This window comes from Diabrotica virgifera, chromosome 6, assembly GCF_917563875.1.
Source record: "Diabrotica virgifera virgifera chromosome 6, PGI_DIABVI_V3a".
Lineage (NCBI taxonomy): Eukaryota > Metazoa > Arthropoda > Insecta > Coleoptera > Chrysomelidae > Diabrotica > Diabrotica virgifera.
In genome coordinates, this window is record NC_065448.1 from 236,837,510 (window position 1) to 237,332,427 (window position 494,918).

General features: G+C 33.1%; 9 protein-coding genes and 4 long non-coding RNA genes across 19 annotated transcripts; 6 read left to right on the forward strand and 7 right to left on the reverse strand.

The window, feature by feature from the left end:
• Positions 1-6,617: 6,617 nt before the first annotated feature.
• On the reverse strand, positions 6,618-374,630 carry LOC126886330 (zinc finger protein 665-like). The gene is made up of 6 exons (XM_050653202.1): positions 374,213-374,630; positions 28,506-29,678; positions 27,491-27,755; positions 26,486-26,669; positions 12,555-12,579; positions 6,618-11,173 (listed from the first exon to the last, which is right to left on the reverse strand). The coding sequence occupies exons 1-6, from the start codon at positions 374,478-374,480 to the stop codon at positions 9,792-9,794; spliced, it is 3,297 nt and encodes a 1,098-aa protein (XP_050509159.1). The 5' UTR covers positions 374,481-374,630; the 3' UTR covers positions 6,618-9,791.
• LOC126887371 (uncharacterized) lies at positions 63,089-81,162 on the forward strand. The gene is made up of 2 exons (XR_007699030.1): positions 63,089-63,919; positions 79,434-81,162. It is a non-coding gene; the product is annotated as an uncharacterized LOC126887371 (long non-coding RNA).
• LOC126887370 (uncharacterized) lies at positions 128,693-130,502 on the forward strand. Of its 3 annotated transcripts, none has more exons than XR_007699029.1 (3): positions 128,729-128,990; positions 129,198-129,502; positions 130,250-130,502. It is a non-coding gene; the product is annotated as an uncharacterized LOC126887370 (long non-coding RNA). The 3 variants fall into 3 exon arrangements; XR_007699028.1 differs by having other exon boundaries at positions 128,729-128,986; XR_007699027.1 differs by having other exon boundaries at positions 128,693-129,502.
• LOC126887358 (zinc finger protein 93-like) lies at positions 171,279-204,893 on the reverse strand. Its single transcript, XM_050654816.1, has 2 exons — positions 204,431-204,893; positions 171,279-174,042 (listed from the first exon to the last, which is right to left on the reverse strand). Exons 1-2 carry the CDS (start codon positions 204,687-204,689, stop codon positions 172,622-172,624), a joined length of 1,680 nt encoding a protein of 559 aa, XP_050510773.1. The 5' UTR covers positions 204,690-204,893; the 3' UTR covers positions 171,279-172,621.
• On the forward strand, positions 204,927-329,959 carry LOC126887372 (uncharacterized). 4 transcript variants are annotated; one of them, XR_007699032.1, is made up of 3 exons: positions 204,927-205,341; positions 266,776-266,894; positions 329,456-329,959. It is a non-coding gene; the product is annotated as an uncharacterized LOC126887372 (long non-coding RNA). The 4 variants fall into 4 exon arrangements; XR_007699031.1 differs by having other exon boundaries at positions 329,599-329,959; XR_007699033.1 differs by lacking the exon at positions 204,927-205,341 and adding an exon at positions 208,961-209,105 and having other exon boundaries at positions 329,599-329,959.
• On the forward strand, positions 219,929-224,425 carry LOC126887349 (uncharacterized protein K02A2.6-like). Its single transcript, XM_050654802.1, has 2 exons — positions 219,929-220,329; positions 220,682-224,425. Exons 1-2 carry the CDS (start codon positions 220,321-220,323, stop codon positions 224,231-224,233), a joined length of 3,561 nt encoding a protein of 1,186 aa, XP_050510759.1. The 5' UTR covers positions 219,929-220,320; the 3' UTR covers positions 224,234-224,425.
• LOC126887367 (protein krueppel-like) lies at positions 237,559-239,253 on the reverse strand. The gene has a single exon (XM_050654826.1). The coding sequence runs from the start codon at positions 238,744-238,746 to the stop codon at positions 238,336-238,338; it is 411 nt and encodes a 136-aa protein (XP_050510783.1). The 5' UTR covers positions 238,747-239,253; the 3' UTR covers positions 237,559-238,335.
• Positions 248,321-250,735, reverse strand: LOC126887366 (zinc finger protein 98-like). Its single transcript, XM_050654825.1, has one exon. It carries the CDS (start codon positions 250,607-250,609, stop codon positions 250,028-250,030), a length of 582 nt encoding a protein of 193 aa, XP_050510782.1. The 5' UTR covers positions 250,610-250,735; the 3' UTR covers positions 248,321-250,027.
• On the reverse strand, positions 292,162-301,390 carry LOC126887373 (uncharacterized). Its single transcript, XR_007699035.1, has 2 exons — positions 300,279-301,390; positions 292,162-295,953 (listed from the first exon to the last, which is right to left on the reverse strand). It is a non-coding gene; the product is annotated as an uncharacterized LOC126887373 (long non-coding RNA).
• LOC126887360 (putative nuclease HARBI1) lies at positions 361,241-368,015 on the forward strand. The gene is made up of 4 exons (XM_050654819.1): positions 361,241-361,666; positions 361,829-362,115; positions 362,174-362,371; positions 367,523-368,015. Exons 1-4 carry the CDS (start codon positions 361,296-361,298, stop codon positions 367,906-367,908), a joined length of 1,242 nt encoding a protein of 413 aa, XP_050510776.1. The 5' UTR covers positions 361,241-361,295; the 3' UTR covers positions 367,909-368,015.
• Positions 368,102-372,134, reverse strand: LOC126887365 (uncharacterized). Its single transcript, XM_050654824.1, has 3 exons — positions 371,367-372,134; positions 370,993-371,215; positions 368,102-368,709 (listed from the first exon to the last, which is right to left on the reverse strand). The coding sequence occupies exons 1-3, from the start codon at positions 371,529-371,531 to the stop codon at positions 368,426-368,428; spliced, it is 672 nt and encodes a 223-aa protein (XP_050510781.1). The 5' UTR covers positions 371,532-372,134; the 3' UTR covers positions 368,102-368,425.
• A 23,994-nt stretch (positions 374,631-398,624) lies between the features above and the next one.
• Positions 398,625-416,835, reverse strand: LOC126887346 (zinc finger protein 208-like). Its single transcript, XM_050654797.1, has 2 exons — positions 416,457-416,835; positions 398,625-404,035 (listed from the first exon to the last, which is right to left on the reverse strand). Exon 2 carries the CDS (start codon positions 403,700-403,702, stop codon positions 398,633-398,635), a length of 5,070 nt encoding a protein of 1,689 aa, XP_050510754.1. The 5' UTR covers positions 403,703-404,035; positions 416,457-416,835; the 3' UTR covers positions 398,625-398,632.
• Positions 416,836-417,881: 1,046 nt separating this feature from the next.
• Positions 417,882-484,889, forward strand: LOC126887350 (transcription termination factor 2-like). 2 transcript variants are annotated; one of them, XM_050654804.1, is made up of 7 exons: positions 417,882-418,011; positions 424,529-425,371; positions 440,946-441,273; positions 450,166-451,269; positions 460,755-461,221; positions 465,754-466,080; positions 484,036-484,889. In XM_050654804.1, the coding sequence occupies exons 1-7, from the start codon at positions 418,007-418,009 to the stop codon at positions 484,367-484,369; spliced, it is 3,408 nt and encodes a 1,135-aa protein (XP_050510761.1). In that variant the 5' UTR covers positions 417,882-418,006; the 3' UTR covers positions 484,370-484,889. The 2 variants fall into 2 exon arrangements, with proteins under 2 accessions (XP_050510761.1, XP_050510760.1); XM_050654803.1 differs by having other exon boundaries at positions 417,883-418,011; positions 440,940-441,273; positions 484,036-484,888.
• Positions 484,890-494,918: the final 10,029 nt, after the last annotated feature.

A 494,918-nucleotide genomic window follows, 5' to 3' on the forward strand; every position in this document is an offset into this window, starting at 1 on the left:
TTCGACCACGAGTCAGTATTCTGTTTACCGAGATACAGTAGTACCAAGCGGCGCCGCTAGGAGAACACTCCAACAATGCGTCTCAGATTACTTTAACGAAACGTGGTCATTTTGTACTCTAAACCGAGTAAGGTATGAAAAAGAAAAGAAAATAATCGTTTTCGTTTTGATTCAATTCGAGTCTCTTGCCATCCTCTGACACCGTATTTCGGAGTCTACCCCTTTTCAAAGAGGCTATGCAAGTAGACTGAATTGAATCATAACGAAACGAAGAAGAACTGCATATATTAAAATATTTGCTGCAAGAGACTCGAATTGAATCAAAACGAAAACGATATTATTTTCTTTTCTTTTTCATACATTACTCTGCGAGTACAAAATGACCACGTTTCGTTAAAGTAATCTGAGACGCATTGTTGGAGTGTTCTCCTAGCGGCGCCGCTTGGTACTACTGTATCTCGGTAAACAGAGTACTGACTCGTGGCCGAAATTTATTTTTACTCATTTCGTCATTCCCCGTTAAGGCCGCGTCTCACCATCAAATAATTTGATCAAACCACAAACCATACATACTTATAGACGTTTCACGACCATGTTAATCTTTCGGATCGAATTAACGCCATCTCTTGATTGGAATGGGAACTAAAATGACAAATTTTAGTTATGTGAGAATTTCAAATTATAAATTTTGAGGGATTTTTGATGAAATTTCGCAGGAAATTAAAACAACAGAAAGACAATTCAATGTTTTATTCCATATTTTACTGAAAACTTCAAATATTCCAATTTGTTTTCAAAATGCTAAACACTACTGCTATGTGTCACGTGAAAGCACTGATGTGTATCGACTTAAATGAAAATTTTTGAAAGAATCTTGTAGGATGATTGTTTAGATAAATACCTTATAATCTTTTACAAACTTCCAAAAATATTCCGAAATGTTGATGACACACTTGTCTATTGGAATAAACTGTTTCAGGATCTATTATATTGTTTTTTTTTAATGTGGAGAAACACAACACGGGATGATCAATGTAAACTAAAAATTCTACTCATAAAAATGGAGAGGAGGTTAATACACTTGATTAAAATTGTGATTAAATCTAATTAAAAACGTAACACCACTATAATAAAATAATTAAGCCACAAACTGTAAAATAAAAAGTAAATAAAAATTAATTGAATTGTCAACTGTCAGTTGTTAAATATGACAAGAGAATTGACTGACAGCGACATCTCTTGATTGGAATGGTAACTAATTTGCTGTCTTGACCTTGACAATTTACGTGAAACGTCTATGAGTATGTATGGTTTGTGGATCAAACAGTTAGAGCAAACTTGACGTACTTGAGGAAGTACGTCAAAGTGACGTCACAATTGCAGTTTTTTTGAAATTCTAAAAATCTGTGCTCTCACTATCAGTCTAGTTTGATCAAATTTTTTGTATTGAGTTGTCTAACTTGTTTGTATTTTATTTAAAATTAAAATTTTTCATTATTTTCCACAATGAACACTCAGGATGTGACGTCACTAACTGTCACTCTCAGCACCGTTTCAGTTTGCTCAAACCAGTTTGATCAAATTATTTGATCGTGGGACGCGGCCTTTAGAGGACAGTCTAACCACACTCTGCTGCAAATATTTTAATATATGCAGTTCTTCTTCGTTTCGTTATGATTCAATTCAGTCTACTTGCATAGCCTCTTTGAAAAGGGGTAGACCCCGAAACACGGTGTCCGAGGATGGCAAGAGACTCGAATTGAATCAAAATAGGGGTGTTCATTTCAAATATACATGGATGTTTTTTGCGATGCATCAATCGGAAAGCTTGCATCGATGTTTTTCGATACATCGAATTAATACATCGATGTTTTCGATGCATCGATAAATCATCAAATGCGCATGTGTGTGTCAATTATCATGTGACACGCTCATGCGCAGCCGCCATGTTGAATGAAAATGGGTTTGAAGTTGGAAAAATGAGAGAAGAGGAGGGAGTTAATGTCATTATCCGCAATGGATAAGGCAGGAGAAAAAAAAGAAGACTAAAACAACTCTGCGCTTGAGCTAAAACAGAATGAAACAAAGGGAGGATTGGTTGGAAAAGATGACTTGAATTTGACTAGTTTATTCGACGCATCGAAAAAATACATCGATATATCATATATCCGATGTATCGGATTGATTCGATGCATCGAATGGTAAATATCGATGTTATTCGATACATCGATGTATATTGAGCATCCCTAAATCAAAACGAAAACGATTATTTTCTTTTCTTTTTCATACCTTACTCGGTTTAGAGTACAAAATGACCACGTTTCGTTAAAGTAATCTGAGACGCATCGTTGGAGTGTTCTCCTAGCGGCGCCGCTTGGTATTACTGTATCTCGGTAAGTAAACAGAATACTGATTAGTGGTCGAAATTTATTTTTACTCATTTCGTCATTCCCCGTTAGAGGACAGTCTAACCACACTCTGCTGCAAATATTTTAATATATGCAGTTCTTCTCCGTTTCGTTATGATTCAATTCAGTCTACTGGCATAGCCTCTTTGAAAAGGGGTAGACCCCGAAACACGGTGTCAGAGGATGGCAAGAGACTCAAATTGAACCAAAACGAATAAATAAAATATTTTTGAAAATTTAAAATCTTGTTCGTAGATCGCTTGGAGTGTGGCGCTTTAGCCTTCTGTTTGCCTGGGGTCTCATTAGGTTCTTCGCTAGCCTGTTACGGTGGTTTTGTAGTCGGATGTCGTATTTTTGGGCGTAACTGGCAATTTCTTCTTTGACAGTCTTCATTTGGAGATCACGATTGATGTGTTCATTGGGCATGTACCACGGTGCATTTGTGATAATGCGCAAGGTTTTCGATTGGAATCTCTCCAGGATGTCGATATTGGATCTCGACGCAGATCCCCACAGTTCGATACCATAGCTCCATATTGGCTTAATCACTGCCTTGTATACTAAAATTTTATTGTACAATCTCTGTTGTGACCTTTTTCCTATCAGCCAGTACATTTTATTGAGTTTCAGACCCAACTGTTTTCTTTTCGTGAATATGTGTTTCTTCCACGTTAATCTGCGGTCCAAGTGCATACCTAGGTATTTTACATCATCCTTTTGTTGTAGTACTTGATTATTTAATGAGACGGTTGGGCACGTATCTTTTCGATTAGTGAACGTTATATGTACTGACTTGCTTTCGTTTTTTATTTCGCCATGTTTGTAGCCAGATATTTATTCTGTCGAGATTTGTCTGAAGCAGTTGCGAGGCGATGTACGGGTTTGAGTGAGCTACAATGATTGCTGTGCCATCTGCATATGTGGCTGTGATGATGTTTTGGCTTGTAGGAAGATCTGCTGTGTAGAGTAGGTAGAGAACTGGTCCAAGGACACTACCCTGAGGTACTCCAGCTTTGATTGGATATAAGTTAGTGCACTGATCTTTAACTTTTACAAGGAAATGGCGGTCAGAGAGGTAGGACTTGAGGATTAGAAAGTAGTTGAGAGGAAGGACTTTCTTATTTTGTATGACGCTCAAAATGGTGTGACTTTTTTCTGAACATTATGTGGACCATATAGAACAATTTGGTGCTGGAGGATAACTTTCACTTTGGATGTCTGGGTTATGCCATCTTTTGGATCAATTGTATCATACGATTGGTTAACTGGAAAATAATTTTACAACACTTGGAAATTATCACGTATGCACAAGGCGAACCTACTAAGACAATTAATCAAGATTATATGCATATGTAACTTCGATGTTTGTAAATCAACTCCAATAGCGGTTAACGCCAAAAATATTTTCCTGAGCTTGAAGAGATTTTTTAAATTTTTTTGTCAGTAGATTCCAGATGGCAATGAATTTGAGTTAACTGGAACTGGATAGTGTAATTCTGTATTTTGAACAATATAAATAACTTTGAGGTAATTGGAATGTTTGGCAAAGCATCAGAAGCACTCTGTGATGTATGTAAATAGGTAGTATTCGGAACGCACTCAAGTTGGTAATATTGTAAGAGTGACGTGACAGTGACAAGTACAGTGAAGCGGAAATAAAACCATTCTGAATCAGTGATTCTAGGATTGCGCCCTGCGATCTTAAAATGGGTGACGGTTGCGACAGAGATAAATGAGCCTATTTGGTCGGTAGTCTCTTTTTAATTTAAGGGGAATATCGACGACGTGACTATCCCACTTTATCGAGTAATATGTGTTGACAGTTGGAGCGGGTGGTAACGAGAAATGGTCTTTGGTCTTCGGACGTGGATAATCGTGGTTCGAATCCCATACCAACAGGGCCTATTTTACCACTAGGCCAGTGAGGCACCTGCCTCGGGCCCGCATTTTAATGGGGCCCGGAAAGATCATCAAAAAAATGTTATTGCAATAAATTTTCAAATTTGTCAACTGTGGTCTTAGAACCACATGAGCCACACTTTGAAAATCTTTCTACGTATCATCTACAGTAGAATCAGAGATAAATGTGAAGAAGACCAGGATGAAACACAATTTGGCTTCAGAAATGGACTGGGAACCTGGATCGCACTCTTCTGCACTAAATGTATTATTGCAGAAATGCCCAGATCAAAGGAAAGACGTATTTACTGTATTTATTGACTATGAGAAGGCTTTTGATGGAGTACAACATCAAAATTAATTAAAATATTAAAGGATTAAGGAGTTGATAGTCAAGATGTACGAATCATAGAAAAATTATACTGGCGTCAAACAGCGGCAGCTTGCATAAAAAGAAAATCAACAGAAATATGCAAAATACAAAGAGGTGTCAGACAGGGTTGTATACTGTCCCCACGTTATTCAATTTATATTCAGATAGAATATTTAAGGAAGCGCTCCATATTTTGGAATGAGGTGTGAAAGTTAAGATATCAGATCAGATATGCAGACGATACAGTTATTTTGAGTGATGATATGAATAGATTACAACACCTTTTAAATGCCATTGACACAGTGGGAAGAGTTTGGTCTAAACATAAACTGTTCAAAAACAAAATACATGGTATTTAGCCGTTTGGCCCATCAAGATTCACAGTTATATGTTGATGGTCATATAATTCAAAGAGTACCCAGTTTTAAATATCTTGGTTGCCATATTACTGAACAACTAGATCCAGATAAAGAGATAAAATGTAGAATCGAGATAGCCCGCACATTTTAAAAATGAGGTCATTCTTCTATAATGATAAGTTGCAGCTTAAACTTCGAAAGCGCATGATTAAATGTTACATTTGGTCAGTCCTCTTGTATGGTGTCGAAGCATGGACATTAAAAATATCGACCATTAATCGTTTGGAGGCCTTTGAAATGTGGCTGCACAGACGTACACTGAAAATACCATGGACGACTACTCTGACAAGTGTGGCAGTCCTTAAGAGAGCAAATGCTGCCCGCGAGCTGCTTGATAACATCAAATATAGAAAGATGGCCTATTTTGGACACGTAGTAAGGGGAGACCGGTATAATATTCTTCAACTTATTATGATGGGTAAAATCGAAGGACGCAGAGGAATTGGTAGAAAGCAGGCCTCTTGGTTGAAGAATATCCGGGAGTGGACAGGAATAAAGAAAGCAGAACAACTATTTACAATAGCTCGAGACATAGACAGTTTCGCCATGTTAATCGCCAACGTCAAGAGGACTTGATAGGGCACGTTAAGAAGAAGAAGAAGGTCTTAGAACAATTAAAAAATTTGATATCAATATTAACTAATTAACCTAATTAATATTATTATTAAATTATATTTAGGGGCCCGAAAATTATGTAGTGCCTCGGGCCTGATTTGAAGTAAAATAGGGTCTGCATACCAACTTTACCTTTTTATTTTTATTTAATCAATATTGCGTTTATTAGATATTTTTACATCTGAAAAATGGACCTAAGTAAATCTAGCAGATAATAAATGTACCTATGTATAGTAAGTTAATATTGGAATACATAATTTGTGAACTGCATAGTAAAATAAAAGTCATTCGTTATTAATATAAATTCGTCCTTATTCGAATGATGTGAATAATATTTGTTTTGCTTCTACTTTTTTTTAAAAATTGTAACAATAGTTTCATAAATAAAAATAATGTCTAATTATGTACTTTATAATTGAATCGCGGTCATTTCAAAAACAGCAAAGTCCACAATTTTGAGAAACTAACTTTTTGAGAGGAATAGACTCCTTTAAGATAAACGTTGTGTGCAAAAACGACACCAGTCCAGTAAAAACATTAGGAACAAAACTACAATATAACTCTGAATTTTGATGTCATCCATTTCATCCATCTTTCGACTATATAGTTAAGTTTTCTTTGCTTTTCTGTAAAATTAGGAATATGTGACTCGTGTTGTTTTTGAAATGACCGATTCAATTAATAAATCGATTGTACATTATCTTGATATTAATTATTGGTAATTTTTTACGAATATTTTTAATTACTTTATACTATTCTACCATTAACTTATTAAAAAAAATAACATTGGCTTTTATATTTTTAAAAATCTATAGGTACCTACACAGTTTTTCTTATTTATTTGTTATATATTTCTTTGCATAGATTTATTTTAGAGATGTAATAATATCTAATAAACGCAATATTGATTAAATAAAAAATAAAAAAAGTGAAGATTGGTATGGGATTCGAACCAGGATTATCCACGTCCGAAGACAAACGACCAGTTCTCGTCGCCATCCTCTCGAACTGTCAAACCATCTAAAATACTCGACGACAGAGTAGGATAGTGACGTCGTCGATACTCCACTTGAATCAGAAAGAGACTACCGACCAAGTAGGCTCATTTATCTCTGTCGCAACCGTCACCCATTTTAAGATCGTAAGGCGCAATCTAGAGTATTATAAATCTATGATCTAGACACGATAGATAAAAGTTGTTTCATTATAACCTGTCCTCCAAATTTAACCTAAGAATCTGGTGTCCTTAATCCTAAGGACAATACAAAGGTGACCACAATAATTAATACATAATAATACAACTGTCTAATAATAAAAAATCATTAATAACTTTACGTATTTTGAAATATTTCGCGTTTATAAAACACGACCTTTATTACTAGCCTACATATTAATGTAATACAAACCGAGGTTACAAAACAGATCGAGATTCTGCAAGAACAGCAAACACTAGCCTAGTTGTTTGGATGAAATAAAATACAATTAAATAAATCTACGTATAATTATAGACCGAGAGCTCGTCGTACAATTCGATAATATTAACCTTTCAGTGCTAACGCATGGTCTCATAGACGGAGCTAACCTATTCATACCGATAATTAACGATCTATTTCGATATTCGGGCTAGGTCATTCAATAGCTTCATATTTTACCTAACCGTTGATAGTATTAAAATATTGTTGAACGTAGATGCATAGTTCGTTCGTTACACAAGATTTCGGTCTCAGAGACGGATGTTAGCTTTTGCGGCTGTGCTAAAGGTAAGGATTATAACTTTTAGCGTTGTATTTTTAGTGAATAAAATATTATTTTTTTTACTTTTTAGAAATAGAAATGAACTACGAAAAGTCGAAAAACAAAGTACAGTTGTTACTCATGTAATAAATTTATGTGCTTAGAACACATAAAGGGTATATGTGTAGAATGTTCAGAAAAAGATTGACTTTTTTTAAGTGTAAAGTTACTTCGTATTATTAGAATTGCTTAAGTATGGTTATTATAAGTGGATAATTTCATCTTTAGTTTAAAAATAACTCAGCAAATTTTTTGTTTAAATTAAGATTTTAGGGTTTTTTTTCTCACTTTTTAGAATAGTAGCTTGTTTTTGTTAAGGAATTATTTTTGTCCAAATAAATGTTTATAAATATAATTTTTAAATAAAACTGCATTTATTTTAAATAAAAAAGTATTTAATAAAACCCTTGAAGTAATTAAATTTTAAAAATTTGTAAAATTTACAGTATGGGCATGTAAAAACATACGGTCCCAGAGACGGACGTTAGCACTTATGGCAAAATACTTCACGTTAGCACTGAAAGGTTAATAAAATAACTAATAATACTATACGATTAAAATAATATGATAATACAATTCTTAACACATTGAAACATATATCCCACTCAATACCTTTTCATTTACCTTTACCTAACCTGAATCTTGACTTGAATGTTGTTGATTTAAACTCTGATTCAGATTTAATTTTGATATTATTACCTAAGGTGTTGCAGTTGGAGCATTGATAATTTGTTCAAAGACTGGTGTCTTCACATCACACTGTACATTAACCTAATATTTATAAATACTTTATCACTATCATTGTAAGCGTAGCTGTACTGAATACTCGTTATTACTTATTTCGCCGGGCAGTATGTTAAATATCAAATATTCATAATTATACAGGGTGAGTCACCACTAACGGGACGGAAGATTACAGCTAAACGGTAAAAGATTTGAAAAAAATTTAAATTGAGTAGTTTGTAAGTTGATAAAAGCTACATTTTAAAATTATTTTGAAATATACAGGGTGCCCCAATATATGGCGGCGTATCAAAGTTATATTTTTTCTTATGGAACACCCTGTATTTTATTGCATTTTTTAATTGTCCGCAAAAAATAAGGTATAGTTTCATAAGGCTTCCCTATACCTATGTACAGAGTGTTCTGAGTTATCTTGACTTTTCTTAAAATGTAAAGTTTTAAAAGAAGGCTTATTCTCAAGTTACAGTATTTCTCATGATCATCTTTCAGTGCGTCACAGTTTTTCGATTTCTTTCTAACGCATTAAATTGTATGTGACAGAAAAAAAGGCACGTCAGTGATTACATTTCGTCGGTGACATCTTTATAACATTTATTCTAGTTATTCTAGTTGTCGATAGATGGCGCCATAATAAAAAAATAATTTTTTTTTAATTAGATAATAATATTACAAATATAATCTGTATACTTTATAAGACTATACAAATCAAAGAAAATACCATTTTATAAATGCAAGAAACACGTTTGATTGGTTTTTATTCCAAATTAAAAATAAAATGTGACAACTGTCAGATTTAACTAAAATGTCATGTTAGAATAAATGTCATAAATGTGTATTATCACGGACTTACCCTTTTTCCTATCATTTGTTACGCACTGAAAAATGATCATGAAAAGGACAATATTTAAGAAATTATAAAAACATTACTTTTACATCTAAATAGTTTGATATTGGTTGAATGTATGCCATGATTAATTATTACACATTTGTCTACAGGGTTTTCAAAATTTATAGTTTCATTAGTGGGGTATTCATTGTGTCATATGATGCGTATTTTAAATGGAACACCATGTATATTAATAAATAATTATACTTAACAAATTTACCTCTTTCGAATGGTAGATGGATGTCCTACCTAGGTCTCATAGTTTTTGCGTAATTTACAATTATTTAAATTCTTACTCTGTAAATCGATTTTAAAACAAAATATGAAGTTAATTAATGTCATTGTATGACATTGTCATTTTATGACAATACGGTCTGGTAATTATCTTATAATTAATGCATTCCATGATTGATTATTACACATTTATTTACAGGGTGTTCAAAATTTACAGTTTCATTATTAGATTATTCAATGACGAGTCAATATGTAGCATTATAACAGACTAAATCTAATTCGCGTACGAGCCACATATCAGTACAATTACGTTCTCCCGGGGTTGGTTCTACTACCCTAGTGTCAGTCGCTATCGATAAAGTATCTAAGTGCTATTGGTGTTTCAATAACAGACGATCATCCTCAACTGAGCCCGAAGATTAGACACATTCATATGGTTTTTCACCAGTGTGAACTATCATATGCATATTTAAAGTTCTTTTTTGAGTAAACTTCTTACTACAAATTTCACATTTATAAGGTTTTTCACCAGTGTGAACTATTTTATGCGTATTTAAATTACCTTTAGTAGTAAACAGCTTACTACAAATTTCACATTCATATGGTTTTTCACCAGTGTGAATTCTCATATGACGCTTTAAATCACCTTTTTCAGTAAATAGCTTACCACAAATTTCACATTTATAAGGTTTTTCACCACTGTGAATTCTCATAATATGACGCTTTAAATCACCTTTTTCAATAAATTGCTTATTACAAATTTCACACTCATAACGTTTTTCACCAGTATGAATTCTCATGTGATTATTTAAACTATTTTTTGTAGTAATATGCTTACTACAAATTTCACATTCATATCGTTTATTATCTATTTCATATTCACCAGTATGAACTACCATATTATGTGTACTTAGAGAAAGTTTGTGAGTAAACTGTTTGGAGCAAATTTCACATTTATAAGGTGTTTCACCAGTGTGAATTCTCATATGACCCTTTAAAACACCTCGTTTAGCAAATTGCTTAGTACAAATTTCACATTCAAAAGGTTTTTCACGAGTGTGAACTCGTTTATGACTATTTAAATTACTAATTTGCGTAAACTGTTTACTACAAATTTCACATTTATAAGGTTTTGCACCACTATGAATTCTTTTATGAGTATTTAAATAACTTATTATAGTGAACTGCTTACTACAAATTTCACATTTATAAGGTTTTTCACCAGTGTGAACTCTTTTATGAATATTTAAATTACTAATTTGATTAAACTGCTTACTACAGATTTCACATTTATAAGGTTTTTCACTAGTGTGAACTATTTGATGCGTATTTAAATTACCTTTAGTAGTAAACAGCTTACTACAAATTTCACATTCATATCGTATTTCACCAGTGTGAACTTTCATATGCATATTTAAAGTTCTTTTTTGAGTAAACTTCTTACTACAAATTTCACATTTATAAAGTTTTTCACCAGTGTGAACTATCTTATGCTGCTTTAAATTATCTTTAGTAGTAAACAACTTACTACAAATTTCACATTCAAATGGTTTTTCACCAGTGTGAACTTTCATATGCATATTTAAAGTTCTTTTTTGAGTAAACTTCTTACTACAAATTTCACATTTATAAAGTCTTTCACCAGTGTGAATTCTCATGTGTATCTTTAAATTACCTTTTGTAGTAAACAGCTTATTACAAATTTCACATTTATAAGGTCTTTCACCATTATAAGTTTTCAAATGTACTTTGGGAGCACTGAATGGTTTGGTAACTTTCGCTGTAATATCCTGTGGATCACCTGAAATAAAAACCAAATTATAAATAAAAAATATGAAAATAGTTATTTTCCTAACAAGTGCAGAAAGTCTTTAAAAATTTACCAAATCTTAATCAATTAATTTAATTAATATTAAAATACATACACAAATTAATTCTTTGACAAGGTTGTCAAAACCAAACTTTCAATATAATTAGTTAGCATGACGACGATCTTGGTTTCCATGACGATGATTCAAAACGACTGTTATTGTCTACCGATTTGACTTTCGAATATTATGTCAAAATACTTTTATTTCATTGAATTGTCGTATATAATATCACAAGAGAGAAAATTTTGCCGGCAATATTTTCGACTGGTATGAAAGTTTGTTGCCTGGCAACAGGCAATCACGAAACGTCAGTCGAGTGATTTTGTCACAATTTCATAAGCGAAAATTACCAAAAGGCAACGAACTTGAATGAAACCAGGAGACAATTTTGCCGGTAAATAATTTTCTCTCGAATGATACTCGACAAGACTATTTCACGAGACAATTAATGCACCATATCAACGAAATATAATCTTTATTTATTTGTTATTACCAGACACTTTCGTGACGGATCTGTCATAATTTTGTCGCTGAGAAATCACGTCGCTAAGGAGTTTTGTCAGTAGAAAACGATGCGTTGCTATGCCGTTTTATCAGTTAAAAACAGTCTAGTGAAATAGTCGCGTTAATTTCATTAAAACAGGAACACAATAAGATGTATTTGAAATAAATTAGTAAATAATATCTAAATATTAGTTTATTGCATGTATTATAATTACTTTAGGGCCATATTAACATATCTAAATTAACACGCGTGCGGAAAAGTAAAAACCGCGTGCGGAAAAGTAACACGCGTGCGGAAAAGTGAAAATTTCTAAACTAAAATGCGTTCGCGAAAGTAGACATTTTTGCACGCTCGTAGAAAAATTTTTTTGCGAAACGCTTTTCTTTAGTTAAGAGTGACTAAATTTAAGAATATAAAAAAATCAACTAAAAAGAAAAAAATTAAAAAAATTCAAAGTCTATTCGAAAAAAAAACTGAGACAGATTAAATATACAAAAATCTCACACATTCGTTAAAAAATTGAAAAAATCGTAAAACATCGAATAAACTGTTTTCGCCCCACGCTTTTCTTTAACGAATGTGCTAGATTTTTTCAATTTTTTAACGAATGTGTGAGATTTTTGTATATTTAATTTGTCTAACAGTTTTTTCGAATAATCCTTCGAGTTTGAATTTTTTTTATTTTTTGCTTTTTAGTTGATTTTTTATATCTTTAATTTTATAATTTTATAAATCTATAATTTTAGTTACTCGGAACTAAAGAAAAGTGTTCCTTACAATTTTTTTTATATCTTTTTATTTTTTACTTTTTAGTCTTACACTTTTCGAACACTAAAATATATCGTTATGTTTATTAAAATATATGTATAAAACATATGATGAAAAGCAGTCGGAATCGACAAAAAATTTGAAACTTTATTGCTTATTTATGAAGCATAACGTAAACAATTAACGTAAAAAGTGAAATTATGTATAGTTCATATAATTAGCTACAATCTGTAGCTAACTATAGCGTGGAGCGAAAACCCTTTATTCGATAAAGACGCGCCCACGCTTTTCTTTAACGAATGTGTGAGATTTTTGTATATAGGGTGAGGCAGATAACTGGCCTATTAGAAATATCTCGAGAACTAAAGGTAACTGAATTATGAAAATTGGAATAATGGGGTTTCGAAGACTGATCTATTTAATGAAAATATTTTCATCTACTTGGTACTTCCGGTTATACCGGAAGTTGCTTACAACTTCGTTTTTTTTTAATGGGACACCCTGTATATTTTGACATTTTTGGATTCTTCTCGATTTCTTCTTTCTTAAAATATAATGTTTTGTAACATTATACAGGGTAGGTTAAAAGATAATTACGTTTTCTTATTAATTTCGTAGCAATATTCACACCCTGTAGGATTGTAGTAGTTTGACATAATAAACTCTATTTATGTTCAAATGATTTTCGATATAGTCTACTATTGTTAGCAATTATTAGTATAGCTAAATTTTTAATTTTAGTATACAGGGTGGGTCTAAACTCGGAATGAGTATTTTCTGAGTTTTCTTAAATGGAACACCCTATATTTTGGTATTGTATAATTAATGATATTTCATGGTACTTTTTTATTTCTTAAGCATTCACTATACCTAACTGCTTAATTTGTGCTTAATTGTTAATCGCACAAACAATCTTAACTTCGATGGTATTTTGACAGTTCAACCATTATTGGCAATTTTAAGTATCAGTCTAGATTAATATGTATTTATTTCCAAAAAATTATTTGAGATTGAATATTTTCACGGCCAACCTAATACAATTTCACATATTTTGTGTTGCAATTAATGTTTTGCTTGAATCACCAATAACTCACAAATTAAAGCAGTTAGGTATAGGGAGTGCTTAAGTAATTAAAATGTACCATAAAACAATATTTCATTACAATATTAAAATACAGGGTGTTCCATTTAAGAAAACTCAGAAAATACTCATTCCGTGCTTCGACCAACCCTGTATACTAAAACGAAAAATTTAGCTATACTAATAATTGTTAACAATAGAAGACTATATTAAAAATCATTTGAACATAAATAGAGTTTATTATGTCAAACTACTACAAGCCTACAGGGTGTGAATGTTGCTACGAAATTAATAAGAAAACGTAATTATCTTTTAACCTACCCTGTATAATATTATAAAACCTTATATTTAAGGAAAGAAGAAATCGAGGAGAATCCAAAAATGTAAAAATATACAGGGTGTTCCATTAAAAAAAAAACAAAGTTACAATCAACTTCCGGTATAACCGGAAGAAGCAAAGAGACCAACATATTTTCATTAAATAGTTGACACCTCAAACCCCTGTATAACAATTTTCATAATTTTCTTACCTTTAGTTCTCGAGATATTTCTAATAGGCCCTTTATCTCCCTCACCCTGTATATTTAATCTGTCTAACAGTTTTTTTTTTGGAATAATCCTTCGAGTTTGAATATTTTTTATTCTTTGCTTTTTAGTTGATTTTTATATATTTTTAATTTTAGTCACTCGTAACTAAAGAAAAGCGTTTCCTAAAAATGTTTTTTTCATATTTTTTTATTTTTTAGTCTTACACTTTTTAAACATTATAGTCTGGGCTGATTATCGGAGAATAGGCCATTTTTGGGATAAGTTATTTACCAGCAATTTTATTGCTGGAATCGAATCTTATGATTGTATGTATTAATAATATAGATATGCAAAGTCCGCAGATAGTGTGCTACTTTTTTTATAAACAAAATAGAGCCCGAAAATCGTGTTTTTTTCAATTTTTGCTCTATAACTCCAAAGATTTTAACTTTAGACCAAAAATACCCAAATAAAAATTCACCGCAATTATATTCTGCATAGAGACGTGTTTTTTCCGATTTACTTCTACGAAAACTTTCCCCGGAAAAAGCGGGTTTTTCCAACAAAATCTTTAATTTTCAACTAAACTTTTAGATAAGTAGTTGTTAATCAATAATTAAATAACTTGGTAACATAAAAGCCCTTTCCGTATATATTATAATTCCAGAAGCCGATGGAAACTAAATGAACAGTTTAGCAACAATTGAAATGTTAATTAAAAATTTACGGTCGCTATAACAACGACAATAATTATGATGCATAAGAATAACTAAGATTTTTTCATAAAAAGACACTATACCTATCTAATGTATTTTACAGAATTGAAATTGGACTATTTAAGCGGCCTCAGGAATATTTTAAAATTATAAACAATTTGGCTTATAAACAAATAGAATATCTCGGGAAATATTAAACTAAATTAAATTGTGAAAACGGTATTCGAAAGGCAGCGGCAGGACGCTTCTTTTAAAAGAAAAAACGTTTAATTATGACGAGTGGTTCGTGAGATACAACCGGTCAAAGTTGACCGAAATTTACGGCAAAGGTATAAACAATAGGATCATAATTTTCAAACTGTCACCTTTTTATTTTTGTCCTCTTTCTCCACACCAATTTTCATATCTTTAAAATCTTCATAACATATATTATTATAATAAAAACTATCGATAATACGTGTGAAAATTGCCAAAAATAGCAAAATTCCAATCAAAAATTAGGTTGGAGAAAATGTAACCCTCAAAGTTCAAAATCGGTATACGTTAAAAAAATGCATTTTCTCGGCTTCCCATGGAGCAATTTCCTTCATTCTTTTTTTGTTCCCAAGTAACTCCAGTAGAGCCATCGAACTAACTCATTATTAAATGTCAAACTTGCTTTTGTTTTGTTATAATAAATCAATTTATTTATTATAACACAATATTTTAATTTGTTTAAATAAAAATTGTTTAAATAATTATACAGCTTTCAAATGAGAATATTTATGTTCTTAACTTTAAAAGGTACACTTGTAGTAAGTTTATCTAAAAAAAAAGCCTACAACTGGAAAAAATATGTAATTTTCTGTTCTTATAAATAAATTAATCTGTTATAACAAAACAAAAGCAAGTTTGACATTTAATAATGCGTTAGTTCGATGGCTCTACTCGAGTTATTAGGGAACAAAAAAAGAATGAAGGAAATTGCTCCATGGGAAGCCGAGAAAATGCATTTTGTTAACGTATACCGATTTTAAACTTTGAGGGTTACATTTTCTCCAACCTAATTTTTGATTGGAATTTTGCTATTTTTGGTAATTTTCACACGTATTATCGAATACAAAAAGGTGGGCCTGGAAATAAATATGAAGAAAACGGAATACTTATTAATATCGGAAGAAGACGTAAAAAACTTAGAAGTAGAAGAACAAGTTGAAATAAAAGGAACGAAGAATTTTAAATATTTGGGCTTTATAATGTCGAAAAGCGGAACAACAGAAGCAGAAATAAAAAGTAGATTGGGACAAACAAGATCTTGCATCAGACAACTCCATAATGTAATCTGGAATAAAAACATCAAGGGAAAAACAAAAAGAATGATATACCAAACAATAGTAAGAAGCATCATGACATATGCCGCAGAAATTTGGGTCATAAACAAAAAAACTCAAAAAAGCATTCTGGCAACCGAAATGGAATACTGGAGAAGCTGCTGTGGTCTCACCAGAAGAGACAGAATAACAAATGAGGAGATAAGGAGAAGAATGCAAGTGGAAAAAGATGCCCTGCAATATATAGACGAGAGAAGACTGAAATGGTACGGCCACGTACGCAGAGCAGAAAACACTTGGATAAACAAGGTTGCAGAATGGAGCCCAAGAGGAACGAGAAGAAGAGGACGACCTAGAAGATCTTGGAAAAATGAAGTCGACGAAGCCATGTCTAAGAAAGGATTGGAAGACGGAGACTGGGAAAATCGAAAAAAATGGAAGTCCTGGCTGACGGAAGGGAAACGGCATTAGCTGTAGACAACCCTTTATATATATATATATATATATATATATATATATATATATATATATATATATATATATAAAACAAGGCTGAAATATTGGGGTAGCAGCAATCTCAAAGAAAACTCTTTCTATAATAGTTCCAAGTAGAAAACTATAATAGTTCCAAGCTTTCGAAAATGTTTTTTTTTTTTTTTTTTTTTTAAATATTTTACCATTTTTCAATTTATACTCGATTTTTAGAACAATTTTTTATATATAGTTTTTAATTTTAATTTTTATATACGATTTGTACCAGGACAAAATTTCGTTTTATATGTCAGTGTTTAACAACTAGGCTCAACATCCTCAAATAATTTTCCCTGATGATGAAAATAAACATTTTCGAAAGCTTGGAACTATTATAAAGAGTTTTCTTTGAGATTGCTGCTACCCCAATATTTCAGCCTTGTTTCCTAACTGTTCAGCAAATATTATATACCTGTTATATATATATATATATATATATATATATATATATATATATATATATATATATATATATATATATATTATCGATAGTTTTTATTATAATAATATATGTTATGAGGATTTTAAAGACATGAAAATTGGTGTGGAGAAAGAGGACAAAAATAAAAAGGTGATGGTTTGAAAATTATGATCCTATTGCTTATATCTTTGCCGTAAATTCTGGTCAACTTTGACCGATTGTATCTCAGGAACCACTCGTCATAATTAAACGTTTTTTCTTTTATAAGAAGCGTCCTGCCGCTGCCTTTCGAATACCGTTTTCACAATTTAATTTAGTTTAATATTTCCCGAGAATATTCTATTTGTTTATAAACCAAAAAATTGTTTATAATTTTAAAATATTCCTGAGGCCGCTTAAATAGTCCAATTTCAATTCTGTAAAGTACATTAGGTAGGTATAGTGTCTTTTTATGAAAAAATCATAGTTATTCTTATGCATCATAATTATTGTCGTTATTATAGCGACCGTAAATTTTTAATTAACATTTTAATTGTTGCTAAACTGTTTATTCAATTTCCATAGACTTCTGGAATTATAATATATACGGAAAGGGCTTTTACGTTACCAAGTTATTTAATTATTGATTAGCAACTACTTATCTAAAAGTTTAGTTGAAAATTAAAGATTTTGTTGGAAAAACCCGCTTTTTCCGGGGAAACTTTTCGTCGAAGTAAATCGGAAAAAACACGTGTCTATGCAGAATTTAATTGCGGTGAATTTTTATTTGAGTGTTTTTGGTCTAAAGTTAAAATCTTTGGAGTTATAGAGCAAAAATTGAAAGAAACACGATTTTCGGGCGCCATTTTGTTTATAAAAAAAGTAGCACACTATCTGCGGACTTTGCATACCTATATTATTAATATATACAATCATAACATTCTATTCCAGCAATAAAATTGCTGGTAAATAACTTTTCCTTGTATTTTGCTAATTAGCCCAGAGTATTAAAATGTATCGTCATGTTTATTAAAATATATGTATATTTATTTATTTTTTTTATTTAGCGTATGGCTAGATCACAGTTTTTGTACATAAATAAAAAGGACAATACATTGTAAATAATAATAATTCATTTTTATATACAGGGTGTTAGTAAATAAGTATGAAAATTTTTAAGAGCTAATTCTACATGAAAAAATAATGCCACTTTGCTCTATAAACATATGTCCGCAAATGCTTCGTTTCCGAGATATGGGGTGTTAAAATTTTTATTTCAAACTGCCAATTTATTTATTGCTCTAAAACCGGTTGAGGTATGCAAATGAAATTTGGTGAGTTTTAGAAGGTAGTTATTTCGCATTTTTTGACATACAATTAAGAATTTTGTATTCATCATTGGCGCGCTTACGGGTAATGGTCTGAATTTTTTAAAGAAAAAAATAGTATGCCACTGAGATATTTTGAATTAAAAATTATTTTTAAATTCCCTGTCTAATTTGTGATAAAAAACCTTTCTTGCCTTTTTTCATATGGTGCACCGTTTTTATGCAGAAAAATATAACATTTTGACGCGTATTTTTCATTTTTTAATACATTATCAAGAAATATCCAATATAATAATACTAAACTGGAACAATAACAGAAAATATTACTACTAAGATTTTAAACTAGGTGCAGAGCTACAACAAATGTTAAAAATGACCTCCTTTAGAGGATACAAAAGAATTTTATATTCATCATTGGCACGCGTACGGGTAATGGTCTGAATTTTTTTAAGAGAAAAATAGTACGCCACTGATATATGTTACATTAAAAATCATTTTTGAATTGCTGGTTCAATTTACGACAAAAAATCTTTCTTGCCTTTTTTCATATGCGGCGCCGTTTTTATGAACAAAATAAAACATCTTAACGTTTACAAAGTATTTAAACGAATTTTCTATGGATATGGGAACTACCTCAAATACTTTGCAAGCGTTAAGATGTTTTATTTTTTTGTATAAAAACGGCGCCTCGTAGGAAAAAAGGCAAGAAAGATTTTTATCGTAAATTGAACGAGGAATTCAAAAATAGTTTTTAGTTTGACATATCTCAGTGGCGTACTATTTTTTTCTTATAAAATTCAGACCATTACCCGTACGCGCGCCAATGATGAATATAAAATTCTTCTGTCACCTGTAAAAGAGATCATTTTAAACATTTCTTGCAGCATTGCACTTAGTTGAAATCTTAATATGTAGTAATATTTTCTGTTATTGTTCTGGTTTAGTATTATTATATTGGATAGTTCTTGATAATATTAAGAAATGAAAAATACGCGCCAAGACGTTTTATTTTTCTTCAGAAAAATAGTGGACCATTTGAAAAAAGGCAAGAAAGGTTTTTTATTAAAAATTAAACGTGGAATTTAAAAATAATTTTTATTTTAAAATATCTCAGTGGCGTACTATTTTTTTCTTTAAAGATAATCAGACTATTACCCGTATGTGCGTCAATGATGAATACAAAATTCTTAGTTGAATGTCAAAAAATGCGCAATAACTACCTCTTAAAACTCACCAAATTTCATTTTCATAGCTTAACTGGTCTTAGAGCAATAAATAAATTGGCAGTTTGAAATAAAAATTTCAACACCCCGTATCTCCCTCCCCGTATTATTTTTTCATGTAGAATTAGACCTTAAAATTTTTCATACTTATTTACTAACACCCTGTATGTATAAAACATGATGTACAAACATGAAAAGTAGTCGGAATCGTCAAAAAAATTTGAAACTTTTATGTTTATTGATGAAGCATAACGTAAACAATTAACGTAAAAAGTGAAATTATGTATAGTTCATATAATTAGCTACAATCTGTAAAAGTTTCAAGTTTCTTCATTGTAAAAAACAAGAGAATTTAAGCATTTTCCATTAAAATCGTTTTTTGTTATAATAAATATAAAAAAATTATTGACTATTCGTGTATTGTTCCCGCGAATGCATATGTCTGCAAATTTTCATTCATTTGCATTGAAGAAAAGGCAGTCAAATTAACGTCTTAATATTTGACCCAAACGATTGAACTAAAGAAAAGCGTTTAATAAGAATTTGTTTTTTGGTACATTCCATGTCAAATCACTCAGACAAAAACTTTTGAATCTCCGATTTGTCTGAAACTTGGTTTAAAGCTTCTGCGGAACCTAAAAATAAGCTCAAGCTGAAGCATTTAAGCCCGAACAGTCTTCTTCTTTTGTATCTCAAAATATCATTTTTAACGACTTTACAGTGATTTGCTATTTATTTACTAAAAGACACAATACAGGGTGTCCAGAAACTCTACCGACAAACGAAGACAGGAGATTCCTCAGGTAATTTTAAAACAATTTAACCCAATTCACCTAGTCCGAAAATGCTTCCTAAGGGAGCTAGAGCTCTTTAAAGATGGCGCCATGTAATTAGTTTTTCTTAAATATCTCCAGAACGCTTCTATTTAGAAAAATGAAAATTGGTATACATATTTACTTTCCAGATATGAATCGATTCCACCCATTGCAGATTTCTAGTACCGGTCATAAGCGTCCGTTTTGGGTGGGGCAACGGTTATTTTATCGCATAACTTTTTTGTCTTCAACTTTTAAGCATTTTTGATACTGGATTATTAAATTGTGAGGTATTCTAGTACTAAAAGATACTCTTACTTTAAGTCGGTAGGACACACCGTTTACTAGAAAAATCGATTTAAAAGTTTTTAGTTTTGGGAATTTGAAAAAAAATTGAAAAAAATTAAAAAAAAAAAACGATGTGTTTTACCAACTTAAAGCATGAGTAACTTTTAGTACTCGAATATCTCATAATTGAGTAATCTAGTGTTAAAAATACTTAAAAATTAAAGACAAAAAAGTTATGCTATAAAATAACTGTTGACCTACCCAAAACGGACGCCTATGACCGGTACTAGAAATTCACGATTAATGAAATCGATTAATCTCTGGAATATAAATAAATGTACCAGTTTTCATCTTTCTAAATAGTTTCTTTTTAATCTTTTTTTTTTAAATTCAAAGAACGAAAAATTTTCAAATCGATTTTTCTAGAAAACGGTGTATCCTATCGACTTAAAGTAAGAGTACCTTTTAGTACTAGAATACTTCACAATTTAATAATTCAGAGTCAAACATGCTTAAAAATTAAAGACAAAAAAGTTAGGCGATAAAATAACCGTTGCCCGACCCAAAACGGACGCATATGATCGGTATTAGAAATTCGCAATAGATGGAATCGATTCATTTTATGAAAGTAAAGGAGCATACCAATTTTCGTTTTTCTAAATAGAAGCGTTCTGGGGATATTTAAGAAAAACTAATTATATGTTGCCATCTTCAAAGAGCTCTAGCTCCCTTAGGAATCATTTTCGGACTAGGTGAATTGGGCTAAATTGTCTTAAAATTACCTGAGTAATCTCCTGTCTTCGTTTGTCGGTAGAGTTTCTGGACACCCTGTATATAAAAGAGCAGAGAAAATTTGTGGAAAAAAGTCAATAAATAAATATCATAAGAGAACAGAATGGTGGAGTCAAGAAATAAAGAAAATAATAAAGGAAAAGAAGCAAGCCTGGAAAAAATATCAACAATGTAGATATGAAAATAACAAAGCAGAATACATAGAGAAACGTAATAGACAAAGGTAGCAGTAAGGGAAACGAAAAAGCTGAGCTGGGAAAAATTCGGAAAAGAATTGGAAGCAAATTACAAAGCAGATAACAGAACATTCTGGAATCGTATAAGGGTTTAAGAGGGAAAAAAAGGTAGGGAAGAGTATGGAATCAAAGATAAAAATAACCAATTGAAAATAGACTTCAGAAATAGTAGAAGTATGGAAACAATACTACGAAGATAAATTCAAACACGAAGAAGTAGAAACAAATGAAGCAGGAAGAAATAGACCAGAACTGGCAGAGGAACCAGAGAGTGTAAGGAAGGAAGAACTGGAAGAAGCTATAAACAATATTAAACTTGGAAAAGCGGCAGGAGAGGACCAAATAGATCCAGAAACGATAAAATGGATGGGTGAAAAAGGAGATATTAAGGGCTATTATAGATATGCAAGGAAGCATGGTGTACAGAGAAAATCCTAGATGACTGGAAGAAGAACATAGTTCTACCAATATATAAAAAAGGACAACATAATGAGTGCGAGAATTATAGAGCAATATGCTTGTCATCGGTCGCCTTCAAGGTATACACGAGAATTATAGAGAAGCGTCTATTAGAGAAGATTAGTGATAGAGAAAGAATTGGAAGACGAACAGGCTGCATTCAGATCAAACCGTCAAACAAACGATAACGTCTATATAATAAGAAATATAATAGAGAGACAATGCCGTAAAGGGAATGAACTATTTCTCATGTTCGTCGATCTGAAGGCGGCATTTGATACGATAAACAGAGAAATAATGTGGAAAATATTGGAAAGCTATAATATACCTACCAAAAAAGATTATGAAAGTCATAAAATCTATATACAGGGTGTTAGTAAATAAGTATGAAAAATTTTAAGGGCTAATTCTACATTAAAAATTAATGCCGGTTTGCTTTATAAACATATGTCCGCAAATGCGTCGTTTCCGAGATACGGGGTGTTGAAATTTTTATTTGAAACTGCCAATTTATTTATTGCTCTAAGACCTGGGGCCCGTTTCACAAAACTACAAGTGTTGTTAGTAACAATTGTTAATATTCAGCACTTGTAAATAACTAGCGTTTCACAAAAAAACTATTTAACTTGTTCGTTACATGTGTAAATTTGTCAGCAACAAGTGTACTTCACGCATGTTAGTTACAAGTTTGTAAATATCCCCTCTGTGGCGCAGTGGTAAGAGCGCCTACCTTTGAAACGAAAGGTCGGGAGTTCGAATCCTACCAGGGGCAGAAGTTTTTCATTTATTATAAATTAATAAATGAAAAATAGTTTCTGTCCTTGTGGGATCGGTACTCACCGGAGGGACCGCAGACGTTCGGAAACAATTAGCGACTCTTTGCAAAGAAAATGACGTCGACTTTGCAAAGTAACAAGACACTTACTCAACACACACACTACACATTACTCCTCTGACTTAGTGATTAAGTTATACAATTACGTGGCTAAAGGTTCTAGTTCTAAACCAAAGCCAGAATCAGAAAAAAAAAGTTTGTAAATAAACATAACCTTAAAATAGTTTTGTTGACAATTTACTAGTTAAACGTCAGTCGTTATTTATAATTCTGTGACAATGTCGAAAAGCGTCTTAAATGGTACTAAAATTATGATTTTAAAAGAGATTAGAGATAAAGCAATTCTTTTCGGCAGCTTTTCCGACAAATTAACAAAAAAAGACAAAATAGAATGTTGGAAAACTGTGCACCAAAAATCCACCAGTTAAGGGCTTGTGCCTCCAAATAAGGATTGGACTTACAGCCGTGATTGTATTTTGGCAAAATTTAAAGAAAACAACAATGGTAAGTGTTAGCGTTTAATTTGCCAAAGTGTAAGCGTATCTGACACTTTTTTTTCGTATTGCAGAAGAAAGTTGATAACAGGAGGAAAACTGGTTCAGGTGGAGGCACAGATTCTAAATTTACAGAGCCTGAGAAGGAGCAAGATCCTGAGAACGTTGAACAAGAAATAGAAAATTCAAACCATTTGCAAGATCACGGTGCAACAAACAAAATTAAAAACACTAATGTGTTTATTTCTACTAGGAGCAGCAGTGTACCTACTGCATCTTGTGCAAAAAGGAAAAAGTCGAAAATATCTAATGAAAATGACCCAATTGAGGAAGCACTAATCGATTTAAAGAAGAAAAAATTACAACACCAAATTGAAATCCTTGCAAAAGAAAGTTATCTAAAAACATTAGAGATTTTAAAACTAGAACAGGAACTACATGTGACCCCTTCAAAATTCACTGCATCGTTCGATTCTGCTGTAACCTACCTCATAAATGTAGAAGAGTCACCTACCAGTGAAAGCGTGGAGTATTCGACCATTGTTTGAGAAGTTATGTTATTGTTATATTTGATTTTTTAATTAATTATAAGAAAAACGTTTTGTTTATAGGAATTACTTCTTTGATTTTTAATTCATTATTATGCTAAGTATTTGTTAAATGTTTTGGAAATTATTTTTTCGTTTAAATAAAAAGTAAATATTGTGTATTATTCTATATTTATTTATTTTATATTCTTTATTGTTTTAAAGTTACACTGGAACTAGTTTCTATTTCTAAAATAATTTATCAACTCCTGTTGTCTTTGTCTTGCATTCAAAGGAGCTGGTTGTCCGGCTATTTCGTTATCGTCTTCCATTTCTTCATTATCCATTTGTCGGTTTATATTCATTCTCTCCCGAGTAATGTTATACAGCGCTGTGCAGCATTTGAAAACATTGGCTGCATATACTGGACTCAAACGAAAGTAGTTAAGACAAGGAAATTTGTCCTTACGCCTAAAGCATTTTCGACTAAACGCCGTGTTTTCTTATGTGCTCTGTTGTAGGTAGCCACAGCCTCATCCACATTCACCTCAATTGGGGTCATAAGCCAATCTAATAGAGGGTATCCAGAGTCACCTAGAATTATTCTATTTGGAATTGGATGCCAACCAGCTTCCATTCTCTGAAAAAGGGTGCTATTTCTCAGTACCCTCGCGTCATGAACACTTCCCGGCCAATTTGAACTAACATAATAGATTTTCAAGTCTGGTCCACAAGCAATCATACAATTAATAGAGTGATTTCCATTACGATCAACAAAAGCAGGTTCGTTTTCAGTTGGAGCATCTATTTTAATAAGCGTCCCATCAATACAACCTATAACTTGGGGAAATCCTGCTACTGCAAAGAATTCTGCAGTCGTATTTAAAATATTTGCCGGCCAAGAAACAACTTGATGAAATTTTATTTGGTTAATTGCGTGTACCACTTTTTTTACACATCTACTGACACTTGCTTTGCTGACCCCATGAGTATCTGCTATGACGTGATATTGTCCTCCACTGCCTAGCCAGTGTAATGCTATACACAATTGCATTTTTGTTGCCAGTGCATAAGAGCGATTCGTTGGATGCGCTAAGACAGGTGCAATGTCTATACTAAGTTGTTCCATTTGTATAGAAGTCATCCGAAAACGTTCATTAAACTCGTAAATTGATGGAAAATCACTATTAATTCTTGGTCTGAATATTCTCCTCCTTCTTCTTTGAACAAATACCTCATGTTCATTTTCTGACGAAGAGCTGCTACTAGACAACATTTTTCCTACACTTATTACACTTGTCAAACTAACTACCTACCTTCAAAGTTAGGTAGAAAATGTTTAGTTCACTACAACTGTCAACTACAAACTTGTAAATTATTCTTGTGTTGAACAAGTAAATTGTTGGTAGCTTACAAGTAATTTACTTGTAAAATTGTAAAATTCACTAGTGGTTACAAGTGAATACTTGTGCATTCGTGAAACACTAATAACGAGATATTTTGCCAAACTTGTAAGAATTTCATTGTAACTGACAAACGTGTAGTTTTGTGAAACGGGCCCCAGTTGAGCTATGAAAATGAAATTTGGTGAGTTTTAAGAGATAGTTATAACAATAACAGAAATTATTACTAATAAGATTTTAACTAGGTGCAGAGCTACAACAAATGTTAAAAATGATCTCCTTTAGAGGTTATAGAAGAATTTTATATTCATAATTTGCGCGCGTACGGGTAATGGTCTGAATTTTTTTAAGACAAAAATAGTACGCCACTGAGATATGTCAAATTAAAAATTATTTTTGAATTGCTGGTTCAATTTACGACAAAAATATTTCTTGCCTTATTTTCATATGCGGCGCTGTTTTTATGCAAAAAAATAAAACATCTCAACGTTTAAAAAGTATTTGAACTAAGTTTCTATGCATATGGAAACTACCTCAAATACTTTGTAAGCGCAAAGATGTTTTATTTTTTTGTATAAAAACGGCGCCTCGTATGAAAACAAGGCAAGGAAGATTTTTTGTTCTATAATACACATCGTGCGTGTTGAACTTTTGCAAAATCTTCCAGCACAACGCCTTCTTTTGTTGTTTGGAATTTTATACACTAGGTTTTCCATCGTATCATTTCATTTCTCCTGGGTCGGGTAGGTTCTTGAAAGTAGCATATTGGTTTGTTTCCTGTACCAGGAATAAAATTATGTATTCATCTATGAACATTTCGAATATATCAACAACTGATTTGTTTTCAAACAGAGAATAATCTGACTCAGGAAATTGTTTCTAAGTACCTATATGTGAAATCTTCCGACCTGAAACCCAATCCCGCTCTGCAGAAACTTTTGGATATACCATATGAGCAGGTGTAATATCGATATCAATAATTTGTCAATAAAATGTTATATACTGTCGATTCTGACTGTTGAATAAGAATATCTTCTCCTATTATAATTCCATCAGCAATTCTAACTTCTGCATCGGCAAGTGGCTGATGTTTGCTCAAATTTTCCAAATCTACGGCCTCGTCCTCATCCACGGAATCCTCATCCGTCATGGAGTCATCTATCTCAGAGTCAGGCCTCTTTGAAGAACTGCAGAAAGACCTCTCAACCTAGCAGGTACATACTGCATTTTTAAATTCCTTTAAGTTCTATAAACACTCTGTATACTAATACTTGGAAAAAATGTTACTAAAAATACCATACAATGAAAACCAAACATATGATATATTGCTATAAAATAACTGGAGAATATTCTTACATTACATCCTAGCGTTACAAATATGCAACAGTCAATTTCCTAACCTAACAACTTCTTTATTTGAAAAAATATCAAAGCAAAAAATATTTATTTATATTTTCTTATACTATGTATTTGTTTCCTAATATTAACTTTATTATATAAAATAGGATTTAATACTTATAGTGCAGCCGATATGTGAAACAATTGTGTATTTAATGATAGAAGCATATAATTTGGAGCACATATACCACACATATAAAGGTTCAAATTTAGATACGAGGCTATCTCATATTTTGCCTTTACAAAAATGGCGGGCATTCAAAATGGCGACTATACATATATATGTGACTAATAGCAATAACTTTTGAACGAGACGTCAGATTTCAACCAAATTTGGTACATAGGTTCTTTTCTTGCTGTATAAGATCGAGGTCTTGAACCGGAAGAATCGATTTACCAAAAGTTGTGTTTCCTTGTTTTTATGTAAAAATATGCTTGGATTAATTAGTTTATTTGATACTTTTATTAGATACTTTAAAACTAGTGACAATTGCTTTTAACAGTTTTAAAGTTCTGGTAGTATATCTAGAAGGTAACTTTAAAACCATTAGCTTGTTACTTACTACCATAAAAACTTTATAAACCTTACATAAAACTAAAATGTTTTTACTGTGCTACTTGGGCAGTGTGAACTCTCATATGATTACTTAAAGTTGATTTTTCAGTAAACAGCTTACTACAAATTTCACATTTATAAGATCTTTCACCAGTGTCAGCTCTCTTATGATAATTTAAACTACTTAGCCGACTAAACTGCTTACTACAAATTTCACATTTATAAGGTTTTTCACCAGTGTGAACTCTCATATGATAATTTAAACTACTTAGTCGACTAAACTGCTTACTACAAATTTCACATTTATAAGGTCTTTCACCTGTGTGAACTCTTTTATGAGTATTTAAACTACTTTTTTGAGTAAATTTCTTACTACAAATTTCACATTTGAGGTCTTTCACCTGTGTGAACTCTATTATGATTATGTAATGTTTTTTGTTCACTAAACTGCTTACTACAAATTTCACATTTATAAGGTTTTTCACCAGTGTGAACTCTTTTATGAGTATTTAAACTACTTTTTTGAGTAAATTTCTTACTACAAATTTCACATTTATAAAGTGTTTCACCAGTATGAACTACCATATTATGTGTACTTAGAGACATTCTCTGAGTAAACTGTTTGAAGCAAATTTCACATTTATAAGGTCAGTGTGAATTCTCATATGACCCTTTAAATGATCTCGTTTAGCAAATTGCTTACTATAAATTTCACATTCATAAGGTTTTTAACCAGTGTGAACTCTTTTATGAGTATTTAAATGACTTATATCATTAAACTTCTTACTACAAATTTCACATTCATAATGTTTTTCACCACTGTGAACTCTTTTATGAGTATTTAAATGATTTATATCCGTAAACTTCTTACTACAAATTTCACATTCATAATGTTTTTCACCAGTGTGAACTCTCATATGATCCTTTAAACGAGTTAGTTGATTAAACTGCTTACTACAAATTTCACATTTATAAGGTCTTTAACGAGTGTGAATTCTCATGTGTATCTTTAAATTACCTTTTGTAGTAAACTGCTTACTACAAATTTCACATTTATAAGGTTTTTCACCAGTGTGAACTCTCATATGATAATTTAAACTACTTAGTCGACTAAACTGCTTACTACAAATTTCACATTTATAAGGTCTTTCACCTGTGTGAACTCTTTTATGAGTATTTAAACTACTTTTTCCAGTAAATTTCTTACTACAAATTTCACATTTATAAGGTTGTTCACCAGTATGAACTACCATATTATGTGTACTTAGAGAAACTTTATGAGTAAACTGTTTGAAGCAAATTTCACATTTATAAGGTTTTTCACCAGTGTGAACTCTTTTATGAGTATTTAAATTACCTTTTTGAGTAAATTTCTTACTACAAATTTCACATTTATAAGGTGTTTCACCAGTATGAACTGCCATATTATGTATACTTAGAGAAGCTTTATGAGTAAACTGTTTGAAGCAAATTTCACATTTATAAGGTTTTTCACCAGTGTGAATTCTCATATGACCCTTTAAATGATCTCGGTAAGCAAATTGCTTACTACAAATTTCACATTCATAAGGTTTTTCACCAGTGTGAACTCTTTTATGAGTATTTAAATTACTTATATCATTAAACTTCTTACTACAAATTTCACATTCATAATGTTTTTCACCAGTGTGAACTCTTTTATGAGTATTTAAATGATTTATATCAGTAAACTTCTTACTACAAATTTCACATTCATAATGTTTTTCACCAGTGTGAACTCTCATGTGATACATTAAAGCACTTGTGTGGGATAACTGCTTACTACAAATTTCACATTTATAAGGTTTTTCACCAGTGTGAACTCTTTTATGAGTATTTAAACTACTTTTTTGAGTAAACTGTTTACTACAAATTTCACATTTATAAAGTTTTTCACCAGTGTGAACTATCTTATGCTGCTTTAAATTATCTTTAGTAGTAAACAACTTACTACAAATTTCACATTCAAATGGTTTTTCACCAGTGTGAACTTTCATATGCATATTTAAAGTTCTTTTTTGAGTAAACTTCTTACTACAAATTTCACATTTATAAAGTCTTTCACCAGTGTGAATTCTCATGTGTATCTTTAAATTACCTTTTGTAGTAAACAGTTTATTACAAATTTCACATTTATAAGTTCTTTCACCGGTATAAGTTTTCAAATGTTCTTTGGGAGCACCGAATGGTTTGGTAACTTTCCCTGTAATATCCTGTGGATCACCTGAAATAAAAACCAAATTATAAATAAGGATTTGTTTTTTACTAAAAGAAAAATATATGGTAGAACAAAAATAAAATCGGGACGACAACTCTTAACACTACCACAGTATAAAGAGGGACAGTAGAACCTCTCTAGAGGTACGTTTGAACGAAAAATCCTTAGACACATATATAAGGGGGTGAAAGAAAATGACGTATGGCGCAGAAGATATAATTTTGAATTATACGCAGAATACAACGAACCCGACGTCATAACATCCATAAAGATCGGACGTCTGAGCTGGATGGGCCATGTTGAACGAATGTTGGACCGAAACACCAAAACATAATGAGGCAAACACCAGTAGGGAGAAGGTCAAAGGGAAGACTCAAACTTAGATACATGGAACAAGATCTGAAAACACTTGAGATTACCCACTGGAAGAACAAAGCAAGGAACAGAACAGAATGGCGGAAAATCCTAGAACAAGCCAGGACCCAAAAAGGGTTGTCGAGCTACTTATGATGATGAGTAGAAGCTCTCGCCGAAAAATTGGAAGTAAAATCTTTAGTCGCGCATGCCGACCGCGCAATGTTCCCAGTCGCTAGAACACCACTCTTTCATTGCTAGTCGCGTAGAAACGTACGAGTTTTAACAGGGAAAACCCGCATCCACCAGTGGTGAATTACCTGGCGTACTCTGCCGGTGTTACTTCTTGAGATCAAAGTGCCGACATAGAAGAAATTTTACTGTCCCTCTTTACACTGTGGCACTACCTAGGAAAAAACCTGAACTACCAACTGACATTTCTACAGATTTAACCATTTTTCAGTAAAAAAAAAAATATAATTAATTAGATATACCTATGTTTTGTTAGAAATCTTAAATTTATTTATTTATTTTTTATTGACGGATCGAAGTCCATTAGTACATAATACAATTAAATGTCACACAAACTAGAAAAACAATTCAAAATAAGATCTAGTACAAAATTGGTAAATACATAATAAACAATAATAAAATTACTTGCTCTCATTTAACAATTGAGAGCTAGTAATATAATATAAAGTAATAAAATCTAAATATATAAAACATTTTGCAATTGACAAATACAACTTATCTTAGAACAAAGATAATAACAGTAATTGACAAATCAATCCTGAATTTAAAACATTAAGTTAAATATAAATGTAATTGTGGAAAACGCAGTAAAGTCGTTCATAAAGAAATCAATATGCGGAGATAATGTGTTTGCTAATTTAATAGTTTTACAGAGATAGGAACTTGAACCATAGCTTGTACGGTTAATGACTTCGTGGAAGGTGGTCACAGAACGGGTGGTCCTTGAAGGTACACGTAGACCAATTTTATGTAAGAGTGAGATACAGAATTTATGACCATGAATTAAGTTATATAAGAAGCAAAGATCTTTATGTTGACGACGACTCTGTAACGAGTCAAGTAGTCAATAATTTGCAGTAAAGACTCATAACTTTGACCAGTGAAATGCATCTTATAAGCATAATAACGTAAGAATTTACGCTGAACTTGTTCGATTTTATTAATGTGACAATTATATTGAGGTGTCCAAACACATGATGCATAATCTAAATGGGGTCTAACCAAAGAACAATAAAGAAGTTTTAAAGAATGACCAGTCGTACAGTCATATCTACATCTTTTAACAAAGCCAAGCATCTTTAAAGACTTAGAAACCATGCTATTAATGTATAGGTTGAAATTCAAGTTAGTGTCAAGAATAACACCCAGGTTTATAACTGGGTCAACTAATTGTAACCTAGTGTCCCGTATATAGTAAGAATTATTCTCAAAGTTTCTTAGTCGAGTAAAAGTTATAGCATGGCATTTGTTTGCATTTAAGTCCATACCATTAAGTGAGCACCATTCCACAAGATCATTAAGATCTGATTGCAAATTGTAGCGATCCAAATCGATGTGAAATAATTTAAGGTCATCAGCAAATAGAAGAAATTGAGCAAAATTGAAGCTTTTATTTATGTCATTTATAATAAATTAAAAAAGATAGGTCTAAGTGGGAGCCTTGAGGTACCCCCGATTTAACTATAATTTCATTAGAGAAATAATTCTTAATACGAACTATCTGCCTTCTATCTAATAGATAATTTCGAATTCAACTAAGCAGAGGATCAGAGAAACCTAACTGTTCGATCTTATGTAACAATAACGTATGGTTGACCCTATCAAATGCCTTGGAAAAGTCTGTATAAATCGCATCTACCTGTTGTTTGCTTTCCAAGGCTTCATTTAAGAAGGAGGTATAGTTTAACAAGTTCATTTCAGTTGATCTCCCCATAACAAAACCATACTGTTGTTCAATTATTACGTTTTGTATAGTAGGCTTCATTTTGTCACATATTAAACGCTCGAATAGTTTAGGTATAGTATTAAGGATACTAATAGGTCTGTAGCTCTGAACCCTGCTTAGAGAAAGAAAATTTGACGAATAATGAACCAATGAAGAAATTAAAGAAGTCACCGAGGGTGAAGACATACTCAAGTTCGTGAAGGCACAATGGCTCAGGTGGCTGGTAGACGCAGAAAGAGCTAACCCAGACTTTACGCTAAAGCGAATAACTGGCTGAAGACCAACAACAAAGAGACCAAAGGGAAGACTCAAAACAAGATGGAGAGATCAAGTCTTAGGAGACATAAAGAAGCTAAAAATCTAGAATTGGAAGGAGCGGTGTAAACTGGACATAATGGAGAAAATGGAGGAAAATGACAGGGCCAAGTTACACAACACGCTGCGATAATAATAAAAGACAACAGCGGATTGAATATCCGCAACAAATGAATAATATTTTTTGCATAATATGAATACCAAAGATGTTGTAGGTTAGTTGACGTAAATAAAAAGGCTCCTGTACAGAAATAAGTGGAAGTTGAAGATTTTGCATGTAGTCAAACCGTTGATTGAATATACGGATAGATCCCAGCGCTTATGGACGGAAGCGTGTTACCCTTACCATCCAAAAAATTAAAATTTTAGTCAAGAATCAGCGACTCTAGTGGTTATTTCGGGAAATAGCCAGTTAAGAATTTGCTCTCGCAAGAGAATGATCGTGGAATGACGTGCGGTTACTTCCCCTATCACTCCCACCACAATCAATTTATGGCAGTACCTACTAAATTAGAAAACGACACCGACACCCAGAAAAGAGAAGTAATAATCCTATTTAGCGAACAGTTTGAATGTACCTTATAAAATGGCTCCAGTACACGTTGGGCCAACTAGTTAATAATAAGTTGGGCCAAGTAAGAACAGTGAATACATGGTGATTACACGTTGGTGGAGTTATCAGTCTGCCTTAACCTTTCTTAGTGGATAAACAGAAAACAAACTCTGATTATGGATATGGATGTGGAGACTGTAGCAGCTGCCGCAATTAATTTGTACAATGCGTTCAATGTTTATAGAAAAGTGTACCAAACAAGAGTGATTAAAAAACAATGGCGCAAACGACGGTGCTTTTACACCGAAAAAAGTATTCATATTAAAACACAACCTTAAAATTAATAGTTATAAACAGTATCAGTATTGTGAGAAGAGAAAACAAATATTTTAAACTCAACGACAACAACGTGTTCAGTGTTCATAACCAAACAGCTGTTTGGCAGATCGCGCAAGTCCCAAAAATCCTTTGATTTGTGCACCAAATACCGACAAAATTCGGTTTGTAGACCAACGCTGACCGCCAATCGCAAACTCATGCCAAGTGGTCCTGTACACGTTGGCCCAACGTGTACTAGCCCCATAAAGAGTTTTCTAAAATACGATATGAGGTCTCAACTGTACCGATCTGTTAACGGATAAAAATTGTTTGTATGTAATTTAGTATGTTAATAACAAAAACCAAGGAGTGCCCGATATGATTTTTAAATTCTAAATATAAATTAATTAATAATAAAAAATTGACTTTTTTTATAAATTTTAAAGAAAATTCCACACCTGTAATTTTGAACCAATCAAAATACGTTATTTTGACAGATCACCATGGCAACGGAGGTATTTTATCGGAAATTTTTTGCTCGTGGGGTACACATTTTTGACAGACTGGTTTTTATTTGTTTACATAATTTAGTTTTGATTCATTTTCTATCACTTTTAGTTACTCAAAACTTATGTAAAATTGAAGAATATACTATTTTCTATCTTGAAATGGTATTCCCATGCAACTACAATGAGTAGAAATTACGAATTTGAAAGCCTAAATAATTGCTGACAAAGCTATGGCGCGCTATTAATCTGTTCATGCAGCTTTGGATTTTCAAATGCAAATTTGGTGTGGAATTTTCTTACCGAATACCACGCGAAGTCAAATTAATATCCGGAAATTTTTTTTGATCATGAATATTTTTAGAAAATTTCCCTCGTCTGCGACTCGGGAAATTTTCAAAATATTCATGATCTCAAAAAAATTTCCGGAAATAATTTGACCTCTAGTGGTATTACTAGTGAAAATTTTTCGACCCGGGCAGATATTATTATTTTAGATTTTTTGGATAATTCAAAACAAAAACGGTCTTTGGTAATTTTTCTCTTTTAAGCTTAAGTTGATCGTTGTCTGATAAAACATACTGATAATAAAATAACGACAGATGACGAGTTTGAAATTTTAAATTGTTTAGATATAATTCGAAAGCGATCAACCTAAGAGAAAAATTACAAAAGGCCTTTTTTGTTTAAAATTCTTCTTCTTCTTTTTATAGAGACATTACTCTGTCTGTTTTTTCAATGTGCCTCTAGTAAGTGTCGTTCCATCGTTTTCGTGTTATTGTTTAAAACAACCCAAAAAATATAAAATAATATCTGCCCGGGAACGAAATTATTTTTAATATATAAAGGAAACATTTTTTAGTTAATTAATTATAATAGTCAGCATAAACTTATAGGCAGAGCCGTGCGGTGCTATGATGCGGTGAGCATCTAAACATTCCGTATATGTATTTGGAACCTAGGAGTTTTCTATTGGTTCGTTGCAGCACGCGGTTATATTTCAACCAATAGGCGGCGAGGTCCCAAACGCATATACGGAATGTTATTCGGTTCCAAATTCATATACGGAATGTTAAATATTCGTAAACCGAAAAAGATAAGTTTTTATTAGAGTCTGTTAAAAGGAGATTGATTTTAAAAGACTTGTTACTGTATTATTAAATAAAAATAAAACAATTATAGTATTTGGAATGTTATTTAGTGTAATTTCATATGCGGAATATTAAATATTCGTAGACCAAAAAGTAGGGCTTTTTATTATTCAGTTAAAGAAGACTGATTTTAAAATACCTATTTTGTTAATGTATTATTAAAGAAAAATAAAACAATGATTACCTATATGGAATGTTATTTGGTGCGAAATTCATAAATGGGATGGTATAGATTTGAGAGACATATTTCTTTATTTGACTAAGGTTTTGCTTTCTCAGAATTTTTAATGAATTGCACGTGTTGTTTAGTATGTTTAGATCTGTTTCAGCTATTCAATTCAATTCTGTTGAAGTTTAGGGCTCGTACTCGCCGCTAGGCGGCTCGTTTCGTATCCCTTATATTCTTGTTCTCATGATCATTTTTCAGTGCGTCATTAATTATGACGTCATATACTGTATTGGGTGTGTCGAGACTTATTTCATGTAATTATTGACGAATCTGACAAATGCTAGAATCGTACTTAGCCATAGGTGAAAAGCTGGTGCAATTAAACTAATTAGTAATTTAGTATATTTGATTTTTACACAATATATTAACATGTAGGTATTTTTTATAAAGGGGAATACAATTAAAAAGTAAACAATATTGTTAATTAAATTTATAAATATGGAAACATTAAAAAATGACACAAAACTATCCATTAATTGTGTTTTTATCTCCTTCTCTAGGTGCTGTCTCCGCTTCAAAAGTTGGCAGTCATCAGAGCGATCTTTATTTCTGAAACCGCGGCTCTAAATAATTCATTGTTATTACATCCAAACCAGTTCCTAAGGTTTTTCAGCCATGAGTTACGTCTCCTTACTATAGATCTTTTTCTTGCATAATGACCTGGAGTATTAGATATACATCTCTCATCACATGTCCCATATATCTCAGTTTTCTTCTTATTTGTTAGTTCTTCTCGTTCCTTATGCGTCTCATTACCTCCACGTTGGCTATTCTATCTACTCATGAGATATTTAGCACTCTTCTTCTTCTTCTTTGAGTGCCTCTCCTATCAGAGATTGGATATCATTAGGGCGATTCTAATTTTATTTACTGCTGTTTTGAACAATTCGTTAGTGGTACAGCCAAACCACTCTCTCAAATTTCTCATCCAGGACATTCTTCTACGGCCTGGATTTCTTCGTCCTTGGATTTTTCCTTGCATTATGTTTTGTAGGAATGTGTACTTTTGTCCCCTCATCAGGTGGCCTAAGTATTCAAGCTTTCTCTTTTTTATATTCAGTAGAACTTCTGGCTTGTTATTTATTCTGCGTATTACTTCTTCATTTGTAATTTTATCCACCCAACTTATTCTTAGTATACGGCGGTAGCACCACATCTCAAAGCTTTCAAGATTTTTAATATTCCTCTGTTTAAGAGTCCATGACTCAACACCGTAGAGCAAAGTACTGAATACATAGCATTTTAACATTCTAGTTCGTAGATGAATACTAATATCACGATTACAAAATAATTTTTTCATTTTTATAAAAGTAGACCTGGCAATTTCAATACGTCTTTTTATCTCGTGATTTTGGTCACCTGTTTCATTGATAAGGGTTCCCAAGTATTTGTATTCGTTTACTTTTTCAAGTTGGGTACCGTTTATTGTGATACTAGTGTCATTTATTGGATTCTTACTGAAGGTCATATATTTGGTTTTTTTGACGTTCATCCTTATGCCGTAGTTATTACATATCTCATTCATACTTTTAACTAGATGTTGTAGATCTTCCGCTGTTCTTGCCATTATCACAGTATCGTCAGCATATCGAATGTTATTGATAACTTCTCCATTGACTATTATCCCTTCGTTTGCATATGAGAGAGCTTCTTGGCATATTTGTTCGCTGTAGATATTAAACAAGAGCGGTGACAATATACAACCCTGTCGTACCCCTCTACGTATTTCTATTTCGTCCGATGTTTGGTCTTCTATTTTTATATTAGCTCGCTGATTCCAGTACAGATTTAATATTATAATAGCACTCTTCGGTACATCTCAAATGTCTCTAGTCTCCTCACGCCAATGACTAACTTTTAACGAACTAAATTCTAAACCAAAACACAAAAAATGCACAAAGACGTTGTGAAACACAAGGGAAGTCGAATTCGAAATTTCAAAATGACAGTTACACAAACTACTGACCTGAATAATAACCTTCACTTGACTCTTTGACACTTCTAAAAAATGGCCAAAATGAACGAAGTTTTCGTCAAATGTTCGTAATACGTGTATTTGATTGGCTAGAAAAAACGCGCATTCTAAATATCAACGAATCAAACGTAGGTTAGGAATAGACATCTTATGTATATAACCATTTTGTAATGCGCCATTATTTTTGTGTTTAATCACGGAGCTACCGCTTTTTCCGTCTCATCTAACTTAATGCATTAGAGAGAAATCGAAAAACTGTGACGCACTGAAAAATGATCATGAGAACAAGAATACTCACTTCATAATGACCATCATTAAATGCTCGTTGCATAATATACTATTAAAAACCAGTCTCATTTTAACTGGCTTTCATAAAAATCGTCTTTTTTGTTCCAAATAACATTCCATATACTACAATTGTTTTATTTTTATGTAATAATACAGTAACAAGTACACAATAGTGTACAAGTACAAATACGCATTACTTCAAAATATAATGCAAGGAAAAATAGAAGGAAAACGGAATCCAGGCCGTTGAAGAATGTCGTGGATGCGGAATTTGAGAGAGTGGTTTGGCTGCACCACTAATGAACTTTTTAGGTCAGCTGTAAACAAAGTCAGGGTAGCCTTGATGATTTCCAATCTCCGATAGGAGTGGCACAAGAAGAAGAAGACAGTAACAAGTATTTTAAAATCAATCTCCTTTTAATAGACTCTAATAAAAGTTATCTTTTTCGGTGTACGAATATTTAACATTCCGTATATGAATTTCGCACCCAATAACATTCCAAATACTATAATTGTTTTATTTTTATTTAATAATACAGTAACAATTATTTTAAAATCAATTTCCTTTTCACAGACTCTAATAAAAACTTATCTCTTTCGGTGTAGGAATATTTAACAATCCGTATATGAATTTTGAACCGAATCACATTCCGTATATGCGTTTGGGACCTCGCCGCCTATTGGTTGAAATATGACCGCGTGCTGCAACGAACCAATAGGGGTTTTCATCGATTGTCATTTGTTTCGAGCTTTTGTCATGTGTCACATAATATTAATATATCTACGTCATACATCTTTGGTTTGCATCATTGATATATACCAATAACGTATGACGTAGATATATTAATATTATGTGACACATGACAGAAGCTCGAAACAAATGACTGTGAATGAAAAGCCCTATAGAAAACTCCTAGGTTCCAAATACATATACGGAATGTTTAGATGCATGCGGTGAGGAAGTCGCATCAGGCGGCATCACAAGGGGGCAGCATAATCAGTAAAATGAAAATACATCAAAATAATCATAGGAATAGGAAACGGTGTGCAAAATAGAATATTTGAAAAATATCCGATGGTGTGTGTCACTCGTAAGGCTAAGGCCAGACAAGCGATAATTTACGTCGCTGTAAGAGCAGTAAAATGAAGCGCGAAAAATGGGTCCCATCCACTACTATAACAGTGGGACCCATTTTCGCGCTTCATTTTACTGCTCTTACGGCGCCGTAAATTATCTCTTGTCTGGCCTCAGCCTTAAACTCGAGTGACACACACCATCGGATATTTTTCAAATATTCTATTTTGCACACCCTTTCTTATTCCTATGATTATTTTGATGTATTTTCATTTTACTGATTATGCCGCCCCCTTGTGATGCCGCCTGATGCGACTACTTTAGACTACACCAATCTGATTGAAGAATTTGCGAAAATTAAAGTCAGAAGGGTAAAATTGTAATTTTTGTAAATGTTGTTTAATGTTAATACGTATTTCATTTAATTTGAATTATGTTTTGTTTTTAAAATAAAAGTGTGTTCATTTTGTGCAGTTGCATTTAATAAAAATAAAAGTTAAGGCTATGGGTACATAATTCGCAAATATTTTACGTGTATCCCTACTTTTTCTGTCTTTACACGGCAAATTACGTGTAGTAAAATTCACACTGGTATGGATATGTAAACATTACTAGAATGTCATTCTTCTTGAAAATGTCATCATTATTTTAAAGAGATGGGTTTTGAATGTTCTTGGATAACTGTTATTTTTATAATTGCAAATTATTAATTCAGTTAATAAATGTGATAATTTTTTCACTAACTATGTATTCAGTGATTGTAATAATTTATTTGTACAACAAAGACTAATACTCAATCGAGAAAAGAGGAAAAGTGTTAAAGTGATCTTTTAATAATATATTGTTATGGAACGCTTACAATTTTGAACATCTTTAACAACAAAATACTTGGATCACAGAATATATTATCCTGGTGTATTTTCTGCTTGGATCTTCCACAAATAATACACAATAAATAACTTTTTATTAAGTTCACGTCTTAAATCAATTATTTATCAAATACACTATATATCAATAATATTTAATCAATAACTCAACATATTCCCGATGCAATGTCAAATATTTAAAATTGTCACTGATTGTCAGTGTCTGACTGACAATATATGCTGACAATATTATATTCGGCTGAGTGCGTTGTAAGACAAAGATAGATTTTAAAAATATTACCACGGCATTGTGTTCATTTTTTTCGAATCCTGAAAAAACCAATAAATATTTTTGAAAAATTTAAACGCAGAATGAAAGACTAAATTATTACCGAGGGCCGAAAGTCCCTTAGAATAAATAAAAAGTTTATTTTGAATGATATATTTGAAATTAAAAATCACACTAAATTTTCTCTTAGTTTTTCACCCCTGTAACTTATTAAAATAAACATTATATAAGTTCTCAGGGACTTTTGGCCCTCGCTAATAACGTAATCTTTCATTCTGCGTTTAAATTTTTCAAAAATACTTATTAGTTTTCTCAGGATTCGAAAAAAATTAATCCCCATTTGAATAGCATTGCAGCCGAAAATACGTACCGATCCTCTTAAGTGATATTTAAAGGACGGCATTTCGAAGACTTGCATCATATTGAAAAAATGTACCGCACGTATAGTTGCACAAGTTTGACTTGAATGTTTGAACTTGACTTGAGTTTGACTTAATTTCAAGTCAAACTCAAGTCAATCCTTCTGACAAATATGTCAAGTCAAGTCAAACTGGTCACTCGTACAGGTTTGAAAGTCCAACTGTCAAACTAGTTTGAAAGAGTTTGAAAAATAATTTATTTAGTAGATACACTTTTTTGTCGAGATACACATGTTAGTTGTCAATTAAGATAAGAAAATTAATAATACAATGAGTGCCACATAAAAGTCGAAATTTTCAATGTGTTTTAATTTAAAACTTTTAAATGTAGGTATATATTTTTTTCGAATCCTGAGAAAACTAATAAGTATTTTTGAAAAATTTAAACGCAGAATGAAAGATTGCGTTATTACCGAGGGCCGAAAGTCTCTTAGAATAAATAAAAAGTTTCTTTTGAATGAAATATTGGCAATTAAGTTTAACTAAATTTTCCTCTTTATGTTCACCCCCGTAACTTATTAAAATAAACATTATAGAAGTTTTCAGGGATGTTCGTCCCTCAGAAATAATGTAATCTTTGAAGCTGCATTTAATTTTTTTTTAAATTCTTATTAGTTTTCTCAGGATTTAAAAAAAATTAATACATTTAGAACACATTGAACATTTTGATAAGCGACATGTTACGCCTATGCCCTTTAGGGTTACAATAAAATAAGACTGTTTGGTTTTTCAATGGACAGCTCAAAATAAAATGATTTGGGCCAGTTCGAAAAAACATGTGGTACCAAGCTGCTAGTTCACTCGAAAATATGTACCACAATACAAAAGTTAGTATTGCTGTATATTGGTTGGTATTTCTTTAAAATTCAAAACTAACCATAGGGTTATTAGACCTGGATCCCGCGTACCAAAAAAAGTTGAGCAAGCTGAAAATTTGTTAATATCTTAACGGTGTCTAGTCGGACAAACTTTGATGTACGGGAACACTGGAACAGGGGAAGTTTTAATTGTGGAACAGTTTAAAAATTTGGAACGTCAGATTACGAAAACGTCCCATGTATTTTGTCGGTCAGAACATCCAACTGATTTGTTACCCTTTCATTACAAAAAACTCATGCAAAAATCAGACTGCTATTACTAACCAACATGATTCCTGTCATTTGACATGTTCTTCGTGTTCCACTCATTAAAATGCCCAGTTGGTCGTAAACACCAGTCTGATTTTTGCATGAGAGTTTAATGAAATGGTAACAAATTAATTGGAAGTTCTGTCCGACAAAATACATGGAACGTTTACGTAGTCTGACGTTCCAAATTTTTAACCTTTTCCACAATTAAAACTTCTTCTGTTCCAGTGTTCCCATACATCAAAGTTTGTCTGACTAGACACCGTTAAGCTATTAACAAATTTTCAGCTTGCTATTAATCAACTTTTTTTGGTACGCGGGATCCAGGTCTATATGGTTTTATATCTACAATTTAAATTTTTTTCGGATACAGGCTACAAATGTTGGGTTTAAATTAAAAAAAAAATGTATAAATATGCATTAACACTAGCAAGTCTGGATTAGCATACCTACCTAGAAAGTCAGAGGGGATCATTTTGGCCCTAAATTCTTAAATTAATAAAAACTCAGTTTAAAGAAATTATATTAACTCTAGACGATATAATCTGATTTTATTTTTTAGTTTTATTGTTTAACACATTCGCTGCCTATCAAAAACTTTTGGAGCACCATACAGTTTGCAGTTTTTGACATTTGCCACGCATTGCCTTGTTTATAGCCCTGGCACTGATTGGAAGTATGATTTCCTTTATAAAATATTTTGAACTGACTTTATTTTCGTTTTTGGATAGTAACAGTAGGTACTGGTTGTCGGTAGAATCGGCGTTGCTGGGTATAGTACCAGATTTCGGGAGGCAAGGTGTGGAACCCAGAATTCTTCACACAGCCGACAAATAAACTTTCGACGAAGACTGAGTCTACTTTCAGCTACTTCTTAATAAATAATGCACGCCATTTATTGTTCCTAAGTCAAGAGTATTATAAAACACGTGAAAACGCCATCGTCTTGAAGCAGCTTTTGTAGTATAAAGACGCGCCATTTGGTTGTCTCTACCAACCCCATATTTGGTTTGTTTATAAAAATTCACTATTTCAGGAAGTTTTTTTCCATAGACAGCAACATCCACTGATTGGTGTAACGAACTTGTTGATTTCTGTTGCAATGCCTTGGTCAATTTCAGCGAAGTGAAGTAGTTATCTGTCGTAACATTTTTGCATTTTCCCAGTTGATATTCCATTATCCGCAAAACAACGTGTTCACCAACAATTGTATCTTTATTACGTAGATTTACCATTTACAATAAACAAACAACAAACATACATAAATATAATAATTTTACCCATCCGACAGGAATTTTAAACTCGTTGAATTTCCTAGAAAACGATAATAACTTACACAGGGCCAATTTGGCCCCTTCAGACTTCTATGGTAGATTTGTTGGAAAAACCATTTAATAAATTTAGTAAACAATATTTTTTTTATGTTAAATAATGCTTTGTACCAAAATATTAAAAGTCATAAAATATGAAATTATTATTGCCTCAAATAAAAAAAACTACAATAACTTCTATTCGCAACAGGGGCCAAATTGGCCCCTCCGACTTTCTAGTGTTAAGCTTTCTTAATAATTATCCTAACTGGCGCGTTTATTGGGTTTTATTTTTCTGTCTGCGGTTTAAATATCGTATCAGACAATACATTTCTATGTTTATTGAAATTTGTCAAAAAAATTTTTTTTACCTTGTTGGGAGAGGGAGGATTTCCCCTACCCCTCCCCCTCCCCCCGTTGATCCACCAGTGAACAAATAAAGGCGTAGGCGGTCTCATTTAAAATTGAAAATAAACACGTTGCGTAATATTCAAACTTTTCAAACTGTTTGAATTCAAGTCAAACCTAAAGATATCGAAATCAAGTCAAGTCAAACTTTTTTATACAAAAAGTTTGATTATCAAGTCAAGTTAAGTTTGTTTAGTTAAATCAAACTAGTTTGACTTAATGCATCTCTAACCGCACGGCTCTGCTTATAGGTATCGGGCATCCGTAGCTTTTTATAATTAATTGTTAACATACTAAATTACATATCAAATAATTTTTATCCATTAAATACATCGGTGCAGTTCGACCTTATATCGGATGCTCCACTATTATTAAAGCGTAATTTTCTCTAAATCTGTAGGAATTCTCGTAAAAAAGAAAAGACATTTAGGCTAGAGTGTATTGTAATATATTTTGAATTATTTTGATACACTTTACTTTTTGAAAACTTAAACGTTCTATTTTTTTCTGAAAAGCCAAAAATTACAGAAGAAAATTGTTTTACTGTTATGGTATATTTGAAAAATAAGAAAGGACCCCGCACAAACCTTATGGAAAATAGGTCCCAGTGGATTTCGTTCATACTTTGGGAATATACCCTTTGAAGCATCCTGATAAAAAGTTGTCATGGGCACAACTCAATCGTATGAAGGATTTTCAAGATACAGAGGCCCAAACTCGGAAAATTAGAAGATTTTTGGGGTATTCCAGTTCCGTGAGTTACTGGTTAGGGGCCGTCCATTAATCACGTGATGTTTTTTTGACATTTTTTAACCCCCCCTCCCCCTTGGTGATACATTTTGAGGTTTAAGGCCCTTTACATCACGTGTATTGTTACATTTCGTGATTTTTTCTAGACCCCTCCCCCCCCTTTCGAGCCTCACGTGATTAATGGACGGCCCCTTATTTGGCAACATGTAGAAGTTTGGATCAAGGAAAAGTACTAGCAGTCTAGGATTTTTTCCTGGCTATCCAATGGCGACCTTTACTTTGACCTTGATCTTCAACGGACGTCATCTTCTCGAGTTTCGAGGGTTTTCGGAATTCAATTGATATAAACAGATTACTCATGGGTTTTTGGGATCGCTAAACACGAATATGCCATCAGAATTGCCCTCCGGATGACGTGGTGGCCAGGGCCTCTACAAGGGACGTCATCTTCTAGAGTTTCGATGGTTTTCGGCATGTAATTGATGCAAATGAATTACTGGAGGGTTTTTTGAGGTCGCTAAACACGAATATGCCACCAGAACCGACTCCCGGAGCACCTGGTTTCCAAGGTCAATGAAAGGGGCTCCTGGAGTTTCGAGGGTCTTTGGTACTACATTAATGCAAACGGATTAGTTATAGGTTTTTGGGGTTGCTGAACACGAATGTGTGATCACCACAGACACAAGAGCACCTGGTGCCTAAGACAGGTTATCTTCTGGAGTTTGGGAGGAATCAAATGGATTTTACTCTTAGGTTTTTAACTCCAGAAGATAACCTGTCTTAGGCACCAGGTGCTCCTGTGTCTGTGCTGATCCAAAAACCTATAACTAATCCGTTTGCATTGATGTAGTACCAAAGACCCTCGAAACTCCAATAGCGCCTTTCATTGACCTTGGAAACCAGGTGCTCCGGGAGTCGGTTCTGGTTGCATATTCGTGTTTAGAGATCTCAAAAAACCCTCCAGTAATTCATTTGCATCAATTAAATGCCGAAAATCATCGGAACTCTAGAAGATGACGTCCCTTGCAGAGGCCCTGGCCAACACGTCATCCGGAGAGCAATTCTGATGGCATATGAGTGTTTAGCGATCCCAAAAACCCATGAGTAATCTGTTTATATCAATTGAATGCCGAAAACCCTTGAAACTCTAGAATGTGACGTCCGTTCAAGGTCAAGGTCAAAGTTAAGGTCGCCATTGGATAGCCAGGAAAAAATCCTAGACTACTAGTACTTTTCCTTGATCCAAACTTCTACATGTTGCCAAATAACCAGTAACTCACGGAATTGGAATACCCCGTAAATCTTATAATTTTCCGAGTTTGGGCCTCTATATCTTAAAAATCCTTCATACGATTGAGTTGTGCCCATGAGAACTTTTTATCAGGATGCTTCAAAGGGACCTATTTTCCATAAGGTTTGTGCGGGGTCCTTTTCAAATCAATTTTTATATCTTCATTTCCATACCTTCCATTCAGATCTCTCTTGGGTCCTTCTCCTCCATTGTCTTATATTCATGGTTTTCAGGTCGTCTTCCACGTCATCCAACCATCTCGTCCTGAGCCTTCCCCTTTTCCGCCTTCCTACCGGCTTCAACTGTAACATCATCTTTGTCGTTTTTGAATCATCTTATCGCTGAACATGTCCCAGCCATGACAGTCTTTGACTTTTCAAAAATCTTACAATGTCATACCCTTCATTCAGTTAATTAACCCATTAGCGCCCAGCGTTACCATATGGTAATGTAAAACACATGATTTTTAAAAATTCTGCGGTATGCCCATGGATATAGTCAGCCACATATTTTGAGAACTATCGTTTCTAGGAATACTTCAGGCACCCATAAAACGTAACAGATTCGTATTTTAGCCTTTTCTCAACCGCCGAGAGATAATCATATGACAGTGTGGTTTAAATTTATAGAAAAAGATGGACGTCCGTTTTGCGTAAGCAATTTTTGATAGTCTTCTAGTAACTATATTTGAATATTAAAAAAAATTAAGTTTATTATACCCCAACTTATTATAAATTGTTGTATTTTATCAAAAATTAAATGTAGCGAATTCGGTAGGAATAGTCAAAATACGCCGTTACCATATGGTTGCGGTGGGCGCTTACGGAGTCATAATCTTATTTTTTTTTCAGTCGTGGAATTTTGTTAGCAGAAGCGATAGTGTTACTGGTGCGATGGAAAGATAACTCTGTTGTTACAAGAGCATCTACGAGTTGTGGTGGTTCAGCATTGGGCAAGGTAAAAAGATTTTCTCATGAAGAAAAAGGCCACATTCAAGTAAGTCGACCTCACTATATTGCTGAATACAACAAAATATGGTGGGTACCGACTGGATGGATCAAGGTGTTTCAACCTACCGAGTAGCAATTTGCAGTAAAAAATGGTACTGGCAAATTGTAACGTGGTTGTTGGATGTTACAGTCCATAATTCATGGCATTTATATAAAAAAAAATATATCCTTGCTATCGTTTAGGAGAGAATTGGCCAAGTTCTTCTCGCAAGATATTGATGTCGTCCCTTATATACAGGAAGACCTAGTCTACATAGACAGAACTTGCCAAATCTTCGCTTTGATCGCTTCGACCATTTGTTACATCAAGCAGTAGAAGGCGATGTGCTGGAGACAGATGTACAACATCTGGACGAACAATGTGTAAAAAATGCAACGTTGGTTCGTGTGTTAATTGTTTTATAGGGTACCACACCAGACAATGAAAATATTCTCAAATAAATATTTAAAAAAAATTAAAAACTTTGGTTTCAACGATCCTCAAAAATTCCTTAAGCGCCCAGCGTTACCATATGGTAACACCATATAATTTTTTAAAAAAAGACAAGAAACCGAAAAACTTGTTTTTTGGATTAAATTATTAACATTTTCATCAAATTAACCCTAAAAGTAAAAATCTTTAAATAAAAAAAAACTTGGGCGTTAATGGGTTAACTTCGTCGTTTCTCCTGATTCTCCATGTGCCGTCTTCCTCTTGCACCGGGCCATATACTTTTCTCAGTATCTTTCTCTAGAATGTCCTGAGCCGGGCTCATAGGGCAGTCAATGAGGGTATGTGGCTCCGAATTTCATCCTACTATATCGATTTACTTGATATTTTCACAGTAAGTAGTAAGTAGGGAATAGCCAAAGAAACAAAGTCTCCCCTATGCCGATGTGTGCTTTTGTTTTGGGGTCGGTTTCCACCCCTTTTCTGGGGGGTGGAAAATTTTTTGGTTAAATAACTACGGAAGTTGCTAGAGAAACTAATTCTAAGCAAGAACTGTTCTATAATTTTTTTTTCGAAAACTCAATACTTTTTGAGTTATTCGTGGTTGAAAATTGGCCATTTTCATTGAAACATAACACCTTTTCAAACGGTTTTTTGCGAATACCTTAAAAACTATGCATCTAACTAAAAAAAAACTATATTATAAAATATTTTTGAAGCTTATAAAATAACAAAGAAATTCTTTCCTTTATGAATCTTCTAGTTATAACACAAAAAGAGATATAGTAAGTGAAAAGAGTTTGTTTTCTTGGCGCATACTCAAATCAGTGTATTTAACTTGAAATAACAGAGAAACGGTCGATTTTAGGTGTATAATGCTACCAATAACTTTTGATGTGCTTTTTTTTTTTTTTTGGAAAATGGCTTTGGCAGAGCCAATTAGCCAGTTGATGTGCTTAAGACCTTTAAAATAAGCAATATAAAATGTCGATTACATTCAAACTAAGCGAGATAAACTACTAAAAATTGATGACTAACGTATTTTAAGAAAAAAATGAGAAGTATATTTAACGCCTCATCCACAAGAAGTTAAGTGCATCGTTTTCCTTCTACAATACATTTAACTATAATGTTATTTTTATGTTTAAAAAATTGGGCGGGTTTAAAATGAATGGTTAAAAAAAATAAGATCAAATTATTGAGCGCATTTTTAAATTTTCTTAAAAATCTTCCTTTTTCTGCATGTAACTCGAAAATGATAAGAGATGCAAAAAAAAGATGCCGTACAAAAATGTAGCTTTCTTTTAGATAAACATTTTGATTTCATTTTTCATAACTCAATCACTTATCATTTTCAAGTTACATGGAGAAAAAGGAAGATTTTAAACGCCCGCTCAACTTTTGAACATAAAAATAACACTATAGTAAAATGTATTGTAGAAGGATAACGATGCATTTATATCCTTGTGAATGATGGGTTAAATATACTTCTCATTTTTTTCTTAAAATTCGTTAGTCATCAATTTTTTGTAGAATATCTCGCTTAATTTGAATGTAATCGACATTTAATATTGCTTATTTGAAAAAACTTTTCAAATGTTGGTAGCATTATACACCTTAAATCGACCGTTTCTTTGTTATTTCAAGTTGAATACAATGATTTGAGCATGCACCAAAAAAACAAACTCTTTTACCTACCATATCTCTTTTTGTGTTATAACTAGAAGATTTATGAAGGAACGAATCTCTTTGTTTCTTTATAAGCTACAAAAATGTTTTATAGAGTTTTTTTAGTTAGACGCATTGTTTTTAAGGTATTCGCAAAAAACCGTTTGAAAAGGTGTTATGTTTCAATGAGAATGGCCAATTTTCAACCACGAATAACTCAAAAAGTATTGAGTTTTCGAAAAAAATTTAGAACAGTTTTTGCTTAGAATTAGGTTCTCTAGCAACCTCCGTAGTTATTTTTCCACCCCGAGAAGGGGTGGGAACCGCCCCCAAGACAAAAGCTCACGTCGGCATAGACTTTGAATAAGGAGATAAGTTGAGATAATTCCTAAAATTTCATTAAAATCCATGCAGTAGGGTAGAATTCGGAGGTAATACCCTGTTCTTGCTCTAATTGACTGGCGTAAATATCATATACATACATACATATCCACAAACATTTCCCCTTGTTGTTCTGAAGCTGTTTCCTTGTGGCATTTTTATGATTAACTATTTATATGGGAAATAAGCCACAATTAACTTGAAAAAATAATTTTATTAACGTTTCGACGTCCAAATCGGGTGTCGTCAAAATATAAATATTTTTTAAATAAAAATTAAGTCATATTTCTGAGCTCGGTAACTTTTGAATGGTATAACCGATTTTCAATATCAGACATACATGCGTTGGAAAGGTAATGATCAGTACTATCAGAAGCCGCAAAGGTCGGACTTAAATTTTTGGGATTTTGGGGACGAGAACGAAAAACAGACCCTACGAAAAACAGACCCTATATGGGAAGAGCCGTAAAATCCACACCCTTGGACCAAAATGGAGAATTGATATATGGATGGGCGAGTCTTCCTAATCTGTAAGATGGGATTTGGCCAAATTTTCAATTCAGTCAGATTTAGAGAATCGATAATTTCGTGTATATATTGTTATGCTCTGCCTTTTCTATTTATTTAGATTAATTGGCAAATTCTTAATTTGATTGATTATCCAATTATTTTATTTATTGCCTATGTAAAGACATAACTAAATTCCAATTAAATTTTCCAATCAATTTTATTATCAGGGCTAATTTTGTATTTTATACTATACCTGTAATCTGTGGCTTCTAGTATTTCTAATTGCTTACTTCTTCCAGGGTAAAAACAGGGAAATTGACAACACTCAAATTTATATAAATGTAATCTATTGTTTTTATCAAATGCCGTGTACATACGATTCAAAAATATTAAAATTTAACTTTGTTGCAACAATCTCTAACTTAATAAATTAAAACTCTAACTCTGATATCTCCTTGTTTTGACAAAATTATTTATTTAATTAATTTCTTATAGTCCTGTCGCCAGGGGGGGTACAACGGCCTCGTTAATTCAGATGGACTTACTCAAGTTTTTTTTATGTATTTTGACCCGTAGAACACGAATTTTTTGGGTAACAGTTGATCCGGATGTCGATAAGATTGTTATAGACCAAGAACTTGAGGAATCAAATAACAGCGATTTTTGGCAAAACAAAACAATATTTTGTATTTTTTGGGCCATTTTAAGTAAAAAATATTTCTACAAGTTTTTTCGTAGGATGCACAGTTTTCGAGATAAACGCGGTTGAACTTTAAAAAAATCGAAAAATTGCAATTTTTGAACCCGAATAACTTTTGATTAAAAAATAAAATAGCAAGTCTGCTTACCGCATTTGAAAGTTTAAGTCAAATTATATCGGTTTTGATTATTTGCATTGGTAAAAATTTATTTTTTTATTGTTTAACAAAGCTATAAACACGTAGGGTTTCCCGTGCTTTTACATGCGTTTTAACGCATGTAACGTAGAAATAGTCTTGATTGCACTAGTACCTATTCTACCTACTCGTTCGATTTTAAATGAGAAATCATAGAAACATCACTCACGCACTAGTTGTTTGTAGCTTTGTTTAGCAATAACACAATAAATTTTTAGCAATGCAAATAATCAAAACCGACATAATTTGACTTGAACTTTCAAAGGCGCTAAGCAGAATTGCTATTTTATTTTTTAATCAAAAGTTATTCGGGTTTAAAAATTGCAGTTTTTCGATTTTTTGAAAGTTCAACCGCGTTTATCTCGAAAACTGTGCATCCTACTAAAAAACTTGTAGAAATATTTTTTGCTTAAAATGACCCAAAAAATACAAAATATTGTTTTGTTTTGCCAAAAATCGCTGTTATTTGATTCCTCAAGTTCTTGGTCTATAACAATCTTATCGACATCCGGATCAACTGTTACCCAAAAAATTCGTGTTCTACGGGTCAAAATACATAAAAAAAATTTGGGTAAGTCCATCTGAATTAACGAGGCCGTTGTACCCCCCCTGGCGACAGGACTATTATTTACTCATACTAAATTGAATGAATTTTACTTTTCTTCTTTTGAATTGATTTCTCCAATTTGAAATGACTAACTGCGTTACAAAAAAATTGTTCAATAAACAAGTAAAAAAATATGGTCTTGATATAAATAACTTTTCTCCATTCAAACAAATGATTTGACTAACCTTTTATTCTTCACTCCCTCGTTTTCTGGATGGCGCTGTCCTTGATTCTCTCAACACGTACTCTCTGGTTGTTGCGAAAAAGTCCTCCTCGTCAAAACTGCTTCCAAGGAAAACACACAGGACTTGCTCGAATATCTTGTGCACAAACGGATAATAATCAGCTACTCGTTCTAGACAAAACAAAGGAATCTCCCTCGGACCAGGAAAATTAATTCTTCAACCGGTCGACGATTTGGTTTCAACTTGACTCTGCTCGCAAAGGCTGATCACACCACTCTACACTGATTATACACTTTTAAAACTCGACTGCCTTCTTCAGATGTCAAATACACAGTGATCTTATTTTTCTCTCAAATCCATACTCTCGCATTCATTATCCCTTCTCCCGATATTTTTCGTCCACTAAACAACAACCTCTCTCAAACCATTTATTTCTTAAGAAACCCAATATTCTTCCACATAACTTTTCCAATTTTGTCAAATTTCAAGGAAAATCATAATTAGTTATTTTCTACTTTCTACTTTTACAACTAAAAATAATACAGTTTGTATACCACATTAAAATACCTTCCCGGAAGGATCTTAAAAACGTTATTGTCCCGTCAACGCTCTCTCCACTTTCTAATCACCGAAATGTTTTGTCAATGCCCCGTCCATTTCGTCGAATAATTATCACTAATCGTTTTAATTTTTCCGACACTTGTTTAATAGCAAAATTAAATTCTAAACAAATTTGGTCATATACAGGGTGATGAAAAACTATCATTTCATGGTCGTTGATATAAATTTAATTTTTTTGAATTTCCTTAAAAAAAAAAACAATTCCACAACAATATATAGTGTCGCATGTAAGGGTATTGTGCGCCATTGACGAGAAATGCCGTTCTCTGGTAATTTTATTTCAATTTATGCATATAATATACCTACAAAAATTTAAAAGCACCAAAATTATTTAATTTTGAAGTTTGAACTCTTGACAAAACCGCATCCATAGAAAAAGTACAGTGTTACAACACATGAGAAAGTGACATATTTCTCCCTCGCTTGATTTGCGGCACTGGCCTCGTACCTCTGTTCGTGCCAACAATAAACTTCTGCGCTCGTGAGAAATATTGACTTTTTCTCACTTGTACAATACACTATTTGGCAATATTTATAATTCGTATTTTATTTAATTTTACTTAATTTATTATGCAATATTGTGCGATGTAAAATAAAAGAAAGTATAGAAACACATAGTTATCCACTGTATAACATGCCACTAGTACAGTGCCTTTTTATCCATTGGGCGCTTGGGGGGCGGGCGCCCAGAGGCCCGGGGCCCGGAGGGTCCCTTAGGGACCCTTCCTTTTATTAATAACAAATTAAAGTCCGCTAAATAATCGAGGGCCATATTTTTTAAAAAGAGAAAACGACTATGAAATACTTGCGATTTCGATAAACTGATAAATAAGAACTGTGACAACTTTTAAACCAAAGAGCCTTTCCTTAGAAAATTGTAAAAAAAAATGTATGAAGCTGGAGACAAAGCTTATTATAAAAAATGAAATGAAAGCAACTCTTACAGCGTAAAGCCTAATGGAGGCAAAGAGAAGTGTTAAAGCTGTTTATTGTTACACGTGCAAATTATTTTCAATTGAAAAAAATAGTTTAACTGATTTTGGATATATTTTACCCACTGGAAATATTTGAATAGTTTACTCAAATCTCACGAAGAAAGTAAATTTCATCTGAACTCTATGGTTACATTAATAACAGGATCACCAGTTGGAGTTAGTTGGATCATCAGTTAAATTGAAGTTATACACGCTGAATTGAAAGAGCACGTAGAAAGCGAAGCTGACTCTGGAGAAAGGTCCTAAGAAGAGTTGTCGTCACCATTAAATTACTTGCTTCTCAAGGACTAGCTTTTCGTTGATCCCATGAGAATTTAACGAGTCGTCATAAGGGAAATTACTTAAGTTGTCTTGTATATTTTGCTTTTGACAACTTCTTAGCTCAGCATTTACAGCGAAATGCGAATAAAGAAAAAGGTTCAGTTAGCTATCTGTCTGACCAAACTTGCAATGAATTCCTGGAAGCGATAAAAACACAAGCAGCCTGTAAATGCTTTACTTAAAAACTACGGATCTATCAAACATATTTTTCCAGTTAACCCATTAACCACCAAGCAAAGAAATACTGCAATAATATGTAATAAATTTGATTAACTAGAGTAAAATAAACTTACAACAACATTCGTAAAAAAATTGTTTTACACTTTGATAATGGCAGGTGTCACAACAACAAAATGGTTCGTTTTCGAACCTTTGGCGGAAATGAGATATAAAAATTGAAATACACAATTTTATTTTTTGTGAAAAGTCTCAAAACATTTAGAGTGTAAATGGACCAGGAAGTTTTGATAAACAAAAATAGTATGGTTAGAACATACAAAAATAGTATGGTTAGAACAATTGCGCTCCGCGCTAGCTGCAACTGCTCCAATCGATACGGTATGCGCTCCCTTACATATAAACCGCCACAGATTGGAGCGCCGAGGCAGAGTGCGCACAATTGCACAGTCCGGGGACGCCAAACATGTCCACTATGTGGAGCAGTTGCAGGAGCTCGGAGCGCAAGCATAGTGGATATGTGTTTATACACATAATAAAAAAATATCCCAACAAATTACTGCCTGTGCACCACCTTGAACTTATTCCTGATCAGACAGGATTATATGTCGTCTTCCGCCAATGGTTCATTATCGAACCATTATTTTCAAACACGAGATTTGATGACTCAGACAATTTTTTTCTGTCTTTTTATAACAATTGGTGTACAAATAGGTTAAAACATAATGTTTTAAGTTATTTGACCACAAAAGTGTTATGCCAATAAAATTACTACAGTAAAAATAAAGTTGTGTCGAAGGATTGAAAATGTCAGACATTTAGAAAATATCTTTGTGATGAAAGCATGAGTTTCGAAATTAAACAAAATTAAATTTAGTCACTTATATCTTCTGGTTGCTTAAAAAATACAAAGACTAAAAAAAATTAACGAATTGTCAAAAAAAAATTCTACAAAAAAATGATGCGTTTTCGCACCTTTGGCGCTAAATGGGTTAAGCAATAATAGAGACAAAAAATCAGCAGTTAGAAGTGAAGCCAAGGCACTGCATAATAAAATGGATACCTTTGAGACAGGTTAATTTGGATACTCTATTGATACTGATTTGGGTAAGCATTTATAAACGAGTGAATGCAACAAGCAAAATGTTAGAAACTGTGGACTTGAATGTGTCAATTGGAGTAGAATTAATGACATTTCAGCTTTGTCGGAGACACAAGAAATAAATTAAGCGATATTGAACTAGAAGCCAAAAATATTTTTTTGTGAAGGTAATAATCTCAAACCTAATATTCTATAGAATTGGCCTTCAAAAAACAAAGAAAAAACATTTTTCGATGAAGCAGTTGAAAGTGAAACAATTTTTAAGGGGCAAGAGATATTCAGAATTGAAGTACCTATTTAATGTTATATGCCACAATATTTCTCAAGATCTTTTAAAGAGAATATAATGCGATAAGGCTACAAAGATGTTACGTCAGCTGTTAGGATGTTTTTTTTATGCTAAATAAAGAAGAAATTGAGAGAAAAAAAGATGTTGATGAAACCAAACAGTAGTATGAAATTATTCATTTTATAACGTTATGCCAAAATTTGAATAAACATTTGAAAATTTGGTGTCATACAGGATGTAAAGGCAACTTTTGCCAATTTTTAACTTTACTACAAGTTTATTTGATGATACCAATTTCTAATGTGTCAAGCGATCGGTCTTTTTTGCCTTTAAAAAGAATAAAGATACATATATTGAAGGTCAAAGGGCCAAGAACACCTAGACGCATTATCACTATCATATTATAAAAAATGAAGAAGTGGAGCAACTGAATTTTGATAGTATTGATATGGCAGTTTGCTAATGCCTAGTCAAGAAAAAAAGTGAGCTAATTTTTGTCTTATACATTTTTTAGAATATGTTTTTTTGTTTGTCATGTGTAGTTATGTGGAACTTTCTGTTTTTTTTTTATATTTTTAATGTATCTTTTGGAATATTTTTTACGTTTGCTATTTTTCTCGTTTTATTTAAATTTTTTTTAATTTTTAAAAATGTATGGGTTTTATAATAAACGTTTATAGTTAATGAATGTGTTTTTTTTTGTTAAAAAAATTGACATTGAATAGCAATGAAGGGGGCCCCTAATTCACTAGTGGCCAGTGCCCGAAGTTAGGTTAAACTGGCACTGCACTAGTATTAAAATCGCCTTCTTGTGAAGTACATAATAATTTTTAGATATTATATTATATTGGGTTAATATATTGTTGCATATCGAAAAAAGTAGATGCTAAGGAATTTTTTTATTACAAGCTTATTAAAATTTAATTCCAGAATAAAGAAATATAGTAGGTAATTATTATAGGCATTAAATTTGTGGTACCTACTGTTAAACACGTTCTGTAAAATGTGTTATTTTAAGATTAATATCAAAACAACGAGGAATTTATTTATAAGATAAATACCGGAACAAGAGATTAACGGTAAACTAAAGGTTCGTTCCAAGACGACACATTTGTACGATCCCTTGAACCGCCACGAAATCGATTGGACTGTTTTAATGCGCAGAATCGCCCTTGAACGGTTTTCTTTCGATCCCGAACCGATTACCAGTACGTAACCCTCTTGGAACGTATTTGTGTACCATTTCAAGTTCGAGTTGCGCCTGAGCCATTTTCAGTACGAGTACCACAAAACCACTAGTAGTTTGATAGATGATTATAAATTAATATTTCTAACATGTTCATTAAACATCACTTCAACTTCAAAATCTTCCTCAGAATCGATATCTGACATAAAATCGTTGTCTTCTATGAAAAAAAAAATAAATTATCCATATTTTTAAGATTAATTTGAAAAAAAAAAGAATTAATAATTATTTAAACTTAAATCAAGATTCACATGTACTAATAGCGTAAATTGTGGATTATTTTATTATTGAATCATCAGCTGATCTCATAGCAGTGACCAGTAAAAATGAAAGCAATCCTAACTGCGCAAGTCAGTACAAATAGTTTCTGCTTGAAGGCATGTATCAAAAGGACCGTTCAGTTACCGATTTCGAAGCGGTACATGGACCGCTTGGAACAACACAGTGTACGATACGAATCATCGTTCATGTTCGCTTGGAACGCATTTTTTATAATGCGCATGACGAGGGCAGTACGAAGGACGGTTTTCATGTCACTTGGAACGCGCCTTAAAAGTACCTGCTGCTTTTAAGGGACACTAAATAAATAGACCCGAATACCCGAAGAATCCAAAGATCTTTCAAGCTTAGATAAAGAGTGGGGGAACCGTATTTACATTAAGTATGTTGGGGAGGCATTGAAAAGGGAAGAAACCTTTTATGTTCGATTTGTTTCGACTGCCACATAATCATCATGCTCAACTATAGATGGCTATAGTGTTTTGAGAGGAGAAAAGTCGGCACGGTTTTCTTGTACAGCATTGGGTATCTAACCGTATATTCAATCAACGGTCAAGCGTAAGGCCACATACACTGGTATCTATGCAGAAACAACATCAGTAGACTGATGTGGTTTTAGAAGAAACAACATTAGTAGAAGACTCATGTGGTTTTAAAGTGGAATAGGTATTTAATATAAGCTGCAGTTCATTACAGTAAGTCGAGATTGATATTGTTTCTACTTGGAATGGTGCATTGGTATATAAAAAAACTGATTTTCGAACAAATGTCAATATTGTCAAAAATTGACTCATGTCAAGAATCTAAGACGAAGATGACCCCAAATTCAATATCTTGGACAATTCAATATCTCTTCCTTGGACCAAAGAACCTTTTTCTTTAAGAAAAACAAAAGGCACATGAATATAAGACTAAGAGTCTTGATCACAAATTAGTTGTAATACGCTCCTTTCACACAGTAAGAATTTGGAACATACGAAGATTAGAATGCACGATGACATTCCAATAGTGGCTTGAGCAATCCTATGGTACTTTCTCATTACACCGTCGTTGGAACGTTCGGTGTAATGTGAAACCATTGTATTGTGCCACCATTGGAGTGTCATTGTGCCTTGCAACCATCACACATTAGTTAGTGTTCCAACTTACACTAAGAGAAACAAGTTTCAGGATTAATCTATAGAGAAAAACCCAAAATCTTATTCAGTAGTTTAGCGAAATATCTCATTCATGACATAACATATTTAAAAATCGTGATAATAGTTATAAGTCAAGAGGAGGAGGTATTTTGATTGCTGTTAAAGACTACCTTAAGGTAACTGTGCTGAAACCCTTGTACAAATCTATTGAACAACTTTTTCTTTTATGCTCATTTGGTAAAGAAAATTTTATAATTGGAGGGGTATATATTCCACCAAAATCCGTAGAACAAATATATGAACAACACTGTTTATCAGTCGAAGATATATCCCAAAGGTATAATCATCATAAAACATATATATTCAGAGACTTCAACCTTCCAGAAGCTTCATGGGATAACAATGAATCAGGTGTCTTGGTGAATTGTCCTCAAGGTTCACATGCATTGTACTTAGCTGAGTTTTATGGGTACTTGAATTTTTTCCTGATGATTAATATTCCAAATGAAAGAAATGTGTTTTTAGACTTAATATTTACAAATGTTTGTGATTTACAAGTAACAAAAGCTTCAGATCCGATTTTTAAAAATAGTTATCATCACATAAGTTACACTTACAATATTAGTTTGTGTGAACGTCGAGGTAAGTCATTAGAATATACTGAATTTTATCATGATTTTGTAAATGCAGACTATGAAGGTCTCAATAACTATCTTTCAATGATACCTTGGGAAGACCATTTGAATTTGTCAAATGTTGATGATGCTTTAACAGAATTTTACAACATACTTAATATGTCACTATCATTGTTTGTACCGGTGAAAAGATTTAGAACTTCTAGTTATCCAAAATGGTTTGATGCCAACTTGCGTTATTTAGTCGTACAGAAAAAAATTGCTCATAAAAATTATTTAGCTTCCTGTAATCAAGAGGATTATGTAATTTTTTCAGAACTTAGGAGATTGTGTAAGGATCTATCAAATCAATGTTATAACACTTATCTGAATCAAGTAAATCATAATTTATGCAGTAATCCTAAGTACTTTTGGCAGTTTGTAAACAGTAAGAGAGCATCAAATGATTTACCAAACAGTATGTACTATGGTAATGCTATAGCAACAAACGGACAACAGATTGCAAACTGTTTCCGTCAATTTTTTTCAACAGTTTATTCGCCACAATCAAATATTAATAACTTGGAAGTAAAGGGAAACAACAATCTTTTTATACCTAATTTTTCAATATCAGTGAAAGATATTTTCAACAACATTTTATCCCTACCCAATAAGTTAAGCAGTGGTCCAGATGGTATTCCCAATTACTTTGTAAAGAACTGTATATATTCACTAACTAATCCTTTATATCTTCTTTTTGAGTCATCATTAAAGACATCAGTTTTCCCAACTTTATGGAAGCACTCTTATATCTGCCCAATTTTTAAATCAGGTAATAAACAAGACATAACAAATTATCGAAGCGTTTGTAAACAATCCTCTATACCAAAACTTTTTGATAGACTATTGCACGATCAATTAAAATTTTATTGTAAAGAGCGTCTAATACACAATCAACATGGATTTTCTCAGAATAAATCAACGGTAACAAATTTAGTACTCTTTGAACAAAAAATATTAAATGCGTTGGAGAATAAAAGTCAGATGGATACTATTTATACTGACTTCTCCAAGGCATTTGACAGAGTAGATCATAACATCTTATTGGGAAAATTAAATGCTTTTGGCTTCAGTCATCAATCCTTACAATGGTTCAATAGCTTTTTAAGAGATCGCACACAGCAGGTGAGAGTAGGTTGTTTTAATTCAAATATAATTCATGTGACATCAGGAGTACCCCAAGGAGCTCACTGTTCACCTTTGTTATTTAATATATTTGTGAACGATATATCAGAATGTTTTAGAAATTGCGATTTCCTGATGTTTGCAGATGATTTGAAATTATTTAAATCCGTAGATTCAAATGTTGATGTAACATTAATTCAAGAAGATTTAGACCGGTTGAGTATTTGGTGTGAGAATAATATTTTGCATTTAAATGTTGCTAAATGCTGTTATATAAGCTTTTTTAGAGGTAATAAAAAATATGATACTTCTTACACAATTAATGAAAATGAATTGTCTTATGTTAAAACAATAAAAGACTTAGGAGTCACATTTGATGAGCAGTTGCGTTTTGTGCAACATATAAATAGTGTAACAGTAAATGCATCAAAATCTTTGGGCTTTATCATTCGCAACTGTCTGAGACTATCTGTAGGGGCTTTAAGAACGGTATATTATGCTTTAGTTGTATCTAAAGTGGAATATGCATCTATTGTATGGTCTCCACAATATCAAGCTCATTCTACTACGTTGGAGAGATTGCAGAATAAATTTTTGAGATATTGTGCATACAAATTAAACATACGCATTACTAATCATGATTATAACTATATTTTAAAAACACTCAACATGAATTTATTAAAAACTCGACGAGATAACTCTGATTTGGTATTTGTGTTTAAATTAATAAATGGTTTAATTTGTTGTTCTGAACTTCTCCAATCTATTAATTTATATGTTCCCTCCAGAAGTCTCAGACATGTTGATTTGTTTTATATACCTTTTCATCGGACAAACTATGGTATGCATTCGCCCATTGAGCGAACACTAAAAATTATAAACGAGAATAACTTGGAAATGTTTGGTGTCTCCTTGGCTGGTTTTAAGAATCGGATTAAAAGAGCTTGACCAGAGCCGTGCTGTACATCTTTTCAATATGATGCAAGTCTTCGAAATGCCGCCCCTTTAATATTATTGAAACTTTTATTTTTATTAAATGCAACTGCACAAAATGTGAACTAAAACTTTTATTTTAAAAACAACTAATAATTTAAATTAAATGAAATATGTATTAACATTACATAATATTTATAAAAATTTCAATTTTACCCTTCTGACTATAATTTTGGTAAATTCGTCAGATTGGTGTAGTCAAAAGTAGCAGCTAATAGTGAGGACTCTTGAAATGAGTGCTAAATTTTTTAGTTTTGTCTGTCTTATGGAGCTTCGTGAATAATTTTTAATTTTGAAAGACTTCTCTCACCACTAGCTATCGAGACAGGGAGTGTTAATAAAATTCTTAGTGATACAACCCATTAGTTACTATGTTTGTATTTTATTATGTTGTATGTTTAATTTGCAATTTATATTAATTTTGTAATACATATATTGGTTTTGTTTTTTATTTTAATTTTGTTTTAATTTATTAACCTGTTTTTTAATATTGACGATTTATCTAATTTGAGAAAATTGTATGTGTTATTGTTATTTTTTTTACTCTATGTAATAGTTTGTAATTTATGGAAGACTATGTACTGGGCCTGATGATGAGGCAACGAAAATGTAAGCCTCGAAACCGGTTGGTCCACATTTTTTAACATCAATTAAATACAAACTCAAATATTGCGAGTATTGACTTAATTTATATCCAATAGTATAATGGACTCGCATTGGCGACGCTTTCATGATTTATCTTCCTCTATTAACCTTCCGATGACCAACCTTTTTTTGTTACACGGATGACCAAGAGGTGGGGGGATGACCCAAGGTCAGAAATGTCAATTAACAAAAAAATAAAGTTTTTTTTTAATTTTTTTTGGCATGGACTTTATGTCATTCAGCCAGTCACAAAATGAGTATTAGTGTCATGTGTAGTGTGTATGTTGAGTAAGTGTCTTGTTACTTTGCAAAGTCGACGTCATTAGCGTAAAACTACTTGTAATTACACATAATATACACTATTTTACTAAACATCAACTTCAGAATATATTTTTTATTCGTAAAATATAGGGAATTTTTTTTATTTCAAAATATGAGGATATGATATCTAGAATGATATTAAAGTCAAATAAAAAGAGCTCATCCACAGATTTTTCGTAATCAAATTGACGTTTTTTTCTCCTGGTTCGAATTTTCAGTTCGAAAATTCGAATTTATATCAAGATTTTCTTCAATTTAATTAGCAGTAATTTTCGTTAAGTCATAGCCAGATTGTCTGTGACTTTTCATTTTTTTTTTCTATAGTTTCTGACAACATTTTTACACAATCTGACAAATTTATAGATACTTGTTGCAACATCTTCGAGACTGAATTTCAGGGTTGGAAAAAACCCGGGTTTTTTTTAAAAGCCCAACCCAACGGTTTTTTTTGGGTTTTTTAGGGTTTTTTTCGGGATTTTCAGTTTTTTATTTAGATTTGATATATAGTTTCTGCTCTATCAAAAGTTTTACAAAAATTATGAATTTTATTGCAAAAATAATAAAATAACAAAATATGCTTACACAATAAAGCAACTTGACATAAATAAATACATTTGGCATCACTGGCCATCAGTGCATCAGCACCTGCACTACGTCATTTGCCTCCACGCCAACAGCCGGATAATGGGGAATCACCGATATTTCTTCGGGGATTTATTTAGAGCACAAACCTCTTAACATGTTAATCGCCCAAATGATGCGAAAAATATCTTACCCCCAGGCCCAGTTAAGACAGACCTTAATGTTCATACTAGTAGTGAAGGTTGCCGTATGGGTGTCAGAGCGTGTACAACCATAAGATCTGAAACTCAACTGTTGGGTGTCATGGCGATTAACGTGTTAATTTTGTCAATTTTAACTGTGCGATGCATTGATGAGTGTGTTTTGCCGTGGCGTTCTGGAGTTGTGAAATTACATCATTCTGAAATTATGGCAAATAACAGTAGATGTGGAAGAAAATTAGATTTCAGTTGGGCAGACGTTAACAAAATTGAAACGGAAGGAAAGCTTAAAGCCGAATGTAAACATTGTAAAATTTTAATTAGCAGCAAAATTGAAAGAATAAAAGCACTGATGCTTTGTTTAGCAAGAAACTTGTTTATTTTTTTATATGTCTATATACCATGTTTAAAATAAGTGTTTTATTAGTTTAGTTTCAGTTTCTCTCGTTTTGTATTCACCTACTACTTACTTCATGGTATTTATGCTAGTTTTTGTTTTTATTCAGAAATAAATATATGTATGACGTTTATTCAACTGAAAATTTGCTATTTTTGAAAAAACCCCAAAAAACCCAATAATAGTGGGTTTTATCAATTGAAAAAACCCACTGGGTTTTATAAGATGGGGAAATTCTATGCCAACCCTGCTGAATTTATATGAAATAAAATATAATGCCAAAGAACTACACCGCATATAAATTTATAATTTTTTGCTAATCCTAGTGCTTAAACTTTAGTTTCTGATTTCTGAATCTTTGTTGACTTCTTCTATTATTTCGAATGAGGTATCATATATTTCACAAACTTGAAATCTTACAAGCCTTAAATGTTTCAATGCATCTATTTGACTTGACCATCTAGTATCACTCAACGGTTTTAGAGTTGTGAAACATGTTTTTTCGGAACTTCCCAACGCTTTGATAATAATTAGAAAAAAGTGTACAGTTCTTGTGTAATACAAAAAGGGCTGTTGTTTCTGTAGAAGAAGACTCTGTTTTCACTTTTAAAACTAAGTTTAAAGAGTGGCATGCGCAGGACACGTAAAACGCCCTCTGATATAAGTGTTCTATTTTGCACACCCTATCTTATTCCTATTATTTTTATGTATTTTGATTTTACTGATTATGCCGCCCCCCTTATGATGCCGCCTGATGCGACTGCCTCACCGCATCATAGCACCGCACGGCCCTGAGCTTGACAGGTATTTTTTGTTTATTTGAACTGATTTGTGTAATAGATGTAATAATATTACATCTATTATGTGTAATTACATGTGTAATGGATAACTATTAATATTTTGTTTTTGTTTAATAAGTATGTATTTAAGATTTATTTTACTCTAGTTTAGTAGATATTACAGAGATTGATTTTATACTGTATGTGTTGTAATGGGGGTAATCCTGTATATAAATAAATAAAAATGAAGATGAGTTTCATACCAATGCTACACTCCTCCAGTTCTTTTTTTATTTCAACTTTAATTTCATTAGAGACATTTTCTAATACATTGTTTTCTATTTTAATATCATCTGAATCTGAACAATACTCATCTAATACAGATTCCTGTCCATAACTGCTTTCATCTAGTTCAGATTTGACTTCTATATTGTCATATTTTTGTAGAGAATCTCCTTCATCTATAATAGCTCTTAATACTTCTTGATTTCTAGAGTCCTTAATATTTTCATTGCATTCCATATTAAATAACTTTAGTATTAACTAAAATAGAGTCCACTGCTCCACTGAGAAAAATTGAAAATGAAAAATAAACTTTTATAATTGATCTTGAAGTCTTGATCTTTCATACTAGAGCAGGGTTGCCAGATGAAATTTCAGAATATCCCTAGACGGGAGCTTCAATTTCCCCTAGAAATCCCTAAATCGTATTAATTTGACCTAAAAAAGAAGAAATTGACAGATGACAGCTGTCAATTTAATTTATAACCTATTAAACACTATGTTTAATCCACTTTAATCATTGATTAGGTAATGTTTTAATGTTTACTTAGGAATATTTATGTCAGGGAACAATAAATAATGACAATATTAATAATATTTTAACAAAAAGATATTTAATAACAACAAAAAATGGCGCCAGCACAGTTTAATAAATCCCTAGATTTCAAAAAAAATCCCTCCAGAGCTCCAAAAGCTTCAAAAAATCCCTAGATTCGGGGAAAATCCCTAGACATGGTAACCCTGTACTAGAGTCTGTAGCACCCAACAAAAAGAATTTCGCAAGGCTATGATTGGCTACAAAATCCCGGCTTGCGATTGGTTAGAAAGCTGAGTGTGATCATAACATAATAAAACCTAAAATTTAAATTTTAGTTGACAGTTGTTTGTTGTTTTAATGTCTGTGCAATATCCAATAAAAATAAACAAAATATAGAACAATAGTAATAATAATTATATAATGATTTCCTAAAGAAATATATGCTTTAGAAAGATGTATTATAACATTATAACCACAGCACACAAACAGTAATTACTAACACAGAATGAAATGATGTCTGAACCTAGCATGGATAATTGAAAAGCACAAATAATCCCAACATAGATTATTAAGGAAGCCGACCCGCATAGGGATAAGGCAAAGAGAATGATGAATGATGAATTTGATAAATTTTTTAACTGCAGATCATACAGGTCTCTATGCAGATGATTCAACAATTATTGTTCAACTGAAGTCGGAACTCATATCCAAAATGAACTTGGTAGCACAGGAATTTACAACCTGGTGTAAAAGGAACTCTTTAATGGTAAATGTATATGCAAAGAAAACTATTTGTATGCAGTGCTACTCGTGCAGTAAGCCATCCCATGATTATAAGATCACAGTTAGTTCTGAGGAAATACCTTTTAGTGATACAACAGTATTTCTTGGTAGCATTCTAGAAAGTAATATGACATGGGATGAAAACGTTACTAAAGTCTGCAAAAAAATGAATAAGGGTTAGTATGCGATCCTTCAGTTGAAAACTCTATTTAATACCAATCAATTGATAAGTGTGTACTATGCATTGGTTTACTCATATAATATATGAGTCATATTATAGCCTATAATGTTGTCTTGTAGGGAAACTCTTCTAGAGTTTTTGTAACTAAAAAGAGAATTCTTAGATTGATATTTAATATCTATCGATAATAGACAATCATGTCGTAAATATTTTATTGAACAAAGACTGACTTTCCATGCTTTATACATTTATAAGTGCATTATTCATGTTAAAACTAAATTTCAAAATTTTACTCTCAACTCTGACTATCATAATTACACGACAAGGCACGGGAGGTTGATAAGCGTGTGTGTAAACATTTCACAACTCTTTTTGATACTAGTCCTGATTTTACAGGATCTAAATTTTACAATTGTTTGCCACTTGATATGAGAAATGAAAATAATATTCAAAAATAAATTAAAATCATGCTTGATCAAATTATGTGTTTACAACCTAAATGATTACTTTGACTTAATAAAAGACTACAAGGAATGAGGACCGACGGGTTCAGAAACACTCTATATTGCATAATATCTTTTTTTATTAATTTATAGTTTGTTGATTATGTTTTATATAATTGTCCTGTATGACTTGTTGATTATGTTCCATGTAACTACATATATGGCTTGTCCTATACTGCTGTGCTTAGAGAAAACACTGTATCTGCAAAAATTAAATTTTTACTTCTTTCTAACCCAAATGTGCATATATATCTTATTTGCTTACTAAAAATGACGTAAGTTAAACCAAAACACATTAAACACACTGCATCTTATGCCGTATCTTGTGTAAATGTATACAAATACTTAAACAAAAATCGATTTTACTCAAATGTGATGTCTATGCAGATATGGTGTTTTCGCTAATCATGGCAGTAGGTATATCACACTGTCATCTAAATGAATTAATAAAGATATTCTATTCTATAAACAGTATTACATTTGCTTTTGTTCATTGTAACACAAATTTATTTTGTAGGAACCAATCTTTAGTTTTCGTAAACAAATATTTAAAATTTTCTATTGCTTTCTAGTTACGTTTCTTTATGAGTGTTTCCATGTTTTCTGTAGGTATCTGGTCTTATAGCATCTTCAAAGTATTTTAATTGTTGGACCTGGTGGTTTGTTAAATTTGAGTTTTATCACCAGTCTGACTTAATTTTCAAGTATATCAGGTTTTTCTTCTGTTTTGTTAGGGGTTTAGTGAATGAGTTCCTAGAGTTGATCATCTTTATATAGATCCCTGCTTCTCTATTTGTTCTCAGTATTCCTGTGTATTCTCCAATAGATATGCTCTTTCATTCTCTACTCATTCTATGTAATATTTCAAAATATACTTGAGATGTACTTTTTGTAAATTTTGTAAAATAAAATAAATTTGTTTTAGATAAGTATGTGCTTTTATTTCATAAAACTTATACATAAAATAATATTTTTAACTATGGAAAATAGTGCTTTAATACTTACACATATTATTATAATCTACAAGCTACAGAAAATGCCTGGTCATATTATATTATTTTAATATGTTATTAGTTGGAAATTATAATATTTATTCAAAACATGAGAACAGCTAGTACTGCCACGATTATTGTAATTCTGTATGTATGAAATACATTAATAGCTGCCAAATATACAAATGAAGTATGTACTGCGACAAATCTACATGAAGCTTTTAATTTAATAAAGTTTATGTAGTGGAAGATAGCTGTCAACCCTGACAAACCTCAATTCGTTTGGTTCAAGAAAATAATAAACATGTTGGAAGAACAACCTGTCCTTAATCTTTAACTCATAAATAGAGTGGAAAAATAGCTACGGGTCACTCTAGATCTAGACAAAGTGTGTGTATGTGTGTGCAGAACACTAAGAATTTGACTAAATATTACATTTGGCATTTTTCAAATTAAAAGAGATACATCAGATAGTAGTCATGTCTTGAAAAAAATTGTGTCTTCTATGAAAATAATTGAATCCCATGCTGGAACAATGTTTGCGTAACCACAATAGTTGTATGTTGGTTTTCCAGGAACAAAGTTCTATATGTGCAAAATAATGTACTGCCGAGCATTGGGAATATTAAAAGACTTTACTTGATGCATCCTATAGTCTATCATGTTATCCTCATAAAGTTCCTTTTTTCAAATCATTACTATTCTTTTTCTCATGATCATCTTTCAGTGCGTCACAGTTTTTCGATTTCTCTCTAACGCATTAAATTGTATGTGACAGAAAAAAAGGCACGTCTTTGAATACTTTGGTAATTATTCTAGTTCGATGATTATTCTAGTTGTCGATAGATGGCGCCATAATCAAAAAAGAATTATTTATTAAATAAAATAATAATATTATCAATATAATCTGTACAATTTATAAGACTATACAAATGAAAGAAAATACCGTTTTATAAATGCAATAGACACAATTGATTTGGTTTTATTCCAAATTGAAAATAAAATTTGACAACTGTCAGATTTAACAAAAATGTCACGTTAGAATAAATGTCATAAATGTGTATTATCACGGACTTACCTTTTTTTCTATAATTTGTGACGCACTGAAAAATGTTCATGAAAAGGAGAATACTTGCATATTTTTCTCAAGTTGTCGACAAAATCTGATTTGGAATTTACAACATTGTTCCTGCATAGGATTCAATAATAAAATAAAAATTTGAAATTGAACTATTTTGGTAACACTTGTTATATTCAATGTTTTGTCTTACTATATTATACAAGAGGAAATATCTGCATCTAATAATAACAATAAAGGTCTGCATTTTTTGTTCAAATTCAAACAATACACAAAATATAACATGATATAATATATTCATATATCATCGGCCTCAGTGCCAAATCTTGTACATATGTGCATGTTGTGAGATTTTTCAGGAAATGAAAAAAACTCATATATTTTTTATCTTTATCAGAATTAATATCATTTTGCTGAAATGTGTTAAAAAGTACTATACTCTTTAAATTTAGAAATAATATTAAGAAGATTATATCAGTACAGTAGAACCTCGATTATCTGTCAGGGCACCGGACCAATGGTATGACGGATAATTGAAAGGACGGTTAACAGAATATTAAAAAAAAATTAAAAATTCACAGTACAACTCTCAAATTTCATTTGTATGGTTTGTTTGACAATATAAGACGGATTTGTGTTCGTACAATCGAATCGATTTAAGATATTCAGAAATTTTTGTTTGTTTAACTGTTGCTTCACATTTTGCGACGGCTGAATTTCTTAATCGGCATAAGATCATGCAATCTACTTTATTGGCTTCTTGTTGAGAATACCACTCGATGAATTATTGCATATTCGATGCAGCTTCTCTAGATTATTTATGCAAATCTTTGTCAGTTACAATAAGTTCATCAACATAGCTACAGTCAAATTCCAAGTCTGTGTCAGCTTCTGAATCTGTTTGGTCCGCCTTTGTTGCCATTTCAACGATTTCTTTATCTGTCAGCAATGGATAGCCGTTTGTGTCCTTATCACAAATCAAATTAATTTTTTTTTGTTTTTTTACATTAAAAGTTTTGCTCATGTAGTCGATACAACTTCTGTATGTACCCTGACGGTTAACAGAGGTGACGTTAATGGAGAGACGGATAATCGAGGTTCGACTGTATTATGTTTTAATTATAAATAAAAAAATAGTGGATTTTGTCAATAATGTACATATGAGGTTTGGCTCTGACGATATACCTCTATGCACAAAATACTAAGAAAAAAATGCTGAAGATCAGTTGGTACCGATTTCAAGAAATCAGCACCTAGACTTTTCATCTTAAGCAAGAGAAAAAAAGCACAAATTGAGCATTTTTAGATTAATACATCAATAAAAGTAGCAACATTAAATCTTCAGATTAACAAGGGTCTACACAGCCTACCTGTATATTTGGCTAAATATCGTTACATAATTTGTAGCATCATCCCATAAGCACAATGTAAATATGAATGAAAAGATTGCATTTATCTCAAAACTTCGTTTTTGGAGTTAGGCCACTGTTGCTCTGTGCCTCTTATGTCAGTTCTATAAACAGTGATGAGTGTAATAAATTAAGTTGTGAGATAAAAAGAAATAAAACTAGTGTAGGTGGAAAATTTAGTGATACAAACCTATACATTTATATTATATTTATTGTTTTCCACCTTTAGATGTATCGGACGAGTTTGGCAACTGCCACTGTGACAGTTTTAGTTGAAATACTCATCTGATAGTCTGAAGGTGGGAAACAATAAGTAAAATGTAAACTTATAAGTTTTTATAGCTAAATCTCCCACCTCCACTAGTTTCATTTCTGTTTATCTCACAACTTAATGTTTCTGACCTTTGCGTTATTTTGCCGGTTATTAGGGCGCTCATCACTGTATAACTTTTTTAAAAAGATATGTTGGTAGTGAGTTTTTGATAATTTTGTGGAACAGACAAGCAGCATGTAGAAATCTTCTCTTTTCCATGCTCAACCATTTTACATGTTTTAAATTTGTGACAAATAGGCTGGTGTCTTTTGAACCCCCCGAATTCTTCCTCTGTCATCTGATCGAATACAATGTCCATTCCACGAATATATGTCTGTTCCAGACCATCGCGACAACGAATATGTTAGTATGCAACATAAGAAGTACGAAACTAAATTGCAAATTACATTCTTGTTTATTGTAATAATTTTTAGAGCCATTTACTTTCGTACTTCTTATGTTGCACACTAAAATATTTGTTGTTGCGATGGTCTGGAACAGACGTATATTCGTGGAATCGCCCATACACAACATCACCATAGTTAAATTTTGATAGGACTAAACTTTCGCAGTTTACTTTTTACTTTGTATGACTGACAGCAGCGATTATGATTGTTCGATGCAGCAAAATTCTTCTTAAACATCCCCAACTTTTGATGAACTATCTTCTCATATTCAGTGATATTTTATTCATTGTCTTTCTAAAAATAGTATATCTGATTAGAAAATTAACATTTCTGTAGCAATTTCTGTATTTCAAGCAATTATTTTTTAATGTGACAGGCTTTATAAATTCTTTATACCTCTAAAATATTTCATTACTTACCAGTAAAATGTTATCTATCTATGCCCTCAGTTTCATTTATTTTGCTTTCAGACATATGCAGCTCTTGGGTTCTCAAGATTTTACATCTCATTTTCTATTTAAATATGTTACATCTTTCTAAAGCATATATTTCTTTAGGAAATCATAAATCATTATAATTATTGTTCCATATTTTGTTGAATATTGCAGACATTAAAACAACAAACAACTGTCAAATAAAATTTAAATTCTAGGTTACATACAGGGTTGCCAACGACCGAACCTCGTTTTCTACTAGATTTATATATAAAACCTACCAAATTCTACTAGATTGAGGATAAAATCTACCAAAAATTCTACTAAATTATTTGCTCACAAATGACACATGACAGCCAAAAAAGAAGAAAAAAATGACAGATGACTGCCCAAAAAAAGAAGAAATGACAGATGACAGCCGAAAAAGAAGAAGAAATGACAGATGACAGGCTATTTTGTTATATACAAAAACCATTTTTATTTAAAATATAATAATTTTTATAAATATTTACATGAACAACATAACTGAAATTTCTAAAAAATAATTTAAAAAAATGTTAAATACTTATTCTATAGAAAAATATATCCTCTCTAGGAGAAAGTGGTGAAAACAAGAGAAACAAGTTACATTTTAACTAATACCATTGTTTAAGAACTACCCTTTTTTAAACAATGCTAATACATTTTGTACATTTAATTTTTTTAAAGTCTCTTTCTTGTGCTTAACACAGTTTACTATCCAAAATTTTACTTTTAGTTTAGCGTTTCGAATTGTAAACTTATTTTAATGTAAAACTATAGCTTGTTTCCAGTAAAAATAGTGTATTAAAGTTCGTTTCTAACACTCAATAAACCCCAACCACAGATTAACATAACATAATGTTATGTTAATCTGTGCCCCAACTGATAAAATGCTGCAAGCATTGGCAATTTCATTTGATTGCACATATCACAAGAATATCCTCTCTATTGATTGTAAGAAGAAATAAGTAGGTAAAAATAAGTTGTATTTAACTGAAAGGAAAGTTCTACATATTAAACATGTAAAAGATAACTATAAGTTCTAGGCAAAAAAATTTTAAATAGTATATATGTACAAAGTTAATTTTTAACTTAAAATATTTTCGATTTCCTTTAATTCTAAACCCACAATGGTATGTTTCTGTCTTTTGTAATGTCTAAAGGTAGGTATATCGGAATTAAAATAACATTTGTATATATTTTTTGCTCCTTGTGAACTTTTATTTACAATCAATTTCTTAAAAGTTTTAAGCAAGTTTGAATGAAATTTTAAGCAAGGAAGGATGATGATCCAATGATGCTTCGTCTTATAGGTTTATTTCACTGTTGTATTAAATCTTGTAGCCACGTTTGCTTGAATCTTCTGATTATCGGTCCATTGGTAGATATGTTTGATCAGTTCGTTATCTTGGTTTCTTGTTCGACTTTCATGGTTGGTAGCTGTATTTCATCTATGTGTATTTCTTCATATTACGAAGGGAATATTCAGGTTAGTGTGAGATTACTGACATACCAGGGTGCGCCAGTAATTGATCTAAGGACTTTTGATTGAAATTGTTGTATGGTTGTAATGTGTGTTAATTTAGCACAATCCCAGAGATGGATACCATACATCCTAATTGATTTCAACATGGCTTTGTATAGTAGTAATTTGCTATTTAATGACAATTTGGATGTCCTACCAAGGAGCCAGTATATTTGTCTGAACTTGAGATCCAACTGCCTGCATTTCAGTTGGAGGTGTTTGTTCCCTGTTATCCTTTGGTTGATATGCAATCTAAGGCATTTAAGATGCAATGTAAATTAATTTGAATGCACAAATATCACGCTTGAGATGAGACATTGTGGAAAAGTCTAGGATTTGTTAAAATTCTGGATTCAAAAGTAGGAGTTCAATTCAACAGATATATAACATAAATGGTATTAACAATATAAACATGTTAATACAATAAAACAAAGCTTTAAGTATTTATTTTTTAAATTTTAATACTTTATGTATTAGAATCTATAAAGTTCTGAACTAAAAGTATTACAATTTCATTTGCATGCCACCAGCATTTGTTTATTTAAATGTGCTATAAAAAACCACCATAAAGCCAATTCCTTTACTATTATTTTTTTTGTCCTTTAAAACAATTTGTTTATTCACACATTTTTGCTAGTTGTGGAAGTTCTTTTAACGGAATGTGATATAACATACTTTAAATGATACTTTAAATCATTAAAACCTTGTGATTTACTATGAAGTCTCTAACGCGAGAATTTTACTGTCGTTGCATTTGGTTGTCTTTTTAAAGACATATCACATGCTATAATTTTTTATGACGGATATTCTTGAGTTGGGGTTAATTTCATGTAATCGAATGAACTATCTTTCAGTAAGTCGTCCCAGGAACGCAACTCATAAATATTGGCAATATCATTTTAAAGTCTTCTACTTTAAAATGTATAATATATGTCTGAATTGCCAATATAAATGAGTGAGATTAAATAAATTATTAGAAGAATTTTTTTGCTTAGCAACAACACTTTAGTTTATTTTAGTAATATTTTGTATTTTGACAACGGCACCCGATTTGGGCGTCGAAACGTTAATAAAATTATTTTTTTCATTTTAATTGTGGCTTATTTCCCATATAAATAATTAATCATAAAAATGCCACAAGGAAATAGCTTCAGAACAACATTTAAATCATTTCAAATCAAACACCGATATCATGTATGTATTTATAAATTTATTAACAAACTGCAGTCCAAGAAAAATAATATATTATCAACATTAACCATTTACAGTAAAACCTCCGTTAATCGAAATAATTGGGGGGTAGGCCATTTTGGATAACAAAAATTTCAGTAAAAAATTACATTGTTTTTTGTATTATTATTTTATCAAATTACATAGTATTGGAGAGATGTAGCTACAAAACATCATTGTCAAAGGGAAACACAAAAGAAAATAGATTTCTTTAAAAAAACACTCAACATGTTCATTTTCCTTAATTTTATTGCTTTTTGTTTAATTTACTTTTTATTGACAAAATTATTGAAACTGTTAGCCATTTCGGTTTAACAATGTTTTGGTTAACGGAGGTTTTAATGTATTTGCCTTAAATGGCAACATTTTAAAACAAACACAGACGCACAAAAAGTTGCACTAGATTTTCTCCTGGTTAAAAATGTACTGCCATAGCTTGTTGGATTAAATAACCACAGGCTCAGTTGCCAGTATTTCAATGTTTTCTCTAAACAACTGCAATATTTGTAAAGCTGATACTATTTGAACAAAAGGTATCTTGCATTGCATCTCATTTCACATATTAATATGAAAAATCTCTTTAGAATACCAAACCTTCTTTCAATAACAATTGAAGCAATAATTTATGATTGATTAAACAGCACTTTAACTGCTGTCTGAAGATTCTGCAATGGTGTCATTTCATTAGGTAGTTGAGAACTGGATATTTCCTAACAATACATTGTCCATAAATTCCTCATTTTATATACTCATAATATGCAAAAGTATTTAACAACTAAAAAGAGTATTTCTGAATACACTTCCAGAAGGATGAGTATTATGATGGGTTATGTTGTTCTTTAAATGACAAAATACTAATTAAATTCAACGTTTTACTCTTTTCCATGATCTTATTTTACTTTTTATCTATATTGCAGGTAACTAATAGAATTTTAGCACATTTTAGAAGTTATTTTTACAAATTTACAAAAATAAAAATATGTAATGTCATTGTCATTTGTCAAAATAAAAGATTCCTTTACTTACAACCAAATCCTACTAAATTTTCTACCAGATTCTAAAATCTACTAGATTTAAAATTTTCCCACTAAATCACAAGAAATTCTACTAGATCTAGTAGAAAATCTACTAAATTGGCAACCCTGGTTACATATTATGTTATGATCACAGTCAGCTTTCTAACCAATCGCAAGCCGGGATTTTGTGGCCAATCATAGCCTTGCGAAATTTCTTTTTGGGTGCTACAGACTCTAGTATCTTACTTCCATAGTTAAGGACTAGAGTCTGTGGCACGAAAAAAGAAATTTCGCAAGGCTATGATTGGCCACAAATTTTAGGCTTGCGATTGGTCAAGAAGCGACCATGTCAACTGTCAACTTGTCATAACTATTTGCTATAACCTCAGAAATTAAAAAATTTATCAACGGTATATTTTAAATTTATAACGGGTTTATGCCTTTATGGTTTATCTTATTATTATACACGTGGAAACCGATATTCGTTCACAAGTTCACATGATTTTTCAGTTCTAGTGAAATTAGAATAATTGGCTTCTCTCGTAAATATATTTTCTGTTAGAATGGATTCCAAGGACCTATTTACATACAGTAGGAAAAATGAAAGAGTACCCATGAACGAACATATAAAACACGCTGTATTTTCCTCTCACCGTGTCACACAAAAAATTGGCCAGCGCAAATACATGTAATAATTATTGTTACATGTACTTGCACTGGACAATTTTCTTTGTGACACGGTGACAGGAAAATACAGCGTGTTTTATATGTTCGTTCATGGGTATTCTTTCATTTTTCCGACTGTATTACCTATTTATGAATAAGCCAAATTTGGATCAGAAATATTATGTGTTAAACTTTATTGCAGTTTCTTTTATGTGTTTGACCAGCTTAAAAATTAGAATGGATTCCAAGGACCTATTTACAAATTACCTATTTATGAATAAGCCAAATTTGGATCAGAAATATTATGTGCTAAACTTTATTGCAGTTTCTTTTATGTGTTTGACCAGCTTAAAAATTCATCAATTTGAACACCTAAAAACATTGTATGATCAGTTACTTCAAGGTTCATATTGTTTAGTTCAACAATTTGTGGTTTTTCATGAATGTATATATTAGTGCAGCATTAGGCAAACTAGACACTACAAATAAGTTTAAAGGTGATGTAATGATGTAAATAATGCATATAGAGCTTTTTGAACTCTGTCTCCTATCATATTGATATAACATGTTCTTTAATATCAAAACGCATAACTAATAATACCAACAGAAATTGGATCAATACTGAAATTCTTCAGCTTAGTAAAAAGCTAAAAGATTTATTTTGACTAACAAATGTTAGTGGTAATCCAGATTTAATGTTTAACTATAAAATACAAAAGGCCAACTTTATCCGTAAGGTAAAGGATACAAAACAAGTCTCCTATCAAAGTTATTTCTATAGTTCTATGTATTAAGAGTATGTATAAGTCAAAAATGAAATTTTTTTATTAGGACCTTTCAAAGTCTTTTTTACCACTGATAAAATAACTATTACAAATAAATATCAAAATAAGATGTGTCAAAATAAGATCACATCTTATTGTAGTGACAAAAAAAAACAAACCACAAAAAAGAATACATTTATTTTAAATATTAACATTAATATTTTTATTATTTTTTTTTTATTTATAGTACTATACAAATGACCTGGCCTCTTGTGACTAATCCAGGTCGTTTCCTGATGGGATTACAGTAGTTTATCTTTACATTATTATTATTTTAAGAATTTTCTATATTTAACTAATTAACAATAGCCCTAATCTACTACTAATTATGAAAACTACAAATTGTAAACAATTCTAATAAATAATTCTAATGAACAAATAATAACAAATAAACAAAAACCAATAAACAAAATATAAATTATTAATTTTTTTTTTTTTTTGAACATATAATTTTTATAAAAGTGCTCCCATTTCTCATTCTCAGATGAGAAATGCCAGCATTCTTCATCTAAAAATAGTCACGAATAATTTTAAGTGCAGGTCTAATCGACTTTATGATATTCTTAATGGTATTTCGGTGAGCCTCAGACCATTGAGTTTTAAAATTAATTTTTTATTATATAAATATTTATTTAATTATTCCAATATTTTATTTTATATTTTTTAAAGGTAATTTTAATTTTTTTTTTGTATAATTTCTTATTTAAATTCAAAGAGGTTGGATATTATTTACTTGATTTCTTCTTCGTCTAATATTATATAATTCTAATTGTTTCTTTGATATTATGTCCGCTAAATTGTTTAATGTATTAAATAATTCTTCATTTTGTATTATATTTTCTATATTTATGCCAAGAAGGTCTCTTCTCATTCTTTGTAGTTCTTGTGTATTTGTTTGTCTTTCGCAAATAAATACTATGTGTTCTGGTGTGCCTATTTCTCCACATTCACAATATTCATTGTCTTTTAAGTTAAATCTATGTAGGTATGTAGGGTACGGACCGTGCCCTGTAAGAAAATGTATTAATCCTTTTTTTGGGTTAAAATAATTTGGTATATTATTTAAATTTGGAATGAAATTATAGAGACGTCTTGCTTTAGGTGAATTATTCCATTCGTTTTGCCATTTTCTATTTAATATTTCTTCTAATTGTCTTTTTGTTCTGATTTCTATTCCCATTAATTGCATTATTTTTTCATAATTTTCTTTTCTTTGCCAATATCTACATGCACGTTTTTGTGCTTCCAAGTGCATGGGCATTACACCAGTCAAGACTGTTAAAGCTGATGTTGCTGTAGTACTGAAGGCTCCTGTCATTCTAACAAGGAAACCTCTTTGTGCTTTATTCAGTTTTTCAATATTTGTATTATTTGTTAGTCTGTGTGCCCATACACTTGCACCGTACCCTACAATTGAGGCAAGTATCGTACTCAGGTATACGCGCATATGCTGGAACGGAATTCTATATTCCCTTTGTGCTAGGCTTGCAATGCAATGCATGACTTTCGCTGCCTTCTCACAGACGCTATTTATATGGTTTGTAAAGAGTCTTGGTTCATCGATTATGATACCAAGATATCTAGTTATTTTTGTTCTTTTTATTGCCTTTCCCCTTATTTGTATACTTGGATTTCTTTCAAGTCTTCCTTTTATAAGGCTATATGTTGTTTTTGTTTCTGATATAGTTAGTTTAACTTTTTGCATCCATTCATTTATGTTTTCAAGTACTCCATTTGATTTTATTTCTAGTTCTCTTCTTGAATTAGCATCTATGATAAGCAGCAAATCATCCGCATACGCTATGCTCCCTAGAACTTCAGGATCCACAGCTAACCGTTCCAGCAGTTCTTCTAAAAGTATGTCCCAAAAAATAGGTCCACACACTGAACCTTGTGGACAACCTTTAGTTATATGTCTCGTCTTTTTATCCATTGGACAACTTAAGCTGGCATATCGGTCTTGACAATAGTTTCTGAAACTCCCGTACAAGTTTCTGGGGCAATGCATCTGTCGAAGTCTTTCGAATAATGCCGGCCACCATAAATTGTCAAAAGCTCCAGAAACATCTATAAAGATAATCAAAACATACTTCTTTGTGCTCCCCCCAATGATATTAAAAACTTTATTAATAGCATCTTCTGTTGATTTTCCTTCCCTAAAGCCATATTGATTTGGATGAAGTCCAGTTTCATGTCTTATTTGATTTAGTCTTTTACAAAGTAATTTTTCATGTAATTTCCCCATTGTGTTTAGTAAGCATATTGGTCTATAAGATTTAGGTAAAGTTGGATCTTTATCTTCTCCTTTACTTATAATTATAACTTTTTATAATATTTTTATTTGTAAAATGTATACACTATGTGTTCTTGATAAACATTAAGTATAATATATTTATATTATTTATTAACATAGTATGTACAGTTACGGCCAGTGAATAGTTTACAGGCTGGCTTATCTAGGAGCCGATTTTTTAAATTTTTACCTCGTTTAAACGCACCTCTTGCGTCAAAGTGACGTTGCCAGTGGTGTACCTAGAATAAGTTGATTAAAATTAAAAAATCAAAATAACAAAAATAAATTTTACAAAATTTATCAAAATGGAAAATATAGAAAGAAGTTTTTTTGAATAAAATGGATTATGGTCTTAATATGGTTTAGTTTCTTATTTTATTTTTCAACACTCACGAAATTTTTGACAAGCATTGACTTTTTGAGATTTTTTGACTTTGACATTTATCAAATCCGTACGACACTGCAATTTTACAGTATTACAATATAAAAATTAAAGTGTAAACTATTCAGTGAACGTAACTGTACATTAGCTGTAATGAGTAGGTAAAATAAGAAGTAAAAAATTGTAATATAATAACCATGTTTCACTAATTAACAATATCTAATATCTCTAATACATTTACTTTTGATTGAGACTTGCTGAATGACTATAGTCCAAGCAAAAAAAATATCAAAATGGTGACGAAATATGATTTATAAATTAGTAATTAACTATTTTACTTTCTACTTTGGTAATACCTTATTAATTATACAGGGTGTCCCGAAAAGATTGGTCATAAATTATAACACATATTCTGGGGTCAAAAATAGTTCGATTGAACCTTACCTTAGTACAAATGTGCTCATAAAAAAAGTTACAGCCCTTGTAAAGTTACAAAATGAAAATTGATTTTTTTTAATATGTCGAAAACTATTAGAGATTTTTTATTGAAAACGGACATGTATTATTCTTGTGGCAGGAAGATCTTAAAACAAAATTATAGTGAAGTTTGTCCACCCCATAAAAATGTTATGGGGTTTTGTTCCATTAAACCCCCCCAAACTTTTGTGTACGTTCCAATTAATTCATTTTTGTGATACCATTAGTTAAACAAACGTTTTAAAAACTTTTTTGCCTCTTAGTATTTTTTCGATAATCCAGTTTTTATCGAGATGCGGCTTTTTTTTTAATATATTTACATAAAATTTTTATGGGGGTTTTGTTCCTTTAAAGCCCCCAAACGTTTGTGTACGTTCCAATTAAACTATTATTGTGGTACCATTAGTTAAACACAGTGTTTTTAAAACTTTTTTGCCTCTTAGTCTTTTTTTGGCAAGTCACCTTTTATCGAGATGTGGCTTCTTTTTCAAAATATACCTAAAAATGCAAATTATAAATAAATTTTCAGATTATTAACAGGTCTCTTTAATCGTACTTAACCTATACAAATATGTGGTGGATTCGACAAATATTCAAAATATGTCGATAAACACTGGCTTATCGAAAAAGTACTAAGAGGCAAAAAAGTTTTAAAAACATTGTGTTTAACTAATGATATGGGGATTAATACTAAATATATAAAGACTAATAATGGGGATTAAAAGAACAAAACCCCCATAAAATTTTTATGGGATGCATAAATTTCACTTTAATTTTTTTATAAGATGTTGCTGCTATAAGAATACCACATGCCCATTTTCAATAAAAAATCTCTAAAAGTTTTCGATATACGAAAAAAAAATCGATTTTCATTTTGTAACTTCAAAGGGCTGCAACTTTTTTTGTGTGCACTATTGTATATAGATAAGTGAGGTTCAATCAACTTATGATGTACATATATATCTCCAGTTCTGTCTCACATCATCAACCTATCTGTCAAGGATGGCAAGTTTCCAAGTGATATTAAAACGGGAGTAGTTAGTCCAATTTTCAAAAAGGGGGATCCATGTTTGGTTGATAATTACAGGCCAATCACTGTAACAAGTGTACTCTCTAAGATTATCAAAAAGTGTATTTACAATAAAATGTTAAGTTTTCTGAACAAACATATCTTAAATAAATGCCAGCATGGGTTTCTTCCTAACAAATCTACAGAAAGTGCTTCTATTTCATTATTTAATTATATCCACGCTGCTTTGGATCGAAAAAGGTATGTGGGTGCACTCTTTTTTGACTTAACTAAGGCTTTTGACTCAATTGACATTGACATACTGCATAAATTAGAAGCCCTTGGTTTTCGGGAAATTTCTTGAACTGGTTAAGGTCATACTTACAATATCGTAAATTCCTAATAAAAATCGATAAGAAGTCATCTGTTTTTAATCTTGATCAACGTGTACCACAGGGCTCCGTATTAGGACCCTTAATATTTCTTTTATATGTCAATAATTTGATAAATTTTATATGTGGAAATGCAGATAGATTATTAAGGAAGCCGACCCCGCATAGGGATAAGGCAAAGAGAATGATGAATGATGAATTTATGATGAAAATGATGATGCAGATCATACAGTTCTCTATGCAGATGATTCAACAATTATTGTAGTTGACTCGTCAACTGAAGTCGGAACTCATATCCAAAATGAACTTGGTAGCACAGGAATTTACAACCTGGTGTAAAATGAACTCTTTAATGGTATATGCAAAGAAAACTATTTGTATGCAGTGCTACTCGTGCAGTTAGCCATCCCATGATTATAAGATCACAGTTAGTTCTGAGGAAATACCTTTTAGTGATACATTATTTCTTGGTAGCATTCTAGAAAGTAATATGACAAGGGATGAAAACGTTACTAAAGTCTGCAAAAAAATGAATAAGGGTTAGTATGCGATCCTTCAGTTGAAAACTATTTAATACCAATCAATTGATAAGTGTGTACTATGCATTGGTTTACTCATATAATATATGAGTCATATAGCCTATAATGTTGTCTTGTAGGGAAACTCTTCTAGAGTTTTTGTAACTAAAAAGAGAATTATTAGATTGATATTTAATATCTATCGATAATAGACAATCATGTCATAAATATTTTATGGATCACAGACTGACTTTCCATGCTTTATACATTTATAAGTGCATTATTCATGTTAAAACTATATTTCAAAATTTTACTCTCAACTCTGACTATCATGATTACCCGACAAGGCACGGGAGGATGATAAGCGTATGTAAACATTCCACAACTCTTTTTGAAACTAGTCCTGATTTTACAGGATCTAAATTTTACAATTGTTTGCCACTTGATATGAGAAATGAAAATAATATTCAAAAATAAATTAAAATCATGCTTGATAGAATTATGTGTTTACAACCTAAATGATTACTTTGACTTAATAAAAGACTACAAGGAATGAGGACCGACGGGTTCAGAGACACTCTATATTGCATATCTTTTTTTATTAATTTATAGTTTGTTGATTATGTTTTATATAACTGTCCTGTATGACTTGTTGATTATGTTCTATGTAACTACATATATGGCTTGTCCTATACTGCTGTGCTTAGAGAAAACACTATCTGCAAAAATTAAATTTTTACTTCTTTCTAACCCAAATGTGCATATATGTCTTATTTGCTTACTAAAAATGACGTAAGTTAAACCAAAACACATTAAACACACCGCATCTTATGCCGTATCTTGTGTAAATGTATACGAATACTTTAACAAAAATCGATTTTACTCATATGTGATGTCTCTGCAGATACAGTGTTTTCGCTAAGCACGGCAGTATATCACACTATCATCTAAATGAATTAATAAAGATATTCTATTCTATAAACAGTGTTACATTTGCTTTTGTTCATTGTAACACAAATTAATTATGTGGGAACCAATCTTTAGTTTTCGTAAACAAATCTTTAAAATTTTCTATTGCTTTCTAGTTACGTTTCTTTATGAGTGTTTCCATGTTTTCTGTAGGTATCTGGTCTTATAGCATCTTCAAAGTATTTTAATTGTTGGACCTGGTGGTTTGTTAAATTTGAGTTTGATCACCAGTCTGACTTAATTTTCAAGTATATCAGGTTTTTTTTCTGTTTTGTTAGGGGTTTAGTGAACGAGTTCCTAGAGTTGATCATCTTTATATAGATCCCTGCTTCTCTATTTGTTCTCAGTATTCCTGTGTATTCTCCAATAGATATGCTCTTTCATTCTCTACTCATTCTATATAATATTTCAAAATATACTTGAGATGTACTTTTTGTAAATTTTGTAAAATAAAATAAATTTGTTTTTAGATAAGTATGTGCTTTTATTTCATAAAATTTATACATAAAATAATATTTTTAACTATGGAAAATAGTGCTCTAATACACATATAATCTACAAGCTACAGAAAACCCCTGGTCATATTATATTATTTTAATATGTTATTAGTTGGAAATTATAATATTTATTCAAAACATGAGAACAGCTAGTACTGCCACGATTATTGTAATTCTGTATGTATGAAATACAGTAATAGCTGCCAAATATACAAAATGAAGGATGTACTGCAACAAATCTACATGAAGCTTTTAATTTCATAAAGTTTATGTAGTGGAAGATAGCTGTCAAACCTGACAAACCTCAATTCGTTTGGTTCAAGAAAAGAATAAACATGTTGGAAGAACAACCTGTCCTTAATCTTTAACTCATAGAGTGGAAAAATAGCTACGCATCACTCTAGATCTAGACAAAGTGTGTGTATGTGTGTGCGGAACACTAAGAATTTGACTGAATATTACATTTGGCATTTTTCCAATTAAAAGAGATACATCAGATAGTAGTCATGTCTTGAAAAAATTGTGTCTTCTATGATAATAATTGAATCCTATGCTGGAACAATGTTTGCGTAACCACAATAGTTGTATTTTGGTTTTCCAGGAACAAAGTTCTATATGTGCAAAATAATGTACTGCCGAGCATTGGGAATATTAAGACTTTACTTGATGCATCCTAAAATCTATCATGTTATCCTCATAAAGTTGCTTTTTTCAAATCATTACTACTTGCATGTTTTTCAAAAGTTGTAGACAAAATCTGATTTGGCATTTACAACATTGTTCCTGCATAGGAAAAAAATTTGAAATTGAACTAATTTGGTAACACTTATTATATTCAATGTTTATAATATAATAATAATAATACTTTATTTGAAATAGGATAACCTAATATAAACATGCTAAAGTACATATAGTCAAAACAATACAAGTATTGATATAGTCCATAACTTAATTTAAAAAGTAAAAAACTCAAACTAATTAAAATGTCAATATCGAAAGCCACAAACACTTGAATAAAATACCAATGCGATCAACGTAAGCACAATAAGTATAAGGCAACACAAATACATTCAACACATTATTCTCTATAATATATTTTTTTTTAACTGTACTTGAATGTATTAATGTTTCTACAAGTTCCTAAAACGAGAGGTAGTTCATTATATTCTTTAAACCCTTTGCAAATTAAAGAATTCATCATAAAGCTATTTTTAAACTCAACAATATGTAGATTATTTGTACCCCTTGTATTATAATCATGTACATCTCTCTGAAAAGAAACATATTTTTGAAAGTAAGATGGAGCCAACGAGTTCAATATTTTATACACAAAAACCATGGTTAGGTAATGCAAACGTTGACGAACTGACAACCATTCAAGAGATTTTAACATAATCAATATTGGCGTTATTCTACTAGTTCTTAATATGATGCGCATCCCTCTATTTTGAAGTTTTTGCAGCTGACTAATTTTATTAAGACTGAATAAATATACAATCGATGCACAGTAATCAAAGTGTGGCTGTATTATTGTATTATATAAAGTTACTTTAGTCTCAGTCGACAGATTTTGAGCTATTCTGGTGAAAAAGTATAATTTTTTTGAAATTTTTTTACTAATATGTATACTCAAAATGTCCATCAAATGACAGCACGTTATCAAGCTGAAAACCTAAATATTTTGCCGTTTTTACAACTTTGATCTCTTCATTGTTAATGTGTAAATTAATCAGATTTAAATTTATTAAACTATACTTATATTTAGTAGTAAAAATAACAGCTTTGGTTTTATCAATATTTAGTTTTAATTTATTCATGTTGAGGTATTTATTAACTCGATCAAGTGTTCTGTTCATCTTCTCTACAGCATTCTCTAACTTAACATCACTACATGCTATCAAAGTATCATCAGCAAAAAGATTGATAAATTCACAATCCAAAAACAAATCTATATCATTTATATACAGTATGAAGAGGAGTGGTCCAAGGACACTACCTTGAGGTACCCCTACCAAAATGTCTTTCTCAGTCGATACTGTATTATTAAAACATACTTTTTGCCTGCGATTGCTTAGATAATCTTCAAACCAACTTAAAACCTTACCGGAAACTCCATATTGTTCAATTTTAGCTAATAAAATGTTTCTATCAATGGTTTCAAAAGCTCTTCTCAGATCCAAAAAAACCCCAATAGTATATTTACCATCTTTTATATCATTCTTTAGCTTGCAGATTGTTAGCTGTACTGCAGTTTCACAAGAATGGTTCTTTCTAAACCCAGACTGATTTTCTATTAAAATTGAATTCCTTTTTACATGTTCCATTAATTGCTCATAAACAACTAGCTCCAGGAGTTTCTCAATTGTCGGTAATGCATTAATAGGTCTAAATTCCTCAGCCTTATTTGTATTACTGATCTTTTGGATAGGAATAATTGTACTAGTTTTAAGCTGATTTGGCACCTTTCCAGCATCCAGTGACGTATTAATTAAGTTTAGTATGATGTGACCAATTGTCTCATAAATTTCCTTTAACGTTCTACCATTTAAAATTTCATAGTTAGAATATTTATTATCCAACACATTCATAAATGAACCTAACTCTTTCAAAGTTAATTGTACAAAATTGTCAAATGGCAAATAAAGATTACAATTTACATTTATCCAATCATTAAAAAAATCTGTATGACTTACAATACTAGAAATACTCTCAACAAAATATTTATTAAAACCCATAGATATGTCCATACTGTCTCTTTTAACGGCTATTTCACCAGTGATGTTACATCGAAATTGAACACATTTAGGTGTATCTTTTGTATTTGTATTGACCAATTTTTTTAGCGTCTTCCACATTTTTTTAGGATCTGATCTATAATTATCTATTTGATTATAATAGTATGCAGATTTTTTGGACTTTAAAGTACTAACTACATCATTTCTATATTTTTTGAAATTATTCCACATAACTTGTTTTTGTGTTTCATGACCACATGATTTGAAATTCTTATATGCATCATCACGAATTTTAATTTTTTTATAAACCTCATTATCAAACCATGGTAATTTGGGATTGTGTTTACAAGCAGTGGCGTAGGAATCCACCGGGGCCACCGGGGCAGTGCCCCGGGGCCCCCGCGAGACTCCTGGGAAAAAAGGAGGGTCATTGTCTAGTTTATGTACTTCTCGAATTTTGAAAAACTAAATATACGTACGTGTTCAGAATGTTCTTTTAAACAAAATATCTATTACTATTTTCCCGGTATTACTTACTAAATTTTCTGGGATTTTTCCATTGCCCTTCAAGGATCCCATCAACTTCGTCGTAAATACGTAATTAAGTACGCAATTAGTGTGACTGTTTGCCTGCTCAGAACATAAAAACATGGCACAAAACGGCAAAAATCTTATTTTTAATCGTCGATTGTGTCGTAAAAAAGCTTTACCCGCGAAATTGTAAACTATTTTTTGTTTATAAGAACAATCTGAACACGTGTGTATATTTAGTTTTTCAAAATTCGAGAAGTACATAAACTATACAATTACCAAAAGGAGAAATGGGGGAAGATAGAGCGAGAGAGTTCAGGGGTTGCAGAATTTTTAATTTGTGGCGAGCGGCTGCCTGGCAGGTAGTGGGTGGGGAGGGGATCGCAGTCCTAGCAGCGAAGAGCGAATGACCTTGTGTCTATTGTTCTCAGTACGTAGTCAGTAATCAGTTCGTCAACACTCCTGTCTCTGCTGTAGTCTGTGTATGCGTGTTTTAGCGTTTATTTGGTTACAAAAGTATGGTGCGTGTACGTGCGGCCTATTTAATCTGATCTGTGTATAGTTTGTAAATAGTTTTAATAAATTGAGTATGAAGCGAACTTATGAAAGTGGGTCTCAGAAACGCAAAGAGAAAAAACGAAAAGACGATGAAGCTGCACGAAGTTCAAAAAATTTAAATGCTTGGTTAACTGAAGCTTGGTCCTTATCAACCTGAAGGACCTTTTCCAAGAGATAGGCAAGGGCGATGTTTTTCGAGTCATTATTATTTATTTACAACCAATGCTGGTATAAAACTCAAGAGAAATTGGTTGTGCTATTCAAAAAGTAACGATTGTGTCTATTGCCTTCCATGTTGGTTGTTTCCTCAGGACGTCCTTGTAACTGGAATAAATTTGAGTAACCTGTTTTCAAAAAACGGCGTGAGAGACTGGAAACACATTTCGGAACGCATAGCTAGTCATGAAGGGTCAAAAGTGCATTCTCAAGCCTGCATGATGTATGAACAGTGGTCAAGAAATAGAACTGTTGTAGATACTATTAACAAACAAAGTGAAGATGAAAGAAGATTTTGGCGTAAGGTGATTGAAAGAATCTTGAATGTAACTCTGACTCTAGCAACATGTAATTTAGCATTTCGAGGGCACAGAGAAAACTTGGAAAGCAGCAACAAGGGAAATTTCCTCTCCATTATTGAATTGCTTTCAAAGTATGACCCGATTTTAGAAAAGCTTTTAATGCGGCCTCAAGGGGAAACTAATTATTTAAGCCCACTATTCAAAATGAACTTATAGAGCTTTTGGCCTCCCATCTCAGGAAAACTATTTTGAACGAGATACACAATGCTTCGTTTTTTTCTGTTATTTTTGACACTACCCAAGATATAGCTAAAGTGCAAGGTCCCTATACCATAGGTTGTATGGTAACTTTGACATTGACAAATGAAATATTGTCATCGTGACGTCACCCAGACGATCAATTTTACGAATTGTTTGTAAACATAATAGGATACGTGGTCTGGAGGCTATATTTTGTTATTAAATATCGTTAGTGTTTTAATTTGTGTTTATATCTTGAGATATAATGTATCTATAGATATCATTAAGTGTTTTTAGTATAATAACTTAAACCCAAAACTCTTTTACAAGTGTTAAGATACATTTTAATGTGGTTGTATTAAAGTACCTACCTACTTACTTACTGGATTTTCTTTCTGCTGTATTGTATAGTAAAGGACATTCTTGTATAGAGACATTACAGTTCTGTAATGTCTCTTGCGGTTCTTCACATCAAGTTTACATCATCTGTGTAGGTTACAATCTGCTTAGACTTATTGAACAATATATCTAATTAAGTCTATAGATAATAGATCTATTATATGTAATTGTTTCATATAAAATTATAACCAATATTGCAGCCATCTGAAGATAGTTTGAATAAACAATTATAAACTAAATGAGTATATAAAATGGGGAAAATTCGCTTTATTGGACTGAAATTGTATTTTTTTTATAATTTACTGTTAATGTAAAACTTCACAGGTACCTATTGAATGGAATCATAATGTTTTCATAGTTTTAGGTATTATAATGCAGTACCTAACGTAATTAGATGCTCTTAAGGGAAAAACTACTAATTTTGATACATAAATCTTTAGTTGAATATCTTTTTCACCATGGTTTACATGTTAGGAGGAATTTATAATAATGTACTACATGCATTATCCCCAATTCAAAATTATTATATACCTACTCAAAATTATTTAAAAAAGTAAATTGTATTCAACCCATTATTAATATACCTAGGATATTTGAATGATTTAGTCCCATATATACACAAGAAAGAATCTCCTTCTGCTTTAATTAAGTAGTAATGCTATTCTACTGCATATATTTAATTGCAATTATATTCTATGATTTTTGTAACTCTACAGGTATCTACCACATTTTTTAAAGAATATATGAAATAAATAGTCATTAAAAATCCAAACGTATTTTTTTTAAATATACACATTTTCAATACATTCCTACTTTCCGAGTTCATTTCAATGAGTGAAGTGAATGAATTTGAATGCAGCATTCTGGGTGACGTCACTCCCGCCATTAGATTCTCGACGCTGATTGGTGGAAAGTTACCATGCAACCTGTCTATTTATGAACCTTGGCTAAAGTGGACCAGTTGAGTGAAGTTTACAGATACGTAAAAATTGAAAAAAGTGAATTGGGGAAACCTACAAAGCTGGAGATATGTGAAGTTTTCTTTTCTTTTATAGAAGCTAAAGACCAAACAGCGGAAGGGTTAGCAGATGAAATACTTAAGACAATAAACTCAAAGGGCTTGGATCTAAGCAAATGTCGAGGTCAAGGATATGACGGAGCTGCCGTTATGAGTGGAGTGTACAATGGTGTGCAACGTCGAATAGGAGACAAAGCTCCAAATGCGTACTTTGTACATTGTGCAGCACATAACCTGAATTTAGTTGTAAAAGACGCTGTCGAAGACAACAGAGAAATTTGTAATTTATTTGACACAATACAAAGTGTCTATTGCTTTTTTGGTCACAGTATTGTTTGATGGGAAGAGTTACAGTCAACACAACAAAATGAAAGTAACAAAAAAGAGACGTTAAAATCCTTAAATCCTACTCGATGGGCTGGGAGGTTAGATGCAGTCAGTGCTTTAAAACATAGGTTTTGTGACGTATTGAAAAAATCATTTTGAGGCTAAGCATGATTAGCTTATTTAAAAGTAGATTAAAGAGCTAGAACTGCAAAATAGTTAGATATTTTAAAATAAAAAAAAATAAAATCAATTAAAAAATTTGTATTCCCCCAAAAGCAAGCTGAAATTTTTTTTGTAGTAGGGGCCCCGTGAGTGGACTTGCCCCAGGGCCCCCGGATTTATCGCTACGCCACTGTTTACAAGTCTGAATAGGTGCATTATTATCAATTTCAATTTTACAATTTTCATGTATTTGTTGGTAAATAACATCCACATCAGTAGAATCCAAATTCCAGTTGTATGAAATTAAGTTAGTTTTTATTTTCAAATAATTTTTTTCATTTAAATTTCTATATTGTTTAATAATCATATTAGATGTGTATTTCGTATTATTAAGATTTACTGATATTACTGAGTGATCACTAATTTTAGGAGAATCATGAACGTTGGATGTGATTTGATCCTCATTTGTAAGTACATAATCAACTAACGTTTTACTTGTATTTGTTATGCATGTTGGTTTGTCTATTACCTGTCTTATACCATAGTTTGATAATAGGTTTTTAACCTTCCTAACATAAAAAGTATCAGCAAAAAAATTCAAATTAAAGTCACCGATTAATACAAAATTGTAATTCCTAGCAATAATACAATCACACATATTTTCAAAATCATCCAAGAACTTAGCATCAGAACTTGAAGGCGAATGATAGAGACAACCCGAATGTTTTGTCTTACTATATTATACAAGAGGAAATATCTGCATCTAATAATAACAATAAAGGTCTGCATTTTTTGTTCAAATTCAAACAATACACAAAATATAACATGATATAATATAATCATATATCGTCGGCCTCAGTGCCAAATCTTGTACATATGTGCATGTTGTGAGATTTTTCAGGAAATGAAAAAAACTCTTATATATTTTTTATCTTTATCAGAATTAATATCATTTTGCCGAAATGTGTTAAAAAGTACTATACTCTTTAAATTTAGAAATAATATTAAGAAGATTATATCAGTATTGGGACCGTGCAAGTTCGGCAAAGCGACCCCTATTTCTACGCTCTGTACTTTTATTCGCACTGTTAATTATATTGGCCAATTATATTAGTCCTGGTTATTGGATAATTGTCAAGGCCATAGTCCAAAAAAATAATAAGAAGAAAAAATAAGATGCAGGTTATGTTATGCAAACGAAAACAATTGTATGTAGTAAATAAAATTAGTTATTAAAATGCAGTACTGCAAGCAAAATACAATTAATTAAATTTACCTTTATATAATAATTGCATATCGTATCAATATTGTGGAGCAATATAAAATTTTTCTGCTTCAATGACAGAAGGTATGAAATATACGTCAATTTGACAATTTCAATTGACAATATGAATTGTTTAAGATAGTTGCAATATTTCTCCGCGACTCGCGCACGGTCGTTTCTCGTTTCCCCTTCCAAGTACTTGCACACCGCGAATTATGTGTTGTAATTATAAATAAAAAAATAGTGGATTTTGTCAATAATGTACATATGAGGTTTGGCTCTGACAATGACGATATACCTCTATGCACAAAATACTAAAAAAAATGCTGAAGATCAGTTGGTACCGATTTCAAGAAATCAGCACCTAGACTTTTCATCTTAAGCAAGAGAAAAAAAGCACAAATTGAGCATTTTTAGATTAATACATCAATAAAAGTAGCAACATTAAATCTTCAAATTAACAAGGGTCTACACAACCTACCTGTATATTTGGCTAAATATCGTTACATAATTTGTAGCATCATCCCATAAGCACAATGTAAATATGAATGCAAAGATTGCATTTATCTCAAATCTTCGTTTTTTGCAGTTAGGCCACTGTTGCTCTGTGCCCCTTATGTCAGTTCTATAAACAGTGATGAGTGCGCTAATAAATTAAGTTGTGAGATAAAAAGAAATAAAACTAGTGTAGGTGGGAAATTTAGCGATACAAACCTATACATTTATATTATATTTATTGTTTTCCACCTTTAGATGTATCGGACGAGTTTGGCAACTGCCACTGTGACAGTTTTAGTTGAAATGCTCATCTAATACGTCTAAAGGTGGGAAACAATAAGTAAAATGTAAACTTATAAGTTTTTATCGCTAAATCTACCACCTCCACTAGTTTCATTTCTGTTTATCTCACAACTTAATATTTTCCACCTTTGCGTTATTTTGCCGGTTATTAGGGCGCTCATCACTGTATAACTTTTTTAAAAAGATATGTTGGTAGTGAGTTTTTGATAATTTTGTGGAACAGACAAGCAGCATGTAGAAATCTTGTCTTTTCCACGCTCAACCATTTTACATGTTTTAAATTTGTGACAAATAGGCTGGTGTCTTTTGAACCCCCCGAATTCTTCCTCTGTCATCTGATCGAATACAATATGCATATGGGCCATTCCACGAATATACGTCTGTTCTAGACCATCGCGACAATGAATATTTTAGTGTGCAACATAAGAAGTACGAAACTAAATTGCTAATTACATTCTTCTTTATTGGAATAATTTTTACAGCCATTTACTTTCGTACTTCTTATGTTGCACACTAAAATATTCGTTGTCGCGATGGTCTAGAACAGACGCGTTCGTGGAATGGCCCATACACAACATCACCATAGTTAAATTTTGATAGGACTAAACTTTCGCACAGTTTACTTTGTATGACTGACAGCAGCAATTATGATTGTTCGATGCAGCAAAATTGTTCTTAAACATCGCCAACTTTTGATGAACTATCTTCTCATATTCAGTGATATTTTATTCATTGTGTTTCTAAAAATAGTATATCTGATTAGAAAATTAACATTTCTGTAGCAATTTCTGTATTTCAAGCAATTATTTTTTAATGTGACAGGCTTTATAGATTCTTTATAATACCTCTAAAATATGTCATTACTTACCAGTAAAATGTTATCTATCTATGCCCTCAGTTTCATTTATTTTGCTTTCAGACATGCAGCTCTTGGATTCTCAATATTTTACATCTCATTTTACATTTTCTCTTTAAATATGTTACATCTTTCTAAAGCATTTCTGTAGGAAATTATAAATCATTATAATTACATAATATTATTATTATTGTTCTATATTTTGTTTATTTTTATTGGATATTGCAGACATTAAAACAACAAACAACGGTCAACTAAAATTTAAATTCTAGGTTATATCTTATGATCACAGTCAGCTTTCTAACCAATCGCAAGCCGGGATTTTGTGGCCAATCATAGCCTTGCGAAATTTCTTTTTGTTTGGTGCTACAGACTCTATAGTTTATTTTTTAACCAGGAGGAGTAAACTAAAAAGACAGATTCACACCCAAGAAAGTCACTAGAATAATAACCATAATAACCGAATACATCTTCTTTTTTGGTTGATCTAGTCGGCCCTCAACGGTAATTCATAAATATTATATTAAATTATTACGTCGCTAAAGAGTTCCAAAAATAACTGATTTTTATATAAAAGCAGACTAACAATCTAAAAATTAAAGGAATAACACAGAAAACACAAAAATCGCCGATATAACTTAATTAACCTATGAAATGTCACTAGTGTCAAAATTAGATAAATGTCATTAGTGTCAAAATTTTATAACAGTGGAGTAAACTTGGCTGCGGTTGGACCAATTACAAACAAGCAATACAGCGCGGTAAATTTGAATCACTCCTCTTGGTTAAAAAACAAACCATAGTTAGATAAGGTATATATAAGTCACATAGATGTTTCACGCAGGTATCTCAAGGTCATACTAAACTAAATGTCATTTTTAGTAATGATACGTTTTTTGAGATGTCGCCATGCACCTGGAGTGAAGATTTCTTCTATATCACTGATTAGCCCCGTATTCATAGTCGGTACTCAACCCGTACTTGAGGTCGTGCTCAGCCAAGTCGAACTTACGGTAGCGTCGTACTCAAGTTTTCGTTCTGTTTCATAAACGATACTTCGGGTTTTCTCGGGTAAGGTTGTGCTCAAGCATTGAAATTGACATAGGACACCAAATAAAATGCAGAATCTGTCAATTATCTTTGCAATATTTTTATTTACATAATTTGTTTTTTGAAAATAAATTATTTAAATGCTTAAGTTAAAGAAAATTTATTATATGGGTGGGAAGATAACATTTTTATTTTTTCTAATTCAATAATGTGCTATTATTTCAGAGGTTATTGGTAATCGGTATATCCGTATTATAGTTTTCATTATTATTTGTGTTTGTGATAAATGATTGCATTGTAAATTTGGATCTTTAAAACAATGGTTTTATGTAAATAAAAGCCCTAACCTACATGTAAATAATGTTCTGTTTATACTTATGTTAATAGAAATATACCTATGTATCTATTTTTATTTTGGAGTTAATGTAGGTATTCAAGATAAATGTATATTGGAAACATGAAACTGTTTTAAATTCCAAATGTCAATGCTATTTGTGGATATTGATATTACCCCACTAAAAATGACAAAATAGTGTGATATTACTTTATTTTTGTTGGGGAGTAATGGGTACTAATCAAATATTCAAAGAACATTGAGAAAACACTAGGAGATACCCTTTATTTCTCACTGAAAGGAAGGAAAAACTTTGGTGCTTCATAGTATGTACCTACCGTTTTATTAGGTTTGTTCTAGCATCAGTTTCAAACGGTTTAAAACCATCAGCGAATAGTGGACCAGCGTGAGTAGAGGGGATAGCACTGGTGACTATTATGTTTTCTCACTGGCCAACTGTTTGCTGGTGGTTTCTGACTAGTTTGACTGTTTGCTAGAACAAACCTATAATGGTGTCAGCTTTCTTCTGTTTATATACTTCATCAGACCATAGGCGTAACCAGGGGGGGGTTGTAACCAACCCCCCCCCCCATTGGGATGTACTTTGAGCTCTATACGCTTAACACCATAGCCCTCAGAGACCTTCCAGTAGTTGTAACCCCCCCCCCCTTCAGGTAGTTGTAACCCCCCCCTTAGGATCATCCTGGTTACGCCTATGCATCAGACTTAACACTACAAAACAAAGAACTAACGAACAAACCATGACATTGGAACATAATATAAAATGCAATTTACAATTTCCGTGGGAATAAGTCACAATTTAAGTTTGAAATTAAATTTATTTGATGTTTAAATTTTACAAATCACATGCTATGATTTTTCTGATGGATATTCTTAAGTTAAATTTGATTTTATGTAACCGAATGAACTATCTTTCAATAAAATCGTCCCTTGTCAATATGAATGAGTCAGATAAATTTAAATTATTAGAAGGATTTTGTACCAAGCAAAACAATATTGATATAAAATATTAACAATCTTACCCAAATAACAGCACAAAAGTATATATTTGTGAATATTACCCCAGTATAACAAAATACTGTGATATTACTTTATTCTTGGTGGGGAGTAATGGGTACTAATGAAATATTATTCAAAGTATGTACATAGAGAAAACACTGGGAAATCTCCTTTATTTCTTACTGAGCAAATAAAACTCTGGTGCCTAAATCCACTAAAAATTTCTTACAATACTTTTCTTTTCTAGATGTCTACTTTCATTTCATCTTTCTTATTTATTGTCCAATTGTCACAATCATACGCAGCCACTGGTCAAATGCCTGTTTCATATACCTACATATTTGAATTATAGCTGCCCTACATACATTTTTGACTTCAATCTTATACCATTGTTCTGCTTCCTTTTCTTCTTATTGTGCTGTCTTCTAACGAAGGTTGGCAATCACTTCTTTAAACAGTTCTCTATCTTTTGCAATATGAAATATCTCTTCAACGCTGAGGTTAGTTCAATCTCTGATATTCCTCAGCTATGCTTCCTTTTAGAAGTATGTTTTATATTTCTTCTTCCTTCTTCTATATTTATCAATTATTGTCACTCCCAAACACTTGAATTGAAATGCCAAATACTGGAATTTTCAATTCTGCACCTCAGAGGTAAACTACACTATGTTGACATGGTGTTATTTTAAACAAGTTCCTTTAATCCACTTATTTTATTAGTTGGATTATACAAATTGGTAATGTATTATCATTAAAATATGGTCATATTGACTTTCAACCAATTATGGGATATATCAGATCTTTATTAACATTCTAAGTGCTCTAAACTTTGTTGCAACACAGTTGCTCGAAATGACATAGTGTAGTTTACCTCAGAGGTCCAGAATTGTGTATCCCTTTGTTCCTGTTTTTAGTGTGACAAATTTATTCTATTTTATCTCTCCACACATTTCAATATAATATTTTGTTCTGGTTTCGTTTGTAGACATGCATTTTCTTTCTTCACCTTTCAAGTTCCTAACAAACTTCAGTTTTTTCTTATTAAGACAACAATGTCATCTGCATAAATAGTATGGGCCATTCCACGAACATACACCTGTTTTGGATTACTTCGACAACGAATATTTTACTGTGCAACATAAGAAGTACGAAAGTAAATGGCGCTAATAATTATTCCAATAAACAACAATGTAATTTGCAATTTACTTTCGTTCTTATTTTGTACAGTAAAATATTCGTTGTCGAAGTAATCCAAAACAGGCGTATGTTCGTGGAATAGGGTATATATTGCTGTTTACATGCATAATTAACTTTATAATTGGTAAGGAAAGGTTTAACACTTATTTAAAAGGAGGGAAACTCATACTCATTTATTTTAAAATAAAATATAAAAATACATATTGAGAAATAAAATAAAAAGAATGTAAGTATCTAACATAATACAAGGATTCAATAATATATTCTCAGAATAAATAAACAAATTCCAGTTGAATGTAGAACAAGAGAAAGACACAAAATTACTTTCCAGTTTAGCTCTTGGATCTGCTAATGAACTTGGATCAAATATTAAGATGTCTTGATAAGTGTTCTTGAAAAACAATATACATAATCTCCCTTCGAGAACCTGTACATTAGGAAAATGGGCAACCTCATAAAAACTGGTTATATTCCTCTAAGTAGCATACAATCTTTGTTGTTAAGTTAATGCTCTGATGAAATTCAATATTAAAACTCCATTGGATTTTAGATATAATTTTATCACGAATTTGTCCGGGCGATTTTCTTCTTCAACACTATCAATAAACTCTAAAAATTCTTCAACTTCTTCATACATTTTTTATTGTAATTAGAAAAACGAAAAATATGGATTGGAAGTCGAACTGAATTGGAAAAAATATTCAATCGAGATTCAAACAAAGTTAGGTTAGAAACGCATACTTAAGGTAGGTCTATCGACGACTTGAGACTCAGCTGTCATTAGTGTCATTTTTTGGCTCTTCAAGACCGCATTTCACGTTGAGTACGGTTTATGAAACACAAATTTGTTCAAGGTCGACCTTAAGCATCGACGCTGACTTGAGTACCGACTATGAATACGGGCCTGAGTGTCATAATTTGTCAATTGTCATCATTGTCAGTGTCAGTATGCCTTTATCTTTTATCTTTATGTCAGTAAAAATGTTTATCTGATTGTTAGCAATAATAAAAAATCCTGATTTAGATAAAATGGATTCAAATACAGTTTTTGAAACAAAACGAATGTGATTTGAAGATCCCTAGGAAGATCAAATTCCTAGCTTACATTTGCATGGTGAGTTCAACAAGTATTTGTTATTAGAGAACAAGTAACACAGTTAGTGGTGTAGGGAAGCAAACGAATGTTAGCACCAACACCAAGTAAGTAACCCCTGCAGAAAATATATAATTAATACAAATTATTTTACGTGAAATGAAGGTTATTATCAAATCAATTATATTAATTTTTTGTTTTAGTTGGAAGTACTCAACAAGTAGAGATGCACACATGTTTCAATCATTTGAGATACCCTTTTGTAGAAGTATTTGGAAGATAACTATTAATAATTTCATTTGTAAAGATACGATTTGTAAAAAAGTATATTATACAAAGTGGTTTTGCTGGTATTAAATAAATAAATAAAAATACGTTGTCATGTCTTATTTTTTCCCAAATGGTATTTTGTATATTTGAAATTAAAAATAATTTGCATATTTTAAAACCAAATTATTTTTTTTTCAACTATACAAATATTTTAAGCTAACATTTTCTTCCCACCAAAATTACATTTTGAAATTCCCGCTTGAAATTAGTTCCGATACAAGCGGCATGGAGCGCTGTTTTTCATATTTAACCCATTTAACCAAAGCGTTATCGTGAAACATCTAGAGGAGGTAGGTGATCTGTGATATAAGTAGCTTTCATCATTTAACCAAAGCAGGTTAGGTTGCCACCTTCCACCTTCGCCACGTTGCCATATGATGAAATTTCTGGATTTCCCTAGTTTACTATTCGCAAAATTAAATTCCAACAGAGGGTGCTCAAAATTTCAAAGATGGACGACAACGCTAGGAAAACAATTCATTTTGTCATTTGAATTCACAGTTCTAAAACGTTAAATTAAAATCATTTACAGGAGTGTTTTGCCAAAGTAACCACTAAGTTTTGCAACTAAGACATCTTATAAGTTAAAGACGACTCAAAATTATGTTTAATCTGTATGCATTCATTAAAATTTGATGCTAACTACTGATTTGTTTTTACCTTTTTTTCATAAAAAAAATCTGGCCCCCGATAATCACACAGCGTTCTAAAAATTATTAATCTATCTTAGGATTTCTAATTTTGTTTTTAATTTAATTAATAGGTGCACTACAGTTTATTTTACACCGACAGATAACAATTTTTAATTAAATAAAAACTGGAAACTTGGAAACTAAGTAGGTGTATTTATTTTATAATAATTGTGTTCTGGAAATTACGATAACAATCTACATTCTATGTACATAATATATACTACATTTTATTCATTTATTTAATTTTGCAGTCGCTTAAACATTAAAAAATACTACGTTTAATACAAACGTTAAATTAACAAAATGTGTGATTTGGCATTGGTTAATTTAGGTCATTACGTAGAGTATAATAGGAATGAATACTGAGGAACACTGCAATAGTTTTTTTAAGTCGAAATTATTGTTAATTACAACATAAACTGATCGCAAATATGTACACAAGTTAATGGCAAAGTCAATGTTTTACTTGACTTGATGCTTTTCAATTTCGCCACCAGGCGTCGCCCACTTTGCGGTTCCTCGCCAATTCACACGGTTATTAGACTTTATTAAGTGCACTTTACATCAACAATAAATTGAACAATAAATTGACCAAGTTATTCAAGGCCAAATTTGACGTGTTCTCAAAGCACAATTTGACATCCAAGTTTGTTCGTTATTAACTTGACGCCAATAAATTCGTGAATTTCTTGAAAGCAAAATTTTCTTGTCCTCAAAAAAATTGAAGGAACTTGGAATAAATGTTGTAAAAATGTCAATATTTTCAGTAGTACCAATGCAATGATTTTTTATTAGAAGCTTTTGAATGTCGTTTGTTTCTTTGTTTGAGTAAAGTGTTTGATTTGAAACAGAATAGAATAGAACAGATTAATAAAATAGAGAGATAGATTAGAATAGATATATAGTATAAAATAAACTGAAATAGAATAGAGTAGAATATAATAGAATAGATGTAATATATATGTAGATACTTACTAATAAAGTATTTGATTTAAAACAGAATAGAGTAGAATGTAACAGATTAAATGAAATATATAGATAGATTAGAATAGATATATAGTATAGAATAAAGTAAAATATAATATAATAGGTGAAATTATTGTGAAAAGCAATAGTTTTAAGTACCTAGGATCGGTATTACAGAGTAATGGAGAAATAGATGGAGATGCATGCAGTAGAATTAGGGCTGGATGGATGAAGTGGAAAGAAGCGAGTGGTGTGTTGTGACAGAAAAATTCCAATGAAGCTGAAGGGAAAATTCTATAAAACAGCCACAAGACCGGCTATGATGCGCGGAACTGAATGTTGGGCAGTGAAAAAGAAAGCGGAACAACGAATGCATGTGGTGGAAATGAGAATGCTTAGATGGATGAGTGGAGTGACAAAGAAGGATAAAATTAGATATGAGTATATTAGGGGAAGTCTAGGTGTGGCACCAATTGATGCCAAAATGAGAGAGCATAGGTTAAGATGGTTTGGTCATGTTCAACATCGAGACGTTAATCACCCAATACGAAGAATAGCTGAAGTGCAGATTCCTGGAAGGAGTAGGAGAGGAAGACCAAAGAAGACGATAAGGCAGGACATGTTGGTAAAGGGGATTAACATTGATATGACTCAAGATAGAATTGTGTGGAGAAATGCAATTAGGGAAGCCGACACTGCATAGGGATAAGGCAAAGAGAATGATGATGATGATAATAGGTGTAATGTGTAGATACTTATATAGAATAGGTTTGAAATAGAGTAGAATATAATAGAATAAAGATACTATATACCTACATCCCTAATAGCACAAGGATGTCCTTCACAGACTTTAGGGAGGTCCGTTTTCGTCCAAGGAACGTCCTATTTTGGTCCAAATGTCGCGCTACCGAATGTCTGTTGGACGTCCACTTAAGGTCCGAAGGGACGTACATTGGACCTTAATCGGACGTCCTAGGGGACGTAAATTGGACCTTAACAGGACGTCCTATTTTGGTCCAAATGCCACGTTGCCAAACGTCCAATGGACGTCCACCTAACGTCCGAGGGGACGTTCAGTGAATGTCAATTGGACCTTCATAGGATGTCCCAGTTTGGTCCAATGTCTTGCTGCCGAACGTCCATCTAACATCCTGAGAGGACCTCCGGTGGACGTCTAGCATCGATATTTAGACCTGTGGAGAATGTATGGTGGGAAATAAAAAATATATTTTTAAGGAACTTATATTACATCTTATATTAAATTAAAATTATTGGATATTACATTATTTACATTAAATTACAATACACTTCTCCAAGAAATTAACGCACCACCTTAAAAATAGGGCATTTTTGATGTCTCGAATTTTCTAAACCTGTTGTCTCATCTGAGTGATTTTTTTATAATATAGCCTAGGCTATAGGTTACATCCTTAAGCTTGTCATGCACTGGTAGCTATACTGTAATATATGTATATTATATCATATCGCTCTCTATAGTAATGAGTGAGCCTGCAGACAGGGAACTAATGGTTCCGTATGTGCAGGCTCACTCATTACTATAGAGAGCGACGTGATATAATATATATTACAGTATAGCTCCCCGTGCATGACAAGCATAAGGCAGTAACCTATAGCCTCAGGCTATATTATTATAAAAAAATCACTTAGATGGGACAACAGGTTTAGGAAATTCGAGACATCAAAAATGCCCAATTTTTAAGGTGGTGCGTAATGCACTGTATATATAGGTAAACTTATATACAGGCTGTAACAAAAATAAAATTTTTGTGTTTATTTAGTTGGCTATCTATTATAGTGTACAATCATCTAGAATATTTTGAACAAACTAAAAACATGAATATATCATCGAAAAAATAATAAAAAGGTCTTAAAATGCTTGGTTAGATATTAAGATCTAGTTAAAAAGAAACCAAAAACTGTATATTTTCTACAGAACGTAGATTATGAATTTTTAAGCCAGCTAATCCCATTTATTATACAGGGTGTCCCGAAAAGATTGGTCGTAAATTAAATCACATATTCTGGGACCAAAAATAATTTGAATGAACCTGACTTACCTTAGTACAAATATGCACACAAAAAAAGTTACAGCCCTTTGAAGATACAAAATGAAAATTCGATTTTTTCGAATATATCGAAAACTATTAAAGATTTTTTATTGAAAATGGACATGAAGCAATATTATTGCAGTAACATCTTAAAGAAAAATTATAGTGAAATTTGTGCACCCCATAAAAATTTTATGGGGGTTTTGTTCCCTTTAACCCCCCCAAACTTTTGGGTACGTTCCAATTAAATTATTTCTGCGGTACCATTAGTTAAACACTGTGTTTTTAAAACTTTTTTACCTCTTTCTATTTTTTCGATAAAGCTCTTTATCAAGATATGGCTTCTTTTTAAAATGGTTCAAAATATACCTAAAAATGTAAATCATTAAATAAATTTTCATATTATTAGTCTCTACAATCGTACTTAACCATATACAAATATGTGGTGGATTTGACAAATATTCAAAATATCACGATAAAAACTGACTTCAAAAAAGTACTAAGAGGCAAAAAAGTTTTAAAAACATTGTGTTTAATAGTACCACAATAATAATTCAATTGTAACTTACACAAAAGTTTGGGGGGGGGGGTTTAAACGAACAAAACCCCCATAAAATTTGTATGGGGTGTCGGGTGTCCAAATTTCACTATACAGTGGAACCTCGATTATCTGTCTCTCTATTAACTGTTAACCATTTTGTAAGAGAGACTAAAAACTTTTTTTACAGTCACCTCCTGTTTTCATATGATATTTTTTGACATGTTTTGTAGTAAATTCAATTATCTATTTACTACAAAACATGTCAAAATTTACATGTGAAAACAGATGACCCTAAAAATGGTTTTTCGTCTCCTACAAAATTCATGAAAAAGCAGATAGGAGGTATTGTCACATCACCGACGATATACCAGAAGTATATGTGGCCATACCAAATAATACATCCTTGATAAATATAAACATTTTTATTGCACAAAATATATATATTTCTATATATATATTTTTTTTTCCATAATCATCACTACGATGATGATTCATTTGTATTGAATTGTACATTGCAATTCTCTGATGTTTGGGAAAAAGGGCTTAAGTCAGAATTGCACATCGATAATGTTTTGATGATTTCTGGACCAGAAAAATCGGCTCTTTTTATTGGTACATACAGTTTAAGTCTGCAACACTTTTTTTATGGTCCAGAAATCATCAAAACATTATTGATGTGCAATTCTGACTTCAGCCCTTTTTGCCAAACATCAGAGAATTACAATCTGGTCATAACTGACCAATGAGCAATTTTAATTTAACCTAAATTACTACTGTTCCTTAAAATGAAGAGCTTACCCTATAGCGTCTCTTATCTAATCTAACAAGATCGTGCACTATTCTAACATACACAGGCACACAAGCACTACGCTCTGCTTTTCACTATCACCTATCACTCAAACTAGTTCAAAAGGCTTTGTCCTCTTCAATCTTCTAGTTTGTCCAGTAGTAGATATCGAGGAGCTGGATTTCCTCAATATTCTCATACTTATGAAGTTGTTGTTGCTCATGACCTCCTGCTATCTTCTTGATGACTATATTATCCAGGTTCCATTCCTAGGTCTTGATATTTGTTTATAAAGTAATATCTTATTATGCATCGACAATGTGGAGTTTCTTCCAACTAGTCAATACACTTTTTATAGGTATCTTTCTTTTGCCTTTCATAGCCACAACAAGGCTATAATACGTTTCCTTCCTGGTTTTTTTGTAGACCACTTTCAGCTGATTCTAAAAAATTAAAATGAATGGTAATTTTTCTATTCTTTACAATTAAAAATCAAAAGAAATAGGAAATAGGTACTACTATTTACAGGTAATAATATGCATAAATAATTCGTTTCCTAAAGAATACAGAAAATTGAAAACGTTTTTATAATACTTACATAATTGTTTAAACAAAAGAGACCCAGCCAGAGCAAAACTAACAGACAGAACTGCAAAAAAGCCACTAATTTCCATTTTCCCACCCCCTTAACTTATATGCATTTTCCAATCAAAATTTTTAGGTTGTCATGAACATGAAAGACTCAACCTCAACAAATAATAATAAACAAAAAGCTCTACAGCTCTACTTCCACTTCCCGCCAAATGGACACGGGTTGGTGACACTGAATTCACGCCAAATAAATGAAAAAATAGAACAATTTTCTTTTTCGTCAATTTCTTCACGTGAAGTTTATAACGAACAAACTTAGATGTCAAAGTCATAGAGGTATATATTAACATAGAGGGAGCCTACCTTCCGCGCTTCCTGACGACAAGATCTCAGGGACTGGTTTGCTGCATCTCCTTCTAACACATTGTATCGAGAATCTATAATGACATTCAGTGTGAATATAGGCACGAAAGAGGAGGACAACTGTAGCAGCTTTACTATGCGTAAGAGTGAAACAGCACTAATCCAAATAAAAAAGATGGTGTCGTCACTTCGCTCTGAATGACACTCTCTCTATGCTAATATTTAACTCTATGGTCAAAGTGTGCTTTTACACGTCAAATTTGGCCTTGAATAACTTGGTCAATTTCTTGTCCAATTTATTGTTGATGTAAAGTGGACTTTAGTAATGGAGAGTTATTGCCAACGTCTTTTCAGTCCGCCTGTAATAAAAGATCCTTTATTTTGACATATAAGCATGCGCAGTATTGCGTCTTTTATTTTTGTCTTTTAATAAAATACAGGCCGCCTGTATTTAAGGAAAATTAGAGGACACCTTTATTTTAATAAAAGTTCCTTTATTTTGACATAACCTGTCAAAAATGTGAAGAAAAGTCTAACTTCACGTGTATTTTGAATTTATCTCGTCACTTCTTTGGATTTTGGATTGATAATTTATGTATTGTAGGATTGATATTTGATTAAACCAATTAAACTTTCATCATTAAAGTTGTATGTTGGGTTTTATTTATTAAAAAGAACCTTAAGTAATATTCTGAGATATAGATTATTGATGTTTTGACCCAAAGGAATATAAAAAAGAACATTTTATTGAATCTTGAGTGATTACAAAAAGTTGTAAAAATGAATATTATGTAAATAATTTTAAAGCGTTACTAATTACAATGATCAGACATAGAATATCATTAACTCATTTAAATTCAATATATTTTACATTTTTGTATAGAAATAAATATTGTAGATATAAGAGGTAATTTCAATAAATTTTAATGAAGGTTAGGATTTGTTAAAATTCTAGATTCAAAATAGAGTTCAATTCAACAGATATATAACAACAGGTTAACAAAATAAAACAAGGGTTCAAGTATTTATTTTTGAAAATTTAATCTTTTATTGATTAGAATCTATAAGTTTTTAATCCAAAGTATTAACACTTTCATTTTCATGCCACCTTCTTCTTTTGGTTCCTATCCGTTTCGAATGTTGGAAATCATCTTCGCTTACCTTTAACTGTACCTTGCAATATGTACTGCAGCAGGGAGTAATGGTGCTGATTTCTCATATGTGTCCTAGATACTGCAATTTTATGTTTAATGGTAAACACAATCTCCAATTCTTTCTTCATTCCTCCTAGAACCTCCTTGTTCGTGATCCATTTCATGCCATCGGTATTTGTTTATTTAAACACAGCCAAAAAAATTAATAAAAAACCACCATAAAGCTTAATAATTCTTCTATTATATTTTTGTCTATCGGGATGTTTATCTGGCAGATTAGATATTAGAGGTCTTTTCATTTCCAGATAACTAATTATTGGGAAGTTTATATAACAATATACTTAGTATCTGTCTTTTCAGCTCCGGATAACTAGTTAACGGGAAGTTTTTCTCTGTCAGGTATCTATTAGTGTCTAATCTGTTAGATAGACTTCCTGATAACTAGTTATCCAGAGGTGAAAAGAGAGAGCCATAACGGATCGTAATGAACATATTTTAAACGGTAAAAGATCAAACACCAATAGCATGTATATATTTATAAATATAAAACCTGCTAATGATCATAAAATACTCAAAATCAGTCACCAATATAATATTTATATTTATTTATAAATTTATTAACAAACTGCGGTCCAATAAAAATAAAATTAGTCTATCTTTAAATATCGAACAATATTTTTATACAAACACACACACACAATTTAGTTGCATTAAATTAGCTCCTGGTTGAAAATGTACTGCCACAGCTTCTATATCAATATCAACAGCACACTCATTTGCCAGTATTTCAACGTTTTCTCTACTATCTACTGCATTATTATGTAAAACTGAACAAGCTGATATTATTCTTTGAACAAAAGGTAACTTGCATCTCATTACATATGTTAAAATGGGAAATCTCTTCAAAATACCAAATGTTCTTTCAATAACAATTCTTGAAGGGATTTGTGATTGATTATAAAACACAACTTCTGTCTGAATATTCTGCAATGGTGTCATTATGTAGTTGTAGTTGAGGACTGGATATCCACTATTCCCTAATAATATATTCTGCAGAAATTCCCCATTTTATATACCCATAAAGCAAAAGTATTTAAAAACTCCTAAAATAGTATTTCCAATTGCACTTCCATATTATTGAACGATAAGTATTATGGGATATTGTTGTCTAAACATCTTTAAATGACAAAATAATTAAATTTAACGTTTTACTCGTTTCAATTATCTTATTTTAATTTTTATCAACGAATTGAACGAATGGAATTTTATAGGTTATTTTTATATTTACAAAAATATTTCATGTCATTTGTCAAAATAAAAGATTCCTTAACTGCGTTTGCAATACCACTCTTTTAGACCCGTCCTGTATTTGTCCTTTATTAAAGTATCCTGTAATAAAGGATCCTTTATTTACCGGTGGCAATAACTCTCTAATAGGGAGTTTTTGTGCACACAAATACGTAAACGTAACCCATCTTTTTGACATATACGCTTGCGCATTAATGGTTGAACTCCCGTATCTCGATGCGTATTGGCCATGAGCCGATGGGTAGAGGGGATTTGACAGCTTTCGCCAGCGCTGTTAGTGGCAGTTTTGTGCATTTATCTGATAAATTTAAATGGCGCGCCATGGGTAGAGGAGAGGGGATTTGACGGTTTTCTCCAGCGCTGTTAGTGCAGCGTTGCCACATTTAGTAGATTTCTACTTTTTTGGTAGATTTTTGATATTTTTTAAAAAATTCTAGTAGGCAATATTTTTTAGTAGATTTTTGGTATATTTCAACATTTTCTTATGACTAAAATAAAATTTGCTTTTTAATAGTATTTACCCCATTTCTAAATTAATTTTTAGACATTTTGTTACAATTTCCCAATGTCATTACCGAAAATAAGATTCAGGACGTAGATGATGAATATTAAACAGAAATGAAACTGGATTCTGGTGTAACAAACTTGGAGATTTCAAGTAGCAGTGCAATCAGTACCTATTTCAGGTGTTATTGAAGAGTTCTGGCATTCGGTGAGCCTGTTAGAAGCTAACGATGGAAAACTAAAATATCTAAGGCCCGGTCTTTTCACCTGCGAATAAAAGTTATTCGGAGGTTTATTTGACAGATTTACATGTAATCTGTTGGATAAACTTTCTAATACATATTTATTCGGAGGCGAAAAGACCGGGCCTAATTATAATATATGAGGCGGTGAAAGGCAAACTGGTGTAAGTCACATGAGCATGATTTTGAGATATAAAAGGTTTTACTAGAAACATTGTAATTGAATCTACGTAACATTTATAAACATGCTTGTGATATTTTTTTATTTATTAAGAACTTCTGTAACTCTACTAACATTTTTGTACAAATAAAACTATGTTCAGGGTAGTTTTTAAGGGGTGAAATGACTTACACCAATTTTCCTTCAAGAGTTTAAAGAGAATGTAAAGAAAGCAAAACATGTTTATTGTTTTTTTACATTAGAAAATCAAAAATAAATTCACTAGTTTATTAGTCATTGTTTTCTTCTGCATCAGGAAGTGGTTAAGTTTCGTCATTGATACTTCATCAGATGATATAAGATTTCTAAAATAAGAATGGTGGACTGGATTCACTCCAGTTGAAGATTTTTCAACAATGTTGGTCTTCCCTTCTGCCTGCTTCGGATATTAATTTGGGAAAAGGAAAAATCTTCATTTAGTGTTTCTTAATAGAACAATGAAAATGGCACATCTTTTTTCACTCCCGTCCACTGAATTTTTATCGTCCACTGAATTTTTAACCGTGACACTGGTTGTTTATCTGTATTGGTTTTTCTTTTCGTAATTGATATAGTGGGATTTTTCAGATCTTTAAAGTCTTCTCTAAGAATTTTTGTGAAATGAAAGCTTTTTTTCTTTCTACGCCGAACTATGACGGAAAACCAATCTTCAGGCACATAAATCTGTTTACCTTTAGAGTGAGTTTCAATTGAACCAAAGTCCGAGTCGTTTGGTAAGTAAGAGTGTCCGCTTACCATAAACTTGTGATCGACTACTTCGATACTATTATTTTCACTCTGAACTAATTGTAACAAGGCCGAGGCAAAATTCCAATTTCTATTTTGGCCGGTGCAGCTGTCACTGTACAATACAACATGTTTTGAATTTGCTGCACGTACTTCTATGTGCTTTGTGACAGAGGCACTGATTTCCTGAAATCCGTTCGAAGCTGTTGTTTCATCCCTTCCATACATGTAGCATGCAGCCTAATCCAGACGATAGCTCATGGCAGCACAAATTGTAAATTTACATAATACGTTTATAGTATGCGATACATGTGGTTAGTTTTGGGAAAGCTAGGGCTTTCTCTAGGTCAAAAGTGAATACATAGTGAGAATCGACGGTCTGGACCTTTTGTGTATCATTTTAATCCTAAGATGAAGTTCGTGCTCAACTTCAATCTGTTTTATCTCATATATCATCTATTGTTGCAGCTTTTTTTAATTTGTAAGCATCACACTTAGAGGACGTATCTTTTTGTGGTACATGAAAATTAAGGTTGTACTCAATATTGAGTGTACAGCGATAAATATCACTGGAAAGGGGGCAATACCTTGTTCTTGACAGTACTTACTCTACAAGCGATACAGCAGGGTAACATTAAGGTCAAGTTCAGAAGATAGATACCTACGATTGGGATTCTTATTACTTGTGTAGTACGATTGATAAGATGGAAAATTTTCAATATGCTTCCGGACACAGTTCGTACGTTCTTCAGATATTTTATTAGTTGATATACCATGGCCTCGATTATCTGAACCAGGTGGTTCCCCTTGTTTTATCTTATTAATGGCCCGTGACATTCGACCATCAGATATCTGAAGATTACTTTCTTGTTGAGAATCAGAAGGCACCCACTCATCTCCTGAGTCAGCGAAAATACTAGGCTCATCACTCACATCACTTAAACTGTCGTCATCCATTGTATCGAAAAATCGCAACTGCAAAGTACTAAACAACATAGGAATGAGGGAATAGTGGTGTAAGTCTGACTTGCACCACTTTTTCGTCTACTACAACAGAGATTTTGTTTGACTGTCAAGTTTGTGCTGCTATCCATGAGCAAATGGAAGAGTTATGACTTACATCACTGTTGCGTCTGATAGATTTAAATATGTAGATTTTGAATATGCACTTATCTCTATTTTATAAAAAAAGTGACTTACACCACTTTTCCTTTCACCGCCTCATATGTAACTTTGCAAAACAACAAATGTTGTGTTTGCGTGTTGCTAATGTAAAATGCGAAATAATTGTTTGAAGAATGTGATCCAGACATGCAGATGTTAAAATCAGTGGATGACAAAATATTATATACAAATATTAAATATGAAACTGATAAAAATTAATTATAGTTGGTCATTTTGTTCCCCAGTTAAGATATAAAAAAGTTTGGTTTTTGTTTACAAACAGTCATATTAATTTCTAGTTAAACTCCCTCTGTGGCTCAGTGGTAAGAGCGCCTACCTTTGGATCGAAAGGTCCAAATGGTCGTGAGTTCGAATCTCACCAGGGTAGAGAATTTTTCGTTTATTATAAATTAATAAATGAAAATAGTTTCTATCCTTGTGGGGTAAAAAAAATACCCACCGGAGGGACCGCAGACGTTCGGATACAAATAGCGTCTCTGCAAAGACAATGACTTCGACTTTGCAAAGTAACAAGACACTTACTCAACACACACACACTACACATAACACTATATAGCTACCTGATTGGTAAAATCCACTGTACCATCACCATGCCAATGCCCATTAGTTGTCGAGGCATTTCAAATATATTAATACAAGTTTTATAGTATATTTTAATTTTTGATAAGTAGATTTTAGTAAGCTTAACTTACAGTAGATTTTCTAAATAAAATGTGGCAACGCTGTGTTAGTGGCAGTTGGCAGTTTTGTTTTGTGCATTTGATAAACTTCATAAACTGAAATGGCGGATAATATGGATTTTTCAAAAAAGAAAACAAGATATTGCAGTTGTTGTATTGATTCATGTAAAAATATTGAATATAACAGTACTGGATGCAGTTATTATATTCGGAAACATTGCGTACATGTCCTGCATCAACTAAATCCTTTCCTTTTTTTGGTGTTGATGATTGAAATTGGATATCATGGGAAATAAGACTTGAATCCAGTATAATGTTTAATATCCATTTTGATAGAATTCAAACAAATTACAATTCATACAAATTACAAATTTTAAAGCAAAGCCGTAAGCACACAAAAATAAACCGAGGTAACCTTTAAAATGTTAAATAATTCATATAAACTTATTCTTTTGCTCAATGGTCTCTTGCGTAAGCAGTCATCCAGTCGCAAGAACTTATATATTAAATATTAAAATTATAATGAATAAAATAAAAAAACATAATTAATTTTACTATTAATTCTGTGTATTCGTTTAGTAATCAGGTTACAATAATATTTCAGTTCATAATTTGTGTCTTTCTAGATAAGTATCTATTTTTCTCGTTTTGTATATTTCACATACATAAATTTTATCAGAAAAGTATAAGTTTCAAACCGCCAGATAGCGCTACCGTCGAAACTCACAGCCAATTACCTAAAGTAGCGCTCTGATACGTACGCATGATATAATGAAACCTAACCTAAATTTATTGTATCATGTACGTACGTGAGAACGCATCCCTATCGAGACGAAAGTCACCGAATGCACACGAGGATCTTGCCCGATTGGCGATTACCTACCAATGGCTACCAAATGAACATTTCATCAGCGTACTACCAGTACCCGTTTATAAATATTTAAGGTTATATTGGTTATTGGTTTAGTCTATTTGAGTAAAATTATTCTGTGTTTGTAATTGGAACTTCATAATAGATTTAAATTTTTATTGTTTTCAAGTTGTCTATTAATAAAGCAAAACAAACAAATCTTGTATTAATTTAAGAAATACAGTGATCACCACAATTAATAACTTGATAAATAAATGAGCTAATTTCTGTAAAATTTTCAAATAAATATGAACAAACTATCTACATTATACTGGAATTCTGATGTAGGTACAATAATTTACAACTAAAAAGTAGGTATAAACAAAAATAAAAAAATTTTAACCTAAGGAAAATAATATTTTTATATTTAAATAGAAGCAATAAATACCATACAATTTCATCATTCATTTATCTTTTTTTTACATTTGTATATTAATTGTATATTGTGTGAACATTGTTTTATTTTTTTAATGTCAACGGAATTTAAAAATTACTTTACGATTTGCTTTACGTTACGTTAAGGCAGCCACAAAAACTACCTATTTTAACGTTCATCCTCTACGACATGTTGTTATAAAATGAGTAAGGTGAGCTAACTAAATGACCAACAACGATTATTTTCTTAATTACAGGACAATAGGAAAAACATTTTTACTTGAACCTAATTGTATTACTGACTTTATATTTTCTTGACATTGACATTACATTACTTCAATTGTCAATACTGTCAAATACATAAAGTGGCAACCATAGAACAATATCCACTTTCAATATTGTATATTCTAACACTCTCCCTCAATATGAAAAGTAGATAAGCTAAACATTAGACCGTAACAAAACAAACATTATTCTAAATTCAAATACTGGCAAATTAACTGCAATTTCTTTGAATTTAACGACTTGGTCAACATATCAGCCACCATTTCATTGGTCGACATATATTTTAATTTAATATCATTGTTAGCTACTTTTTCACGAATAAAATGATACTTGACATGAATATGTTTAGTTCTCTTATGGTATACTTGATTTTCCGATAACTTTATGGCACTTTGATTATCATTAAATATAACCATCGGAAAACCTTCAAACAAAAACTTACAATTCACATTGTTTTCAAATATTTCTCTACATAAATACGTTAAATATAACGATTCTTTTGCTGCCTCAGTTATGCCAATATATTCAGCTTCAGTTGAACTTAAAGCCACAGTTCTTTGCTTTTGACATTCCCATGAAATAGGACCACTAGCCAATGAAAAAATAAATCCATAAAACGACTTTCTATCTGAACTGTTATTGGCCCAATCTGAGTCAACAAAGCCACTTAAAGAAACATTCGACTTTCTGTAATTAATTCCTACAGTTCTTGTACCTTTCAGATATCTTAAAACACGCTTGGCTGCTAACCAATGTTCTTTCGTATGATTCTTATTAAACTGACTAAGATAAGTAACAGAGAAAGCTATGTCAGGCCTTGAACAAACTGCTAAATACATTAACGAACCAATCAACTCCTGATAAGGACATTCATAAAAAATTCCTTCACTCGAAAGCTTAACATTAGGTTCTAAAGGAGTATTTACAATGCTACAATCAGTCATTTCAAATCGTTCAAGTATTTTATCAATATACTGTTCTTGACTTAATTTCAATTCAAACTCTGACCTACTTCTCTCCATCTTCATACCCAAACAATGTGTAATTGGACCCAAATCCTTAATACGAAAGTTTCTATCTAATTCATTTGTCAAAGCTTTAACCTCATCATGATTATTGTAGAAAACAAAGAAATCATCTACATAAAGTGCTACAATAAGGATTGAATTCTCACTATTTTTAACAAAAATACATGGTTCAATTTCACATTGCTTAAAATTCAGCTTTAACAAAATTTGGTATGCCTTTTTATACCACAGTCTCGAAGACTGTTTGAGACCATATATAGCTCTCCTGAGCAGGCAGACTTTATTTTCCGAGTCTGGTTCATTAAAACCTTCAGGTTGAGCCATATATATGGTTTCATCAATTTCACCATTCAGGAACGCAGTCTCCACATCTAAATGAACTGTATCTAGATTTAATTCAACAGCCATCGCTAACAAAAGCCTAAAATTACTAAAACGAATGACTGGAGAATACGTTTCTGAATAGTCAACCCCATATTTTTGGGTAAAACCCTTTGCCACTAACCTTGCCTTGTACCTTACTACGTCACCCTTTTCATTTTTCTTTATTTTAAACACCCATTTATTCTGAACAATATTTGTATTTGCAGGTTTATCAACCAATTTCCAAGCATTATTCATTCTGAGAGCTGTCAATTCATTCTGAATGGCTAATTTCCATTCATGGCTGTAACTACTTGACAGTGCCTCAGAAAGGCTTGTAGGCTCAAATTCATTTGACATAGTAAGCATGGCAAGATCAGGTACATTTTCTAGGTCTTTATTTAACAAAAAATCATTAAACAACCTTGGTATGTTTCTAACACGCGTAGGATAACGCTTAAATTCTTCAACACTATCACTATTTCTTTCTTCTCTATTCACTTCTCGATTTTCACTCGCACTTTCTACACTTTCAGTATTCTCAGATTGCACAATTTCATTCATACCAGTTTTCACTTCTTCGGAGTTTTCAAGTACACCAAAACATTCCGACTGATTCTGGTTCACTGATTCGGCTTTAACTTCAAAAATTCGCAAATTACATGTAACCTCAGACTTAAAGCGTACGTCATGGCTCGATACGATTCTTCTTTCAGATGGAATCCATATTCTAAAACCATCCCTGTCATTCACGTAACCAACTAAATAACCATGTATCGCATTGTCATCAAATTTACTGCGAAATTTTTTGTTTACGTGAACATAACATTCAGTGCCAAATATTCTTAAATGTTTCAAACTCCCAACTGGCTTTCCATACCACAATTCATAGGGACTTGTATTCTCAATTGATGACTTTCCTGTGCGATTCAGAAGATACACTGCAGTATTACATGCTTCTGCCCACAATTCTTTGGACAACTTGCATGGGTTTAACATGGAACGAGCACACTCTACAATGGTACGGTTTTCTCTTTCAGCAACACCATTCTGCTGAGGTGTATAGGGTGGAGTGATAAAATGCTCTATACCTCTACTCGCAAGAAGTTCAGATACCTTTCTATTGTCAAACTCTCTCCCTCCATCACATCTCAGTTGCTTTACTACATGGCCATTTGTTTTTGCTTCATTTAAAAATTTTTCTAAGAAGGTACATACCTCACTTTTGTGTTTCATAAAGAAAACTTTTCGAAACTTACTAAAGTCATCTTTAAAACATACGTAATAACGTGCTTTTCCTAGTGATTCTATAGACATGGGTCCATTCACATCTGCATGGATCTGCTCACCAGTGACTTGTGGCCGATTGATCCTAGTTTTAAATGGCAATCTATGCATTTTTCCAATTGCACATCCATCGCAAAAGCTTTCTTTGCACCCATCAATGTCTATATTCATTTTCTTCAAGACCTTCTTTACGTGTTGCTTATGCTGATGACCAAATCTTTCATGATACACTTGTAACATATCTGTTGACTCTACTAAGTTTGCTTGAATGGGAAGTATCCAGTCATTACAGATTCAAGAGTATTTTTATCATGTATATTTACACCTTTATCGTCGAGTACTGTAACGAACCCTCTTTGTGCAGCAGCTTTCACAGAAAACAAATGAGCGCTTGCTTCAGGAACATAAAAAACATTCTTCAGTTCAGCATCTTTCCATTTATTATTCAGACGCGTTTGAATTTTCACCGTTCCTTGTCCACAGGCTAGCATACATACATCCTTCTTACCAAGTGATATCTTTTCGGGTTCAGCAAACTCTGTATAAGATGAGAAATATTGCTTATCTGTAGTGATATGATTTGTGGCTCCACTGTCACAATACCATTTCCCAGCTTCAACACAATAATTGTTAGATGAGGCACTTAAAACAATAGACAAAAAAACAGCATCATTACTTTTATTCTCGCCTAAATTCTCAGCAGATTTTTTCAATGGACACTCTCTCGCCCAATGGCCTAATTTCTTGCATCTGTGACAAGAAAATTTTTCTTTTGCACGATGTACATTTTTCTTTGACTTTGTAGTAGCTGTACTTTGGCTCTGTTTGTATTTTTCTGTCGGGCTATTGCGTGCAACAAACGCAAAAGATTCTGTGGTACTTTGGTCACGTAATTCAATGGCACACAATTTCTCAATCAATAAATTCAAAGTTTGATTCTTCGATGGTATCGTGTCCCACAAATCTTTGAAATTGTCAAAGTCCTTACCCAAAGTTGATAAGATCCGACCATTTAACATTCTTTCGGATAAAACATTTTCATCATGCTTCAGCAATTCATCATTCAAATCTACAAACAGTTTCTGTAACTTCGCAACATGTGTGCTAATATCTTCTTTTTCATCACGCTGGACTCTAAAAAAGGCTTCAATTAACATGTTTAACCGTTGCGTACTGCTACGTTCAAATCGCGCACGTAATTTGTCCCATATTTCACTAGCATGAGCACACGTCAACACCAGCTCGGCGACAGTTTTTCCTAGCGTACCTGCTAACAAACTTGCCGCTTTTGCATCGTCTTTTAACCATTGTTGATGCTTCTCTACTTCCAATGAAGTTGAATTTCCAGCAACCTCGGGACATTTACACGTACCGTTCACAATGTCTTCAAGTGCATACGCTCGTAATAACATCGAAACGTGCCATTTCCATTTTGCCCAGTCTCATGGCTTTACACGTATACGCTGTGAGCTCGTACGTAGAAGGGATATTTACAAATTCGCGAGCGCCAGTAGTGGCAAGTCTGTAAACGATTACTGGAAATTTGACATGAATGTCAAAGTGATTAATTTAAAATTAAAATTAAAAACATTAATTATAAAAAGTATTAGTTTGTCAAAGCTGTGTTATATATTTTTACCTTAAATATACAATACGTTTTAAATACTGAATTTAAGTTTTTTTAATGTTCCGTAATATCTAATTATAAATTAATATATTAATCTTACCGCCATCTACACGATAATTGTGAAAGTATCCGAAGTACGAAATTCATATTTTATCAATAGAACGTCAAAATGATTAGCAAAATCTTAAAAAAATCGATTATAATTTAATTACTTTTTTGCGTTGTAAATATTAAGCGATAACAATTAAATAATAAATTTAAAAATTACCAGTGAAAGTTGATTAGTAATCCGCCAGGAGCGACACCAGCGAAGCTCACAGCGTATACGGAGATGCGTACGTTACGTAGCAACAAAAACTCCCTTAATGTCTAAGAACCGTGGCCAATTCATGACTAATCCGTGTATGATAGAACAAAAAAAAGAAGAAATTGACATTGTCAGCTGTCAATATCCACAAAAAAAGAAGAAATTGTCCTTGCCAGCTGTCAATGTCTACAAAAAAGAAGAAATTGTCCTTGCCAGCTGTCAATGTCAACGAAAAAAGAAGAAATTGTCATTTGTAAATGTCAACAAAAAAGAGGAAATTGTAAATTGTTAGCAATAAACATAGAAATAATGTCACACTTTAAAAATCCCTAGATTTCAAAGATAAATCGAGAAAATTCCCTTTCTACACTGAGGCCCAGTACTTTATGTCTCGATTAACAGCCCGTTAGTTAACGGAGATTTAATCGGGACCTCTTTAGGGTCTCTTGCGTTGTAATAAATGCAATTATAATTATTAATATACTTATTTATAATTATACACGATTATAATAATACTTGTAATTGCATTTACAACGCAAGAGACCCGAAAGAGGTCCTGATTAAACCATAGAGGTATATATTAACATAGAGTGACCCTACCTTCCGCGCTTCCTGACGACAAGATCTCATGGATCTGGTTTGCGGCATCTCTTTCTAACACATTGTATCGAGAAACTAAGATGACATTAAGTGTGAGTATAGGCACAGAATAGGAAACAAGTTCCTTATTCTGTGGTATAGGTACGGAAGAAGAGGACAACTGTTGCAGCTTTACTATGCGTAAGAGTGAAACAGCACTAATCCAAATAAAAAAGATGGTGTCGTCACTTCGCTCTGAATCACGGTTATTAGACTTTATTACGGTTGTCTTGTCCGACGGTGGTGGGGAGACTTATATTTTTGACTTTACGTCACAAGAGTTTACATTCCCATATTTTTAAATGATTTTCGATCATTGAATGTGTGTTATTGTGTATATATGTGTATTATTTGTGTTATTATGAAATAATAAGACAAATAGTACACATTTTATCTTATACCGGATGGTGACTCATAAAAAGGGCCATATGAAACTCAATGTAAAATTCTGAATTGTTGAATTCCTGCTTCCCTAATTATTTTACATCAAAAGACATGAGAGAATACTTGTAGAGAATTAAAATCTGTATTAAAATCAAAACTTAAAATTGTTTTACGATTTAAATGCATTCCAAAATTTTGAAAAATATGATACCTACATTTGCCACAATAGGTATGCGTGTAAAAGTAAGGCCACACGTTACTATTTAACTGACAGTGCTCACACCATTGGATGAATAAAAAAATCTTTATTATTAATCCTTTCTCCGCAACTGAGGGTATCTTATCAACTGTATTGTTTTTAAACAATAGATGATAAAATAAAAATATTGACAGTTCAAAAATGTGAACATTATTGCATTGTGTGTGGCCTAAGTTTGGGCTGAAAACTAAAATGTATTACATTTTTACAAAATTTTGGAATATGTTTAATTACGTAGACCAATTTTAACAGTCATTTCCATTACAGATTTCAATCCTCTTCAAATAGTTTCTAATGTATTTTGATGTAAAATAATTATTAGGGAAGCTGGAATTCAACAGTTCAGAATTTTACATTGAGTTAATGCAAAATTTTGACGCATGTCAAAATTCTCAATGTGTTTTAATTGTATTCATTTTTTTCGAATCCTGAGAAAACTAATAAATATTTTTGAAAAATTTAAACTCAGAATGAAAGACTACATTATTACCGAGGGCTGAAAGTCCCTGAAAACTTCTATAATGTTTATTTTAATAAGTTACAGGGCTGAAAATAAAAGAGAAGTGTGATATTTAATTTCAAATATTTCATTCAATAGAAACTGCTTGTTTATTCTAAGGGGCTTTCCGCCCTCGGTAATAATGTAATCTTGCACCCTGCGTTTAAATTTTTCTAAAATACTTGGTTTTCTGGATTTTCAAGATTCGAAAAAAATCATATTAAGTACGATTCAAATGACAGTAAACTCTCGTGACGTAATCTCAGCCTTAATGTTCATTGGTTAGTCGATTTAGGCAACCGTAGTAATGTCTAAGAACCGTGGCTCTGAATGACACTCTCTCTATGCTAATATATAACTCTATGGATTAAACCTCCGTTAACTAACTGGCTGTTAATCGAGACATAAAGTACCGGGCCTGAAGCTCCAATAATCCCTGGATTCGGGGAAAATCCCTAGACATGGCAATCCTGGTTGCCAGACCGATTTATACAATTCCCCCAACATGAACTACAAATTCCCCCAACATGAACTACAAATTCCCCCAAAAATGACATTTTTTTTTAAAAAATTCCCCAAACATTCATCTGCCATTTCTTCTTCTTTTTTGAGCTGTCATTTGTCTTTTTTTCTTCTTTTTTTTTGGTTGTCAATTGTCATTTTACCAGCAAAGAATTTATTAGATTTTATATATCTGCAATTTACATCTTACAAAACGATTTTGTGTCGTCTTCTGATACGGAACCAATCCATCATACATAGAATAATTAATTATTAATGACCCACACCATTAAAATTCTATTAATGGCTGTATGACACTATGCATTTTCTTGTATCATTTCTAATATCGTTTCTGATATGTCAAAAAAATGTATAGTGTCATACACAGATACAAGAATTTGTGTCAGCACAGATTCTTGTACAATAACTTTTCATCGATTGTCATTTGTTTCGAGCTTCTGTCATGTGTCACATAATATGAATATATCTACGTCATACGTCTTTGGTTTCTATCATGGGTATATACCTTAGAATATAAAAAAACAGGAAGGACTCTTTCCTATATCAACAACACCTTAAATTTCTAGCGGAACCGGCCATCTTGAACGTCTGTGGATGACTCATAAGTTTTTGTCAACGAGGTAGAAGGTGTTTGTGTATGGGATCAGCTGTGTACATAGGCGTACCATCTGGTAAAGCTCGTGTATATGCAATCAATTAACTGAAGTTATTAGTATAATAAAATGTTATTTAACTGACTTTTCAACAAAATATTATATTAATACGTATTTTCTCTTGATCTGTAGCTGTTTGTTTAACATCAAAGATGTAATAAAATCGTTAAGAATTTCTTTTCTCCCCTCTTTCAAAGGTACGTCACTGGAGATAGAAAGCAAATCTGACAGCTGATCGCCATTTGCAACCTCCTTCCTGGCTCGTAGTCATTTCGCATTGTACTCCTTCCTGTTTTTTTATATTCTAAGGTATATACCAATAACGTACGACGTAGACATATTAATATTATGTGACACATGACAGAAGCTCGAAACAAATGACTGTGAATGAAAAGCCCTATTTCTGCGCAAAGAGCAAAAACGTAAAACCTGCTGGCCCTGGATTCCGTGCACTGTAGATATCTACAGTCGCCTTCTATCGATGTCACGTGTCATGAAAATATTTGAATTTTTAGCTTTAATTGAATTATTTTCTAGTTTTGCTAGGTTATACTCTAATTGATGCTGAAGTGACACTTAGTAAAACAAGAAAATATTTGAATTAAAACTAAAAATTCAAATATTTTTATGACAATTATTGCCATCGACAGAAAGCGACTGTAGATATCTACAGTGCACGGAATCTAGCCCCAGGGCCTGGATTCCGTGCACTGTAGATATCTACATGTCGCTTTCTATCGATGTCAATTTTCGTAAAAATATTTGAATTTTAGCTTTAATTGAATTATTTTCTAGTTTTGCTAGGTTATACTCTAATTGATGCTGAAGTGAGACTTAGTAAAACAAGAAAATATTTGAATTAAAACTAAAAATTCAAATATATTGACATTAATAGAAAGCGATATGCGCAGTGTCAATATATTTTAATTTTTAGTTTTAATTCAAATATTTTCTTGTTTTACTAAGTCTCACTTCAGCATCAATTAGAGTATAACCTAGCAAAACTAGAAAATAATTCAATTAAAGCTAAAATTCAAATATTTTTACGAAAATTGACATCCATAGAAAGCGACATGTAGATATCTACAGTGCACGGAATCCAGGCCCAGGTCTGGTAAAACTTCTAAATGTCATAATGGCGGCTGAAAATGAGATCATATGATTTATGTCTTGATGAATTTATTTGTGTTTTGTAGGTATTATTTATAAATATTTTATTGATACTTAATATATTGTTTGGTATGGACTACTGTTCTACTAATAACCATATATTTAGAATAACTTTGGGTTTCATATTGCATAATTTTTTAATAGAGGAAAATACAATAGTTCCAATTTGGATCAAACTGAAGATAATTATAATGCAAATATTTTAGCACAAATATCAAAACAAAATAAAAAACACAAATAATCAACAGTCAATGTAAAAATTCTAGTTAATATAACATTAAAATATTTGTTTTTAAAAGTATAAATTTTATAAAATCCTTGAAATCAGCTGTAGACGCAGTACTACCATACCAATGGGTGCGTTCGCACGACCACAGCGGCTGGACAGCTGAGCCAGCAGTAGCTGTCAGACGTCACCGCTGGAAGCCAGCCGCTGAGAGATTTACTAAGCTTTCCCTATCACGGCTGGATACAACCACTCAGCCGATTTCTGCTGACAGCCAGCCGCTATGGTCGTCCGAACGCACCCATTGTAACGTCAACGTGACAGGGCGACAACAGGGTTGCCAGGTCAGTTTTGATGTCTTCAGTAGTTTTGCTTTCAAAAAATCAGTAGCCATCAGTAGATTTTTTTAAGCCATTTATAATACAGTAAAACCTGTGTTAACGGCCACCTCTTTAAATCGGCCACTTCTACTAACGGACAGTTTTTAAATAACGGCCAGTTTAAAATTCTCCGAACTAATTATATTATGTAGATTCGCTTATTTATGAACTGGTATCTACTATCTACTTCTTCTTTACGTGCCATCTCCGCGACGAAGGTTGGCAATCATCATTGTTATTCTCACTTTCGACACTACAGCCCGAAAGAGTTCAGTTGAGCTGCATTCAAACCATTCTCTGAGATTTCTCAGCCAGGACATTTTTCTCCTACCTATGCTGCGCCTTCCTTGAATCTTTCCCTGCATAATTAATTTTAGGAGTTCATATCTGTCACCACGGGTTATATGACCCAAGTATTGAAGTTTTCTTATTTTGATGGAATCCGCAGTATCTCCCTGCTGTTCTGTATTCTCCTTTAGTACTTCCTCATTGGTTATTCTGTCTGTCCAGGAGATTCTCAGCATTCTTCGATACGTTCCACATCTCAAATGCTTCCAATCTATTCTATTTAGGTATCTACGGTCACCTTTATATTACGGACGCAGCCAATAGTCCATTCTTTAACGGTAAAATATTGCAAAATCTCTAAATTTTAAAGAACCGCTTGGATTGACATGAAATTTGGCAAACACATAGCTAACAAGTCAAAGAAAAAAAGTGATAATGTGCCGATATGTGCTTTTGCCCTGGGGGTGCTTTTCACCCCCTCTTGGGGGTGAAAAAATATTCGTCCAAAGAAAGTCAGGAAATGGATAAACTGGCTAATTTTAAGTAACTTTTGTTCTATAGAGTTTTTTCACTAAGTCAATACTTTTCGAGTTATTTGGCAGTGAATATGTTCATTTTTTCAACAAAATAACCACGCTTTTAAACGGTTTTTCGCAAATAACTCAAATAGTAAGTATTTTGTTGAAAAAACATTCTTAGCAAAAATATAGCCTGTAAAAATTTTTAAAAAATGATGTACATATCACGTCTCTACACCTAGTAGAAGCAGAGTTATAGCTAATGAAAAATAGGTTCATATTCGTCAAATTCCAAATGGAATACTTTAACGTGAAATAACCAAAAATGAAGCACATTTCGGGGAAAACTCATTACAACTTATTTAAAGTGTTTAAAAAAAGTTTCATTTTTGTTTTATAAAAAAAAATTCTAGCATCAAAATTAAACAAGTTACGCTCAAAATAAAGTTAGTCCCTTTTGGTTTTGGTAAAAAAATCGAGAAAATCACCTCCTAATTAGTATCTTAAATGAACTAATCGTTACGACTTTACAAGTTTCTTGACTCGTGTATATATTGTTTATATATGATCTGTAAGTTTCATCGGTTCAAAGTCCTTATTATTGAAAGGGCTGTAGTTAAAAGTGGTTGAACGAGTCACTGATCACGAATGTATGCAAATTTAGAAACACCAAATCTTAATCAATTTTTGTCTAACAGAAAAACAAAAAAATACATGATATTCAGAAAAGCAAATCTGACTTTTTTTGTTTTTCGAGATTTTTGGTATCTCTAACAATTTTTAAGTTATTTTGAAAAAAAAAATATTTTACAAAATTTAAATTTTTAAAAATTTTCCTTTGAAACCAAATTTTTTCAAAAATAAGCACTTATCGAATCGATGAAACTTAGAGATCATATAAACACAACATAAGTAAAATAATTTGTGGAGCGGTAACGATTAATTTCATTTAAGTTGCTAATTAGGGGGTGGTCTTCCCGATTTTTTTTTTAAACAAAAGGGACCAACTTTATTTTGAGCGTAACTTGCTCAAATGTAATGCTAGAAACTTTTTGTAATAACGGAAATAAAGCTTTTTTTAAACACTTTAAAAAAGTTATAATAGGTTTTCCCCAAAAAGTGCTTAATTTTTTGGATATTTCACGTCGAAATATTCTAATTGAAATTTGGTGAATATGAATCTATATTTCATTGGCTATAACTCTGGTTCTACGAGATCCAGAGACCTAACGCGTACACCATTTTTTTTACTTTTTTATAAGCTATATTTTTGCTAAGAACGTTTTTTTCGACAAAATACTTACTTTTTGAGTTATTTGCGAAAAACCGTCTAAAAATGTGGTTATTTTGTTGAAAAATGAACATATTCACCCGCAAATAACTCGAAAAGGGTTGACTTGGCGAAAAAGCTCTATAGAACAAAAGTTACTTAAAATTACTCAGTTTACCCATTTTCGGACTTATTTTGGACATATATTTTTCACCCCCAAGAGGGGGTGAAAGTCACCCCCAGGCCAAAAGCACACATCAGCACAATATCACTTTTTTTCTTTGACATGTAAGCTATATGTATGCCAAATTTCATGTCAATCCAAGCGGTTCTTTAAAATTTAGAGCAAAAACCGTGAAAGAATGGACTACAAGTAATCTCGTATTTTTAAAGTGTTCACAGACATTTACATACTTTATTTGGTCTTTTATATTAGACCCAAGTAGCAATTTTTCGACACATTGGTTGTCAGTACAAACAAATGCACTGTATATAACGTTGCCCGAGAGCATTTTCAGTTGTTTCGGCCAACGTCCCCTATCCCGACTGACATTACGATGTTACAACTTTAAGTAATACCTTTAGTTATACGGGCAACTAATTTATTACCAAATTGAAGAATCTCAGATGCAGAATCCACCAATTTAATATAAGAATCAAAATGGTAAATAGTATTTTAAAACTGAGATTCTTCTTGTTGAAAGTTCTTACTGGTACATCCTTAATCTGCGACTTTTTCAATTAATAAGCCAGCAGACGACGAATATAGAAAACGATCACATTTCGCTTTCATTCGTCTAGGAAAAACGGACAGCAGAGGAACTTTCAGTACTCAAATCCGAGTAAAGGAAATAAAAATAATAAATGATGGTTTTGCTTGTTTTCGATTCAGAGGGTTGCACACAAGCCAGACAGGCACTGTTTCTACCCTTTCAGGCGTCCTCAGTGGCTTTCGTTAGTGTGCCCACCTCTGAATCGAAAAATAGCTCTACCATCATTTTAAAGGGAATCTGAAAAATAATTCAAATTTCCCATCAGACGCGATACAGCGACATCTACTAACAAATTGAAGAATCTCAGATGCAGAATCCACCAATTTAATATAAGAATCAAAATGGTAAATAGTATTTTAAAACTGAGATTCTTCTTGTTGAAAGTTCTTACTGGTACATCCTTAATCTGCGACTTTTTACTGCGTACCAGTAAGAACTTTCAACAAGAAGAATCTCAGTTTTAAAATACTATTTACCATTTTGATTCTTATATTAAATTGGTGGATTCTGCATCTGAGATTCTTCAATTTGTTAGTAAATGTCGCTGTATCGCGTCTGATGGGAAATTTGAATTATTTTTCAGATTCCCTTTAAAATGATGGTAGAGCTATTTTTCGATTCAGAGGTGGGCACACTAACGAAAGCCACTGATGACGCCTGAAAGGGTAGAAACAGTGCCTGTCTAGCTGGTGTGCAACCCTCTGAATCGAAAACAAGCAAAACCATCATTTATTATTTTTATTTCCTTTACTCGGATTTGAGTACTGAAAGTTGTTCTGCTGTCCGTTTTTCCTAGACGAATGAAAGCGAAATGTGATCGTTTCCCTTTCGTTTTCTATATTCGTCGTCTGCTGGCTTATTAATTGAAAAAGTCGCAGATTAAGGATGTACCAGTAAGAACTTTCAACAAGAAGAATCTCAGTTTTAAAATACTATTTACCATTTTGATTCTTATATTAAATTGGTGGATTCTGCATCTGAGATTCTTCAATTTGTTAGTAGATGTCGCTGTATCGCGTCTGATGGGAAATTTGAATTATTTTTCAGATTCCCTTTAAAATGATGGTAGAGCTATTTTTCGATTCAGAGGTGGGCACACTAACGAAAGCCACTGAGGACGCCTGAAAGGGTAGAAACAGTGCCTGTCTGGCTTGTGTGCAACCCTCTGAATTGAAAACAAGCAAAACCATCATTTATTATTATTATTATTATTAATTTATTACCATTGTGACAACTACATATCACAGTTCAGTTTTTTCAACAATCGCAACGACTTAAAAACGTTATAATGCTAAACTAATTTACGCCCTGGCCGATTTGGGTTTTCTGGCCGACTCTGAAGTTGTCTGTCACGACCCTAGGTGTTGTTCTAGGTGTGTGACACCTTTGCGGCAACTTCAGAACGAGAAAAAGAATTTACTTTATAACCTTATTTTTTTCTTATTATTATGTTTTATTTTGCTGGAAATTTTCGATTTATTTAACAACCTGTTTGTTTGTTTTTTTAATAGCTGGTTTCCATTCCATTGTCCAGTGTTTTATCAGTAGATTTGATAACCTTAATCTTTCAATCTTTGTATCAGCTTTGCTAGACGGGGTTGCCAGGTCAGTTTTTACTCTTTCAGTAGTTTTGCTTTCACAAAATCAGTAGATTCTTTTTAGGCCATGTAAATACAGTATACTTATACAGTAATCTGCATATCCGTCTTAACTGTCCCAAGAGGAATTCCAAAAAATTGGAAACCTAATTATTCCAAAACAACAACTGGTAATTACCATTTTTTAGCTAAAATCTACTAAATCAAAAACTAAAATAAGTGGGATATATTTGGGATTTTTGATAATAAAAACAACAGCTAACTTAAGGGGATAGGCGCAAAATGTCGCCCGTTAAAATGTTCAATGTATTTTAAATGTTTTCATTTTTTGCGAATCCTGAGAAAACTAATAGGTGAGTATTTTGAAAAATTTAAACGCAGAAAGAAAGATTACGTTATTCCGAGGACCGAAAGTCCCTGAAAACTTCTATAATGTTTATTTTAATAAGTTACAGGGGAGAAAAGAAGACAAAATGTAAAAAAAGACAAAATGTAGTGTCATTTTAATTCCAAATATCTCATTCAAAAGAAACGTTTTGGTTTTTCTAAATAATGCAGTCTTTCATTCTGCGTTTAAATTTTTCAAAAATACTTATTATAGTTTCCTCATGATTCGCAAAAAATGAATAGGTACATTTAACAACTAGAATATTTTGTCATCCACTAATTTTAACAGCTGCATGTCTGGATCAAATTCTTCAAACAATTGTTTCGCATTTAACATTAGAAACACGTGAACACAACATTTTGTGTTTTGCAAAGTTACATATGTTTAGATATTTTAGTTTTCCATCGTTAGTTTCTAATAGGCTCACCGAATGCCAGAACTCTTCAATAACACCTGAAATACTGCTTGCACTGTTACTTGAAATCTGCAAGTTTGTTACACAAGAATCCAGTTTCATTTCTCTGTAATATTCATCATCTACGTCCTGAATCTTATTTTCGGTAATGACCTATTTATTCTGAATCTTATTTTCGGTCTTATTTTCGGATTGGAAAATTGTAACCAAATGTGTGAAAATTAATTTAGAAATGGGGTAAATACTATTAAAAAGCAAATTTTATTTTAGTCATAACAAAATGTTGAAATATACCAAAAATCTACTAAAAAATATTACCTACTAGAATATTTTAAAAAATATCAAAAATCTACCAAAAAAGTAGAAATCTCCTAAATGTGGCAACGCTGTTAAGGAGAATGCTACACTTTTGACACTGGTTCCATGACCTCTCTGTCACCCAATAAGAGGGTGCGTTCTAAAATGGTTGGTATAGTCAGCGCGGTCGGGTTTGGTTGGCGATTGGACTTCTAAGTTGTCTTATCGGTCTAGGGTTGGTAATAAGGTATTTTTTTAGTAATATTGGTAATATTGTTTAATGCACCAGTTTGGTTTTACTTGAGATTTTTGGGATGTAAAGAAAATGAAAACACAGAATATAAAAAATGCAGGCATTTTCTGATACCTTTAAAAGCACCATCAATAGATACATTAAATTTATACAGAACATCTTTAACATAAATTTTGACTTTTATATTAAAATTTGATTTTTTTAAATTTGCATATTTTTTGTCAAAAATGTCGTAAAAAAGAAGCGCGTGTGTTTTTTAAAGGTGAAATATCCATATTTGACGGTAATCTGAGATGCGTTTATAAATTTCAGATCAGGTAATTTTGTTATGTCCTTTATGTATTTATATAAATTTAAGTACCTAATACGATGTCAAAATAGTTACCTTTTTCGTGTTCGCATTCACCATACAGGTGTTAAAAATATAGGTAAAAAAACATAACTAGTCTGACTCCTTGAGCAACCATTGCTGCACGCCCAGGTTCTTTTTATAGTCGCTTCAGTTGTCTTATGCAACGCTTACGAAACGATGTTGCTTCATAGGAGGTTGCCTAGGCAACGTCAAGACAACTCAAAAATCGTCCACCAAATTAGTGCAGAATAGGGTCGTCTTCTAGGCAATAACAACGTTGTAACAAAACGTTGCCACGCGGTATTCAACGTTGTCGCGTCGACAAATTGCTACTTGGGGAGTGAGCGCGTAAAAGTTAGAATAAAATAATTTTGAACATTTATTGCTAATAAACATTTATTGCTTCAAACATTAAGATAATTATTTATACAGGGTACAAAAAAATTATTGAATTAAATTAATTGACACAAAAAGGAGAATGTAGGTATGTCATTTACTTAATTCAAAATACATTTTTACTATTGCCAGAAAACATCAAAAAATATTTATTTGCTAAATAAATAGTTTTTCTGCACGCTCTGAACTTATTGGAAAATGGAAACAGAATAAGTACAAAGTACTAAAGACAAAAATTACCCATTTTTTTTACCAAAAAATAAAGTAAGTACCTATCTATTCATCAGATACTCATAAATCACCTCATAAATTATATGGAGGCGTCGCAATACCGGATGCCCGGATGGTTTGGTTGTATGAGTAGTCCTAAATTGGAAACACGTGACACATCTTTCTCTCTCAACGCAAGAGTCCCTTTGTTATCTTAACTTAAGGCTAGCCACAGTAGCCACGCTTGACATCATTATTGATGACCATGACAAATTCTAAACATCCCATATCATATACTGACTATTTTTAGAAATTTAGGTAAAGTGAAACCAAAGAAGATTAACACGTTGTTGGATGTTGGGTTTTGAATTTTTTAGATTTGTTAGTAGAAGTTTTCAGTAGCTCGGTAAATTTGAGTTCAAATCAGTAGGTTTTATACAGTGATCAGTAGATCAGTAGATTGGAGTTCAAATCAGTAGTTATACTGAAAAATCAGTAGACCTGGTAACCCTGGCGACAAACAAAATTTCGACCAATCACGTGCCGAATTTCATACAGTTTTCGATACAAGAACTTGCATAGTGTCATACAGGGCACAAATGTACGTACAAGAAATGATACCAAGAAAATGTATACAAGAAACGATATTAGAAATGATACAACACAAATAAATTCATCAATACATGATCCCATTTTCATTTCAGCCGCCATTATGACTCATGAGTAATAAGTAATTATGACATTTTAGATGTTTTACCAGCAGGTTTTACGTTTTTGCCCTTTGCGCAGTTCTTGTACAAGAATCTGTGCCTGACACAAATTCTTGTATCTGTGTATGACACTATGCATTTTTTTGACATATCAGAAACGATATTAGAAATGATACAAGAAAATGTATAGTGTCATACAGCCTTTAAACAGATTACCTTTCTTTAAGTTCAGCATCCGATTCCCAAGCATGTCGGTATTTTCGGGTATACTCCTTTTTTTAGGCATATTTTAGATTAACACTTCTACAAACACTAATTTAAATAAATTATGCGTATTATTGAACACACCAGAAATATAACATTCTTCAAAGTTAATTATAGAAAAGTAAATAAAGTTACACAATAGGAGATACGATTTTCTGTGTTTCACATACCATTATGAATATTTAGATACACCATCAAGCGCACAAAAACCAAATTTTGTTGTGTCGCTGTTGAAGAAAGGTGTCGCGTCAGTCATGCACAAAGCGAAAACCTACAAACTATTTGTTTCATCAGTATTCCTGTCTTTATCTCTATGCGGGGTCAGCTTCACTAATTATTGCATTTCTCCATAAGTCTTGGATCATATATAGATATTAATCCCCTTTACCGACATGTCCTTCCTAAGCGTCTCACCCCAGGTCTTCCTCTCCTACTCCTTCCAGGAACCTGCGGTTCAAGAATTCTTCGTATTGGGTGACTGACGTCTCGACGTTGAACACGACCAAACTATCTTAACATATGCTCTCTCATTTTGGCGTCTATTGGTGTCACCCTTAGACTTCCTCTAATATACTCATTCCCAATCTTATCCTTCTTTGTCACTCCAGTCATCCATCAAAGCATTCTCATTTCCGCCACATGCATTCGTTGTTCTTCTTTCTTTTTAAGTGTCCAACATTCAGTTCCGTACATCAAAGCTGGCCTTATAGAATTTTCCCTTCAGCTTCATTGGAATTTTTCTGTCACGCAACAAACCACTCGCTTCATTCCACTTCATCCATCGATCCATCCCTCTCTAATTCCACTACATGCATCTCCATATATTTCCCCATTACTCTACAATACCGATCGTAGGTAGTACCATTACTATTCAAAAAGTTTTAAACTCTTCCAAGGTTGTCTCCACTGTTCCAGTTTTTGTTATTTTTATCATTTCATACTAACACAATATCAACAGAATACATTGAGAACCAGGAAATGTTACCCTGTAGCTTCGCTGTTATCTGATCCAAAACTAATATAAATAAAGACTATAAGCATTGTGTCTTGGTACACGTGAAATCCTACTTTCACATGAAATTTATCAGTCTCTTCCACACCTAACATTAGTTGTTACTCCCTCATACATATCCCTTCACAATATTTACATATTCATCCGGAACTCCTTTATTGTTATTGAGTGCCCACCACAAAATCTTTCGAGAAATTCTCTATCAACTACTTTCCCCCCATATTTTCATGGTGTGACTAAGTAGTTTTATGGCCCTGTAGTTTGTACATTGTTGTATCTCCCATGTTTTTGTAAACAGGTACTATACTGCTTCTCCATTCGTCTTGCATTTGTCCAACTTCTCTAAATTCTATTAAATAAACCTGTTAGCCACCTTGTTCCTGTCTCTCGTAATGCTCTCCACACTTCCCCAGAAATATCATCTTTTCCAACTGCTTTTCCTTTCTTTATTCTTGAACTCCTTGAACCACTTCTTCGTTATTTACAAAAAACAACGATTACACTATTAGAGAACACACATATAGTTCAGATTAATGAGATAAATAAGGTTTCGTAATGGGATCAAAGTAATATTAGCTGCTATTTTTATTTACCTACGATTGGGAACTTTTCAATTTTACAATAAAATATTGTTAATATTTCTGGTTTGATTTCACCAGTGGATAAGATCCTTTTTTCCATAGTCGATGTCATTACTTTTGTTTATCGTTTCTGGTAATAAAAAAAAATCTGGTAATTTCGGTATTGCCAAAAATTTTTTTTCGGCACCTACCGGCGCCTTTTCAATACGGCACCGGCGGGCACCGCCCCTCTTCGCCCTTATGGACGGCGCGGCCCTGCCGATATAAATGGTATAAACAAACATTCATTTGAGGAACAGAACAATACCGATTTGATTTAAAAATATTTTAATGTACTCGTAATGCTGAAATTTACTAAAAATTTCTTAATAGTGACCAAATTCCATTCAAATCAACAATTTTCTGGTTTGTTTATACATACCACTTATAGTGGTTTAAATGTATTCCAGCACAGGTCAGATACTTTGTTTTTCAACGCGAATAACCAGGGGCGTGCGGTACATGGAAGCAAGGGAAGCATTGCTTCCCTTGGTTTCCGCAGGTAATACCATAACAACTGAGTAACTGAGATTATTAAAAAAAAAAGAACAAACACATAAGCAAGATTTTAAGTTGCATACGAGAATATTTAATTATATAATACAAGCAGTAAGTAATAAGAAAAGAAACAACAAAGCAAAGAAATTCTCATAAGCAGCGCTGAATGCTGGCTGCATATCTAGCTTTCCTTCGGTACGCGGACCCGTAGGCCATGATCGTATTTCTACGTCGGTATTCGCAATCATGTCGGCAGATAATCTGATTTCAAATTTGCTTCTTCTTGGCCCATGTAAAAATCGGGAGAGATTAAATGTCCAGCAAACGACGGCAATGTTGCCAGATTCCTTTTAGCGGGAATTTTAAAATTTTATAGCAGTTTGGTTTTAAATTTGACAGTTCTGTTTTCTCAAGTCAAAAATCTTAACCTTACTTTTACAAGTGATTAAGATTATTTTATTTACATGTAAATTGAAACAATAAATATTGTGCTTTGTCATAATTTAAAACTCATTATGTTGAAGTCTTTTCCAGTTGATAAAAGTGCAATTCAAAAACTTTTAGGTAGGTACGTGTAACTTCCACATTATTATTTATTTTTTAAGTATTAAGGTTGATGTTGATATCAAAAATTTAGATTTCAAAGATAGTTTTATGTAGGTAGATACTAATAGAGTAATCTAAATACTAATAAACTAGATAATAGATTAGATACAAAGTAAGCTGTAAGTAGTATAACTGCCCATGTAATCACCTGTTATGTTGTTTTTTTTAGATTTGTACTGTATGGATGGCACAGGAAGAGAACAAGAGTACAAGAACATGAAACATCTTATTATGAATGTATATGTATGTGATCCTCAAAAAATTATTTTTCAAAACAAGATAGAGAATGAGCTTTAAAATCCCAAGGATCCTGCAAAATGTCTATTTGGTGTACTAGTCGAATAATAGTATCTAAAAATAATGAAACTGTTTTAAAACACATTATGGGCATGAGGATGATATAGAGCACTTACATAAATACCAAAATCAGATAAATATCTCTTCAAAGTTTATTTTGAGACTTTCTTCAAAAATGTAAGTAAAATATTTGCATATCGACGGCGGAAAGGCAAAACTTCGTAACTGAAAATTTTTTATAACATGAGTTACTTCAGTTTTCGCTTTAGAATAAGTTTATTGGCAGCTATTAAACAGCGATTACAGCTGGGAAAGTTTCCGGAAGGCTTCCAAAAGGCTTTCCCAGCTCTAAAAGCTTTTTAATAGGTGCTGATACACTTATTCTAAAGCGAAAACCGAAGTAACTCATTTTATACAATTTTTTCAGTTATGAGGTCCTGCCTTTCCGCCGTCGATATACACAATATAATTTAAAACAAGAATGTTACCACTAAACCACTTTTTAAATATTAAGGCAGGTTGACATTACTAGTGAATAACGAATGTGGCTCACGCTTACGTATTTTGCCCCTGCTATTGTTAGATATTTTATTATCTATTTTCAAACTCGAGCAGTACATTTGTATCTATGCATTGCATAAATACAAATGTACTGCTTGGGTTTGAAAATAGATAATAAAATATCTAACAATAGCACGGGCAAAATATGTAAGCGTGAGCCATTGCATAAATACAAATGTACTGCTTGGGTTTGAAAATAGATAATAAAATATCTAACAATAGCATGGGCAAAATACGTAAGCGTGAGCCATGTTCGTTATTCACTAGTAATGTCAACCCGCCTATACTCATGAATATTTACTACAGTTTACAATTTCAAACTAGTGTGTTTGATTCTCCTATACCTATATTTTACTTTTTTAGTAAACTTCAGACTGTCCAGGATAGCATAATAGCATAGGAGGCAAATTAAAAAGAATTAATTTACTTACAAGAAGAGATATCACAAACATTAAACTCTCTTATGGCATTGATTTGAAAGATGGGTATATGTACAATGATGATGCAACCAGTGTTTATTTTTGGGTTGAATGCTTACAGATTATTTATTTTTTCCAATATTATTTTACAAACAACAGGGCATACTAATGGATATTCATTCTGAATTTAACATTTATGATTTTTGTCTTATTTTCCTTAATACTGTGCCAAAAGGAAATGTTAATTAAGTTTGGCAAATCCTTTATCGCAATTGATGGAACTCATGGGCTCAATTCCTATGACTTTGAACTTATGACAGTATTAGTAAAAGATGAATTTGGGAATGGATTTTGTACTGCTTTCTTATTTTCAAATAGAAAAGATACCTACTTTAATTTACCAATTTTTTTAAATACATGTCTGTGTTGGTATTATATGTATAGTCAAATGTTTTCATATGACACCTTTTACAATGCCTCGTCAAATGTAATGGGTATTGCTCCTAATAGACTGTTAAGTGCCTGGCACATAGATAGAGCATGGTAAGTAAATCTTAATAAAATATCTGATTCTGAAAAAAATCCTATTATATATACAAGATGTATTAATGATGGTTTAGAGAGTATTAATAGCTTTTTGGGTAGACTCCTAAGTGATGCAGATACATACAATTTTAGTAAGTATTTGCAGTAGAACTACTGCAATAACATCCAACAATGGGCCTATTGTTATAGGAAGGGGTTGTGGAATTAATACCAATATGACCATTCAAATTTTTATAAAATTTTGGATAAAAGGGTATCCATTAGTTGTTATCAGTTAAGTTTAAAACTTGGCACTCATGGAGAGCTATACTCTATACCATAATATATAATAGGTATATCTCATAATATTACATCTCATATTGTTCACTCCAGAAGTAATGAGTGAGCAATATGAGATATAACATATTATAGTATAAGTCTCTGTGCATGACCAGATTAACATGTTTGGTACCCATCTCGAACAAGCTCTACTTGGCTGGTACCACATACTTAAATCATTTATTTAGTTACACAGTACTACTCACATAACTTATGTGTCGTCAGTACCTTCCGTAAAACCTTCGTGATGCTACCCATACTTCATGGCCACTGAATGTGTTAAAGCTTGTTAATGTAGGAGAGTTATACTAAAATATATATCTTATATTATATTGCCTTAAATAGAAAAAATATCTTATTTAAATTGTATCCATGTAAGTTTTGATTTAATGAAATAAACCTTTTAATCAAAAAAGTGTTGTTTACTTGTGTACACCCAGCAATATCCTGATCATAGATAAATAATATAGTATTACCGGATCCTGATATGCAGACGCCAATAGGGCTTTTCATCAATTGTCATTTGTTTCGAGCTTCTGTCATGAGTCACATAATATTAATGTATCTACGTCATACGTCTTTGGTTTGTATCATTGGTATATACCAATAACGTACGACGTAGATATATTAATATTATGTGACACATGACAGAAGCTCGAAACAAATGACTGTGAATGAAATGCCCTATTGAATAGGGCTTTTTCATCGATTGTCATTTGTTTCGAGCTTTGGTCAAGCGTCACATAATATTAATATATCTACGTCATACGTCTTTAGTTTGTATCATTGGCAATATCAATAACATAGATATATTAATATTAGACAACACATGGCAGAAGCTCGAAACAAATGACTGAGTGAACATAGAGATGTATTTCTACGGTTAAAATTTCACAGCCTAAGGACATCATTTATGTAACTTCTTAAGCCGTCACAAAATGACTGCAATAAGAAAATAGAATTTATTAACTCGCCTCGCCCCCAGGCAAAGTAAAGGTGCTAGGCCACTAAGAATGTTTTTATTTTTTTTATTTTGCGGCTTTAGCACTTAGCTATTTAGCCAGATACATGATGAGAATTAATACTATTATAATACATATTAAAACTAATTCAAATTACTAGTAATTTTATTAATATTCTGAATAATTATGTAACCACTTAATACTAAAATAAAAAAGTGTCCATCTATACTATCCCAACACATTTTCACCTTTGAAATCGTAAATTTCCATTCCCATTAAAAAATAATTTGTACTGTATAAGTATATTTCTTTTGAGCTTCATTTTTTTTTTTCAAAATACTGCAACATGACTTTTAAATTATGACACAGTACAATACTTGTTTCAATATTTACATGTAAATAAAATAATCCTAATTACTTGTAAAAGTAAGGTTATAAATTTAAGAATACAGAACTCTCTCTTAAAACCAAAGTGGCATTAGACTAATTTTAAAATTCCCGCTAAAACGAAAAAGGTAAATCTGGCAACAGTGCCGTCGTTTGCTGGACATCTCTCCCGTAAAAATCACGGGGGTTACACAGTTCAAATTTCGGGCATATCTACCGCTTATAAGCAATTCTGTCAATTGCATACAAGGAGCTGTTTTCGTGAATTTAAATGGGATTTACCAGCATTTGACAATGACGTGCTTCGTCTACTGATTTTGTGGAATTATGAAGATTGATTTTATTTAATTATTTATATAAATAAATATATAGAATTATTTATATTATAAATACTAAATATTTATATAAATATATTTATTTATATGTATTAGGGTTTTGGAGAATGGTAAAAATCTGAAAGTGGGATACAGAAACCATAAATATAGTCCGTTCGCTAAACTCAGACCCAACTGGCTAGTTATTTTAGTAAGTAATTTTGTCAATTTGCTAAAATTGGCAAAAAATAATTACAAAATACACTGCGCGTCATAGAAAACGGGCACCCTAAAAAATGGGTCATTTTTGATGTCGCGTATCTCCTTAACCTGTTGTCCGATTTAAGTGATTTTTTGAATATGTTGTAGCCTTATTCTTTGTCAATATCACTGTAGTAATATTTTTGCTAAACAGGTAAATTTTCATTGTATACAGGGTGTACGAATCAAACTGTGTTTTTTTCTCAAAATTCGCAACACCCTGTGGAATATTCTAGCCTTTACAAAATACTGAAATTAAATCCCGACTATAGGTTCAGGTTTTCTGAACATCCTGTTTTTTGATTCATTCTCTTATGTTGGATAATACAAAAGTTATGTACTTTAACACCTAGTCATGTTCTTCATCAAATCATATTAGTAAAGATTTGTATATCTTAAATAGAGGCACGGAACCTACATTTATTAATGTTCGTAGCCAAACTGTTATAGATATCACGCTAGCAACAGCAGAAATATCTAATAAAATTCAGAACTGCTCAGAGGACATCTCTATGTCTGATCACCGCTGGTTGACCTATATTATTAGTCTGGAAAAAAGCCTTATCAAATCTCGCGACATTAGGAGGACGGATGTAGAACTCTACAACCGCCTCTTAGAAGATGCTCTGCGGAATGAAAAGGCTTTAACTCCAGGAACTAATACAGAATTGGAAAGGTACACGGTATCTATCCAAAATAAAATAAGCTACGCTTATAAAAAATCCTGTCCGATAAGGATGGTCCAGGAAAGTCGCAAAACCAACTCTTGGTGGTGCACTGAACTGGAACACCTTAGAAAGACAGCAAGAACTTCTTTTAATAAAGCAAAACGCACCAAACTCAAAGAGGATTGGGATATTTATCAATCAAACCTCAGAGAGTTTAAGAAAGTCTGTAGGCAAAAACAAAGAGCTGCTTGGAGAGCCTACTGTGAGGAAATCGAAGATTTTCCGCAAGCTTCCAGGCTACAAAAAGCGCTCTCAAAAGATCCACATCGGCATATCAGCATACTAACAAAGGAAGATGGAAGCAAAACTTCCAACCTTTGCGAAAGTGCTGAGGTCCTGATGAAAACACACTTCCCCGGTTCTAGCATTTCAAAAGCACCAAACTGGACGGAAGAAATAATCATACCCACACCAAATGACTGGCATCTTGCCAGAACATTAATTAGTGAGGAAAAGATAAGATGGCCATATCGTGCTTAGCCCCTTTTAAGTCACCAGGGCCTGACGGCATATATCCAGCCCTACTACGGTGGGGACTGGATATTCTTTTGCCGCACCTTGTGGGAATGTTCAGAGCCTCCTTGGCTATGAGATATATTCCTAGAGAGTGGAGAGAGGTACGTGTGGTCTTCATACCAAAACCAGGTAGGATGGATTACACCCTACCGAAGGCTTTCCGACCAATTAGCCTGACATCTTTTCTCTTGAAAACGATGGAAAGGCTATGCGAGAGGTACATAAGAGATGAAGTTCTGGTTCATAATCCACTTCATCCAAATCAACATGCATATACTTCGGGAAGATCTACCGATTCTGCACTTCATCAAGTAGTGGGAAGAATTGAAAGATCGCTGGATAATAAAGAATCCACCCTAGGTATATTCATAGACATTGAGGGAGCGTTTGATAAAACAACTTTCCCAACCATCACCCAACAGCTCAATGTCAGGAATGTCCCCCTGGCCTTGAGCGAATGGATATTCAGTATGCTGTCAAATAGAGCAATAAGCATAAATGTAGAAGACGTTTTGGTTAGAGGGATGGTTACGAGGGGATGTCCACAAGGGGGGGTGCTATCACCACTCCTCTGGAACATAGTGTTGGATACCCTGGTTTACCAACTCAGCAAGAACGGTTTCTACACAATAGCCTATGCAGACGATATAACCGTCTTGCAAAGCGGTAAGTTTGAGAACACACTATGCGAGAGATTACAAGTTGCTCTCAGACTAATAGAAACATGGTGTAAGGAACACTCACTGTCTATAAATCCAAAAAAAGACAGAGATGGTCCTCTTCACCAGAAAAAGAAGGATCACGGGCTTAATACCCCCTAGGATTCTAAACTGCAGTCTGAATTTCTCTGAAGAGGTGAAATACCTTGGTATTACCCTTGACAGGAAGTTAACATGGAACTCTCACTTAGATAGTAGAGCTAAAAGAGCATATATTGCCTATGAACAGTGTCGGCGAACGGTCGGACGCACTTGGGGCCTTTCGCCCAGGGTGGTCGCCTGGATCTACACTACTGTCATTAGGCCAATGCTAACTTACGGAGCCATTGCTTGGGTACCAAAAGTGCTACAGGCAACAGCGATCAACAAACTAAACCATATTCAACGGATGGCTTGCCTAAATATAACAGGTGCCATGAAAACAACACCAACTGCTGCAATGGAGTTGCTCATTGGCATTACCCCTTTAGATATATATGTCAGAGAGGTGGCGCTGATGACGATGATGAGGTTACGCTCAGCGGGTGCAAACCTTGATGTAGGAATGGGACAATTGAGATGTCGTTTCTGGCGGGGTGAGCTGGAGGCACTGCCCCAGCTGCATGCGGGCCATGGATGCGACTCAATTAAACCTACGTTTGTCTTCGACAAACCCTACAAAATCGAAACAAGACAACATAGGGAGTCAAACGTGGCAAATGCATATTGCATCTACACAGATGGCTCCAAAACGAAAGAAGGCTCAGGATGTGGAATATACTCCAGATCATTGAACCTTAGTATAAAATGGGGCATGGGCAAAAATGCCAGCGTAGTTCAGACTGAACTGGCTGGTATCTCCATAGCCGCAAAAGAGATAATCGGGAAAGGTATAGCCGGCAAAACTGTAATAATCTGCACAGACAGCAGACAAGCGCTACTAACCCTGAACAGACCACGCGTCATATCAGGGCTAGTAATGGAGTGTCATGAATCACTAGCCCAAGCTTCGGATGGTAACAACATCATCCTGAGGTGGGTTAAAGGACACAACAGAAATAAAGGCAACCGCATTGCTGACCAGCTGGCTAGAAGGGCAGCAGGCCTAAGACTCTTAGGACCTTGTGATCTTTTTGGCTTGTCGACTACAACAATCGCGGAAACTGTCAAATGTCACTCCCACACGCAAACCGTAAGAAGATGGGAAGAAGGGCCAGGATGTAGACTTGCCAAGGTAACACTAAGGAACCTTGGGAAGTCAGCATCAGAAAAGTACTTGAGAATGACCAGGAAAAACCTACGCTTGACCGTTGGTTTTTTAACTGGCCATTGTCAACTAAGAAAACACCTCCACACACTGGGGCTAGTAGACACATCTCTATGCAGGAGGTGTGAACGAGATGACGAAACTGTCGAGCATGTCCTATGTGAATGTCCGGAGTTATCGTCTATACGAGAGTATGCGTTCGGCGAGTCTTGGCCTACACCTGCCGATATAGGGGAGATGTCACCAGGTGATTTGTCCACCTTCCTGGAAATGGCAGGATGGATAATGAACTAAGGACGACAACCCCCTGGGAGGATGTACAATGGGTCAATTGTGGCCTAAGTGCTGTGGGACTTGACTCACACTCCCTACTCTACAGATACAGAGATGTTCTTCATCAGTATAGGTTGCTTGTAAATAAGTGCGACAAACTTTAAGGGGCAATTCTGCATGAAAAAATAATGACCGTTTGCTTTATAAACTTATGTCCGCAAATGCTTCTTTTACGAGATACGGGATGTTGAATTTTTTTTACAAACCGATGATTTATTTTATTGCCCTAAAACCGGTTGAGACATGCAAATGAAATTTGGTAGGTTCTAAGATATAGTTATTGCGAATTTTTTGACTTGCAATCAAGAATTTTGTATTCACTATTGGCGTGCATACGGGTAATATGACCGATCATATTACCCGTATGCACGCCAATGGTGAATATAAAATTCTTAATTGTATTTCAAAAAATGTGCAATAACTACGTCTTAAAACCCACCAAATTTAGTTAGTAATTACTAAATAGTTAGTAATTTGGCCAATTTTGTCAAAATTTACAAAAAACAAAAAAATTACGTACTAAAATAACTGGCCATTTGTGTCTGAGTTTAGCGAACCGACTATATATAGCTCGAGAGGACTTTTGGATAGTTTAAAAAATTATTTTAATTTTAATTTTTTTTAACTTTGTTTTTCTCCAGAAATATTTCCATTCTCAGATAATTTATTTAATGTATTATAATGCCAGATAAACGAGATTGGTTTCTGTGTAAAAAAATTGTGAATTTAAAGATGTTATTAACAAATAGAGAGAGATGACTTTGAAAAATACTGGAATAATATGATGGCAAGAAGTTTTGAGCCTAAAAAAGGAAAAGCATACGCACTGATAACGTTGGAGATGTCCAATCGTGCTACCGCCGAATATAGGTACTATCAGATTTTAGATCAAATATGCCAACGAATGGAAAATAGGTTTAAGAATTTTGATGACCGAGACTTTCGTTCAGGTAGAAGAATTGAATTACATTCTAAATAGGTGTTTTTACAATTTTTTTATAAATTGCCTCCCCTCTGTTTCAAATTTCACCGCACGCCCCTGAATATAACAATATAGTTGGTAAATGATTAATTAAATGTTATATCTGATTTCAGTGCAAATAGCGTGTTCTTAACTTCTCCATCATTATATCTTGAAATAAATATCTGTTAATTTCGTTTCCAAGATATCTCCAAATGCACAATTACCGGCTAGTTTTTTTAACCGCACACTCCAATATTGTACACTTTCACTTTTTGCTTTCGAAGCATTATAAAACTTTGCTCTTTCAACCCATACCAAACAAGTTTTATTATAAATAGCCATCTAGACTTTTTACAATGACACTGAATTCACATTCCTCAGGTTTTTTAGGCACTGATAAATCTGACAACAAAATATAAGCTTCTTCTGAAAGGCTGTATAACAAAATAGCTCTTTTAATATTAACATCTGTAATTTGTCTAGCGATGTAATACTGTTCTAGTCTTTTAATAAACACCTTCCATTCACAACTTCTGGGATTAAATTTCAAATTTAACGTTAAATATAATTTCTCGTCTTTCGACATTTTGTTTTTCACTATTATAAACAATCTAAAAACGTTTTACCTCGTTGCCATGTAATATTTGGTACAAAAACACTTGTACGCCCAAAATTAACCTTTATTTGTCTACATACTAAACACGACTAATTAATTATTTTACCTGTACGTGAAATTAACTAAAATAGAATTCAATAAATACACATGAGCGTCGCGAGTGGGCCTTATAATTACATATGGCCAATGCATTACAATAACCAAATTGATTCAGTTTAAGAGCGCTCGATTTTAATATAGCCTACCAATTGCTTTTAAGAAAGCAACTTTAAAGAAAACTAACAAAAATAGCTTTAATGCATATGATTTACTGACATAATAGTCTTGAGATCAAGTAGATTTAATAATAGGTTTTATTAGTCATATTACAAGAATCTTTAAATGCAATAAAACTAAAAGGTCACAAACTAGAATCTAATAAAACCAAACAGTCCATAAGTTCTTCATAAAACTGATTAAATTTAAAGTAAACTGAGAATAAACCAATTTAAAACTACAATAATAATTAGTCTTATTTGGAACTAAAATTTAATAAAAAATTTTTGTCTTGGTAAAAGGTATATTAGTTTAAAAAGCCCCTATAGGGCTAGAAACATAGAAAATGTTTTCGCTCTGTAACAAGAGCATCATCAGTGTTACCTAAAATAAGTATAACCATATTAATTAAAGCAAATTTAAAGTTAAAATGATGACCAAGGTAAAAGCAAAGTTTGGTTATACTTACAAGAACATGCGGTGAGCCAACCAAAAAATATAAACGTCAAAGCCTTTCAAAAACAGACTAAAAGTCTCATATAGATGCAAACATGGCAAAATCTAAAGGATGGATAAAATTCCTATGGCTACGGCCCTAGGGCAACATATGTGACTCCCATACGTGGTAAGAGGGTCAATAGGTAACAATTAGGTCATTATGTTACAAGAGGTGACAGGCAACTAAAGGCTGTATGACACTATGCATTTTCTTGTATCGTTTCTGATATGTCAAAAAAATGCATAGTGTCATACACAGATACAAGAAACGATACAAGAATTTGTGTCAGAGACAGATTCTTGTACAAGAACTGAACCAATTTCTGATCAAAGATCAAAAACATAAAACCTGCTGGTAAAACATCTAAGTAATGTCATAATGGCGGCTGAAACTGAAAATGATGGGATCATATGTCTTAGATAATTTATTTTCACCAACTCTTTTATTTTTATAATTCCAACACAGTGATGTTAGCTGTTATCATTGCTTGTACCATAAACAATTTTAAAGGGTACCCCCCGTTAAGATAGGCAAAATGCTCTCACTCCCAGAATATACTTATTTTTTTTACGTTCTATGCAATTAAAAAATGAGATAACGCGGATTTTTAGGTCGCCACCCCCCTTACCCCTCCCCCACAGCCAAAAAGGTAGATTTTTAGATTTAATTTTTTTTAGTTGGGTTGCAATTGATTTAAAAGTTTCAAAAAATTCACACATGTATCTGAGACTTTTACAAAACATGTCCATTTTTTATGGACCCCTAGGTCGAGTGTACATAACCTCAAATTTTTTTTTAACTTTTTTAAAGCTTATAACTTTTTCTTGGAGGGGGCTGCAGGTCCATTTTTTTTGCATTTTGTGTATTTTATCAAAAGCTATCTCTCTGATTTTTTTCAGATTTTTCCGTTACCTGCGCCATCTTGAAAAATCCGGAAAACTGTTTTTTTAGGGGGTTTTTGGGGATTTTCTCCATTTTATAGACTGCGACATAGATCAACTCAAGGTTTTGTTAATAGATTATGTAGAATTTGAAATAACTGAGTATTTTAGAACTATCAAAAATTGGGCAAAACACCCCAAGCCCCCAAAAACCATGTTTTTTAAGTTATATAAGGGTTTTTGTTGGCTTAATGATATTTTTTGAGGTCGATACAGCCTAAAAATTTTGAATTTTTTTCATTTTTTTACTTTAAATGTGATTAAAAAATAAGACTCATCGCATTTTTAGCCCACCACCCCCTCCCCCTGCCCCCACAAAAACGACAATTCTTCTATTTTTTTTATTTAGGTATTAAGTTGCAATTAATTTAAACATTTTATGAGGCTTCTAAAAAACATCTATTTTTTATAGACCCGTAGGTCAAGTGTACACATAACCTCAAAATTCCTTTTTTATTTTTTAAAACGTATTTTTGACTTCGATCGATACTTGTTTTATCGATATTTTTTAGAACGTCCAATGAATTGTACATCTCTCTCGCGGACGACCGCCTCAATACGTGCTTAGCGCTCATTTTTAATTATTAAAATTAATAGTTAGTAATAAAATAATGACAAAAATTTCTTCAGGCTCTTATAGGGGGGGCTTTAAACTTTGATTTGGTCACTTTCTGACTTTCCTAATAATAATTTTTAATCGAGTTATTAAGCCTTGACCATTTTCGCGTTTTTCAAATTTTAAATCGCGTGTAACTCGACAAAGTCAATTTTAGAGCAAGATCACAAGAGACCTTTTTTGTTCAGGTTGATCCAGATAATCTAAAACAGATTTGTCCGAAGTGAAAAAATTGATTTTTTGAATTCGTTTAAAAAATTGTTTAAACAATTTTCCGACCGCGGTACAGGTGAATTTGGTTAAAGGACCTGTTTTTGAGTAAGTTTGTGCAAAAAAACGAATCGGAATGATTTACCTAACGGGGACAAGCATACGTCGTGGACTATTTGCATTATGAGCCAAATGTAGATGGTTTGGAAAACATTAAACGATAGATATCTATGTCTTGTATATATCTTGTAGATGCGAGTTGCGCAATCGGCAACATAACCATAGGCTGTTCTGTTGTTCGCATGTAGCTGCCATAGTATAATATTTATGGCATGGAAGATATTCTACAAAAATCATCATGCCAGCAGAATATCTTGCAAAACTGTTTGACAATACAGATGTTATACCTGTAATAGACGAAGACAGCGATGAAGACTTTAGAACTGTTAAGTGTAATACCAACGAATATAACTCTCCGAATACTCTATGAATATACCTATATGGAGCTACATATTCTTTGGTAATACTTTCCTCATTCTTTTTATGGTGTATTAATGTGGCAGTAAACGTGAAGCAAAGTGTCATTGTAGGCAGAGATACATATAGGTTATGTAGATGGTACAAGCAGATGTTTGAATAATTAGAATATATATAATGTAAGGTAATATTAGGGTACCTACTAAATAGAAACTAATGAACAAAGGACAAAATGTTTTGATTCCCAAAACTACAAGAAGTATGATATATTAAAATGTACTTTTTGTAATTTATAATTTAATAATTATTAACTATTCTAAATGGGAAATACGCCACAATTTAACTAAAAAATGATTTTATTAAGAAGAGAAATGCATTATAGCAAATACTTTATTTCAGCAACCTAAAAGACGACTATATACCTGGAAATCTCCAGCTGATCAAGAGGGAAAGATAGTCAGAAATCAAATTGACTACATTATCATTAATAGAAGGTTTAGAAACAGTATTACATCTGCAAAAACATACCCAAGTGCAGACGCAGCAACTAACCATAATCTGCTCTGTGCTGGATTCAAACTAAAACTAAAAAGAATAAAAGCCCCCACAACGCAGAAGAAACCTAATACTCGACTCCTAAGAAATGCCGTAATATCAGATGAGTTCGGAAATAAGATAAATCGTGAGATTAAAAAACAGTTAGAAAGATCTGGACAAAAAAATATCGGTCAAAATCTAGATATCATGAATTCCGCCATGGTCACCATAGCAAACGAAGTTTTGAAACCAGAAAAAGACCCAATAAAGAAAAAGGATTGGATGACCGATAAAATACTAGACCTTATTCAACAAAGAAGATATTGGAAAAACAAAGACGAGATTCGGTATAGAGAGATATATCGACAAATAAGATACGAGGTTAAGCGAGCAAAAGAGGACTGGATGGAACAAAGATGTCGTGAAATGGAAGAACTACAAAGAAAACATGACGAGTTTAATATACATAAAAAGCTTAAAGAAATTACCTACACTCAGAGAAAAAGAACTCCTCACTTTACGAGAAACTCCAAAGGTAAAATAATTCTCGACTTGGATGAAAAAAAGGAAGAATGGACTAACTATATAAAAGAGCTCTTCCTGGATACGAGGCCACCACTTAACACCACAAAGTATACGAATACTGGTCCTAGTATTTTAAAAGCGGAAGTAGAGAAAGCCATCAAACAGAGCAAAAATGGGAAATCTCCAGGCCCTGACCAAATACCATCAGACTGGCTCAAACTTCTGGATGACGACAATGTCTCACAACTAACAAACATTTATAACCATATATACGAGACTGGCATGATGCCACAGATATGGTTAGAGTCTACATTTATTCCACTCCCAAAAAAGCCTAATACATCATCATGTAAAGACTTTAGACTAATTAGTCTCATGAGCCACGCTCTCAAGCTACTTCTTAAGATAATTCTTAATAGAATCAAGCAGAAATGTGAAGAGACAATGGGAAACAAACAATTCGGTTTCAGAGAAGGATTGGGAACAAGGGAAGCTTTGTTCTCAATGTTAACATTACTTCAACGATCATGGGAAGTACAGAAACCAATTTACGTCTGCTTTATAGATTTTGAGAAGGCGTTTGATAGAGTTCAACATGATAGGTTGTTTGAATATCTAGAAATGATTGGAATAGACGATAAAGATCTGAGACTTTTACAACATCTATATTGGAATCAAGAAGCTTCTATTCTGGTAGACGGCAAAGAAACAGACAAAATTTGCATTCAAAGAGGTGTCAGACAGGGTTGTGTGTTATCCCCAAATTTGTTTAACGTATACTCAGAAATAATTTTTAATGAAGCCTTGGAAGGACAATGTGGAGTTCGAATCGGGGGAGAAACTATTAACAACATCAGATATGCAGACGACACCGCGATCATGGCTGAAAATATCGAAGATCTTCAGTTCCTTATAGATCGAGTCACTAGAGAATGCTCCAATAACGGACTTAACATAAATGCAACAAAGACAAAGTTACTTGTGGTTAGTAAACAAGACGTCGGCCCTATCCCTAATAGCACACGACGTCCAATGGACGTCCAAAATAGGTCCATTTTTGGTCCTAACGTCCATGGACTATAAATGGACGTCCTTTGGACGTCCCATGTTGGACGTCCTTCGGAAGGAATAAATATGGACGTCCTTTGGACGTCCGACGTTGGACGTCCTTCGGACGGAATAAAAATGGACGTCCTTTGGACGTCCGACGTTGGACGTCCTTCGGAAGGAATAAATATGGACGTCCTTTGGACGTCCGACGTTGGACGTCCTTCGGACGGAATAAAAATGGACGTCCTTTGGACGTCCGACGTTGGACGTCCTTCGGAAGGAATAAATATGGACGTCCGACGTTGGACGTCCTTCGGAAGGAATAAATATGGACGTCCTTTGGACGTCCGACGTTGGACATTCTTCGGACGGAATAAAAATGGACGTCCGACGTTGGACGTCCTTCGGATGGGACAAATATGGACGTATATATACTGGACGAAATACGGACAATTCCCTAATAGCACACGACGTCATTTGGACGTCCAAAATAGGTCCATTTTTGGTCCTAACGTCCATGGACTATAAACGGACGTCCCATGTTGGACGTCCTTCGGAAGGAATAAATATGGACGTCCTTCGGACGGAATAAATATGGACGTCCTTTGGACGTCCGACTTTGGACGTCCATACTGGACGAAATACGGACGTTTTATGAACGCTTATATTGGACACATTATACCAATTACGAGATCAAATAGCAAAATAATTCAATAAAATATTAACTTGCGTTAACTTTACGTTAATGAAATACAGTCAAACCTGTCACTAACGGCCACTAAAATGAAAGAACTATTGGCCGATATAGAAAAGTGGTCGTTATTGCCAGTTTTTGTAGCCTAGATATACAGTACAACCTGTGTTACTGGCCACCTGTACTAACGGCCAGTTTAAAAATTCCCCAAACCAATTATATCTAGACTACAAAAACTGGCAATACCGGTCACCTTTCTATATCGGCCAATAGCTTTTTCATTTTTAGCGGCCGTTACTGACAGGTTTTACTGTAATTAGTGTGGGGAATTTTTAAACTGGCCGTTAGTACAGGTGGCCGGTGTTGGCAGGGGGCCGGTAACACAAGTTTTACTGTAGTTTAAATCGATTAGATCGAAAGATTAAATCTTAATTCAAAATTGTATATTAAATTATTACAATTATAAAACTATATAGTTTAATATCCAAAACATGTTTTGATTTCATGTAATGTAATGAAAATCTTATTTGTAAATTATTGGTTACAATGTTTAACAACAGGAAATATTCAAGAATAAATAAAATAAAAGTTTCCCCTAACAACAAAACATTCCAGGAATTCTACTATCAAAGTTCTATTCCGTGAACATCTGATTAAATTATGGCTGGAAAGTTACCACAAGATATTCTATGAAAAGAGTACAATGTCCTCCTGGAGGGGTAAAATTTTCCATACTCTAAAGAGAGGCCATTTACTATTCAATTTGCGTTCATTTTCAAATTTGCCGCGCGAGTATCTATGTAGCGTCGCGTGGTCATTGGTCATCAAGTCATCAATTATTTCATTTTCATCATAAGATAACCTAAAAATTTAGTAAAAATTTTGATTGGAAAAAAATGCATCGATAAGGGGGTGAAAAATGGAAATTAGTGGCTTTTTTTGCTGTACTCAACTGTACTGTTTAGTATGCTAGTTTTGGCTATGGCTGGATCTGTTAAACAATTATGTAAGTATTATAAAATCCGTTTTCAATTTTCTTTATGAAACGAATCATTTATGCATGTATTACCTGTAAATATTTTGATTTTTAATTGTAAAGAATAGAAAAATTACCGTTCATTTTAATTTTTTTTAGAATCAGCTGAAAGTGGTCTACAAAAAACCAGATATAACCAAAATAAAGATATAAAAAGTGTATTGGCTAATTGGAAGAAACAACATTGTCCATGCATAATAAGTTATTACTTTATAAACAAATATTAATACCTAGGAATGGAACCTGGATATAATCATCAAGAAGATAGCAGGAATCCCGACAAACAACTTAAATAAGTACAAGAATATTGAGGAAATCCTCCTCGATACTACTGGGCAAACTAGAAGATTGAAGAGGACAAAGCCTTTTGAACTAGTTTGAGTGATAGGTGATAGTGAAAAGCAGAGCATAGTGCGTGATGTGGCTGTGTATGTTAGAATAGTGCACGATCTTGTTAGATTAGATAAGAGACGCTATCGGGTAAGCTCTTCATTTTAAGAAACATTAGTAATTTAGGTTAAATTAAAATTGCTCATTGGTCAGTTATGACCAGATTGCTTTTTTTATGTTTGGCAAAAAGGGCGTAAGTCAGAATTGCACATTGCTAATGTTTTGATGATTTCTGGACCAGCAAAAAACTGTTGTAGACGTAAACTGTATGTACCAATAAAAAGAGCCGATTTTTCTGGTCCAGAAATCATCAAAACATTATCGATGTGCATTTCTGACTTAAGCCCTTTTTCCCAAACATCAGAGAATTGTAATGTACAAATTCTCCTATCTGATTTTTCATGAATTTTGTAGGAGACGAAAAACCATTTTTAGGATTATCTCCTGCTTTCACATGTAAATTTTGACATGTCTTGTAGTAAATAGATAGTTGAATTTACTACAAAACATGTCAAAAAATATATGAAAACAGGAGGTAACCATAAAAAAGTTTTTAGTCTCTCTTACAAAACTCATGAAAAAACAAATCGGAGGTATGTCACATCAGTGACTATATACAGGGTGTAACAAAAATACAGGTCATAAATTTAATCACATATCCTGGGACCAAAAATAGTTTGATTGGACCTAACTTACCTTAGTACAAATGTGCACAAAAGAAAAGTTACAGCCCTTTGAAGTTATATATTAATAGCACCAAGGGCCTTAGAGGCCCATGGCTTGAAAAGTTTGTTTTTTCTTCATTTTCACGTTTCTTTATGTACTGAGATCTTCTCTGGCTTGATATGTGATTTTTCTCCATTCCTTCCTCTTATTCATTTTTCTTTTCTGACCCTGTAACACCATTCTTTCCAAATCTTTTTCGACCTCTTGCTTCCATCTATTTTCCGGTCTTCCTCTTCTCTTTCTTGAAGCTATAGTGTAGTTTAGTACCCTTTTCGGAGTCCTCGTTTTTGGCATCCTTTCAATGTGACCTCGTGATCTAAGTCTCTGTGCCTTTATCACTCATTTGAAGTTACAAAATGAAAAGTGATTTTTTCCAATGTATCGAAAACAATGTGCTTTTGTGCACGTTTCAATTTAATTATTATTGTAGTACCTACCATTTAAACAACGTTTTAAAAACTTTTTTGCCTCTTATTGCTTTTTCGAAAAGTCAATTTTTATCGAAATATTGTGAATATTTGTCAAATCCACCACATATTTGTATATGGTTAAGTACGATTATGGAGACTTGGTAATAATATGCAAACTTATTTATGCTTTACATTTTTAGGTATATTTTGAACCATATTAAAAAAGAAGCCAGACTCGATAAAACGTGCCTTATCGAAAAAATACAAAGAGGCAAAAAAGTTTTGAAAACACTCTGTTTAACTAATGGTACCTCAGTAATAGTTTAATTGGAACATACAACATTTGGGGGGTTTAAAGGAACAAAACCCCCATAAAATTTTTACGTGGACATATTAAAAAAGAAGTCGCAACTCGATAAAAACTGCCTTATCTGAAAAATACTAAGAAACAAAAATATTGAATTTAACTAATGGTACCACAATAATAAAATTGAATTGGAACATACACAAAAGTTTGGGAGGATCTAAGGGATCAAAACCCCCATAAAATTTTTATGGGGTGCACAAATTTCACCATAATTTTTCTTTAAGATATTCCTGCCATAAATACTGCCACATGTCCATTTTCAATAAAAAATCGCTAATAGTTTTCGATATAATCGAAAAAATCGATTTTCATTTTGTAATTTCAAAGGGCTGTAACTTTTTTTATGTGCATATTTGTACTAAGGTAAGTTAGGTTCATTCAAACTATTTTTGGTCCCAGAATATGTGATTTAATTTATGACGTGTATTTTTGTTACACCCTGTATATACAGCCGATTACGCACCACCTTAAAAATTGGGCATTTTTGATGTCTCGAATTTCCTAAACCTGTTGTTGCATCTAAGTGATTTTTTTTATAATATTCTAGCCTAGGCCCTAGAATATGTTACCTCCTTATGCTTGTCATGCACAGGGAGCTATACTGTAATATATATTATATCACATTACTATAGAGAGCGATATGATATAATATACATATATTACAGCATGACAAGCTTAAGGAGGTAACCTATAGCCTAGGCTATAATATTATAAAAACATCACTTAGATGGGACAACAGGTTTAGGAAATACGAGACATCAAATATACCCCATATTTAAGGTGGTGCGTTAATTTCTTGGAGAAGTGTATTGTAATTTAATGTAAATACTGTAATATCCAATAATTGTAATTTGATATAAGATGAAATATAAGTTCCTTAAAAAATATATTTTTTATTTCCCACAATACATTCTCCACAGGTCTAAATATCGTCGCTAGACGTCCACCGAATGACCTTCCAGGACGTTAGATGGATGTTCAGCAGCAAGACATTGGACCAAACTGGGACATCCTATGAATGCCCAAATGACGTCCACCGAACGTCCCCTCCGACGTTAGGTGGACCTCCATTGGACGTTTAACAACTTGGCCTTTGGACCAAAATTGGACGTCCTGTTAAGGTCCAATTCACGTCCCCTAGGACGTCCGATTAAGGTCCAATTCACGTCCCCTAGGACGTCCGATTAAGATCCAATTTACGTCCGATTAAGGTACAATTTACGTCCGCTTAAGGTCCCATTTACGTCCGATTAAAGTCCAATTTACGTCCGATTAAGGTCCGATTAAGGTCCAATTTACGTCCGATTAAGGTCCAATTTACGTCCGATTAAGGTCAAATTTACGTCCTATTAAGGTCCAATTTATGTCCGATTAAGGTCCAATTTACGTCCGATTAAGGTCCAATTTACGTCCGATTAAGGTCCAATTTACGTCCCCTAGGACGTCCGATTAAGGTCCAATTTATGTCCGATTAAGGTCCAATTTACGTCCGATTAAGGTCCAATTTACGTCCCCTAGGACGTCCGATTAAGGTCCAATTTGCGTCCGATTAAGTTCCAATATACGTCCCCTCGGACCTTAGATGGACGTCCAATGGACGTTCGGTAGCGCGACATTTGGACCAAAATAGGACGTATAAAGGACGTTCCTCGGACGAAAACGGACGTCCAAAGGACGTCCCTAAAGTCCGTGAAGGACGTCCAATGGACGTCCATTGGACGTCCTTGTGCTATTAGGGATGCAACTAATTGTCAATGATGAATCAATAACAAAAGTTAACCATTTTAAATACCTAGGATGTTGGATAAACGAGACACTAAATCCGGATGAAGAAATTAAAACTCGTATAGAAATTGCAAGAGGAGCATTTATGAAACTTAGATCTATTCTGAGCAACTCTCAGCTGAACTTACAACTAAGAATCAAGTTCCTAAAATGTTATGTGTATCCTGTATTACTATATGGATGTGAAACCTGGATCATGAAGGTTAACATGATGAACAAATTAGAAGCCTTTGAGATGTGGTCGTATCGTAGAATGCTCAGAATATCTTGGGTTCAACGCATTTCAAACAGAGAAGTCTTAAACAGAGTAGGTCAAGGCGAAGGTGACTTAATGAAGATGATAAAAAAGAGAAAACTTGAATATCTGGGGCATATAATGAGAGGTAGCAGATACAGGATGCTGCAGTTAATACTCAATGGAAAGATCGACGGAAAAAGAGGAATTGGTCGAAAGAAATATTCATGGCTCCGAAACCTTCGTCAATGGACTGGCTTATCAGCAGATCAATTGTTACATGCCGCACAAGATCGAGAACGATATCGGCAAATTGTTATGGAAGCTACCCACGCCTAAAAATTTGGGCACGGTACTTAAAGAAGAAGAAGGTTTCGACGTCCACCACGTTGTAAAAATACAAAATATTAATAAATTAAACAAAAATGTAGCTTGGTAAAAAATCTTATCTTAAAAATATCTAATAATTTAATTTAATCGGACTTATTTATATAGATCGCCCCGAACCCTTTTTTCAGTGCGTCACAGATTATCGAATTCTCTCTAACGCATTACAGATGGAAAATAAAATCATTTTTTAGTTAAATTGTGGCTTATTTCCCATTTAGAATAGTTAATTACAAAAATGCCACAAAGAAATAGCTTTAGAACAACATTTTCGATTTAATTGCAAGCCAACTTAAAAAAATAAAATCGAAAAATTTACGTTTTTGGCTGTGGGGAAGGGTAATAGGGGAAGTGGGCTAAAATTGCGGTGAGTCATAATTTTTTAATCACATAGAACGTAAAAAAATAAAAAAAATATTCAGGCTGTATCGACCTCAAAAAATATGATTAGACCCGCAAAACCCTTACAAAACTTTAACTAAATAAAAAAATAAAAGAAATTACGTTTTTGTGGGGGCAGGGGGAGGGGTTGGTGGGCTAAAAATGCGATGAGTCTTATTTTTTAATCACATAAAGTAAAAAAATGAAAAAATTCAAAATTTTTAGGCTGTATCAATCTCAAAAAATATCATTTAAGCCAACAAAAACCCTTATATAACTTAAAAAAAACATTGTTTTTGGGGGGCTTGGGGTATTTTGCCAAATTTTTGATAGTCGTAAAATACTCAGTTATTTCAAATTCTACATAATCTATTAACAAAACCTTGAGTTGATCTATGTTGCAGTCTATAAAATGGAGAAAATCCCCAAAAACCCCCTAAAAAACAGTTTTCCGGATTTTTCAAGATGGCGCAGGTAACGAAAAAATCTGAACAAAATCAGAGAGATAGCTTTTGATAAAATTTACAAAAAGCAAAAAAAATTGGACCTGCAGCCCCCTCCAAGAAAAAGTTATAAGCTTTAAAAAAGTTAAAAAAAATTTTTGAGGTTATGTACACTCGACCTACGGGTCCATAAAAAATGGACATGTTTTGTAAAAGTATCAGATACATGTGTGAATTTTTTGAATTTTTTAAATCAATTGCAACCCAACTAAAAAAAATTAAATCTAAAAATCTACCTTTTTGGCTGTGGGGGGAGGGGTAAGGGGGGTGGCGATCTAAAAATCCGCGGTATCTCATTTTTTAATTGCATAGAACGTAAAAAAAATAAATATATTGAATTCTGGGAGTGAGGGCATTTTGCCTATCTTAACGGGGGGTACCCTTTAGTGGCTGCGTAACCAACATTTCATAAAACTTCTAGTTTCATTGACAATAATTGTTGTCCTGACATCAGGCAGATTGGCTTTTGAAATCTCATATCTTAAGGTGAAACAGTAGCGATCAACAGGTACCGAAAACGCGTTCCAAGATTACGGCTCTAATTTTGAATATTTTTTCGAGATATTTGGCACACGTATTCGTAATATAATAAAGAATGGCGGTACAGAGCCCATTTTGAAAAATATATTAATATGTGGAAATTACTCTGTAATTAAATACAATATAAAAAAAACGAGCTTGTACCGCCATTACGAAGAACAAAAAAATACACTTTCTTCAAATAAACTTTTTTATCCGATGCCTAGATTTTGTGTCATTTTGGAACTACTAATGAAATAAAAAATTTTAGTAGTTCCAAAATGACACAAAATCTAGGCATCTGATAAAAAAGTTTATTTGAAGAAAGTGTACTTTTTTGTTCTTCTTAATGGCGGTACAGGCTCGTTTTTTTAATATTGTATTTAATTACAGAGTAATTTCCACATATTAATATATTTTTCAAATTGGGCTCTGCACCGCCATTCTTTATTGTATTACGAATATGTGTGCCAAATATCTCGAAAAAATATTCAAAATTACAGCCGCAATCTTGGAACGCGTTTTTGCTACCTGTTGATCGCTACTGTTTCCTATTAAACTATGTATATTAGTCATATCTTAAATTATGCATGTTCTTGTATCATTTCTAATATCGTTTCTGATATTAGAAAGTTATATACATTTTCTTGTATCGTTTCTTGTACGTACATTTGTGCCCTGTATGACACTATGCAAGTTCTTGTATCGAAAATTGTATGAAATTCGGCACGTGATTGGTCGAAATTTTGTTTGTCACCTTGATTATTTGTGTTTTTATTTTGTTTTGATATTTGTGCTAAAATATTTGCATTATAATTATCTTATCAGTTTGATCCAAATTAGGAACTATTGTATTTTCCTCTATTAAAAAATTATGAAACATGAAATCCAAAGTTAAAGTTTGAACTTTACTAGGAGCTAAATATATGGTTATTAGTAGAACAGTAGTCTATATACAGTGATGAGCGCACTAATAACCGGCAAAGTAACGCAAAAAATGGAAAACATATTAAGTTGTGAGATAAAAAGAGATGAACCTATTGTGAACTCTCATATGATAATTTAAACTACTTAGTCGGCTAAACTGCTTACTACAAATTTCACATTTATAAGGTATTTCACCAGTGTGAACTCTATTATGATTATGTAAAGTTTTTTGTGCACTAAACTGCTTACTACAAATTTCACATTTATAAGGTTTTTCACCAGTGTGAACTCTTTTATGAGTATTTAAATTACAAATTTTCGTAAACTGTTTACTACAAATTTCACATTTATAAGGTTTTTCACCAGTGTGAACTCTATTATGATTCTGTAAAGTTTTTTGTGCACTAAACTGCTTACTACAAATTTCACATTTATAAGATTTTTCACCAGTGTGAACTCTTTTATGAGTATTTAAATTACTAATTTGTGTAAACTGCTTATTACAAATTTCACATTTATAAGGTTTTTCACCAGTGTGAACTCTTTTATGCGTATTTAAATTACCTTCAGTAGTAAACAGCTTACTACAAATTTCACATTCATATGGTTTTTCACCATTGTGAACTTTCATATGACTATTAAAAGTACTTTTTAGGGTAAACTTCTTACTACAAATTTCACATTTATAAGGTTTTTCACCAGTGTGAAATCTTTTATGAATATTTAATTGACTTATTACAGTAAACTGCTTACTACAAACTTCACATTCATAAGGTTTTTCACCAGTGTGAACTCTCATGTGATAAATTAAAGTATTTTTGTGGGAAAGCTGCTTACTACAAATTTCACATTTATAAGGTTTTTCACCAGAGTGAACTGCCATATGTATATTTAAAAGACGTTTTTGAGAAAACTTTTTAAAACATATTTCACATTTATAAGGTTTTTCATTAGTGTGAGTTCTCATATGATCCTTTAAATAACTTTGTTTAGTAAACTGCTTATTACAAATTTCACATTTATATGGTTTTTCACCACTGTGAACTATCTTATGCTGCTTTAAATTACCTTTAGTAGTAAACAGCTTACTACAAATTTCACATTTATATGGTCTTTCACCTTTATTAGTTTTCAAATGTACTTTGGGACCACTGAATGGTTTGGTAACTTTCGCTGTAATATCCTGTGCATCACCTGAAATAAAAACCAAATTAGGTATAAATAAAAAAATATGAAATTTTTTGTTTAAGAAACGCTTTTCTTTAGTAACGTGTAGAGATTTAACATACCGAAAAAAAAACGGGAAAAATTGAGAAAAAACAGGTTCTTTCCAAACCATTGGAAAAATTTAAATATTTTTTAATTGAGACATGAAACGTGAAAAAATACCAATTTTAAAGTCGGCTAAATATATACAGGGTGTAACAAAAATACAGGTCATAAATTTAATCACATATTCTGGGATCAAAAATAGTTTGATTGAAACTATTACCTTTGTACAAATGTGCACATAAAAAAAGTTACAGCACTTTGAAGTTACAAAATGAAAATCGATTTTTTCCAATATATCGAAAACTATTAGAGATCTTTTATTGAAAATAGACATGTGGCATTCTTATGGTAGTAGTATCTTAAGAAAAAAATATAGTGAAATTTGGACACCCCATAAAAATTTTATGGGGGCTTTGTTCCTTTAAACCCCCCCAAACTTTTGTGTACGTTCCAATTTAATTATTATTGTAGTACCAATAGTTAAACACAATATTTTAACAACTTTTTTGCCTCTTAGTACTTTTTCGAAAAGTCAGTTTTTATAGAGATATTTTGAATATTTGTCAAATCCACCACATATTTGTGTAGGCTAAATACGATTATGTAGACTTGGTAAGTAATAATATGAAAATTTATTTATGATTTACATTTTTAGGTATATTTTGAATCATATTAAAAAAGAAGTAATATCTCGATAAAAAGTGCCTTCTCGAAAAAATACAAGGAGGCAAAAAAGTTTTAAAAACACTGTGTTTAACTAATGGTACCGCAGTAAAAGTTTAATTGGAACATACACAAACATTTGGGGGGTTTAAAGGAACAAAACCCCCATAAAATTTTTATGTAAACATATTAAAAAAGAAGCCGCAACTCGATAAAAACTGCCTTATCGAAAAAATACTAAGAGGCAAAAAAGTTTTAGAAATATTGAATCAAACTAATGGTACCACAATAATAATTTAATTGGAACGTACACAAAAGTTTGGGGGGGGGGTTTAAGGGAACAAAACCCCCATAACATTTTTATGGGGTGCACAAATTTCACTATGATTCTTTTTTAAGATGTTCCTGCCATAAGAATGCCACATGTCCATTTTCAATAAAACATTTCTAATAGTTTTCGATATATTCAAAAAAATCGATTTTCATTTTGTAACTTCAAAGGGCTGTAACTTTTTTTATGTGCATATTTGTACTAAGGTAAATTAGGTTCATTCGAACTATTTTTGGACTCAGAATATGTGATTTAATTTATGACCTGTATTTTCGTTACACCCTGTATAATTTGTAAAAATAAATGCAAGAACATACTTTAATAATATCTATTACTATCTAAGATATAAGTACAAACATGCACATAGGGTTAAAAATTATAATATTATCGAAAGTATCAAAACCGAAACTTCAAAGATAGAAAGCACAATATTTAACCAAAGCGCTGAGTGGTTTTCATCTGAGTCTGAATATTCAGACTAAGCATCTGATTCAGACTCGATCCCCGCTTCATCACTCTGGACAAATAAAACAACATGATTTTTATCTGTTTTTCGTTTATAACCAAATTTAAATGAATAACTTCTGAATTTTATCCTGCGATTGTATTTCTTTGCTTGTATGTATGAAGCCGTATAACGACCAGTTTCTGAAGAGGCGGAAGATGGAGGTCCATTTAAAATTCGGGAGCCAATTGGCATAAGTGGCTGCGATATAATACAATGGGATGAGCATTATTCGCACTATCCCATAAAGAATTTCGACTAAAAAATCTAATCTTTGTTCTAAATCGGGTTAGATTTGCCACCACCTTCCCTACATCTAATTTAAGTGAACGAGCTATTTCAGAAATGAAGGATATGGCTTCCATTAGTTGGTCTTCATTCAATAATTATTCTCCTTAAAACGAGCATCAAGAAAATTGGCTGCAAAGTGAATCGGCTTAGAAAAAAATTCGTAGCGTTCTTCAACATATTTTAGAAAGCTTTCAATAAGAGAACTAGTCTGGTTAACTTGTTGGGCAATATTTAATATTGTGTCTTTTATATACTTAAAGACATAAGACACTTCTGATAATATAGATCCATGCGATTCTACTAAATTTATCGATTTTAATACGGGATGCAGAATATATTTAGTTGTATTGTAACAAATTTCAGTTTTTCCGAATTTTTCCTTTTTTTCCTATTTTTTTCCGGAACAAAACAGGTTTTTTTGCTGCACCCTATTTTTCCGGAATTCTCTAGTTACGAGTGACTAAAATTAAAAATATTATAAAAAAATCAACTAAAAAGCAAAAAATAAAAAAAAAATCAAACTCGATTATTCGAAAAAAAAAAAAATGTTAGATTAAATATACAAAAATCTCACACATTCTTTATTTCGTCCCACGCTTTTCTTTAACGAATGTGTTGGATTTTTTCAATTTTTTAACGAATGTGTGAGATTTTTTTCTATTTCACCTTAACAGTTTTCAGTTTTTTTCGAATAAATTGAAACAGACTGTATGACTTGTACACACTTCTAAAAAGGTCAAACCGGCAAACAGGTGTATGTTCTCAAAGAAATTGAAAGTGTGTAAAAAAATGTTTTAATAATCAGCTAAGTACTTTCAACACATAACGTGCCATCATCAGAGCTTCCTAAGGAAGCCATCACGTCAGGCTCCAATTACGTCACGACTTCCGGATGTGCAATATATTATCTTGTTATTTATAGTATCATGGGTGAATGGGTGAAGTTCACGTGCAGTGTAAAAATGAGTATTGTACCACAGCAGAACCCCACTTTGTATTGTACTTTTATTATAAGGCAACACAGCGCGGTACACCGGGTGCCACAGATCACCTACCTCCTTCTAAACTTTAGGAATATATTAATTTTATAATACATTTAAGTATGTAGTAATTTTCTTTACATTTTTTACTTACCTATTTGTTTTTTTTATAGCTAATATCGCCCGTGGTTCGATTCCCCCTTAAGGAAATATTTTTTGTTTAATATTAATGGTTATTGACATACTTAGCCTATTATAAGGACTTAAAAAATGATTAAAAATAATTAAAATAATTAATCGGACTGTGGCCCACTAACGTCACCCAACAAGTCCCGTCAAGTCACCCCCTGACGTCACCCGACAAGTTACCGCCCTGACGTCACCCGACAAGTTACCCCACTGACGTCACCCACTCCGGAGTCACGCGGTCTGCTGCATCGACAGTCACGCGCGATGTTGTATCGCTAGGGTTCAAAGGTCAAAGTGTCCTGAAGTGGCTACTCTTCTACTAATTAAAATAATTAATCGGACTGTGGCCCACTAACGTCACCCAACAAGTCCCGTCAAGTCACCCCCTGACGTCACCCGACAAGTTACCGCCCTGACGTCACCCGACAAGTTACCCCACTGACGTCACCCACGCCGGAGTCACGCGGTCTGCTGCATCGACAGTCACGCGCGATGTTGTATCGCTAGGGTTCAAAGGTCAAAGTGTCCTGAAGTGGCTACTCTTCTACTCGGGAGCCAATTGGCATAAGTGGCTGCGATATAATACAATGGGATGAGCATTATTCGCACTATCCCATAAAGAATTTCGACTAAAAAATCTAATCTTTGTTCTAAATCGGGTTAGATTTGCCACCACCTTCCCTACATCTAATTTAAGTGAACGAGCTATTTCAGAAATGAAGGATATGGCTTCCATTAGTTGGTCTTCATTCAATAATTATTCTCCTTAAAACGAGCATCAAGAAAATTGGCTGCAAAGTGAATCGGCTTAGAAAAAAATTCGTAGCGTTCTTCAACATATTTTAGAAAGCTTTCAATAAGAGAACTAGTCTGGTTAACTTGTTGGGCAATATTTAATATTGTGTCTTTTATATACTTAAAGACATAAGACACTTCTGATAATATAGATCCATGCGATTCTACTAAATTTATCGATTTTAATACGGGATGCAGAATATATTTAGTTGTATTGTAACAAATTTCAGTTTTTCCGAATTTTTCCTTTTTTTCCTATTTTTTTCCGGAACAAAACAGGTTTTTTTGCTGCACCCTATTTTTCCGGAATTCTCTAGTTACGAGTGACTAAAATTAAAAATATTATAAAAAAATCAACTAAAAAGCAAAAAATAAAAAAAAAATCAAACTCGATTATTCGAAAAAAAAAAATGTTAGATTAAATATACAAAAATCTCACACATTCTTTATTTCGTCCCACGCTTTTCTTTAACGAATGTGTTGGATTTTTTCAATTTTTTAACGAATGTGTGAGATTTTTTTCTATTTCACCTTAACAGTTTTCAGTTTTTTTCGAATAAATTGAAACAGACTGTATGACTTGTACACACTTCTAAAAAGGTCAAACCGGCAAACAGGTGTATGTTCTCAAAGAAATTGAAAGTGTGTAAAAAAATGTTTTAATAATCAGCTAAGTACTTTCAACACATAACGTGCCATCATCAGAGCTTCCTAAGGAAGCCATCACGTCAGGCTCCAATTACGTCACGACTTCCGGATGTGCAATATATTATCTTGTTATTTATAGTATCATGGGTGAATGGGTGAAGTTCACGTGCAGTGTAAAAATGAGTATTGTACCACAGCAGAACCCCACTTTGTATTGTACTTTTATTATAAGGCAACACAGCGCGGTACACCGGGTGCCACAGATCACCTACCTCCTTCTAAACTTTAGGAATATATTAATTTTATAATACATTTAAGTATGTAGTAATTTTCTTTACATTTTTTACTTACCTATTTGTTTTTTTTATAGCTAATATCGCCCGTGGTTCGATTCCCCCTTAAGGAAATATTTTTTGTTTAATATTAATGGTTATTGACATACTTAGCCTATTATAAGGACTTAAAAAATGATTAAAAATAATTAAAATAATTAATCGGACTGTGGCCCACTAACGTCACCCGACAAGTTACCGCCCTGACGTCACCCGACAAGTTACCCCACTGACGTCACCCACTCCGGAGTCACGCGGTCTGCTGCATCGACAGTCACGCGCGATGTTGTATCGCTAGGGTTCAAAGGTCAAAGTGTCCTGAAGTGGCTACTCTTCTACTAATTAAAATAATTAATCGGACTGTGGCCCACTAACGTTACCCAACAAGTACCGTCAAGTCACCCCCTGACGTCACCCGACAAGTTACCGCCCTGACGTCACCCGACAAGTTACCCCACTGACGTCACCCACGCCGGAGTCACGCGGTCTGCTGCATCGACAGTCACGCGCGATGTTGTATCGCTAGGGTTCAAAGGTCAAAGTGTCCTGAAGTGGCTACTCTTCTACTACTTATACCAGACCAACATATTTTCATTAAATAGTTGACACCTCAAACCCCTGTATAACAATTTTCATAATTTTCTTACCTTTAGTTCTCGAGATATTTCTAATAGGCCCTTTATCTCCCTCGTCCTGTATATTTAATCTGTCTAACAGTTTTTTTTTTGGAATAATCCTTCGAGTTTGAATATTTTTTATTCTTTGCTTTTTAGTTGATTTTTATATATTTTTAATTTTAGTCACTCGTAACTAAAGAAAAGCGTTTCCTAAAAATGTTTTTTCATATTTTTTTATTTTTTAATCTTACACTTTTTAAACATTAAAATATATCGTCATGTTTATTAAAATATATGTATATTTATTTATTTTTTTTATTTAGCGTATGGCTAGATCACAGTTTTTGTACATAAATAAAAAGGACAATACATTGTAAATAATAATAATTAATTTTTATATACAGGGTGTTAGTAAATAAGTATGAAAATTTTGAAAACCAACGTTGGTCTGTGTCCATTGAACTGGCAAGAACCACAAGTTCTTAACGAGCAGGGAACCATGTTGCCCTTTGAGCACTCCTAACACATTTCATCTTGTAACATCGACTTGGAGTCGCTACATTTATTATGTAAACCATAAATATCGATGTAACCTTTTTCAAAAAGTTGCTAGTTTCTTTTACGAAGCAGAACGCACTGAGGATGATCTGATTCAGATTGAAAACGTTTTGCAAATCCTTTTGGAGGACTTTTATGTTTTTTTAATAAAACTTTTTATACCAATATACAAAAGAAGTTTTTACTTCTGTATGTTTTTTTTAAATAGTACGCCACTGACATATTTTGAATTAAAAATTATTTTTAAATTCCCTGTCTAATTTGTGATAAAAAACCTTTCTTGCCTTTTTATCATATGGAGCACCGTTTTTATGCAGAAAAATATAACATTTTGACGCGTATTTTTCATTTTTTAATACATTATCAAGAAATATCCAATATAATAATACTAAACTGGAACAATAACAGAAAATATTACTACTAAGATTTTAACTAGGTGCAGGGCTACAACAAATGTTAAAAATGACCTCCTTTAGAGAATACAAAAGAATTTTATATTCATCATTGGCGCTAGTACGGGTAATGGTCTGAATTGTTTTAAGCGAAAAATAGTACGCCACTGAGATATGTTACATTAAAAATCATTTTTGAATTGCTGGTTCAATTTACGACAAAAAATCTTTCTTGCCTTTTTTCATATGCGGCGCCGTTTTTATGAAAAAAATAAAACATCTGAACGTTTACAAAGTATTTAAACGAATTTTCTATGGATATGGGAACTACCTCAAATACTTTGTAAGCGTTAAGATGTTTTATTTTTTTGTATAAAAACGGCGCCTCGTAGGAAAAAAGGCAAGACAGATTTTTTATCGTAAATTGAACGAGGAATTCAAAAATAGTTTTTAGTTTGACATATCTCAGTGGCGTACTATTTTTTTCTTAAAAAATTCAGACCATTACCCGTACGCGCGCCAATGATGAATATAAAATTCTTCTGTCACCTGTAAAAGAGATAATTTTAAACATTTCTTGCAGCATTGCACTTAGTTGAAATCTTAATATGTAGTAATGTTTTCTGTTATTGTTCTAGTTTAGTATTATTATATTGGATAGTTCTTGATAATATTAAGAAATGAAAAATACGCGCCATGATGTTTTATTTTTCTGCAGAAAATAGTGAACCATTTGAAAAAAGGCAAGAAAGGATTTTTATTAAAAATTAAACGTGGAATTTAAAAATAATTTTTATTTTAAAATATCTCAGGGGCGTACTATTTTTTTCTTTAAAGATAATCAGACTATTACCCGTATGTGCGCCAATGATGAATACAAAATTCTTAGTTGAATGTCAAAAAATGCGCAATAACTACCTCTTAAAACTCACCAAATTTCATTTTCATAGCTTAACTGGTCTTAGAGCAATAAATAAATTGGCAGTTTGAAATAAAAATTTCAACAACCCGTATCTCGGAAACGAAGCATTTGCGGACATATGTTTATCGAGCAAAAGGGTATTATTTTTTCATGTAGAATTAGACCTTAAAATTTTTCATACTTATTTACTAACACCCCGTATGTATAAAACATGATGTACAAACATGAAAAGTAGTCGGAATCGTCAAAAAAATTTGAAACTTTTTTGTTTATTTATGAAGCATAACGTAAACAATTAACGTAAAAAGTGAAATTATGTATAGTTCATATAATTAGCTACAATCTGTAAAAGTTTAAAGTTTCTTCATTGTAAAAAACAAGAGAATTTAAGCATTTTCCATTAAAATCGTTTTTTGTTATTTAAACAATTAATAAACATAAAAAATTATTGACTATTCGTGTATTGTTCCCGCGAATGCATATGTCTGCAAATTTTCATTCATTTGCATTGAAGAAAAGACAGTCAAATTAACGTCTTAATATTTGACCCAAACGATTGAACTAAAGAAAAGCGTTTAAGGTGATACAGTAGCGATCAACGGGTAGCCAAAACGCGTTCCAAGATTGCGGCTGTAATTTTGAATATTTTTTCGAGATATTTGATTCGTAATATAATAAAGAATGGCGGTACAGAGTTCAATTTGAAAAATATAGTAATATGTGGAAATTACTCTGTAATTAAAGACAATATTAAAAAACGAGCCTGTACCGCCATTAAGAAGAACAAAAAAAAAGAATGTGTGTGTACTTTGTACGCACGTAAGAAGTTACACTTCTAAATATGATTTCAATGAAATAAATATACTTTCGGACAGTTTATTTGTATTTTATTTAAAGATTAAATTAATTTTTACTTACTACTTTCCAAAAATTTTTATTAAAACAATACCAAAAATTAAAAAAAGATTAGAAAACACCAGGATTCGAACCGGGGTCCTCTTGATCTCCAGTCCAACGCTCTACCACTGAGCTATACCCTTTTGTTTATCCGGGCTACAAGATTTCTCAGACATAGTGACAAACAGACGAAGTGAATTATAAAATACTTTAAATATTATTACTTATTATCTTATTCCCGATTTAGACAAGTCCAAATACACAAAAATTATAATAATAGTTACCTATTTATGATATAAATGTTAAAAGTACAATTTTAAGGCACGTATGTGAAAGTTTCGTGTGAAAGATTCGCTTCGCTCATTCTGCAATTCACATAAGTGCCTTAAAAATATACTTTTTAACACGTACCTATATCATACAATATTTTTTTCTACAAACGTCTTATATATCAACAATTATAATTTATTCATTCTCAATGACAGGACAATACCTACAAAAAATTTTACTTGAACTTGACTGACATTCCATTTTTATATTTTTCTTGACATTACATCAAAACTGCCTATATTTATTGTTAATACGTAAATCAGAATAACATCTACTTTTATCTTTGTATATTCTGACAAATTTTAATAGTTTTTTCTACAAACGTGTTAAAAATGCAATAATACAGTTTAAATTGAATTTTAAAAAACCTTTTAAACCACCTGTTTCAAATTGCGCATGTTGTATTATTAATATTAATGTTAATAAATGAAATATAAATATTTTGACGTTTCACAATTTGACAATTCACTTTTAACTGCAGTGCCTTAAAATTTTTAAAGCACTGGTGCTTAGTGCTTTAAAGTAGCATTTTTAACGCTCCTATGGAGTGCTATAAATTGCATTTTTAACACGTTTGTAGAAAAATATATATTTAAAAACACTAATATATTCTTTCCACACCTTTTCTGCCTGTGTGCGCATGCGCGCAGATTAATAAAATTTCACCCTCAATGAAATCGCGCCTAAAGAAGTATAACTTCAAAAATACACTTTCTTCAAATAAATTTTTTATCCGATGCCTAGATTTTTGCCCGATTTCACCAACGATACCTAAATATTTAAGAATTACCTAAGTGGGTTTAGGTAATTCCTAACTCTAAAACGGATTTCACCATACGATAATAATTGCCTAAACCGCTTAAGCATTACCTTACGTTAGGATACCGTTTTCGATCTCCCTAAACTTTAGGTATTACTTATCGTTGACAGTCAGGTTATATTTTTACAATTTTGACTAATGTACTTGTGACGTTTGTCAATAATTTGCTTCTTACCTTAATTTTTCGGTTATTCTGTAATATTATGTATATTAGTTGTAATCGTGTATTTTCTTTTATATTGATAATATAATATGTGTTGGAATATATAGAAAATCATTTGGAGTGTTTTACAGGTCTATTGACAAAATTATGTAGTCTACCTACTACCTAACAAACTACTAGTGTTGTGTTTCAAAAATCCATTCATGATATCACTAAAAGTATGTCATTAAAACTTAATAATGAAAGAAACAATTTTTAACATATTATTTATTTTAAAATTATTTCATTAATGACAATTCAACTAACTTTAATTTTTCGTCATGTGTAAAATTTCCAACTTTTTTCTTTTCCTCCATTTCACTGTACATATACAAATAACATACAAAACTTAAAAAACTTAATTCACAAATAACTAACTACTAACTACTAAATAAAATAACTATAACAGTACAAAACTGAATAAAACCAACTTGGCAAACAAACAATAATGACAAATAATCGAAAAAGTAATAGGCCTTAGGCCCACATATAAAACTATTATTTATGACCACACCGTTGAAACTTTTTGTACTTGTTATTTTGGTGGAGTCGGACAAATTTGGAACTTGGCGCATTATGGTAGTGGGGCGTTTGTCTCTCAAGCGGTGGCGAAGTTGTCAATTTTATGCAAGAAAAAAATTTATAACCACATTGGTCATTTTATTTTAATCAATGGTTTTTATCATATAAACAGCGAAAACAATTTTGTCGGACAAAAATATTGGGGCATTTGACGCGTCGGACACGCTCAATATGTCAAATTTATGAAAAAAATAAATTTATTACCACATGGATAATTTTAACTGAATCTACCATAAAACCTTTTTACAATAATGTGGTAACCTTGTCGGACAATTTTCACGGGGCATATGCGCAGTCGGATGCGCCGGAGATGTCAATTTCCTGAATTTTTTTTATTTATTACCATTTTTCCGACAAAATTAGTAGGTTATAAGTAATTATATTCTTAATCAAAAAATCAAAGTGACGGACAAAAATATTGGGGCAAATCGACAGTCGGACAAACAATTTAATTTTTATTGGTAAACTATAGTTTTAAACTATGCTGGGTTCGTGCATCCCTTATCTTTACAACCGTTTTTCCGACAAAAGTAGTAAGTTACAAGTAATTATATTCTTAAACAAAATATGTAATTGTCTGACAAAAATGTTGGGGCAAACGAACAGAAAACTTAATTCTTTTAGGCTATCGACGAGGAGATATTATCAAAAAAATTTTAAAACAGTTTTTCTCGGTTATTTTTAAGTCCAATTAGCTGAAATAGGTACACACACTAAGTAAAGCATTTAAAAGGGTATGACAAAGAGCTGTACCCAAAATTTTCTTAAAAAATTTTCCGACAATAGGGAAATTATTAGAAAAATTGTGATCTGATAATTTGTGTACATATACTTCTTGAACAACGACAAACGTCGTTCTATAGTTTTTTTCTCGAATTAAAAAAAACATTTCCGACACAAGTATCAGGTTATAAGTAGTTATATTCTAAATCAAAAAATCTAAGTGTCCGACAAAAATATTGGGGCAAATCCAAAGTCGGACAAAAAATTTAATTTTTATTAATAAACTATACTCTTAAACTATGCTGGGTTCGTGTACCCCTTATCTTTACAACCATTATTCCGACAAAAGTAGTAAGTTACAAGTAATTATATTCTTAAACAAAAAATGTAATTGTCTGACAAAAATGTATGGGCAAACGAACAGAAAACTTAATTCTTTTATGGTATCGACGAGGAGGTACTGTCAAAAAAATTTTTAAAACAGGTTTTCTCGGTTATTTTTGAATCGATTTAGCTGAAAATTGGTACACACTCTAAGCACAACATTTAAAAGGGCGTGACGTAGAGTTGTACCCGAAATTTTCCAAAAAAAATTTCCGACAGGAGGGAAAATTTTGGAAACATTATGATCTGAAAATGTGTGTACATACTCCTTGAACAATGACAAACATTGTTTTTTTATTTTTTTTTCTCGAATTAAAAAAAAATTTCAACACAAATATCAGGTTATAAGTAGTTATATTCTATATCAAAAAATCTAAGTGTCCTACAAAAATATTATAGCAAATCGAAAGTCGGACAAAAAGTTTAATTTTTATTAATAAACTATACTTTTAAACTATGCTGGGTTCATGCATCCCTTATCTTTAGAACCATTTTTCGGACAAAAGTAGTAAGTTACAAGTAATTATATTCTTAAACAAAAAATGTTAATGTCTGACGAAAATGTTGGGGCAAACGAACAGAAAACTTAATTCTTTTAGGCTATCGACGAAGAGGTAATGACAAAAAAATTTTTACAGTTTTTCATTCCACATTTACACATTTAAATAATAATCTAATAATCTAATCTATGCTAAAAATGATGGTGTATCGCAGATTTAAAATGCGTTTATCTCGAAAACGGTTGAGTTTAGGGAGATGAAAGAAGTATACCTTTTTTAAGTAAAACTAATAGGAAAATTAAAATTTTAATGTCAAAATTATACAGAGTGATGGATAAAAAAAATTGAACGTAATAAATGAGTGCTGAAAGGCGTGTGTGGCGCACTCTGGGCAATGCATAATTTTTGGTACGGAATTTAGTTTTCTCGACCCAAAAAACCCCCACATACCAAATTTTATGTTGTTATCTCATATATGTCAGGAAATATTCATTAATAAATAAAAAAAAAGTTTAATTTTGACACCCTGTATCTCGGTTATTATAAACTTTGTACCAAGGTAAGTTAGCTTAAATCGGCTTATTTTAACCTCAGGAATCTGAGGTTAAGCTACGGCCCATTCTTTACCAAACACCCTGTATGTATAAAAATTACTTTTTTTTTAAATTGTACCAAAACGCCCCATTATTTTTGTCCGACAAGTGATCCAATATGCATTACACATGTAAAAGAACAGTACAAAATAAAAATGACATCTGTGGTAATAAATAAAAAAATTCCAGGAAATTAACATCTTCGGCGCATCAGACTGCGCATATGCCCAGTGAAAATTGTCCGACAAGGTTACCACATGGTTGTAAAAAGGTTTTATGATAGATACCGTTAAAATTATCGATGTGGTAATAAATTTATTATTTTCATAAATTTGACATATTTAGCGTGTCCGACGCGTCATATGCCCCAATATTTTTGTCCGACAAAATTGTTTTCGCTGTTTATATGATAAAAACCATTGATTAAAATAAAATGACCAATGTGGTTATAAATTTTTTTCTTGCACAAAATTGACAACTACGTGACCGCTTGACAGACAAACGCCCCACTGCCATGATGCGCTAAGTTCCAAATTTGTCCGACTCCACCCAAATAACAAGTACAAAAAGTTTCAACGGTGTGGTCATAAATAATAATTTTATATGTGGGCCTAAGGCCTATAAGGTAATGTCATCGTATTCTTCTTTTTATTTATCAAAAATAGTTCAAACGTACCCAAATTAATACCTAGGAAAGAATTTCCTAGATAAGCAGTTCTTTTAGTTGTGAAACGCTATTGTTCTTAAGTATTGACTTAGGAAGTTCCTATCGATAAAAATTACTTAATAAGGCAACTGTTTAGGTATCGTTGGTGAAATCGGGCATTAGTGTGATTTTGGAACTACTAATGAAATAAAAAAATTTAGTAGTTCCAAAATGACACAAAATCTAGGCATCGGATAAAAAAGTTTATTTGAAGAAAGTGTATTTTTTTGTTGTTCTTAATGGCGGTACAGGCTCGTTTTTTTAATATTGTATTTAATTACAGAGTAATTTCCACATATTAATATATTTTTCAAATTGGGCTCTGTACCGCCATTCTTTATTATATTACGAATACGTGTGCCAAATATCTCAAAAAAATATTGGAACGCGTTTTCGCTACCTGTTGATCGCTACTGTTTCTTCTTAATAAGGATTTGTTTTTTGGTACATTCCATGTCAAATCACTCAGACAAAAACTTTTGAATCTCCGATTTGTCTGAAACTTGGTTTATAGCTTCTGCGGAACCTAAAAATAAGCTCAAGCTGAAGCATTTAAGCCCGAACAGTCTTCTTCTTTTTTTTCAAAATATCATTTTTAACAACTTTACAGTGATTTGCTATTTATTTACTAAAAGACACACTATATAAAACAGCAGAGAAAATTTGTGGAAAAAAGTCAATAAATAAATATCATAAGAGAACAGAATGGTGGAGTCAAGAAATAAAGAAAATAATAAAGGAAAAGAAGCAAGCCTGGAAAAAATATCAACAATGTAGAGATTAAAATAACAAAGCAGAATACATAGAGAAAGGTAATAGAGCAAAGATAGCAGTAAGAGAAGCGAAAAAGCTGAGCTGGGAAAAATTCGGAAAAGAATTGGAAGCAAATTACAAAGCAGATAACAGAAAATTCTGGAATCGTATAAGGGTTTAAGAGGGAAAAAAAGGTAGGGAAGAGTATGGAATCAAAGATAAAAATAACCAATTGAAAATAGACTTCAGAAATAGTAGAAGTATGGAAACAATACTACGAAGATAAATTCAAACACGAAGAAGTAGAAACAAATGAAGCAGGAAGAAATAGACCAGAACTGGCAGAGGAACCACAGAGTGTAAGGAAGGAAGAACTGGAAGAAGCTATAAACAATATTAAACTTGGAAAAGCGGCAAGAGAGGACTAAATAGATCCATAAATGATAAAATGGATGGGTGAAAAAGGAGATATTAAGGGCTATTACAGATATGAAAGAAAGCATGGTGTACAGAGAAAATCCCAGATGACTGGAAGAAGAACATAGTTCTACCAATATATAAAAAAGGACAAAATAATGAGTGCGAGAATTATAGAGCAATATGCTTGTCATCGATCGCCTTCAATAATCGTATAAGGGTTTAAGAGGAAAAAAAGGTAGGGAAGAGTATGGAATCAAAGATAAAAATAACCAATTGAAAATATACTTCAGAAATAGTAGAAGTATGGAAACAATACTACGAAGATAAATTCAAACACGAAGAATTAGAAACAAATGAAGCAGGAAGAAATAGACCAGAACTGGCAGAGGAACCACAGAGTGTAAGGAAGGAAGAACTGGAAGAAGCTATAAACAATATTAAACTTGGAAAAGCGGTAGGAGAGGACCAAATAGATCCAGAAATGATAAAATGGATGGGTGAAAAAGGAGATATTAAGGGCTATTATAGATATGCAAGGAAGCATGGTGTACAGAGAAAATCCCAGATGACTGGAAGAAGAACATAGTTCTACCAATATATAAAAAAGGACAACATAATGAGTGCGAGAATTATAGAGCAATATGCTTGTCATCGGTCGCCTTCAAGGTATACACGAGAATTATAGAGAAGCGTCTATTAGAGAAGATTAGTGATAGAAAAAGAATTGGAAGACGAACAGGCTGCATTCAGATCAAACCGTCAAACAAACGATAACGTCTATATAATAAGAAATATAATAGAGAGACAATGCCGTAAAGGGAATGAACTATTACTCATGTTCGTCGATCTGAAGGCGGCATTTGATACGATAAACAAAGAAATAATGTGGAAAATATTGGAAAGCTATAATATACCAAAAAAGATGATGAAAGTCATAAAATCTATATACAGGGTGTTAGTAAATAAGTATGAAAAATTTTAAGGGCTAATTCTACATTAAAAATTAATGCCGGTTTGCTTTATAAACATATGTCCGCAAATGCTTCGTTTCCGAGATACGGGGTGTTGAAATTTTTATTTGAAACTGCCAATTTATTTATTGCTCTAAGACCAGTTGAGCTATGAAAATGAAATTTGGTGAGTTTTAAGAGATAGTTATAACAATAACAGAAATTATTACTAATAAGATTTTAACTAGGTGCAGAGCTACAACAAATGTTAAAAATGACCTCCTTTAGAGGTTATAGAAGAATTTTATATTCATCATTTGCGCGCGTACGGGTAAAGGTCTGAATTTTTTTAAGAGAAAAATAGTACGCCACTGAGATATGTCAAATTAAAAATTATTTTTGAATTGCTGGTTAAATTTACGACAAAAATATTTCTTGCCTTATTTTCATATGCGGCGCTGTTTTTATGCAAAAAAATAATACATCTCAACGTTTAAAAAGTATTTGAACTAAGTTTCTATGCATATGGAAACTACCTCAAATACTTTGTAAGCGTAAAGATGTTTTATTTTTTTGTATAAAAACGGCGCCTCGTATGAAAACAAGGCAAGGAAGATTTTTTGTTCTATAATACACATCGTGCGTGTTGAACTTTTGCAAAATCTTCCAGCACAACGCCTTCTTTTCAGCGGCGGCTCGTGGCCTAAAAAAGTGGTGAAGATGAGGAAAGTCTGCCGGACCCAAAAGAAATTTCGGTATACTTGTACCTATGACGCGCCCAACTCTCATTAAAAATGCTTTAAAAAATGTTTAGAGTTTAGGGCCCTAACAACTTGAAAATTTTTTATGGCACTTATATTAGAGACGAGGATGAAGAGATACTTAAACAAAAAAGCAGTATGTATTAGATAGATTAAAAAAAACTGACTTAATTAATTTTTATAAATCAAGTCGAGTCTTTGATCGTTTATGGAAGCAAATCTATCGATGATATCTTCGTAGAAAGGATGCTTGTGCAAATTTTATATAATAGTTCTCTATGAGTGCGATAACAGTCAAACTAATAGTTTTTAGCCTTTTTAAGCACGAAAAACTTCTCTGTCTACAGATACGGTATTCGATGGAATTGTCAGAATTAAACAAAACAAATTATAGGCTTCTGTAACAATGTCTTTAATTGGTTGTAATTTTATAACCATTTCTTGCAAATTATCATTTTTTAAATTTCCGTCAGCATAAAAAAGGCAGAGCTCTCTTTTAATTCTTTGAATTTTAGTAAATATTTGCCAAAAACTCAAAATAAATTTTGAAAAGTGTCGGAAGGAATGACCAAACTGTATGACCCAAACTTTGTTGTATCTGCTAAGCTTATTTATCACAATAACAATTCACAAAGAATTTTAATTCATCACAATCCTGAAAATGTACATCCATTTCCATTAAAATATATATATTAAATAGAAAAATTGGGTAGAATTTGCATTCGTGCTCATACCATCATCACACCTATAGATCTTTTAGGTCTGGATCCAGCGTATGAAAAAAAAGTTGATTAATAGCAAGCTGAAAATTTGTTAATAGCTTAAGGGTGTCTAGTCGGACAAACTTTGATATATGGAAACACTGGAACAGGGGAAGTTTTAATTGTGGAACAGGTTAAAAATTTGGAACGGTCAGACCACGAAAACGGCACATGTATTTTGTCCGACAGAACAGACTTAAACTCTTCGAACAGAGATTAAACTCTCATGCAAAAATCAGACTGCTATTTATCACTAAATGGGCGTTTTAATGAGTGGAACATGTAGAATATGTCAAATGACAGAAATTATGACAGGTGATAAATATCAGTCTGATTTTTGCATGAGAGTTTAATCTCTGTTCGGAGAGTTACTTTGTCAAAAACAGAATTAAAAAATTATTCGCTTCTTTTATCACGTATTAATTGACGAGTCCTTTTTATCTATAAACAAAAATGAATATCTAGAACATTTTTTTTAAGAACGTCATATAAAATATCTGTTATAATATGAAAAATGTCGATAAAAACTGCTAAAAATGTAAACTCAAAATCATTTAAATCTCATAAAAAGCCTTTAGCCAGCTGAACTGATTTGCGGTCTTCCATCTTCCGAAAAAAAAAAAACGAATACTGCCCATCATAGCACGCATCCAACTAAAATTTTACTAGGTGAATACGGTGGACTTATTTTTAAATTCATCTGCACTTGCTAATTTGGGTACTACCAGTGCCGATATGATGACTTCACGTTGCCATGACAACCGTTGACGCTTGTGCAGCCGAGAACCGAAATTTCAACTACGTCTTCATCTAGCTCTGCTCGAGTCATAGAAGTCAAATGACACAGGTCAGTATCTGACCGTCAAGGACCTACAGTTTTAATTTTTGGATTACATATTGAAATTCTTTTTTAATTTTTGGATTACATATTAAAATTCTATTTTAATTTTTGGATTAATTAAAAAAAAATAGGTTTATAATTAATTTCAGTATTTAGATATAATAATGCTACTTATATTTTTTTTGTCTCAATTTGATTATATTTTTTGGTGAAGATCACCTTCACCTACTTCACCTGGCCGGCCGCCGCTGCTTCTTTTGTTGTTTGGAACTTTATACACTAGGTTTTCCATCCTATCATTTCATTTCTCCTGGGTCGGGTAGGTTCTTGAAAGTAGCATATTGGTTTGTTTCCTGTACCAGGAATAAAATTATGTATTCATCTATGAACATTTCGTATACATCAACAACTGATTTGTTTTCAAACAGAGAATAATCTGACTTAGGAAATTGTTTCTAAGTATATGTGAAATCTTCCGACCAGAAACCCGAGCCCGGGCTGCAGAAACTTTTGGATATACCATATGAGCAGGTGTAATATCGATATCAATAATTTGTCAATAAAATGTTATATACTGTCGATTCTGACTGTTGAATAAGAATATCTTCTCCTATTATAATTCCATCAGCAATTCTAACTTCTGCATCGGCAAGTGGCTGATGTTTGCTCAAATTTTCCAAATCTACGGCCTCGTCCTCATCCACGGAGTCCTCATCCGTCATGGAGTCATCTATCTCAGAGTCAGGCCTCTTTGAAGAACTGCAGAAAGACCTCTCAACCTAGCAGGTACATACTGCATTTTTAAATTCCTTTAAGTTCTATAAACACTCTGTATACTAATACTTGGAAAAAATGTTACTAAAAATACCATACAATGAAAACCAAACATATGATATATTGCTATAAAATAACTGGAGAATATTCTTACATTACATCCTAGCGTTACAAATATGCAACAGTCAATTTCCTAACCTAACAACTTCTTTATTTGAAAAAATATCAAAGCAAAAAATATTTATTTATATTTTCTTATACTATGTATTTGTTTCCTAATATTAACTTTATTATATAAAATAGGATTTAATACTTATAGTGCAGCCGATATGTGAAACAATTGTGTATTTAATGATAGAAGCATATAATTTGGACCACATATACCACACATATAAAGGTTCAAATTTAGATACGAGGCTATCTCATATTTTGCCTTTACAAAAATGGCGGGAATTCAAAATGGCGACTATACATATATATGTGACTAATAGCAATAACTTTTGAACGAGACGTCCGATTTCAACCAAATTTGGTACATAGGTTCTTTTCTTGCTGTATAAGATCGAGGTCTTGAACCGGAAGAATCGATTTACCAAAAGTTGTGTTTTTCCTTGTTTTTATGTAAAAATATGCTTGGATTAATTAGTTTATTTGATACTTTTATTAGATACTTTAAAACTAGTGACAATTGCTTTTAACAGTTTTAAAGTTCTGGTAGTATATCTAGAAGGTAACTTTAAAACCATTAGCTTGTTACTTACTACAATAAAAACTTTATAAACCTTACATAAAACTAAAATGTTTTTACTGTGCTACTTGGGCAGTGTGAACTCTCATATGATTACTTAAAGTTGATTTTTCAGTAAACAGCTTACTACAAATTTCACATTTATAAGATTTTTCACCAGTGTCAGCTCTCATATGATAATTTAAACTACTTACGCCCGGTCTTTTCACCTCCGAATAAAAGTTATCCGGAGGTTTATTTGACAGATTTACATGTAATCTGCCGGATAAACTTCCTGATAAATATTTATTCGGAGGTGAAAAGACCGGACCTTAGTCGACTAAACTGCTTACTACAAATTTCACATTTATAAGGTTTTTCACCAGTGTGAACTCTTTTATGAGTATTTAAACTACTTTTTTGAGTAAATTTCTTACTACAAATTTCACATTTATAAGGTGTTTAACCAGTATGACCTACCATATTATGTGTACTTAGAGACATTTTCTGAGTAAACTGTTTGAAGCAAATTTCACATTTATAAGGTTTTTCACCAGTGTGAATTCTCATATGACCCTTTAAATGATCTCGTTTAGCAAATTGCTTACTACAAATTTAACATTCATAAGGTTTTTCACCAGTGTGAACTCTTTTATGAGTATTTAAATGACTTATATCCGTAAACTTCTTACTACAAATTTCACATTCATAATGTTTTTAACCAGTGTGAACTCTCATATGATCCTTTAAACGAGTTAGTTGATTAAACTGCTTACTACAAATTTCACATTTATAAGGTCTTTCACCAGTGTGAATTCTCATGTGTATCTTTAAATTACCTTTTGTAGTAAACCGCTTACTACAAATTTCACATTTATAAGGTTTTTCACCAGTGTGAACTCTCATATGACAATTTAAACTACTTAGTCGACTAAACTGCTTACTACAAATTTCACATTTATAAGGTCTTTCACCTGTGTGAACTCTTTTATGAGTATTTAAACTACTTTTTTCAGTAAATTTCTTACTACAAATTTCACATTTATGAGGTCTTTCACCTGTGTGAACTCTATTATGACTATGTAATGTTTTTTGTTCACTAAACTGCTTACTACAAATTTCACATTTATAAGGTTTTTCACCAGTGTGAACTCTTTTATGAGTATTTAAACTACTTTTTTGAGTAAATTTCTTACTACAAATTTCACATTTATAAGGTTTTTCACCAGTGTGAATTCTCATATGACCCTTTAAATGATCTCGGTTAGCAAACTGCTTACTACAAATTTCACATTTATAAGGTCTTTCACCTGTGTGAACTCTTTTATGAGTATTTAAACTACTTTTTTCAGTAAATTTCTTACTACAAATTTCACATTTATGAGGTCTTTCACCTGTGTGAACTCTATTATGACTATGTAATGTTTTTTGTTCACTAAACTGCTTACTACAAATTTCACATTTATAAGGTTTTTCACCAGTGTGAACTCTTTTATGAGTATTTAAACTACTTTTTTGAGTAAATTTCTTACTACAAATTTCACATTTATAAGGTTTTTCACCAGTGTGAATTCTCATATGACCCTTTAAATGATCTCGGTTAGCAAATTGCTTACTACAAATTTCACATTCATAAGGTTTTTCACCAGTGTGAACTCTTTTATGAGTATTTAAATTACTTATATAATTAAACTTCTTACTACAAATTTCACATTCATAATGTTTTTCACCAGTGTGAACTCTTTTATGAGTATTTAAATGATTTATATCAGTAAACTTCTTACTACAAATTTCACATTCATGTTTTTCACCAGTGTGAACTCTCATGTGATAAATTAAAGCACTTGTGTGGGATAACTGCTTACTACAAATTTCACATTTATAAGGTTTTTCACCAGTGTGAACTCTTTTATGAGTATTTAAACTACTTTTTTGAGTAAACTGTTTACTACAAATTTCACATTTATAAGGTTTTTTACCAGTGTGAATTTTCTTGTGCTCATTTAAACTATTTTTTGTAGTATACCGCTCACTACAAATTTCACATTTATAAGTTCTTTCACCGGTATAAGTTTTCAAATGTTCTTTGGGAGCACCGAATGGTTTGGTAACTTTCCCTGTAATATCCTGTGGATCACCTGAAATAAAAACCAAATTATAAATAAGGATTTGTTTTTTACTAAAAGAAAAATATATGGTAGAACAAAAATAAAATCGGGACGACAACTCTTAGCACTACCACAGTATAAAGAGGGACAGTAGAACCTCTCTAGAGGTACGTTTGAACGAAAAATCCTTAGACACATATATAAGGGGGTGAAAGAAAGTGACGTATGACAGAGAAGATATAATTTTGAACTATACGCAGCATACAACGAACCCGACGTCATAACATCCATAAAGATCGGACGTCTGATCTGGACAGTAGAACCTCTCTAGAGGTACGTTTGAACGAAAAATCCTTAGACACATATATAAGGGGGTGAAAGAAAATGACGTATGGCGCAGAAGATGTAATTTTGAACTATACGCAGCATACAACGAACCCGACGTCATAACATCCATAAAGATCGGACGTCTGAGCTGGATGGGCCATGTTGAACGAATGTTGGACCGAAACACTAAAACATAATGAGGCAAACACCAGTAGGGAGAAGGTCAAAGGGAAGACTCAAACTTAGATACATGGAACAAGATCTGAAAACACTTGAGATTACCCACTGGAAGAACAAAGCAAGGAACAGAACAGAATGGCGGAAAATCCTAGAACAAGTCAGGACCCAAAAAGGGTTGTCGAGCTACTTATGATGATGAGTAGAAGCTCTCGCCGAAAAATTTAAAGTAAAATATTTAGTCGCGTATGCCGACCGCGCAATGTTCCCAGTCGCTAGAACACCACTCTCGCATTGCTAGTCGCGTAGAAACGTACGAGTTTTAACAGGGAAAACCCGCATCCACCAGTGGTGAATTACCTGGCGTACTCTGCCGGTGTTACTTCTTGAGATCAAAGTACCGACATAGAAGAAATTTTACTGTCCCTCTTTATACTGTGGCACCACCTAGGAAAAAAACCTGATCTACCAACTGACATTTCTACAGATTTAACCATTTTTCAGTAAAAAAAAAATATAATTAATTAGATATATGTACCTATGTTTTGTTAGAAATCTTAAATTTATTTATTTATTTTTTATTGACGGACCGAAGTCCATTAGTACATAATACAATTAAATGTCACACAAACTAGAAAAACAATTCAAAATAAGATCTAGTACAAAATTGGTAAATACATAATAAACAATAATAAAATTACTTGCTCTCATTTAACAATTGAGAGGTAGTAATATAATATAAAGTAATAAAATCTAAATATATAAAACATTTTGCAATTGACAAATACAACTTATCTTAGAACAAAGATAATAACAGTAATTGACAAATCAATCCTGAATTTAAAACATTAAGTTAAATATAAATGTAATTGTGGAAAACGCAGTAAAGTCGTTCATAAAGAAATCAATATGCGGAGATAATGTGTTTGCTAATTTAATAGTTTTACAGAGATAGGAACTGTAACCATAGCTTGTACGGTTAATGACTTCGTGGAAGGTGGTCACAGAACGGGTGGTCCTTGAAGGTACACGTAGACCAATTTTATGTAAGAGTGAGATACAGAATTTATGACCATGAATTAAGTTATATAAGAAGCAAAGATCTTTATGTTGACGACGACTCTTCGCGCAGCGCAGTTAACAGTTCGAGATCGTAGACTACGAACACGCATGCGCCTGATGGTTGGCAACAGTTGCTGATCGTTCTACGAACAAACCTAATAATTTGCAGTAAAGACTCATAATTTTGACCAGTGAAATGCATCTTATTATAAGCATAACAACGTAAGAATTTACGCTGAACTTGTTCGATTTTATTAATGTGACAATTATATTGAGCACTGGCGAAGCGTCCATGTAACCATTGTTACCATTACCAGTTAAATAAATATTTTATGACTACTATTAAATAATTCCATTTATATTTTTTAAAAATAGAAATATTTGTTAATAGTATCTACCTAATTCAGTAAAATAGCCAACTAGAGGCACGAAAATATCAGCGAGTTTATGTAAAATCGGTTGCACGTTATTATAATACGCCCTTACCACAGTATATAGAGGTTCCCTCTTTATACTGTGCCCTTACTTACCGTGCGCCGCGCCGTTATTTACCACTTCTGTGAGTGGCAACGATTGTAGGATCTTTGTATCGGTCAGAGGACTAGAGGACTGGGTCGTCTCTGAAAATTTTGCGGGCACGATGGCTCTTAAGCCGCTGTGGATTATTATTCGTGTTACCAAATTTTAATTTGGTGACACGGCTAGGTAAGGGCCGGTAGGTACTTTATGTCTCGGTTAGCTAATCGGGACAGAAAATACTGACCGTAAGAATATCAGACTTAATAAATGCAATTTTAATTATTATTATAATTATAGGTAATAATTATAATTCCATTTATGAAGTCTGTTATTCTTAGAGCCGGTATTTTCTCGATTAAACTCCGGTTAGTTAACCGTACCGGCCCTTTGGATTCGATTATTAATTATTAGTTTATAACTTGTAACTGTACTTGCTTACTATACAGATAACATATCTATACCTTTTTATCCTATATAAATCATATTAATCGATTTTAATTACTTGTCGAAATATATTAATTAATAACAACATTATTATATGACATATAATAATATTGATTATACAGTACATTGTAGTGTATAATCAATAAAATAAAAATTATTTAATATTTTAGGCTAAAAATGACAAATGAATGTACTGATTAGTATACTAATTATACAATTTGGATTTTTTAATAAAGTATAAAGGTGATATAATACATATTTTACCTAAAAACAACAAATATGTTTTTAGTTTGTAGATACTTTATATAGTTTCTTAAATTTTTAATTTTTTAATTTTATTTCTGTATTTCATCTATTTTTATAATAGACCTGGATCGCGCGTACCAAAAAAAGTTGATTAATAGCAAGCTGAAAATTCACGGTGTCTAGTCGGACAAACTTTGATGTATGGGAACACTGTATATATAAAAATATTTATAAAATACTTCTGCATAGGGATTACGAACACTCGATACGAATCGTATCCGCCATGTTTTCCCGTAAGGCGCTATGGGAAAACATGGCGGATACGATGCGTATCGAGTGTACGTAATCCGGGCCCTGGTTTTGGTAACACTTTAGAAAAAGTCACGCGTCGCCACTGATATTGAGGTGTCCAAACACATGATGCATAATCTAAATGGGGTCTAACCAAAGAACAATAAAGAAGTTTTAAAGAATGACCAGTCGTACAGTCATAGCTACATCTTTTAACAAAGCCAAGCATCTTTAATGACTTAGAAACCATGCTATTAATGTATCGGTTGAAATTCAAGTTAGTGTCAAGAATAACACCCAGGTCTATAACTGAGTCAACTAATTGTAACCTAGTGTCCCGTATATAGTAAGAATTATTCTCAAAGTTTCTTAGTCGAGTAAAAGTTATAGCATGGCATTTGTTTGCATTTAAGTCCATACCATTAAGTGAGCACCATTCCACAAGATCAGATTGCAAATTGTAGCGATCCAAATCGATGTGAAATAATTTAAGGTCATCAGCAAATAGAAGAAATTGAGCAAAATTGAAGCTTTTATTTATGTCATTTATAAATAAATTAAAAAAGATAGGTCTAAGTGGGAGCCTTGAGGTACCCCCGATTTAACTATAATTTCATTAGAGAAATAATTCTTAATACGAACTATCTGCCTTCTATCTAATAGATAATTTCGAATCCAACTAAGCAGAGGATCAGAGAAACCTAACTGTTCGATCTTATGTAACAATAACGTATGGTTGACCCTATCAAATGCCTTGGAAAAGTCTGTATAAATCGCATCTACCTGTTGTTTGCTTTCCAAGGCTTCATTTAAGAAGGAGGTATAGTTTAACAAGTTCATTTCAGTTGATATCCCCATAACAAAACCATACTGTTGTTCAATTATTACGTTTTGTATAGTAGGCTTCATTTTGTCATATATTAAACGCTCGAATAGTTTAGGTATAGTATTAAGGATACTAATAGGTCTGTAGCTCTGAACCCTGCTTAGAGAAAGAAAATTTGACGAATAATGAACCAATGAAAAAATTAAAGAAGTCACCGAGGGTGAAGACATACTCAAGTTCGTGAAGGCACAATGGCTCAGGTGGCTGGTAGACGCAGAAAGAGCTAACCCAGACTCTACGCTAAAGCGAATAACTGGCTGAAGACCAACAACAAAGAGACCAAAGGGAAGACTCAAAACAAGATGGAGAGATCAAGTCTTAGGAGACATAAAGAAGCTAAAAATCTAGAATTGGAAGGAGCGGTGTAAACTGGACATAATGGAGAAAATGGAGGAAAATGACAGGGCCAAGTTACACAACACGCTGCGATAATAATAAAAGACAACAGCGGATTGAATATCCGCAACAAATGAATCATATTTTTTGTTTAATATGAATACCAAAGATGTTGTAGGTTAGTTGACGTAAATAAAAAGGCTCCTGTACAGAAATAAGTGGAAGTTGAAGATTTTGCATGTAGTCAAACCGTTGATTGAATATACGGATAGATCCCAGCGCTTATGGACGGAAGCGTGTTACCCTTACCATCCAAAAAAATAAAATTTTAGTCAAGAATCAGCGACTCTAGTGGTTATTTCGGGAAATAGCCAGTCAAGAATTTGCTCTCGCAAGAGAATGATCGTGGAATGACGTGCGGTTACTTCCCCTATCACTCCCACCACAACCAATTTATGGCGGTACCTACTAAATTAGAAAACGACACCGACACCCAGAGAAAAGAAGTAATAATCCTATTTAGCGAACAGTTTGAATGTACCGTATCGATATTTAAGGGTTTTCTAAAATACGATATGAGGTCTCAACTGTACCGATCTGTTGACGGATAAAAATTGTTTGTATGTAATTTAGTATGTTAATAACAAAAACCAAGGAGTGCCCGATATGATTTTTAAATTCTAAATATAAATTAATAATAAAAAATTGACTTTTTTATAAATTTTAAAGAAAATTTTTCGACCCGGGCAGATATTATTTTAGATTTTTTGGATAATTCAAAACAAAAACGGTCTTTGGTAATTTTTCTCTTTTACGTTTAAGTTGATCGTTGTCTGATAAAACATACTGATAATAAAATAACGACAGATGACGATTTTGAAATTTTAAATTGTTTAGATATAATTCGAAAGCGATCAACCTAAGAGAAAAATTACAAAAGGCCTTTTTTGTTTAAAATTCTTCTTCTTTTTATAGAGACATTACTCTGTCTGTTTTTTCAATGTGCCTCTAGTAAGTGTCGTTCCATCGTTTTCGTGTTATTGTTTAAAACAATCCAAAAAATATAAAATAATATCTGCCCGGGAACGAAATTTTTTTTTAATATACAGGGTGTCCCAAAAGTAGTGGAACGGTCGAATATTTCGCGAACTAAACATCGAATCGAAAACTGAAAAATAAGTTTTCAATCATTTTCAAAAATCTATCCAATGACACCAAACCCCAACCCCCACTACAACCCCTGGAGGTGGGGTGGGGGGTAACTTTAAAATCTCAAATGGAAACCCCTAGTTTTTCTTGCAGATTTGGATTCGTTACGTAAAAGAGCGCAACTTTTATTTAAGACATTTTTTCGAACTGTGGATAGATGGCGCTATAATTGGGAAAAACCATTTAGCCTGATACCATAGGTAAATTATAGAAACGGTCTAATATCTGGAGAAATACACTTCCAAATGAGAAAGCAAAAAAAAATTTTTAATACTTCTCGAAAACCTATCGAATAACACTAAACATGACCCTCCAACCCACCCCCTGGAGGTGGGGTGGGGGGTAACTTTAAAATCTTAAATAGCAACCCCACTTTTTAGTACAGATTCGCATTCGTCATGAAAAATTAAGCAACATTTATCCGAAACATTTTTTAGGATTTCAGCAATTTTAAAAAATGTTTCGAATAAATGTTGTTTAATTTTTCATGACGAATTCAAATCTGCAATAAAAAGTGGGGGTTGCTATTTAAGATTTTAAATTTACCCCCACCCCATCTCCAGGGGGTGGGTTAGAGGGTCATGTTTGATGTTTATCGACAGGTTTTAGAAGAATATTAAAAACCTGTTTTTTTGTTTCTCATTTGGAAGTGTATTTCTCGAGATATTAGACCGTTTCTATAATTTATTTATGGTATCAGGATAAATGGTTTTTTCCAATTATAGCGCCATCTATCCACAGTTCGAAAAAATGTCTTAAATAAAAGTTGCGCTCTTTTACGTAACGAATCCAAATCTGCAAGAAAAACTAGGGGTTTCCATTTGAGATTTTAAAGTTACCCCCCACCCCACCTCCAGGGGGTGTACTGGGTGTTGGTGTTTGGTGTCATTGGACAGATTTTTAAAAATGATTGAACACGTATTTCTCAGTTTTTCGATCCGATGTTTAGTTCGCGAAATATTCTACCGTTCCACTACTTTTGGGACATCCTATATAAAGGAAACATTTTTTAGTTAATTAATTATAATAGTCAGCATAAACTTATAGGCAGGGCGGTGCGGTGCTATGATGCAGTGAGCATCTAAACATTCCGTATTTGGAACCTAGGAGTTTTCTATTGGTTCGTTGCAGCACGCGGTCATATTTCAACCAATAGGCGGCGAGGTCCCAAACGCATATACGGAATGTTATTCGGTTCCAAATTCATATACGGAATGTTAAATATTCCTACACCGAAAAAGATAAGTTTTTATTAGAGTCTGTGAAAAGGAGATTGATTTTAAAATAATTGTTCTGTATTATTAAATAAAAATAAAACAATTATAGTATTTGGAATGTTATTCGGTGCGAAATTCATATACGGAATGTTAAATATTCGTACATCGAAAAAGATAAGTTTTTATTAGAGTCTGTTAAAAGGAGATTGATTTTAAAAGACTTGTTACTGTATTATTAAATAAAAATAAAACAATTATAGTATTTGGAATGTTATTTGGTGTAATTTCATATACGGAATATTAAATATTCGTAGACCAAAAAGTAGGGCTTTCTATTATTCAGTTAAAGAAGACTGATTTTAAAATACCTATTTTGTTAATGTATTATTAAAGAAAAATAAAACAATGATTACCTATATGGAATGTTATTTGGTGCGAAATTCATAAATGGGATGGTATAGATTTGAGAGACATATTTCTTTATTTGACTAAGGTTTTGCTTTCTCAGAATTTTTAATGACTTGCACGTGTTGTTTATTATGTTTAGATCTGTTTCAGCTATTCAATTCAATTCTGTTGAAGTTTAGGGCTCGTACTCGCCGCTAGGCGGCTCGTTTCGTATCCCTTATACTCACTTCATAATGACCATCATTAAATGCTCGTTGCATAATATACTATTAAAAACCAGTCTCATTTTAACTGGCTTTCATAAAAATCGTCTTTTTTGTTCCAAATAACATTCCATATACTATAATTGTTTTATTTTTATGTAATAATACAGTAACAAGTATTTTAAAATCAATCTCCTTTTAATAGACTCTAATAAAAGTTATCTTTTTCGGTGTACGAATATTTAACATTCCGTATATGAATTTCGCACCCAATAACATTCCAAATACTATAATTGTTTTATGTTTATCTAATAATACAGTAACAATTATTTTAAAATCAATTTCCTTTTCACAGACTCTAATAAAAACTTATCTTTTTCGGTGTAGGAATATTTAACAATCCGTATATGAATTTGGAACCGAATAACATTCCGTATATGCGTTTGGGACCTCGCCGCCTATTGGTTGAAATATGACCGCGTGCTGCCAGAGCCTATTTTACTTTAAATCAGGCCCGAGGCACTACACAATTTTCGGGCCCCTAAATATAATTTATAATAACTTTTTTAAATGTATTAATTATTTAATAGAAATATAGTTGCACGTGAAAATAACATTTTTATTAACAATAAATAAAAATATTTAAACAATTAAACATTGTTTAAGGGGATAGGCGCAAACTTTCGGCTTCAATGCTATTTAAATGCATTCGTTTTTTTCGAAGCCATAAGTATTTTTGAAAAATTTAAACGCAGAATGAAAGATTACCTTACTACCGAGGGCCGAAAGTCCCTGAAATCTTCGATAATGTTTATTTTAATAAGTTACAAGGTTAAAAAAAGAGAAAATTTAGTGTGATTTTTAATTTTAAATACATATCTTATTCAAAAGAAACTTTTTATTTATTTTAAGGGACATTCGGCCCTCAGTAATAATGTAATCTTTCATTCTGCGTCTAAATTTTTTAGAAATATTAATTAGTTTTTTGAGGATTTAAAAAAATGAATGCAAGTTTGCGCCTATTCACTTAATTATAACTCTTATGGTTATCATTTATCATTGTCTGTTCGTAAAATGAAATAATTTTGAAAATTTTGTTTTGTTATTGTAATAAACATGTTTTGTTTGCTGATCTTTCCGGGCCCCATTCAAATACGGGCCCGAGGCAGGTGCCTCACGGGCCTAGTGGTAAAATAGGCCCTGCGTGCTGCAACGAACCAATAGAAAACTCCTAGGTTCCAAATACATATACGGAATGTTTAGATGCATGCGGTGAGGCAGTCGCATCAGGCGGCATCACAAGGGGGCAACATAATCAGTAAAATGAAAATACATCAAAATAATCATAGGAATAGGAAAGGGTGTGCAAAATAGAATATTTGAAAAATATCCGATGGTGTGTGTCACCCGAGTTTAAGGCTAAGGCCAGACAAGCGATAATTTACGTCGCTATAAGAGCAGTAAAATGAAGCGCGAAAAATGGGTCCATCCACTACTATAACAGTGGGACCCATTTTCGACTTAACTCGAGTGACACACACCATCGGATATTTTTCAAATATTATATTTTGCACACACTTTCTTATTCCTATGACTATTTTGATGTATTTTTATTTTACTGATTATGCCGCCCCCTTGTGATGCCGCCTGATGCGACTACTTTAAACTACACCAATCTGATTGAAGAATTTGCGAAAATTAAAGTCAGAAGGGTAAAATTGTAATTTTTGTAAATGTTGTTTAATGTTAATACGTATTTCATTTAATTTGAATTATGTTTTGTTTTTAAAATAAAAGTGTGTTCATTTTGTGCAGTTGCATTTAATAAAAATAAAAGTTAAGTGATATTTAAAGAACGGCATTTCGAAGACTTGCATCATATTGAAAAAATGTACCGCACGTATAGTTGCACAAGTTTGACTTGACTTGAGTTTGACTTAATTTCAAGTCAAACTCAAGTCAATCCTTCTGACAAATATGTCAAGTCAAGTCAAACTGGTCACTCGTACAGGTTTGAAAGTCCAACTGTTTGTCAAACTAGTTTGAAAGAGTTTGAAAAATAATTTATCTAGTAGATACACTTTTTTGTTGAGATACACATGTTAGTTGCCAATTAAGATAAGAAAATTAATAATACAATGAGTGCCACATAAAAGTCAAAATTTTCAATGTGTTTTAATTTAAAACTTTTAAATGTAGATATATATTTTTTCGAATCCTGAGAAAACTAATAAGTATTTTTGAAAAATTTAAACGCAGAATGAAAGATTGCGTTATTATCGAGGGCCGAAAGTCTCATAGAATAATAAAAAGTTTCTTTTGAATGAAATATTGGCAATTAATAATAACACTAAATTTTCCTCTTTTTGTTCACCCCCGTAACTTATTAAAATAAACATTATAGAAGTTTTCAGGGATGTTCGTCCCTCAGAAATAATGTAATCTTTGAAGCTGCGTTTAATTTTTTTTTAATTCTTATTAGTTTTCTCAGGATTTAAAAAAAAATTAATACATTTAAAACACATTGAACATTTTGATAAGCGACATGTTACGCCTATGCCCTTAAGGGTTACAATAAAATAAGACTGTTTGGTTTTTCAATGGACAGCTCAAAATAAAATGATTTGGGCCAGTTCGAAAAAACATGTGGTACCAAGCTGCTAGTTCACTCGAAAATATGTACCACAATACAAAAGTTAGTATTGCTGTATATTGGTTGGTAATTCTTTAAAATTCAAAACTAACCATAGGGTTATTAGACCTGGATCCCGCGTACCAAAAAAGTTGAGCAAGCTGAAAATTTGTTAATATCTTAACGGTCTCTAGTCGGACAAACTTTGATGTACGGGAACACTGGAACAGGGGAGTTTTAATTGTGGAACAGTTTAAAAATTTGGAACGTCAGATTACGAAAACGTCCCATGTATTTTGTCGGTCAGAACATCCAACTGATTTGTTACCCTTTCATTACAAAAAACTCATGCAAAAATCAGACTGCTATTACTAACCAACATGATTCCTGTCATTTGACATGTTCTACGTGTTCCACTCATTAAAATGCCCAGTTGGTCATAAACACCAGTCTGATTTTTGCATGAGAGTTTAATGAAATGGTAACAAATTAATTGGAATTCTGTCCGACAAAATACATGGAACGTTTACGTAGTCTGACGTTCCAAATTTTTAACCTTTTCCACAATTAAAACTTCTTCTGTTCCAGTGTTCCCATACATCAAAGTTTGTCTGACTAGACACCGTTAAGCTATTAACAAATTTTCAGCTTGCTATTAATCAACTTTTTTTTGGTACGCGGGATCCAGGTCTATATGGTTTTATATCTACAATTTAAATTTTTTTCGTATACAGGCTACAAATGTTGGGTTTAAATTTAAAAAAAAATAATGTATAAATATGCATTAACACTAGCAAGTCTGGATTAGCATACCTACCTAGAAAGTCAGAGGGGATCATTTTGGCCCTAAATTCTTAAATTAATAAAAACGCAGTTTAAAGAAATTATATTAACTCTAGACGATATAAGGGGTGTATTCTGTAACACATCCGCTAAATTTTAGAGGCCTCTAAAATTTTAGCGCCCGTTAAAAATATTTTGGTATTCTGTAAATCATACATCCGTTAAAAACATAACCTAAACCGTTAAAACTCCCTCTAAATAAAAATATTTTAGAGGATGTCAAAACGTACCCGCTAAATTTTTAGCAGTCCGTTAAATGTGGTTTAATTATTTTTGTTGGGTTATGTTTGTATGAATAGTAGTTTATTCTTGTATTATACTGGAGATAAATATTTAAAAATGGCAAATGGCTTTCTATAATGTATTTGGTGAAGAAGTACTTAATAAATAATAATGAAAGGTAAGTCTCATTTTACTTTACAATCGACACAGTACACCTATAAGCAACAAAATTCAAATTTTTGTTTCTTTTTGTAGAGCTGATTTTAGATTACAACAAAAACAAAAAGTAATTGACCTGAAAGTAACTACAATTACCATTTCAAAGGAAGTAGGTACCTATCTACCTAGAAATGTGATTAAAAAAGTGGTGGAAGTCAAAGATGTTTGTCAAAGCAATTAAATCCTATTAATGCAGGTAAAATTATTTAAAGTTATTGTGGAACATTACAAAACGTACCAAATGTTTATAAAGGTGAAGTTTCAGAAGGTTTATAACCAGATACAGATTAATAAGATGACCTTACTGTTATTGAAAATAGACCATTTGACCAAAATTAGTGTCGAAGGGGAGAAGAAATAAGATATGCAATTTTTCAGCAATATATTAATGTAGTTATAACTTTATAAATAAAAATGTTTAATTGGAAAATATGAGTTTTACTAAAAAATAATTAAATCCAATAAATATTATTTTCTAGGAAACTGTCAATTTCTTCTTCTTCTTAAGGTTTTTGGCCTCTGACAGTCAGTTTTCGGTCAATTTCTAGGTTAAAAGCAGTTCAAAAACGATCAACGTGCAACGTTGCCGTATTTGTTCCAAAACCTTTTAGAGGATTCCTCTAAAAAAAATATTATTTTAGCGGTCCTCTATAATATGTGTTTACAGAATGTCAATCTAACCCAAAAGTTTTAGAGGACCGTTAAAAGTTAAATTTTAGAGGCCTCTTAAATTTAACGGAAATGTTACAGAATACACCCCATAATCTGATTTTATTTTTTAGTTTTATTGTTTAACACATTCGCTGCCTATCAAAAACTTTTGGAGCACCATACACTTTGCAGTTTTTGACATTTGCCACGCATTGCCTTGTTTATAGCCCTGGCACTGATTGGAAGTATGATTTCCTTTATAAAATATTTTGAACTGACTTTATTTTCGTTTTTGGATAGTAACAGTAGGTACTGGTTGTCGGTAGAATCGGTGTTGCTGGGTATAGTACCAGATTTCGGGAGGCAAGGTATGAAGAATAACACTAATCACCCTTGGTTTACAGATTCTTTAAAAGAAAAGACGAGGGAAAAAAAGAAGCATATCAAAAATGGCTCAGTACCAATTGCTCAGAAGACCGAAAAACCTACGCAAGAATAAGAATGGAAACAAAAAAAGAAGTGATTAAAACCAAAGAAAATATGTGGCTGAAGAAATGTGAAGAAATAGACACTCTTATGGGAGGAACAAAAAGCAGAGAAGCTTGGAGAACAATATCAAATACAAGACAAAACGTACAAGAAAGATGCCAGATATCCCTTATAAGTATAAACGAGTGGGAAACATACTTTAGAAACCTATTGCAAGAGAATAGACAGGAATATGTAAGGCAACCCGTCATCGCCTTAAACAACCTGGAACAACTAGAAGATATAACTATTCAAGAACTAGAACTAACGTTAAGAGAAATGAAAAACAATAAAGCTCCTGGTCCCGGAGGTATTCCAATTGAACTCATTAAGCACAGCACGACACAGACAAAAGAAATTTTAGTTGATATATTCAACGGATGCCTTTCAGGCAATAGTGGCGTGCCCTCTGAGTGGAAAAACTCCATAACTACCCCTATATACAAAAAGGGTGGTAGAAAAAATTGTAATAATTACAGAGGCATTAGTGTGACCAGCTCAGTTGGAAGACTGTACGGACGAATAATAAAGAAACGGATAGAAAAGGAGTGGCAAGATTCCGAAGAACAAAGTGGATTTAGGGCAGGTAGATCATGCACAGATAACATTTTCTGCATAAGGCAATTACTAGAAAAACGTTCTGCTAGAAATCTAGAAACTCACATGGTATTTGTAGACTTAAAAAAAGCATACGATACCGTTCCCAGAGAAAAAATGTTTGAGGTATTACAACAAACCACTTTAAATAGAAAATACATCCAAACAATAAAAGATCTCTATGCTAATGCAACAACAGCAATTAAAATTGGAACGAAACTTTCAAATACCTTTGAAACTTCGAAAGGCCTTTTGCAGGGATGCTGTCTGTCGCCCACTTTATTTAAAATTTACCTTACACATGTGTTAAAATATTGGACTAGGAAATGCCAAACAATGGGGATACCAGTAGGAGATTCTTATTTGTATACGTTGCTATTTGCTGACGACCAAGTTGTGATTGCTGCTGATAAAGATGACGCCAGTTACATGATTAGAAAATTGAAAGAGGAGTACCAAAAATGGGGTTTGGAAATGAGCATGGAGAAAACTGAATACCTTGTAGTCGGAGGTGATACTGAAGACTTAGAATTAGAAGGGGAATACATAAAAGGATGTGATGAATTTAAATATCTAGGTTCAATTTTTGGCAAAAACTCCACATGCGATCAAGATATAGAATATCGAATAAGCCAAGGAAGAAAAGCTATAAAACAGCTAAATGGCATTTGGTGGAGTACAGGACTGCAAAATCAGACAAAGAAAAAAATCTACCAAACTATCGTGGAAGGAATTGTCCTGTACAACTCGGAAGTGTGGGAAGTAAAAGACCGACAAAATAAAAGACTTCAAGCTTTAGAAATGGACGCGCTTAGAAGAAGCTGCAGAATATCTAAACTGCAGCATATCCCAAACGAAGAAATAAAAGAAAGAATGGAAGTAGAAAAGGATATTATAGACAGAATAGAACAAAAAAGATTAATATGGTACGGGCATGTCCAGAGAATGGGACCAACAAGATGGCCCAAGAAAATGATCCAGTATGTACCACCCGAGAGAAGAAAAAGAGGCAGACCGAAGAGAACATGGATACAAGATGTAGAGAAAGCAATGAACAGTAGACAACTCAACGAGGAAGATATTCGTGACCGAAAAGCATGGCGAATAGGATGCGGGAAACGGCGAATGCTGTAGAACACCCGATATATATATATAAGGTATGGAGCCCAGAATTCTTCACACAGCCGACAAATAAACTTTCGACGAAGACTGAGTCTACTTTCAGCTACTTCTTAATAAATAATGCACGCCATTTATTGTTCCTAAGTCAAGAGTATTATAAAACACGTGAAAACGCCATCGTCTTGAAGCAGCTTTTGTAGTATAAAGACGCGCCATTTGGTTGTCTCTACCAACCCCATATTTGGTTTGTTTATAAAAATTCACTATTTCAGGAAGTTTTTTTCCATAGACAGCAACATCCACTGATTGGTGTAACGAACTTGTTGATTTCTGTTGCAATGCCTTGGTCAATTTCAGCGAAGTGAAGTAGTTATCTGTCGTAACATTTTTGCATTTTCCCAGTTGATATTCCATTATCCGCAAAACAACGTGTTCACCAACAATTGTATCTTTATTGCGTACATTTACCATTTACAATAAACAAACAACAAACATACATAAATATAATAATTTTACCCATCCGACAGGAATTTTAAACTAGTTGAATTTCCTAGAAAACGATAATAACTTACACAGGGCCAATTTGGCCCCTTCAGACTTCTATGGTAGATTTGTTGGAAAAACCATTTAATAAATTTAGTAAACAATATTTTTTATGTTAAATAATGCTTTGTACCAAAATATTAAAAGTCATAAAATATGAAATTATTATTGCCTCAAATAAAAAAAACTACAATAACTACTATTCGCAACAGGGGCCAAATTGGCCCCTCCGACTTTCTAGTGTTAAGCTTTCTTAATAATTATCCTAACTGGCGCGTTTATTGGGTTTTATTTTTCTGTCTGCGGTTTAAATATCGTATCAGCCAATACATTTCTATGTTTATTGAAATTTGTCAAAAAAATTTTTGTACCTTGTTGGGAGAGGGAGGATTTCCCCTACCCCTCCCCCTCCCCCCGTTGATCCACCAGTGAACAAATAAAGGCGTAGGCGGTCTCATTTAAAATTGAAAATAAACACGTTGCGTAATATTCAAACTGTTTGAATTCACGTCAAACCTAAAGATATCAAAATCAAGACAAGTCAAACTTTTTTATACAAAAAGTTTGATTATCAAGTCAAGTCAAGTTTGTTTAGTAAAATCAAACTAGTTTGACTTGATGCATCTCTAACCGCACGGCTCTGCTTATGGGTATCGGGCATCCGTAGCTTTTTATAATTAATTGTTAACATACTAAATTACATATCAAATAATTTTTATCCATTAAATACATCGGTGCAGTTCGACCTTATATCGGATCCTCCACTATTATTAAAGCGTAATTTTCTCTAAATCTGTAGGAATTCTCGTAAAAAAGAAAAGACATTTAGGCTAGAGTGTATTGTAATATATTTTGAATTATTTTGATACACTTTACTTTTTGAAAACTTTAAAAACGTTCTATTTTTTTCTGAAAAGCCAAAAATTACAGAAGAAAATTGTTTTACTGTTATGGTATATTTGAAAAATAAGAAAGGACCCCGCACAAACCTTATGGAAAATAGGTCCCAGTGGATTTCGTTCATACTTTGGGAAAATACCCTTTGAAGCATCCTGATAAAAAGTTGTCATGGGCACAACTCAATCGTATGAAGGATTTTCAAGATACAGAGGCCCAAACTCGGAAAATTATAAGATTTTTGGGGTATTCCAGTTCCGTGAGTTACTGGTTATTTGGCAACATGTAGAAGTTTGGATCAAGGAAAAGTACTAGCAGTCTAGGATTTTTTCCTGGCTATCCAATGGCGACCTTTACTTTGACCTTGATCTTCAACGGACGTCATCTTCTCGAGTTTCGAGGGTTTTCGGCATTCAATTGATATAAACAGATTACTCATGGGTTTTTGGGATCGCTAAACACGAATATGCCATCAGAATTGCCCTCTGGATGACGTGGTGGCCAGGGCCTCTACAAGGGACGTCATCTTCTAGAGTTTCGATGGTTTTCAGCATGTAATTGATGCAAATGAATTACTGGAGGGTTTTTTGAGGTCGCTAAACACGAATATGCCACCAGAACCGACTCCCGGAGCACCTGGTTTCCAAGGTCAATGAAAGGGGCTTCTGGAGTTTCGAGGGTCTTTGGTACTACATTAATGCAAACGGATTAGTTATAGGTTTTTGGGGTTGCTGAACACAAATACGTGATTAGCACAGACATAGGAGCACCTGGTGCCTAAGACAGGTTATCTTCTGGAGTTTGGGAGGAATCAAATGGATTACTCTTAGGTTTTTAACTCCAGAAGATAACCTGTCTTAGGCACCAGGTGCTCCTGTGTCTGTGCTGATCCAAAAACCTATAACTAATCCGTTTGCATTGATATAGTACCAAAGACCCTCGAAACTCCAGGAGCGCCTTTCATTGACCTTGGAAACCAGGTGCTCCGGGAGTCGGTTCTGGTTGCATATTCGTGTTTAGAGATCTCAAAAAACCCTCCAGTAATTCATTTGCATCAATTAAATGCCGAAAATCATCGGAACTCTAGAAGATGACGTCCCTTGCAGAGGCCCTGGCCAACACGTCATCCGGAGAGCAATTCTGATGGCATATGAGTGTTTAGCGATCCCAAAAACCCATGAGTAATCTGTTTATATCAATTGAATGCCGAAAACCCTTGAAACTCTAGAATATGACGTCCGTTCAAGGTCAAGGTCAAAGTTAAGGTCGCCATTGGATAGCCAGGAAAAAATCCTAGACTACTAGTACTTTTCCTTGATCCAAACTTCTACATGTTGCCAAATAACCAGTAACTCACGGAATTGGAATACCCCGTAAATCTTATAATTTTCCGAGTTTGGGCCTCTATATCTTAAAAATCCTTCATACGATTGAGTTGTGCCCATGAGAACTTTTTATCAGGATGCTTCAAAGGGACCTATTTTCCATAAGGTTTGTGCGGGGTCCTTTTCAAATCAATTTTTATATCTTCATTTCCATACCTTCCATTCAGATCTCTCTTGGGTCCTTCTCCTCCATTGTCTTATATTCATGGTTTTCAGGTCGTCTTCCACGTCATCCAACCATCTCGTCCTGAGCCTTCCCCTTTTCCGCCTTCCTACCGGCTTCAACTGTAACATCATCTTTGTCGTTTTTGAATCATCTTATCGCTGAACATGTCCCAGCCATGACAGTCTTTGACTTTTCAAAAATCTTACAATGTCATACCCTTCATTCAGTTAATTAACCGATTAGCGCCCAGCGTTACCATATGGTAATGTAAAACACATGATTTTTAAAAATTCTGCGGTATGCCCATGGATATAGTCAGCCACATATTTTGAGAACTATCGTTTCTAGGAATACTTCAGGCACCCATAAAACGTAACAGATTCGTATTTTAGCCTTTTCTCAACCGCCGAGAGATAATCATATGACAGTGTGGTTTAAATTTATAGAAAAAGATGGACGTCCGTTTTGCGTAAGCAATTTTTGATAGTCTTCTAGTAACTATATTTGAATATTAAAAAAAATTAAGTTTATTATACCTACGGTGACCATATATACTTATTTAAGTAGGACAGTACTTATTTTTAAATATTGTCCTAATGTACTTTAAAACCTTTCCAAGGACACGCAAATGTACTTATTTTTTCTAAAAAATGAATATTTTTATATTTTACTATGTACTTTTAAACAAATTTCTTTGTATACTGTTTCAGGTATTGCAGCTTTTGTGTCTTGATGGTTTCCAATATTTCCATTCTTTTGTTGACTCTTCTCATGACTTCGTTGTTTGTGACAGGCTCGGTTCATGCTATCTTCAGGTACCTTCACCCACAGTTCAAATGCTTCCAACATTTTAGTAGTCGACGTGTTAATTGACCATGCTTCCATCATGTAAAGCAGAGTCGAGAAAACATAACACCTTGCCAGCCTAACTCTCAAGTCTTAATTATTTCAGTTCTCTTACACAAACTACCTTTCTTATTTTATTGAAGTTTGTTCTTGTCCTCTCTATTCGAACTTTGATTTCTTTGGAGTAATCGTTTGTGTGATTAATTATTGTGCCAAGATAGTTGTAGTTTTCAACTTGTTCTAAAGTTTTACCTTTAATTGTCAGGCTTTTATCATTATTTTGGGTTTTTGATATCCTCATAAAATGTTTAGTTTTCTTGATGTTTACTGATAATTCATGTTCTTCTCCATACTCAACTATCTTGTGTTTTGGAGGTCTTGGAGGTTGTCCGCTATTATGATAGTATCGTCTGCATACCTATCTAATGTTGTTAATTGGCGTTCCATTTACCTTTATTCCTGCTGTTCCTCCCTGAAAAGCTTTTTTCATAATTTCTTCAGAGTATGCACTGAATAGTAGTAGTAACAATACACGCCCCTATCGCACTCCTCTTTTAATTTCGAACTCTTCTGATGTGTGTTCGTTAATGCGTATGTGTGCCTGCTGTTTATAATATAGATTTGTTATAATTCAAAGGTCATTGTATTGTAATTGTTTTGCTTTGAGGACGTCCATTAGCTCTTTGTGGCGGACTTTATCGAAAGCCTTGTTGTAATCTATGAAACAGACGTACATATCCTGGTTCACATCCAAGCATCTCTGGATTAGTATGTTGAATGCAAACAGAGCTTCACGGGTACCTACGCCTCTACGGAATCCAAAGTGGGTTTCTTCAATATCCATATCAAGTGTTTGGTAAATGCGTTTATGAATGATCTTTAAAAACATTTTAAGTGTATGAGACATCAGGCTTATGGTGCGGTGGTCGTGCACAAAACTTCACTGCACAAGTGAAATATTTTTACATAAAATGTGTAACCTACCTAGACAACTGGAGTACAAATTTTCATGAATTTAAACTATTCAAAAGGATAGATCTAAGAAGTGAAATAACATGGAACGATGTTTGTTATTCTCTCGAAACTTTTAAATTGTATATCAAGGCAACCATGTTAAATGAAGATCAACTCTTTGACGAACTGGCAATTTTGAAAGACGTGGCTACAAGTGAAAAAATTGCTGAGTGGAACAGAGAAGAAAAAAATAGTCAGGATCGATAACTTGAAGTTTTTAAATGTGTAGATCAATTGAAACTGAAAAACTTACAAATATTATGCGAATTTATGTTTTGTCTTCCGGGTACTGGTCCGGCTATCGAGCGTTTATTTTCTGTAATAATTATTGGACGTCGGAAAAGTCTCAAATGTCCATATCCACTCTCAAGGCAGCGATGCTGGTGTACGCAAATTTTGATAAGACTTGTATGAAATGTTTCATTTACTTTAGTCGAAGCCGGACCTTCTTAAATTAATTTTAAGTTCAGAAAAATATGAATGATGCAAAAAACCGGAAGAAGATGAGGCTATTCCAGGTCCCTCATCTAAAAACTCATAATTACAGGCTTGCAACTTTTTCAAAGTTAATATAATTGTTTAGTTTAATTGATATAATTTTTTATGTTTAGCTACATAGTTGAAAAAGTTATATTTGTCCAATAACAAGATACATTTTGCGTTTTTAATACATTTTTGTTTTTTGTACTTTTTTTTCTTTAAAAAGATATGGTCACCGTAATTATACCCCAACTTATTATAAATTGTTGTATTTTATCAAAAATTAAATGTAGCGAATTCGGTAGGAATAGTCAAAATACGCCGTTACCATATGGTTGCGGTGGGCGCTTACGGAGTCATAATCTTATTTTTTTTTTCAGTCGTGGAATTTTGTTAGCAGAAGCGATAGTGTTACTGGTGCGATGGAAAGATAACTCTGTTGTTACAAGAGCATCTACGAGTTGTGGTGGTTCAGCATTGGGCAAGGTAAAAAGATTTTCTCATGAAGAAAAAGGCCACATTCAAGTAAGTCGACCTCACTATATTGCTGAATACAACAAAATATGGTGGGTACCGACTGGATGGATCAAGGTGTTTCAACCTACCGAGTAGCAATTTGCAGTAAAAAATGGTACTGGCAAATTGTAACGTGGTTGTTGGATGTTACAGTCCATAATTCATGGCATTTATATAAAAAAAATATATCCTTGCTATCGTTTAGGAGAGAATTGGCCAAGTTCTTCTCGCAAGATATTGATGTCGTCCCTTATATACAGGAAGACCTAGTCTACATAGACAGAACTTGCCAAATCTTCGCTTTGATCGCTTCGACCATTTGTTACATCAAGCAGTAGAAGGCGATGTGCTGGAGACAGATGTACAACATCTGGACGAACAATGTGTAAAAAATGCAACGTTGGTTTGTGTGTTAATTGTTTTATAGGGTACCACACCAGACAATGAAAATATTCTCAAATAAATATTTAAAAAAAATTAAAAACTTTGGTTTCAACGATCCTCAAAAATTCCTTAAGCGCCCAGCGTTACCATATGGTAACACCATATAATTTTTTTAAAAAAAGACAAGAAACCGAAAAACTTGTTTTTTGGATTAAATTATTAACATTTTCATCAAATTAACCCTAAAAGTAAAAATCTTTAAATAAAAAAAAACTTGGGCGTTAATGGGTTAACTTCGTCGTTTCTCCTGATTCTCCATGTGCCGTCTTCCTCTTGCACCGGGCCATATACTTTTCTCAGTATCTTTCTCTAGAATGTCCTGAGTCGGGCTCATAGGGCAGTCAATGAGGGTATGTGGCTCCGAATTCCATCCTACTATATCGATTTACTTGATATTTTCACAGTAAGTAGTAAGTAGGGAATAGCCAAAGAAACAAAGTCTCCCCTATGCCGATGTGTGCTTTTGTTTTGGGGTCGGTTTCCACCCCTTTTCTGGGGGGTGGAAAATTTTTTGGTTAAATAACTACGGAAGTTGCTAGAGAAACTAATTCTAAGCAAGAACTGTTCTATAATTTTTTTTTCGAAAACTCAATACTTTTTGAGTTATTCGTGGTTGAAAATTGGCCATTTTCATTGAAACATAACACCTTTTCAAACGGTTTTTTGCAAATACCTTAAAAACTATGCATCTAACTAAAAAAAAAACTATATTATAAAATATTTTTGAAGCTTATAAAATAACAAAGAAATTCTTTCCTTTATGAATCTTCTAGTTATAACACAAAAAGAGATATAGTAAGTGAAAAGAGTTTGTTTTCTTGGCGCATACTCAAATCAGTGTATTTAACTTGAAATAACAGAGAAACGGTCGATTTTAGGTGTATAATGCTACCAATAACTTTTGTTGTGCTTAAGACCTTTAAAATAAGCAATATAAAATGTCGATTACATTCAAACTAAGCGAGATAAACTACTAAAAATTGATGACTAACGTATTTTAAGAAAAAAATGAGAAGTATATTTAACGCCTCATCCACAAGAAGTTAAGTGCATCGTTTTCCTTCTACAATACATTTAACTATGTTATTTTTATGTTTAAAAAATTGAGCGGGTTTAAAATGAATGGTTAAAAAAAATAAGATCAAATTATTGAGCGCATTTTTAAATTTTCTTAAAAATCTTCCTTTTTCTGCATGTAACTCGAAAATGATAAGAGATGCAAAAAAAAGATGCCATACAAAAATGTAGCTTTCTTTTAGATAAACATTTTGATTTCATTTTTCATAACTCAATCACTTATCATTTTCAAGTTACATGGAGAAAAAGGAAGATTTTAAACGCCCGCTCAACTTTTGAACATAAAAATAACACTATAGTAAAATGTATTGTAGAAGGATAACGATGCATTTATATCCTTGTGGATGAGGGGTTAAATATACTTCTCATTTTTTTCTTAAAATTCGTTAGTCATCAATTTTTTGTAGCATATCTCGCTTAATTTGAATGTAATCGACATTTAATATTGCTTATTTGAAAAAACTTTTCAAATGTTGGTAGCATTATACACCTAAAATCGACCGTTTCTTTGTTATTTCAAGTTGAATACAATGATTTGAGCATGCACCAAAAAAACAAACTCTTTTACCTACCATATCTCTTTTTGTGTTATAACTAGAAGATTTATGAAGGAACGAATCTCTTTGTTTCTTTATAAGCTACAAAAATGTTTTATAGAGTTTTTTTAGTTAGACGCATTGTTTTTAAGGTATTCGCAAAAAACCGTTTGAAAAGGTGTTATGTTTCAATGAGAATGGCCAATTTTCAACCACGAATAACTCAAAAAGTATCGAGTTTTCGAAAAAAATTTAGAACAGTTTTTGCTTAGAACTAGGTTCTCTAGCACCCTCCGTAGTTATTTTTCCACCCCGAGAAGGGGTGGGAACCGCCCCCAAGACAAAAGCTCACGTCGGCATAGGGTAGACTTTGAATAAGGAGATAAGTTGAGATAATTCCTAAAATTTCATTAAAATCCAAGCAGTAGGGTAGAATTCGGAGGTAATACCCTGTTCTTGCTCTAATTGACTGGCGTATCATATACATACATACATATCCACAAACATTTCCCCTTGTTGTTCTGAAGCTGTTTCCTTGTGGCATTTTTATGATTAACTATTTATATGGGAAATAAGCCACAATTAACTTGAAAAAATAATTTTATTAACGTTGCGACGCCCAAATCGGGTGTCGTCAAAATATAAATATTTTTTAAATAAAAATGAAGTCATATTTCTGAGCTCGGTAACTTTTGAATGGTATAACCGATATTCAATATCAGACATACATGCGTTAGAAAGGTAATGATCAGTACTATCAGAAGCCGCAAAGGTCGGACTTAAATTTTTGGGATTTTGACCCGTAAAATCGCCGTAAAATCCAAAATGGACCCTTGGACCAAAATGGAGAATTGACATATGGATGGGCGAGTCTTCCTAATCTTTAAGATGGGATTTGGCCCAATTTTCAATTCAGTCAGATTTAGAGAATCGATAATTTCGTGTATATATTGTTATGCTCTGCCTTTTCTATTTATTTAGATTAATTGGCAAATTCTTAATTTGATTGATTATCCAATTATTTTATTTATTGCCTATGTAAAGACATAACTAAATTCCAATTAAATTTTCCAATCAATTTTATTATCAGGGCTAATTTTGTATTTTATACTATAACTGTAATCTGTGGCTTCTAGTATTTCTAATTGCTTACTTCTTCCAGGGTAGAAACAGGGAAATTGACAACACTCAAATTTATATAAATGTAATCTATTGTTTTTATCAAATGCCGTGTACATATGATTCAAAAATATTAAAATTTAACTTTGTTGCAACAATCTCTAACTTAATAAATTAAAACTCTAACTCTGATATCTCCTTGTTTTGACAAAATTATTTATTTAATTAATTTCTTATTTACTCATACTAAATTGAATGAATTTTACTTTTCTTCTTTTGAATTGATTTCTCCAATTTGAAATGACTAACTGCGTTACAAAAAAATTGTTCAATAAACAAGTAAACACATATGGTCTTGATATAAATAACTTTTCTCCATTCAGACAAATGATTTGACTAACCTTTTATTCTTCACTCCCTCGTTTTCTGGATGGCGCTGTCCTTGATTCTCTCAACACGTACTCTCTGGTTGTTGCGAAAAAGTCCCCCTCGTCAAAACTGCTTCCAAGGAAAACACACAGGACTTGCTCGAATATCTTGTGCACAAACGGATAATAATCAGCTACTCGTTCTAGACAAAACAAAGGAATCTCCCTCGGACCAGGAAAATTAACTCTTCAACCGGTCGACGATTTGGTTTCAACTTGACTCTGCTCGCAAAGGCTGATCACACCACTCTACACTGATTATACACTTTTAAAACTCGACTGCCTTCTTCAGATGTCAATTACACAGTGATCTTATTTTTCTCTCAAATCCATACTCTCGCATTCATTATCCCTTCTCCCGATATTTTTCGTCCACTAAACAACAACCTCTCTCAAACCATTTATTTCTTAAGAAACCCAATATTCTTCCACATAACTTTTCCAATTTTGACAAATTTCAAGGAAAATCATAATTAGTTATTTTCTACTTTCTACTTTTACAACTAAAAATAATACAGTTTGTATACCACATTAAAATACCTTCCCGGAAGGATCTTAAAAACGTTATTGTCCCGTCAACGCTCTCTCCACTTTCTAATCACCGAAATGTTTTGTTAATGCCCCGTCCATTTCGTCGAATAATTATCACTAATCGTTTTAATTTTTCCGACACTTGTTTAATAGCAAAATTAAATTCTAAACAAATTTGGTCATATACAGGGTGATGAAAAACTATCATTTCATGGTCGTTGATATAAATTTAATTTTTTTGAATTTCCTTAAAAAAAACAATTCCACAACAATATATAGTGTCGCATGTAAGGGTATTGTGCGCCATTGACGAGAAATGCCGTTCTCTGGTAATTTTATTTCAATTTATGCATATAATATACCTACAAAAATGTAAAAGCACCTAAATTATTTAATTTTGAAGTTTGAACTCTTGACAAAACCGCATCCATAGAAAAAGTACAGTGTTACAACACATGAGAAACTGACATATTTCTCCCTCGCTTGATTTGCGGCACTGGCCTCGTACCTCGGTTCGTGCCAACAATAAACTTCTGCGCTCGTGAGAAATATTGTCTTTTTCTCACTTGTACAATATACTATTTGGCAATATTTATAATTCGTATTTTATTTAATTTTACTTAATTTATTATGCAATATTGTGCGATGTAAAATAAAACAAAGTATAGAAACACATAGTTATCCACTGTATAACATGCCACTAGTACAGTGCCTTTTTATCCATTGGGCGCTTGGGGGCCCGGGCCCCGGAGGGTCCCTTCCTTTTATTAATAACAAATTAAAGTCCGCTAAATAATCGAGGGCCACATTTTTTAAAAAGAGAAAACGACTATGAAATACCTGCGATTTCGATATGGTCTGATTTAAAACTGATAAATAAGAACTGTGACAACTTTTAAACCAAAGAGCCTTTCCTTAGAAAATTGTAAAAAAAAATGTATGAAGCTGGAGACAAAGCTTATTATAAAAAAATGAAATGAAAGCAACTCTTACAGAGTAAAGCCTAATGGAGGCAAAGAGAAGTGTTAAAGCTGTTTATTGTTACACGTGCAAATTATTTTCAATTGAAAAAAATAGTTTAACTGATTTTGGATATATTTTACCCACTGGAAGTATTTGAATAGTTTACTCAAATCTCACGAAGAAAGTAAATTTCATCTCAACTCTATGGTTACATTAATAACAAGATCACCAGTTGGAGTTAGATGGATCATCAGTTAAATTGAAGTTATACACGCTGAATTGAAAGAGCACGTAGAAAGCGAAGCTGACTATGGAGAAAGGTCCTAAGAAGAGTTGTTGTCACCATTAAATTACTTGCTTCTCAAGGACTAGCTTTTCGTTGATCCCATGAGAATTTAACGAGTTGTCATAAGGGAAATTACTTAAGTTGTCTTGTATACTTTGCTTTTGACAACTTCTTAGCTCAGCATTTACAGCGAAATGTGAATAAAGAAAAAGGTTCAGTTAGCTATCTGTCTGACCAAACTTGCAATGAATTCCTGGAAGCGATAAAAACACAAGCAGCCTGTAAATGCTTTACTTAACCTTCGGAGTACGGAGATTATTTGACTTACTTAGATTACGATGATGGGTCAAGCGTGACCCATTCTCATTTTATTTATAAGGATGTTTTAAATAGTCAGTAATATTAAACAGTATCTTTAATTCAACAAAAAACAAACAAACATAACAATTATAATTCTAAATTATTGTATTTAAATTTTTTAAGATGGTTCCCCATGGGCATATACTAGTTCGCTCCGGCGGCCAGATTTTAATACCTTACAGAAAACGGGCATAGGTAAATTCCTATGCCCGTTAAATTAAATTTTAAATTAAATAAAACAGAGATGGCTACGATTTACGTGTACCTACAAACATATTGAAAATATTCTTCGAAATCCGAAGACCGGGTTAGGACTGACCCGGCATCATAGATGTTACGTAGAGGAAAAACTGTAATTTGGATGTTCACGAATTATATACGAAAAAATAGATTGAAACAAATAAGGAGAACTTATGATCAATCGGATTTGTAAAAAGATTATTTTATAAAATATTAAGAAATAAGTGAATTTCGGGTCACGCTTGACCCAGTCTTCGTACTCTGAAGGTTAAAAACTACGGATCCATCAAACATATTTTTCCAGTTAACCCATTAACCACCAAGCAAAGAAATACTGCAATAATATGTAATAAATTTGATTAACTAGAGTAAAATAAACTTAAACAACATTCGTAAAAAAATTGTTTTACACTTTGATAATGGCAGGTGTCACAACAACAAAATGGTTCGTTTTCGAACCTTTGGCTGAATTGAGATATAAAAATTGAAATACACAATTTTATTTTTTGTGAAAAGTCTCAAAACATTTAGAGTGTAAATGGACCAGGAAGTTTTGATAAACAAAAATAGTATGGTTAGAACATACAAAAATAGTATGGTTAGAACAATTGCGCTCCGCGCTCCCTGGAACTGCTCCAATCGATACGGTATGCGCTCCCTTACATGTAAACCGCCACAGATTGGAGCGCCGAGGCAGAGTGCGCACAATTGCACAGTCCGGGGGCGCCAAACATGTCCACTATGTGGAGCAGTTGCAGGAGCTCGGAGCGCAAGCATAGTGGATATGTGTTTATACACATAATAAAAAAATATCTCAACAAATTACTGGCTGTGCATCACCTTGAACTTATTCCTGATCAGACAGGATTATATGTCGACTTCCGCCAATGGTTCATTATCGAACCATTATTTTCAAACACGAGATTTGATGACTCAGACAATTTTTTCTGTCTTTTTATAACAATTGGTGTACAAATAGGTTAAAACATAATGTTTTAATTTATTTGACCACAAAAGTGTTATGCCAATAAAATTACTACAGTAAAAATAAAGTTGTGTCGAAGGATTGAAAATGTCGGACATTTAGAAAATATCTTTGTGATGAAAGCATGAGTTCGGAAATTAAACAAAATTAAATTTAGTTACACTTACATCTTCTGGTTGCTTAAAAAATACAAAGACTAAAAAAAATTAATGAATTGTCAAAAAAAAATCTACAAAAAATGGTGCGTTTTCGTACCTTTGGCGCTAAATGGGTTAAGCAATAATAGAGACAAAAAATCAGCAGTTAGAAGTGAAGCCAAGGCACTGCATAATAAAATGGATACCTTTGAGACAGGTTAATTTGGATACTCTATTGATACTCATTTGGGTAAGCATTTATAAACGAGTGAATGCAACAAGCAAAATGTTAGAAACTGTGGACTTGAATGTATCAATTGGAGTAGAATTAATGACATTTGAGCTTTGTTGGAGACATAAGAAATAAATTAAGCGATATTGAACTAGAAGCCAAAAATATTTTTTTGTGAAGGTAATAATCTCAAACCTAATATTCTAAAGAATTGGCCTTCAAAAAACAAAGAAAAAAACATTTTTCGATGAAGCAGTTGAAAGTGAAACAATTTTTAAGGGGCAAGAGATATTCAGAATTGAAGTACCTATTTAATGTTATATGCCACAATATTTCTCAAGATCTTTTAAAGAGAATATAATGCGATAAGGCTACAAAGATGTTACGTCAGCTGTTAGGATGTTTTTTTACGCTAAATAAAGAAGAAATTGAGAGAAAAAAGATGTTGATGAAAGCAAAGAGTAGTATGAAATTATTCATTTTATAACGTTATGCCAAAATTTGAATAAACATTTGAAAATTTGGTGTCATACAGGATGTAAAGGCAACTTTTGCCAATTTTTAACTTTACTACAAGTTTATTTGACGATACCAATTTCTAATGTGTCAAGCGATCGGTCTTTTTTGGCTTTAAAAAGAATAAAGATACATATATTGAAGGTCAAAGGGCCAAGAACACCTAGACGCATTATCACTATCATATTATAAAAAATGAAGAAGTGGAGCAACTGAATTTTGATAGTATTGATATGGCAGTTTGCTAATGCCTAGTCAAGAAAAAAAGTGAGCTAATTTTTGTCTTATATATTTTTTAGAATATGTTTTTTTGTTTGTCATGTGTTGTTCTGTGGAACTTTCTGTTTTTTTTTTATATTTTTAATGTATCTTTTGGAATATTTTTACAAAAAATAGTTGAAAGACTGATAAGTTTGTACACACTTGAATGAATAGAGGAAATAAAAATTTAGTATATCAAAGTGTGTAAATAATTTATTTCTTTAGCTGAGCGCTTTCGACATAAACGTCATCATCGGAGCTAATGCTAAAATAAAAAAAGAGGTCTTGTAAGAAAAAGAAGTACAAAACTCTTTTTTTACTTACGTCAATTGTTAAAAAAGTACCCGTACAAAATTAAGGTGTTAAAATTTGCATCTTGTGAAAATAAATTTTGGTTGGATATGCTATGTCCTCAGTACAACCCCAAACAGCAAAAACAGAAAAACGGCCACATTACATGTTACACAAACACAAAAGAATTTTTTCATGGTATAGGTATCACCCATCCATTGTTGGTCTAGTAGAAACAGCTGAATGACAAAGTCGGATATTTAAATCTGCTTTTATCTGTTCTGCGTTGACGTATGACATCTGACATTAAATTCTGAATATTTTTAACATTTTTGAAAGAAAAATTAAAAATTTTTAAAAAATTTTAAGGAAATGTACCTTAGATGTTTGTACTAATCAACTAATAAATTAATTGATAACATGATTGATTTTAAGACTAATTGGCCCAACATACATACACACCTTGTCAGATAAAAAATAAAAACAGGAAGTAATGAGGAAGATCAGTTTTTAATGGTGAATTCTCAAATTCAATATTCTAGGAGATATTTTTTACGTTTGCTATTTTTCTCGTTTGTTTTAATTTTTTTTTAATTTTTAAAAATGTATGGGTTTTATAATAAACGTTTATAGTTAATGCATGTGTTTTTTTGTTAAAAAAATTGACATTGAATAGCAATGAAGGGGGTCCCTAATTCACTAGTGGCCAGTGCCCAAAGTTAGGTTAAACTGGCACTGCACTAGTATTAAAATCGCCTTCTTGTGAAGTACATAATAATTTTTAGATATTATATTATATTGGGTTAATATATTGTTGCATATCGAAAAAAGTAGATGCTATGGAATTTTTTTATTAACGCTTATTAAAATTTAATTCCAGAATAAAGAAATATAGTAGGTAATTATTATAGGCATTGAATTTGTGGTACCTACTGTTAAACACGTTCTGTAAAATGTGTTATTTTAAGATTAATATCAAAACAACGAGGAATTTATAAGATAAATACCGGAACAAGAGATTAACGGTAAACTAAAAGTACCTGCTGCTTTTAAGGGACACTAAATAAATAGACCCGAATACCCGAAGAATCCAAAGATCTTTCAAGCTTAGATAAAGAGTGGGGGAACCGTATTTACATTAAGTATGTTGGGGAGGCATTGAAAAGGGAAGAAACCTTTTATGTTCGATTTGTTTCGACTACCACATAATCATCATGCTCAACTATAGATGGCTATAGTGTTTTGAGAGGAGAAAAGTCGGCACGGTTTTCTTGTACAGCATTGGTTATCTATCCGTATATTCAATCAACGGTCAAACGTGAGGCCACATACACTGGTATCTACGCAGAAACAACATCAGTAGACTCATGTGGTTTTAGAAGAAACAACATTAGTAGAAGACTCATGTGGTTTTAAAGTGGAATAGGTATTTAATATAAGCTGCAGTTCATTACAGTAAGTCGAGATTGATATTGTTTCTACTTGGAATGGTGCATTGGTATATAAAAAAACTGATTTTCGAACAAATGTCAATATTGTCAAAAATTGACTCATGTCAAGAATCTGAGACGAAGATGACCCCAAATTCAATATCTTGGACAATTCAATATCTCTTCCTTGGACCCAAGAACCTTTTTCTTTAAGAAAAACAAAAGGCACATGAATATAAGACTAAGAGTATTGATCACAAATTAGTTGTAATATGTTCCTTTCACACAGTAAGAATTTGGAACATACGAAGGTTAGAATGCACGATGACATTCTAATAGTGGCTTGAGCAATCCTATGGTACCTTTCTCATTACACCGTCGTTGGAACATTCGGTGTAATGTGAAACCATTGTATTGTGCCACCATTGGAGTGTCATTGTGCCTTTCAACTATCACACATTAGTGTTCCAACTTACACTAAGAGAAACAAGTTTTAGGATTAATCTATAGAGAAAAACCCAAAATCTTATTCAGTAGTTTAGCCAAATATCTCATTCATGACATAACATATTTAAAAATGAAGATGAGTTTCATACCAATGCTACACTCCTCCAGTTCTTTTTTTATTTCAACTTTAATTTCATTAGAGACATTTTCTAATACATTGTTTTCTATTTTAATATCATCTGAATCTGAACAATACTCATCTAATACAGATTCCTGTCCATAACTGCTTTCATCTAGTTCAGATTTGACTTCTATACTGTCATATTTCTGTAGAGAATCTCCTTCATCTATAATAGCTCTTAATACTTCTTGATTTCTAGAGTCCTTAATATTTTCATTGCATTCCATATTAAATAACTTTAGTATTAACTAAAATAGAGTCCACTGGTCCACTGAGAAAAATTGAAAATGAAAAATAAACTTTTATAATGATCTTGAAGTCTTGATCTTTCTTCATTTAACCAAAGCAGGTTGCCACGTTGCCATATGATGAAATTTCTGGATTTCCCTAGCAAAGACCCATAGAGAAATAAAAAAAATTCTCTTTTTATTTCTCTATGGCAAAGACAAAGACGGAAGACCACAAACCATACATACTCATAGACGTTTCACGTAAATTGTCAAGGTCAAGACAGCAAATTAGTTACCATTCCAATCCAGAGATGTCGCTGTCAGTCAATTCTCTTGTCATATTTAAAACTGACAGTTGACAATTAAATTAATTTGTTATTTACTTTTTATTTTACAGTTTGTGGCTTAAATATTTTATTATAGTGGTGTTACGTTTTTAATTAGATTTAATCACAATTTTAATCAATTGTATTAACCTCCTCTCCGTTTTTGTGAGTAGAATTTTTAGTTTACATTGATCATTCCGTGTTGTGTTTCTCCACATTTAAAAAAGAATATAATAGATCCTGAAACAGTTTATTCTAATAGACAAGTGTGTCATCAACATTTTGGGCCTATATATTTTTGGAAGTTTGTAAAAGAATATAAGGTATTTATCTAAACAATCATCCTACAAGATTCTTTCAAAAATTTTCATTCAACTCAATTACACATCAGTGCACCCAAGTAGCAATTTTTCGACGCATTGGTTGTCAGTTCAAACAAATGCACTGTATATAACGTTGCCCGAGAGCATTTTCAGTTGTTTCGGCCAATGACCCCTAACCCGACTGACATTACGATGTTACAACGTTAAGTAATATCTTTAGTTATATGGGCAACTAAGTTATTACTATTGTGACAACTACATATCACAGTCAAGTTTTTTCAACAATCGCAACTACTTAAAAACGTTATAATGCTAAACTAATTTACGCCCATGGGTTTTCTGGCCGACTAGGTAGTTGTCTCTCACGACCACAGAGCCTTTACGTATAGTTCTATAGATATGTGACACGTTTACGGCAACTTCAGGAGCAAAAAAAGAATTAACCTTACTTTTTTCTTATTATTTTATATTTTATTTTGCTGGAAATTTTCGATTTATTTAACAACCTGTTTATTTGTTTTTTATTAGCTGTTTTCTCCATTGTCCATTGTTTTATCAGTAGATTTGATAAGCTCTAATCTTTGTATCAGCTTTGCTAGACAGGGTTGCCAGGCCAGTTCTTACTCTTTCAGTACTATATCCGTTGCAAGATAATTTGGCTGAAACTCCGACAAAATATGTACTTTTTGTACATATTTTGTCTGAATTCCATCCGAATTATCTTGCAGCGGATAGTAGTTTTGCTTTCAAAAAATCAATAGAAATCACTAGATTCTTTTTAGGCCCTGTAAATACAGTAAAATCTGTTTTAACGGTTACCTGTCAAAATCGCCCGATTTCATAATCAACTTAAAGTAAACATTAAGTAAAGTTCACTTTAAAGTTGACATTTACCCATATATGAATTGTGATAAAGGTAGAGGTACCAACTTACTTAAAATTTAAAAAACTGATTATGAAACCGAGCGTTACAATCATTTTGAAAATTCTCCAAATCAATTATATGAAGATTTCCTTATTTAGATCTGGTATTTACCAGTTTCATTTCTAGACAAGGCGAAAACGGCGGGTTCGAAGGGAAAAATATTCCCATGAAATTTTTTTGCATAATCACATTCGTGAGACATCCCAGAATAAGGTTCAAGAAGTCGCCCAAGTGAAAAGTGGGCCAATTTTTTTTTAACAATTTTTTTTAATCAAATTGCAAGAATCAATATTTTTGGCCCGAGCAATTTTTTCTTTAATTTTTTGGACCATTCTGGACAAAAAAGGTCTCTAATAATTTTTCTCTAAAGTTGATCGTTTTCGACTTATAAGCAATTTAAAATTGAAAAAAACGAAAAATGGCGATTTTCAAGGCTTAATAACTCGGTTAAAAGTTATTATTATGAAAGTCAATATATGACTAAATCAAAGTTTGAAGCCCCCCCTACAAGATCCTGAAGAAATTTTCGTCATTATTTTATTACTAAGCTGTTATTTTTAAGTAATAATAATAAGCGCCATTCACGTGTGCGGGGCTGTAAATGCTGAGTGTGAGAGAGAAGCTATTCCAGCAGTCCTCGCACTCACATTTACAGCAGCGTCAATACGATACAACCACTCATTGTTATTAATTAAAAATAACAGCTTAGTAGTAAATTAATGAAACAGATTTCTTCGGGATCATGTAACGGTGACTTTAAACTTTGATTTAGTCACTTTCTGACTTTAAAAATAATAATTTTTGACCGACTTATTAGGCCTTAAAAATGGCCATTTTCGCGTTTTTCAAATTTTAACTTGCTTCTAACTCGAAAAAGATCAACTTTAGAGAAAAATTATAAGAGACCTTTTTTGTCCAGAATGGTCCAAAAAATCTAAAAAAAATTAGTCCTGGCCAAAATATTTATTTTTGCAATTTGATTAAAAAAAATTGTTAAAAAAAAATTGGCCCACTTTTCTCGTGGGCGACTTCTTGAACCTTATTCTGGGATGTCTCACGAATGTGATTATGCAAAAATATCTCATGGGAATATTTTCCCAACGAACCCGCCGTTTCCACCTTGTCTATTCTCTCTCCATCTATTATCATCATCTACGTCCTGAATCTTATTTTCGGTAATGACATTGGGAAATTGTAATAAAATGTCTGAAAATTAATTTAGAAATGGGGTGAATACTATTAAAAAGCAAATTTTATTTTAGTGATAACAAAATATTGAAATATACCAAACATCTAATAAAAAACATTGCCTACTAGAATTTTTTAAATAATATCAAAAATATACCAAAACAGTAGATATCTACTAAATGTGGCAACGCTGTTAAGGAGAATGATGCACTTCATTGCACTGGTCACATGACCTCTGTCACCCAATAAGAGAGTGCGTTCTAAAGTGGTTGGGATAGTCGGTTCAGAGCCGTGTTTGGTCGGCGATTGGACTTCTCGGTTGTGTCATCCGTCGATGGTTGGTAATAAGGTATATTTTAAGTAATATTGGTAATGTTGTTTAATGCACCATTTTGGTTTTTTTGGGATGTAAAGAAAATAAAAACACAAAATATAAAAAATGCAGGCATTTTCTAATACCTTTAAAAGCACCATCAATACATTAAATTTATACAAAACATCTTTAACATAAATTCTGGCTTTTATATATATTAAAATTAGATTTTTTAAATTTACATATTTTTTGTTAAAAAGGTGATAAAAAATGAGCGCGTGTGTTTTTTAAAGGTGGAATATCCATATTTGACGGCAATCTGAGATGCGTTTATAAATTTCACATCAGGTAAATAATTTTGTTTAAGTCCTTATTTATGTAATTATATAAATTTAAATACCTGATATTATGATGTCAAAATAGTTTACTTTTTATATAGGTAAAAAAACATAACCAGTCCGACTCTTTGAGCAACCATTGCACGCAGGCACTTTTTATAGTCGCTTCAGTTGTCTTATGCAACGCTTAAGGTTGCCTAGGCAACGTCAAGACAACTCAAAAATCGTCCACCAAATTAGTGCAGAATTGGGTCGTCTTCTAGGCAATAACAACGTTGTAACAAAACGTTGCCACGCGGTAGACAACGTTGTCGCGTCGACAAATTGCTACTTGGGCTTTCACGTGACACATGGCAGTAGTGTTTATATCATTTTGAAAACAAATTGGAACATTTGAAGTTTTCAGTAAAACATTGAATTGTCTTTCTGTTGTTTTAATTTCCTGCGAAATTTCATCAAAAATCCCGCAAAATTTATAATTTGAAATTCCTACATAACTCAAATTTGTCAATTTAGTTCCCATTCCAATCAAGAGATGGCGTTAATTCGATCCGAAAGATTAACATGGTCGTGAAACCGCTGTGTCTAGGTACACGCTAACGTGTACGCAAATAAAAAAGTTAGGTACACGCTTAAACGTCATTAAGTCAGTGACGTCATTATTTAGCGTGTACTATGACTGGGTTTTTTGGTACACGCTAATTTGAGCCGCGTGTATGCTGTGGTATCTGTAAGTGTAAGTATCACGAGTGTCAGAGTGTGGTTAGAATTTGTCTAATCGCGTTATGTTTACACTTTAATATTGATTTGTAAAGAGTTTCCTTATTTTTTACTTGTGTAGTGTTTTTTTTAAAATTAGTTTACATTGATCATTCCGTGTTGTGTTTCTCCACATTTAAAAAAGAATATAATAGATCCTGAAACAGTTTATTCTAATAGACAAGTGTGTCATCAACATTTTGGGCCTATATATTTTTGGAAGTTTGTAAAAGAATATAAGGTATTTATCTAAACAATCATCCTACAAGATTCTTTCAAAAATTTTCATTCAACTCAATTACACATCAGTGCACCCAAGTAGCAATTTTTCGACGCATTGGTTGTCAGTTCAAACAAATGCACTGTATATAACGTTGCCCGAGAGCATTTTCAGTTGTTTCGGCCAACGACCCCTAACCCGACTGACATTACGATGTTACAACGTTAAGTAATATCTTTAGTTATATGGGCAACTAAGTTATTACTATTGTGACAACTACATATCACAGTCAAGTTTTTTCAACAATCGCAACTACTTAAAAACGTTATAATGCTAAACTAATTTACGCCCATGGGTTTTCTGGCCGACTAGGTAGTTGTCTCTCACGACCACAGAGCCTTTACGTATAGTTCTATAGATATGTGACACGTTTACGGCAACTTCAGGAGCAAAAAAAGAATTAACCTTACTTTTTTCTTATTATTTTATATTTTATTTTGCTGGAAATTTTCGATTTATTTAACAACCTGTTTATTTGTTTTTTATTAGCTGTTTTCTCCATTGTCCATTGTTTTATCAGTAGATTTGATAAGCTCTAATCTTTGTATCAGCTTTGCTAGACAGGGTTGCCAGGCCAGTTCTTACTCTTTCAGTACTATATCCGTTGCAAGATAATTTGGCTGAAACTCCGACAAAATATGTACTTTTTGTACATATTTTGTCTGAATTCCATCCGAATTATCTTGCAGCGGATAGTAGTTTTGCTTTCAAAAAATCAATAGAAATCACTAGATTCTTTTTAGGCCCTGTAAATACAGTAAAATCTGTTTTAACGGTTACCTGTCAAAATCGCCCGATTTCATAATCAACTTAAAGTAAACATTAAGTAAAGTTCACTTTAAAGTTGACATTTACCCATATATGAATTGTGATAAAGGTAGAGGTACCAACTTACTTAAAATTTAAAAAACTGATTATGAAACCGAGCGTTACAATCATTTTGAAAATTCTCCAAATCAATTATATGAAGATTTCCTTATTTAGATCTGGTATTTACCAGTTTCATTTCTAGACAAGGCGAAAACGGCGGGTTCGAAGGGAAAAATATTCCCATGAAATTTTTTTGCATAATCACATTCGTGAGACATCCCAGAATAAGGTTCAAGAAGTCGCCCAAGTGAAAAGTGGGCCAATTTTTTTTTAACAATTTTTTTTAATCAAATTGCAAGAATCAATATTTTTGGCCCGAGCAATTTTTTCTTTAATTTTTTGGACCATTCTGGACAAAAAAGGTCTCTAATAATTTTTCTCTAAAGTTGATCGTTTTCGACTTATAAGCAATTTAAAATTGAAAAAAACGAAAAATGGCGATTTTCAAGGCTTAATAACTCGGTTAAAAGTTATTATTATGAAAGTCAATATATGACTAAATCAAAGTTTGAAGCCCCCCCTACAAGATCCTGAAGAAATTTTCGTCATTATTTTATTACTAAGCTGTTATTTTTAAGTAATAATAATAAGCGCCATTCACGTGTGCGGGGCTGTAAATGCTGAGTGTGAGAGAGAAGCTATTCCAGCAGTCCTCGCACTCACATTTACAGCAGCGTCAATACGATACAACCACTCATTGTTATTAATTAAAAATAACAGCTTAGTAGTAAATTAATGAAACAGATTTCTTCGGGATCATGTAACGGTGACTTTAAACTTTGATTTAGTCACTTTCTGACTTTAAAAATAATAATTTTTGACCGACTTATTAGGCCTTAAAAATGGCCATTTTCGCGTTTTTCAAATTTTAACTTGCTTCTAACTCGAAAAAGATCAACTTTAGAGAAAAATTATAAGAGACCTTTTTTGTCCAGAATGGTCCAAAAAATCTAAAAAAAATTAGTCCTGGCCAAAATATTTATTTTTGCAATTTGATTAAAAAAAATTGTTAAAAAAAAATTGGCCCACTTTTCTCGTGGGCGACTTCTTGAACCTTATTCTGGGATGTCTCACGAATGTGATTATGCAAAAATATCTCATGGGAATATTTTCCCAACGAACCCGCCGTTTCCACCTTGTCTATTCTCTCTCCATCTATTATCATCATCTACGTCCTGAATCTTATTTTCGGTAATGACATTGGGAAATTGTAATAAAATGTCTGAAAATTAATTTAGAAATGGGGTGAATACTATTAAAAAGCAAATTTTATTTTAGTGATAACAAAATATTGAAATATACCAAACATCTAATAAAAAACATTGCCTACTAGAATTTTTTAAATAATATCAAAAATATACCAAAACAGTAGATATCTACTAAATGTGGCAACGCTGTTAAGGAGAATGATGCACTTCATTGCACTGGTCACATGACCTCTGTCACCCAATAAGAGAGTGCGTTCTAAAGTGGTTGGGATAGTCGGTTCAGAGCCGTGTTTGGTCGGCGATTGGACTTCTCGGTTGTGTCATCCGTCGATGGTTGGTAATAAGGTATATTTTAAGTAATATTGGTAATGTTGTTTAATGCACCATTTTGGTTTTTTTGGGATGTAAAGAAAATAAAAACACAAAATATAAAAAATGCAGGCATTTTCTAATACCTTTAAAAGCACCATCAATACATTAAATTTATACAAAACATCTTTAACATAAATTCTGGCTTTTATATATATTAAAATTAGATTTTTTAAATTTACATATTTTTTGTTAAAAAGGTGATAAAAAATGAGCGCGTGTGTTTTTTAAAGGTGGAATATCCATATTTGACGGCAATCTGAGATGCGTTTATAAATTTCACATCAGGTAAATAATTTTGTTTAAGTCCTTATTTATGTAATTATATAAATTTAAATACCTGATATTATGATGTCAAAATAGTTTACTTTTTATATAGGTAAAAAAACATAACCAGTCCGACTCTTTGAGCAACCATTGCACGCAGGCACTTTTTATAGTCGCTTCAGTTGTCTTATGCAACGCTTAAGGTTGCCTAGGCAACGTCAAGACAACTCAAAAATCGTCCACCAAATTAGTGCAGAATTGGGTCGTCTTCTAGGCAATAACAACGTTGTAACAAAACGTTGCCACGCGGTAGACAACGTTGTCGCGTCGACAAATTGCTACTTGGGCTTTCACGTGACACATGGCAGTAGTGTTTATATCATTTTGAAAACAAATTGGAACATTTGAAGTTTTCAGTAAAACATTGAATTGTCTTTCTGTTGTTTTAATTTCCTGCGAAATTTCATCAAAAATCCCGCAAAATTTATAATTTGAAATTCCTACATAACTCAAATTTGTCAATTTAGTTCCCATTCCAATCAAGAGATGGCGTTAATTCGATCCGAAAGATTAACATGGTCGTGAAACCGCTGTGTCTAGGTACACGCTAACGTGTACGCAAATAAAAAAGTTAGGTACACGCTTAAACGTCATTAAGTCAGTGACGTCATTATTTAGCGTGTACTATGACTGGGTTTTTTGGTACACGCTAATTTGAGCCGCGTGTATGCTGTGGTATCTGTAAGTGTAAGTATCACGAGTGTCAGAGTGTGGTTAGAATTTGTCTAATCGCGTTATGTTTACACTTTAATATTGATTTGTAAAGAGTTTCCTTATTTTTTACTTGTGTAGTGTTTTTTTTAAAATTAGTTTACATTGATCATTCCGTGTTGTGTTTCTCCACATTTAAAAAAGAATATAATAGATCCTGAAACAGTTTATTCTAATAGACAAGTGTGTCATCAACATTTTGGGCCTATATATTTTTGGAAGTTTGTAAAAGAATATAAGGTATTTATCTAAACAATCATCCTACAAGATTCTTTCAAAAATTTTCATTCAACTCAATTACACATCAGTGCACCCAAGTAGCAATTTTTCGACGCATTGGTTGTCAGTTCAAACAAATGCACTGTATATAACGTTGCCCGAGAGCATTTTCAGTTGTTTCGGCCAACGACCCCTAACCCGACTGACATTACGATGTTACAACGTTAAGTAATATCTTTAGTTATATGGGCAACTAAGTTATTACTATTGTGACAACTACATATCACAGTCAAGTTTTTTCAACAATCGCAACTACTTAAAAACGTTATAATGCTAAACTAATTTACGCCCATGGGTTTTCTGGCCGACTAGGTAGTTGTCTCTCACGACCACAGAGCCTTTACGTATAGTTCTATAGATATGTGACACGTTTACGGCAACTTCAGGAGCAAAAAAAGAATTAACCTTACTTTTTTCTTATTATTTTATATTTTATTTTGCTGGAAATTTTCGATTTATTTAACAACCTGTTTATTTGTTTTTTATTAGCTGTTTTCTCCATTGTCCATTGTTTTATCAGTAGATTTGATAAGCTCTAATCTTTGTATCAGCTTTGCTAGACAGGGTTGCCAGGCCAGTTCTTACTCTTTCAGTACTATATCCGTTGCAAGATAATTTGGCTGAAACTCCGACAAAATATGTACTTTTTGTACATATTTTGTCTGAATTCCATCCGAATTATCTTGCAGCGGATAGTAGTTTTGCTTTCAAAAAATCAATAGAAATCACTAGATTCTTTTTAGGCCCTGTAAATACAGTAAAATCTGTTTTAACGGTTACCTGTCAAAATCGCCCGATTTCATAATCAACTTAAAGTAAACATTAAGTAAAGTTCACTTTAAAGTTGACATTTACCCATATATGAATTGTGATAAAGGTAGAGGTACCAACTTACTTAAAATTTAAAAAACTGATTATGAAACCGAGCGTTACAATCATTTTGAAAATTCTCCAAATCAATTATATGAAGATTTCCTTATTTAGATCTGGTATTTACCAGTTTCATTTCTAGACAAGGCGAAAACGGCGGGTTCGAAGGGAAAAATATTCCCATGAAATTTTTTTGCATAATCACATTCGTGAGACATCCCAGAATAAGGTTCAAGAAGTCGCCCAAGTGAAAAGTGGGCCAATTTTTTTTTAACAATTTTTTTTAATCAAATTGCAAGAATCAATATTTTTGGCCCGAGCAATTTTTTCTTTAATTTTTTGGACCATTCTGGACAAAAAAGGTCTCTAATAATTTTTCTCTAAAGTTGATCGTTTTCGACTTATAAGCAATTTAAAATTGAAAAAAACGAAAAATGGCGATTTTCAAGGCTTAATAACTCGGTTAAAAGTTATTATTATGAAAGTCAATATATGACTAAATCAAAGTTTGAAGCCCCCCCTACAAGATCCTGAAGAAATTTTCGTCATTATTTTATTACTAAGCTGTTATTTTTAAGTAATAATAATAAGCGCCATTCACGTGTGCGGGGCTGTAAATGCTGAGTGTGAGAGAGAAGCTATTCCAGCAGTCCTCGCACTCACATTTACAGCAGCGTCAATACGATACAACCACTCATTGTTATTAATTAAAAATAACAGCTTAGTAGTAAATTAATGAAACAGATTTCTTCGGGATCATGTAACGGTGACTTTAAACTTTGATTTAGTCACTTTCTGACTTTAAAAATAATAATTTTTGACCGACTTATTAGGCCTTAAAAATGGCCATTTTCGCGTTTTTCAAATTTTAACTTGCTTCTAACTCGAAAAAGATCAACTTTAGAGAAAAATTATAAGAGACCTTTTTTGTCCAGAATGGTCCAAAAAATCTAAAAAAAATTAGTCCTGGCCAAAATATTTATTTTTGCAATTTGATTAAAAAAAATTGTTAAAAAAAAATTGGCCCACTTTTCTCGTGGGCGACTTCTTGAACCTTATTCTGGGATGTCTCACGAATGTGATTATGCAAAAATATCTCATGGGAATATTTTCCCAACGAACCCGCCGTTTCCACCTTGTCTATTCTCTCTCCATCTATTATCATCATCTACGTCCTGAATCTTATTTTCGGTAATGACATTGGGAAATTGTAATAAAATGTCTGAAAATTAATTTAGAAATGGGGTGAATACTATTAAAAAGCAAATTTTATTTTAGTGATAACAAAATATTGAAATATACCAAACATCTAATAAAAAACATTGCCTACTAGAATTTTTTAAATAATATCAAAAATATACCAAAACAGTAGATATCTACTAAATGTGGCAACGCTGTTAAGGAGAATGATGCACTTCATTGCACTGGTCACATGACCTCTGTCACCCAATAAGAGAGTGCGTTCTAAAGTGGTTGGGATAGTCGGTTCAGAGCCGTGTTTGGTCGGCGATTGGACTTCTCGGTTGTGTCATCCGTCGATGGTTGGTAATAAGGTATATTTTAAGTAATATTGGTAATGTTGTTTAATGCACCATTTTGGTTTTTTTGGGATGTAAAGAAAATAAAAACACAAAATATAAAAAATGCAGGCATTTTCTAATACCTTTAAAAGCACCATCAATACATTAAATTTATACAAAACATCTTTAACATAAATTCTGGCTTTTATATATATTAAAATTAGATTTTTTAAATTTACATATTTTTTGTTAAAAAGGTGATAAAAAATGAGCGCGTGTGTTTTTTAAAGGTGGAATATCCATATTTGACGGCAATCTGAGATGCGTTTATAAATTTCACATCAGGTAAATAATTTTGTTTAAGTCCTTATTTATGTAATTATATAAATTTAAATACCTGATATTATGATGTCAAAATAGTTTACTTTTTATATAGGTAAAAAAACATAACCAGTCCGACTCTTTGAGCAACCATTGCACGCAGGCACTTTTTATAGTCGCTTCAGTTGTCTTATGCAACGCTTAAGGTTGCCTAGGCAACGTCAAGACAACTCAAAAATCGTCCACCAAATTAGTGCAGAATTGGGTCGTCTTCTAGGCAATAACAACGTTGTAACAAAACGTTGCCACGCGGTAGACAACGTTGTCGCGTCGACAAATTGCTACTTGGGCTTTCACGTGACACATGGCAGTAGTGTTTATATCATTTTGAAAACAAATTGGAACATTTGAAGTTTTCAGTAAAACATTGAATTGTCTTTCTGTTGTTTTAATTTCCTGCGAAATTTCATCAAAAATCCCGCAAAATTTATAATTTGAAATTCCTACATAACTCAAATTTGTCAATTTAGTTCCCATTCCAATCAAGAGATGGCGTTAATTCGATCCGAAAGATTAACATGGTCGTGAAACCGCTGTGTCTAGGTACACGCTAACGTGTACGCAAATAAAAAAGTTAGGTACACGCTTAAACGTCATTAAGTCAGTGACGTCATTATTTAGCGTGTACTATGACTGGGTTTTTTGGTACACGCTAATTTGAGCCGCGTGTATGCTGTGGTATCTGTAAGTGTAAGTATCACGAGTGTCAGAGTGTGGTTAGAATTTGTCTAATCGCGTTATGTTTACACTTTAATATTGATTTGTAAAGAGTTTCCTTATTTTTTACTTGTGTAGTGTTTTTTTTAAAATTAACTATTGAGTGTGGACAATTATTTAGTTCTTTTAATGAGTTTAACAACATTCTAAAACAGTATGAAAACGATAAAAGACAAAAATTCGTGATTAAGGGTAGCAGAAGTAATAAGATAAAATTTACGGGGCGATTGATTAGTGCGATAAAGCTCAGTAGATCTGCTATAGTAATAGATAGCAATAAAAGTTAGTAACAAAAATTTTAGCAAACTTTGTGCTTCATATTACAAAATTACTAAAATTAGTTAGAATGTTATGTTCGATAATATAGTGGCAGACCAAACTTATGTTTTTTAAATGGAACACCCTATATTTTATTTTATGTTCGAAATCTTCTTAACTTCCATATCACAAAAATATATAGGTTTATTATGTTATACAGGGTATTTACAAAGTTATAACCAATTTTCTATGAAAATCGTAACAAGTTCAACTCCCTGTATAAATAAAAATAAACACCACAGCAAAAATAAACACCAATATAAACTGGTATAATTAACTTACGTATAAAAATTATTTTAGCAGTATTTTTTATATATCATGTTAGCTAATATTTATTTTGCTAACCTGAATATATATACTTTTATATACATATTGTTTTATTACAATTAAGTTTGAAACATCTGAATAGTTTTGCTTCCCTTCCCCTTCCCTTAATAAAAATATTTTCTATCAAAGAAACAACAAACACTAAACATATGAAAATAGCGTGTACCAAAATATAAAGTCACTGCGCACGCTAAATAATTACGTCACTGGTTTGATGAAGTTTAATTCGCGTGTACCTAACTTTTTTATTTGCGTACACGTTAGCGTGTACCTAGACACAGCGTCGTGAAACGTCTATAAGTATGTATGGTTTGTGCGGAAGACCCATAGAGTTATATATTAGCATAGAGAGAGCCTTCACTATGCGCGTCCTGACGACAAGATCTCTTCGACTGGTTTGCGCTATCTCTTTCTAACACATCGTACCGAGAAACTAAGATGACATTAAGGTGTGAGGATAGGCACGGAAGAGGAGGACAACTGTCTCAGTTTAATATGCGTAAAAGTGAAACAGCACTAATCCAAAGAAAAAAGATGGTGTCGTCACTTCGCTTTGAATGACACTCTCTCTATGTCAATATATACCTCTATGGGAAGACCGTGATAGTCGTGACGTCAAAACGTCAAAAAAAGTTTTCCAAACACGTTGTGTCGGTTGTGTCCACAAACCATACATACTCATAGACGTTTCACGTAAATTGTCAAGGTTAAGACAGCAAATTAGTTACCATTCCAATCCAGAGATGTCGCTGTCAGTCAATTCTCTTGTCATATTTAACAACTGACAGTTGACAATTAAATTAATTTGTTATTTACTTTTTATTTTACAGTTTGTGGCTTAATTATTTTATTATACTGGTGTTACGTTTTTAATTAGATTTAATCACAATTTTAATCAATTGTATTAACCTCCTCTCCGTTTTTATGAGTAGAATGTTTAGTTTACATTGATCATCCCGTGTTGTGTTTCTCCACATTTAAAAAAACAATATAATAGATCCTGAAACAGTTTATTCCAATAGACAAGTGTGTCATCGGGCCTATATGAATTGCATTGACAAGGGTACCAACTTAAAACTTAAAGTCCACTTTAACTGATTATGAAACCGGGCGATATCTTTGAAAGTTTGTAAAAGATTATAAGGTAATATTTATCTAAACAATCATCCTACAAGATTCTTTCAAAAATTTTCATTCAACTCAATATTACACATCAGTGCTTTCACGTGACACATGGCAGTTTAGCATTTTGAAAACAAATTGGAATATTTGAAGTTTTCAGTAAAATATTGAATAAAACATTGAATTGTCTTTCTGTTGTTTTAACTTCCTGCGAAATTTCATCAAAAATCCCGCAAAATTTATAATTTGAAATTCCCACGTAACTAAAATTTGTCAATTTAGTTCCCATTCCAATCAAGAGATGGCATTAATCCGATCCGAAAGATTAACATGGTCGTGAAACGTCTATGAGTATGTATGGTTTGTGGTTGTGTCTAGGTACACGCTAAAATGTACGCAAATAAAAAAATTAAACTTCATCAAGCTAGTGACTATTTAGCGTGGGCAGTGACTGTATATTTTGATACACGCTATTTTGATATGTTTAGTGTTTGTTTGATAGAAAAATATTTGTTATGACGTTAAGTTGGATTTATAGTTTGACGTAGCGTAGACGTAGACGTAACGTAGACGCACTGGAAAAGTTCAACACCGAATTTTGTGTACTCTTGTTTATAAATGAACGTAAGCGCATGACAGGACGTAAAGGCGGCGCCAGATATGCGGTATTTGGCAAATACCGAGCAAATGCTTGCTATTTGCCTATTAGTGTGGATGGGTTGCTTGCTATTTGGCATTGACCAATTTTAGTGCTTGTCGAATATTTGTCGTGTTCCCGTACGTTGTCGGTCTTTTCAACACTTCAAAGTAAACAAATATTCGCCATTTGAATATTTTTAGTGTCATCCACATATTTTTGCAAACACAAGCAAGTTTTTTAGGTTAGATTAAAGTTTATAACTTTTATTAAAGTAGTTTAGTTATTGTCACAGAGTGTAGAATATATTGAAAATAATAAATATGGAGTGGACCAATGAAAGTATTTTACAATTATTGGATGCATATGAAAATGAACCCATAATATGGAATGCAAATTGCTTTTTTTTCTGCTATTTAATAATAAACTTCCACCAGACATAATGACAAAAGCAGCTGAATTTATAAGAAGCTCTGTATCATTATCCATTATGTACCTTTGTTTGTTCGTTTAGAATATATTTGCTGTTCCCACAGTGGCTCGATATACGAAAAATCTCGAATATGTGGTGCAAGGTGCTTGCCGTTTAACGAACACTTTCATGAGCACTCAAAAATTTGATATTTAGCAAGCACTTGTTCAGTATTTGCCAAATACCGCATATCTGGCGCCGCCTTAAGAGAAACGTAACGGAACGGAAGAGATGACCAACTTTCATCTTTTACAGTGCGTTTCTTACGTCTTGCCAATCATAAGGAAAAATTTTGTTCTGTCACTCAAAGTGGACCCGCTCCCTCTGCCCTCATCCCTTTTGTAAAAAGTTGTTTTTCAACATATTCGAATTTTGTTAATTGTTTGTTAAACACAATGGATGTTAAGTTATTAATTTAATAAAAATATATCATAGTGTAGTTTCAAAATTTCAGATAAATATAAGTTGTTTATGCCTGTTAATTCGGGGTTGTCCACACATATACGATAATTATTAAATCCAAATTCAATGAATGACAATGAACATTTTAAAGACCAGGAAATGAAACAACATAGTTGGAAATTCCACGGCACCAAGGATTATACCTTCGTTTATTTCCTAATCCATTGTAACACACAATACGGGTAAATATTATAAAAAATTGTTATGTTCGTGTAAAACTCCCTTAACCATGAATGTAGGTTGGTACTACTGTCATCTGAACGACAGCTGTCACATACTTAATACTGCGATAGAAAATGGAAACCATGTGCATAATTCTTTAAAATAAAGTATTTTACATCGAGTATTATTTCATTACAAATACTTACGTCCTTTAAGTACAAAGGACTTGACATTTGGCGACGAGGATAATGGATACAAATATTACAGACACTACATCAACTACAACGCTTCCAACTACAGCCGGTACAAACACGAGTTCCTCGACTACAACTGCGATAGTTGCACCTGCTACAGCTCCAGTAATGTCTACACAAGTTTCTACATTCCAGTTTTCCGTTGAACCTTTTAACCAGACAGCTACAAAATGGTCCAGGTGGGTAAAACGGCTGGAAGGAGCATACAAAGTTTTTAAAATTCCAGAGGAAATGAAATTGCCCTATTTACTACATTACATGGGGTCGGAAGCATACGATACACTGTGCGATAAACTAGCTCCAGAGGCCCCTGAAGACAAGTCATATGAGGATACAGTTAAGTTAATGGATAATTTTTACAACCCTGCACCACTTGAAATTGCTGAAATATTTAGGTTTCAATCAAAAAGACAAGCAGAAGGCGAAAGTATACAAGAATACCTACATTCTCTACAGAAACTTGCCATAAACTGCAACTTTTCCACATACTTAAAAAGTGCTATATGAAATCAGTTTGTTTTTGGTTTACAGTCAAAGAGGATTCAAGCCAGACTATTAGAAACAAAGGGATTGGACTTGGACCGAGCCGTAGAAATTGCAGCAAGCATGGAAACTTCAGAAAAGGATAGTAATCAATTTTCTCACAACAATAATTACAATCAGGCTAGTATAAATGTTTTAAATGCGAAAGCAAAAAGTTTTCATAAAAATACAAACACTAGTAAATTTAATGATAATAATACAGTAAATAATCATAGTAGCTCTCCTAATAATACTTTTACAATGTCAAATAACCGTAATAGGGCTTGTTATAGATGCGGAGACACCTCGCATTTAGCCGATAAATGTAATAAAAAGCATTTAATCTGTAACTTTTGTAAAAACGTCGGACACATTCAAAAAGTTTGTTTAAAGGCACAACAAAATTCACACAGGCAAGTAAATTCAGTAAACTCTGCTCAAGAGGTCTTAGAAGTAAATGCTGGAAATTGCAAAGATAAATTTTTTATACATTTAAAAGTGAATGGTAATATTTTAAATTTTGAAATTGATTCTGGCGCTGCTGTTACAATCATAAATAAAAATATATTTGAAAAATATTTTCCTGCATTACAATTACAAAAATCGGATGTTAAATTAACTACATACTGCAAAAATAATTTGAATGTTTTAGGTTTAGTTTCAGTGGAGGTTGAGCACCAGGAATTAAAGCACACTCTAAAGTTGTATGTGGTGGATGGTGATGGCTACTCACTGGTTGGTCGAGAGTGGATACATGCTCTGGAAATCAATTTACATCAGGTAAATACAATTCTACATGAAAATTTTGAAATTGCAACTTTGTTAGATAAATATAAACATTTATTTGAAAAGTCAGTTGGTGAAATAAAAGGGTTAGAGGCTGAAATTTATCTAAAACCTGGTACTAAAGCAAAATTTTGTAAGGCCCGTCCTGTAGCTTTTGCATTACGCCCTAAAGTTGAGGCAGAATTAGAGTCCTTAGTAAATCAGGGAGTCTTAAAGAAAGTAGCATTTTCGGACTGGGCAACTCCTATTGTTCCTGTAGTTAAACAAAATGGGGACATACACATTTGTGGTGATTTTAAAATCACATTAAACCCTTGCATTGAAGTGGATGAATACCCTTTACCTACACCAGATGACCTACTTTCCCAATTAGCAGGTGGGGACAAATATACAAAAATAGATATTACGAAAGCTTACTTACACTTGCCAATAAAAGATGAAATGAAACATTTACTTACATTAAACACCCATAAAGGTTTATTTCAACCAAATCGATTAATGTTTGGAATTGCTAGTGCTCCTGCCAAATGGCAACGTTTAATGGAGCAAATGCTACAAGGAATAGATGGTATTTCAATATTTCAGGATGATATAAGAATTACAGCTCCAAATAATACCTTACATTTACAAAGACTTGAACAAGTTTTAAAGAAATTATCTGAACATAATTTACATATAAATTTGGATAAAAGCGAATTTTTCAAAGACGAGATTGACTACTGTGGATATAAGATGAGTAAAACGGGTGTGTCTACTAGTGCAGATAAGGTAACTGCAATTGCAAATGCTCCAATACCTACAAACAGAACTCAAGTTCGGAGTTTCTGTGGCCTAATTAATTATTACAGACGTTTTTTAAAAGATACTTCTACAATTTTACAACCATTAAATAATTTACTTAAAAAGAATGTCAATTTTAAATGGTCGAATACTTGTCAAACTGCGTTTGACAAAGCAAAAAAACTCATTTGTTCTAGAAATGTTTTATGTCACTATGACCCAAATTTACCATTAGTCCTAGCAACTGATGCATCACCCTATGGGGTAGGTGCAGTACTTTCACATATCTTTCCAGATGGTACAGAGAGACCCTTACAGTTTGCTTCTCAAACTCTTACTACTACACAGCAAAGGTACTCACAAATAGACAAAGAAGCTTACAGCATAATTTTTGGAGTAAAAAAATTTTACAATTATTTATGTGCTAGGAAATTTACTTTGCTCACTGATCATAAACCGTTAGTTCAAATTTTTGCACCTGATAAAAGCCTACCAGTTTTAAGTGCAACAAGAATGCAACATTATGCAATTTTCTTACAAGGTTTGAATTATGACATTCGTTACAAAAATACAGATTCTCATCTCAATGCTGACGCACTTTCACGTCTACCTATAAAATCAGAACAAAATTTCACACATGATGAGCCAGATATTTTTGAAATAAATCAAATTGAAACTTTGCCTACAAATATTAGAGATCTAGCTTTTCATACAAAAAATGATCATACCTTAAAAAAATTACTTGTTGGGTTAAAAACAGGAAAACCTGTTGATAAACGATTTAGCTTCAATATAAATCAAGCTGAATTTTCATTACAATCTGATGTTATTATGAGAGGACAAAGAGTAGTTATACCTACTAAATTGAGAAATAAAATTTTGACAGAATTACATACTGCACATTTTGGAATAGTTAGAATGAAATCTTTAGCTCGTAGTTATTGCTGGTGGCCTCACATAGACCAGGATATTGAGTCACTTTGTAAAAATTGTTTAGAGTGCAATAAGCACAAGAACAACCCAATTAAAGATAATTCTCATATATGGGAGCCACCAAAATTTTGTTTTGAACGAGTGCATGCTGATTACGCTGGACCTTTCAATGGAGGTTATTATTTTATATTGGTAGATTCCTTCAGTAAATGGCCTGAAATTCATTTTACAAAAAATACTACTACAAAAACTACTATTGAAATTTGCCGAAAAATTTTTACAACTTTTGGTATTCCTAAAGTTTTTGTTACAGACAATGGTAGACAATTTGACTCTCATGAGTTTAGAACTTTTATGAAAGATAATGGAATTACACAAAAATTTACTGCACCCTACCATCCTGCAACTAATGGACAGGGAGAGAGATATGTCCAAATACTGAAAAAATGTTTAAGGGCTATGCGAAGTGAGGGAAATGACAGGGAGTTTGAATTATGTAAGCTACTTATGCAATACCGCAGAAGCCCACATACAGTTACAGGTAAAAGTCCCTCAGAACTTATGTTAGGAAGACAAATAAGGAATAGATTAGATTTACTTAAACCTTCATGTAGTGAGAGAGTTACCTATACTGATATGAGTCTAAGAAACTTTGATATAGGAACTAGGGTTTCCGTGAGGGATTATTTTCATTCTAAATGGCAATTTGGCATTATTGTACTCAGATTAGGGTTATTGCATTATTTAATTCAGTTAGATGATGGTAGAACATGGAAACGTCATGTAGACCAAATACGGCAAATTGGGGAATATACTCCATCTCAAAATAATCCAACATGTTACATTCCGGATACCATTACTCACAATTTGATTCCGAGGGAGGCATCAATTCCAGAGCACAGTGTCTCACCACCACCTACCGAAGTGATTACTGATGAATCCGAAATTTCAAACAATATGGAAAGTTCGAATAGTGTACCTGGGGCTCAAACTGAAACTGAGGAACCCATTTTAAGGCGTTCCACTAGAGTAAGGAAACCTGTTACCAGACTGAATTTGTAAGTACTTTTACTTCTAGTTAACTTTTGTAATTCATGGTCAAGGGAGGAGGTGTTATGTTCGTGTAAAACTCCCTTAACCATGAATGTAGGTTGGTACTACTGTCATCTGAACGACAGCTGTCACATACTTAATACTGCGATAGAAAATGGAAACCATGTGCATAATTCTTTAAAATAAAGTATTTTACATCGAGTATTATTTCATTACAAATACTTACGTCCTTTAAGTACAAAGGACTTGACAAAAATAATAGTATAAATAGGGAGTTTTTGTTGCTACGTAACGTACACATCTCCGTATACGTAAAGCAACTAACGTGTCGTAGAGGATGAATGTTAAAATAGGTAGTTTTTGTAACTGCTTTAACGTAACGTAAAGCAAATCGTAAAGTCACTTTTAAATTCCGTTGACATTCAAAAAAATAAAACAATGTTCACACAATATACAATTAATATACAAATGTAAAAAAAGATAAATGAATAATGAAATTGTATGGTTTTAATTGCTTCTATTTAAATATAAAAATATTATTTTTCCTTAGGTTAAAATTTTTTTATTTTTGTTTATACCTACTTTTTAGTTGTAAATTATTGTATACCTAGATCAGAATTCCAGTAGGTATATGTAAATAGTGTGGTAATATTTATTTGAAAATTTTACTGAAACTAGGTCATTTGTTTATCTAGTTATTAATTGTGGTGATCACTGTATTTCTTAAATTAATACAAGATTTGTTTGTTTTGCTTTATTAATAGACAACTTAAAAACAATAAAATTTTAAATCTATTATGAAGTTCCAATTACAAACAGAATAATTTTACTCAAATAGACTAAACCAATAACCAATATAACCTTAAAATGTTTATAAACGGATAGTACGCTGATGAAATGTTCATTTGGTAGGTAATCGGGCAATATCCTCGTGTGCATTCGGTGACTTTCGGCTCGATAGGGATGCGTATGAACCTAACGTACCAGCCCGTAACCTTAGGTAATACGTATCGCGATACGGGAGTTCAACCATTAATGCGCAAGCGTATATGTCAAAAAGATGCGTTACGTTTTACGTTTACGTATTTGTGTGCACAAAAACTCCCTAATAAATAACCACAAAGTTTTTTTACGGTTCGTATAATTTATAGGCTATGTTGTTGAATTAAGTCATTGTTTCTACTCATGCGCAAAAATTCCGCTACGTCGAATTATAAATTGACACATTATTTTCTTACGTCTCCAGTCCGTTTCTTACGTCTCCGTTGCGTCTACGTCTACGCTACGTCAAACTATAAATCCAACTTAATTCTACCTAACTTTTTTATTTGCGTACACGGTAGCGTATACCCTAGACACAACGTGTTTGGAAAAATTTTGACGTTTTGACGTCACACTATCATGGTCCATTGTTTACTATTCATGACTATTCCGTGTATGATAGAACAAAAAAAAGAAGAAATTGACATTGTCAGCTGTCAATATCCACAAAAAAGAAGAAATTGTCCTTGCCAGCTGTCAATGTCAACAAAAAAGAAGAAATTGTCATTGTCAGCTGTCAATGTCAACGAAAAAAGAAGAAATTGTCATTTGTAAATATCAAGCGGTCTAACTGTGTATAAGTTTACATCGTAAATATCAACAAAAAAGAAGAAATTGTAATTGTTAGCAATAAACATAGAAATCATAGAGTCACACTTTAAAAATCCCTAGATTTCAAAGATAAATCGAAAAAATTCCCTTTCTACACTGATACCCAGTACTTTATGTCTCGATTAACAGCCCGTTAGTTAACGGAGGTTTAATCGGGACCTCTTTAGGGTCTCTTGCGTTGTAATAAATGCAATTATAATTATTAATATACTTATTTATAATTATACATGATTATAATAATACTTGTAATTGCATTTACAACGCAAGAGACCCGAAAGAGGTCCTGATTAAACCTCCGTTAACTAACTGGCTGTTAATCGAGACATAGAGTACCGGGCCTAAAGCTCCAAAAATCCCTGGATTCGGGGAAAATCCCTAGACATGGCAATCCTGGTTGCCAGACCGATTTATACAATTCCCCCAACATGAACTACAAATTCCCCCGAAAATGACATTTTTTAAAAAAAATCCCCCAAACATTCATCTGCCATTTCTTCTTCTTTTTTGAGCCGTCATTTCTTCTTCTTTTTCGGATGTCATTTGTCATTTTTTCTTCTTTTTTTGGTTGTCAAGTGTCATTTTACCAGCAAAGAATTTAGTCGATTTTATATATAAATCTGCGATTTACATCTTACAAAACGATTTTGTGTCGTCTTCTGATACGGAACCAATCCATCATACATAGAATAATTAATTATTAATGACCCACACCATTAAAATTCTATTAAACAGATTACCTACCTTTCTTTAAGTTCACCATCCGATTCCCAAGCATGTCGGTATTTTCGGGTATACTCCTTTTTTTAGGCATATTTTTAGATTAACACGTCTACAAACACTAATTTAAATAAATTATGCGTATTATTGAACACACCAGAAATATAACATTCTTCAAAGTTAATTATAGAAAAGTAAATAAAGTTACACAATAGGAGATACGATTTTCTGTGTTTCACATACCATTATGAATATTTAGATACACCATCAAGCGCACAAAAACCAAATTTTCTTGTGTCGCTGTCGAAGGGAAGGTGTCACGTCAGTCATGCACAAAGCGAAAACCTACAAACTATTTGTTTCATCATTATTCCTGTCTTTATCTCTATGCGGGGTCAGCTTCACTAATTATTGCATTTCTCCATAAGTCTTGGATCATATAGATATTAATCCCCTTTACCGACATGTCCTCTGCCTAAGCGTCTCACCCCAGGTCTTCCTCTCCTACTCCTTCCAGGAACCTGCGGTTCAAGAATTCTTCGTATTGGGCGACTGACGTCTCGACGTCGAACACGACCAAACTATCTTAACATATCTCTCTCATTTTGGCTTCTATTGGTGTCACCCTTAGACTTCCTCCAATATAGGTACTCATTCCCAATCTTATCCTTCTTTGTCACTCCAGTCATCCATCAAAGCATTCTCATTTCCGCCACATGCACTCGTTGTTCTTCTTTCTTTTTAAGTGTGCAACATTCAGTTCCGTACATCAAAGCTGGACTTATAGCTGTTTTATAGATTTTCCCTTCAGCTTCATTGGAATTTTTCTGACACGCAACAAACCACTCGCTTCATTCCACTTCATCCATCGATCCATCCCACTCTAATTCCACTACATGCATCTCCATATATTTCCCCATTACTCTATAATACCGATCGTAGGTAGTACCATTACTATTCAAAAAGTTTTAAACTCTTTTCCAAGGTTGTCTCCACTGTTCCAGTTTTTGTTATTTTTATCATTTCATACTAACACAATATCAACAGAATACATTGAGAACCAGGAAATGTTACCCTGTAGCTTCGCTGTTATCTGATCCAAAACTAATATAAATATAAAGACTAAGCATTGTGTCTTAGTACACGTGAAATCCTACTTTCACATGAAATTTATCAGTCTCTTCCACACCTAACATTAATTGTTGCTCCCTCATACATATCCCTCACAATATTTACATATTCATCCGGAACTCCTTTATTGAGTGCCCACCACAAAATCTTTCGAGAAATTCTATCATCATATGCTTTCTCAACATTTAGCATATAAGCGTTTGTTTCTTTATTCCTGTATTTTTCCATCAGTTGCCTTATAATGAAAATTGTATCTGTTGTTGATCTGCCCTGCATAAACCCAAATCGATTATCGCATATTTCGGTTTCTGCACGTATCCGTCTATCAACTACTCTCCCCCATATTTTCATGGTGTGACTAAGTAGTTTTATGGCCCTGTAGTTTGTACATTGTTGTATCTCCCATGTTTTTGTAAACAGGTACTAATATGGGCCATTCCACGAACATACGCCTGTTTTGGATTACTTCGACAACGAATATTTTACTGTGCAACATAAGAAGTACGAGAGTAAATGGCGCTAATAATTATTCCAATAAACAACAATGTAATTTGCAATTTACTTTCGTTCTTCTTATTTTGCACAGTAAAATATTCGTTGTCGAAGTAATCCAAAACAGGCTTATGTTCGTGGAATAGGGTATACCTATACTGCTTCTCCATTCGTCTTGCATTTGTCTAACTTCTCTAATTCTATTCTATTAAATAAACCTGTTAGCCACCTTGTTCCTGTCTCTCGTAATGCTCTCCACACTTCCCCAGAAATATCATCTTTTCCAACTGCTTTTCCTTTCTTTTTTTTTTTTTGAAAAATGGCTTTAGCAGAGCCAATTAGCCAGATTTGCTTCTGATTGATTGCAGATTCATAGTCATAAATTTCTTATAACATAAGTACATTATACAATTTTATTTTTATAGCTACATTGGTACATTGTGTAGTTTTTTTTTATTTCGTTTTTTTTTAATTATTTTACTGTTTTTTTTTTAATTTTTTCAAACCACATTAACAAATTATGCCTATTTATTACATATTACGTTTACAACTTGTATTTACATAATTTAACATGTTTATAAATGAGATGAAGAATTTCCATATCATTTGTAAATATTAAAGTACAGTGGAACCCCGATAAGTCGGCCCCCGATAACCCGGAAGTCCGGCTAACCCGGACCGATTTTCATCAGATAAACATTTTGATTGTCAATATTTTGTATTTTTCAATTTAATTGTGGCTTATTTCCCATCAAAATACTTAATTATCAGACAAACCTTTCAACAATAAAAATGTATGTAATATAATATTTGAGAGATAATGTGTATGTGTGTAATTTGAACTATACGATATTAAAAATGACTCATAGCGTACTCATAACAACAGCCACCTGTCTGTAGTATCTATTCCTTTTTATTTCAAACTGTCAGCATTGTTTAGGAAAGACTATTTAAAAAATTCTTTTATAAACAATGGTCTTTATTTCACTGTTCTTAAATAATAACATTACATCATTGTGACTGTATTGTGTGTCTTGTATTGTTCGCTTCCATTTGCTTACGTTTGTGTTTGGTGTTTTTTTTTAGTAATTTTAATGAGTAGGTGCTGTGCATATTTATAAATATATTTCATGTTATTTCAATTCTAACGGAGTTTATCTGTAAGTATACCGTATTTTATTAATTTTTACCATATTCTCCGGCTATCTCGGATTTTCGATAACCCGGATCGGTCGCGGTCCCGATTAATCCGAGTTATCGAGGTTCCACTGTATTTAGGTTTATTGAGAAAAACATTTTAAATCTTTTTATTCCTTATAAAGGTCGTTTATGTTATTTATGTTTAAATGAAATTCTAATATGACATGTGTTAGATCTCCGATTTTGCCACAAGTACAATTGGGAGTATCTGCCAAGCCGATTCTATGCATGTAAGATGGCGTAAGAGCATGATTGGCTCTCAACCGATTAATGGTCTTTATAAAATGTCTGTTATATTCTGTGTAAAACCATCTTTTTGAGAATATCCTAGGGTTACAATGAGCAAAATTTGAGCCAGTAGTACATTCTCTGTAATGTAATTGCCAATTATTTTTAAGTTTTTGTCTGCTAAAAGTATCAATATCTGAAGCTGGAATTAAATTTTTGTTTATTTTTTCTCCGATCACATAAGCTGATTTAGCAAAATTGTCAACTATTTCATTGCCTTTTATTCCCGAATGACCCTTAATCCAAGCAATTGTTACATTTACTCCTAATTGTATAATTTCAAACAGTTTTAAGAATATAAATTCAATGTGGTTTATGTGTTTGACTGTTTGAATGTTACTCAATCTGTCCACCACGCTTTTACTGTCAGTAAATATAACATAATTGCTAGTTGGATTCAGTAGTACATACTGAACAGCAAACATTACTGGCTATAATTTCTGCTGTGTATATTGAGCATTCAATAGGTAGGCTATATTGATGATGGTAATTTTTATTTTCGTGGAATACTGCACAGCCCGTTCCCTTTGCGTCTTTTGACCCATCGGTAAATATGTACTGAAAATTTAACCATTTTTCTCTAATAAGTATATCAAACATATTTGGCGGTAAATGTGAGTTTAAATAACATGTTTTAACCTTGTTAGAAAATAATGTTTTTGTCATTGCACTGTAGTAAGGCGGAATTTGGCTTTTATAGATAACTTCTTTATTCTTAAACTGCTTGAACCACTTCTTCGTTATTTACAAAAAACAACGATTACACTATTAGAGAACAAACATATAGTTCAAATTAATGAGATAAATAAGGTTTCGTACACTTATGGGATCAAAGTAATATTAGCATTTATTTACCTACGATTGGGAAGTTTTCAATTTTACAATAAAATATTGTTAATATTTCTGGTTTGATTTCACCAGTGGGTAAGATTCTTTTTTTCCTAGTCGATATCATTACTTTTGTTTATCGTTTCTGGTAATAAAAAAATTCTGGTAATTTCGGTATTGCCAAAAAAAATTTTTTCGGCACCTATCGGCGCCTTTTCAATACGGCGCCGGGGGGCACCGCCCCTCTTCGCCCTTATGGACGGCGCGGCCCTGATGATATAAACGGTATAAACAAACATTCATTTGAGGAACAGAACAATACCGATTTGATTTAAAAAATATCTTAATGTACTCATAATGCTGAAATTTACTAAAAATTTCTTAATAGTGACCAAATTCCATTCAAATCAACAATTTTCTGGTTTGTTTATACATACCACTTATATAGTGGTTTAAATTTATTCCATCAGAGATCAGATACTTTGTTTTTCATCGCGAATAACCAGGGGCGTGCGGTACATGGAAGCAAGGGAAGCATTGCTTCGTCCCTTGGTTTCCGCAGGTAATATCATACCAACTGAGTAACTGAGATTATTTAAAAAAAAATGAACAAACACATAAGCAAGATTTTACGTTGCATACGAGAATATTTAATTATGTAATACAAGCAGTAAGTAATAAGAAAAGAAACAACAAAGCAAAGAAATTCTCATAAGCAGCGCCGAATGCTGCATATCTAGCTTTCCTTCCGTACGCGGACCCGTAGGCCATGATCGTATTTCTACGTCGGTATTCGGAATCATGTCGGCAGATAATCTGATTTCAAATTTGCTTCTTCTCGGCCCATGTAAAAATCACGGGGGTTACACTCTGAGTGGCCAGTTCAAATTTCGGGCATATCTACCGCTTATAAGCATACAAGGAGCCGTTTTCGTGAATTTAAATGGGATTTACCCACGGTTATTACACTTTATTACGGTTGTCTTGTCCGACGGTGGTGGGGAGACTTAAGGCCGCGTCCCACCATCAAATAATTTGATCAAACTGGTTTGAGCTTTGAGCAAACTGAAAGTGACAGTTAGTGACGTCACATCCTGAGTGTTCATTGTGGATAATAATGAAAAATTTTAATTTTAAATAAAGTACAAACAAGTTAGACAACTCAATACAAAATATTTGATCAAACTAGACTGATAGTGAGAGCACAGATTTTTAGAATTTCAAAAAAACTGCAATTGTGACGTCACTTTGACGTACTTCCTCAAGTACGTCAAGTTTGCTCAAACTGTTTGATCAAATTATTTGATGGTGAGACGCGGTCTTTATATTTTTGACTTTACGTCACAAGAGTTTACATTCCCATATTTTTAAATTATTTTCGATCATTGAATGTGTGTTATTGTGTATTATTTGTGTTATTATGAAATAATAAGACAAATAGTACACATTTTATCTTATACCGGGTGGCGAATCGTAAAAAGGGCCATAGGAAACTCAATGTAAAGTTCTGAATTGTTGAATTCCTGCTTCCCTAATTATTCTACATCAAAAGTCATGAGAGAATACTTGTAGAGAATTAAAATCTGTATTAAAATCAAAAGTTAAAATTGTTCTACGATTTAAATGCATTCCAAAATTTTGAAAAATATGATACATTTGCCACAATAGGTATGCGTGTAAAAGTAAGGCCACACGTTACTATTTAACTGACAGTGCTCACACCATTGACTGAATAAAAAAATCTTTATTATTAATCCATTCTCCGCAACTGAGGGTATCTTATCAACTGTATTGTTTTTAAACAATAGATGATAAAATAAAAATATTGACAGTTCAAAAATGTGAACATTATTGCATTGTGTGTGGCCTAAGTTTGAGCTGAAAACTAAAATGTATTACATTTTTACAAAATTTTGGAATATGTTTAATTACGTAGACCAATTTTAACAGTTATTTCCAATACAGATTTCAATCCTCTTCAAATAGTTTCTAATGTCTTTTGATGTAAAATAATTATTAGGGAAGCTGGAATTCAACAGTTCAGAATTTTACATTGAGTTAATGCAAAACTTTGACACATGTCAAAATTCTCAATGTGTTTTAATTGTATTCATTTTGTTCGAATCCTGAGAAAACTAATAAATATTTTTGAAAAATTTAAACTCAGAATGAAAGACTACATTATTACCGAGGGCTGAAAGTCCCTGAAAACTTCTATAATGTTTATTTTAATAAGTTACAGGGCTGAAAATAAAAGAGAAGTGTGATATTTAATTTCAAATATTTCGTTCAATAGAATCTGCTTGTTTATTCTAAGGGGCTTTCCGCCCTCGGTAATAATGTAATCTTGCATCCTGCGTTTAAATTTTTCTAAAATACTTGGTTTTCTCAGGATTCGAAAAAAATCATATTACGATTCAAATGACAGTAAACTCTCGTGACGTAATCTCACCCTTAATGTTCATTGGTTAGTCGATTTAGGCAACCGTAGTAATGTCTAAGAACCGTGGGATTTACCAGCATTTGACAATGACGTGCTTCGTCGACTGATTTTGTGGAATTATGAAGATTGATTTTATTTAATTATTTATATAAATAAATATATAGAATTATTTATATTATAAATACTAAATATTTATAGTATTTTTACTACAAAAGCGATATTACGTAGGTCAAAATTTTTGACGTAAGAGAACTGTCAAAACATTAGATTGTGACTTTTCATTATTGTCATGTTTATAATAAACATGGCAATAATGAAAAGTCACATTCTAATGTTTTGACAGTTCTCTTACGTCAAAAATTTTGACCTACGTAACATCGCTTTTGTAGTAAAAATACTATATATAAATATATTATAAATATATTTATTTATATGTATTAGGGTTTTGGAGAATGGTAAAAATCTGAAAGTGGGATACAGAAACCATAAATATAGTCCGTTCGCTAAACTCGGACCCAACTGGCTAGTTATTTTAGTAAGTAATTTTGTCAATTTGCTAAAATTGGCAAAAAATAATTACAAAATAGTTAGTAATTACTAAATAGTTAGCAATTTGGCCAATTTTGTCAAAATTTACAAAAAACAAAAAAAAATACGTACTAAAATAACTGGCCATTTGTGTCTAAGTTTAGCTCGAGAGGACTTTTGGATAGTTTAAAAAATTATTTTAATTTTAATTTTTTTTAACTTTGTTTTTTTTTCAGAAATATTTCCATTCTCAGATAATTTATTTAATGTATTATAATGCCAGATAAACGAGATTGATTGCTGTGTAAAAAAATTGCGAATTTAAAGATGTTATTAACAAATAGAGAGAGATGACTTTGAAAAATGCTGGAATAATATGATGGCAAGAAGTTTTGATCAGATTTTAGATCAAATATGCCAACGAATGGAAAATAGGTTTAAGAATTTTGATGACCGAGACTTTCATTCAGGTAGAAGAATTGAATTACATTCTAAATACATAGGTGTTTTTATAATTTTTTTATAAATTGCCTCCCCTGTTTCAAATTTCACCGCACGCCCCTGAATATAACAATATAGTTGGTAAATGATTAATTAAATGTTATATCTGATTTCAGTGCAAATAGCGTGTTCTTAACTTCTCCATCATTATATCTTGAAATAAACATCTGTTAATTTCGTTTCCAAGATATCTCCAAATGCACAATTACCGGCTAGTTTTTTTAACCGCACACTCCAATATTGTACACTTTCACTTTTTGCTTTCGAAGCATTATAAAACTTTGCTCTTTCAACCCATACCAAACAAGTTTTATTATAATAGCCATCTAGACTTTTTACAATGACACTGAATTCACATTCCTCAGGTTTTTTAGGCACTGATAAATCTGACAACAAAATATAAGCTTCTTCTGAAAGGCTGTATAACAAAATAGCTCTTTTAATATTAACATCTGTAATTTGTCTAGCGATGTAATACTGTTCTAGTCTTTTAATAAACACCTTCCATTCACAACTTCTGGGATTAAATTTCAAATTTAACGTTAAATATAATTTCTCGTCTTTCGACATTTTGTTTTTCACTATTATAAACAATCTAAAAACGTTTTACCTCGTTGCCATGTAATATTTGGTACAAAAACACTTGTACGCCCAAAATTAACCTTTATTTGTCTACATACTAAACACGACTAATTAATTATTTTACCTGTGAAATTAACTAAAATAGAATTCAATAAATACACATGAGCGTCGCGAGTGGGCCTTATAATTACATATGGCCAATGCATTACAATAACCAAATTGATTCAGTTTAAGAGCGCTCGATTTTAATATAGCCTACCAATTGCTTTTAAGAAAGCAACTTTAAAGAAAACTAACAAAAATAGCTTTAATGCATATGATTTACTGACATAATAGTCTTGAGATCAAGTAGATTTAATAATAGGTTTTATTAGTCATATTACAAGAATCTTTAAATGCAATAAAACTAAAAGGTCACAAACTAGAATCTAATAAAACCAAACAGTCCATAAGTTCTTCATAAAACTGATTAGATTTAAAGTAAACTGAGAATAAACCAATTTAAAACTACAATAATAATTAGTCTTATTTGGAACTAAAATTTAATAAAAAATTTTTGTCTTGGTAAAAGGTATATTAGTTTAAAAAGCCCCTATAGGGCTCGAAACATAGAAAATGTTTTCGCTCTGTAACAAGAGCATCATCAGTGTTACCTAAAATAAGTATAACCATATTAATTAAAGCAAATTTAAAGTTAAAATGATGACCAAGGTAAAAGCAAAGTTTGGTTATACTTACAAGATGGTGAGTAAACCAAAAAATATAAACGTCAAAGCCTTTCAAAAACAGACTAAAAGTCTCATATAGATGCAAACATGGCAAAATCTAAAGGATGGATAAAATTCCTATGGCTACGGCCCTAGGGCAACATATGTAACTCTCATACGTGGTAAGAGGGTCAATAGGTAACAATTAGGTCATTATGTTACAAGAGGTGACAGGCAACTAAAGGCTGTATGACACTATGCATTTTCTTGTATCGTTTCTGATATGTCAAAAAAATGCATATAGTGTCATACACAGATACAAGAAACGATATCAGAAATGATACAAGAATTTGTGTCAGACACAGATTCTTGTACAAGAACTGAACCAATTTCTGATCAAAGATCAAAAACGTAAAACTTGCTGGTAAAACATCTAAGTAATGTCATAATGGCGGCTGAAAATGATGGGATCATATGTCTTAATGAATTTATTTGTGTTTTTGTAGGCATTATTTATAAATCTTTTATTGATACAATATACAGTGAAGGCCGCGTCTCACCATCAAATAATTTGATCAAACAGTTTGAGCAAACTTGACGTACTTGAGGAAGTACGTCAAAGTGACGTCACAATTGCAGTTTTTTTGAAATTCTAAAAATCTGTGCTCTCACTATCAGTCTAGTTTGATCAAATTTTTTGTATTGAGTTGTCTAACTTGTTTGTACTTTATTTAAAATTAAAATTTTTCATTATTATCCACAATGAACACTCAGGATGTGACGTCACTAACTGTCACTTTCAGTTTGCTCAAACCAGTTTGATCAAATTATTTGATGGTGGGACGCGGTCTTGATGAGCGTGCTAATAACCGGAAAAATAGCGCAAAAGATTGCAAACATATTAAATTGTGAGATAAAAAGAAATAAAACTAGTAGAGTTGTTAAATTTAGAGATAGTAACATATAAATTGACATTATATTGATAGTTTCCCACCTTTAGACGTATTATCAGAGGAGTGTGTCAACTAAAACTGTCATTGTGACAGTGGCATTTCTCAAATTCGTTCGATACGTCTAAAGGTGGGAAACAATCAATATAATGTCAATCTATAAGGTACTATCGCTAAATTTCACACCTCCACTATAAGATATGACTGGGCGCGTTCACCAGATGCAAACGTTGGCAATCAGTTTGCGCTTTATGGTTCTGAACGACTTGCTAACGTCAAACATGTTTGGAAAGCGGTCGCCATTTTTGCAAACATAAGATATTTAAGTTGAACTTTGCAAACGTGTTGAAATATGGCGGGAATTTAAATTGTATATATTGTAAAATATATTGATAAGGGTTTTATATATAAAATAAAGGCTACTGAAGACATTCTGCTACGTTATTATCTATTAAATAAATTTTCTTTTTTCCTTTAATAAAAAAAATAAATTCAAAAACGTATTTATTGAGAAAATTTATTTTAGGTTACGTTCAAACCAAGCAAGCAAAATGTCAAATTTTAACCTAAACAACCAACCGTTCAGTTCGCTGTCAACAAGTTTAGAATCAAAGCGCAAACATTTGTGAATGTGTTTGCATCTGGTGAACGCAGTCTATGAGATTTCAAAAGCGAATCTGTCTGATGGCAGGACAACAATTGTCAATGAAACTAGAAGTTTTGTGAAATGTTGGTTACGCAGCCACTAAATTTAAAATTGTTTATGGTACATACAGGCAATGATAACAGCTAACATCACTGTGTTGGAATTAGATTTACCAAAATACAGAAGGTATGTTTTGTAGTTTCTATTGGAAATAAGATAATTAATATTTGTGACCCAACACAAATGATGGTTGATAAAACTGGCTGAAATAAAGATGAGACAAACAAATAGGGGTTGTGATATCAAATGCTTATAAACAAGTTTTTGCATTTACAACATTTCTCGGCATTTGATATCACAACCCCTATTTATTTGTCTCATCTTTATTTCAGCCAGTTTCATCAGCCATCATTTGTGTTGGGTCACAAATATTAATTATCTATTTCCAATACAAACTACAAAACATACCTTCTGTATTTTGGTTTGCCTATCTTTGCTTCATCAATTCATGTACACCTCATTGATGATTGCGGGTTTTCAAATTCGCCCCGTTTATACATCTTAGATAATTTATTTTCACCAACTCTTTTATTTTTATAATTCCAACACAGTGATGTTAGCTGTTATCATTGCTTGTACCATAAACAATTTTAAATTTAGTGGCTGCGTAACCAACATTTCATAAAACTTCTAGTTTCATTGACAATAATTGTTGTCCTGACATCAGGCAGATTGGCTTTTGAAATCTCATAGTCATATCTTAAACTAAGCATGTTCTTGTGTCATTTCTAATATCGTTTCTGATATTAGAAAGTTATATACATTTTCTTGTATCGTTTCTTGTACGTACATTTGTGCCCGTATGACACTATATAGGAGCTAAATATATGGTTATTAGTAGAACAGTAGTCTATATACAGTGATGAGCGCACTAATAACCGGCAAAGTAACGCAGAAGATGGAAAACATATTAAGTTGTGAGATAAAAAGAGATGAACCTATTGTGAACTCTCATATGATAATTTAAACTACTTAATCGGCTAAACTGCTTACTACAAATTTCACATTTATAAAGGTCCTTCACCAGTGTGAACTCTATTATGATTATGTAAAGTTTTTTGTGCACTAAACTGCTTACTACAAATTTCACATTTATAAGGTTTTTCACCAGTGTGAACTGTTTTATGAGTATTTAAATTACAAATTTTCGTAAACTGTTTACTACAAACTTCACATTTATAAGGTTTTTCACCAGTGTGAACTCTATTATGATTATGTAAAGTTTTTTGTGCACTAAACTGCTTACTACAAATTTCACATTTATAAGGTTTTTCACCAGTGTGAACTCTTTTATGAGTATTTAAATTACTAATTTGTGTAAACAGCTTATTACAAATTTCACATTTATAAGGTTTTTCACCAGTGTGAACTCTTTTATGCGTATTTTAATTACTTTCAGTAGTAAACAGCTTACTACAAATTTCACATTCATATGGTTTTTCACTATTGTGAACTTTCATATGACTATTAAAAGTACTTTTTAGGGTAAACTTCTTACTACAAATTTCACATTTATAAGGTTTTTCACCAGTGTGAAATCTTTTATGAGTATTTAATTGACTTATTACAGTAAACTGCTTACCACAAACTTCACATTCATAAGGTTTTTCACCAGTGTGAACTCTCATGTGATAAATTAAAGTATTTTTGTGGGAAAGCTGCTTACTACAAATTTCACATTTATAAGGTTTTTCACCAGAGTGAACTGCCATATGTATATTTAAAAGACGTTTTTGAGAAAACTTTTTAAAACATATTTCACGTTTATAAGGTTTTTCATTAGTGTGAGTTCTCATATGATCCTTTAAATAACTTTGTTTAGTAAACTGCTTATTACAAATTTCACATTCATATGGTTTTTCACCACTGTGAACTATCTTATGCTGCTTTAAATTACCTTTAGTAGTAAACAGCTTACTACAAATTTCACATTTATATGGTCTTTCACCTTTATTAGTTTTCAAATGTACTTTGGGACCACTGAATGGTTTGGTAACTTTCGCTGTAATATCCTGTGCATCACCTGAAATAAAAACCAAATTAGGTATAAATAAAAAAATATGAAAATTTTTTTAAGAAACGCTTTTCTTTAGTAACGTGTAGAGATTTAACATATCGAAAAAAAAAAGGGAAAAATTGAGAAAAAACAGGTTTTTTCCAAACCATTGGAAAAATTTTGAAAATTTAAATATTTTTTAATTGAGACATGAAACGTGAAAAAATACCAATTTTAAAGTCGGCTAAATATACAGGGTGTTAGTAAATAAGTATGAAAAATTTTAAGAGCTAATTCTACATGAAAAATTAATACCAGTTTGCTCTATAAACATATGTCCGCAAATGCTTAGTTTCGGAGATACGGGGTGTTGAAATTTTTATTTTAAACTGCCAATTTATTTATTGCTCTAAGACCAGTTGAGCTATGAAAATTAAATTTGGTGAGGTTTAGGAGGTAGTTATTATGAATTTTTTGACATACAATTTAGAATTTTGTATTCACCATTGGCGCGCCTACGGGCAATGGTCTGAATTTTTTTAAAGAAAAAAATAGTACGCCACTGAGATATTTCGAATTAAAAATTATTTTTAAATTCCACGTCTAATTTACAATAAAAAAACCTTTCTTGCCTTTTTTTCATATGATGCACCATTTTTATGCAGAAAAATAAAACATCTTGGCGCGTATTTTTCATTTCTTAATACATCATCAAGAACTATCCAATATAATAATACTAAACTAGAACAATAACAGAAAATATTACTAATAAGATTTCAACTAGGTGCAAAGCTGCAAGAAATGTTTAAAATGATCTCCTTTGCAGATAAGAGAAGAATTTTATATTCATCATTGGCGCGCGTACGGGTAATGGTCTGAATTTTTTGAAGAAAAAAATAGTACGCCACTGAGATATGTCAAACTAAAAATCATTTTTGAATTCCTCGTTCAATTTACGACAAAAAATCTTTCTTTCCTTTTTTTCATACGAGGCGCCGTTTTTATACAAAAAAATAAAACATCTTAACGCTTACCAAGTATTTGAGGTAGTTTCCATATGCATAGAAACTTAGTTTAAATACTTTGTAAACGTTAAGATGTTTAATTTTTTTGCATAAAAACGGCGCCGCATATGAAAAAAAGCAAGAAAGATTTTTTGTCGTCAATAGGGCTTTTCATTCACAGTCAATTGTTTCGAGCTCCTGTCATATGTCGTATAATCCGTGTATATTAACATTATACACAGATTATACAACATATGACAGCAGCTCGAAACAAATGACAATCGATGAAAAGCCCTATTATTCTATTATAAATACATAATAAATTAATAAATATCAAAATATAATATGACAATAGGGCTTTTCATTCACAGTCATTTGTTTCGAGCTTCTGTCATGTGTCACATAATATTAATATATCTACGTCATACGTTATTGGTAATACAAATCACAGACGTATGTCGTAGATATATTAATATTATGTGACACATGACAGAAGCTCGAAACAAATGACAATCGATGAAAAGCCCTATTGAACGAGGAATTCAAAAATGATTTTTAGTTTGACATATCTCAGTGGCGTACTATTTTTTTCTTCAAAAAATTCAGACCATTACCCGTACGCGCGCCAATGATGAATATAAAATTCTTCTGTTACCTGTAAAGGAGATCATTTTAAACATTTCTTGCAGCTTTGCACCTAGTTGAAATGGTATTAGTAATATTTTCTGTTATTGTTCTAGTTTAGTATTATTATATTGGATAGTTCTTGATGATGTATTAAGAAATGAAAAATATGCGCCAAGATGTTTTATTTTTCTGCATAAAAACGGTGCATCATATGAAAAAAAGGCAAGAAAGGTTTTTTATTATAAATTAGACGTGGAATTTAAAAATATTTTCTAATTCGAAATATCTCAGTGGCGTACTATTTTTTTCTTTAAAATAATTCAGACCATTGCCAGTAGGCGCGCCAATGATGAATACAAAATTCTTAATTGTATGTCATAAAATTCGTAATAACTACCTCCTAAAACTCACCAAATTTAATTTTCATAGCTCAACTGGTCTTAGAGAAATAAATAAATTGGCAGTTTGAAATAAAAATTTCAACACTCCGTATATCCGAAACTAAGCATTTGCGGACATATATTTATAGAGCAAACTGGCATTAATTTTTCATGTAGAATTAGCCCTTAAAATTTTTCATACTTATTTACTAACACCCTGTATACAGGGTGTAACAAAAATACAGGTCATAAATTTAATCACATATTCTGGGATCAAAAATAGTTTGATTGAACCTAACTTACCTATGTACAAATGTGCACATAAAAAAAGTTACAGCACTTTGAAGTTAAAAAATGAAAATCGATTTTTTCCAATATATCGAAAACTATTAGAGATATTTTATTGAAAATAGACATGTGGCATTCTTATGGTAGTAGTATCTTAAGAAAAAAATATAGTGAAATTTGGACACCCCATAAAAATTTTATGGGGGTTTTGTTCCTTTAAACCCCCCCAAACTTTTGTGTACGTTCCAATTTAATTATTATTGTAGTACCATTAGTTAAACACAATATTTTAAAAACTTTTTTGCCTCTTAGTACTTTTTCGAAAAGTCAGTTTTTATAGAGATATTTTGAATATTTGTCAAATCCATCACATATTTGTGTATGGCTAAGTACGATTATGTAGACTTGGTAATAATATGAAAATTTATTTATGATTTACATTTTTAGGTATATTTTGAATTATATTAACAAAGAAGTAATATCTCGATAAAAAGTGCCTTCTCGAAAAAATACAAGGAGGCAAAAAAGTTTTAAAAACACTGTGTTTAACTAATGGTACCGCAGTAAAAGTTTAATTGGAACATACACAAACATTTGGGGCATGGACCTAAACATTTGGGGCATAGATATAAAGATATCTTTATTTATAGGTCCATGATTTGGGGGGTTTAAAGGAACAAAACCCCCATAAAATTTTTATGTAAACATATTAAAAAAGAAGCTGCAACTCGATAAAAACTGCCTTATCGAAAAAATACTAAGAGGCAAAAAAGTTTTAGAAATATTGAATTTAACTAATGGTACCACAATAATAATTTAATTGGAACGTACACAAAAGTTTGGGGGGGTTTAAGGGAACAAAACCCCCATAACATTTTTATGGGGTGCACAAATTTCACTATGATTCTTTTTTAAGATGTTCCTGCCATAAGAATGACACATGTCCATTTTCAATAAAAAATCTCTAATAGTTTTCGATATATTCAAAAAAATCGATTTTCATTTTGTAACTTCAAAGGGCTGTAACTTTTTTTATGTGCAGATTTGTACTAAGGTAAATTAGGTTCATTCGAACTATTTTTGGACTCAGAATATGTGATTTAATTTATGACCTGTATTTTCGTTACACCCTGTATATTTTGTAAAAATAAATGCAAGAACATACTTTAATAATATCTATTACTATCTAAGATATAAGTACAAACATGCACATAGGGTTAAAAATTATAATATTATCGAAAGTATCAAAACCGAAACTTCAAAGATAGAAAGCACAATATTTAACCAAAGCGCTCAGTGGTTTTCATCTGAGTCTGAATCTTCAGACTAAGCATCTGATTCAGACTCGATCCCCGCTTCATCATTCTGGACAAATAAAACATGATTTTTATCTGTTTTTCGTTTATAACCAAATTTAAATGAATAACTTCTGAATTTTATCCTGTGCTTGTATGTATGAAGCCGTATAACGACCAGTTTCTGAAGAGGCGGAAGATGGAGGTCCATTTAAAATTCGGGAGCCAATTGGCATAAGTGGCTGCGATATAATACAATGGGATGAGCATTATTCGCACTATCCCATAAAGAATTTCGACTAAAAAATCGAATTTTTGTTCTAAATCGGGTTAGATTTGCCACCACCTTCCCTACATCTAATTTAAGTGAACGAGCTATTTCAGAAATGAAGGATATAGCTTCCATTAGTTGGTCTTCATTCAATAATTATTCTCCTTAAAACGAGCATCAAGAAAATTGGCTGCAAAGTGAATCGGCTTAGAAAAAAATTCGTAGCGTTCTTCAACATATTTTAGAAAGCTTTCAATAAGAGAAGTTGGGCAATATTTAATATTGTGTCTTTTATATATTTAAAGACATAAGGCACTTCTGATAATATAGATCCATGCGATTCTACTAAATTTATCGATTTTAATACGGGATGCAGAATATATTTAGTTATATTGTAACAAATTTCAGTTTTTCCGAATTTTTCCTTTTTTTCCTATTTTTTCCGGAACAAAACAGTCTTTTTTTCTGCACCCAATTTTTCCGGAAATTTTAAATCTTTAGTTACGAGTGACTAAAATTACAAATATAAAAAAATCAACTAAAAAGCAAAAAATAAAAAAAATCAAACTCGATTATTCGAAAAAAAAAAATGTTAGATTAAACAGAAATCTCATACACTCGTTAAAAAATTGAAAAAATCGTAAAACATTTATTAAAGAAAAGCGTGGGGAGCGTCTTCATCGAATAATCGGTTTTCGCCCCACGCTTTTCTTTAACGAATGTGTTGGATTTTTTCAATTTTTAACGAATATGTGAGATTTTTGTCTATTTAACCTAACAGTTTTTTTCGAATAATCCTTCGAGTTTGATTTTTTTTATTTTTTGCTTTTTAGTTGATTTTTTTATAATATTTTTAATTTTGGTCACTCGTAACTAAAGAAAAGCGTTTCTTAAAAAAAATGTTTTTTCATATTTTATTTTTTACTTTTTAGTCTTACACTTTTCAAACATTAAAATATATCGTCATGTTTATTAAAATGTATGTATAAATATGATGTACAAACATAAACAGTAGTCGCAATCGGCAAAAAATTTAAAACTTTATTGTTTATTTATGAAGCATAACGTAAACAATTACCGTAAAAAGTAAAATTATGTATATAGTTCATATAATTAGCTACAATCTGCAAAAGTTTCAAGTTTCTTCAATGTAAAAAACAAGAGAATTTAAGCATTTTCCATTAAAATCGTTTTTTGTTATTTAAACAATTAATAAACATAAAAAAAATTTATTGACTATTTTTGTATTGTTCCCGCGAATGCATATGTCTGCAAATTTTCATTAATTTGCATTGAAGAAAAGGCAGTCAAATTAACGTCTTAAGATTTGACCCAAACGATTGAACTAAAGCAAAGCGTTTATAAGGATTTGTTTTTTGGTACATTCCGTGTCAAATCACTCACATAAAAACTTTTGAATCTCCGATTTGTTTGAAACTTGGTTTATAGCTTCTGCGGAACGTAAAAGTAAAAAAGCTGAAACATTTAAGCCCGAACAGTCTTCTTCTTTTTTTTTTTCAAAATATCATTTTTGGCGGCTTTACAATGATTTGGTATTTATTTAAACATATTTGTGTGTATCATAATGTACCAATGAAAAAAAAAATTTAATAGAAGGGACTCAAAAATGTCATTATAAAGTATTATAACAAGTTATTTTGGTTCAAAAACAAGTTTTTGATCAAATTTTCACGTAGAAAACGTTAAAATACCGTTTTTTACATCTCCCTCCATCACTCCATCCCCAAAATCATCATCTTCGATTTGGCTGAAAATTTGCCCACATATAGTCAAAACACAGGACTTTAAGCCCAGCCGCACACCAAAGAAACATGAAACGAAAAACATGAAACATGAAACGAAAAATATGTTTCATGAAACGAAAAACATGAAACATGAAACGAAAAATATGTTTCATGAACCTAAAACACTGCTAAACAAATCTCAAAGTCCGCCTACCAATGAAACGAGTGTGATTCATGTTCATGGCACATTTTTATTTTCGGAGAGTTTCATAAATGGGCGGACGTTTATTTGTTTAGCACTGTTTTATTTCCATGAAACGTAATTTACGTTTCATGTTTCTTTGGTGTGCGGCTGGGCTTAGAGGTTAAAAGGATTTTTATAGTTTTAAAATAAACAAAAAATTACATGCAATAGTATCAGACTCTATGATCCAGAGCATTTGACCTTGCGTGTCGAACTGCCCAAAATTTTATTTTTCTAATCTTTAGGGGGGGGGTCAATAGTAGTTTAACCCTCCGTTACTCGCACACGGTGTATGAGACCGGCCGTATAAATAACTTCCTGTAACTCTGATTGTAGTGGAGATTTTGAATTCCTGCTCCTGCTGCATATACCTTTTCAGTCGTCAGTCAACTGTGGGTGAATGGGTGAAGTTCACGTGCAGAGTAAAAATGAGTATTGTACTTTTATTATAAGGCAACACGGCGCGGTACACCGGGTGCGACGTCACGACGTCAGACATAGATAGTTTTAATTAGTAAGGTAATTCAAGATCTTTTTCTTATATTCAATGTTTATATATTTGTTTATTTATATTTAGATATAGATTACGAGAGGGAGAAGCAAAGATTATTAAAATTATTTGAGAAAGTATCGACTGACGAGGAAACCTATGACGATGATGAACAACAAAGTTACTTTTGATTAAAGTAATAAAATTTTGACACAAACGCATATCTACAAAATTATATGATCATAGATTCATTATATAATATAATTGTACACAATCTTGCAAAAATTTTTTTTTTAAATATTGCTAACCCATATTTTTGGACCCGGTCATCTGCACTGTAAAATCGCTAAAAATGGTATTTTGCGAAAGAAGAAGACTGTTCAGACTTAAATGCTTCAGCTTGAGCTTATTTTTACGTTCCGCAGAGACTATACAACCAGACAAATCGGAGATCCAAAATTGAGTGGTTTGAAATGGAATCACCCTTTTATAGGCTATTGGTTATGTTCAAAATAAGAGAGCTTAAAGGAACTACAACGTTAACGGAATTTTATTATCTCATATGGTCAATGGACCTCTCAATTTGAAAAAAACCGCGGAGTGCTACCATTTAGATGGGTGCGTTTTTGTGATAGGGGTGAATTAGTGCCTAGGTACAGGGTGAATTATATGCACTTTTGGTACAAATACTTCTACAGAAAAATTGTTCCAGGTTAAATTTACTATTGAAATATCACATTTTAAATTCAAAAATATTTTTTTTACAAAAATAAATTAAAGAAAAGCAAGAAAAAACACGAAAGAAAGCAATTTTGTTTTTGCCCCGTAACTTTTTTCCACAGGGAGAAAGGTATAGGCATTGCTTCAGCAAAAAATAACTACCATCCTTCCTCTTTAAAACGACGTTTGGTAGAAGTCTCTAGGATTTATAGTTTTCGAAATAGGATTTTTCAAAGTTCGCCGCTCACAGCATTTTTGGGTCATTTTTTCCCCATAATTTCGCAAACATTGTTCTGTAACTTTTTTCTACGCATTTCTAGGTATATGCAATGTTACATTTAGCAGAAAGAGAAGTCAATTGGCTTTAAAATGGTCTACTGTATAAGGTTGCATGACTATTTTTAAGTAAGTTATGCTTTTTCCAGGTTTTATACTTTTAGTGATTTTTGATTTTTGATATTTTTTAAATTTCTCATTATGACTTTTTTTCTTGTACATTTAGGTATATACATTATAAAACAAAAAAAGGTTATTTTATTTATTTTGAACTAGTGTATTCCAAAAACTTCTAGGACTATTTCTAAACAAGATATCCATAGGTTATCCAAAGGTATCCGTAATTTGAGAAACATTTTAAAATTTCTTATTTTTTCAATTAGAAGAACATCATTGCATATTATAACATAATTTTTAATTCCCAATAACTTTTCTTAATAACACTTTTCGATATTTTGAAATATAAAGGTACTTTACTCTTGAGCGAAATTCATATTTTTAACATATGTACACTATGGATAAAATTGTATATCTCATGATTGCTTCTTAGGTTTTAGGCTATGCAGAGCATTTTATAAAGAAAAATTGTTTTTCATAAGTTAATAATAAAAAAGTTTTTCATATGGTTCTAACTTGGTGGGACCTATTGCATGTGTATATGTCACATTTTGAAAAAGCATATTTTGTATAAAAATAACCCTAGAATTTTTTACAATACAGCATTTTAAAGTAAAGAAAATAAGCTTTCTTTTTTATTGCACAATGCACAATATTGGAATATTGCACAAAAATCATTAAAAGTATAAAACTTTGAAAAACCATGTTACTTAAAAATAGCCATGGAGCCTTCCACAACAGACCATTTTAAAGTAATTGACTTTTCTTCCTATTAAATGAAACATTATATCTACCTAAAGCTGCGTAGAAAAAAGTTACAGAACAATAATGTTTGCGAAGTAACAAGGAAAATGGCAAAAAATCGCTGTGAGTTGTGAACTATGAAAAATCATATTCTGAACGCTATAAATCATAGAGATTTATAGCAAAATTTATTTTAAAGAAGAAGGATGGCAGTTTTTTTTCTGTGAAAGAATAAATATACCTATATCCACGTGGAAAAACGTTATGGCGCAAAAAAACAAAATTGCTGTCCATCTTGTTTTTTTCTTGCATTTCTTTTGAATGTTTTTGTAAAAAAAATATTTTTGACTTTAAAATGTAATATTTCAACAGTAAATTTAACCTGAAACAATTTTCCTGTAGACAAGTTTGAATTAAAAGTGCATAGAACTCACCCTAATTTGCCTTGTGCCTAGAGACTGATTCACACCTTGTCTTGCTCAATAACGCACCTTTTTAAATGGTATCAGACCGCGGTTTTTTTATATTTAGAAGTCCATTGACTATGTGAAGCAATAAAACCCCGTTAACGTTGCAGTTCCTTTCTAAAATACATAATCAATAGCCTATTACTATAAGAAAAATATATGCTAGAACAAAATAGTCCATGTGGTACCAATAGACCGCTCCCGTATGAAAAAATTTCTGATTCGGTTTCTTTGCGGATTCCTATTCAAAAATGTCCCAGTTAAACAAATATGAAGGTTGCCGGGCAAAATTTTTGGCCAGCAATTGTTTAAACAAATACAAAAGGTCACCTTTTTTGCTCCGGAAAATATGTTTTTAGGTTTTTTGGCTCATTCTAAACACGCAAGGTATCCTGTCATTGTTCTCAAAAGTTGATAGTTATTGAGTTATTTTACGATTTTTCAGATTTAAAATCTGAAAAATGCAAAAATACGCATTTTCGAGGCTTAAAAACTCATATATGTAACCCCTTAGTGTCCAGATTATTTTTTCGCAGTTTTTACTGTGATGCTAATATTTTTTGGTGGCAGCTTTATTAGAAAACATAAAAATAAATAATGAATTTACGCACTCGGATTTATAAATCACTTAGTATATTATGATGTTACATATATGTAACGCTAGGAGCTAACGGGTGCAAAAAATACAAATTATACCTGTAAACAGTTCTATTTATTTAAAAACTGAAAATAAAGACAAAGGAATTCAAACATTTTCATTTGTGTGATAGGTAACGAAAAAATCAATACAGAGACCTACGTTACAATTTCTACACATCGTGCGTGTTGAACTTTTGCAAAATCTTCCAGCACAACGCCTTCTTTTGTTGTTTGGAATTTTATACACTAGGTTTTCCATCGTATCATTTCATTTCTCCTGGGTCGGGTAGGTTCTTGAATGTAGCATATTGGTTTGTTTCCTGTACCAGGAATAAAATGATGTATTCATCTATGAACATTTCGAATATATCAACAACTGATTTGTTTTCAAACAGAGAATAATCTGACTCAGGAAATTGTTTCTAAGTACCTATATGTGAAATCTTCCGACCTGAAACCCGAGCCCGGGCTGCAGAAACTTTTGGATATACCATATGAGCAGGTGTAATATCGATATCAATAATTTGTCAATAAAATGTTATATACTGTCGATTCTGACTGTTGAATAAGAATATCTTCTCCTATTATAATTTCATCAGCAATTCTAACTTCTGCATCGGCAAGTAGCTGAAGTTTGCTCAAATTTTCCAAATCTACGCCCTCGTCCTCATCTCCGGAATCCTCATCTAGTCATCTATCTCAGAGTCAGGCCTATTTGAAGAACTGCAGCAAGACCTCTGATATAAAACAACCTAGTAGGTACATACTGCATTTTTAAATTCCGTTAAGTTCTATAAACACTCTGTATACTAATACTTCGAAAAATGTTACTAAAAATACTATACAATGAAAACCAAACATGATATATGATATATTGTTACAAAATAACTGGAGAATATTACATTACATTCTAGCGTTACAAATATGTAACAGTCAATTTCCTAACCTAACAACTTCTTTATTTGAAAAAATATCAAAGCAAAAAATATTTATTTAAATTTTCTTATACTATGTATTTGTTTCCTAATATTAACTTTATTATACAAAATAAGATTTAATACTTATAGTGCAGCCGATATGTGAAACAACTGTGTATTTAATGATAGAAGCATATAATTTGGACCACATATTTATACCACACATATAAAGGTTCAAATTTAGATACGAGGCTATCTCAAATTTTGCCTTTACAAAAATGGTGGGCATTCAAAATGGCGACTTTACATATATATGTGACTAATAGCACGATAACTTTTAAACGAGACGTCAGATTTCAACCAAATTTGGTACATAGGTTCTTTTCTTGCTGTATAAGATCGAGGTCTTGAACCGGAAGAATCGATTTACCAAAAGTTGTGTTTTTCCTTGTTTTTATGTAAAAATATGCTTGGATTAATTAGTTTATTTGATACTTGTATTAGATACTTTAAACCTAGTGACAGTTGCTTTTAACAGTTTTAAAGTTCTGGTAGTATATCTACAAGGTAACTTTAAAACCATTAGCTTGTTACTTACTACAATAAAAACTTTATACACCTTACATAAAACTACTGTGTAAAATGTTTTTACTGTGCTACTTGGGCAGTGTGAACTCTCATATGATTACTTAAAGTTGATTTTTCAGTAAACAGCTTACTACAAATTTCACATTTATAAGGTTTTTCATCAGTGTGAACTCTCATATGATAATTTAAACTACTTAGTCGACTAAAATGCTTACTACAAATTTCACATTTGTAAGGTCTTTCACCTGTGTGAACTCTTTTATGAGTATTTAAACTACTTTTTTGAGTAAATTTCTTACTACAAATTTCACATTTATGAGGTCTTTCACCTGTGTGAACGCTATTATGATTATGTAATGTTTTTTGTTCACTAAACTGCTTACTACAAATTTCACATTTATAAGGTTTTTCACCAGTGTGAACTTTTTATGACTATTTAAACTACTTTTTTGAGTAAATTTCCTACTACAAATTTCACATTTATAAGGTGTTTCACCAGTATGAACTAACATATTATGTGTACTTAGAGAAATTTTCTGAGTAAACTGTTTGAAGCAAATTTCACATTTATAACGTTTTTCACCAGTGTGAATTCTCATATGACCCTTTAAATGATATCGTTTAGCAAATTGCTTACTACAAATTTCACATTCATAAGGTTTTTCACCAGTGTGAACTCTTTTATGAGTATTTAAATGACTATTATCATTAAACTTCTTACTACAAATTTCACATTCATAATGTTTTTCACCAGTGTGAACTCTTTTATGAGTATTTAAATGACTTTTATCAATAAACTTCTTACTACAAATTTCACATTCATATTGTTTTTCACCAGTGTGAACTCTCATGTGATAAATTAAAGCACTTGTGGGATAACTGCTTACTACAAATTTCACATTTATAAGGTTTTTCACCAGTGTGAACTCTTTTATGAGTATTTAAACTACTTTTTTGAGTAAACTGTTTACTACAAATTTCACATTTATAAGTTCTTTCACCAGTATAAGTTTTCAAATGTTCTTTGGGAGCACCGAATGGTTTGGTAACTTTCCCTGTAATATCCTGTGGATCACCTGAAATAAAAACCAAATTATAAATAAGGATTTGTTTTTTATTAAAAGAAAAATATATGGTAGAACAAAAATAAAATCGGTACAACTCTTAGCACTACCACAGTATAAAGAGGGACAGTAGAACCTCTCTAGAGGTACGTTTGAACGAAAAATCCTTAGACACATATATAAGGGGGTGAAAGAAAATGACGTATGGCGTAGAAGATATAATTTTGAACTATACGCAGCTACAACGAACCCGACGTCATAACATCCATAAAGATCGGACGTCTGAGCTGGATGGGCCATGTTGAACGAATGTTGGAGACCGAAACACCAAAACATATAATGAGGCAAACACCAGTAGGGAGAAGGTCAAAGGGAAGACCCAAACTTAGATACATGGAACAAGATCTGCATGAAAACACTTGAGATTACCCACTGGAAGAACAAAGCAAGGAACAGAACAGAATGGCGGAAAATCCTAGAACAAGCCAGGACCCAAAAAGGGTTGTCGAGCTACTGATGATGATGATGAGTAGAACCTCTCTCCGAAAAATTGGAAGTAAAATCTTGAGTCGCGCAATGTTCCCAGTCGCTAGAACACCACTCTTTCATTGCTAGTCGCGTAGAAACGTACGAGTTTTAACAGGGAAAACCCGCATCCACCAGTGGTGAATTACCTGGCGTACTCTGCCGGTGTTACTTCTTGAGATCAAAGTGCCGACATAGAAGAAATTTTACTGTCCCTCTTTATACTGTGGCACTACCTAGGAAAAAAAACCTGAACTACCAACTGACATTTCTACAGATTTAACCATTTTTCAGTAAAAAAAATTATAATTAATTAGATATACCTATGTTTTGTTAGAAATCTTAAATTTATTTATTTATTATTTATTGACGGACCGAAGTCCATTAGTACATGATGCAATTAAAATGTCACACAAACTAAAAAAACAATTCAAAATAAGATCTAGTACAAAATTGGTAAATACATAATAAACAATAAAATTACTTGCACTCATTTAACAATTGAGAGCTAGTAATATAATATAAAGTAATAAAATCTAAATATATAAAACATTTTGCAATTGACAAATACAACTTATCTTAGAACAAAGACAATAACAGTAATTGACAAATCAGTCCTGAATTTAAAACATTAAGTTAAATATAAATGTAATTGTGTGGAAAACGCAGTAAAGTCGTTCATAAAGAAATCAATATGCGGAGATAATGTGTTTGCTAATTTAATAGTTTTACATACATAGTTTTGCAAACTTGAACCATAGTTTGTACGGTTAATGACTTCGTGGTTCCTTTTCACTATGTGAAATTACCATCCAACTCCTTTGTTCCAAGTGCTAGTGATCCAAGTAATGCTTCATTTCTTTTTTATTCTTTGTGTGTATAGAATATGGAAATTGATACGATTTTGATGTCAAGGTCGTTCTAACAATTGGTCCTTTGTAAAATTATCAACATTTTGATTTATAAAATATCCTATGTCATTCTTGAAGCTTCCGTTACTGCCTTTGTTTCAATTCTGGTCCAGAAAACATATTTATCCCGTTTTGTACATATACAGGGTGTAACAAAAATACAGGTCATAAATTAAACCACATATTCTGGGACCAAAAATAGTTCGAATGAACCTAACTTACCTTAGTACAAATATGCACACAAAAGAAGTTACAGCCCTTTGAAGTTACAAAATGAATATCAATTTTTTTGAATATATCGAAAACTGTTAAAGATTTTTTGTTGAAAATGGACACGTAGCTTTCTTATGGAAAGAACATCTTAAAGAAAAATTATAGTGAAATTTGTGCACCGCATAAAAATTTTATGGGGGTTTTGTTCCCTTAGACCCCCCCAAACTTTTGCGTACGTTTCAAATATATTATTATTGTGATGCCATTAGTTAAATTAAATATTTTTAAAACTTTTTTGCCTCTTAGTATTTTTTTGATAAGGCAGTTTTTATCGAGTTGCGGCTTCTTTTTTAATATGTTTACATAAAAATTTTATGAGGGTTTTGTTCCTTTAAACCCCCAAATGTTTGTGTACGTTCCAATTAAACTATTACTGCGGTACCATTAGTTAAACACAGTGTTTTTAAAACTTTTTTGCCTCTTTGTATTTTTTTGATAAAGCATCTTTTATCGAGATGTGGCTTCTTTTTTAATATGGTTCAAAATATACTTAAAAATGTAAATCATAAATAAATTTTCATTTTATTACTAAGTCTCCATAATCGTACTTTACCATATACAAATATGTGGCGGATTTGACAAATATTGAACTATCTCGATAAAAACTGACTTTTGGAAAAAGTACTAAGAGACAAAAAAGTTTTTAAAAACTTGTGTTTAACTAACGGCGCTAAAATAATATTTAAATTGGAACGTACACAAAAGTTTGGGGGGGTTTAAAGGAACCAAACCCCCATAAAATTTGTATGGGGTGTTCAAATTTCATTATAATTTTTTCTTAAAATACTACTGCCATAAGAATACCACATGTCCATTTTCAATAAAAAATCTCTAATAGTTTTCTATATATTGGAAAAATTCGATTTTCATTTTGTAACTTCAAAGGGCTGTAACTTTTTTTCCGTGCACATTTGTACTAAGGTAAGTTAGGTTCAATCGACCTATTTTTGGTCCCAAAATATGCGATTAAATTTATGACCTGTATTTTTGTTACACCCTGTATATGTGTTAGAAATTAAAAACATTTGAACTGCAAATATTTAAATTTATATTTTTTTAAATTCTCGGAGGGGGCCATGCCCCCCCCCTGGATCCGCCTTTGCTAATAGCACGATAACTTTTGAACGAGACGTCCGATTTCAACCAAATTTGGTACATAGGTTCTTTTCTTGCTGTATAAGATCGAGGTCTTGAACCAGAAGAATCGGTTTACCAAAAGTTGTGTTTTTCCTTGTTTTTATGTAAAAATATGCTGTTTTTTATTTCAATTCTTTCACCCTGTATATATTAATTTTTCAAAAAGTTAATACCACCATTGAAAAGAGCGTAAAAATAGTTTTTAGGAAATATTTTGAACTTTTTAGTTATGTTAATTACCATTTAATTAATGCATAACGTATCTTCACATGTACCTATATGTGCGGCAGATTCATTTTGAATGCCCGCCATTTTTGTGAAAGACAAAATCTGAGATGGCTTCATATCTAAATTTGAATCTTTGTATGTGTAGTGTGTGTGGTCCAAAGTATATGCTTATACCATTAAATGCACAATAATTCTTATATTATTTGCACGAATCTGGAGCACATAGGTTCCTAGGTACATGTGAAGATACGTTATCATCATCATCATCAATGGCGCTACAACTCTTCGTGAGTCTTTGCCGCGTTTACTATTGCCTTCCATGTTTGTCGGTCCTGTGCCACCAATTCCCATTGTCGCACTCCCATTTTCTCCAGATCTTCTTTGACTGCATCTTTCCACCTTTTTCTAGACCGCCCTACAGACCTTCTCCCATCTGGCCTTTCCCAGAACACATTGTTTATAAGGCGATTGTCGTTACTGCGTATCACATGCCCTGCCCATCTAAGTCTGTTAGCCTTTATATATCTGACTAGATTTTCTTTTCCGAATAGAGACTCTAGCTCGCTATTGTATCTGCGCCTCCATTCGTTTGTCACGCTGTCTCTACAAGGGCCATATATCATTCGAAGGATTTTACGTTCCCACACCAGCAATTTATTTACTTTTCTTTTTGTTAGCGTCCATGTTTCGCTGCCATACGCGACTGCTGGTCGTATTATGGTCTTATATATCTGGATTTTTGCGCCTATATATATATATATATATATATATATATATATATATATATATATATATTGATGTGATCTTGATTATTGATATGAGATAATATTCTTATATGTCATTTAATTTAATCAATGTATTAATAATAATCTAATTAATTTACCAGATCACATATCAATATGTTTTCAATCTCAGGGCGAATTATAAAATTAATTACTTACTCTCGTGGCTTCTAAGTATTTCTCAATGGTTCCTAATCGGGATAGGGAAGAAAAGAGTAAAATAATACACATATATGGGTTACAATTATAATCAAAATATTGTTTATTTTATTTAAATGGCAATCACTGCTTAATATTTGCTAGATCTTATTTTTCTTAAACTTAACATTTACAAATGGGAATCTTATTTCCTTTTGGTTTCCAATTGAAAGTTTTTATTAACATTTAACTATTAGGATTTATTAGCAACAATTCTATTTAAGTTTGATGAAGCTTTTCTGATATTATTGATTATGTTTCTTCAATTTTAAATGTGGTATTTAATACGAAAAACCCATACATTCATGTCCAAACAAATGAGACTGACCTTTTTCTGGTGAACTGAGAATGTCTTCACACAAGACCCGTTTCCTGCTATCCTTGGCTGCGATCAAAACCTCGTCCTGGCTTCCAGTAATGTTCTCCTTTGAAACTAGCTCGTATAGCTCTCGTTTCCTGCTTCTGTCGTGATGCTGTGTTCTACCTTTTTCGAAAATGCAATCAGCTACCAGGAACTCTTGGCTCAAGGAGGTTCTTTTACTCTCAATCTGGCCTACCTCTCGTTCCACGATAGATACTCCACACTCACGGAACTACACCGGCTTTCTCACTCTCCGTACACTACCGTCTACTACTGGACTTCACTTCTCGACAGCTCAAAACATTCTGATCTCTATTTGTCATTCATTCCCCTACTTTCTAAATATCCCTTCCAGATTCACAAATCAACCTTCCACCACCAACTCTCATTCGCAGTCTTCCTCAAAACCAATTTTTAATCTTTCTAAATATGCTTAATGGATTTCAAAGAAAATAGTTAATTCCCATTCTAAAATTACTTTCTACTATTTACAAATTTTAATGACCTATTCTCTATTTCCACTAAGTCTTATTTAGCATCGGCTAATGATCGAACCTTCCGCGAACAACGATAATGACCTATTATCGATTTCACTTGAGTTTTATTTAGCATAGGCTAATGATCGAACCTTCCGCGAACAACGATAATGTTACGCGCAATTCACTTTGTTTTTTCTAAGCGCATTGTCCCGTGTTCCGTAAGCTTTTTCTAATCACTTCTTAAAATTAAATATAACAATTTGTTGTATACAGGTTGTTCTAAATTTATATGCCCGTGGTTGAGAAAATTGAAAATATTTTATATTAAATTGAATTTTGTTTATAATTATCAAATTTTAATTTTCATATCAAATAGAAATATAACAAATCCCCGCCTTGTATTCGATAAAATTTATCTGCATTTTTAAATAAATTTTCTCGAGGCAAAACCAACTCCCTGTATATTTCCTTACTTTAATCTACGTCTTATACCCTAACTTACTATCTACTTCATGTAATTCTGTCTTTTATTCGTGATATTTGTATACATCGTGAATATTATAAATTCCTCGGATCTTTTCCGAGTTCCTGTGCCTCAACTCATAACTATTTATGTCTTTGTAATTCTGCAATGTGATATGGTCTTCCAGCGTTTCCTCGAAATGTCTTGCAATCAGTTCGACTAATTGTTCCGATGAGTAATTATATTGTAAATGTTTTGCATTATTGTAAATTTGCAAAGCATATGTCCTTTCTGATACACCCATCCTATCATTGTATTTCCCATTTTGCAATTCCTTGTTAATGTCCAATTGTTGGACCTTTCCCCAGAAATAATTCAAAAATTTTTGTTCAAATTGTTGCCAATTGCCGAATTCTTCTTCTTTACTATCGAACCATAAGCTTGCTTCATATTTGAGATGGTTTCTGATAGTTTCTTTTGCTGTTTCGAAATTTCCGATGTGTTGTATTTTCTTTTTCAGGCTATTTATGAACGGCACTGGGTGTAATCTTCTTACATCCCCGCCAAACCTTATCTTCACGTCATCTGTGCTATGTATAACCATTTCTCTTCTTTCTCCTACATTTTGTTGCGTCCGGTTTTCGGTGACTTGTTTTTCTATTTCTGTGATTCTTTTTTCCACTTCTTCTCTGTCTACTTGAATAGCATTTTCCAAATTTTCTATTTCCTTTTTCTGGCAATTCGTTATTTCCTTTATTTTGCTTTTGATTTCTTTAATCTCTGTCTCTTGTTGTCCCATATCGTTCTTGATCATTGTCAAACATCCTTTTACTTCCTTTTCATACTTTCCTATGCGTTCCTCCATTTTCTTGTTGTTCTCTTCTATTGCTTGTTTCATTTTTTGTTGTGTTTCATCCAATTTTTGTTGTGTTTCATCCATTTTTTGATCCACTTTTTGTTGTGTTTCATCCATTTTTTGTTGTGTTTCATCCATTTTTTGATCCAATTTTTGTTGTGTTTCATCCATTTTCTGTTCCATTCTTTGTGCCTGGAGTTGCATCATTTGTAATAATTTATCTATACCTGATAATTCTTGCTGTTCTGATGCCATGATTGTCGTGTCTAAAATATCTTCTTGGTCTGAATTATTATTCTCTTGATTTGAATGTTCTTTTTGTTTTTTGTTGTCTTTGCTTTGGCTTCTTGTCACAGACATTTGTTTTCAAGAAGTACTGTCCCCGCCAAATATGAAATTTTACTAGTATGTTACCAAGACGACTTTTTCTCACCCAAATATTATAAATTGTCAATAAATATATCAAATGTAAATATCGTAAAAATAAAATATTAAATCAGTTATGTAAAATTTGTACCTAAAGAGATCTAAAATTTTATGTTATCAAATGTAAGTATCTCACTTTTTACCACAGGCATATAAATTTTCAAATACCGGCTTTACTCTTTCTATCCTTCAAATTTGCCACTAGAAATACTTTACAATGCTTTCCACGTTGGACGACAGTTGATGTGATCTTGATTATTGATATGAGATAATATTCTTATATGTCATTTAATTTAATCAATGTATTAATAATAATCTAATTAATTTACCAGATCACATATCAATATGTTTTCAATCTCAGGGCGAATTATAAAATTAATTACTTACTCTCGTGGCTTCTAAGTATTTCTCAATGGTTCCTAATCGGGATAGGGAAGAAAAGAGTAAAATAATACACATATATGGGTTACAATTATAATCAAAATATTGTTTATTTTATTTAAATGGCAATCACTGCTTAATATTTGCTAGATCTTATTTTTCTTAAACTTAACATTTACAAATGGGAATCTTATTTCCTTTTGGTTTCCAATTGAAAGTTTTTATTAACATTTAACTATTAGGATTTATTAGCAACAATTCTATTTAAGTTTGATGAAGCTTTTCTGATATTATTGATTATGTTTCTTCAATTTTAAATGTGGTATTTAATACGAAAAACCCATACAATGATGTCCAAACAAATGAGACTGACCTTTTTCTGGTGAACTGAGAATGTCTTCACACAAGACCCGTTTCCTGCTATCCTTGGCTGCGATCAAAACCTCGTCCTGGCTTCCAGTAATGTTCTCCTTTGAAACTAGCTCGTATAGCTCTCGTTTCCTGCTTCTGTCGTGATGCTGTGTTCTACCTTTTTCGAAACTGCAATCAGCTACCAGGAACTCTTGGCTCAAGGAGGTTCTTTTACTCTCAATCTGGCCTACCTCTCGTTCCACGATAGATACTCCACACTCACGGAACTACACCGGCTTTCTCACTCTCCGTACACTACCGTCTACTACTGGACTTCACTTCTCGACAGCTCAAAACATTCTGATCTCTATTTGTCATTCATTCCCCTACTTTCTAAATATCCCTTCCAGATTCACAAATCAACCTTCCACCACCAACTCTCATTCGCAGTCTTCCTCAAAACCAATTTTTAATCTTTCTAAATATGCTTAATGGATTTCAAAGAAAATAGTTAATTCCCATTCTAAAATTACTTTCTACTATTTACAAATTTTAATGACCTATTCTCTATTTCCACTAAGTCTTATTTAGCATCGGCTAATGATCGAACCTTCCGCGAACAACGATAATGACCTATTATCGATTTCACTTGAGTTTTATTTAGCATAGGCTAATGATCGAACCTTCCGCGAACAACGATAATGGTACGCGCAATTCACTTTGTTTTTTCTAAGCGTATTGTCCCGTGTTCCGTAAGCTTTTTCTAATCACTTCTTAAAATTAAATATAACAATTTGTTGTATACAGGTTGTTCTAAATTTATATGCCCGTGGTTGAGAAAATTGAAAATATTTTATATTAAATTGAATTTTGTTTATAATTATCAAATTTTAATTTTCATATCAAATAGAAATATAACAATATATATATATATATATATATATATTCGTATGAACTTTACACATTGCAGTTTTTACATAAAAAAGACAATAATAATAATAAATAAAAAAGAAAACACAAACATAGAACATATAAAATTAAAAAATTATTAAATTAAAGTCGAAGGTTGCATCCTCGAAGCCACTCTCTTGCCTTGGGAGTGAGTTGGTGGATTTCTTGAACTGTCTTGAAGACTGCCAAAGAACTTGGTGGCTGGGCACTCGAAGACGATGTGGTTAATTGTTTGTTCAGCAGCGCTGCATTTGTCACATTCCGGACTGGCATTTATACCCCATTGATTTAGCGATTTGTTACAAATTCCATGATTAACTCGTATTCTATTTAGGTTGCACCCTTCACGACGAGGAAGAGAAAAGCCGTCTGGTTTAATTGTGGGGTTTTCTATCAGATTGGAATTTCTGATGTCTGGATTCCATTCGCCCATCCAGTGCTCTTCCTTAGTGAAATCAGCCAATCTTGTAGCAGTTCTAGTAGGTGGATGTCTGGATTTCAGTCTTAACTGCCTTTGGTGTAGTTCAGCGATGTCTGTATTTATCGGTAGTGCTGGGTTTTGTTGGCATTTTTGCACTAGGGTGTTGAGTGCGGCTAGTCGTCTTGTTGCTGGTGGAGCGATGTTGCTTAAAACTGGAAGCCATTGGATTGGTGTGGGCTTTATAGTTCCCGTTATGTGCCTCATTGGTTGGTTTAACTGGGTATCGATGACTTTTGTGTGATGACTGTTTAGCCAGACAGGAGCGCAATATTCTGCAGTAGGATATACTAGGGACAGCGCGCTCGTTCTGATTACATCTGCATTACACCCCCATGATGTATTTGCTAACTTATGGATAATATTATTGCGGGTCTTAATTTTTGCTGAAGTTTTTTCCAAATGCTGTTTGAATGTTAGGGTACGATCTAGAGTTACGCCGAGGTATTTTGGGTTAGAACTGTGCTTTAGAATGGTTCCATCGCATTCTATATTTAGTCTGTAATTTGTCTTGTGGTTGTTAAGATGGAAAGCTGTTACTTCAGTCTTCGATGGGTTTGGTTGTAGGCCCCATTCCTTAAAGTATCTGTTAACAGTGTTTAGATCTGCTTCTATGGTGGTTTCGGCGACTTTTGTGTCTTCTTCTTGGGCACCCAGAGCCATGTCATCGGCATAAATAAATTTGCGCGAGGTGGTAGTTGGTACATCTGACGTATAAATATTAAAAAGAAGAGGAGACATAACTGACCCTTGTGGCAAGCCATTTTGCAGGTTTCTGAAATTACTATTTTTCCCATTTAGGTGTACTTGGAAAAGTCTGTCACTTAGCATTTGGTTGATCAACCTGTTGAACGAACGGCACGGTACCATCTGGTATATTTTATATAAAAGACCCTCCTTCCACACTGTGTCGTAGGCGCAGGTCAAGTTTATGAAAGCTGCTACTGTTTTAAGTTTCTTTTGGAATCCGTTCTCAATAAATGTTGTTAAGGAGAGGACTTAGTCACCACAGCTTCTTCCCGGCATGAATCCAGCTTGTTCTTGAGGAATATTTGACTTTCTAAAGTAAAATAGTTTCGTTTGGATTATCCTCTCGAATATCTTGTAGCAGACGCTTAAAAGAGCGATTGGTCTGTAGCTCTCAGGTAGTGCAGGGTCTTTCCCAGGTTTATATATTGCGATGATCTTACTCTTTTTGAAGGATTTTGGAAACTTCTGCATAGTCAAGATTTGATTGTAAAATTCAAGAAGCCACTTACTGGTATTCGGACCGATGTGTTTTATAAATTCAGGTAAATGTTGTCAACTCCTGCGGCTTTACGACATTTTATTAATTTTAGAGCTTCTGCAAGTCCTTTTGGCTCGATGAGCTTCATTATTGGTAGGCTTTGTTGTTGAGCAATTTTGGCTTGTTTTAACTGAGATCGAACTTCTCTTTTATGATCTTTTTCTATTACTGGTTTTGAGAGGTTGGCTATGCGTTTGCCTATGTCTTCCGGTTGTGGGGCTGTAGAATTTGCTGTAGGTTTGTTTGAACCAGAGTCTAGTTTCCTTAGAAGGTTCCATGCGGTGCGGCTGCTGTGTGTGAAATTGATATTTTCTAAAGTTTCCCTCCACCTTGTGGTTCTCGCGGAGTTTAGGGTTTCTAAGAGTTGTTCACCAACTTCAGGATCTCCAGATTTCTCATACTGATCCAGTAGTTCTTTAGATTCGTCGTTCCAGCATGGGATGCAGGATTTGGTAACTCCACGTGGAATGTGCTTTTTTGCACACCTAATCACTAGTGATGCGAATCTTTCATAATTTTGAACCTCGGGTTTGATATGTCTTATATCTAGAGAGCGGATTTATATGCAAGCAATTTTGCAAGCAATTATACATATGCAGTAAGAAATTACGAAATATGCGCAAGATATGCACAATAATTTCAAAAAATGCGCATTTTGGGAAACCACATATTTATCTAAAATAAAATAACTGTATCAATTTCCCACTATGTTCTTTATTTTTTTATGGTATCATTGTAAATAAGAGGTAAATCATACGTAATTTTTTCTCAATGTAAACTTTTCTTGAAATACATTTCCAAAAAATTTTTAAACATAGGATTTTCCAGTTTTTTCAATCTTATATTTGCACAAATCATCGTCTCGCATAAATCCGAATTAAATTTATATTGTTCATTGGATGAAGTCATTAGCGCTCTACTGCCAATGGGTAACTGATCAACTTTCGATTCGCTCATCTTCTTGCATTTTGATTTATGTAGGTCTGTCCCGATGTGTTGTGTAACCGAAAATTTTCGCTGAGATGGTATCTACGACAATAACACCTACTTTTTCAAACTATTTAAACTTAAAATGTTGAGGAAGCAGTCAAACATTATTTATTAAAGAAAAAAGAGGAAGAAAGCAATCTTAACCTCACCATTTTACTACATGATTTGCAGAAAAGAATAATTGCAGATTTGCAGAAAAGAATAATTTTCCATTGGTGTAAAGAAGTTGTGGATAGGTTCTGATCCGGGAATAAACCAGGCAAGAATCTTTCGGCTTATTGCAATATTCACAAACAGAAGTACTTTTTCACAATAACTAAACATTCTCATTGACTAACTAAAGGTAACTAATTTTACCGATTTAGGGGATCTAATTTAAATCATATTTAATCGTAAAACGATGTTGAGAGGTATTGTGGCTTATTTCCCATAGAAAATACTTAATTATAAAAATGCCACAAGGAAATAGCTTCAGAACAACAATATAAATATTCTCTTAGTAATAGCACGTAATAGGGTATTTAATATCCTACAATCATTTTATGACGGCATAGGTATTATATACGCACTTTGTGGGTCAAGATCGGGTGTTTTCCAAGAAAAACCGAAAAGATTTGCACCGACTTCATGAGCCGACTTTAGGAAGTTTTCGAAAAGATATGACAGCATTTTGTCTCGAATTAAAAAATTTTTGAATTTTTTCGTTTGGACAAAAATGTTTTTAAATAGAAACATAATATGCACGTTTCTTTAAAAATATGCAAAATTTGGTAAAGTTCTCAAATATGCGAAATATGTAAGCTATATGCATTTAGCATAAAATCCGCTCCCTACTTATATCACTTTCAAGTTGAAATTTAAACTCTTCCCACCTTGCCTTCCGGAAATTCCATCTTGGCAAAGGGATTGAATTTATAATAGGGATGGTGTTCATTAGATGCTGCATTGCAAATAAGATCTGTTTCCTGCCATTATTCTCGTTTCAACTTCTCGCTCTAATTTGTTGTCATTTGTGATTGTTGCTCCTAGATATTTAAATTCTTTAACCACTTCGAAGTTATGAGCGTTTATAGTAATATTTTGCCTTATTCGCCGTCGTTCTTGTTTTGAGACAACCATGTATTTTGTTTTGTCTTCATTTATTTTTAGACCAATGTTTAATGCAGCTTCTTCAAAGCTCGAGAAAATATCCTTAATTTCTAATGTTGATTGTGCTATTGAAGATACGTTATGCATTTATTAATTGGTAATTAACATAACTGAAGAGTTAAAAACATTTCCTAAAAAATACTTTTACGCTCTGTTCAATGACGGTATTACCTTTTTGAAAAATTAATATATACAGGGTGAAAGAATGAAAAAATAAACAACATATTTTTACATAAAAAAATCAGGAAAAACGCAACTTCTGGCAAACCGATTCTTCCAGTTAAAGACCTCGATCTTTTACGTCGAAAAAGAACCTATATACCCAATTTGGTTGAAATCGGACTTTTTGTTCAAAAGTTATCGTGCTATTAGTCACATATGTATAGTCGCCATTTTGAATGCCGCCATTTTTGTAAAAGGTAAAATCTGAGATGGCCTCCTGTCTAATTTTGAACCTTTATATGTGTAGTATGTGTGGTCCAAATTATATGCTTCTACCACTAAATGCACAATTCTTATAATATTTGCACGAATCTGCCGCACTATTATTCTTTATCAACAAAGTCCATTATTTGAAGATTTATTTTTTTGTTATATTTTATCAACGCACAGATTAAAAAAAAAGTTCTAAAAAAATCGCGCATTTAAAACAATGTAAACAATATCACCTTCTGACAAGAAATAACCTGTTTTTAACTGAAAATTTGCGACGTATGCGATAGAGGATCTATTTAGATGGCACCACTTCGCTGTTACATAATTGTAACGCTAGGAAGTAATGGGTTAAATTAGTATTTTTAAGGTTGCCAAGAGTAGCTCATGTTCCTATGTATCTAGTAGGGTGGCGCTTACTGTATACGGTTTTTCACCACTGTGATGTTTCATATGACAATCTAAAGAACTTGAGTAACTAAACTGCTTACTACAAATTTTACATTTATAAGGTGTTTCACCAGTGTGAAGTCTCATATGCTGCTTTAAATTACTTAGTTTAGTAAACTGCTTACTACAAATTTCACATTCATAAGGTTTTTCACCACTGTGAATTCTCATATGATTATTTAAACTATTTTTTGTAGTAATATGCTTACTACAAATTTCACATTCATAAGGTTTTTCACCAGTGTGAACTCTCATGTGATAAATTAAAGTACTTGTTTGGGATAACTGCTTACTACAAATTTCACATTTATAAGGTTCCTCACCAGTGTGAAGTCTCATATGGTGCTTTAAATAATTTTTAGTAGTAAACTGCTTACTACAAATTTCACATTTAGGTTTTTCACCAGTGTGACCTCTTTTATGAGTATTTAAATTACTTATATGAGTAAACTGCTTACTACAAATTTCACATTTATAAGGTTTTTCACCAGTGTGAAGTCTCATATGGAACTTTAAATAACGTTTTATAATAAACCGCTTACTACAAATTTCACATTCATAAGGTTTTTCACCACTGTGAAGTTTCATATAATTTAAACCATTTAGTTGCCTAAACTGCTTACTACAAATTTCACATTTATAAGGCTTTTCACCAGTGTGAACTCCTTTATGAGTATTTAAATTACTAATTTTCGTAAACTGTTTACCACAAATTTCACATTTATAAGGTTTTTCACCAGTGTGAACTCTATTATGATTATGTAAAGTTTTTTGTGCACTAAACTGCTTACTACAAATTTCACATTTATAAGGTTTTTCACCAGTGTGAACTCTTTTATGAGTATTTAAATTACTAATTTGTGTAAACTGCTTATTACAAATTTCACATTTATAAGGTTTTTCACCAGTGTGAACTCTTTTATGCGTATTTAAATTACCTTCAGTAGTAAACAGCTTACTACAAATTTCACATTCATATGGTTGTTCACCAGTGTGAACTCTCATGTGATAAATTAAAGTATTTTTGTGGGAAAGCGGCTTACTACAAATTTCACATTTATAAGGTTTTTCACCAGAGTGAACTGCCATATGATTATTTAAAACACGTTTTTGAGAAAAATAAGGTTTTTCATTAGTGTAAGTTCTCATATGATCCTTTAAATAACTTTGTTTAGTAAACTTCTCATTACAAATTTCACATTTATATGGTTTTTCACCACTGTGAACTATCTTATGCTGCTTTAAATTACCTTTAGTAGTAAACAGCTTACTACAAATTTCACATTTATATGGTCTTTCACCTTTATTAGTTTTCAAATGTACTTTATGACCACTGAATGGTTTGGTAACTTTCGCTGTAATATCCTGTGCATCACCTGAAATAAAACTTTTTTCACCAGTATGAACTACCATATGTGTGCTTAGAGAAACTTTCTGACTAAACTGTTTAGAGCAAATTTCACATTTATAAGGTGTTTCACCAGTGTGAACTCTTTTATGAGTATTTAAATGACTTATGTCAGTAAACTTCTTACTACAAATTTCACATTCATAAGGTTTTTCACCAGTGTGAACTCTCATGTGATAAATTAAAGCACTTGTTTGGGATAACTGCTTACTACAAATTTCACATTTATAAGGTTTTTCACCAGTGTGAACTCTTTTATGAGTATTTAAATTACTAATTTTCGTAAACTGTTTACTACAGATTTCACATTTATAAGGTTTTTTACCAGTGTGAATTCTCTTGTGCTCATTTAAACTATTTTGTGTAGTATACTGCTCACTACAAATTTCACATTTATAAGTTATTTCACCAGTATACGTTTTCAAATGTTCTTTGGGAGCACCGAATGGTTTGGTAACTTTCGCTGTAATATCCTGTGGATCACCTGAAATAAAAACCAAATTATAAATAATAAGGATTTGTTTTTTACTTAAGAAAAATTTACAGGGTGGGCCAAAGAAATGAGTCCACCTCGATATTTGGCAGGAATTATTAGATTTTAAGGAAATGGCAAAACAGGTCGATTTTTGTTCTAAGGGGGACCCATTTTCATGATATATACATCTGTCATTTGTCATCCCCCTCTCTTCCACATCCCCAACACATTATTTTTAAATAGGGAATATAAACATTATCATAATTGAGGGGATTAGATGCTCAGGGGTACAAGTGACAAACTATTGTAAACTGAGTCGAGTGCACAAAATAATACTAGATAGTACTAAAAATTTAGTGTAAAAGAGATACAGGTGAATTAAACTACTGGTGGCGATATATCGCAGGTTCTAGTTTGACTACTTACGAAATATTTAAAAAGAGGTTGCGGCAAACAGGTATAACTACACTTGTATCCCTTTGCCTGTAAGGTGTTGGATATTATTTTTAGTGAATCGTTTAGCATCTTTGCAAATCAAGCTCTTAAAAAAGTATTTAAAATAAGTGAAATAACACAAAATGTATAAAAAGTAATTTTTCATAATTAAGAAATTCGTAAGGTACTAAGTGGCAAAGAGAAACAAGTGCAAAATTTGAAGGAGAGGGGTATAAGTGCGGGCGTATTTTTCATAATTTCAAATATTTTGAATGCAAATAAATATAACTTTACAAAAGCTTTTACAATTAGATAAATAAAATGTATAAAATGAATTCAAAATAAGTCCATAAGTGATTAATTCACTGTACAATTTACTATATAAATTTAACTTTAATTTCGTTTTTCTCAACTAAACCATTTTATCACTTGTACTCCTTAGCATCTGATCCCCTCGATTATTTATACATTATATCATTTATTTTAATTTTAAAGTTGTTATTGACAAAACCATTAATATTTTCAGATACTGTTACAGTCCCTGGTTGGTTTATAGGATAAAACAATGGTAGTACAGTAGACTCGCGATTATCCTAGTCTAGGTTATCCGAGTCCTCCGGTTAACCGAGGCAAAAGTCAGAACTGGTGAGTTACAACTTTCAACCTTGGCGCAACATCGCCGCCTCAAAAAGAGGAATGAAGCTTACGCAAAATCCCGATGGGATTCCTCCTATTATTCTAAAAGAATGCAGCTTTATACTATCTAGACCCCTTTATCATATTTTCAATGCCTCTCTCCATTCTGGTGAATTCCCCGACTTCTGGAAACAATCTTATGTAACTCCTATTTATAAATCAGGTGTTAAATCTGATATTAAGAACTATCGCCCCATATCTATTCTAAGCACTATCCCTAAAGTATTTGAAAGCATTATAACTGAATTTCTTACTTACGACTGCTCTAGTGTTATTACTAACTCACAGTTTGGGTTTTCTTTCAGTAAATCTGCTGAGCTAAGTCTACTCAGTCATACTGACTACCTATCTGAAGCCCTGGAGGAGGGTTTGCAGGTTGATTCAGTGTACACTGACTTCTCTAAAGCCTTTGATAAGATAAACCATGACCTTCTATTACATAAATTACGTTCTTATGGTATTGATGGTCTGGTATTTAGGTGGTTATGTAGTTATTTAGAAAACAGAACTCAAATGGTTAGAGTAAATCACTGTTATTCTAACATTTTTCCTGTAACTTCAGGTGTTCCTCAAGGTTCACACCTGGGATCGCTACTATTTAATCTATTCATTAATAATATTACCACTTGTTTTTCCCATACAAAAGCTCTCCTTTTCGCTGATGACCTTAAGTGCTTTACAATAATAAGATCTCATGATGATACTCTTGGACTACAATCAGATATTAATAAATTATCCCAGTGGTGCTCTCTTAATGGCATGGAATTAAATGTTGTAAGTGTTATATTATGCGTTTCTGTAGGAATCACCATTTACTAACACATGACTATACTATTAACGATCAAGCATTGCAATCATGCACACAAATCAGAGACCTAGGCATAATATTAGACTCTTCACTCAGCTTTAAACACCACATTAGTACCGTTGCCCAAATGTCTACGAAAATGCTTGGTTTCATCTTGATTTTTGTTCTTCTGTGTGGTCCCCATATTATCTAGTTCATAAAAATAAACTTGATAGAGTTCAGCATACCTTTCTCAGATACGTAGCTTTTAAACAACAAATATATCGTAGCTACACATATATTAAATTATTATTGAATATTACTTCATTAGAAACCCGTAGAAAAAGAAAAGATCTGACAATCTTATTCAACATTATTAATGGTAATAGTAGCTGTCCCGATCTTCTGTCAAAAATTGGCCTTTCTGTACCTACTCGGTCAACAAGACAAACTCAAACTTTTCACATAAGCTTTCATAGATATAACTATACTTACAACAATTTTTTACCACGAACACTTAGACTTGCGAATTCTCTAAATGACTTAAATATATTCTGCAATTCCTTGGATAGATTTAAAAACCATTTCTTTAACATACAATGTTAGTGATATAATTTCTATCAGCAATTTTTTAAGCTTAAACTTTGTTTGTCTTTTATACCGTAATGTTCTTTTTTTCCTTTAACTTATTAGCTTTGTTATCCAATACATATTATAATATTTGTTCTTTGTGTTGACACTGTTTATGGTTTTGCTTTTGTCTTTGTAATATTTCTTTTGTAATATTTTCTGAATTGGGCTTGCCCGTAAATAAATAAAATAAAAATCAAGCAAATACTTTTTTAAATATTAATATTGATAAGGTAAATGTTTTTGTCTTTTGTAGACAGTACTGTATCAGTTTTGTCATTAAAATATCTACAGTTCTCGTTATTTACGTGTTTTTGTATGAATATAGCCAATCTGAGTGTTAACTGAGTTTTTCCGTATCTGAGGTAGTCACGGTCCCAGTTACCTCGGATAATCGCGAGTCTGCTGTAGTTTAAAATCTGGAAACCGATTTTTTTATCACTTTCTTGTTTTCTGCCCATTGAGTCGGTAGATAAACATGTTTTCTTGTAATGCTTAGGCCACCACTTTTTAAATTCAAAAATATTCTTCAAACTTATAATAATCCATAAGAAATGAAGCAACTTCATTGGAACCCTTTCGGGCTCGACCATCGTGGTAGTAGTAAAACATCCCTTGATTTTTTGCATAATATGAATACCAAAGATGTTGTAGTTTAGTTGACGTAAATAAAATGGCTCCTGTATAGAAATAAGTAGAAGTTATACACTAATATCTGAGCAGAAATAACATCAGTAGATGACTCATGTCATGTGGTCTTAAAGTGGAATACCTAGATATTCAATATAAGCTGCAGTTTATTACAGCACGTCGAGCTTGATGTTGTTTCTGCTTGGAATGGTGCATTACTTACTTATTCCTCTTCACTCCATGCGGAGCATAGGGCGTCAACTGTCTGCCTCCATTCTGTCCTATCCTTTGCACTGATCTTTATTTCTGCCCAGGTTTTCCCAATAGCATTAATTTCTGTTTCAACACTTCTTTTCCACGTTTCTACGGGTCTACCTGGTCTTCTCTTTCCATGTGGTGTATATTCTAGGGCTTACCTCGCTATGTCTGTGTCAAGTCTCCTTAGTGTGTGCCCCGTCCAACTCCATTTCCTTTTGCATATTATCATAGATATACGTTCCTGGTTAGTTCTTGTCCATAGCTCTTGGTTTGATATATGGTTTATTTATTTATTTATTTATTTTTTATTTATTTATTTATTAACGGGATACCACCCAATTTAATATATACACAAAATATTATAAATATCTAGTGATACAATAAATATAAAGATATAGTAAATATGTATGACAAACATTGGCGATGCAGCTGTATAGAAAAAACAAATATTAAAATAATACAAAGTAAATAACAAATATAAATCACATAAGATTACAAAAATTTTTTTAAACACTGTCTACAAACATTTTCCGAAGCGCACAGCAACAAATCAAGGTCTATTCTATTTCCATTTAGAATGATTCTACTCAGCGGAGAATGCCTACCAAAGTTGCAGCGATGAAATTTAATTGCAAAATTTTGGGATGTTCTAGTAACTCTAGAGGGAACAATAAAGTCAATTAGAGACAGTAGATCATTGCAATTAATTTTTGAATTCAGTAGTTTATGAAGAAACAAAACATCAGCATACATCCGTCTAGAAGATAGCCTAGGAAGGTTTAATTTATTTCTAATTTCTGAGTAGGAATGGTCACTTACAGGTTTGTGTAATTTAAAACTTAAGTACCTAATGAATTTATTTTGGACTTTTTCAAGCTTGGCTATATGGACTTCATAAGTGGGTGACCAAACAACTGAGCAATACTGAAGAACAGATCTAACTAGGGAAATGTAAATTGGAATTAATGTTATGCAAACATCTAGAAGTTCTAATAATGAAGCCTAACTTTTTAAATGCCTGGTTATTCACATAATCAAACTGAGCACACAAATTTAGTTTGGAATCTAATTGAACACCTAGATCTCTTACAGTTGATACAACTTTCAGTGGTTCTTCAGCTAATTTGTAATTATAAAAGAGGTTGTTAATTCTTCTACAGAAACTAATAAAGTGACATTTTCCAACATTAATGCTCATTTGGTTCCAATTGCACCATGCCATAATTTTGTTAATATCATTTTGAAGTTTTTCACAATCTGAGACGGATTCGATAATTCTGTAGATTTTTAAATCATCAGCAAATAGCAGAAATTTAGAGTTAATTTGAGATTTAATGTCATTAACAAATATATTAAAAAGGAAAGGCCCTAAGTGGCTTCCTTGTGGAACACCAGATGTTACGGAAATTTCACTAGATTGAAAGTGTTTAATTTTAACAAGTTGTATTCTGCTAGTTAGGTAACTACATAACCAGTTATACAGATTGCCCGTAAATCCAATAGCTTTAAGCTTGTTACCCAACAATTTATGATTCACAGTGTCAAATGCTTTGGAGAAATCTGTATAAATAGCATCCACCTGTAGTCTCCTTTCCAAAGCATCAGATATGTATTGCGTGAAAAGTAAAAGATTTGTAGAAGTTGATCTACCTGAAAGAAAACCATGTTGCTCTTCAATTAGTACATTGCATAAAGGTGTTTTAATAGAGTCGCATATTATACTCTCTAGAATTTTAGGAATAGAAGAAAGAATGCTTATTGGTCTGTAGTTAGCTATATTACTCCTGTCACCTGATTTATGAATACGAACAATAAAACTAGATTTCCACAAACTTGGACAAATACCTGAATCAAGTGAATGAGAAAACAGAAAATATAAGGGACGGGTTAAAGTACATCTACATTTTTTTAATAGTATGGGTGGAATTCCATCTGGTCCAGAGCCTTTAAAAATGTCTAAATTGGCTAATTTTTCAAATATGATTTTAATAGATACATTACAAGAATTCAATTTAAAGATGGAGTTACTACAAATAAAATGGTATCTTTGGATGGTGAACTGATTGTAAAAAACAATAATTTTAAGTACCTGGGATCGGTATTACAGAGTAATGGAGAAATAGATGGAGATGCATGCAGTAGAATTAGGGCTGGATGGATGAAGTGGAAGGAAGCGAGTGGTGTGTTGTGTGACAGAAAAGTTCCAATGAAGCTGAAAGGAAAATTCTATAAAACAGCCATAAGACCGGCTATGATGTACGGAACTAAATGTTGGACAGTGAAAAAGAAAGAGGAACAACAAATGCATGTGGAGGAGATGAGAATGCTTAGATGGATGAGTGGAGTGACAAGAAAGGATAAAATTAAAAATGAGTACATATATTAGGGGAAGTCTAGGTGTGGCACCAATTGATGCCAAAATGAGAGAGCATAGGTTGAGATGGTTTGGTCATGTTCAACGTTGAGACGTTAATCATCCAATACGAAGAGTAGCTGAAGTGCAGATTCCTGGAAGGAGTACGAGAGGAAGACCAAAGAAGACGTGGGGGGAGACAATTAGGCAGGACATGTTGGTAAAGGGGATTAATATTGATATGACCCAGGATAGAGAAATTGTGTGGAGAAATGCAATTAGGGAAGCCGACCCCGCATAGGGATAAGGCAAAGAGAATGATGATGACCTGCATTTATCCAATACATTTTCTTGACACTTTCCAAGTTTCTGCTCCATATAGTAACAGGGTTGGAAAAAACCCGGGTTTTTTTTTAAAGCCCAACCCGACGGGTTTTTTTGGGGATTTTCAGTTTTTTATTTAGATTTGATATATAGTTTCTGCTCTATCAAAAGTTTTACAAAAATTATGAATTTTATTGCAAAAATAATAAAATAACAAAATATGCTTACAAAATAAAGCAACTTGACAATGTCAGCAATTTATAAGCAACTATCACATATATGTTGAGATTAGGACAGAGAAGGAGCAAGAATTTGATAAAAATATCTCCCAAATATTAGATAATGTCGCCATATATAGAGAGACTCTGTATTTGCAAAAACAACTTGCCATTATTGTGAAAGCTCTAGACAGATTCCAAAGTGATTCTGTAAACATTTCTGATGCAGTAGAAATATGGAAAGATGCCCTCGACCATGATTTGTTACAGTCATACAGACAAGAAATAAAAAAGAGATATGACTTTGCCATTCAACCATTTCACCTTTTTGCAAATACTATGGATCACAAATACATGGGAAGACGACTTACAGGGGAAGAAGAGGAAACAGTCGAACAATGGGTTGCATCGAATCTTTCTGATGAGTTTTTGGCAGTGATGTTATCATTCAAGATTAAGGATACAGACATGTTCCCCGCAACACTTTTCAAAGAAGAACTTGTCAAAAAATTCTCAACAAAGAAATGGTGGAAGCTGATATCAATAAAAAATAAAAAAACAAATAAAATACCATATGAATTTTGTATTTATATGTTATCTTTGTTCTCATGTCCAGCTTCATCTGCATCTGTTGAGCGCATTTTTTCTTCATATGGATTAATATGGACTAAGCTTCGCAACAGATTAGGTGCCGATAGAGCTGCAAACTTGGTAAAAATATATAATCATTTAAGAACCGAGTCCTCGTCCTCGACCGAGTCTAACGAATAACGAATGGGAATTGGGAATGTGACAAAAATACAGATTCTGATTTTCCTGATAACTAATATGCTTTGCTGATGCTTTTTAACAAGAAACTTGTTTATTTTTTTATTTGTCTATATACCATGTTTAAAATAAGTGTTTTATTAGTTTAGTTTCAGTTTCTCTCGTTTTGTATTCACCTACTACTTACTTCATGGTAGTTATGCTAGTTTTTGTTTTTATTCAGAAATAAATATGACGTTCATTCAACTGAAAATTTGCTATTTTTGAAAAAACCCCAAAAAACCCAATAATAGTGGGTTTTATCAATTGAAAAAACCCGAAAAAACCCACTGGGTTTTATAAGATGGGGAAATTCTATGCCAACCCTGTATAGTAACACAGTCTTCACATTGCTGCTGAATAGTCTTATCTTGGTTTTATTTGTCATCTGACGTGAAGACCACATTTTCCTTAGACTATTGAATGCGTTTTGAGCTATTCCTATTCTCCGTTATACATCCTCCTCCATCCCTCCTTTGTTGTTCCAAATACTGCCCAAGTAGTTAAATTTCTCTACCGTTTCTAATTCCGTGCCTCCCAGTGATATTCCCATTTCTCTCGCTGTATTTATTTTCATTATTTTAGTTTTTCTGACATTTATGTTAAGTCCAACCTTCTTCCCTGCCTCTGCTACTTTTTCAGTTTTGCATTGCATGTGTTGTCTCTTTTCTGTTAAAAGGCATATCGTCGGTCTAAATCGCAAATTTCCTAAGTCACAAATTGAAAATTTTACAAGAGACAAAAAACTTTTGAACAAAATTTAAAAAAGAGAAAATTGCCTAACTCCATGCAATACATAATTGACCAAAATTAGTTAAACAAAATATTTACGCAAACTTTCTACTTATATACTATATCCATATTAAAAATAATAGTCAAAATATATTTATTTACTTACATTTTCTAACGTTTTCAATCAAAACAACTTCATAAACGCAGACATAGGCAATATTCGTCTGAATGGGAAAGAACGTTTGGACTTCAGCAAAATTCGTTTAGCGAAATAAAAAAATAATGACGCTTGTGGGAATTGTCAGGCGGTAGCTTTTACTGTCTACTTCTAGATACCTACCAAAAAACAATTTTCGGAAAAAATGGACTTAAGCAATTTGCGATTTAGACCGATGATGTATCATCTGCAAATTCCAAGTCCTCAAGTTGGTTAAAAACATTCCATCTTATTCTAGTCTTATTACTAGTAGCCTTGGACATGATCCAGTCGATTAATATCAGGAATAAGGTCGGAGAGAGTACACAGCCTTGCCTTACTCCTGTACCAATATCTATTTGTTCTGTTAATTTCCCTTTGTGGACCCTTCGTAGAACAGTTTTATAATTCTGATATACTTGGGAGGCATTCCATATTTCTCTAGCAGTTTCCATAAGGCTTTGCGATCTACACGATCAAACGCTTTCTCTGAGTCTATAAAGTTCACATTAAGCTTATTCTGCCCCTCAAATGATTGCTCTATAATCATTCTCATCGTACAAAAAGGTGGTGAATGCAGGATCTTCGTGCCCGGAATGGTGCATTGGTACATAAAAAACTGATTTTCGAAGAAATTTCAATATTGTCAAAAATTGACCCATGTCAAGAATCTGAGACGAAGAAGACCCAAATTCAATATGGCTCTTCCTTGGATCCAAGAACCTTTTTCATTAAGAAAAACAAAAGGCATATGAATATAAGAGTATTGATCACAAATAGTTGTAATACGCTCCTTTCACACACTAATAATTTGGAACGTAAGAGGGTTAGAATGCACAATGACATTCCAAAAGTAGTTTGAGCAATCCTATGGTATCTTTCTCATTACACATAGGTTGGAACGTTTGGTGTAATGTGAAAGTTACCATGAGATTGCTTGTGCCACCACTGGAGTGTCTTCATGCATATATGAAACGAGGGTTAGTGTTCTAACTTACACTAAACTCAGAGAAACAATTTTCAGGATTAATCCATAGAGAAAAACCCAAAATCTTATTCAGTACTTTAGTGAAATATCTCATTCATGACATATCATATTTAAAAATGAAGACGAGTTTCATACCAATGCTACAATTTTCCAGTTCTTTTTTTATTTCAACTTTAATTTCATTAGAGACATCTTCTAATACATGGTTTTCTATTTTAATATCCTCTGAATCTGAACAATACTCATCTAATACAGATTCCTGTCCATAACTGCTTTCATCTAGTTCTGATTTAACTTCTATATTGTTATATTTCTGTGGAGAATCTCCTTCATCTTTAATACCTGTTAATGTTTCTTGGTTTCTAGAATCCTTAATATTTTCATTGCATTCCATATTAAATAACTTTAGTATTAACTAAGGGAGTCCACGGAGAAAAATTAAAAACCAAACTTTTATGATTATTATCATAGAGGTATATATTAGCATAGAGGGAGAGGGAGCCTACCTTCCCCTGCCTGACGACACCGAACAACCCGAAGGTGCACTTCAAACTTCAATAAATTTCATTGTTTAGCTGTCAGACAGATTCTGTGACCTTGCGCCATTTTATCGGTCCAAGTGGTCAGATCCAGCGGAGCGGCTAAAGATACAGTGCGGCTCCCTAATTTGCGCATGCGTGTCCTCAACTCCAACGTTGCCGTTTCAGAGATAGTTTGAAGGACAAATTTGTCAAATTACGTTGAGAACAAGAAACGCATCTAACTTCACTTGTATTTTGTATATTTGTCATTGTCACAGCTTTGGATTTGGTTGTTTGTTGGATATTTTTTATATTTTGGATCTAAGTTGTAGGTGTATGTCCTGTTTTATTCATTAAAAAGGACTCCTAAATAAAAGTTTATTCTCAGATACAGATGATTCATGATTTGACCCAAATAAATATGAAAAAAGGACATTTATTGAAGCTATATAATTTGAAACTGTTAATTACAAGAATCACATAGACATTCTTTACAATTAATTTAGACATTTTTGTGTGCAAATAAATGTTTTTAGTAGGTATAGATATATAATATGTAATTTCAATCAATCTGAATGCACAAATATCATGCTTGAGAAATTGTGGAAAAGTTTAGGATTTGTTAAAATTCTGGATTCGAAAGTACAGTTCAATTCAATAGATGTAACATAATATACCTATGGTATTAACAATATAAACAGGTTAATACAATAAAACAAAGGTTTTTGGAATTTTAATCCTTTATTATATTAGATATAGGGCCCGTACTTTATGTCCCGGTTAAACCGCCATTAGCTAACCGGGTTTAATCAGGACAGAAATATATGCATAGCATAGACATATACACAATTATACTTATTATTATGATTAGGAGTGCGAAAATGGAAAACGAAGGTGAGGGATAGGAAGCTGACTCTGGAACAGGTCACAAGACTTACCATGGGTTGTGGAGCCAATGATGATGATATTATGATTATACATGATATTACAATGCAAGAGGCCCAATGAGGTACTTTTCTTTCTTGATTAGCTAACCGAGGTTTAACCGGGACATGAAGTACCGGCCCATAATCTATAAAGTTTTCAACCAAAAGTATGTATTACACTTTCATTTTCGTGTCATCAGCATTTGTTTATTTAAACACACTGTCAAAAAAATGAATAAAAAAAACACCATAATGCTAATTTTTCTATTATTATTTTTGTCCTTTAAAATACAGTAGAGCGTTGATTATCTGAACGTCGATCAACCGAACGACTGGTTATCCGAACTCCCGACTCCTGTGCCCTGCACTCGAGTACTGAGCAAGCGTTAGTAATTAACGCTTAAAATATCTTCAATTTTGTATCCAAAAATATGTTGTTGCAAAGACTGCACTTTTTTGTTTAATTGCTATTTGTCATTATCAAGGTATAAACAAATATAATTATATAAATATGGTTTTCATTCACTTGTGGATAAATATGTATGACAATCTCAATATAGTTGGATTATCCGAACAAATCGGTTTTCCAAACGCCCATGTCCCCCAATTAGTTCGGATAATCGACGCTCTACTGTAACTTCTTTGTTCATACATTTGCTAGTTGTCCTTTTAACAGAATTAGATAAAAAATAAATGTTAAAGGATACCTACTCAAAATCAAACGCCAATATCATGTATCTATTTATAAATTTATTAATAAACTGCTAATAATAATAAAATACTTAAATCAGTCACCAATATAATATACCTATTTATTTATAAATTTATTAACAAACTGCAGTCCAATAAAAATAAAATTATCAACATTATACTACATTACAATGATCTTCCCATCATGTTCGAAGCATATTATACTACCAACATTCGTCGGAATATATTCTTTTTAGCATGTGTGTAGTAGAAGCATAGCATATACTATAAAAACATTCTAAATTTCATGTTTTTTGCATATACTTCAAAGAATATCCTCGGACCAAATATATTGAGCACATTCATGTACATAGTTACTTAGAATATTCGTAAAAGTTTATTCTTGGAATAAACTTATCGAATATTGAATATCGAATCTACCAAGAACATGAAATTGTTATGTGGGAACCATTTAGGCTTGAGTTAAATGGAGAATAATCTTTTAAAACAAACACACACAAAATTTAGTTGCACTAGATTTGCTCCTCGTTGAAAATGTAGGTACTGCCGCAGCTTGTTTGATTTTAACTAACAGCATCCTCCTTTTCCAGTATTTCAATGTTTTCTCTTTTAACAACTGCAATATTATGTAAAAGTATACAAGCCGATATTATTCTTCAAAAAAAAAGGTAACTTGCATCTCATTTCACATATTAATATGGGGAATCTTTTCTTCATAAAATACCAAATAAATATTCTTTCAATAACAATTCTTGAGGCAATTTGTGATTGATTATACAGCACTTCAACTACTTTCTGAAGATTATGCAATGGTGTCATTTGTCCATAATTCTCAATTTTATATACCCATCATAATATGCAAAAGTATTTAAAACTTTTAAACCTAAAATAGCACTTCCATATTGTATGTTGGTTATGTTGTTCTTTATCTGACAAAATAATTAAATTCAACGTTTTACTCTTTTCAATGATCTTATAATAATATATTTTCTTAATACCCTACATGTACAGGTAAAACAAAATAGAATTTTATTTTTATAGGTTATTTTTATATTTACATTTACATTACAAATTACAAAAATATTATTATGTCATTTGTCAAAATAAAAGCTTCCTTGCCACGAGCTAGCATTTTGAATTTCCCGGCGATGTCAATGTGTAAACAACATGACAACGTTGTAAATATTTTGACGCATGCGCAAATTAGGGAGCCGCACTGTATCTTTAGCCGCACCTGTCAGATCCGGGCCCTGATTCTAAATCAAATTTCGACCAAAAACAAGTCGCTTTCAATATGGCGACTGTCGAAATTATTTGACACGGAGATGAACATAGATATATTATACTCTAGATTGCGCCTTACGATCTTAAAATGGGTGACGGTTGCGACAGAGATAAATGAGCCTATTTCAGTCATGTCAAAGATACGGCCCGCGGGCCGCATCCGGCCCCCGGGCCATACCAATACGGCCCGCGATCGCAATGTGTCACAGAAAGAAGAATCATGTTTTTTAGAGCTTTTAGACTTCACTCGATTGCTCTACGGAAGTTTTAAAATGCGTACACTACACTACATTTATAAGTCATTTCAAAGGCAGCGCGTGCCTAGACAAGCGAGAGAGATAGACAGTAACACCATCTCTTAGCGGAAACACCCTATTATTTTTGTTGAGAACAATAGAATCTTCCATGCGCTTCGAGTCTAGACTAGAACCTTCCTTATCGATATAAAAGAAGTGCGTCGACGTGTCACGTGAGTCAGTTGCGAAGTAGTGGTTGAGAAGGTATTGTACATTTGTTTGTGTCGTGCGTGTGCGATATCCATAATTGTGTCGAGTTCCATATTTGTTACGATTTCGGCATAATGTCACAAAAACGTAAAGTTGATAGTGAACGTAGAGTTTTTCAGTCTAAATGGGAAAATGCATATTTTTTCATAGAATGGAAAGGTAAACCACTGTGTTTGATTTGCAATCAAACAGTTGCTGTTTGTAAGGAGTTTAACTTGAAGAGACACTATGATACGAATCATAAATCAAAATTCGATTGTTACACTGAAAAAATAAGAATGGACAGATTGTCATCTTTAAAATCTAAACTTCAAGGTCAACAATCGATGTTTACTAAAGCTAATACTGAGAGCGAAGATGCCCTGAAATCAAGTTTTATTATTGCATTAGAAATCGCGAAGAGATCAAAACCTTTCACTGATGGTGATTTTATTAAAGACTGTATGTTGAAAGTTGCCGATGTTTCATTTCCATTTCAAAAGTCAATAATTCAAAATATTTCGCTGTCAAGAAACACTGTTGCTTCAAGAATAAATGATTTATCTCAAAATTTGGTTCTTCAACTGAAGGAGAAAATTAAGGAATTTACAAACTTTTCACTGGCTGTTGATGAGAGCACTGATACTGTTGATACAGCTCAACTTGCTGTTTTTATACGAGGTATTAACAGTAACTTTGAAATAACTGAAGAACTATTAAAGTGCGTTCCATTGACAGGTACTACAACAGCAAATGATATTTATTCTGCATTGGAGCATTTGATGGCAGAATATGGACTCGATTGGAATATACTTAGCAGCACAACTACGGATGGCGCTCCTGCCATGGTTGGCCAACATTCGGGCGTTGTAACTAAATTAAAACAGAAAACATCAGGAAATTTTGTGGGATTTCACTGTATAATTCACCAGGAATCATTGGCATCCAAACATTTAAAAATGGACCATGTCATGCAACCTATAATTAAAATAGTAAATTTTATAAGGAGCAGAGGACTAAATCACCGACAGTTCAGGCAGTTTTTACAAGATTTGGACGAAAAGTTTTCTGATGTCCCTTATTTCACCGAAGTTCGTTGGCTCAGTCGAGGAGTAGTTTTAGAAAGATTTTTTGCATTACGTGGCCCTATTCAAGCTTTCATGTTAGAAAAAGGCAACCCAATTGATTATGACAATGACTGGTGGGTTGATTGTGCCTTTTTGGTAGATATGAATAAACACTTGACTGATCTGAATGTAAAGTTACAGGGTAAAAATCTGATTGTCACTCAAATGTACTCATGTATTCAAGCCTTTGAAACAAAGTTGAGGCTGTGGGAAAATCAGGTAAAAAATCAAACTTTGGATCATTTCCCTCATTTAAAATCATTTGGCACAGTGGATCAAAAAAAATTGGATCAATATTCTCAACTTCTGCAAAATCTTATCACGGAATTCAACAATCGTTTTGAAGACTTCCACAAAATGAATGAAATGGAATTCCCAATTTTCAACAATCCATTCAATTTTGAAGCTTCACAGGCACCAGTTCATTTGCAAATGGAGTTGATAGATCTTCAATCGGACAGTATTTTGAAAGAAAAATTTAAAGAGGTTAACGCACTTACATTTTATACACAATATTTCAAGAGTTTGGATAACTACCCGGAATTAAAAAAGCATGCAGCACGCATTCTGTGCATGTTTGGTAGCACCTATTTATGTGAGCAGATGTTTTCCGTCATGAAAATAAATAAGAACAAACATCGCACAAGACTTACAAATGAACATCTCCAATCAATTCTTAAAATAAATACAACGAATATGATACCTGACATCAATGAGCTTGTCAAAAACAAGAGAAGTCAGGTATCTGGATCCTCGAGCTCAAAATAATTACCCTCTTTTATAACTTTGATATGATTTTTAACAACCGTATATTATAAGTATACTATTAAATAAAATGTTATAATAATTCAGTACATTTTTTTTTATTTGAATCTGGCCCGCCGACACATTCTGAATTTAATATATGGCCCTCTGCAAAATTGAGTTTGACACCCCTGGCCTATTTGGTCGGTAGTCTCTTTCTAATTCAAGGGGAGTATCGACGACGTCACTATCCTACTCTATCGACGAGTATTTTAGATGATTTGACAGTTCGAGCGGATGGCGACGAGAACTGGTCGTTTGTCTTTGGACGTGGATAATCCTGGTTCGAATCCCATACCAATCTTTACTTTTTTTATTTTTTATTTAATCAATATTGCGTTTATTTGATATTATTATATCTCTAAAATAAATCTAAGCAAAGAAATATATAACAAATAAGAAAAACTGTGTAGGTACCTATAGATTTTTAAAAATATAAAAGCCAATGTTATTTTTTTAATAAGTTAATGGTACAATAGTATAAAGTAATTGTTAAAAATATTCGTACAAATTACCAATAATTAATATCAACCTAATGTATCATCATCGATTTATTAATTGAATCGGTCATTTCAAAAACAACACGAGACACGAGTCACATATTCCTAATTTTACAGAAGAGCAAAGAAAACTACCTATATAGTCGAAAGATGGATGAAATGGATGACATCAAAATTCGGAGTTATATTGTAGTTTTGTTCCTAATGTTTTTACTGGACTGGTGTCGTTTTTGCACACAACGTTTATCTTAAAGGAGTCTATTCCTCTCAAAAAGTTAGTTTCTGAAAATTGTGGACTTTGCTGTTTTTGAAATGACCGATTCAATTATAAGTAATTAGACATTATTTTTATTTATGAAACTATTATTACAATTTTTTAAAAAGGTAGAAGCAATACAAACATTATTCACGTCATTCGAATAAGGCCGAATTTATATTAATAACGAATGACTTATTTTACAAATAATTATGTATTCCAATATTAACTTACTATACATACATTTATTATCTGCTAGATTTACTTAGGTCCATTTTTCAGATGTAAAAATATCTAATAAACGCAATATTGATTAAATTAAAAATAAAAAAGGTAAAGTTGGTATGGGATTCGAACCACGATTATCCATGTCCGAAGACCAAAGACCATTTCTCGTCACCACCCGCTCGAACTGTCAATACATAATACTCGATAAAGTGGGATAGTCACGTCGTCGATATTCCCCTTAAATTAAAAAGAGACTACCGACCAAATAGGCTCATTTATCTCTGTCGCAACCGTCACCCATTTTAAGATCGTAAGGCGCAATCTAGAGTATTATAAATCTATGGAGATGAATGAATGGCCAAAAGCGAGGTTAGGTTTAGTTTAGATGTGTTTTGTTTATTTCTTGCAAGGAAAAATAAATCAAAAGGTATTATAATATAGCTGGGTTTAATTGAAATTTGCTTGTTTTGAGGAATTAGATAGAATAGTATTAAATTAGAAATATAATAATTGAGAATGTCCACCATAGATATATAATACTCTAGATTGCGCCCTGCGATCTTAAAATGGGTGACGGTTGCGACAGAGATAAATGAGCCTATTTGGTCGGTAGTCTCTTTTTAATTTAAGGGGAATATCGACGACGTGAATATCCCACTTTATCGAGTAATATGTGTTGACAGTTGGAGCGGGTGGTGACGGGAAATGGTCTTTGGTCTTCGGACGTGGATAATCGTGGTTCGAATCCCATACCAACTTTACTTTTTTTATTTTTATTTAATCAATATTGGGTTTATTAGATATTTTTACATCTGAAAAATGGACCTAAGTAAATCTAGCAGATAATAAATGTATGTATAGTAAGTTAATATTGGAATACATAATTTGTGAACTGCATAGTAAAATAAAAGTCATTCGTTATTAATATAAATTCGTCCTTATTCGAATGATGTGAATGTTTGTTTTGCTTCTACTTTTTTAAAAAATTGTAACAATAGTTTCATAAATAAAAATAATGTCTAATTACTTATAATTGAATCGGTCATTTCAAAAACAGCAAAGTCCACAATTTTCAGAAACTAACTTTTTGAGAGAAATAGACTCCTTTAAGATAAACGTTGTGTGCAAAAACGACACCAGTCCAGTAAAAACATTAGGAACAAAACTACAATATAACTCTGAATTTTGATGTCATCCATTTCATCCATCTTTCGACTATATAGTTAGTTTTCTTTGCTCTTTTGTAAAATTAGGAATATGTGACATGTTGTTTTTGAAATGACCGATTCCATTAATAAATCGATGGTACATTATGTTGATATTAATTATTGGTAATTTTTTACGAATATTTTTAACAATTACTTTATACTATTCTACAATTAACTTATTAAAAAAATAACATTGGCTTTTATATTTTTAAAAACCTATAGGTACCTACACAGTTTTTCTTATTTGTTATATATTTCTTTGCATAGATTTACTTTAGAGATGTAATAATATCTAATAAACGCAATATTGATTAAATAAAAAATAAAAAAAGTAAAGATTGGTATGGGATTCGAACCAGGATTATCCACGTCCGAAGACAAACGACCAGTTCTCGTCGCCATCCGCTCGAACTGTCAAACCATCTAAAATACTCGACGACAGAGTAGGATAGTGACGTCGTCGATACTCCCCTTGAATTAGAAAGAGACTACCGACCAAATAGGCTCATTTATCTCTGTCGCAACCGTCACCCATTTTAAGATCGTAAGGCGCAATCTAGAGTATTATATATCTATGATGTCCACAACATGAATCATCAACTCAATGAAAGATGTGAGGTAATAATCTGGGAAAATTAGTAAAAAACAAGGAAAATTAATTACCAGCTATTTTATTGCTGGACATGCTGAAATCAAATCTTAAGATTTCCTATATTAGTAATATAGCTGTGCAAAGTCCACAGAAAGTGTGCTATTTTGTTTATAAACAAATTAGCACTCCGAAATCTTTTTTTTTTTATAATTGCTCTATAACTCCGAAAATTTTAACTTTAAACCAAAACACTCACATAAAAATTGACAGTAATTTAATTCTGCACATTGATAATTTATTCCAATTTCCTTCGACGGAAATTTTCTTCGGAAAATTCGGGTTTTCCAAACAAAATCTTTAATTTTCAACTAAAATTTGAGGGAAGTAATTATTTATCAATAATTAAATAATTTGGTGACAGTGACATAAATCTTTTTTGTTATGAGTGTCTTGAAGATATGAAAATGTGTATGTACAAAGAGGACCGGAATTAAAAGGTATCTAATGGTTCAAAGATTAAAATCCTGTTGTTTATAACTCTGTCGCAAATGCCGGTCAAATTTGACCGGTTATACCTGGAATCACTCCTCGCAATTAAATTTGTTTTTCTTCGAAAAGGACACAGAAGCCGTGCTCTTTTCAACAGCGTTAACTTAATTTAATTTAATCTAATATTTTCTGAGGGGTTCTATTTGTTTATAAGCCAAAAAATTGTTTCTTTATAACATTCCTGAGACCGCTCAAATGGTCCAATTTCAATCCTGTAAGGTACGTTGAATAGGTATAGTGCTTTTTTATATGAAAATCATAGTTATTCTGGTGTATCATAATCTTTCTGGTTATTATTTCGACCGAAATTTTTTAATTAACATTTTAATTATTGATAAACTATTGGTTAGATTGTCGCCGGTCTCCTGATATACAGAGAGGGGCTAAATTATGGAATAAATTCATTTTCTCTAAAATGGACGATTTTAGAGAAAAATCCCGAAACAGGTCGATTTTTATTTTTAAATTAAATTTCTTGGCATACATTTCAAACTAGTGACGTCATCCATCCGAGCGTGATGACGTAATTATTTTTTTAAATAGGAATATGGGTTCGTGTTGTAGCTCATTTACAAAGGCGTTCAATGCTCTATTCAGTATTATAAACATTAATATCATTATTTATACAGGGAGGCCAAAAAAAATTTTGAATTAAATTAATTGACGCAAGAAGAAGAATGCATGTAATTTATTTAACTCAAAATACATTCTATTGCTGTCAGAAAATAGAAAAAAATGTTTATTTTGCAAATAAACATTGCTTTTAGCTTAAATTAAAAGTTCAAACTGCCAATAGGTAGGAGGGAGGCTGTTTGTGATTTAATTTAAGCGAAAAGAAATGTTTATTTGTGAAATAAACCTTTTTTTCTATTTTCTGACAGCAGTACAATGTATTTTGAGTTAAATAAATTACATACATTCTTCTTTTTGCGCCAATTAATTTAATTCAAAATTTTTTTTGGCAACCCTGTATAAATACCTAATGATATTAATGTTTATATTACTGAATAGAGAATTAAACGCCCTTTCAAATGACCTACCACACGACCCCTATTCCCATTAACAAAATTATCGATTACGTCATCACGCTCAGATGGATGACGTCACTAGTATGAAATATATGCCAAAAAATTGTAATTTAAAAATAAAAATCGACCTCTTTCGGGATTTTGCTCCAAAATCGTCCGTTTTAAAGAAATGAATTTATTCCATAATTTAGCCCCTCTGTATAATCTACTATAATAAATCTTTCATGTCTTCAATTATTTAATTATTGATAAATAATTAGGTATACTTCCCTAAAATTTTAATTGAAAATGGCAGATTCTTTGGGAAAACTCGGATTTTCTGAGTAAAATTTTTGTTGAAGGAAATCGGAAAAAAAATAACTTTGTGCAGAACTAAATTACGGTGAATTTTTATTTGAGTGTTTTTGGCTCAAAGGAAAAATTATAGGAGTTACAGACCACTAATTGAAAAAAAAAAAAGAAGATTTAGGAGTGCTAATTTGTTTATAAATAAAATAACACACTTTTTGCGGACTTGTCATACCCCATATTACTAATATAAAATATGCAATCTTAAGATTCGATTTTAGCAATAAAATAGCTGGTAAATAATTTTTCCCAAAAATGGTATTTTTTCGATAATTTTCCCAGACTATCAACAAAATCCAAGAAACCGAAGCGCCAACCCAAATTCTGAGCAGTCTCAACATAAGGTTAATATCCCCAAGAATCGCTATACTCTCCGGCTGTCATGGCGGTGTCGAAATGAAATTGCGACTTTCGAAATGAATTAGAATCAGGCAAATAGATGTTGCAGCACCGGTGTTGATTTTTCAAATAAGTGTATCAAATAAAATTTATTTACTTTAAACTTATTTAACATATAATTTTAATTAAAAAATATATCGTGACCTAATAGCGATCTAATAAGAGCTTCTCTGTATTCTATGTATTTTACCTCTATTTCTGTAATTTTTTTGTACAAAACATAGGAGTTCCAAGCTCTACAATAACAAAGTATGTATAAGTACGTTTTCAACAATATTTTATATACAGGGTGTCCAAAAACTCTACCGACAAACGAAGACAGGAGATTCCTCAGATAAATTTAAGACATTTTAACTTAATTCTTCTAGTCCGAAAATGCTTCCTAAGAGGGCTAGAGCTCTTTAAATATGGCGTCTTATAATTAGTTTTTCTTAAATAACGCCAGAACGCTCTCATTTAGAAACATGAGAATTGGTACGCATATTTATCTTTCAGAGATAAATCGATTACATTTATTGTGAACTTTTAGTACCGGTCATAGGCGTCCGTTTTGGGTAGGGCAACGGTTATTTTATCGGATAACTTTTATGTCTTTAACTTTGAAGCATTTTTGACACTGGATTATTAAATTATGAGGTATCCTAGTACTAAAAGATACTCTTCCTTTAAGTCGGTAGAACAGACGGTTTTCTAAAAAAATCGATTTCAAAATTTTTCGTTTCTTGAATTTCCAAAAAAAATTAAAAAAAAAAGTTAGAAAAACAAAAATTGGTACGTTTATTTATATTCCAGAGATGAATCGATTTCATTAATTGCGAATTTGTAGTACCGGTCATATGCGTCCGTTTTGGGTAGGTCAAGAGTTATTTTATCGCATAACTTTTTTGCCTTTAATTTTTAAGAATTTGTGACTTTAGATTATTAAATTATGAGCTATTCTAGTACTAAAAGTTGCTCTTGGTATAAGTTAGTAAAATACACTGTTTTTTTTTAAACTTTTTTGCAGTTTTTTTTTCAAATTTAAAAGACGAAAAATTTTCAAATCGATTTTTATAGAAAACGGCGTGTCCTACGGACTTAAATCAAGAGCACCTTTTAGTACTAGAATATCTCACAGTATAATAATCCAATATCAAAAATGCTTAAAAGTTAAAGATAAAAAAGTTATGCGATAAAATAACCGTTGCCCTACCCATAACGGACGCCTATGACCGGTACTAGAAATTCACGATGAATGAAATCGATGCATCTTTGGAAGATAAATGTGTGTACCAATTTTTGTTTTTCTAAATACAAGGGCTCTGGAGGTATCTAAGAAAAACTAATTACAAGACGCCATCTTCAAAGAGCTCTAGCTCCCTTAGGAAGCATTTTCGGACTAGATGAATTGGGTTTAAATGTCTTAAAATTATATGAGGAGTCTCCTGTCTTCGTTTGTCGGTAGAGTTTCTGGACACCCTGTATACATATATAGGTAAAGTTTTGTTCTGAAGCTATTTCCTTGTGGCATTTTTATAATGAACTATTTTCAATGATTGAAAACAAGAATTATTTTGTATTTTGACAATAACACCTGACTTGGGCGTCGAAACGTTAATAAAATCATTTTTTTGGTAAAATTGTGGCTTATTTCCCATTGAAAATAATTGATTAGGTAAAATTTCATAGTTAACACCAAATTTTCAAGTACCTACTACCTACCCATTTAAGTACATACACATTTATAAAAACATTGTGAATTTAAAAATGCTTACCTTGATTCGTCTTTTGGAAAACGGAAAAAAACTTGATACCGTGTTTTTACAGTGGATCGCTGCACAGATTAAATTCGAACTGCCTTTCTTTTTGTCCATATCCATAATTATTATTGCACAATGCACAAAAACAAAATCTCCGAACAGAACAACACAAAATCAAAGTAACCCCGAAACAAGCGTGATCTGACAACAACAATCACAAATTGATCGTGTCAGCAGCGGACCTGTGGACCGAAAAAATGGCCGCCAGCCGTGCGCAAACAGGTGCGCGAACTTTTCCCGTCGAGTCGACTGTGCCTTCGGGTTGTTCGGTGCTGACGACAAGACCTCATGGACTGCAGCGGGATTACGAACACTCGATGCGAGATCGCAAAACGAACCGTAGGCAAACTCGATGCGAATACGCATCGAAGCCAAAAAGTGATTACGAACTGGGTTCGAGTAGACTGTCAGAAAATCATCGGCAATTTTCGTATTTTTGAACCTACGGGATAATATTTCGAACAAATGGAATGATGTGCACGTTATATGTCAAGGAATTTCTCTCATTAACCTCAATAATTATTACAATAGAATATAAAATAAAGTTTTTATTACATACTTAATTGTTATAAACGTTTATTTTATATTCTAAGGATGATACAGTGAACCTGTACCTAGATATATAAATATATGATTTTCGAACTTGAGTAGAAATTAAGATTATGATTTTTTACCGTTATTAAAGATTAAATGGCCAGGGAAAGATGGGAGACGTTATATAAAAATATTACTAAAGGTCGTAATGGTCACTGCTAACTACCTATTCACTTCATCGAATTCTGTCTGAGCTTTCCTTCACATATTTTTAAAATAGGAATAAGTATGTATTAGAGAACTTCTGTCCGTGTAATGAGTGTAATAACACCTCACTGGGAGATTTAAACAATATATTTTTTTAATGTTCAAAACATGAGAATTATTATCAAAACCGTATAATCTAAATATCGTTTGATTAACGATTTACATTATTTTTAAATTGAAAAAATCAAAGTATGAAGTAAGTAGGTTATGTCATTATGTATTCACTTTTCTTAATTTTTATACTTGGACCGGCAAGAGAGAAAGCTTTATAGGAGATCAGCGATCTATCAGAGAGAGATAGATAGTTCGAGTTGGCAACTCGACAGGGTCGTAGGTATCGAGCAGTGCCTTCGAGTTGACTCGCATCGACAACGTAGGGAAAGAGGTTTTGTAATCACTCCCTACGGTAAACATGGCGGATACGATGCGTATCGAGTGTACGTAATCAGGGCCCTTGTTTGCTGCATCTCTTTCTAGCACATTGTATCGAAAATCTATGATGACATTCAGTGTGAATATAGGCACGGAAGAGGAGTACAACTGTAGCAGCTTTACTATGCGTAAGAGTGAAACAGCACTAATCCAAATAAAAAAGATGGTGTCGTCACTTCGCTCTGAATGACACTCTTTCTATGCTAATATATAACTCTATGATTATTATCTTTCATCATTTAACCTATAATAAATTGACAGCTGACAGATTTTTTCCAAGTGATATAAATCCAATAAATACACATGAACGTCGCGAGTGGGGATTATAATTACTTATGGCCAATCCATTACAATAACCAAATTGATTCAGTTAAGACCATTCGATTTTAATATAGCCTACCAATTGCTTGTAAGAAAGCAACTTTAAAGAAAACTAAAAAAATAGTTTTAATGCATATGATTTACTGACATAATAGTCTTGAGATCAAGTAGGTTGAATAATAGGTTTTATTAGTCATATTAAGGCCGCGTCCCACCATCAAATAATTTGATCAAACTGAAAGTGACAGTGACGTCACATCCTGAGTGTTCATTGTGGATAATAATGAAAAATTTTAATTTTAAATAAAGTACAAACAAGTTAGACAACTCAATACAAAAAATTTGATCAAACTAGACTGATAGTGAGAGCACAGATTTTTAGAATTTCAAAAAAACTGCAATTGTGACGTCACTTTGATGTACTTCCGGAGTTTGCTCAAACTGTTTGATCAAATTATTTGATGGTGAGACGCGGCCTTTAGAAGAATCTTTAAAACTACAATAAAACTAAAAGGTCACAAACTAGAACCTCATAAAACCGAAGAGTCCGGAAGTTCTTCATAAAACTGATTAGTTTTTAAAGTTCTGGCAGTAGGTATATCTACAAGGTAACTTTAAAACCATTATCTTATTTACTACAATAAAACCTTTATAAACCTTAAATAAAAACTAAAATGTTTTTATTGTGCTACTTGGGCAGTGTGAACTCTCATATGATTACTTATAGTTGATTTTTCAGTAAACTGCTTAATACAAATTTCACATTTATTAGGCTTTTCACCAGTGTGAGTGTGACCTCCTTTATGAGCATTTAAATTACTTTCGTCCGCGAATCTTTACCCGTGCGTCATTAATACCTGGCGAGATAAAACACATACTTTTTATTTAGCATCATTCTCTTCCACGCATGAAATTAATGACAAACCAGCTGCCGTCTGTTATTAAGTAAAAACACATGTTATTTTTATGAACGATTTTAGACTCAGTACTCAGTGCATTGAAAAGAGATGGGTACAAAGAAAGAAGATTGGGGATGTCTTCACATATTTTAAGTACAATTTCTGACGTTTTGGTTTGTTTACTTTTGTGGCTGTCAGTTTGTTGAATTTTTTGCTGTTATTTTGTCGAATTTTTGCATTTTGAAGTTTTTTATAGTATACAAACAGTTGTTTTCACAACTAATTTTATATTGGAGTTAGAAATTTTGTAATAAGTTTATGTTATTTTACGATAAATTTTGACAACGTACAAAGCTAACCTCATTGTTGACACAGTTGAATGCTTGTGTTTAAGGTTCCGCCAAAGTGAATAAAATAACAAAAAAAATATGTTATTGAATTCTTTTATAAATTGTTTATTTATTTATTAATCAATGATAATAAAATAATTTATTAAGCTACTTCAAATGTAGCTGTAATTATGCACCAGAATTTTAAAGCAAAACTTTAAATTTGACATTCTATTTATTTGATAACGTCAAATTTTATACTATAACCCGTGATCGGAATAACACTTGCCTTTGCGTTTAGTAAATTTCCGACTTATTCCGTATGCTTTAAATGATGACGCACGGGTAAAGACTCGCGGACTCAACTGTAATACGGATCCTTGCCAACAACTGCTTTCAAAGTGGTATTCATCTAAAATGAGGAAGACGAAAAATCTCAGATACAAAGTTTACTACAATTAAAATAATTGAAATACAAATAAACAATGTTTCAAATCTAAGACTTTTCCTTAAAAGAAACTGCTTTATGGCTGCATCCTGAATCTCGGTTTTTAAAATTTATAAGCAAGGAGGCGACGAATGTAGAAGAAAGGACACGGTCACGTATCTACTTTCTTTTCGTCTAGGAAAAAGACCGAAAGACAGTTTCAAGTACACAAAAATCTGAGTAAAGATGAAAAAGGCGAAAGACAGTTTTTGTTTTTATTTGATTCAGAGTTGGACCACCATCTCCAGATAGCTATTTCTGCCTCTCATTGGAGCTATGCAGTCACAACTCTGAATCAAACACCCTATTTAACAGACTGCTTTATTTAAGGGAAATTACCGCGAAAGCGGTAAAAAAAACTAATTGACTGGCGCCCAAGAGAAGACAAACGCAGTAGAGGACGACCACCAACACGCTGGATGGACGACATTAAACGAATATCCAAAAAATGGCAACAAGACGCACATAATCGTCGAGAGTGGCGAAAAATGGGAGAGACCTATGTCCAGCAGTGGACAGAAGAGGTTGCATGATGATGACCGCGAATGCAATAATTCAACTTTTGAGACGCAAATCAAAATCTAGAATCGAACGGACGTGTGTTTGGGATAATCAAAAAGCGGCGAATTAAAGAGACGCTTTAATACATACTTATATATTGACAAACTGTTCATATTAAGTAAACGCATTTATTTCCAAATACATTTTCTTTTGTCTTCTTCTTTAAATACCGTCTCCAAATCGGAGGTTGGATATCATCATCACTATCTTTACCCTAATTACCGTTGCTCTGAAGACTTCTATAGAACTGCATTTAAACCAGTCGCTTAAATTCTTCAACCATGACACTCTCCTTCTTCCTACTCTTACCTTTCCCTGTATGATCAGTCTTAGCAGTTCATATCGTTGTCCCCTCATTACGTTTCCCAGATATTGTAACTTTCTTATTTTTATTGTGTTTATAATATCGTATTCTTTGTCCATTTCTCGCAATACTTCTGTGTTAGTTTTTTTTTGTGTCCATGCTATTCTAAACATCCTCCTGTAACACCACATTTCAAAGGACTGTAGCTTATTTATGTGTTCTTGCTTCAATGTCCAGCTTTCAAGTCCATATTGCAGTATCGAAAACTTATTTTCATTTGTAAGAACACGTAAATCGTGGTCGCTTTAATTTCACATAATCACTTTTATTACATTTCGTTAACTTATCAGTATCTATAATTTAGTTGTCTATTTTATTAATTAAAACTGCTAAGCATCATACAGACTTTTATTACGAGTGTTTTTAACGAATCCTACATACACACAGTAGAATGTCAATAATCCGGATTAATTGGGATCGGACCCCAACCGGATTATCAAATTATCCGGATTATCGAAATTACCTAAAAAAAGGCCAGTCTACACATTTATATATTGAACATTTTAAAATTTCATATTTTCTCTTATACAGTCAAGTGTCTAGAGGTGAAGTTAATCAAAACATTTTTTTATGTTCAAACACTGTATTGTAATTTATTTATAGCAACATGTGTAAGTACAGTAAAAACATTAGACACTAGAAGACAAAAGAAAAGACTAAGTTTTCAATCTAATAGCACACAAAATAACACCAAAATGTTACTCCCTATCCTACCAGATCGAAAACAATGGGAACCTTCTCTGGTTACAACTCCGAGGCTTCTAAAATTTGCAAGCCATAACGGATGCTGACTAAGGAAGATGAGGGAATTTTACAATTTATAATTCACGTCCCATCTGCTCAACGCGGTAAAGTTCCAACGAGAATGGTTCCTTTCGTATTCCAATAAGAGTAAACATGTAAATCAAAAATGAATAACCATTTTCAATTTCGTTGCAACACGAAAGTACAGCCGCATCATATTCTAGTTCAATCAGAGAGTGCAGCAAGCACCTCTACAGGTTTCGAAACTTATTAGTGTCTCATCAGGAGGCACATATGCTGCTCTGTCTGATCCAACCAGGACAAACCTTGGCGTGCAGTCATGAATTGCAACGAACGAAATGGCAGGGATGCCCTAGCGGCAACTGCTAGCAAAAGATTAAGTTTTCAATCTAATAGCACACAAAATACCACCAAACTGTTACTCCATATCCTACCAGAACGAAAACAATGGGAACCTTCTCTGGTTACACCTCCGAGGCTTCTAAAATTTGCAAGCCATAACGGATGCTGAGATTAAGGAAGATGAGGGAATTTTACAGATTATAATTCACGTCCCATCGTGTTATTTTGTGTGCTATTAGATTGAAAACTTAGTCTTTTGCTAGCAGTTGCCGCTAGGGCATCCCTGTCATTTCGTTCGTTGCAATTCGTGGCTGCACGCCGGCGTTTGTCCTAGTTGGATCAGAGAGAGAGCAGCATATGTGCCTCCTGATGAGAGACTAATAAGTTTCTAAACCGGTAGAGGTGCTTGCTGCACTCTCTGATTGAACTAGAATATGATGCGGCTGTAGTTTCGTGTTGCAACGAAATTGAAAATGGTTATTAATTTTTGACATTAGACACTATTTGAGGTTTAAAAAAATGTGTAAAAGGTTTTTGACTTGCGGTAGAGGTTCGTTTTTTCGCAGCGAAGTTTTTAATTTGTTTTAAAAGAATCACGATATTTTTGCTAGATACAAATCCGGATTATTGACGTCAGGATTATCGACGTTCTACTGTATATACATACATTATGCATGTTAATCTTAAAGTTTATTTTCCAGTCGGAACTTTAATACGTTCAAATAAACTATAATTTCAAGTGAACTGTTAACCACAACTTTCACATTAACCCTTAAACGCCCAACGGTGGGTAAAAAATGTCCACCTAATGCGTATTCCCTTGTAACATATGTATTAAATGTTCCGAAATTTTTCAAAAATTATTTATTGTTAAAACGACAACGCTTTATCGAATTTTAATTTGGATGTACCGATATTTTTGAAAATAAAACTAATATCTTGAGTTAAATATGAGTGGACACAAAATGTCCACCCTTGTAAAACTTGTCATTTAACCTTTTACTAAAGGTTTCTATATAAATTCTCGTTGGCAAGAACATAATCCACATAATTCATCATCATCATCATCATAATTGGCTCGACAATCCGTTGTGGATCTTGGCCTGCTAGCAAAGAAGTCGCCACTCCTGTCGATTCCTGGCAACTTCCCTCCATCTTCTGACCCCTACAATCTTTAGGTCTTCTTCCACATCATCAATCCATCTTCTTCGTGGTCGTCCTCTACTTCTTGTGCCCTCTGGTTTTGAAAATCTTAATCTCTTAATGTATTCGTGATCTGACATCCTAGCAATGTGCCCAGCCCATCTAAGTCTCTGCACTTTAACGAATTTCACAATATCTGGATCGGTGTAACTGATCGGTATAACTGATACAGTTCAAAGTTGTATCTTCGACGCCATAGCCCATTTTCATTTACTGCCCCAAAAATCTTTCTAAGAATTTTTCTCTCATCCACATAATTATCGAGGTATAATTACATAATCGACATAATTATCCTCCACACTAAAGAGGCTGAAAGAAAGAATGTGGAGAAAATCGGCAAATCTGAATTTACTTTTACTAGTATTTTAATTTTTATGCACATCGTAATTTTGTTGTAAGGTTTGTACATCGGTTATATTAATATTTTAGAAGATTCTGTGTTTACTAAGCATAATATTTTTAAATTTAATCCATTTCTAACATTTGCAACAACTCTCAATAAATATATTAGCCATTTTCGAGATGGACATTTTTTACCCATCCTTGGGCATACATGGAACTTACATAAGGTTGGGCGTTTAAGGGCTAATAGACCAACACTTCAGTAAACTTGCATGTGATATTATTTTAAACTACTTTTTTGAGTAAATTGCTTATTACAAATTTCATACTTTTGCGGATGTGAACTTTAAAGTACTGTTTTGAGCAAATTGCTTACTAAAAAGTCCACATTTATAAGGTTTTTCGCCAGTGTGAACTTTCATATGCCGATTTAAATTACTCATGTGAGCAAACTGCTTACTACATATTTCATATTTATACGGTTTTTCACCAATGTGAACTTTCATGTGACTATTTAAATTATCTAACGAATTCAAGTGCTTACTACAAATTTCACATTTATATAGGTGTTTACCAGTGTGAACACGATTGTGATATTTTAAACTACTTTCTTGAGTAACTACAACTTGTACATATTTCACGTTTATATGGTTTTTCACCAGTGTGAATTCTTTTATGCGTATTTAAATTACTTCTTGTAATAAACTGCTTACTACATATTTCACATTTATATGGATGTTGACCAGAGTGAACTTTCCTATGACTATTTAAATTATCTATGGTTCGTTTTTAAACCAAGAGGAGGGATTCAAATTTACCGCGCTGTAATGCTTGTGTCCAATACCAAATATTCAGAATTAATATCCGATACTGAACAGTCCAGCTTCAATTCTTTACGGGATTGAAGCATGGACCCTGACAGAATCGCTTTTAAAAAACCTAGAAGCATTTGAGATGTGGGTCTACCGCCTTATTCTGAAGATCAGTTGGGTAGAAAGAGTCCCAAACGAAAGGGCTTTGCAACGTTTGAATAGAAGTTGCGAAGTAGTGAACACGGTTAAAAGTTGCAAATTGGAATACTTTGGTCATATAATGCGTCACCCAGAAAAATATGACATACTTGACCTTGTCATGCAAGGTAAAATAATGGGAAAAAGAAGTATGGGCCGCCGTACAACTTCTTGGCTTAAAAACCTACGCCAATGGTTTGGGAAAACTAGCACTGAACTATTTCGTGCGGCTGTAAATAAGACAGTGATTGTTAATATGCTGGGCAACATGAGAGCCAACGATCGACAAGCGGTCTCGGCACCTTAAGAAGAAGATTGAACGGTATATTTTTATCACCCCGTATATCATATCAAACAATTTGTTATTAAATTCAAACATGTGCGGGTTATTTAATTTGTTTAATTGTAGCAATTTAAAAACAATATTTTGGCAATGGACATTAATTTAGCTGACAAAGTAAAACCTTTGTTCTTTTTGTCGTGTAGGCTATGACCCAATTCATGTTGCCAACAAGAGAGAATACATTTTAGAATCATTCTCAAGAATCACTTCAACCAAGCATGATGTGCCTGTAACTTCACTCCTTCGGGCCACTTAAGGGCTCTCGGGGTTAACGTGTGGTAGTGATTAGACATGGTCCTTACTGAGCAAAAGAAGACATCGAGACAGTAACAAGACTCGATAAACCTACAACTACAGGCCACACCTAGGAACCCAGTAGCAGATAGACGACACTAGGCCCGGGAGAACAGAAACAACGAACAAGGGATCAACAGAGCATCCGCAAAAGAAACTACAAGCAGGAGAGCCGCAGAGCATCCGCAAAAGAAACTACAAGCAGGGGAGCCGCAGAGCATCCGCAAAAGAAACTACAAGCAGGGGAGTCGCAGAGCATCCGCAAAAGAAACTACAAGCAGGGGAGCCGCAGAGCATCCGCAAAAGAAACTACAAGCAGGGGAGCCGCAGAGCATCCGCAAAAGAAACTACAAGCAGGAGAGCCGCAGAGCATCCGCAAAAGAAACTACAAGCAGGAGAGCCGCAGAGCATCCGCAAAAGAAACTACAAGCAGGGGAGCCGCAGAGCATCCGCAAAAGAAACTACAAGCAGGGGAGCCGCAGAGCATCCGCAAAAGAAACTACAAGCAGGGGAGTCGTAGAGCATCCGCAAAAGAGACTACAAGCAGGGGAGTCGCAGAGCATCCGCAAAAGAAACTACAAGCAGGGGAGCCGCAGAGCATCCGCAAAAGAAACTACAAGCAGGGGAGCCGCAGAGCATCCGCAAAAGAAACTACAAGCAGGAGAGCCGCAGAGCATCCGCAAAAGAAACTACAAGCAGGGGAGCCGCAGAGCATCCGCAAAAGAAACTACAAGCAGGAGAGCCGCAGAGCATCCGCAAAAGAAACTACAAGCAGGAGAGCCGCAAAGCATCCAGAGCAAGAAACCACAACGAGAGGAGCGACACAACGTCCAGAAACGGAAACAAACTGTACGTTTTTGAATAAATTACATCTTCTCCAACATTGAACGTACTGCAAATTGAATAATAAAATCAAAGAATAAAAGTTCCACTTTATACAATTTTCTACATTTAAATCTAAGTTATTTAAGTACACATAAATTATCGAACTATTATTAATGAAAGATTTCACCCTGAATATATTTGATCAGTCAACATTGCAATCTAAACTTATCATTATAATTATTCTTATTTCGAAAAGGTTGGTCAATAAACGAGTACACTTCACAATTTTACTGAACATTGCAACAAACAGTTTCATTAATATATCTTTATTCGTAACTTCATATATTCAATTACCCAGTTTTACAAATTTACAGTCAAAATCCTCGTACATAACATATAAACGAATAAGTCATATAGTCTGTTCGCTAAACTCAGACGCAACTTTCTAGATATTTTAGTCGGTAATTTTGCCAATTTTAGCAAAATTGGCAAAAAATAATTTTTAAATAGTTAATAATCACTAAATATTTAGTAATTTTGCCAATTTTTGCAAAATTGGCAAAAAACAAAAAAAATATCGACTAAAATATCTAGCCAGTTGCGTCTGAGTTTAGCGAACCGACTATATTTACTAGATGTCATTTAGAATCGATCAAGGATTGGAATAAAGTATTGCATAGAATCTAGAATTTCTTTGTATAGACCTACCTCAAATAATTTATTTATATCTGCAAGGTGAAACAGTATCATATTACTTTTACATAACAGGTACATCAGATGTTCGTAATTAATTATCGTATTATACATTTATTTATAAATAAATTGAGTGCAATTGTCGTTGAAAATAAACAAAAACACCAAGTTTAACGCGGTCACGGCCAGGAAAAGGCGTATAATATCGCTATACGGAAAAATTATAAAATTATAACTTCGGAAATAAAATAAAAAGAAAACAAAGAATCGAGGAATTATTACGGCAAGAAAATGAACAAGATTTGCAGGAGGATGAAGAACTGCAGTCGGAGTTAAAAGAACATATAGAGAAAATAAAAACAACGACAAAGTTAACACGTCCACTGCCGGGAATACGGTACATTTATCATTTATTTCAAAAAATAAATAAAAAGAAAATTGAAACCATGGAAGCATTATAAGGAAAACAGAGGCGTTAGTACTACTAAAGAATACAGTTACATATTGATGGAGAGTATCGACCGATTAAGTAACGGCCTACTCACTCAAAACACGAAACTTGGATGGATAATGTCAGGAACGACACAAAGAAAGGAATCCAATCCTCAACAAACAGATCATAATACTATGACTATCGTACAATACAGTACAATTCAGCTCCTATCAGGGGCAATTACATGGGCAAAGAGTGACGAAACACTCGTCCAAACACAAAACAAAAGACTCCCGCAGATACCGAAGGACAGTAGGTATAAAGGAGCAGAAGAGGTGTACCAAACGGACACAAATACATTACAAAACAAAAGACTCCCGCAGATGCCGAAGGACAGTAGGTGTAAAGGAGCAGAAGAGGTGTACCAAACGGACACAAATACAAACACAAAACAGTACAAAACGTCGATCGACGGAAAGAAGGAAACAATGTAACACAGGAAGATTACAAAAATAACTCAAAAAGAAGAGGAAAATACAAAAACAAAACCTGCAATAGTACTAACAACAAAGGAAAAACGACACGAATATGTGCCGTGACAAAACTTACAGAAACGCCAAGGAAAAACGTGACAAAACTAACGCAAAAGAAAATAGAAGACGTGACACGAGGACGTATCGTGATCACAGAAATTCAAAATAAAACGAACCACACGGGTCGAAGATGTACCGTGATAAAAGTTACAGAAACACAAAAGAAAATGGACGTCGTGATATGAGGACGTATCGAGATCAAACTTACAGGAACACAAACGAAAACAAGAAGAACACTTATGAGGATAAAAATAGAAAATACGAAATAGAAAATTATACGAGGAGAAATCATTATGTAAACTATACACATACGAAGAAACATGAAACATATGAAAGAAGAACTTATCATAATAAAACTAGAAAACAGAGAAACAGATGAGCACAGCAAGCTCAACAAAGTAGAAGCAAACAATGGACTCGGGTGACTTACAACCACCGTGAGCAACAGGAAAATTCGGTGCCTGATGCAAATTTTTCGGGAATGTATGCAAACTAAATAGGGATTGACCTAAGGGTTGAAAACTACGTCGTGTGTGAGACGATGCTAAGAGGAAGCCTAGGGTGGTAATTCGAATCCCACTCGGTTGCTAGAGCACGACAATAGACTGTTTACATAATGGAGAAATAAGCAAACGGAACGAGGAATTATGGAATTAGGATATTTAATTTTTTTTTGGAAATCAGCTATAAAGCTGCAAATGGAGGGATTTTTTTGCCCCGCCCCAAGGAATCTACTTACAGCAGATTTTATTTACACTTTATTTTACACTTTTCTACAAAACTTATACAACTCTTGTACACAACTACAGGGTTGATAACCTAATACTTCAGTTATGGTCAGAACAAAAGAATAAGACAATATAATTAATTCATAAACACTTAAACATAATGCTCTAATAATAAAAATCATTAATAACTTTATTAACCTACATATATGAGGTAATACAAACCGAGTATGTTACAAAACATAAATATCGAGATTCTGCAAGAACAGCAAATACTAGCAGAGTCGGTTGGATGAAATACAATACAATTAAACACAACGGCGAAGCATATCAGGATATAAAAATAGTCCGAGAGCTAGTCGCACGATCCATAATATTAATAATAAAATAACTAATAATACAATTCGATAATAATAATAAGAGAATACAATTATAATACAATACTTAACACATTGAAATATCTATCCCACTCAATACCTTTTCATTTACCCTTACCTAACCTAAACTTTGACTTGAATGTTGTTGATTTAAATTCTGATTCAGACTTAACTTTGATATTACCTAAGGTGTTGCAGTTGGAGAAGTGATAAGTTGTTCAAAGACTAGTGTCTTTTCATCACACATTACATTAACCTTTTATGTTATAAATGTAAACGTTGCAGTACTGACGCTTGGTCCAGATTTGCCGCCGGGCAGTATGTCCAATACCAAATATCCAGAATTAATATCCGGTATTGAACAGTACATTTTTATCACCGCGTATATCACATCAACCAATTTGATATTATATTCAAACATGTGCGGGTTATTTAATTTGTTTAATTGTAGCAATTTATAAACAATATTTTGGCAATGGACAATAATTTAGCTGACAAAGTAAAACCTTTGTTCTTTTTGTCGTGTGAGCTATGACCCAATTCATGTTGCCAACAAGAGAAAATACATTTTAGAATCATTCTCAAGAATCAATTCAACCAGGCAAGATGTGCCTTTAACTTCATTCCTACATACATTCAATATGTAGCATCATAGAGTCTTCAACTAAGTCGCGTACAAGCCACACATCAGTACTCAACGTTCTCTCGGGGTAACTACCCTAGTGGCTACCGCTATCAATAAAATATCTAAGTGCTATTGGTGTTTATATTACTGAAGATCAACCTCCACTGAGACCGACGATTAGACAGCTTGTTTGTAATTGGTTCAACCGCACGCAAGTTTACTCCAATCTTATAAAATTTTGACACTAATGACATTTATCAAATTTTGACATTATTGACATTTCATAGGTTAATTAAGTTATATCGCGCTTTTTGTGTTTCTGTGTTTTTCCTTATTTTTTAGATTTTTATCTGCTTTTATATAAAAAGCAGTTGTTTTCAGAACTCTTTAGCGACGTATTAGTATAATATAATATTTATGGATAACCGTCAAAGGGCGACATGATCAACCAAAAAAGAAGATGTATTTGGTGATTTTTCTCATGACTTTGTTGGGTGTGAATCTGTCTTTTTAGTTTACTCCTCCTGGTTAAAAAATAAACCATAGTGAATTAAAGTGCTTACTACACATTTCACATTTATCCTGTTTCTCATCAGTGTGAACTCAAATGTGCATTTTTAAATTACTTTTTTTACTAAATTGCTTAATACAAATTTCACATTTATAAGGTTTTTCACCAGTGTGAACTCGATTGTGATATTTTAAACTACTTTCTTGAGTACATTGCTTACTACAAATTTCACATTTATATGAGTTTTCACCAGTGTGAACTTGCATGTGAATTTTTAAGCTACTTTTTTGAGTAAATTGCTTGCTACATATTTCACATTTATAAGGTTTTTCACCAGTGTGAATTCTTTTATGAGTATCTTTTATCTAGTGAACTAAAGTGTTTACTACATATTTCACATTTATGCGAGTTTTCATCATTGTGAACTTTCAAGTAAATTTTTAAACTACTTTTTTTACTAAATTGCTTACTACAAATTTCACATTGATACGGTTTTTCACCAGTGTGAACTCGATTGTGAGTTTTTAAACCTTTCTTGAGTAAATTGCTTACTACAAATTTCACACTTATAAGGTTTTTCACCACTGTGAATTCTTTTACGAGTATTTAAATTACTTCTCGTAATAAACTGCTTACTACATATTTCACATTTATACGGGTTTTCAGCAGTGTGAAGTTTTATATGACTCTTTAAATTATCTAGTGAACTGAAGTGTTTACTACAAATTTCACATTTATACCGTTTCTCATCAGTGTGAACTCGCATGTGATATTTTAAACTACCTTTTTGAGTAAATTGCTTGCTAGAAATGTTACATTTATACGAATTTTCACCAGTGTGAACTTGCAGGTGAATTTTTAAACTACTTTTTTGAGTAAATTGCTTACTACAAATTTCACATTGATAAAGTCTTTCACCTGTATGAACTTTCATATGCCTATTTAAATTACTTGTGTGAGTAAACCACTCACTACAAATTTCACATTTATACGGGCGTTCACCAGTGTGAACTTCTATATCACTATCTAAATTATCTGGCGAATTAAATTGCTCACTAAAAATTTCTTCACATTCATACGGGTGTTCATCAGTATGAACTTCTTCACATTCATGTGGATGTTCATCAGTGTGAACTTCCTTATGACTATTTAAATTTTCTAGTGAATTAAGTTGTTCACTAAAAATTTCTTCACATTCATATGGGCGTTCATCATTGTGAACTCCCTTATGACTATTAAAATGTTCTAGTGAATTAAATTGCTTACTACAACTTGCATGTGAATTTTTGAACTATTTTTTTGAGTAAATTGCTCACTAAAAGTTTCTTCATATTCATACGGGTTTTCATCATCATCATCGGTGTGAACTTCCATGTGACTTTTCAAACAGCTTTTTTGAGTAAATTGCTCACTACAAATTTCACATTTATATGGTATTTCACCAGTGGAAACTGCCATATGAGTATTTAAATTCTCTAGTAGTGAATTAAATTGCTCACTACAAATTACACATTTATACAGGGTGATTGATTAGTGGGGTAAAGCTCATTAGATCCGCTATAGTAATAGATAACAATAAAAGTCAATAACAAAAATTGTAGCCAGCTTTAAGCTTCACATTTCAAAATTAGTTAGAATGTTACAGGGAGTTCGTTAACACAGTGGCAGACCAAACTTATGTTTTTTTTAAATGGAACACCCTATATTTTATTTTATATTCGAAATCCTGTTAACTTTTCCATCACAAAAATATAAAGGCTTGCTATGTTATACAGGGTATTTACAAAGTTATAACCAATTTTATATGAAAATCGTAACAAGTTCAACTCCCTGTGAACAATATCCCTTCGTTGGCTCAGTGTAGATGGTCTTTAAGTTGTGATGGAAACACCAAATAATAGTAGCAGAGTTTATTGATGAGACTTACACTATGGATGTTGACCCGGGGTACTTTGAGTAGAGACTTAAATGATGAGCGTTGAAGACAATCACTCGCGTTAATGAATTAATAATAATTGAATTTCTAGACAAGAGATCTTAGTTTTATATAAGTTTAAATTGGGTAAATGTAAACACGGGCCCCGCGTGATTTTGTGTATCTAATTAAGGTAAATTGTTTATCTTATGTCAGCAACTTTTGGCTGATGTCCAAATTATATTATTGATAATTGACCAAATGTGTATGTAATTTAATTAATTACGTGTGTGTGTTTAATAACAAATAAATGCATTCGATCTACTGGGTGATAAAATGATACTGTCCAATTTCGGATATGAATACTGAATATTTGATATTGGACATACTGCGGAATCGGGCAAAAACTGGCCCAAGTGTCAATACTCAAAGTTTACATATAAGTATTACATAAAATAGTCAAATTCAAACATGTTAATAAATAAATAGTTTAAGAATAATCAACAATCTTCCAACCGTACTCTAGCTATCAATGTCCGACTCTATCTCTAGATTAAAATTAGGGCAATTGGATGAAAATGTGGAGAGTGGGAGGTCGGCCTTTGAAGTCGACGGTACATTGTTATGCCGATTACTACTTAATACAGGTACTTCCTGTTCGTTAGTCTGAGTATGTGGATTCCCTGAACGACATAGTCGTACAACAGGACGGTATTTCCATACCGTGAGTATCCCAATTATTACCATTATAGTAATGGTCCCGGTGGCTACAAAATAATGCCAATTAGATTCTGGAATCGATTGCCACTGCGTATGCGTCATTTCTCGTTCTAGACTTTCCTCCTCAAGTAACGCGTGACGTAGCTCTCCTCCTGGTATGTCCAGGTAGGTGTTTAGAGGCATGTTAAACCTGCGGGGTGTCCTCGCCACCAATTGGGCCACGGGAGTGATTGGCGCCTTCAGGTAGCTTGTTACCGCTCTCTCCATCCCACTGCTAGTGGGGAATAATGTAATATTTTTCGTTTGGGCGATACATTTGGGTGAAAGTTTCAGGAATGTGACTCGTTCCAGTACTCTTTCGCTCCGATTTCCATCGCAAATAATGGATATGTGTATCGTGACTGGCGTGATAACGAGCCAGAGGTTGGGGGTACCCATCTTACTCCATTGAGCTGTCTGTATTGTCCTGGCTACCACTGGACATGTGCTATTCTTAGATCGCTCATAAATTTCTTCAAGTATGCAGTTTGGTTGGTTATCCATGTTCCTTATAGCCGTTGGTGAGCACGCTCTCTGCGTCTTTGTCAACAGTAAACATCTTTCCCTATCTTCTGCGGTCAATTCGAAGTAGTGCAGTGTGTTATAATCTACGACCAGTAGATTCCTTGGGGCGACAAATGTGCGCAACACCGACCCCTCAACGTTAAGTGGTATGGCCGTGACTTTCAGCATGCTGTACTTAATTTTCCCTGTCACTATGAAATAGCCGATGACTGTTATATATCTGTCGTCATGACTGACTTCTGTTTCTATAATGGGCTGTCGTCGTATTTCGACCCCTTGTGGCAGTATCTGCCCTGCTCTCTCTATCAATTTGGTTATCTCACCCGGTTTCACTATATCAATGAAGTGTCCGTGGTTATAGTGAAGGTTTAATATTCCCTCGTAAAATTGAGTATATTCGTTTATGAATTCCATAACTTGCAACGCTATCGTTTGTATTCGCAACGTGCTATATTCGGTTTCTAGTCTCTGTGATTTGTCTTCTACTTCGTTAAGTCCTTTAGATATTTCTTGTAGGCCTGTGATTAGTGCTTTGTTAAACTTGTTCATTTGCTCGTTTATCCTGTTCTCTGTGTGATTGATTGATGTTATTGTTTCTAACATTATCTTCGCTTGATGCTGTGATCCCTTTATTAGCTCCTTTTGGTTATTGTCTACTGCTTCAATGTTACTGTAGGCTTCGTCATTGACTCCAAATACTGAGGTTAATATTGTTCCTAATATTCCTCTTCTTTCCCCTGCTTTTATTTCTACTGTCAACCCCTCGCTTACTGATTCCGCCTTTCTTTGTCCTTCCTCTAACTTCCCTATTATATCCTTACAATTCACGATTTTTATATCCTGACACAGTTCTCGTACTCCTTGTATCATATTTCCTATTAGTTGGTGCTCTGTTCGAATTCTTCCCTTTTCTAGTAACACCTTTATTCGAAATGTTCCCCGGTCTATAACGACCTCTCCAAGATCTGTGAAAAATCCTGGTTCCGGATTATATATTTTATACGGTTCTGCCTTTATGGGTTTTAACATCGTTAAAAACATTATAGCTACTAGTATTTTCTTCCATCTTAGTGCTGCTGCCTTCTTCGGCTTTTCCTGTTTCTCTTCTTCCAGTCGTATTAGTTTATGTATGGGCCTTTTTGTCAGTTTCCCGTTCGCCTTTCTCACTGTTACGACTCTGGTTAGTCCCTCCGCTCCAGGGTGTGTTTCTGTTACCCTCGCTAATGGCCATCTGCCTGGAGGTGTATCTTCTTCTTTTATTATAACTATTTCTTCTTCTTTTATGTTAGAGTGCGCCTTATGCCATCTATTTCTCTGTTGTAATTGGTGCAGGTATTCCTCTTTCCAAATTTTCCAGAAGTCTCTTTTTATTTTCTCCAATAATCTCCACCTCGTCGGCATCTTCAAATAAGTCGTAAGCTCTTCTTCCCGATTTGGTGATATAATTTCTCTCCCTATAAGGAAGTAAGCTGGTGTCAGGGCTATTTTCCCTTCAGGGTCTTCTGATGACCCACATAATGGTCTCGAGTTCATACATGCTTCTATTTGTGTCAGCACCGTACTCAATTCTTCATATGTTAGAACTGTTTCCCCGATGATTCTTTTCAAGTGATATTTCATTATCCGCACTGCGCTCTCCCATAGTCCTCCGAAATGTGGTGCATATGCAGGTATGACATGCCATTGGGTACCTAGTGCCAACAAATTTGCTGTTTCTACGAATGTGGTTCCGTTATCGCTGTATACGTTGTTGCACTGTCCTCTGCGTGCCGTAAATCTCTTGAACGCCGCGATGAATGCATCCGTAGACATATCGCTTACTACTTCGAGGTGTACTGCCTTCGTTGACAGACACACAAATACTGAGATGTAGCCCTTATAGCTCCTCTGTCCTCTGCCTCTCGTGGTACTTATTTTTATTGGCCCGGCATAGTCTATCCCTGTGTTAGTAAAGGGATGACTCGGGTTCACTCTATCTTTCGGTAGATCTCCCATTAATTGTTGTGCTGCTTGGCTTTTATACCTCCTGCACCTTAAGCATTTTGCTAGATGATCTTTCACGGTTCTTCTGCCGTTGATTATCCAGTATTTCCTTTTTATATACTGTAGTGTTTGTTGTAATCCGCTATGTAGATTTTTTGCGTGACTATCTGCTATAAGTAACTTTGTTAATGCACTATCCTTTGGCAAAATTATCGGATGTTTTTCTCCGTACTTTAGATTCGTGTGTCTCAGTCTTCCGGTGACTCTTAGAATTCCTTGTCTATCCAGGAATGGTACCAATGACGCTAATTTATTTTTCTTGTCTAACTGCTGTTTCTTCTCCAGCTTCTTTATTTCTTGTTTGAAGTAGGCGTGCTGTGTGTGCTTTATCACCTTTAATAGCGTTTCCTCTAATTCTTGGACTGTCAGCTGACTTTGTCCACTGTCCTTCTTTTTTCTGCATTTGTCTGCAAATCTCCTACAGTATGCAAGTACTCTTCTCATTCTTTCTAAATTTGAGAATCTCTCGCATATGTCCTCCTTTATCGTTGTCGTGTGCACCGTTATTTTCGTTTTGACTTCCTCCTCATTTGTCTCTGGTATTTCTTCTGATTCCTGCGTTAAAGTTTTGTTACTAGTCAGCCAAGTTGGTCCCTTCCACCATAGCTCTGCTTCTAATAATTCTGATGCGGTACCTCCACGTGAGAGGATGTCCGCTGGGTTTTCCTTCGTATCTACCTTATGCCAATTTTTCGGTCCTATAACGCCTCTTATTTCCTCTACTCTGTTGGCGACGAACATTTTCCACCTTTTTGATGATCCCCTTATCCAAGCCAGGGTTATCATTGAGTCTGACCATGCATATACCTCAATGTTTTCCCTATTCAATGCTTGTAGGGTTTTCTTCATTAAATTTGCTAATAGCACCGCGGCACACAACTCGAGCCTCGGTAATGTCGTTTTTCCTTTCAATGGTGCGACTTTCGATTTTGCTATCATTAGATTCGTTTTGATTTCTGGGCCTAACACCCTTGAGTAGATTACCGCTCCATATCCTTTCATAGATGCATCTGCAAATCCATGTAGTTCTACTCTGTTTGTCTTGCGTAAGTTGTTCCACCTGGGCAATGTTATTTTCTCCAGATTTACTAATTGCGCCTGGTATATATTCCACCTGCTTTGTTGGTTGCTAGTTAATTCTTTATCCCAACTGGTCTTTTGCTCCCATAATTCCTGTATGAACATTTTCGCCTGAATTACTACAGGTGCTATCCACCCTAGTGGGTCGTATAGTTTTGCTACTTCTGACAGTACGTGTCTTTTCGTTATTTTCTTTGCTGTCGTTATCCCTATTTTGAATGTGATTATATCTTCTTTAGGGGACCAGTGTATTCCTAACGTTTTCCGTACTTCTTCTTGTTTGAATGCCTTGGAGTCTACGTTCCTCATTTCCTCCGGTACGTTCTCCATTATTTTTTCTTCGTTGCTCAACCATTTTCTGAGAATGAAACCTCCTTTTCTGAACAGTTGTATTAATTCCTTTTGGGCTATTTCTGCTTCCTGCACTGTCTCCGCTCCTCCTAGTATATCGTCTACATACATGTTTTCTTTTACAATTTTCGATGCCAACGGGAACCTCGCTCCTTCGTCTTCTTGTAATTGCTGTATTGTTCTTAACGCTAAAAATGGTGCTGCGGCCGTGCCGTATGTCACCGTCGTTAAGTTATATTCTTGTATTGGGTCCTTTGTGTCCTTTCTCCACAAAATTTTTTGATATTTTTGGTCTTCTTCTGCCATTCTGATTTGTCTAAACATTTTTTCCAAATCCGCTGAGTATGCTATCTTATTGGATCTCCATCGTAATAGTATATTTGTCAAATCTTGTTGTAATTTCGGCCCTGTGTGCATAATATCATTCAGGCTTACTGCCGATGAGCTTTTACTTGATGCATCAAACACGGCTCTTATTTTCGTTGTAGTACTGTCCTCTTTTCTCACTGGATGATGAGGTAGGTAGTACCCATCTCCCTGGTTTTCTGCTATTACCATATGACCTTGGTTTTCATAATCTTCCATGAATTGTCTGTAATTCGCTTCTAACTGTTTGTCTTTTGCAAACTTCCTTTCTAGTTGCATCAATCTGGCGAATGCCTGCTGCTTAGATTCTCCTAGCTTTGTTACGTCTTCCTTAAACGGAATTCTCACTTCGTATCTCCCGTCTTCATCTCTTTTTACTGTCTGTCGATACATTTCTTCACATTCTTGTTCTTCTACTGATAAACTTGTTTCCTGATTTACTTCTTCTAATTCCCAGAATTTCTTTATTTGTATGTCCATCTCTTCTCTGGATATCATACAGCATACTTCTGCTTTTGTAGTCTCCTTCTCTCGTGCTATCCCCGAAACTATCCATCCTAGTTTGGTGTTTTGACTCAGGAGTCCATTACTTATTCTGTGCATCCCTTCTGTCAATATGTAACTGTATTCTTTTACTCCTAGTAGTAAGTCTATTTTCCCTACCTTGTAATATCTTGGATCTGCCAGTATTGCATTTTTCTCGTTATAGTCCGGTAGAATTATATCCTGTTCCGGTAAATTCCTTGTTATCTTCGGTAATACTAGTGCTTCTATTTCCATCTCGAAGTCACTTTCGTAATGAGTTTCGATTAAAAGTTTCATACTCCAATTGGCTGTTTTTTCTCCTGACGAGCCTATCCCGGATATGGTCGCCTGTATGGGCTTCCTTGTTGTTCCTAGCGTCGTCGCAGCTTGTTCCGTTATAAATGCGCATTGTGACCCTTGGTCGATTAATGCTCTCATTATGTGTGAATCTCCTTTCGCATCTCTTATGCGTACAACAGCTGTCGCTAGTAATGCTTCACCTTCCTTATGGCTTGCACAGTTTACTGAATTCTGCCCTCTTTGGTGGTCGTTGATATTCCTATGCCCATTGGTATCTTGTGTATTTTCTCGCCTTCCGTTATTTTGTTCTCTGGCGTTGTATGGATTATTATTTCCTCCTCTGTACCTATTAGCTTGATACCCGTTTCTTCTATTATTCGAATCTCTTCCATTTCTTTCTTGTGTTTGTTCTCCTTTCGTTTCATTGGAGTTTCTTTTGTTGCCTGTGTTTCCTTTCTCATAATGCAACATATGGTGATGGTCTCCGCCACAGTGTCTGCACCTATATTGTACATAACATTGTTTTTCTTTTTTATGTGCTAGGCAGTTTGCACACAATCCTTTTTCTTTTATCATCCTGTTTCGGTCTCTTACATTGAGTTCCTGAAATTCTCTGCAGTTCGGTACTCCGTGATCTCCGTTGCATATTACGCAACGTGTTCTTGGTTTCCTCCCAGATCCTCCTTGCTTCTCTTGTCTTTTTTCTGACTCCAGCAGTTCCAGTGTCTGGAATCTTCGCTGTAAGAATGTTTGTGTCGATTTGTACGTCGGTATCTCTCTACTGTCTCCGACGTGGTTTTCGTACAGCCTCCTGGTTTCATTGTCCCATTTCGTTATGATAATTCGGGCTACCAATGGGCTCCACGCTTCCGTGTCTGTTCCTAACCCTCCTATGGCTTCCAGACTTTCGTGGAAGGTGTCATGTAGTGATTTCAATGCTCTAGCAGAAGATTCCTTTACTTCCTGCGCTAGTAGCATCCTGTCTATCAATTTAAACAATATCATCCTTGGATTCTCATATCTATCTTTTAGCATGTTCCAGGCCACTTCGTAGTTGGCCTCGGATATGTTTAAGTGTTGTATCATTCTGTTGGCTTCCCCTCTTAGTTGAGTTTTTAGGTACTGCATTTTTTCTGCGTTTGATAACTGGTCGTTTTCATGTATTACTTTAGTAAACAGATCGTGGAAAGTTCTCCACGTTTCATACCTGCCTTCATACACAGGGATTTTTACCTGCGGTAATGTCACACCGTCCCTCCTCTGTGTGCTTTCTGGCCGTTGCATTCCTGGCCTTATTTTCTTCAAGGTTTCCCTGACTCTCCTCTTTAGTTGATTTATTCTCTCTACTTCTCCATTATCTATAGCGTCTAGTTCCTCATTTACTGCTGCTTCAATTATTAGTGTATTCACCTTTTCCATGTATTCTCTTAACTCTGACTGCAGTTCTTCATCCTCCTGCAAATCTTGTTCATTTTCTGGCCGTAATAATTCCTCGATTCTTTGCTTCCTTATCTGTATCTCCTTTACTTTCGGTGCTTTTCCTCTTTTCAGCACCCTTCCATATTCTTCCAACAGGGTTTTCCCCTCAATATATGTCTTAAATACCTGATCATGGTATTTTGTTTCAAAATATTTTTCTTTCGTTATACCTCCTTCTAGCAGCTTTTCGTGGTTATTCAGAAATTTTGCCCAATATTCTTCTAATTTTTCCTGCCTATCCCGGATGTATTGTTGAGTCCTCCGAGATTGAGAATCCTTTTTAGTATTTGAAACTAGTTTCGCTAATTCTGCTCCTATCTCCGCTTGCTTAACGTATACACTTTCCATGGTTATTTTTATAAAATTTTAAATTCAGCGGTAAATATATTAAACAATATGAACTGTATTTTATTTATTAAGCAATGTACTTAAATATACAAATTCACACAAAAAAAATATCTGCTTATTAACAATTATATTTATTTACTATACCTGTACTATCACGCTCTCTCGTAAGCCAGAATGTATATAAATAAAAATATAATTGTATGCCCTTGTCAAGTTTGCAATTTTTCAACGTTACCGTAGGTCGCTTGCCTGACTAAGTGATTTCTGTTTGTAAATAAACTGAATAGTATTACGATTTCACTAACGCTAAAATTGAAATTCTTTGGTTGGATAATTTAATGAACCTTTGTATTTATAAAAGATCTGTAAATGATATATGTAATATTAATACTGGAATCTTATTCAAATTTGGCAATTAGATATCTATGTGATTAATTTTTACAGAAATAGGTAAAATATTTTCATTTTCTAAAATAGTGAAAATTTAACTGAAATTATTATATAGAGTGGACTTTTATCGTTCTATAAGTTACGTAGTATTTTAATTTTTTCGAAATAACGTATTTAATTGAAATTAAAGCAAGCTATATGTTTATGAACGTTTCTTTTTTTCAAATTATTTTTCAAATATATTTTGGTCTCTTTATTATTTATATGGTATACATTCTAAAGTACATTATTTTACTATTGATAGAGTGGAGATTGTTGTTCTAGATTGTTGAATTATAATAAAAATACAAACTTGTTAAATTGTACGATTGTAACAGTTGGAAGATTTTGTAATTATTCAAAAACTTACGGTTTTTTTTTGTTTTCTTAGACGTCTAGGGTCCCTCGCTTCTGGTAGGCTCTGCAATCGGCTCTCGGCTATGGCACTGCTCTTAGCTCTGCAATCGGCTCTCGGCTTTGGTACTGCTCTTAGCTCTGCAATCGGCTCTCGGCTTTGGTACTGCTCTTAGCTCTGCAATCGGCTCTCGGCTTTGGTACTGCTCTTAGCTCTGCAATCGGCTCTCGGCTTTGGTACTGCTCTTAGCTCTGCAATCGGCTCTCGGCTATGGTACTGCTCTTAGCTCTGCAATCGGCTCTCGGCTTTGGTACTGCTCTTAGCTCTGCAATCGGCTCTGGTACTGCTCTTAGCTCTGCAATCGGCTCTCGGCTATGGTACTGCTCTTAGCTCTGCAATCGGCTCTCGGCTTTGGTACTGCTCTTAGCTCTGCAATCGGCTCTCGGCTTTGGTACTGCACTTAGCTCTGCAATCGGCTCTCGGCTATGGTACTGCTCTTAGCTCTGCAATCGGCTCTCGGCTATGGTACTGCTCTTAGCTCTGCAATCGGCTCTCGGCTTTGGTACTGCTCTTAGCTCTGCAATCGGCTCTCGGCTTTGGTACTGCTCTTAGCTCTGCAATCGGCTCTCGGCTATGGTACTGCTCTTAGCTCTGCAATCGGCTCTCGGCTTTGGTACTGCTCTTAGGTCTGCAATCGGCTCTCGTTCTCCCGGGTCTAGTGGTCTCTCTCTGCTACTGAGGGTGTTGCTGGTGTGGACTGTATAGGCTTTCTCAAACTTCCTTGAAGTATTCTTTTTCTCGATAGGACCATGAACAATATCCCTTCGTTGGCTCAGTGTAGATGGTCTTTAAGTTGTGATGGAAACACCAAATAATAGTAGCAGAGTTTATTGATGAGACTTACACTATGGATGTTGACCCGGGGTACTTTGAGTAGAGACTTAAATGATGAGCGTTGAAGACAATCACTCGCGTTAATGAATTAATAATAATTGAATTTCTAGACAAGAGATCTTAGTTTTATATAAGTTTAAATTGGGTCAATGTAAACACGGGCCCCGCGTGATTTTGTGTATCTAATTAAGGTAAATTGTTTATCTTATGTCAGCAACTTTTGGCTGATGTGCAAATTATATTATTGATAATTGACCAAATGTGTATGTAATTTAATTAATTACGTGTGTGTGTTTAATAACAAATGTGTTATTACGGTCTTCCAACCGTACTCTAGCTATCAATGTCCGACTCTATCTTTAGATTAAAATTAGGGCAATTGGATGAAAATGTGGAGAGTGGGAGGTCGGCCTTTGAAGTCGACGGTACATTGTTATGCCGATTACTACTTAATACAGGTACTTCCTGTTCGTTAGTCTGAGTATGTGGATTCCCTGAACGACATAGTCGTACAACAGGACGGTATTTCCATACCGTGAGTATCCCAATTATTACCATTATAGTAATGGTCCCGGTGGCTACAAAATAATGCCAATTAGATTCTGGAATCGATTGCCACTGCGTATGCGTCATTTCTCGTTCTAGACTTTCCTCCTCAAGTAACGCGTGACGTAGCTCTCCTCCTGGTATGTCCAGGTAGGTGTTTAGAGGCATGTTAAACCTGCGGGGTGTCCTCGCCACCAATTGGGCCACGGGAGTGATTGGCGCCTTCAGGTAGCTTGTTACCGCTCTCTCCATCCCACTGCTAGTGGGGAGTAATGTAATATTTTTCGTTTGGGCGATACATTTGGGTGAAAGTTTCAGGAATGTGACTCGTTCCAGTACTCTTTCGCTCCGGTTTCCATCACAACTTAAAGACCATCTACACTGAGCCAACGAAGGGAATTTGTTCATGGACAGTGTCCAATTTCGGATATGAATACTGAATATTTGATATTGGACACCCTGTATAAATAAAAATAAGCACAACAGCAATGGTTTATTAATGCCATATTTTTTTACTTATTGTCAAAATTTTCAAAGATTACTGACATTGCTAATTTTTTTTATATCAAATACAGGGTGAGTCAAAACGCAAGCACATTATTTTCTCAGTAATTTTAAATAGAACACCCTGCATTTTATATCACTATTAAAAAGTACTATTACCGTACTTTAATTTTTATATAACATTCCCTATGTAAAAATTTATTAGTTTTCGAGATATTTTCATTTTTCAGATGAAATTATTTTAGGTGTCTAAATTTTTCCAAATTTTAACTAAGCCATGACTGAATTGACAATTGACGATTACTGATTATCAATCCGGTAATTAATGTAACAATGTAGCAAATAAACAAAGAAAAATAATTGATTAGTAATACATTTTACAAAAAAACACAACCACAACATGCAACAATTTTGAAATAATTAAAAACTACTTTTGTATGTAAATGTAACAAAGAAAGAAAAATAAGTTATTAGTAATAAGTTACAGAAAAAAAAACGCACAAACACAAAATGCAACATTTTGTGAAGACAATTAAAAACTACTTTTGTATGTAAATGTAACAATGTAACAAATGAAGAGCGAAAAATAATTTATCAGTAATACATTTTGCAAACAAAAACATGTTTGAAAAAATTAAAAGCTACTTTAATAAAATATTTTTAATGATTAACTATTTACATGGGAAATAAGCCACAATTAAATTGAAAAAATAATTTTATTAACGTTTCGAAGCCCAAATCGGGTTTCGTTGTCAAAATACAAAATACTACTAAAATAAACAAAAATGTTGTTGCTAAGTAAAAAAATTCTAATAATTTATTTACTCTGACTCATTTATATTGGCAATTCAGACGTATATTATACATTTTAAAGTAGAAGACTTTAAAATGATATCGCCAATATTTATGAGTTGCGTTCCTGGGACGACTTTACTAAAAGATAGTTCATTCGATTACATGAAATCATCTCAACTCAAGAATATCCGTCACAAAAAAATCATAGCATGTGATCTGTCTTTAAAAAGACAACCAAATGCAACGATGACAGTAAAATTCTCGCGTTTATAAATGTCTCGCGACATTTATACGGGTGAACCCGTTTAACCACCAGTGTGAACCTTCTTATGACTATTTAAATTATCTAGTGAATTGAAATGCTTATCACAACTTTCACAATTATACGCGTGATCATCGGTGTGAACTACCATGTGAATTTTCAAACTACTTTTTTGAGTAAATTGCTCACTACAAATTTTACATTTATATGGATGTTTACCAGTGTGAACTCGTGTGTGACCTTTTAAACTACTTTTTTGAGTAAATTTCTTACTACAAATTTCACACTTATATGGGCGTTCACCAGTGTGAACTTGCATGTGAATTTTTAAGCTACTTTTTTGAGTAAATTCCTTACTACAGATTTCACATTTATAAGGTCTTTCTCCACTATGAATTTTCATGTGCCTATTTAAATTACTTATGTGAGTAAACCGCTTACTACATATTTCACATCGACACGGTTTTTCATCATTGTGAATTTCCAGATGACTATTTAAATTATCTAGTGAAGTAAAGTGCTTACTACAAATTTTACATTTATATGGATGTTTACCAGTGTGAACTCGTGTGTGACATTTTAAACTACTTTTTTGAGTAGATTCGTTACTACAAATTTCACATTTATAGTAGTTTTCACCAGTGTGAACTTGCAGGTGAATTTTCAAATTACTTTTTTGAGTAAACTGCTTACTACAAATTTCACATTTATACGGGTGCTCACAAGTGTGAACTTGCAAGTGAATTTTTAAACTACTTTTTTGAGTAAATTGCTTACTACAAATGTCACATTTATAAGGCCTTTCTCCACTATGAACTTTTTTATGCCTATTAAAATTACTTATGTGAGTAAACTGCTTACTACATATTTCACATCTATACGATTTTTCACCAGTGTGAACTTGCTTATGAATTTTTAAACTACTGCTTTGAGTAAACCGCTTACTACATATTTCACATTTATACGATTTTTCACCAGGGTGAACTTGCTTATGAATTTTTAAACTACTGCTTTGAATAAACCGCTTACTACAAATTTCACATTTATAAGGTTTTTCACCTGTGTGAATTCTCATATGAAGCTTTAAATGACGTTTAGCAAATTGCTTACTACAAATTTCACATTTGTGAGGTTTTTCACCAGTGTGAACTCTTTTATGAGTATTTAATTGACTTACTAAAGTGAACTGCTTACTACAAATTTCACATTTATAAGGTTTTTCACGAGTGTGAACTGCCATATGTGTACTTAACAAAAATTTCTGACTAAACTGTTTCGAGCAAATTTCACATTTATAAGGTGTTTCACCAGTGTGAATTCTCATATGCTTCTTTAAACTACCTTTTTGAGTAAAATGCTTACTACAAATTTCACATTCATATGGTTTTTCACCAGTGTGAACTATTTTATGCTCCTTTAAAGTACCTTTAGTAGTAAACAGTTTACTACAAATTTCACATTTATATGGTCTTTCACCTTTATAAGTTTTCAAATGTACTTTGGGAGCACTGAATGGTTTGGTAACTTTTCCAGTAATACCGTGTGGATCACCTGCAATAAAAATCGAATTAGAAATAAGGACTTGTTTTTTACTATAAGAAAAATACCGGGTGGTGAATTGGATAAAAGGCCATAGGAAACTGAAAAGACATGCGAAACTATTTCTAGAGTATTGAAATCAGTATTGAAAACAACTGTTTTGACAGCATATTTCAAAATTTAGAAAGAGTAAGTTAGGCCACACACAGTGCAATGTGTGTAACAGTTGCGTTCGGTCACAATGAAGTTATTATTAACCATATTTAAACTGTCATTATTTTTATTTTATCATTTATTGTTTAAAAAACAAAGTTAATAAGATACCCTCAGTTGAGGAGAAAGTATTAATGATAAAGATGTTTTGTTCAGTCAATAGTGTGCGCACTGTCAGTTAAATAGTAACGTGTGGCCTAACTTTTACACACGTACCTACTGTGGCAAATTTACTATCTTTTCCAAAATTTTGGAATGTGTTTATAGGCCTGGATCCCGTGTACCAAAAAAAGAATGTGTGTGTACTTTGTACGCACGTAAGAAGTTATACTTCTATTACATGAAATGATGGCTTTGAAGTTTGCTCTTTCTCAAGCTTTGACACAAGAAATGAAGAATTGTGTAATATTTACAGACAGTAAAAGTGCAGTAGAAAGAATAGGTTTAACAAATAAATCCAAGCAATTAAGTCATCTGGATATAGAGATTTTAAAACTGTATTACGAGATTTCAAAACTCGGAGGAGAAGTCATTATCGCTTGGATCAAAGGACATTCCGGGATAAAGGGTAACATAATAGCAGAGCCTTGGCAAAAGAAGCATTATCAAGTGGAGAAAATATAAATAACAATATTCTACCTGTAGCAGATTTAGATGTTTGTAGTAAACATCAACTCAGATTAAAATGGCAAGCAAACTATACGAAATCCGAGAACGTTGGCAACCCAAACTTCTTAAAAAACGATGGTTTTATTCAGAGTCCAACAGAATTTTTATCAAAACTATTAATAGACTAAGGTCAAATCATGCTCTTACACCTTCAAGAATGTACAAAATGAATCTAGCAGACACTCCAAACTGTACTTGCGGTAAATATGGAGACTTGACACATATCCTATTAGAATGTAATAACCAACAGGGAAATATTGCAAGTTTTTATGAAGACTTACGAAAACTAAATGTCTGTTTTCCATTGCACTTAAATGAATTGTTTTTCTCTGAAAACGTAGAAACCTTTAATTGTATTTATAGCTTAATCAGGAAATGTAAATATAAACTTTAAACCATATGTACTAACCATAGAATTAAGACGAAACTTGTAAGCAATCTGCGAACACACCAATATTGTAATAAACCATGTAATACGAAAAAAGAAAAAAAAAAATAAAAACAAAACAAAATAAATACAAAATAAAAAATAATAAAAAAAATATATACATATTATACTCCATAAAAATAAAAAATATATTATAACGCAATAAAAAAACAAAACTTATAAAAAAAAAGAGAATCAACTAAAAATAGATAAAAAAAACAATAACAGTCAAAACAACTCAATTATATACTTTTAATCTACACTCACTACTAACTAACTCTGATTGTAGATCTGTGAATACAAATTACAAAATAGTCTGGTCAATTGGCTATGCCAAAGCTATAAAAAAAAGTGAAAAATAAAATGGTTCACATCGTTGTTTCAAATATGCAAATAATTCTATAAGCAGCCTTCACTAATTCAGGATACTTCGATTCTTCTGATCTTACCACATGACCTGCCCATTTTGTCTTAGCTTTTATATGTCTGACGATGTTTGCAGTACCATACAGTCACCAATTTAGCTTTGCGGCGTCTTATCCACTATTCTGTCAATTCATCTCTTTGACGGCTAAATATTATTCTGAGGACTTTTCTTTCATATACCAACAGCTTATTTTATTTCCCGCTGATATAGAGTTTAACCGCCCCTAGATATTTAAACTCTTTTACTACTTCGAAGTTGTGGTCATTAATAGTTATGTTCGGCCTCACTCTTGGTCTTGAATTTTTGGTTGCTAGCATGTCTTTCGTCTTCTCTTCATTATTCGAAGGCCCAGACTACCTGTTTCTTCCTCGAGTTGTGAAAACACCTACATACTCTATAGAATGAGCGACTGCACCTAGATCATGAGCAAAGGCCAACAATATCAAAGGGGTATCCTTGTCCAAGTCATGTTACACTTAGTTTTTTATTCGTTGTCAGTAATTTAAGACATCTTAAAACACAAAAATTAAAAGTAATTCAGATATATTTCTTGAGAGCCACAAATAATTGTTCAAAGAGTCACATGTAGCTCGCGAGCCACAATTTGGCCACCCCTGATATAGGAGATTGGCCAAAACATTTAAATCTGGAATTTCAACAATATTTTATAAATAATCGACCGAATCAATATATTGATAAAATTAGTAAATGTGTTACACAACTGGATAATAATAAAACCAGACATTTGCAAAGTGCGAATTTTATAAAATGAAAGCTAATGGGGAAAAATCTTCGCGGGTGGTTAGTGTACAGTTTTAAATGTAGCCGTGTTTATTGTTACGTTTGTAAACTGATTTCCACGAAAATTATTGTTCATCAACTTTCGGTGGATATAATGACTGGAAAAATATCAATAGGACAGTTATTCAATATTCAACACGAACGATCTCCTGAACATATTTCATCAATTGGTACGTTAGTCAAGAGAATTAGTACAGCAGGACAAATTGTAACAAAAATGGAAAACAGCTATTTAGAAGAAAAGGAACATTGGAGAAACGTTTACCAACGAATAATAGCAACCATTAAATCTTTGTCCAAGAACGGTCTATCCGTTTATGGTTCAACAACCAAATTATTTATAAAAGAAAATGACAAGATGTATTTACAGTGTGTCTTAGTAGAGTAACACTGTTAAACAGCTGCTACAAAATATTGACATCATTAATCAGACAAAAACTCTCAAAATACATTGAAACTAAAATAGGAGAGACTACCAGCACGGATTTAGAGAGGGAAGGTCAACAATAGACGCAGTTCACGTAATCACGCAGTCAATTGAGAAATGTTACGAACATGACATCGACTTACACATCCTCTTCATAGATTTCAAGCAAGTCTTTGACCGCTTAACAAGACCCGACCTAATAGAAGACATGAAAAACCTAGATATACCAATGAAACTTATAAAGCTTACGAAAATGACAATGGAAGGATCAACTGCAGCAATAATTACAGATCACCAAAAATATAGAAATAGCAAGTGGAGGCGACTCTCTATCAACGTCACTATTTAATGTCGCCATAGAAGGAACAATAAGAGCTACAGAAATAAAAGGCACATTATAACATCGACGTCGCAACTTGTGGCGTATGCTGACGAATATCATTAATTAGCAGAAACCTAAACAGTTTAAAGGAAGGATTTACGAAGTTATGCAAGGAAGCATCCAAAAGGGATTTAGAAATAAATCGAAACAAAACAAAATACCTAATATGCTCAAGAAAAAATTAAGTTAATGTGACAAGTTTAAATATTGGTGAATATGAATTTGAAAAGGTAGAACACTTTAAATATCTTGGAGTCTCAGATAATGGAACTAATGATAGAATCATCGTAATTAATGAAAGAATCCAGGCAGGAAACAGAACCTACTGGAAATAGAATAACTTCCTCAAAGATAAGAAGCTTACTTACAATACTAAACTGAAAATTTACAAAGCAGCAATTATACTAGTAATCATATACGGTGCTGAAGTAATGTGTCTCGAGACAGAAAGAGGTATTACTTATTGTATATCTATGTATTATAATATTATTTATAATTTAAACATATTAAAGTCAGAATTTGGTCTTAGTTTTTTGAAAGTAAATTAAATGTAAGACCAAATACTTACGATGTCGGGATAGTATCAAGAGGTTTTTTCCTGGTTTTCCCTCGTGATTTACTATGGAATCTCTAACGCGAGAATTTTACTAGCATCGTTGCATTTGGTTGTCTTTTTAAAGACAGATCACATGCTATGATTTTCTTGTGACGGATATTCTTGAGTTGGGATTGATTTCATGTAATCGAATGAACTATCTTTTAGTAAAGTCGTCCCAGGAACGCAACTCCTAAATATTGTCGATATCATTTTAAAGTCTTCTACTTTAAAATGTATAATATACGTCTGAATTGCCAATATAAATGAGTCAGATTAAATATATTATTAGAAGAATTTTTTTTACTTAGCAGCAACATTTTTGTTTATTTTAGTAGTATTTTGTATTTTGACAACGAAACCCGATTTGGGCTTCGAAACGTTAATAAAATTATTTTTTCAATTTAATTGTGGCTTATTTCCCATCTAAATAGTTAATCAACAGAAAGATGAAGAAAGATTGAGGATCCTAGAGAGGAAAATAATTCGGAGGATAGCAGGCCCACTAAACTTAGGAAATAATGAATTTAGAAAACTCGTGAACCACGAAGTAAGAGAACTTCTGAAAGGAGAAGACATCGTCAGATTTATCAAGGCAAAGAGACTCAGATGGATGAAACATATAGAAAGGAAAAATTCAGAAGCCGTTATCAAGAAAATTACAAAATGGAGACCTGTATCAGGCATATCACGAGGAAGACCCAAAACTAGATGGGAGAACCAGATAGTCGAGGACCTTAAGAAGATGGGAGTCAGAGAATGGTAACCATAAACAAAAACAGGAACGAATGGAGAAAAATTGTAGAAGATGCCAAGTCACACAACCAATTGTAAAATCAAAATGTTAATGCGAATTGATTCACTGCAACAAACGAATCGGGAGGGCACAAAGAGGGCGGCCATCACTCCGCTAGGAGTGTAGATGCCATGATGATGATGAAGGTTTTTCACCAGTGTGAACTCTTTTATGAGTATTTAAACTACTAATTTGCGTAAACTGCTTACTACAAATTTCACATTTATAAGGTTTTTCACTAGTGTGAACTAATTTATGCGTATTTAAATTACCATTAGTAGTAAACAGCTTACTACAAATTTTACATTTATAAGGTTTTTGCACCACTGTGAATTCTCATATGCATCTTTAAACTACCTTTTTCAGTAAAATGCTTACTACAAATTTCACATTTATAAGGTGTTTCACCAGTGTGAACTCTCATGTGATAAAAACCATGTACTCGTGTAAACTGCTTACTACAAATTTCACATTTATAAGGAGCTTCACCTGTGTGAAATTTCATATGTTGATTCAAACTATTTAGTCGAGTAAACTGTTTACTACAAATTTCACATTTATAAGGTTTTTCACTAGTGTGAACTAATTTATGCGTATTTAAATTACTTGTTTGAGTAAATTGCTTACTACAAATTTCACATTTATAAGGTTTTTCACTAGTGTGAACTATTTTATGCGTATTTAAATTACCTTTAGTAGTAAACAGCTTACTACAAATTTTACATTTATAAGGTTTTTCACCACTGTGAATTCTCATATGCATCTTTAAACTACTTTTTTCAGTAAAATGCTTACTACAAATTTCACATTTATAAGGTTTTTCACCACTGTGAATTCTCATATGCATCTTTAAACTACCTTTTTGAGTAAAATGTTTACTACAAATTTCACATTTATAAGGTGTTTCACCAGTGTGAACTCTCATGTGATAACTTAAACCATGTACTCGTGTAAACTGCTTACTACAAATTTCACATTTATAAGGAGCTTCACCTGTGTGAAATTTCATATGTTGATTCAAACTATTTAGTCGAGTAAACTGTTTACTACAAATTTCACATTTATAAGGTTTTTCACTAGTGTGAACTAATTTATGGGTATTTAAATTACTTGTTTGAGTAAATTGCTTACTACAAATTTCACATTTATAAGGTTTTTCACTAGTGTGAACTATTTTATGCACATTTAAATTACCTTTAGTAGTAAACAGCTTACTACAAATGTGGGCACTTGTGTGGGATAACTGCTTACTACAAATTTCACATTTATAAGGTTTTTCACCAGTGTGAACTCTTTTATGAGTATTTAAACTACTTTTTTGAGTAAACTGTTTACTACAAATTTCACATTTATAAGGTTTTTCACGAGTGTGAACTGCCATATGTGTACTTAACAAAAATTTCTGACTAAACTGTTTCGAGCAAATTTCACATTTATAAGGTGTTTCACCAGTGTGAATTCTCATATGCTTCTTTAAACTACCTTTTTCAGTAAAATGCTTACTACATATTTCACATTTATAAGATTTTTCACCACTGTGAATTCTCATATGCATCTTTAAACTACCTTTTTGAGTAAAATGTTTACTACAAATTTCACATTTATAAGGTTTTTCACCAGTGTGAACTCTTTTATGAGTATTTAAATGACTTATATCATTAAACTTCTTACTACAAATTTCACATTCATAATGTTTTTCACCAGTGTGAACTCTTTTATGAGTATTTAAATGATTTATATCAGTAAACTTCTTACTACAAATTTCACATTCATAATGTTTTTCACCAGTGTGAACTCTCATGTGATAAATTAAAGCACTTGTGTGGGATAACTGCTTACTACAAATTTCACATTTATAAGGTTTTTCACCAGTGTGAACTCTTTTATGAGTATTTAAACTACTTTTTTGAGTAAACTGCTTACTACAAATTTCACATTTATAAGGTTTTTCACGAGTGTGAACTGCCATATGTGTACTTAACAAAAATTTCTGACTAAACTGTTTCGAGCAAATTTCACATTTATAAGGTGTTTCACCAGTGTGAATTCTCATATGCTTCTTTAAACTACCTTTTTGAGTAAAATGCTTACTACAAATTTCACATTCATATGGTTTTTCACCAGTGTGAACTATTTTATGCTCCTTTAAAGTACCTTTAGTAGTAAACAGTTTACTACAAATTTCACATTTATATGGTCTTTCACCTTTATAAGTTTTCAAATGTACTTTGGGAGCACTGAATGGTTTGGTAACTTTCCCAGTAATACCGTGTGGATCACCTGCAATAAAAATCGAATTAGAAATAAGGACTTGTTTTTTACTATAAGAAAAATACCGGGTGGTGAATTGGATAAAAGGCCATAGGAAACTGAAAAGACATGCGAAACTATTTCTAGAGTATTGAAATCAGTATTGAAAACAACTGTTTTGACAGCATATTTCAAAATTTAGAAAGAGTAAGTTAGGCCACACACAGTGCAATGTGTGTAACAGTTGCGTTCGGTCACAATGAAGTTATTATTAACCATATTTAAACTGTCATTATTTTTATTTTATCATTTATTGTTTAAAAAACAAAGTTAATAAGATACCCTCAGTTGAGGAGAAAGTATTAATGATAAAGATGTTTTGTTCAGTCAATAGTGTGCGCACTGTCAGTTAAATAGTAACGTGTGGCCTAACTTTTACACACGTACCTACTGTGGCAAATTTACTATCTTTTCCAAAATTTTGGAATGTGTTTATAGGCCTGGATCCCGTGTACCAAAAAAAGAATGTGTGTGTACTTTGTACGCACGTAAGAAGTTATACTTCTATTACATGAAATGATGGCTTTGAAGTTTGCTCTTTCTCAAGCTTTGACACAAGAAATGAAGAATTGTGTAATATTTACAGACAGTAAAAGTGCAGTAGAAAGAATAGGTTTAACAAATAAATCCAAGCAATTAAGTCATCTGGATATAGAGATTTTAAAACTGTATTACGAGATTTCAAAACTCGGAGGAGAAGTCATTATCGCTTGGATCAAAGGACATTCCGGGATAAAGGGTAACATAATAGCAGAGCCTTGGCAAAAGAAGCATTATCAAGTGGAGAAAATATAAATAACAATATTCTACCTGTAGCAGATTTAGATGTTTGTAGTAAACATCAACTCAGATTAAAATGGCAAGCAAACTATACGAAATCCGAGAACGTTGGCAACCCAAACTTCTTAAAAAACGATGGTTTTATTCAGAGTCCAACAGAATTTTTATCAAAACTATTAATAGACTAAGGTCAAATCATGCTCTTACACCTTCAAGAATGTACAAAATGAATCTAGCAGACACTCCAAACTGTACTTGCGGTAAATATGGAGACTTGACACATATCCTATTAGAATGTAATAACCAACAGGGAAATATTGCAAGTTTTTATGAAGACTTACGAAAACTAAATGTCTGTTTTCCATTGCACTTAAATGAATTGTTTTTCTCTGAAAACGTAGAAACCTTTAATTGTATTTATAGCTTAATCAGGAAATGTAAATATAAACTTTAAACCATATGTACTAACCATAGAATTAAGACGAAACTTGTAAGCAATCTGCGAACACACCAATATTGTAATAAACCATGTAATACGAAAAAAGAAAAAAAAAATAAAAACAAAACAAAATAAATACAAAATAAAAAATAATAAAAAAAATATATACATATTATACTCCATAAAAATAAAAAATATATTATAACGCAATAAAAAAACAAAACTTATAAAAAAAAAGAGAATCAACTAAAAATAGATAAAAAAAATAATAACAGTCAAAACAACTCAATTATATACTTTTAATCTACACTCACTACTAACTAACTCTGATTGTAGATCTGTGAATACAAATTACAAAATAGTCTGGTCAATTGGCTATGCCAAAGCTATAAAAAAAAGTGAAAAATAAAATGGTTCACATCGTTGTTTCAAATATGCAAATAATTCTATAAGCAGCCTTCACTAATTCAGGATACTTCGATTCTTCTGATCTTACCACATGACCTGCCCATTTTGTCTTAGCTTTTATATGTCTGACGATGTTTGCAGTACCATACAGTCACCAATTTAGCTTTGCGGCGTCTTATCCACTATTCTGTCAATTCATCTCTTTGACGGCTAAATATTATTCTGAGGACTTTTCTTTCATATACCAACAGCTTATTTTATTTCCCGCTGATATAGAGTTTAACCGCCCCTAGATATTTAAACTCTTTTACTACTTCGAAGTTGTGGTCATTAATAGTTATGTTCGGCCTCACTCTTGGTCTTGAATTTTTGGTTGCTAGCATGTCTTTCGTCTTCTCTTCATTATTCGAAGGCCCAGACTACCTGTTTCTTCCTCGAGTTGTGAAAACACCTACATACTCTATAGAATGAGCGACTGCACCTAGATCATGAGCAAAGGCCAACAATATCAAAGGGGTATCCTTGTCCAAGTCATGTTACACTTAGTTTTTTATTCGTTGTCAGTAATTTAAGACATCTTAAAACACAAAAATTAAAAGTAATTCAGATATATTTCTTGAGAGCCACAAATAATTGTTCAAAGAGTCACATGTAGCTCGCGAGCCACAATTTGGCCACCCCTGATATAGGAGATTGGCCAAAACATTTAAATCTGGAATTTCAACAATATTTTATAAATAATCGACCGAATCAATATATTGATAAAATTAGTAAATGTGTTACACAACTGGATAATAATAAAACCAGACATTTGCAAAGTGCGAATTTTATAAAATGAAAGCTAATGGGGAAAAATCTTCGCGGGTGGTTAGTGTACAGTTTTAAATGTAGCCGTGTTTATTGTTACGTTCGTAAACTGATTTCCACGAAAATTATTGTTCATCAACTTTCGGTGGATATAATGACTGGAAAAATATCAATAGGACAGTTATTCAATATTCAACACGAACGATCTCCTGAACATATTTCATCAATTGGTACGTTAGTCAAGAGAATTAGTACAGCAGGACAAATTGTAACAAAAATGGAAAACAGCTATTTAGAAGAAAAGGAACATTGGAGAAACGTTTACCAACGAATAATAGCAACCATTAAATCTTTGTCCAAGAACGGTCTATCCGTTTATGGTTCAACAACCAAATTATTTATAAAAGAAAATGACAAGATGTATTTACAGTGTGTCTTAGTAGAGTAACACTGTTAAACAGCTGCTACAAAATATTGACATCATTAATCAGACAAAAACTCTCAAAATACATTGAAACTAAAATAGGAGAGACTACCAGCACGGATTTAGAGAGGGAAGGTCAACAATAGACGCAGTTCACGTAATCACGCAGTCAATTGAGAAATGTTACGAACATGACATCGACTTACACATCCTCTTCATAGATTTCAAGCAAGTCTTTGACCGCTTAACAAGACCCGACCTAATAGAAGACATGAAAAACCTAGATATACCAATGAAACTTATAAAGCTTACGAAAATGACAATGGAAGGATCAACTGCAGCAATAATTACAGATCACCAAAAATATAGAAATAGCAAGTGGAGGCGACTCTCTATCAACGTCACTATTTAATGTCGCCATAGAAGGAACAATAAGAGCTACAGAAATAAAAGGCACATTATAACATCGACGTCGCAACTTGTGGCGTATGCTGACGAATATCATTAATTAGCAGAAACCTAAACAGTTTAAAGGAAGGATTTACGAAGTTATGCAAGGAAGCATCCAAAAGGGATTTAGAAATAAATCGAAACAAAACAAAATACCTAATATGCTCAAGAAAAAATTAAGTTAATGTGACAAGTTTAAATATTGGTGAATATGAATTTGAAAAGGTAGAACACTTTAAATATCTTGGAGTCTCAGATAATGGAACTAATGATAGAATCATCGTAATTAATGAAAGAATCCAGGCAGGAAACAGAACCTACTGGAAATAGAATAACTTCCTCAAAGATAAGAAGCTTACTTACAATACTAAACTGAAAATTTACAAAGCAGCAATTATACTAGTAATCATATACGGTGCTGAAGTAATGTGTCTCGAGACAGAAAGAGGTATTACTTATTGTATATCTATGTATTATAATATTATTTATAATTTAAACATATTAAAGTCAGAATTTGGTCTTAGTTTTTTGAAAGTAAATTAAATGTAAGACCAAATACTTACGATGTCGGGATAGTATCAAGAGGTTTTTTCCTGGTTTTCCCTCGTGATTTACTATGGAATCTCTAACGCGAGAATTTTACTAGCATCGTTGCATTTGGTTGTCTTTTTAAAGACAGATCACATGCTATGATTTTCTTGTGACGGATATTCTTGAGTTGGGATTGATTTCATGTAATCGAATGAACTATCTTTTAGTAAAGTCGTCCCAGGAACGCAACTCCTAAATATTGTCGATATCATTTTAAAGTCTTCTACTTTAAAATGTATAATATACGTCTGAATTGCCAATATAAATGAGTCAGATTAAATATATTATTAGAAGAATTTTTTTTACTTAGCAGCAACATTTTTGTTTATTTTAGTAGTATTTTGTATTTTGACAACGAAACCCGATTTGGGCTTCGAAACGTTAATAAAATTATTTTTTCAATTTAATTGTGGCTTATTTCCCATCTAAATAGTTAATCAACAGAAAGATGAAGAAAGATTGAGGATCCTAGAGAGGAAAATAATTCGGAGGATAGCAGGCCCACTAAACTTAGGAAATAATGAATTTAGAAAACTCGTGAACCACGAAGTAAGAGAACTTCTGAAAGGAGAAGACATCGTCAGATTTATCAAGGCAAAGAGACTCAGATGGATGAAACATATAGAAAGGAAAAATTCAGAAGCCGTTATCAAGAAAATTACAAAATGGAGACCTGTATCAGGCATATCACGAGGAAGACCCAAAACTAGATGGGAGAACCAGATAGTCGAGGACCTTAAGAAGATGGGAGTCAGAGAATGGTAACCATAAACAAAAACAGGAACGAATGGAGAAAAATTGTAGAAGATGCCAAGTCACACAACCAATTGTAAAATCAAAATGTTAATGCGAATTGATTCACTGCAACAAACGAATCGGGAGAGCACAAAGAGGGCGGCCATCACTCCGCTAGGAGTGTAGATGCCATGATGATGATGAAGGTTTTTCACCAGTGTGAACTCTTTTATGAGTATTTAAACTACTAATTTGCGTAAACTGCTTACTACAAATTTCACATTTATAAGGTTTTTCACTAGTGTGAACTAATTTATGCGTATTTAAATTATCTTTAGTAGTAAACAGCTTACTACAAATTTTACATTTATAAGGTTTTTGCACCACTGTGAATTCTCATATGCATCTTTAAACTACCTTTTTCAGTAAAATGCTTACTACAAATTTCACATTTATAAGGTGTTTCACCAGTGTGAACTCTCATGTGATAAAAACCATGTACTCGTGTAAACTGCTTACTACAAATTTCACATTTATAAGGAGCTTCACCTGTGTGAAATTTCATATGTTGATTCAAACTATTTAGTCGAGTAAACTGTTTACTACAAATTTCACATTTATAAGGTTTTTCACTAGTGTGAACTAATTTATGCGTATTTAAATTACTTGTTTGAGTAAATTGCTTACTACAAATTTCACATTTATAAGGTTTTTCACTAGTGTGAACTATTTTATGCGTATTTAAATTACCTTTAGTAGTAAACAGCTTACTACAAATTTTACATTTATAAGGTTTTTCACCACTGTGAATTCTCATATGCATCTTTAAACTACTTTTTTCAGTAAAATGCTTACTACAAATTTCACATTTATAAGGTTTTTCACCACTGTGAATTCTCATATGCATCTTTAAACTACCTTTTTGAGTAAAATGTTTACTACAAATTTCACATTTATAAGGTGTTTCACCAGTGTGAACTCTCATGTGATAACTTAAACCATGTACTCGTGTAAACTGCTTACTACAAATTTCACATTTATAAGGAGCTTCACCTGTGTGAAATTTCATATGTTGATTCAAACTATTTAGTCGAGTAAACTGTTTACTACAAATTTCACATTTATAAGGTTTTTCACTAGTGTGAACTAATTTATGGGTATTTAAATTACTTGTTTGAGTAAATTGCTTATTACAAATTTCACATTTATAAGGTTTTTCACTAGTGTGAACTATTTTATGCACATTTAAATTACCTTTAGTAGTAAACAGCTTACTACAAATTTTACATTTATAAGGTTTTTCACCACTGTGAATTCTCATATGCATCTTTAAACTACCTTTTTCAGTAAAATGCTTACTACATATTTCACATTTATAAGATTTTTCACCACTGTGAATTCTCATATGCATCTTTAAACTACCTTTTTGAGTAAAATGTTTACTACAAATTTCACATTTATAAGGTTTTTCACCAGTGTGAACTCTTTTATGAGTATTTAAATGACTTATATCATTAAACTTCTTACTACAAATTTCACATTCATAATGTTTTTCACCAGTGTGAACTCTTTTATGAGTATTTAAATGATTTATATCAGTAAACTTCTTACTACAAATTTCACATTCATAATGTTTTTCACCAGTGTGAACTCTCATGTGATAAATTAAAGCACTTGTGTGGGATAACTGCTTACTACAAATTTCACATTTATAAGGTTTTTCACCAGTGTGAACTCTTTTATGAGTATTTAAACTACTTTTTTGAGTAAACTGTTTACTACAAATTTCACATTTATAAGGTTTTTTACCAGTGTGAATTCTCTTGTGCTCATTTAAACTATTTTTTGTAGTACACCGCTCACTACAAATTTCACATTTATAAGTTCTTTCACCGGTATAAGTTTTCAAAAGTTCTTTGGGAGCACCGAATGGTTTGGTAACTTTCCCTGAAATAAAAACCAAATTATAAATAAGGATTTGTTTTTTACTAAAGAAAAAAACTAGACCCAAAACTAGATGGAAGAACCAGATAGTCGAGGACCTTAAGAAGATGGGAGTCAGGGAATGGGTAACCGTAAACAAAAACAGGAAAGAATGGAGAAAACTTGTAGAAGATGCCAAGTCACACAACCAATTGTAAAACCAAAATGTTAATGCGGATTGATTCACTGCGACAAACGAATCGGAAGAGCCCAAAGAGGGCGGCAGTCACTCCGCTAGGACTGTAGATGCCATGATGATGATAAAGGTTTTTCACCAGTGCGAACTCTCATATGATAATTTAAACTACTTAGTTGATTAAACTGTTTTGTTTAATTTAGTACTTTGTATTTTGACAACGACACCCGATTTGTACGTCGAAAAGTTAATAAAATTATTTTTTCAATTTAATTGTGGCTTATTTCCCATATAAATAGTTAATTATTTAAATTGCCCTTAGTAGTAAACAGCTTACTACAAATTTCACATTTATAAGGTTTTTCACCACTGTGAAATCTTTTATGAGTATTTAATTGACTTCCCGCACGGCGTGCGTGAAAGTAAATTTTCCCGCACGGCGTGCGGGAAAGTAAAATACCTTGTAATATGGCATTATAATATATTATAATACAGTGGAACCTCGATTATCCGTCTCTCCATTAACCGTCACCTCTGTTAACCGTCAGGGTACATACAGAAGTTGTATAAGCAAAAATTTTAATGTAAAAAAAAATATAAAAAAAAAGTTAATTTGATTTGTGATGAGGACACAAACGGCTATCCATTGCTGACAGATAAAAAAATCGTTGAAATGGCAACAAAGGCGGACCAAACAGATTCAGAAGCTGACACAGACTTGGAATTTGACTGTAGCTATGTTGATGAACCTATTGTAACTGATAAAGATTTGCGTAAATAATCTAGAGAAAGTGCATCGCATATGCAATAATTCATCGAGTGGTATTCTCAATAAGAAGAAGCCAATAAAGTAGATTGCATGATCTTATGCCGATTAATCATGCGAAATTCAACCGTCGCAAAATGTGAAGCAACAGTAAAACAAACAAAAATTTCAGAATATTTTAAATTGATTCGATTGTACGAACACAAATCCCTCTTATATTGTCAAACAAACCATACAAATGAAATTTGAGAGTTGTACTGTGAATTTTTAATTCTTTTTAATGTTCTGTTAACCGTCTTTTCGATTATACGCCATACCCTTGGTCCGGTGCCCTGACGGATAATCGAGGTTCTACTGTACATGCAATAAACTAATATTTAGATATTATTTACTAATTTATTTCAAATTTATCTTATTGTGTTCATGTTTTAATCAGGAAAAAATGGTACATTTCCACAGAATTATCGACCGATAAGCTTATTACCAGCATTAAGCAAAATCGCAGAGCGGGTCATATTAGCTAGGCTAAAAGAAGAATCTGAAGCAATCGGAACAATACCTGAAGCACAGTTCGGATTCAGATCCGAGCACTCGTGTGAACTTCAAGTGCTGAGGTTAACAGAATATATCACGAAAGGGTTCAACAGAATATATCACGAAAGGGTTCAACGAAAAGAGCGGCCGCCTTTCTAGACGTCAGTAAAGCATTCGACAGGGTCTGGCACGACGGCCTGCTGTATAAAATGAACCAATATGGTTATAGTGAGGCGATGACGTGTCTTCTCTCCTCATACCTAGCCAACAGAAGGTTCAGAGTTCGGATAGGGCCAACCCTGTCCGAAGTTGGGACCATGGAGGCTGGTGTGCCACAGGGGGCAGTGTTGTCGCCATATCTATATACCATATATACGGCAGACACCCCAACTGAACCCAGATCGTTGCTAAGTCTATACGCAGATGATACAGCGATAGCTTTTAGCAGTACCCACCCAGATTTTGCAACAAGACATCTACAAAGAGCATTTGACGAACTACAAGAATGGTGTGTGCAGTGGAAAATAGCTGTCAATCCTGACAAAACACAGGCCGTCATGTACCAAAAAAAAGAAGAGGCAGGCCAAATGAGGTACTATCCCTATTTGTTATCCAAATTGAATGGTCAAATCAAGCCAAATACCTAGGCGTAATGTTGGACAAAAGGCTGACCTTTACAGAACACGTAAAACAAACGATCAACAAAGCTAAAGCCCTTAGGAGTCAACTCTCATCGCTAATAGGTCGAAAGAGTAAACTGAGATTTAAGACAAAGATTAGGTAAATTGTATAATTTTGACAACACCAACATACGCCTCAGCTGCATGGGGGCACACGTGTAAAACCAACAAGAAAAAAAATACGAACCATCCAAAACCACATGATCAGGGAAGCTCTGAATATACCTAGATATGTCCCATTAAGATACGTATTTGGACATACGCAACAAAAGAAAGTCCTGAGAATGATAGACGAAAGAGCACATGAAATATTTAACAATATCAGGAACCATCCTAGCACATTATTAAGAGAATTGACTAACTACGATGAAAACCAAAGAACGGTACATAGACAGCCTAGACAGCAGTTAGATGGATATAGAGGAAACCCTTAAGAATGAAAAATTGAGATAGCCACAGGATATCGAAACACAAATGTCGCCCTTCAGGCACTAAGTACCCTTCAGGTCGGTCAAATGGACCATAGCCGCGGAATGTATAAATAAATAAATAAATAAATAAATGTGAGCATCGAGGTCACGTACCGACAGACGTGGGCTTGATGGCCACAACTTTCGGGTGCTCAGCCGTCAAGGAGAACAAAATTTTTTTAGGACACAAGTCCAAAGTAAAGTAAAAAATTAACTTAGTCATTAATAGGGAGAAAAGCTCTTCTAGCTACCCTAAAACCAGGTGGCTTAACCACATGAAGTAATACAAAGGATGTCCCATTACCCAGGGCATCCAAAGTAACGTTCAGTTCAACGCCTCCCCATTCAGTATGTCCTTCGATGGGGAGGGGTGGAGGTATAGCTTGGGGGTCAGATAGGTACCACTCCATTACGGGGTGTGACCGGTTTGATCTTCGGACATGTGGGTTCCACTTTTCCATTGGAACACACATGTCCCCCGGGGCTGGGGTTGATATGAGCATGTGTGTGTGTGTGTGTGTGTGTGTGTGTGTGTGTGTGTGTGTGTGTGTGTGTGTGTGTGTGTGTGTGTGTGTGTGTGTGTGTGTGTGTGTGTGTGTGTGTGTGTGTGTGTGTGTGTGTGTGTGTGTGTGTGTGTGTGTGTGTGTGTGTGTGTGTGTGTGTGTGTGTGTGTGTGTGTGTGTGTGTGTGTGTGTGTGTGTGTGTGTGTGTGTGTGTGTGTGTGTGTGTGTGTGTGTGTGTGTGTGTGTGTGTGTGTGTGTGTGTGTGTGTGTGTGTGTGTGTGTGTGTGTGTGTGTGTGTGTGTGTGTGTGTGTGTGTGTGTGTGTGTGTGTGTGTGTGTGTGTGTGTGTGTGTGTGTGTGTGTGTGTGTGTGTGTGTGTGTGTGTGTGTGTGTGTGTGTGTGTGTGTGTGTGTGTGTGTGTGTGTGTGTGTGTGTGTGTGTGTGTGTGTGTGTGTGTGTGTGTGTGTGTGTGTGTGTGTGTGTGTGTGTGTGTGTGTGTGTGTGTGTGTGTGTGTGTGTGTGTGTGTGTGTGTGTGTGTGTGTGTGTGTGTGTGTGTGTGTGTGTGTGTGTGTGTGTGTGTGTGTGTGTGTGTGTGTGTGTGTGTGTGTGTGTGTGTGTGTGTGTGTGTGTGTGTGTGTGTGTGTGTGTGTGTGTGTGTGTGTGTGTGTGTGTGTGTGTGTGTGTGTGTGTGTGTGTGTGTGTGTGTGTGTGTGTGTGTGTGTGTGTGTGTGTGTGTGTGTGTGTGTGTGTGTGTGTGTGTGTGTGTGTGTGTGTGTGTGTGTGTGTGTGTGTGTGTGTGTGTGTGTGTGTGTGTGTGTGTGTGTGTGTGTGTGTGTGTGTGTGTGTGTGTGTGTGTGTGTGTGTGTGTGTGTGTGTGTGTGTGTGTGTGTGTGTGTGTGTGTGTGTGTGTGTGTGTGTGTGTGTGTGTGTGTGTGTGTGTGTGTGTGTGTGTGTGTGTGTGTGTGTGTGTGTGTGTGTGTGTGTGTGTGTGTGTGTGTGTGTGTGTGTGTGTGTGTGTGTGTGTGTGTGTGTGTGTGTGTGTGTGTGTGTGTGTGTGTGTGTGTGTGTGTGTGTGTGTGTGTGTGTGTGTGTGTGTGTGTGTGTGTGTGTGTGTGTGTGTGTGTGTGTGTGTGTGTGTGTGTGTGTGTGTGTGTGTGTGTGTGTGTGTGTGTGTGTGTGTGTGTGTGTGTGTGTGTGTGTGTGTGTGTGTGTGTGTGTGTGTGTGTGTGTGTGTGTGTGTGTGTGTGTGTGTGTGTGTGTGTGTGTGTGTGTGTGTGTGTGTGTGTGTGTGTGTGTGTGTGTGTGTGTGTGTGTGTGTGTGTGTGTGTGTGTGTGTGTGTGTGTGTGTGTGTATGTTTTAATGAAATTAGCGCGATAATTCGATGAAATAAAATTATGTTGACATAATATTTAAAAGTCAGATCATTTATTTATTTTTTATTTATTAATATTACGGGAAAACCCCATTAACAGTTACAATTAACAAATAGTAAAATGTAAGATGTATGTAATAGATTGAGAAAAAAATATAATCACAAAACAACAAAAATAATTCAACCTGCAACAATGTTCAAACAACCAACAATTAACATTACAACCCTAAATTTATAATTAAAGTTTTACACTAAACTAAAGTATTAATTATTCTATGAAATTGATTCTATTAAATTGAGCCCTGAACCCACTCTCAGACATATCAAATATTTCCAAATGAAGTTGGTTAACATATCTCGAGTATCTTTCTATAGGCAAATTCATACCATAATTTGTTCCATGATAGGGTATATGAAAAGAAGAGTAGTTATGTCTCCTATTTCGTGTGACAATCTCAATGTTAACCGACTCCAACAATTCAGCACTATCAATTTACCCTGTAACAATTTTATGCAAAAAATTTAATCCAGCACAGATTGTCCTTTCTGAAAGTGTTTTCAAATTCAGTTGTTTTTCCAGAATTGAATAAGTATGATCAGAATAATAATAGATAATCAGATAATTTGAATCCACAAAATCGTAGAAACTTATGCTGAACCTTTTCTACAGTATATTTATGGACAGCTTGGTAAGGAGACCACAACACTGATCCATACTCAAGTTTAGATCTGACTAATGAAGAGTAAAGGCTTCTGACAGTGTCAACAGAAAAATGTCTACAATTTCTCACGATGAAACCCAACATTTTGGATGACTGTATTGTGACGAGTTAATATGATCGACAAATGTTAAATTTTTGTCGAAAATTACTCCCAAGTCTTTTATTTTTGATACAGTTTTTAATGGTTGCCCACACAGTTCGTAAGAAGTGTCATATTTTCTGGAACCCTTAAAAAAACTAATTAGACAACATTTTGATATATTTAGGTTTAATTTATTAATGTGACACCACTGCGTTAGTCTGTCAAGATCGTCCTGCAGCAGTTGTTGATCAGTTTGGCAATCCATTATTCTGTAGGCTTTGAAATCATCAGCAAAGCGAGACCTTCACTGTTTTCAAAACAATCAAAAATTGAGTCCACAAACAGATTGAAAAACATTGGGGAACAGTGCCCTCCTTGGGGAACACCAGAAGTTACACATATTGCATCCGATTTAAAAGCACCTATTTTGACCATCTGTCTACGCTCTGACAATAAACTTTTCATCCAACCTACAGCCGAAACATCAAACCCTATATCAAATCATCTCCTGAGAAAAATATTATGGTCTACTTGATCGAAAGCCTTTGAAAAATCTGTGTAAACTGCATCAACTTGCTTGAATTCTTCCAAAGCTTTAATTATTTTTGATTGATATGGTAACAGATTAGTTAGAGTTGAACGACCTGAACAGAAGCCATGCTGATTCTTATTTATTAGCCCACGACACATCCAGTTTAATTGGTCGCTGATAATACTGTCAAACAATTTTGGAAGTGATGATTGAATGCATACACTCCTGTAGTTCGTAACATCGTTTTTGTTCCCACTTTTAAAGATGGGCATGATAAAACTATCCTTCCATTTTTCAGGAAAAATTGAGGATCTTAAAGACTTATTAAATAATAAACTTAGTGGAACCACAAGGGTACATACACAATATTTTAACCAGTAGACATTACAATGGTTTTGAATCGTCGTCATGGAAACCAATATCGTCGTCGTGGTAACCCATTATATTGAAAGTTTGGTTTTGACAACCTTGTCAAAGAATCAATTTGTGTATTTTCACTTCTAAATAATAATTGATATAACTCTATTTTTTGTGGCTTTTTTCCAAACGTACGGCCCTAGAAAAAATATTGTTCCTAACTCCTGCGGAAAGTGTCTTCCCAGGGTCTATTTTACCACTAGGCCAGTGAGGCACCTGCCTCGGGCCCGCATTTTAATGGGGCCCGGAAAGATCATCAACACATTTTTATTGCAATAAAACAAGATAAATTTCCAAATTTGTCAACTATGGTCTTAGAACCACATTAGACACACTTTGAAAATCTTTCTACGTATCATCCACAGTAGAATCAGAGATAAATGTGAAGAAGACCAGGATGAAACACAATTTGGCTTCAGAAATGGACTGGGAACCCGGGTCGTACTCTTTGCACAAAATGTATAATTGCAGAAATGCCGAGAGCAAAGGATTGCTGTATTTATTGACTATGAGAAGGCCTTTGATCGAGTACATTATCAAAAATTAATTAAAATATTAAAGGATTAAGGAGTTGATAGTCAAGATGTACGAATTATAGAAAAATTATACTGGCGTCAAACAGCGACAGCTTGCCTAAAAAAAATCAACAGAAATATGCAAAATACAAAGAGGTGTCAGACAGGGTTGTACACTATCCCCACTGTTATTCAATTTATATTCAGATAGAATAAAGGAAGCGCTCCATATTTTGGAATGGGGTGTGAAAGTTAATGGAATTCTGATAAATACAATCATATATGCAGACGATACAGTTATTTTAAGTGATGATATGAATAGATTACACCTTTTAAATGCCATTGACACAGTGGGAAGAGAGTTTGGCTAAACATAAACTGTCTAAAAACAAAATACGTGGTATTTAGCCGTTTTTTCCATCAAGATTCACAGTTATATGTTGATGGTCATATAATTCAAAGAGTGCCCAGTTTTAAATATCTTGGTTGCCATATTACTGAACAACTAGATCCAGATAAAGAGATAAAATGTAGAATCGAGATAGCCCGCACGACATTTTTAAAAATGAGGTCATTCTTCTGCAATGATAACTTGCAACTTAAACTTCGAAAGCGCATGATTAATTGTTACATTTGGTCAGTCCTCTTGTATGTTGTCAAAGCATGGACATTAAAAATATCGACCATTAATCGTTTGGAGGCCTTTGAAATGTGGCTGCACAGACGTACACTGAAAATACCATGGACTGCTACTCTGACAAGTGTGGCAGTCCTTAAGAGAGCAAATGCTGCCCGCGAACTGCTTGATAACATCAAATATAGAAAGATGGCCTATTTTGGACACGTAGTAAGGGGAGACCGGTATAATATTCTTCAACTTATGATGGGTAAAATCGAAGGACGCAGAGGAATTGGTAGAAAGCAGGCCTCTTGGTTGAAGGATATCCGGGAGTGGACAGAAATAAAGAAAGCAGAACAACTATTTAGAATAGCTCGAGACAGAGACAGTTTCGCCATGTTAATCACCAACGTCAAGAGGACTTGATAGGGTACGTTAAGAAGAAAAAGAAGGTCTTAGAACAATTAAAAAATTTGATATCAATATTAACTAATTAACTTAATTAATATTATTATTAAATTATATTTAGGGGCCCGAAAATTATGTAGTGCCTCGAGCCTGATTTGAAGTAAAATAGGTTCTGTGTCTTCCCCGCACTCGACTGCTTGTCCGAACTCCGCTATCGCGTCGTTCGGGTCAACGGCAGTCTCGTGCGTGAAAGTATCACTTTCCGCACTAGTTAGGAAAATAACTATTTTTGTACTGTTTAATATAAATTACAGTACTATGTGTATTTTGGTCCATGTTAATTCCTTAAACTTTAGTTTCAGGTGACGCTGAAGAGTTTATTTGAGAAACCCCATAAGTCAATCAAGTTTGGGCTTATATAGAGCTTATTCTCAATCTTTTTTTCAAAAAATATTGGAGAGAATATGTCAAGAAACAGTATATAAATGGAATTAGTTCAGTTTTTTACATATAGTGATCTTCGTGATTCCATCAGACAGTTTTTTCTTGTTTTCCGAAAGTTTTAGTTTTGTGACTTATGGGGTTTCTCAAATAAGTGATTCAAATGTTCTTACAAGTTTTTTCGTAAAATGCATAGTCTTCTTCTTCTTCACGTGCCATATCAGAATTATCCGACGTTGGCGATCACCATTGCGAAGGCTTCTTGATCTTCTGCAATATGGAATAATTGTCCTGCATTTGGTATCTGAGTCCATTCTCGAATGTTTTTTAACCAAGACTTGTTTTATTCCTACACCTCTACGGCCCTATATTTTGCCTTTAAGGATCAGTTGTAATATTTTATATCGACTTCCCCTCACTATATGTCCCAGATAAGACATTTTTCGATGTTTAACAGTCTTTAGCAGTTCTCTAGCTTTGTTGACACCTCCTTAGTACTTCTTCATTGGTTTTCCTTGCTATCCAAGGTATCTTCAGCATTCGTCTATGAATCCATTTTTCCAATGCTTCAATTTTGTTCATGATAGATACTTTTAGCGTACACACTTCTGAACCGTACAAAAGAACGGACCAAACATAGCACCATTCTTTGTCTTAGTTCTAAACTGAGATGATTATTGCAAAGAAATTACTTCATTTTCATAAAAGTAGTTTTAGTCATTGCTATTCTACGTTTTATTTCTATGTCTGATCTAGTTGGTCTGTTATCACGGTTCCCAAATATGTCATTTTGTGAACTTTCTCAACTTGGACTCCGTTTAATTGAAGCTTTGCATCAGGATGTGGGTCACAACTAAACACTAAAAAGTAGTTGTAGTTGTCCAAGATGTTTAATTTGAAAGCAATCTGGACAATTCGACGTAGATCTCAGGATCGAATTGTTTTGTAATGCCCCTTTGTCCGCTTCTTCTCGATCGACGATGGTAAAAAAAATGTTTGAGTGTGGAGTAAAAATATGGTTTTATTGACAGCTACGTAATTACACTATAGATGATGTTCAGGTAACCTTCTATGATAGACTGCCTTTAATGACAGCTACTGATAATAATTACACTCGGCGTAACTTCTAACGACTTACGCACTTGTTAACGAGGTAACTATTTCAATTAGACTGCCACCCAAATTAGTCCCTTTGATTAATTTATAATCTCGTCAAAATATACAATTCATCAATAAGTTGCATGACAACCGAACTACGGACTTTGCATGTTGAAAGCTTGCAACTACAGTTTAACGGAAGTTATTACAAAACTTATAAAGTTCAATTGGAAAATATATTATTTGGCAATTTATTAAGTTTGCAGGTTGAATGGACTCTAACTATTAAAACATTACTCGATGTTTCCCAATGTTTCAATTATACACGGTGAAACTATAAAAGTTTAGGAAGTTAAGAAAAAATGTGAGATTACAAATTAAGGGATTAATTTGAGATTGAACACAATCTGTTTAAGGAATTTATGGTCAACACGACACAAGGTCTCAATATACACACCGTAAAAAGGTGACCATACACAGGACACATACTCAAGATGGGGACGGACAAGAGAGCAATAAAGCGTTTTTAAGGCAGTAATCCCAGTAAAATCCTGTGTGCTTCTTCTGATAAAGCCAAGCATCTGAAATGCCTTGTTGACTACATTATTTAAGTGATCAGAAAGTTGTAGAGTTGCATCCAAAGTAACACCAAGATCCTTGATGAAAGGCACCTACAGTATCTAGACAATGCTGTCCAATCTTGTATTCAAATTGTATTTAATGTTTAATATTATATTTTCAGTGGATTTGTTAATAATGTATTAACTTTTTATTGTCTGTAGTTAGTTGATTCATGTAGGTTTATATTAATATTATTATTATATATTGTCACTGCATAACGTGGATTGTGTGTATGTTAAATTTAGTTTTATTGTAATGTACTTACTACAGTTTTATGCTGTCACACTTTCATTTAATTCATTTAATTTTATTTTGTTTTTTACTGTTTTACTGGACTTTACTACTACTACTTTTACTTCTACTTATTGTTTATATATGTATATTTTTTATGAAATTAGGGAAACCCGTAAATACACTGCGCGTCATAGAAAACGGGCACCCTAAAAAATGGGTCATTTTTGATGTCGCGTATCTCCTTAACCTGTTGTCCGATTTAAGTGATTTTTTGAATATGTTATAGCCTTATTCTTTGTCAATATCCCTGTAGTAATATTTTTGCTAAACAGGTAAATTTTCATTGTATACCGGGTGTACGAATCAAACTGTGTTTTTTTCTCAAAGTTCGCAACACCCTGTGGAATATTCTAGCCTTTATAAAATACTGAAATTAAATCCCGACTATAGCGTCAGGTTTTCTGAACATTCTGTTTTTTGATTCATTCTCTTATGTTGGATAATACAAAAGTTATGTACTTTAACAACTGGTCATGTCCTTCATCAGTATAGGTTGATTGTAAATAAGTGCGACAAACTTTAAGGGGCAATTCTGCATAAAAAAATAATGACCGTTTGCTTTATAAACTTATGTCCGCAAATGCTTCGTTTACGAGATACGGGATGTTGAATTTTTTTTTTACAAACTGACGATTTATTTTATTGCCCTAAAACCGGTTGAGATATGCAAATGAAATTTGGTAGGTTCTAAGAGATAGTTATTGCGAATTTTTTGACTTGCAATCAAGAATTTTATATTCACTATTGGCGTGCATACGGGTAATATGACCGATCATATTACCCGTATGCACGCCAATGGTGAATATAAAATTCTTAATTGTATATAAAAAAATGTGCAATAACTACGTCTTAAAACCCACCAAATTGCATTTGCATATCTCAACCGGTTTTAAAGCAATAAATAAATCGTCAGATGGTAAGAAAAAATCCAACATCCCGTATCTCGCAAACGAAGCATTTGCGGACATACGATTATAAAGCAAACTGTCATTATTTTTTAATGCAGAATTACCCCTTAAAGTTTGTCGCACTTGTTTAGAAACACCCTGTACTGAAAAAGAACGTGGCTAATTTTAAAGTACCTAACTTTTGTATTATCCAACATAAGCGAATGAATCAAAAAACAAAATGTTGAGAAAACCTGAGGCTATAGTTGGGTTTTAATTTCAGTATTTTATAAATGCTAGGATATTCCACAGGGTGTTGCGAACTTTGAGCAAAAAACACAGTTTGATTCGTACACCCGGTATACAATGAAAATTTACCTGTTTAGCAAAAATATTATTACAGAGATATTGACAAAGAATAAGGCTATAAGATATTCAAAAAATCACTTAAATCGGACAAGTTTAGGAGATACGCAACCTCAAAAATTACCCATTTTTTAGGGTGCCCGTTTTCTATGACGCGCAGTTTAAATAAAAAAAAATGGATTGGGGATCTAGATCGAGAAAACGTAATGGCTTTGCATTTAGATGGATTCAGACTCATCCCATTTCTTGTACACCAGTCCAACAAATTGAGTAACTCATTGAAGTTTATCACAGTCATTGGGAGACTTAATCAGACAGCTCAATTTTAAGTCATTGACAAACAGCAAAGAAAGGGAAGAAGAAAAGCAGTCGTGAATATATATAATATACACTGCGCGACATTAAAAAGAGGCCACCTAAAATTTTTAGCATTTTTTAATTTTTACGAATCATACCAGAAAGTGATTGACATTAGATGTTTGTGTAATGTTTAAGAATATGTTCTAAGGCAGTATGGAATCATTTTTTAAATAACAAATGTCAAAAAAATAACTTTTTCCAAAAGAATGATTTTATTGAAAAATAAAAAAAAATAACATTGTACATTTTTTCTGTTTTCTTTATAAAAATTACAATTAAGTCGTGATTATTAATACGGTGTATTACCACCTCTATTGTGAATTACACTCCTCATTTGATTTGGCATTGAATTAATCAAATTCTGGATGTCGTTTTGAGGAAAAGCTTCCCATTCTTCCATGAGCGCCAACCGAAGCTGCTCACGATTTATTGGAGCAGGTATTCTGTTTCTTACCCTTCGTTTGAGTTGGTCCCAAACATGTTCAATCGGGTTCAAATCTGGACTTTGAGCCGGCCAGTTCATTTTTGGCACACCGACAGTTTCCAGGTATTGCGACACCATCCTGGCTATATGTGGCCGCGCGTTGTCTTGGATAAAAATAAAGTTTTTGCCGACAAACCCAGCAAAAGGCATTACATGCTCGTCTAGAATTTCGTTAATGTATCGGTGAGCATTCAACGCTCCTCTATCAACAAATACGAGATCAGTACGGCCTTCGAATGAAATGCCTGCCCAAAACATTACCGAACCTCCTCCAAAAGCAACACGTACTCGTCGAACACAAGCAGCATATCGTTCCCCACGTCTTCTGTATGTTTTGATACGACCATCTGAGCCATAAAGAACCATCCTGGACTCATCACTAAACAAAACATTTTTCCAATCTTCTATCGTCTAATGCTCGTGGTCTCTAGCAAACTGTAGTCGGCGTTGTCGATGTGCTGCTGTTAACAAAGGTCCTGTTGCTGGACAGCGAGCCCTTAGACTTTAGACCAAATTCCCTCAACCTTCTTCTCACGGTAGAAGTGCTTAATGTCCACCCGTGAGCATTTTGAAAACGGTTTTGGATTGCTCTAGCCATAAAGAACCGATTTTGCAAAGAAGTGCGTTGTAAAGAACGGTCTTCTCTGGCCGTCGTGATTCTTCTCGGGCCTGATCCTGGTCGTCGTTCGTGAGATCCAGTCTCTACGAATCGTTGGTAAGTTTTTTGGACCATACAACGACTAACTCTTTGGCCACTTCTCTTTGGCTTATTCCATTACCAATCAGAGTAACAATTTGAACAGCTCTAGCAAATTTCTCAGTCATAGTTTAAAATTTAAAAATTGCACAAGTTTACTCTTAGAACAACTGTACTCTAGTGAAAGGTTTTCGAAAAACAGAATAGCCATATTTCAAGAAAAATAAGGTACAAACGACACGTGCATTATCCGAATTCGTAAGACTGATATCAATTTTGCAAATTTATTACCCTTAATTTGCCGGGAAGAAGAACGCGTGCCGAACGACTGGAATTGCGGTCTGATAACACCAATCCCTAAAAAAGGTGACAAGACGAAATGCACTAACTACAGGGGAATCACGCTATTAAATACAATGTACAAAATATTAACTAATTTAATCAGACAAAGAATAGAAAAAGAAACGAGAACAAAAATAGGTGAATACCAACATGGCTTCAGAGAAGGTAAGTCAACAATAGATGCAATACACATTGTAACGCAAATCGTCGAAAAAAGTTACGAGCATGGAATAGATCTACATATACTGTTTATTGACTACACGCAAGCCTTTGACAGTGTAATAAGGGAGGAGCTAATTAATGATATGAAGCAACTAGGCATTCAAGAAAAACTAGTAAGTCTCACGAAAATGACGATGAAGGAATCCAAAGCACGAATCTTAACAAGGAAAGGCCCGTCAGATGAAGTACAAATGGAGGTAGGTGTCAGACAGGGAGACTCCCTATCAACAACATTATTTAACATTGCCATAGAGGGTGCAGTAAGAGCAGCCAAAATTAGGGGAACAATTATCGAATCTTCAGCCCAACTGATAGCGTATGCAGACGATATTGCACTGGTTACTAGAGATTTAAAAACCATGCAGAATATAATATTAATACTAGATAAAGAAGCAAAGAAGAGAGGGCTAGTAATAAACCAAAGCAAAACGAAATACCTCAAGTGCTCAAGAGAGAATACGAACATCGAGAAAGAAATTAAGCTTGGAGCATATACATTTGAAAGAGTACACCGTTTCAAATATTTGGGAGTGATGGTGAATGGCAGAAATGATAGAACGGATGAAATAAATGAACGCATCCTACTGGGTAATAAGACCTATTGGAACTACCAAAAATTCTTGAAAGAAAAACACATTAGTAAGACAACCAAATTAAAAATTTACAAGACTGCAATCAGGCCAGTGATCACCTATGGTGCAGAGACGATGTGCCTAACACAAAAAGATGAAATGAGATTAGAAATCTTAGAGAGAAAGATAATTCGACGAATAATGGGACCGGTGAGGATAAGTGTAGGCGAATTTAGAAGATTAACAAATGAAGAAATTAAAGAAGTCATCCAGGGTGAAGACATAATCAAGTTCGTGAAGGCGCAGAGGCTCAGGTGGCTGGGACACACAGAAAGAGCTAACCCAGACTCTACGCTAAAGAGAATAATTGGCTGGAGACCAACAACAGGGAGACCAAAGGGAAGACCCAAAACAAGATGGAGAGATCAAGTCTTAGGAGACATAAAGAAGCTGAGAATCTACAATTGGAAGGAGCGTTGTAAGGACCGGAAAGAATGGAGAAAAGTTGTAGACAAAGCCAAGTCACACACGCTGCTATAATAATAAAAGACAACAGCGGACTGATTCTCCGCAACAAATGAATCAGAGAGCCCAAAAGGGCGGCAAACACTCCGCCAGGAGTGAATAAGCCATGATGATTATGATTACCCTTAATTGACCTGTCGGCAACGTTTGTCGGTACCTAAAAGACGCTAAAAGTGTTTCTGCATTGTGGGAATTTAGTTACAATAGAATAAATTGTATAAACTTAAAGTTATTGAAAAATTCTTACAAAATTCTAGGTGGCCTCTTTTTCGTGACGCGCAGTGTATATAATGTTCTTGAACTCCTAAGTGGAGCATAGAGCTTCAGTGAAAACGCGCCATCGGGTTCTATTTTGCGCTAGGACCTTCACCTCATTCCAAGACTTTCCTTGACTTCTTATCTCGTCCATGATGGATCTTCTCCAAGTTTGTGCTGGGCGACCTCTGGGGTCTATGTAGCCCAGTCGGCAAGTACTTTTAGCGACGAAAAATTCCGAAGTTAATGAAATTTTAGGGTGTTGTTTGTACATGTTTAGTGATGTCAAATCCAAGTTTTCGACCTCGAGGAGGTTGTGGAAAATTTTTGGCGGCCGAAAAACCTCGAAATTTTCGGACTTGTTTCAGTTTGTTGCTCATAACTCTAAAACGGTCAATCCTACGTGAAAAGCTATTATATAGTAATTTAAAGAAGGCACAATTTCCCGTCGATCAAAAAAAAGTCCGGAATCGGTCCAATAGATAAACTTTTACGGGCGATCAAAAAATGACAATTTTTTCTAATTTTGTTAAAATCTGGCATATCAACGATGATCTGCATATGAAACACTCCTCTCTCGTAGGTGTTGACGAAGTTGAGGCCATGTTTTCTTCACTACACTACTAACAACTATATACTACTGTACACACACTACTATAATATACTATAATAATAACTATATAGTAACGAACGTTTTGGAAGGATATCAAGTAAAAGTAGAAAACTTCGCACGATAAATACGACCCGATACTTTGGGAGGCTTCTACACAACTGGCTAAATATTTATATTTGTTTTTACTTCTGAAGGGACGAGGTCGAAAGGGAGGAGGGAAAAGGAAGGGTGAAGGGAGAAAGAAGGGAGGATTGACCCAACCAAATCATACTTTTGACGTATTTCCCGTTAGCTTTTATTGCTTTCACCTTAAAACTATTCAGTAAAAGGTCATTTGCCTACTGAAAGGATTAACCTATTGTTGCATAGAAAACAGTTTCAACTTATACCTGTAAAAGATAAGTGAACTTTTAGTCAGGGAATTCCTTTAAAATGTGTTCAATTTTTATAAACAATAGCCATTGATTCAAGTGTTTTTATTTTATGGCAAATAAAATGAAAATTTCCAATCAAATTAGTTTTTTTTTCACATATACATTTTGGATATTTTTCCTCTTATTCAAAACAACACTAACTTTTACAACTATTTTATTTTAATTTTATTTTGCTTTTCGTCATAACATCAGTCAGATTTTAGTAGTATTTATTAAATAATATTGACAACCGTTATAAAATATACATGAATTTATTAAATAAATGCAATAAAAGTAAGGAGTTTGAAGTTTTAAATTAACTTGCAAATATGAATCGGGTTTTAGGGTCCTGCACTGAATGTGTTAACTCTGCGGTATAATATTTACGTGTATTTATATTTGTATATATTATCAATTCTATCAATAAACCGCAAAATGTAGGTGCAACCTTATTTTTTTAATCACTTTGTGTATCAAATACAAATTCAACTTAAATATGTTCAATCAGTTTTTATTTATATATCAATACATTCGTTTTTGTTTCATTAAGAATTGAAGAAAAAGTATTTAAGAAATTTTCAGCCTTCTTTCAGCTTTAAAGGCGCATTTTTCGCTCAAAGCAAGATATGTTGCATATTCATAACCTTCTATCTTTTACCGTAAGTTTGATAGAATAAAAGATTTTACATTAGGGAACCAGTTCAAAAAACATATTAAAAATTGAAACAACGGGATTATTTCTTAGTTGACCCATTTTTTTACGCTATTTGCACTGGCCTATACCTACAGATATTTTCTACTAAAGGATAATAAATCCTGACCGATGAAATATCCTGATAATATGGATACGGTAGATTTAAATACATATATCTTCAATAATCCTACATACATAGGTAAATCCTTATTACGTCCCTAGGTCGATACGGAATGGTATCAGAGACGATTGTGGGTTATAGGGTTGAATAAGCCCCAGGAAAGAGCATAAAACCAGGTGGGAGCTACTTTCGAGAAACGCCAATTTAAAAAAAACAGGTTCTAAAATTTCAAAAATTAGGCCAATTTTTACAACTTTTAGGGAGGGGGGTAGGCAATTGGGAGTGATGCTGTAAAGCTACAGCACTTTGAAAATGAGGTTATGCCAGATTTTAACAAAATTAGAAAAAATTGTCATTTTTTTGATCGCCCGTAAAAGTTTATCTATTGGACCGACGGGACTTTTTTTTTGATCGACGGGAAATTGTGCCGTCTTTAAATTACTATATGATAGCTTTTCACGTACGACCGTTTTAGAGTTAAGAGCGACAAACTGAAACAAGTCTGAAAATTTCGAGGTTTTTCGGCCGTCAAAAATTTTCCACAACCTCCTCGAGGTCGAAAACTTGGATTTGACATCAGTAAACATGTACAAACAACATCCTAAAATTTCATTAACTTCGGAATTTTTCGTCGTGACGCCCCTTTTCCACAACCTGCCGACTGGACTAATGGGGTCTAAACCCAAATTGTTGATTGATAAGTTTAGGCTTGAGTAAAGGAATTAAAAAGTCACAAACCAGACTCTCAAACACTTTGGCAAGAGATTTATCACCATCTTTAAATATAGGCTTTCTTTCCAGTAAGAAAGTTTTTAAGAAAACATTCTTTCCAGTAATCTGGAAAAACATCAGCTTGAAGGGAACAATTAAATAATTTATAATTTATTTATTTACGGGTTTCCCCAATTTCATAAAAAACATACATATATAAACAATAAGTAGAAGTAAAAGTAGTAGTAAAACAGTATAAAAAAAAACAAAAAATAAAATTAAATGAATTAAATGAAAGTGTGACAGCATAAAACTGTAGTAAGTACATTACAATAAAACTAAAATTAACCTACACACAAATCTACTGAAAATATAATATTAAACATTAAACATAAGTGCTGACCGGAAAAATTGATTTTAGACGGTTTAAATACTCTACTGGAAGAAGAGAATAAATCGATGTCCAAATCATTCAGGCGACTCAAAGTTCTATCTATTGGTGAGTTAAGACCATAGTTTGTTGAATGATGAGGTACATGGAACAAGTTATTATTTCTCAGATCATGGTTTGGAATATTAAAGTTTATTAATTTTAATAAATCAGGGCAATTGATTTCACTATTTAATAGTTTATAAATAAAAGCTAGATCATTCATAATTCTACGGTCTTTTAAGGAGTGCAAATTGAGATATCTACGGATGATGGTATAGTTGTGGTTTAGTTCAATAACATTATATCCCAATCTGTACGCTGCAAATCTTAAAAACTTATTTTGAACTCTCTCGAGACAAACAACATGAACATTATAAAATGGTGACCAGACAATAGAGGAGAATCCTAATATAGATATAACCAATGATGAGTAAACAGCCTTTATTGTATTAAGGGAAAGATCAGCACAACTGCGAAGTATACAGGGTGCGCCAAACCTCTGGTCTTCTTTGATTACGGCTAAACTATGAGATATGCAAAAAAATGTTTATAATAAAACTAATGTGTATCAAAGAGGTCTATAATTTAAAATTATTTTCAATTATACAGGGTGAGTCAGAACGACGGTATGAACCAAAGCTGTATTTTTTTAAATGGAACACCCTGTATATTAAATCATTTTTGAATATATTATTTAAAAATATGAAAAATTTGTATAAGGTCTTATATGTCTAAAGTTAATAATTTTCGAAATATTTACATTTTGATTGAGAAAAATGGTAATATTTATAGGGTTGTGGATTATGTTTCCAAGGAAATAAAAATTTGGGTGATAGGTCAAAGTTTTTAAAATATAGTGTTATTTTTAAATAATTTAATATTTTTTACTTTTAGCCATAAAATATACAGTGTGATCACTATTTACAAATACAAAATTTTCTCATTTTTTTTAAATGGGACACCCTGTATATTACTTTTGCGTTTTGTAGTAAATATTACAACCTTTCTTTTGGTATAAGGTTGTATGTACCTAGCATGTTTCGTTTTGTAGATATTTAAAAAAAAACTATAGATTTTACGTGTTTGCGGATTTTTTATTTAAAAATTTTTTTGCAAAAAAAAATAATTATAATCTGGTTTTAGAAACATACACTAAAATATAAAATATGAAGATAAAAACGCAATTAAAGATTAAAATAAATCGTATGCTAGTACAATTCAATTGAATTTAATAACTTTAAATTATTTTACAAAAAATATTTTACCATATTAATGAATGCATAAATTAGTTACTAAATTAAATAAACAACCAAATTTTAAATCAACCGTAGTAATTTTTCTACTACAGCAACTTTCCTGTACCAAATTAATTGTTAGTTAAATTGTATTTAGTTAAACTTTTAATTTACCTTTTAAATTTACTTACATACATCTTGAGAATATAAAAATTATTATAAAGTATGCTTTGAAACAAATGAATGTTAAATGTATCATCCAAATTATTTATTAATATAAATAGTATTTACTGGTATCACAAAAACTGGGAATACTTTTGTAGTTGAAATTTTTGTAACAATTTTTTTTATTTTAAATTTTAATTTTTTAACCGAAACATTTTTGGATATGACATTTGTTTTGGGCGAAACCATTAGAAATTATTACCAGATTTTGTGACACGAGTAGGTACATAGATACTATTTACTTCTTAATATACTTCCATAACGTTCATTTGTTTCAAAGCATACTTTATACGTTCTCAAGATGTAGGTAAATTAAAAAGTTATTAACTGATCTTACTCGTAAATACAATATAACTAACAATTAATTTGGTATAGGAAAGTTGCTGCGGTAGAAGAATTAATACGATTAATTTAAAATTTAGTTGTTTATTTAATTTAGTAACTAATTTATGTATTCATTAATATGGTAAAATATTTTTTGTAAAATAATTTAAAGTTATTAAATTCAATTGAATTGTACTAGCATACGATTTATTTTAATCTTTAATTACGTTTTTATTTTCATATTTTATATTTTAGTGTATGTTTCTAAAACCAGATTATAATAATTTTTTTTGCAAAAAAATTTTTAAATAAAAAATCCGCAAAAACGTAAAATCTATAGTTTTTTAAAATATCTACAAAACGAGACATGCTAGGTACATACAACCTTATACCAAAAGAAAGGTTGTAATATTTACTACCAAACGCAAAACTAATATACAGGGTGTCCCATTTAAAAAAATGAGAAAATTTTGTATTTGCAAATAGTGATCACACTGTATATTTTATGGCTAAAAGTAAAAAATATTAAATTATTTTAAAATAACACTATATTTTAAAAACTTTGACCTATCACCTAAATTTTTATTTCCTTGGAAACATAATCCACAACCCTATAAATATTACCTTTGCAACGCCTCGCCGCTCGTGCGCGGACGCTACGTTGCTACACCGGCTGTCGGATGACAACAAAGGCGTAGCCCGCTATGCTCTAGTGGAGATGGGGGGGTTCGTTGAGACTTCTCTTTTAACCTGAAATAGATATTAACCGGGCGCCAGGCAAGTTTGCCCCACGGCCCACGCCTAAAGTAGACTGCAACTCCAAACCTACCAAATTGTTGCAGTACCAATCATGTGGTGTATGGAACAAATGAAATTAAGCGATACCTCACGTAAAAATTATCTATTAATAATAAGTAAATAAGTAATAAATAAATTTAGTCCGTAAACATGCACTAATTAACAAAAAATAATAAACTGAATCATAAAAATACCATAATATTGAACAACCAGAACAGTAACCTACAAAGTAACTAGATGCGTCAAAGCAAATAGGGCTTCTAGCCTTCAAAATTTACCGAAAATTATAAGCGTCGCATGAGCTCAGGCGCAACCGCTGTAAAACAAAACAAAAAGTATAAAAAACCGAAAACACACTAGGTACTATTCACAAATAAACTAAAATTAATAAAAGCTAAAGAACATAAACGCAAAAAAAAGTAAATTAATCAAAATCCTTATCTTAATTCTGTACTGAGGTATCCAACGATGTATCCAATTCCAATAAGAAGAATAACCAGTAACATATCAACGACATAAACAAACGATTTCAAACACAACAAATCTTAATACTGAAAGAAGAAATCGGAAGGAATTGGAAGTAAACGGAACTAAACGGAACTGAACGGAAAACATGGAAACCCTAAAAGAGAAAAATAATATTAGAATATCTCCTTTTATTTACACTAACATATTTTATAAAACTAAATCGAAAATTACTAAGTTAACCTGAACTGTCAAAATGACGTCTATTACTACAACAATTAATATTAAGAAAAATAAAAACTAAAAACTGGCTGAAATGACGTCAGAGAAATAATTCTATTTTAGTAGCAATGTCAAATAATCAAAAAAAAATGAAAACTGTAAATTAATGTAGATTTCTTCAAAATGACGTCAGAGCAACGATTCAAATTCTATATCAATCAATAAATAAGAAAACAATAGAAGATCTTATACTAACCTTTGGCCAGAAGGGTTTTCCAGGGGGTACATATAAAAAAACTCTTCTAATTCTCACAGAGTATTTCCAATAATAACTAGGTACTATCTACCCCTATCTATTTTGTGGTTTAAGGCCTAATTACTGCAAAAGAAAATAACAACTCTCAGAGAAACGAATAAATAAAATGCTCGGAAATCAACAATGCACCTATAGTAGTGCTTAAGAAATCGAATAAGGACATACCTGATGTTCTTTTCCTTCAGAATGGCTTCAGGAATCGTTACAGCGTATCTAAAATGGTGCTTTGAAAATAGGTCCCGTTTCTGGCGGTGTGAACTTGCCAACTACACAAAATGCTACAACACTACAATATGCCAAGTTCAATTAACATAAATTCAGGCCGATATCCCCAATGAGGGTGATCTATCCAAGATCAATTGCCTGAAAACTTATGTTCCAAGTAGCACCCCAATTTTAGAATTCGACGACTGTCAAAGTGACTTACCGTAACGTATCCATGACAACCCTTGCCAAATTCAAAGTCTGCTATCTATTCGATTACTTATTTAAGAAAATAGGAAAAATGTGGGAAACAATATATGAGAGTGGAATAATCTTAATTAATAAAAATAATATTGAGACGGTTGAATTTTTAAAACGTAACAACTCCCCCCTTTCTACAAGAGATTTTCCCCGAAAATCTCTCTTGCACCTGTACAACTTACTCCTCGTCGTCACCTGGGTCTGGTTTCAAGTCTCTAACGTTCCAGACTCCTGAAAATTTATAATTAGCATCCCTAAGCTCATAAGTCCACGGTGAGATCCTCTTTTTAATATAGTAAGGCCCAACAAACTTCGGTGCCAACTTCTTAGAAAAATACTGGCTAGCCTCTGATAAAACAAAATTACGACGCCACACTAGCTGGTTTGGCAGATACTCTACATCTCTCTTCCTAAGATTGTACCTATTACAACTCTTTCTGCCAGCTACTTCTAAACGTTCTCTAACATCTGCGAACATCCCTTTAAAGTATTCATTGCGACTAATGTCACCCAACTGTGTACCATCTTCCACACCAAGTAGTTCCTTATTTGTATAGTCTTCACCACTTAACATCATATTACGACCATAGTTGATAAAATATGGAGTAAGCTTAGTTGCTTCATGTTTTGCCGTACGAATAGCACAACCAATCTCACTAATATGTGCATCCCATGTCCGGTGATTATCCGACACATACATGGCAATCATGGTCTTAATAACACGGTTTTGACGTTCAGTGGGATTCGCTCTAGGGTTGTAATTAGCAGTAAACTTAATCTTACATTTATACCTTTCAACCAATTTAGAAAACTCCTTACCGCGTAACTGTGAGCCATTATCACAAATAATCGTTTTAGGGACACCAAACATAAGAAATACTTCCTGCTCTAATTTCTCAACCAACTTACTAGCTTTGGAAGTCCTTAACGGGAATAAAAGACAAAATTTACTAAGATAATCTGTCACTACCAATAAATAACTATTTCCACTAGTCGACCTTGGGAAGGGACCCTGAAAATCTACAGAGATAAGTTCCCATGGCCTGTGAGCTTCCGAATGCGACACCATTTTATCACAAGGAGGCTTCTGAGATACTTTATGTTGGATACACACTTTACAACGACCAACATACTTAACAATATCTGACCTCATCTTAGGCCAATAATATTTTTCACTAACCCTAGCACAAGTCTTATATATACCAAAATGTCCCGAGGTGGCAGGTTCATGACAATTGGACATAACTTCCATCCGACATTTCTTTGGTACTACTAATCTCCATGAATCCGACGCAGGTTCTAATTCAGAGTAGGCAGAAGGTATGTGTTTCCATAATAAACCAGATGCTACTCTCCATCTACTTAGTTGACGAAGATCTCGTTCTACCCTACCCATCATCGTCAGGTACCAACTATCATCTTCCGCTGCTACCTTCCATTTATTTAAATTCTCTACGGGTTTTATAACATTGTCCTGTAAACCTACAACATCGATTACCGGAACAGATCTGCTTAATGCGTCTGGAACCACCAAATCTTTACCCTTGCGATGCAATATCTTGAAATCGTATTGCTGTAGCCGTACTGACCAGCGAGCCAAACGACCTGTCAAACTTTGTAAGTTCTGAAGCCACAATAAACTGTAGTGGTCCGTAATCACTGTAAAAGAAACGCCTTCCAAATAAGGTCTTAATTTTTCAATTGCCCATAATACCGCAAGACACTCTCTTTCAGTCGTGGAATAATTTCGCTCCTGTCTAGTAAGTGAACGACTCAAATAAGCGATCACTCGTTCGCCATCAGGATGAGGTTGAGTGAGGCAAGCGCCTATTCCAAAACCAGAGGCATCTGTCTGTACAACAAAGGGCTTCTCATAATCCGGACAACTCAAAATGGGGGCTCGAACTAAACATTCCTTAATCTTTTTAAACGATCGATCACAAGTATCTGTCCATTTAAATTTACAATTCTTTCTAAGAAGAGCAGTTATCGGAGCCAAAACGGAAGAAAAATCCGGAATAAAACGTCTATACCAAGAGAACGTGCCGATAACCCTACGTACTTCTGATAGATTACAAGGAACAGGAAGATCAAGCATGGCTTTAACTTTGTCAGGATCAACATGTAGACCATTTCTATCGACAACATACCCCAGATACTTCAACTCAGGTCTACAAAACTGACACTTCTCAACACCAATAGTGATGCCTGCTTCCCTAAGACGTCTAAACACTTCATCCAATATTCTTAGATGATCCTCAAATGTTTGAGTTACTATCACAATGTCGTCTAGATACACGAACACATAGGGTTCCAAATCATGACCTAATATATTGTCTATCAATCTTTGCCACGTAGCCGGGGCATTGTGTAGTCCAAACGGCATGCGAAGAAACTGAAACAATCCTCTATTTGGGACAGTGAAAGCAGTGTACTGTTTCGAGTCATCAGCCACTTTCACTTGCCAGTAAGCCGACTTTACATCCATACTAGAAATATATTTAGCATCACGCAATTTGTCAAGGATATCAGATATGAGTGGCAATGGATAACTATCTCTAACAGTCACAGCATTCAGCTTCCTATAATCGACACAAAATCGAAATCCACCATCTTTCTTTTTAATCAACAATATTGGGGAAGACCAAGGACTTTTTGACGGCTCCACAACTCCAAGTCGCAACATTTCATCTAACTCGTTGTCTATATGTTTTTGGACTACTGGGTTTACTCTATAGTAACGCTGCTTGATAGGAGCACCAGTTGTTACAATTACATGCTCAGTGGTTTTTGCACAACCAAGTTCCTTACCTAATAAACCTATATTTCTATCAAGAACAGCTTGAAGACGGGACTTCTCCAAAGGACTCAAAACACTTTGACTACTCACTTGACTCACAGCATTAACGGTAATCGGTTCATTAGTGAATGACCAAACACTCTGCCTAAGATCGGGAACTATACCCATACCACACCAAAAATCTACACCAAGTATTAATAAATGAGGTACATCAGGAATAACAAGGGCTTCTATTAAACTAAACCTATCTTTCAACTTGATTGGTAGCTCTACTGCCCCAACAGATTCACAGCGGGTCCCATTAGCTACTACACAAGTTATTCTACGACTACTATCTACAGAAAGACCTAAATCTCTAATAACAGACAATCCTTTACTACCTATAATAGTCCTTGATGCACCTGAATCCAATAATCCTAAAAGGAGCTTACCTAAAACTTCTACACTAACATAAGGACGTTCATCACCTACAGCATGCTCTAACACAAAATCTTAAAATTATCAACCGGGTGGTCCTTTTCGACATGCTGAGCCCGATTACCTAAGCACGTCGCGGCTCGTTTCCCTTTTTACTACAAGTAGGGCAAGTTCTAACAGTTACACCAGTTTTCTTACATCTATAGCAAAATTTCTCAACTTTAATCGTACATCCTCTGGCAAAATGTCCTGGTAAATTACACCTAAAGCAAACTAATTGATTCGGCTGGGTTACAGATGAAATACCATCACAGCTAGCAGAAACTGAACATGAATCCACCTTAGCACTAACCTCTACGTCTACGTATGCCAAATCAGGTTCCAAACTGCTACATTTCGTCGAAGGAGGAACAAAATTTTCTACTGCTGCTTTCCTTACCTCTAATTTCCTACCTAAAGAACGTAATTGAGAGATAGAAGTGACATCTACCAATGCCAGTTGGGTTTGATAAAATGGCAAAATATTCCTAAGCAAAATTTGAAGTTTAGCTTCTTCAGAGATTGGACAAGTTAGCCGACCAAAATAACCTAACATTATAGCAACATAAACACCAATTGACTCATCTGGGCCTTGAGTTCTCTTACAAATTTCTTCTAAGAGCTTTTCATTAAAATAAGGAGGAATATATTCTTCTTTTAATAAAGAGACGAACTCGTCCCACGTACTTACTTCATTGCGATATGCTAAATAAAATTGATAAGCTCTATCTGTAAACAAATCAATACCAGATTCTAAAAGAACTTGTTTAGATACATGACGCGATATTCTAAGTTCTTCCACACGTTCTAAAAATGCATTTAACGATAAACCTTTTTTATTACCGGAAAACTTACAATCCCACTTATTTGGTAAAATAGGATGAAAATTACCAGAGCTGGGTGTTGGTTCTTGTATTTGTCCACGAGTGGGTGTCACAGAAATACTTGTCGATGCACTCATATTTCCATCAAAACATGACTGCTGTATCATACTAAGCTGAGGAGGAACAGTAGTGGGATCCACAAAATCTTCTGTTTTCTTTTCAAGATCTTCCAAAAGCGAAAACGCTCTGCTACGCAAAATCGGTCGCTCTTCATTATCCTCTGGAATATGATCGATTCTATGTAGTATATGAATCAGTTTCGTTTTGAACTTCTTATAAGGCCCACTAGAACTTGAATCCTTAAAATCTTTGACAACAGGTTCTAATGCAGCTAACCCATCTTGAACTGCTTTAATATCCTCTTCTGCTGAAAAAGGGTATGTCGGGAATGACGAACTATCACCAACACTATAAAAACGTAATGCAGACGACAAACTTTTCCTCATTTCATCTACGGTTCCAGTCGCTATGCCTCTAATTCTTAATTCGTACGTAAGTTCATCTTGACTCAATCTATTTATCTCCATTTTAAAGGCAGACATTTTTTTGATTTTATAACTACTACTTAGGGAAATATCTAGGGAGATATACCAAATATAACAAATGAATGACCTAATTAATATGAGCAAATATTCAAACAATAAAACTTCTTACACCATAAATTCGAAATTATACTTTTTTTTTCTAGTTTTTCCTCTTCTAATCCTGGTTTTCTTCTTCTATCAGGCCCTCACGTTGGGCGCCAAAATGCAACGCCTCGCCGCTCGTGCGCGGACGCTACGTTGCTACACCGGCTGTCGGATGACAACAAAGGCGTAGCCCGCTATGCTCTAGTGGAGATGGGGGGGTTCGTTGAGACTTCTCTTTTAACCTGAAATAGATATTAACCGGGCGCCAGGCAAGTTTGCCCCACGGCCCACGCCTAAAGTAGACTGCAACTCCAAACCTACCAAATTGTTGCAGTACCAATCATGTGGTGTATGGAACAAATGAAATTAAGCGATACCTCACGTAAAAATTATCTATTAATAATAAGTAAATAAGTAATAAATAAATTTAGTCCGTAAACATGCACTAATTAACAAAAAATAATAAACTGAATCATAAAAATACCATAATATTGAACAACCAGAACAGTAACCTACAAAGTAACTAGATGCGTCAAAGCAAATAGGGCTTCTAGCCTTCAAAATTTACCGAAAATTATAAGCGTCGCATGAGCTCAGGCGCAACCGCTGTAAAACAAAACAAAAAGTATAAAAAACCGAAAACACACTAGGTACTATTCACAAATAAACTAAAATTAATAAAAGCTAAAGAACATAAACGCAAAAAAAAGTAAATTAATCAAAATCCTTATCTTAATTCTGTACTGAGGTATCCAACGATGTATCCAATTCCAATAAGAAGAATAACCAGTAACATATCAACGACATAAACAAACGATTTCAAACACAACAAATCTTAATACTGAAAGAAGAAATCGGAAGGAATTGGAAGTAAACGGAACTAAACGGAACTGAACGGAAAACATGGAAACCCTAAAAGAGAAAAATAATATTAGAATATCTCCTTTTATTTACACTAACATATTTTATAAAACTGGCTGAAATGACGTCAGAGAAATAATTCTATTTTAGTAGCAATGTCAAATAATCAAAAAAAATGAAAACTGTAAATTAATGTAGATTTCTTCAAAATGACGTCAGAGCAACGATTCAAATTCTATATCAATCAATAAATAAGAAAACAATAGAAGATCTTATACTAACCTTTGGCCAGAAGGGTTTTCCAGGGGGTACATATAAAAAAACTCTTCTAATTCTCACAGAGTATTTCCAATAATAACTAGGTACTATCTACCCCTATCTATTTTGTGGTTTAAGGCCTAATTACTGCAAAAGAAAATAACAACTCTCAGAGAAACGAATAAATAAAATGCTCGGAAATCAACAATGCACCTATAGTAGTGCTTAAGAAATCGAATAAGGACATACCTGATGTTCTTTTCCTTCAGAATGGCTTCAGGAATCGTTACAGCGTATCTAAAATGGTGCTTTGAAAATAGGTCCCGTTTCTGGCGGTGTGAACTTGCCAACTACACAAAATGCTACAACACTACAATATGCCAAGTTCAATTAACATAAATTCAGGCCGATATCCCCAATGAGGGTGATCTATCCAAGATCAATTGCCTGAAAACTTATGTTCCAAGTAGCACCCCAATTTTAGAATTCGACGACTGTCAAAGTGACTTACCGTAACGTATCCATGACAACCCTTGCCAAATTCAAAGTCTGCTATCTATTCGATTACTTATTTAAGAAAATAGGAAAAATGTGGGAAACAATATATGAGAGTGGAATAATCTTAATTAATAAAAATAATATTGAGACGGTTGAATTTTTAAAACGTAACACCTTTTTTCTCAATAAAAATGTAAATATTTCGAAAATTATTAACTTTAGGCCTATAAGACCTTATACAAATTTTTCATATTTTTAAATAATATATTCAAAAATGATTTAATATACAGGGTGTTCCATTTAAAAAAATACAACTTTGGTTCATACCGTCATTCTGACTCACCCTGTATAATTGAAAATAATTTTAAATTATAGACCTCTTTGATACACATTAGTTTTGTTATAAACATTTTTTTGTATATCTCATAGTTTAGCCGTAATCAAAGAAGACCAGAGGTTTGGCGCACCCTGTATAACCCAATACTTTTGAAGCCTTTGCTGTCACATAGTTAATGTGATCCACAAACGTTAAGTTTTCATCGAATATTACTCCTAAATCCTTTACTGTTTTAACATAAGAGAACGCTTTACTGTCAATGACATATGATGATTGATATTTTTTTGCAGCTTTGTGGAAGCTAATAAAATGACATTTATTAACATTTAAAAAGAGTCTGTTTTTGTTACACCACTCAACTAAATTATTGAGATCATTTTGAAGGAGACTACAATCTTCATGATCTTTGATAGATCTGTAAATCTTTAAATCATCAGCAAATAGCAAGTATTTAGAGTGATTAAAACATTCACCTATGTCGTTAATAAATAGATTGAACAGAAGGGGCGAGCAATGAGCACCTTGTGGAACTCCAGATTTTATTTGTATTGCATCTGACATAAATGAACCCAGTTTGACTTTTTGTGTGCGACCTATTAAATAGCTAGCAAACCACCTTAAAAGCTGATCGCTGAAACCATATGTCTTAAGTTTATGTAACAGTAAGTAGTGGTCAATCCTATCAAAGGCTTTTGAAAAGTCTGTGTATACACAATCTACCTGACATTTTCTTTCCAGATCTCTGATAATAGATGTTTCATAAGATAGTAAGTTTGTAGTTGTGGATTTCTTGTGCATAAAGCCATGTTGATAATTATTTATTAATTGTTGACAAGTAAAACTAATATGGTTATAAATCAACTTGATCAAGTAGTTTAGGAATGGTCGATTGTTTAGATATACCTCTGTAATTTTCTATATTTTCTCTTTCGCCAGATTTAAAAATTGGAATTAAATGGCTAGTTTTCCATTTATCCGGAAGAATGCCTAATTTCAATGATAAGTTATATAGAACAAACAATGGTTGAGTTAGACTGTAAGCACAGTTTTTCAAGAAAAAATCGGGAAGTCCATCCAGTCCAGCTGTTACATTATTAGAAAGTTTTGACAAACCGTCATAAATAACTTCCACTGTCAAAGAATCACACTTTATAGATGAATAATTATTAAATGTGTCATGATAACTTACATCCAGGGAAGAAACATAAACTTCAGAGAAGTAAACAGCAAAAAGTTCACTTATCTGATCACCATTCACAGCTTTTTTATCAGCTAGATACATATTATTAGGAACATCATATAGATTATTTTTTCGGCTAAAAAATCTCCAAAATGACCTGGGATCGGTATTAAAATTATTTTCAAGGTCTTTTTTGTAATTCACAAAACATTCTTTAGATAAAATATTACATTGACTACGTAACCTTGAAAACTCTATGTAATAACAGCGATTGCCAGTATTCTTGTAATTTTTGTGAGCTATTTTCTTTTGGATGATTAAATTTCTTAACTCAGCATTGAACCACTTTGGGAAAGTTGATACCTTACTTTTCTTTTTGGGCACAAAAAGATTTAATGCCATACTCAGAATATGATAGAAATTGTGTACTGCAGTATTTATGTCATTTAAATTTAAATACTTGTGCCAATTGATAGGTCCCAAATAATTCTGTAAGCTAATGTAATCAGCGTTTCTGAAATCATAGTAAAATTCTTGGCACAGTAAATTATTTGTAATGTCCGATATAGGTAAATCAAAGGAGTATGGTTTGTGATGGGTAGATTCAGAAAAAATAGGATCTATTGCAGATGAAACTAGAATACTATCCACATTCGAAAATAGTAGATCTAAAAACTTATTATTAGAGTTAGGAATAGTAATATGTTGTTTAAAATCAAGAAAAGCATAACATTGTGCTACACTAGAAATGTTTTCATTCATCTGAGATGGTGATATATTATTTAAATCGGGAGTTATGTTAGGCAAGTTAAAATCACCAAAAATATAAAAGCTGCACTTATTATACTGAATTCTCAAATCTTCAATCGTTTCAACATGTGATAGATAGCAATTATTTGGACTGTTAGGAGGAATATACACACAAATAATATGCAATACAATGGCCTGGATAGGTTAAAACTGCATTTCTTTAAGAACAAAGGAGGTATACCGTCAGTGCCTGGGCCTTTATTGATATCAAGAGAAGAGAGCTTGGTGTATATTTCTGATATTAAAATTTTATGATTAGTGATATGAGTATTGGATGAAGATAGTTCTTGATTGGGCATATTGAGATTACTCTGAGAATAAACTGTGGAAAAATAATCAGCAAACAAATTTGCAATATCTTTGCTTGAGCTACAATATTTGTCGAGATATTTAAGTCCATTAGGAAAAGCACTATTTTTTCTTTTATTATTAACAAAAGATCAGAATTTCTTGATATTTGAAGATATAACTGTTTCAATAGACTGAACATATTGTGAGTAGCATTCCCGAGTCAGATCCTTGTACAATTGTCTAACCCTAGAAAACTCCCAATAGTCATTCAAAGAACCAGTTGACTTATATTTTTTGTGTAATTTTTTCTTTAAAATGATAAAAAATTTTAGATCCTGAGAGAACCATATTGGGAATTTTCTGGCTGAAAATTTTCTGGCATTATTTACACCTCAAGAACAAACTTGATAGTGTTCAACATAATTTTCTTAGATATATTGGGTTCAAAAAACACATCAATTATAATTATACAGATATGGAACGATTTTTGAATATCTCTTCTCTGGATGTCCGTAGGAAGCGTAAAGATCTTACAGTATTGTTTAATATTATCAATGGCATATACTACTGCCCTGAACTCCTTGCTAAAATATTGTTGTTTATTCCACCACGATCAACAAGACAAATTCAAACCTTTCATATTTCTTTTCATAGATATAATTACTCATATTTTACTTTTGTTCCTAGAACACTAATGCCCGGTTGCACCAACATATCTTAAGCCTAAGACGTAACTTAAGCTCAGCTTATGAAATATACGCGTTGCACCATGAGTCCTCGTTATTCTCAGCTTAAGTTGCCGTATGAGTTTGACATACAAACTAGCCTCAAAAAATTGACAATTGTGTGTATGGTTGAATGTTGTGTTGTGAAATACAGATACAGATTTATATTAAAAATGGATATTAATTTTGTGGATTTGATAGAACATATCGACATTGTAGACGAAGAACAGTACGTGCCACTATTTGCGCTTATCCCTCGCAAGGTATTTGTTCGTAAAAATCCCTTTGATAAATACGGGGATGCCGAATTTTTTGTACGATTTCGACTAACAAAAGAATGTGTCCTGCATATTTTGGAAATAGTGGAACCAGAATTAGAATATATGCATAATTTGTAAGTAGAATAGCTTTATTTATTATAAATAAATAATAAAAATTAATAAAATAAAAACAAACAATGATATCAAGTAGAAGTGCAAAAGTGAGTTTGCTTTGATTTATAAACTTTCACCACTATTTAGAACACTGTTATTGTACTTATATTTACTAATTACAGGAATAATTCCCTAAGTCCAATCAATCAACTCTTGGTAACTTTGAGGATGTATGCCACAGGATCACATTTGGTCACAATAGGCGATTTTATAGAAGCTGACAAATCGACTATGTCTAGGATTGTGAAGAAAGTTACAGGATGTTTGGCATCTTTACGGCCTAATTATATTAAAATGCCACAAACCGAACCAACCATAAATCAAAGACAACAGGAATTTTATGAAATTGCACGATTTCCTAGAGTCATTGGGGCGATTGATGGTTGTCATGTGAAAATAAATCATCCAGGTAAATATTCATAAATTCATCTACATACATACATAAATTTCAAAAGATGTTTTTGTAGGTGGAGAAGATGGCGAAATCTATAGAAATAGGAAATCATATTTTTCTATAAATGTTCAAGCAGTAGTCAGTGCAAATTTTTTATTTCAAGATATAGTAGCGAGATGGCCAGGTTCTGCCCATGATTCTACGATTTTCAATAATAGCAGAGTGAAACAGAGATTTGAAGAAGGAGAATTTGGCAACGGCATCTTGTTAGGTCCCTATACTTTTAATCTAATTTATTTTGATACATTTTAAATCGTACAAAATCGTACAAACATAAACACACAAAAAATATTATGGGCCAAAATATGTTCACAGCATCTTACCATCAGGCTTTTTACTGAGGTCTATCCAACAAATCCCACTTTTATGTAAAGTAGGATAGGAACTCTGTTTCTAAAAAAATAAATATGGCTTATATTTTTCTTCTTTACGTGCCATCTCTGTGACGAAGATTGGCAATCATCATTGCTATTCTAACGTTTGATACTACTTTTGAAAGAGTTCAATTGAGCTGCATCCAAACCATTCTCTGAGATTTCTCAGCCAGGATATTTTTCTTCTACCTGTGCTACACCTTCCTTGAATCTATCCCTGCATTATCAATTTTAGGAGTTTATATCTGTCACCACGTGTTATATGACCCAAGTATTGCAGTTTCCTTATTTTGATGAAATCCAGTATCTCCCTGCTGTTCTCTATTCTTCTTAGTACTTCTTTATTGGTTACTCTGTCTTCCCAGGAGATTTTCAGCATTCTTCAATATGTCTCTACATTTCAAATGCTTCCAATCTATTGAGACATTCTTTAAAGAGTCCATGTCTCCACACCATACAAAAGAACAGAAAGGACAGAAAATACATAACATTTAAGTACTGGTTTCCTAAGATTTAGGCTGAGGTCTCTAATACATAAAGTTTGTTTCATAATATTGAATGCACTTCTAGCCTTTTATATTCTACATAATTCTGATGTCTTTGTTATAATCGTTTGTTTCGTTAAAGTATCCCTAAATAGTTATAATTCTGAACTCGTTCTATTGTAATTTTATATATATAATATATAATGTTCTTGAACTCCTAAGTGGAGCATAGAGCTTCAGTGAAAACGCGCCATCGGGTTCTATTTTGCGCTAGGGCCTTCACCTCATTCCAAGACTTTCCTTGACTTCTTATCTCGTCCATGATGGATCTTCTCCAAGTTTGTGCTGGGCGACCTCTTTTTCTCTTTCCTTGGGGATTCCACTCTAGGGCATTTTTTGCAATACTGGAACTATCTTTTCGGAGTGTGTGACCTATCCACCCCCACTTTCTGTATTTTATTTCATTTTCTACCCTCTTTTGTTGGGTCAGGTGTAGCAGATCTTCGTTTCTGATGGTGTTTGGCCAGAAAATACGAACAATTCTTCGTAGACATTTGTTAACAAAGACCTGCAATTTGTCTGTAAGGTATTTTGTCACTTTCCAGGTTTCACATCCATAGAGTAGAACAGACATAACATTTGACTGGAATATTCGGATCTTTGTCCTTGTAGTATATTCTCCAGACCTCCAAACAGGGTTAAGCATGCTGAAAGCTTGTTGAGCTTTTCGTATCCTCATACGAATATCGTCTTCTGTACCTCCGCTCTCTGTTATGACACTTCCAAGGTACGTGAAGTTCTCCACATTTTCAATCTGCTTGTTGTCGATATTAAATAGCGTGTTGTTCCTTGCATTTATTCTCATCGACTTGGTTTTACCAATATTGATTTTTAAACCTATTTTATTGGCCTCAGTGGATAGTGTTTCCAATTGGTCGGCCACATCCTGGAACCTTTGTCCTAACAGGCAGATATCGTCGGCGTATTCCAGATCACTTAGGCGTGTGGTTAACGTCCATTGTATCCCTTTTGTGTCGAAGTCTAGTTTGGAGAGAACATAGTCCAGAGCTATGTTAAACAGAAACGGAGAAAGCACACATCCCTGTCTGACTCCAGTAAGTACGTCAAATTCGTTACTGTTGACCCCATTGTGTGTCACGCTGCACGTCGCCTCAGTGTACAGTGACTTTATAATGGAAATTATTTTATAGGGAATGTTTCTTAGCTCTAAAATTTTCCATATAGCAGCATGAGACAGGCTGTCAAAGGCACGTTCGAAATCGACAAAGACCATGTATAGAGGTGTGTTCCATTCAACCGATTGTTCCATTATTACCCTCACTGTATTAATGTGATCTATGCAGGAAGATTCTGGTCTAAAACCTGCTTGATTCGCTCGAAATTCAACCTTGTTTGTTAATCTTTTATGTATGATGATCGTAAAAATTTTATTTATGACGGTAAGCAAGGTTATTCCTCTCCAATTTTTGCGCAGTGTGAGGTTGCCCTTTTTTGGAAGCTTAATTTTTTTTTTTTTTTTTTTTTAACATCCCATTTATTTACAATCTGTAATAATGATTACAATAAGTAAATTGTTTAACAATTAAAAGAGACTTGCAGGAGACTGTCCAGTGACAATAACCTATAAAATCATAATTTTAGTACTTAACAAAATTATTTGTGACTAATAAATAAAACCCTATAAATAAAACTCTATAATAAATAAAATATTTTTGAAAATTTAAAATTTAAAATCTTGTTCGTAGATCGCTTGGAGTGTGGCGCTTTAGCCTTCTGTTTGCCTGGGGTCTCATTAGGTTCTTCGCTAGCCTGTTGGGGTGGTTTTGTAGTCGGATGTCGTATTTTTGGGCGTAACTGGCAATTTCTTCTTTGACAGTCTTCATTTGGAGATCACGATTGATGTGTTCATTGGGCATGTACCACGGTGCATTTGTGATAATGCGCAAGGTTTTCGATTGGAATCTCTCCAGGATGTCGATATTGGATCTCGACGCAGATCCCCACAGTTGGATACCATAGCTCCATATTGGCTTAATCACTGCCTTGTATACTAAAATTTTATTGTACAAACTCAGTTGTGACCTTTTTCCTATCAGCCAGTACATTTTATTGAGTTTCAGACCCAACTGTTTTCTTTTCGTGAATATGTGTTTCTTCCACGTTAATCTGCGGTCCAAGTGCATACCTAGGTATTTTACGTCATCCTTTTGTTGTAGTACTTGATTATTTATTGAGACGGTTGGGCACGTATCTTTTCGATTAGTGAACGTTATATGTACTGACTTGCTTTCGTTTACTTTAATTCGCCATGTTTGTAACCAGATATTTATACTGTCGAGATTTGTCTGGAGCAGTTGCGAGGCGATGTACGGGTTTGAGTGAGCTGCAATGATTGCTGTGTCATCTGCATATGTGGCTGTGATGATGTTTTGGCTTGTAGGAAGATCTGCTGTGTAGAGTAGGTAGAGAACTGGTCCAAGGACACTACCCTGAGGTACTCCAGCGTTGATTGGATATAAGTTGGAAGCTTAATAATATTACCTTTTTTCCAGCCCGCTGGAATGCGGTTTGTTTCCCACACCTCTCGGATTATGGGGAGCAAAAGTTCAGCGGTTAGATGCGGGTCAGTTTTAAGTAGTTCGGCAGCAATGTTATCGATTCCCGGGGACCTGTTATTTCTCAGAGATTTGATAGCTGTTATTATCTCCATTTTGGAAGGGGACTCGCAAGATATATGCAAGTCTACATTCTGCGGGTTTTCGACAATTTCATCCGCGTTATCCCTGGGCGTGCGTAGCATCTCCTGAAAGTGCTCGTTCCATCTCTCTACTTGATCATCCGTTGTAGTAAGTAATTCACCTGTCTTGGATCTTACAATGTTCGAACAGTTGGGCCCATTTTTTGTTAATCGTCTGGTAATTTGGTACAGCTCTCTAGTCCTGTTGTGTTGTGCAGCTGTTTCTGCTTGTTTTGCCAGTTCTTCAGCCCACCTTCTTTTGTCTCTTCTTGCATTCCTTTTAACTGCTTTATTTAGTGTTTCATATTCTTGTTGTCGGTTCGTTCTTCCTTCTACAGTTCTTGCTTGCAAGATATCTTTTTTTCGTTGTTTTCTTTCCTCGATAAGATTCCAAGTTTCATCTGATATCCATTCCTTTCTATCTTTCTCTTTTTTACCCAGTTTGTCTTCAGCTATTTCTGTCAGAACATTTGCCAAATCTTCCCAGCTATTTACTTCACGTTCTCTTGTTTTTACTTGAAGCTCCTCCCTAAACATGTGTTTTCCTGGAAGAGTTTTTAATTTGTTCAGGTTATATGTGGGTCTGTTGGTGTTTCTTGTGATTTTGTTTTTGTTTTTTGCCATCTTGATTTTAATGGTACCAATTAACAGCTGGTGGTCACTTGCGATGTCTGCTCCTCTTTTATTTCGTACATCAAGAAGAGATGATCTCCATCTTTTTGATATGGCGATGTGATCTATTTGGTTTTCTCTGGTATGACCAGGGGCAGTCCATGTTACCTTGTGAATATTTTTATGTGGGAAGATGGTTCCACCAATAACTAAACGGTGATTGGAGCAAAAATTTGTAAAGCGCTCTCCATTTTCATTCATCACTCCCAGGCCATGTTTGCCCATTACGGTTTCTAAATTAATATTATCTTCTCCAACTTTGGCGTTCATATCGCCCATCACTATTAGGATATCGCCTTTGTTTACTTGTTGGGTTGTTTGTTCTAGTTGTTCGTAGAAAATGTCTTTATCTTCGAGGAGAGATGTGTTCGTAGGAGCATAGCACTGAATAACTGTTATCTTACGGTATCTGGTATAAAATCTGACAGTCATAATTCTGTCATTAATGGGTTTCCATGAGATAAGGCTTTTTTTGGCTTGTTTACTGAGTAGAAGACCCACTCCGCTCTCGTGACTTCCATTTTCTTTACCACTATATAATAGAAGTTCTCCTGTTTGGGTATGGTGTTCACCATTGCCCAACCATCTTACTTCCGATAGACCAACAAAGCTTAATTTATATCTGTTTAATTCTTTTACTGCTTGAGCCAGTTTAGAAATCTCATACAGTGTTTTTACATTCCAGCAACCAAATCGTGTCCGTGTTTTCGGTGATGCCAAAGTCGTCAACATTTGATCCGTCCGGTTTGTTTCTACCAAAGTTTCAGTAATAATATAAAATTTAAGATGGGTAGGTTATTGGCCTTCCGCACCCGAGTCTGGTGCCGGGGCTGCCGACTATAGCTTCCAGACAAGCCTGAGGGGGTAGCCTCATAATTGTAATTTTATAGCTAAGTGAAAATTTTTATTAATGTAAAAAATGAATAACCATTTTCAATTGTTTTCCCATTGTTTTCATTCTGGTGGGATATGTTATATGCCATTAGAGTGAAAACTTAGTCTTTTATTAATGTGTTCTTGTAAATAATATAGTCCACAAGTTGATAAATTGACTATGTTGCTTTCTATTTTAGGAGATAGTGGATATATGGTGCACAATTATCTATTGACTCCTTTCCTAAATCCAAGTACCGAAGGCGAAAGGCAGTACAACATCAGCCTAGTTCAAAGCAGAGTAAAGGTGGAAAACACATTTGGTATTTGGAAGAGGAGGTTTCCTATTTTGGCATATGGTTGTCGTTTACAACTTGAAACAACATTAAATATTATTGTTGCAACTGCAGTATTGCATAATATTGCACAATTAAATGGGGAGCCTGAACCGCCTCTTGATAATGTTAATGCAGAAGAGTTTGAAGATTTAGTACAAAATGGGAATATACCTGCAGCACCAGCCCCTAATAATGTTATTAGGGATTTTCGCAGGGAACTTGTAGACAATTATTTTACTAGAATCTAAAAATAGATAAGACTTAAATTTATTGTTACTACTACATGGTAGGGAATCCTAGTTTTAAGTTTAATTTATGTATATATTTTGTAATAAAATTTAATGATTTTTTTATTTTCACCTGTCTCTGCTACCCTCTAGAATACTTGATCTGTTTTTTGTCTACACAGTCTACAAATTTAACTAAATCAAACAAGGAGAGTTACTACTTAAGAATATAATTCAACAATATTCAAATTCAGAAACAAAAACGATGATATCATTTGATGACAAGAAAACTCATTAAATACATTTAAATAATAAATCAAATAATTTTTGTTGCAATGTTTTGCAAGAAAAGGTTACCAACCACCATAATCACCATATTTATAATAAGTATAGAAAACCCATAATTTAATGTAGATTGGTTGACTAAGGTAGTCAGTGATCTTTTCCAGAAAAAGGTACAAGAAACAGTTTTTTTTTGTTATGACACGGCATTTAAAAAATATACTAATTTAAATTAGAAAATGAACATAAAAAAATCTTAAGACACTCCTAATCCTAATTCTTTTTTGATGAGTTGTCTTTCTAATCTGAACATTTTTTCTTTATGTTCATATTCTAGTTGAAATAGTTTATTTTTATTTGACATTTCTTGGCTCAGCATTTCAGCCTGTATTTGTAACACTTCTAGTTTAGCGTCTTCTACAGCAGAATTCCTTTTGACTGGCCTCCTCTTTTGTGCCCACTGCCGTTTTGCCAATCTGTCTTGAATATTACGGTCTTCTGCATTGTTGTCTGCTACATCTTCATATGTGTTGGTAGAAGCTGAAATTTTTTTACATTACTGTATTATACTATGTATTTTTAACATGATTTCATAATTACTTCTAAATACTATATTACTCCATTACATTACATTAAAAAAAAGGCAAACCGACAACACTACAATGAGTTCCGTCTGATAAGGCTTATGAGTCATGCAGTAAGACACGACCTACTACTAGAACGTTTGCAAGAAGTCGGTTTAGATGGAAAAGACATCAATTTACTAAAAAACTTGTATTTAAAACCAAAACGCCAGAGTTAGGATCGAAGGTTCCACATCCGCAGAAGTAGAAATTAGGAGGGGAGTTTAATAAGGATAAGTTCTGTCGCCTCTGCTGTTTAATCTTTACTCCGAGTTTCTATTTAAAGAGGCACTGGAAGACTCCAAGGATGGAGTCAAGGTGAATGGCGTAAATATCAACAGCATCAGATACACCGATGATATTGTGTTGATTGCGGATTCCGACTTGGGTTTACAACGACTCATCGACAAGACCAACTCGATCTGTGAGCAATTTGGTATGAAAATAAACATTAAAAAAACCAAAGTGATGTCAATCCGAAAAAACCAAAACGTATCTCAACCTTGCACAATAAATGGGCACATTTTAGAACAAGTCAATATAGTCCTGTCGCCAGTGGGGGTACAACGGCCTCCTTAATTCAGATGGACTTACCCAAGTTTTTCTTATGTATTTTGACCCGTAGAACACGAATTTTTTGGGTAACAGTCGATCCGGATGTCGATAAGATTGTTATAAACAAAGAACTTGAGGAATCACATCACAGCGATTTTTCGCAAAACAAAACATTTTTTTGTATTGTTTGGGTCATTCTAACCAAAACATGTTTTTACAAGTTCTTTCGTAGGATGCATAGTTTTCGACATAAACGCGGTTGAACTTTAAAAAAATCGAAAAGTTGCAATTTTTGAACCCTAATAACTTTTGATTGAAAAATAAAATAGCAATTCTGCTTACCGCATTTGAAAGTTCAAGTCAAATTCTATCGGTTTTGATTACTTTCAATGCTAAAAATTAATTTTTTTATTGTTAAACAAAGCTATAAACACATAGTGATTGAATGATGTTTTCAATGCATTTATTATTTGAAATCGAACGAGTAGGCGCGCATACATACAATTTCTACGTAGATTACGTACATTAAAACGCATGCATTGGGCACGGGAAACACTATGTGTTTATAGCTTTGTTTAACAAATAAAAACTTAATTTTTAGCAATGCAAATAATCAAAACCGATAGAATTTGACTTAAACTTTCAAATGCAGTAAGCAGCATTGCTATTTTATTTTTTAATCAAAAGTTATGCGGGTTCAAAAATTGCACTTTTTCGATTTTTTGAAAGTTTACCCGCGTTTATCTCGAAAACTATGCATCCTATGAAAGAACTTGTAAGACCATTTTTTGCTGAGAATCACCCAAAAAATACAAAAAAATTTTTTGTTTTGCGAAAAATCGCTGTTATGTGATTCCTCAAGTTCTTTGTTTATAACAATCTTATCGACATCCGGATCGACTGTTACCCAAAAAATTCGTGTTCTACGGGTCAAAATACATAAAAAAAACTTGGGTCAGTCCATCTGAATTAAGGAGGCCGTTGCACCCCCCCTGGCGACAGGACTAATAGATTTAAGTACTTGGGATGATGGATCGATAGCAGCCTAAATCCTGATCTAGAAATAAGATCGAGAATAGAACAGGCCAGAAAATCTTACGAAAAAAATCAAAAAACTGCTTTGTGATTCTCGAATAAAACTCGAAATTCGACTACGTTTGTCCAAATGCTACGTCTGGTCGACTTTTCTCCATGCAGTTGAGACATGGACCCTTAAAACATCAACCGTAAATAAGTTGGTGGTCTTTGAAATGTGAGTCTATCGGAGAATCCTCAAAATTTCATGGACATCGCATACCTCAAACGAAGAAATGCTGCATAGAATAGGCAAGGCACGAGAACTTTTCAACCCAGTAAAAGTTAAAAAAACATCATACCCAGGCGACATACTAAGTATGTACCAATATGCTCAACTTATAGTGAAAGGAAAGATCGAGGGAAGGAAAGGACTAGGAAGGGAAAGACTATCGTGGCTCAGAAACATCCGAAAATGGACAGGGCTAAATTTTGAACATCTAATAAGAACAACTGAAGACAGAGAAGAGTTTGAAATTGTAGTAGCCAACCTCCATTGAGTAGACGGTACTTTAAGAAGAAGATTACATTATTTTTTATTATATTATTCTATCATATAAACTGTACATACGTTGGGACAAAGCGTCGCAATCGTTCATATTGTCGAGACCAGATATTGTCTTGGTATTTACCACTTCTAAGATCATTGCTTCGTCCTTAAATTTTGTCTCTGGAGGTCCTCCGCCCGTCTTATATAGTTGCCGTCGTGATTCTGCAGCCTTTTTTCTTAGGTCCTGCTTAATATTAGACCACTGCTTTCTTAAGGAAGATTCATCTCGGTGAACATGATTCATCTAAAAATACATTACGATACAATTCCGCTAGGTATAATATCAAAATGAGTTTACAGGAATTACTATCTACTAAGTTGTTTGTTATCAACATTTCTTAAGTAAACACACTTATTACATACCAAAAATCATAATATATTATAATAAAACTTACCTCGTTAAACTGAATTGCGATACGATTCCAAGCTTCATCCTTTTCCGTATTGCTCACAGCATTAGTGGTTTTATTTTCAACGGCGTCTTTGTTTGCGTGTACAAGCTGAGTAAGTAAATTTTTTTCGTCAGGAGTATAATTTATTCTCTTCGCCTTTTTGTCCATTTTTAAAATATAATTAATTGAATATTTTAAAATGACACCGAACGAAATCTAAAACTTCACTCAATAATTGACAAGTTATATGGTTACCATGTGGATTGCATCGTAAATTGATAAGAATCGGTTAATATGGTGCAACGTGTAAGTGAGACTTAAGACGGCCCTATATATAAGCTGAGCTGGGCTAAGCTGAGCTTAAGATATGTTGGTGCAACCAGGCATAAGACTTGCTAACTCCCTAGGTGACCTTTTACTTTTTGGTAACTCTGTTGATGTTTTTAAGAACCATTTAACCAAATTAAATATTTAGCAATGCCATAACCTTGTTATTTGTTAGTAATTAATGTTTTGTAATTATTTTACTTTGTCATGTCTTTTTAAATGTTTTGTACTCTCTCATTTTATTCTTATATATTCAACACTGTAATTATCAATATCTTATTAATGTATTGCCGAATTGGGCTTGCCCATATAAATAAATAAATAAATAAATAAAACTTCTTCAATGGTACAAATTTATCTATAGCTATAAAAATAATTTCATAAAATATACTTAACTAAGGGCCGGTTGTTCGAACGCTAATCAACAATGATCACTATCAAATATTTAATTACTGTCACCAAAACTGTCAATGTCAACTTTTATTGGGTTGCTGAAAACATAATTGATTATAATTATGAGATTAGTTAATCAATTAACATAACAATTATTAACATAATTGATTAATAAATCTTATAATTGTAATAAATTATGTTTTCAGCAATCCAAACAAAGTTGACATTGACAGTTGGTGACAGTAATTAAATATTTGATAATGATCATTGCTGATTAGCGTTCGAACAACTGGCCCTTAGTCTCGAGATTCGCGTTAATACACAAAATGTTCCAATTAAACTGTTCTAGGATAAGGAAATATTCTGATAGTTTGCAGACCTGAAATCTCTATAGTAACCATCAAACTCGAGTCCAGGTTCATCATAAGTCAGGTTACATTTAATGGTAATTGAGAGTGGTGGATGAACAACTGGAGGAACCAGAAAAAAGTCCGCTAGTTTCTGCTAGGTGGTCATTTGTCAAGAAAAGATCTAAGAGACTTTTGTGTATTGTAACATGATTACACTGGAAAAGGTTGTGGAAATTGCAAACATTTGACATAATCTGGATGCAAGACACTTCCTGTAATGATGCTCCACCTACAGTCGCAACAGAACTAAAGGGACCATTTTGCCAGAGAGCAAGAGGCAAATTAAAAAATAAAATAATAATTCTGCTTGCATCATTTGAAAGTTCAAGTCAAATTATACCCTGTTGGATTATCTGCATTCCTAAAAATTTATTTTTTATTGTTAAACAAAGCTATAAACAAACAGTGTTTGAAGGTTTTGTCGCATGTCTGCACTGCACTGCACCAAGGAAGTCCTACCTAGTTGGTTCTGTTCAGTTTTAATCCTTGGCGTGGTGTGGCCACGCGACAAAACGCTCAAATACTGTTTGTTTATAGCTTTGTTTAACAATAAAAAAATAAATTTTTAGGAATGCAAATAATCCAACAGTGTATAATTTGACTTGAACTTTCAAATGATGCAAGCAGAATTACTATTTTATTTTTTAATCAAAAGTTAAAATGTTTTTTTTGATACGTGGGATCCACATCTATTACCATTAATTCTATGCGTATTTTGGAAGAATTAGTCATTTTAGAGACTCGGGGTGAAGATTTGCAGTCCAGTTCAATATTTTATAAAGTGGCATATTAAGTACAGTGGAACTTCGATTATCCATCAGGGCACCGGACCAAGGGTATGAGGGTATGACGGATAATCGAAAAGACGGTTAACAGAACATTAACAAAACTTAAATGATCAAACGACTAAGTGACACAATCAATGTTCGAATTTGAATCAAATTTAATTATGGTGACACACAGATATTGACTGTAATAATTATTTTGCTGTGCATTTTTATTTTCGGCTTGCGATTCTAAAAATAGAATTCTAAAAGCACGGTATTATTTATCACCTATTTAAATTGAAATTTAATCCAGAGCCCTGAATAAGAACAAAAATTATTTACATAAAAAAATGCGGTGGTGGCATAACTGCACGTGTACATTTCAACGAATTTCGTTTAGCTTATCGCAATGCTCAAACAAAATGAATTGATGACTAAATTTTTACTTATGTAGTCAATATAACTTACTGGCTTGTAGCCGGATAGGCTACCAAAACGAGCACTGAATGCTAGAATGCAAGGAAAGAGACCGGTTGGGAAGCCACGAAAGCGCTGGGAAGACACAGTAAACAGCGACGCACAAGCCCTTTTAGGAGTCCGTGTATGGAGAAGAGCAGCCACAGACAGGCAAGGGTGGAGGCAAAAAATAAAGGAGGCCAAGGCTCAATTTGGGCTGTAGTGCCGTAGAAGAAGAAGAAGTCAATATAACTTATGTAGGTATGGACCCTGACGGTTAACAGAGAGACGGATAATCGAGGTTCCACTGTATAAGCTTCAAACAAAAATAAAAAAAAATTAAGAAATGTATACCATTAAATTTTGCTGCTGTGGTGCATTGTAGTCCAATACTAAAGATGATTCACTTTTTAGTATTTCCAGACTTGATTATAGTGAAATATGACATTCATAACTTAAGATACTTAAAAATAAAGAAAAGAAATGAGTTTCATACCAACGCTACACTCCTCCAGTTCTTTTTTTATTTCAAGTTTAATTTCATTAGAAACATCTTCTAATACATGGTCTTCTATTTTAATATCCTCTGAATCTGAACTGTCTGAACAATACCCATCTAATACAGATTCCTGTCCATAACTGCTTTCATCTAGTTCTGATTTAACTTCTATATTGTTATATTTCTGTAGAGAATCTCCTTCATCTTTAATACCTGTTAATATTTCTTGATTTCTAGAATCCTTAATATTTTCATTGCATTCCATATTAAATAACTTTAGTATTAACTAACATGTAACTAACGGAGTCGGAGTCACAGAATAAATAACCACATGGTTATAAGGTTATATATTATTCTGTGACGGAGTCTACTGAGAAAAATTGAAAAACAAAGTTTCTCTTTCATTCATCATTTAACCTATAACAATTTGACAGCTGACAGTTCTTCTTCTTCTCTTCATTTGAATGGCCTTAGCTGCCAGGGCTATCCGGCCAGGATCCGTGAATATAGACTTGAATATTCAAGAGCCGTACCTGAGGTACATCTGGGCTTAAGCTCATAGCTCCTGAATCTGAAATAATTAAGAGATAAAAAAAAACTTTGTAATTGTTTATAAGTTCCATAACTAAAGTTCTACTATTAATGGTCTAGTTCTAGTACTACCACGCAAAACCGCACTAAGCACAAAGCACATGCATTGCAAGCAAGCATAAAGTCATAAAGTTTTTAAGCAAGCTACACACGAGTCATTGTTGATGTTAAAAACTTTTGCACTGCGATTAATGTCTTTGAGTTTAAATTTTTAAACAACACATCAGTTAATGTCGGATCACCTTCTAGTTCCCTTCTAAGCAACTGGGACTCTCTTTGGAACCTAGTACATTCCAATAAAACATGTTGTAAAGTTCCTACACTGCCACATAAACACTGGTTTGAATTCACTACCTTCAATCTAAATAAATGTACAGGAACACTACAATGTCCACTTCTCATACGACACATTTGTGTGATTATACCTCTCCCCAGGTTGGGAAATTTTGTAAACCATGCCTTTTTATATGGAACTGTAACTTGTGAGCAATAAGTAATTCCTTTTGCCTGTCCTATTTGTTGGAATCGATTTTCCCAACCAATCCATAGGTTTTCTTTATATTTAATTTGAAAATCTTTAAAGGAGGCCTTTGGTTCTTCACTAATGGGCAGCTTTCTTCCAAGATTCGCAAGATGGTCAGCTCTATCATTCCCAATAATTCCAGTGTGACTTGGAATCCATGCAAATTTAATTTCTCTATGTTGTTCATCAAATTCACATAGTTTTTGTTTTAGTTGGAGAGTTTGTGAGTCTATTGCCGCCTTGTAGCTTGATCTTGTGATTTTTTCTAGAGCACTCTTAGAATCACTACAGATGAGGCACTTTGTAAAATTATTCTGTTGGATTAACTCTAATGCTTTTTTAATGGCAAATACTTCTGCTTCAGCTGACAGTTTTTTCGGACCATCTTCTTCTTTTTTCTTTGTGTAACTCGTTAGTCGTCATTAGTACGGCCATAGCCAAGTTAGAAAAAGAAGCAATAAAACTTGGGAAAGGATCACAACAAGAACAACTGACCCCGTTGGATTCAAGGCTACAACTAACACAACCACACCGAGGAAAGGAATTATCTTCTAATACATGAATATCCTCGTTAAAGGAGAGATTTGAACTGATGGAAAACCATAGTGAAGGTTTTAAATTTCTCTATGATATTGCTAGCTTAGGAAAAGCATGGAGTGAATCAGAGTTGAAGAAAGCCTGCAAACACCTTGAAACAGTTTTGAGCGGTGGTGATGGAGATGACAACCAGAGTTGCCAGATGCGATTTTCTAAATCCCCCACTTTTAAACTGAAATTCCCCCAAATTGAAGCTCAAATACCCCAAATTTAAAGTTTTGCCGCCACGACTGGATTCTGACTGATGCGCATGCGCAGTTCGTAGAATTCAAAATTCAAATGTCAATATGATGTCAATTGTCAATGTCATTTCAGCCCTCAGGGAAGGGATTGTTTGTTGTTTTTGTTTTGATTTTAATATATTTTTATAATTTGATTAATAACAATAATATTGTTAACATTATATTGATATCAAACTAGCTGATTACCATTATATTATATGGTCAATGCTTCACACCATATCAGCTTGATACATTACATTATAAAGCTCAAAAACAGAAATTGAATGGTTAATTACAAAAAACATAAATTTTTCAGTTAATATATTTAAATATGAACCCTCGGAAATAATTTAAATAGTAAGTGTTTTACATGCATGGCATGGCTAATAAGTCGGTTCGGTAAACTCAGACACAACTGGCAAAAACAACAAAATGACCTACTAAAATCACTAGCCAGTTCTGTATGAGTTTAGCGAACAGACTTTAACTGTTCTATGATTTACACATGATGAGCGAGCAGGGTGCTTATTTCTAAAAAAGAAAATTTCTATTTTCATTTATATGTACATTTTACACCATCATTTCATTTTATATCTTATTAGCCATGCAATGCATGTAAAACGTAGAGGTAGACCAATCCATGATTTTTGAATTTTAGTAGTCAAATGTATAGAGAACAGTAAACCAAAATTATACTATTTATCAACAGAGGGCGCTAAAATAATTCATAGGTTCCATAATCTTCGATTATATGATAGTACAATAATATGCAGTTCTATTCTAATGTTCTATGTATATTCACAAATTTAATTGACCATGACCCCCTAAAATCCCCCACAATTTTTTTTTACCCCCAAAAAATCCCCCAGCCATTACAGCTTAAAAAAATTCACCCAGACGCTTTCAAATTACCCCAAAAATGGGGGGAAATACCCCAATCTGGCAACTCTGTGACAAACCAAAAGAATATGACATTAACCGAGATGAGCTGTTTGATGAGCTTCAAATCTTTGGACCAATGCTGCCCCCTAGCAAGTCACCCAGCTGGAGCGTTGTCTTTTATAACCAAACGTGGTTATGTGGATACTTTTCCAAATATTTTTGTAGCATTGAGAATCTTGTTAACGCTGCCAGTATCCGCGGCCAGTGGCGAAAGAAGTTTTTCCAAATTAAAACTGATAAAAACTTACCTAGCTACGATCAAATTTGAGCCAAGAACACTTAATGTCCACTTTACATCAACAATAATTGAACAAGAAATTGACCAAGTTATTCAAGGCCAAATTTGACGAGTACAAAATGTATGGTTTGTACAAGAAAATGAAGGAATTTGATGAAATAGAACAATTGGATATGTTTTATTTTGTCAATTTTCTTTATTTTCTTTTTATTCACGGCAAAATTATGTGTTTTGTATAAGTCAAATTTGACCTTGAAGAACTTAGTCAATTTCTTATTCAATTTATTGTTGATGTAAAGTGGACATAAGTGGTCTAGCAACCTTGGCGATTGAAAATGATGCCCTAAATGAAATGGAAACGGACATTCTACTGCAAGAGTTTTCAAAATTAAAAGCCAGACGAATTCCTTTTTAACTGCAACATTGAGTATCTTAATTGTAATTATTAGGCCCGGTCTTTTCATCTCCGAATAACTATTTATTAGGAAGTTTTTTTTTTTATTTATTTAAATTAACGTGCATGTGACATCTATGGCCATTAGCACGAGTTACAGTTTACATGGTAATATTATAAATTACAAATTATAAATATATAGTTAACATTAGTAGTAGTTAACATAAGTAAAAAAAGATCAGTTAACAATAATTATATTTTGTTTAACAGTTGATTCTTCTCGAGGAATTTGATAACCTTGTTGATTTGGTCTGTACTGTTGAGGACATCTTTGAAGTTAGGACTAATACCAAGCTGTTGGCGTTACGGGTATATCCTATACGCAGTCTTCGTAAGATTGCCATGTTTTTCCGAGATAAACTAGGGCAGGTAAATAGGTTCACTGAGGGCTTAATTTTATGCAGCACTGAAGTAATTTTATTCCAGTGAATTTGCCAGGTGGATAGAGTGTGCTTCTTCAGTCTGGCTTTTAGATCATTACAGATTTGTACATTAAGTATGGTATCCATCGATGATGCAGCTTTTTTGGCAAGGCAATCGGCTTTTTCGTTACCACTAATGCCAACATGGGATGGTACCCATAATAAAGTGATTTTTGTATTATTTTTAGAAAAGATCGGTATCATTGGTGTTGGAGGTACATGAATTATTGGATGAAAGGCTTGCAACTTCGTCAGCGTCTACGGGGTTTAATGTGATCTTAAGCTTTTTAGATAATCTTGTAATTCGATTTTTAAGCGATCTATCAGATACAGCTTGATATATTTGCGTAAGGTCTTCTAAAAAAGACTTAATGTTGGTGGTAAAGTTATGAGCTTCTTTGAGAGGATCACTGCTACCAAAGGAATTTTCCAGGAAGGCAATAAGCTGTAATGCTGTCAAAGAAAATCTCTCTGGGTTAGCACTAATTAATTGTTCAATAGTTGATTGAGCAGAGGGAGTAATTTTACCAAGTTCTTTGTCATCAGTTTTTAATTTCTTTTTAGGAGTTGCAAAGGCTGTGGGAGATTTATCATTTATAGGGTTTAAGTCTGGGGGGTTATCAGTAACCGATAAAGTGGGTGATTCGAGACTTGTGTCGGTAGAATAAGTTCTTTTGATGCAAGGATTTGAAGGTAAGGACACTGACATTAGAGACTGTTCATTTGGAATTATTAAGTCGTTATTAGTTGGATTGATTTCTTCTTTTGAGGAGGAGGAAGGACGAGACATAGTAGAAGGAGTTTCAAATGGGATTAGGCTAGAAGTTGTATTTTGAGAAAGATTGGTAGATATTTCTTGAGGGTTAGAATAGGAGTCTGCAGTGTGTCCAGATTGTTTACATAAGAAACATTCAAGTTTATCCGAAGTAATAAAGATTCTATTATTGTTATTTTCATGCGATATTAAAATTGAGGTATTTAGTTCAAAGTTTTCTTTATCCGGTATAATATAGATAGAGCGTCTAAAACTGAAAATGTGAGCGTATTCGTCCTCAGGTGAGCCGCATCGGATAAAAGAGATAGGAGAAGCAAGTTGTAATCGAAGTTCTTCTTTAAGTGCTTGCTCTATGAGTGAATTCGGGATCGAAGGGCTCACGTTGGACAGTAGTAGCCTCTTTGCAGGTGTAATAAGTCTGCGAATAGATACTGTTTGATTTCTAACAGTAATGGTCGGATAATTTTGCAGAAGATTATCCACTACGGATAAGGAAGAAAGATATATGCATATACGCTGGTTAGAAATTCGTGAAGCAAAGGTTATTTCTTTAGGGGTAACAATTTCGCCGATTGCCTTGATGTATTCAAATAGCACGACGTCAGGAAGAGCGTTCATAACGATGGCGATACTTCTACTGGGACATGATATTGCTGTTGTAGGTTTTTTTGGTGTGATTTTTGTTACTGCGGCGAAGCTGGGTTGTACTGTTTGTGATGATGTTTGAGATGATGTTGATGCCATAATTTGATTTTAATATTCTGGATGCCAAAATATTAAATATGTATGGCCAGTAAGAACTGGCCTAATTTTTTGGTTGTCGATATTTGCTGTTAATTAAAAATCGCCTTACCAGTATTTTTGTTGGTAAACACAGCACATTAACTAACTAGTTTTTATATGATACACAATTAGCAGAGACGATAAGCGAGGAGTACTTTACTCGTTGTCTTCTGAAATGGGTATCAATTAGGAAGTTTATCCGGCAGATTACATGTAAATCTGTCAAATAAACCACCGAATAACTTTTATTCGGAGGTGAAAAGACCGGGCCTTAGGCTATTATTTTTTAATTTGAATTGTCTGTAATGCAACCTGACGTTTAACAATGACTTGTACACACAATATTGATTGTAGACGATTTTGTGTTTTCCATCATACATCACATAACTTTGTAATGTATCGTAATTGTAGTCTACAATGTGTCACTGTATTTGTAAATGAACACTGGTAAATAAACATAAACTCTGGTTTGTCAGCTATTTTTTTTCTCCTAATTTGTTCCCCTTTGTTTACTATTTAGGTACAAGGTATGTGACGTTTAACCGTTCTACGGTGTAGTGTATGACAGTTTATCGGGGGGGGGGGGCGCCAAAACTACTGTTTGCTTACACTATAAAATTAGCTAGGGCCGGCCTTGTACATGGTTTTCTATTTTATCCTTTGAATCTGATCAATATACCCATCTAATACGGATTCTTGCCAACAACTGCTTTCAAAGTGGCATTCCTCTAAAACGAGGAAGACGAAAAGTCTCAGATACAAAGTTTACTACAATCAGTGCCGGTTTATCCACTGGGCGCTTGGGGCGGGCGCCCATGGGCCCGTCGAGGACAGACCTATGATAATGCCACAAATATGTCAGGTCGTTACACAGGGCTTCAAGCAAGAATACCAGCATTACCATCAACCGATATTTACGTCCCATGTGCGAATCATTCTTTAAATCTAGCAGTGAATTTTGCATGTCAATCCTGCTTGGAAGCAACTGGGTATTTCAACACTTTTTTTTTCGGCTTCTCCTCAAAGGTGGAATTTACTGAAAGAAAGCGGCAAATGTTGTGTAGAAAGATTAATTGAAACTAGATGGTCCGCCCGATTTGACGCTGTAAATTCATTACTTAAAAACTATGGATCCATCAAACATATTTTTTTCCACTTAAGCAATAATAGAGATGAAAAATCAGTAGTTTATGAATCCAAGGCACTGCACAATAAAATGGATACCTTTGAGACAGCTCTATTGACATTGATTTGGGCAAGAATTTTGGAACGAGTGAATGCAACAAGGAAAACGTTAGAAACTGTGGACTTGAACGTGTCAATTGGAGCAAAATTAATGGCATCTCTTTTGAGCTTTGTTGAAGACGTAAGAAATAAGTTTAGCGAAATTGAACAAGAAGCGAAAACTTTCTTTTTCGAAGGCGAGGATATCTCAAACACCTACTATACAACTGACCTTCAAAGAATAAAGAAAAAAAAAACATTTTTCGATGAAACAGGTGAAAGTCAAGCAATTTTAAAGGAGCAAGAGAGATTCAAAATTGAAGTGTTTAATGTTATATGCGACAATATTCCTCAACATCTTTTAAAGAGAATTGAATGCTACAAGGATGTTACATCAGCTTTTAAATGTTTTTTACTCTAGATAAAGAAGAAGTCAAGACGTCAATTAATATACTTTATGCGAGAAATATAAAAACAATGTTGATGAAACCAAAGAGAACTTGCATAATGAAATTACCTACCGTATTTTGTAACGTTATGCCAAAATTTGAATAAACATACAATTTATGAAAAATTTGATTCTTCTAGGATGTAAAGGCAACTTTTCCCAATATTTTAACTTTACTGCAAATTTATTTGACGATACCAATTTGTATGCGTCAGTTCAAACTTTAAAAAGAATAAAAACATATTTAAGGTCAAATTTGGGTCCAGAAAACCTAGACGCATTATCATTATTGTATATAGAGAATGAAGAACTGGTGAAATAAAACTGAATTGTGATAATATTATAATATGGCAGTTTGCGAATGCCAAGTCAAGAAAAAATGTGATCTAATTTTTGTCTTTATGTATTTTTTAGAATGTTTTTTTGTTTGTCATGTGTTGTTTTGTGGAACTTTCTGTTTTTTATTATATTTTTAAATGTATTTTTTTGATTATTTTTTACGTTTGCTATTCTTCTTGCTTGTTTAAAAAAATATTTTATGGATTTTACAATAAACCTTTATAGTTAGTGCATGTGTTTTCTTGTTAAAAAACTGACAACGAATAGCAAAGAAGGGGCCCCTAAACCTCCAGCGCACAGGGCCCGAAATAAGGTTAAACCGGCACTGACTACAATTTAAAATAATTGAAATAAAAATAATAAACAATATTTCCAATCTAAGACTTTTCCTTAAAAGAAACTGCTTTATGGCTGCATCCTGAATCTCCGGTTTTCAAAACTTATAAGCAAGGAGGCGACGAATGTAGAAGAAAGCAGAAAGGACACGGTCACGTATCTACTTTCTTTTCGTCTAGGAAAAAGGGGAAAGGCAGTTTTTGTTTTTATTTGATTCAGAGTTGGACCACCTTCTCCAGATAGCTATTTCTGCCTCTCATTGGAGCTATGCAGTCATGCACCACTCTGAATCAAACACCCTATTTAACAGACTGCCGTATTTAAGGGAAATTACCGCGAATGCGGTAAAAAAAAAACTAATTGACTGGCGCCCAAGAGAAGACAAACGCAGCAGAGGACGACCACCAACACGCTGGATGGACGACATTAAACGAATATCCAAGAAATGGCAACAAGACGGAAGCTAGGACAAATAATCCCGGACAAAAAATCCCCACAAATTATCCCTGGACAAAAAATCCCCGGACAAAAAATCCCCACAAAAAATCCCGGACAAATAATTCCCACAAAATTTTTTGGACAAAATATCCCCACAAAAAATCCCGGACAAAAAATGCCCAAGAAATATTTGCTGTCGAATAGTTGTCTAAAAGTTTTCCCGAAATTTTTAGCCCAATAAATGACTGTTTTGGAGTGTAATTTTCAGGGGCAACTCCGAATTGCATGAAAATTTGGATTTAGGTTCTACTTACCCTAAACTTCAAAGTTGAAACTGTACCGTTGGTTGCTTTTACTTGGGGGGTGACAGTCACCCCTTCTCGGGGGGTGAAAAACTCGTGTTTAAAATAAGCCCGGAAATGGATAAACTGACAGATTATAAGTAACTTACGTTCTTTAAAGTTTTTTAACTAAGTCAATACTTTTCGAGTTATTCGCGATTGAAAATGTTGATTTTTCGACAAAAAAACTACGTTTTCAGACCGTTTTTCGCAAATAACTCAAAAAGTAAATATTTTATCGAAAAAAATATTCTTAGCAAAAGTGTAGCCTAATAAAAAACGAAATAAATGGTGTATCAATAAAGTCTATAATTTGAGTAAAAGCAAAGTTGTAGCTCATGAAAAATACGTTCATATTCGTCTGATTCCAAATCGAATAATTCAACTCGAAATCACCGGAAAATTAAGCACTTTCCGGGAAAAGCTTATTAACATTTTTAAAGTATCTAAAAAAAGCTTTATATTTATTTTTTACAAAAGTTTCTAGCATCACAAATAAGCGAGTTACACTGAAAAAAAAAAGTTAGCCCCTTTTTTTGGTAAAAAAATATCGTGAAATCCTCCCTCTAATTAGCACCCTAAATAAAATTAATCGTTACCGCTTTACCATTTATTTTAACTGTATGTGTATTGTTTAAATGATCTGTAAGTTTGATTGGTTTGAAGTGCTTATTTTTAAAAAAATTTGGTTTTATATTAAAAAAAACTTTCTAAAAATTTTTTAAAAATTTCTTTCTTTCAAAATAACTCAAAAAGTATTAGTGATAAGAAAAATCTTAAAGAGTAAAAAAATGTAGGTTTTTCTATTATAAATATGCTAGTTTCATTTTGTTTTTCCGTAAGACAAAAATTGGTTAAGATATGGCTGTTCAAAATTTGCATACACTCGTGATTAGTGACCCGTTGAAGCTTTTTCAACTATAACCCTTTCAAAAATAAGCACTTTAAACCGGTGAGACTGACATATCATATAAAAAATAGACAAGTAAGTAAATTGTTTGTAAAGCGGTAGCGATTAATTTCATTTGGGGAGCTAGACACGGAGAGATTTTCATGATTTTTTTACAAAAAAAAGAGGGTCAACTTTACTTTGAGCGTAACTCGCTTATTTTTAATGCTACAAACATTTATAAACAATCAAAATAAAGCTTTTTAGAAACACTTTAAAAAAGTTTGAATGAGTTTTTCCCGAAAAGTGCTTAATTTTTCGGTAATTTCACCTTGAAATATTCGTTTTGGAATTAGACGAATAAGAACGTATTTTTCATAAGCTACAACTTTGTTTTTACTCAATTGATAGACTTTACTGATACACCATTTTTTTCGGTTTTTTATAGGCTACACTTTTGCTAAGGATATTTTTATCGATGAAATATTTACTTTTTGAGTTATTTGAGAAAAACCGTCTAAAAACGTAGTTTTTTTTGTCGAAAAATAAACATTTTCAATCGGAAATAACTCGAAAAGTATTGAATTAAATAAAAAATTCTATAGAAGAAAAGTTGCTTAAAATCAGTAAATTTATCCATTTCCGGTCTTACCTTGAACGTATGTTTTTTCACCCCCGAGAAGGGGTGACTGTCACCCCCCAAGTAAAGGCAACCGATGGCACAATTTCAACTGTGAAGTGGAGGGTAAGTAGAACCTAAATTAAAATTTTCATGCAATTCGGAGTTGCCCCTGAAAATTACACGGTATCGCCGTATTTCCCGTTCATTTACTGGGCTATTTAGCAAATTTCGAATTCCAATTCCATGCTGAAAACTTTAAATTATACATGACAAAAAGTGTGAGTTTTTTTAAAAATCGTGGAAAATATGGGGAATGAGCTAAGGCCCCGTTTTCATGACAAGCGCTTAACGCTCATTTTGATAATGCGCGATTACAACTACATAGATACATTTTACTTGAGACCTTAATGACCTTGAGGTCTTAATGACCTAAAACGCGCGTTAGCATGTGAACGGTCTTCAGTAAACTGTATGTAGTTGTAATCGCGCGTTCTTAAAACGCGCGTTAAGCGCCTGTCATGAAAATGGGGCCTTAACTCGTTCCCCATATCTTCCACGATTTTTGAGAAACTCACACTCTTTTGTTATGTAAAATTTGAAGTTTTCAGCAAGGAATTGGAATTCGAAATTTGTTAAAATTTCGGGAAAACTTTTAGACAACTATTCGGCAGCAAATATTTCTTGGGGATTTTTTGTCCGGGATTTTTTGTGGGGATATTTTGTCCAAAAAATTTTGTGGGGATTATTTGTCCGGGATTTTTTGTGGGGATTTTTTGTCCAGGGATTTTTTGTCCGGGAATAATTTGTGGGGATTTTTTGTCCGGGGATTATTTGTCCGGACCCCACAAGACGTACAGAACCATAGAGAGTTGGGAAAAATGGGAGAGACCTATGTCCAGCAGTGGACAGAAGAGGTTGCATGATGATGACCGCGAATGCAATAATTCCACTTTTGAGACGCAAATCAAAATCTAGAATCGAACGGACGTGTGTTTGGGATAATAAAAAAAATCGAATTAAAGAGACGCTTTAATACATACTTTACATAAGGCGACCAACTATTTTTTGTTCAAAAAGAGTACACTTTGCAAGTACAGTGGACTCTCTCTATAACGAACACGGATATTACGAGGTTTCGCTTATAACGGAGGTACATTAGGTGTCCCATGAAATTCCTATTGAACTATAACCCTCTATAACGAGGAACATTTGGTTATAACGAGGAATATTTGGTTATAACGAGGAAAAATGAAACCGAAGAATATGTTTTTTACCTGTTTTTAGGGCAGTAATGGCTATAAATAAACACCCCAACTGGCTGTATATAGAAATTCCTAACATCTGTGCGTTATTATCGAGGCAAGTGCTGTAATATGCTTCGCCGCCTGCAATAAACTTCTTCCTGTGTATCGACCGATATTATGATTATTGCAGGAAATTTACAATTTACGATGGCGAGGTCTCATTGTTCACCATCGACCCCTAATAAACTACGTTCTTCTTCTTAAAGTTCCATCTCCTAGCGGAGGTTGGATATCATAATGGCTATGGTCACTTTGTTGGCTGCTGCTCTGAACAGCTGTAATGAACTACAGTTAAACCATTCTCTAAGGTTCCTCAGCCAGGAGATGCGTCTTCTTCCTTGGATCCTTCCTTGCATAATAACTCTCAGCAGCTCATATTTCTCTCCTCTGGTAATGTGACCCAAATATTCTAGTTTTCTTGTTTTTATACTGTTCATAATTTCTAACTCCTTATTTAAACGTCGTAGCACTTCAACATTGGTAATCCTTTGAACCCACTGAATTTTCAACATTCTTCTGTAACACCACATTTCGAACGCTTCTATTTTCCTTATGTGTTGCCTTTTCAATGTCCAAGCTTCCATTCCGTATAGTAATATAGAATAAACTACGTAAGAGATATCAAAACATATCAATATTACTGTTGTCTGATATAACGAGATCCTCTTATAACGAGGTAATTAGGCCGCCATTTCAGTTCCCGTTATAGAGGAAGTCTACTGTATTTCATAGGCGAAACAAAAAAAGAGAAGAAAAAAGGATAAAAACTTTATTTTCTTTTAAAAACATATTTTTCTTTGGAGTGCATTTTTTTGCTAAATGAGGATGTTCCTATAATAATGTAGCTACATCCGAACAACTTTTATTTTGCATATTAAATTTGACTGTTAAGACGGCAGATAATGTTTTTACAGAAAGTTGCGACTTCTCACTGCTCCAATAATCATTCCCTAGTGAAAATACCCTTTCAACAGCAGCATTAATTAGGGTCTGGACAACATAAGCAAATTTCTATTAAAACTTTTAAATTTTCATGTGGGATATGTTCTACTCTAAAATGCCGAAAGATTTCTGCCCATCTTTTTTCAAGTTCTATTTTCTCATTGTTCCATTTCTTCAATTTTTCTTGATTTAAATCTAAATTTACTCTTCGAATTTCTTCAAAGAGAAAATGGTCGTTGATAACAATATCTTTTACTTTCCTTCATTACAAATTCGACTGCTGAAGAAAATTCTTTCCATTCAATTTTACTGTTTAGAAGGGTCCATTTGAAACAATTTAATGCTCTTAAGTTTTCTATCCATTCTATCCGTTCACAATGAGTATAAAATTATACAATAAATGAGTACAGTTGGTCACCTTATTATACAGGGTGATTGATTAGTAAGGTAAAGCTCAATAGATGCGCTATAGTAATAGATAGCAATAAAAGTTAATAATAACAAAAATTTTAGCCACCTTTGAGCTTCATATTACAAAATTAGTTAGAATGTTACAGGGATTTCGATAACACAGTGGCAGACCAAACTTATGTTTTTTTTTAAATGGAACACCCTATATTTTATTTTAAATTCGAAATCCTGTTAACTTCTCCATCACAAAAATATAAAGGTTTGTTATGTTATACAGGGTATTTACAAAGTTATAAACAATTTTATATGAAAATCGTAACAAGTTCAACTCCCTGTATAAATAAAAATAAGCAAAACAGCAATGGTTTGATAATGCCGTATTTTTTTACGTATTGTCAAAATTTTCAAGAATGATTGATATTGCTAATTTTCTTTATATCAAATACAGGGTGAGTCAAAACGCAAGTACATTATTTTCTCAGTAATTTTAAATGGATCACCCTGTATTTTATATCACTATTGAAAAGTACCATTACCGTACTTTAATTTTTGGATAACATTCCCTATGTGTAAATTTATTAGTTTTCGAGATATTTTCATTTTTCAATGTACCAGTAGCGTGGCCACCCAAATCACCAGAATTTAATAAACTGGACTGATTTTTTTGGGGTTACGTTAATACTTCCGTTTATAAAATACCTCCAACAACCAGGGGTGAGATGAAAAATAGAATACAAAGTGTATTTCGATGTGTTAATTTACAAATGCTTCGTAGAGTAAGTAGCACATTCAATGATCGTTTTTAGGCGTGCATAAATGTGTTGAGGTAATTTTGAACACCTTATGTAATTAAATATTAAGAATATGTTATTAAAAGTAGCTTCTAATTTTTTCAAACATGTTTTTTTGCAAAATGTATTACTGAAAAATTATGTTTCGTTCTTTATTTGTTACATTGTTACATTTACACACAAAAGTAGTGTTTAATTGTCTTTACAAAATGTTGTATTTTGTGTTTGTGTGTTTTTGTGTAAAATTTATTACTAATGTTCTTTGTTTATTTGGTGCATTTACATAAAAAAGTAGTTTTTAATTGTTTCAAAAATGTTGCATGTTGTGGTTGTGTTTTTTTTTTGTAAAATGTATTACTAATAAATTATTTTTATTTCTTTATTTGCTACATTGTTACATTGATTACCGGATTGATAATCAGTAATCGTCAATTGTCAATTCAGTCATGGCTTACTTAAAATTTAAATAAATTGAGACACCTAAAATAATTTGCTCTGAAAAATGAAAATATCTCGAAAACTAATAAATTTGGACATGGGGAATGTTATATAAAAATTAAAGTACGGTAATGTTACTTTTCAATAATGATATAAAATACAGGGTGTTCTATTTAACATTACTGAGAAAATAATGTACTAGCGTTTTGAATCACCCTGTATTTGATATAAAGAAAATTAGCAATGACAATAATTCTTGAAAATTTTGACAATAAATAAAAAATATGGCATGAATAAACCATTGCTGTTGTGCTTATTTTTATTTATACAGGGAGTTGAACTTGTTACTGTATAACATAACAAACCTTAATATTTTTGTGATGGAGAAGTTAACAGGATTTCGAATATAAAATAAAATATAGGGTGTTCCATTTAAAAAAACGTAAGTTTGGTCTGCCACTGTGTTATCGAACACCCTGTAACATTCTAACTAATTTTGTAATGTGAAGCTCAAAGGTGGCTAAAATTTTTGTTATTAACTTTTATTGCTATATATTACTATAGCGGAGCTATTGAGCTTTACCCCACTAATCAATCACCCTGTATATTGACAAACTGGTCATATTAAGTAAAGCCATTTATTTCCAAATACATTTTCTTTTGTCTTCTTTTTTAAGTACCGTCTCCCAATTGGAGGTTGGATATCATCATCACTATCTTTACCATATTTACCGCTGCTCTGAAGACTTCTATAGAACTGCATTTAGACCAGTCTCTTAAATTCTTCAACCATGACACTCTCCTTCTTCCTATACTCCTTCCTCCTCTTATATTTACCTGTGTGATCAGTCTTAGCAGTTCATATCGTTGTCCCCTCATTACGTTTCCCAGATATTGTAACTTTCTTATTTTTATTGTGTTTATAATATCGTATTCTTTGTCCATTTCTCGCAATACTTCTGTATTAGTTTTTTTCTGTGTCCATGCTATTCTAAGCATCCTCCTGTAACACCAAATTTCAAAGGACTGTAGCTTATTTATGTGTTCTTGCTTCAATGTCCAGCTTTCAAGTCCATATTGCAGTATTGAAAACTTATTTTCTTTTGTAAGAACACGTAAACCGTGGTCGCAATTACACAAACGCTTTTACATTTCGTCAACTTATCAGTAGATATCTATAATTTAGTTGTCTAGTTTATTAACTAAAACTGTTAAGCATCATATGAACTTTTATTACGAGTGTCTATAACGAATCCTATATACATATATTATATACATACATTACGCATGCTATTTTTAAAGTTTATTTTCCAGTCGGATCTTAAATATGGATTCCTCAGAAGCCAATCGGTGTAAGTCATTAAGTGTTTAAAATTAGATACTAAGATGTTTCTGAAGGTATGTAGTTGCAGAAATAAGTAGTTATTAAAATCAAATAAACCATCTTTATTTATCATAATATGGGTAATATATTCATAAATACAAACAAAGACATTATAATATTATTATAATAATAATATGTGCTATATGGGTTGCAAAGAACAACTCATCATCGACTCAGTCATTTCTAATCAGGCATATTCCAAAAAGAGGAATCTTTTTACTGCCTTCATTGATTACAAGAAGGCCTTTGATTCAGTGCCGCATGAATGGCTTATAGATATATTGAGAATATATAAAGTCGATGATAATATAGTGACCTTTTTAGAGCATATAATGACAGAGTGAAAAACTAGAATTCACCTTCGAATACCTGGTGAAAATAACATCGAATAGTTCTGTCTAGCTATGAACCCACTATCACAACTCCACAGACGCAGGTTTTAGCATCAAAAATAACAACAATGTGGTGGCGAAGCTTAATCATTTATTGCATATGGATAAATTAATGGCTTCCACTCGAAACCAACTCGATGAGATGCTAAAAACTGTAGAAACTTTTTCTAATGATATTAGTATGCACTTCGGACTAGACAAGTGCCGTATGTTAAATATAATCAGAGGTCAGGTGCAGCCCGGAGGATTCGATATGCAAAATGGCCAGAACATCGAGGCCATGGGTGAAAACGATATGTATAAATATCTTGGGGTAAAGCAAGCGCGGAAAATTGACCAATAACAAATGAAAACAGAGATAATTACTGAGTTTATACGAAGGGTAAAACAGCTGCTTCGCTCACACCTTAACAGTAGAAATTTGTTTAAGACACTAAACATCTACGCATGTTTCGCGCTTAGCTACTCATTTGGCATTGTTAAGTGGACAAAAACGGACATAGAAAATCTTCAGCGAAAAGTAAGAACGCACCTCACAAAGGCACAAGAACACCATCCCAAAAGTGCAGAAGAAAGAACGACATTACCACGGAATTTAGGAGGAAGAGGACTTATGGATATATGTGAGCAATTAGACAAACAAATTGCTAACTTAAGAACTTATTTTCAGATGCAGGCTGAGACATCTACTCTAACTGAGGGAACCAGAAATGCGCATAAACCACCTCATTAAAGACGAAAAATGCGCACCTGGATGGGTAAACCTCTGCACGGGCGACATCCCAACGAGGTCAGCCAATCAGCCAAGACTATGACGACAATACAGCGTCGAACTATTGGTTGACATCAGGAAAGATGTTCCCTGAAACGGAGGGTTCATTACTGGCCATTCAGGATCAGGTTATACCAACCAGAAATTACCTGAAATATATCGTCAAAGACCCTCAGGTTCAAAATGATAGATGCCGATATGGATGTCAAGCACAAGAAACCATCCAACATATTACAGGGGGCTGCCAGGCATTTGCTGCAACTGAATACAAGGAACGGCATAACTCAGTTGGAAAGATCATTCATCAAGAGATAGCTATCAAATTGGGACTTCTCCAAACGGATCATCTTCCATATTATCAATACGTCCCTGGGAGTATGCTTGAGGATGGCAACTACAAGCTACACTGGGACAGCACGGGGCTCACAGACCAAACAGTGGCACAAAATAGACCAGATCTCGTACTAGTTAATAAATTAACAAGACGAACAAAACTAATTGATGTGGCGATACCTAACAACAATAACCTACGTAGTAAATTTACTGAAAAGATCGCCCAGTACAGAGATCTGGAAATTCAAATACGGAGATAATGGAGAATGCAGAGTACCCAGACAATACCGATTATTATGTCTACTACTGGAGTCATTCCGAAGACCCTCCTCGAAAGCATCAAAAAGCTGGGTCTGAATGAACATCTTTATAAGACCATGCAGAAAGCTGTACTACTCGCGACGGCCAGAAGTGTACGGAAATTTTTGGGAGATACACCTGCATACCAAGTCACCTAAGGCTCGATAACATGGAAAGAGTCCCACCAGAGCTCAATCCTTTTGATACCGTAGGTATCCGGGATGAGTCAGTTTTCCCCTTAGAGGGAGTGTGAGCTGTATGGCTAAATCTGGATATGTGTTACATCCAGAGCTGGGCAATACCCGGATACAAGTACCCGAATAGTGTACTCGAGTACATTTTGGGTACTTAGCATCCGGTACCCGAGTACATTTTCAATAAAGTACTCGGTACTCGTAACCGTAGCAAATGGGTAAAATACAAAGGTACCCGCGTTTATTATACGAGTACATATTCCGAGTACTTCTTGCAAGTCTAAACTTGTCGCTGCATGTGGGAGAGCAAATTAATAGCAACACGAAAAAACGCCGTTTTCAGTATCAGTCCATTCGTCAAAAGTTATCCAGTTGTAACAAGATGGAACTCATATTATGACTCGGTTTCGCAAATTTTAAGTGAAAAAGAAACGCTACCCTCTCTTTTTCAAAGGCTTGATATAAAAAACTTTAAAGAAACTGAGTTGCTGTACTGCCTTCGATGTTCTGCAAGGAGAAGACTGTGTTTATTGTGGGTACTTCCAAGTGTGCTATCTTTGAGAAAATTATATCCACAATTGTCCATCCTAAGTTTAAATTGCGTTGGTATATCTTAAAAAATGCAGAATTTTCTATGGACACTTTGAAAAAGATAGTGAAGAATGCTACTGAAAAACTAATTTATTTTCAGAGTATTCACCTAAATAAGACACGAGAAACCAATCTCATCATGCAATCTCAATCGTCTGAAAATGAAACAATCAAAACATCCAAAATACAACTAGAACTTGTTAAATTTCTACAAGACAAAAAAAGTTTCATATAATTAAAAAAGTTTTTCTAAGATATAATTAGAGCCTGGATAATATGCAAAATACATGTGCATAAACATGCAGCATATTTGTAGGTTTTTTTTCTAAATGCATATGCTACTCATGGTTACCGGATTAAGGAAATATTGCGCTACCTATGTTTTGATGTATTAGAAAATATCGCATAAATAAAATACTTTCCTAGATTATATTTAGATAATACCTTCTTTAAATTATTCATAGCAGGTATATACTTGGGGTCTGGGGTATCTACTAAATACATTTATTACTTTATTCCAAGTATGTATCTAATAAATGGTTTTATTACAAGTTTTACTGTTTGGGAAAACCCATCTGGAACTGTTTATCAGTAGAATAGCGCGAACAGGTATTGGGACCGTGCAAGTTCGGAAAAGCGACACCTGGTTTCTACGCTCTGCACTTTTAATTATATTGGCCAATCATATGGTCCTGGTTACTGGATAATTGTCAAGGCCATAGTCCAAAAAAAAATAATAAGAAAAAATAAGATTTAGGTTATGTTATTAAAACGTAAACAATTGTATGTAGTAAATAAAATTAGTTATTAAAATGCAGTACTACAAGCAAAATACAATTAATTAAATTTACCTTTATATAATAATTGCATATCATATCAATATTGTGGAGCAATGTATAATTTTTCTTCTTAAATGACAATAGCTAAGAAATGTACGTCAATTTGACAATTTCAATTGACAATATGAATTATTTAAGAAAATTGCAATTTTTCTCCGCTATTCGCGCACGATCGTTTCGCGTATCCCTTCCAAGTACTTGCACACCGCGAATAGCTAGGTATAGTAAATTCGTTTTTAAATCCTCTTTAGGGCAAAACTTCCTTCAAAAAAATTTTAGTGAGAATTCTGTTCAGAATAAACTGTTCTATATAAAATCGAATTCTGACATAATTATAACCTCTTACAAAACTAGAGAGTCAAAGATAGAAGGAGAACCTCAGAGATAGCATTTGCAAATAATAGTATCAAAGAAAGAATAATAAATCTTTCAGGGACAATTGAAAAAAAAATTAAAGATAAATTTAGTGACGTTTTAAACAGAAATAAAGGTATTTTTTATTGCGATCAATAAATAACATAATCAATGGAAGTTTTGACGAAGTTCTTAATATGGATCCTTCGCTATTGTGAAACTTTAGATTTGCGCCCATTACATCTTGTGATGTTGAAAGATCGTTTTCCTCATATAAACACTTAGTAACTGACAGAAGGCATAGCATTAGTCTGGAAAACATTGAACATTTTATGATTATATATTGTAACAGCAGAAATGAGGACATTTTCTTGTGAATTTTCATTTGTATTTTATTATTAAATGTAGTAATAAATAAAAACTCTCTAAGTTATACGATAATTTTATTTCGCGTCAAATCTCAAGCAATGGAAATTGCAAAATAATTTTTCTAAAGTGCATAATATAAATGCATATTGCATATAATAAAAGCATATTTGGTTACTTTTTAAGTGCATATTGCATGCATATTTTAACCATTTTTTAGTGCATATAATCCAGGCTCTAGATGTAATACATGCTTGCCTTCTGCGCCTACAGAACGCCTATTCTCTTATGCTACAATAATTAATAGTTAACTAGTTTTGATGGGAAATAAGCCACAATTTTGGACAAAAATTATTAACATTAAAGACAAGAATGGAAACGTACTAACAGAAGAAAAACAAATAATGGAAAGATGGAGAGAACATTTCAAAGAGCTAACTCATGTAGACAAGGACAACATAGGGGAGATACAAGAAAGGAATGAAGAACAACAAGTGGAATCCATAACAAGAGAGGAATTAGAGAAAGCAATAGAAAGAGTAAAACTGGGCAAAGCACCAGGCAAGGATCATATCACCCCGGAAATGATAAAATTCATGGGGACAGAGGGAATGGATAGCATGAAAGAACTAATGAATGATATCATAAATAGAGCAGAATTACCAAAGGACTGGAAGAAAGACATTATATTACCAATACACAAAAAGGGAGACAAGAGAAACTGTAATAATTACCGAGGTATCACCATATCAAGTATCCCTGGGAAGGTATTAGCAAGAATACTAGAGACAAGAATAAAAACACAAATAGAAACAACTATGGAAGACACACAGTGTGGATTCAGGAAGGACAGAAGCACGCAAGACCTAATATTCACATTAAGACAAGTAAGTGAGAAGGTAATCAAGAAAAATAGAGAGATACATATGTGCTTCATTGACCTGGAAAAGGCGTTTGACAGAATCCGAAGAAAGGACGTTTGGAAGACACTAACAGAAAGGGGAGTCGACAGACACATAATAGAAGTAATAAAGGATATGTACAAAAATAATACAAATACAGTAAGAACCAATAACGAGGAATCCAGAGAATTTTCTACAAGTCAAGGCGTCAAACAGGGATGCGTGCTGAGTCCACTGCTATTCTCAGTGGTACTGGATGAAGCGATAAAGAAAGCCAAGAGAAGAATGAGAAAACTAACATTAGGATACTGGCAAATGAAACAGACTCAACTATCGGAGCTACTATTTGCAGACGACATGGTATTGATAGCAGAAAACAGAGAAGACTTACAGAACAATCTTGAAATCCTAGAAGAAGAACTATCAAACATAAATATGAAAATTAATACAGAGAAAACAAAAACAATGATAATTTCAAATACGAGGAAGACACACGCAATAGAATTAGACGGGAAACAACTAGAGCAAGTGGAATATTTTAAATACCTAGGAGTAATAATCGAATCAAATGGTAAACAAGACATGGAAATAAACGAGAGAATGGGACGAACAGGAAGCTTATTTAACACTATGAAAACAACATTTTTTGGGAAAAAAGGGATACCGGAAAAAGTAAAAACGGCAGTCGTTAAATCAGTAGTTAGACCAACAATCATGTATAGCAGCGAGACATGGACATTGACGGGGAGACAAAAATCCAGAGTCAATGCTATGGAAATGAGGTTCCTGAGGAAAATAGCAAACAGAAAAAGGACAGACAAAATACGAAACGAAACAATTAGACAAAACCTAAAACTAGAACCAATCAATGAAAAAATAGTAGAAGGACAACTTAGATGGTTCGGGCACGTGTGTAGAATGTCGAACGAGAGGCTAACAAAACGAGTGTTCGAAACGAGAGTGCAGGGGAAAAACAAAAGAGGGAGACCAAGAGTTATGTGGGTAGATGAAATCAGGAAAGAAGTCGAGAAGAAGGGATTGACATTGGAAAGTGCAAGAAACCTAGCGCAAGATCGGAAAGCATGGAGACTACAATGCCAAACTCAACTCCACCAGCCTTACACCTAAAGGTAGAAAGGCTTAGGACTAAGTAAGTAATTATTAACATTTTTGTATTTTGACAATGGCATCCGATTTGGACGTCGAAACATTAATGAAATCATTTTTTTAGTAAAATTGTGGCTTGTTTCCCATCAAAACTAGTTAATTACAAAAATGCCACAAGAAAATAGCTTCAGAACAACAATAATTAAGAGTCCTCGAAGAAATGCTCAACTGATAAAAACTTTGAAGAATGAGTTATCTTAAAAGCCAATAAAATTAATCAGTGAATGTGAGTGGTGTTATACTGATTACTAATCGATGATTAAATTTTAAAATTTCTTATTTTTTATTTCAGTTGTAATTGTACGTTATTTTATGTTTTCATGACTCATAAATATGTTTAGAGATGCAGAGATAATTATTACCTTCTTACCCTTTTTCGGGTTTTACATTCGAATGTACTCGAAATAAGTACCCGAGAAAGTCGGGTAATTGTACTTTGAGAATTGTACTCTGAGCACTTTTCTGGAGCAATGTACTCGGTACTCTGTACTCATTCCTTTAATATGAAAAGTACCCGGTACTCTGTCTTCTTCTTTGAGTGCCTCTCCTATCGGAGATTGGATATCATTAGGGCGATTCTAATTTTATTTACTGCTGTTTTGAACAATTCGTTAGTGGTACAGCCAAACCACTCTCTCAAATTTCTCATCCAGGACATTCTTCTACGGCCTGGATTTCTTTGTCCTTGGATTTTTCCCTGCATTATATTTTTTAGGAATGTGTACTTTTGTCCCCTCATCAGGTGGCCTAAGTATTCAAGTTTTTCTTTTTTATATTCAGTAGAACTTCTGGCTCGTTATTTATGCTGCGTATTACTTCTTCATTTGTAATTTTATCCACCCAACTTATTCTTAGTATACGGCGGTAGCAACACATCTCAAAGCTTTCAAGATTTTTAATATTCTTCTGTTTAAGAGTCCATGACTCAACACCGTAGAGCAAAGTACTGAATACATAGCATTTTTGCATTCTAGTTCGTAGATGAATACTAATATCACGATTACAAAATAATTTTTTCATTTTTATAAAAGTAGACCTGGCAATTTCAATACGTCTTTTTATCTCGTGATTTTGGTCACCTGTTTCATTGATAAGGGTTCCCAAGTATTTGTATTCGTTTACTTTTTCAAGTTGGGTACCGTTTATTGTGATGCTAGTGTCATTTATTGGATTCTTACTGAAGGTCATATATTTGGTTCTTTTTGACGTTCATCCTTATGCCGTAGTTATTACATATCTCATTCATACTTTCAACTAGATGTTGTAGATCTTCCGCTGTTCTTGCCATTATCACAGTATCGTCAGCATATCGAATGTTATTGATAACTTCTCCATTGACTATTATCCTTTCGTTTGCACATGAGAGAGCTTCTTGGCATATTTGTTCGCTGTTGATATTAAACAAGAGCGGTGACAATATACAACCCTGTCGTACCCCTCTACATATTTCTATTTCGTCCGATGTTTGGTCTTCTATTTTTATATTGATGATTTAATATTATTTGTATGTCTCTGGTGTCAATGTTCTTACTCTCCAGGATTTCTTTGAGTTTACTGTGGCGTACTTTGTCAAAGGCCTTTTCAAAGTCTATAAAGCAGGCGTGTACCTCTTGGTTAACATCTAGGCATCTCTGTGTTAGAACGTTCAAGGCAAAGAGAGCATCCCTTGTACCTAATGCTTTTCTGAATCCCATCTGTGTATCGTTAATATCGATGTCTAGTTTTTGATAGATTCGGTTGTGGATGACTCTAAGAAATATTTTAAGCAGGTGACTCATCATGGAGATTGTTCGATGATCTGAACATTGCATTGCCTTAGTTTTCTGCGGTATGGTGACAAACGTAGACAGCAACCATTCTTGCGGTATTATACCAGTACTGTATATTGTATTGAATATATGAAATATTATCGTTACGGATTTATCATTCAAAAGCTTCAGCAGTTCTGTAGGGATTTCATCAGGTCCGTTTGCTTTTCCATTTTTAACGTTTCTTATTGCGTATTCTACTTCTTCTTTCAATATGTCTGGCCCAGTTGCATTGATTATCTGAGTAAAGTTGTTTCTATCGTCTTCAAATAATTCATTCAGGTATTCTGTCCATCTTTTTATTTTATTCTCTAGATCTACAATAAGATTTCCACCTTTGTCTTTAAGTTTACCTATTTGGCATATCTTTATGCTTCCTGTTATCTCTTTTACTTTTTTGTGCATATTGAACGCATCGCACTTTTTCTATAGGTTTCCATTTCTTCACACTGTTCTTTAATCCACGCCTCTTTGACTTCTCTTATTCTCTTTTTTATGTGTTTGTTTATTTCTTTGTATTTGTCTAGGTAATTCTTCATATTTCTTCTTTGTTAAATCAAGTCTAGCATGTCCTGTGTCATCCACCCCATATGAAATCATTCTTTGTTGTCGTTTTTGTCAGATGTTTCTTTCCTGCTGTTTGTATAGCTGTATTTATGTACTTTAATTTTTGGTTAACGTTATCTGTATCGTTAATTTGTTGTTGCACTGAACTGACGTTTTCATTTATTTCTTCTTCTCTGTAAATTGTACTCTGTACCCGAGTACAATTTATCAGTACCCGGGCCATCTGGTTACATCTCATGAGTCATTTTTAGGGAGAATGTGACTTTCACCGTTCGACTTCTGAAGCATCCATATGTTGAAATAAACTATAATTTCAAGTAAACTGCTAACCACAACCTTCACATTAATAAAGACTTCATGTGAACTAGTATGTGATACTTTAAACTACATTTTTGAGTAAACTGCTTATTACAAATTTCATACTTTTGCGGATGTGAACTTTCATGTGAATTTTTAACGTACTGTTTTCAGTAAACTGCTTGTTACAAATTTCACATTTATAAGGTCTTTCACCAGTATGGATTTTCATATGCCTATTTAAATTACTTATGTGAGAAAACTGCTTACTACAAATTTCACAGTTAGACGGTTTCTCACCAATGTGAACTTTCATATGACTATTTAAATTATCTAGTGAATTCAAGTGCTTACTACAAATTTCACATTTATACAGGGGTTTACCAGTGTGAACTCGGTTGTGATATTTTAAACTACTTTCTTGAGTAAATTGCTTACTGCAAATTTCACATTTATACGAGTTTTCACCAGTGTGAACTTGCATGTGAATTTTTAAACTACTTTTTTGAGTAAATTGCTTACTACAAATTTCACATTTATAAGGTTTTTCACCAGTGTGAATTCTTTTATGAGTATTTAAATTACTTCTTGTAATAAACTGCTTACTACATATTTCACATTTATACGGATGTTCACCAGAGTGAACTTTCCTATGACTATTTAAATTATCTAGTGAATGAAAGTGCTTACTACAAATTTCACATTTATACGGGTGTTGACCAGTGTGAACTCGTATGTGAACTTTTAAATTACTTTTTTTACTAAATTGCTTACTACAAATTTCACATTGATACGGTTTGTCGCCACTGTGAACTCGATTGTGATATTTTAAACTACTTTCTTGAGTAAATTGCTTACTACAAATTTCACATTTATATGGGTGTTCACCAGTGTGAAGTCGCATGTGATCTTTTAAACTATTTTTTTGGGTAAATTGCTTACTACAAATTTCACATTTATAAGGTTTTTCACCAGTGTGAATTTTTTTATGAGTATTTAAATTATTTCTTGTAATAAACTGCTTACTACATATTTCACACTTATGCGGGGTTTCACTAGTGTGAAGTTTCGTATGACTATTTAAATTATCTAGTGAACTAAAGTGCTTTCTACAAGTTTCACATTTATACTGTTTCTCATCAGTGTGAACTCGCATGTGATATTTTAAACTACTTTTCTGAGTAAACTGCTTGCTACAAATATCACATTTATATGAGTTTTCACCAGTGTGAACTTGCAGATGAAGTTTTAGACTACTTTTTTGAGTAAATTGCTTACTACAAATTTCACATTTATAAAGTCTTTCACCAGTATGAACTTTGATATGCCTATTTAAATTACTTATGTGAGTAAACTGCTTACTACATATTTCACATTTATACGGGTGTACACCACTGTGAACTTTCATATGACTATTTAAATTATCTCGTGAACTAAATTGCTTACTACAAATTTCACATTTATATGGTCTTTCACCAGTGTGAAGTGGCATATGACGCTTTAAATGACTGAGTTGAGTAAACAGCTTATTACAAATTTCACATTTATACGGGCGTTCATCAGTGTGAACTCGCATGTGATATTTTAAACTACTTTTATGAGCAAACTGCTTACTACAAACTTCACATGTATACGACTTTTCACGAGTGTGAACTTCCATGTGAATTTTCAAACTACTTTTTTGAGTAAATTCTTCACTACAAATTTCACATTTATATGGCTTTTCACCAGTGTGAACTTCCTTATGCCTATTTAAATTTTCTAGTGAAATAAGTTGCTTACTACAAATTTCTTCACATTCATCAGTGTGAACTTTATTATGACTATTTAAATTTTTTAGTGAATTAAACTGCTTACTACAAATTTCACATTTATACTGTTTCTCACCAGTGTGAACTTGCATGTGAATTTTTGAACTACTTTTATGAGTAAATTGCTCACTAAAAATTTCTTCAGATTCATACGGGTGTTCATCATCATCATCATCATCATCAGTGTGAACTTCCATATCACTATCTAAATTATCTAGCGAATTAAATTGCTCACTAAATATTTCCTTACGTTCATACGGGTGTTCATCAGTGTGAACTGCCTTATGACTATTTAAATTCTCTAGTGAATTGAAGTGTTTACTACAAATTTCACATTCATATGATTTTTCGCCATTGTGAACTTTCATATGACTATTTAAGTTATCTAGTGAATTAAGTTGCTCACTACAAATTTCACATTTATACTGTTTCTCACCAGTGTGAACATGCATGTGTATTTTTGAACTACTTTTTTGAGTAAATTGCTCACTAAAAATTTCTTCACATTTATCCGGGTGTTTATCAGTGTGAACTTCCTTATGGCTATTTAAATTTTCTAGTGAATTAAATTGCTCACTACAAATTTCACATTTATACGGGTGTTCACAAGTGTGAACTTCCACATCACTATCTAAACTATCTAGTGAATTCAGTTGCTCACTAAAAATATCTTCACATTCGTATGGGTGTTCATCAGTGTGAACTTCTTTATGACTATTTAAATTTTCTTGTGAATTAAATTGCTCACTACAAATTTTACATTTATAAGGGTGTTCACCTGTGTGAATTTTTGAACTACTTTTTTGAGTTAATTGCTCACTAGAAATTTCTTTACATTTACGCGGGTGTTCATCAGTATGAACTTCTTTATGACTATTTAAATTTTCTAGTGAATTGAATTGCTCACTACAAATTTCACATTTATAAGGGCGTTCACCTGTGTGAATTTTTGAAACACTTTTTTGAGTAAATTGCTCACTTAAAATTTCTGTACATTTACGCGGGTGTTCATCAGTGTGAACTTTCTTATGACTATTTAAATTATCTAGTGAATTAGATTGCTCATTAGAAATTTCTTCACATTCATACGGATGTTCATCATCATCATCATCGCCAGTGTGAATTTCCATGTGAATTTTCAAATGACTTTTCTGAGTAAATTGCTCACTACGAATTTCACATTTATGAGGGTGTTCATTAGTGTGAACTTTTTTATGATTACTTAAATATTCTAGTGAATTAAATTGTTCACTACAACTTTCACAATTGTACGAATGTTCACCAGTGTGAACTTCCATGTGAATTTTCAAACTACTTTTTTGAGTAAATTGCTCAGTACAAATTTTACATTTATATGAATGTTTATTAGTGTGAACTCGTGTGTGACATTTTAAACTACTTTTTTGAGTAAATTGCTTACTACAAATTTCACATTTATATGGGCGTTCACCAGTGTGAACTTGCATGTGAATTTTTAAGCTACTTTTTTGAATAAATTCCTTACTACAGATTTCACATTTATAATGTCTTTCTCCATTATGAATTTTCATATGCCTATTTAAATTACTTATGTGAGTAAACCGCTTACTACATATTTCACATTGACATGGTTTTTCACCATTGTGAATTTTCATATGACTATTTAAATTATCGAGTGATTGTAAGTGCTCACTACAAATTTCACAATTATATGGATTTTCACCAGAGTGAACTTCCATGTGAATGGTTAAACTGCTTTCTTGAGTAAATTGCTTACTACAAATTTCACATTTATAAGGTTTTTCGCCAGTGTGAACTTTCAGATGACTATTTAAATTATCTTGTGAATTGAAGTGCTTACTACAAATTTCACATTTAAACAGGTGATCATCAGTGTGAACTCGTATGTGATATTTTAAACTACTTTTTTGAGTAAATTCCTTACTACAAATTTCACATTTATAGTAGTTTTCACCAGTGTGAACTTGCAGGTGAATTTTCAAACTACTTTTTTGAGTAAATTGCTTATTACAAATTTCACATTTATAGGGCCTTTCTCCACTATGAATTTTTTTATGTCTATTAAAATTACTTATGTGAGTAAACAGCTTATGACATATTTCACATTTATATGGGTTCTCATCAGTGTGAACTTTCATATGACTATTTAAATTATCTAGTAAATTAAATTGTTTTCTACAAATTTCAAATTTATACAGGTGTTCACCTGTGTGAATTTCTGAACTACATTTTTGAGTAATTTGCTCACCTAAAATTTCTTCACATGCCCGCGGGTGTCCATTTGTGTGAACTTCCGTGTGAGTTTTCAAACTACTTTTTTGATTAAATTGCTCACTTAAAAGTTCTTCACCTTTACTCGGATGTCCTTCTGTGTGAACTTCCGTGTGAGTTTTCAAACTACTTTTTTGAGTAATTTGCTCACTTAAAATTTCTTCACATTCACGCGGGTGTCCATTCGTGTGAGTTTTCAAACTACTTTTTTTTTGAGTGAATTGCTCACTTAGAATTTCTTCACATTTACTCGGGTGTCCTTTTGTGTGAACTTGTATGTGAGTTTTCAAACTACTTTTTTGAGTAAACTGCTTACTACAAATTTCACATTTGTACGGGTGCTCACCAGTATGAACTTGCAAGTGAATTTTTAAACTACTTTTTTGAGTAAATCGCTTACTACAAATTTCACATTTATAAGGCCTTTCTCCACTATGAACTTTTTTATGCCTATTAAAATTGCTTATGTGAGTAAACTGCTTACTACATATTTCACATTTATACGATTTTTCACCAGTGTGAACTTTCATATTATGACTATTTAAATTATCTAGGGAACTAAAGTGTTTACTACAAATTTCACATTTATGCGAGCGTTCATCATTGTGAAGTTTCAAGTGAATTTTTAAACTACTTTTTTGAGTAAATTGCTCTCTACAAATTTCACATTTATAAGGTTTTTCACCAGTGTGAATTCTTTTATGAGTATTTAAATTACTTATGTGAGTAAACTGCTTACTACATATTTCACATTTATATGGTTTTTCACCAGTGTGAACTTTCTTATGACTATTTAGATTATCTAGTGCACTAAAGTGCTTACTACAAGTTTCACATTCATAAGGTTTTTCACCAGTGTGAATTCTTTCGTGAGTATTTAAATTGCCTATTTGAGTAAACTGCTTACTACAAATTTCACATTTATAAGGTTTTTCACCACTGTGAATTCTTTTATGAGTATTTAAATTACTTTTTGTAATAAACTGCTTACTACAAATTTCACATTTAAAAGGTCTTTCGTCAGTGTGAACGTTCATATTACTATTTAAATTATCTACTGAATCAAACATTATCTAAAAACATCAGAGTCTGGACTGGCCTATAGTCAACATCTTTGTTTAGAGCCACATTGGACAGATACAGATTTGCCAGTGTAGTCACTAACCTCCACTGAAGGTGAAGTCACCACAAGAAGAAGTAAATTAAAGTTCCTACTACAAATTTTACATTTATAAGGTTTTTACCACTGTGAAGTTTCATATGGCAATCTAAAGTAGTTGAGTGACTAAAGTGCTTACTACAAACTTCACATCCATACAGTTTTTCGCCAGTATAAGTTTGCAAATGTACTTTGGGAGCACTCAATGGTTTGGTAACTTTCACTGTAATATCCTGTGGACCACCTAAAATAAAAACCAAATTATAAATAGAAATTTGTTTGTGTTTGTTTATAAGAAAAATACATGCTAGAACAAAAGTAGGAAGTATAAAGGAAATAAGTTAACACTGTGACCAATATGGATATGTGGTGAGCAACTTGGATAGTCCATAGAGGGCCAGCTGCAGCTTTTGAACTGAGTAGAGAGCTGTGACAGAATTTGCTGTGCAACTCTGAGGACCTCATCGCCTTTGTTATACAGTAATACCTCGACTTACGCTACCCCGACTTATGCTAACCCAGAGTTACGTGATTTTGAAATCTTGTCAATTAGTCATGTGAGCACCACACAATCGCTCACATACCGACCACATATTGCTCATCAAATGTAGATAGATCTGTAGATATTTGCACAGCACATCACTAGAATTTATTTTGGAGATATTAGGTATTTCTTATCTACAGTTTTGTCTGCGAGTGGGTGTTTGTTATTTTTATGAAATTAGTAATGCGATTAAAGAATTTGTTGATAGTGATGACGTTGAAAAACTGTCGAATTAATGACCTCGAGCTAACTATTAATGACCTCATAGAAATGCATGAGGAAGAACAAGACATTGAAGAGCTTGATTGTTTGGATCCAGTTTAAACTGAAGATCAAATAACGGTTGGAAACTTGACTGAAGATCTCAGTTTAATTGAAAAGGGCTTACAAATTTTAGAAAATATAAGCTATAACAAAGATCGCATTTCTTCTACCAAACAAGGGATAAAAAAAAGAATGTGTGTGTACTTTTGTACGCACGTAAGAAGTTATACTTCTACTACATATTATGTGATTTTTAAGACAATACCAAAAATTTTAAAAAATTAAAGAATAAAACGCACACAAACACATTGAAAAATGCCACAAAGAAAAAATTATTTCTGAACGATAATAATTGTTGGCAAAAATTTTAAATACGCATTCTCTGAAAAAAAAATTTTTATAACAAATATAGTACTTACAATCATAAAATGGAAAAAAAAATAAAAAAAAATAAAAACTTGCATCGGGAATCGAACCCGTGAACTTCATGCCGCTTTGATTCGTAATCAAAGCCTAGGCTCACTCGTCCAATCCCACATTATTTCTCATGTGGAAAAATAAGGTAACTGAACGTTTTACTGTTTGACAGTTGTTTTAAATATATATGTAATTAAATTATGTAGTTTAAATCTTGTGGAAGAAAATATTAAATAACAAAACAGTAAGAAAACAATATATTAGATGAAAATTGGTAGAACTTTTGTTGGTAATCAAATTAAGTATGTAAATCAAAGCATTACATACCTACTAGATAAATAAATCTACGCCAAAATATCATAAATTAAAAATAAAAATCGGACCTAATTTGGGATTTCTCTCTAAAATCCCCATTCTTGAGAAAATAAATGTATGTATTCCAACCTAATCCAAATGTTTAATTACAATATGATTATAATAAAAACTACTTGCCAAATTAGAATGAGTTTTCCTTGTCCAAAATAGTCCAAAAGTCCAAAAATATAGGTATATGAAAACTATTTAAAATGGCAGTATAACTATTAACTAACTTTGTTTCTTTTCACACAAATTTCAAAACGCAACAACCATAAATAATCAAACTACACTAGGTTCGCTTTCAAGATGCAGTAGAAAATAAACAAACCAAGACACGTTAAATGCTACTAGGAGCACTTCCGAATCATAATTTATAATGTATAAACTTTGGAAATCATGATTTCGAATGTACAATGTATAGTTCTGGATCCCGCGTATGAAAAAAAAGTTGATTAAAATTTGTTAATAGCTTAAGGGTGTCTAATCGGACAAACTTTGATATATGGGAACACTGGAACAGGGGAAGTTTTAATTGTGGAACAGGTTAAAAATTTGGAACGGTCAGACCACGAAAACGGCACATTTATTTTGTCCGACAGAATAGACTTAAACTCTCCGAACAGAGATTAAACTCTCATGCAAAAATCAGGCTGCTATTTATCACCAAATGAGTGGAACATGTAGAATATGTCAAATGACAGGAATTATGACAGGTGATAAATAGCAGTCTGATTTTTGCATGAGAGTTTAATCTCTGTTCGGAGAGTTTAAGTCTATTCTGTCGGACAAAATAAATGTGTCGTTTTCGTGGTCTGACCGTTCCAAATTTTTAACCTGTTCCACAATTAAAACTGCCCCTGTTCCAGCGTTCCCATATATCAAAGTTTATCCGACTAGACACCCTTAAGCTATTAACAAATTTTCAGCTTGCTATTAATCAACTTTTTTTTCATACGCGGGATCCAGACCTAGTATATACATTGTAAATTATGATCCGGTTGTGCTCCTAGTGGCATTTAACGTGTCTTATGGTTTGTTTATTTCTATTTCTACTGCATCTTGAAAGCGAACCTAGTGTACAGCTGTGCCACAGCCGCCATTTGGAATAATTTTTGACATGTCATTTGAACATCCAATCAGAACAAAGTTATAATGCGCATGCGCCGGGCTGATAGGTTTTAACATATAAAAATTCACCCTCTATCGCCGGTAAAGAAGTATAACTTCAAAAATTATTAGCCTGTTATGAAGAAATTTTGAGGGAGGAAACAAATCTTTGAGTTGTGTCTTTGTTAGATTTTATACAGACTTCTACATCAAAATAAATTAAATTGACAATTTTATATTTGTGTATGCTATTTTTCTTAGCTTCCGGTCCCAATTAAAAATAATGTATATATGTATACATACATATGCGAAATTACACCCTGACTTACGCGGTTATCGCTTGGTCCCACCTATCGCGTAAGTGCAGGGTATTACTGTATATGAACAGGAATTAAAAAAAATTGTGACTGGCTAAATGACACCCAGTCTATGCCATAGAAACAAAAAAAGTTAACACGTTCTACAACTAGAACAAACAGTAGAATGGCAGAGAAAAATCTATATAAATTTCATTTACTTTAGACAAGCCTATGATAGGATTAACAGAGAAAAAAATGTGGGAAATATTAAAGAGATATGAAGGGTCCACGGGAAAAACGTGTTCAGTCCATTTTTTGCAATTTTGTGTTATTTACTCATTCTGGTAGTTCAATGCGAGTACTACTAACCTGTCTACATTACACGCAAACAACGTGTTCAGTTTGTGAGATATTTCCTTTTCCAATTTGGAGGCACACGAAAAGAGTGTGCTTAGTCACTTGCCTAAACGCAAAGAACGTGTTCAGTCCTTCCGGTCACCGCGGGCGCCTCAGTTCGCTATTGGTTGTCGTTGAGTGAGCATCAGTCAGTGTTAATTAGTAATTAATTCTATAGGAACAATGGAAATTGACAGTGTAGATACTAGTGGTGATGAGGGAGAGAAGCCATCGTCAGGTAAAACTTCTAAGAAAAAACATAGTTTTGGTAGACTAACTGATGTAAAAAAAAGAATGTTAGCTAGTAGTAATGAAACAGGTCCTGATTGTAATTGCTCAATGTTTGGTTGTTTTAAAATTATTCCGCACGAGGATAGGAGTAGGATTATAAAAGATTTTAATCTATTAGGAAATTGGAATGAACAGTCACCATATCAAACCTCTCTTATTGCAGTAACATTGGTTGTTCGTAGAAGACCTAGACAGGACGATCCAAAAAGTAGAGACTGTAATTTTAGACATGTAGTAAGAGTGAAACGAGGCAATATTATGCAGGAAGTTCCTGTTTGCAAGAAGGCTTTCATATCCTTACATGGTATTTCAAGACGTAGGCTAGATACAATACAAAATTCTTTAAAATGAAAAGGCTTGTCTCCTAGGGACCAAAGAGGTCGCCATTTAAATCGGCCCCGAAGATTGAGTGATGAGAAAAACAGGCAGTCTATGACCATATAAACTCGTTTAGAGATATAAGAAGCCATTATGGCCTCAACGATACTGAAAAAATTTACCTACCTGAAGATTTATCTATATCTAAATGCTATGAACTTTACAAAGAAAAATATCCCAATCTTCCTGTATCGTATGAGAGTTACAGAAAAATCTTTAATATAATAAATTTAATCTTTCTTTTGGATACCCCCGAACAGATACTTGTTCAATATGTGACAAATACAATGCGGAAATTAAGAGTTTAAATCTTAAACTTACTGAAGCTAGTGACGATCAGAAACAAGTGATTGAGGGTGAAATTACTGCCCTTGGAAATGAAAATACGTTACATAAAAGAAGAACAGTGACGTTTTATACAAGGAAAAGAAAGGATAGAAAACTATGTAAATCAGATCCTAACAAAGAATGTGTATGTATGGACTACCAGAAGAATTTACCGGTTCCAAACATTACATCAAATGATGTATATTATAAGCAACAGTTGTCCTTTTACAGTTTAATATACATCAACTTTCAAACCGGGATGCAATATTCTACACATACGCCGAAGATATAGGAAATAAGGGTGCAAATGAAGTCATAAGCTTTTTGAATCACTACATGAATGAAGTTCTTAATCCGAATGTAAGAGATTTTCAAATATTTTGTGACTCATGTGCGGGACAGAACAAAAATTATCCTCTATTTCTGTTCCTGTATCACTTAGTTCATGGCATTGACAGACTAGACAAAGTTTTAATAACGTTTCCCATCAGAGGCCATTCTTATCTGGAATGCGACAAAAATATTTCCTTGGTCAACAAGAAAAGCATTTAGGATCAGCATACCTCCCATATGATGATCCCGAACAACCACCATCAAGGGAATTGGAGCAGCTAGTGAGAGATTGCAGGAAAAATGGATTGCAATTGATCATTGGCTGTGATGCGAATGCGCACCATCTGACTTGGGGCAGTACAAACACCAATGCAAGAGGTGAGTCAGTACTACAGTTTATAATGCAACATAATTTAGACATATTAAACGTAGGAAACAAACCAACCTTCGTGACTTCACGACGGAAGGAGGTGATTGATATAACAGTTGCCACGACTAACGTGGCTAGAACTGTGAAAAACTGGCATGTGTCAGATGAGGTGTCCTTTTCAGACCATCGACACATTTGTTTTGAAATGACAGGCAATGAGCTTATCAAGGAAACTTATCGTAATCCTCGTAAAACAAACTGGGAAGCATATCAAGCAGACATAGAATATAGCTTAGGCAGGATTAACGGGAAGATAAGGCATACATTGGACCTAGACATGGCTGCCGAACAATTTCAAGAGATTGTCACGTCAGCGTTCGAAGACAACTGTCCGGAGATAGTCAGGAATTCCAACAGGAAAGTTCCCTGGTGGAATCATAATCTTGCAAATCAAAGGACAGAGGTTAGACGAAAATTTAATTTCGCCAAAAGGTCAGGCGAGTGGGGCGATTATCGCAAAGCTCTGACTGACTACAATAAGGAACTGAGAAGGGCAAAAAGAGAATCGTGGAGAAGGCATTGTGAAGAGATAGAAGGGACTTCAGAAATGGCAAGGCTCCATAAAGTTCTCTCAAAGGACCCTCAGATAAGTATTCCCTCGCTCCAAAAAGAGTCAGGTGAATACACTCAGAATGGTGAAGTGGTGGCACTTTCCTGAGTCTGAGACAAAACTGATACCACTAGACACATGGCAAACCGGACTGGATATCATGAATTATGGTTCTAGGGAAAACTGGCATGTGGCAAAAGAAGTTATAAACCAGGACAAAATCAAATGGGCAATAAACTCATTCGAGCCATATAAATCACCGGGTCCGGACGGGATTTATCCAATACTTCTACAGAAGGGAAACGACCTTCTTTTCAAAAAATTGTGTAAGATACTGCAGGCTAGTTTAGGGCTGGGGTACATACCAAAAGCATGGAGGCTGATAAGGGTGGCTTTTATACCCAAACCTGGCAAAATCGGACAGGAAAGGGCCAAGTCTCTGCGGCCATTAAGTCTGATGTCATTCGTACTGAAGACCTTAGAAAAACTGCTCGATAGGCATATCAGGGATGGTGTATTGGTTGAAAGTCCGATACATCGGGGACAATATGCATATCGAGCGGGAGTCTCCACAGAAACGGCACTGCACCATCTTGTACAGAGAGTGGAGTACGTTCTAGAAAACCAAGAGGTGATGTTGGGTGCATTTCTCGATATTGAGGGAGCATTTGACAACACCTCTTACGAAGCGATCACAAGGGCGATCCGTCTAAAAGGAATAGACGAAACAAGCTGTAGATGGATAGACTGCATGCTGAGAAGCCGTGTGATATATGCTACGTTGCTAGGGGATACAGTGTCAGCTCAGGTAGCCAGAGGCTGCCCACAGGGGGGAGTCTTATCTCCTCTATTGTGGAATCTGGTCATGGATGGCCTGATAGCTAGACTCGACAACGATAGGCATCACGTCCTGGGCTATGCGGATGACCTAGTCATCTTAGCCCACGGAAAATTTAATGGTACAGTCAGAGATCGAATGCAACAGGCTCTGACAGTAGTTACAGAATGGACTTCAAATGTAGGGCTTAACATCAGTCCTCTAAAGTCCAAAATCATGAAATTTACTAAAAGAAGGAATTCAGAGGAATTGGGTCCTCTAAGTCTAAATGGTATACATTTAAATCTGGTGAGTGAAGTAAAGTATCTCGGGATAATATTAGACTCAAGACTTACTTGGAATCAGCAGATAGAAAGAATAAAGAAGAGAGCGGTATCTACGTTAATGGTAGCCAGACGTACTCATGGAAAAATGTGGGGTTTGAGACCAGACATGGTATATTGGACTTATAACATGGTAGTAAAACCCACAATTACATATGCATCAGTGGTATGGTGGCCAAAAGTGCAGCAAAAAAGTGCCATCATCAAATTAAGCAAGGTGCAAAGACTTGCTTGTCTCGGGATCACGGGGGCTATGAGGGGCACACCTACGGCAGCTATGGAGGCACTACTGGATCTCCCTCCTTTACATATAACAATAAGAGGTGAGGCGAGAATGGGCTATTATAGACTGCGAGAAAACCTGAGCAACGTACCAGTTAAATCAGGACATAGTAAAATAACGAATGAAATTAATGATGCCGAATGGATGATGATTTCTGACCATATGACATCAAGATATATGCCTGAAGTACCTTTTCAAGTGGACATTTGCCCACGAGACGAATGGGACAGAGGAAACTCTCGACCCAGACTGCAGGGTTGCACCTGGTATACGGACGGGTCTAAAACTGCAGACGGTTCGGGCGCAGGAATATTCTATAGTGGTGGAAATTTCAACATTTCTATTCCACTGGGAGAATGTACCTCCGTATTTCAGACAGAGATTTTTGCAATCTTGCAGTGTGCAAGAGAAAACAACCTGAGGGCATTCGAACTGCAGCGGGTTAACATATGCACAGATAGCCAAGCAGCCATTGGGGCTCTTATAAGCCCTAAGGTGAACTCTAGGCTGGTGTGGGAATGTCGACAAGAACTTGATAGACTGGCACAACATAACAGTGTTATACTGGTATGGGTTCCAGGTCATCGGGGCATATACGGCAATGAAAGAGCTGATGCACTTGCCAAGAGAGCATCAGCTACAAAATACCTGGGTCCAGAGCCGGCCGTGGGAGTGCCAAAAAGCACCGTCCGCGAACGAAAAAAAGCCTGGATCCGAAGCCAACACAACTCACACTGGGAGAGTGTACCCGGTCAAACACATGGCAAGATGTATATCGGACGGACATGTGCTAGTAGAGCTGAGTTACTGCTGAAAACAAGCAGGAATCAGCTCAGAGTCATAACAGGTTTCCTCACTGGACATGCGCCAGTTAAGGGTCACCTGCATACAATGGGGCTGTTTCATGGAGACTTGAGCTGCAGACTCTGTAACAGAGAACCTGAAACAGTCAACCATATTTTGCATGACTGTGAGGCATTGGATCGGAGGCGGCAAACACTTTTCGGAGACATCGAAATGACTCCAAAATTATATGGCACCCACCCACTAGACCTGTACAAGCTGGTACAGGGTTCCAGAATTCTGGAATGGGTTTCATAAACAATGGAAGATGTACAATAAGCCAAGTGGCTGCAGTACAACCGGTTCACAACAGAGGGCTTCCAGGAAAAAAAAAAAAAAAAAAAAAAAAACAAGAAAAGCATAGTTGAGACCCCAAATGAATGGAATGACGTTTTTAGAGCAGCACGATCCAACCCCACCCCATTCAATATAATTTCAGTTCAGCAGGATATGATACGAGATTGGACCTCTTTTTTAAAAGCAAAATATAAGGACAAATGCCCATTTCCTACAAGACCAATTCGTGAGGCTAAAATAACAAAAGAAGTAACCACATTGTTTCATAGAGACACTTACAATGGGCCTTGGATATCATCTGACGTTAGACGTAAAACTGGTCGACAACCTCTTCTGCAGGATGGAGAATTCTTCTACCCTGATCAGGCTTATCAAGGTACGTCTAAATACTAGTGATCTTTTTCTTAGGGCCATCAAAGTAAAATTCAAACAAAATAGGTGATGTTTGCGTTTATTTTCAGATCGCCTACCGATATCAAAGCCAAAGTATGATGATTTACAAGTACTTAAACAACTCTGTGGAGATGCTGCAAGACACTATTTTACCAATCTCCCATATTACTCTAAAAATCAAAAGAAGCCAAACAAAAAACGTAATATTGTAAAGTAGATTCTGAATAAAATTAATATTTTGTGCTTTGTAATTTTTGTGTTTCGATATTTAAAGCTGACCTCTTTCATTTTGAAAATTCAATCTTCATTTCAGGGTATAGTGGTTGGACTAATCACTTATGTGGAGTTATCACAATGGACTAAACACGTTATTAGCAAGTCCAAAATGTTCTTTGTTTAGTTTTTATTTTTTAAGTGCCGTATGACAATGTAATTGAATTTTTATTGACAAATATATTGTTTCAAAATTCATTAGGTACTTAATAATATATTTACTATCATTTTAGAATTTTCTAGGAATTTTCTATACAAGTTATAACACTATTTTAGCTCTCCTGTAAAAGTTACAAAATGTGACTGAACACGTGTTTCCCGTGGATCCTTCATATGGAATTCCATTAAAATACATAAGAATTATCAAAATGTTCTATGAAAATTATACGGCACAAATCATGCACAATGGGAAACTAACAGAACCAATCAACATAGACAGTGGAGCCAGACAAGGGTGTATTTTATCTCCAACCATATTTTTCATCTTAGTCAACCGGGCCATTAAGAAAGCAATGAAGAACAAAACAGGAATTAGATATAATGCTTTTGGTCAGCTTGAAGATCTAGACTTTGAGGATGATATATATCTGGTGTCCAAAAAAAGACAACATATGCAGAAAAAAACAAAAACAGAAAAGGTGACAAAAGAAGCAAGAAAAATAGGATTAGAGATTAACACAAGAAAAACCAAACTTATGAAGATAAATACAGAAAGAGAAATGGGGATACTTACTGAAGGAGAAGAAGTAGAAAATGCACAGAAGTTTTGCTATCTGGGAAGCACAATTGACGCTATAGACTAAGAGCCGCTATAAGTGAAATTTCTTAATCATTTTAGGCACGATGGGACCCTATAACTTAAATAGTAGAACCTAAAAGAAAAGGTTTGAACACTGTGCCGTCACTTTTCAGTAGCACATGCGTCGACAGTGGCGCATCAAACTTTCCACTTATGGACGGGTTACATAAATTAAAAAATACCTTCCCTCACTACCAGGATTCAATTTTTTTCATTTATTTAAGTTCTATGTGATTGAGATATAAGACTCATCGTAATTTTAACCCACCACCCCCTTCCCCCACCATCAAAAACTTTATTTTTCGATTTTATTTTTTTTTGGTGGGATGCAATCAATTTTAAAATTTCAAAAAATTCACACGCATAGTTAAGGCTTTTATAAAAAACGTCTATTTTTTACAGACCTGTAGGTTATGTTTACATAACCTCAAAAAATTAAAAAAAATTTTTTTTGGAAAAAAATATATACTTAGGGTAGGTGGGGGCAAAGGTACGCATTTTCTAAATTTTCATCTCTAGTGAATCTCCTAATACTTGAATTGGCACAGAGTATAGATGAAAGTGAAATTGATACATTTTGTAATCATATTAGGCAAATGGAAATTCTTCAATATTATTTTTATAGTGTTGATAACTTTTTGAAAAAAAATTGTAAATGCGTACCTTTGCCCCACCCAATGGGGCAAAAGTACGCACGTGCATACTTTTGCGGATTTGAGACATTTTGCAATTGAGACAAAATTAGCTGATGGAATATCAAGCTCAACTTGATATTGACTTTGAAGATTGACTTGAAACATGCATTTGCCAAGTCTACCTCACTGGGGGCAAAGGTACGCACTGCGAACGTTTGCCCCATTTCAACGTTCGCAGTGCGTACTTTTACCCCATTTGTGTGAGTACTTTTGCCCCATCCGGAAACCAATAATATATCTAACCTTAATATGAAACTATGCACATATGAACTTCAAACTGTTATGTAGAAGAAGACTTCTAACAATCAACTTTCAACATGCCTAACCAATAATAATCTGAGTTTGAAAGATTAAGAATTAGAATCATTCAATTTTTAAGAAAAATTAGATCAAAAGGTACAAAAATGATTTTTACCTCATTTTTGTTGTTGTGTTCGCCCTGATTGCGCCAAAGTTTCTCATCCAATGCTACTGAGTAGTACAGACATATGCCACAAGATGTTGTCGCCAACATATAAGAAGTTATTGAAAAATGTAAGTGCGTACCTTTGCCCCGTGCGTACTTTTACCCCCACCTACCCTAACTTTTTTTTGGGGATAGCTACAGATCTAATTTTTTCTTAGTCTTGTGTATTTTATCAAACACTGTATTTTTAAATTTTTTCAGATTAAATTAAAATTACGCTGAATCTTATGTGTTAATCACATAGAACTTAAAAAAATTAAAAAAATTGAATTCTGTTATTAAGGGAGGGTACCTTTAAATTTATTTATCCCGTCCATAAGTGGAAAGTTTGATGCGCCACTGTCGACGCATGTGCCACTGAAAAGTGAAGGCACAGTGTTCAAACCTTTTCTTTTAGGTTCTACTATTTAAGTTATAGGGTCCCATCGTGCCTAAAATGATTAAGAAATTTCACCTATAGCGGCTCTTAGTCTACTAGTGTTAGAATAGAAAAAGAAATGAATGAAAGGATAACTAAAGCCTAGAATGTGTTCTATATGCTGAAGAAAACATTAGAGTACAATAAATTAACAACCAAAATCAGGGTATTTAATAGGTACAAATGTAAAGATTATTTTGCTATATGCAGCAGAAACTTGGAAATTAGAGAAAAATATTATACAACAGGTTCAAACATTTGTAAATAGATGCCTTACGACGAATACTGCAAATATATTGGCCAAATTGGATAAGTAACAAGGAACTGTGGAGAATAACTAATCAAGAGCCGATAACCAAAACAATAAATCGATGCAAATGTAAGTTCATTGGAAACACATTAAGGAAAAATGAAGATGATATAACCAAACAAGCCCTGGATTACCAACCAACTGGAAAAGGAAAACAAGGCAGACCAATGACATCCTGGAAAAGAAATATTACCAGAGAGCTAGAAGACAACGGGTTAACATGAAAAGAGGCGAAAGCACTGGCCAGAACCAGAGATGAATCGAGGGGGGCTGTAGAGGCCATGGAATCAAGAGGAGTAAAGTAAGTAAGTAAGTAAGTTCATATATGTGTTATGTTTATATGGGATTAGCCAGTCTGGTTGTAATGAAAATTAGATTATTACCTAAAAAAATGCTTTTTGACTTTCACTCCGGAAATGGCCCTCAAAGAAAAATTAAAGAGAACATTTGTTAAAAGCTGTGTATAACTACCAAATTAACAAACTTGACAACATACAAGGAATGTGGAGTGATTCACCGGAATAAGCGAATCAGAGAGCTCTAAGTAAGAGCAGCAAGCATTCCACTTGGAATGAAAAGCCCTGATGATGATGAACTACCAAATTGTTGATGTGGCCATGTCACATCACAGTCAACAAAATCGGGGTTCAAATGTACTTGCCTTTTACAAAATTTTAAAAAGTACAGAAAATAAACATACAAAATGAAACGCTGGCTCCAACCAACATTGAATAGGTCTGACTAAGTGAGAATAACACGTTTGCAGCTGGGCTGGAACACAGTAACTTAACCCATAAACACCTCTTTACACGAACTGTGCCACCAATGCGAAAATTGCCAAGCAACACTCCCCATGAAGCATATATTTATATTAACTCATTGCAAAATATATCTGAAGCTATAAGAAAGAAGCACAACATTCCAAAGAATATAAAGGAAGCCTTCAGAGTAAACATGAATGTTAAAAATACAGTAGTTATCTAAAAGACACTGGATTATATCACTTATTGTAACTTTACTTTTACTAACTTTACCTGTTTTATGTTTACAAAATGAAGAGAAATCAGTTTCATATCAATACTATACCAACTCCTCCTTATTTTTTATTCCAACTTTAATTTCATTAGATACATCTTTTACTGTACGATTTTCTATTTTCATGCCCACAACTGCTTTCAAAGATTCAGTTCTAGTTCAGATTTAACTTCTATACATCTTGTTATATTTCTTATAGAGAATCTACTTCATCTTTAATGCAAATGCACCATAACATTTCTTGGTTTCTAGAATTGTTAATATTTATTTTCATTATCATTTTACACACGCATTTTACCCGTTTTTTCCTTGTTTTTTCAATATAAAATAACTTATAGCAATACAAATAAATTCAATTCAATTCATTAAAAAAAAGAGGGTTATGATTTTATGAAAGAATATGGGAAAAAAGAAGAATATGAAGACGAAGATTGACATATTTCTATGGTTTGTTTTTAAACCAGGAAGAGTAATTCAAATTTACCGCGCCGGTCAAACCGCAGGTACGTTTACTCCACTGTTATGAAATTTTGACACTAATGACTTATGACCTATGACATAAAAGCAGTTGTTTTTAGAACTCTTTAGCGACGTTTTATGCTTTGTTTTTTAACCAAGAGGAGTAATTCAAATTTACCGCGCTGTATAACTGCGCTGTGTTAACGGCATAAACGCTGGCCTCATACGCCAGTAGACGTGGGTTCGATCCCTGCCAAAGACAAACCATTTTCATTTCCAATAATGACACGAGCCGTCTCATCGTGCCTCGGAGAGTACGTTAAGCCGTCGGTCCCCCTGGGCTAGTGTACATCGACACTAGTTACTTGAAACAGGGTTAAAGATGTAATTGGCGCTGGAACTATCCGAAAGGATCTCCCCGGCAAAAATGCCATACGATATTATTATTATTATTACCGCGCTGTATTGCTTGTTTGTAATTGGTCCAACCGCAGGCAAGTTTACTCCACTGTTATCAAATTTTGACACTAATGACATTTATCAAATTTTGACACTAGTGACATTTCATAGGTTAATTAAATTATATCGGCGATTTTTGTGTTTCTGTGTTATTCCTTAAATTTTTATATTGTTAGTCTTCTTTTATAAATAAAAAGCAGTTGTTTTTGGAACTCTTTAGCGACGTATTAATTAATTAATTTAATATAATAATTACCGTTGAGGGTCGACTAGATCAACCAAAAAAGAAGATGTATTTGGTTATTATTGTAGTGACTTTCTTGGGTGTGAATCTGTCTTTTTAGTTTACTCCTCCTGGTTAAAAAAGTAGTGAAAAAAGTAGTGGTTTTTCTAGTGCCTTTCTTGGGTGTGAATCTCTCTTCTTTAGTTGACTCCTCCTGGTTTAAAAACCAACCATAGAGTATAAAAAAGTTGTGTCCTACGATTCTGTCCGAGCCTGCAGCTGTCAATGTCAACGAAATAAATTTAAAATACGCCAACGGTAACGGTTTTTATTTTTTTTATAAATGTGCCCAGTTTTTGTGTATGTGTATGTACATTTATTGACATTTATTTTGTAAAAAGGTGTTACATGTGGTGGGTATTTGTAGATATTTATTGTAAAAATTATAATTATATATCTGACAATGGCATACCAACATTTATCCGTAAGATTAAGGGAAAATGAAGACATTATTTCTAATTTCCAGAAATGTCATAAAAACAACTTTTTGAAAGAGTGTTATTTCTGAAGATGAAGGTATAGCAAATTCTGCTTATTCTGTACCTAGGTTGAACAAGAAAGTATGTATATAAAATTCTACACAGAATGACATCACCAATCACATACAAGCCTAGGAGATTAACAGAAAAATATAGTAATAGAAAAGAAAAACAACTACAGTCGGAAAAATGAAAGAATACCCATGAACGAACATATATAACACGCTGTATTTTCCTGTCACCGTGTTACAAAGAAAATTGTCCAATGCAAGTACATGTGTAACAATAATTATTACATGTACTTGCCCTGGCCAATTTTGTGTGTGACACAGTGACAGGAAAATACAGCCTGTTTTATATGTTCGTTCATTGGTATTCTTTCATTTTTCCGACTGTATATACCATATATTATTACAATCACAAAGATGCACTAAAAATAAACAATCCAAGACACCTTGAATGTTCCGAGGAGCACTCGGTGATGAGGGTGCTACAGTGATGAGGGTGCTAATAACTGCCAAAATAACGCAAAAGATGGAAAACACATTAAGTTGTGAGATAAAAACAAATGAAAATAGTGGAGGTGGTAGATTTAGTGATAGAAACCTATACATTTATAGTCTAAGAGCTAGTTAACCCTCCTACTAATGGTCATCCTGTAAGGCTAGAAATTTTTCTAGTGATAATTCATAGCACACCAAGGCTAAAAACCATGACCTGGCAGGCATCAGCGGTGCACATGTATCTACCAGGTGAATCGAAAAGTGCAAATTTAGGGGATAAAATAAACTTTCTCCTGTAAGGTTTAAATTTAAGTACGTGTTTGAGTAAGTCATTTAGAAGAAATGTGTACAACGACAGGCGATTCTGAAGAGCATAAGACCTTGCCAGGCGAGGGGAAAGATTAGGGGTTTTTCCTAAAATTATTTTTTTTGCATGGAACCATTTTTTTAAAGTTTTTTGAATCATTCCAAACAGAAAAGGTCTTTAGTGATTTTTCTCTTAAGTTAATAGTTTTTGTTATTATAAGCGATTGAAAATTTTTGAAAATTGTGAAATCTGCCATTTTAACCCTAAATCGAACATTTATCTAAAAATTTCAAAGTTGCCAAGGTAGGTAGATATTCTTTAAACATTGGTTGATGAAATACCAAAGAGTTTTTTGCAATACGATATCGGAAACTCCTTTGTTTTTTAATTGCTAATCAAGGCGCGACACTGTAGTATAAGTGAGGACGTTTGAGTTGGCATAAATTCATTATCTTGAGAATGGGCAAATTTCAAGAGAAATTCTCAGACAGGTCGATTTTTATTTTTAAATTAGGACTTTTTGGCATATATATATAATACTAGTGACGTCATCCATCTGAGCGTGATGAAGTAATCGATGATTTTTTTAAATGAGAGTAGGGGTTGTGAGATAGCTCATTTGAAAGGGTATTTAATTCTCTATTCACTAATATAAACATTAATATAATTATTTATACAGGGTGTACAAAAAAAATTTTTTTATTAAATTAACTTTGATTAAATTTGACAAATAGAAGAAAATTTTTTTTTGTACACCCTATATAAATAATTATATATTAATGTTTATATTACTGAATAGAGAATTAAATAACCTTTCAAATGAGCTATCACACAACCCCTACTCTTATATAAAAAAATCATCGATTACGTCATCACTCCCAGATGGATGACGTCACTAGTATTATATATATATATATATATATATATATATATATATATATATATATATATATGCCAAAAAGTCCTAATTCAAAAATAAAAATCGACCTGTCTGAGGATTTCTCTTGAAATTTGCCCATTCTCGAGATAATGAATTTATGCAAACTCAAACGTACTCACTTATACTGCAGTGTCGCGCCCGCTTGATTAGCAATGAAAAAAACAAAGGCGTTTTCGATATTTTATTGCAAAAAACTCTTCGGGATTTCATCAATAAATGTTTAAAGAATATCTACGTACCTTGGCAACATTGAAATTTTTAGATAAATGTCCGATTTAGGATTAAAAATGGCTGATTTCGCAATTTTCAAAATTTTCAATCGCTTATAAAACAAAAACTATTAACTTAAGAGAAAAATCACTGAAGACCTTTTTTGTTTGGAATGATTCAAAAAACCTAAAAAAATTTGTTCAATGCAAAAAGAATAATTTTAGGAAAAACCCCTAATCTTTCCCCTGGCCTGGCAAGGTCTTATGCTCTTCAGAATCGCCTATCATTGTACACATTTCTTCTAAATGACTTACTCAAACACATACTTAAATTTAAACCTTACAGGAGAAAGTTTATTTTACCCAAAAAATTTGCACTTTTCGATTCACCTGGTAGATACACGTGCACCGCTGAGGCCTGCCAGGTCATGGTCTTCTGCCTTGGTGTGCTATGAATTATTACTAGACAAATTTCTAGCCTTACAGGACGACCATTGGTCGGAGGGTTCACTAGCTCTTAGACCATTCTACTTATTGTTTCCCACCTTTAGGCGTATTGGAGCCACTGTGACAGTGACAGTTTTAGTTGACATACTCCTCTGATAATTCTAAAGGTGGGAACAATCAGTATAATTTAAATTTATAAGTTTTTATCGCTAAATACCTCCACTGGATTCATTTCCTTTTATCTCACAACATAATATGTTTTCCATCTTTTGCGTTATTTTGCTAGTTATTAGCACACTCATCACTGTATACATTGTAATGGTATGGTTTTTTTTTCAAGCAAAAAAATTCCAACGCAAAATATTGAACAATAAGCCAACGGTGGCAAATTTTTACAGACACCTAAAAAAATGGATTTTGCAGTGGGTATCAGATCTCGTCATTGGATCATGTGAAACAAAGATTCAAAAAGATTTTTTTGAACTTATGAGTTTCTGGATGCTGCTGAATTTTTTAGTTTTAATGAGTTTTCAGTTTTTTTTCACTCAGAAGTCTAAATAACAAATTTTTTTGTAAAAAAGGGTGATTTTCGCCCCCTTGTGTGAAAAATTTTATTTTATATGCATAAAACAAAAACTATCTCGACAGTGTTACCTCACAAAATGTCGAAAGAAAATTGTGTAAAATTTCAGGTGGATCTGTCAAGGAGGTTTTGAGCTACAATGTCCACTGCCTTAAAAAAAGCAATTTTGAGGAAATCATGTTTATGACAACTTTTATTTTCAATTTCTTTTTGTCTGTGAAATCGTAAAGTGATGGACACCGGAATATGTTTTTGAATCATTATCGTCACTAGCATCACAGCTCTTTATGAGCCAAAGCCTTCTTCAGAACATTCCTCCTCTCATCCCTGTCTCTGGCAACTCTTCTCCATTCAAATATAATTTATATCATTCTCCAAGTTGTCTTGTACCTAAGTCTCAGTCTTCCTCTTGCTTGTTGTCCTATCAGTCCTCTTCGGCCAAAATCTTTTCTGACTATGGCATCTTCCTCTCGCCTGATTACATGCCATATCCATCTAAGGTAGCGTTGCCCAACCGGTGGGTTGCGACCCACTAGTGGGTCGTTGACATATTTCAGGTGGGTCGTGGCGTGGCTCTTACAGTAGCTGAGTGGCGTACAGAATAGCATATCATCAAAAGTGAGGGATGGGTCACGAATATGAAAAAACATCAGAAAGTGGGTCGCCAGACATAAAAGGTTTAGAACCACTGATCTAAGGCATGCTACCTTAATGTATTTTACATCAGGTTCTCCAGAACTTCTATACATCTCAAACTTGTAACGCCTGCACCACAAACCTTGTTCTCTATTTATTTATTTATTTATTTATTTATTTATTTACGGGCGAACCCATTTTACAAAATAAGTACAATTTTAAAACAAGTACGATAATTTAAAAAATACAATTAACATGTTAAAGGTTTAAAACAAAATAAAACATTTATAAGCTAAAAATTACAAGACAATTAAACATGAAAGTACACAGACAAATAATATAAATAATAAACATAAAAAGTAGGTACCTACATCTGATAATAACTGATAATAACCGTCGTCAAGTGTTCCTGAAATTGATTTGCAATTCTTTGGCTTCGAGATAAGAACAAATATTGAGCATAATTTGTTCTATGTATTGGTACAGAAAATGAAACCAATTGTCTTGTCTGGCAGTTGGGAACTGCGATCCCAACCACCATATCCCTCCATATATTCTTCTTAGGATTTTTCTCTCAAAACATTTGAGTAGTTCTTGGTCATACTGTGTAACTGACCAAGTTTCTGAATCGTATGTTAGCCCTGGTCTTATTAGTGTTTTATAGACATAGTAGTTTATAGACATAAAGAGATAAAATGTAGAATCGAGATAGCCCGCACGACATTTTTAAAAATGAGGTCATTCTTCTGTAATGATACCTTGCAACTTCAACTTCCAAAGCGCATGATTAAATGCTACATTTGGTAAGTCCTCTTGTATGGTGTCGAAGCATGGGCATTAAAAATATCCACCATTAACCGTTTGGAGGCCTTTGAAATGTGGCTGCACAGACGTATTCTGAAAATACCATGGACGGCTATGCTGACAAATGTGGCAGTCCTTAAGACAGCAAATGCTACCCGCGAGCTGCTTGATAACATCAAATATAGAAACATGGCCTATTTTGGACACGTAGTAAGGGGAGACCGGTATAATATTCTTCAACTTATTATGATGGGTAAAATCAAAGGACGCAGAGGAATTGGTAGAAAGCAGGCCTCTTGGTTGAAGAATATCCGCGAGTGGACAGGAATAAAGAAAGCAGAACACCTATTTAGAATAGCTTGAGACAGAGACAGTTTCGCCATGTTAATCGCCAACGTCAAGGGGACTTGATAGGGCACGTTAAGAAGAAGACATAGACAAGGCGGAAACGGCGGGTTTGCTGGGAAAAATATTCCCATGAGATATTTTTGCATAATCACATTCGTGAGACATCCCAGAATAAGGTTCAAGAAGTCGCCCACGTGAAAAGTGGGCCAATTTTTTTTAACATTTTTTTTTAATCAAATTGCAAAAATCAATATTTTTGGCCCGGACTAAATTGTTTTGGGTTATTTGGACCATTCTGGACAAAAAAGGTCTCTTATAATTTTTCTCTTAAGTTGATCTTTTTCGAGTTATAAGCAATTTAAAATTTGAAAAACGCGAAAATGGCCATTTTTAAGACTTAATAACTCGGTTAAAAATTTTTATTATGAAAGTCAGAAAGTGACTAAATCAAAGTTTAAAGTCGCGGCTACATGATCCTGAAGAAATCTGTGTCATTAATTTACTACTAAGCTGTTATTTTTAATTAATAACAATGGGCGGTTAGATCGTATTGACGCGGCTGTAAATGTGAGTGCGAGTAAGATGCACAATTGGACTGCTGGAATGGCTTCTCTCTCGCACTCAGCATTTACAGCCGCCGCACACGTGCATGGCTCTTATTATAATTACTTAAAAATAACAGCTTAGTAATAAAATAATGACAAAAATTTCTTCAGGATCTTGTAGGGGGGGGCTTTAAACTTTGATTTAGTCATATATTGACTTTCATAATAATAACTTTTAACCAAGTTATTAAGCCTTGAAAATCGCCATCTTTCGTTTTTTCAATTTTAAATTGCTTATAAGTCGAAAACGATCAACTTTAGAGAAAAATTATAAGAGACCTTTTTTGTCCAGAATGGTCCAAAAAATTAAAGAAAAAATTGTTCGGGCCAAAAATATAGATTCTTGCAATTTGATTAAAAAAAAAAATGTTAAAACAAATTGGCCCACTTTTCACGTGGGCGACTTCTTTAACCTTATTCTGGGATGTCTCACGTATGTGATTATGCAAAAAAAATCTCATGGGAATATTTTTCCCTTCGAACCCGCCGTTTTCGCCTTGTCTAACAGTAAATTTAATTTTTCTAGGTAGTTTTATGGAGATCTGTCTTCTTAAGCCATAGTAACACTTATTGGCGAGCACTATTCTTCTTTTAATTTCTTCACTAACATTGTTATCTTTAGTTAGCAGAGAGCCTAGGTATATGAAGGTGTCAACACTTTCCAGTTCTATGCTGTCAATTATTATTCTTGTAGGTGTTGTATTGCTTGACCTAGTGTCTTTGAATCGTGAAGTAATTTACAAAGAAGGTGAATAGCTGTTGAACGTTTCTCACTACACTTAAGCTGGCGCGAAGCTGCTGCAAAGCAAGTTGAAGATAGGGATATTAAACATGCTGTATTTCCGGTATTTTTGTTTCGATCAATCTGAAATATTCAGAGAAATATTCATTCTTGAAGTTATGTACTTTCATCTAAAATAATAAAAAAATCGAAAATTTCAAAATTTTTAAACCATACTCCACCTAAAAATATCTGTTTATTGGTAACTAAATAATTATTATTTTCTAGGCCACAAAATTCTTTTGCAAAAATGAATGGAATCAGTTCAGACTCTGAAGAAGAATCATTTAGAGGGACTAACAAAAATAGTTTAATCAGTTCTGATTCAGAAGAAGAAATGTTTGTAGGGACCAAGAAAAATATCCTAATCAGTTCAGATTCTGAAGAAGAATCATTTAGATTTAGAGGGTCTAAGAAAAATAATGTAATCGATTCTGATTCAGAAGAAGAATCATTTAGAAGGACTAAGAAAAATAATGTAATTGGTTCTGATTCAGAAGAAGAAATATCTAGAGAGACTGAGAAGAATAATGTTATAATTCCTGACTCTGATGAAGAAATATCTAAAGAGATTGAGAAGAATAATTTAATTATTTCTGATTCCGAAGAGGAAACATTTAGAGAAACCGAGGAGAATATGTCCTTACCTGGAATAGTTACCAAAAATCAAACAGCACTTAGTTCTGATTCTGAAATAAATACTTGCGAAAAAGATTTAGTAAATACATCTAGATCTGCAAAAAACAGAACACCTAAGAACATTTTGGGCAAAACTCCAACCAAAAATAATTTTACTTCCCCATATTTAGACGCTGTTCATAATGAAGAAACTGTTAAAGTGCCTACTTTGTTAGAAATATTGTCCATATCTCAAAAAATATCTAGGAGTCCTGACAAAACTAGAATATCTCAGGATTTTAAGAACAGACAGTTACTTTGTAGTACTTTTATTGATGTACCAATGTTCTGTAATACACCCACCAATAAGGAAACTGGGAAAAGATTGCTGAACAGGTCAATTGATACTCCAAGGATTTTGAAACAAGATAGAAAGGAAGCGGTCGAACCTAGGTAATATTTACTTTTAGCATTAATATTTTAACTTGTTTATAATTATAAGGAATGTTGTTCTGAAGCTATTTTCTTGTTAGGGCAGTCAATGAGAACAAGAACAAGTTATTACCTCCGAATTCTAACCTACTGCATGGATTTTAATGAAATTTTAGGAATAGCCTGAAAATATCTCCTTATTCAAAGTCTACCCTATGCCGATGTGTGCTTTTGTCTTGGGGGCGGTTCCCACCCCTTCTCGGGGGTGGAAAATTTTTTGGTTAAACAACTACGGAAGTTGCTACAGAACCTAATTCTAAGCAAAATCTGTTCTATAATTTTTTTTTTCGAAAACTCGATACTTTTTGAGTTATTCGTGGTTGAAAATTGGCCATTTTCATTGAAATATAACACCTTTTCAAACGGTTTTTTGCGATTACCTTAGAAACAATGCATCTAACTAAAAAAAAAACATTTTTATAGCTCATAAAAAATCAAAGAGATTTGTTCATTCTTCAATCTTCTACTTCAGGGGTGGCCAAGCTCCTTGATAGTCCGAGCCATTTTTCAAAATTTGAAATTTTTCGCGAGCCACAATTAAACAATTATTTAAAAAGAAGTGTAAAAAAGGTATTAAATTTTTCTCTTACTGTTTGGTTAAAACTTACTACACGAACTTTAAAGTGAAATAAATTGGTTCAAATCGTTGTTTCAAATATATGCCAATAAATCTACAAGTAGTCGTTACTAATTCAAAATACTTCGATTTTTCATCATCCTTCATCTTTTTCTGGGACGGCTTACTGATCTTCTACCGTCTCTCAAAAAACACTGTCTTTAACACTCTGTGTTTCTTTGATCTTACCATATGACCTGCCCATCTTATCTTAGCTTTTATATGTCTGACGATGTTTTCAGTACCATACACAGCCACCAATTTAGCATTACGCCGCCTTCTCCATTCTCCTGTCAGTTCATCTCTTTGAGGGCCAAATATCATTTTGAGAACTTTCCTTTCAAATACCAGCAACTTACCTATCTATTTTCCGCTAATGTAGAGTCCATGTTTTACTTTCATATCTAAAAATTGAGCTAATAATTGGCATGTACAGTCTTTTAGATTTTCTTTTTAACAACTTAGATCTTAATAATGATAATAGGGAGTATAATGCTCTATTCCACGGAGCTATCCTCGCTGAGACCTCTTTTTTATGTGGTTGTCATCTGTGGTTGCCGCCGCTAGATATTTAAACTCTTTTACTACGTCGAAGTTGTGGACATTAATAGTTATGTTCTGCCTAACTCTTGGTCTTGGAATTTTGGTTATTAGCATGTATTTCGTCTTCCGTTCGTTTTGTAGAAGGCCCAGACTACTTATTTCTTCCTCGAATTGTCAAAACACCTCTCTCACGTATCTTGTAGAACGAGGGAATACACCTAGATCATCAGCAAAGGCCAACAATAGTTTTGATCCTCGATTCGCAAATCGCCCTGTCAACTCAGATGATATTTCACTTATTAGATATTCTATGGCCAAATTGAATAGCAACAGTGATAAGGGGCCTCCTTGTCTAAGTCCTGCTGTTACACTTATTAGTCTTTTATATTTGTTGTCAGTAATTTAAGACATTTTGAAACACAAAAATTAAAAGTAATTCAAGTACATTCATTGAGAGCCACAAATAATCCTTCAAAGAGCCACATGTGGCTCGCGAGCCACAGTTTGGCCACCCCTGTTCTAGTTATAACACAAAAAGAGATATGCTAGGTAAAAAGAGTTTGTTTTTTTTTGGTGCATGCTCAAATCAGTGTATTCAACTTGAAATAACAGAGAAACGGTCGATTTTAGGTGTATAATTCTACCAATCCCTTTTATTGTGCTTGAAAAGTCCTTTCAAATATACAATAATAAATGTCGATTACATTCAAACTAAGCGAGCTATGCTGCAAAAAATTGAGAAATATTTAACCCCTCATCCACAAGAATTTAAATGCATCGTTTTCCTTCTACAATACATTTTACTACAGTATTATTTTTATGTTCAAAAAGTTGAGCGGGTTTAAAATTTATGGTTTTTGAAAAAATAAGATCAAATTATAGAGCGCATATTTAAATTTTCTTAAAAACCTTGCTTTTTCTCCATGTAACTTGAAAATGATAAGAGATACTGTTATAAAAAATAAAATAAAAATGTTTATCTAGAAGAAATCTACATTTTTGTAGGGCATCTTTTTTTTGGCATCTCTTATCATTTTCGAGTTACATGGAGGAATAGGAAGATTTTTAAGAAAATTTAAAAATACGCTCAATAATTTGATCTTATTTTTTTCAAAAACCATTCATTTTAAACCCGCCCAACTTTTTAAACATAAAAAGAACACTATAGTAAAATGTATTGTAGAAGGAAAACGATGCATTTAAATTCTTGTAAATGAGGGGTTAAATATACTTCTCATTTTTTTCTTAAAATACGTTAGTCATCAAATTTTTTACAGTTTATCTCGCATCATTTGAATGTAATCGACATTTAATATTGCTTAATTTATAGGTCTTTTCAAGCGCAACAAAAGTTATTGGTAGCATTATACACCTAAAATCGACCGTTTCTCTGTTATTTCAAGTTAAATACACTGATTTGAGTATGCCCCAAGAAAAGTTTTTTCACTTACCTCTTTTTGTGTTATAACTAGAAGATTAATCAATGATAGAATTTCTTTGTTATTTTATAAGCTACAAAAATGTTTTATATAGTTTTTTTAGTTAGGTGCATAGTTTTTAAAGTATTCGCAAAAAACCGTTTGAAAAGGTGTTATGTTTCAATGAAAATGGCCAATTTTCAACCAGGAATAACTCAAAAAGTATTGAGTTTTCGAAAAAAAAATATAGAACAGTTTTTGCTTAGTATTAAGTTCTCTAGCAACTTCCGTAGTTATTTAAGCAAAAAATTTTCCACCCCGAGAAGGGGTGGGAACCACCCCCAAGACAAAAGCACACATCGGCATAGGGTAGACTTTGTTTCTTGGGCTATTCCCTACTTACTATGAAAATATCACGTAAATCGATATAGTAGGATGGAATTCGGAGCCACATACCCTCATTGACTGCCCTATGTGGCATTTTTGTGATTAACTATTTTTATGGAAAATAAGCCACAATTAAATTGAAAAAAATAATTTTATTAACGTTTCGATGCCCAAATCGGGCAGTACATATTTTGTATTTTGACAACGACACCCGATTTGGGCGTCGAAACGTTAATAAAATTATTTTTTTCAATTTAATTGTGGTTTATTTCCCATAAAAATAGTTAATCAATATAAGGAATGTCCCGAATGAACCGCGGCTCTAAATAGTTGGTTAGAGCTCAGACTAAACCATTCCCTTAGATTTCATAACAAGACTTGTGCATTGGCAGAGCATGTTATTAATGAGGATCATGTTTTCAATTTTCAAGAAGCAACAATTTTGGAAAGGGAAATAATTTTCGTAAAAGAGAATTTAGAGAAATGGTTTGGATAAAAAAATCAAATTGTATTAATAAGAGATCCGATATCAATAATCTGAGCATTATTTATAATAACATTTTGGCATTGACTAACTAATTTTGACTGTAATTTTTACTAACTTTGACTTAAATTTTCGATCTGATATCACTAAATTATGTATTTTATAAACAATGTATTGTATTGTCTTATTAATTTTTAAAATTTTTTAATAAATAGTATCAAAAGAAAAATATTTATAAAATTCTAAATTAATTTTTTTTACATTACTATCAGTTTTTTTTACTAATAATTATAACTTAAAATTTACTTACATATTTATATCATTATTTTATGCACTATTATCTAACTTCTTTCCCAATCTATCGAGTTATTAAAGTAGTCTAACTACATTTGATTAATGTCCTTTTGACATATTTCAAAATTAATTTACGTTTACAATTTATATTTTTTAGAAAGAATTTTTATGTTTTTTATAATTATGTTAGTTATTCTGTAAACCACAAGCAGTAAGTTTTTTATTTTTCTAGTTTTCATCTAAATTTAAACATTTGTATTTTTAGATTGTCTTGATAAAGGAAATAAATTGTCCGAAAGCTCGACAAAAGTTTGAAGTGTTTCACTTCCATTGAGCCCAAAACACATTGGCTGCATTCCCGAAAATTATTCATTTTGTATTATTAACAGTCACTACATATTAATAATTATATATATATATATATACAGGGTGTCCCCGAAAATAGTGCGTTCCTTAAAGGTATAGATAGAAGGCACAATGTAGAACAAAAAAGGCTTATAACATTTTTTTCTAAATTCAGCCGTTTGACCAAAAAACGAAAATACATTTTGATATGCAAATTGAAGTTTGGCAACACAAAAGTTAGGCACGCTAAAGGTGGACACATTCAAAAATAGTAGGTTTGTAGGTCATTTGTATCTGGTAGGTAGTACAGTAAAAAGGTAAATATCAACCAAATGTTTACATTTTTTCACCCCGTCCTCGTCCCCTCACATCAAACAAACCAAGATATTAATAATAGCAAAAATGCCACATTATTAAAGCAAGAAATAATTATTTGGCAGGTAGGCACGTACATCTAGGGGTGTCAATAACCCTAAATCACACCTCAAATAGTAAATAAACAAGGGGTTCAATTAGATAAAATTTCCAATCGCAAGTTCTTCTACGCCATGTTGCCAGCTCTTTTAAATTAATGAAAATAAAAATTCACTCCTATGGAGAACAATTTAATCTTTTTTTTTCGAAACGGTTAACTTTAGGAAAAAATGTTATAGGACTTTTTTGTTCTAAATTGTGTATTATATCCACACCTTAAAGGAACGCACTATTTTCGAGGACACCCTGTATATACATACACGTACAAAATTAACAAAAAGTTATTTAAATAATGAATCCATTAGGTATGTAAGTTATCACTAGTAAACTGGCACATATGTAAAGCAATATAACATTAACATATTTCCAAAAGAGTTCTCTTAAATGACTGCCAAGAGTTATTAAACACATCCAATCTATCTTCTCTATTCATAAATTCTAGGGATCGATCCATGAATGAGTGTCTACCATAATTTGTTGCATGAAAGCCAATAAAAAATAAGTTATTTGGTCGAAGCATTCTCTGTGGAACAGCAAATTTGATTTGTGAAAGAATTTCTGGACATGATATAATTCCATTCAATAGTTTGAAAACAAAGCAAATATCAAACATGGTTCTTCTCTTCTCCAATGTATACAGTTTAAGATACTTTAAAATATGAGAATAGTTGTGGTCAGAAATCATATTCAGATTGAACATATAATTATAATATCGTAGAAATTTATGTTGCACACTCTCCAGTAATGACTTATAGACATTATACTGAGGAGACCAGATAATTCACCCATATTTAAGCTGTGATCTGACCAACCCAACATATACTGTCTTCACTGCCTCCAAAGATAACCCTTTACAATTTCTTAGTGTAAAACCTAACATCCTGCTCGCTTTTACTGTTAATCTATCTATATGATCACTAAAATTCAGTTTGGAGTCAAATAGTATACCCAAGTCTTTAGCTACCTCATTTATTTTAAGATTTTGCCTATTAATAGAATAAAATGATGGTATTCTATTTTTTTTTCCTATGAAATGAAATCTGAAAGCATTTATCAATATTAAGATCTAAGAGATTATGTTCACACCACTGAGAAAGGCTATCCAGATCTTTTTGTAGTAAACTAATGTCAAGTTCATTACGTATAGTTAAAAATAATTTGAGATCATCAGCAAACATCAGAAAGTCACAATACTTCAAGACCTTTTTGAGGTCATTAACAAACAGGTTAAATAACAAAGGAGACCAGTGCTCCCCCTGAGGAACCCCTGAACGTACCTCAATCACTCTAGATATGAAGTTACCGATTTTAACTACTAGCCTTCTATCGCTCAAAAAACTACGCAACCATTCCACCAATCTATCAGAGAAACCTATATTTCTAAGCTTCTCAACCAATAATAAGTGATTAATCGTATCAAATGCCTTGGAGAAGTCAGTATACACAGCCTCAACTTCCCCCTCTCCAAGGCATCCAACAACTTACCATGGTATAGAAGCAAGTTGGTCATTGTGGAATGACCTCCTCTAAAACCATGCTGTTCATCAATATAATGATCTGTTTGCAATGCCAGTTCAAATAACTATACATGAGACTATCAAATAATTTTGGGATAGATGATTGTATGGATACACTACGATAGTTTTTAACATCATTTCTGGAGCCTGTTTTAAATATAGGAGAGATATAACTTTCTTTCCAGATATGGGGAAAATTCCAGTAGATAGAGACAAATTAAACAGTTTACACAATGGCTGAGATAATGCATATTTGTACTGTTTTAAAACAAGATTTGGAATGCCATCAGCCCCAATCATTAGCTTATTAGGAAGAGTCCCTACCTTTTCGAAAACCTCAGATACACGTATCACAGGATAGTCTATGTTAATTTGGCTATAAAATTTTTCAGGAGTAGTAGTAATAGTAGTAATAGGATTTATTTAGCTTTTTAGCTATTACATTACAAATAAACATTTACATATATTTAAACAAATATAACTTAAAAACGAAAAATCAACTAATTCTTAAAACACAATTTTTTTAAGCTACTTTTGAAGACTTTAACATTTGGTGAATCTTTTATGCTAGATGGTAGACTGTTAAATATTCTTAGTCTTTCAACAAAAAGAGTTTTTTCCATGGCACTTGTATTGAACCTTTCAATATGATAATTATCAAATCTTAAATTATACTGACCTACCAAAAGTGATCTTTTAATGACATAATTATTGAAGTATTGAGGAGCTTGCTTGTTAATAATTTTAAATATTAACACCAAACATGACTCAGTAATAAGCTGATTAACATCTAAAAATTTAATGTTTCCAGCATAAAGTATACTTGCTACATCCAAGGACAATTCTCATAGCTTTATTTTGAAGCAACTGCAAACGATATACCTGTTCATTTGAACATGAAATAAACAGTGACATACAATAATTAAAATGCGGAAATATTATTGTATTATACACAACCTTCCTAGACCATGCATCGGGAAAGCCCTTTAGATATTCTAGAGAAATAACCGATTTTTTTACCAAATTTTTTACACAGAAAATTTATATGTTTGGTAAAATTTAACTGTGGATCAAATAAAATTCCAAGATATTTAATTTCATCTACATAACTTATTATATCTTCACCTATTTTAATACTAAAATTTCCTTGATTAAATTTAGAACAATTTATCTTAGTACCCAAAATCATACACTTAGTTTTTTGAGCATTTAGTTTCAATTTATTTGCCATCAACCAATTATTAAGAATATCTAATTCATCATTTATTGTTTGAACTAAATTATTAAAATCTTGTCCAGAGACAGAAATTAATGTATCATCTGCAAACAGATTTAGAAATGAATTTTTAAGATAGAGATGTAGATCATTTATATATAAAATAAACAATAATGGTCCAAGAACGTTTCCTCGGGGAACTCCATATATAGTACCTATTTCGTCTGAAATATTATTTACTTTAGTTTTTTGACACCTACCGTTTAGATAATTTTCTAGCCATTTGAACACAACTCCAGTTATTCCATAATTTTTACATTTCGTTAATAACATCTGCCTGTCTGTTGTTTAAAAAGCCCTTTTTAAATCTACAAAGACACTAATTACTATTTTACCATCATCTATATCTTTCTTCCAAGTGTTACATAGTAACTGGCATGCAGTTTCAGTAGAGTGCCTACATCTAAAACCAGATTTATAAACAGCAAATTATATTCATTTAAATAGTTAAATAAGTGATCATAAACTAATAATTCAATGATTTTTTCGATTATCGGAAGTAAATTAATCGGCCTAAAATTTCCAAACGCCTGTGGTTTACTTATTTTTGGTACAGGTATTATGGTACTACATTTTAATACTGACGCACAGTGGTTCCTGTTAGGAATTACATCTTATATTGTATATGATTTAGGTTTGTGTGTAGCGTTTGGTAGTGTGTACAGTGTATAGTGTCTAGCGCGCAGTGTTAGGGTCGCGCAGGCGTAACAAGGAGTAGTATGAGAGACTTGATGAAGAGAACATTGCAAGCAATGGAGAAGCGTCGTGTAACAATGTAGCGTGGTTAGATAGGGAAGTTAGATTATGTAGTTTGTAGGCAATAAAGTAAGTTGTAACTAAAGCCGTTGATTAATTTGATCCACCATCCTCCTCTTAACATGGTAGCAGAGGTTTGGTTTGAAGAAAAAGGAAGATATTGCAGTTTATAACAAAAAGCCGGTAGATAAGTGTTTTCCCGCTAAAAGTTTTTACAGTGTTTGAAGATAGCCAAGTGATTGAAAATGTCTTGTAGCAGTAATAGTGATTTTAAAATACCAGTGTTCGATGGTGAAAATTACAAAATGTGGAAGAAACGTATGATGTTATTTTTGAAGATGAAAAAATGTGATGAGGTTGTAACGAGGACAAAATTAGCGGCAGGCGATGTAGATTATGAAGAACACGACTTGAGAGCAATGAATTATATCTGTGGTGCAATTTCTGATAGACAAATGGAATATATTGATGATAAAACTTCGGCTTATGAAATGATTAAAAAGTTTGATAACTTGTACTTGAAGGAGTCGACGGCTTTGCAGATAGTTTGCAGAAATCAGTTAGAAAGATTGAAATTGAAAAATTATGCAGATAGTGCGTCGTTTTTAAGTGATTTTGAAAAATCAGTGAACGAGTTGAAAGGTGCTGGAGCAACCGTAAGTGAACAGGAAAAATTGAACTATTTGTTAAATACTCTGCCGGAAAGTTATAGTTATATTGGAGACTTAATAGATACGCTAAAAAAAGAAGAGCAGACTGCAGACTACGTAATAAATAAGATTAAGATGGCCGAATTGAAAAATCAAAGAGAAGATAGTTTTGGAAGAAAATCGAGTACGTTTATGGTGAACAAAAGTCAGCAAGAACGATCATGTTTCGGGTGTGGTAGAGTTGGACACGTAAAAAAGAATTGCAGATTTGAACAATATGGCGGACAAACGACAAACAGCAGAAATGGAACCTCGTGGACACGTGGAGGTCGACAAGAAGCAGGAAGAGGATATTACGTCAGGGGGCGCGGCTACTCACGAGGCCAGCGCACAAGCACAGGACAGCGTGGTGAGTGTGTAGGCAACACACAAAATTACAACCGACAAGGACAGAAGAATGAAGTTGACAAGAACAGTGCTTGGTTGACAAGCATAGCACATGATGCGCCGTCTGTTGCGCACAACACAGAAATTGTAAGTACAGCTGATTGTAATGAAATTAAATGGATTTTAGATTCTGGGTGTACAGATCACATTATTAATGATGACAGGTATTTTGATAAATGTAAATTGCTTAAAGATCCAATCAATGTTTATTTAGGGGATAATAGAGTTGTAAAAGCTACTAAAATTGGTAATGTTTTAAGTTATTTTGATGTTTTTGGTAAAAAGAGTTTAGTAGATATGAAAAATGTATTTTATGTTAAAGATATGAAGTCAAATTTGATAAGTTATAGTAAAATAACTGAAAATAATAAGATTATTTCTCGAGGTAATATGTCCAAAGTTTTTGATCAGTTTGATAATATGACAGCTATAGCAGTAAAACGTAATGGTTTGTATTTTATGAAAAGTAAATTGAAATCAGTTGAGTTATGTGTAAATATTGCAAATAGAAATATGAATAATATGAGTCAGAAGGAAAAATGGCATCGTTTATTAGGTCATGTAAATTTTAAATATTTGAATACTTTGTGTAAAGATGAATTATTGGATGGTATCCCAAATGAAGTAGAATCTGAATTTATGAAGTGTGCAACTTGTATTGAAAATAAAATGCACAATATTTCTTTTAAAAATAATAGAGAAAGGGCTAAAGATATTTTACAAATTATTAATACAGACGTTTGCGGTCCATTTCAGACAGAGGGTTTTAATGGTGAGAGATACTTTGTTTCTTTTATTGATGATTATAGTAAAATTGCCAAAATATATGTAATGAAATCAAAAGCAGAAGTATATGATTGTTTTATTGAATATACGAATGAATGTGAGAATTTAACTGGTAAGAAAATAAAGGTTTTACGATGTGATAATGGTAAAGAATATTTAAATGGAAGGATTTATGCATTTGCAAAGGAAAAAGGGATTAAGATTGATCATTGTCCTCCGTATGTACATCAACTAAATGGAACAGCTGAGCGATTTAACAGAACGATAATGGATATGTCACGTTGCTTATTGGCAGAAGCAAATATACACAAAAGATATTGGCCTGAAATAGAATGCGCAGCGGTTTATTTAAAAAACCGTACTTTATCAGACACTATTGAAAAGAAAACACCTTATGAGATATTTTTTGGAAAGAAACCGAATGTTTCTAATTTAAGATTATATGGTAGTAAAGTTTTTGTTAGGAAACCAGAAGAAAGGAGAAGTTCAAAATGGGATAAAAAAGCAGATATGGGAATTTTAATTGGTTATAGTAATGTTGGATATCGTGTACTTTTAAATGGTAGAGTCATTGTTGCTAGACATGTAGATATCGTTGAAGAAAATGTTAAATGTATAGGTTTGGATTTTGTTGAATCAGACAATGATAAAAATGATGAAAATGAATCAATAGATGAAACTTTTGACAATAGAAATGAAAATTTAAATGAAAGTATGGATGATACCGAAAATGAACATAATGAGTTACGTAAATCTCAAAGAGACAAAAATCCTCCAAAGAAATTTGATGATTATTATGTGTATGTGTAGAACTGATATACCACATACATTTGAGGAGGCGATGAATTCTGATGAAAGTAAGTATTGGGAAAAGGCTATGGATAAGGAGATTGATAGTTTGAATAAAAATAAAACTTGGAAATTGGTCGAAAATGTTGAAAATAAAAAAGTTTTGGATGTTAAATGGGTATATACTAAAAAGTCTGATGATAATTATAAAGCTAGATTGGTTGTAAGAGGTTTTCAGCAAACAAATGAAATTGACGATATTTATTCACCTGTTGCTAAGATGCAGTCATTAAAATTTTTATTGACATATTGTTGTCAAATGGGCCTAGTAATTGAACAAATGGATGTTGAAACAGCTTTTTTAAATGGTAAAGTAATTTCTGAAGTTTATATTAAGGCTATGGGTACATAATTCGCAAATATTTTACGTGTATCCCTACTTTTTCTGTCTTTACACGGAAAATTACGTGTAGTAAAATTCACACTGGTGTGGATATGTAAACATTACTAGAATGTCATTCTACTTGAAAATGTCATAATTAAGTGTTAAAGTGATTTTTTAATAATATGTTGTTATTTTGGAACGCTTACAATTTTGAACATCTCTAACAACAAAATACTTGGATCACAGGATATATCTGATGTATTCTCTGCTTGGATCTTCCACAAATAATACACAATAAATAACTTTTTATTAAGTTCACGTCTTAAATCAATTATTTATCAAATACACTAATTTAATCAATTTCTCAAAATATTCCCGATGCAATGTCAAATATTTAAAATTGTCACTGATTGTCAGTGTCTGACTGACAATATATGCTGACAATATTATATTCGGTTGAGTGCGTTGTAAGACAAAGACAGATTTGGAAAATATTACCACGGCATTGTGTTCATTTTTTTCAAATCCTGAAAAAACCAATAAATATTTTTGAAAAATTTAAACGCAGAATGAAAGACTAAATTATTACCGAGGGCCGAAAGTCCCTTAGAATAAATAAAAAGTTTATTTTGAATGAGATATTTGAAATTAAAAATCACACTAAATTTTCTCTTAGTTTTTTCACCCCTGTAACTTATTAAAATAAACATTATAGAAGTTCTCAGGGACTTTCGGCCCTCGCTAATAACGTAATCTTTCATTCTGCGTTTAAATTTTTCAAAAATACTTATTAGTTTTCTCAGGATTTGAAAAAAATGAATCCCCATTTGAATAGCATTACAGCCGAAAATACGTACCGATCCTCTTAAACAACCTGAAGGGTATGAAGATGGTTCAAATAAAGTTTGTAAATTGATTAAAGCTTTGTATGGTTTAAAAGAAAGTCCAAGGGCATGGTACGAGTGCCTAGATAGATTTTTAATAGAATTGGGTTTTAAAAGGAGCGAGATTGACCCTTGCTTATATGTTAATAAAAGTAAAAATGATATTGTTTATTTATTGATATATGTTGACGATTTATTGATTTGTAGTAAAAATTTGAATGAAATTAAAAAGATTAAAATTTTATTGTCAGATAAATTTAAGATGAAAGATCTTGGAAATATTAAAGAGTATTTGGGTATCACAGTTAATTATAACTATTGCAGTCAGGAAATGGAATTAAACCAAACTAAATATATTGAGTCATTAAGCAAACAGTATGATTTGGAAAATAGTAAATTATACAGTACTCCTATGGAAGTAAATTTAAAATTAGATAAAGCTGATGTTTGTGAAAGAAATATTAAATATAGAAATTTGATAGGTGCTTTATTGTATATAAGTTCGGCAACAAGGCCTGATATAAGTTTTTCTGTTAATTATTTGAGTAGATTTCAAAATTGCTATAATGAAACACATTTTAAATATGCTTTGCGGATTTTAAAATATTTATACTTAACTAAAGATTTAAAATTGTCTTATAAGAAAAATGAAAAAGTAAATATTGTTGATTGTTATGTAGATGCCGATTGGGCAGGTGATCATTTAGACAGAAAATCTACAACTGGGTATGTAATTAGATTATTTGGTAATGTAATTTATTGGAAATCAAGAAAGCAAAAGAGTGTAACAAAAGCTTCGACGTTTGCAGAGTATGTAGCATTGTCAGAAGCAGTAAGTGAGTTAATATTTGTAAAAGAGTTGTTAAGATTTTTTGATGTAAAACTAGAAAAACCGATTGATATATATGAAGATAATTCTGGGGCATTAAGTATTGCAAAATATGGAAATTTTACAAAGAATTCAAAGCACGTGGAAGTTCATTATCAATATGTTCATGAGTATGTTAAAGAAAATGTAATCAATGTAGTTAAGGTAGATTCAGATGATAATATAGCTGATATTTTTACAAAGTCCTTGTGCCGAGAAAAATTTGAAAGATTTCGAAATATGTTAGATTTGAAAGATTATTGATGTAAATACAATATAAATGTAAGGAGGCGTGTTAGGAATTACATCTTATATTGTATATGATTTAGGTTTGTGTGTAGCGTTTGGTAGTGTGTACAGTGTATAGTGTCTAGCGCGCAGTGTTAGGGTCGCGCAGGCGTAACAAGGAGTAGTATGAGAGACTTGATGAAGAGAACATTGCAAGCAATAGAGAAGCGTCGTGTAACAATGTAGCGTGGTTAGATAGGGAAGTTAGATTATGTAGTTTGTAGGCAATAAAGTAAGTTGTAACTAAAGCCGTTGATTAATTTGATCCACCATCCTCCTCTTAACAGTTCCAAATACTGAAAACGTGGTCATGAGGCGAAAAAAAGGAGTCCCTATTTAGGGATTTTCATGTTTACAGTTGTTTTCTCATACTATCGTAGAGTCCTAATACGCAGGTATGAGGATCAGACTGGATGTATTCTGGTTCACAACTCAGGAACAAGTGGACCATGTCCGGGGTTATTTTGGCCGGCAGAGAAAGTGAAAAAGAACTCGTATATTGAAAACGCTGTAAAACGTTTTGTAGTTTATCAATTTTAGCGCTGCAAAACAGATTCTTCTTTTTTAAGTATGTAGTAATGTAAGATATAACTTAAATCAACATTTATTAATAATAAATGCTTTAAATCTGTTAATGCATAAATAGTGAAAATATACTTGAAATAATTAACAATTTGTAAAGATGCATTCCAAAAGTACAAAATTCTGCATAATTCTGCGACTAATGTTTATTAATCTTAAAATATATAGTATGGAGATATAGAATCACTTTGGTTTAGCTGCCTATAACTGCCTATGCATTGCTGGCAGTTGTTTGAATACAAAAGTGGGAAATGACGCATATTACATGATTCTGGCGATTGTTGAGTATGTATGGGCAGTTGTACATAAGTAATAGGTTCTGAATATTGTACTTCATAAAGAAAATGTATTGGTAATCAGCAGCTTTTAAGGTCCCTTATAGTATAACATTTTAAACAAAAATGCAGCTAAAATTAAATTTTCGAACTTCTTTCGTCGATATTGGATCCGCCATTTTGTTTTAAAAAAAGTAATGTTAGATTTGTAATGAGCTACCTTAACCTACCAAATTTGACAAAAAATTTTCCTTTTTGATTGATATTTTCAATTTCTTTCCGCCATGTTGGATCCGCCATTTTGTTTTTCAGAAAAAATAATGCCAGATTCGTAATCAGCGACTACCAAAAACCCTTAAGAACGAAAGTAATTCCAAAATGTATAAACAATATACGCTTTTAAAGGTTCATGACCATGTTTTCGGCATTTGGAACCACTGTGCACAGTGGTTCCAAATGCTGAAAACGTGGTCATCAGGCGAAAAAAGGAGTCCCTATTTAGGGATTTTCATGTTTACAGTTGTTTTCTCATACTATCGTAGAGTCCTAATACGCAGGTATGAAGATCAGACTGAATGTATTCTGGTTCACAACTCAGGAACAAGTGGGCCATGTCCGGGCTTATTTTGGTCGGCAGAGAAAGTGAAAAAGAACGCGTATATTGAAAACGCTGTAAAACGTTTTGTAGTCTATCAATTTTATCGCTGTAAAGCAGATTCTTCTTTTTTAAGTATGTAGTAATGTAAGGTGTAACTTAAATCAACATCTATTAACAATAAATGCCTTAAATTTGTTAACGCATAAATAGTGAAAATATAATTGAAATAATTGAAATTTTGTAAAGATGCATTCAAAAAATACAAAATTCTGCATAATTCTGCGACTAATGTTTATTAATCTTAAAATATATAGTAAGGAGATACATAATCACTTTGGTTTAGCTGCCTATAACTGCCTATGCATTGCTGGCAGTTGTTTGAATACAAAAGTGGGAAATGACGCATATTACATGTTTCTGGCGATTGTTGAGTATGTATGGGCAGCTGTACATAAGTAATAGGTTCTGAATATTGTACTTCATAAAGAAAGTGTATTGGTAATCAGCAGTTTCAAAAGTCCTTTATAATATAAAATTTTAAACAAAAATGCAGCTAAAATAAAATTTTCGAATTTCTTTCGTCCATATTGGATCCGCCATTTTGTTTAAAAAAAAGTAAATTAGATTTGTAATCAGCGACCTTAACTTACCAAATTTGATAAAACATTTTCCTTTTTGATTGATATTTTCAAGTCGGCGGCCCGAATTTTGGTGATTCAGAGAGAATCAAATATGCGCTCTTTGAAAAAACCCTAATAAGGGTTCAAACTAGTTAGTGTGCTTTTGTCGCTCTCTGAACTAACTAAAATAAGACGGCTCTTGTTTAGGTTCACAACGAAATGATTATTTATTGTTTTTTTAATAAAGTTACAGAACCCCAAAGTTCAAAGATGCATGCACTTCTAGAGAAGTAACTCAAATAATTTTGTCAAGTTCGGACGAAGAGAGTGTTGGTGTTATTGGAGGTAGCGACGACGAATTACTTCCCAAAATGAAACCAAAAGTAACGCAAATAATATTGTCAAGTTCTGAACACGACAGTGATGATATTATTGAAGGTAGCGACGATGAATCAGTTCCCAAAACAAAAATGAAACAACCCACGTTATTGGAGATGTTTAAAAAAGAACCAAAATTAGAACAAAAAATAGAACTAAAAACAGAACCAAAAATAGAAGTTTTGAGTTCAGAATTTTTTGAGGTACAGTAGAGAGGTTTTTTTAACTTTCAATTATTTGTATTGCTAATATAAACATCATCATCATTCTCTTTGCCTTATCCCTATGCGGGGTCGGCTTCCCTAATTGCATTTCTCCACACAATTCTATCCTGGGTCATATCAATATTAATCCCCTTTACCAACATGTCCTGCCTAATCGTCTCCCCCCAGATCTTCTTTGGTCTTCCTCTCCTACTCCTTCCAGGAATCTGCACTTCAGCTACTCTTCGAATTGGATGATTACGTCTCGACGTTGAACATGACGAAACCGTCTCAACCTATGCTCTCTTATTTTGGCATCAATTGGTGCCACACCTAGACTTCCCCTAATATACTCATTTTTAATTTTATCCTTTCTTGTCACTCCACTCATCCATCTAAGCATTCTCATCTCCGCCACATGCATTCGTTGTTCCTCTTTCTTTTTCACTGCCCAACATTCAGTTCCGTACATCATAGCCGGTCTTATGGCTGTTTTATAGAATTTTCCTTTCAGCTTCATTGGAACTCTTCTGTCACACAACACACCACTCGCTTCCTTCCCCTTCATCCATCCAGCCCTAATTCTACTGCATGCATCTCCATCTATTTTTCCATTACTCTACCGATCCCAGGTACTTATTGCTTTTTACAATCAGTTCACCATCCAAAGATACCATTTTATTTGTAGTAACTCCATCTTTAAATGAACATTCCAAATACTCTGTCTTTGTCCTATTAAGTTTTAAACCTTTTTCCTCCAGAGCTCGTGTCCACTGTTCCAGTTTTTGTTCCAAGTCTCTTTCACTATTTCCTACTAACACGACATCATCAGCATACATTAAGCACCATGGAATGTTACCTTGCAGTTTCGCTGTTATTTGGTCCAAAACTAATGAGAATAAATACGGACTAAGCACCGAGCCTTGGTGCAATCCTACTTTCACATGAAATTTATCAGCCTCTCCCACACCTGTCCTAAAACTAGTCGTTACTCCCTCATACATATCACTCACAATCTTTACATATGCACCAGGGACTCCTTTCTTATTGAGTGCCCACCACAGAATCTCTCGAGGAACTTTATCATATGCTTTCTCAAGATCAATGAATACCATGTGAGCGTTTGTTTCTTTCATCATCATCATCTTGGTGCTACAGCCCTTAGAGGGCCTCGACCTTCTCAAGCTTTCTACGCCATTCTGTTCTATCCCTTGCTTGCATTTTCCGTTTGTTTCTTTACTCCTGTATTTTTCCATCAACTGCCTTATAATGAAAATTGCGTCTGTTGTTGATCTGCCCTGCATAAAGCCAAATTGATTGCATAAAGCCAAATTGATTTATTGCTAATATAAACATATAGGTCAGGAAATGAAGCTGAAAAAATGGCAAAACCTCACAATTTTTTCGTCCAGCATCGATTTGTACAAAAATTTGGGATTAGGCTTATTTCACCGTCTAGTTCATTTTCTATATTGAGCCGTTGTACGCTTTTGGTTTTTTTAAGGGTGAAAACTACCCCTAATTTAAAAAAAAATATAAAATAACATTTTAAACTTTAATATGGTCAACATTTGATTTTTATTAGTTAAATAATGATTGTTTTATGCTTTAGGATATATCATAATATTTTTAAACCCAAAACCATCCTTGTTGGAGCTATATATAAAAAATTTATTTATCCTAAGAGAATGATTTAAATTTGCATCAATTTGCATAAAAATTTGGGATTAAGATCATCTCTCCCTGTACTTCATATTCTATATCATGCCCAAGGGCGTTCATTATTTTTAGGTGTCTAAACTACCCCTTATTTTCAAAAATTATATAAAAGCAGTGTAAACCGTAATATGGGTAAAATTTAGATTTGATTGGTTAAATAATGATTGTTTTATGCTTTAGGATACCATATCATAATATTTCAACCCTTAAAAACCACCCTTAATAACACTGCAATTTTTATAATTTAATATAGAAAAAAAAGTAGAATTACGTACAAAAATATTTATTTACACAAAAATACGAATTTACAAATACAAATAGTTTTTTAGTCATCTTCATCTAGATCGATGTCATCTTCGTCTTCTTCTATAACTGGTGGACTATTGTTGCAATTTGTTTCGAGCACCCAGAACAAGTGGGATGCACCGGCATGAAACGCCGGACCCTTTTTTGCATTGGCAAAAAGCATTTTCAAAAGTTCATCGGGTGCAGGCGGTTGTACTTGCGCATGGGATGTAAATAACCTTTAAAATACCACCCTCAATCTGTTGCTCGGTTGTTTTCATTTCCAAGTCACTGTTGAATTTGGTAGTAGCATCTTTTTGTGTGCTCGTCTCACACAAGAGGCATCAAAAGTGGGTAGAAGGGAAGATGAATGATGGTGAACGGAGAAAGTGGAACATATTATAACGTATTACTACCGAAAAACCGGTTCTGTGGTATTATATACATTGAAAATGCTCTATTACACTCCCAAGCGGGCTATTCGAATTTTTCGAAAAAAAAAATTCACTTTATAAACATAGCTCCTTCATTTTTAGTGATAAAAAGTTTTTTCAAAAATGATTTTGTAGGGTTTTTTTTAAGAGCTATAAGACTATGTAAATTAAACTCCGTAAGATCCCTTAGTTTTACGGTGGGGTGAGTTTAAAGGGCTCGAATAAGGTGGTGTTTGCTCATAAATAGAGGATTTAAACAACTATACCTCGCAAATCTTCACTGTAAAGAAAAGCTACCAACAGTGAAATTTTAGTTACTAAAAAAGCTACAATTTACTCTATACCCTATTCCACGAACATACGCCTGTTTGGGATTACTTCGACAACGAATATTTTACTGTGCAAAATAAGAAGAACGAAAGTAAATTGCAAATTACATTGTTGTTTATTGGAATAATTATTAGCGCCATTTACTTTCGTACTTCTTATGTTGCACAGTAAAATATTCGTTGTCGAAGTAATCCAAAACAGGCGTATGTTCGTGGAATGGCCCATATCATTTTTATCTTATCTCCAGTATTTTCGGAGATATTTTGAAGAAAAGGGTGAAAAATACGAAATTGCATAAAATAAATTTATCTTTTTTCTTTAAATTTTTCTAAAATTAAGACTTTTAAATAAGTCAAACTTCTTGGGTGTATTGATAATACATATATAAAAAGAATTACAGAAGAGTGAATATCAATTTTAATTAGGAGGGTAGTTACGGGGTTGTTTTCACTGATTTTTTCGCAGAAAAAAGTAGGAACTTACCTACTTTTGATCATAAGTAGCTCAATTTTTAGCTAGAAACTTTTTTTCATTTTGCAAATTCTAATTGTATAGGCACTTAAAAAAATTTCTGTAAGTTTTCCTCGAAAAATGCAAAGTTTTTCCGTTGTTTGGCTTTGAATATTTCAAATTATGCATTTGACGAAAAAAGCTAACCTTTATCATGTCATATCTCCGTTTGTATTGGTCGTAGAAAAATTATAAAAGGATTTTGTTTGTATTTCTAAAAGAGACAATTTTGATATCTAGAGTTTTTTTTATTAAATGCATATTTTTCGAGTTATTCTCAAAAAACCCTCTAAAACAGTCGATTTTTTTGTCGAAAAACTTACTTTCAACCGCCAATAACTCGAAAAAAATTAGTTTTACGAAAAAAACGTAAGGAACATTTTTTTCTTCGAATTACATTTTCCATCGATTTCCACGGTTAAAATGTCGTACAAAATTCCCACCCCCGAGATGAGGTGGCAACCACCTCCAAAATTATAGCGTACAGCGGTATGATATAGAAAATGATCCTTGGGTCATTCCCTACCTTCTGTGAAAATTTCAAGTAAGTAAATCCATGCTGGACGAAAAAATTGCGAGTCAAAATGATTCATTTCCTGGCCTAATAATCTGGATTCATCCCCCTCCAGGCCGAAACTAAATTTTTTGAGTAGTATGGACATCTATATTAATAACCTATATGTTTCCTGCAGCCGATTTTGATTATATTTATATACATAGTTATAAACAAATAAAGATCAAAAAACGGTAAACTTTCGCTTTTTTCGTTTATGTATTACTAAAAAGTGAAGCATTCTAAACAAATTTGAGAATAAGAAATTCATCAATCATATAAAAAACTTCAATATGGCGTTCGCTGAATATGTCTATCTTAATTTGTTGCTTAAAAAATTGCAAAATAAGTAATAAATTTTGAGATTTTATAAATGTTCATAACTTAGGTACAAATTAAGTTAGAATCTTCTTATTACACGGAATACTGAGACTTCTTGTGCTTAAATTATATTTTAAATTTCAAAGCAATTGGTCAAATAGTTTAAAAGTTATTTAATTTGTTTATCCCAAATTCATCTTTTTGCAACACTTTAAGTCAGAAAATTATGAGGTTACAGTAACACTTCGGACAGTTTATGAAAGAAGAACATTTATACTATTAAATTAATTAACAAAAAATGACAAAAAAATAATTTTAAACGGTGTAAAATTATGTTGCAAAAACATGTCGATTTCTTTCTTACTTATAAACAATTAGAATAACTTTTTAACCGTTACATGTAGAAAAATTATTTTTTCATATTTAGAAAGACTGAATTTTTATACACATTAGAAAGAAAAACAATTGTCCTAGGACAATTAGGGACGACGTTAGCTCCCCCCTTTTTAATTGACATGTTCTTGCAAAATAATTTTGCAATATTTAGAATTATTTTTTGTCATTTTTTTTATTAAATTAATAGTGTAAATCTTCTTCTTTCATAACCTATTTAAAGTATTACTGTAACTTCATCATTTTCTGACTTATAGTGTTGCAAAAAACATTTATTTGGGATAAACAAATTAAATAACTTTTAAACTATTTGACCGAATTGCTTTGAAATTTAGGGTATGATTTAAGCACCAGAAGTCTCAGCATTCCGTGCAATAAGAAGGATCTAAGTTAATTTTTACATAAGTTATGAATATTTATAAAAACTCAAAATTTATGATTTATTTTGCAATTTTCTAAGCAACCAATAAGGATAGACATATTCAGCGAACGCCATATTGAAGTTTTTTATACGATTTATGGGTTTCTTACTCTTAAATTTGTTTAAAATGCTTAACTTTTTGGTAATAGACGAAAAAAGCGAAAATTTACCGTTTTTTGATCTTCATTTGTTTATAACTATGTATATTATCAAAATCGGCTACAGGAAACATATAGGTTATTATTAGATGTCCATACTACTCAAAAAATTTGGTTTCGGCCTGGAGGGGGTTGTGTCACCAACAGGATATTTTTTCCCTTATTTCTCTGAACTATAAGTATCTATTGACAAAGTCATTATATTCAACCATGCTAAAGGTACAGTCAAATTATGACGGATGTATTTTCCTCTTCTACCTCTAATACATTGACTATTTTGAACATTTTTCTTCTTGATCTGCCTATCCGACATGAATGTTGGCAATCATCATGGCAATCCTTTCCTTATTTTCTTGGACTTTTCTTTTTCCAAATATTTTTCCTTGCAGGATGGCTTGTAGGAGGGAATATCTGGATTCATTTCTCATTACATGTCCAAAGTATTCTTCCTTTCGAGATTTGATGGTGGTCACACCTCTTAGTTCTTATTCATTCTTCCGAGGCCCTCTTCATTTGTGATCAGGTCAGTCCGTCGGGTTTTAAAAATACCTCGGTATAGCCACATCTCAAATACTTCCAATTTTTTGCACATATCTTCGTTCAAGGTCCAAGATTCAACACCATAAAAATGGACAGCGAAGATGTAGCATCACAGCATTCTTACCAACCCAATGTGAGAGAGAGAGAGAGAGAGAGACACGAGGTAGAGACACGAGGTAGAGACACGAGGTAGAGACACGAGGTAGAGACACGAGGTAGAGACACGAGGTAGAGACACGAGGTAGAGACACGAGGTAGAGACACGAGGTAGAGACACGAGGTAGAGACACGAGGTAGAGACACGAGGTAGAGACACGAGGTAGTGACACGAGGTAGTGACACGAGGTAGAGACACGAGGTAGAGACACGAGGTAGAGACACGAGGTAGAGACACGAGGTAGAGACACGAGGTAGAGACACGAGGTAGAGACACGAGGTAGAGACACGAGGTAGAGACACGAGGTAGAGACACGAGGTAGAGACACGAGGTAGAGACACGAGGTAGAGACACGAGGTAGAGACACGAGTTAGTGACACGAGGTAGTGACACGAGGTAGTGACACGAGGTAGAGACACGAGGTAGAGACACGAGGTAGAGACACGAGGTAGAGACACGAGGTAGAGACACGAGGTAGAGACACGAGGTAGAGACACGACGTAGAGACACGAGGTAGAGACACGAGGTAGAGACACGAGGTAGAGACACGAGGTAGAGACACGAGGTAGAGACACGAGGTAGAGACACGAGGTAGAGACACGAGGTAGAGACACGAGGTGGAGACACGAGGTAGAGACACGAGGTAGAGACACGAGGTAGAGACACGAGGTAGAGAGACGAAGTAGAGACACGAAGTAGAGACACGAAGTAGAGACACGAAGTAGAGACACGAGGTAGAGACACGAGGTAGAGACACGAGGTAGAGACACGTGGTAGAGACACGAGGTAGAGACACGAGGTAGACACGAGGTAGAGACACGAGGTAGAGACACGAGGTAGAGACACGAGGTAGAGACACGAGGTAGAGACACGAGGTAGAGACACGAGGTAGAGACACGAGGTAGTGACACGAAGTAGAGACACGAGGTAGAGACACGAGGTAGAGACACGAGGTAGAGACACGTGGTAGAGACACGAGGTAGAGACACGAGGTAGAGACACGAGGTAGAGACACTGAGACTGAGACACTGAGACTGAGACAGAGATAGAGACACGAGGTAGAGACACTGAGACTGAGACAGAGATAGAGACACGAGGTAGACACTGAGACTGAGACACGAGGTAGAGACACGAGGTAGAGACACGAGGTAGAGACACTGAGACTGAGACAGAGATAGAGACACGAGGTAGACACTGAGACTGAGACACGAGGTAGAGACACGAGGTAGAGACACGAGGTAGAGACACGAGGTGGAGACACGAGGTAGAGACACGAGGTAGAGACACGAGGTAGAGACACGAGGTAGAGACACGAGGTAGAGACACGAGGTAGAGACACGAGGTAGAGACACGTGGTAGAGACACGTGGTAGAGACGAGGTAAAGACACGAGGTAGACACGAGGTAGACACGAGGTAGAGACACGAGGTAGAGACACGAGGTAGAGACACGAGGTAGAGACACGAGGTAGAGACACGAGGTAGAGACACTGAGACTGAGAGACTGAGACAGAGATAGAGACACGAGGTAGAGACACTGAGACTGAGACAGAGATAGAGACACGAGGTAGACACTGAGACTGAGACACGAGGTAGAGACAAGACACTGAGACAGAGACAGAGATAGAGACAGAGATAGAGACACGAGGTAGAGACACTGAGACTGAGACACGAGGTAGAGACACGAGGTAGAGACACGAGGTAGAGACACGAGGTGGAGACACGAGGTAGAGACACGAGGTAGAGACACGAGGTAGAGACACGAGGTAGAGACACGAGGTAGAGACACGAGGTAGAGACACGTGGTAGAGACACGTGGTAGAGACGAGGTAAAGACACGAGGTAGACACGAGGTAGACACGAGGTAGAGACACGAGGTAGAGACACGAGGTAGAGACACGAGGTAGAGACACGAGGTAGAGACACGAGGTAGAGACACTGAGACTGAGAGACTGAGACAGAGATAGAGACACGAGGTAGAGACACTGAGACTGAGACAGAGATAGAGACACGAGGTAGACACTGAGACTGAGACACGAGGTAGAGACAAGACACTGAGACAGAGACAGAGATAGAGACAGAGATAGAGACACGAGGTAGAGACACTGAGACTGAGACACGAGGTAGAGACACGAGGTAGAGACACGAGGTAGAGACACGAGGTAGAGACGAGGTAGCGACACGAGGTAGAGACACGAGGTAGAGACACGAGGTAGAGACACGTGGTAGAGACACGAGGTAGAGACACGAGGTAGAGACACGAGGTAGAGACACGAGGTAGAGACACGAGGTAGAGACACGAGGTAGAGACACGAGGTAGAGACACGAGGTAGAGACACGAGGTAGAGACACGAGGTAGAGACACGAGGTAGAGACACGAGGTAGAGACACGTGGTAGAGACACGAGGTAGAGACACGAGGTAGAGACACGAGGTAGAGACACGAGGTAGAGACACGAGGTAGAGACACGAGGTAGAGACACGAGGTAGAGACACGAGGTAGAGACACGAGGTAGAGACACGAGGTAGAGACACGAGGTAGAGACACGAGGTAGAGACACGAGGTAGAGACACGAGGTAGAGACACGAGGTAGAGACACGAAGTAGAGACACGAGGTAGAGACACGAGGTAGAGACACGAGGTAGAGACACGAGGTAGAGACACGAGGTAGAGACACGTGGTAGAGACACGAGGTAGAGACACGAGGTAGACACGAGGTAGACACGAGGTAGAGACACGAGGTAGAGACACGAGGTAGAGACACGAGGTAGAGACACGAGGTAGAGACACGAGGTAGAGACACGAGGTAGAGACACGAGGTAGAGACACGAGGTAGAGACACGAGGTAGAGACACGAGGTAGTGACACGAGGTAGAGACACGAGGTAGAGACACGAGGTAGACACGAGGTAGACACGAGGTAGACACGAGGTAGAGACACGAGGTAGAGACACGAGGTAGAGACACTGAGACTGAGACTGAGATAGAGAGAGAGAGAGATAGGGAGAGGTAGGTTGTAGCTCTTAAAGAAGTCCCCCCCAACTTATTGATATATATTTTATTATTTATTGTAGGTTTCCCCTCGACAGTATCAAGAACAAAGAAACATGGTAAGGAGACTACGACAAGACCTTGAACAAGCTGAGCAACTTATGGAGGCTCTTAATATGGAACATTTACCGGATAAGGGTCAGTCTTTAAAGGATAGATATCGGACTTTAAAAAGAAAACTAAAAGAAGAAGGTGACACGCTCTCTAAAATGAAGATTCCTCAAGAAGATGAAAAAGATGAAGTGCAAATAACAAATATCTTTGTGCCACCCAAAACTCTTTCCTGGAATGATATCGAAAAAGGTACTGGAAAGGTTCAACCAAACACATTCGGTAAACAAGCCATGTCAACGTATAATGCTCAGAAAGCGCTAACAGTCGATAGATTACAACAACTGCATGGATCGTTAAAAACGTGTCCCAAGGAAGATGACCATGCAGATCCCCCTAGAGGATTGACTGTAGATCTTATGCCTCATCAACGCCGTGCACTTTCTTGGCTAATGTGGCGAGAAAACCAAAAGCCATCAGGAGGCATATTAGCTGATGACATGGGCCTGGGAAAGACTCTTACCATGATTTCCCTAATGTTAAAGTGCAACGAGCTTGAAAAACCTGACTTCGACGAAGAAAATGAAGAAGAGGGGGTAGAAGCTAAAAAATATAATGGGGGCACTTTAATTGTATGCCCTGCTAGTCTCTTAAACCAATGGTCCAGGGAATTGGAAGTAAGAACAACAAGAGGCTTAGCATCTTGTGAAATTTACCATGGCCCTAGACGGGAAAAGAAAGCAAAAAGATTAGCAAAATACGATATGGTTGTTACCACTTACAGCATCATCAAGAACGAATGCAGAAAAAACGGTGCCGTGTTCCAAGTCAAATGGAGACGTATTGTTATAGACGAAGCTCACCAAATTAGGAATCACAAATCGCAGACATCTGATGCGTGTTGTAGATTGTCGGCAAAATCCAGGTGGGCGTTGACAGGAACACCCGTTCAAAATAAAGAATTGGACATGTTTGCTCTGTTAAAGTTCTTAAGGTGCACACCTTTCGATGAGTTACCTGTTTGGAAGAGATGGGTAGGAGATAAGAGTACGGGAGGTACAGAACGCTTACACACGGTGAGTATAAATATTTTTATACAAAAGGTGTCCCAAAAGTAGCGGAACGGTCGAATATTTCGCGAAATAAACATCGGATCAAAAACTGAAAAATTTGTATTTAATATTTTTCAAAAATCTATCGAATGTTACTAAACACGACCCCCACTCTACTCCCTGGAGGTAGGGTGGGGGTAACTTTAAAATCTTAAATAGAAACCTAAATTTCTTTGCGAGCGGAAGCTTTGGAACCTCCTTTAGATATCCGAAGACAAATGTTAGCGGAAAAGTTTGTTCTAAAATCATATATAAAAGACCCGAAGTTGATCCATAAAATTTCTATGTTAAACACTTTCGATCTAACAATAAAGTATTGGTCAAAAAAGCCGTCTCCCATTTTATGCTCAGCTTTTCGAAATACTTGTAATATTAGTAACATTATTAAAAATCCACCGAAACTCGAATTTTTTAAGTCCTTAGAGATCTCAAAAATCGAAATTCCGATGTACTCTGAAAATATTCTACTTAGCAAATGCATCCTTAAGAATTATACTGCTAGATACCCTAACCATATACAAGTGTACACGGATGCTTCAAAACAAACACATGGAGTAGGCTGTGCTTTTTATATACCAGCACTTAATGTTGAAAAAAAATTCAAACTTAATCTCATGACATCAATATTTTCCGCTGAAACTATAGCTATTATAAAAGCATGCCAATACGCTGACAACCATGATATAAAAAAAATAAACATACTGTCTGACTCTTTATCAGTCCTAAAAAGTTTCTCTAGCCAACTAAACGCAAATTCTGTAAGCAGTAATCCATTTATAGTAGACTTAAAAATACTAATATCTGACCTAACGAGCAGGCAATTCAATATAATTTTTACTTGGGTTAAAGCGCACATTGGTCTCCAAAATAACGAAAAAGTAGATGAGTTAGCGAAAGACGGTAGTCTAAACGGCGAGGAAATTTCAAATGATATTGGACTACAAGAATGCATTTCGATAAGTAAATATAATTTAAAGAATAGCTGGAAATTAAGATGGAAACAATATTGCGCAAACCACTCCACAAGTTACACACTGTTGCATCCAGAGATCCCAACGCAGTACTGGCACAAAAATCAAGATTTGTCGGGATATGATATAGTTACCATAAGCCGTTTAAAATTTGGACATGCCTGTTTCCCGTCTCATTTGTTCAAGATTGGTCTGATAGAGTCTGATTTATGTGAAATATGTAATATACCAAGCGATTTAAATCACATTTTTTTCGCATGTAACAAGTTTAACATACATAGAAAAAAATTATACATTCAGCTGATGCAAGAAAACCTTTTCCCTCCTTACAATCTCATAAATTTACTGGCTCTAAATAAAATTTTAATCTTTAATATTCTTTTAGGTTTTCTCAAGTCGTGTAAATTAAAACTTTAGATTAGGATTAGCTTTGAATAACCTTTGTTTTTCTCCTGGTTGTTATAATATCCCTTGCTTCCGTGGTCTACCTATTCTGTGGTTAGTCACCCTGATCGATCCCTGGGTGTGAAAAGTGTTTTTCCTTTTTCCATCCTTGCTCGTTTTGGTTTCGTCATAATCTCGCTGCTTGTTAGGATTAGATAGTTTTTAGTTTAGGATTTGGTGCTGGCTAAATGGGCATAGCTCCCAAGGGCCAAAAAAAAACCTCCATTTTTTATTGCAGATTTAGATTCGTTACGTAAAAGTAAGCAACTTTTATTGGAGACATTTTTTCGAATTGTCGATAGATGGCGTTATAATCCGTAAAAACGATTTTTCGTCATACCATAGATAAATTACAGAAACGGTCTAATATCTCAAGAAATACACTTCCAAATGAAAAACCAAAAAACATGTTTTTAATACTTTTCAAAAGCCTATCGAACGACCACAAACACGGCCCCCCACTCCACACCCTGGAGGTGGGTGATTTGGATTTCTCGTAAAAAAATCAGTAACATTTATTCGAAACATATTTTAGAATTGTTGATAGATGGCGCTATAATCGAAAAAATGCAATTTATTAGCGCCATTTATCAACAAATCTAAAAAATGTTTTGAATAAATTTTACTTATTCTTTCATGAGGAATCCAAAATTGCAATAAAAAATGGGAGTTCCTATTTAAGATTTTAAAGTTACCCCCAGCCCCACCTCCATTGTGTGGAGTGGGGGAGTCGTGTTTGGTGTCTTTCGAAAGGTTTCTGAACAATATTACACACGTGTTCTTTGGTTTTTCATTTGAAAGTGTATTTCTCGAGATATTTAGACCGTTTCTATAATTTGCCTATGGTATCACGATAAATCATTTTCACCGATTATAGCGCCATCTATCCACAATTCGAAAAAATGTTTCGAATAAAAGTTGCTCACTTTTACATAAGGAATCCAAATCTGCAATAAAAAATATGGGGGTTTTCGTTTAAGATTTTAAAGTTACCCCACCCATCCACCAGGGGTGGAGTGGGGAGTCGTGTTTATTGTCATTCGATAGATTTTTGAAAAATATTGAATACGTATTTTCCAGTTTTTCGATTCGATGTTCATTTCTCGAAATATTCGTCCGTTCCGCTACTTTTGGGACACCCTATATAATTTTCTGTAGTATGATAATGATGAATACAGTTCTTGAACTAAGTGGAGCATAGAGCTTTAGTGACAACGTGCCATCAAGTTTTATTTTGCACTAAGGTCTTCACCTCATTCCAAGACTTTCCTTAGCCTCTTTAGTGAAGTCACTGAAGGTGGATATGAGCTATTACCTCCGATTTCGGTGAACCTCCATCGATTTGCATGAAAATTGGTGAGTGGTTAGAGGATATCTCAAGGAACAATGGTGACATGGTGCCAACTGGCGCTTTTACCCTAGGGGTGGATGCCACCCCTTCTCGGGGGTGAAAACTATTTTATTGAAAATAGCCCCATAGTTCGATAGAGAAAATTCTAAGCAAAATTTGTTATATAAAGTTATTAAAATAAATCAAAACTTTTTGAGTTATTAAAGATCAAAGATTTTAATCTTTCTTGAGAAAAATGCATGTTTTTAACCGATTTTTCATCAATAACTCAAAAACTATAAGTTTTTACAAAAAAGTTATTATTTTCAAAATTGAAGCTAATAAAAAAGGAAATAAACCCCTTACTAAAAAACCTTTTAATTTTAACTAAAAGTGAGTTAGAGGTAATTGAATGTATATTTTTTTCGGCGAGTAAAAAACTCTGTATTCAAGCTGAAATAACGGAAAATTGATGCATTTTATAACATAAACTCATTAAACATTTGTCAAAGTACTTAAAAATATCCATCAAATGAACCCCCGAAAATGTTGATAGCGTTAAAATTTATGCTCCAAATTTTTTTCAAAATTTATCTTTTAAAATTTTTTCCAAAAAATGTTATGTTTTTTTTTTTAATAACTCCGTTCGTGTTTACGATATCAGGTTCATCTAAAAACTGTTTGAAAGTTAGTTCCAAGTGATATTTAAGCACGTTGAACCTAATCTTTTAAACCCTTTATTTTTTTTTAAATAAAAGGTTAAATGGCCCCGTTTGCATGGTTTCCACAGCAAAATTTAAGATTTAAACGTTTCTATCTCGATTATTTTTTACCCTACAGAAATAGTAAAACACGTAAAATATTTGGTATAGAAAAAACTAAAATTTGATTATATATAATTTTTTACGTAAATTGAGTATTTTTTAAGTTATTATCAAAAGAATATGACAATTAAAATAATTTAAAAAATTATGATTTTTTAAAATTATATCTTTTTTTCAAAAATGTGCTTTCTAAACCGGTGAAAATTATCGAAAACATTACTTATGCTAATATAAAGAAGTTCTTGTAAGGATTACTATAAATTTTAATTTTTGTGGAAATGGCGTATGTTTTATTTTTCACTTTTTAATAAAAAATTCGAAACGGTTCTTTTATTTTCATCACAACTTGCCTAATTTTGACGCTATTACCTTGTTCTGAAGCTCATTTCATAGGTATTCCGAAGTACTTTTACAAATGTTTAGCACGAATATTTTATACATTACATCGTTTTCTCGTTATTTAAGCTTAAATACTTAGATTTGAGTACTCGTCGAAAAAAATGCACATTCAATTGCCAATAACTCACTTTGAACTATATTAGTTTAGTTCTATTTATATGTGAGGAATGTATTCAATTTTTTTTTATACGTGAAAAACCGATTTAAAACATGCATTTTTTTACCAAAAAATAAAATCTTTGGTCTTTAATAACTCAAAAAGTGTTGATTTATTTTATTAACTTTATATAACAAATTTTGCTTATAATTTGTCCCTCTATCGACTTGTGGTACCTAACTAAAAGTGAGGTATAGGTAATTGAATATATATTTTTTTTGGCGAGTAAAAAATCTAAATATTCAAGCTGAAATAACGGGAAAATGATGCATTTTATAACATAACCTTATTAAACATTTGTCAAAGTACTTAAAAATATCTATCAAATGAGCCCCCGAACATGTTGATAGCATTAAAATTTATGCACCAGAATTTAAAAAAAAGTTCAAAATTTTTCCAAAATATGTTATTGGTTTTTTTAATAACTCCGTTTATTTTTAAGATATCAGGTTTGTCTAAAAACCGTTTGAAATTTAATTCCAATGGCTATTTAACCACGTTCAATTTAATCTTTTAAACCCCTTACTTTCTTAAAAATAAAAGGTTAAATTGCCCTTGGTGCATGGTTTTCACAGCAAAATTTAAGATTTAAACGTTTCTATCTCGGTTATTTTTTACCCCATGGAAATAGTAAAACAGGTAAAATATTTGACACAGAAAAAACTAAAATTTGGGTAAATATCATTTTTTACGAATATTGAGTATTTTGGAGTTATTATCAAAAGAATATGAAAATTACAATAATTTTAAAAATTATGATTTTTTTAAATTATACCTTTTTTTCAAAAATATGCATTCTAAACTGGTCAAAATTATTGAAATCATTACTTGTGCTAATATAAAAAAGTTTTTGTAAGGATTACTATAACTTTTAATTTTAGTGGAGATGGTGTATGTTTTATTTTTCAATTTTTCCTAAAGAATTTGAAAGGGTTCTTTTATTTTCATCATGTATGTATACACCGTTCTTAGGCGTCAACGCCCTTCGGTAGGGATCTATGGAGGAGTATCACCAAGCCGGAAGCCCTTATCCCTTCCCGTACCGCTCCTCCATAGGCCGATCAGACGCCAGTTTATTCCAGACCAAGCCGTAGACTCTATTGAGTTTTATACTACGGCGTTGGCCTTTTATAAATTTCATGACCTAGCTGAGGCTCGAACCAGCGACCGCAAATCGCAAATCCACTAAACTTGTCGATCGACTGAGCCCAAGCTAACTGGACCGTCAAGACCGACTTGCTTAATTTTGACGCCATTAACTTGTTCTGAAGCTCATTTAATAGGTATTCCGAAATACGTTGACAAATGATTTGCAGGTGTATTTTATACATTGCATCGTTTTTCCGTTATTTAAGCTTGAATACTTTGAGTACTCGTCGAAAAAAAAACACATTAAATTGCCAATAACTCACTTTGAACTAACATTAGTTTAGTTTTTTAAGTAAGTAATATATTCAGTTTTTTATTATCATCAATTTCAGTAATAATAACTATTTTGTAAAAGCTTATAGTTTTTGAGTTATACGTGAAAAACCGATTTAAAATATGCATTTTTTTACGAAAAAATTAAACCTTTCGTCTTAATAACTCAAAAAGTGTTGATTTATATTGATAACTTAATATGAGAAATTTTGCTTATAATTTGTCCCTCTATCGATTTATGGTATTATTTTTAATAAAATAATTTTCACCCCCGAGAAGGGGTGGCATCCACCACCAGGGTAAAAGCGCAAGTTGGCACCATGTCACCTTTGTTCCTTGAGGTATCCTCTAATTACTCACCAATTTTCATGAAAATCGATGGAGGTTCAACGAAATCGGAGGTGAAAACCTTCAGTGACTGCACTACTTATCTAACCTCTAGAACTGTCCATGATTGATCTTATCCAAGTTTGTTCTGGGCGACTTCTTTTTCCTGGGGTATTCCACTCTAGGGCAGTCTTTGCAATACTAGAGCTATTTTTTCGAAACGTGTTGCCGATACAACCCCACTTTCTGGACTTCATTTCATTTTCTACCCTCTTTTGTTAGATCAGGTGTAGCAGATCTTCGTTTCTGATGTTAGGTCAGAAAATACAAACAATTATTCGTAGGCATTTGTTAACAAATACCTGCAGTTTGTGGGTAAGGGTTTTTGTCACTTTCCAGGTTTCACATCTGTGGAGTAGAACAGACATGGCCATTTGGAGCCCATACCTCCAAACACGGTTGAACTAGTATATTGTTTCTTGCATTTAGTCTGATGGATTTTATTCAATTCTAAAATTTTTTTCCAATAAATGTTACTTATTCTTTCATGAGGAATCCAAAAATCTAATAAAAAACGGGGGTTCCTACGTAAGATTTTAGAGTTACCCCCCACCCCACCTCCAGGATGTGAAATGGGGGTCGTGTTTGCTGTCATCAGATAGGTTTTTGAAAAATATTATGCACATGTGTTTTGATTTTTACTAAAGCTAGTTATTTCACAGTTGATTACTGTGATTGTGTAGATGAGAAACATACTGCGGTTGGTCAAGCGAAACGTAGAACAAGTGGTACTGACAGCTTGTCAAAGTTGCTTACATGCGGAGGTAATTAAATCCATTTACTAAGGCTGAAAATCAGTACACACATTCTAAATTAAATATAAATAAAAGTTATTATAGTCGGTCAGCTGTATGACGGGACAGAGACGGTCGGTCGGCACAATGGATGTACACGGTTATTCACTATATTTTGACCCCCCTCTAAACTGCTTTATTTACAGAATTAGAAAACAATGTAAAATACAAAACCTATTCAATTTTTAAATTATGATTTTTTGACATCAACACACCCAAACTTATATGGAATCACCATGTATTTCAAAGTAATATTTATTTCTTTTGAAAAAACTTGTTATTGTTGCGAAGATTAAAGGTTTTTATTGAAAATAAACAAATATATAAGACAATCGGATAGTACAGCCCGGTACGGTATAGATTATTTGCTTGAGTTGCAAGTTGAACGAAAATAAGTAAACTAACTTTTGCGCCCAAAAACGAAAATATGCCTCATGTGGGGTTATAAAACTTACAACGAGGAAAGACTATTGGTCTTGTGGAGAAAGTAATGTTCTCAGATGGACATAGCTGCAGAGCTAGGCGTAATACAGGGCGTTCTGTCCAAAACATATGCTAGGTAAAAGAAACTAGGAAAGCTCAAAAATAAAGCAAGGGAAAGTCGCCAAAAGTAATAACGGCTCTCCACGATCATTTAATTGTCCAATCATCTGGAAGACACCTAACCATTTCTCACCTGCAGCTCCAAAGGCAGATTTTGGGAGCTACAGGTGTAACTGTTTCAGTTGAAACGATAAGAAGAAGAGCTCTTACCAATAAGTATACAGTAGGAGACAGTTATGATTGATCGCCTAAATTGGTGTCTTCACCACCAAAACTGGAACATTGGGAATTGACAAAATGTGCTATTTTCAAAAACAGTCAGGATTTAATGTAATCAGATGGAAAATCAGATGACCCACGAAATCGTGTACTTAGAGGTTGAGGAAGACAAGCAAGAACGAAAACTGTCAGATCTGTTCACAAATATACAAGGGGAAGTGTAATGTTCTGGAGAGGAATTGTGATCCGTAAAAAAACTCCTTTAATTTTCATCCAATCAACTTTAACTGCTCACAGGTATGTTGATAATCTGTAGTCAGGCTCTGGAGAGGTGCAACAGGAGAAAATTTAATTTTATTGCATGATAATGGACCTCTACATACCATTAGAGTGACTACAGACATCATTGAAGCAGAAGGTATCCCTTGTTTGGAGTGACCTGCTTGCTCACCCGAGCTTAATCCTATAGAGTATTTGTGGGATATGCTTAAAAGAAAAATTAGAGCTCGACGGGATAATCCACAAAACATCGCACGGCTAGTACAAGCTGCTTTTAAAGGATGGAGCAACCTACCACAACAAAATGTTGATAATTTGATTAGGAGCGTGCCCACGCAAATTGAAGCTTGCATAAGGACTAGAGGTGATAACACTGACTACCACAAAATACAAAAAAATAAATAAAAACAAGTTAAACATTATTTGTTTTATATTGACATTTTGAATGCTATTGACTTTGAAACAACTACTTTCAATTTGTTTGTTAAATACTTTATTGTTTTATTTAATTGTTATGTATTTGTTATTAAATTGCTTTAAAATAAATATTGTTTAACTTCATGTGTTCGTTTTTTTAAATTCGCACGGAATAGTAAGAAATATCAGATGATTCCATATAAGTTTGGGTGTGTGTATATATCGTACTAGTGACGTCATCCATCTGGTCGTGATGACGTAATCGACTATTTTTTTTAAATGAGAATAGGGGTCGTGTGCTAGTTCATTTGAAAGGTTATTCAATTCTCTATTCAGTAATATAAACATTAACATGATTGTTTATACAAGATGTCCAAAAATTTTTTTTTAATTAAATTAATTGTTTAATTAATAATTCAAACATTTTTTTGGACACCCTGTATAAATAATGATATTACTGCATAGAGAATTGAATACCCTTTCAAATGAGCTAGCAATCGACCCCTATTCTCATTTAAAAAAATAGTCGATTACGTCATCACGCCCAGATGGATGACGTTACGAGTACGATATATATGTCAAAAAATCATAATTAAAAAATCTTTTTCTAATTCTGTAAATAAAACAGTTTACAAGGGGGTCAAAATATAGTGAATAACCCTGTACATTCAGTGGGGCCGACCGACCGGCTTTGTCCCGTCATACAGCTGACCGACTATAATAATTTTTATTTATATTCAATTTAGAATGTGTGTACTGATTTTTATCCTTAGTAAATGGATTTAATTACCTTCGTAGGAAAGCAACTTTGATACCCTCTCAGTAACCCCTGTTCTACGTTTCGCTTGACCGACCGCAGTATGTTTCTCTACACAATCACGGTAATCAACTGTGAAAAAACTAGCTTTAGTAAATTCAAGAGATTTTTCGGAGCTGCCTCTCCGTCTAATAGATTTTTGAAAATTATTGAAAACATATTTCTTACGTTTTCGATCCGATGTTCATTTCGCAAAATATTCGACCGTTCCGCTACTTTTGGGACACCTTAGATATGAAATAACGATATTCTCGAGAAACCTGGACTCGCCATCTCTCGTTTTCGCATGACCCTCCACCTACCGCTCGCTCCTCTACACCACTTTCAGTACATATCGTGCTCTCTCCAGAATATTCCAACGCGTTCGAGGTGCGAACCGTTATACGGGGGTCGGTCAAAAGTACTCTTGGTACAATATCTATTTACTAATTTTATTTAACTTTCAGGTCATTTCTTCGCTTATGTTAAGAAGAACAAAACCAGAATTAATTGAAAAGGGTCTATTAAATGCTATGCCCGAAAGAAAGTGGGAACTTATCTCAGTTGACTTAACCAAAAGGGAGAGGGATGTGTATAGCAAAATCCTGATATTTTCCCGTACCTTATTCGCTCAATTTCTACATCAAAGAGCAGAAAAGAATCAAGATGCAAGAGATTACCAATTGGACACCTTAGAAGGTCCAAATGGGGCCAATAAAGAATACTTTCTAATGAGAGAGAAGTTGTTAAGACTCAATAAACTTAAAGATATTAAACAGCACGAGATTCTTGTGCTATTGCTCCGGTTGAGACAGATTTGTAATCATCCGTCTCTTATAACTGGAATGCTCGAGGAAGGGCTAGAGCTAGCAGGCGATGAAGAGAATGCACATGATAGAGAAGGAGCTCTAGACCTTCTGGACCAACTTAACAAGTAAGCTAGTATTTTTAAGTTAGGATATAAATTACTATACAGAGTGATTGATTAGTAAGGTAAAGCTCAATAGCTCCGCTATAGTAATATATAGCAATAAAAGTTAATAACAAAAATTTTAACCACCTTTGAGCTTCACATTATAAAATTAGTTAGAATGTTACAGGGTGTTCGATAACACAGTGGCAGACCTAACTTTGTTTTTTTAAATGGAACACCCTATATTTTATTTTATATTCGAAATCCTGTTAACTTCTGCATCACAAAAATATAAAGGTTTGTAATGTTTTACAGGGTATTTACAAAGTTATAACCAATTTTGTATGAAAATCGTAACTCCCTGTATAAATAAAAATAAGCACAACAGCAATGGTTTATTAAGGCCATATTTTTTTATTTATTCTCAAAATTTTTAAGAATTATTGATATTGCTAATTTTCTTTATATCAAATACAGGGTGAGTCAAAACGCAAGTACATTATTTTCTCAGTAATGTTAAATGGAACACCCTGTATTTTATATCATTATCGAAAAGTAACATTAACGTACTTTAATTTTTATATAACATTCCCTATGCCCAAATTTATTAGTTTTCGAGATATTTTCATTTTTCAGAGCAAATTATTTTAGGTGTTAAAATTTATCTAAATTTTAAGTAAGCCATGACTGAATTGACAATTGAAGATTACCGATTATCAATCCGGTAATCAATGTAACACTAGCAAATAAAGAAATAAAAATAATTTATTAGTAATACATTTTACAAACAAAAACACAACCACTACATGCAACATTTTTGAAACAATTAAAAACTATCTTTTTATGTAAATGCAACAAATAAACAAAGAAAATTAGTAATAAATTTTACAAAAAAACACACAAACACAAAATACAATATTTTGTGAAGACAAACACTACTTTTGTATGTAAATGTAACAATGTAACAAATAAAGAACAAAAAATAATTTATCAGTAATAAATACATTTTGCAAAAAACATGTTTGAAAAAATTAGACGCTACTTTTAATAAAATATTTTTAATATTTAATTACATAAGGTGTTCAAAATTATCTCTCAACACATTTATGTACGCCTAAAAACGATCATTGAATGAGCTACTTACTCTACGGAGCATTTGTAAATTAACACATCGAAATACACTTTGTATTCTATTTTTCATCTCATCCCTTGTTGTTGGAAGTATTTTATAAACTTCATTATTAACGTAACGTCCATTTAAAAAACATAAGTTTGGTCTGCCACTGTGTTATCGAACACCCTGTAACATTCTAACTAATTTTGTAATGTGAAGCTCAAAGGTGGCTAAAATTATTGTTATTAACTTTTATTGCTACCTATTACTATAGTGGAGCTATTGAGCTTTACCCTACTAATCAATCACCCTGTATAAATAAGTGTAATATTATAATCTTGCGAAGAGATAAGAGTTTGATTTTATCTAAAAAGAGTTGATTATATAGTATGTATCTCTCTATTCTTATTGATTACCTTCTCACTTACTTGTCATGTTGTGTGTCAATATTAGGTCTCGCGTGCTTCTGTCCGTCCTGAATTCATACTGTGTATCTTTCATAGTTGTTTCTATTCGGGTTTTTATTCTTGTCTTTATTATTCTTGCGAATACCTTCCCAGGGATACTTGATATGGTGATACCTCGATAATTATTACAGTTTCTCTTATCTCCCTTTTTGTGTATTGGTAATATAATGTCTTTTTCCCAGTCCTTTGGTATTTCGGCTCTATTTATGATATCATTCATTAGTTCTTTCATGCTGTCCATTCGCTTTAAAATTCCCATGAATTTTATAATTTCCGGCGTGATATGATCCTTGCCTGGTGCTTTGCCTAATTTTACTCTTACTATTGCTTTCTCTAATTCCTCCCTTGATATGGGTTCCACTTGTTGTTCCTCATTCATTTCTTGTATCTCCACTGTGTTTTCCATGTCTGCATGTGTTAGCTCTTTGATATGTTCTCTCCAACTTTCCATTATTCGTTTTCGATTACCTAGTTTTAAGTATTGGTGCAATGGTTTTGAATTGTGTCTTTTATTTTCTATTTCTATCTCGTTAATAATTAGTCTGTTTTTTTAATTTTTCTTCGATTTAAACAATTTCTTTGTCTTTTCCTTTGATCTTTGTATTTTTCTCGTTCCTCTTCTTTGCATGTGCTTAGCCATTTCAATCTTGTTTTATTCTTTTCGTCCACTGTTAGTTTGTACTCTTCGTCAAACCAATTATTTCTTCTTTCTTTTTGCATTTTGCCAACCACTTTCTCTGCTGCTTTGTTTATTTCCTGTTTGATTTTTTTCCACTGTTCCTCCATTTGTTGTTCTTCCTTGAACTGCATCACTGTATTTACTTCTTTTACAAATCTTCTTTTTTACTTCTTTCTCTTTCAATTTATCTACGTCCCATATTCCCTGTGCTTTTCGTCTTTCATTCTTCGTTGTTTTTATTTTACATTACGTAATCACTATCGTATGGTCCGAATCTATGTTGGCCCCTCTGTGAGATCTAACGTTATTTGTCGGCTGTTTGTGTGTATTTTTGATTCCTCTCCAGACTTCCTGGTCTCATCCAAGTTATTTTGTATATGTCTTTGTGTTTATATCTCGTGCTACTTATATCCATGTTTAATGCCGCTGCAAAATTACATAGTCTTTTCCATTATTGTTTGTTGTGTTATGTATTGAATTTTCTCCTGCAACCTCTCTGAAGCAGTTTTCTTTGCCTATTTGGGCGTTGAAATTGCCTAAAATGATTAACATATCTTCTCCCGGGATTTTTTCGGCGTGTTCTTCTAGTGTTTCACGGAACTGTTGTTTTGTCATAACTGTTTCTGTAGGTGCATAGACATTTATTATGGACTTGTTCGATTTGTTGTTTACTCTTATGTATGATTTATCTCTGACTTATGGGTTTAAATTCCATAATTTTATGTCTCATTTCCCCTATCGCCATAAAATGTGTTCCTCCATATCTCTGTTTTTCTTCGCCTGCATACCATACTGTTTTTTTTTTCGATTTTTTTATGTCCCCCTATCTGGTTTCCTGAATTCCTGCAATATCTATATTGTACTACATATTAACTATTTAGATGGGAAATAAGCCACAATTAAATTGAAACGAATAATTTTATTAACGTGTCGACGCCCAAATCGGGTGTCGTTGTCAAAATATAAAATACTATTAAATTAAACAAAAATTTTGTTGCTAAGTAAAGAATTCTTCTAATTATTTATTTAATCTGACTCATTTATATTGGAAATTCAGACATAATTATACATTTTAAAGTAGAAGGCTTTCAAATGATATTGCCAATATTTATGAGTTGCGTTCCTGGGACGACTTTACTGAAAGATAGTTCATTCGATTACATAAAATCAACCCCAACTCAAGAATATCCGTCACAAAAAATCATAGCATGTGATCTGTCTTTAAAAAGACAACCAAATGCAACAATGACAGTAAAATTCTCGCGTTAGAGATTCCATAGTAAATCACGATGGAAAACCAGGAAAAAACCTCGTGATACTATCCCGACATCGTAAGTATTTGGTCTTACATTTAATTTACTCTCAAAAACTAATACCAAATTCTGACTTTAATATGTTTAAATTATAAATAATATTAATAATACATAGATATACTCCGTCCAATTTACTTACCGTTGCACTTCATCCGCGTCATAGCCCGTGACGTCACATGATACCAACACGAAATATTTAGGCGGTAGTGTGTTCTTTTGTAGTGTAGAATCATTTTGCCGAGTACACTGGCATTACAGCCACTAGACATATTTTATTATGTACGCGTAGAAATAATATTTAAAGATTTCTATTAATGTTAACTTAAAGAAATACACAATAATATTTTTCATTTAATTTGTATAAATGCATTATAAAGCGTTTTTATGAAGCACATTTGTTCGGAACACACTGTAACTGTAATCGAACGAAGGTGATATTTTGGCATAAATTGGTAACATTTGACAGTTGCGGTGATGACACTTCATATTTGTTTTTATTCTTTACTATAAGTATTTGTTTCGTTATATTTACTGTTTCTCTTATGCACTTTAACGCAAGATAACTTAATTCTTGTTTTCTATTTCTAAAGTTTTTATTTATTTACATTGAATATTAATTTGTTTTGCTGTATAATCCACTTCCGCAAAAATTATGTGATGTATTTGATTTAAAATGAATTCAAGAATTTTTTGTAATTGGGCATCAATGTCATCTTAGATCTCTAACGTAAATAATGACGTGCAACGGTAAGTAAATTAGACGGACTGTATACAATAAGTAATACTAAAATATAAAATATGTGCTAACTCGATATGGTGTTGACTTACTAATCGTGGTATTTTCTTTCTATTGACTTCCTCTTTCAGTATGGGTAACCACATCCTACTGCATTCTACCGAGGAATTTTGCGACACAATTGGTTTCAAGTTTATCATTATTTTGATAGCTTAGTAATTTATACATTGTTGATAATTTTTAGGTTAAACATCAATGATACAGAAGAGCCTGGTACATCTGAAGTAGCTGACGGTCTTAGCGAAGAAGCCACTTCACTAAAACAGGTCGTACATAATGTATTATCTCCTTCAGACCCAGTATTCTCGAAAACACGGAGCAGTAGTAAGATAGACGCAGTAATCAAACTTTTAAACGAAAAAGTTCTCGAAAATGATGACAAAGCCGTCATTGTCTCACAGTGGCCCTCGTTTTTGAATCTCATAGCATACCATCTCAAGAAACTCAATATTAAATATGACCAGTTAGATGGAAGCGTTCCTGTTATCAAAAGAATGGATATGGTTAACAAGTATGTAATTTTTTTATCTTTTCATGAAAACGAACAAATGCGATTTTAATGTATACTGCGAGGCGAGGCATATGTTAAGGATATAGGAAATTATGCTCATTTTCATAGTTGATTTTATCGTGAATAGATTAACGGATTGTGCTATTTTTTTATTATTTTAGATTTTTCTTTAGTATTTATACAGTTATGCAAAGGTTTACTCAAACTTTTTTTAATGTACGTGTGGAAGAAAAGAAATGTTTTTCTTATGTTAAGTTTGAGACACCTTGTAGGGAGGACGAGGTACAAAATGTGAGTATACATCGGAATCGTATTGTATGCTTATGTTTTGTGAACATTTTGTTTTTTGAATGTCCCTGATATCTTTAGAAACAAAGAAAATAGGTGGTCTTACTCAACATGTGTTTTAACTGAAACAAAAATAACAATAAAAATAACAGTTAACAAAACAAAGGCACGTAACGTAAACAATTCTTATCGACACCTATGCACAGCGCAACATAAGAGAGACGAGATTGTTTAATGAAGGCTCTGTGATGTTTTAGGGTGGAATATCTCTGAAAGTAATACGGATTTGGTGCCTACGTGGAGCCTTTTTAAAGAGCGAGAGGTACATTATACAGATTTTTTTGAATACTGTTTCTCACTATATATAGGATATAATTTCATCTTGGTGGTTTGAGGGGACATGGCCTCCTCACGTATCGCATGTCGTCAGTTAAAACACATATTAAAGAGTAAAACCGTCTAGTGTTAATGTTATTAAAGATATCAGAGACATTAAAAAATATACTGTTCACAAAATACACTAAGCACCAAAATTAACGCATCATCTTAAAGATGGGATATTTTTGATGTCTTGTATTTCCTAAACCTTTTGTCCGATTTTTTAATGTGTTGTAGCTTTATTCTTCAAGAATATCGATGTAATACTATTGTTGCTAAACAGATAAGTGTCATTGTATACCGGGTGTAAAAATGATCGTGTGTTTTTTCGTCAAAGTTTGGAAAACCCTGTGGAATACTCTAGCGTATATAAAATATTGAAATTAAAACTCAACTGTAGCCTTAGGCTTTCTTAACATTCTGATTTTTTATTCATTCGCTTATGTTGGATAATAAACAAGTTAGGTACTTTAACAACTAGCAACGTTCTTCATCAATACAGGGTGTTTCTAAATAAGTGCGACAAACTTGGGTAATTCTGCATAAAAAATAATGACCATTTGCTTTATAAACATATGTCCGCAAATGCTTCGTTTCCGAGATACGGGATGTTGAATTTTTTCTTACAATCTGACAATTTATTTATTGCTCTAAAACCGGATGAGATATGCAAATGCAATTTGGTAGGTTTTAAGAGGTAGTTATTGGGCATTTTTTGGCATACAATTAAGAATTTTATATTTACCATTGGCGTGCATACGCGTCATATTACCCGGTCATATTACCCGTATGCACGCCAATGGTGAATATAAAATTTTTAATTGTATGCCAAAAAAGCGCAATAACTACCTCTTAAAACCTACCAAATTTCATTTGCATATCGCAACCGGTTTTAGAGCAATAAATAAATCGTCAGTTTGTAAGAAAAAATTCAACATCCCGTATCTCGGAAACGACGCATTGGCGGACATATGTTTATAAAACAAACGGTCATTATTTTTTCATGCAGAATTACTCCTTAAAGTTTGTCGCACTTATTTAGAAACACTCTGTATTGATGGAGAACGTTGCTAGTTGTTATACACGAGCGGGACACTCAAAAAAGCGCTTAGTTTTCGAGATACTGACCACCGAAGGCCGAAGGGCTAAGTTTATTCATACTTTATATTTTCGAGGGTGCTGAAAACGAAAATGAGGTTTATTTTGAATTTTATGTGGGGGAACATTGTCAAAATCGAAATTTTAACCTAAAAATAAAATAATTGATGGATTCGACCGTTACTTGATGGAAGTTCATTTTATCTCACAATAAAACACTGAAAAACGTTTGTTTTCTATACTTCCACAAAATTTATTACAACTATGTTATTACTACAGCTGTTTCGGCAAAGTGCCTTTCTCAAGTGATATATTTTACAATGTGTTTGCCTTTTTAAGTCTTTAACTGAAGAGGTTGAGGAGTGGGGAGCTGTTTGTCTCGAGTTGGTCATTCAGAATTATATCTGTATTTTTCAATTTATTAATTTCCATTGATTCTAAAAGTGATAGCTTAAGGCCTTTATTTTGAATATGTAGAATTTGAAACTCTTCATTGAAAGAATGATTATGATCTAGAAGGTGAAGTGCGTATGTAGAAGTGTCGTGTTTTTCTATTGTTGAAAGCCCTTTTGTGTTCTGCTATCCGTTTGTCAAAAGTTCTGCCAGTTTGACCGATGTAAGTTTTCGGACAGTCACCACAAGTTAGTTTGTACACACCACTCTGTAGTTGCTTTCTCTTTCGGCTTTTATTGTTTTTAATATGTTTGCTTAAGTTGTTGTTAGTTCTGATAGCTGGTGTTATTCCTTTCTTTTTTATGTATCTGGCTATTTTTGTTGTGTAGTCTGGTAATCGTTACATCTAGAAAGTTTATGGAATTATTCTGTTCTGTTTCTATTGTGAACTCAATATTAGTACGAAGTGAATTAATGTATGATAGAAATTGGTCAAGTTGTCTGTTAGTTCCTGTAAAGCAGACTAGTATGTCATCCACGTATCTCCACCAATATAAGAACTGTTTAAATACGGGGTGTTTAGAAATTTTTGTTTGAAGTTGGTTCATAAATATATCTGATAGTAATGGGCTTAGAGGATTACCCATAATAAGTCCTGCACTGTTGTTTGTGTAAATTTGATTATTGAATTCAAAATAGTCTTGATTTATGCAAATTTCAAGAAGGTGTAAAATTTCAGATGCAATGATCGGATTTGTACTATTATGTTCTAAAAGGTTTTTAACTAAAACAAAAGTTTCTGTAGGAGGAACACTAGGAAAAAGATTTTTTACGTCAAATGGAATTAGTCTGGAGTTGTTGGGCAATTGAAAATGTATTTTATTAACTAGTTCTAGTGTATTTTTGACGGTGAATTTAGGTGAAAATTTAGTGTATTCTGTAATAATATCTGACAGTCTTTTTGAAAGTTTATATGACGGAGCTGTATAAAAAGAAACTACAGGTCTTATTGGGTGGTCAGGTTTGTGTAGTTTAATAAAAGAGTATAATTTAGGGGGTTGTGGGTTCATAATATTAAGGTATTTCTGTTCTGTTGGATTTAGTATTGATTTTGAATTTTCAATGGCTAGTTTAATTTGTTTTCGGTATTTTTCTGTGGGGTCTTTGTTTAGTGTTATACTATTTTGGGTATTTAAAAATTCTATTGTTTTGTTATTATAGTCACTTATCGATAGAAATAGTAGTGTTACCTTTGTCTGCTTTTGTAAATATTATGTCATGTTTTATTGATTTATTTTTAATTGAAACGGCTATTTGGTTTTCTTTGTAACAGGAATTATTACATACACTAGAACTAGTTAATAAAATACAACATTTTCAATTGCCCAACAACTCCAGACTAATTTCATTTGACGTAAAAAATCTTTTTCCTAGTGTTCCTCCTACAGAAACTTTTGTTTTAGTTAAAAACCTTTTAGAACATAATAGTACAAATCCGATCATTGCATCTGAAATTTTACACCTTCTTGAAATTTGCATAAATCAAGACTATTTTGAATTCAATAATCAAATTTACACAAACAACAGTGCAGGACTTATTATGGGTAATCCTCTAAGCCCATTACTATCAGATATATTTATGAACCAACTTCAAACAAAAATTTCTAAACACCCCGTATTTAAACAGTTCTTATATTGGTGGAGATACGTGGATGACATACTAGTCTGCTTTACAGGAACTAACAGACAACTTGACCAATTTCTATCATACATTAATTCACTTCATAGTAATATTGAGTTCACAATAGAAACAGAACAGAATAATTCCATAAACTTTCTAGATGTAACGATTACCAGACTACACAACAAACATGAGTTCTCCGTATATCATAAACCTACCCATACTGACACAACTATACACAATTCATCATCCCATCCTACACAACACAAATTAGCAGCCTACCATAGCATGATACATAGACTGACAGAAATTCCTATGACAAAAAATAACTTCGAGACAGAACTAAATATCATTAGACAAATAGCAGTAAACAATGGCTATAACGAACAAACAGTTAACAACATTTTAAACCAAAAACTCCATAAGAAAGCCTTGAAATTAGTGTATCCACCACCACAGAAAGAACCCAGTACCTTCTGCTCTCTCACATATACTGGCAAAATAACAACAAAAATAGCCAGATACATAAAAAAGAAAGGAATAACACCAGCTTTCAGAACTAACAACAACTTAAGCAAACATATTAAAAACAATAAAAGCCGAAAGAGAAAGCAACTACAGAGTGGTGTGTACAAACTAACTTGTGGTGACTGTCCGAAAACTTACATCGGTCAAACTGGCAGAACTTTTGACAAACGGATAGCAGAACACAAAAGGGCTTTCAACAATAGAAAAACAGACACTTCTACATACGCACTTCACCTTCTAGATCATAATCATTCTTTCAATGAAGAGTTTCAAATTCTACATATTCAAAATAAAGGCCTTAAGCTATCACTTTTAGAATCAATGGAAATTAATAAATTGAAAAATACAGATATAATTCTGAATGACCAACTCGAGACGAACAGCTCCCCACTCCTCAACCTCTTCAGTTAAAGACTTAAAAAGGCAAACACATTGTAAAATATATCACTTGAGAAAGGCACTTTGCCGAAACAGCTGTAGTAATAACATAGTTGTAATAAATTTTGTGGAAGTATAGAAAACAAACGTTTTTCAGTGTTTTATTGTGAGCTAAAAATAAAAAAAATGAAATCACGTTTTTTTGCGTTTACCTCGCTACAACTCTGTTCCGTTTTAATATTTTTTTTTTGAAATTTTTACAGTATATAGCTCTAATATTTCTGAAGACAGCGGTAACTGTTTCAAGCTTTTATTCTTATCCTGATAAAGGTTATGAATTTTTCAAAGGAAAAGGTGCGGATTTGTGCATTGCAAAGTTTAATTGCAAAAGTTGTATGACGAAGCTTAAAATTTAGCTTTTTAATTTCGTTTATGTTTAAATAAAGAGTACAAAGAAGTTTTCTGGAAAGTTTCAGATCAAAATATTTTATAGAAAAAAAAATGGTGCAACTTTTAATGTCGACATTAGAAATGCCCAATATGACGCTTATTTTTTGAGGTACTGACCATGGGTAGAGAATGGCTAATTTTAATACTAAACGAAAATAAAATTTATTTTAAATTTTAGGTGGGGGAATATTGTCAAAATTGTAATTGTACCCTAAAAATAAAAAAAAATTAAATCACGTTTTTTTGCGTTTAGCTCGCTACAACTCTGGTCCGTTTTAATATTTTTTTCTGAAGTTTCTACACTATATATCACTCACTTTTTTTGAAGACAATGGTTTCTGCTTTAAGATTTTAATCTTATTCTAGTAAAAGTTATGAATCTTTTAAAGTACAAGGTGCAGATTCGTGAATTGCAAAGTGAATTTAATCGCAAAATTTGACTGACAAAATTTGAAATAATATATAATAGATTTATTAATAATATAATAGATTTTAAATCAAATTCAAAAATAAAACATAAGTACAAAAAAGTTTTCTGGAAAGTTTTGGATCAAAATGTTTTATAGAAAACAAATGATGCAACGTTTAACATCTATGTTATAAATCCCCAAAATAACGCTAATGTTTCGAGATACTGATCATTGGTGGTGAATGGCTAATTTTGGTCTTACTTTATGTTTTTGATGGTGCCGAAAACGAAAATCAAGTTTATTTTGAATTTTAGGTGGGAGAAAATTGTCAAAATCGCAATTTTGCCCTAAAAATAAAAAAAAGTTAAACCACGTTTTTCTTAAAATTAAAAGTTGCACCATATTTTTTCTATAACACATCTAGACCTAAAACTCCCCATAAAACTTCTTTGAACTCTATGGTTTAACATAAACGTAATCAAATAGATAAATTTTAAATTATGTCACTTAATTTTTGCGATTTAACTCTGCAATTCACGAATCTGCACCTTTAATTTTTAAAAATTCAAAACTTAAAAAAAAAAGGCTGAAAGACTACAGTTACTTTCATAGTCTTCACAAAGGTAAGAAATATATGCCGTAGAAATTTTAGAAAAAAATATCAAAATGGAACAGAGTTGTAGCTAGTTAAACGTAAAAATTCGTGACTTCACTTTTTTTTGTTTCATTTTTAGGTTAAAATTGCGATTTTGACAATGTTCCGTCACATAAAATTCAAAATAAACCTCTTTTTCATTGTCAGCACCATCGAAAACAAAATAAGACCAAAATTAGCCTCCCTTGGTCAGTATGTCAAAAAATAAGCGCTATTTTGGGGACGTATAACGTCTAGTGATGTAACGAATGTCATTTTTTGAACATTCGCGAATACGAATGCGAATGCGAATATCTGCTACCGACATTCGCGAATGCGGATGCGAATGCGAATGTCCAGTTTTTTAATAATTTGTTTCTATTTTGTAATGTTGCCTAAATTTATATTGAAAAGTTAATTGGTATTTAGTGTAAATCAATCTGAATATTAAGCTTTATCACATAATACCAAATAATAAAATAAAGTGAAAGCTGATAATGTGATTATTCGAGGTTAAGTTACCTTTTCTTAATAAAAGAAAAGTTCAGAAGTGAATAGATTTTCATATTATTAACCTAATAATATCTTCAAATGATTTTTTTTCTGATATTCATATTCGCAAAACATTCGCACAAACTTCGCGAATGCGGATGCGAATGCGAATATGCAAAAATATGCGAATATTCGCGAATGAGAATGCGAATACGAATATTCGTTACATCACTAATAACGTCTATAAAAAGTGGCGCAATTTTTGTTCTATTAAACATTTGTAACTAAAACTTTCCAGAAAACTTTTTTGTACTCGTATGTTTTAACATAAACGTAATTAATAAGATAAATTTTAAATTTTGCCTCTTAACTTTTGCGATTAAACTTTGCAATTCAAGAATCTGTACCTTGTACTTTAAAAAATTCATAACTTTTACTAGAATAAGACTAAAATCTTAAAGCAGATACCGTTGTCTTCAAAAAAGTGAGCAACATATAGTGTACAAACCTTAGATAAAAATATTAAAATCGACCAGAGTTGTAGCGAGTTAAACGCAAAAAAACGTGATTTCACTTTTTTTATTTCTATAGTAAAATTGCGATTTTGACAATACTCCCCCCACCTAAAATTTAAAATAAATTTCATTTTCGTTTTCAGCACCATCAAAAACATAATCTAAGACCAAAATTAGCCATTCACCAGACATGGTCAGTATCTCGAAAAATAAGCGTCATATTGGGCATTTCTAATGTCGATAATAAAAGTTGCACTATTTTTTTTTTCTATAAAACATCTTGATCAAAAATTTTCCAGAAAACTTATTTGTACTCTCTACTTTAACATAAACGTGATTAAAAGGCTAAATTTTAAATTTCGTCACTCAACTTTTGCGATTAAACTTTGCAATGCACAAATCCGTACCTTTCCCTTTGAAAAATTCATAACCCTTATCAGAATAAGAATTAAAGCTTAAAACAAGTACCATTGTCTTCAGAAATGTTAGAGCTATATACTGTAAAAATTTCAGAAAAAAATATTAAAATTGAACAGAGTTGTAGCGAGGTAAACGCAAAATACGTGATTTATTTTTTTTTATTTTTAGGTTAAAATTGCGATTTTGACAATGTTCCCCACATAAAATTCAACATAAACCTCATTTTCGTTTTCAGCACCCTCGAAAATATAAAGTATGAATAAAATTAGCCCTTCGGCCCTCCGTGGTCAGTACCTGGTCATTTTAGGGGTATATCCCGCTCGCTTATTAAAGTACCTAACTTTTTTATTATCCAACATAAGCTAATGAATCAAAAAGCATAATGTTAAGAAAGCATAAGGCTACAGTTGAGTTTTAATTTCAGTATTTTTTATACGCCATAATATTCTACAGGGTGTTCCAAACTTTGAGGAAAAAACACACTATCATTGTTACACCCGGTATACAATGACACTTATCTGTTTAGCAACAATATTACTACATCGATATTTTTGAAGAATAAAGCTATAACATATTAAAAAATCACTCAAATCGGACAACAGGTTTAGGAACTACCCATTTTTAAGGTGGTGCGTTAATTTTGGTGCTTAGTGTATAAGACTAATACAACATAATATCGATGTATACCTTTGTACCTTGTCCTCCCTACAGGGTATCTCAAATTTTTGTTTCGGTTAAAACACATGTTTAACTACAAAACCATTTATTTTCTTTATTTCTAAAGATATCTTCTTCTTCTTCTTAAGGTGCCGAGACCGCCTGTCGATCGTTGGCTCTCATTTTGCTCAGCATATTAACAATCATTGTCTTATTTACAGCCACACGAAATAGTTCAGTGCTAGTTTTCTCAAACCATTAGCGTAGGTTTTTAAGCCAAAGTTGTACAGCGGCCCGCACTTCTTTTTCCCATTATTTTACCTTGCATGACAAGGTGAAGTATGTTATATTTTTCTGGGTGATATTATATGACCAAAGTATTCCAATTTCCGCCTTTTCAAATTTCAAAAAACGAAAAAATGTTCATAAAATATAAGACTACAATTCGATTCCGATGTATACGCTCTGAGCTTCGCTGGTGTCGCTCCTAGCGGATTACTAATGCAACTTTCACCGGTAATTTTTAAATTTATTATTTAATTGTTATCGCTTAATATTTACAACGCAAAACAGTAATTAAATTGTAATCGATTTTTTAAAGATTTTGCTAATCATTTTAACGTTCTATTAATGAAATATTAATTTCTTACTTCGGATACTTTCACATTGTGTAGATGGCGCTTAGATTAATTTATAATTACGTATTACGAAGTATTAAAAAAACTTAAATTCAGTATTAAAAACATGAGTATATTTAAGGTAAAAATATACACCACAGCTTTGACCAACTAATATTATTTTCTATTAATGTTTTTAATTTCAATGTTTTAAATTAATCACATTGACATTTATGTCAAATTTCCAGTAAAGGCTTACAAACTTGTCACTACTGGCGCTCGCGAATTTTTAATTATCCCCTCTACCTACGAGCTTAAAGCGTATACTCACATTTGTACCTCGTCCTCCCTATAGGGTGTCTCAAGCCTAACATAAGAAAACCTTTTTTTCTTCCACCCGGCATAAGTACAAAAAAGTAGTTTGATGATTTTGGTTATTTAATGAGACGGTTGGGCATGTACCTTTTCTATTAGTCAACGCAACGTTATATCTACTGACTTAATTATTAACTTTCGTTTACTTTAATATTTATTTTATCGAGATTGGTCTGGAGCAGTTGCGAGGCGATGTACGGGTTTGAGTGAGCCGCAAGGATTGCTGGGTCGTCTGCATATGTAGCTGTGATGATGTTTTGACTTGTAGGAAGATCTGCTTTGTGGAGTAGGCAGAGAAGAGGTCCAAGGACACTACCCTGAGGCAGTAGTGATGTTGATTATAGTTACTTTCGAGTATTAATTACAAATCGTTACTTTTGTATAAAGTAATCACTTATAGTATTCGTTACTTTGATTACTATGATTACTTATGCATTTGAGTACCGGTAATCATATCAAAAATCGTATTTCTCAGTAGGTAGGTATTTTGTATAAAGTAATCATTTACAGTATTCCTTACTTTGATTACTATGATTACTTTTGTATTTGAGTGCCGGTAATCATATCGAGAATCGTATTTCTTAGTAGGTAGGTCTATATAGGTATTCCGATATGACAACGACCTTCACCAATCTGTTTAAGAGATAAAAATGAATTGATTACTATTATTACTTTTGTATTTGAGTACCGGTAATCATATCGAGAATCGTATTTCTCAGTAGGTAGGTATGTTGTATAGGGATTCCGATATAATAACGACCTTCACGAAGTACGAAGTAATCAGAGTAATCAAAGTAATCAAAGTAGATACAATAGTCCAGGGGTGGCCAAGCTCCTTGATAATCGAGCCATTTTTCAAAATTTGAAATTTTTCGCGAGCCGCAATTAAACAATTATTTAAAAAGTGTAAAAAAGGTATTTAATTTTTCTCATACTGTTTGGACTACACGAACTTTAAAGTGAAATAAAATGGTTCACATCGTTGTTTCAAATATGCAAATAATTCTACAAGCAGCCTTTACTAATTCAGAATACTTCAATTCTTCATCATCTTTCCATCTTTTCTGGGACGGCCTACTTATCTTCTACCGTCTCTCAAAAAGCACTGTTTAACACACTATTTTCCTCTGATCTTACCACATGACCTGTCCATCTTATCTTAGCTTTTATATCTCTTACGATGTTTTCAGTGCCATACCAATTCAGCTTTGCGGCGCCTTCTCCACTCTTCTGTCAATTCATCTCTTTGAGGGCCAAATATCATTCTGAGAACTTTCTTTTCAAACACCAGGAGCTTATTTTTTTCCCGCTGATGTAGAGTCTATGTTTCACTCCCATATGTAACAATTGGACGAATAATTGACATACAGGCTTAATTTAGATTGCCTTTTTAGCATCTTAGATCTTAATAATGATGATAGGGAGTATGATGCTCTGTTCCACGCATTTATTCTTTCTGAGATATCTTTTTATATGTAGTTGTCATCTGTGAAAATGGCCCCTAGATATTTAAACTCTTTTACTACTTCGAAGTTGTGGTCATTAATAGTAAGTTATGTTCCGCCTAACTCTTGGTCTTGGATTTTTGGTTACTTTCATGTCTTTCGTCTTCTCTTCATTTATTCGAAGGCCCAGACTACCTGTTCCTGCCACTAGTTGTGAAAACACCTCTCTCACGTCTCTTATAGAATGAGCGACTACACCTAGATCATCAGCAAAGGTCACTAATAGTTTTGATCCTCGATTTGCAAATCCCCCTGTCAGCTCAGATGATATTTTACTTATTACCTATTCTAAGACCAAATTAAATAGCAACGATGATAAGGGGCCTTCTGTCTAAGTCGAATGTTATAGTCTTTTATATTTTTTGTTGTCAATAATTTAAGTCATTTTAAAACACAAAAATTAAAAGTAATTCAGGTACATTTATTGAGAGCCACAAATAATCCTTCAAAGAGGGCTTCAATGTGGCTCGCGAGCCACAGTTTGACCACCCCTGCATAGTCGTTACTCGCTCTGATACGATTGGTACGAAGTAATCAGAGTAATCAAAGTAGATACAATAGTCGGTACTCGCTCTAATACGATTGGTATGAAGTAACGAAGTAATCAGAGTAATCAAAGTAACCAAAGAAGATACAATAGTCGTTACTCGCTCTGATACGATTGGTACGAAGTAATCAGAGTAATCAAAGTAACGATTTACCTCTGTGTATAGTAATCGTTACTTTCCGTATTCGTAAGTAACAAGTACTTTGTAACGAATAGTTACTTTTTCAACATCACTATACTCCAGCTTTAATTGGATATAAGTTAGTGCACTGATCCTTTACAAGGAAATGGCAGTCAGAAAGATAGGACTTGGGGAATAGAAAGAAGTAGTTGAGAGGAAGGACTTGTCTTATTTTGTAGGTATAGCAAGCCAGTGTGAGAGACTGTATCAAAAGCCTGTTAGACATCCAAAAAGGCCGCAGAACAGTATTTCTTCTCTTCTAAGGCTTTGTTTATGGAATTGCAGATCCGGTGAATTTGCTCATTGGTAGCATGTTGTCTAAATCCAAATTGGTGATTGGGTATTAGCTGCTATTTTACGAGGATTGGTTGTAGTCTGTCTAGTAGTAGTTTTTCAAAAACCTTTGACATCACTGAAAGTAGACCGATAAGTCTATAGGACTTAACTTCTAGGTTTGCCTGGTTTGGGTATTAGAATGATTTGTGCTACTTTCGACAAAAGGGGATAGTAACCAATTCTTAAGATTGCGTTAAAAATCTGTGTTAAGTATTGCTCTCCTTTCTTGGGAAGTTCTTTTAGAATCCTTGTATGATTAAGTCGATCCCTGAGGACTTTTTCGGATTCAGATCTGTTTGGATTTTGTTGAAAACTTGTTTTGGCAGTGAATGTCTCCAATGGTGCGTCTAGTTGGTATGGATATTCTAAATACAATTGAATATTATCTTCTGCATCAGAGTTGTTGTTTTGAGCATGCGGTTGGAACACTTCCTCCAGATATTTGGCAAAGACTGGCTTTTTTTTGTTACTTTTAGCCCATCGTTCGTTACTGGCCCAGATAGGCAGATTAGAGAGTTGTCGTCGATTAATCTTTCGTGTTGCCTTCCATAGAGTGTATTCGGTGGTTTCTGTGACAGATAGATTATGTAGATATCGTTTTATGTCGTTGTTTAACCCATTCGCTGCTATCGAAGAGGATGGAACTCCACTGGGGGCCATTTTGTTGAACGGCACCTGACTGAAGTAACCATATCACGCGCTGGCGCATGATCGGCAGCGAATGGGTTAACAAAGTTTTTAATGGTGCTGTAGCTTGGTTTAATCTGATTTTATTCTAGTGCGCCAGATTCGTGCAAATAATTATAAGAATTGTGCATTTAATGATAGAAGCATATAATTTGGACCACATATACTACACATACAAAGGTTCAAATTTAGATAGAAGGCTCTCTCAGATTTTGCCTTTTACAAAAATGGCGGGGATTCAAAATGGCGACTATATATATGTGACTAATAGCACGATAACTTTTGAACGAGACTTCAGATTTCAACCAAATTTGGTATATAGGTTCTTTTTTTGATGTATAAGATCGAGGTCTTGAACAGTAAGAATAGGTTTATCAGAAGTTGTGTTTTTCCTGGTTTTTATGTAAAAATATGTTGTTTTTTTCTTAATTATTTCACCCTGTATATATTAATTTTTCAAAAAGTTAACACGGCCCTTAAAAAGAGCGTAAAAATATTTTTTAGGAAATATTTGTATCTTTTTAGTTATGTTAATTACCATTTAATAAATGCAAAACGTATCTTCACATGTATTTATATGCGGCAGATTGGTGCAAATATTATAAGAATTATTGTGCATTTAATGATAGAAGCGTATAATTTGGACCACATATACTACACTTATAGAGGTTCACATTTAGATACGAGGCCATCTCAGTTTTTGTTCCTTTTACAAAAATGGCGGGCATTCAAAATGGCGATTATACATATGTGACTAATAGCACGATAACTTTTGAACGAGATAACAGATTTCAACCAAATTTGGTATATAGGTTCTTTTTTTAATGAACAATATCGAGGTGTTGAACCGGAAGAATCGGTTTACCAGAATTTGTGTTTTTGCTGTTTTTTTATGTAAAAATATGTTGTTTCTTTTTCAATTATTTCACCCTGTATACAGGGTGGTTCATCTTATTCGCCTCGGTCTCTGTACGGAAAACCACTTGATATTTTAAAAAAATTTCTTCACAGAAATATACGGAGCCTTTAATACCACAACCTAAAAATAATGCGAATTATACAGGGCGTTCCAAAAAAGAGTGGTATATCAAAGTTATATTTTTTCTTATGGAATGCCCTATATCTGATGACACTATTGAATTGACCTTAAAAAATAAGCTATACTTTCATAAGAGTTCCCTATACCTAAATACAGGGTGTTTTGATTTATTTCGATTTTTATAAAAAAGTAAGGTTTTAGAAAAAAATAAATATCTACGAATCTAAGAAGCAGTAACAAATTCTTTCTTGGATCTTAATAATAGACTATTTAGCATACTTAAACAGATGCTTATTGCAACAAAATTTCTTACAGGGTGGTCAAAATATGAGATTGTTCTATTAACAAATTCAAGCTGTAATAACTTACTTATTTTAAATGGAACACCCTGTATCTTACTAGTCTGTCGCGTAGAAAATTTACTTAGCTTTCAATTTGTACTAGGGTTTCCTATACCTATCTTTTTACAGGGTGGTCAAAATATTAGATTGTTCTATTAACAAATTCAAGCTGTAATAACTTACTTATTTTAAATGGAATACCCTGTATCTTACTAGTCTATCGAGTAGAAAATTTACTTAGCTTTCAATTCTTATTAGGGTTTCCTATACCTATCTCCCTTCATTTTTTAAATATTTAAAGATTTCCTAATTTATAAGCTTTGAAAATTAGAATTAAGTACCTATGTCGTGGTTATGTACAACACATCACCAACACCGGCAATATACTTAAATATCTTAGTCAAGATAGTTTCATTAATAAAATTCACATTTTTATCATTTAATCACACAGAGTGTTCTTATTTTAAATGACATACTCGATATTCTATTCTTTATAATGGAAGATATTTAAAATCTCTTCAATTCCATGTTAACATTCTCAATACACATGTTATTCTGTAAATATAAATTCCCACGTTATTCTGTTAATACCCATTTTTACATATTTTTGTACAATAGGCTCGTTTTCATCAATGTAGCCATTGCATTTAATTGTTTGTAATTGCGATTTAAAGATTCAAACAAAAAGTGGCGTTCTTAAATTTACTTAATAACCGTTGGGTTAAGATATGGAAAATACTTATACGGAATGAAATATAATTTACATATTCTTCCAGAATACGGCATCTAATATAGGGTATGCAGTTTAAAATAAACATATTATTCAATTTCACATGTAGGCCAAAATCAACTAAAATAATACAACACTCTGTGTGATTACAAGATAACAATGAAAATTTTATTAATGACAGTATCTTGTCTAAGTATATTGCCGGTGTTGGTGATGTGTTGTACGTAAACACGACATAGGTACTTATGTACTCGTAATTCTAATTTTTAAAGCTTACAAATTAGGAAATCTTTAAATATTTAAAAAATGAAGGGATAGGTATAGGAAACGATAATAAGAATAAGTAAATTTTCTACTCGATAGACTAGTAAGATACAGGGTGTTCCATTTAAAATAAGTAAGTTATTACAGCTTGAATTTGTTAATAGAACAATCTAATATTTTGACCACCCTGTAAAAAGATAAGTATAGGAAACCCTAATACAAATTGAAAGCTAAGTAAATTTTCTACGCGATAGACTAGTAAGATACAGGGTGTTCCATTTAAAATAAGTAAGTTATTACAGCTTGAATTTGTTAATAAAACAATCTCATATTTTGACCACCCTGTAAGAAATTTTGTTGCAGTAAGCATCTGTTTAAGTATGCTAAATAATCTATTATTAAAATCCAAGAAAGAATTTGTTACTGCTTCTTAGATTCGTAGATATTTATTTTTTTCTAAAACCTTACATTTTTATAAAAATCGAAATAAATCAAAACACCCTGTATGTAGGTATAGGGAACCCTTCTGAAAATGTAGCTTATTTTTTAAGGTCAATTCAATAATGTCATCAGATATAGGGCATTCCATAAGAAAAAATATAACTTTGATATACCACTCTTTTTTGGAACACCCTGTATAATTCACATTATTTTTAGATTGTAGTATTAAAGGCCCTGTATATTTGTCTGAAGAAATTTTTTTAAAATATCAAGTGGTTTTCCGTACAGAGACCGAGGCGAATAAGATGAACCACCCTGTATATTAATTTTTCAAAAGATGATACCGGCGTTAAAAAGAGCGTAAAATATTTTTTAGGAAATATTTTGAGCTCTTTAGTTGTATTAATTACCATTTATTAAATGCATAACGTATCTTCACATGTAGGTACCTATGTGCGGCAGATTCGTGCTAAGAATAATATAAGAATTATTGTGCATTTAATGGTAAAAGCATATAATTTGGACCACACATACTACACATACAAAGATTCAAATTTAGATATGAGGCCATCTCAGATTTCGTCTTTTACAAAAATGGCTGGCATTCAAAATGAATGTGCCGCCCATAGGTACATGTGAACATACGTTATTTATTAAATGGTATTTAACACAACTGAAAAGTTCAAAACATTTCCTAAAAAATATATTTACACTCTTTTCAATGGCGGTATTATCTATTTGAAATATTTATATATACAGGGTGAAATAATTAAAAAAGGAACAACATATTTTTACATAAAAAAAAAAGAAAAAACACAAATTCTGGTAAACCCATTCTTCCGGTTCAAAACCTCGATATTATTCACCAAAAATGAACCTGTATACCAAATTTGGTTGAAATCTGACGTCTCGTTCAAAAGTTATCGTGCTATTAGTCACATATGTATAGTCGCCATTTTGAATGCCCGCCATTTTTGTAAAAGGAACAAAAACTGAGATGGCCTCGTAGTAAATTTGTACCTGTATATGTGTAGTATATGTGGTCCAAATTATATGCTTTTACCATTAAATGCACAATAATTCTTATATTTGCACGAATCTGCCGCATATAGGTACATGTGAAGATAAGTTTTGCATTTATTAAATGGTAATTAACATAACTAAAAAGTTAAAAATATTTCCTAAAAAATATTTTTACGCTCTTTTAAATGGCGGTATTAACTTTTTGAAAAATTAATACATACAGGGTGAAAGAATTGAAAAAAAAAACAGCATATTTTTACATAAAAACCAGGAAAAACACAACTTCTGGTAAACCGATTCTTCCGGTTCAAGACTCTATCTCTCACATCAAAAAAATAACCTATATACCAAATTTGGTTGAAATCTGAAGTCTCGTTCAAAAGTTATCGTGCTATTAGTCACATATGTATAGTCGCCATTTTGAATCCCCGCCATTTTTGTAAAAGGCAAAATCTGAGATAGCCTCATATGTAAATTTGAACCTTTACATGTGCAGTATATGTGGTCCAAATTATACAGGGTGTCCCGGAAAATAGTGCGTTCCTTTAAGGTATGAAGAGAATACACAATTTGGAACAAAAAAGTCCTATACCATTTTTTTTCTAAAGTTAACCGTTTCCAAAAAAAGTTAACATTGTTTTCCATATACCTGTATTCTAATGTTTGAAAATTTTAATAAACTGGCAACGTCGTACGCACTACGGAATAATAACATAATAAGAACTCGTTTGTGATTGTGATTAACAGTATTTAAAATAATCCAACCTAATAGTAGGTAATACTTATGTATTTACTATTTGTTTACTAAAATTATTTTCTTTTGAAATGTATTGAAATACCTATTGCATAATTTTAAACGAATTACACATCTTTTAACATAAAAACACATCTTTTAACTAAACTAGTATTATGTATTTAGTAAGGTTTAAATGGGTTGAATGCTGAGTATTGCTGAGGGCTTTAACTGAATTACATAGTTTTAATAGTTTACAGTGGAACTTAAATACACCAGATAATGTCTCAGTAATTTGTTTACTTGTGAACTGAAATAACTAAGTTGTACTTACTTGAAAATAATTAATATACCGAATAGATGTTTCAAGTAACCTTTCACAAACACCATTCATAGGTAATAACATAATAGGTAATACACTCACTATTCGAAAACATTTTCGGCATTGACACTAAACAGGATTCTTTAAAACTATCTGTTTACTATCATCTTCTATCTATTTACATGGGACTGTCTATGCTTAAATTTGCGTACCGCACATAGTTGTCAGATTTAAATTTGGATACCAAAACACATTTTAATTTTTTGGTCAAACGGTTGCATTTAGAAAAAAATGTTATAAGAGTTTTTTGTTCTACATGGTGCCTTCTACCTATACCTTTAAGGAACGCACTATTTTCCGGGACACCCTGTATACTTCTATCATTAAATGCACAATTGTTTCACATATCGGCTGCACTATTCTGGAATGCTTGGGTTTTTTGCCAGATTTGTTTAGTCTTCGAACAAATAATTGAATATTGATAATTTTTAGACTCAACAATCCGAAGGACGACTTGCGTGTAATGCTACTATCGCTAACAGCTGGAGGTGTAGGTTTGAACTTAGTCGGAGCCAACCACTTGATCTTACTTGATCTGCATTGGAACCCACAATTAGAAAATCAAGCTCAGGATAGGATATACAGAGTAGGCCAACAAAAACCGGTATTCGTCTATAAATTTATGGCGGAAGACACTATAGAAAAGAGAATTTTAGATTTGCAAGAAAAAAAATTAGGAATTGCAAACGCAATGTTGACAGGCACAGTGCAGGCAGCTAAGAATAAGTTGTCTATAGATGATTTGAAGCTGTTGTTTGAAATGTAATTCATTCATTTTGTATGCCACAATGTTTTATGTTTTTTATTTGTGTTATATTTATTTGTGATTTTTTTTGACTATGGACTTAAGAGCGTAGACGCAAAATTTCGAACCAATGCTTTCTAAATGCATTAATTTTTTTAAATTTTGAAAAAAGTGATAAATATTTTTGAAAAATTTAAACGCAGAATGAAAGATTACATTATTACCCAGGGCCAAAAGTTCCTTAGAATAAACAGAAAGTTTCTTTTAAATGAGTTATTTAAAATTAAAAATCACATTAAATTTTTTCTTTTTTTTTTACCCCTGTAACTTATTAAAATAAACATTATAGAGGTTCGCAGGGACTTTCGGCCTTCGGTAATAATGTAATCTTTCATTATGCGTTTAACTTTTTCAAAAATACTAATTAGTTATCTCATGAATTCTCAGTACTAATTTATGCGAATTTTTGCGCCTACGCTCTTAATCCATTAGTCGAACTGATATATTTTTATTTTTATACAGTTTTATATATATGACTATTAAATTAAATACATTTTTTATGAATATAATTTTATTATTTAGACAGCATGCACTGTCGTAAAAATTTTGGAGTTTTAATATCCTCCCCCCTTCCGTCATAAAGTGTCATTTACAGTTGCCCACCTCCCATACCGACGTCACAATTGCAACTCATGACCGCCCTTAACGATTCTTTTAAAAATAAAAAAAAATTATATTTATAGAGACGATAGCGACTTTAAATATATCAAATGACGTTGGATGTGCACTCACGGCCCCCTCCCCCTGTCGTATACCGTCTTAATAAGCAAAGTCCCCCCTCTCTCTTTTCAACGACGTAGTTTATGGATGTTCGCTTAAACCTATTCTCATATTTTCCCATTATACTGATTATACTTATTACATTTAGCTCATTGGGGTCGAGATTGGCCATAATTTTTGTTTTTCCATAATTTATTTTTAAACCTACTTTCTGTGTTACTGTCTGTAATTGTATTTTAACTTTAGTTTCTCCTAAGTCGTCTATTATGCCGTTGGCATACCGGAGAAGATTTAATATCATTCCAACGATACTTGTCCCTTTTGATTTCCACTCTAGTACTTTAAAAGCGTACTCCATGACTATTATAAATAGTTTTGGTGACAAGGTATCTCCATGCCGCACCCCTCTGCTAATTTTCCTGCCAATCCTCTCAGTCATGCAATGCAGGTTAATACCCAGGCAACCAAATAACGTTTATAAAACGTTGAAAAAACGTCATAATTATCACCAAACGACGTCTGTTTATCACGTTTTTTCGACGTCGAGGATCACGTGAATATGTCCCACCATAAGTCGCGTCATTTTTATCACGTTTTAAATACGTCATTTTTACGTCGATTTTGCGTCGTTTTTTAGATTTAATTTTCATTTTATGGTTTTAGAAATACATAATAATTGAATGGGTCCACCACATGGTTTGTTTTTGAGAAGTCAAAGAAAAAGTTTTATATTGTGATACTGGTGAGTTTATACATTTTAAAGGTGAGTAATACAGTTTGTATTTTGTATTTAAAAACTGTATTACTAACCCTTAAAATGTATAAACTCACCATCATCACAATATTAAAACTTTTTCTTTGTCTTCTCAAAAACAAACCATGTGGCGTTTACAACGTTATTCGGCAGGCCCATTCAATTATTCGTATGGGCATTGTTAGTATTGCAATTTTTCCATTTAAGTAAAACCAAATGGAAGGCTTGTTAAAATGCATAGAATTACAATATCCTCAATGCAACATATATAACATACATAGAATTTTCACTTTTTATATTATAAATATTTACTGTGTCAAAAGTGAAACAACATATATAAACTAATAAATCATTTATTAACAAATTAAACATTTAAGTCACAATGTAATAACAAACTTAAGTTTAAACCATTTAAGATATATAATATATAAAATTATTATAATTATACCACACATTTTAAAGGTACGATTCCGACAACGACTGCAGATGGCAGTTACAGTTGTCACCATGACAGACGTCATTATTTTGCACTAATAATTTGCATAATTATTAGCAACTGACATTCTGCCGGACAGCAGTTGCAGTCAGATGTCGGAATCAGTCTCATACAGATAAATAGTGCAAAGTAGTAGTGCAAACTAATGTTTGCAGTTGCTGTCTGCAGTCGTTATCGGAATCGTACCTTTAGTAAAAAATGAATACATACAAATAAGACCCAATATATTGAATTTCAATGAAAACTATCTGCTTTATATTTATAAATTTTAAAGAAGACGATTGAATGATAAAAAATAGGACAAAACTATAATAGTCTGTGTTCTCACATATATTTCCATACTCTTATAATCCTCAAAATGATTTCAAATAATTATTACAAATTTTTGCATACAAAAAGATCCACAGACACCTGAAAAATATATTTTTTGATTAAGGGACTGTAATGACCAAATTAAAATGATAAAAACAATTTACATGTGATATCTGATAATACACACTTAAAAGACTAATAGGGCTTTTTATCGACTGTCATTTGTTTCGAGCATCTGTCATGTGTCACATAATATTAATATATCTACGCCATATGTCTTTGGTGTGTATCATTGGTATATACCAATAACGTATGACGTAGATATAATATTAATATTATGTGACACATGACAGATGCTCGAAACAAATGACTGTGAATGAAAAGCCCTATACATAAATACTCATGATGAAGAAGTACATTATAATTAAAAATGACTAACCATTTTCATATCGCTTCAACATGAAGCCAAAGCCGTATTATATTTCAGCTCGTTTAGAGAGCGCAACAAGCACTCTGACCGAACAGCTTGAAAACTCATTAGTTTTTCACCAGAAAATGTACATAGCTGTAACATCTGTACATGCATTGGGTTCTTCTTCTTCTGTCTTGCTGTGGGCATACTCAGCTGCAAATAAGATTGCTGCAATATGGCTGCAAACTTCACTATTACCTGCAATACACATACAATGTGCATTTGCTGTGCCATTGGAACTGGCTATCACCCAAGCATCTAGTGGTTTAGCATTAGCTTTTTGGGAATTCTTCACCTAAAAAAATATTTTATCTTTGTGGGAATGCTTCAACTACAAAAATTTATTTTCATTAGAGTATTTGCGTTCTTTACAATGATTGAGAATATTTTAAAATCAGACATTCATATAATATAATTTTAGAACAAACAATCATGACTGTTTATTATTCTCTTTTCTATCATAGCAATTACATGTCGTCGACCTAATCTGTAAACTGTGTAACTCCATTTATCCAAATTTTACAGAGGCACAAAAAATTATTTCTCTAAATATGACTAATGCGAATACTACGTATCTCCCATTTTACAAGATAGAATGCTCAAATGGAATATTTTATAGATAGGTACTAACATTTGTACCTATATTGTTTAATGAGTGTATTAATATTATTTACCACCAACTCTTTCTTGAAAATATCACTTTCTAAACAGTGAGGTCAATCGTGTGGTATGACAAACTGGGGAGTTACATATTTTTGGTACTAAATTTGCTGCAAGGAAGATCGGTGTATACGAAGATGTCACTATTTACTCTTCTGGTAAAAATATGCATGTGCATCCTTTTTTAAACTAGTAGGGATTTTTTCAAATAAATGGCAGTAATAACTCATTTTCAGAGAAATATGGAGTTACACAGTTTACAAATTAGGACGACAATATGTCTGGTTTCATACAGATATATAAACGTAAATAAATCTAATATTTAAAACCCATTTATCCGAAAGACACTAATACTGTTATCTATATATTTTTAATGGTGAATAAATAAAATAAAGACTTACCTTTCCAACAATAATATAGAAATCATCAAAACGTCAAATGTTTCAAAACAAATCCAGTTGTGAAGGCTTTTATGTGCCTGAAGGCTTTTGTATGCTTTCATCTGCTGCTTAAAGTAGTAACTGTGAGACTCTACCAGTCTATCTATAATAGCATTATAACGGTAATTGATGGAATGCACTGTAAAATCCAATTCTGATGACTGAATTGTATATGGATCTAAATCTCCAATTATTTTCAGCTTCAATGAATATCTAAAACAATAAAAGAAATAATGTTATTGCTTGCAAAATTCATCATTATTGATACATATCAGGGAAAAATGAATAGTAAATAAAAATTGTTTCGCCTACCTTTCTAAAACATCTGCGTAGTTTCCAATAATAATTTCTTTAAATAATCACTTAGCATTGTGGTAAATTTATAAAATTTACAAATGACAAACAAAAGTTTTAAAAAATACACACAAAACAGCCAACAAAATCCAAATGAATCCAAAATAGGCAAAACACTAGGACAAACAAACGACAACGATATAAACATAACCTTAGTTTTGTAACTTTTAAGCTCCAAGCTCCTCCCAATTTCGTGACGTCAGACTTAGGCTGGCTGAAATAAAAACGTCTTTTAAACGTATTTTAACGTCATTAATCTTACGTATTTAAAATCACCTAAAAAAGACGTCGATATGACGTAATGTTCAACCACGTGTATATATTCCACCAAATACTGACGTTTCCTCGACGTTGTTGACGTCACTTGGTTGCCTAGGTAGTTGTCCCATTTTCGTAAATATTTCGAATAATGTTCGCATACCTGTGCTCCACTCTGATAGTGCTTTTAAGATAGCAACTGTTTCCACTGTGTCAAATGCTTTGTGGAAGTCGAAAAAGATAAGAGGAAGTGGTCTATTATATTCGATTTACTTTTCGACTAGAGTTTTAAGGTATTGCAAATGGTCGTTTGTTCAGTGTCCCGATCGAAATCTAGCCTGTTCTTCTGACTGATAAAAATCGAGATTTTCTTCCAATCTGTTTGCCAGTATTCGAGTAAAAAGCTTGTATAGGGAGTTTAGCAAGCTAATTGGCCTATGGTTTTCAAGATCTAATTTATCTCCTTTTTTATAAAGGAGGATTAATTTATACTTAAGTATAAAAAAGATGATGCACATGTCAAGAAGATCACTAAACAAACTAAAAGAAATAGCTGGAGAGATTATGTCGGATCCCTAAATAGGTCAGTCCCTATTAAAGATGTATGGTCAAAAGTTAACCGAATAAAAAATAGAAAAACAAAGAACAAAGTCCCTGTTATTCTGTCGGAAGCTTCGTGGATAGAAGAGTTCCATCAAAATATCACACCGCCGTCTGCAGAATTAGTAATTCCTGATTTACAACTAAATGCTCTTTACGACTATCCAGAACCAATCCGTTTCCTAGTCAAACCATTTTCTGCCACTGAACTAAACTTTGCGTTGAAGAAAAACTCAAATTCAGCACCAGGTGCCGATAATATCCATTACTCGATGCTATCAAATCTTTCAAGAATTGGTAAGGCTGCACTACTAAATATATATAATGAAATTTGGATGCGCCGCATAAAGATTCCTGACGATTGGCACGTTTACACTATTATCCCGGTTTTAAAACCAGGAAAATCATCAAAGAATTGGGATTCTTACCGTCCAATCGGTCTGGCTTCCTGTATACTAAAAACATATGAGAGACTTATTAAAAACCGTCTGGAATTTTGGCTAGAAAAGAACGACCTATTACCAAGAAGTCAGTTTGGTTTTAGAAAAGGTAAATCCACACAAGATAGCCTCTGCCACTTTTTAATAGACATTTATAGTTCCTTTACTTATAAGAAAGCAGTTAGTGCTTTGTTCTTAGATATAAAAGGGGCTTACGACAACGTTAATCTTCACATACTATACGCGAAAATGTTGGAAATAGGAATACCCGAGATAGTAACATGGAACATCATTAACTTATACATTAATCGAGCAGTTCACGTTAGATTAAATGGAGATCAATCTAACTCCCGATACACATCTTTGGGACTACCTCAGGGTAGCATCCTAAGTCCTATATTATATATACTGTATACTGCTGACTTAGAAACTAAACTTCCTCAACACATAAAAATCCTACAGTACGCTGATGATGTTGCGATATATGCAGAAAATAAGTCAATAGATAGATGTAATAACTACCTTAAATCGACATTGAATATTATAAAAAAATGGGCTACCGATAATAACTTAACAATATCAGAGAGTAAATCAACCATTGTTACGTTTACTAAAAAACGATATGTTCCTCAAAGCCATCTACAATTTGATAATACTAGTATTCCTTATAAAACTTCAATAAAATTTCTTGGCGTATTTTTAGACTCCAAATTAAATTGGAAAGAACACACAAATTACATATTACGAAGAATGGAAAATGCAATGAATATCATGAAGACTGTAAGTGTCAGTAACTGGGGAGCTGATCCAAACATATCAATATTACTATACAGAAATTTGATAAGATCAATCTTAGACTATGGATCTATTTTTTATGGCTCAGCATCAAACTCTGTACTCCAAAAAATCGAGAGGATCAAAAATAAGGCACTTAGGTTATGCACTGGTTATCTTCGTAGCACACCTATATTGGTCATGGAATGTGAGCTTAATGAACCTCCACTTTCATTACGCAGGGAATACCTAAGTGAGAAATTTATAGTTAAAACAGCGGTTAACGATAAACTGCTATTAAATAAAATTGTTCATTTAACCACCTCATACCTAACTCATTATTACTGGGAAAAAAAGAAACTACTTTTAGTTGTGGAAAGCTTCCTCAACGTTTCTAATTCCATTGGCGACATACACCAAATTGAACAAAGCTCGTCTCGAAAGCTAAATTATGAAGATTATTTATCTCCAGTTAACTGTCATTTAAGTAATATTCGTGCGACCGACTTCCTTACTAAAATAGACCACCTTCAGTGTGTACAAAAAAACTGGGGGAGTTATCAGAAATTATATACGGATGGTTCAAAAATGGAAGGAAAAGTTGGATATGCTATATATTACCCACAAAAAAGTATAAAAATAAACAACAGATTACCTGATAAAATGACAATTTTCACAGCTGAACTCATTGCAATCAAAGAAGCATACAAAATATGTATTAATCAAAAAGAACTCAATTATGTTATATTTACAGACTGCCAAAGCATTGTAAAGACATTGAAATATAATGTACATAATTTTGCAGAAAATTATATCATCAGTGACATCATAGCAATGAACAGTGAAGCTTTGAAATCTGGCAAAAATATAATATTGTGTTGGATAAAAGCACACATTGGTATAAAAAACAACGAAATAGTAGATGATCTGGCTAAAAAAGCAACAACGAAGGAATCCACTCTGCATACTTATCAACTTCCTATGGGAGACATAATTTCTATTATGAGATCTATCAAACGGACGAAATGGCAGGAACAATACAATAATTCAGACAAAGGAAATTATTACAAAAAAATCCAGCCTACACTTCCCATCAAGACATGGTTTAATCAAGTTTCCAACAAAGGCTTTATCAAAACTATTTGTCGAATAAGAAGTAATCACTGTCTGACTCCAGTCTACAAAAGAGAAATAGGACTTGTAGATAATGATGAATGTTTATGTGGAGAGCTAGCTGATCTACAACATATGCTATTAGAATGTCCTTTACATTTTATTGAAATATCAAACTTTTTTGCCAATCTAGTTCAAGTTAATGTACAATTTCCTTTTAATCTTATATACCTTTTACAATCAAACAATCTAGATGTTTATAAAATTTTGTACAACCATGTTAATTGTTTAAAATTAAAGCTCTGAGAAAAAAAAAAAAAAAATAAAAAAAAAAAATAATTAAATAAAATAAAAAGATACTAAGATCTAAACCTCCGCGAGGTTGAATCGGGTTTAGGTCTTAGCGCGATAAAAAAATATACAAAAAAAAAAAAATAAATAAAAAAAAAAAAAAAAATAAAAAATGTAATAAAAAAAAATGTTAAAAAATATAATAAAAAAAAATAATAAAAAAAACAGAGTAAAAAAAAACAGTAGTACTAATAGTTTTAAATTTAGATACTAAGCATATATTTTGTAAAAGAGAGAATTCAAAACACATTGACTGGCCAGTTGGTTGCTTAAACCAGTGCCAATAAAACATAAACACACACACACATAAAGGAGGATTAGTCGAGGAAATGAAGCTGAAAAAATGGCAAAACCTCGCAATTTTTTCGTCCAGCATCGATTTGTACAAAAATTTGGGATTAGGCTCATTACACCCTCTAGTTCATTTTCTATATTGAGCCGTTGTACGCTTTTGGTTTTTTAAGGATGAAAACTACCTCTAATTGTAAAAAATTATAAAATAACATTTTAAACTTTAATATTGTCAACATTTGATTCTTATTAGTTACATAATGATTGTTTTATGCTTTAAAATATACTATCATAATATTTCAACCCTTAAAACCACCCTTGTTGGAGCTATATGTAAAAACTTTACTTATCCTAAAAGAATAGTTTCGGCTTGCATCGATTTACATAAAAATTTGGGATTAGGATCATCTTACTGTGTACGTCATACTATTCTATATCATGCTTAAGGGCGTTGATTATTTTTAGGAGTGTAAACTACCCCTTATTGTCAAAAATTATATAAAAACATTGTATACTTTAATATGGGTAAAATTTGGTTTTGATTGGTTAAATAATGATTGTTTTATACTTTAGATAAAATATCATAATATTTCATCCCTTAAAAACCACCCTTAATAACATTACAGTTTTTAAAAGTAGATATTTTAATAGATCTATACAGAAAAAAAGGAAGAATTAAAGAACTACAAAAACATTTATTTCCACAAAACCACGAATTTACAAATATGTACAAATACAAATACAAATAGTTTTTTAGTCATCTTTCAGTATACGAACCGGTTCTGTGGTATTATACATACATTGAAAATTATCCATAAGCGGACTATCCGAATTTTTCGAAAAAAAAATTCGTTTTATAAACATAGCTTCTTCATTTTTGGCGATAAAAAGTTTTTTCAAGAATGATTTTGTAGGATTTTTGAAGAGTTATAAGACTTTGTAAACTAAATTCCGTAGGACTCCTTAGTTTTTAATTAGGGTGAGTTTAAAGGGCTCGAATAAGGAGGTGTTTGCTCGTAAATAGAGGTTTAAACAGCCATATCTCGCTGACTGTTCATTGTAATGAAAATCTATTCACAAAATGGTAATAAAAAAGCTACAATTTAGTAATCTATATTTTTTTTCTTATCTCGAGTATTTTCAGAGATATTTTGAAGTAAATGGTGAAAAAATGGGAAATTCCAAAAAATTATTTTTTTTAAACTTCAATATTTCTAAAATTAGGTCTTGTAATTAGGTCAAACTTCTTGGGCGTATTTATAATACAAATATAAAAGGAATTACAGAAAGGTGAAGACCAATTTTTGATTGAGAGGGTAGTTAGGGGGTTGTTTTCACTGATTTTTTCATAGAGAAAAGCAGATACCGACTATTTTTTGATCATAAGTTGCTTCATTTTTAGACTAGAAACTTTTTATTATTATTTTTTGAAAGGGCTGACTGTATGCTTAAAAAAACATTATTTAAGTTTTCCTCTAAAAATGCAAAGTTTTTCCGTTATTTTACTTTGAATATTTCACATTATGCATTTGACGAAAAAAGCTAACTTTTAACATGCCGTATCTCGGTTTGTATTGGTCTTAAAGATATTAAAGAAAAATAATTTGGTTTGTGTTACTAAAAGATACAATTTGGATATCTACAGTTTTTTTGATTAAAAGCATATTTTTCGAGGTATTCTCAAAAAACCCTCTAAAAAAGTCGATTTTTTCATCGAAAAACTGTTACTTTCAAGCGCGAATAACTCGAAAAATATTAGTTTTACGAAGAAAATGTATAAAACATTTTTTTCTTAGAATTACTTTTTACATCTATTTGCATGGTTAAAATGTAATAAAAAATTCCCGCCCCCGAGATTGGGTGGGAACCACCCCCAAGGGTTAGGGTATAGAAAATGATCCTTGGACTATTCTGTATCTTCTTTGAAAATTTCAAGTAAATCCATGCTGAACGAAAAAATTGCGAGCCAAAATGCTTCATTTCCTCGACTAGATTGCAACCAAATTCTTCCATTTTTTTGGAATGTTTTCATTATGTAGACATAGATTAAGAATTATATAGAATGCATTGAGAAGAAACAATTAACGTGGTGCGGACATGTTCAGAGAATGGGGGAGGAGAGAGTGCCAAAGAAAATTATGAAATGGATACCTACAGACAACAGGAAAAGAGGAAGGCCAAGAACAACGTGGATACAAGGAGACGATCAATGAGTGTACGAGGATTAGAAGATGAAAACTGCAATGATAGAAGATATTGACCACAAGGCATCGGACAACGTCGGAGGACGTTTTGAACTCGAATTTATATTACAGAGTAGGCCAAAGAAAACAATCCACCTTGATATTAAATATCAAGGTGGATTGTTTTCTTTGGCCTACTCTGTAGGCATTATTTATTAGATTTTAAGGAAATGAAGAAACAGGTCGATTTTTGATCTCAGGGGGACACATTTTTACGGTACATACATCTGTC

What these genes read in the sequence shown, in the direction of transcription:
- LOC126887365 (XM_050654824.1), bottom strand. Translation starts at nt 371,531, where the DNA reads ATGGACAAAAAGGCGAAGAGAATAAATTATACTCCTGACGAAAAAAAT. An exon ending in TCGCAATTCAGTTTAACGAG is followed by an intron (nt 371,216 to 371,366) that starts GTAAGTTTTATT and finishes ATGTATTTTTAG; the next exon opens with ATGAATCATGTTCACCGAGA. An exon ending in TTGCGACGCTTTGTCCCAAC is followed by an intron (nt 368,710 to 370,992) that starts GTATGTACAGTT and finishes AAAAAATTTCAG; the next exon opens with CTTCTACCAACACATATGAA.
- LOC126886330 (XM_050653202.1), bottom strand. Translation starts at nt 374,480, where the DNA reads ATGGAATGCAATGAAAATATTAAGGATTCTAGAAATCAAGAAATATTA. An exon ending in CACACTGCCCAAGTAGCACA is followed by an intron (nt 26,670 to 27,490) that starts GTAAAAACATTT and finishes GTCTTTCTGCAG; the next exon opens with TTCTTCAAAGAGGCCTGACT. An exon ending in GAAAAGTGTAAGACTAAAAA is followed by an intron (nt 11,174 to 12,554) that starts GTAAAAAATAAA and finishes TTTTTATTTCAG; the next exon opens with GTGATCCACAGGATATTACA.
- LOC126887350 (XM_050654803.1), top strand. An exon ending in AAGGAAGCGGTCGAACCTAG is followed by an intron (nt 425,372 to 440,939) that starts GTAATATTTACT and finishes TTTTTAATAAAG; the next exon opens with TTACAGAACCCCAAAGTTCA. An exon ending in TGAGTTCAGAATTTTTTGAG is followed by an intron (nt 441,274 to 450,165) that starts GTACAGTAGAGA and finishes TATTTATTGTAG; the next exon opens with GTTTCCCCTCGACAGTATCA.
- LOC126887367 (XM_050654826.1), bottom strand. Translation starts at nt 238,746, where the DNA reads ATGAGAACTCACACTAATGAAAAACCTTATAAACGTGAAATATGTTTT.
- LOC126887346 (XM_050654797.1), bottom strand. Translation starts at nt 403,702, where the DNA reads ATGTTTGATTCAGTAGATAATTTAAATAGTAATATGAACGTTCACACT.
- LOC126887360 (XM_050654819.1), top strand. Translation starts at nt 361,296, where the DNA reads ATGAAATATACGCGTTGCACCATGAGTCCTCGTTATTCTCAGCTTAAG. An exon ending in TTAGAATATATGCATAATTT is followed by an intron (nt 361,667 to 361,828) that starts GTAAGTAGAATA and finishes TACTAATTACAG; the next exon opens with GAATAATTCCCTAAGTCCAA. An exon ending in TGTGAAAATAAATCATCCAG is followed by an intron (nt 362,116 to 362,173) that starts GTAAATATTCAT and finishes ATGTTTTTGTAG; the next exon opens with GTGGAGAAGATGGCGAAATC.
- LOC126887358 (XM_050654816.1), bottom strand. Translation starts at nt 204,689, where the DNA reads ATGGAATGCAATGAAAATATTAAGGACTCTAGAAATCAAGAAGTATTA. An exon ending in ACTGGAGGAGTGTAGCATTG is followed by an intron (nt 174,043 to 204,430) that starts GTATGAAACTCA and finishes TTTTTATTTCAG; the next exon opens with GTGATCCACAGGATATTACA.
- LOC126887366 (XM_050654825.1), bottom strand. Translation starts at nt 250,609, where the DNA reads ATGAGAGTTCACACTGGTGAAAAACAATATGAATGTGAAATTTGTAGT.